This window comes from Vulpes vulpes, chromosome 12 (genome assembly GCF_048418805.1).
Source record: "Vulpes vulpes isolate BD-2025 chromosome 12, VulVul3, whole genome shotgun sequence".
NCBI lineage: Eukaryota > Metazoa > Chordata > Mammalia > Carnivora > Canidae > Vulpes > Vulpes vulpes.
In genome coordinates, this window is record NC_132791.1 from 122056965 (window position 1) to 122493394 (window position 436430).

At 40.9% G+C, this 436430-nt stretch overlaps 17 protein-coding genes, 1 long non-coding RNA gene and 4 pseudogenes across 48 annotated transcripts; 9 read left to right on the top strand and 13 right to left on the bottom strand.

Annotated features, from left to right (window-relative positions):
* The first annotated feature begins 1981 nt into the window (after positions 1–1981).
* LOC112925888 (folate receptor alpha pseudogene) lies at positions 1982–2734 on the top strand (annotated as a pseudogene).
* An 821-nt stretch (positions 2735–3555) lies between these two features.
* Positions 3556–17083, bottom strand: LOC112925990 (uncharacterized). Its single transcript, XR_003236232.2, has 3 exons — positions 16862–17083; positions 11870–11971; positions 3556–4274 (listed from the first exon to the last, which is right to left on the bottom strand). It is a non-coding gene; the product is annotated as an uncharacterized lncRNA (long non-coding RNA).
* On the top strand, positions 3851–17313 carry PLET1 (placenta expressed transcript 1). The gene is made up of 4 exons (XM_072729829.1): positions 3851–4300; positions 8756–8957; positions 11319–11380; positions 13581–17313. Exons 1-4 carry the CDS (start codon positions 4018–4020, stop codon positions 13820–13822), a joined length of 789 nt encoding a protein of 262 aa, XP_072585930.1. The 5' UTR covers positions 3851–4017; the 3' UTR covers positions 13823–17313.
* An 11078-nt stretch (positions 17314–28391) lies between these two features.
* On the bottom strand, positions 28392–35499 carry PTS (6-pyruvoyltetrahydropterin synthase). Its single transcript, XM_072729830.1, has 6 exons — positions 35363–35499; positions 33880–33959; positions 32601–32623; positions 32167–32223; positions 29574–29644; positions 28392–29383 (listed from the first exon to the last, which is right to left on the bottom strand). The coding sequence occupies exons 1-6, from the start codon at positions 35452–35454 to the stop codon at positions 29260–29262; spliced, it is 447 nt and encodes a 148-aa protein (XP_072585931.1). The 5' UTR covers positions 35455–35499; the 3' UTR covers positions 28392–29259.
* Positions 35500–38729: 3230 nt separating this feature from the next.
* BCO2 (beta-carotene oxygenase 2) lies at positions 38730–84797 on the bottom strand. Of its 2 annotated transcripts, none has more exons than XM_072729806.1 (12): positions 84636–84797; positions 80028–80232; positions 62670–62881; positions 62358–62473; positions 61485–61587; positions 56453–56581; positions 55268–55428; positions 54197–54364; positions 43815–43952; positions 42119–42301; positions 41191–41301; positions 38730–39944 (listed from the first exon to the last, which is right to left on the bottom strand). In XM_072729806.1, exons 1-12 carry the CDS (start codon positions 84721–84723, stop codon positions 39831–39833), a joined length of 1728 nt encoding a protein of 575 aa, XP_072585907.1. In that variant the 5' UTR covers positions 84724–84797; the 3' UTR covers positions 38730–39830. The 2 variants fall into 2 exon arrangements, with proteins under 2 accessions (XP_072585907.1, XP_072585908.1); XM_072729807.1 differs by lacking the exon at positions 84636–84797 and adding an exon at positions 83852–83911.
* Positions 84798–87992: 3195 nt separating this feature from the next.
* On the bottom strand, positions 87993–91164 carry TEX12 (testis expressed 12). The gene is made up of 5 exons (XM_026006715.2): positions 91105–91164; positions 90193–90271; positions 89120–89231; positions 88971–89022; positions 87993–88213 (listed from the first exon to the last, which is right to left on the bottom strand). Exons 2-5 carry the CDS (start codon positions 90253–90255, stop codon positions 88069–88071), a joined length of 372 nt encoding a protein of 123 aa, XP_025862500.1. The 5' UTR covers positions 90256–90271; positions 91105–91164; the 3' UTR covers positions 87993–88068.
* Positions 91165–95471: 4307 nt separating this feature from the next.
* On the top strand, positions 95472–115712 carry IL18 (interleukin 18). Its single transcript, XM_026006842.2, has 6 exons — positions 95472–95653; positions 104654–104740; positions 105772–105783; positions 109078–109212; positions 110226–110359; positions 114904–115712. Exons 1-6 carry the CDS (start codon positions 95533–95535, stop codon positions 115123–115125), a joined length of 711 nt encoding a protein of 236 aa, XP_025862627.1. The 5' UTR covers positions 95472–95532; the 3' UTR covers positions 115126–115712.
* A 35617-nt stretch (positions 115713–151329) lies between these two features.
* On the bottom strand, positions 151330–162332 carry SDHD (succinate dehydrogenase complex subunit D). Of its 2 annotated transcripts, XM_026006839.2 has the most exons (4): positions 162180–162313; positions 159459–159575; positions 157921–158065; positions 151330–152301 (listed from the first exon to the last, which is right to left on the bottom strand). In XM_026006839.2, the coding sequence occupies exons 1-4, from the start codon at positions 162229–162231 to the stop codon at positions 152136–152138; spliced, it is 480 nt and encodes a 159-aa protein (XP_025862624.1). In that variant the 5' UTR covers positions 162232–162313; the 3' UTR covers positions 151330–152135. The 2 variants fall into 2 exon arrangements, with proteins under 2 accessions (XP_025862624.1, XP_025862625.1); XM_026006840.2 differs by lacking the exon at positions 157921–158065 and having other exon boundaries at positions 162180–162332.
* On the top strand, positions 162331–163957 carry TIMM8B (translocase of inner mitochondrial membrane 8 homolog B). The gene is made up of 2 exons (XM_026006841.2): positions 162331–162486; positions 163580–163957. Exons 1-2 carry the CDS (start codon positions 162358–162360, stop codon positions 163745–163747), a joined length of 297 nt encoding a protein of 98 aa, XP_025862626.2. The 5' UTR covers positions 162331–162357; the 3' UTR covers positions 163748–163957.
* Positions 163958–164122: 165 nt separating this feature from the next.
* On the bottom strand, positions 164123–174689 carry NKAPD1 (NKAP domain containing 1). Of its 5 annotated transcripts, XM_072729811.1 has the most exons (7): positions 173988–174409; positions 173791–173900; positions 173076–173152; positions 171593–171693; positions 169113–169262; positions 167760–167813; positions 164123–166517 (listed from the first exon to the last, which is right to left on the bottom strand). In XM_072729811.1, exons 3-7 carry the CDS (start codon positions 173142–173144, stop codon positions 166010–166012), a joined length of 882 nt encoding a protein of 293 aa, XP_072585912.1. In that variant the 5' UTR covers positions 173145–173152; positions 173791–173900; positions 173988–174409; the 3' UTR covers positions 164123–166009. The 5 variants fall into 5 exon arrangements, with proteins under 5 accessions (XP_072585912.1, XP_072585911.1, XP_072585914.1 ...); XM_072729810.1 differs by lacking the exons at positions 173791–173900; positions 173988–174409 and adding an exon at positions 174572–174689; XM_072729813.1 differs by lacking the exons at positions 173791–173900; positions 173988–174409 and adding an exon at positions 174572–174667 and having other exon boundaries at positions 164123–166514.
* A 44-nt stretch (positions 174690–174733) lies between these two features.
* On the top strand, positions 174734–181516 carry PIH1D2 (PIH1 domain containing 2). Of its 5 annotated transcripts, none has more exons than XM_026006834.2 (6): positions 174734–174980; positions 175902–176122; positions 176955–177078; positions 177682–177927; positions 178874–179133; positions 180972–181516. In XM_026006834.2, exons 2-6 carry the CDS (start codon positions 175946–175948, stop codon positions 181104–181106), a joined length of 942 nt encoding a protein of 313 aa, XP_025862619.2. In that variant the 5' UTR covers positions 174734–174980; positions 175902–175945; the 3' UTR covers positions 181107–181516. The 5 variants fall into 5 exon arrangements, with proteins under 5 accessions (XP_025862619.2, XP_025862620.2, XP_072585910.1 ...); XM_026006835.2 differs by having other exon boundaries at positions 174973–175219; XM_072729808.1 differs by lacking the exon at positions 174734–174980 and adding an exon at positions 175288–175492 and having other exon boundaries at positions 175902–176135; positions 180972–181427.
* Positions 181517–184131: 2615 nt separating this feature from the next.
* DLAT (dihydrolipoamide S-acetyltransferase) lies at positions 184132–215163 on the bottom strand. The gene is made up of 14 exons (XM_026006833.2): positions 214554–215163; positions 213936–214037; positions 213336–213460; positions 213038–213191; positions 210131–210257; positions 207783–207970; positions 206001–206154; positions 196764–196831; positions 195752–195844; positions 195280–195387; positions 191341–191456; positions 187687–187849; positions 186806–186942; positions 184132–185989 (listed from the first exon to the last, which is right to left on the bottom strand). The coding sequence occupies exons 1-14, from the start codon at positions 214830–214832 to the stop codon at positions 185860–185862; spliced, it is 1944 nt and encodes a 647-aa protein (XP_025862618.1). The 5' UTR covers positions 214833–215163; the 3' UTR covers positions 184132–185859.
* A 2466-nt stretch (positions 215164–217629) lies between these two features.
* On the bottom strand, positions 217630–288503 carry DIXDC1 (DIX domain containing 1). Of its 9 annotated transcripts, XM_026006824.2 has the most exons (22): positions 288358–288467; positions 287156–287247; positions 274039–274104; positions 256367–256496; positions 253586–253711; positions 251292–251523; positions 250566–250673; positions 244851–244963; positions 243143–243291; positions 239868–239957; positions 238450–238503; positions 236854–236904; positions 234278–234382; positions 233810–233863; positions 233042–233134; positions 232889–232960; positions 232027–232116; positions 231330–231491; positions 230779–230845; positions 223824–223929; positions 222551–222659; positions 217630–220943 (listed from the first exon to the last, which is right to left on the bottom strand). In XM_026006824.2, exons 2-22 carry the CDS (start codon positions 287210–287212, stop codon positions 220863–220865), a joined length of 2115 nt encoding a protein of 704 aa, XP_025862609.1. In that variant the 5' UTR covers positions 287213–287247; positions 288358–288467; the 3' UTR covers positions 217630–220862. The 9 variants fall into 9 exon arrangements, with proteins under 9 accessions (XP_025862609.1, XP_025862612.1, XP_072585915.1 ...); XM_026006827.2 differs by lacking the exon at positions 274039–274104 and having other exon boundaries at positions 288358–288503; XM_072729814.1 differs by lacking the exons at positions 274039–274104; positions 288358–288467 and adding an exon at positions 287709–287852.
* Positions 276672–305256, top strand: CRYAB (crystallin alpha B). 5 transcript variants are annotated; one of them, XM_072729819.1, is made up of 4 exons: positions 276672–277972; positions 301986–302385; positions 303508–303630; positions 304909–305256. In XM_072729819.1, exons 2-4 carry the CDS (start codon positions 302185–302187, stop codon positions 305110–305112), a joined length of 528 nt encoding a protein of 175 aa, XP_072585920.1. In that variant the 5' UTR covers positions 276672–277972; positions 301986–302184; the 3' UTR covers positions 305113–305256. The 5 variants fall into 5 exon arrangements, with proteins under 5 accessions (XP_072585920.1, XP_072585922.1, XP_072585921.1 ...); XM_072729821.1 differs by lacking the exon at positions 276672–277972 and adding an exon at positions 289729–289827; XM_072729820.1 differs by lacking the exon at positions 276672–277972 and adding an exon at positions 295789–296065.
* Positions 288860–296377, bottom strand: C12H11orf52 (chromosome 12 C11orf52 homolog). The gene is made up of 4 exons (XM_026006832.2): positions 296220–296377; positions 291111–291148; positions 289985–290073; positions 288860–289761 (listed from the first exon to the last, which is right to left on the bottom strand). The coding sequence occupies exons 1-4, from the start codon at positions 296249–296251 to the stop codon at positions 289513–289515; spliced, it is 408 nt and encodes a 135-aa protein (XP_025862617.1). The 5' UTR covers positions 296252–296377; the 3' UTR covers positions 288860–289512.
* LOC112925983 (ATP synthase subunit ATP5MJ, mitochondrial pseudogene) lies at positions 293194–293718 on the top strand (annotated as a pseudogene).
* HSPB2 (heat shock protein family B (small) member 2) lies at positions 299988–301135 on the bottom strand. The gene is made up of 2 exons (XM_026006830.2): positions 301003–301135; positions 299988–300642 (listed from the first exon to the last, which is right to left on the bottom strand). Exons 1-2 carry the CDS (start codon positions 301094–301096, stop codon positions 300188–300190), a joined length of 549 nt encoding a protein of 182 aa, XP_025862615.1. The 5' UTR covers positions 301097–301135; the 3' UTR covers positions 299988–300187.
* Positions 305257–319201: 13945 nt separating the features above from the next.
* Positions 319202–325166, bottom strand: CFAP68 (cilia and flagella associated protein 68). Of its 4 annotated transcripts, XM_026006819.2 has the most exons (5): positions 324939–325120; positions 324624–324754; positions 322147–322377; positions 321574–321640; positions 319202–321305 (listed from the first exon to the last, which is right to left on the bottom strand). In XM_026006819.2, exons 2-5 carry the CDS (start codon positions 324687–324689, stop codon positions 321124–321126), a joined length of 546 nt encoding a protein of 181 aa, XP_025862604.2. In that variant the 5' UTR covers positions 324690–324754; positions 324939–325120; the 3' UTR covers positions 319202–321123. The 4 variants fall into 4 exon arrangements, with proteins under 4 accessions (XP_025862604.2, XP_025862606.2, XP_025862605.2 ...); XM_026006821.2 differs by lacking the exon at positions 324624–324754 and having other exon boundaries at positions 324939–325166; XM_026006820.2 differs by lacking the exon at positions 324624–324754 and having other exon boundaries at positions 324787–325148.
* A 28-nt stretch (positions 325167–325194) lies between these two features.
* Positions 325195–330885, top strand: FDXACB1 (ferredoxin-fold anticodon binding domain containing 1). Of its 2 annotated transcripts, XM_026006817.2 has the most exons (5): positions 325195–325439; positions 325660–325816; positions 327134–327337; positions 327530–327688; positions 328520–330885. In XM_026006817.2, the coding sequence occupies exons 1-5, from the start codon at positions 325268–325270 to the stop codon at positions 329697–329699; spliced, it is 1872 nt and encodes a 623-aa protein (XP_025862602.2). In that variant the 5' UTR covers positions 325195–325267; the 3' UTR covers positions 329700–330885. The 2 variants fall into 2 exon arrangements, with proteins under 2 accessions (XP_025862602.2, XP_025862603.2); XM_026006818.2 differs by lacking the exon at positions 327530–327688 and having other exon boundaries at positions 325268–325439; positions 328520–330308.
* A 2304-nt stretch (positions 330886–333189) lies between these two features.
* On the top strand, positions 333190–432626 carry ALG9 (ALG9 alpha-1,2-mannosyltransferase). 5 transcript variants are annotated; one of them, XM_072729825.1, is made up of 16 exons: positions 333190–333618; positions 334422–334560; positions 336442–336576; positions 343059–343129; positions 347773–347861; positions 349694–349829; positions 354684–354771; positions 354962–355067; positions 363142–363264; positions 366442–366596; positions 369244–369373; positions 370216–370363; positions 371500–371629; positions 402312–402442; positions 428815–428933; positions 429221–432626. In XM_072729825.1, the coding sequence occupies exons 1-16, from the start codon at positions 333488–333490 to the stop codon at positions 429256–429258; spliced, it is 1869 nt and encodes a 622-aa protein (XP_072585926.1). In that variant the 5' UTR covers positions 333190–333487; the 3' UTR covers positions 429259–432626. The 5 variants fall into 5 exon arrangements, with proteins under 5 accessions (XP_072585926.1, XP_072585925.1, XP_072585928.1 ...); XM_072729824.1 differs by having other exon boundaries at positions 333382–333622; XM_072729827.1 differs by having other exon boundaries at positions 333386–333618; positions 334422–334564.
* Positions 381878–382920, bottom strand: LOC112925975 (secretory carrier-associated membrane protein 3 pseudogene; annotated as a pseudogene).
* Positions 415872–416969, bottom strand: LOC112925900 (RWD domain-containing protein 1-like; annotated as a pseudogene).
* Positions 432627–436430: the final 3804 nt, after the last annotated feature.

Here is a 436430-nt window from a genome sequence, read left to right on the forward strand (position 1 = left end):
TGAATAGAAGTCCATTGTTGGATATATCATAATTTTGTATCCATTCAAGAATTAATGGATACTTGGGTTGTTTCCACCTATTGGCTTTAGGAATAATGCTCCTATAAACATTTATGTACAAGTTTTTGTGCAGACATACATTTTCAATTCTCTTGAGTATATACCTAGGAGTGGAGTTGCTGGTTCCTATAATAGTAATTCTATGTTTAATTTTTTGAAGGATTGCCAAACTGTTTTCCAAACTGGCTACCTTCCCACCAGCAATGCATGAAGGTTACAAATTTTCTAAATCCTTACCAATACTTATTATCTGTCAATTAGCCATCCTAGTGGCTGTGAAGTGGTATTCTCTTTGAGGTTTTATTTGCATTTTCCTAATAACTAATAATGCTGAGCATCTTTTGTATTTATCTTATTTGGAGAAAGTATTCATTGCCCATTTTTAAATTATGATACTTGTCTTTTTATTGTTGAATTGTAAGTGTTAAAAAAAAAAGAATCGTAAGTGTTCTTTATATATTCTGGGTAGTAGGCCCTTATCAGACAGATATTTGCAAACATTTTCTCCCATTATTTGGGTAGTCTTTTTAATTTCTGGATAGCATTCTTTGAAGAATGAAAGCTTTAGTTTTGATGAGATCCAATTTACCTATTTTTTCTTTGGTTGCTTGTACTTCAGGCATTCTTTTTTTTTTTTTTTTTTTTTTTTTTAGGCATTCTATCTATTAAACTGTTGCCTAATCCAAGGACATGAAAAGTTTATACCTGTTTTTTCCCCTGAGTTTTATAGTTTAAGCTCTTACATTTAGGTTTTTGACCCCACCTTGAGTTAATTTTCTACATGGTATGATTTGGGGGTTCAATTTCATTTCTCTGCACGTGGATATCCAGTTGTTCCAGCACCATTTGTTGAAAAGACTATTCTTCCCCCCACCCCTCATCAAACTGTCTTGGCAGCCTTGTCAAAAAAATCAATTAATTCTAAACGTATGAGTTTATTTCTGGACTCTTCACTCTAGTCCATTGATTTATATGTGTCTATCCTTACACCAGTACCATGCTATCTTGATTATTACAGCTTAGTAGTAAGTTCTGAAATTTCAGTCAGTGTGAGCCTTCCAACTTTGTTGTTATTGTTTTTTCAAGACCATTTTGGCTATTTTGGGTCCTGTGTCATAGTTTTCAGTATACAAGTCTTACATTTCTTTTGATAAATTTATTCTATATTTTTATTGAAAATCTTCAAGTTTGCTGATACTTTCTCTTGCTGGCTAAAATCTTTTGTTAAGCCCTTCTACTGAAATTTTCATTTTAGTCATCATACTTTTCCACAGTAGAATTTCTATTTGTTTTTTTTAAATCATTTTTATCTCTTCATTAATATTCTTTATTGGGTGAAACATTATTCTCATACTTTCTTTTTACTCTTTAGACCTGCTTTCTTTTACTTCTTTGAATATATTTATAATATTTGAGATAACATCTTTGTCTACTAGGTCTAATATCCAGTTTTCCTTGAGGACAATTCCTATTCATTGGGAGGTTTTCCTGTGTACTGACCATAGTTTCCTGTTCCTTTGCATGTCTTGTAATCTTTTGTTGAAACTGGACATTTAAAAAATATAATGTAGTCATTCTGGATGTGCAATACCTCTCCTTCCCAGGTTTTATTGTAGTTTCTGTTGGTTATTATTGTTTGCTGCGGCGGCTGCTGCTGCTGCTGCTATTGTCTGTTTACTGACTTTTATAAATTAATTCTAAAGGATAAAGCCAGAAGAGAGGCCTGAGGGGGTCTGATGGTCCTTCACCTGCTGAAGTCTTCTGAGGCCTTAACCCTCCCTGCCTGTCACAGGATTCAAGCCACTAAACCTCAGCTGTGCCCTGGAGGAGGGCAAGGGGAACTATAGAGTGGAGCAGAAGCTTGAGCCAGACCAGAAACCACTTCCTCTCCCAGACCACAGCTCTTCTTTCAGAGACTGACATGGCCCAGCTGGTGACAACGCAGATGCTGTTCCTTCTGGTGGGGGTGGCCGCAGTACGGACAGCGTGGCCCAGAACTGAGCTTCTCAATGTCTGTATGGACACCAAGCACCACAAGGAAAAGCCAAGCCCAGAGGACAAGCTGCATAAGCAGTGCAGCCCCTGGAAGAAGAATTCCTGCTGCTTCACCAACACCAGCCAGGAAGCCCATAAGGATATTTCCTACCTGTACAGATTCAACTGGAACCATTGCAAATCAATGCCTGCAAAAAGGACTTCATCCAGGACACCTGCCTATATGAGTGTTCCCCCAACCTGGGGCTCTGGATTCAGGAGGTGAACCCAGGGCTGGCACAAGGAGCACATCCTGCACATGCCCCTGTGCAGAGAGGACTGTGAGCAATGGTGGCAGGACTGCCGCACCTCCTACACCAGCAAGAGCAACTGGCAAAAGGGCTGGACCTGGACCTCAGGGTATAACCAGTATCCAGAGAGAGCTGCCTGCCATCCCTTCCATTTCTACTTCCCCACATCTACTTCTCTGTGCAGTGAAATCTGTAGTCACTCCTACAAAGTCAGCAACTACACCTGAGGGAGTGGCCGCTGCATCCAGATGTGGTTCGACCCGGCCCAGGGCAACCCCAATGAGGAAGTGGCAAGGTTCTATGCTGGGGCCATGAGTGAGGCTGGGCACTGTGTGCTTGGGCCTTTTCTGCTCCGCCTGGCCCTGATGCTGCTCTGGCTACTTAGCTGAGCTCCTTTTATCTCCTGATAACTGCACAGCCCCGCTCTGTTTGGGCCCCACAGCTCCTAGCTATTTACTTCTGTTCGTTGGCCAGGGATGGAGCTCTGAGAGTTGAATAAACCAGGCACCCACCATGAAAAAAATAATAATAATTCTAAAGAAGTCTATCTTCTTTACCATGTGTGGAGCACTGAAGGCTCTGCTGAGTCCACTTGGTAGTCAGCTAATAAAACCTGAGAATTCAGATTTATAGGCAATTTCCAGACACGTCACATAGTGACAATCCTCTGGAAATGAGGCTTTTTGGAGCGCTCCAAGCCCATTCTGACCCCTTCCCTTGGCTGCTAGTTTGCCAGTCTGCATGGCTCCCATGGTGGCAAGGCTGCTGGTTTCTAAGGCTAGTGCAGAGGTGTAGTGAGAGGGGTGTAAATAAGCCAAGTTACAATGCCACCATGCTCATTGTGTTCAATGAGATTCAGCCATTTTTCTTTAAAAAATGCTTGTCAGATTTTTGTAAACCTTTGCTTAATTTCCAGAGTTCTGAAAAAGTTTATTTTGACTGTTTTTGTTCTCATTGCTTTTCTGGAGGAGGAGATTTTTCAGAGGTCCTTGTTCTACCATTCTGTATGTGCTTCTCTTGAAGAAACATTTATAAATATCATCTTGATTCAATTCTCCATTGTTTTGGTTTCCTTTCTACTCACATAATACTAAAGGATTAGTGAGTAAATCATAAAAATCAGAGGAGAGATACAAGAAAACATATTTTCTAATTCTTTAAGTAGTTTCCTTGTACTATGGTGCTATGGAAGAATGTGTCAAGAGCAAGGTGGATCAAAGCTGTTTATTTCCAAAAAATAAATATAAATCCAAAGGCACAGTCTTCCTACATTTTATGCTAGTCACAAAAGAAACTGGGATTGGAAACATGTTCAATAAAGGAGAGATAGAAAAGGATATGTAATATTCCAAGAAAATAGAGCTTTTATGCCTAAATTCCCTACAGGGAGTAGTGTGGTGCTTCTAAATGGGCCAAGTATGTGATTACTCAACTCTGAATTTCACTTTGCCAGCACTAAGCCTTTTCTCAACAGCTTTCTTCAAATAGCAGATGCTGAGATGAATGAGATGCAAAATAGAACCATGATCAGTACCTTCCCCTTCTTGAGCAAAACTGGAATTGTAAAGGGTCATGCTGACGAGTACCATGAGATTCACTCCTGGGTGATAGCCTGCGCCAAATTCCAGACACCAGTTCATTTTAGGGAGGAGTGGGAAGGAGATTTGCATATATGACTTCACACAGACGCTCCAGCCCTGGAGCATATAAACAGCTGCAGAGTCACAGGTATTACCCAGTACCGGGCCCAGCAGTTTCCAAACAGGTCAAGACCATGGCAGTCCTTAGCTCCACGCTGCTTCCACTCAGGCTGTTTCTATGCTTCGGACTGTTGTGTTCTTCGGCCAGCTCTGCAGATGACGTTGACAGCTGCATGCTCTTCAGTGAGGTCACCACCACTGGCCAAGGCATCATGGCCAATTCAGATGTCTACGAAAGCAACACAAACTACACAGGTGAGGAGAAGCCATTCTCTTTGTTGTCCTTTGTCTTCTGAGGGGAGTTAACTAGAATTTCAGAGCACTCCCCCTCCACTCCTGCTCTCAATCATACAAAACATATGTTTTTGACCCAGATGGGAAATGGAGATAGAAACAAAGAAAGGGAATATGTGTGAGAGAGTTGGCTGGGTGGAACTGTTTCTGCTCTGTTCTCTGTGCAAATCTGAGCTGGGAGTCATTAAGTCCTGATACCCAGGTTAACTGAGCCCCAGTAAGAGCACACCTGCGGCAAATTCTCACACTTAAATAAAGTGGGCATTTTTATTGTTTTCAGGGATAATAAGTCCACCAAAGTGTGTGGTCTGTTCACATCTATGTGATAAAACAATGCCACCATGGATGATGGTATGTTGCACAACACGGGGAGGCACTGTTTGCCTTTAGTGTGTGGGTGGAAACTCTAGTGAGCTAGGGAGGGAAAGTGTTCCTCTCACACCTTGTTTATGAGCAGCCTTGCAGCTGAGAGAAGTTAGGTGGCAGCTCAGGGTTCCCCTGCTAATAAGGGGCAGAGCTAGCTCCTAAATCTCGGTCTTTTCTTCCCAATCCAAGGCTTTTCTTCGAAGTGCCTCGGAACATTTTACGAATATCCCATTTGGGATCAGCCACACCTGTAAGTCAAGACAGGTGCTTTCTGATTACTTTCATAATAACATTTAATATGATTACATGTATTCATGCATTTAGATCTCGTGATAACCTGTTAGGCAGATAACATACCATGGTTATTCTGGTTTCACAGATGAGAAAACAGAGGTAGAAGTGCTAGTCACTTGCTCAGGTCACAGAGTTCCTTACAGGATGGAGCTGGGATATGAACCAGAGCTGTCTAGTTTCAGATACCTGGCCCATAGATACTCTATGCCCCTCACTTATGGTAATGGGAGCTGAGACCCTTACTACGTGCTGGGATGCTGTTCTCTGGGTAAATGCTATTGTTTTCTCAGATGAGAACTGCAGCATAAGGGAGTTAAAGTTCTACCCAGGCCATAGTGGGTAGCATTGTTAATATCTGAACCTAAGTAACAGCTGAAGTTTGTCCAGCTCTGTTCAGCCAGGCTGTCTAGCTTCAGAGCCTGCTGTCTCATTACTGTGTCATCTTGTTCTCCTAGAGCACCAGGGTGATGTCCACACCCATGAACCATAGATTCCAGACTTGAGGCAGGAGAACAACTATTGTCTGCTTTCACACACTTGTCCCAGCTTGTCCTTCTTTCTTTTCTTCATGGGGTCTGTCGCTAAGGGCTTCAGTTGTGACTTGGGTCACTGTATCCCACCCACTTCCACAGGCAGTGGATCTTGTCCTACCAAGCCAGGGAGGATAACCTTATAATTCAAGATGAGGACAGAAAAGCATAGGTGTGACCTCGCACACAAAGAAGGACCTGGGGGTCATCAGAGGGACTGCTACAAAAGAGATCACAGACTTGGGACGTAAGATAACATAACACAAGGTGAGGGATTTTGCTGTTGAAATGGAAGGAAAAGAAACCCATCTTGTGAAGATGCTGTGGGAGAGATATGTAGAATGGGGGCCTTCTGAAAGTAGCAAGGTAGGAGAATGAACAGTCAAGAGAGGATCCATAAGACCCCTTGAAAGGGAACATGCTGGGTGAGGGGAAAATCAAACATTTACAGAGGGGTTTGGTAGAGTAGAGAGAAAGGGAAAGGAGGAGGAGACCAACTCTGGTTCATTGAATGCCTACTTCGTGCCAGGCACTTCTCCAAACTTCATCTGACTTCATCTCAGAACAGAAATGTGCTAAAGCTCTATGATAAACTGAATCACTGTGTGAGTGATTTGAGAGTCAAAATCCTACGCTCACGGAGATGTGAAGTGCCAGACTCCACACCTAGGATTATATTACATAACAGGCTTCATGATTGCCTCGTACGAGTGTCATTGCAGGACAGCACTGGGACTCGAGACTTTTGGAGAGACTGGGTAAAGACCCACAGAAACCAACTGCTTCTCTTTATTTTGATTTTGAATTTTTTTTAATTTCAGGGTTTGTGTCTACATTGATAAGTCATGCATAAATGGTTTGGCACATTCCATGGCACAAGTGCAGCTCAGGCAGGATCTTAGAAGAGGTTCCCTGGGTTTGTCTTGATATCAGTGAAAGAAACCCGCGACGCAGTGACATTTATATTAAGATTGTGCTGGGCAAGCATCTGCCTCCGTGGGCAAGATGGCTATAACCTGCTTGCCTTTTTCTTGAACCTTCATCTTTAAGGGCATTGTATAATACTGGGCACACAACTTTTTAAATTAATCCGTGAGTAGTTATTTAGTGCCTTCCAGGTCTCCAGTGTTTGGCTGGCCACATATTGACATGGATGAAGCCACAGTATATAGTACAGATAGAATGTAATTAAGTACTCAACTCTACAATAACAAATGTAAATGTTTCAGGAGTGAGAGGAAGGGAGGCTGAACTGGCCCAGAGGTGGAACATAGGCAGGGTCCTGGAGAGCAAGCAGGGATGGAATGTGTGATAAGGCAGGGTTCCAGACATGAAAAAGGCCAGAGGCTGGTGTGGGCCAGGTACATCTGCAGAACCAGAGGAGGGCTGGCTGCCCCTAGAGCAGAAATGCGAAAAGCACAGTCAGGCTAGGAGGGTCATAAAAGCCATGTGTTGGGTACTATAATCAACAGAAGTGAAAAAGCAGAAATGTCTAGATTCTTTTGAAAGACAGGCACTTTGAAAGTTCTGGAGTGTACTGTGTCCTGATGGAAGTGCTGTGCATGGAATCTGATCTGGCTATGTCCTGAAGAGAGAAGGTAGAGGCCAGAAATCCAAGTGACAGATGCCTAGGAGGGAAAAAAGGAAGCTGGAATCCAGAAGGCAAGAAGGAGAGCAGAAGAAATGGCGAGACAAGAGTTTGCCCGTGGGAGGACTGACAGACTTGGTGCTCTCTGCAGGACAGCACCACTGAGCACCATCCATCTCACCGTTGTGCACACATCTAGAACTGTCAGCTTCTCACTGGGCAAGTCAGGGCCAGTGGGGTTTGGCTCAGCCTACCTTGATTGGCACAAACAGAACAGAAATGTTTTGTGCTAAAAAATAAATAGATAAATAACAATCGCAATTCATCTGACACCCATCATGTGTTAAAGTCTTACACTCTTCACTGTGCTCCTCCCAGGAATGCTGTAAGATAAGGTAGTGTGATCTCCTTATAATGAGGGATGTCATCATCCCCAGACCTAGGACCAGACCTGCTGCAGAGTGGGCATTAGATATACACTTGTGGAGTGAGTAATGAACAATAAGGAAACAAAGGCTGAGGGATGAAATGACCTCTCCTAAGTGGGAGAGCTAAAATTCTTATTTAGAACTGGCTGATCCTACTGTGCTACCTGCTCAATTTTCTTTGCTTTGTAAAAAGAAGTCTTTGAATGAATTTTGGGTGGCTGACAGGGCCCTGGAGAATAACCCTTTAGCACTGAGAAATTCTTCCAGAAGGGATCTTCTAAGGAAGGAAATGGACAGACTGAATGAAGTGTCCTCTTGAAGTTCCCTCTGTGTCACACATCAGAATACTGGAATCAGCCAGTGTGAGTGAGGTCCCTGTGACCATACCCTAGGCTAAGTCAGCAGGAAGACTCACCTGACTGGAGAAGGTCAGGAAGCCCTAGGATTATATGACAGGTACTGAGGCTCAGAGACCCCACCCATTCCCTCATGCTCAACAACAGAGGCCAAGGGCATCAGTATTTCTGGGACCAGGAAATGGACTCAGCTTTGACTTGGCACTATTGGCCCCTTATGTCATGACACACTTCCCGGGGGGCCCACTTGATCCTTTCCCATGCATTGAGCCCACCTCTTCCCATACTCCACTCCCCCTGAGAGAAGGGCAGAACAGGCTGTCCCCTTCATCTGGCAGACAGGAACCTGGCTCTGGAGGTTAAGAGCCAGCCAGGGTCTCACCCCTGTGACACAACAAAACCAGGGCAGGCGCACATGTCTTCTTTTGTTTACCTTTTACTGGAGAAAATTTGGAGAACACAAAAATGCACAAGGAAGAATATAAAAATAATGGATAATCCCACTACCAAGAAATCACCATAGTAAGATCTTATACTTCCTTCCAGACTTTTTTCTTCAACTTCATTTAAAATGGGATACAATGCCCAGAGCATGATACTGGAGACCCAGAATCAAGTCCCACGTTGGGCTCCCTGCATGAAGCCTGCTTCTCCCTCTACCTGTGTCTCTACCTCTGTGTGTGTGTGTGTGTCTCTAATGAATAAATAAAATCTTTAATAAAATAAAATAATATGGGATACTATATGTACAACGCTATTGGTAACTTCCTTTTTCACACTGATGTTTGATTTCACTATCCTCATCCTATCTGACTGCACAGATGGCTGATTGGTTCCTTACCCTTTCCTCCTAGTGTGGGTTCCTGTGAATGCCAACATCACCTCTGTGGTCCTGCGAGCAGTGGATGCGAACAACAACGCACTAGGCCTCTGGGAAAAAGTAGATGAGCTTTGCAACAACAGTGTCCTGTATCACCTGGAGAACCCGAGTGACGAGCTCTTCACAGCAAGCTGGATATCTCCGAAGTCCACGAACATAACCACAATCACGCTACAGTAAGAATCTATCTCTATGTGATTTACTTTGGGCTTTTACAACTGCAGATGGGGTTTATGCAGTTTTACACTGACCTTGGACAACTCAAAACACCCTAGACATGATGTGGAGAATTTAGTAGCTGAATTCCTTTTCTGCCTCATTATTCTCTGTCCTACCTTCTACCTACAGGAGTTCACACACATGCACAAACCCCCAGGCAGACTCATCATAGACAGAAAGCTCTGGTCACAGCTGTACAGTGGTTAAAGCAAAACAAGCAAAGAAACAAATGAAAACAAAACTTATTTGGGGAAAGAGACTTCAGGATAGGACCAGGCTCAATTCTGAATACAATGTGGGCAAGTGGGAATTATAGCCAAGAAGCAGGGTGGGAATCACTGAGAGGAGACAGTTAAGGCCTTATCAGGGGGATTCTGGCTAAACTGACCTAACAGGATTCTTGCAGATAGCAGGCCAGAGCCCTCAGGTATTCCCTGGGAGTGGTAGAGGAGGAAGGACTAGGTATTCGGGGTAAAGGGTGGAAGGTACTTGCTCAACTGACTTAGCAGGGTTCCTACTAAAACTGTATTTTACAAGCAAGTGCACAGATAGGCTTGAGAAGGTTCTAGAGCCTGACAAAAGTTTGATTAAGCAAAGATCTTTGTCACTAGCCATGCTGCTTGCTTCAAATTCTGGAGAATCATTTTTTAAAATACAGATTCATTTTGGGAACGCCAAGTGTGATGATTGTGTCATAAAACTGGCTTCAAAAAAATAAAATAAAATAAAACTGGCTTCCTAGTGTCATACAAAATGGACATGCTCAGATTGTGAGGTGAAGCCACCTGGGGGCTTACATTACACTTGAACAAAGACGTTCCTCTCCGCTAGCAATGTTATCCAGGTTACTTCAGGTGTCCATGTTGAGAGGCCCTCACACTTTCAGACTGCCGCTTTGTACTGAAAGGGCAGGTCAAGCCATGTACCCTGGTCGTGTCCCCTGGGTCTCTGTGGACACTGGTGGTGATGATGCTATCAAGCCATCCTGCCTTCTCCTGCCAAACCCGAGGCCTGGTTGGACATAGTTGTCCCTAGAGAGGTAATTTTGCCCATAGTGACTTCGGAAAGTGGAAATCTAAGGGAGCTGCTACATTCCAGGCTCAGGAGGACAGCAGCCTCTTCGAAGCCAGCAAAAACTAGTCAGGGCAACGACTTTGCTTTCTCTTACCTCATTAAAGCCTTCACACTCCATGCTACAACAGATAAAAGGCCCAACTGTGACAACCTGCCACAGAAACAGCACATTCCCACCCACAGTGCAGTCTCCAGACCTCTCTTAAACTGGCCTCTCTGGTTTGGTCCCCACGCCTAAGAGGAAAGAGGAGTAGCACGTACGATGGGAGAACAGAGAGCAGGGAGCTCACTGTGCTGGGGGCGGGGGGCCAATGGGATGTGAAGAGGCTCCTGCCCACAGGGCTCCACAGTGAGTTTTGGGTAGGCAGGGCCTCTATGGAAATAATTGCAGATGTTGAACATCACTCCTCAAGAAAGCATTCCCTAAAACCCAGGTCAAGTTCCAGCTTCCTGTTTTCACTCTCATAGCTTCCACTGCTTTGTCATAACACATATCACAATTGGGATCTAATTATTTAACTTGTTTATTGATTGTTTTGTTTCAAGTCTGTCTCTCTGAAGAGACGGTAAAGTGCCACAAGGGTGAGAACCCTGCCTGTCTCCTCCACCCATGTCCCCTCGGCACCAAGCACGGTGACTGACATGTGGCTGGAGCATTCTCATTAGTCAACTGTTCAAAGTATGAACAAGAGACTGAAATAATAACAGAACCACTGATCTAAGAACAGCACAACAAGCTGTACAGATTGTTTAATGAACACTAAGCACCTCCTATGCATCAGGCATTGCTGACAATAGAACCTGTCCTCCTGCCGTGGCAGGATTGGCTCACAGCAAGGCAGTGCAGTTGAGGGGCATGTCTCTCTAATGGAGCTCCATCTGGGTTAATGACAACAGGGAGATATGGCTTCACAGAGGCCACTGTTGAGTATATAGGCAGATGGGACCAGGCCAGAGACAATGGGTGGAATTGGCTTGAACAGTGACCAGGTGTGCATTCCAGGCTGTGGGGAGTTCAGGTGCTGAAGATGGTGGGGGGTGGGTGATGGACAAGAGCTTGACTGGAGCAAGACCACGGAGGATCTTAGTCAAGACAATATTGACCAGATCAGCAATGATCTGTTGATTATGCTTGAGAGAACACTAAGGTTGGGATCCTCTGGGAAGGCAGAAAAGGGAGCTAGACTTGGGAGTTCCACAGCTGAGAGCCTCACCATTATCTCTCATTGATTTACCCTCCACAGAGCCTTCACTATTAATTTCTATGATGTGGCTACATTTTCTTCTCTGCAACTAGAAAGAAAAGGTAAGTTCCTCTGTGGCCTATTTACACATTTCCGTCAGCCTGGAAAATTACTTGATGAGGGCCCCAGAAGAATCTTCTAATCATGTGTTATCCAGATGTCAGTTGAGTTTCCTAATACCTGAGACCTACAGAAGACAGCTCGACCCTTTATCCTACACCCTGTAGGAAACAAAAGCCATTCCCAAGATTTTTTGCCAATTCCCAGGGGCCTCTAATTCTCACAGCCACCTGCGGCTCCAGACTCCTGCTGCCCCCGGAGCCGTTATGTCCAATACCACATAGATGGATAAAAGAGTCAGCCCTTTAATTTCCACAAAGAATTCCCATTCGCACAAAGCCTTCCTAGGTATAGCAGACTCTAACCAAGGGGCTTAAGGGGAAGAGGGGGAGATTTGCACAAAGAAGCCTTGATAGTGTAGAAATGCTCATACTTTCCTTAGTTCTCAGAGTACCCTCTGGCCACCACCACTACCACAAGGGATTACTGACCTTTCATAAGTTGTCGTCCCCAACTTCCAATTATCCTGAAGTTCCTTGTCCTTCTCCTCCCTTCTCTGTCGTCTTCCTTCTCTCTTGCCTCCTTCTAGGGAGCTGAAACAAATTCAAGAAACTAAGGTCCAGGAAAGACAGGTAATTTGTCTGAAACCACAAAGAAAGTAAATGGAGAAACTAGGACTCATAGCCCACATCTTACACTTTCCTGTCACTTTTCTTAGACTTACATCAAAATTATAAAGGCAATCATTTTTAAATATTCATTTATTTACTTGGGGGGGGAGAGAGAGCGAGAGAGTAGGGGAGTAGGAATAGGGGCAGAAGGGTAGACAGAGAAGCTGACTCCCCACTCAGTAGGGAAGCCTGAAGCAGGACTCGATCCTAGGACCCTGAGATCATGACGTGAGCCAAAGGGAGACACGTAACCAATTAGGCCACCCAGGTGCCCCAACAATCTTTCATTCTTAATGAAGTTTTTAAATACAAAGTTCAATCAAGAACAAGAAACATTGGTCTTTCTCAATGTCCAGATAACAGATCTTCCTTGGGAGCCCCCCAGTACTGAAATACGTGCAGCATGCTGCCCATCTTCCTGCTGGCCATACACTGCAAATACAGTCACAAGGGATATCTATTTTCAACAATAAATTTTAAAGTGCTTCTGCCTAAGGAAACTATTACATGAATGCCTTCATGGCTTCCTTGGTGGTTTCCCTCTGTGAAAAGACTGGGGTGTTATTTTCTTCCTGAAGGACATTTTCAAGATGAATACTCATGTAAATGCTAAGAAAGAAAAAAAAAATGTTTGTTTCCAATCAGGATTCCTTAGGTCCACACTAATAAAATCCAGTTTAAAAAAAAAAAAAAAAGGAAGGAAGGAAGGAGTTGTGTTCAGACTCTGTGGCTCAGTGGGATACTGGTGAAACATCTGCCCTGGGAAACACTAAATGAGTTAAAACAATGCCTCGTAACTGGTAGGCACCCTCCCGCCAGGGTAGAGTGCCTGGGCCTGAGCAAATCATGGGACTTCGCTCTCCTCTTTCCATATAGTTCTCTTTGATCCACATACTATTGGAGGCATCATAACAAAGCTTCAGTTTTTCCAGGATCAGCCCCTGGCCTGGTTCTCTCCAACTCTCTGCAAGGCAACCTCAGAAAACCAAAGGATGGTCAGACCTCTGCACAGGACAATAAGCAGTGCCTCTGAAATCATAGAAAGAGATTCAGGGGTCTGGATGGGGTCTCCATGCACCTGCTTTAGAGCAGGGGTAGCTGTCCTCAGGTCTGGATGATATCTAGTTCTTATCAAATTTATGTGCAACCTTTGAAATTAGTAAGGAAAAAAACTGTGCCATTCTGGATCATATTTGCACTGATTGATCTAATATAACATTAAGGACATGAAGACATTCGAGGACAGACTACCCACCCAACAATAAATTCAGTAGTTGTATAAACTCCTTCCCCCCATAGGATTGTATAGACCTTAAGGGTAGAGAGTGTTTCTTGTTTGTTTTTTCTTCCTTGACATTCTGTACTCCCTAGTTTTCCTCCTCTTTTACATATACTTGGCCACTGAGATGTGTTGACTGAAGTTTGCTAATGAATTTCTGGCTCTGGCCTTTTGTCAGATTAGCCTCCTTTCTCTAGTGTCTCCCCCTCCAAAAGAGGTCCTAATGCCATTGTGTTGTTTTTTTTTTTCCAGGCACAACCACCTCCCAGATCTCAACAACCAGGACAACCTCACATCCAACCCCAACAACAAAACATATCTCCACAACAACAACCCCACACTCAACCCCAATAACAGAACACATCTCCACAACCAAGACAACCCCACACCCGATCCCAAGAACAACCAACTTGGCCAACAGAACCTTCCTCTGCCCCATCACAAGTGCCATTCAGATCCTCCTAGTCTTTCTCACCAGCAAACTCCTCTCCTAGAAGGAAGCTAGGAGAATAATTGGTCCTGCGCCCACTGCATCCTCCTACGTTCAGTCTCAAGCCAGTGCTCTGATAGGTGTGCAAATGAAGACTCTACATTCTCAAATGTACAACTCTACTGCCACTGCTTTGGACCAAAACAGAGACCTGGAGGTCACTTGGTGGAGAGGGTAGCTAGTCCACTCACTGGTGGACTCAGGGCATACAGATGTTCAACTGGATCTCTCAGAACATTAATTAGGCTTTTTGTTAACTACTTAGACCTGGTCTGGGTGTAACCCAGAATTCCGACTCTCGGTATCACAAGCTGACAGCCAATTCCACGGCCAGTGTAAACTTTTGTTCACGGTCAAATATTCCTCTACACCTGAGTCTCTGAGGGATAAAAAAAAAAACCTTTCTTCACTTTCAAGATGACCTCAGATTTCTGACCAACCCCACTCAGGCTATACAGACCTTCTGTGTCTCATGTCACCCAACAAGGGAAGGAAAAATGATTAGCCTTGATGTTATTGGTCATACCAGTAGTATGTGAAGGGCTAGACAACAGGAATGTACCATGTCTGAGCAACCAACCATAGGGAAATGTTATGGTATAAATACATTATTTCCTATGTCGTACCAAATAAGCTATACTTCAAACAAGAATAATGAATGTGTTAAATTCAAGTATGTCTTTAATGAGTGATTACTCTAACTTAAAGTACAACCTGGTGTCTAATTTTATTCATGTATGTGAACCTTTAAAAAAATTAAAAGAATGGTGGGAGTGTATATTTTTAAAGCCAGATCTAAGGGTAGAGTTTTACCAATTTTACTTTTCCTCAGTACAAACTGGTCATTTTTCCCCTAATGGTAATTCCCACTAAGAAATGGGCAAAATATTTAGAGCACTCATAATACAATGTAAAACTAACAGAAAAGTGTGAGATTTCCAGTAATATCCTGGTAATAGGCAACAGTTTTATTTTTTTTTTAATTTTTATTTATTTATGATAGCCACAGAGAGAGAGAGAGGGGCAGAGACACAGGCAGAGGAAGAAGCAGGCTCCATGCACCGGGAGCCCGACGTGGGATTCGATCCTGAGTCTTCAGGATTGCGCCCTGGGCCAAAGGCAGGCGCCAAACCGCTGCGCCACCCAGGGATCCAGGCAACAGTTTTATTTTAATAATTATGCTGAATTCCAGGATGCCAACATCCAGGAACAAGTCTTCTTTGGGGGCAGGTTCTGTCAACTTCTTCTTCCTCCCTGTGAATAGGGCACACTTTCCTACGTGCGATTCTTTAATTTTTGTTAAGAACTGGATGTGTTAAAGGTTATAACATGGTGGTTCTGGCAATCGGGCTCAGCCTCCTCTCCAGGACACACTGCTGCTTGTTGCTTGACTTTTCTCAACTATTTCGTGCAGACTGCATTCCTTGTTGAGTGTGGTCATTGACATCGCTTTTCTGTTATCTCAGTAGCAAGCCAGCTACCTGACAGATTTTCTTAAATTTCAAAATTTAGCAGCTTCTTTCCTCATTAAGCATTCCTCTAATAGCTGGAAGTTTTCTTTTCTTAGATCCTAGACTGAGAAAGTTGACTCTGACAGTCTTTACCAGCTTAAAGGTTGCTGCGGTGGAGTGACAGATTCCTGGAGCTCCTCACCCTGCCATTTTCTATGACATCAGTACTGCCAGGCACTGTGCTAAGCGCTTTGAGTGCATCATCCCATTTAATTGTCAGGACAATCCTAGAAGATATAGCTGTTTTACAGATGAGGACACTCAGGCAGAGACAGAGAAATCATTTGTCCAGAGTTGCTCAGTAAGTGGTGAGGCTGGGTTGTGACCACTTCAGAGCCTGCAGCATTAACCAGGATGCCTGTAGGGCCCCCTGCGTGGCTTCTGCAACCCCCAGCATCCCCCAGGAAAACCTGCCCCCCAGGGTCCTATGATAAGGACAGGGTACAGGTGTTACTCATGGACACAAGCTCCAGCAGTGCTCCTCCACACCCACTCCCTGCTGCCACCTCTGAGATAAGCTGCAGTGAGCCCTGACCCAAAAGCAAGGGACAAGCTTCATATTTATACATCATGGCTCAGCCTGGCTACATCTCAGGTTCAGTGTAGAAGTTGGGACAACTATTGGGGCCTCAGTAAAAACACTCTCAAGCTGGAAACTTTGAGACTCAAAGAAATCTGGGGAGCTGAATGCAGACAATGCAGCACAGAGGCAGTAACACAAGGCCATTGGATTCACAGGCAGGGAACATGTGAAGTTCCAGCTCTGATGCTCAAAAAGAAGGGGGACCTTCTGCCCCAGTTTCTCATCTGTTCCATACAGGGTTGGTCTAGGTGGCATCTGAGCCCTCTTGTGGGTGGGTCTCCATTTTGATTTCTCTGTCACATCCACACCTAGTTCTCAAAGTTGAGTCAGAGGTGGTAAGGCAGTGTGGCTCGATGCCATGTGTGATTGATGGGCAGAGGCTGCTGGGAGCCCTGTGGAGGAAGACATGAAAGCCAGGCTCAGAGAGTGTCTGGGCACCAGGATGGCTTAGTCAGTTAAGTGTCTACCTTCAGCTCAGGTTATGATCTCAGGTCCTGGGATCGAGCCCCACGTTGGGCTCCCTGCTCAGTGGGGAGTCTTCTTCTCCTTCCCCCGCCAACTCATGCTTTCTCTCTCTCTCATTCTCTCTCTCAAATAAATAAATCTTAAAGAAAAAAAGAAAAAAGAAACAGTGTCGTATTCAACAATGTTATCTCCCCTGGGCTCAGGAGGCCAGACTAGAGTGGCAGGGCTTCCTGGTATCTGCCGTCCTTGCTCTTTCTTGAGAGAATCCAGTGAGCGGCCAGCAGAACCAGAGTAAAGGGATAGACAAGTATGGACATTCACCATCTAGGAACAGGCTAATCCTGATCCTCACTGATGAGAAGATGACCAACCACAAGGAAAACAGACATATAGGATCTTCAAGGAAACCCACAGGGCTGCACCTGGTGCGGAGAAGAAAGAGGTGAACAAAAGATGGACTATTTCCACTCCCACACTCACTTACCCAACCTTGTTCTTCCACTTTTACGTTTTCTTGTTTGCAGCTTCATGTTTTGTGAAATTCAACGTGGGCTTATCCTGAGTTGGAAACAGCAACTGCCCATCCGTTGAAGGGAAGTGAGCTTCTGTGCTGAGGAAGTAGGAAAGGAAACTGCTGTCTTCCAAATCCTGGTACCTTGAAGACCTTCACACTGCAGGAGGAGTCCGAGCCCAGCTAGTGGTCCAGCTATCACACCGACCGTGCAGAGCAGGGAAAACGTTCACAACAGGCAGAACACGCAGATGTCATCTTACTATCTATCAACCTCCACATTAGTTTTGAAAATAAATGTTTAAAAATATTAATAATGAAGTAAAAAAAAACTTTATTATTTCAAACAAGGGGCAGTTTGGCAATTGTCTTAGAAAATAAACTCTGGAAAAAAAAAAAAAAAGAAAATAAACTCTGAGGCCAGACCACCTGAGTTTAATTCATTTAATTTTACCCTTTATTAGTTGTGGGACCTTGTACACATTACTACCTTCTGTGTGACTCAGTTTCTCCATCTGTAAATTAAGGAGAAATATAGTAGCTACCCACACGCCCTTGTGGAGATTAAGTCAGTTAATACATATAAAGCATGTGGAACAGTACCTGGCACAAAGTAAGCATATATAATTATCTAATGCCTAAAAAGGCATCACAAATGATATACTGATGTGCAAGAAAGCCAAGTATTGTACCCATATAAATATGTGCAAATAAAATGGTACCTATTACAAGGATTACAAGTACTAACATGTAACTCTTTTTTCTTTTTTAATATTTTATTTATCCATGAGAGACACACAGAAAGAGGCAGAGACATAGGCAGAAGGAAGCCTAATGCAGGACTCAATCCCAGGACCCCAGGATCACAACCTGAGCCAAAGGCAGATGCTCAACTACTGAGCCACCCAGGTGCCCCACTAGGTCCCCACTAACGTGTAACTCTTACAAGAAATGGTTCATGTCCGACTTTCCAGTCTTTCTCCACAGCCCCATCACCGCCCTTCAAGCTTCTAAGTAAAATGCCTCCTTGTGTGCCAGGTCTGTTCCTTTCTACAGAGAAACTAAACTGTTGGTGAGGGGTTTAATTCTTCTACATAATAGTTAAGAGAGAGGGTGGAGAAGAAAGAGAGAAGCCAAGTTTGGGATGAGTATTGTGGGGGCTGAGATGGAAAGGAGCCTCTACAGGCCGAGCTGAGGCTAAGGGATTTCCCAAGAGCTGCTCTAGGTTACAAACCGGTTACCTCTTCGTGTCCTTCAAGGCATACAAGTGAAAATAAGAATTATTTTACTTCTGATGGCTGAAATGTTATTTCTTTGACTGCAGCTCAGCCGTGAAACTGGGACATACGGACCACCCCCCCCCCACCCTGCTTTTATATATGTTATGTCCATGTATATAGATAGAATGAAGTTAAATATATATACCTGATAGAAGTGGGGAATAACTTCTGCAAAAACCCACACATTTATATATGCATATGCATATAACCTGTATGTAAAAATAGACTTTAGGTTCAGATGCTTGAGTTCAACAAACTCAAAAAGCCTTTGGCTAAAGGAACAAAATATGTAGATAGTACATTTAAAGAGCTTGGGAAAATTTTTTAATTGTTAATTGAGTCTTTTTCTCCTTTCTCTATTTCTTTTCTTTCCTTTCTTTTTTTTTTTCAAGCCAAACAAATTTAGGTTCAAATCCCAGCTCTTCCACCTAATGAGTAACTTTGAATAAGACCCTTCATCCCCTTAGACCCCAGATTTCTCAGTGGACTGGAGCCTCCTCCCACCTCACAGAGCCACAGTGACGGAGATGCTGGACACAGAGTGGTGAGCATAATGTTAAGCCAATCAATACCAACAACCTTAATTTGGTTAACAACACAATCTCCATGAGGGTGGAAAACATTATACCCCACAATTTGGTTCAGTTGCATACTTTTTTTTTCCTTTTCTAAATAGTTTTCTAGAATGGAGAATGGAGCCTTGACCAGTGTTGCCACAGATCTATTTAGTTCTACACTCTGCAAAAAATCCTGCTTTTAGGAGCCAACCAGATGGAATGATAAAAAGCATTGTTTGTGATACTACCAGCTAAGGCTCTCTCTGCCTGGGGCAAACCTACTCCCCACCAATCTTCCCACCAATCTTTATGGTTTATCCTGCCATTAAAGGGAGTACCTTGTCCGTGAGCACCAGTCTAAGGGCAGCTACCAAATGATGGTGTGGCCATGAGGATACAAATTTACTAAAAGATCCTCGATTCAGAAAGCTGGCTTGTCTTTAGTTAAGGTAGTAGTTGAGGACTAAAATAATTCTTACTCACAAATGGAAATGGAAAATCTCCAGGAAGACAAAATCAGTCATATAACTAAGTCTGGAGAAATACTTAGGGGATTTTATTTTTATTTTGTGGTGGTTGTCTTCTAAATGGAAATACATAAAGAATAACACCTATGGGAAGTATCCTCGAAATTTCAGTATTAAATCTCAAAATGTTTACCTAACCAGGTTCAACCTGTTCTTTGGAGATGGCAGGCGATTTTACACATTGAATAACTAATTAATCAGCACCTGCTGGGTAGTTGGGCTCTAGGCTAGGTTCTGGCGAAAGGAGAGTAATAAGGCAATGCTGAGATCTCCATGATCAGGAAAGACAGTAAACCAGTAAGCAAATAAATGAGACAAAAGGAAATATAGGTAAAAGTTTTGAGACTGCGAGAAAGGGGAGTATATAGGAATTACAACAGAAAATAACAAGGTGGCCAAGGAAGGCTTCTGCAAGGGGGATCTTTTGGCTGGGATCTGAGAATGATCGGTTTTATGAAGAGGTGGGAGGTGGGGGTGAGGGGGCAGCATTCCAGGCAGAAGGGCAGAAAATACAAAGATCTTGAGGTAGGAATGAAACTGATGTGCTTTAAGACTTGAAAAAAGGCCAGTGTGACCAGCTCTCCAGATGGAGGCTGTGGAGAACCAGTGCCTGGGTCATATGAAGCAGAACCCAAAGTTTGGGTTCTGTTTTAAAATCAAGAGAAAGCTTTCAACCAGTAATAGGAGGGAAGAGAGAACTAAAGAAATATGGAAGAGAACCAAAGGGCGAGCAGGAGACCAGCAAAGAGGCCATGTCAATAATCCAGGCAAGAAACAGGGGCAGTTTGGCCAGGGGCAATGGCACTGAAAATGGAGAGATAGACAAAAATCATTGCATATTTTATTTTTTAAAAGATTTTATTTATGTATTCATGAGAGACACAGAGGGAGAGAGAGAGAGGCAGAGACATAGGCAAGGGAGAAGCAGGCTCCCTGCGGGGAGCCCAATGTAGAACTCGATCCCAAGACCCCAGGATCACAACCTGAGCAAAAGGCAAACACTCAACCACTCAGCCACCCAGGTGCCCCAATACTGCTTTTTTTTTTTTAAGATTTTATTTATTTATTCATGAGAGGCACAGAGAGAGAGAAGCAGAGACATAGGCAGAGGGAGAAGTGGATTCCTTGTGCTTAGGAGGGGCATAGAAGGGAGCCCTATGCGAGACTCGATCCCCAGACCTGGATCAGGACCTGAACTGAAGGCAGACACTCAACCACTGAGCCACCCAGGCATCTCTAACATTACATATTTAGAAGTAGAACCAATAGAACTTTCTGATGATTAGAAATAAGTGGTAGGAATCCAGGACAATACCCAGATTTCTGGCTTGAAAAAAAATGGATGGTAGCAGTATTTTCAGGGAAGACTGGCGAAGAATAAAATCTAAAGGAGGAAATTGGGATTTCGCTTTAGGAAATGTTAACTTTGAGATGTCCATGTAGCACCTCGCTACCCAATGGTTCTCTCTGCAGGCAAAGTAAACCTTTAAGAGGTTTACTAGAATCACACTAGCCCTTCTATTTCTTCAGGTTGTCATCAGCCACAGTGATATTTGTGAAAAGTGAAAAGGGTTTTTATACTGAGTTCATACTTTTACTAAATTGGGAGTTTTCATTAATAAACTGGCTGCTTGAAGGTGAACTTGGGCTGACGTGCTGAGGATTTGTTTCTTGGGCATCTTGAAGTACACAAGCCTGGGATGTCATTTCTTTAGCCAACCAGGGGGGAAAAAAAAGGAAGAAAGAAAAAAAAAGGTCAGTGCATTTTTTTTTTAAATGATTAATACTCCTGTCTTGATAGTGACAGAATGCCAGTGGGATTTGGGGGACAGATTCTGAAGGAAGCAAATCAACTGATGAGCTACTTGAAAGCCTAACTGCCGCTTTGAAACTCCTTCCAGCGCACAAACCACCCTCCCCTACTTTTTCTTTTGTGGTGATAGCAGTTCTCTCTGCAGCTATGTGGAGAGTGTTTATCTGGGACAGTTTCCAAAAGTGTCTTGCAACAGAATCTTGCTATAAAGTTAAACTGCGTGAAACTAACAATGATTTTTCTGTGTGCAAGAGAGACTAAAAATATCCCAGACATAACAAAAGCGAAACGAGCACAATCTGTTTCCCACCTTTAAAATAATTCTATTTCCAGAAGGAATATAAAAGTTTGGAATGTAAAAACACACACACACACACACACACACACAAAATGGACACTTACCATAGATCTAGTCTATGAGTAGCCACACATATACAACTGATCGTATTCTGGCCGTTTCTATAACCCACTGGTAGTGACTACATCCAGTTCAGACTAAATGACAGCTGAGTTCTGGTCATTCTGTTCACAGTGATACGGTCAAATTAATTTTTCTCAACTTCTCACCTTAGAGAGGGTTTTAATTTCAAGAATCCCATGCTTTAAAAATCTGTGTATCTCCAAAAGACCGGGATAGTCCCCTGTATATTCTCAGACCATAATGCCTTGAAATTAGAACTTAATCACAACAAGAAGTTTGGAAGGACCACAAACATGGGGAGGTTAAGGACCATCCTGCTAAAAGATGAAAAGGTCAACCAAGAAATTAAGGAAGAATTAAAAAGATTCATGGAAACTAATGAGAATGAAGATACAACCGTTCAAAATCTTTGGGATGCAACAAAAGCAGTCCTGAGGGGGAAATACATCGCAATACAAGCATCCATTCAAAAACTGGAAAGAACTCAAATTCAAAAGCTCACCTTACACATAAAGGAACTAGAGAAAAAGCAACAAATAGACCCCACCCCCAGCAGAAGAAGACAGTTAATTAAAATTCGAGCAGAACTAAATGATATCGAGACCAAAAGAACTGTGGAACAGATCAACAGAACCAGGAGTTGGTTCTTTGAAAGAATTAATAAGATAGATAAACCATTAGCCAACCTTATTAAAAAGAAGAGAGAGAAGACTCAAATTAATAAAATCATGAATGAGAAAGGAGAGATCACTACCAACACCAAGGAAATACAAACGATTTTAAAAACATATTATGAACAGCTGTACGCCAATAAATTAGGAAATCTAGAAGAAATGGACGCATTCCTAGAAAGCCACAAACTACCAAAACTGGAGCAGGAAGAAATAGAAAACCTGAACAGGCCAATAACCAGGGAGGAAATTGAAGCAGTCATCAAAAACCTCCCGAGACACAAGAGTCCAGGGCCAGATGGCTTCCCAGGGGAATTCTATCAAACGTTTAAAGAAGAAATCATACCTATTCTACTAAAGCTGTTTGGAAAGATAGAAAGAGATGGAGTACTTCCAAATTCGTTCTATGAGGCCAGCATTACCTTAATTCCGAAACCAGACAAAGACCCCACCAAAAAGGAGAATTACAGACCAATATCCCTGATGAACATGGATGCAAAAATTCTCAACAAGATACTAGCCAATAGGATCCAACAACACATTAAGAAAATTATTCACCATGACCAAGTAGGATTTATCCCCGGGACACAAGGCTGGTTCAACACTCGTAAAACCATCAATGTGATTCACCATATCAGCAAGGGAAAAGCCAAGAACCATATGATACTCTCATTAGATGCAGAGAATGCATTTGACAAAATACAGCATCCATTCCTGATCAAAACCCTTCAGAGTGTTGGGATAGAGGGAACTTTCCTCGACATCTTAAAAGCCATTTACGAAAAGCCCACAGCAAATATCATTCTCAATGGGGAAGCACTGGGAGCCTTTCCCCTAAGATTAGGAACAAGACAGGGATGTCCACTCTCACCACTGCTATTCAACATAGTACTGGAAGTCCTCGCCTCAGCAATCAGACAACAAAAAGACATTAAAGGCATTCAAATTGGCAAAGAAGAAGTCAAACTCTCCCTCTTCGCCGATGACATGATACTCTACATAGAAAACCCAAAAGCCTCCACCCCAAGATTGCTAGAACTCATACAGCAATTTGGTAGCGTGGCAGGATACAAAATCAATGCCCAGAAATCAATGGCATTTCTATACACCAACAATGAGACTGAAGAAAGAGAAATTAAGGAGTCAATCCCATTTACAATTGTACCCAAAAGCATAAGATACCTAGGAATAAACCCAACCAAAGAGGTAAAAGATCTATACCCTAAAAACTATAGAACACTTCTGAAAGAAATTGAGGAAGACACAAAGAGATGGAAAAATATTCCATGCTCCTGGATTGGCAGAATTAATATTGTAAAAATGTCAGTGTTACCCAGGGCAATTTACACGTTTAATGCAATCCCTATCAAAATACCATGGACTTTCTTCAGAGAGTTAGAACAAATTATTTTAAGATTTGTGTGGAATCAGAAAAGACCCCGAATAGCCAGGGGAATTTTAAAAAAGAAAACCATAGCTGGGGGCATCACAATGCCAGATTTCAGGTTGTACTACAAAGCTGTGGTCATCAAGACAATGTGGTACTGGCACAAAAACAGACACATAGATCAATGGAACAGAATAGAGAACCCAGAAGTGGACCCTGAAATGTATGGTCATCTAATATTCGATAAAGGAGGAAAGACTATCCATTGGAAGAAAGACAGTCTCTTCAATAAATGGTGCTGGGAAAATTGGACATCCACATGCAGAAGAATGAAACTGGACCACTCTCTTTCACCATACACAAAGATAAACTCAAAATGGATGAGAGATCTAAATGTGAGACAAGAGTCCATCAAAATCATAGAAGCGAACACAGGCAACACCCTTTTTGAACTCGGCCACAGTAACTTCTTGCAAGATACATCCACAAAGGCAAAAGAAACAAAAGCAAAAATGAACTACTGGGACTTCATCAAGATAAGAAGCTTTTGCACAGCAAAGGATACAGTCAACAAAACTAAAAGACAACCTACAGAATGGGAGAAGATATTTGCAAATGACATATCAGATAAAGGGCTAGTTTCCAAAATCTATAAAGAACTTATTAAACTCAACACCAAAGAAACAAACAATCCAATCATGAAATGGGCAAGACATGAAGAGAAATCTCACAGAGGAAGACATGGACATGGCCAACATGCACATGAGAAAATGCTCTGCATCACTTGCCATCTGGGAAATACAAATCAAAACCACAATGAGATACCACCTCACACCAGTGAGAATGGGGAAAATTAACAAGGCAGGAAACAACAAATGTTGGAGAGGATGCGGAGAAAAGGGAACCCTCTTACACTGTTGGTGGGAATGTGAACTGGTGCAGCCACTCTGGAAAACTGTGTGGAGGTTCCTCAAAGAGTTAAAAATAGACCTGCCCTACGACCCAGCAATTGCACTGTTGGGGATTTACCCCAAAGATTCAGATGCAATGAAACGTCGGGACACCTGCACCCCGATGTTTCTATCAGCAATGTCCACAATAGCCAAACTGTGGAAGGAGCCTCGGTGTCCATCGAAAGATGAATGGATAAAGAAGATGTGGTTTATGTATACAATGGAATATTACTCAGCAATTAGAAACGACAAATACCCACCATTTGCTTCAACGTGGATGGAACTGGAGGGTATTATGCTGACTGAAATAAGTCAATCGGAGAAGGACAAACAGTGTATGTTCTCATTCATTTGGGGAATATAAATAGTGAAAGGGAATATAAAGGAAGGGAAAAGAAATGTTGGGAAATATCAGGAAGGGAGACAGAACATAAAGACTCCTAACTCGGGGAAACGAACTAGGGGTGGTGGAAGGGGAGGAGGGCGGGTGTTGGAGGGGAATGGGTGACGGGCACTGAGGGGGAGACTTGACGGGATGAGCACTGGGTGTTTTTCTGTATGTTGGCAAATTGAACACCAATAAAAATTAATTAAAAAAAATAAAAAATAAAAAATAAAAATCTGTGTATCTACCCACAAAACCCACCATGCTCATTGGAAACAACCACTGCTGCTCGGATATTTCACTCCTATAAAAGGAAATGGGTTTTAATCCCCTGGTGGCGGGAGAAAAGGGCATGACAGCGCCCCCTCCCCATACTTACCTCCCCAGCCACCTCTCCTGCGGTCCTCGCAACACTTTGCACCTTCCCTAGAGTGTGGGGTGGATTTAGTGAGTTGCTTTTAAGAGACAAAATCTAGAAATGTGATTAGGTCACAAGACTGTGGCCTCCGCCGTGCTGGGGCATGTGCTCACTATCACTCCCTTTCCCTGCCCTTTGCCTGCTCACACTGAAGAAGCAAACTGCCCTGTTGTAAGCTGTTCTATGCAGGGGCCCCTGTGGCAAGAACGGGAGGGAGGAACTGAGGGCTCAGACCAACAACCCCACAAGGAACTGAGCCCTGTCAACAATCCCATGAGCTGGCAGCTGACCCTTCCTAATCCAGCCTGGGGATAGATGACTGCAGCCAGTCAGTGACCCTGGGCCAGAGGTCCCAGCAGGGACTCATCCAGACTTCTGGCACATTCCAACTGTGATAATAATGATAAATGTGCAGTTTTGAGCCACGATGTTGGGGTAATATGCTATGTAGCAGTAGATAACTAGCCCACTCCCCTTGCAGAGTGGGCATAAGGATAACGTGAGGTAATATAAAAAGTACTGAGCAAAATGCCTGAGGCCACTGCAGGCACTGTGCCGTGTTAGCTCTGCCCTCCTTCCCTGCCGCTCCACTGCCTGAGCCCTGACAGTTCTAGCCACCATCACCTCACATCTGGATCCCCATAATGGCTTTGCAACTGATTTCATTACTTCATCACTTCCAGCCAGTGATCCTCCTTAAAAAGCAAACAAATTTCAACAGCTCCTTATTTCTCAGAGGTTAAGAACCAAACTGATACTCAAGGCCTCCAGATTGTCCCCATCCTATATTTCCTAGCCTGCTTGCATCTCATCACCCTTCTATTAAAATAAATCTATTTGCTCTGCCCCAAATATACTTGGTCCATTCCCACCAGCATCCTCATGAAGGAACTGTACCCATCCAGTACATATTCCTTCCTTTCTCCTGAACTCCCAAGGCCACCCTCCCTACCCCATCACTTCAAGGACCATTCAGGACTGACCTTCTCTACTAAGCTTTTCCAAACCTCATCACCCCCATGATAACCTTCTTCCTTGTCTAATTTAATATATACTCCTTTAGTATTTAAAATCACAAAGATATAAAATCTGACAACAGGCAGAAGCAACTTTGGAAAGCATCAGGTCCAAGCATTCATTTTATGAAGAAACTAAGGCTCTAAGACGAGAGGGACAATACCTGAACAGTCATGAGGACCAGAATTCAAGCCTCGAAACTCTCACGTTATTCTATTCTAGAAACATTTACCAAGTGCCTATTATGTATATGGGACCACAAAATTTCAACAGTTTCTATCAATATGCCATTCATTTATTTAATCAACAAAAAAAATTACTGGATACTCTGCTTAGAATAAAGAGTCTGCCCACAAGAAATTTAGGGTAGTGAGAACACAAAAAGGTAAAGCAATAGTTATTTTTTTTTAATTTTATTTATTTATGATAGTCACACAGGGAGAGAGAGAGAGAGAGGCAGAGACACAGACAGAGGGAGAAGCAGGCTCCATGCACCGGGAGCCCGACGTGGGATTTGACCCCAGGTCTCCAGGATCGTGCCCTGGGCCAAAGGCAGGTGCCAAACCGCTGCGCCACCCAGGGATCCCAGCAATAGTTATTAATACAGCTCAATTAGGGTCTCTGACAGCAGGTTCTAAGAAGACATAAAAAATCACCTACAGGGGCAGCCTGGGTGGCTCAGCGGTTTAGCATTGCCTTCAGCCCAGGGCCTGATCCTGGGGACCCAGGATTGAGTCCCACATCAGGCTCCCTGCATGGAGCCTGCTTCTCCCTCTGTGTCTCTGCTTCTGTGTGTGTGTGTGTGTGTGTGTGTGTGTCTCATGAATAAATAAAATCTTTAAAAAAAATCACCTACATAATATCTTAACTCATTCTCTCCATTTGATAGACAGATTTCTCACTTTTCTAAGGAGAACAAGTAGAAAAAAAAATGTTCTCTCAAAGCAATTTATGAACAGCAAACACCTGGAATTTCCATGCTACTATGAAAAATAATGTTTTCCTAATGATTTCTATATCAGATCTACAAAATTAGATCTATTAAAAAAAATCTTTGGGGCACCTGGATGGCTCAGTAGGTGAAGCATCTGCTTTCAGCTCAGTTCATGATCGCAGGGTCCTGGGATAAAGCCCCATGTCTGGCTCCCTGCTCAGTGGGGAATCTGCTTCTCCCTCTCCCTCTGCTACTCCCTCTGCTTGTGCTCTCTGTCATATAAATAAATAAAAATCTTTTTTAAAAAATCCTCAAATATACATACACTATCCTATTACCCTTTGTTTAGAGTCTGTGTTTAGGAGTCAGATAGACCCTGAGTGTCAAACCCTCAGTTTGCTATCTATTTGCTGGCTGATCTTAGGCAAGTGGCTTAAACCCTCTTAATTTTAATTTTCTCATCTGTAAAATGGGAATAATATGCACCTTGCATGGTATCTGTGGGAATTAAAAATCCTGTCTTTTAAGTAATCAATATAGAATAAACACGCATACATAACAAAAATTGTGTCTGACTACTAAAACACATTCAAATTTAATTAAGTGGGCATTGCACTATTACCAAAATTTATTATAAAATTCCTGCATTACTAACTCTCCAAAATATTTTTTTTAATTTTTTAAAATTTTTTTACTTATTTACTTGAAAGAGAGAAAGCACAAGTGGGGTGAAGGGCAGAGGGAAAAGCAGACTCCCTGCTAAGCAGGGAGCTAGACAACGTAGGGTTCAGAGAAGGGATGTAAGCCAGGGACTCCAGGATCATGATGAATCATTGTTGAAAACAGATGCTTAACCAACTGAGCCACCCAGGCACCCCCTAACTCTCCAAAATTACAGCACACTCCTTTGAAAAATTTTCTAGTATAGTAATCACCGCACAAGTCTTTTTACTATTTTCAGGCAGCAACATTCTGAAAATCTATTGTGTACTAGCTGCTATGTGGAGAGAAAAATAAAACCCTATGTTTAAGAAGTTTAGAATACAAATGAGTACACAGGAGAGAACAATTCTTTGGGTAAACCAAGCAAATATATTCTTGTGGATTTAGTCATGAAGAAAAGATACCAGATGCCAAGAATACAGTTCAACTTAAGCAGGTAGAAGTTTAATGATCAGAACAAAATGAGGTCAGTTAGGAAAAACTGTATATAAGAGATGCATTAAAGTATAATATATCCTTTTCATGTTATTTAATAAGATTTAGTATATGTGACTATTCTTCAGTTTTCTGAATTAAAATTGTTCAGGTGGCCATAAGGTCTGGAAACATACACAAATATACATAATAGTCCAATGATATTCCAACAAATGTTCAATGAACATGCTGTTCCTCACTAGCAATTCATAGTTCAACAAGATGTGCAAAACTGCAGTCAACAATTTCACTTAAAGCAGTATTTTCATCAATCCTTGTATATCCACCTACAACACATTGCCAAGGTGATCTGTGTGTCTCATTTTCACTGAATAAACTTGTGCCCTTACATATCTGAGAAGTAATCAAGGAAGAAGTATATGTTGTCAGTTTCTGGACTCTGTGGTCACCTGTATTTTTAAGTTTCACCTCCTATAAGTCTTATAAACATTTCTGCCATTTATATTACACCAAAAAAAATGAGTATTAAAAATGAGATAACGGAAAAACAAAAATTGATCTATTTTGCTTTCAAACTCCACACCACAACATTTTACTGAAAATGAAGTGATTTTTAATCTATAGATAAAAGACTCTCTAAATGATAATCCGAATGTTTTACAAGTTTGGTTTTAAGATATATTTCAATTACAACAGGTCCTACACACAATGATTTCAATCAATCGGGCACTCTAGAACACAGTGTGAAGGCATAACAAGTATGTGATGACTTCTTAATAGTCCAGGGGGATGAAGACCTTTTTCAAATATAGAAAGAAATTAGTCTTTCTATAGTATTATCTCCTAAAAGCTACTCTCCTTTATAGACAACAATATTATTGTCAGTTTCATATACTTTTACTTTATAAAGAACTCCCAGAGGAAGAAATTTCTGGAGGCTTTCCCAGATATATACAGCTACATTTTCTGTTGTGCTGTAGGAAAAAAAAGAAAGAAGATCAAAGACAAATATACAAAATTTCACGTTTGATATTTATAGAGAACAGAAATTCTAGATGTTAAAAGAGAATATTAAAACTTCAGAAATTATGCAGCAGTCAGATAAAATGTTAACAGCAATTCTTCTTTCTTACTATGTACTTAAGGCAAGATGATCAGACTCACCTTACCACATCTGCAAAGTATGGTACATCCAGATCCAGATTCTTGTGATCAAGGGGCTTCATAATTGCCTCCTATAGACAAAACAAAGGAAGGATACCACTCATTCCCTTTCAGACTCAAATTCCAAAGTGTTCTATCTTCACCCCCTAAAACTTACCTCGTCAGTTAGCCACTAACTCAATACTTTTAAGAACTTCCTCCTTGTCTCAATGCTTAAAGTTGAAAAATAAAGCAAGGCCCGGATCTCCACCATGACTAGTTCTCCTTATTAACAAACACAAAGAGGTAAGAAACTAACAAGTACAGGAGGATTCACTGGAGCTTTCTTGGAACCAGCCACTATGGTTCAGAACTGAGTTTAACACCTTGTGACTGGCTGTCCCAAAAATTACCAAAAACACTTCTCCATACAGTCTTCCCTTCTGCATGCACAGAGCCACAATGTCATTAGGGTCCAGTGAGTAGTACATTTTACAAAGCAGACTAAGTGAAATTATGTAAGCAGTTCTAAATTTCTGCTATGAGGAGTAATTTAAGAATGGTCTTGGACACTTGGGAGGAAAAAAATGTAAATCTGTGGAGACCATTGTTTCCTAATGTTTATATATATTAACACAATGTTTTCCCTTGTTAGTGGCAAGGGCAGTAACTGCCTTATTCTAACTTTTTACTTTTAGCTATTGTACAAAATCTATGCATTTGAAAAACAATCTAATTTTCCAGTGGTATTGATCCCAGAATGGTACATTAATAATAATGGTAATCATTTTTTGAGCAAAACCAGAACCATATAAAAAAGTCTTTTTTTTTTTTTTTTTTTTAAGAGTTAAGTCTTAAATAGCCTGTAAAACAAATCAAATGAAAGGCTGTTCTACATGGAAATCAAGAAAATACCTGTTTTCTCTTCAAATCCAGTTCGGGTCCCAACTTTTCTGTCAATGCTTCTTTCACAGGCTCCTTCTGATTTTACTATCTAAGCCACAATGAGCTACTGTTACTGATGGGGCTGCGTGGTGTCCCTCAGACACACAAAGTGGGGAAGAGTCCTCTCCAGAGAACCTCTCCTCTAGCACGTGGTCATATGCATGCATGGGACACCTCATACTTCCTATACTGTTGTCTTGTATTGTACAGCACTGTGTCCATATATATTTTATGTCCCCAATAAATGTAAAAATTCTGTCTTCATAGCTTTCCTAAAGTATTTGGAATACACTGAATCTTTTATTCATTTGTTCTTTTTTTAAAGATTTATTTAACTATGTGAGAGAAGAGTGTGTGAGCAGGGGAAGAACCAAAGGGAGAGAGAATCCTGAAGCAGACTCTGCTGAATGCAGAATCCAATGCAGGGCCAATCCCAGCTCCCTGAGACCACGACCTGAGCTAAAATCAAGAGTCAGTTCACCCAACCGACTGAGCCACCCAGGTGCCCTCCTTATTCATTTATTCAGCCGAACCTTACTGACCATTTATTACTGTTTGCCTCTTAGAAAAAGCACTCTGCGGGGAAGGACTTTGTCACACTCATCTGTGTACTCCTGATACTTAGCCCGAAAACTGATAGTGGACAAACTTGCTGAATATACAGATGATAAGTACCATGGAAGCAGTAATGATCATTAATAGCATTTTTATGAGACAAATGTCAGATTCTAAAACAAGAGTAAGGAGCAGAGGGGATGCCTGGGTGGCTCAGTCAATTCAGTGTCTGCCTTGGGCTCAGGTCATGGTCAGGGTCCTGGGATCAAGCCCTGAATCTGGCTCCCTGCCTCGAGGGGGGCCCTGCTTCTCCCGCTCCCTCTGCCTACTGCTCCCCCATTTGTGCTCTCTGTCATATAAAATAAATAAAATCTTAAAAAAAAGAGAGAGAGAGAGAGAAAGGAGCAGAGTTTAAGTGAAGAAATGAACAAATAGATAAAATGATGGAATCATAAAAACAGAGCTGGACGGAAGGAAGTCCACTCCCAACTTTGTAAAAGACTCACCACACAACCTAAGGCAAGTCAGTTAACTCTTCCGCCTCTCTTAGTCTTAATCTATGGAATGAAAAAGTTGGTTTAGATAATCTCTAAGGAAAAAAAAAAAGATAATCTCTAAGGTCTCTGACCAGGCAGGATTTCTATGATACAGTCAGCAAGTCTTTGAATTCCTTCTTCTATGTCATCCCTATGGTGAACTGCCTCAGTGAATTTAAAACTAGAGTGAATAACACAGGGTAGTGTTAAAGATCTATGATCAAAGGCATAAGGAAAATCCAGAGAAGGAAAAGAAAGCTTCAAGGGAAAAGCTGTGTCTTGAAAGAAAGGCAGAATCTGTTACGCAGAGGAAATTGAGATACGCCAGCAAGAAATACAAGATGAGCCTGTTACTGCTATTCCCATCATTGCAATACAACTGGGACTTCTTTCCTTTAAATCACCCAAACACCTTTAGAAAAACATGAGAATGGTTCCTCCAACTACTTCCCTACTCCCATACCCAATTCCACTCACAAGGTCATGGAACCTCTGCAGGTACTTGGTTGGGGAGTGATAAGGGGGCCATCCAATATACTTAGAGGACCATACATAATAATCATCCACCATGATGTTACCTCCATATATTCTTTGAGGTCGGTCAAATTCATAACCATTCCTGTAACAGGATCAATCTAAAGAATAAACAAAGGTGAATGTTAATCTAATATTATCTTCATATTTAAACCTCTGTTAAATTATTAAAGGCTATACAATGTGCAGAAATTGTGCCCACATCTGCCTTCATTCCCGGGACATTGATCTCAGTATGGAAACACCTGGTGCTCCAGGAGCCCCTTTCATGGTACTACTCTTCAACCTGTCCACAGATAGCACATTACAGATAACCCTCTGGGAAAGGAAAGGCCTGGAATGCCAGCAGCTCACCACACACAAAGGCCAACACTGAAGCAATATTGATTTGAACAGAATTTTTCAACACAGAATCCATCACGTTGGCTGAAAGAGCCCAGCAATCTGCACAAATCACACAGCTATTTTCAGCACGTACCTCTCCATGCACTGTCACCACAACTATGGGAAAGAAAACAGAATACCAAAAAACCACATGACTTTCAACAGAAAACAGCCAAACACAAGTTAACAACATAAATTAAGTATTAGATCTCTGCCCTGCAAAGTTCTATTTATATTTTCCCTAAAACAGCAGTTCCTTTGGTTCAGATCTTTTTATCAACCAAAACAAGACTTGGCCAAGACAGAGAAGCTTAGCAGGAGCTTTGTTTAGGCAGAGGAGCCCAGCCAAAGCCAGAAAGGGTGTACACTGTGCTTATGAATTTGATGCACTATGTAGGAATGTCCACTAGATAGTGAGATGCTGCTTGATCACTGCCTGCAAAAGTAGAAAATGCACAGGAAGACATCTAGCAACACATGGAGATGGCCCAATAGTGGGCAACACCTTTCTCAGCAAGGAAAACCACGACTGACCTAAAACTCTGATCCCTTTTCTCACAGGACCTATATACCGTTCAAGGTGATGCTTTGTAAGTTAACAAAGTGCTTGTCTGAAGCACTTGAAAAATGATGATGATAGCATTTTACAAATTAGTGACCTTTATATATGCTTTTCAGCTTTATACAAACACCATTAGGTATTATTATGTGATAAGTGAGCAAACTAAGAATGATAAATATCATAGAAAACGTAAGAGACAATAACTAAACTAGAAATTCTGATCTTCCTATACCTTTTGAATCTTTTTACTCTACTGAACTATACGTTGTTCATACTCTATAGCTTACAGGGCTGTTCTTTTGAGATATCAGCTTTATCTCAAAGAATCAAGTCTCTTATAGTCACATAAATTATTTTCTTGGAACACTGCCGCCAGTATTAGATCCAACCTATTTTCCTGCCATACAGCTATTCCTAGCCAATATCTCCCTTTTGTCGGTCATTATTTACTCAAAGAATACAATCTAATTTTTTTTAATACAATCTAATTTTAACATTAGCCTCAGCAATACCTAATTAGAAGGAAGTACGGTGCCAAAAGAATCTCATTATGCACACTAAGGCCAAGGGGGAAGAAAAACCTGTTTAAACCATTCATTATCTCTAAGAGAGCAGATGCTTGCAAGGTAAAATTTAAGACACATCCAACCAAGGTAACAGATTTTTTTTTCATTCTGAACTTCCAGGTAACTTCTCATTTAAGGCTCAAATATGCTTTGTCCGTAAAGTTTCTTACTTATTAAAACTGTATTTGCTGATCATACTTTCATCCTTATTGGAAGGGCTAAAATTTCATCAGTTTTTCTCTCACCTTTATAATTGTGCCCATGGCCATTTGGATTGTTGCATTTCCCAAACAGTTTCAAGTTTTCTTCATTACTCAGAGATTTGCTGACCAAAAAAAAAAAAAAAAAAAATTTACATGACACAAGTTCAGACACCTTCTCTGTTTCCTATGTTTATTTGCTCTTGCCTTTGAAAAGCTTCACAATTTATTATTACCTTAGCTCACCAAAGGGAGAGTCATAAATCAACTGGACTTCATTGTTCAGCTTTCCGTCAGGAACCAGTGTATGCCCCCTAATTGGGCTACTCTACGGCACAAATGAGCATCAACCCAGCCCACACCCTTGTTCTATGGCAAGACTCCAACTCATCTAGATGCTCAAGTCCCTCTCCTGAAAAACAGTTCCATGACCTACTCCATCTCCTCTTTAACAACCTTGCATGGAGGCACCTGCGCGGCTCAGTGGTTGAACGTCTGCCTTTGACTCAGGTCGTGATCCCGGGGTCCTGGAATCGAGTCCTGCATGGGGCTCCCTGCCGGAGGAGCCTGCTTCTCCCTCTGCCTGTGTCTCTGCCTCTCTCACGAATGAATAAAATCTTTTCTAAAAACCTCATTTCTCCTGAAAAATAATTACATGACCCACTACCTCTCCTCTTTCACGATCTCGCACTATCAGGCCTTAACCACTGCCCGTTGGCCACTTCGCCAATCCCAAGAGCGGGATTCAAATTAGGTGAAACTTTTAAAAATCACAATACTCAGCTGTAGTTCTGGACAGAAAACAATTTTCTTTTTCTTTTTTTTTTTTTAAATTGTATTTATTTATTCACGAGAGACACAGAGAGAGGCAGAGACACAGGCGGAGGGAGAAGCAGGCTCCATGCAGGGAGCCCACGCGGGACTCGTCCCGGGTGCCCAGGGTCACGCCCCGGCCTGCAGGCGGCGCTAAACCCGCGACCACCCAGGGATTCCCGTAGGAAACAATCTTCTTAATGAATGCTGCTGTGTGTACCTGTCCCATCAACTAAGCATCCTCAGGGAAGCCTAGGTGGGAAGTGGGAACGGCCTGCTCTGGCACGCCCTCCTGGGGCTCTTTCTTCCTTCCCTCCGCTTCCCCGTGGCGCGCCCACGTCTACTTAGAGGCTTCGGCACAACGTGACTTGGCCGAACCCTTCCCAAAGCTGCGCAGGTGACGCGCCCCGGGCACCGCTACCTGCCCAGGGAAGGAACGGGGGGGGGGGGGGGGCCTTGCTGGGAATGCTCCTCGTTCTGCGACGGGGACCGACCGAGGCCACTGCGCCCTCGCAACAGCTCGCCTGGGGCTCCCTGCGTTCAGCGCTGGGACACAGACCTGGGGGCCGCAAGGTCCCGGGACGGCCGCGTGCCCCCGGGCAGCTCTGCTGGGCCCCCGCGCCCCCCGCCGCCTCCGCGCGGCCCCACAGCCGTCGCCGTCACCGGCCCTCCAGGCGCCCCCGGGCCCCGCCCCCCTCCCGGACACCCCCCACACCTGTGGAGTCGGTGGGTGGCGCTGAAGGAGACGAGGCGGGACACCCGCGCCCGGCGGCGCCCCCCGCCCCCGCCGCCGCCCTCCCCGCTCATCGCCTCGCCTGCCCGCGGCGTCAGCGGAGGGGCGGGGCGGGCGGCGCGCCCGCGGCTGCGCAGTGCGGCCGGCGCCCTGGGCCGCTCTGTCCGCCCCGCGCTGCAGCTGGCTCCCCCTGCTGGCCTGGAGGCAGTAAAGCGAGCGTCCCGGAGGGTCGGAGCCTGTTGGCTCCCTGGAGCGGGGTTCAGCCGGGGAACCTCCCCGAGGTCAGAAGAGGTGGCAGGGATGGCTTTCCTTAGGCCTGCCCGGCTTTAGGCCACTGGGTACCCTGGACACTGGAGGGGCCTCTTCGAGGTGCTCTTGCCACTCCCTTCCAGAAAGCCCCGGTTACAGTCACCGCCACCGGCCGCGTATTCTGAGATGAGCCCCGGACGCAAACTACTCAGCATAAAGGGAGCGGGAATTTCAGGGCACATGTGGGACCCCTTGGCTTTCGGAAAGGACACTACCTTTGGACTGTTTGCGAAGAGTCTTCTTACCAGGGGAAATTCTCGAGCTTTCCTGGTCATCCACACACATGAAGCCATTTGTGTGCGAACACACCCAGTCATGAACACACACGCGCACACACGCACACACACGCACACACACCCTAGCGGTCCTCGGTCCCCTGTGGACACCTCCGCACTGAACGGAGCTTGTTTCCTCGCACTTACTTACAAGCAGCACCCACACTACCTGCAGTGGCCAGTCTTAGGCCCCCTCTTTTCTCCATTCATTCCCCCACTAAATACTTACCGAGTAGCTAACCATGCGGCTGGCAGGGCTCCAGGTACTGGGAAGGACAGATTAGACCATGAGAGTGGCAGGCGTACAGCCTCCAAAAGGTGATTTCTCCCAAATGTCTCCTGTCTGCTGCTACATACTCTGCGTTCAGGTATTACCATGGGACCCCTGGGTGGCTCCGCGGTTAAGCCTGCCTTCAGCTCAGGGCGTGACCCTGGAGTCCCTAGATGGAGTCCCACCTTGGGATCCCTGCATGGAGCCCGCTTCTCCCTTTCCCTGTGTCTCTGCCTCTCTCCTTTCTCTTTCTGTGTCTCTCATGAATAAATAAAATCTTTAAAAAAGTATTGCCATGGAGCAACCTTTCTTAACACCTTTTCAGATATTTTTATTCTCTCCCCCACCTCGAGTTCGCCTCGAGGGATGAACTTCGGGAATATCTGAGATAGACACTACCTAGTTCAGTCCTCTCACCAATGGGAAAACACGGGCCCAGAGAAGTGAATTACTCATCCAAGATCCTACAATAAAACAGTATTTCCTGGGCGTTGACCACATCTAGGATAGAACACTTGACTCATTTTGTTGTTTTTTTTTCTTTCTTTCTTTTTTTTAAATTAATTTTTATTGGTGTTCAATTTACCGACATACAGAAAAACACCCAGTGCTCATCCCGTCAAGTGTCCACCTCAGTGCCCGTCACCCATTCCCCTCCAACACCCACCCTCCTCCCCTTCCACCACCCCTAGTTCGTTTCCCCGAGTTAGGAGTCTTTATGTTCTGTCTCCCTTCCTGATATTTCCCAACATTTCTTTTCCCTTCCTTTATATTCCCTTTCACTATTATTCATATTCCCCAAATGAATGAGAACATACACTGTTTGTCCTTCTCCGATTGACTCACTTCACTCAGCATAATACCCTCCAGTTCCATCCACGTTGAAGCAAATGGTGGGTATTTGTCGTTTCTAATTGCTGAGTAATATTCCATTGTATACATAAACCACATCTTCTTTATCCATTCATCTTTCGATGGACACCGAGGCTCCTTCCACAGTTTGGCTATTGTGGCCATTGCTGCTAGAAACATCGGGGTGCAGGTGTCCCGACATTTCATTGCATCTGAATCTTTGGGGTAAATCCCCAACAGTGCAATTGCTGGGTCGTAGGGCAGGTCTATTTTTAACTCTTTGAGGAACCTCCACACAGTTTTCCAGAGTGGCTGCACCAGTTCACATTCCCACCAACAGTGTAAGAGGGTTCCCTTTTCTCCGCATCCTCTCCAACATTTGTTGTTTCCTGCCTTGTTAATTTTCCCCATTCTCACTGGTGTGAGGTGGTATCTCATTGTGGTTTTGATTTGTATTTCCCAGATGGCAAGTGATGCAGAGCATTTTCTCATGTGCATGTTGGCCATGTCCATGTCTTCCTCTGTGAGATTTCTCTTACTTGACTCATTTTGAATGGAGTCCTAAGAATAAAAAATAACAGGGATCCCTGGGTGGTGCAGCGGTTTGGCACCTGCCTTTGGCTCAGGGCGCAATCCTGGAGACCCGGAATCGAATCCCACATCAGGCTCTCGGTGCATGGAGCCTGCTTCTGCCTCTGCCTGTGTCTCTGCCTCTGTGTGTGTGTGTGTGTGTGTGTGTGTGTGTGTGACTATCACAAATAAATAAAAATTTAAAAAAAAAGAATAAAAAATACAAAGCTGAAAGAACTTATGATAAATTGCTGTTATTCAGTTACTGTAGTATGGCATTACATTTGCAGAGCTCTTTCTCTAAATGTTTTTATTAAACGTACTAAATTCACCCTTAGTGATACTGTTATGAGCTCAGTAATGCTCCCCCCAAATTAATGTGTTGAGCCTCCAGTAACTCAAAATATGACTTTATTTGGGAAAGGGTCTTTGCAGATGTAATTAGTTAACAGAAAGTCACTGGAGAGGTCCCTTTCCTTCTTCCTTGTACGTCACATACTCCCTTTCCTTGAGTCTCTAGACACTGCTGAGTGATGAGAGGGGAAGAGGCCCTGCAGAGGCTTTGAAGCCTAGTCAAGTGCTCACTCAATTTACCAAAACTCTCTGCACTGGATTATCAGGCATAGGCTATTACAAAATGTCATTCATCCTTTTTTGTCTTCTCCATCAAGAACCTCATAGTTGGCAGAACCATGGCAGAATTTAGGCACCTTTGGGTCCAAACCTTATGATTGTACTGCTAACCTTTATATGCTTGAACTTCACTCCCTGTGATTAGGATGGAGTTTATAGAGGAAAGACACTTATCAGCTCCACGTACTCCCAGATGTCAGCTAGAATCTCCTCCACCCTTTAGATCCAGATAAGATCTAAAACAATCTTCCACACCTTGTCTGGAAAAGTACAATGCCTTTTTGAGGATTTCTGTGAGATATGAGGGGATTTATGTTCTCTTACGGTGACTTCAGCCTCGAAGCTCCCCCATCTGCTGTATTAGCTCTACTCTGGTATCTTCTCGTCATTCTGTTACTCACTGCTTTTGTTCCGTGTTTCATCAACTCAGACACAAAACTTAGAACTTTCACTTTATTGCTACAATATAAACTCTTACACACAGCATTTGTGTACCTGTGGGAACACTTCACTGAAAAGAACAGGGTTTATGATGTCTGCAGCAACTCCTGAGGATAACTGGGAACAAACTGGCGATCCTGGTCCAGGGTTGTGCATGTATCTAACTGCGAGTTCACAGTTGCCTAGAACTACAGCTCTAGGAGGCTTCCCCAGCAACATTCAACATGTAGAGGGAGGGAGGACAGTGTAACGGGCCTGAAACTGGACTGAAGTTGAGGGAGGAAGTACAACTGAAGGAAAAAGGAACAAGGGATCTTGAAGGTATTGGCAAGAGTGTGGCTTACATGACAGACATATGGCAGATTTGGGCGGTTGTTAAAAACTGGTGGGGGGTTTAGGAATGTAGAGATTATATGGCCTCTAGTGCCACCTGTTGCCCAATTGAATGAAGAACTACCAACTCCTCTTCAATTTCTAGAGAACCATATACCTGGAGATGAGAAGAAATTTTAGTGACATCCCTCAAAACAACCCTCCCAAGACTGAGATGGGGTAGAAGGTGGCCGCTGGCAGTTCAACTGCTGTGCCCTCTGTGGACAGCGGAGAAACAGTGTGGAAGAAAGCTTCTAAGCATGACATAACTGGCTTCCTGTCCTCCCTGGGCCCCTTTGAAGCTGTGCTAATAGGCAGGCTGTGATGGAAGAAACAAAGTGCTTTTTAGAGCTATATTCATATCTCACTATCTACAATTATTTGTATTTTTTTCCCAAGTGTGAGGACCTCTGTCACCCCCCTACCTGGTGGTGGTAATAACACAGCTCTACTTTTTCTTTCGTGTATTCTTATGACCTAGAGGAAGATCTAGCTAGTAAATATAAATTTAAAGCTCTCTTCAAAAGGATGTATCAACACTTGCTTCATGTTTTTAAGGATGAGCCCTAAGAAATTATAAAACCATGACTATCTCAAGAACTGTTTTTAATAGAAATTTTAAAACCAGATGTCTATGGTTTGGAAGGGAAGGTGTTCTTTTTGTTCTCTCTTTTATACAGAATATGTTCATCTCAGAGCTAGTTTCCAGGCATTTCCAGGTGTTCTATCAGGTGGCTACAAAGGTGCCATGGAACCCATAAGGCATTCGCACGGGCACTTCTGCTCGGCCCAGTTCTTCAAAGTTCTTGGCATCCAAGACTAGGAGAAAATTGTTTTCATTCTAGAATAGAAAGACAATACTGAAAATCCTTTTGATCATGTCTTATGCATCTTCCTATCTATCTTCAGCATCTAGCACAGTGCCTTGGCTATCTATACATTGACTAAATGTTTGCTGAATGGCTGAACTAGCCTGAAAAGGAAATCATGGCTGAAGAAGTTCACACAGAGAGTGAAGAAATTAAGTTGTCTATACCAATTACCTTCACAGAATCTCTCAGAGCTTAAGGATCTTTTTACCTGTTCCTTTTCAATCCCCTAAGAGACATAGAATTTTTTTCTTCCAAATTAGAAATGCCTCCATTTCGTGTTACTTTGGAGCTGTACAAAGGGTAGCATTACAAGGCACACTGATATTTGCCCTGGCCTAATTACAGGAGTGGTAAGTACATGGTGTGAGGACAAAGTCCTTCTAGGCCTATGGCAGATATTAGTAATTGATCATAGCACTTTCCTCACTGAACCCTTAAAAAGCCTCAGAATCCTATACCCAGGCAGTCACTAATAACTGATTTGCCACAAGACTGCCTTAGACAAGAAGTTAAAATATCATGATGACTGAGACACTAAGGCTCACCCCATTACACTTTTGGGGCACTCCGATGAAACTGGCAGTACAAATGGTGGCATGAATGTCAGACCAGACATCAGAAGACAGACTGAAACACTGTCTTTACCACTATGAGATCTGACACAAGCTGTCTCAACTTCTAAAAGTTACAAATTCCACATGCATAAAATGGTATCCAACAAAGCTGTTCTGATGAGTAAATATAGTGATATGTGTGAAAATCATTTGTAAATGTATTTCTGTGCAAATATAAATTATGACTATATAGAGACAGAGCTTTAAAGCAATAATAAAGCACAGATTATGATTTTTAAAAGGGCATGTACATGTTAATAGAGGAAGAAAAGGGAGAAAGTGCTGTATTGGAATCAAAAACTATTGACAGGGATCCCTGGGTGGCGCAGCGGTTTGGCGCCTGCCTTTGGCCAAGGGCACAATCCTGGAGACCTGGGATCGAATCCCACATCGGGCTCCCAGTGCATGGAGCCTGCTTCTCCCTCTGCCTGTGTCTCTGCCTCTCTCTCTCTCTCTCTCTCTCTGTGTGTGTGTGTGTGTGTGACTATCATAAATAAATAAAAATTAAAAAAAAAAAACTATTGACAGCATCACTGAATATAATCCTCAAAAGGCTCAGTGCTACTTTTCTCTCTGACTAGTGACGGGAAGATATATCTACCTGGTCTGGGGTGATCACCACTGAGAGAATAACCCCGCCATCTTCTTCTCTGGTTCCTGGTGCTGGGACAAACACAGGTTCCGAGGGGTAAAAGCCATCTTCTCTCCAAATCTAGAAGTCCCCCAAAACAGTATTTGATTGAAGGCTAGTTATGATCAGGAAGCTTTTGATAGCTTTTATCACATGTCATGAATTTGGCTGTCAGTACAATATTCCAACAGTAAATGAATCAGGCTCACTGAGTTGAGTGGAGGAGGGGAGTGCTTTTGCAGCTGCAGACTCCATCATCATCAGACACAATTTGTGCAATTATAATTTCTCATCCACCTGAAATATAAGTGTCCCAAAAACCTGAACCCCATGATTTCTTTAAAAATAACATCAAGCGCAGACTTGTTTTTCTGGGCTTGTGATTCACTTAAAACTCCATAGATGGAATATACTCCTAAGCCTTAGTGATTCCATAGTTCTCAAACTTAAGAAAAGTAAATGGCTGAGCTGCTTATATATTAAAGGATATCAAAAGCTACTTTAACAAAACAGAAATTCAATTCAGATATCATGATGACTAAGACACTAAGTGATGTGAGTAGAGGAAGAAAAGGGAGACTCATTCAATTCACTACTCACATTCAATTCAATTCAAAGGGCAAAGCAGGTCTTTTAAAACTTCAGAAAGGGAGGGATACATGGGAGGCTCAGCTGATTAAGCATCTGCCTTAGGCTCAGGTCATGATCTCAGGGTCCTGGGATCCAGCCCAACATCATCAGGCTCTGCTCAGCGGGGAGTCTGTTTCTTCCTCTCCCTCTGCCACTCCCCACCCCACTCATGCCCTCTTGCTCTCTCTCATATAAATAAATAAATAAAATTTTAAAAATAGAGTTTAAAAAAAATAGAGTTCAGAAAGGAAAAAAATATTTTCATTACCGTCAGTGTCTTGTTCACCACATCAACCTTGATCAGAGAATCCCCCACCAAATGCCGAAAGCCACAGCCGTAGAAGAAGCGATACTTTTTGCCACTGAATTGGCCATAGTTGATCTGGGGGAATTCAACACCTCCTTCCTCCTCAAGTTCCTCAGGATGTAGATTTTCATAAGAACACCAAATCTAAAAGAGATCCCAAAAAAGATTTGCAGTTGTTGCTTTCTTTCTCATTTATTTTACACAGCGTAGGTCAGTGAGAGGACTGAGTTTACCACAGGGCTTGGGAATTGAGACTTTCTAAGTATTTTTATCCATTGTTCCTCTTTCCATCATATGTACGAATGCATAAAAGGTTATCGAGTTTGGGGCACCTGCGTGACTCAGTCGGTTAAGCATCCAACCTTTGATGTCAGCTCAGGTCATGATCTTGGGGTTGTGAGATCAAGCCCCATGCCAGGCTCTGCACTGTGTATGGAGCCTGCTTAAGATTCTCTCTCTCCAAGCGGAACCCCTCTTACACTGTTGGAATGTAAACTGGTGCGGCTGCTCTGGAGAATAGTATGGAGGTTCCCCAGAAAGTTAAAACTAGAGCTATCCTACAACCCAGCAATTGCACTACTAGGTATTTATCCAAGGGATACAAACATAGTATTTTGAAGGGGCACATGCATCCCAATGTTTATAGCAGCAATGTCCACAATAGCCAAACTATGGAAAAAGCCCAGATATCCACTATTCATTGACAGATGAATGGATAAAGAAGATGTGGCATATTATATATATATATATATATATATATATATATATATATATATAACATATTATACACACACACACATATATATGTATATAATGGAATATTATTCAGCCATCAAAAAGAATGAAATCTTGCCATATGCAAGGATGTGGATGGAACTGGAGGGTATTATGCTAAAGTGAAATAAGTCAGAGAAAGACAAATACTGTATGATTTCACTCATGTGTAATTTAAGAAACAAAGCAGAGGATCAGAGGGGAAGGGAAGGAAGAATAAAATAAGATGAAATCAGAAAGGGAGACTAACCATAAAAGACTCTTAACTATAGGAAACAAACTGAGGGTCACTGGAGGGAAGGTAGGTGGGAGGATGGGGTAACTGGGTAATGGGCATTAAGGAAGGCATGTGATATAATGAGCACTGAGTATTATATATAACAGATGAGTCACTAAATTCTACCTCTGAAACTAATAATACAGTATGTGTTAATTAAAAAAAATTCTGCCCTTTTGCACACATACCCTCCTCTGCTTGCACACATATGCACATTCTCAAACGAGAAAAAAAAAGATTATCAGGTTTTGTGACTGTCACATGGCATGTGGAAGTGTCCTTTTTTACTCTACTAAAGCTGAAATATTTATAGCTACACAATGACATGCCTGTGGTAAGTGCAAACTATTTAAAAGGTGAAGATGATCAATACCAATATCAAATACTTAGATGTTCCATAACGATTAGAGAATTGCGTGTTTCAAAATACAAAAAGTAAACAGAGTGCTGACTCCTACTGAGAATTCTGCTATTCCTGTGACCTTAACCCTGCTCAGTCGAATGTTATCAGACTTATTGGGCACCAAATATTGTGTAGAACAGCCAAGGAATAAAGCAATATGACTAAAATTCAAAGTCTTCGTCTAATGTCCTTTCATAGCGTACCTTTCCATCAGCGTGTTTCACAGCACTAGCTGAAGAATAGGACAATGGGCTGAGGTTCTCTCCCTCGGGGTCATTCAAACTGACATGTAAGGGCAAAACAAACCTTCGAGGGAAAGATCTGCCCACTGAATTATAGACCTGTTCAGGAGAGACAAAGAAACAGATGAGAAAATGTCATTCGTGGGATAACAGCACATCCCAATAATTTATACCCAGGGAATATTGTTGGCATTCGTAAGTAATTGCCTAAGTGATGATTTTCATTCATTCATTTATTCCTCAAATATCTGCTGAGGATATCTGTCTACCTCCTATAGGCCAAGCACTGTTTTAGACCTTGGGAATGCAATGGTGAACCAAGTCTCTGGCCTCATGGAATTCACATTCTAATGGAGAAAGGATGATAATAAATAAGAATTAAAACACAGGTTATTGAATTAATGTCTAATAAACAAATGATTACATAGCTCAAGGTCTGATAGTGATAAGTGCCATTAAGAAACATACTGCAGGGTGAGAGCCTACAGAGTAACAGGGTGCTTCTTTCCTCATGTTTGGTCAGAATGGGCCTCTGCATTAGAAAAGCATTAACATAGTAGACTTGGGCTGCTGAAACCTGGCACATTGTCAAGAACGGTCTATTTTCACTAGTCAGTCCTTGGCCGGCACCTGGAAATTAAGCTCTTAGAATGTTTTGTCTGACAAGAGTGGTTTTGCAGACCTGAGGTCTTGAGCCACACTGTACTAGCTTCTCCAGATACTAACAATGTGATTTATAATGAACACCTGCTTCCTATGGGCATATGGAGGCTCACTAACCCAGGTTGTGTAGAGGCTATGGGCCCCTGCGCCAATCCCCAACAAAATCCGGGACAACCAGCTTGGGCAAGCTTCCCTGCCATGTAACATTTCACACACGTTGTCACAACAAAGTTGCTGAAGAGTTCAGGCCTGTCCTGTGTGACTCCACCAGAGAGGACTTGGAAATGTGTACCTGTCAGTTTTCTCCAGGCATCATCCCATGCACCTTTTCATGTGCTGATTTTCCTGAGATCTGTGAGCCCTCCTAGTGAATCATCAAACCAAGGGGGTTTGTGACTTTGGGGACCCCCAACACAGATTATGTTTAAGCAGAAGACGCTAACAAAATAAATGGTTTTTTTTTCTGACAATAAGAATGCTTTCAGCACATTTTCTTCTCTTGAACTATTGTTAAGATGGAGGGCAAACTGCCATTTCCCTTCATACACTTGGTTCATATCATCTCCATCTCACACAGAAATGTTTTTACCAAGTAAAGATTTAGTGCTATTTTTAAACTTCACAAAGAGATTTCTAAAAATTAATTTTAAATTTATTTAAACATTTCTTTTCTTTTGCAAAACCATAGCTGAACAAAAGTGCTTCCAGTACTGATGGATTAGGTAATGTCGATCAACTGTCCCACTGAAAAAAGCTAAAGAAGCTGGACAAGATTTTTTAAATAGCTGTGTGTAGGCACTGGTGAGCTAAAAAGGCAGTGAAAATCAACAGGGCAGAGATTTGAAGAGAGAAGGAAACCCACAGGTAAATAAGTTACTGGGGGGCAATTTGTCCCCTCAGGATATCAGCTGCTTCTCAAAAAAGGCAGGTGAAAGGCTGAGAAAATGAGAGAATTTCTTTATTAGACTTTTCAATCCTGAGATCATTGCAGATTGGCATGGAATAATGCAGAAAGATAAACAACTGATTAAAAATAGGCAAGAAACTAGAATAAACATTTCGTCAAAAATATACAAATGGCCAATAGGTACTTGAAAATATGCTCAACATCATTAGTCCTTAAGGAAATACAAAATTAAAACCACAATGAGACACTACTTCACACTCACTAGGGTGGCTATTGTCAAAAAATAAAAACAAAAACAAAATAACAAGTGCTGTGAAATATGGAGAAATTGGTCCCCTGTACATGGTGCAGCCACTGTGGACAATAGTCTGGTAGTTCCTCAAACAGATACAGAATTATCATAGGATCCAGCAATTCCACTTCCAGGTGTATACAAAAGGAATTTAAAACAGGCTCAAATAGATACTTGTATCCTGATGTTCATAACAGCATTATTCGCATTAGCCAAAAGGTAAAAAACAATCCACCCAAATGTCCACCAACAAATAAGCGGACAAAAAAATGTAGTATAGACATACAAGGAAATAGTTAACCTATAACAGGAATGAGATTTTGATATATATTACAATATGGATGACCTTTGAAAGGATTATATTAAAAAAAAATAAGCCAAACACATACACACAAAATCTTTGGGGCACCTGGGTGCCTCGGTGCATCTGCCTTCAGCTCAGGTCATGATCTCAGGGTCCTGGGATGAAGCCCTGCATTGGGCTCCCTGATCAGTGGAGTGTCTGCTTCTCCCTCTCCTATTGATTCTCTTTCTACTCATGCTCTCTATCTCTCTATTAAATAAATAAAATATTTAAAAATAAATAAACAAACAAATAAATAAATCTTGTCTGATTCCACTTATATTAGGTACCCAGAGTAGGTAAATGCATAGAAACAGAAAGTAGAGTAGAGGCTCCCAAAGGCTGCAGAGAGTGGGGAATAGGAACTTGTTATATAATGGGTAGAGTTTCTGTTAAGGATGGTAAAAAAAAAGTCTGGAAATGTACAGTGGTTATGGCTGTACAACACTGTTCATGTACTTAATGCCACTGAACTAAACACCTAAAAATGGTTAAAATAGTAAATTTTATGTTATGTATATTTTATCACATAAAAAAATAATGCAGAGGGATCACATGTATCCTTCATCCAGATTCACCAATGATAACATCTTGCATAACTAGAGTACAATATCACAATTGAAAAATTTACATTGATATTAATCCACCAACTTTATTCAGATTTTACCAATTCAACATGCATTCATTTGTGTGTGTATTTAATTCCATGCAATTTTATCACGTGTAAATTCATGTAGTCACTACCACACTCAAGATATAAAATCACAAGAACACAAGAATCCTTAATGTTACCTTTATAAAGATATAGCCACATCAACTCCCTAACCACTTGACCCTAGTGAGTAGAGATTTTGATAGTTTTGAGGAACTAACGGGACAAAAGTTGGGATTCAATAACTGCCAAAAAAGGAGAAGCCCTGATAAACCCCTAGTTCTTTGGGTCAAGACCCTGCAGGTCAGCACCTAAGAGTAAGAATAAACAAGAAATAGTCCAACTCTTTCAGGGACTGCATCCTTCTTCAAAATATCTCAATCCCTATAATTAGATTAAGAATATCTGGGACTCCTCATGTACCCTAGCAATCTGCCAGAAGAAAATAAATTTTTCTCTGGAGGAACATATCGTCCTGGGTCTCAAAATATCTCTACAATTTTTCAAACACAATATTTTGTATACAACAAAAATTAGAGAACACATGAGAAGACAAGAATTAGAGAACACATGAAAAGACAAGAGAGCATGATTATAAAACAAAACAAGATAACAAACAACAGAAACAGGGCCACAAGGGATCCAGATATTAGAAACTATCAGACTTTAAGTATTCTGAATATGTTGGAGGAAATTCTTTTAACTTGAGCATTGTAGCAGAGAACTAGAAATTATAAAAGAGAACCAAATTAAAATTCTAGAACTGAAAAATGCAATGAGATTAAGAACCTAGTGGCAAGGTTTAACAGCAGAATAGACGCAGCTGAAAAAAATAAAAAATAAACAGTAAGATAAATAAGAAGAAAATATCCCAAACAAGATGCTTAGAGAGAGACAGGAAGGTAAACTCTAAAGAGAACATAAGCAACAAATGGACAGAGTGAAAAGGAGTGACGTGTGTATTGCAGTCTCAGCAGAAGAAAAAAAAGGATTTACCAGAGGCAATATTTGAAGAAACAATAGGTGACATTTTTCAAAATTAATGAAAGACATCAAACCATAGATTCAAGTATCCCTAAAAACACCCATGTAAAATAAATAAAAAGAAAACTATATTGAGAGATACCATAGGACTAACTACAGAAAACCAAAGAGAAGATTTTAAAATGAGAGAAGGAAAAATTATCAACTTCAAAGGAGCAAAGCTTAGACTACTGATTTCTCAACAGAAATCAGAACACGATCAAATATCTTTAGAATGTCAAAAGAAAATAGCTAATAACATAGAAGTCTTTATCTAATGAAAGTATCCTTCAAGAAAGAAGGTAAGATAAAGACACTTTCCTGACAGGCAAAAATAGAGATTTCACCACCAGTATATCTGAACTGTAAGGAGCACAAAAAGATGGTCTTCTGTCAGAAAGAAATGATTCCACACGGAAGTTCAGACAGACTGAGAGGAATTAAGAGCAATTGAAAGGTACAGATGTGGGTAAATGGGTAGTATGCGGTAACTATGATTACATAAAGCAATATTAGTAATAATGCCTTATAGGCTTTAATATAGAAAGAAAATTAAAATACACAACAACAGCAGTGTATAAACCAGGAGTAGAATAAATAGAGTTAAAGCATTCCAGAGTTCTTACACTGTATGCAAAGAATTAAAAGAATCAATTTATGATACATTGTGTTAAATCAAGGATCTATATTTTATTTTATTTTTTTAGATTTTATTCATTTATTCAGGAGACACACACAGAGAGAGAGAGAGGCAGAGACACAGGCAGAGGGTAAAGCAAGCTCCATGCAGTGAGCCCGATGCCAGACTCGATCCCGGGTCTCCAGGATCATGCCCTGGGCTGAAGGCAGCACTAAACCGCTGAGCCACCTGGGCTGCCCAAGGATCTATGTTTTAATCTCTAAAATAACTACCAAAAGAATGTATACCAAGCTAATGGGCAGAGGGTGAAACAAGGTTTGGAGGAAGGGAGAGAGAAATGAAACAATAAAATATACTCAACCAATCCAGAGAAGGCAAGAAAGGAGAGAAAGAATCAATGACACAAATAGGTAGTGAATAGTAAGATGGGATTTTTAAACCTCAATATATTGGTGATTATTCCAACTAAAGGCTCAAATAAAAGTCAAGATTTAGGCACCCAGTGGCTCAGTCAGTTAAGTGGCTGACTCCTGATTTCAGCTCAGGTCATGATCCTGGGATTATGGGTCCTGGGATGGAGCTCTACTGCAGGATCCGGGCTCAGTGGGGAGTCTGCTTGAGGATTCTCTGTCTCTCCCTCTGCCCATCTTCCCCCACCGCACATGCGCACAACCCTCTGTCTCAAACAAATAAATCTTTTTTAAAAACATCAAGAATTAGCACAATGGATTTTTAAAATATATGTTGCTTACAAGGTACACATTTAGAAAGATTAAAACTAAAAGAGTAGAAAAGTTAGAGCAGGCAAGCACTATGCAAAAAAGTAGACTTTAAGGCAAAAACCATTACTCAGAAATAAATGTTCAATAAATTATCAAGGTAAAACAATTCTAAATTTGTATATACATAATAACAAAGCACCAAAATGTATAAAGTAAAAATTAACATAATTAAAGGGGTGTCTGGCTGTCTTAGTTGGTAGAGCATGTAACTCTCGATCTTTGGGTGGGTCATGAGTTCAAGCCCTACATTGGCGGTTGAGTTTACTTTTAAAAATAATATTAAAGGGCAGCCCAGTGGCTCAGCTGTTTAGCGCTGCTACAGCCCAGGGCCTGATCCTGGAGACCCAGGACCGAGTCCCATGTCGGGCTCCCTGCGTAGAGCCTGCTTCTCCCTCTGCCTGTGTCTCTGCCTCTCTCTCTGTGTGTCTCTCATGAACAAATGAATAAAATCTTTTAAAAAATAATATTAAATAAAACTAACATAAGTATAAAAAGAAACAGAAAAGTCTATAGTCTAAGTAAGAGTTTTAATATGCCTCTCATGTTATATCGGAACCTTATATAATAAGTAGCAATCAATAAAAACAAGCATGATTTGGATATATATAAACAAATATGACCTAATTGACATATATTAAAACACTACATGCAAAATTCAGAATATATACTATTTCTAACATACATGAAGCATTTAAAAATGATCTTGTGGGCAGCCCAGGTGGCTTGGCGGTTTAGAGCCACCTTCACCCCAGAGCATGATCCTGGAGACCCAGGATCGAGTCCCGCATTGGGCTTCCTACATGGAGCCTGCTTCTCCCTTTGTCTGCGTCTCTGCCTCTCTCTTTTTCTGTGTCTCTCATGAATAAAAAAATAAAATCTTTAAAAAAATAAAATAAAAATTATCTTGTTCTGGGTCATAAAGCAAATCTCAATAAATTTTATAAATTTAAAATCATACAGTAATATTAAGCTGAAAATTAATGGCAGAAAATAACTAGAAAAATCCCAATGTATTTGGAATTTTAAAAATATGTTTCAAAGAAGATACCTCAATGAGAGAAAATTCTTTAACTGAAAGGTAATAAAAATAAAACATATCAAAACTCGTGGGATGCAGCCAAAGAGAAATTTATCATCTCAAAGACATATGTTGTGGGGGAAAGTATAAAAAAATAACAAACTGGGCAGCCCAGGTGGTTCGGCGGTTTAGTGCTGCCTTCTGCCCAGGATGTGATCCTGGAGACCCAGGATCGAGTCCCACATCAGGGTCCCTGCATGGAGCCTGCTTCTCCCTCTGCCTGTGTCTTTGCCTCCCTCCCTCTCTCTCTTTCTCTCTCTCTCTCATGAGTTAATAAATAAATAAAATCTTTTAAAAAAAGAAAAAAAAATAACAAACTAAGGATCCATATCCTTAGTTAGAAAGAGGACACATTAAGCACAGAGACAGTAGAAAGTGTCAGAGAAAGACAAATACCATATGATTTCACTCAGATGTGGAATTTAAGGAAAAAAAAGAGGATGATAGGAGAGAAAAGAAAAAAAGAGGGAGGCAAACCATAAAACAGATTCTTAGCAATAGAGAACACAGGGTCACTGGAGAGACATGGGTGGGGGATGGGCTAGATGGAGGATGGGGATGAAGGAGGGCACTTGTGATGTGATGAGCCCTGGCTGTTGTATGCATCTGATGAATCATTAAATTCTATTTCTGAAACTACACTGTATGTTAACTAACTGGAATTTAAATAAAAACCTAAAAAATAAAAAAACAAAGTAGAAAAGGAAATAATAAAAATAACAGAAATTGATGAAATGGAAAACAAACACACATTAAAGAGCACCAGCAAAGGAAAAAAGATAGTCCTTTTTGAAAAGCTTCATTAAATTGATAAGACACTGGCAAGCCTTAGCAAGCAAATGAACAAAAAAGACAGGAAAAATAACTATATTAGATTAAAAACAGGTGGTATCAATTAACCCTAGGTACATTTTTTTAAAACATAGAATGATATTATGAATAACATCCAGTAAATAAATTTGAAATATTAGATGTCATGGATAAATTTATAGAAAAACTCAATTTACCAAATTTGACACAATTAAAAACAGAAAATCAGAATAATCCTATATTATTAAAGAAACAGAATTCATAATTTAAGATCTAACTATAAAGAAATTTACAAGCCCAGATGGCTAACTTCTTGAATTATTCCAAACATTTAAGAAACAATGCCAATCTGATACATTTTCATGCAGAGAATTTCCAACCCACTGTATGAGATCACCAAACCTTAATACCAAAACTTAACAAGGTCGTTAAAAGAAAAAAATTATAGACCAATTTTATTCAGAAAATACATGCAAAAATATCCTAAACAAAATATTAACGAAGTAAATTTAACAATATTAAAAGAAAAATATGTTGCAATCAGTTGGGATTTGGTTCAGGAATGGAAGGTTAAGCTTCACATTAAAAAATCAATAAGTAAAAAAAAATCAATAAGTAGCTATTATAAACATTTTTTAAATCAATCAATATACTTCACCACATTGATTACATAAAGGATAAGTCATATGATTATCTCAATAGTACAGAAAAAAAAACAATAAATCCAACACCCATCCATGATAATAATTCTAATAAACTATAAGTAAGAAAGAACTTTCCTAAGCAAATAAAAAGCATCTTTAAAAAAAATCTAGCAATAATTTTCTCTCTTTCTCTCTCAAATAAATAAATCTTTAAAAGAAAGCTAGTCTGAAAAAGCTACATACTCTAGGATTCCAATAATATGACATCTTGGAAAAGGAAAAACTATAGAGACAGTAAAAAGATTACTAGTTGTCAGGTGTTGAGAGAAGTGGGGAGGGAAGAATAGGTGGAACATGGTATTTTAGGGCAGGGAAACTATTCTACATGACCTAATGCATTTGTCAAAATCCATAGAATTGTACAACACAAAGAATAAAAGCTAATGTAAATTATAGATTTTACTTAGTAATAATGTATAAATATTGGCTCATCAACTATAACAAGTATACCACACCAAGGCAAGATGTAAATAATAGGGAACCTGGAGAGAGAGGGGTAAAAGAATATACATGGGCGTTCTCTGTATGTTCTGCTTGATTTTGCTTTAAACCTAAAACTTCTTTAAAAAAACAAAGTCTACTAGTTTGTTCATTTGTTTAAATCTATAGCAAACAGCATATTTAATAGTAAAATTAAGAAAACTTTTCCTCTCAGATCAGGCATCAGATAAGGATAGCAACTATCACCACTTACATCCAACACTGTACTGGAGATCCAGTAAAGTAGGGCAAGAGAAAGAAAACGAATAACTAGTTTGGAAAGGAAGAAAAAAAATCATTATTTGCATAAGATACAATTATAGATGTACAGAATCTTAAAGAATCTATAAATTATTAGAATCACTGAACTGCTACATTCATTACTGAATATAAGATCAATAAATAAAAATCATCATATTGCTATACAGCAGTATTCACATAAATGAAAGTGAAGATAAATAACATCTAAATTAATATAAAATAATATTAAATACCTGGGGCACCTGAATGGCTCAGTCAGTTAAGAGTCCGACTCTTGATTTTGGCTCAGGTCATGATCTCAGGGTTATGAGATGGAGCCCCATCTTGAGCTCTGAGCTGAACATGGGGTCTGCTTAAGATTCTCTCTCTCTCTCTCTCTCTCTCTCTCTCTCTTTCTCTTTCTCCTTATGCATCCCCCATTCATGCACACTCTTTCAAAATATATATATGTGTATATACATACATATATGTATATACACATATATATTACCTAGAAATAAATACCTAGGAGTAATACCCAGGAGGAAAACTAAACTTATTCTAGAAGAAAAAAATTAGGAGGACATGATCTACTAAACATAAAGATTTTTTTATACAGAGATAGTAATCAGAACAATGGGATACTGGTACAAGAATGCATAAGTAGACCAGTGGAACAGAATACAGAGTTCAGAAATAGAACTATATATATGTATACTTAATTTTTATAACTAAAAATTCTTCTAGAGGTAAATGAGAAAATATTTCCATGACTTTATGATGGGACGATATCTGAAATAGGATGTACAATGTATTACTCATAAAAAAATTGATATCTTGGAAACTTACTCATCAAAAGCACCACTAACATAGGTCAGCTCTGTAAGTATAAAGAACTTTAAAATTAATGTTTTAAAAAGACTTAAAAATAAAACTACAAGGGCATCTGGGTGACTCAGTCAGTTAAGCATCCAACTTTTATCTCAGCTCTGGTTTTGATCTCAGGGTTGTGAGTTCAAGCCCCACATCAGCTCCACACTGGATATGGAGCTTACTTCATTTTTTTTTTTAAGATTTTATTTATTTATTCATGAGAGAGAGAGAGAGAGAGGCAGAGACACAGGCAGAGGGAGAAGCAGGCTCCATGAAGGGAGCCCGACGTGGGACTTGATCCCAGGACTCCAGGATCACGTCCTGATCCAAAGGCAGGCACTAAACCACTGAGCCAACCCAGGGATCCCTGGAACTTACTTTAAAAAAAAAATTTTTTTTTAATAAATATTTTAAAAAACTACAGCTCAAACCAATTTATATTGCATAATCTAAAGGGAAAACTTTACCTGGGATTCAGTATCAGGAAAATGTGAATCCCTTCAGCTAGATGAACTGAAACACTTTCTTTTATCAGAGAATTAAGATATATAGTCCATTTTGTTACCCTTTCCAGGAAACGTAAGTGTATTTAGTGTTCAAGTATAATAAAGAACTAATCACAAGAGCTCCAAAACACATCTCTTGGTTTTCCTTAATATGCTTTTTATTTATTAGGTATGAAGTAAGTACTTTGAATTATTTTTAAGTATCAAATAAGTAAAATATAAAGCTGTGTTTTCAATGCTTCAAAACCATTCTCCTTCTTTATTTGCCAAAGAAGCAAGAGAAACAGCTAAAACCAGAACCTGACTAGTTCAAAATTATGTTGACAACTCCTGACAAATCAGCTATTTACCTGATCAAGCCCTTCTCCAGCTTTCCTGAGATTCTGTAGCTGGTAAACTTCCAGGCTTCTTCCATCATCTTGACAGCACAAATCAATTACAACACAGCCCTGGTCCTCAAAGGCATTGATTTGATGAAAAGTAACAAAAGGTTTAGTGTAGTACATTCCTGGAAGAAGCTGCAGGGGAAATACAACAATGAAAAGAGATATTTTATTTTTTGTTTCATTTTTTTTCTCTAGGGAACAGAACCACGAAGTTTAAATTAAAAAGGTGCCCTCCCCTTTAAATGACAAGCCTAGCAAGTGTAAAAAGTAGAAGCAAACATTTTGATTTGAGCATTGCTTGTTTAAGCCATCACATCTCATATTAAACAATGAACTGGGGCTATCTGATACAAACCAGTCAACTGTTACAACGAACTTAAAAGTCCTGATGAAATATGGTCCAATATTTTGAGGGATAAATAAATCCTGGACTCTACATGATTAAATAGAAAATACTGCCATTAAGTAACTTATGATTAATTCTTTGAAAAATGCACTCATTACCAAAAATAGGATTCTTTTGTGTAATGAAATTAGGATAGAATAAATTTAGGATATTATCTCTTTAAAGAGGCTAAAAAAAGGACAAACATACCAGTGCCACTAATCAGGAATATAGAAAGATATTTAACCAACATACTTTGGACTTTGGTAGGATTATCATATTTACGTATCAAAAAGTCACAGAAGTAAGCAATTAAAGTATGAGTGCAAAAGTTACAGAACACCTCTGCACGAACAACGTTCTCTTTAGCAAATAGTATGATATGGACAAATCCTTGCTAAGATGCTAAGAAGGTTTCCTAGATGCCATTATAGTTGGGTCAGATAATTAAAAGTGTAAAGCCATTTCTTACCATTTTCTAATATGCAAAACCCACTGTATTAATAAATAAGTGAGCTTCTACCTATGGAAGAAGGTAATATCCTTGATTAAGAGTGTCTTATGCAAGCAATGCCCAGAGAAGGTAAAAATCAACCACAGGAAAATATGCCTTTATGTCCAATCATTTTAGTATACTCAAAATACTCCACCTGTCCAGTGTGCTTATCCACTACATGAAATCGCGTATTATACTGGGGTTCCCAGCTTATTCCATCTGAAAAGGCCTTTCCCCGAATTCTAGAAGTGACAATTTTCCACAAATTCATCTTTAGAGGCTGTTCAATGAAGATTATATAGTTCCTTGTCATTCCTAAAAGGTTCCAGCAAATAATAAAATGTTACTTGGCAAATTAGAGTTGTCTGAAATGTAACAGTTATGGGGACTCATCCAAATGCCTGGACACAGTACTGCTGACCTAAGCAAAAGCCAGCCACAAAATAATTCTTCACTGTTTCCCAGCTTTGCTTAACATACTTTCTGTTCCTACATAAAAAAGGGAATTTCTTTAGAACAGCTGGGGTTTGAATGCCCTCAGCTTGCTTTTTGAGATCATGACTTGAGCTGAAGGCAGATGCTTAAACTAACCATCTGAGCCACCAGGCACCCCTAAATTGTTTGTTTTAGGAACAAAGTAAAGAAGCATAATATTAAAATGTCATTTGTGATCGAGATGTTTATTCTGTATTCCATTTGCTATTTACATTGAAGGTAAGGATTCAGGAGCAGATTGGCTATAAAGGTTTAGAACACAGAAAATAAATATTCTGAGAAAGATCTGAAGCAATCAAACAAAATATGATTTTCCCCCCAAAATATAGTCAAGATCTTTTCATGTCTGATCATTACCTATGGCTTTAAAGTTACCTAAAATTTTGAGTTCTGTCAATTTTTTATGGTCAAATGATTTTTTTATTAAGCCTTTACTTTTTTAGAGCAGTTTCAGGTTTGTAACAAAATTAAAGGGAAGGTACAGAGACTTGCCATATACCCCTTGCCCCCTTACATGCATAGCCTCCTTATTATCAACACCCACACTAGAGTGATCAGCATGTTTACTACACCTGATGAATTTACATAGATACATCAAAAGCATCCAAAGTCCGTAACTTATATTATGGTTCACTTTGATGTTGTCAATTTTTTAAATATGTCTTTTTCAGCAGTCATTTGGCCAGGGTAAGAAATATGTGACTAAACAGAATAAATTTAACTAGCATTACAATGCAACTTTGATCTCATTATCAGCATACTTGAGAAGGTGTATTGACACAGCATTTGCCCAAACTAGTTCCTCTGCTGCAGGGACGTTAATTGACCTTATCTCTGGGCTTACCAAAGCTATGATAGTAAGAAGGTTTCATCCTCTCTGCAGAGGCAATAGAACATATCACCTGGGCTCCGTGAACTGTATCCCCAAGATCCACCTTCTCTGGAGGAATCTGAATAACATTATAGCAAGAACCTGGAAAACAAAATCCTGTCTTATATTATACACATTCTAGAATAAAAGACAATCCTTTTAACTCGTGAACTACACAAAAGCAGTGAAAAGACTTATGCAATATATGCATGACATCCATATTTCATAAAGGGCTATTTCAAATGAAGACTTGGATTTAAAAAAATATAAACTTTACAAAAATCATTAGCTAAGGTTTCCAAACAATACAAAGTAATCGATCAACAGTTTATTGTGGTTTTTTTTCATGATTTGTAGCTAAGTTTATTGCATTTTAATGATCTCGAAAAGTTATCCACCCTTTCACTCCCTGAAGATGATCTCACTCTCTACTTTATAGGAAAAGATTAGGTACCAGTCAGTATTATCCTCAAATTCTTACTTTTTTTAATATCCTCAAATTCTATTTGTCCCTCTTCCTACTCCCTACAACTATAGTCTCCACATGCCCCAACATCCACTCTTGTCCAATCCTCTGAATCCCAGGGGGCGCTCTGAGTCCCATAGTCCCATCTCATCCTTTCTCATCAATGCATTCATGCAGTCACCTTCATTCATGCAATCATTCATCTTACCACTTCTTCAGAAATCAGCTCAGGTAACCACTCCTCAAGTAGCAACCCTGACTCTTCCCTACCCCAAATGTAATTGGTGCCCCTCCTCTAATGCCCTGATTATATCCTATACAGTTATAGCACTTACGACACTATGATTGTGACTTATTTATCTGCTTGCCAGTAGACTGGTAAGCTCTTTAAGGGCAGGAATTGTGTCTGATTCATCTTTGCATCCTCAGTACCAAGCAAGGACTTAGTATTCAGTAGGCACAGTACAAATAGCTATTGACCAATTAATTAACATATTTGTTAAATTATATGTTATGTTAAATCATACATTATAATAAATATTGAGGTCATATCAAATTATATTTCTGGTATTAGAATTGTCAATGTTGGTCCTGAAAAACTGGGGTAACTTACAAAATTTTGTAATTACTGAGCTTCTTTTGGAACAAGATAACCATACAGTTCTCTATTCATTTATTCAGCAATTACTTATTGAGTGCCAACTATATTCCAGGTATTCTTCTGAGTATCCTAAGTTTATCTTCCAGATACTTGTATACAGTGGTGTGCAATATACAAAAGGCTCTTTCTTCTTTGATAAAGCTCAAGTTCTAATAAGTACCCATAAGTAAAAACATAAAGCATGAGATGATGGTAAGACCTATAAAGAAAAAATAAAACAGGGAACGGGGATCAAGAGTAAGTGTATATGGATGGAGGCCACTGTTTGCAATTTCAGATATGGTGATCTGAGAAGGCTTCTCTAAAAAGGTGACATTTGAGCAAAGATCTAAAGATGGTGAGGAAAAGAGCCTTGAGGATACTCAAGAGAAACAATTCCAGGCAGAAAGAAGAGCAAATGCAAAGATTCTTAACCAAGAGTTAAGTCTGGAGTGTTCAAATAAAACCAAGAAGGCCAGTGTGGCCCTATCACAGTGAACAAGGGGAAGAGTCTAGAGAGATGAGGTGGGTGGGTTCAAAGGATAAGTGGCTGATATGTTGAGAATGAAATGAAGTGGGACTGAAACATGGAGACCATTAAAAAGCCATTATAATAATTCACATGAGAGAGGATTGTTGGCTCAAACCAGAGTGCTGGCAGTAGAAGTAATATGAGGTAGCTGGATTTTTTATTTATTTTGAAGGCATTGCTGCAATTTGCTTTTTAACCAATTGGATATGGATGTGACAGAGGTGGGAAGGATGATTCCAAAATTGTCGCCTTGTGCAGTTGGAAGGATGAAATTAGCATCAACTGAGATGGGGGTTATTTTAAGCAGAAAAAAATCAGGGGAAATCTTCAGGAGTTTGGTTTTTAGATAAGTTAATTTTGTAATGCCTATTAGACATCCTAGTAAAAACACTGAGTAAGCAATTGGATATAAAATACTGGAGAGGTCTGAGTTAGGGATATAGATGTGTTCTGAGCACCCGTTATATATAAAGATGAGTTATAAAGCAATAAAAGACAAGCTCTATAGTTCAAGAGTATCATATTACCATCTAAATGATTACATATATTTAATTAACACTAAAAGTTAGCTGGCTTGATTAATATTTAGAGGATTTTTGTTCATTTTTAAAGGTCTCTTAAAGATACCTGGAAAGGCTAAAACAACTAAAAGCTTTTTAATTCTTAAAGATAAAAATTATTGGCAAGCACTTTATTATGAGAATCACTAAATTCCCCCAAACACATCTTAGGTAGTCGAGCTCCCTGCAGCTACATGTACATTTGAGTTTCAGTTCAAAAACTCCCCACCAGACTAAATCATCAAGTAAAAAGAAGGAAGAGGAAGAAAGAAAATTCAGTTTTAGTTGAGATTAGCAGAAGATAAAGAGAAGAACTGCCCATCTCAGCAGTTGGATTAAGTGACAATATTCAGTTCATTAAACTTAACCATTAGTTAATGAACTATTTTTTTGTTTTCCTGGAAGATTTTTATTTATTTATTTGAAAAAAGAGAGAGAGCACGAGCGAGGGAAGGGGCAGAGAGAGAGGTAAAAACAGACTCTTCACTGAGTAGGAAGCCAGATTTGGGGCTTGATCTCATGACCCCAGGATCACAACCTGAGCCAAAGGCAGACACTTAACCAACTGAGCCACCCAGGCTCCCCATTAATGAACTGTTCTAACCACAAGTTGTAAAGGCCTGAGCAAGCCAGACATGCCCAGGAAACATCCAGCAAAGGAATGCCCAGAATGACCTGCCCATACTACAAGTCTTAACTGTGGGAGACTCTTCAGGACTTTGTATAATAGCAAATTGAGGCAAAGGAACAAGATAGCCTTTGATGACTTGCGGCAGGGGGGCAGGGTTTCTCAAAGATCCAGGAGTCACTTGTACCAAAATCACCTGGGGACTGTTCAAATGTCCCAAGATAAGGGCCTTGTAAGGGGGTGGTTAAAATGCAGATTCTTGGCCCCTTTTCAGGTCTATTGAACCAAAATCTCTGAAGACAATGCCCAGTAATCTACATTGCTAAAAAGCATTCCAGAACATTCTTAGGCACATTAAAGGCTGAGAACCACTAATCCAATGACTATTTATTTTAGAATATATAATTCAGACTGGTTAAACAGTATTTATCATATTATGAACTAATTACAAAGTTATCTACTTGATTAATAGTTATTTTTTTTAGAGATTTTATTTACTTATTTATGAGAGACACAGAGAGAACAGATAAATAGGCAGAGGGAGAAGGTGGCTCCCTGCAGGGAGCCCAATGCAGAACTCCATCCCAGAACCCCAGGATCATGACCTGAGTCAAAGGCACTCAACCACTGAGCAACCCAGGTGCCCCTAGAATTAATTTATTAGTAAATGTATTTTTTGTCAACCATATTTTAATCAACATGAAAATAGCTTTTAAAAAAAGAGGTACATCTACTTAGGAGAATTCTATGCAGCCTGGTTCTGCAAAACGAGTAATTAATTACACTAATATGTTACTAAGGGAAGAAAAAACAGACCAAAAAAAATATATAGACATCATTTTTTAAAATGAATCTTTTTTTTAATGATGAAAAAAGATGGATAGCCAAAAACAAAACAAAACCACTGAGTCAGTTTACCTATTTGCTGAAACATTTTACCTAAAAGAATGTTTGCTGTGTCCTGTAACAGCTTTGAAGGATTCATCCCTATCCTAGATCAAGTAGTAAAGAAGAGGAGAGAGACATAGGTGATAAAGTGTCGGAATACCCTATCTTTACCTGAGCCATATAAAAACCCTGCAGTATTCATTTTAATATACACCCACATTTGTAAATATAGAGGTAAAGACCAACAACCTGCAAAACCAATTACTCACTACCAACATATACATTAACCTACACAACAGTTAAACTCTACAAAGCTTTCACAGGTTACAGATGATAGATTGACAGCAAAGAGACACAGCAATATCTTAACACCTACCCATTTCTTTTCAGAGGGATACATACTCAAGCTACAAGAACATGAATTTGCATGGTCTGAGAGTCTTCTGTTCTCAGTAATGAAAAATTACTAAGATTGTCCAACAAAGTGACTTTGGGTATGATTCAGGCTCAAGACTGGTTTTATACACTTAGAAGCTTGCTTAAGCAAGTATCCTAAACCTTCTTAGGTTCACTCCTTTCATCTGTAAAACGGGGGCAGTTTATTAGTACCTTTCCCAGAGAGTTGTTAGAAGGATTAAATGAGAAAATATATGTGAAAATGCTTAACATCAGCATGTACTAGGCACTTGTGCTCAATAAAAGTTAGCTATCACTATTAGCTATTAGAACTTTCTAGAGCAGATTGGTAGGCAGTTGAAAAAATATGTGGATGACCAGGAAAAAGATGTGATATAAACAGCTGTAAATACAACCACACTATAACCTTAACTTACCTCAGTATGTTGTTATTCCATTGATAAATTCCTTCCCATGTGATAAACAATATACCTTCCCTGCCCCCCATATCTCTTTGTGGTAGCATTCTACATTTTTGTACTTGCAATATGATACTTTTAAGAAATTCAAGTTTGTGAAATACATATTAAAAATCCCTACAATGCCTGTGAGCCAAAAAAAAAAAGGATGATAGAATATAAAAATGTAAGTCATGCTGAAAAGGTCAAATAGCAAATCAGTTGCTAAGCGTATGTGCAGAAGGACCACAGAACACAGTAAATTGTATACTCCTCCCTCTTCTTTTTGGCTTATAATCTTTTTTCAAATTATAACTTGCATGGAATCAAGATATGGAAATAGACATCCTATGGGCTTACAACCTTAATCATAATGGAATCCTGGAAAGATAGTTAACTCCTAATTATTTTTAAAAAGACCTCCATCTCAACTTTACCATGTGGCCCATAGGAGTTCCCCATGTTGTATGCTGTTCCATCTGGGTCATAATGAGGATGTGCAGTTGCTCCATTCACAGCAATAAATTTGCTCCAGTCTACCTGCAAATTTAAGACCATCAGGGATTTTTAATGTTACATAGGCAGATCCCTACTTGCAGCATAGACAGTAGGAACGTGTTAAATATTTTTAAAATAGAATAGAAAAACTATAGTATAAGCCCCAGTATCTCACCCCCAAGAAATCAAATTTATTTTTCCTACTAAGGAAACTGAGAATAAATAATAAACAAAAACTGCAACACCATTAACAACAAATGGACAAAAACAATTATCCAGTAAGGACTTTCCCCCCAAGATCACAGGCAAGTGCAAAAAATAAGAATTAAAATTAAAATTCTGGTCCAAAATCCTATTTATTTTTAATTAATGTGTTAAGTGAAAGCAGTATGGGTCTAGACAATCTCTAGTCCAATTCTACCTGTAGCTAGGAAGAACATGAAACAGCCAATATAAATCTATACTATTCTATTTCTTCTTTGCCATAGCCTTTGGATATTAGGACTAAGAAGTCTAGAATTGTCTTTCTTTTTTTTTTAAGATCTTATTTATTTTAGAGAGGGAAGAGTAGAGGGAGAGAGAGAATCCTGAAGCAGACTCCCTGCAGAACACTGAGAAAGACTTGGGGCTATATCCCAGGAGACTGAGATGAGATCATGACCTGAGTTGAAATCAAGAGTCTGCTACTCAACTGCCTGAGTCACCCAGGTGCCCCCTCAATTTCTTCTTCAGATATCTACTACAGTAAAAAGTATTTTGAAAGGAAAAAAAATTGTAGGGTCTATTTTATTCATTTTTTACCTATATTTTACCTTTTCTGTTTTTTCCAGAGTTTTAATGTCCACTTTATTCATAAAGTTGGTCTCAGTACTAACATAGTAGTCACCTTTGTACTGCACGTAGTTGACGTTGGTATTGTCAGTTATTGCTGAAACCAAACCCCAGAGTTAATTAAATATCACAACTTACTGTAGCACACAATCAGAGCCACAGCACAGTTTAAACATCCTCTCATACCTAGATATATGTATTTCAAAGTATATATTTATATAGATTGATACATATCATAATGAAATAATCATCACTATCACCCACAAATTCTGAGTACAGTAAAGGCTGCTTACCAGGCAGCTCAAATTTTGACATGAAACGTTCAAAAACATTCTTGCATGGATCAGGGAGAGCCAGTGTTCCAAATTCTGAGATCACAATTCGATCATGGGCACTATTGGCCTTATAGGTATCACTCTGTAGGAACTTGCTTCTATAGGTCACTGTGCCCTTCTCCATCCTGAACTGGTGAAGCAAAGCCATTCCATCAAACCAGTGACTGTACCTTCAAACAGGAGCAAAAAGAGAAAAACAGTTATCAGTAGGAAAAACATGGTGTCAAAATGAGAGCCTTCAAATATAGAGATAAGGAATCAGAATGGGTTCCTAGCACAACTTGATTAATTAGAAAACTTGAAATTAAGGGATGATACCTTTTGAGTATATCCTGGAATATAACGGGAAAGAGCAACCTACATTCTCCTGACCCCTACCCCATCAAAAAACTCACACTTAGAAAGCTAAAAAGAATCTCCAAATTGCTGACTCCAAAGATAATTCTGATTTTTTAGCCTATGGCCAAGAGAATAACATGCAAGGATACAGAATACTTTACATTTTCTCAATTAAAATGGGTTCCTAAATTTTTAGAAAGTTATCTTCATATCTTATATCTTCCATTGACTTTAAAATTTTTCAAATTGTCAGAATTTTGCTAAACTAAATAAATAAGATGACTGTCCTTATTGGCTAATCATTTTTATATATATAATTACAGTAGAAATGATCTATTTAAATGACAGAACAGGGGATCCCTGGGTGGCTCAGCAGTTTAGTGCTGCCTTTGGCCCAGGGCGTGGTTCTGGAGTCCCGGGATCAAGTCCCACATCAGGCTCCCTGCATGGAGCCTGCTTCTCCCTCTGCCTGTATCTCTGCCTCTCTCTCTCTCTCTCTCTCTCTGTGTCTGTCATGAATAAATAATAAAAAAATAAAATCTTAAATAAATAAATAAATGACATAACATCAAAAAACCATAAGGAAAAGTTGTGGCTTTGCTTTCTAAATGGTTTCACACCTTACAGTCTTTTCATTAACGTGCTTGATTGAATGCTTAATGTCCTCAGCTTGGATAAGCCAGGCTAATACCACTGCCTCAAGGCAATGGTCCAGAAAGCAGGGGATCAAAGAGATATTCGTACACCCTTGTTTATAGCAGTATTATTTACAATAATCAAAAAATAAGCAACCCAGTATGCAATGAACAGGAAGGAAATTCTGTCACATGCTACAACATAGAATTTGAGGGACACTGTTATAAATGAGATAATCTAGTCACACACACACACACACAAAAGGTATAGTTCAATTTTACATGATGAAAAAATTCTGAAAATCTATTTCACAATGTGAATAAACTTCACTAACCTTTACCCTTTAAAATAGCTAAGATGGTAAATTTTATGTTATCTTTTTAAGATTTTATTTATTTATTTATTTGAGAGAGAGAGAGACAGCACGAGCAAGGTGAAGGGCAGAGGGAGAGGGAGAAGCAGACTGCAGAGTACAGAGCTGAAAGTGGGGTTAGGTCCCAGGACACTGAGATCCTGACCTGAGCCGAAACCAAGAGTCAGATACTTAAATGACTGAGCCACTTAGACACCTCATAGTATATTTTAATGTCTAGAAGGGCGTGTCTCTTCACTGAAAAATCTTTTTTAGTGTTTTCTTGACTATTCTTGCATATTTATTTTTCCATATAAACTTTATATTGATTTAACTTCCTTTATTTATTTATTTATATGTTTTGTTTAACTTCCTTTAAAAACGTGTTAGAATTTTTATTAAGATTGTATTAAATTTAAAAAAATTTTACCAAAAAAATAAAAATAAAAATTTTTTAAAGATTTTATTTATTCATGATAGACACAGAGAGAGAGGCAGAGGCACAGGCAGAGGGAGAAGCAGGCTCCATGCAAGGAGCCCGACATGGGACTCAATCCTGGGACTCCAGGATCAGGCCCTGGGCCGAAGGCAGGCATTAAACCACTGAGCTACCTGGGCTGCTTAAGGAGTACTAACATCTTTATGTTGTTGAATTATCCTATTCAAGAACACAGGATGTTTTTTCATTTAATTGGGTCTTTCAGGAGTATTCTAAAGTTCACACATTTCTTGTTAAGTTCCTAAATATTTAATCTTTTTTGCTACTGTAAAGGTTTTTTTCTACTATTATTGTTCCCTAACTGGTTGTTTGTGTATATGAAGGCTATTATTTCAGTAGGTTAATTTTACACCCTGTTACCTTACCTTCTATTGCTTGAATTGGTTTTGTCATTGATTCTGCCTGGTTTTCCAGGTTTACTAAGATATCATCTACAAACAGTTTTACTGTACTAATCCTCGTGCCTCTAGTCAATTTCTTTAGTTTAACTGTATTGGTTACATCTGGTTGAAAGCTGTGGAATAGTGGCCATTCTCCCCTGTTCCTGTCTTAAAGAAATGAGTTGTAGTATTTCCCAATTTAATATTACTGGTTTTAAGACTAAGATTAAAATATCTTATGTGTGTATACATATATACACATATACATACAAACTATATAATGTGTATATACATACATATATCAATATAAATACACACGTGTATATATACATATACACATATACACATCTATTTACATATATATGTATAAATTATGTATACATATATTTATACTTGTGTGTACATATATATAAATATATATAATATCACATTAAGAAAGTATCCATCAGGTCCTGTTTTCTTGAGTATTTCCATGAAGAATGGATGTTGAAGTTTGACAAAAGTTTTGTCAGCATTTATGGAGATAATCCTATGATTATTTATCCTAAAACCTATTAATATGGTATATGATATTGGTGGATTTCCAAATAATGAACTTACTTTGCATTCTTGGAATTAATCTTATCATAGTTTTTTTTTTGTTATTTATATTTTAAAATAGTGTTGGATTCTATTTGTTAATAAAATATTTGTCTTGTATTAACACTATATATATTTTTTCATGGATATTCAGAAATAATATGAATACTAGTTTTCTGTACTATCTGTATCATGTATAGTCAAAATTGCACTTGTTTCATTAAAAAAGGTGGAAAGTTTCCCTTCATTTCCAATTCTCTGAAATAATGTATAGAGAACATATTTGATATTTGAAGGTTTGGTAGCATTTCTCTGTGAAGAAATCTGGGCCTAGTGTTTTTTTTGAGAGGTGGATACTTAATACATATCTCTTCTTTCCTCTGTAGAAATTGTTGTGTTCACATCTGCTATCTCTATCAATTGTGGTAATCTGTGCTTTCCCAGGAAACCATCTGTTTCACAAGGTCCTCAAATGTATTTGCTGAGAGGTGTGCAAAGTTTCCTGTACATTCTTATGTTTCGATGGTTTCCTTTCCTCCTGCCATTTCTTGTTTTGCACATTTGTGCTTCTGTCCTTTTTCTTCTTGATTGTATTAGCTAGTAGTTTCTCTGTTTGGGTAATTTTCTTCCAAAAACATTATAAAGAAAATAATTTCAATAATTATTGCTATTATAATCTAAGTATCTCTAAACCACAATATAAAAAAAATTTTTTTTAAATAAAATAAAATAAAACCACAACACAGAGTCCCAAACACAATACTCTGGGTATAACAGCAGACACTCAAGTTTCTTCATTTAAGAAACTTCATATTTTTTTTCTTTCCTACTTATTTTTTTGTTACCACCTCATAGTATTGACTCACACTGAGCTGTCAACCAAAACGCTTAAGTAATTTTTAACACATTATGCTGTTACATTCTGAATTACTTGTGCTTGTGAAATCTCTCTTCATCTCATCTACCTTTAAAAATATTCAACTTGTTAGATTCCATGTCATAAAATCCTTCTAGATCCTATCATTCCATGCATCCATTTACTCAAACCAGCCAACTTTTCTTGAGCCCCTACTACTCTGCCAGGCTCGTGCCAAGATGAGTACTTACAGGCACATTACTATGTCATAAAGTTGTTCTCTGAGACAACAGAAAGGTGTTAACTAATACTATCTGTGCACAGAAGGAGCAACAGAATGGAAGGATGTGGGGATCGCGGAAGGGTCTAGAGGAGAGAAGACTTTGTCTGATTCCCTAAGGATGTTTGCCAACTAAAGATGGCAGAGGGGTACTCTAGGGAGAGGTGGTGACAAAGAGAAAAGAAAAAAAGAAAGAAAGAAAGAAAGAAAGAAAGAAAGAAAGAAAGAAAGAAAGAAAGAAAGAAAGAAAGAAAGAAAGAAGAAAGAAAAAGAAAAAGAATTGAAAGCATGTGGTAATCCTGGAGAAACATCCAGTTAACAAATCCGTATGTGGGCAGCTGTCAGTGGCTGGTGATGGTGGAGAAATCAGTCAGCACAAGATCTATCCACACTTAGACTTAGAGCTCAAAGACTTCTTTTTTTTTTAAAGATTTTATTCATTTATTCGTGAGTACACAGAGAGAGAGAGAGAGAGGCAGAGACACAGGCAGAGGGGAAGCAGGCTCCATGCAGGGAGCCCGATGTGGAACATGATCCTGGGACTCCAGGATCATGCCCTGGGCCAAAGGCAGGCACCAAACCACTGAGCCACCCAGGGGTCCCCAAGCTCAGACTTTTAACAGCAATGTATGGAGTTCTGAAACAGGAAGAGTGAAACAGGCAGATGTGCATTTTAGAAAGGTCACTTGGGACACACAGTAGAATGCAGGACAGAATGAGGAGCATCCAGATTTGGAGAAACCAATAAGGAGACCAGGCAACAATTCAAGTGAGAGATTATGAGAACCTGAACTGACATAGTATAATTAGAAAAGGACAAATTCCAGAAACAAATGAGATGACTGATAGGATAAAAGCAGTGACAAAAACAGAAAGTACAGTCATACCTGAGAGATGAGATGGAGAACATGTGAAGAGCACAGAGTTCCATTTTGAACAAGAGTCAAGCTATTTGAAGCCATCAGAGTAAAGATGTTCTACAGCCCATTGGCAAAGTTACAGGGGCTAGAGCACAAGAGACGGCGGCTGGGTGGGAGCTGCATGTGTGAGAGTATCTGTGTGTGACATGTACAGGTGAGGTGCAAATAAGACAGTAACTACCATGTACTGAGTGCTTAGCACCCGCTGGGACTGTGCTAAGCATGTTACCACATCCTTTCCTACATATATAAAAATAAATCTATAACATATTTTAACTCATATATAAACATAAAATATTATTTTATCTCACACATGCATTGATCCTGTGAATAGATACTATTACCATTTTAAGGATGTAGAAACCAATGTACAGAATGAAAACACGCCAGGGTCACAGGGCTGGTAAGTGGCAGGAAAGGGATTTGAATTCAGTGCTGACCCCAAATCGTGGGATCTTACAACACCCCAAAAATTAAGGTGAACTATAAAAAGTAATTTGGCAGGAAAGGGAGTGGGGAGAGAAGGCACGGAAGGGAAAGAAGAAAATGAAAATGTACTGACTGCCAATTCTTGTTAGCCACTGACTGAGGTACTTTTTATGCATTGTCTCCTTTAATTCTCATGCCCAATCACTAAAATCTGTATTATTAGCCCCATTTCTCATGGGAAAACTTGCTCAAGACCACAGCACTGATAAATGGCAAAATGGGATCTGAATCCACTCCATCTACTCCAAAGAATGTATTATTTCTACTACATCAAAGAAAGCATATGATGAGAGAAGAGGAATACTCAGGGCACAGGCTGGTATGTATCAATACCAAAGGCACAAGTGAAGTGAGATGAAGAACAAAAAATTTATTTAAGAATGAGAAATCTGATGGGTAGAAAAAAATCAGGAGAGGACACCTGGGTGGCACAGTTGGTTAAGTGTCTGCCTTTGGCTCAGGTCCTGATCTTAGGATCCTGGGATCAAGTACCAGGTCAGGCTTCTTGCTCAGCAGAGTCTGCTTCTCCTTTCCCCTGTGCCCTTCCCCTCCCCACACTCATGCTCTCTCTCAAATAAATAAATCTTTAAAAAAAGAAAGGGGGGGTGGGCAGCCTGGGTGGCTCAGTGGTTTAGTGCCGCCTTCAGCCCAGGGCATGATCCTGGAGACCCAGGATCGAGTCCCACGTCGGGCTCCCTGCATGAAGCCTGCTTCTCCCTCTGCCTGTGTCTCTGCCTCTCTCTCTGTCTCTCGTGAATAAATAAATAAAATCTTTAAAAAATAATAAAAGAAAAGAAAAAGAAAAAAGAATCAGGAGAAATTGGTATGGAGGAGTTTAGGGATGAGAGAATTTTAAGACAGGCAGTCGATAATGTTAAACACTATTGAAAAGTCAGGCTAAGGACTGGAAAGCTCATTTCATTTAATAATTACACAGGCTTGGTGACCTTTTTGAGAACAGATACTGTAGAGTGGGGCGTTAGAAGTCAGAGGGCCGTGAACCAAGAAGACATGAGGAAGCAGGTAAACAGAGGCAGTGAGGGAGGAGAATGGATATTAGCTGAAGGGGAAGGTACAACAGCCAACGAAGGTGTTTTGGCGTGAGAGAGCATCTGGAGGCTGAGATGAGGAGTTGGTGAAGGAGAAACAGACACAAAGGAGGGTGTGAATGATGTGGCAAGGTTTCAGAGGAGAAGACAAGGGTCATTTGCTCCTCTGATCATGAGAAGGCAGGAAGAGGCACTTTTGTGGAGAAGTTTGGGAAGAGGGTAGTGGACAAAGCTCAAGTCTGATGGCCCTCTTCACTATGAAGTTGGCTTTACTGTGCCTGTGACATTGAGAGGGACAGACGGAGTAAAGGAGGCTTCAGGAAGGGATGCTGTGAGAAGCTGGGAAGAACAGTGAATGCTAACCATGCCCGGCAATACCAGATTCAGCTGGGGCTGCCAAACATGCTGCTGTTCTTGAACCTGCCAGCGGGTTATGTGGTCTCCCCTGGAACTGCTGGGCAGGCCTGCACTGAGGGAAGAGGGGATGGGTGCATTCAGGACTGGTAGTGGTCAGAGGGGATGTGGGGATCCCCAAGTAGAGGAAGCATGGACAGTGGTGAGAGTGGGTTTGAAGTAACAGACGGTGGGATCTGTACGAGGGACAAGTCAGAGGAGCACTGATAAATTGAGAGGACAGAGAAGACAGAGGACGGCAGACCCTGAGGAGATTGAAATTACGTGGGGGACAAGCAGACTCTGCTAAGCACAGAGCCTGACACAGGGGTCAATCTCATGACCCTGAAATCATTGACCTGAGCCAGAATCAAGAGTTGGATGCCTAACCCACTGAGCCACCCAGGTGTCTCAACACTGAAAACCAGTTTGATGGGAATGAAGGAGTAGGGACACTGGAGTGCTGAACGGAGAGCAGAGTCTCAGAGTTCAAGATATCAAGGGCAGGACGATTCTGTGGCATAAGTTCCATGATGTAGATGTAGCTTTGTCATTGTGGCACAGAGGGGAGAGTCACTGCAGTGGGGATGGGAGGTCCTGAAGTCAGTCCAGGACAGTGGTAGGTATGAAAATGCTAAGCATAGTTCCCATTCCACCCAAATTCATGTCATTTTAAAAACTCATAAGCATGGAATCATTGATATCATTGCTTAAATCACTGATGAAATCAGTGAAATATTTTTGATTGAAAAAGGGCTCTTAATTGAAGAAGACTACTATGTCTGCATGTTGACAGACTCCTGAATGGCATCTCACAAAGGGACCAACACTCATGACTGAGTGGGGCTACTCCTCATCCATAGGTTGGGGTCCCCCAGCTTTAGTTCTCCACCCGCCCAGGAAGTCTGATCAGGGGGGCCAATCACTAAACCAAACCTCTTCTTTGACCTGAAGGCATATGTACCTCATACCCAAGGGGAAGGCTAGATCCTGTCCTTCTGTAAATGCCTACTGCCGGCTCTGAAAAAAAATGGACCAGCCACATTACCACTTCCCCCACAAAGATGTTTATCTTTAAAGAGGCATGTAAAAAAAAAAAAAAAAAAAAAAAAGAGGCATGTAGTACAAGCCTAGGCCATGAGCAGCCCTGCTGCTTAGTTTTAAAATTTATTAGAGCTACTTTTGCAGCAGATGAAAGACCATATGCTTTTGCAAGAGACTGTTACTCTCTCAGGATTGGACTAGTAGTTTTATTTTTCTCTTCTTCCTCCCTCTTCTTTTTGGCTTAAAATCTTTTTTCAAATTATAACTTGCATGGAATCAAAATATGGAAATAGACAAAAGCTCAACTCTGCTGATTAGGGCCAGAGGGATCCACAGGCCAGCTCATTCACCTTCTTTTTCTCTGCCTCCAAACCACCTACCATCCAGCCATAAAATTAATGGTCATTCAGATTTCATAGCAACATGGGTTAAAAGGCTTATGATAGCGTGAAACTTTTTAAATAAGGGCAAAAAAAAATCAACTACTATCCAAGATATAAAGAACCCACACAGCTCAATAGAAAAAAAAATTTTTAATTAATTAATAAACAATTCAATTAAAAAAATGGAGAGATCTGAGTAGATGTTTTCCCAAAGAAGACATTCAGATGTCCCAGAGGCACACAAAAAGATGCTCAAAATCACTAATCATGATGGAAATGAAAATTTAAAAAAAAGAAAATAAAATAAAAACCACAATAAGATAGCACCTCACAGTTAGGATGGGTAATATCAAAGAGATGACAAGTAGCAAGTGTTGGTGAGCTGTTGAGAAAAGAGAACCCTCATGTACTGTTAGTGGGAATGTAAATGGTGCATCCACTGTGGAAAACAGTATGGAGGTTCCTCAAAAATTAAAAACAGAATTACCATATGATCCAGTAATTCTACTTCTGGGTATTTATCTGAAGAAAATAAAACACTAGCCCCAAAAGATATCTGCACCCCTCATTCATTGTAGCATGATTTACAATAGCAAAGACACAGAAACAATCTGTGCATCAGTGGGTAAACCCATAAAGAAGATAAAGTATAGATATATACAATGGAATATTATTCCATCATAAAAAAGAAGGATATCCACCATTTGTGACAGTATGGTAAAGGCATTTTGCTAAATAAAAAAAAAATCAGGTGTTAAAAGACAAATACCACCTGATCTCATTAATACAAAGAATCTTTAAAAACAAAACAAAAAACAAGAAACCCCAAGTTCATAGAACAAGACAGGTGGTTGCAAGAGATGAAGAGGAGGGGTAAGTTAGGTGAAATGGGTGAAGGAAGTCGAAAAGTACAAAAATAAGTAATGGGAATGTAATATACAGAATGGTGACTATAGTCAATAATCTCTATTGCATATTTAAAATTACTAAGAGAAAAAAACCTTAAAAGTCTTCATAACAAGAAAACACTATGTGTGGACAGATGTTAACTAGACTTACTCTGATGATCATTTTGCAACACATACAAATATAAAATCATTAGGTTGTACACCTGAAACTAATGTTATGTTAATTATACTTCAATAAAAAAATTCTACACACAATACGATTATAATTATTTAAAACCAATCTATACAAATGGGGCAAAGCCTAGCAGGAAATACACCAAAGTGCTACCAGGATATGGTCCACATTACCCCCAACCACCATCTCCGCTCTGTTCGATATTTTTTTTAAATAATAAATTTATTTTTTATTGGTGTTCATTGCCAACATACAGAATAACACCCAGTGCTCATCCCGTCAAGGGCCCCCCTCAGTGCCCGTCACCCATTCACCCCCACCCCTGGCCCTTCCTCCACTTCCACCACCCCCAGTTCGTCTCCCAGAGCTAGGAGTCTTCATGTTCTGTCTCCCTTTCTGAGATTTCCTACCCATTTCTTCTCCCTTCCCTTCTATTTCCTTTCACTATTATTTATATTCCCCAAATGAATGAGACCATATATGTTTGTCCTTCTCCGATTGACTTATTTCACTCAGCATAATACCCTCCAGTTCCATCCACGTCAAAGCAAATGGTGGGTATTTGTCGTTTCTAATGGCTGAGTAATATTCATTATACATGAATAACATAAACCACATCTTCTTTATCCATTCATCTTTTGATGGACACCGAGGCTCCTTCCACAGTTTGACTATTGTGGACATTGCTGCTAGAAACATTGGGGTGCAGGTGTCCCAGCGTTTCATTGCATCTGTATCTTTGGGGTAAATCCCCAGCAGTGCAATTGCTGGGTCCTAGGGCAGGTCTATTTTTAACTCTTTGAGGAACCTCCACAGTTTTCCAGAGTGGCTGCACCAGTTCACATTCCCACCAACAGTGTAAGAGGGTTCCATTTTCTCCACATCCTCTCCAACATTTGTGGTTTTCTGCCTTGTTAATTTTCCCCATTCTCACTGGTGTGAGGTGGTATCTCATTGTGGTTTTGAATTGGATTTCCCTGATGGCAAGGGATGCAGAGCATTTTCTCATGTGCATGTTGGCCATGTCTGTGTCTTCCTCAGTGAGATTTCTCTTCATGTCTTTTGCCCATTTCATAATTGGATTGTTTGTTTCTTTGCTGTTGAGTTTAATAAGTTCTTTATAGATCTTGGAAACGAGCCCTTTATCTGATATGTCATTTGCAAATATTTTCTCCCATTCTGTAGGTTGTCTTTTAGTTTTGTTGACTGTATCCTTTGCTGTGCAAAAGCTTCTTATCCTGATGAAGTCCCAATAGTTCATTTTTGCTTTTGTTTCTTTTGCCTTCCTGGATGTATCTTGCAAGAAGTTACTGTGGCCGAGTTCAAAAAGGGTGTTGCAAAAAAAAAAAAAAGGGGGGGGTGTTGCCTGTGTTCTCCTCCAGAATTTTGATGGAATCTTGTCTCACATTTAGATCTCTCATCCATTTTGAGTTTATCTTTGTGTATGGTGAAAGAGAGTGGTCCAGTTTCATTCTTCTGCATGTGGATGTCCAATTTTCCCAGCACCATTTATTGAACAGACTGTCTTTCTTCCAATGGATAGTCTTTCCTCCTTTGTCAAATATTAGTTCACCATAAAGTTGAGAGTCCACTTCTGGATTCTCTATTCTGTTCCATTGATCTATGTGTCTGTTTTTGTGCCAGTACCACACTGTCTTGATGACCACAGCTTTGTAGTACAACCTGAAATCTGGCATTGTGATGCCCCCTGATATGGTTTTCTTTTTAAAATTCCCCTGGCTATTCTGGGTCTTTTCTGATTCCACACAAATCTTAAAATAATTTGTTCTAACTCTCTGAAGAAAGTCCATGCTATTTTGATAGGGATTGCATTAAACATGTAAATTGCCCTGGGTAACATTGACATCTTCACTATATTAATTCTGCCAATCCAGGAGCATGGAATATTTTTCCATCTCTTTGTGTCTTCCTCAATTTCTTTCAGAAGTGTTCTATAGTTTTTAGGGATAGATCCTTTACCTCTTTGGTTAGGTTTATTCCTAGGTATCTTATGCTTTTGGGTGCAATTGTAAATGGGATTGACTCCTTAATTTCTCTTTCTTCAGTCTCATTGTTAGTGTATAGAAATGCCACTGACTTCTGGGCATTGATTTTGTATCCTGCCACACTGCCAAATTGCTGTATGAGTTCTAGCAATCTTGGGGTGGAGGCTTTTGGGTTTTCTATGTAGAGTATCATGTCATCGGCAAAGAGGGAGAGTTTGACTTCTTCTTTGCCAATTTGAATGCCTTTAATGTCTTTTTGTTGTCTGATTACTGAGGCTAGGACTTCTAGTACTATGTTGAATAGCAGTGGTGAGAGTGGACATCCCTGTCTTATTCCCAATCTTAGGGGAAAGGCTCCCAGTGCTTCCCCATTGAGAATGATATTTGCTGTGGGTTTTTTGTGGATGTCTTTGAAGATGTTGAGGAATGTTCCCTCTATCCCTCCACTCTGAAGGGTTTTGATCAGGAATGGATGCTGTATTTTGTCAAATGCTTTCTCTGCATCTAATGAGAGGATCATATGGTTCTTGGTTTTTCTCTTGCTGATATGATGAATGACATTGATTGTTTTACGAGTGTTGAACCAGCCTTGTGTCCCGGGGATAAATCCTACTTGGTCATGGTGAATAATTTTCTTAATGTGTTGTTGGATCCTATTGGCTAGTATCTTGTTGAGAATTTTTGCATCCATGTTCATCAAGGATATTGGTCTATAATTCTCCTTTTTGGTGGGGTCTTTGGTTTTGGAATTAAGGTGATGCTGGCCTCATAGAACGAATTTGGAAGTACTCCATCTCTTTCTATATTTCCAAACAGCTTTAGTAGAATAGGTATGGTTTCTTCTTTGACAGAATTCCCAGGGAAGCCATCTGGCCCTGGACTTTTGTGTCTTGGGAGGTTTTTGATGACTGCTTCAATTTCCTCCCTGGTTATTGGCCTGTTCAGGTTTTCTATTTCTTCCTGTTCCAGTTTTGGTAATTTGTGGCTTTCCAGAAATGTGTCCATTTCTTCTAGATTGCCTAATTTATTGGCATATAGCTGTTCATAATATGTTTTTAAAATCGTTTGTATTTCCTTGGTGTTAGTAGTGATCTCTCCTTTCTCATTCATGGTTTTATTAATTTGAGTCTTCTCTCTCTTCTTTTTAATAAGGCTGGCTAATGGCTTATCTATCTTATTAATTCTTTCAAAGAACCAACTCCTGGTTTCGTTGATCTGTTCCACAGTTCTTCTGGTCTCAATTTCGTTGAGTTCTGCTTGAATCTTTATTAACTCTCTTCTTCTGCTGGGTGTAGGATCTGTCTGCTGTTTTTTCTCTAGCTCCTTTATGTGTAAAGTTAGTTTTGTATTTGAGTTCTTTCCAGTTTTTGGATGGATGCTTGTATTGCAATGTATTTCCCCCTCAGGACTGCTTTTGCTGCATCCCAAAGATTTTGAACGGTTGTATCTTCATTCTCATTAGTTTCCATGAATCTTTTTAATTCTTCCTTAATTTCCTGGTTGACCCTTTCATCTTTTAGCAAGATGGTCCTTAACCTCCACGTGTTTGAAGTCCTTCCAAACTTCTTGTTGTGATTTAATTCTAATTTCAAGGCATTATGGTCTGAGAATATGCAGGGGACGATCCCAATTTTTGGTATTGGTTCAGACCTGATTTGTGACCCAGTATGTGGTCTATTCTGGAGAAAGTTCCATGTGCATTGAGAAGAATGTGTATTCAGTTGAGTTTAGATGTAAAGTTCTGTAAATATCTGTGAAATCCATCTGGTCCAGTGTATCATTTAAAGCTCTCGTTTTTTTTGGAAATGTTGTGTTTAGAAGACCTATTGAGTGTAGAAAGCGCTAGATTGAAGTCACCAAGTATAAGTGTATTATTATCTAAGTATGTCTTAATTTTAGTTATTAATTGATATATTTGGCAGCTCCCACATTCGGGGCATATATATTGATGATTGTTAAGTCCTCCTGTTGGATAGATCCTTTAAGTATGATATAGTGTCCCTCTTCATCTCTCACTACAGTCTTTGGGGTAAATTTTAGTTTATCTGATAGAAGGATGGCTACCCCTGCTTTCTTTTGAGGACCATTTGAATGGTAAATTGTTCTCCAACCTTTTATTTTCAGGCTGTAGGTGTCCTTCTGTCTAAAATGAGTCTCTTGTAGACAGCAAATAGATGAGTCCTGCTTTTTTATCAGTCTGACACCCTGCGCCTTTTGATGGTGTCATTAAGATCATTCACGTTCAGAGTTACTATTGAAAGATAGGAGTTTAGTGTCATCATGATATCTATTCAGTCCCTGTTTTTGTGGATTGTTCCATTGGACTTCTTCTTAAAGGGGAATTTTGAGAGTCCCCCTTAAAATTTCTCGCAGAACTGGTTTGGAGGTCACATATTCTTTCAGTTCCTGCCTGTCTTGGAAGCTCTTTATCTCTCCTTCCTTTCTGAATGAGAGCCTTGCTGGATAAAGTATTCTCGGTTGCATGTTTTCCTCATTTAGGACCCTGAATATATCCTGCCAGACCTTTCTGGCCTGCCAGGTCTCTGTGGAGAGGTCTGCTGTTACCCTAATACTTCTCCCCATAAAAGTCAGGGATTTCTTGTCTCTTGCTGCTTTAAGGATCTTCTCTTTATCTTGGGAATTTGCAAGCTTAACTATTAAATGTCGAGGTGTTGAACAGTTTTTATTGATTTTAGGGGGGATCTCTCTATTTCCTGGACCTGAATGCCTGTTTCCCTTCCCAGATTAGGAAAGTTTTCAGCTAGGACTTGTTCAAATACATATTCTGGACCCCTGTCCCTTTCGGCGCCTTCGGGAACCCCAATTAAACGTAGGTTTTTCTTCCTCAGGCTGTCATTTATTTCCCTTAATCTATCCTCATGGTCTTTTAATTGTTTGTCTCTTTTTTCCTCAGTTTCCCTCTTTGCCATCAACTTGTCTTCTATGTCACTCACTAGTTCTTCCACCTCGTTAACCCTCGTCGTTAGGACTTCTAGTTTGGATTGCATCTCATTCAATTGATTTTTAATTTCTGCCTGATTGGATCTAAATTCTGCAGTCATAAAGTCCCTTGAGTCCTTTATGCTTTCTTCTAGAGCCACCAGAAGCTTTATAATAGTGCTTCTGAATTGGCTTTCTGACATTGAATTGTAATCCAGATTTTGTAACTCTGTGGGAGAGAGGACTGTTTCTGATTCTTTCTTTGGAGGTGAGGTTTTCCTTCTAGTCATTTTGCTCAGTGCAGAGTGGCCAAAAACAAGTTTCATTGGGAAAAGGAGAAAAAGAGAGAAGAGAAAGAAGGAAAGAAAAGAAAAAAAAAGAAACAAGGAAGAGAAAAAGAAAAAAAAAGAGAAGAAAAAGAGGAAAAAAAGAAAGGAAAATAAAGGGGTGGGGGAAGCAAACAGAAATCAAAAACCAAAAAAAAAAAAAACCCCAAAAAAACCAAGGGGGAATATCCTCTGATTCTGTATACTGTAAGTCCCTTGACTTCCCCCTGGAACTTTCCAGTGCTGCTTGGTCAATAATTTGTTTTTCCCCTGTCCGTCTAGCTGGTCTTCTGGGGGGAGGGGCCTGTTGTGATTTTCAGGTGTTAGGACTTGGGGGAGTTGCTCTGCCCCCTGCCTGGTGCAGGGCTCAGTAAGTGATGTTTATCCTGTTTATCTGGTGAGGTCACTGTGAGACTCAGTGGGGGTTGTTTACCCTGTGAGGCCCCAGGAGTAACAACCACAGTGGCAGCGGCCAGCCCTGGAGCCCTGGATTCAGCTCCCACAGTAGCTACAGAGCTCTCAGTCTGCAGGGGCCTGGATGCTCTGGGGGCGGGGCCGCTGATCTGGTCAGCTTGGGGGCAGGAGCGTCCTTGCTGTCCTGTGCCCTCCTGGCCTCTGCCTGTCCCGGGGAGAGGCCAGATCCTAGGCTGTGTCCCCAGTGTCCTGTGCTCCTGGCCGGGCAGCCCGTTCTCCGCGGAGCCACAGCCTGAGCCCCTCCAAGCTGCTCCCGGGTCCAGCCGGCCGCGGGCTGAAGCCCTTTAGGGAGCTCGGCGCACTCTCCCCAGGGCGCAGGTGTCTGTTAGTGTCCCAGGGAGCCTGAGGGCATCCCCACCCCTCCTGGGGTCCTGCTCTAACTCCCTGCCAGCGCCTTTCCTCCGGGAAGATTGGTGAAGCCCCTGCTTCTCCGGGAAGATTGGTGAAGCCCCTGCTTCTCCGGGATGGTGCTTTCCTGTCCTGGGGGCACTCGCCCTGGCCTTAGCCTGGCTCCTCACGGGGCCATTCCCCCTTGGATGCCTTTTGTTTCATTTCTTTTTTCCCCCGTCTTTCTACCTAGATAGAAGCGTGAACTCTTCTCACTGTAACATTCCAGCTGTTCTCTCTTTAAATCTCAGGCCGAATTCATAGATTTTCAGGATGATTTGAAGGTTATCTATGTAATTTGGTAGGGACAAGTCTCATGGGGACCCTACTCTTCTGCCATCTTGCCCCTCCCCCACTCTGTTCTATATTTCAAAAAGTTTTATATAAGTAAAAACTTTTATAACGAAAAAAAGTTTCTAATATTCGAAAATGTTTAAAGGGACACTTAATTGGCTCAGTGGTTGAGCATCTGCCTTTGGCTCAGGTTGTGATCCCCAGGTCCTGGAATCGAGTCCTGCATCAGGCTCCTTGTGGGGAGCCTCCTTCTCCCTCTGCCTGTGTCTCTGCCTCTCTGTATGTCACTCATGAATAAATAAAATCTTTTTTTAAAAAAGTTTAAGGCAAAGAAGATCCCTTCCTTACCATAGGGGTTTCTTTAATCATTTCATGTCCCTACTAAACATACAAAGTAATAAAATACTAAAGAATCACCCTGTGTTTTTCATTTATTTATATGTATTTATTGAGAGCTATTTAAGAACAGGCCAAAAAAAAAAAAAAAAGAACAGGTTACTGTCCTGGATACTGGGGATATAGGGTGAATAAGAAAAAACTTTCTGCCCTCATGGAATTTATATTCTAGTGGAAGAACACAGCCAATAAAACAACAAATAAACAACAACAACAACAAATACTAGGCATTGACAGCACTATGCATAGAATTAAAATAGGTAACACCGTTTTTAAAAAAGATTTTATTCATCTAGTTGGGGGGAGGGGCACATGAGCAAGGGGAGGAGCAGAGGAAAGGGACAAACAGACCCTGAGCCAAGTGCCAAGCCCATCACTGGGCTCCATCACATGACCCTGAGATCATGACTGAACCGAAGCCAAGAAACCAAGAGTCAGGCACTCAAACAACTAAGCCACACAGATGCCCTAATAGGTAATATAATTAATAATAGCATTTTTAGATTAGGAGATCAGGAAAGCCTCAAAGGACATTTGAGCTGATATCTGAATGACAAGAATCAGACTTGGGAAGACAGATAAGGGCCAATGCCAAGACCCTGAGCAAAAATAAATGTGTCCAGTTTGAGGAACTGAAAAAGTCATGGTGTCTGGCGAGCACTGAGTAGGGGAGCTGTCTGAGGTGAAGACATTGCCTCTTCCTTCAGGAACTTGTGGTGAAACAGAGCTTGGTAGTCATACAGGCACTTCTCTTTTGGCATAAGCCTTCAGAGGACTCTGAATTCATAATATTCTGCAAAGCAGAAAAGTCTGAACTTTCTTTTCTTTTTTTAAAGATTTATTTATTTTTATTTATGATAGATACAGAGAGAGAGAGAGAGAAAGAGGCAGAGACACAGGAGGAGGGAGAAGCAGGCTCCATGCCGGGAGCCCGACGTGGGACCCAATCCCGCGACTCCAGGATCATGCCCTGGGCCAAAGGCAGGCGCCAAACTGCTGAGCCACCCAGGGATCCCCCTTTCTTTCTTTCTTTTTTTTTTTTTTTTAAGAATTAAGTGTCTTTTCTTTTCTGTAGACTACGGTTTTCTCACCTGTAATCAAAGGGACTGCATGCAACATTGGCCTCAGAGAGAAAACAGACTTAATGCACATTAATGCAGAACCAGTCACACTAAAAAAAATCTAAATTGTTCTCCAAAATCAAGACTTACTCATCCTTCCCAAACTCGAATTTCCCAGGCCCAATTCGAAGTAGATAGCCACTGAGCCACTCAGGAAACTGTCCTCGGACTTGGGTAGAAACCATCTGTGGCGTCTCCTCCACCGTGGTTAGTAGTGGTGCAATACACGGGAGCCTTTCACGCTTATGGAAGACTGCCTTCTTCTGATGAGTACCTTCCATGTATTTCTTCAAAACTGTGAAGAGGAAATCAAGAGTCAAAAAATTGTACAAGATACCTGTTTCTCCAGAGACAATACTCCTACCTACTAGTAAGGGAAAAGTAAACCCAATACTAAATATCATCTCCAAATCCCTCTACCTCCTCATTTTCAAATGTCACCTCTCTGTTTTGTTTTGTTTTTTAAGATTTTATTTATGTATTCATGAGCAACACAAAGAGAGAGGCAGAGACATAGGCAGAGGGAGAAGCAGGCTCCCTGAGTCTGATGCGGAACTCTATTCCAGGACCTCAGGATCACGCCCTGAGCCAAAGGCAGATGCTCAACCACTGAGCCACCCAGGCATCCCGGTTCTCCATTTTTGAACTAAAACAATCCTTTTTTTGTAGTCTTGCAGTACAAATCTGCCTAAGAATTAACTCAAGATTTTATTACTACTATTATTTCTCACAGTTGAACAATGGTCCTCTTTTCACAAGACTGAGTCTACATATTAACCTCAGATGTTCTAAAAGCAACCTCATTGTTAGAATGAAAAATGACCAGTATTCATTACTATCCTAATTACATCTATGTCAGTACTTTTGATACACCAAAGTGGGATGCCAAGGATTTCATAGCAATTTATGAGAATTTAGTAGGATCTGTAATTCAATTTCTTCCATTTTAGTGGCATACACATGAATGTGCATGGCATTTTCTAAAAGAAGGGTGTCATTAAAAAAAAAAAAAGAAGGATGTCATGAATTAAATTATGCAGTGATACATGGTCTGAAATTATCTGGGCTTCAAAAGTCACGAGAAGGAAAAAAATCATTACAATATAATAAGCTGGAAATTATCCCTATTATTTCATATTTATTTGATGTTCACAAGATAGTGTTGCCTAATACAGAGAGGTGGTGAGATATATAATTAGACTGTGCTTTATTTCACAGATCTTGAACAGTAAAATAGAAATCTAAACCAGAAAAACTAACACAGAGAGATACTATTCCTCCAAAGAAGTGAGATTTGCATGATTTTAGCAAAATATTTTACAATGTTATATCTATTATCCCATTTCTTCCAAATCTTTATAAAATTGTTTAGAGTACATGATTCCTTCTACTTTCCTATAAATAACAATTCAAACTCAACTATTTCCTAATTTCCCAAATAAAATTGACTCATCTATCCCTAAGGAAATGCTAGTATTGTTCAAATTCTATCTCAAGTGCTACCTCCTTTAAGAGGAAGTCTAGTGTAATATTTGATAAAAGTACTGGCCCAGGTTCTTCTGCTGGGCTCCGGATTACTTAGGTTCAAATCCTGGCCTCCCATTTTTCAAATAAATAGCCTTGAACAAGACAACCTCTCGTGCTCTGTTTCCTCCGTTCTAAGATGGAGATAATAATAATTCTTATTACTTCTAGGGCTATAAAAAATAAATGAGTTAGGTTATGTATAGGTTTTAGAACAAGGTTTTAGAAAAAAGGTTACCTATCATTATTTATATAGCTTTCAATGATCAACCCAACAAGACCTAACATCATTTTCCTTCAAATTATTTATTCATTCTATAAAGTGGTAACTGGTAAGGGATAAAAGGCATTTGAATTCGATGTAAAGGAACTTGTTCCCTAGTAAATGGACATACAAACAGACCATTTGTACTGTAATCAGTGTTTTGTTTGAGCACTATTTCTCAAGGTATGATCTGAGGACCACTTGGAACAGAAATACACGGTATTACTGCTAAAATGCAGATTAATGGTCTCCAGACTGGACCTAAGCAGAATCAGATACAGCAAGCAAGTATTCTTAGCCATACCAAAATTTGAGAACCCCAATATTAGAGGTATAAAGAGGATACTTTGAAAACTTGGAGGAGGAAACCCTTAGGTATTTATCTTATTACTTTCATTTATATTAGGCATATTCATCTCACTCTCTTCTTAACATTAAAATAAATGTCCCGAGGTCAGTGATTTTTAGTCCTCACACTTAAATACCCAGATTGGACATTTGTCTGAATAGAGATTCATGAATTTAAAACACCTTGCATTTTAGAAAAAAATGTGTATGTCCACATGTTTTGTACACCATAGCATGTTATTGGCAGTTTTTTGTACACTCTTCAAATTTTCCATGGCACTTGATATTGTGATCTATACCTCTTTAAACCCTTTTCTATTCTTGGTTCCTGAAAACACTGCATTTTTCTAACTTCCCTATTCCCTCTTTGTTTGCTTTACGCTAGCTTCACTTACTAGCTGACAACCTTGGGTAAGTTACCAATCACTCTGAGCCTCAAGTTTTTCAATGGTAATATGGGGATCATGGAGTGAAAGGAGGATAATATTTCCCATTTGTATTTGTTGTCATAATTAAATATAGTAAGAGTAGATAGTTTCCCTTAATTGGCTCCTCTTCTTATCACCTCTTGAGTCTGACTTTGGACCTTTACTCTTTATAATCTCAGCACACCCTCCCTGGTAGTCTCACCAAGTCCCTTAATTTTACTAAGTACTTCTTGCAGGTAACTCTCAACACGCCAAAAGAGAATTGTTCATTTTCCCCTTTCCAAATCCATTTCCTCCACCTGCTAAATCATCTAGCTTCAAAATCTCTGTGGGCCTTGAATTCGTCTTCTCCACTGGTCCCTCACATTCACTAAGTGGTTAAATTCTGACTATCCCCAGACAGGACCAGGAAGAGAATGCTAAGGGGATGATATGGGGTGGCCAGTATAAACTATTAGGGCTGAGAAGTTTACAAGGTTGCCTGGGGAAATCCTTTGTAAAGATTTTTGCTAGTCCACCCCACCTGGGCAGCGCCACCCCCCCCCCCCCCATTTTTCTGCCTGAACCTGTCCTCCTCAATCTCTCTTACCTATCGAGTCACTTCCTTTCTACTGTCCTAATTTAGGCCCTCACATCCTCTTAGAAGATGTTAGCATAGCCTCTTACTTGGAAGGAGAAACTAGATAGGGAAGCTATCTACCATGCAGAGCCTCTGACTGGGTGGGCCTCGTGATCGCTTGATCCCTTGGGATGGCCAGAGGCCACAGGCCAATTGTCTCCAGCTCTAAAAGATCCCATCCAATTTACTCCAATGTAAGGTAAAAATATTATCATTTTCTTTTTTTTTTAATTTTTATTTATTTATGATAGTCACACAGAGACACAGAGAGAGAGGCAGAGACACAGGCAGAGGGAGAAGCAGGCTCCAAGCACTGGGAGCCCGACGTGGGACTCGATCCCGGGTCTCCAGGATCGTGCCCTGGGCCAAAGGCAGGCGCTAAACCACTGCGCCACCCAGGGATTGTCATTTTCTATGTGTGCTATGATGTGAAAAATTTCGGGAAGCACTGCTACAAAATTAATCTTCTTAAGTACAGATCTGATTGTATTAAATAATCCTCCAAAAGCCTTCACATATAACTCCTCGCTTCTACCAAGTAAAGTCTAAACTTCTTGGCAGGCACTGAAGGCACTGTACGATCTCACGCCAACCTACCTGTCCAGGTGCCCCCTCACTAATGCCTTCCACTCCAGCCAAACTAAACCATTCCCCATTCTCTTCTCATCATAATTACAACCTTCTCTTCACCTAGGATATTTCCCATCTCTTCCAGGTGAAATTCACTTACCCTACTCATCCTTCAAGATCCAGTGCCCATAGCAGGTGCTTCTCAAACACAGCATTCCCATTTTTCTATAGCAAGAACTGATTCTCATTAGTGTGAACTCACACAGCATCTATTTCAGCTCTGTTAAGACACTCATCTTACTCTCTTCTGCGATAAAGATGAATACAATTTATAACCTCTACTACTGGTATTTCTTGAATAAAGGATCACTTGTTTTTACCCCCACTCCAGGGGTAAAAACACACTATGTTGCATACTACAAGCACTAAATTATTAAACAATTTTGAAGTTTATAATGCATATTAGTATGATTTCTGGTAGTTCAACATCAGCCAATTTCAAGAAATAAAATCTTGTAATGATAGTACCTATAATAAAAAGCTAGAAAACAACCACCAGATGTTTTAAAGCAGTCCCCCAGAACGCAAATAGAATAACCAAACATTTACATTAGGACGAGTAGCAGTGATTTGCAATTGAGAAGGGTCTAAATAGTGAATATTCTTCATATTGCAGATTCAAGAGAATCCTAAACCCTGAATCCTGCCCTGTATGTTATACAAAATATACAAATGGAAAGACTGTTTCCCTGACAAGTAAACAGATCCTGACTCAAGTCTTCCTTAACTCCCAGCTCCATGGTGTTGCTGCCTGCACCTGCTACACACAGAGTGAAAAGCTTCATAAGCCCCCAGAACTTTTCAGGAAGGAGACACAGAATTGGAAGCCTAAGGTGCTACGTAGGAAGAGGAGGAAGGGGAGGAGCAAGGGGCAAATCCCCTACCTGGGATCCAGTGTACTACCACAGAAAGGAACCTCACTGCAATGGTAGAAAGGCTGCTGACAAAATGGAGAAAGGTCTGAGAAAACATTCTGGTACTGAATTTAGTAGCAGCAGATCCTGTGATTTCCAAAACCTCACACTCACTTCCTGGGCTGTCCTTGGCTCACTGACAGAATAGGAGGGAATGGGGGAGGGAGTCAGGGAGGGCAGACAAGGGGCAGGGCTTCCAGACACCTGCAATCTCTTAGTCTCATTTTCAGGAGAAGTATCCTAACTACCTAACCTATCACAAATAGCTGTTTCAAATTCTGAAATTAGACCACTAATAGAGGTCTCCCTTCCTAAACTTTCTTCTTTCAAACCTCTTCTCACAGTACAATTAAGCCCCTTGATCCATCGGCTCAGTTTCATTATGCCACTTCTCTCAAAGATCCACATCTCTTTCCTTAGAGAATATAGTCCAACGTAGTCTAGCAACAAAGGACTCTACCTTTTTTGGCCACACCTACCTTTCCATCTTTTGTCCCTCTGCTTTCTAATATTTCATCCCTCCTTTTCTTTTCCATTTATTTAATTTACAAAACATTTTCTGACAAGCTAGTACGAATAAGGCTCTGTGAAGGTATGCTCTTAAAAAACATATAACCCTGTATATTTTTATTAAACAAACACTCTTGAACACCAATATATCAAATACTGTGCTACAAATTAGGAATATAAGGAAACAAGATTCAGTTCCTGCTCTCTAGCAGTTTAGATGATGCACTATTCCCTTGTGAATTCTCAGCTCCAGAGAAAGTCTATCCAACATACCACATGATTTTGTTCTTTGGTGCCATTTTAGCAAGACTTCCCCTGCCTGAAATATCCACTTCTTTCCTTTCCAAAACTCGTTTCACTACTTTTCTGACCCCTTTGCCAACACCCACTAAAGAGTTAACTAGCACTGCATAGAGATACTTTTAACATTTACCTATCCTGGCTTCCTAGCAAAGACATGTAAGTATATTTCAAGAAAGGAGTGGTTACAACTGTCAAAAGGGAGAACAGAGTATCTTATTCTGTATTCCCCTCAATGCCTAGCAGAGTATGATGTACAAAGATGTTCAATATCTATTTTTATTGGTAACTAGTGAGAAATAATTTATAAACTGTGACATTTTATTGAAATGAGTGATATTAGAAGTGCAAACTAAAGGGTAATAACATACCTGCAGTTGTTAATCATCCAAAGATAATTATTTTTGTTTATATGGACGGTACAAAAAACACCAAAACGTGATAAAAATCAGTCTTAATTAGGCTTTCAGGAACTTTTATCATAGGAGGTAGCTTTTCTGACCAGTAACTAAAAATCAGTTCCCCTAGTCTTAATCACACCAAAGGAAATGATCAAACCAATTTTCTGAACCAGCATGAAAAAGAACATGTTGAACAATGGTGACACCATCAAGATATAACAAGCATATTATGAAATGCCCTCTGAAACAATGTTAGCCTTATCTTTCTCATTAATAATAAATGCTTATAAAAGAGTAACTCGGGAACATTAAATTATGATGTGCCAGTAGATGTCTTTGTATTTAGAACATTATAAAATTCTGTAAGTTAACAGAATAACTCAAAACCTATGTGACAAAAAAAAAAAAAAAACCTATGTGACGTGTCATAACAACTCAAATATAATCTTCTGGTTACATTTAGTATTTTCAAATTCCATTACTGGGGCGCCTGGGGGGCTCAGTCAGTTAAGTGCCTGCCTTCGGCTCAGGTCATGATCCCAGGGTCCTGGGATGGAGCACCCTATCAGGCTCCCTGCTCATGGAGAGTCTGCTTCTCCCACTCCTCTCCACTCATGCTCTCTTGTTATCTCTCTCTCTCAAATAAATAAATAAAATATTTTTAAAAAAAATAAAATTCTATTACTTTTTTATTAAACAAACACTCTTATTTATTTATTCATGAGACACACACAGAGCAAGAGATAGGCAGAGACACAGGCAGAGGGAGAAGCAGGCTCCATGCAGGGAGCCCGAGGTGGGACTCGATCCAGGGTCTCCAGTATCACACCCTGGGCCAAAGGCAGCACTAAACCACTGAGCCACCCAGACTGCCCCTAAAATTCCATTACTAATAGTTCTCTCGTTGACCTCCAACCTATCCTGTGCCATTAGCATATCCCTCTACAAACCTAATTAATTTTTTTCACTTAACCAATATTTTTAGTTAATATTTTATTTTACTGTTTTCAATCCTTTCTTGCATGAGTACTTATATAAATGTGGTATATATGCCTTCAAATAGTAATGTGATTGCTATTTTAGTTGTCAAATGAGTTTTAACATTTAGAAGGCAGCAAGGCAAATATCCTGTACACCAGAGGAATATCAAATTCCCTGTGGTGCCATTTGTAAATATGTCCAAATTTGTGATTGCTTATATGGCAAAATATACATAAAATAGATTGAATTACTTATATGATTGACAAATGTGTGCTGTGATTTTTAAAATTGTTTAATATAGTTATCACATATAATAGTTAACATATATAATTATAAAACATATTAAAAGTCTTCGATAAAATCATACACGACCTTTCAACCTTTTTTTAGCTAGATGAGTTTCAGATCCTCTAATTGAAATTCAATTTATGAATTATCATAGGTTTTAAATGACTCACCAAGGTTACTTTGTTGTTTAGGCAATCTTATACCACACAGTTGCTAAGGTTTCTAAACATAATTTATTAACTGCACCATTGTATGGTTGATATGTAAAAAAGCCAACTCATATAAGGTTCTGGTTAGTAATTTCTGGTTTTTATTTTATCACTTTTATCACAAAAAAATAATTTTAAGCCAAGAATTTTTATTAGTCATATATAATAATTAATAGTTAAAATAATCAAATGATAACATTAAACGCAATAGTTGAGTCATATTTTATTACATATTGTGAAACTGGACAAATTACCTTGAGGTTTTAGTTTTTTTAATAATACTGACCATGAAAACCATTTAAAACTATCTCCAATAAAAAACTATCTCCATAGCTATCTATCTGCTATTTAGACAGAGTATTCTAAAAGAAAAAGTGCATTACTGTTAAACATTATCAAATTAATTCACTGAGTTCTCTTTTAGAATTTTAAGAAAGGCTAGGAGGTTTAAAAAAAAATCTACAGAGAACTTAAATAATTTCTACTTCTATGTAATATGCCAAATATTCAACCCTCAAAAAAAAAAGCTACATACTTCATATTAATGTCCAGTTTAAAGCCCCTTTTAAATCTAGAAAAGAAATGCAAGGAATTTCCCCTTCTACATTTAAGGTACACATTTTCTTTAGTAACTAGAGAGCTTTCAGAGCATAAATGTCATTCTTTTAGTACAATAATGGGCTTAAATTCTCAGCTTATGTTAAGTACACAATTTTATCTGTGCAATGTGTTTGCAATCACTGTAAACCTCTGTCTCAGGAGCTCTCTTTTTTGTATTAGAAAGTTTTCAATAGTATTGGCTTCTTTGAAGAGTCCATCTATCTCGTCAATATAAGATGCATCTACTGCTGCTCTCTCACTAATGAGGAAAGAAAAGTTTTACATTAAACTAAACAGTTATAATGTCCAGTGACACTATCACAGTGATATTATTTGTTAGCAACTTCATTTAAACAGCTTTGCATATCAAAAAGCTTCATTAACTTACAAACACTCTTCAGTGAAAGTTAAATTAGTCATGTAAATATTTTGGACTATTCAAAGTCTCCTGACACTGCAGACTATATATCTTACAATACATTATAATTCCCATATTAAACTATATACATTATTTTAACAGCCACACAAACCATCTTCCAAATACAATGATTGTCCAGTATTTAAAAAAAAAAAACACCTTAAAAAACAAAACAAACATCTTACAAACATGATAATCTCAGGCAAATAAAATATTTAAATTCAGTCTTCAAATACATGACATAATATTTTAATATTTCATAAATATATTTAATAGCACTCTTATCATTAACTTCAACAAATGGCATCTTTCTCAACGAAATTTTTTTCATAAAATGTTAAATGTTATATCATCTAATCAGAGATCAAAATACAACCAGCCTAGTACTTAGCTTTGGTAGTAACAAAACACAGGATTTTAGTGGAAAAGTTCATGTTAGTCTTTGAAAATAACCAAGTAATTAATTATTTAAAAACTCTGAAATTACAATTACTGGGCAGATTTGCAGCCACTGAACTAACTTCCCATTATGGTTTCGAGAAAAAAATCATTTCTAAGAGAAAGACTCAAGAGGATATACTATAATATAAGTACTTGCCTTAAGATCTTTGCATATGTAGACAACATTAGATTAATTTCCTTGCTCATATCTGTTCAAAAAAAAAGTCACTGAGTAAGTTATGAACTATAACAAACTTTCTGTATTAGAAAATCATTGTTTAGAAATATATGCATTTTATATATCACCATTCAAATCTTTCTCCAGGGATTCATCTTTATAAAACAGTCCAGAGCTTTCAGAGAAAGAGGAATCTGATTTTCCAAGAGAAGACAGTTGTGGACTATCTGGCATTTGAGGCTAATAAAAAAAAGTAAAGAAAATAGATAGTCAACAGGATTCTTAGAACATATGCATGCTGTCCCCCAAAAAAGGCAAATAAAATATCTTTCAGGAAAAGAGCAAACAGGGATCCCTGGGTGGCGCAACAGTTTGGCGCCTGCCTTTGGCCCAGGGCGGGATCCCGGAGACCCGGGATCGAATCCCACATAGGGCTCCCGGTGCATGGAGCCTGCTTCTCCCTCTGCCTGTGTCTCTGCCTCTCTCTCTCTCTGTGACTATCATAAATAAAAAAAAAAAAAGGAAAAGAGCAAACATACTAGAAATTATATGCACTCATGTCCCACTTAGTCATTTGACATTTTATTATCGAGAAAACTTTTAGGCCTAACAAGCGCCTTATTCAACATGCTAAATTTTACTTTGGCTTTACGTTAGGCTTTGATTATGGTATGAATTCCTTGATGGAAAAGTTTCCTGTATCCTGAAAGGGTAGATGTTTCCATAGCAATAATGTAAAACTTTCATTTAGACAACAGACAAATGTCTGGAAAACTCTGCAAGATCTTTAAGGAAGCAAATAATATCCTAAATGCAAACAGATCTATTGGTGGGAGCAGTAGTGAAGAAGGGCAGAACACAGTGCTCTTAATTGAAAATATCAGCAACTATAGTACCTAGGTCTCCTACTTACTAGAGCAAAACAATTACTTAAAATCTTAGGTATCATACATGCATGAAACCATTTGTTTCTACACCACTAATTACAACAAAGAAATCTCCCAATAGTTTCTTGAAGACCTCCATTAATTTAGTGAAAAAGCAGCTGGAGTCAACATAGTTCCTGCTGGGACAAGCCCAATTCCGGGAATATGAAAACATTGAATTCCATTCATCAACAGAACTTTGTTAAATAGAAAAAAAATTTGAGAAGTATAAAAAATAAAACCAAAGGTTAAGGCTCCAGGAGCATATGGATTACCTCCAGCTCTCTTGGTCTCTTGCAATTTCTAGTATCAGGTTTTACGATGTGACTTGCCATCATATTCTGGAGGCAAGAGCTGCAAAGTTTAAAGGAATGCCAAATGTAAGTACAAACTCCATGCTACAGCTTATTTTAGTCTTCCCCTTTCTTCCTAATCCCACCAATTTTATTTAAGCTCTAATTGTTCATTTAGGCTCTCCTTATCTGTCATTTTCCTGAACTACTGAATTTCCCTCTACCCTACTCCATCCTATCAACTACTGCCAATATTCCAAACTGATTACCATATTCCCTTAACTCAAAATTCCCTTCCCACTATTCATTGCTCCAGAACAAGTTCAATTTCCATGGCAGGGCATCTAAAGTCCGACGTCACCTGGGGCCAACCTACCAACCCATGATTTTCACCTACTCCCTCTGCCTAGGTTCAGCCGAACTAGTCTCCTTGGCACTTTTGCCTCGTTTCAGAATTTAAGATTCTTCTACCTTCAAAAAAAATCTTAATGGTGAAATATACCTCATAGTCTACCTAACTGGTTCAATGTCATTTTTCACAGACGTGAACACAGAGGCAGAGATCACTGGCCAAGTTCAAACAAGTACAACTGAGCCAGTCTAGAACCGAGATTTCGCGTCGGAGTTTCCACCGCCCTATCTGACCTTCACAGAGCATCAAATTTTACTCTTAAATTACTTTTCCATAAATCCTGAAGATCATTTCCCTAGGAATCTGAAAGAATACGGTCACAGTAAAAATGTAGAAATCCACACGGGGATAGCCTCTACGTCTGAAGAGATGAGCCCGGCGGGGAAAAAAAAAAGAAAGAAAAGAAAAAGAAAAAGAAAAAGAAAAAGAGAAAAAGAAAAAAGAGAGAGATGAGCCCGGTCTATACTCGAATATCAATTTACTTTTCTTTCTTTCTTCTTCTTCTTCTTCTTCTTTTTTTTTCTTGTAGAAACTATGGTGACCTGAAAAATTGTAATGAATCTGGTTGGTCACACATCATATTCGTATAAATGAGACAGAAAGACAGCAACAACGAACAATACTAAAACACTGATGATGATCGTGAATTCCCTCCTGTGCTCCACGCTGTCTACCACCACAGCAGCAGGAAAACACCACACGTGCCCCGTAGGGCTCACTCTGCCTTGGGAAGTTCCAAAAGAGAAGCCACCACCAGAGCCCTTCTCTTCCTCTCCCTTCCCCTTTTTTCTCTTCCCTTTTTCCTTCTACACCTCTTCTCTCCCCCTCAGGGTAGCAGAACGCCTGTGGACAGCAAATGAAAACTTCCACAGTTAGGTAATTCTGTTTCTGCAAAAATTAATCTGTTTGTGTTTTGTTTTGTTTTTCCCTGTCATCCACTTAGCCGCCCTCCCCCACCCGCCCTGCTGAGTCCGCCGGGTCACGAGGCTGGGTGAGACTCCTCCCGTGACACACCCCACTCGCAGACGCCGTCCTCGTCCTCGGCTCCGCAAGCCAATGCCCCGGTGACCTAGACCTTACCAAGCAATGACCCTGCACCTTACGCAACTTTTTTTTTTTCTCCTCATCTTCTCTTTCTCCTCAACGCCTAGTGGGCCCCTGGGGCCATGTCACCTACCTTTTTTTTTCTTCCCCTCGCTTCCCTCCCTGCGGCCTTTCCTCCCTCCTTGTGTTCCAGACACGCTAATGCCCCTGAGAGGAAGCGTCCGTCCTCTCACTGCCTGGCTTCACACCCTCGAGAACATGCATCCCTCCCGCCCCACCCCAAGCCCAGGCTACTACATGGCGGCGGGACCTTCCACTTCAGCGAAAGCGCGGGAATGAAGAGGCCTGGTTCGCGACCGAGCGGTGCCAGTGCGCAGACTCCGCGGGCTCCCAGCAGGCAGCGCGTGGGTCACGTGACGAGCCGCACAGCTTCCGGGAGCGCTGCGAGGAGCTCTCCCGCGCTTGGCCGAGGGGCGCCGCCCCCCAGTTGCGATCCCTGAGTCAAAAATCTCTCCTTGCCTCCAAGTGTGTATTTGGGGAAGATGGGAAGACCCTGAGGCTGGTTTCTCAGGAAAGAACGAGAATTGCCTGAGCGAGGCGAGGTGGGATGTGTCCCACCTGCTTAGAATGTCAGTAAAGAGGATCCCTGGGTGGCGCAGCGGTTTGGCGCCTGCCTTTGGCCCAGGGCGCGATCCTGGAGACCCGGGATCGAATCCCACGTCAGGCTCCCGGTGCATGGAGCCTGCTTCTCCCTCTGCCTCTCCCTCTGCCTGTCTCTCTGCCTCTCTCTCTCTCTCTCTCTCTCTCTCTATGACTATCATAAATTTAAAAAAAAAAAAAAAAGAATGTCAGTAAAGGAACACAAAATGGGTCACCCGACACTGCTTTGCAAATAAGACTTCCATCTTATTCCAGGTGGCGTTTTCGGAAGCGAAACTTGCAACCCGGGGCCCTCCCTGCCTTCGCCTCCTCCCGCCCCCGGCCCCCTGCTGGAAGATTCCTTTCCTGATGTCGGTAGGTCTAGTCCACTTAATTGGCAGCTTTCAAAAAATACTTTCTAACATACGTGGCCCACATACTTTGAAGTTCATGCTTTCCTGTGGTGACTTTGACCTGCAGTTTCAAAGATAGACATTCTTAAGGTTATGCCCAGTTAGTTGATGGGAAAGAAAAAAATATATCACCTCATAAAACAAAGGTCAATAACATCCTCCATAAATTCCAGGTACACAGTCTCACACCTTAGCAAAACTACGTTTGACTGCACATGCTTCCCGCCACACACACCCTTTGAAACATCTCAATGTTTGTGTGTGTGTGTGTGCGTGTTTGTTGGCTATTTGTGAAAAAGGCCATTCGTTTTAAGTAAGCTCCCAGGAAATAGGTACTTGGTTTGTTTCACTGGATTTGCTAATATTGTGAAATATAAGTTACTTCATAAAACTAGACTAGATGGTCAGGGTGTAGTTATTATGGGCAGTCTTTATAGGATCCCAACCACTGTTTGGGGACTGATAACAATCTGTGTTGACATCTTCCCCTTGTGTGATAAAATGAGGGGGGAAAGTAGAGTTTTTCATAAAGCCGCAGCATCTACCTGAAAAAATGGTCCTTTACTCTCATTCTATGTACTTCCTAGTCTTTTTGGTGTGAAAGTGGTCTTTCATGAAATAAAAATGTAAAGATTTTTAAGACTTTTAATGTCCTACTTGAAAAAATATAAAGTTGCCCACTCAGTGCTCATTCGTTCTGCGTTATTATCGTTATTGTCATTATTCTTAATAGTCCTTTAAATCCAAAAGCCTGGGAAATACTGATCTAATTCCTCTTTCAGACTTCATATTGTATGATATCTAAAGAGATTATTATCTAGTTCCTAAAATATTTCCAAGAAAAATGATTCCACCTAATACATGTTTACACCAGATTAAGAGAACACTATATTAAAGTTTTATTTTTAAAATGTCATCTCCATTGTATAAACTAAATGAGTAAGAATAAGTGAGAATACATGGAGAGTTATAGTTGTCTAGTGCTTTAAAATATTCAGAGGGCTATCATCATCTCATTTAATCTTTACAAACAATCCTGTGAAGTAGGCAGGACATGAAGACATCTGGGGTACTCTGTATCAAAAAAATGTTTATCCCAGAACTAAGAAATGGGTAAATTGTGCATTCCACATCTTCACAGTTGGAGAAAAATCACTGGCAATTAGCACGTTTGGTGCTATGCTTTTGATCACTGTTTGACTCCACTTCATGCTTTCATACTCTATAATTGGAGGAGAAAAAATCTGTTATTTCTATTTCAATCATATGTAGATTCTTATTATATACTTCTTAAATATGTGATTTTTTCTTCTTCTAGTGGTCTCTGCACCAAGCACTCTGACTATCCCACCACAGACTTCCTTTGTAATCACTGCTGGGACATGATGTTTTTATGACCTCATAAAATAAAAACTCTATTTTGTTAAAAAAAACAAACCCAACTAGCTACTTATGGACACATTTCACTTCCTAATCCTAGAACCCCTCTGTTTTCTTTTTTTTTTTTTTTAAAGATTTTTATTTATTTATTCATGACAGATACAGAGAGAGAGATAAAGCAATGCAGAGACACACAGGCAGAGGGAGAAGCAGGCTCCACACAGGGAGCCTAACATGGGACTTGATCCCTGGTCCCAAGGATCACACCCTGGGCCGAAGGCGGCGCCAAACCACCAAGCCACCGGGGCTGCCCAACCCCTCTGTTTCTATACAGTCTCTATATGCACAAAAAAAGCAAAAACAAAAAGTCGCTTTGCTAATTCCCTTGCTAGCAAGGTAATACAATTTAGCGCATGTTTAAGAGAAAATTGTCCAAGGAACTTTGTATCTGCTAATTATTTTCAAGGCTGTAATATTTTACTTTAAGTTACATTTTAGGTGCTATATTACATTATAGGGACTATTCTAATAGGGCTGATTGATTACTCAGCACCGCAAGATAAGGAGTTTTGTACCAAAGTGTGAATAGAAAGGCTCAAAACAGAGTTGTTGTTGTTGTTGTTGTTGTTTTAAGATTTTATTTATTTATTCATGTGAGATAGAGAGAGAGAGAGGCAGAGACACAGGCAGAGGAAGAAGCAGGCTCCATGCAGGAAGCCCAATGTGGAACTCAATCTGGGGACTCTGGGATCATGCCCTGAGCCAAAGGCAGGCGCTCAACTGCTGAGCCACCCAGGCGTCCCTCAAAACAGGGTTTAATATGAGAAAAGATGCTTCTAATTGGCCACGCAGGTGCTTTTCTAAAAGGGCTTAGGGGGCAGCTAGGTGGCTCAGTCTCTTGAGTGTCTGACTCTTGGTTTCAGCTCAAGTCATGATTTCATTGGTCCAGAGATAGTCTCCCTCCACCACCACCTTGCACTCACCGCATCCCAATCAAGTCAGATTCCCCACACAGTGGGGCATCTGCTTGAGATTCTCTCCCTCTATCCCCTCCATGCTCACTCTTTCTAAAATAAATAAATCTAAAAAAAAAAAAAAAAAAAGAATCTTTTAAAAAGGGGGGAGGAGTCTTGGAAGTACAGTGCTTCTGAAAGAGGCACAAGCTTTGTAAGGCCCAAAACTCCAACTTTTACAGAAGAAATTATTTCATTAAAATCGTGATTTTACATGAAAAGAAATACCCATATTCCCTAGTCCAAGTTCTTTTGCCCTAGGAAAGAGCCCACATTTGACGGCCGGTCCAAGGCGTGCCATAGCAGTCTCCTCCCTCCACCTTCTTCCTCCTTTCTCCCAATCGCTTGGTCTCCTCCCCCAGACACTTGGTCTCCTCCCCCAGATGGCTATTAGATAAGACGACAACTGGCTCTGTTTTCGATGCTTTCTGCATTCCTGGCTGCTTCAGCTGCCACCTTTTCCCATCTACACAGCCTCAGGAAAAGAAAGAGACCTCAAACCTTCCAGATCCCTTCCTCTTATAGGAAACTATCGAGCACAGGTAAGAAATATCATTCCTCTTTGTTTGGAAATGAGTCATGGTTTAAAAGTAAGTAAGCTAGAAAAGTGTTTGAGAGCAATGTGAGTCCTGTGACACCACTAATTGATGGCCAGGCAGTAACAATGTAGGGAACATATAGCAAAGTCAAAGTGGAAGATTTTTCTCTTTTTTAACCAACAATGGAGTGTATCACTTTTGAGCAAATGTTCTCAACCTATTTGGTCTTGTGACCTCTTTCCATTCCTAAAAATTACTGAGGAGCCTGAAAAAGTTTTATTCTTCTAGGGTATTTACTGTCATTTACTGTATTAGAAATTAAAACTGAGAAATTTAAAAAATAGTGACTTTTTAATTTATTTTAAAATAGCAAGCACATCATGGGTTAGCATAAATAATATTTTTAATATAGATAACTGTATATTTGTAAAAATCTACTCTGAAGAGTGACATTGTTTTTCATTTTTATGGATCTCTTTAATGTCTGGCTTAATAGAAGACAGCTGCATTTCTATCTGCTTCTGCGTTCAATCTATACAGTATCACACAGAAGAGTATCACACAGTAGCCTCTGCTAAACTGTATTGTACACCCCTGAGAAAATGAGAAGAAAAAGACAAATCATATCTTGAAATTGTGATGAAAATAGCTTTGACCTCATTAGCCCTTTGAGAATCGCTGCTTTAAAATGATAAAATAAGGGTGCCTGGTGGCTCAGTGGGTTAAGTGTCTGCCTTCAGCTCAGGTCATGATCTCAGGGTTCTGGGATCCATCCCCGCTCTGGGCTCCCAGCTCAGTGGGGAGTCGGCTTCTCCCTCTGCCCCTTCTCCTGCTCCTGCTTGTGCACTCTCTCTCTCTCTCTCAAATAAATAAATGAAATCTGTTTTTAAAAAAAATAAAGTGATAGGGGCAGCCCGGGTGGCTCAGCGGTTTGGTGCCGCCTTCAGCCCAGGGCAAGGCTCTGGAGACCCAGGATGGGGTCCCATGTCGGGCTCCCTGCATGGAGCCAGCCTGCTTCTCCCTCTGCCTGTGTCTCTGCCTCTCTCTCTCTGTCTCTCTGTGTGTCTCTCATGAATAAATAAATAAAATCTTTAAAAAAAAATAAATAAGTGATAAAATAAGTAAGCTTCTCTCCAAAGGGAGTCTCCACTCTGAATCTATGATTCTAAAAGCAAACAAAAAATTTTGCCCAGGATTGGTTATTTGGATAGAATCTGCATCAACACCCTTAGCTGGCCTACAGTTTTACAAAATTATAGTATTCCCCAGGAGAATTTTATTTCACAAGAAGGAAAGGGCTGAATAAAAATCTCTGTTTTGAAGTGTGACTAACAAAAATTAGGATGCCCTTAAACTCTTTTCTTTTTGCCTATGCCCAGCTATTTCAATTACTATTAAATCATCCTCCACAATATATTTCATAACCTGGCCTGTTCATAATATCCCTACATGAATATTGTGAATTCCTACATGAATTCTTATAGTAGTGTCATAGCCTACCTCTGTCTTTTTCATAATGCATTTGCTCGCTCAGCAATCTGCATTCCTATTGCCGGCAAGATTAAATTCACATTGTTCCGGGGGCACCTGGCTAGTTCAGTCAGAAGAACATGCAACTCTTGATCTGGGGGTCTTGAGTTTGAGCCCCACACTGGGTATAGAAGTTACTAAGAAAAATAAATAAACTTCAGATAAATAGATAGATGATAAATTCACATTCTTCCAGTGATTTCCAAAGCCCTCTCTAACCCCACCCTGCCTTGAGTCCACTAGAGGACAGCAGGATTGTTCCGCTACAGTCTAAAATATGGTTCCTTCAGTCCACCCTCCACCACAACATTGTTTTAATGATCACATAAATGTTCTTTCATCTCCTTTTCCATTCATTCAAATCTTAAGCATTCTTTAAGGTTAAATTTGATTCTCCTTTTCACACAAGGCCATTCCAACTACATCAGTTCCATTTTTGCTTTTTCCTTTGAGTCTGTATGTACCCATTGATTACATATACATCTTTTATCGTTACCTAAATTTTTATCTAGGTCTTCTTTCATTCCATTTCTGCCACACCTACATGCATATATTCATAAAAGGGCAACATTTTTAAGAACGAAATGATTTATAGAACTGAATAGTTAGGTTTTGATCTTGCTGCTATCAGGATGACTACGTACCTGATTTTAGGGAACTAGGTAATATGCTTCTTCACTTCATGACATGCCTATGCCACAGAATTGTAATTCCACAGCAAGGATAAATGTGATTGCTTTTCAAATTCAAGACACCTTTACTTTAATAGTATGTTTTTAAACTCCAATGGGTTAACAATGCTGGCTATATAATAAACATTCAATCATTACATGTTGTGTTAGATATGAGGAAGTGGTTACGAGCATATATGCCACATACAAATGTTTCTCTCCTTGCAGCCTTACCTAGAATCTAGAATTACAGAACGCTGGGTTGGATAAGATCTGAAAAATTAACGATTCAACTTCCTCTTTGTTCAAACGAGGAAACTGAGACTCTCCAAATTAAGTCCCTCGCCCCAGGCAAAACTGCAAAGCCCACCACCTAATTTCCATCAGGAGTTCTACCATTCCCTAGCCTTTGGATGGTTTCCAAGGCTTGTATAACTAAAACTGGCTTTGTTTCAAAGAACCAATTTCCAGTGCATATTCCCCAGAGGATCGTTCCAAGGTGGCTTGTACCTTTAAAAAAAGAAAAAGTCAATAATCTGAGAATTGTAGATGAGATATTCAAAGTATCTTTACCCAATGGGAACTATAATTTTCATAGACTAGAATTAAGAAAGCAAAGGAACACGGATAAGAAAGCAAAAGAGGAAAACTGAGGAGAGGAGTGAAAGGGGGCACAACATTTGCAATCTTAGCTGTATTGAGATCTAACAAAGAGTGGCAAGAAAATAAAGAATTAAAAATAAACACATGAAATAAAAAAATCAATAGAGAAAAAAACGAAAAGGGAGAATATTGAAGAAGTTACTCTATTTTATAAAATATATTTCAGGGGCACCTGTGTGGTTCAGTCAGCTAAGCATCTGACTCTTCCTTTTGGCTCAGATCAGGATCTCAGGGTTGTGAGATAGAGCTCTGCATAGGGCTCCCACTTAGCAGCATGGGGTCTGCCCGTGATTTTCTCCCTCTCCCTTTCCCTCTCCTTCTCCCTCTACCCCTCTCCTCAAGCATGCATGCCCTCTCTCTCTGTCTCAAATAAGTAAAATCACTTTAAAAGTAAAATAAAATATGTTTCATATTTTCTTCATTTTCCTTCTCTTTCTCATTGGCTTTCAGATAGAGTGAAGGTTTTAAGACAGAAAAAATTCTACCAACCCCTCCACACTGTTGTCATGGCAGCACAATTTATCCTAGCAAACATTTATTCATTTAACATTTATTGAACTCTTGCTGTATACAAGCTTTCCAGGTGTTGAGGATTCAAGAAAAAAAGGACAATTCATTTTAAAGAAACTTAGGTGGAGGCTGGGCAGACCTATATGTAATCAAAATAATCTTGTAGTAAGAGCTATTTGAGAAGCATAAACCGGGATTGATGGAGGGGGTCACTGAGGAAAGAATGACTAAGTAGGAATGGAGGAGTCCAGGAGGCCTCCCTAGAGAAAATGTTTGAGCTGGGCCTTAAAGGATGAAGAATGAAAGGTCGGCAGGCAACAAAAGCAGGGAAGTTGTGGCCTAGCAGGGGAAGTGACACTGGCAACAGTATGTAGCCTGGGGGAGTCTGGAAGCAAGAAAACCAAGTCAAAGAGTATTAAAATAGAAGATGTCGGAAGTGATGAGGACTGGATTTAAAACAGTGCTGGTGGGCAGTCCAAATGGCTTAAAATTAACAAGTCAGGAAATGACAAATGTTGAAGATGCAGAGAAAGGGGAACCCTCTTACGCCGCTGGTGGGAATGCAAGCTGGTACAAACACTCTGGAAAACAGTATGGAGGTTCCTCAAAAAGTTAAAAATAGAGCTACCCTATGATCCAGTAACTGCACTACTAAGTATTCACCCAAAGGATATAAACATAGTGATCTAATGGGGCAACTTAACCCCAATGTTTATGGCAGCAATGTCCACAATAGCCAAACTATGGAAAGAGTCCAGATGAATTCATCAACAGATGAATGGATAAAGATGTGGTGTATATATGCAATGGAATATTACTCAGCCATCAAAAAATGAAATCTTACCATTTGCAATGACATGGATACAACTAGAGGGTATATGCTAAGTGAAATAAGTCAGTCAGAAAGACAATTTTCATATGATTTCACTCATGTGAAATTTAAGAAACAAAACAGGGCAGCCGGGGTGGCTCAGTGGTTTAGCACCGCCTTCAGTCCAGGGTGTGATCCTGGAGACCCGGGATCAAGTCCCACGTCAGGCTTCCTGCATGGAACCTGCTTCTCCCTCTGCCTGTGTCTCTGCCTCTCTCTATGTCTCTCATGAATAAATAAATAAAATCTTAAAAAAAAAAAAGAAAACAGAATCACAGGGGAAGGGAGAGGAAAAATAAAATAAGACAAAATCAGAAAGAGAAACAAACCATAAGAGACTCTTAACACTAGAAACAAACTGAAGGTTGCTGGAAGGGGGGGTGGTAACTGGGTGATGGAATGAGCACTGGGTGTTGTATGCAACTGATGAATCACTAAATTCTACCTCTGAAACTAATAATATACTATATATTAATTAATTTAATTTAAATTAAAAAACTGGATTAATCAGTATAAAAAGTAAATAAACAAATAAATAAAACAGTGGTGATGGCAATGGAGAAAAGATACCAAATTCTAGAGACATTTCTAATACTTTTTTTTTTATTTATGATAGTCACACAGAGAGAGAGAGAGAGAGAGAGAGAGAGGCAGAGACACAGGCAGAGGGAGAAGCAGGCTCCATGCACCGGGAGCCTGATGTGGGATTCGATCCCGGATCGAGGGGATCCTGTCTCCAGGATCGCACCCTGGGCTAAAGGCAGGCGCTAAACCGCTGCGCCACCCAGGGATCCCCTCTAGAGACATTTCTGAGTTATAGTTTACAGTATTTATGAAGCAGTTTAGAAAAAGGAGTCGAGGACTCCCTGGTTTCCATTTGGGACAGGTTACTTGAGAATGTTTCGGAAAGTAATTCATTAGTATATCCTACAGTTGGACTGTGGGTCTCGAGTCAGAAACTGAAATTTGCAAGTTACATACTGCCCCTGCCCACCTCCCCCGCCACCTAGCTCCCACCCTCTCTCTTCGCTTTATAGCCAAACTCCCTAAAAGAATGATTTGTATTTGTTGTCTTATTTCCCTGCACCTCTCGTCCTTCCCCACCCAATTCTGCTCTAGATCTTTATCAGCGTGCCTCTGCTCCCTCCACATTCCCCACACTGTGCTACTAACACCAAAACTTCCTACTAACTGCCAAGTTCAATGAACAAGTTTGAGCTTGTATCTAAACTGTGAGCTCTACAGCTTTTGATCTCAAGCATGTCTTTGAAATTCCTTTCTCCCTTGCCTTCTCTGACACTTCTCTCTGAGATTTGCAAAACTAAACTAATTATCTTCTACGCAAGCCTGTCATTCTCTTTTTATGTGAGTTATAACCACTCAGCAAATTGCCCAAGCCATCAACTTTGAAATCACTTGCAGTTCCTCCTTCTTCCAATTTGATCTACAGCCAATCAGCTTAAAAATCCTGCTGTTAAATCTCCTTTCATCCCCACAGCCACTACCTTAGTTTATAGCTTCATCAACTGTTACCAGAACTGTTAACATTGCTTCTGAGGTTGTTTTCTGGGCTCTGTCCATTTTTTACCCATAGAACCCATCCTCTAGTCTGCTGCCAGGGCAAGCTTTTTAAAACATAAATTTGTCTTTCTCCTACTTGAAGAAAATTAGTATTTTTTTTTTTCAGAAAAACAGTTCAAACTCTTTAGCCTACTTAAGCCAGGTGTTTATAATCTGACTCTCCTTCCGGAGTTTTGTCAAACTGAACTACATCGCAAGTTGCATTTTATATGAATTGAACTAGGCAGGATCAATTCATGAAATGTAAAAAATAAGAGCCTCACTTCATAGACATAATGAAAATATGTGAAGTCCTCCAAATTAGTTTATCTAGAATGACATAATTTCAAAGCTGGTAGGCTAAGTGAGTTGTGAACTGTTAACACTCTTGAAAAAAAAAAAAAAAACATGCTTGACACATTTAAATGTCTCTTATACCTGACAATGATCTACTTCCTTGTCAGTATTATGTAAACTAGGCTATTCTTTAAATATATCAGAAGTTCCTGAGACATACGGGTTTTGTATGGTATTTTTAAAATATTCACTACTCTCATAATTTTAAATATTTTTATACCTGGTAGTAATGCTTTTGAAGTGCCGAGGGGTATTGTTACTGTTGTGCTGAAAAACATCTCCAAATAAATAAGTTGGAAAAACAGGTGCAAGATTAAAGCCAAATACCACCATGATAGAGTGTGTGGAGAGAACACTATGCAAAGCTTTAGTGGGTGAGAAAGTTGAAACAAAGAAAGAAAGCTAGAATACTACTTTGGTTGTTGTAGATTTATGTACTCCAAGGATAACACTTTACATACTTTTCTATTTACTCCTGAGGAAAAGTTAATCTTTAACTATGTGAGATCATCAAGAATACTTACCTCCTGTAAAATGGGGCTGCATTTGCATCAACTACAATATAATAATGATGAGGCACCAAATAAGCCATGTTCTCTCAGAATTCCCTGCTTCCTGGCTTTTGCTTAGACTGTTCCCTCTTTGTGGAAAGCTCTTCCTTTGGCCTTGAAAATGCCTGTCTCTCTTACAAATCAGCACAGTTATCACTTCCTCTAAGATATCTTCTTCAACACGCCAGGCACACAGAGAGGGTCTCTTGTAAACCTAGCTCTTAAAGCATTCATTATACTATTTTGGAATTGTTTATGTATTTGTCTCTAATTAGACTCTGAGTAATTGGAGGGTAGGTATTGTGTTTTGTCAGCTTTCTAACGCCACGCCTGACACCTAGTGCATGCTCAGTAATTAACTGATGATTTCAAATATTGTGTAATATTATTATTTTTTAAGGTAACAGTGTTCTCTAAATCCATTCACTCATTGATTCACTACTCACTCTAGTCAACATAAGTAAATTCATACAATTCCTGCACATACTACTTAGTACTTTTTGGGTAAATTATTTTCCAAAAATACGAGTCCATTACATAACATTAAAGTTTGTGGAGAAGACCACCCTAGCTGTTATTTCATATGTTTGTATATTATATATCTATATAAATTTGATAACTATCCACATTTGTATGTGTATAAGGAACTGAACCTAGATAAAATTTAAATAGCCACCAGTTGACAAGGGTTTTGGGTTAACCTAATTTGGATTACGTTTTTAAACTGGGTTTTAATTTCCTGCTTCCTCTACCATATATATCTGGCTTCAGCAGACTATATCAGAAAAATGTTCGAGTCAATTCTCTAACTGGAACCTTCAGCTTAAATACCCCTATATATGCCAATGACGACTGTGACCCAACCACCTCCCTTAGAGTCCCGATTGTAACTGCCCTCAGGAATCCAAGGTACTGGGACGACTGGGTGGCTCAGCAGTTGAGCATCTGCCTTCAGCTCAGGGCATGATCCTGGAGTCCCACGGTGGAATCCCACATCAGGCTCCCTGCATAGAGCTTGCATCTCCCTCTGCCTAGGTCTCTGTTCTCTCTCTGTGCCTCTCATGAATAAATAAATAAAATCTAAAAAAAAAAAAAGGGGGAATCCAAGGTACTGCTGAACTCTGGAGTAGATAGAACCTCTTAAACATTTCTGTGTCATGGACCCACAATCTGGTGCAATTTATGAATCCCTTCTCAAAATAATATCTTTACATGCATAACATTAAATAGTTAGGATTATAAAGGAAATCTATTGTATCAAAATGGAGTTATCAAAAAAATTTAACCAATTTTGATATAGTATAATTATGTGCTTCTTCATTAACACATAAATTACAAAATCTACTGGGAGGACCAATCACTTCTGTAAATTTCAAACTTTATTTCAAGATCTCAAGATAACACAATAGGAAATATGTATTTCTATTAATGACATTACAGGTACTGCCAATAATTTGTTTCCTACACCATAATGGAAGGAACTGCTAAATTTCAGTTAGAAACTGATAAAAATAAATATGTAAATTTTTTCCCATCCAAGTTCACAAATTCCCTGCTTCATAGACAAAGGTCTGGAAGGATACATACTATATTGGAGTGGAGTGGAGTAGCGTAGGGGCACAAGAGAAGAGCAAAGAAAAGTTTTAACATTTTCAAGGCCTATATTATTTGTTGTTGTTTTTTACAGAAATACTGTATATTTACATATTATTTGTATAAAAGGCATAGTATAAGCCAAATTCCAGATCTAAAGCTGCTGCTGCTGCTGCTGCTGTTTAGAGAGAAAAAGAGCCACCAGATGACAAGCCTCACCCTCACTGCCAAGTGAAGGGATCATTTTTATCATTGTCTCACTTTAAGTATTTTGACAGTGAAGTGATCCCGTTGAATCCCCATGCACGTGATCCTTTTGGTTGAAAGACAGAGATAGAGCCAATCTGTAGTTAAATGACAGGCATCTTATATTTATATTGATATTCTATTTCTCCCAAGATACTAGGACAATATTTCAGTTCAGTAGTGGGCCACTTATCCATCCTTTATAACACTGTTTTATGAAAAGACATTTTCTAGATTCCAAATATCTGATGGTTGGCAAGAGAACATCTGAGTATGTGTATTCATAAGGCAAAGACCCAAGCATTTATTATGTCCACAGTGTTCATCAGCATGCTGGGTGATACATTGACTTCTGAATTCGGGGTAGTACAAGGCAGTAAATAGTAAAAATTCTTTTTATGTATATGTATCAACCACTACCTTTTCATAGACAATGCTTTGCTTTCATTAGGAATAAAGATGGCTACTAACCCAATAGAAGACGATTGCATCAACTTTGTGAAAATGCAATTTATTAACAATACACTGTACTTTAAAGGTAAGCTTATGGCAATAGGCCAAATGAGGGTTCAGAAATGTATGCAGCTAGAAAAGATGTTGTGAGGTGAACTATTAAGTGCCTCTTTTTTGTCACCAAATTGCATTGTAATACTCTGTGTAATGACACTCTTCTCTGGAGAGAAAAAATATTGGGCCTCTAGAAATTAACCACAATATGTCCAACATCCTAGCACCTCATCCCACCATAAATTCTGGCACTTTTAACAGTAGCTAACTCAAGGTGGTTTCAGGTACACATCATGAAAATCCCACAAAATTGGGTACATTCAGGGAATATAATTTCCCAAAACAAACTGCAAATCACATAAGAAATACCTTACATTTAGAGTTCTGTGAGTGAGTTACACCATTTTAGGTAAACATATTTGACAAATAAAAACAGGTGCTAATGACTAATCTTCCCTGGGCAGTTGGGGTTCACTTGAAAGGCTGACTTCATTTGAAAGCTTCATAGAAAATCCCCAGGTGACTTTTGCATTGAAATAATAAACCTGGGGCACCTGGGTGGCTCAGTCGGTTAAGCATCCACCTTCAGCCCAGGTCATGATCCCAGGGTCCTGGGATCCAGCCTGCATCAGGTTCACTGTTCCACTGGGGAGCCTGCTTCTCCCTCTCCCTCTCCTCTGTCTGCTGCTCCCCCTGCTTGTGCTCTCTCTCTCTCGTGTCAAATATACAAATAAAATATTTTTAAAAAGAAATAATGAACTTAAGAGTAAATCTCTCATTTTATAAAATTTCATTTTAACTGAAAATTTAAATTTATAAACCCTGGATATAGGTTTTATATCTAATTTACCTGGGAACACACTAAGTCTAATGAGCTTCATTTTATGGGACCTTTAAGATGATTATATAATATTTCTGATGGAGTTCCACAAAGGCCATCACTGGTAAGATAGTGGTTAAATTTTGGGGAGTGACAGGAGAGCAATGAAATGATAGGGTAAAAAATATTCTGAATTGAAATATAGAACTTAACATATTTTGTTTCTCTTTTTTCTCCTTTAGCGGAAAGTGATGGTAAAGTATAAATTTATTTCTCTTTCTTTGTAAAATAAGTAACTACTTGAGTAAGTGTCTGTCAGACACACTCATATCACCACTCTCAGCTGAGAAAAACTGGTACCAGTATATTTGAGAAGTGAATCTTCCCTCAAAGGAATATGGACCCCAAAGAACAGCCTTGGAATAAAGATGACCCTAAGGGATACAAAAGGAACCTCTAGCAAAATATGTTTCTCTCTACACCTTAGGAAATTCTCTAGCCCTTAGAATCTACAAAGTAGTCATTGCCTGTTATACAGATCCTGAGATTAGCAGGAAATCATTGATTCTCTGGAGGAAAAAGGGATTGAAGCATGAGAGTTGTCCAAAATCAAGAAAATCTTCCTTCTTCAACCCTCTCTCTCAGAAATGCTTTGGGAAAAAGCCTGGGAGGTGCCCAGGAGCCAGAGATTTCTGGAAATAGAGGAGCTGGGGAAGGGTGGAGCAAGCAGAATTATGAGGCTAAGTCACTGAGTCTTATTAAGATGTGAATGCACCCAGGCCTTGTCCTTCTGGTGTTTAGGTAAGATCATACCCATGTCTGGCCTGTGACCCCTCTAACAGACCCCAGGTTGTTAAAGTCCACAGTATAGTTTTTCATGCTTTTCCTTAAAAATAGCACTTTTCCCATTCTTAAAGTAATCCTACTGAACTGGAAATAGAAGATGGCAATTTATTTGAAAAAAAAAAACTACTTTTTCATGTTTATTTTTCCCCCCAGCTTTACTGAGATATAATTGGCATATAACCCCTCATGTTTCTTAAAGATTGCCCTACTCTCCACTTATTTAATTCAATAAATATTGATACCTATATCCCAGGCACTATGTTAAGCAATAGGATACAATGGTGAGCAAAACATGGTTCCCGCAGAAAGTAGCAAGCACATCAGGAAGGCAATTGGAATACGATATGTTAAGTGTTACAAAGGCACAAAGGGAGCACATAAAACGGGCACCTAATTCAGTCCAGTAGATTCTGGGAGGGCACTTTGAAGGAGGGACAGATTTGAAGAGTGAATAGGAGTTAGCCAAGAGGAAGTATTCTAGGTAGGGAAAAGACCACATGCAAAGGCCAAGATATGAAAGAAAGCATGGCAGCTATGAGGAATTAAAAGTAACTCAGAATGGGAGTAGGAGAATGGTGAGAGAAGAATGATAATAGGGCGCAGATAAAGAAGGTTCCCTTATTCCAAGATAGGGAATTTGTACCTTATCTTTGGGATAATAGGGGTTCATTGTGCACAGTGTATATGATCTGGTATTCAGAGTGGTTTGCCATAACAAGGAGATCCAAAAACATAGTAACTGAATAAGATAGGAAATGCTTCTGTCAAACACAAGTCCAAGTCAGTAATTTAGGATTAGTATGGCTAGATACTGCCTGATGATTTTGGGACCTCAAGTTTCTTCTCTCTTATTATTCCAGCATCCCTAGGTTGTTGAACACATTCACATGCTCGAAAAGCATTACCACATTTCCTGGGTCCGTATCCCAGCCAGCAAGAAAGGATTCAAAATAAGGGGAAGAAAACCCCATTCCTTTTAAAGGCTCTTCTTAGAAGTCACACACATCAACTGCACTCATATTCCATCCATTAGAATTTAGTCATGTGGCCACACCAGCTGTGAGGAAATCTGGAAAATTTAATCTTTATTCTGAGTGGCTATGTGCCTCGTTAAAATTCAGAGATAATATGATCATCTCTCTGAATTTCAACTTTAATTAAAATTGAATTTTAATTCCTTCTGGGTTCAATATAAAGAACTGATGTACGGACATGGGGATACCAATTAAGAGGCTATTATTGCAGTCCCTGTAAGAAATGATGGTGACATGAATTAAGGTAGGCACAGCAGGTACCAATGAAGAGCTGTGGAGGGATTTTAGAAATATTTGAAAGAATCAACAGGACATGATTGGGGCTGGGGAGAGAAAGAAAAGATGATGGCTACATTTTTTTCACATAGGCAATTTCTACCATTCAGTTAAATAGGAAACACAAGAGGAAGAATAGGGTCAAGAGGTTTGCAGAGCAAAGAGAAAGACATCAATTTAGTTTTGGATCTTGTCTGTGGGAAATCCTAGTGGAAATGTCCAGTAGACCCTTGGACATATAGTTTGGAGCTCGGGATGAAAATCTGGGCTGGTTATATAGATGTAGGAGACTTATGCATAGAAATGACATCTGAAGCTATAGGATTAAAAAGACAAATCAGAGGAAATGTATAGAGTGAGAAAGTGAAAGCCAAGGACTAAACTCTATGGAAAGAATTTAAAGGATGCAGTAGAAAAAGAAGCTGATAAAGAACAGAGTAACCAAAAAGGAAGGAGAAAAACCAAGAGAATGCCACAGAATCCCAGGAAAGCCTTTCAAGCTGGAGTTCATAGACACCCTGTTAGATTTTGCAGCCTTGAAAACCAAGGACCAGAAAGTCTATCACATTTGCCAACAAGGAATTTGGTGATCTCAGCGAAAGCAGTTTAATGGAGAAATGGAGGCAGAGGCAGATTGCAATTAGTAGAAGAGTAAATGGTAAGGAAGTGATACAGACAATTCTTACCAGAAGCTTAGCTATTAAAAGGAAGAAAGAAACAAGGCCAGCTACAGACTGGATACAATTGATGGAGGAATTTTAAATCTCAAAGTGAAAAGAGCTTTATGTTTTCTGATTATAGAAATAATGTGTTTATTATAAATAATTTTAGGCACTGAAACTTAAGAACACTAGGAAAAATAGTGTTAACAGAATGTATTGACATTGCATCGGTGAATTTGTGATGGCACCAATTTGTACATTTCTATAATTGTTTGCTAGCCACACTCAGGCGGCCAGGTTTGGGGTTTTGTAGTAGGAGGACAAACAAATTCGAGATTTAAGATACTGGCAAAGGGGTAGATAAAATGATGAGCCACGAGGTCCAAGCTGCATAGGGAAGACAGGAAGAGGTTAGACAGGGAGAAGATTTAAGAGGCAGAACTCTGAAGTAGAGGAAAAGCTTAAGAAAACTAAAGGAATGAGACATTGTGGTTAGAAAACAGAATATTTGAATATAAAACTGTAAAAGTAGAGTAGTTCTGGGTGATAACAAGAACTGGGGCGTGCTCTTGGAAGTGGGTTAAAGAAACACTGTGAAACTTTATCATAGCTGCTTCTGTACCAGATTATGATCAGTAGCTATTGAAAACTGAAAGACATATAGTATGCTTATTTGTAAATTTAGCGGGGGGAAAACATATTTTTAAAGGATATTTAATGTGCATTGTAGAAGGCCTGGAATCAGATTACTTTGGCAAGCTTGAACCTAAACTCTCAATCATACGAAATTTGAACGACCAAGTCCTCTTCGTTAACGAGGGAAATCAACCTGTATTTGAGGATATGCCTGATTCTGACTGTACAGGTATTTTTAAAAATATATATTTGTAACGTAAAAGTGATAAACTACTTCTAGCCACTCCATTTAACTACCTCTGTTTTTCTCTGATAGATCTAATCCTCATATGAAAAGTCCTAGGAGTAGTAATAATTTCACTCATAAGAAACTTGATAGGGTATCCCACATTTTTTTAGTTGGGGTGAAAGTTAGACGCAATAGACATTGCTAGAGGTCCTGCTGTGACCCTACATGTAGGTCATCAATCCCTTCACTTGTTAATAACATTAACTATATAGGATCTCTACATATATCCTTAATACCTGCTGCTTATAGCTGAAATTGCTGGCGGCATTTTCAAAACTCAAAAATAAATATACAAGCATTTCAGGTAAGTCTGTCTTATGCCAGAAACTTAGAGTGCCTTACAAAGTGAATCAGTTTGCCTCCCAAGGTTTGAATTCTAAATACCAGAGCTAAAGCAGAGTTGAAACTGACTGTGCACTTTTGAAAAAAACTAAATTTTTACCTTAACAGATTTTTTAAATGTTCTACTTAGCATTTAAAGTTAAAAACAGGGGCAGCCTGGGTGGCTCAGCAGTTTACCGCTGCAGCCTTCAGCCCAGGGCCTGATCCTGGAGACCTGGGATCAAGTCCCATGTCAGGTTCCCTACATGGAGCCTGCTCCTCCCTCTGCCTGTGTCTCTGCCTCTCTCTTTCTCTGTCTCTCATGGATAAATAAATAAAATCTTTAAAATAAATAAATAAATAAATAAATAAATAAATAAATAAATAAAGTTAAAAACAATCTTTTTTAGAACTCAAAGGATCTGTAAAACACTCAAAAAGTTGCATCATTTGTGTTACAATACATATTGTGAATGTGTTTTAAAGAATGTGAGGGTGCCTATTGAACTGACTAAACCTCAAAGTAATGGTAATGGGTCTATTAAGGATTATCCTTAAGCTAATTTCCATAAATACTGATTTGCAAGACTTCTTTCTAACTAGTGTTTTCCTTTATTAATGGTTTGTTTCAGATAATGCACCCCATACCATATTTATCATCTATATGTATAAAGATAGCCTCACTAGAGGTCTGGCAGTAACTATCTCTGTGAAGTATAAGACAATGTCTACTCTCTCCTGTAAGAACAAAACTATTTCCTTTCAGGTAAGACTGAGCCTTAATTTGTTTTAGTCATGTTTTTGTGCAAAATTTGAAAACCCAAATATCCTCAGTCCAACCTTTTATCTAGAACAAGAGTAGCAAGAAGCAGAGAAGCATGAAAATGGATAGTTACTAAAAATTGTCAGACTCTCTAACATTACAATAACATCATAGTTTTTCTGAGCCTGCTATAGGGGGAGAAGGGGCAGACTTGTTTCAGAACCGAGTCTTCTGAATAATCAACCCATGGATGAAGTAATAATATAGAATACAGACATGAATTATCATGTATTAGTAAAGTATGGCATGTGACTTTCCAGAATGAGTCCTAACACAGAGAATGAAGCTAACTGACCTTCTGTAAGCCCTCTACTTTGTAAATTTTGATGATAGTGTAATTTATATTTTAATCCCTAATTATTTTGTTCCTGCTTCTTAGCCTAAGTCTTGGCTACATCCTTCAACTTTCAATTGATATATGTCACTTTCTTTGTGTATGTTATTTTCTTTATTTATTTAGTGAATAAATGCATTTTAATGTGGGGCTTGAACTCCCAACCCTGAGATCAAGACTCCAGCTGAGATCAAAAGTCAGGCACTTAAACCAACTGAACGCTCTTTAATCTGTCTCAAGGTCAGATAAATTACCTCTGGCCACTGCTTATTTTTCTTTCTTCTCCATTATTTTTCTCTATTTTCTCCAGTATTATCAAATAAACAACCATTAACTATAGCTACAGACTGACCCAGAAAACTTTCTTCCCAATAACAGCAGCCAGGGCATGCTCACAAGTTGACAGTGTTTCAAAGGTGAATCCACAACATGAAAGACTTGCTAAGTGGGGATTTGCCAATAAACAACTGATGTCAAGGTCACCCAGTTCCTACTGGAAGCTAGTTATAACTTTAGTGAACATGTCAAGGGAACATTTGGGAAGGTAGAAAGAGCCACTTTAAAATATAATCCAGGGCATCCAGATGACACAGTGGTTGAGCATCTGCCTTCGGCTCAGGGCATGATCTTAGGGTCTTGGGATCAAGTTCCATAACCAGGAGCTTGCTTCTCCCTCTGCTTGTGTCTCTGCCTCCCTCTTGTCTAAAGAAAAAGAAAGAAAGAAGAAGAGAAAGAGAAAGAGAAAGAAAAAGAAAGAAAGAAAGAAAGAAAGAAAGAAAGAAAGAAAGAAAGAAAGAAAGAAAGAAAGAAAATGAATCTGGGTGGCACAGTTGGTTAGGCATCCAACTCTTGATTTCAGCTGAGGTCCTGATCTCAGGAATGTGAGATCCCACCTTACCTTCTCTCTCTCCCTCTCCCTCTCCTTCTGTCCTTCCCCACCCCACCCCAGCTCATATGCGCTCTCCCTTTCTCTCGAATTAATTAGTTAATTGATTAAAATATATCCTCCAAGGAAGACCAATACAACAAATACTTCCAACTTTAGCTGTGCCCTTAGGCCATCGCCTTCCAACCAGAGTGCCACTCCCTTCTGGTGGCAGTTGGAATCTCCCATGTTGACCTGACAGGCAGGAAGCTTAGTTATCATAATGGCTTTCAAGGCCTGGGAGCTAATAAATGAGCTGGAGTGGGTTAAGCACGTTATTATTTAGCAACAAACTCAGAAGGGAAGGAGGGACTTGACTAAGCTCCAGCCTTCTGGGGTAGAGGACAACTAATTCAGTTGTGGAGGCAGATTCAGCAATGGATGAACCTAACCTGTAAGCAGTCTTGTTGAGAGAGACTAGGGAGGATGTTAAGATGGAAATAATGCTCGGCGTAGAGTAGGAACTAGGCAAATCCAGGTCTTCGAGAGCCTGAAGCTTCTATAATTTGGGCAGCCCTTTTAAGGAAAGAGAATATAAAAAATCACCAAAGTAATAAAGTTGATGGTTTATTTAGAATAAGAAAAGGCCTGGGCAGCCCGGTGGCTCAGCGGTTTAGCGCTGCCTTCAGCCCAGGGCCTGATCCTGGAGACCCAGGATTGAGTCCCATGTCAGGCTCCCTGCATGGAGCCTGCTTCTGCCTCTGCCTGTGTCTCTGCCTCTTTCTCTCTCTGTCTCTCATGAACAAATAAATAAAATCTTAAAAAAGAAAGAAAAGGCCTTTAGGAAGACAAGTGAGGGGCTCTGACATTTAAATTTCATTAGCTTCATAGCAAATGGAAGGACTCAGGTGATACTTAGTGGGAAGGAGGGATTTAGGAACAGTTTTATTTTATTTTTTAAAAATTTTTAATGGGTGTATCATTACTTGAACACCTTTTTTTTTTTTTTTTTTTTTTTTTTTTTTTGTGGTACCTGGGCCGAAGGCAGGTGCTAAACCGCTGTGCCACCCAGGGATCCCTAGGACAAATTTTTTTTTTTAAAGATTTATTTATTTTATTCAGAGAGAGAGAGAGACTGAGAGGCAGAGACACAGGCAGAGGGAGAAGCAGGCTCCACGCAGGGAGCCCGATGTGGGACTCGATCCTGGGTCTCCAGGATCACACCCCAGGCTGCAGGCGGCGCCAAACCACTGCGCCACCGGGGCTGCCCCCTAGGACAATTTTTTTTTTTTCCCTAGGACAATTTTTAATGCATGTTCTTTAATCTGTCTTCCACCCATTAATAAGGATCTTAGTCATGATTATAAATATAGACTAAATTCTAGATTGTAAGACACAACTGGCTGCCATTATGTGCTCACCTTTCTGGGTTGGTTACTAGCTATAAAGTCCTAGTGCTTCTGGTTATCCCCGATTTTCTTTGGGCAGGAACCTTCAAGACACCAAGAGGGATTTGCTTCAAGAGCTTACTGTCAGTGTCTATTTTTTGTTTATACTACAGGCAGGGTCAGGGTTCTCTCAGATTGACAAGTGCACTTGGGAGAGGACCAAAATAATTAGACGTTAGGTCAAGCTTCCCTTTCCCTGGGTTCAGATTCAATTCCTCCTGATGTAAAGAATACTTTAGGCCCTTGGAACACCCAAGTTTCACCAGGTAGACCTTTCCAAGTTGAGGGTTCGCCAAGGTCATTGGGATTGTTTCCATGTCCACTTGTGCACCTTCTCAAAGAGGGCTCTGAATAATCAACACTAAAACCAAGAAGAGCCACTGCCCCAAGATTTCCTTGCCTTTGTTCTGAAATAGGACATCGAACTAGTTAGAGATCACCTATTCTGCTTATCCACACCTCTACTTTCAACAATAATTTTCCACACTAGATTTGAACTAAAAGGTTTACCTCTCTCTAATATTTCTAGACCTCTTGGAGTTTTAACTAGGGATGATCTATTACTTATACATTAGACTTTAGCTTAGTCCCAAATTGGCTCCCTCAGTTTGGGGTCTCTTCCTAAATTCTGGTATATTGTAGACAGGCATAGAATTATGAGCTTGGAGTGAACTCGTTTATACTGTCATCAGTTCAGGACTCTCATTTGTTGATAAAGGACAAAGGTCAGTTAGAATTATAAATTCCACTGATTGAGAAGTTTGGAGGTAGCCCCCTCCACTCAGATTCTTTCAGATATCTTGAGAGGATGCTGGAATGCTATTTTGGGTCTGGAGGTCTTTCCATCAGTTCCTTAGACAGGATCAGGGTAATCTTTGCTACCAAGGGTTCAAAATTAAAATCAAAATGTCTGCTGGCTCTGGGATTAACATGGAAAGAATCTCAGGTGATCCTCACATTTTCTAGCCCATCCCAAGAAGTAAATATGATGCAATAATAGGAAAAGTACAGTTGGGTGACCAGCAGGATTATAGTCTCAAATGATCTAGCTATCCTTGAGAAAACCTTATGCTGTGGCTGAAAGATATAGGAGTCAACATTTGGTTCAGGGTAGGGCCCAGCCAATGTCAGGATAAAAATTGAAATCTACTATGGAACTAGAGTGCTTGGCAGAGCAAAAGTACTGTCTCAGCCAATAAGCAAGGCTATACTGGAACCCAAGGCATTGCCCCAGTACAAGTAGGGGATCTATTTATAGCAAGTTTCAGTCCTCGGCCCCACTGAAGGAAGAAAGAAGCTAAGATGCTTGCCGCTTTCTGCCTCTCTCACATTTGGCTCAAAAGAGCTAGCCTATGCCTAGGAGTGGAGTTATCAACTTGTTTAGCTGTGAATGGTTGAAGAAGACAGGAACTAATAGCACAAACAGCTGGTCTGTGCTGGAACTCTACTTCGTCTTGACCAGATATGGACTCCACTCAGGAAAGAGGAAAAAAGAAACTACAAGCCTAAACCTGAATGTGCATTCAATGGTGGGAAAAGCCAGAGTAAACAGGGAGAATAGATTTGGAATTAAGAGGGAGAAGACCCTCTGCCTGTGTCTCTGCCTCTCTCTCTCTCTCTCTCTGTGTGACTATCATAAATTTTAAAAAAATAATAATAATAAGAGGGAGAAGATATCAGTAATCTTACATTGAAAGGTTTGTTTGTTTTTTCTTAACTCATGAGAATAAAAACTTCTTTAGTTCTGTGTAGTGATAAACTTCAAAATAAACCACATGTATTCAAACTGTTCATGCCCTTAAAAAATTGAACCATGTTTTTTTTTTTTTCCCCTCTGTAGAAAATGAGTCCTCCGGATAGTATCAATGATGAAGGAAATGACATCATATTCTTTCAGAGAAGTGTTCCAGGCCATGATGATAAGATACAATTTGAGTCTTCATTGTACAAAGGACACTTTCTAGCTTGTAAAAAAGAGAACGATCTTTTCAAACTCATTTTGAAAGAAAAGGATGAAAATGGGGATAAATCCATAATGTTCACTGTTCAAAACAAGAGCTAGATATGAAAATTGCAGTTTGAATTTTCTGAGTTTTTGTCTTTCAGAAAGGTCATAAGAGACTTTGAGCCTTTAATTGTAGTAATGAAATAAAATGAATTATAGTTTCAAAATATACCACTAAGAAATGAATACGGGGCACCTGGGTGGCTCGGGCAGTTGAGCACCCGACTCTCAATTTCGGCTCAGGTCATGATCTCACAGTTGTGGGATCAAGCCCCACGTTGGGCTCTGCACTCAGCATGGGAGGTAACCTCTCTCCCTCTGCATCTGCCCCTCCCTCCACTCACACACACAGGCTCTCTCTCTCTTAAAATGAATAATTAAAATATTAAAAGAAAAAAGAAATGAATAGGAAGGTATCACAAAATTGAAATGAGTCCTCCTTATCCAGGTGAATAAAATATTTGTTTAACATTAGAAGAATGTATAGTTTCAAAACACATTCTACATTGTTAATTGCAACATAGATTATATTTGTGAAGTGCTTTCAATCTTTTGGGTTACTAGTCCTAATGACAAAAGATACTGATAACTGAACTTTCTAATTTTTAAAAAATATCATTAAAAACAAGATTTTGTAGAGACTACTTCACTTGACTAATTTCTGCATTTCTTCCAAAGTCAGATTGATCCTGAATCCAGCAACATATACAAAGGATTATATACTCTGATCAAGTGGCATTCAAACCAGCAATGTAAAGATAGTTTAATATTATAAGATGAATTAACATAATATACTATATTAATAGAATAAAGGATAAAAACCACACAATAATTTCAATAGATATAGAAAAAGCATTAGACAAAATCCAATTCATAATAAAAATTCTCAATAAACTTGAAAAAGAAGAGAACTTCTTCAATGTAGTAAAGGGCATCTATGAAAAACCTACAGCTAATATTTTTTTTAATTTACGTTTTAATTCCAATATAATTAACATACAGTGTTATATTAGTTTCAGGTATGTAATACAGTGACTCATAATTCCATTTATTACTGAATGCTCTCATGATATGTATATTCTTATCCTCATCGCCTATTTCACCCATCCCCCTACTCACCTCTCTTTGGTAACCACCAGTTCTCAGTATTTAAAAGTCTGGGGTTTTTGTGTCTTTTTTCTTTGTTCATTTGTTTTGTTTCTTAAATCCCACATATGAGTGAAATCATATGATATTTGTATTTGACTGACTTATTTCACTTAGCATTATACCCTCTAGATACATCCATGTTGCAAATGACAAGATTTCTTTTTATTCTTTTTATGCCTGTGTAAAAATCCATTTTGTATATATACTACATCTTCTTTATCCATTCATGTATCACTAGACACTTAGGTTGCTTCCATGTTTTGGATATTGTAAAGAATACTACAATAAACATAGGGGGGCATATCTCTTTTTGTATTAGTGCTAACATCATACTTAATGCCGAAAAAATAATGCAAGAATGTCAGCTCTTGCAACTTCTATTCAACATCATACTGCAGGTTCTAGCCTGTACAATCACAAGAAAAAAAAAACAAAAGAGAAAAGTAAAACTGTCCTTATTTGACATACAACATGATTCTGTATATGGAAGATCCCAAGGAATATATGCACACACATACACAAAATATATATGCACACATATACACACAAACCCCTATTATAATTAATAACCAAGTTGAGCAAGGTTGCAGAATACAAGATTAATATATGAAAATAAATGAATTCTATTTCTACATATGAGAATGAACAATCTGAAAATAAAAATAAGAAAACAGTTCCATTCACAGTACTAAGAAGAATAAAATACTTATGAATACATTTAGCAAAAGAAGTACAAGACTTGTACACTGAAAATTTCAAAACAACACTGAGGGAAATTAAACTTGATTTAAATAAATCGAGAGATATTCCATGTTCAATGATTGGAACACTCAATATTGTTAATATGGCAGTTCCCTGAAATTGATTTATAGATTAAACTCAATGTCCATCAAAATTCCAGCACATCTTTTCTGCATAAATTGACAAGCTGAATCTAAAATGTGTATAGATCCAAAATACACAGAATAGCCAAAAAATTTTGAAAAAGAACAAAGTTGAAGAGCTTTTATTTCCAAATCTTAAAACAATATAAGCTACAGTTATCAGAACAGTTTGATACTAACATAAGGATAAACACAGATCAATAGAACAGATTTGAGAATTCAGAAATAAACCCTTATATTTATGACCAATTGATTTTTGACAAATGCAGTTTGATAGAAGAGTCTTTATAGGAAATGGTGCTGGGACAATTGGATATCCACATGCAAAATGATGCATGTAGACCCTTATCTCACTCTATATATAAAAATTAGGGCAGCCCCGGTGACGCAGCGGTTTAGCGCCGCCTGCAGCCCAGGGCGTGATCCTGGAGACCCTGGATGGAGTCCCAGGTCAGGCTCTCTGCATGGGGCCTGCTTCTCCCTCTGCCTGTGTCTCTGCCTCTCTCTGCCTGTGTCTCTGCCTCTCTCTCTGTGTGTGTCTCTATGAATAAATAAATAAATAAAAAATCTTTTAAAAAAATTAATTCAAAATGGATCAGAGACATCAATGTAAAAGCTAAAGCTGGGGTGCCTGGCTGTCTCAGTTGATAGAGCATACAACTCTTGATCTCAGGGTCATGAATTCAAGCCCCACGTTGGGCACAGAGATTACTTAAAAAAAAAAAAAAAAAAAAAGCTAAAGCTATAAATCTTGGGTTTATGTCAAGACCTTAGGTTATGAAAAGACTTTTTAGACACAATCCCAGAAGCATGACCCATTAAAATAAATAAATAAGGGATCCCTGGGTGGCGCAGCAGTTTGGCGCCTGCCTTTGGCCCAGGGCGCGATCCTGGAGACCAGGGATCGAATCCCACGTCGGGCTCCTGGTGCATGGAGCCTGCTTCTCCCTCTGCCTGTGTCTCTGCCTCTCTCTCTCTCTCTGTGACTATCATAAATAAATAAATAAATAAATAAATAAATAAATAAATAATTATAAATAAATAAATAAATAAATAAATAAATAAATAAATAAATAAATTGGACTTAATCAAAATTCAAGGGATGCCTGGGTGGCTCAGTGGTTGAGCACCTGCCTTCCGCCCAGGGAGTGATCCTGGAGTCCCAGGATCAACACTGCCCCATGTGTCCTTGGGCAGGACTCCGTGAAGAGTCTCTTCTCCCTCTCCCCTCCCCCGCTTGTGCACTCTCTCAAAAAAAAAAAATTTTTTTTTAAGAAAGAAAAAAAATATGCTTAATATCATTAGTCATTAGGGAAATGCACATTAACACCACAATGAGAAACCACTTCCTGTCCACTAGGATGGCTACCATCAACATGTCAAGTGTCAGTAAGGATGTGAAGAAACAGAAATTCTCATACACTGCTGATGGGAATACAAATAGTACAGCCACTTTGAAAAACAGTTTTGCAGTTTCTTTAAAAGATAAATATAGAAATTCCATTTCTGGGGCACCTGGGTGGCTCAGGGTCTGAGTGTCTGCGTTTGGCTCAAGTTGTGATCCTCAGGTCCTGGGGATCACATCCTGCATCAGGCTCCTTGAGGGGAGCCTGCATCTCCTTCTGCCTATGTCTGCCTCTCTCTCTGTCTTTCAAAAATAAATAAAATCTCTTGGGGCAGCCCGGGTGGCTCAGCGGTTTAGCGTCCCCTCCAGCCCAGGGTGTGATCCTGGAGACCCTGGATCAAATCCCGCATCATGCTCCCTGCATGGAGCCTGCTTCTCCTTCTACCTGTGTCTCTGCCTCTCTCTCTCTCCTCTCTGTGTTTCTCATGGATAAATAAATAAAATCTTTTTTAAAAAAATTCCATTTCTACATATCTACACTAGAAAAAAACATGTTCACACAAAGATGTGTACATTAACATTCACAGCACCATTATTCATAATAGTCAAAAGTGAGAAAAGCCCAAATGTCCATCAACTGATGAAGGAATAAACAAAATGTGGTATATCCATAATGGAATACCAACACTAATAAAAAGTAAAATATAGATATATGCTACAACATGAATGAACTTTAAAAACATTGTGCTAAATAAAAGAAGCTAAACACAAAAGATTATGATTCAATTCTCATGAAATGTCTAGGAAAGGCAAATCCAGGTGAGATATATGTGACATTCCTCAGGCACTCCTGCCTGCCCTAAAGCTACAGGAAGGAAAAACAAATGACTAACCAATAGAGATCACAGTCCAGAAAGATGTGAGCCTCCCTCAGTTTACAAATGTCTTAGTGGTTTACGAGAAAAAAAAAAGCATTCTTATCAATAACCTAACTCCCAAAAGTAAAGATCCAACTGTCTTAACGTTAATACTTTGCTAGAGGGAGAAACAACCTTAACTTGGCAATGGCAAGGTCTCCAATATCTTGTAGGTCCTCTTTAGCATATGAAAATTCTTTTGGACACTCCCTTTTTCCTTACCTGAAACTCCCAAGTGTATAATCAACCATTCCTCACAACCCTGGTGCAGCAGCTCTTTCTGCCTATGGGTCCTGTCCTTGTGCTTTTAATAAAACCACCTTTTTGCACCAAAGACAACTCATGAATTCTTTCTTGGTCCTCAGCTCTGGATCTCACCTACATTCAAAAACTATATCATGTTTGTCTTACAGTTAAGGGTGGAAATGGGGATTAACTGTCAACAGATATGAAGGATCTTACTAGAGAGAAGAAAACGTTCTAAAACTGGATATGGTGATGGTTGCACATGTTGAGGAGGAAAAAATTTTACTCTATCATTCAAATTTCTTCTAGCCAATCTAAGAATTAAATTGTTTCACTGACATGAAACAGATTAACAGGAGAAAATCAAATTTCATTGTATATGTATGGGAAATCCACCCAGACATGAGATACCAAAGATAGGCAAAAATGAAGTATATAAGTCATCTGAAATTATGGAAAGTGGTGTAGGAGTCTGGGACTTCAAAGAGAAGGAAAGCAATTCACAGAGAGATGAAAAAAAAATTTAGTAAGCAAATGTTTGTTGGGCCCTTCAGAAACAATGGGACATAAAGAGGAATTTTAACAAACAGAACGCGAAATTCCTTGCTGTTTACCACCCTTAGTTCATTTTATATACTATAGTTATCCATGGTTATACCTCCCTTCTTGGAACAGGTCCTCTATCTAAATTCTTCTTAGACATTTGTAAGAAAGTCAAAAAGTTTCTTTCTGAGTCTTTTGGGTCTTGAATGTTTTCAGCTTAAAGTAATCTACATGCCAAAATGATACATTTTGGGGTGGACTTCCCCAAAATGGTGGTCCCTACCCAATTTGGTAAATCTAAATCTAAAACTAAACATCACTGAATTGTATGATGAAGTTTTGGAATATAGATGAGGTCCGGAGCTAACGACCAAGAAAGTTTCTTGAGACACTCTGGTGCAAAATGGTGGTTTTATTGGTTTTATTAAAGCATGGGGACAGGACTCATGGGCAGGAAGAGCTGCTGCCCTGGGCCTGTGAAGAGGGACTGATTATATACTTGGGAGTTGGGAGCGGTTTGGGAATAAAAGTACTCTTTAAGGAATTTTGGAAGCAAGGTTTCCAGGACCTTGAGAGGGCTAGCTATTATTGAGAATATGGTATTATTTACCATCTAATAAAACCTGAGTCATGAGACCCTTCAAATCCATATCGGTGGGCCATGTGCTTGGGGAATGATTGCCAACACGAATCTTGGGGATTTAGGGATAAAGGACATTTCTAAATAAATTTTTAAACTTTAAAGTAGACTTACAGGATCCTGGGGGTCGGGCTAAGATTGCCTTTTGCCCTTAGCAACGAGACAGTTGAGTCGGCAGAGGAAGGTCACTCTGTTTCAAGGACTTGTCAATGTGCTGCCCCAGGCTTGTGCTTTGTCCTCAGCTAGTCCTCCGTTCTCCCATCAATATACTTAAATGGATGAATTTATGGTATGTAAATTATAACCTCAACAAAGTTATTCTTTAAGGGAAAAAAGTTGGCTTGACCAAATTTTTATATTAACTTAATATTTTTTCTTTACTATAAAATTAAAACATTTTCACCTCAAAAGTTTTAGAAAATACTAAGGAACAGAAAGAAAAAAAAATTATATCACCCAATCTTCCATCTTATAACAATTGACATTTAGTATAGATCCGTATAGTTTTTCTTTCTATAGGAATGCAAGCTGAAAAACCAAAAAAAAACAAAAAAACAAAAAACAAAAAACAAAAAACAAAGCAACAAACAAAAACTCTACCCTTTTCCCTGGACAAAATCTGGTTAAGTTTTACAACAATCCTTTCAAAAATGCCATTGAAATCTTGAACATGCAAAAGTAGAGCGTGTGTTGAGTCTGGATGTAAGGAATGGAAAGAGGGAGCCCTGGGAGGGAGAACACAAAGAGAGCCCCAGCTTGAGTCCCCCTCTCCCACCAAAACAAAACAGAACAAAACAAGAAACAGAGCCCAAATCGAGGATTCCCATGCAGGTAATTTATTTGAGAGGTGGTTCCCAGGGAGCAGGAATGAGAAAGAGAATGTGCAAAAGCTGATGTAAGGTATGTTGTCTCTGTGGGCCTGATTTGTGCAGAACCTCCTAAGCAGCTGACAGGATGCCTCCCTGAATTATTCCTACGAGGAAGGGAGGCAGAGGCATTTCCCCACCAGCTCCTGACTAGTACTAGTGGAAGGTTGCCCCGGGGATGTTAACACCCACACTCCTGAACTGTGCTAGGCTGGGCAGATTTATCTACAGCAGAAAGTGGAAAGACACGCAGCCCATTCGAGGCAAAATTGTTAGTATGAGCTGGCATGCAAATTGCTGCAATTATTGCTGAAATCAGAGGTGGGCTGAAGAAATGTGATATGGGGCACCAGACTGGATCCAAGCACCACGAAAAGAAGGTGGAGCTCAAATAGTAAAAATCACCAGAAGACTTTTTTTTTTTAAGATTTTACTTATTTATTCTTGAAAGACACAGAAAGAGAGAGGCAAAGACATAGGCAGATGGGGAAGCAGGCTCCATGCAGGGAACCTGATGAGGGACTCGAACCCAGTACTCCAGGATCACGCCCTGAGCCAAAGGCAGATGTGCTTAACCGCTGAGCCACCCAGGTGTCCCACCAGAGGACTTTCTAAAAACAGGGAAGTAGAATTCACTTTTTTGGTTGAATCTAAGATGCTACTGACTGTAAAATCCACCATTATTTAATGTACCACCATGAAAGTAAAGACCCTGACAATTAAACTGTGACATGCCTTCAATTGTAAAGCACATTCTTATTTCAGAGATATTAAAATGTGAAAAGTTGCACATTTTAGGATTGACGAAGTACAGACACAATTTAACACTATTTGCATTATTCTAACGTAAATGTCTCCATCTCCATGTACCTTTAATAGAGTCTGCTAAACACAGAACACTTTGTGCAGCCCCTTTTTTTGCGGAAATTAGGGGGAATAGCTGAATTTCATATCTGAATCAATGTGAACAGAAGAGTGATCTGCTTTAGATATCAAGATAAGCACCGCTGGAGGAAGCAGGAGCTTACAACCAAAGGGGGAACCCTGAATTTCAGGAATCTGAAGAAACTTTGAGAGCAGTACTGGATTTTCCTCAATTCATTGAATGGGAGTTTGAGCCAATATTAACCAGATCTTAATTAAAAAAAAAAAAAAAGAGATAATATTAAACAGATATTTTATGTCCTTTTCTTTCTTCTTTTCTTTCTCTCTCTCTCTCTCTCTCTCTTTTTTTTTTTTTTTTTTAAGGATTTTATTTGAGAGAGACACAGAGAGAGCGAGGCAGAGACACAGGGAGAAGCAGGCTCCATGCAGGAAGCCTGACGGTGACTCAATCCCAGGTCTCCAGGATCACACCCTGGGCTGAAGGCGGCACTAAACCGCTGAGCCACCGGGGCGCTGCCCTTTATGTCCTTTTCTTAATTATATTGTTGTTTTTCCTTTTTTATTTTAGGAGGGGAGGGGCAGAGGGAGAGAAAGAGAGAATCCTAAAGTGTTTGTTCCCAGATGGGCCTTTCCATTAGTGGACTCTATCTTTTGTCTAGGACCTAAATTAAGTATATCTCACAGAGTTCAATTCAGGAATCTAGAAAGTAAAAACAGTCAAAGGTAAAGGAAATTATTAAATGTGAGGCACAATGCCATGACATTCCACCTATCCCAAAAGAGCCCTTTGATTGACCTATGAAGGAAGCACTTTCTCTTCTTTCTGGCTCTTAGACTCCAAGACGGTGTTCAAGATAGTTTTAGAATCATTAACTCATTTTTTTGTTAAGCCATTGGGCAAAAACAAAAACAAGTGGAGGCATTTCCAGAAAGTTCTCAGATACCATATTCTGAACTTTTTAAGACCAGAGGCACAAATCAGGCAGAGCCTTGGGCCTTCCAAAGATCTCCTGCAACATGAAAGATAGAAAGAAAGAAGGGGGAGAGGAGGACTTCTGGTTGGCAGGTTGGCAGAAGCCTTCACAGGAAAAGTGCAAATTAAGCTAAATTTTGAAAGGAAAGAATTTTAATAGACAAATGTGAAGAAGAGTTCTGTCCTCGTAGCATGTGAACCTTGATTTGCTGGAAGTTATCTCTGAAGGTCAGGGTGCTACTTGATGTAGCAGATATGAGTCTTAGTCTGTAAACTCTGATGGGTAAGAAATGCAACCTTATTTTCTATATTTTTATTTCTTTTCTCAAGTTCTCAGTGTGCTGAAGCAGTGGGAACTTAATTTTTGTAATTGCTGAATGCCCCCCTTTCTCCATAGTTTTATCTCAGTTCCATAGGGTAAATAATACCAAGGTATCAGCAGTGGGATGGGTATGGAATCTAGCCCTCAATCATTATCAGCAGATTCTGACATCTGCCATCATCCTCCTTTGGTCCACATGAGCAGGCCCTCACTCCTGTCCACAAAACCCTTTTAGGTATATGGCTTTCTCCAACTACATGGTTGACCTGACTGGTTGCCGCTCCAGGATTTACATGATCCCTTTCCGTTATGTAGCAGGTAGGTGACTGCAATGGGATTGACATAAACCACCACTTCTGCCAACAAGTTCCACTGGTGGATCCTGACTGACTCTGGCATAATCTCATCCTTCTTGCCTTGATGGCAATTCCTTAGTCACAATGGTTCTTTCGGGGTAAGCACATGACTCAGGTTGGTCCAAACAGAAGCCCAGGACTATTTTTTCATGATTTGGAAAAGAGAAATCCCCCTTCGAACAGGCAGATGTGAGGCCTGAAACTGACACACACATTTTGCTCTTAGGAGGGAAGCCAGCCTGAGGACAAAGCCAACACCCAGAAGAGAAGAGCAAGGAAGCCAGTGCCTAATCAAATCACTCTTACCTCTAAGCTTTATTATGGAATCAATAAAATCTATTTATTACTTAAAGCAGTTTGAATTAGATTTGTTATTACTTCCATAGAAAAGCATTCTAATGAGTCCAGGCTATGCTGGTGACACTCCTGGGTGCACTGAAATATTCTGGTTTTGGGATGCCTGGGTGGTTCAGTGGTTGAGCATCGCTGCCTTTGGCTCAGGTCATGATCCTGGGGTCCTGGGGTTGAGTCCTGCATAAGGCTCCCTGTAGGGAGCCTGCTTCTCCCTCTGCCTATGTCTCTGCCTCTCTTTGTGTCTCTCATGAATAAATAAATAAATAAAATCTTGAAGAAGAAGAAGGAAGAAGAAAAGAAGAAAGAAGAAGAAGAAGAAGAAGAAGAAGAAGAAGAAGAAGAAGAAGAAGAAGAAGAAGAAGAAGAAGAAAGAAGAAGAAAGAAAGAAAAAATATTCTAGTTTTCCTGGACCCACTGGACTCAGAGGACTTTGAGAGATCATTCAGGTCTTACCTACTAGATATACCATATCTTTTTCTACATCTACCTACATTTATCTATCTATTTATCTATCTACATCTATTTATCTATCTTACCTACTAGATACACCATATCTTTTTCTATCTCTATCTACATTTCTTTTTTACTGTCTTTCAGATGCAAAGGCTCTACCCAGAAAAGGAGGAGGCATAGATCCACTCTATTTCATATCTTATAAAGCTATCTGTGTGTATGTTGGGGGACGGGGGTGTCAACTTGTACCCCTCTCTAAAATCCAGACCATGAGAAGTCAGGTTGCCATAACCTACTCAACAAGAAAGCTCTCATTAGGGGTGCCTGGGTGGTTCAGTCAGTTAAGCATCTGCTTTCGGCTCGGGTCATGAATACAGGGTCCTAGGATCAAGCTCCATGTTGGGCTCCCTGCTCAGTGGAGAATCTGCTTCTCCCTCTCCCACTCTCTGCTTGTGCTCTCTCTCTCAAATAAATATATAACATCTTTTTTAAAAAAGCAAGCAAGCTCTCATTAGTCCCCCTCCCATCTTTACTTCCTCCACTGCCCTAGGCTTCCTCTCCAAGTTGGTAAGGGAGATTGGTTACTGGTTGGTTGTAGGAGGGTAGCCTGCTCATCCTGTAACTCCAAACCAATTGTCTCTCTTCTGGGTCCTCTTCCTTTCCTTGGTTGAATTGTTGGTCAGTGTAAAGTGAAGGCCAAAGGGTAATAGGACAAACCAGAAAGGGAAGGGGAAATCATCACAGGGCAGTGCTTCCTGGTCAGAGGAAGGTCTAGGTCATAAATAAATATCATATAAATGTTAACTTCCAAATACATGTTTAAAGTCCAGACCTTTCTCCTGAACTACAGATTCATATATTCAGCTCTATAGTCACTATTTCTACTTGGATGCCTATCAGGTATGTCACCCTTCACTTGTCTAAAATGGCAACTATCCCTATCATTTTCCTCCATTCATATTTGCCCTGCAGCCTCAAATGTCCTCCACACCATGATTTGTGGTTGAAGCCCTTGAGAGGCAACCTACTGTACCATGGCCAAGGAAGGCTCTTCTTGGAAATAGACCTCTGTTCTGTCACCACTAAACCCTCCCTTTGCCTTCCTGCCAATGTGATCATTGCCCTTGGCCCCCCAGAGCTCTGTCTACAGGGTCGGAGTCCTAAGAGTGGCCCCCTAAATCCACCTTCTGTATTCACAGTAGTTGACAGTGAATTTGCATATAACCACTGACTGATTAGGGTGTAGTCCCTGACAAAAGAGAAGTATAGGCCAATAATGAACCTCCTACTCTCTAGTATGATTTCTATTCCAGCACCACAGGGGTAGATTCTGATTTTGTAGGAGCCTGAGGCCTATGTATATTTGTGGAATAAGAAACAAAATCAAATTGTAAGTTTTAAAAGCCCAAAAAATTCCACAAATATATACAAATAAATATTAATTTTCTGAAAACCCTACATAATATTTTTAAATATTTTAATAGTAGTTTTTAAATTGACATGCTACACAATTAATTTTGCTTTGGTGTGCAGTTTATGAATTTTAACAAATTCAGATTGATGAAACTACTAACACAATTAAAATGTAAAACAGTTCATCATATCCACAATCTCTCATACTGCCCCTCCTATAGTGAAACCTACCCCTCAACCCCCATCCCCTGAAAAATACTGACTTGTTCATCTTCCATATAGTTTTAGCTACTCCAAAATATCATACTAATGGAATCAGACACCATATACATTTTTTGAACTTTTTCCATTCAACAAAATGCCTCTGTGATTCAACCAAGTTTTTGCATGTATCCATGGTTCAGATCTCTTTACTGTTGAAAACCTGCTAATTCCCATCTTAGTTGACGGCAGCACCATCCTTCTAGTTGTTCAAACCAACTATTTAATACCATGAACTACCCTATCTCACCTCCAGGCGCTATGGATTCCCCTGATGCTGCATTACTTTTCATCTATAGGCCCATCACCTTTTAATATACTGTATGACTAACTTCTACACTATGCTATTGTTTATTATGTGATTCTCCCATAGAATGTTGGCTCTACAAAGCAGGGACCTGTGTCTGTATTATTCAGTGATGTATGCCAAGTACCTAGTGCAAAACCTAGAACATTGTGATTCCTCAACATATGAATATAAGAAGTAAAATATAGATTCTGGGACTCAATACTTTTCTACAAATGGAGCAAGTCAGTTAATTAAATAAAGAAGTTCTCTGAGGTCTTGAGGACTCCAGTCGATGGCCTAGCTGAGTTGAGGAGCAGAGGGCAACACTTGTAACTTTTTATTTTGCGCATCATGTAGCTGTGGCTGGTGATCTCAGCATCTTGCATGGTTAATTACTTACTATAGAAGAGAGACCACAAACACCTGCTGGACCCTGGGCCACTGAGGACAGCGGTGCAGGTGGTGCACAATATAGAAACCTAACACAGCGGCCCTGGCTCGTCAGCATTCCTTTTCCACCTTGGACACCTTCCAGAATCCAGAAAGGCTACACCCTTCCCTCCTGCACCTGGACAGGAATAGGTATACCCAGGCAAGCGGTAATGGAATCCCTCCCTATCGAATACTATTATGTGCCAGACATTATTTCATCTGACCAGACAGATATCCATGAACTGAGTCCCTAATGCAGAGGTTCCAAAAAGCTAGGATAGTCTATGGCAGGTGCTCATAAATTGCGTAAAGAAGCAGTAACAACCTGAATTGTTGCAGGGTAAGGCAGTCTAGTCTCCCTGCTCTTCTAAGGAGTGATCAAACCTGGGCAATGCCTGCCCAAGTCACAGGCTTGTCCATCAGTGGTTTCAGGAAGATAAGGGCCTAGTTTCCCGGTCCCCTCACATCTTCGTAGTCTGTCAATCTTTGGTCTGCTACCTCACCTCTTCACCTCACTGCTTTCCAGTCAGCTCATCAAGGTTGGAAGCTCTGTGTTGTATGCCTGCAGCTCATATGAGTCTTACCCACCTGGGCAGCCCTGGTGGCTCAGCGGTCTAGCGCTGCCTTCGGCCCAGGGGCGATCCTGGAGATCCAGGATCGAGTCCCACGTCGGGCTCCCTGCATGGAGCCTGCTTATCCTTCTGTCTGTGTCTCTGCGCCTCTCTCTCATTAATGAATAAATAAAATCTTAAAAAAAAAAGGGGGGGGGGGATCCCTGGGTGGCGCAGCGGTTTAGCGCCTGCCTTTGGCCCAGGGCGCGATCCTGGAGACCCGGGATCAAGTCCCACGTCGGGCTCCCGGTGCATGGAGCCTGCTTCTCCCTCTGCCTGTGTCTCTGCCTCTCTCTCTTTCTCTCTCTGTGACTATCATAAATAAATAAAAATTTAAAAAAATTTAAAAAAAAAAATAATTTACCCACCAGTAGAGGATGACAAACCAACCTAACAAGACTTATTTGAGTGCTTTTCATGCGTCCGACAAATATTTGCTGAGCGCTCACTGTGAGCCAAGCTCTTTTACAGGCACTGCGATTCAACAAATGAGAGAAGCAGATCCCTGTTCCCTCGGAGCTAACATTCTAGCAAGGGGGAAATGAGACAAGATACGTTTTTTCTTTAGCGATCGAAATATCAGATAGTGGAAAATGCTATGTGAAGAATTAAGCACCTCTATGAAGAAGTAGCAGTTAAAATAAGAACCGAAGGCCAGCCCGGAGCCTCCCGTGCCGAGATTATGAGGAAAGATGTAAATTCCTGGCAAAGAAAAGTGCTGGTGCAAGAGTCCAAAAGCTGCTGGGCAGCCCGGGTGGCTCAGCGGTTTAGCGCCGCCTTCAGCCCAGGGCGTGATCCTGGAGACCCAGGATCGAGGCCCACCTTGGGCTCCTTGCGTGGAGCCTGCTTCTCCCTCTGCCTGTGTCTCTGCCTCTCTTTCTCTCTCTGTGTCTCTGTCTCTCATGAATAAATAAATAAAATCTTAAAAAAAAAAAAACCAAACTGGTTTATTTGGTTTTTTAAATTAGACAGGTTATTTGGCACCTTGCAATTGATGAAAAGCAATTGCTTAATTTTTCTTTTACTTTTACTAGTTATCCTAATTTACTAGTAATCCTATAACATTATATATTATTATATGTTATATTATATCCTATTATACTGTAATTGCAGTTAACTTATTCAAGTTATAACTTTCAGAGTTATAATTATTTGTTCTGACAGTGTCAGACATAGTAACTGCATATTAAACACAAAAAATGTTTATTAATGATAATGCTAATAACAGAGGAGCCAGCCAGCTAAGGCTAAAGAGTGAACTCTTCCTGGAATTGGTGATTTTTAATCAGACTTAAGGTAAGAGACTTGTTTTGGTAAGGAAAAAGGGGAAACAATTACTACATACGGCCAATTTCTCAAAAGTGTCATCATATGTGCTTTGTTTTGTTTACAGTAAGAACAATAAGACTGCAGGGAAAAATTTGTGTTTAGTGAAAAACTGCATTGTCTTTTTTATTGATATATAGCACTGTATTATTTTCCGGTGTACAACATGATTTGATATTATATTTAGCGAAATGATCACCACAATACATCTAATTAACATCTGTCACCATACACAGTTACAGAATTCTTTTTCTTGTGATGAGAACTTTTAAGCTCTACTCTCTTAGCAACTTTCAAATATGCAAAACAGAATTGATAACGATAGTGGCCATGCTGTACATTACATCTTCAGGACTTATCTGGAAGTTTGTATCTTTTGACTCTCTTCACTCATTTCATACTCCCCAACCCCACCTCCTGCCCCCTGGCAACCACCAATCTGTTCTCTGTACCTATCAGCTTGTTGTTGTTTTTAGATTCCCCATATAAGTCAGATCATATAGCATCTGCCTTTCTCTGATTTATTTTACTTAGCGTAATGCACACAAGGTTCATCCATGTTGTTGCAAATGGCAAGATTTCACTCTTTTCTGGCTAACTCTATATAGGTATCACTTTTTCTTTATCCACTCAGCCATTGATGGACATCTAGTTTGCCTCCATATGGAACTTCACAGTCTTTTTTTTTTTTTTTAAGATTTTATTTATTTATTCATGAGACACAGAGAGAGAGAGAGAGAGGCAGAGACACAGGCAGAGGGAGAAGCAGGCTCCACACAGGGAGCCTGATGTGGGACTGGACCCCGGGTCTCCAGGATCATGCCCTGGGCTGAAGGCGGCACTAAACCGCTAGGTCACCCGGGCTGCCGGGAACTTCACAGTCTTAAAGAGATTCCTCCAGTTATCTGATTCCAATTCCAAGGGAGCTATTTTACCTTTAACTTGGACAAAACTGATAGCAACCCACAATAATTCTTATCAATAGACAGTTCTGTCCTGTCTGGTGAAAAAGAAATTGATTTCCCTTCTCTCTTCTGGAAAAACTGATTTGTCACCAGTTCCATATTTATTTCAATATTCTTGATCTAAAAATGGCCTGTTCTTTGGATTCTTTGGATTCTCTTTTGAATCAGCTGCAATCTCTCCCCAGTTCCTTCACTGATGAGTAGAATAAAATCTTTAATGCGTGATTATCTTGATATCTGTATAAAAGTCCTGACAGTACCGTATTTTGAAAGTTATCTTTTAACAGCATGAAAGGGAGACAGACAATATAAGAAGGTGGGAGAAACTCGGGGAAATAGGAAGAGACAAAAGGAAAAAGATAAGGTGGCTTTCTTGTAAACTCTGAGGGAATAAATTAGAAGTCAGGTCTCCTGAGGGAGTCAGTCTGGTACAAACTTTTCTTTTTTCACATCTGTTGTTGTCTTGATTTGTGGCATTAGTGTGTGCTGGGAAAATGTAATTAAGAACAAAATCTCCCAATCCAGAAAATCTCTCCACAAAGGAAGAGAAAGAAAACAGTTTTACACCAAATCAGCATTAAACCAGAATGTGATGCGCATCCCAAGCAATCCACTAAGAGATTGCAAAAACGGAAAGAAATTCCATCCCCTTAGAGAGCCAAGCAGGTACAACCCATCACAGACACGTTCTCCAGAGAAGCAATAACTAGTCCTTAAGTAAGTGGATGCAATGGCGCCATTTATTACCCATAGTTCATCTGAAATTCACATGGTACTTGGGGCAACCATCTGTGTTAGTTAACTGGTTTTATAGGAAGAAAAAATAAACTCCCATTTTTATGACAGGAGGTAGTTTTGCGACCCATAACTGAAATTAGGCTCCTACTGGCCCTAAGACGCTGGGGGATAGGGCTCTCTTCCAAGGGGGCCCCAATTCCATTGGAAGGACACACCTGGGTCGTAAAGCCGGCCAAAGGTTGACTTCACTTTTAAAACAATTTGTAGAGACAAAGAATTTACAAGTTTTCTAAAGTAGACGCTCTAAGAAAAGGGAAGATGGATACTGGTCCATCTTCTGGTCCATCACTGGTCCATCACTGGTCTCTTCCCTTGTTTTTAACAGGGAGAAATAAGCCTCTGATTTCCAATGTGTATTTGCCCTTCTCTGTGTACACCATTACTCATGTAACTGTAGTATCTAACTGCATGGTTGGAGGTGTGAGCAATGCAGTTCACTAAAAATGTTATGCTCAGGCCCCAAAGGACAAGTCCAGTTTGGCCTCCTTGGGGTCCCCTGCTCCCCTTAGGTATATAGGAACCCTGTATGAGTAGAGTGTCCAGAGAAAGAGAGGGACTCAAGCCCCCCAGACACTTGTAGCTGAAGGATGCTTCCCATCACTACATTAGTTGTTCCAGAAGGGACACTCTGGGAGCTAGTGTCACCAAAGCCCTGAGGGGCTTTCAATTTGCTGCTACAGTCTAAACGAGAGGGTTCCCCAAGAGAGGACAACCTGTGCGTCACTGTGAAGTTGGGTCAGCAGTTCTGAAGATAACAGCTCCTTTGAGGCATCTACTTTCCATGAGCCAAGTCAGCCCCAATAAGACTGAAGGGGCGGGGGCCTGGGTGGCTCAGGGTGTCTGACTCTTGGTTTTCAGCTGGAGTCATGATCTTGAGGTCATGATCTCAGAGTCTGAGATCCAGCCCCATCAGGCTGTGCCCTGACTGCAGAATCTTCATGAGATTCTTTTCTCTCCCTCTCTCCACACCTATTCCTTCTCTGCTCCTGCATGCGTTCATCAATCAATCAATCAATCAATCAATCTAAAAGAAAGAGAAAAGCGAGTGAGACCAGGTTCCAGCAGCAGACACCCCCCAGAGACCTGTGTCCTCCTGCTCACTCCACCAGCACAGACGCCACCTCACTGGTTCCCTCTCCGGTCATCGTGGTTATTCTACAGCAGAGAACTGGGACTCTAGGCCTCACCTGCCACCAAGTCCCGGACTGGGCCACTCAGTTTCCCTCCTGCTAGACCCCTCACCATGAAGGCTGGGGAGACAGGTTGGACTTTTAAAGGAAGAAGCTCCTGAGTTCCTCAGATACATTTCCTACCTGCTCCTCAGAACCACCCACATTATGACATTGGAAAGGAAGGTGGAAGGCAGGGAATCCAGTTACACTCTCTTTCTTGGACAATGGAGAAAAGGGTCACGATTCTGCAGTCACCGGAGGCCGATCCAGTGGTTTCTTTGGGTAATTTCTGCCGGAAGTGATTCACAGCCTCCATTTCCAAGTCAAGAAGCAGCATGATCTTCAAGTTTTGCCTTGCCAGGCATCCAGCTGCACTCGGAATTAGCTTAGAAGTGGAGAAATGAATTTTCTGTGTTCTCAGTACAAAAATTCAGGTTTGAAATTAAAGTTTACTTTTCCTCTGCAAAGAGGAAAAGAAATGGGGTAATTTTTAGAAATAGACTTTGAAAGCCTGAGATAAGTAATTAGGTGAATAACTAGTCTGACACACTGTCTCCTCCCGCCTTGCTTTTTTGAGAGCACAAGACTGCTTCATTCCAAAATATCCCAAATTAGGGGTGCTTGGGTGGCTCACTTGGTTGAGCATCTGCATTTGGCCCAGGTCATGATCCTGGGGTCTTGGGATGGAGCACCAAGTCGGGCTCTGTGCTCAGCCCGGAGCCTGCTTCTCCCTCACCCTCAGCCCCACCCCAGCCCTGGTTGTGCTCTCTCCCTCTCAAATGAATAAAGTCTTAAAAAAAAAAATACTCCAAATTACATTAAAAGAGCATTTAGTTGCTGTATGGTTCTGAGTCTTTTTCTTAATCATCTTTCCTTTTCATTGAGTATTACAATATTCCTAACAATTCATACTTTCTGAAAGTATAGTAAGGAAAAGTTCAGACTAAAATGGATCTAAATACTGTGATTCTTCAACTAGCTGCAGCTATGTGAGTGCCAGAGGGCTACTGCCTTCACTTGCAGGTGCTAAGTTGAGCAAGAGTGGGATGGGGGGGTGGGGGGATTTCCACTCAGTTTCATGGGAAATGACCTGAAGAGAAAGTTATGTTCAGATCCAGCAGATCCACTGCCCCTGTGACCCATCTTGGTTCATAAGTTTCATGGGCTCTGCTGACTCACTTCTCTATTTAAGATGTTTATCACCCAGGAAATAACTTACGCCATCAAAATCCATTTCCACTTTGAATGATACCGAAGTTACAAAGCAACATGGGAAAAAGCTGAATTCCTTATGTGTAAGTTACGACACGAATGCCAGCAAAGAAGAAAAAAGTTTCACCTCTTACAGGAATCCTTCACTCATCTGGCATTACTGACCACAGTTCAGAAGTAAAGAGGTTCTGGGCTCCTTTGTTTGTCTGAGCATGGGTGGGATTACAAGGATCAGATTCTTACTTTGCCCAGTTATCCAGTAGAGATTAAGTTCTGACTGTGCTCTTAAGGCCCTAATTTATAAACCAAAATGCCAATTTATTTGGTTTGTATACATTCATATACATGTGTGCGTGCACACACACACACACATAAAACTGTGAAAATACCACTGAGCCACCCAGGGATCCCCAATAAAATCTTTTTAAAAAATAAATCTTTAAAAATTAAAAAAATAGAATTTAAAAATCTATTTAAAAACCATGGGCAGCCCGGGTGGCTCAGCAGTTTAGCGCTGCCTTTAGCCCAGGGTGTGATCCTGGAGACCCTAGATCGAGTCCCACGTCGGGCTCCCTGCATGGAAGCTGCTTCTTTCTCTGCCTCTCTCTCTCTTTCTCTTTCTCTCTCTCTCTCTCTCTCTCTGTCTGTCTCTCATGAATAAATAAATAAAATCTTTTTAAAAAAAAAAACAAAAAACCAAGGGCACCTGGGTGGCTCAGTCAGTTAAGTGTCTGCATCTGGCTCAGGTCAGAATCCCAGGATCCTGGGATCAAGCACTGTGTCAGGCTCCCTGCTCCCCTCTGTCCCTGCTCCATCCCTGCCACTCATCCACTCTCAAGCACGTGCTATCAAACGAATAAATAAAATCTTAAAAAAACATAAAATAATAAAAAATAAATAAAAACCAAAGTCTTATAGGAAGTTTACTTTGGAGTAACCTAACCTGTCAATTGTCTTATGTACCTCCTCATTGAGCTTATAAGCTCCTGGAGATCAGGAACTGTATCTTTTTCATCTTTATATTCCTAGGGCCCAGCACAGTGCCTGGTCGTAGCAGACATTTAAATATTTTTTAATGTATGAGTAAATGAATAATAATGATGTATGTGAAATCTCTTGCAAAGTGTAAGGTACTACATGATCAAAGAATTAACAATTATGAATAAGTATTGGTGTCATTAAGCTACAACAGACAAATGTACCCATCTTCACATAAGAGCAATGGAAGCAGACACTGGGGAGCAAATGAAGATATACATGTATAAGAGAGAGATTAATGTTGGGGCACTTGGGTGGCTCAGTCATTTGAGCATTCAGTTCTTGGTTTCAGCTCAGGTCATGATCTTGGGGTGGTGGGACTGAGCTCATCCTTTTAAGTATATGGTATTAAGGGCACCTGGAAGGCCCAGCCGACAACCATCCAACTGTTGATTTTGGCTCAGGTCGTGATCTCAGGGTTGTGAGATTGAGAGGCATTGGGCTCCATGCTGGACATGGAGCCTGCTTAAGATTCTCTCTCTCCTTCTCTCTGCACCACCCCCCCATTCACGCTCTCTCTCGTTAAGAGAATAAAAAAGTATACGGTATAAAAAAAAAAAAAAGACACAACACCTTGGTATTGGTAAAATACGAAGTTAGGCCAGGAAAGAACTGGAGAAGCTAATCCTGACATTCTTTAGCAGCAAAATCCCTTTCTTCCCACTAGAAGGAGCAGTGTTCTTGCTTCTGATCCAGTCTCCATCCCCCAAAAGTCGTTCCTCTCCCCACCAAAAAAGAAAAAAAAAATCATACCTGTAATTATTTTTGTTGTTTTGTTTTGTTTGCCTTTAAATCATAGGAATCTCAAAAAAACAATGGGGCAGAAAGTGTGGGGAAACTAGTTCTTAAGTATAGACCTGGTATGATTTGGAGTTAGGGGAAGAAGCAGGGAAAATCTTACTAGGACAGCATATTTTATAAAAAATCACCCAAGACCTCATGTCTTTGATTAGCTGAGATTGACAGATAACAAGGCAACAGCAGTAAGAGAAAGATGCAACATCAGCAGAGCAGAAGCATACAAAGGCAAAACTTCTAGGGAACTGGGAATGAGACCCGGACACGTGCATATCAGTCTGCCCTCCAGATAACACATTTTAAGGGTGGGTGTTCAACCATTGGGCAGAAATCAGAACCACAGGAAATCCTCACTCAGTCTGCCTGGTAACAGGCACTAAAAAAATCTAAATAGATACCACTCTGTTCAAGGTTGAGAACAGAGGAAAAAGTCAGCACAGAGACTACTAAAAAGACAAAGCAAACAAAACAATAAAATCAAAGAAAGGAAAAAAATATTCCAGAGACTTAGAAGCATCAAATACATCTGAATAATTTTTTGCTGGAGCCAGAAAAAATATATAGGAAGTCCATGGGCATTTTAAGTGTAATTGAAGAGGGAGGGGTGCCTGGGTGGCTCAGTGGGTTAAGCATCTGCCTTCAGCTCAGGTCATGATTCCAGGATCCTGGGATTGAGTCTCACATTGGGCTCTCTGTTCAGTGGGGAGTCTGCTTCTCCCTCTGCCTGCTGCTCCTCCTGCTTGTGCCCTCTTTCCTTGTCAAAGATTAAATAAATAAAATCTTTTTTAAAAAGAATTGAAGGGGCAGCCCTAGTGGCTCAGCAGTTTAGCGCCTGTCTTCGGCCCAGGGCGTGATCCTGGAGTCCCTGGATAGAGTCCCACATCGGGCTCCCTGCATGGAGCCTGCTTCTCCCTCTGCCTGTGTCTCTGCCTTGCCCTCTCTCTGTGTCTCTCATGAATAAATAAATAAAATCTTAAAAAAAAAAAAGAATTGAAGATGTGAATTATAGAAGTGAAAAAACAGAAGAAAAATAATAAGCAGAATTTTTTTTGATAAGCAGAATTTTGATAATTGTGTAAGATGGGTGATGGGTACTTGCATATGTTTTAAATTTTTAGAGCCACAGTTTTTAAAAATTTTTTTTAAATGATTGTATTTATTTACTCATGAGAAACACAGAGAGGCAAAGACATAGAGGGAGAAGCAGGCTCTCTATGCAGAGTCCAATGTGGGACTCAATTCCAGGACCCCGGGATCACACCCTGAGCCAAAGGCAGACATTCAACCGCTGAGCCCCCAGGTGTCCCTATAGCCACAGTTCTTAAAACTAAAAATCTATTAGATATCACGAATTCTGCAAAACTGCAAAACATTACATACATCTGCAAAAATACAAATTTCACTTCAATAAATGAGTTATATGAATAAGAAAATGTAGTGTTGGAAAATCCCACGTATAACAGTAAGAAGGAGATAGTGGGAATAATCTAATTTAGGTAATACAGGCTACTCAGACAAAAATGATAAAAGTTATTTTTTTTGATAAAACTTATTAAGAGAAATAAAGGAGCCCTAAAGCACATGGAGACATACCCATGAACAAGACTAAAAGGCAGTGAAGAGGACAATGCTTTCCAAATTAATATCCAGATTTTATCCAATACCTGACATGTTATCATTTAAATGGGCATAGGTTAAAATTTCTCATTCATATACTTCCTTGCCATAACATTTCTTTTAAGCTCTTGAGCCTTATGTACTAATCTTTTTTTTTTTTTTTTTTTTTACATTTTCTGTTTTATGATGCTGGCTGGGGAGTGTCTGCCCTTCAGGACTAGCTAATTCCTAAGACAGTGAACAACTTTCTGATGGGACCCCCTTTCCTACATAAACTGACCAATCCCCAATCCCATGTCCCCAACCACGTCCTGTGTCTAGCTCCCACACACAAAGCCAGGATTTCCCCTGCCTTTCACCAAAGGCCAGATAGCAGACAAGCCGGGACAGCCCTATGCCCCAAAGCCAGCCGGAATTCCTTGAACTATCCAATCTTCAACTGTCTGCCCTTCCTTGCCGTTCCTGGCTCTGCATTTCCTTATAAAGCAGAATTAAGGCTGTGGCCTAGGCTTCCCTTGCTCCTTTCTGTCTGGAGACTAATACTGGGGCCTCCCCATGTGGCCCTGCATGGCATGGCATGCCTGTCACTTCTAATGCAACTCTTCCTTCAATGGCATTGACCTCTCCATATTTTCACTTAGTCATTTTTATAAATTAAGAGCTGAGCAGCACACCATCTCACTTTTTTGCATTCTTTAGCCATGATGTCTAGCTTCTTCATTTTCTTTTAATGTCTACTTTTTGTGTCAGAAGCAGCTGTTACTGCCAAAAATATTTATTTACAATGTCACGGTTTTGCTGAACACCTGTGGGTCCTTCACTGGTCACATACTGCAGTGGTTCTGTTTCTAACAAACACCTCCTTCTGCACAGGTGCGCTGGCTCAATTGCCGATGCCAAAGAGGCTTGGAAGCCACAGGTCCCTCGTTCATTCAACAGTGTTTCCCTGACCACTCAGCAAGCACTAGACAGGGTGTTCAGTTCAGGGGTAGGAATACAAAGGCACCTGACACATGATCTCATCCCTTAGAACTGTCACAATTCAGCTGAGCGAGAAAAGCATTTCTAAATTGTAGATTTCTAAAGATCCTAAAGATTTCTAAATTGTAGTAAGTGTAAATTTAGCTTATGGGGCCAGTTCTCCTGCTTTTGCATCCTTCTTGGAGTCTCCCAGGGAGCAGTCTCATGGCCATAATGCTGATATTGAAGTCCAATTCATAAAAGTGCCTATTTGTTTTTCCAGAAGAAGGAAAAGGAGCTATTTAAATGAGAAGTAGGTATTTTTCTGAGAGTGAATAGAAGAAAACTACACAACCAAATGAAATCAAAATAGACTATAACACTCTCTTGCCAGTTCAATAAGTTAGGAAAAGACAAAAGAAAAAGATGAAAAGACACTGGTGGCATATGTATGCACATAGGGCTCTAGAGGATGGCAGACATGACAAGAGAAGAGCTGCCAGAGAAGCCAGGGAAGGCCTTTCCAGGCAGAGGGAACAGGCAAGGCCAAAGTATGATAATATTTTTACTTTAGCTTCTGACAGCTCCCACACCTTGTGACCATGCACCTGTCCCCAGAAGCTCCTCTTAACTTCCACTACAACTCTTGGGGCATCTTGCAATGGGTTGGCCTGCCAGTTTTGCTTTTAGCCAATCCTTTCCTACACTAAAACCTGAAAACACCACGTGGGAAAATGAAACGCTGTGTGAATCCCTCTCTCTGTTTTTTCTCCTCAGATGTCCTTGTAAACCTATTCATATTACACCCCTTTACAGTTTTATTTATTTATTTGAGAGGGAGAGAAAGAGAGTATGAGTGGAGGAGAGGGGAGGAAGAGAGGGAGAGAGAGAAGCAGACTCCCCGCTGAGCCAGGAGCCTGATATGGGACTCACTCCCAAGACCCCAGGATCATGACCTGAACTGAAGGCAGATATTTAACCCACTGAGCCACCCAGGCACCCCTGGTACAGCATTTTTAAATGTTCTACTTATTTTAACATCTTTTTATTTTTATTTTATTTTTTTTAGATTTTATTTATTTATTCATGAGAGACACAGAGAGAGAGAGAGAGAGAGAGAGAGAGAGGCAGAGACACAGGCAGAGGGAGAAGCAGGCTCCATGCAGGGAGCCCAACGTGGGACTCGATCCAGGTCTCCAGGATCAGGCCCTGGGCCGAAGGCAGGCGCCAAACTGCTGAGCCACCCAGGGATCCCCTCTCTCAGCCTTTTCTTTACCCCATCTACTTGCTGTGTTGGAGCACTCAGCTTTTCACATTACCTTTTTAATAATTTCAATGTGAAATGCATAATTATCCAGTTGTCTGTGGAGGTATAGGAATATCTGAATTATTGGAAATATCTCTTGGGCTTCATATGCCTGTTAGTGTAGAGCTGTATGTATGAAAAATGACTAGTAATAATGCTGATTTCTAAAGCCACTGAGGGAATAGTTAATAGATATTTAAAGAAAGTGAGTGTGCCTGTGGCATACTCAGGATTTGGAGTGTGATTGGCTGTATGTGAAGGGCTTTTTAAAATTTTTTTTTATTTTTTAAAGAATTTATTTATTTATTCATGAGAGACACACAGAGAGAGAGAGAGCGGGGCAGAGACACTGGCAGAGGGAGAAGCAGGCTCCATGCAGGGAGCCCGACATGGGACTCGATCCCCAATCTCCAGGATCACACCCTGGGCTGAAGGTGGCGCTAGACCGCTGAGCCACCGGGGCTGCCCTTAACATCTTTTTAAATCTTTATAACAATCCTGTAAAGTAGGTAGGATTTTGCTGAAATAAATGCCTCACATGTTCTCTCTAGACTAGAAGAGTAAATCTGATTGCAGGTAAGGTTTTTAGGTCAAACGAGAGAAGACAAAGCCCTGGTAGGCAAGGCTTAGGAGCTAATTCAAATCACACCTTGTAAGTGATGGAAAAACTCAATGCCTAAGGCTAAGCCTGAAAGGACAGGGGGTTTGTGTAGCATAGCTCAGACTTTCTTGAGGAATAATATGACAAGCAATGGGGAAACTCAGTCCCCACCTTAAAGGTTTCTGCAAATTCCTAGGAGGCATATATGCTCATGGTCACTTCTGGTTCCAAGTTCCTCCCTCCAGTGAATTGGAATGTCATACAGATTATGGATCATCACGGCATCTAACATATGCTCTGCAATAAAGATATTGCTTTGACCCTAATAGAAATCTACTCCAGTACAATTTCTAAAATAAAACGCTGAACACTCTTATAAGACATAGTAAATATTACTGAAAAATTGTGATGGACAAAAGAATGAGTTATATTGTCAAAATGCAGAAAAAAATCTACAAATTATACATGGACACCCTTATCCATTTTGGGGTCATTCTAGAATGAGGAATTTTTCTTACTGGCTACTATACTTCTCTGGCCCCCAGAACCCAGCCTCAGTGCATCTTGCCAACTCTTTTCTCATCTGTCCCTCTGATCTCTCCTCCTCCCAAGTCCCTTCCTGGATTAGTTCTAGGAATCCCACATTTTTATTCTATTTTACAGAGCAATTTAGCTCCCCTCAGGCTCTGCCCCCAAACTCGGGCTTACATGTGCACTGACCAATCCACTGCATGCTCAGCAGAACAAAACGAAATTTTCATGGAACTAATGTTTGCAGAAGACTTCTTCGTGCGTTGGCCTCATTCTCTCATTTGCGGTTATACAACACATTTTTTCCCTCCATTACATCATCATTTACAATTTCATACAGTACCAACATACTTGTCTCCACATCTGTCCCCAGTGCTCAGATGTTAACTAAGTGAACACATATTCCAGAGAATGAGGATGAAGGCTCCAGATCGTAACCTTCAATCTGAAAACAAAATTTGAGATCCCCAGCCTATGTCTACTCACTACTGAAGCCTCCCCAACTAATTTCATCAATGAACGCAGAGCAGGAAGAGGCCAACCCCAGCAGAATGATAAAGTACACACTACCTATGCACTGCTGTTGTATTTTCTTAATCTATTTTTCTGATTGGAATAGATGCTCATTGCCAAAAAACAAATATCACAAAAATATATAATGTAACCACTATTAGTAATATGGCAGACACACACACAATTGTCTAAACAAAACTGAAATCAAACTGTAATAACCACTCCACTGTTTTTTATTAAAATGTAGAAATACGGGACACCTGGGTGGCTCAGAGGTTGAGCATCTGCTTTCGGCTCAGGGTGTGATCCCGGGTCCTGAGATCAAGTCCCACAGGGAGCCTGCTTCTCCATCTGCCTGTGTCTCTGCCTCTCTCTCTCTCTCTGTGTCTCTCATGAATAAATAAAATCTTTTTAAAAATAAAACGTAGAAATATATCTTAACACATTTTAACTTTAAGGTTAAATTTTTTATGATGTTTGTGCTTTAGGAAGACTTAAACTACGAAGGATATTCTACTAAAATTATGCCACTAAGTCACATTGCTTGAAGTGTTAGATTATATCCAGACACATGCCAACTATTTATCTTCACTGACACGTCTTTAATGAGCTGTGTTAGCCCAAAAACCAATCCAAACCATTAAGGCATGGGAGAAAATCCACATGTTACGGTGTCTAGAATCTGTTAAATAGATCACGTTTGCTGCAATGTATTTGAAACGAGGATCTGCAATTGAGATATAAGCCTTTTGTCAAAACCTCCCCTTCCTCATAAACACTGTTGTTTAAGTTAGATTTTTCCCTTCTGTTATAAGGCTATAAACATAGTACCTAAGGAGGTCTTTGACTGCAAGAAACAAGTTTTACTATATATTATTTTTTAACTGTATAATTTCTATTATCTGATTTCCACCATAACTCATTCTTTGACCTATGAATTATTTTGAGGAATCTCCCTTACTTTACAAATATATCACACTGAGGGTTTTTTAGGCTATCTTTATTGTTATGAAATTCTGATTCTAACACATTATGGTCAGAAAAGGTGATCTAGGGGTACCTCAGGTCTGGATCTCAGAGTCATGAGTTCAAGCCCCACATTGGAGTCTATTTAAAAAAAAAAAGAAAAAGAAGAAGAAAAAGAAAAGTAATCTGTGTGATATCGATTCTTTGGTATTTATTAAGGCTTTTCTGTAGTTTGTACACATGGTCAGATGTCTTCTTGAAAAGAATGTGTAGGGCATCCCAGGTGGCTCAGTGGTTTAGCACCACCTTCATCCCAGGGTGTGAGCCTGGAGATCCGTGATGGAGTCCCACATCAGGCTCCCTGCATGGAGCCTGCTTCTCCCTCTGCCTGTGTCTCTGCGCCTCTCTCTCTCTCTCTCTCTCTCTCTGTCTCTCTCTCTCTCTATCATGAGTGAATAAATAAAATCTTAAAAAAAAAAAAAAAGAAATTTTGAGGCTGTGATTAGCAGGTGCATACACATTCAGGATTGTTAGAACATTAATTTTTTCTCTTTTACCACATAATGACCCTCTTATCTTTAACAAGACTTTTTGCCTTAACGTTTACTTCAAATGATATAAATATAGGTAGACCAGCTTTCTTTTGGTTTGTATTGTACTGTATTTTTTTGTCCCTTTACTTTCATCCTTTCTGTGTTTTTATATTGTAGGCTTATCTCTTATGTAATATATAGCTAGATTTTGTTTTAGCTCATCTAAGAATCTATCTCTTCTTTTAAGATTTTATTTATTTATTCATGAGAGACACTGAGAGAGGCAGAGACACAGGCAGAGGAAGAAGCAGACTCCCTGCAGGGAGCCTGATGCAGGACTCAATCCCAGCACTCCGGGATCATGACTTGAGCCAAATGCAGATGCTCACCACTGAGCCACCCATGTGCCCCAGAATCTCTATTTTAACCAATGAGTTTAACCCAGTTATCCTCTGAGTGATCAGTGCTATATCTGGATTTAATTTCTACCATCTTATTTGGGATAATTTACCATGCATTTCTTCTTTTTCCCCTCCTATTATTTAGTTAGTGAATCATCCTTGGGCACCTGGACAATTTCTAAGTAAGACAAAGAACACAAAACACTGGTTACCAGTCACAGTTTTAACACATACTTTAACTACTTTTATACATTATAGACTGACTATTGATTGGCATGCTTAATAGAATGTCCTTATGCCCTTAGATGATGTTTTTCTGAGGTACTCTGTACCTCAACCCTTAGTCACCTGCATTCTGGTTTTCTGTCTGTAAGGAAATAGAAACTTATTGTTATAGTTAAAGATTAACGAAGCTAACTAAAGTAACGAATATGAATGATCAAAACTATATTTGATATACTAAATGCAATAAAAGAACATATAAATTTGAAAACAAATGGATATGATTTGTCTATCAAAGGAATTTCTACAGCTTACTAAGATAGAAAATTCAGTAAGATATATGTGTTTGCCTACCATGCTAGGGTTAATTACATTTTTAAAAAGATGATTTATTTATTTATTCATGAGAGGCACAGAGAGAGGCAGAGACATAGGCAGAGGGAGAAGCAGGCTCCCTAAGGGAAGCCCAATGCAGGATTCGATCCCAGAACCCCAGGATCATGACCTGAGTCAAAGGCAAACACTCAACAACTGAGTCACCCAGGTGCCCTGGATTAATTACATTTTAAAGCTAAAGGCAGGGCAGCCCGGGTGGCTCAGTGGTTTAGCGCCGCCTTCAGCCCAGGTCATGATCCGGAGAACCGGGTTCGAGTCCCGCATCGGACTCCCTGCATGGAACCTGCTTCTCCCTCAGCCTGTGTCTCTGCCTCTCTCTCTCTCTTTCTCTCTCTCTCTCTGTCTCTCATGAATGAATAAATAGAAATCTTAAAAAAAAAAAAAAAAAGCTAAAGGCAAAAGTTTGGAATCTTTCACCCATTTGTGCGTTTGCATGTGTGTAACCATATACATACGAAGACATATTAGTAGTAAAAAATAAGATCAATCTTTAAATATAGTTTTTGTGGGGACACCTGGGTGGCTCAGCGGTTGAGCCTCTGCCTTTGGCTCAGGGCGTGATCCCAGGGTCGCCGGATCGAGTCCCACATCAGGCTCTCAGCAGGGAGCCTGCTTCTCCCTCTGCCTCTCTCTCTCTCTCTCTGTCTCTCATGGATAAATAAATAAAATATTTAAAAAATAAAAAATATATATAGTTTTTGTGCTTCCATCATTCTCTTGAATCAATCTTTCCTCACTTCCAAAAAAGCTTTCTAATGTGTACACATATATCATCACTCTAAAGCAAGATATTCCCTTGTATTTACAACTCTATGATTATGCCTATATGTAACAACCAATTTTCTGTGACAATTTTCATTTCTTAAACGCAAGTCTTTTTTTTTTTTTTTTTCTTAAACGCAAGTCTTAAATTCAGAATAATAGAATTGTTAAGAGCCCCCTAAGGGCTCCTGGGTGGCTCAGTTAGTTAAGCATCCGACTCTTCGTTTCAGCTCAGGTCATGATCTCAGGGTGTGGGATCAAGCCCCACTTTGGGCTCCATGCTGGGTATGGAGCTTGCTTGATATTCTCTCTCGCTCTTCCTCTGTCCCTTCCCCACCTATGCTTGGGCACACTTCCACACTCTCTCTCTAAAGTAAATAAATAAACCTTAAGAGAAAGAGAGGCCTGTTATACCTAAATGTTCTTGGGAGTATTCCAGGCTATAATTTTTAATTTTTAATTAAAGGAGAAATACTAAAACCAATTAGGCATGTTTGGTATTCCTCATATCTTGATTAGCTCAAACACCGTGTGAGCTGAATTTATAATATCTCAGAGCTCTGCCCAAGGGATACACATGTTCAAAGGGGCTTTCTTTTTTTAATAACCTTTATTATTATCAACTCTAACTCAGGCCTTCCTAACTATGCTGAACTTTTCTTATTGCAAATGAAAGACAGGATAGTGTTTTAGTGATGCTTACTCAAAAGTAGGAATCATATAAGTTCATTGCCTTCTGTAATATTATTTCATTGTCTGCTTCCTTTATAATTATTAAATGCTGCTCCAATCTAAACCTAGCTACCTCACTCCCCCTTCCTGATAATTTTATTTATGTATTTATTTATTTTTAATATTTTATTTATTTGAGATAGAGAGAGAGAGAACATGAACAGGGAGCAGAGGGAGAGGGAGAAGCAGTCTCCCCACTGAGCAGGGAGCCCCAGCAACATGGGGCTCAATCCTAGGACCCTGGGGTCATGACCTGAACTGAAGGCAGACACTTAACTGACTGATCCACCCAGGTGCCCCTAAAAAGTAATTTTAGATGTTCTACAGTTCTTAAGCTCTAAGTACACCCAGTCCTGATCTGACTAACCCTATCCTGTACAACCCTGATATATTACCGTATGATGACCCATAACTTAAAAGAATCCAGGTATATCTTATGCAAAGATGTTAGTTCTGAAATATTCTGTTTTGGAATATTTTGCAACCACCATCCCACTCTTGCTAAAGAATTAAGGATTTAGGGCAACCCAGGTGGCTCAGTGGTTTAGTGCTGCCTTCAGCTCAGGGTGTGATCCTGGAGACCCGGGATAGAGTCCCATGTCAGGCTCCCTGCATGGAGCCTGCCTCTCCCTCTGCCTGTGTCTCTGCCTCTCTTTCTCTCTCTGTCTCTCGTGAATAAATAAATAAAGTCTTTTTAAAATTAAGGATGTATGTTCATACTGTCTATGGATAAGAATTTACTACTGCTTGAGATGTGAGCATTGATCATGCAATCAAAAGAATGTTCTGGGGAGCCTGGCTGGCTCAGTTGGTAGAGCATCAGCTCTTCATCTCAAGGTCATGAATTCGATCGAGCCCCACATTAGGCATGGAGTCTACTTAAAAAAAAAAAAAAAGTTTCTAACATCTTCAGACAATTCAAGCAAAAAATGAAATTATTTTATTTTTAAAAAAGATTTCATTTATTTATTCATGAGACACAGAGAGACAGAGACATAGACAGAGGGAGAAGCAGGCTCCATGCAGGGAGCCCAGTGTGAGATTTGATCCCAGGACCTTGGGATCATGACCTGAGCTGAAGGCAGATGTTCAACCACTGAGCCATCCAGATGCCCCCAATTATTTTATTAACAACACCCAAAGAAAGTTCCATTATTAAAGTCCACACAATGGGTGCCTGGGTGGCTCAATCTGTTAAGTGTCTGCCTTTAGCTCAGATCATGATCACAGGGTCCTGGGATCGAGTCCTGCATCAGGCTCCCTGCGCCCCAGGGGGCCTTGCCTCTCCCCCTGCTTGTGTGCTTTCCCTCTCTCAATCTCTCTCAAATAAATAATATCTTTTTTAAAATTTCAAAAAAAAAATTTTTTTTAAGTCCACACTAAAGTTAACACCATAAAGCTTACTACCATACAAAGAGCCTTTTCTAGCATTACCAGCATATTATAACGACAGTTGTTCAATCTGATTTCTGTATAAGAAGGACTATTCAAAATGTAACACTGCCTTCACTGCAGGTGGGAAGGTGGATAGGGGAAAGACATTTGTTTGTGAAGGCTGTTTCGTACTGCTTGGTAATTCCCAAACTCCTTTCAGGCTGCTAATATTTGCACCGAGTAATAATAATAACCCAGATTACAGAGACAAATTGGTTCAAACTTTACAAAAATATTAGTCATAAAACTTTACCTAGGAGGCTCAACAAGTGATAAAACTTTACTCATTTTGTGCCAAGCACTACTTTTTTTTTTTTTTTTCAATTTTTTATTTATTTATGATAGTCACAGAGAGAGAGGCAGAGACACAGGCAGAGGGAGAAGCAGGCTCCATGCACCGGGAGCCCGACGTGGGACTCGATCCCGGGTCTCCAGGATCGCGCCCTGGGCCAAAGGCAGGCGCCAAACCGCTGCGCCACCCAGGGATCCCAAAACTTTACTCATTTTAATTATAATCTAGAAAACATGAAGAGATCCCCATATTTAAGACCATTTGAACATTTATTTACAAATGGTTTTGTTTTCAAATATTTATTTAAATTCTAGTTAGTTAACCATATATGGTAAAATTGGTTTCAGGAGTAGAATTTAGTGATTCATCACTTACATACAAACACCCAGTGCTCATCACAAGTGCCCTCCTTAATACCAACCACTCATTTAATTCAGCTGTCCAAATCATAACCTTTTTAAGTACTTTTAAATAATAGTTTCCAACTTTTCTGCTTAGACTGAAACTTTCCTCAGTTCTAAGTTTTATGCCTAGGCCTAATGACACTGCAATTTACATTTTTAAAGAATATAAACTTTCATATGAAATTGTTATAGAGGATACTTGGGTGGCTCAGTGGTTGAGTGTCTGCGTTTGACTCAGGTCTTGACCCTGGGGTTCTGGGATCGAATCCCACATCGGGCTCCCTGCAGGGAGCCTGCTTCTCCCTCTGCCTGCCTCTGCCTTTCTGTGTGTGTCTCAAATGAAAAAAAAATAATCTTACAAAAAAAAATTGTTATAGAAAGACCCCATGAGGCTGGGCTTGATTCATCCTCTAACAGATTCTATCCATGTGTGTTGTAATTGTTACATATTTTTTTTAAAAATGAATCTCATATGCATAGTCTGTATGCCCAACCTAAAATCTGTTTTTTTTTTTGAAAGGCATATCATCATTTTGTGCCTCTCCCACTGCCACCAGCATGATATGCAACGAGGACACTAGATTAGTGAGATACCAATAAAAGTCAGCTTTGGAGCCACATTGGAAGTGACCATTTCAGGTACTTTAACCTCACATAGAATTCTCAAACTCCAGGCCCAGAGCCATGCATACATGCTTCCTAGTGTTGTGTAAAAGTGCTTAGGATCTCATAACCAGGATATCCAGCCCCACTGGGGATGGACCTGACATCCATCTATTAGGACTCCCAAGGAACAGACAACTTTCCCGAGTAGACATCTACTTCCCAAGACTCTATAAATCGAGAACATCAGAGGTAGGGTCACTTTCTCCAAAGATGTTCTCATCCCTGATCTGACAACTGACTCATACTTAGATTTCCACTTCATTTAGTTTATATTCTGTGTCTGAAAATGCTGCCAAGATCTGAATTCTTTGCGGGTAGAGTTTGTTTTATTTGTGCTGGCTAGTCTTGTTTAGGGTGTTTCCTGGATATACTGTGATTTTGTATGAATTCACATGAATTCACATTCATGAGAACTTCATGGGAACTTTTGAGGCTTGTGTTGGAGAAAACTTCCTCCAGCGAAAAATTGTGTACTTCCTGCCGGGCGGGGTGGGGGCACCACCAACCCAGGTAAATGGTAAATTAGCAGACAGTTATGAACTCAGGCCATAAACTGGCATAAGGACTGGCCCTTAGCCACACACTCTCAGTGATGTTCTTTCTGCCAATCAGAACCAAGGCAAGTCAGACAAGTTTCTCCTCTCTCTGCTCTTTTGAGGTAAGTTATTTTTCTAATTCACCCTTTGAGAGTAAAACTCTTCATGGTTCCTGATTTTAGGGAGTCTCCAACCAAATTCCAATTTGAGCCCAGAAATTTGCTCCTGGCTTCTACGTTGCCTTCTTCAAATCTAGAGCCCGAGGCCACCTGAAGTCAGTACATGATCCCATGGCCAACAATTTGCCTCTCTAACCACATGCACATTTTGTTCTGGCTTGAGAGTATTTCCTCCAGCAACATGAGCCATGTTTGAAAAGGTACTCTCCACATTTAACATTCCTAGGTGCATTGCAGCAAAATGGTTTCTAAAATTTAGTCTGTTGTATTGCCAAAATATAAATTCTATCTCTTCCTGGATATCTCATAAATTCAAAGCTTTGGCAGTGACCTCTCTCCACTGTCTTAACTAATTTTCCTCCAAAAGTTAATGACCTCTTCCCATCCATCCATTTATGACAAAGAAATTGAGCATACTTTCCTTCCTCTCTTGACCTCTCACACCCCAGTTTAGCTCTTATTGTGTAAGTTCTAAATATCTCCTATGGTTGTTTTCTTCTTCATTCTGGCTACTATTGCCTTTCATCATCTTTTCTGCATCATGGAAATAATCTAACATTTGCATGCTTACTTCCCTCACATGCATACTTCACACGGCAGCCTACATAACCTATTTAAAACAAACATCTGACCATATCATTTGCATAATTGAGAATCATCAGTGACTCCCCATTGCCATCACGACAGTTCCAGTCACTTATCATGGCGCAGAGGGTCCTCTACAATCAGCTCTCCTGTGCTGCTGTCACACAGAAGGGTGTGCCATCTTCTGCTAGGTCTACTATCTTCCAGTCGTCCTGATGCTTCACCCAAGTGTCTTTGGCCATTTGTCAGCTCCCTATCTTTCGGATACCAGGTCAAGATTCCTCCAAGGAAACTTGCAAGCAAATTCTAACTGCACCTTTTGTTAGATCACTGCCTGATTTGCGCTTGGTCATCACATTTACCAGTATATTGTGATACAGTGTTTAACTTAGCTGTTGTCCCAACGGGACTGAGTTCCTTTTAAGGGCAGAGTTTTTCTCTCTTCACCTACAGTGCCAATTACATGAGGTACTTAGTACCTGTCAGATGAAGGAATGTTTTTTCATTTCTACAATACCTTTAAAATTGAGTCCTACTTTCCGCTGCCATTAGAGTTCCGGCCATTTCTTCCTCTATTGTTGAGGCTCCATGTCCTTCTCCCTCTAGTTTATCAACCTTCCTCATGTCATCTACATTCTAAGGCACAGTTGTGATCACGTCCTCCTTAGCCTCAGAAACCTATTGCTGTTAGCCCCTGCCTCATTTTCCCTGATGCTCCAGCAGCTCACAGCAACCCAGATTTCCCAGTGATGGCTCAGCGCTGTCCTAATTACAAAACCAACTGGGACCTGGGCAAGCAGTACCCAGCCAGCCTTCACTCTAACTTCTTATTCGCTAATGAAGCTTACTAACATTAGACACTTCTCCAGATCCAACTGTGGGCCGATGGTGCTAGTGACAGCCAAAGGATCCCCATATTACCCAGTTCCTGCCCACCCCATTTCAACCAAAGAAAACTCCCCCTTACAGCAGTGGTGTCCTGGGGGCTGGGTACAGGATGAGAGGAATAACACGAAGGGGGATCACTATCTACAGAGAATTTTCAGCCAACAATAAAATTGACTGAAGATCAGTCTGCTTTCTATCATCATCATGAACCAGCTATTCTAAACAATGTCAGTTTTATTACTATTTTCTTAGTAATTTTATTATTTATATTTTATTATATTTCTCCCTACCAAGGCAGACTCTCCCAACAACCCCTCTTGGTGAACCCTACTATTCTGGCATAACTCCCTTTTAAAATCTTTAACCACCAAAAAATAAAAATAAAAAAATAAAAATAAAAAAATAAAATATTTAACCACCCCAAAACAGAACTAATCTCCTCTTCCTGAGCCCTTAATATATATCTGAATCTCCTGTGAGACCATACACACATTAAGGGGAGCTTATTTTTAACCCCTAGTACAGACATTTATGAACACACTTACCCTTCTGGACAGCTCCCCTTTGATAGTTTGCCTCAGCTGCCCACTAATGTCCTCAGTGAGAAACATGCCAAGTCCCAGTACCTCTATGCTGCTAGGAGAAACAAACCATCATGCCTTACACTCACCCCTCAGATCAAACTCCCTACCTACAAAATATAACTTAAAATTCCAAAGGCTGGCATTTATAGAACATTGTAATCTAGACCTCATTTTAATTCCTGCTACAGACAACCCTTTCACAGTATGGAGGCTAGGGGTGCCAACACCTCACACAGTCAAAAATCTGTGTGACTCCTCCAAAACTGAACTACTAATACCCTACTAGTGACCAAAAGCCTTACTGAGAACATAAACAGTTAATTAACATTTATTTTTATATTATATGATTTATATGCAATATTCTTACAATAAAGCAAGCTAGAAGAAAAATATTAAGAACATCATCTTAAAAATACATTTATTGTACTGTATTTATAAAAAAAAAAAATCCACATATGGGACACCTGGGTGGCTCAGTGGTTGAGCATCTGCCTTTGGCTCAGGGCATGATCCTACGGTCCAGGATCAAGTCCCACATTGGGCTTCTGGTGGGGAGCCTGCTTCTCCCTCTGCCTGTGTCTCTGCCTCCCTCTGTGTCTCTCATGAATAAATAAAATCTTAAAAAAAAAAAAAATCCACATGTAAGTTGAATGTGCCAACTGTATTGTTCAAGGGTCAAATGTATTTAATCTTAATACTCTTTTCATCCCCAACTACTCATACTCCATATATTTCTGCCTATTACATATAAGACTTTTTTGTATTACAGTACTTTGTAATTTACCTAACTGCTGAGCCCTAGAAGGAAATTTAAACAGTCCTGTTTTACTGGTGTATATGCAACAGACACCAAGTTCTATTGAATAAAACTAGAGACAGTTAGTACATAAAAGAGTAGAATACAATTTATTATATAGCATTTTATTTTTTAAAAAACTTTATTTTCATAGAATACATTTTCACATTAAAGATTCCTACAGTGGGAAAATAACAATTACTTACAGTTTTTTATATTCGTAGACAGATTATTTTAGGACAAGTAAAATAAACACATTTGAGGATTAAGTCTCAGTTTAGAATCTATAATACTTTCATACATCTATGAGGGGACCTCTTCCCGATATGGAACTTCTCCATACTCAGAAGCTCTCCAAGCTCTTCTTCCCAGGACTTAGAAATGAATAATGTCAGAGAACAGTATTTCCTAATTTGAAACTTTCCCTAGGACATGTAACCATCAGTAACCACTATCAACTGAACAGAGAGGGCAATTTTCAAAAATTAAACACTAATTTTAAGTCTTTACTTATGAATTAACAGGTTTTCCCTTTCTCCGTCATTCCCAGGACAAATACAGAAGTTTGATCATGTACTGATAGTAATAAAGCTGAATTCCCTTTAAGAATTTGATATGCTAACAGGCAAAAGCTCATACATAATGGTTAATTATGCTATGAGTCTTATGAGAAGCTAGGAGACAACCCCATAACTCACCAGAACAAGGAACCCAGTCTCCAAATTTCTTGGATACAATTCGCCTCAAACCTTTTCCTCAAAGACTAAATTCTAAAAAAAATGACCAGGTGATTAGAAGAGGTTTGTCTCACCATTAGACTTATCTGTTATTTCCTCCTTACTGTGAGCTGAAGGGCATGATAGAGCAGAGGCAAAGAGGTGTACAATCAATTCTGAAGGTATTAAGTCAAAAAGGTCAGAGCTTCCACAGCATGGCAACAGCTTTGCAGATGCCCACATCATGGTAGTTGAAATAACAAAGCCCAGCAAAGGTTAAAGCTGAGAGTGCCAAAACGCCTGCCTTGACAGCTTTCTGCAAACCATCCCCTCGAACATAGTCAGTAACCACTTGTCCAAGGCCCCTAAAGAAAAAAAATACAGTACAGAAGAAAAATCACAAGTCAAAAGGCTATATGGCTAACTTGACTACAAAAAATAATTATCAGGTTCAAAATACAACTCACTGTAACAGGAATCATAAACCAAAATGAAGGGGCTATGAGTTTCCTAGTAATATAATAAAGACATTGCTTTTCTTTAGATTCAATTTTTCCCATTAATATCAAAGAAGGTAGGTTTTTGTTTTATTATTTTTATTTTATTACATACTCTTTATTGAAGTTCAATTTGCCAACATATTGTATAAAACCCAGTGCTCATCCCATCAAGTGTCCTCCTCAGTGCCCATCATCCAGTCGCCCTATCCCCCTGCCCGCCTCCCTCAAAGAGAGTAATTACCGTTCTATTTACAAAATCTTGGGGGTTTTGTTTTGTTTTGTTTTGAACTAAAACCAATGCTCGAGAGGTGCCTGGCTAGCTTAGTCGGTGGAGCACATGACTCTTGAGCTCAGGGTCATGAGTTTGAGACCCACATTGGGTGTAGAGATTACTATAAAAAATAAACTTTACAGCAAATGCTCTACTAAGTTTTTCATTAATTCAAAAAAAAATTTTTTTATGAAACAGACACTATGTGCCAGGACCTGTTATAAATGTTGAAAGAAGAGCAAATAAGACAGCACCCTTGCCCTAATGGAACGGATTCTGGTGAAGCAGAAAAAAAAAAAAGTACGTATGTGCAATGAGGAAATATTTTAGAAAGGATGGACTAAATGAGAAGAACATTCCAAACAAATGGGACATTGACCGTGGCATCTTTGAAATAGTAAAAAGATCAATGTGGCTGGAGAACACGGGGATCAGAAGGCAAGGGTAGATCACACAGGGCCCCGAAGGTCACAAGTCTGAGTTCAGACGCACTGGTTGGCTCAGTCAGTAAACTGCAGGACTCCTGATCTCAGGATTTTGAGTTCGAACCCCAAAATGGTTGTAGAGGTTACTTAAAAATAAAAATCTTGAGGGAAAAAAAAAAAGGTTTTTTAAAAATTTCATTTGAAATGTAATGAGAAACGACAGATATGTTTTAAGTTGGGAGTAACCTAAGTCAGTAGTGACATAATTTTGTTTTTTTAATAATAGCTTTATTGAGATGTAATTCACACACCATAGAATCAATCCTTTTTTTTTTTTTTTAAGTTATCTTTACGCCCAACGTGGGGCTCAAACTCACAACCCTGAGATCAAGAGTCATATGCTCCTCCAACTGAGCCAGTCAGTCGCCCTAAAACTAACCCTTTCAAAATATACAATAAGACGGCTTTTAGTATATTCATGAAGTTGTGCAACATCATCACTATTTAATGTCAGAACATTTTCATCACTCCAAAAAGAAACCCCATATCCATTAGCTCATTAACTCAACAACTAGTTTCCTGTCTCTATGGACTTGCCTACTCTGTACATTTCACATAAGCGAAATCATAACAGGTGGCCCTCTGTGTCAAGTTTCTTTCATTTCACATTTTCAAGGATCACCCATGTTGTATTAGTACTTCAACCTTTTGTGTGGCCAAATAATATTCCTTTGTAGGAATATATTGTATTTTCTTTAGCTATTCATCAGCTGATAGACACTTGGACTGTTTCTACTTTTTGGCTATTATAAATAACATTATGAATATTACTACACAAGTTTTTGCGTGAGGACATATGTGTTCAAGTTCGAGGGGTATAACACCTAAAAGAGGAATCCCTGAGTCATATGGTAACTCTTTTTGTTAGGACTTCCAAACCATTTTCCAAAGTGGCTGTAACTTCTTACATTCCCAGCACAGACCTACAAGGCAACTTCCCGACATCCTTCCCCACCTCCCACCCCCTGACATCCTTGAAACACATGTTACTGTCCATCTTGCCGATGACAGCCATCCTAGTGAGTTTGAAGTGGTATCTCATTATGGTTTTGATTTGCCATTTTTCCCCCCTTGGAGAGAGAGAGAGACAGAGACTCTATGCAGGCTCCAAGCCCAGCAGGAAGCCTGACTCAGGACTCGATCCCACAACCCCAAGATCATGATCTGAGCCAAAATCCAGCATCAGACACTTAACTGACTAAGCCACCCAGACACCCATTAATTTGCATTTCTATAATAACAAATGATGAGCATTTTTTCACATGCTTATGAGACATTTGTAGATCTTCTTTAGATAAATATAATTTTACTTTAAAAAAATTTATATTTTATTTATTTATTCACGAGAAACACAGAGAGAGAGAGAGGCAGAGACTCAGGCAGAGGGAGAAGCAGGCTCCATGCAGAGAGCCTGACGTGGGACTCGATCCCAGGTCTCCAGGATCACGCCCTGGGCTGCAGGCGGCGCTAAACTGCTGCGCCACTGGGGCTGCCCTATAATTTTACTTTTAAAAAAGGTCACTCTGGCCATAATATGGCAAATGAACAGTGCAGGCAGAAGGGGTGGGGGGCAAAAACAGAAACAGAAAACCACTTAAGAGGCCAAGTGCCTTGGTAAGACTATTTGCTTAACCTAGGCTGGTGACAGGGAAGACGGTGTTAAGGGACGATTGAGGTAAGCTGTGTTTTGAGGAGACAACTAACAGAAAGAGCTGATGGACTAGATGTAGGATAAGACAAAAAGAAATACCTAAAATAATTCCTAGGATTTTTGGCTTGAGCAACTAGATTTAATTGAATTAGGGAAGAAGAACAGGAAAGGAGGTGGCTTTGAGGAAAAATCAAGAGAGTTGGGTGGGGGAAGAGTGAGTCTGGGCAATGTTAAATTTGAGACAACCATTAGACATTCAAGTGGATTATGCTGGTTAGACAACTGGAAAATACAGGTCTGCAGATCAGGAAAAAGTTTAGATCTCAGTTCACCTCAGGAAATTAAGAGAAATTAGGAAAGCAAGATTGAACCCAGGATTCAGAGCTTTATTATTCAGAGGTCAGACAAAGGGAGAAGCAGGCATCAGAGACTGAAGGCACAGCTGGTGAGACAGAGGAAAGAATGTTGGGTACAGCATCTAGGAAGCCAAAGGGAAATTATTTAAGGAGGGAATGGTCAATTAGGTTGAATTCTGTTGAGAGTTCAAGTAACAGGAGGACCAAAAACAGACAGCTGGGTTTGGAAAAATGAAGATTTTAGGGAGATTTTGGTAAGAATGAATTAAGCTTTGTAGTTGTGATAAAAGACCAATTAGTATAGGTTAAAAGAGATTGGATGCTGAGGAAGTAGTGCACGATTATAAACAACTCTTTGAAGTCGTGTGTGTATATGTGTGTGTGTGTGAGAGAGAGAGAGACAGAGAGACAGAGAAAAGGAAGGAAGAATTAGTAAGGAAACTGGAGGAGTATAAAATAAATGAAAATAATAGAAAATATATTACTTTAGAATTATCTCTTATTCTGACTTTTCATGGATTTAGATGGATCTCCTGCCAAAAAGCCACATATTAGAGAAATCTTACTGTACTTATGATCTAATATTTAATATACAACTGGAATCCTTTACTTTGAAACGTCTATCTGATTAAAGGGTAATTCCCCAACCAACCCCAGAAAACTAGGTAAGTAAAAATCTCCCTTTAACACTACAAAATCATTCTGACAAGCCACTTAACCTCCCTGGGGTTTAGTTTTACATCTGCAAAATAACAGAGTTGGATAAGATATTCCCAAGTCCTTTCAGTTCCAGCAATATAAAAATGCTTCCCTCTCCCACAATATCATACTGTCCTTGTAAAATAATATAAAATGAACAATTCAAAGAACCCAAGTGTTACTTACAAACTTTTCAGAAGGTTCATTAACTTAGAAAATCTAGGGCAGCCCTGGTGGCGCAGCGGTTTAGCGCCGCCTGAAGCCCGGGGTGTGATCCTGGAGACCCCAGATCGAGTCCCACGTCAGGCTCCCTGCATGGAGCCTACTTTTCCCTCTGCCTGTGTCTCTGCCCAACCCCCCAAATAAATTTAAAAAAAAAAGAAAAAAGAAAAAAATGGTTTAAAAAAAAATCTAACAAACTACATACACTGGATAAAATAAATAGAAACTGGAAATTCAGTCATTCAACTATTTACCTAGTGCTATGTGTCAGGTACTGCTCTAGGCACTAAAGATATTTTTTTAAACTTTTTTTTAAATTTTTTTTTTTATTTATGATAGTCACACAGAGAGAGAGAGAGAGAGGCAGAGACATAGGCAGAGGGAGAAGCAGGCTCCATGCACCGGGAGCCCGACGTGGGATTCGATCCCGGGTCTCCAGGATCACGCCCTGGGCCAAAGGCAGGCGCCAAACCGCTGCGCCACCCAGGGATCCCCTAGGCACTAAAGATATTAAGAGTAAACAAAAAGTAAAAAAATCTCCACTTCTTTTTTTAAAAAGGGCAAAACTGAACTATAGTGTCTAAGGACAACCAGATGATAAAACTATGATGAAATATAAGGAAGGGATTACTATAAAAATCAGGATAATGGTCCTTGGTGGGTGCATGCTGAACAGTTATGACTGAGGCAGAACACACGGAAGCAGCTCCTACAGTTCTATTTCTTTTTTAAGATTTTATTTATTTACTCATGAGAGACACAAAAAGACAGGCAGAGACACAGGCAAAGGGAGAAGCAGGCTCCATGCAGGGACCCGACCCCTAACCCACGCCCTGAGCTGAAGGCAAGCACTTAACCACTGAGCCACCCAGGCATCCCTCTATTTCTTGACCTGGGCAGAATTGCCCTTGTGATAATTCATTAAGCCATGAATTTGATTCTCATTATTTTCTGTATCTGTGCTTTCATTCTAATGAGGGGAGACAACATAAGAAGGTAATTAGCACTACTGAGAAAAATAAAATAGGGGAGAGGGATAAGGAATGCTGGGAAGGACACTGCAATTGTGAACAAGTGGTTACAGAAGGCTTCATTGAGAAGGTGACACTTCAAATATGAAGGAAATGAGGAATAAGCCAAGTATGTAACTAGAAAAAGAGTATGTTGAGCAGAAGCAAGAGTAAAAGTAAAGCCCTGAGGTCTGGAGTGTCCCTGGCATGTCTAAGAATGATCAAAGCCAGTGTGAATGAAGAAGAAAGTAGTTGGAGATGTGGGAACAGAGCCAGACTACATTGGGTCTGTAGACCACCATAAGAATTCTGACTTTCAGTCTGGGGAAGGTTGAAAGAGAGAAAGTGTTTGAGAAGGAAAATGTCTTGATTTGACTTAATATTTTAACAGGATCATGGGGGCTGCTGTGTTGGAACAGACAGAAGGAGGACCAGTTAGGAGACTACTGAATTCAGAGATGATGACCAGGTTTGGGGCATGAACAATTGGAAGAATGGAAAAACCTTTAATTCAGATGAGCAAGAGTGCCAGAGGAGGAGATCTGGGGGAGATCGGGGACTGAGTATTATAACATGCTATATTCAAAATGTCTATTAGATATGGAAGTGAAGACATTGAATAGGCAAGTGGACATATAAATCAGAGCATATAAATATTCTCTATATGTTTTAAAGTTGTCTCCAGGTCTGAGTATCTCAATCAACTTCTCCCTCATATGCAGTAATGAGACAGGCTCACAGCAAATAAACTGAGCAGACAACGTAACAATGAAGGGCCTGCTGTACTTGCCAGTGACTGTGGAGAGTGAGGGCCGCAGCCAGGGAGTAGTCCATCGCAGAGCCAGGATTCAAATAAGCAGCTGGAATTAGGCCCAGGAGCAAAACACTGACAACCCTCTCACCAGTCCAGTGGAGAGATGCAGCCTTGGAACCAGCTACAGAAACGAGGAACCAGATTCATAAGAGTTGAAAGGGGGAAACACACATCTCTCAGATTCAATGTTTGCCACAAAATAACCCAGCTGACAGGATGGTAAACAGCATGCATATAAGACTTTGTTCTGAGCATAAAGAGAGTAGGATAAAGAAAGTACTTGAGAAAGATGCTACTTCCCTTCTTTGAAGTTCTTTAGCACAAGGTGTCTTGGTGCCAACAGAGACTGATTATAAGACTGACCCACTTTGTTGACAGGCAAGAAGATGAACAAAATATCTTTGTGGAATTACTAATCTCAAATTTTAGTGTATTAGACAGATACTTTATGAATAATATAAGTTAGTACCACCTGAAGAATTCCTTTAAAACATTACTCTTTTATTTGCACTTTCTAATCTTTAGAATTAGAAGGTAATAATAAAAATCATTCCAAAACAAAATTAAACCAGCCAATTCAAAAATTTCTGTTATGAACTTTTAGGATTACAGCCCTTCTGTCCCATTACTTATAAATAGCCCAAAACAAATATGGAACAGGAGAACTTCTATTAAATAAGTGAGAAAAAAATGGGCTTTAAACATTTCTTTGAGAGCCTCTATCTTATTTTGGTTACAGAATCTAATGGAAGGATGGAGCTGCTCCCCAGAAAAATGCACATGGATACATAAATAGAAACTATATTTATAATATCAAGTGCTTTCCTTCAGTCCACACACCCCAAATTAAAACCACTCTCCTAAATTTAACTGAACTTAGGAAAGGACTAGAGAAACAGAACTTTTTCAAAGATAATAAAATAATTCTAAAGAGCAGAAAAAGTGTACTTGCCTAACTTCTCATAACTCAGATACAACTATATGTAAGCTGTTGACTTAAGAATCAAGAGAAGTCTTATCTCTGCAAAATACAGATCTTTCCAGACTTTAAAACTGAAAATAACAGTTAACTGATTCATCTACAAATTTTCTATAATAGTCATAAAAAAGCCATGTGATTTTAATATGAACCTAAATAAAAATAGGCAAGTCAATTTTAGCTATAAATATTTGTCTTTTTAAATTTTCTACTATTCTAAAATTATTTATATCTGGCTCCTATCAGCTAAATAAATAAGATCGACTACATTGTACAGACTCTTCCTACAGAGTGATTTTCTTTTTAAAAAAACTGAAAATGTAGGACTTAGATCAGAAGGGTCTCTATGACTCTAAATGGCATCACTCAACCATGCTGGCATTGTCTGCCCAAAGGCACTGGCTAGGTAGGTCTTCATTTGACAGAGGTGGACATAAGAGTTTTGCTCCACAGTCCTGCCAAAGGCATGAAAATTTGGCCAGATGTAGAGGGCCAGAGCCCAAGAAGCAGCAGCAATGAAAAAAAAAAAACATACAGTAGTGGTTGGGTGACAGGTGAATGTGCTGGGTTCTACACCATCCTGGGGCAGGCTGGTCCTGGAGAAATGCTGAAACATGAGCAGGTCTGACCACTGGGATTCGGAGAAACAGAGCTGAGGAAAGAGACATTAGGGAGGTCATAAACACTTCTCTTTTAACAGGCCTGACAGACTTTCTAAATAACCACAGGCAAGCTACTTAATCCCAAAGGGGGCATAACATCTCCTCTGCAAATGAGAACAGTATCTATTTCCCTGGGCTGCTAAGAGATCACACTAAGTAGCCCTTGAAAGATTAAAAAAAAAAAAATCAATGAACCATTTATGTAAAACAGCTGCACTCTTACTGATTTTAACAAGTAAATTACAGCTCCTTTCTCTTTCCATGCATTCACCCAACAAACATTTACGACATATAAGAGCAAGAGACAAAGACAGCCTTTGTCCTCAAGGAATTCAGTCTAGTTTGGGAAAAACATCTATTGCTATCTTCCTTTTCAAGATCAGTTTCTCCATGTCCTTTTTTTTTTTTTTTTTAAGATTTTATTTTTAAGTAATCTCTACACTAATGTGGGGCTTCAACTCACAACCCCAAATCGAGAGTTGCATGCTCTACTGACTGAGCCATCCAGGTGCTCCTCTCTACTTGTACTCTTTTTGGGAGTGGGGAGAAGGCAGAGGGAGAGAGAGAGAGACAATTTTTAGCAGGCTCTAAGCCCTGCATACCCCAGACGTGGGGCTCAATCTCACAACCCCGAGATCATATCTCAAGCTGAAATCAAGAGTTGGACACTTAGCTGACTGAGCCACCCGGGCGCCCCTCCACTTGTACTCTTGAACCCATCCTTTTCTGTCCCCCTTTGGATCCTGTCTCTTGGTTAAAAAATAGGCAGACCTAAGTTCACACAAATCACCACTTACTAGGTGGGAGGTGATGAGCAATTAAGTTAAACAGTCTTTCTAAGCCTCAATGTCCTCATCTGTAAAATGAAAATAGTAGCACTTACTTATTAATACTCTGTTGAAAATCAGTCGACTCTTGCATTCACTCTTAAATGTTTTCCCAGCATCCCATTGCTCTCCTCACATCCTAAGCCCACCCTTGGCCATTTTGTCACTCAGTTTATGCTGCCTATAAGCTGATGACACCCAGTTCTATATCAGCAGCCCTGCTATTTCTCCAGTGTTTCAGAAGCTGAAGTGCCCGCTGGGCCTCTCCTCTGAGATATCCTACAAGTTTCTCACACTCGCCACACCAAAAATGAAAATCATTCTTCAACTTTCTTTCCCAACCCAACTTGTCTTCCATTTGCACACCCCCCCACGTTATCTAGTGACATCCCAGCCATTCTTGACCTAACCCCCAAATCTGGAAGTCACATAAAACACCCCTCTCCCTTCAACTCTCAATCACCAAATCATATCAACATATCTCTTTAACACTTCTTGAGACGACCTGCTCTTTTTTGTACTACTTTCCATGTTTAGGACCTCACAATCCTTACCTGCCCTACTATAACAGTGTCCTATGTCATCTCCTGGACTTGTGTCTTAGCCCGTCCCATCTCCTATGATGGCCATCTACCACAGTGTTACCCAAATGGCCAATCTAAACTGCAACTGTGGGATGCCTGGGTGGCTCCCCGGTTGAGCATCTATCTGCCTCTGGCTCAGGTCATGATCCTGGGGGTCCTGGGATCCAGTTCCGCATCCGGCTCCCCACAGGGAGTCTGCTTCTCCCTCTGCCTGTGTCTCTGCCTCTCTCTCTCTCTGTCTTTCATGAATAAATTAATAAAATCTTAAAAATAAATAAATAAACTGCAACTCTATGTCAAACCTTTCAATGGTCCCGTTCACATCGGGTAAACGCATATTCCTTATCGAGGCAAGTTCTTCCACGATTTGATTCCAGTTCACTTTTCCAGATTCATCTCTCATTCCTCACCTTGAGCTTTGTGCTCTAATAACATCCGGTCTGTTTTCTCTCCTGCCTCGCAGTTTCTACATCCTTCATCATCACTTTTACTGACCCCAGTAGTTCCAACTGTCATGCCCTTCCTTCTGTGACCTTCCTTATCCTCAAGACACACGCAGCTCCTTCAGGAACCAAGAAAGGGTAATTCTTCCAAAACAAGAAAGCCAAGTATTTTCTTCCTCTGGACTGGCATAACAATTTATGTGCAACACAACGGTTTTTGGCTTTGTTAAATTACGTTTGTATGTGTTTTCCCTATAAAAACGAAAACTCTTCGTGGGCAGGGCCTATGTTCCATACACATGTGTATCCCATCCCTACCACGGTGCCTGGTATAAGAAAAATGCCCAGTTCAATGATTATCGAACTGATTTCCGGAACCCGCTCTCCGCCAATCCAGGGTCAATGGGCAAGGCCAGGGGCTTAGAGGCTAAGCCCACATTTTTCTGATGCGCGTTATAAGGACAGTGAATGGGGAGAAAAAAGACAACTCCTAGGAACAGCCTCAGGAGGACTGTAACTCCCAGGGGCTCTTCCAGATTACTCTACCGCCGTGTCTGCCCGGAGCGGGGAAGATGCGAGCTCCGGAAAACATCTGGGCGCGTAGACAACGGTGGTTATTGCTGTGGTGTAGACAGGAGCCAGATCGGCCAACGGGACGGCGGACGGATTCCCTGCTTCAGAAGCCTCCCTCCCCCGGCCGGAGGCGGCGCGAAGACCCTCCCGCTGCTAGGACCCCTCACCTCGGCCTCCTTGAGCTCCGCACAGGACGCTCAGCCTCCAGAGACTCGCCATCTCCCTCCTGAAGGCTCAAGGTCACCCAGCAACCCGGAAGCAGTCGCTCGCAAACTCCCACCCACCGACCACGAAGGGAAACGCCGCGTGAACCGGAAGTCGGGAGCTGGCGCGCGCCCGCCGCACATGCGCACACACGCTCGGCCGGAGGCCCCGCGCGGCAGGCGGACGATGGCGGAGCTGGGGGAGGCGGACGAGGCGGAGTTGCAGCGCCTGGTGGCGGCCGAACAGCAGAAGGCGCAGTTCACTGCACAGGTGCGGGGACAGGGCCCGTGGGGGGAGAGACAGGAGGGTGAGGCACAAGTTGAATTTTCAGACTCTTCCCAGCCCGTGAAGTGACAGCCGCTAGGGAAAAACGAGCGGAGCCCGCGACCTCACCCCGGGGGCGGCCTGGGGCTCGCTCCTGCTGCGCCCACTTCTTCCCAGAGAGAAACGAGGCGTGGCGCCCCAGCCGCCGGTGAGCCGCAGTGCGCGGGGCCCGCTAGGGAGAAAGGGCAAAGCCGAGAGGAAGGCTCGGTCGGCGCCAGGGCACCGGCCCCTGCTTCGGCGGCGAGCTCGCAGGGCGTGGCGTTCGGAAGCTCTGGCTCTGGTCCTGCCTTTGCCCCCTACGGGCGCGTGGCCCTGGACGAGGCACCCATCCGCTGCCGGCCTTGCGTCTGCAGTCGCCTGCTGCCTCACTACACATCCTAAGCGGTAAGGAGTTTGAGAACGACAAAGCAGCGAAACGTCCGTTGAGAAAGGCGGGCTCCGAAGTAGTCTGGACTGTGGTTTAGGACAGGTGTTGTGGAGCCCCGGCGGCGGGGTTCGAACCCGGCGTGGCCCCTTACTAGCAGCGTGGCTGGCGGGTTGACCACGCCTCGAACCGAGGTGACAGCCCCATTTTAGGACCGCAGAAAGTATGGACTGGCAGCCTAGTACCCAGTCTCCCAAGACAAAGCCGTCAGTAAATGGTTTTCCCCCCGCCTTTGGGGGCTGGGGGCGGGTTGGGGGTTGGTTCTCGAATTAAACAGCAAGAACACATTTTCTGTGCCCGTATGCGCATTTTTCTAATGGAGAATGGATCCATTAACCTTCACTGGATTCACAAAGATGTCCATGACCCCCAAAAGGTTTGGAACTTAAGAACTAGCCTAAGGGATAGGTTTGGAATGACAAGAGAGCAGTGGTTTGGAGGAAATTGGTACCATACCTTGCCAGCTTACACTGGTGCCACTTGGAAATAGAAAACATAACCCGGCCTGAAAATTTAGTCTGATTACGAACTTAACACAATTGGGGAAAAATAGGCAGTGGCCTTCAAGGAAGTAAATGCAGACAGCAGTGGTTACTAATTTTCTTTCCTCTTAAGGTGCATCACTTCATGGAGCTGTGCTGGGATAAATGTGTGGAGAAGCCAGGGAATCGCCTAGACTCTCGCACAGAGAATTGTCTCTCAAGCTGTGTGGACCGCTTCATTGACACTACTCTTGCCATCACCAGCCGGTTTGCCCAGATTGTCCAGAAAGGAGGGCAGTAGGCCATCCCCTGGGAGGATGACAGGCAAAGGACTTGTTAAGCAGATTAAAGGGCCAGTGGGGATGGTCGTCAGCCTGTCATCAGGTGAACTTGAGGCTGTTATTGGTGCTAAAAAGTAACAGATCAAATGTTCAAGAAGTGAAATTTATTTATTTGGAATTCAGAAATTCCATGTTTTATCACAATTATTCAATAAATGTGACTTCTCCGACTCTTTTTTTTTCCTCTTAATCCCATTTTAGGATTTAATATAGAGATCTCTGATTGGCAGGAACACTAGGAGTTTGTTCCAAGACCAGTAGTGCACATGAGAGATCTTAGGTTTTGAAGGGCCATCCTAAGCCAAATATAGAAGAGAAATTGGGGTTGAGAAAGGTGAAGAACAGAAAAACAGCTTTATTGCTTATACATGACCAAAAAAAAGTAAACATGGCAAAAAACAAAACAGGCAAGATGTGTATTCTTGGGAAAGATAGGCCTGCTAGTCTGGGAGGAAGGGAAGGTCAGGACTGAGTAGAACCAACTTCCTGGAGATGTCTTGTTCCACTGGCCCATCTTCCTGAGTCTGTGCTAGAATCAGTACTTTTAAAGCACAGAAACGATACTAAAAAAAAATTCGTGCTGAAAACTCCTTCCAACAGATTTCACTTACTCCAAGAACATAACAATTTGTCTTTACGTTAAGAGGTAGTAATTACAGACTGTTTTTCCCCACCTTGGGCCCCTACCAATCCCAAAAGTAAAAATATACGCCATGGAACACTGACAATTAAGTACCAAAGTATTAATATTTCAAGTAAATATCCCCAAAGGTAGCACCTGCTTTTAATCAAGGGATAGGGAGCCTCTAGCTGGCCACGTATTTTATGACTAAACATTTTATTAGACATCTGTTCTGTAAAGAGAACAACTTTAGTAGTTAGAACTATAAAATATTACCACCTCATGGAATGTTGTTATATTCTATTGCTGGTGTCTTACGCTGTCCTGCTGCCATGAAGCATTTCTGTATTCTACATGGGGAAAGTAAGGCCAGGGAGGTTAACTTACCTGTTCCAGATGTTGTAACTACCGAATTAGTGGCAGAACCAAAACTAAGGGTCTTGCATTTTCAAGCTTTCTACGCAGCCCATGAAGTGACAACCAGGAAAAACAATGGTGGGACACTTGATATCCTGTCATAATGAACAAATTCACTTGTGTTCTGCCAGCCTTTTCTCCGTGACATTTTGGTTTCTTAGGATTTAACAGTAGGGATCACAGTATATAGCAAAGGGAAATACTATGGTCTCTGCTTGGTGCTTTAATCAGAAGGCAGACTGGGAAGAAGTAGGTGCGTCCCTGAGAAGCCTGTTTCATTTTGGAACTGATTCGACCTAGTTTCAGGGAAAATCTCAAGTTCATTAATAGATTTAGAAACGAACAAATATTTAAATTGGCAATTGCTACCCTGAATCCTGTTCAGAGCACCATGAGCATGACTAATTCCTAATTTTATCCCATTTGGTTGAGGAATTCCCCAAGATAACTAAAGAAATAATTTTGAACACAAGTCCATTTAGGCGATATACAGCAATGGAAATAGAAAACCATTTACTATACCAATTACTATGTTTAGGGATATAGTGAGTGTAGCTATGGACCCTGTCCAGCAGGGAAACTTGACAGAAACCCTAGACTCCTAACAGCCGTCTATGGATGTTATCATGAAGGAAAAATGTTTTGCTCTTATACTCATCTTCTCATTAAATAAGCTGGACCACATCTATGAGGCCAAAATACAGAAAGATCAAAGCACCAAGGCTGAAGACAAAAAAGGTCAAGTTGTGGCACCTATATAAACAGCAACACGATGTTCCCTTACAACATTCTACACAGCACCAGTTCCAATCCACCTCTTGATCCCAGCCCTGCTTTCCCCAGATTCAACATCCCAATTAGTGTACCCAGGTTGTTATTGGATTCAGCCTTCTGGGTCCTTTAATTTGCTGTATATGCACTCTACCTTAAATGTGATTAATTGCAAAAAATAATCTCTTCGAGAAAACTTCATAACAAAATACCAGATTCCCTATTAACAGTAAGAGGATCAAGTTTAACAGGCCAAAATAGAAGACAAGAAGTCTGTCAGAACGTATGTAGATGGCACAGGACAGCTCTGACCTCAGGGCCCCTGTGCTGGGACTAGTCACTAGCAGAACCCCAAGGTGGAAGAGCTGTAAGTAACCAGTCAGACGGGAAATGGAGAATGTCTCCTCCTCATCTAGTCCTCCTCTGAACTCTCTGCAGACCTTTCATCTGTAGCCACTTTCCAATTTGTGCGTTTATTTGTCCTCTCTTGTATTTCATTGTTAACTAGAGGGATGTGAACATTTTTCTCGCTCTTTTTCCTTTTGGTTTTCTTAGTCTCTCTTTCCTCACCTTCCTCAGAACTGCTGGATGCAGAATCATCCGATTGGGAAGTGTCACTTTCTGCATCCAAGAATAAAGCAGATTTTTTGAGAGACTTTTTCCTGGATTTTTTCTTGCGCTTATGTGGTTGTTTCCTTTTCCTGGTACTAGAAGTCCCGGTTTCTTCCGAGAACTCACTTGAGGAATCTGCTGTTATATCTGTGGCTTCTTTTTTGCTTTTCTTCTGTTTTTTGTGTGACTTTTTTTTCTGCTTCTTTTTGTGGGATTTCTTTGACTTCTTGTGTTTGTGAGACTCGTGGGTAGATGATTTTACTTGAGGAGATGTTTTTTTTCCATTGGTAATATCTTGCTGATCACTACTAACAAAAAAGAGAAACTGCTTTACTATAGAAAATAAAAAGCGTATTTATATTTTAGTATTGAGCATTCTGGATAGAAAGTTGGGGCTGGGGCACCTGAGTGGCTCAATCAGTTAAGTGTCTGACTTCAGCTCAGGTCATGATCTCAGAGGTCCTGGGATTGAGACCCACATCAGGCTCCCCGCTTAGCGGGGAGAGTCTGCTTCTCCCTCTGTCCCTCCCATTGCTCATGCTCTCTCTCTAATAAAATCTTAAAAAAAAAAAAAAAAAAAAAGTAAGTAGGGGTTAACATCTGAATTTTTAACTAAGAGCTTTAACAAAGGATTACTATGAGATTTTATCACTCTGAGTTTTATTTCCTCATTTTGTTTTCTTAAAATGAAGGTTAAAATTCTGATCTGCCAAACTGAGTTACTGTATTGAATACTAAGTATAAAAACCTGAATGTTGGGCAGCCCCGGTGACGCAGCGGTTTAGCGCTGCCTGCAGCCCAGGGCGTGATCCTGGAGAGCCTGGATTGAGTCCCACATCAGGCTCTCTTCATGGAGCCTGCTTCTCCCTCTGCCTGTGTCTCTACTACTCTCTCTCTATCTCCTCTCTCTCTCTCTCTGCATCTCTATGAATAAATAAATAAAATCTTATTAAAAAAAAAAAAAAAAAACCTAAATGCTGGGGTACCTGGGTGGCTCAGTGGTTGAGCATCTGCCTTTGGCTCAGGTCATGATCCCGGAGTCACGGAATCAAGTCCCACATCGGGCTCCCTGCAGGGAGCCTGCTTCTCCCTCTGCCTCTGTCTCTGCCTCTCTCATGAATAAATAAAAAAAAACAAAACAGGGATGCCTGGGTGGCTCAGTGGTTGGGTGTCTGCCTTCGGCTCAGGACATGATCCTGGGTCCCGGGATCGAGTTCCATGTCGGGCTCCCTGCAAGGAGCCTGCTTCTCCCTCTCCCTGTGTCTCTGCCTCTCTCTGTGTCTCTCATAAATAAATAAAATCTTTAAAAAAAACAAAACAAAAAACCTAAATGATATATATATATGCAGAACATCAATCAGGAAAAGGCAATATACCAATTATCTCCCAACAAAATTGCCTGTTATTTTTCTGGGTTACATTTTTAATGGCAAACATTATCTCCTTTGTAAAATTAGGAACCCAATTTTACAATACTATATGTCAGTACAGACTTGGTATTAATCTTACAGCTTCTAGCTTTTTTTTTTCAATAAGCCTATTTATCTTACCTGTCTGTTTCAAATTCTTCAGGGTATAACTCTTTATAGCCACTGTGACCCCATCTGTAAGATGACATATTTCATTACATGTATTAGAGCAATGCATACGTTTTTGAAAATTAAAAAAAAAAAAACGACTCAGGAGTACATGCAGACACAGACATGCACAGAGAACAAAGGAAATAGAGATAATGATAGAGCCAATCCCATTTCAGGCTCAGTAACTTAGTTGGCTACATTTTTTGTACTGTGTTATTATTTCAGACACAAAGGATTCTTTTGTCCATTTGTAAGAGAACTTGCCATTCTCAGGAAACACTAAGGAACTCTTCTATCCTGCTCTTTAGCTGTAAAGTGCTTCTCCAAAAACAACTTGTAACAATACTGTCTACAATGGGACAATTTTTTTTTACACAGCAATCCTATTGAGATGTAATTCCCAGGCCAGGAAATTCACCCTTTTTTAAAGTGTACAATTCAGTGGCTTTTAGTATATTCAGAGTTGTGCAACCATCAACCACTATCTAATTTCAGAACATTTTCATCACCCAAAAAGGAACTCCATTCCTTAGCAGTCACTCTCCATTCCTCCCTCTCCTGTAGCCCATGGCAACCATGAGTCTACTTTCTGTCTACAGATTTGTCTGTTCTGGACAGATCATATAAATAGAATCATATAATAAATGGTTCTTTGTGTCTGGCTTTTTTCACCTGTTTTCAAGGCTCACCCCTGTTGTAGCATTCATCAGTACTTTATTCCTTTCACCATCAAGTAACATTCCATTCATCCCCCCTTATCTGTAGTTTCGCTTTCTAGAAGCAGTTGCCCTCCTTCTGTCGTATTGTCAAGAGGTCAGGAGTAGCCTAGTGCTACTCAAAATGCCTGCATCATTCACTTCACTTCATCTCACCACATAGGCATTTTATCATCTCATATCATCACAAGAAGAATGGTGAGTACAGTACAATTTTTGATAGATGACATTCACATAAATTGTATTATAGTAAATTGTTATAAATGTTCTATTTTTATTTAATCTCTTACTGTCCCCAGTTTAGAATTTAAACTTTATCATAGGTATGTACGTATAGGAAAAAACAGAGTATATATAGGGTTCAGTACTAGGCAATTTCAGGCAACCACCAGGAGTCTTGGAACATAGCCCCCATGGATAAGGGGGAACTACTGTACCACATTTTGTTTATCCATTCAGCAGTTGATAGACATTTGGGTTTCCACTTTTTGGCCATTATGATGATAATGCTATGAACATTTGTGTGAAATTTTTGTCAAAGTAATTTTTAAAAGTACACATTCTCAGGCCAAATATTATTAATGGTCACAAGAATTTAGTTACAAACCTGTCCGGCATATTAGCTTCATAATCATATAACTTCTTGTTCCAGGATTTAGCCTTAAGAAAATCATCTTCTAGTGCCCCAGAAATTTCATTCTTTGGCCTCCAATAGTCTCTTTGACTTTCTTCATCAAAACCATCACTACGCATCCGGCTATAAGGAAAAGCAGAACTTTTACAATGAGAAGCAATCAGTGAGGTTCCTTTATGGAATGTCAATGCATAAAACCCATTGAACAGGGACACCTGGGTAGCTCAGTGGTTGACCATCTGCCTTCGGTTTAGGTCAGGATACAGGGATCCTGGGATCAAGTCCTGCATGAGGCTCACCATGGGGAGCCAGCTTCTCCCTCTGCCTATGTCTCTGCCTCTCTGTCTCTTATGAATAAATAACTGAAAAAAAAAAAAACTATTGAACAAGCTAAAAGGAAAATAAAACCACTTGATATTGTGCTTAAAAAAACAACAATAGGGGATCCCTGGGTGGCTCAGCAGTTTGGCACCTGCCTTTGGCCCAGGGTGTGATCCTAGAGTCCTTGAATCGAGTCCCACATCGGGCTCCTTGCATGGGACCTGCTTCTCCCTCTGCCTGTGTCCCTGCCTCTATGTCTCTCATGAATAAAATCTTTAAAAAAAAAAAAAACATGCAAAAGGACGTGATCTCTTCCTCTCTTTAAGTCTGAACAGTTGTTCAGTGAAAATCTGACCATTACTACCCAACCTATTGCAGAATACAAGACAAAATGACTTATGAACTGTGGCATGCTATAGCTCACTGATTCTCAAGTACAAGGGCATGCAAAGAGGAAAGTAGAGCATAATCACAGCTAGGGACATTTCAAACTACCCTAGAAATATACTCTCTTCCCAGAAAACTAGTAATTTGCTATCATGAGGGCTTAATAACAGTAGGAGCAAGGCCTAACCCATGAGTATGCTGGGGTAGAAAAACAGTTGAGAACCAAGGGATACAGCCTGTGCTTATAAGATCCACTAACAAGTCAGTAAGAAAGCTAATGAATTACCAAAAATGTTTAAGGGCCTCCTATATGCTAGGCACTATTCTAGCTGCAGGGAAAGAGATAATCAGAATCCCCACTTCCAAAGAGATTATGTTTTAAAGATTTATTATACTATGACAGGTATCGATAATTCACTCTAAAAACAACATTTTGTTCCTGGAAATGCCTCTTGGAATTGAACCACCAACAGAAGACAAATTATCTGCACCAATTTTATTTCTAAATTCTCAAAGGACCATCTTCAGCAAGAAAAACAGACTGCAAAGATATTTATTTTTATATTGAGCCTCTGCCTTCTTTACTGTGGTTACCCAGAATACTTTCTTGTCTAAAGCCCTTCACAGGGGCAGCCTGAGTGGCTCAGGGGTTTAGTGCCGCCTTCAGCCCAGGGCCTGATCCTGGAGACCCGGGATCGAGTCCCACGTCAGGCTCCCTGCATGGAGCCTGCTTCTCCCTCTGCCTGTGTCTCTGCGCCCCCCCACCCCCACCCCCGCCGTGTGTCTCTCATGAATAAATAAATTCTTTAAAAAATAAAAAAAAAATTTTTTAAAAAGCCTTTCACATACAGCCAATCACACTCCAAATCCTGAGTATGCCACAGGCACACTTACTTTCTTTAAATATCTATTAACTATTCCCTCAGTGGCTTTAGAAATCAGCATTATTACTAGTCATTTTTCATACATACAGCTCTACACTAACAGGCATATGAAGCCCGAGAGATACTTCCAATAATTCAGATATTTCTATACCTCCACAGACAACTGGATAATTATGCATTTCACATTGAAATTATTAAAAAGGTAATGTGAAAAGCTGAGTGCCCCAACACAGCAAGTAGATGGGGTAAAGAAAAGGCTGAGAGAGGGGATCCCTGGGTGGCTCAGCAGTTTGGCGCCTACCTTTGGACCAGGGCCTGATCCTGGAGACCTAGATCGAGTCCCATGTTGGGCTCCCTGCATGGAGCCTGCTTCTCCCTCTGCCTGTGTCTCTGCCTCCCTCTGTGTGTGTGTGTGTGTGTGTGTGTGTGTGTGTGTGTGTGTGCCTCTCATGAATAAATAAAATCTTTAAAAAAAATTAATTTAATTAAAAAAAAGAAAAGGCTGAGAGAGAATCAAAGACTAATAGGGGAAAGGAATGAATAATAACTAAGTGACCCTAAGTCAGGAACAGAAAATCTTAAAAGCCACCAGACAAGGTCTGGATACACAGAATCCTTAACTTTTAAGATTGTTCAAGGTAGAATTTTCAAATTAGCCATTGCAAATAAAAACTAAGAGTTAAGCCACATGCACCATAACCATTACTTTTATTCTTGGGTCTAGATTTATGAAGAAGGAAGGCTTAAAGATTCACAGAACTGAACTCCTCTATCTTTAGCATACTAAAATGCTTTTAAATGAAAGTTGAAGGTTCTGAACAAGATCTAAATTAATACTGGTTCTCAAAGCTGCAACTTCACCTTGAACTACTGGGTAACATTTTTCTCCTGGTACCCCGGTAAGCATCTTCCATCTGTTTCTCCAGTTCTCTTATTTTCCACATATCGGATTCCTCCTGAATCTAGATTAAAAAAAAAAAAAAATTACTAAAAATAACATTTTACATCACAGAAAAATAACTGACAATATACTCTGTACTAATTATTGCATTACAGAGTAGGCTATAAGCAGGAACCTGAGAAACAAATTAAGGATTCTCTAGAGTGGCTAAATAATCCAACCCAGAGGGACACCTGGGTGGCTCAGTGGTTGAACATCTGCCTCTGGCTCTGGGTGTGGTCCTGAGGTCCTGTGATCGAGTCCTACACTGGGCTCCCTGTAGGGAGCCCGCTTCTTCCACTGCCTATGTCTCTGCCTCTCTCTGTGTCTCTCTCATGAATGAGTAAATAAAATCTTAAAAAATATAATAATAATTATAATCTGACCCAGTGAATCTCAAATATGTAGAATCCTACAGCAACAGACCTTTTTAACCCTGCATAGACTCACTTATCACTGTATTTTGTAATTAAGCTGCAATTATCAAATGATAACCCTTTATGTTTCAATTTAGTCACCAAGTTCTTTGGATTTATCTCCTAATTCCTCATCTTCATCCCTGTCATTGTTTTCATATGAACTCATCCTCATCTCTCAACTGGAGCACTGTAATTGTCTAACTGGTGTCTCTATTGTTTCACTCCATCTAATCTATCCCCTAATCCAGTTAATAAACCATCTTTCTAAAATACAAAACCCTGCTTAAAAACATTTGATAGGAAAAAAAAAAAATTAAAAAAAATAATAATAAAAAATAAAATTAAATTAAATTAAAAAAAAAAAAAAAAAAAAAACATTTGATAGGGCAGCCCCGGTTTAGCACCGCCTGCAGCCCAGGGTGTGATCCTGGAGACCAGGGATCAAGTCCCATGTTGGGCTCCCTGCATGGAGCCTGCTTCTCCCTCTGCCTGTGGCTCTCATGAATAAATAAATAAAATCTTAAAAAAATTTTTTTTGATAGCTTCTTTATTGTTTAGAGGAAAAGTCCCATCTCCAAGCATCACAATCCAATTCTAATTTTCCACTTGAACCTTATCTTCTGTCACTACTCTGCCCCACATTCCTTACTTTCTGGATGCACACAATTTCTTGCCATGCTCCAAAGTGCTTCATGCTCTTTTCTGTTGCCCTATGAGTACATGATGTTCTGTCTGGAATGATATTTTACAGCTGGTAAATTCGAACCTGTTCATCAAGAAACTAATTCAAATATAGCGGTTCAAATACCATGCATTCTTACCAAGACTCTCCTAATACACCACGGCAGATTTCATTACAGTATGTATCAAATTGATTGTAATTATCTATTTTATTCATCGTTGTATCTCCAAAGTACCAAAATCATGCTTGGCACACTGTATGCCTCCAATAAATGTTGGGGAATAGCTAGATTGTACGCCTCACCTTATTGTGAGCATCTGTGTGCCGGATGACATTCCTCAGGAGGACTTTCCCCAGTGGAACACGGGACATTCTTCAATCTGAAACGAATCAGTAGATAACATTTAATAACAATAATTTCCTTCATTACCTTATCTCTTATTACAATGTTATAAAGAAGCATGAGATAAAGGAAAGATCACTAAACAAGAAGTCAGAGGTCCTCAGGGGTAGTTTTCCCTTCACCATTCAAAGGGGAAAATGGGGATGCCTGGGTGGCTGAGAGGGTTAAGCGTCTGTCTTCAGCTCAGGTCATGATCCCAGGGTGCTGGGATGGAACCCAGCATCATCCCCCTCCCTGCTCAGTGGGGAATGTGCTTCTCCTTCTGCCTCTGCTCCTCCCCCCACTTAAATAAATGAAATTTTTTAAAAAAAGTGTGTGTGTGGGGGGGGGGAATGCCTGACCACACTAATGTGAAGATGAATGTGCCCTGAGATAGTGGACATCCAAGTCCTTTGAAACGGCACGGAATTAAGTGCCTTGAAGAGCACCATTTTATTTAATCCTCAAAACAACTCCATGTTTTATATAAAGCAAGCATCTTCATTCCTGTTTTGTAGATGAAATTCCCCTTAGCCATACATAACTTGCCCCGGGCCAGAGAACCTAAAGCAAACAAAGTCCAGAGGAGAAAATCAACTTTCGAATCCCAAAATCAGTTTGTGATGAAGCATATACTTAGATCTGACGATGTCAGGGACCACGAGTGTCAACATTTGCCATCAGATGCAGAGACCCCCTACATTTCTCCACTCAGAGGAATCTTACTTTGTACTTTGTACAGAAGCCTCCAAAAAAAAAAAAAAAAAAAATGACAAGGATATTCAGTGTGTATCTCCCAGCGGTTTTGAGCAACCACCCCACCGCTCACTCACCCCTCGGTCCTGAGGAAATCAGGCATCTTGCTAGTGTGAGACGAAGAACCACTCCATTACAAGATCTCCTCCGACCCAGGAAGCCAAGGAGTCAGGGCTCAGAGGCAGCTCTGCAGCTTCACCCGAGTCCTTCGTGAAAACGCAGCCTTCCCACCGGTTACTGTGCCCTCCGCCGTGGCCCAGGCCGCGGCTGCCTCTCCCCCAGCCCACAGCGACAGCAAGAGCTCTTTCCGGACTGAGGCCGGAGGCTGCGCCGGCGCGGAACCCGGCGGCCGGCGGGACGCGGCATGCCCCGCTCGCGCTCCTCTGGGACGGCCCCGGGGCCTGGGCGCCGCTCTCCCGAAGGGCTGGGGACGCTCCGGACGGGCACACCCCTCGCCTGGGCCCCAACAAATACCCGGAGCGCCCGGCGGGGGGAGGGGAGGGGGAGGGGGCGGGAGGGGAGGGGAGGCTTCCAAGCGGAAGGCAGAAAATACGCCGCCGTCTCTGTCACCGGGATCCCTGCCCCCCAGCGGCCACGGAGCTCCGGGTAACCTTCCCTCCAAACGCCCTCCCCGTACAAACACACACAAACACACCCATACCGTGCGCCGCAGCCTCGCGTGGCGGGGACTGGGGGGGAGGAATCGGTCTGGGAGACAAGGGAGCGGGCTTCCCTTCCAGGCCGGAAGTCGTGCTCCGGAGAAACGCTTCCCACCCCCTGGAGACCCAGGGACACCCCCCCGCCCTCCCCGCCTCCCCGCCCCCCCGGGAGGGTGTCCAGCCGCCTCTCGAGGTGGAAAGGCGCCGAAGCCAGGGAGGCGGGCGCCTTCCTGGAAAAGAAGTGGGTCGGCCTCAGCGGAAAAGCAAGCCCAACACCAGAAGGGGAAGATCCCGGAACTGGACGTGAAAACACGGTTCTCCCTGGAGCTTTCCGGACCCAATTAGAGGTTGTACCCGGCCCGGTTACCGTGGTAACAGGCGTCGCGGTTTGTCAAGGAACCCAGGGAAGAGGTGGGTGCGCCGCCCGCTGGAAGGGTTGTCCTTTACCGAAGCCTCCCGTGGAGATCAGCCCTAGTAGAGTATTCGGGGGACGCACAGCTCCTCTTTTCCTCATTCTGTGGCAGCTGTGGGACGCCCCTCGGGGGGGGGGGGGTGGCGGCGAGGGAGGTTGTCCCTAGGCACAGGATGCTCTTAGGAAGTGTCCCAGCCTCCCTGCACCAGCACAGCTCGTTCTCCCAGTAACCTACGAGGTAGGTATTATCGCCTTCGCTTGCAGGAGCATAAACTGATATATAACTTAATTACATTATCTGCAAAGGCTGCGATTGGGATCGAGGCGTTGTGCCTTCGGAAGCCATGCTCTCAGCTACTGAGCTTTGAGGGACGTGTCCTGGGGCCTCTGGCAGGGTCGGGACTGCATAGGCACCGGTCAGCCAATACCCCGGATCTGAGCAAGAGGCTGGGTCCCTGGGAACGCAGACTTTGACCATCTACCCTCCGCGCGGGCGGGGGTCTAGGCAGAGGTGAGGACTTGTGGTCTGAGGGGACAACCTGAGATCCTAAGAAGGGGGACTAGATAATTAGGGAATTAGGTAAAGAAGAGTGGTGTTGATTGGGTTCTTGGGTGACTCAGTCGGTGAAGCTTCTGCCTTCAGCTCAGGTCATGATCTCAGGGTCCTGGGGTGGAGCCCCAGCTCAGGCTCCCTGCTCAGCGGGGACTCTGCTTCTCCTTCTCCCTTGGCCCTTCCCCCTGCTTGTTTCTCTCTCCCTCAAATAAATAAATAAAATCTTGAGAAAAAAAAAAAAGTGGTTCTGAGCCACAGTCTTTTAGACACAGGGTGCTATCTTCACCAAAACAGTTCCTGACCTGTGCCTCCTCTTCCAAAAGAAAAAAGAAATCATTAGTCACACGTCCTTTTTTTCTCCCCAAAGCCCTGTCTTTCCACAGACTCAAGAGTCCGATTTTCAGGTCCACCATGGAGTCTTCCTCAAAGGGTCGGCTCACCCAGGTTACTCAGCTCTGGAACCTCCTAGATGATCTGGCTGAAAGTGATCCTGAGAGCTATAAAAAGTTCATTCAGCAGCAGCTCAAAGAAGGGAAAGAGCTCTGTGCTGCCCCAGAACCACAGCTCTGTCTACAAAGCAGGATCCTGGTCTGTTGCCTTGGTACCCAGGGGCCGGGGGGCGGGGGGGGGGGTGTTGAGGGAAAGAATCCTGAGTAATCAAAGAATCACTTACCTTTAGCTATTGCTACTTTAAGAAAACTTGAAAGACCTTTAGCTATTGCTACTGTAACAAAACTTGAGAGGAACCACCACTCCAAAGGGAGAGTGAAACATAGTGTGGAAGATTAGATTGAAGGAGTAAGAATGGGAAATTCACAGTTGATATATTTTGGAGATCTCAAAGTGAGCCATTTTCTATTAGAATAAAAAACAAGTGGGACACCTGGGTGGCTCAGTGGCTGAGCATCTGCCTTTGGCTCAGGTCATGATCCAGGGGTCCTGGGATCAAGTTCTGCATCGGGCTCCCCACAGGGAGCCTGCTTCTCCCTCTGCCTATGTCTCTACTTCTTTGTGTCTCTCATGAATAAATAAATCTTTTTAAAAAAAAAATGTAATGATTTAACAGAGACTCGCAGAGTTGGAGGTTTTCCACATAAAGAGAACTTACTTCGCTGGAAGGTAAGGAAGTTGGTGACATACCAAGGGTCATACCTGGAATAGCTGCTTAGATCACTGCCCCCTCTTTCCTCCCAGTTCCTCTGGGAGCAGCAACTGGATCTTGATGAAAAGTCAGTGGCTTCAGGGAAAGCAGATAACAGTACAATTTCTCAAACACAGTATTAATGAATGGAATGGCTTACTCAGAGTCTAAAATTCTCACACTCCAAATTCTGTGATGAGCTACCTTTAGGATATTTTTAAATGAAAAAAAAAAAAAAGACCCTAGGTTTTGAGATGTGCAAAATTATTTGCTTTTTAGAAACCAAAGGAAAAAGTACTTTTTATTAACCTGTGTCAGTGGAAAAGGATCCCAGCTCCTCAATCAGCCACTCATCCAGTACTTATAAGTGTTGGCAAACCAGAAGATATGTCTGAGACATCAGGTACATAGAATTAAGGGAGAGAAAGTATATTTTAAAAACTTTATTGGAGGGATCCCTGGGTGGCGCAGCGGTTTGGCGCCTGCCTTTGGCCCAGGGCGCGATCCTGGAGGCGCGGGATCGAATCCCACGTCGGGCTCCCGGTGCATGGAGCCTGCTTCTCCCTCTGCCTGTATCTCTGCCTCTCTCTCTCTCTGTGTGTGACTATCATAAATAAATAAAAATTTAAAAAAAAATTAAAAAAATAAAAATAAAAAAAATAAAAAAATAAAAACTTTATTGGGAATAAGCATGGACCAGATTTTACTTGGTAAAAGGCATTACAAGTAAAATATTTTATTTGGCTATAATGTAGTTAATAACTAATAAGCATACTTTTATTTATATGAATTGAATGCTGCTCAGTTTTTCTCATTGTGACCCATATAAAATGCCAAGAAATGCCCTAATTGGAAATTTTTGTGTTGAGCACCATTGTGATTATCTCTGAAAAATACAGAATTTATGCTTACTAGCTTTATCCAAGATTATGACTTAATATATTACCTGACAGTATCATTAGTGAAACAAGTTGTCTTCATTTCACATCCTCTGAATTAAACACAGATGTTTATACAGTCATCAGTGTTGCCTACAATCCTGATGTTCTCCAGGCAGCAGAAAAGGACCAAGTGAAAAAAGACCAGTTAATACGGATGGCCATGAAATGCATCGAGGAAAAATTCCAATTCACTCTCTCACACTCTTACAGTATCGCTAAATTTAGAATAAAAGGAAGCATTGAAAGGATGAAACAAAATCTGATGGGAATGCAAGCTGACCCTACAGATTTAAGAGAGAAAATGAGAAATGGTAAGTTAATGACCGTAAGGGGGAAATTTAACTGATCTAAAATTGTTTTGGATCCTGTGTACATTTTGCAAACCAAAAATCTTGATTTTAAAAGATGAGAAACTTAAGATAGAAAAATATAAAGATTAGATGTTAGAAATATTAACATGTCCTTAAACATTTTTAAATCCTGCAAACTTTTTAACCCAGCTCTTTAAGATTATTTAAGATTTTATTTATTTGGGGGGGGGGGTGCAGAGGGAGAGAGAGGAGACAGAGAGAGAGAGAGAGAGAGAGAATCTCAAGCAGACTCCCCACTGAGCATAGTGCCCAACTCGGGGCTCGATCTCACAAACCTGAGATCACGACCTGAATGAAATCAAGAGTCGGATGCTTTGGGGGATCCCTGGGTGGGGGCTCAGCAGTTGAGCGTCTGTCTGCCTTCAGCCCAGGGTGTGATCCTGGAGTCCCGGGATCAAGTCCCACATTGGGCTCCCTCCATGAAGCCTCCTTCTCTCTCTGCCTGTATCTCTGCCTCTCTCTGTGTGTCTCTCATGAATAAATAAAATCTTTTTAAAAATTAAAAAAAAAAAAAAGAGTCGGATGCTTAACTGACTGATCTGCCCAGGTGCCCTGGGTTTAAGATTTTTTTGTTTAAGGTTTTATCCATTCATGAGAGACAGAGAGAGAGGCAGAGACATAGGTAGAGGGAGAAGCAGGCTCCCCACCAGGAGCCCAATGCAGGACTCGATCCCAGGACTCCAGGATCATGCCCTGAGCCAAAGGCAGATGCTCAACCACTGAGCCACCCAGGCATCCCAAGATTCTTTTAAGATTCCCAAACGAATTTAGTTTCAGTTTTATTTGCCATTTTGGCTAACACCACATCTATTACAGTTCATAGCCTGATAATATTTTATGTTGTTGATTAATCTTATGATTTAATCTCTCCCTTTTTTTCTATAAGAACTAACCTTTGAACAGATAAGTAGTACTCTGAGCAATCCAGATCACTTTCAACTTTTATTGCCAAAAGGCGAAGTTTCAAGCAAAAAAAGATGTCTGATTGAGGAGATTTCCAGTACAGAGATCCAGGTAGAGATGAAGGAACCAACCTATGAATTAAAAATTGTGGCTGACCAGAAGGAGAAACCTCAGAAAATTGAAATAAAAGTTGAATTACCTGGTATTAATTCAGTGTCTCTCTGTGACCTTAGTGTTTCTGAGGTAAGTCGAATAAGTAATACCATAAATTGTATCAGTCAACACAATATATTATGCTGTAGTAACAAACTCCACAATCTCAGTGGTTTATAGCAGTTTGCTCAGGTTACATGTCAGGTAGACCTGCTCTGTTCCAGGAGTCTTGTACATTTTAAGATACAGGTGGAGGAGGAATTCCCATTTGAGATATGCCATTCTCATGGAAGAGGAAAACAAATGGCCAGTCATGCAATAGATCCTAAACTTTCTCTCAGACATAGTATATATCACTTTTACTCACATTCTGTTGTCCAAAGCTAAGGCACAAGGCTAAATCCTCCATCAATAGGGCTGGGAAGAATATTCTTACAGGTAGTCACGGACTTCAAATGGCAGGAATGTATACCCCTCTAACACAAAAAGACCAAAAAATTGGCAAAAGTCCTAGAATCTGCCACAGTCCATTCTCAAGATGACAAAAATTTGCTTCTTTCTCCAAGAAAGTTACCCCCAATCCCAGTATCAGACTCTAAACTATAGGATTTTGCCATTGTAATCTGCATTCTCCTCCTGAACACAGACCTATGAACTGAAAAGACAAGCAATCTACTGCCATAGCCCCATGCGCCATACAATTTGGAATGGAGACAGGATAACCATAATTAACAGTCTCAGTTTGGAAATGGGGAAAATATGAGGCTTACTGGTGCACAGCAATTCTGAAATCCTGATAGGCAGATACTATGAGGGTATCTCTCCTGCAGGTAGAGGATGTTCTTGGTTAGGTTCCACTACAAGATTCCTTGATTACCTAGCCCCCTAGTTCCATTGTATTCCAGGACTTTCAGCTTCATTCTTTGGATGGTATTTCCCTTTTTCTGACTCACACTGGCCACATCAGAAAAGAACATTGGAGGGTATACCACCATTACATGCTGAGCAGTTTACTCTGTTAAATGTTTTGGGAATGATGGGCATAGAAAGGTCATTTTAAATGTTTTAGTCTAGGCTGGTAGTGTTTTATTTGATTCCAATCAGTGCCACTCCCCATAATTCTTTATTAGACATGTTCATTTTTCAGTTGCCTTTTTTTTTTTTTTTGCTTAATTGCTGTCTTGTGAGCCAAATGTAAGGATTAACTGAGCTCCACCTTAAGCCAGTGAGAGGTTTTAACAAAGAGTGTAATATATGATGTGTGATTCAATCTTTACTGCTAGGCTGTCTTAATCAGTCTTTGTTGCTATGAAATAATTTCAGTTTTATTTTTTACTGGGTTAAAATAAAAATTAGTTCCATTTCTCAGTCCTGATGTCTTAGAATTTCTGGGCTCTGTATTCTTTAAATACTACTTGCAAACTGGGAAATCGTTTTCTAAGCTCGTCTCTTTTTGTAGTAGTTTATTAAATGTAGTCAATGGAAACAATGCATGCAACCAACATTCTATTTTCACACTTTTTTTTACCTCAAGCCACAAATTAACAAGGTATGTCTTTTAAATTACTGTGATAAAACTATCAGTTTTATGAAGGGTTTTATCACTATAAAACGCAGATCACCATTTTTCCTATTGTCAGTAAATTTTCCTCACTGTTTGCTGGTCAGCCACAAAGTCAATGCCACATAACCTAGGATGGCAACACCCAACTTACGGCACTGTATCAGTTAACTTTTGATGTATTGAGCAGCAATAACAAAAAACCTCAAAACCTCAGGGAGTTACAACAGCAACTGTACAGCTCATTGCAAGTCACATGACAGTAAGTGGGATCCTCCTCTTATGGAAAAGGAGTGAATAACTGGGAATGACACAATAACACATATTTTAACCAGGAAATACTTTCTCTTTTCATCTTTTAAAATAGGATGATTTATTGATTGAGGTTTCTGAGAAGTACAGATTACATCTGAATCTTCCAGAATCTGTGGATACTGAAATGACTACAGCCAAATTTATCAAAGAGAAAGCTACATTAATCATCACAATGCCATTGGTATAAGAGCATCATCTGCTTTGGGTTTTCAGTGCTGACTAAAGACATGTGAATAATAGGACCTTCATTATGAGTGACATTATGGGTGAAGAAGTAATGGTTTACCTGAAACATTAGTATTTTCTAAGAGGTCTTTTTGATGGAATGAGATTTTCTCATCAACTTATGTTTGTCTTTTTTTCCTTCTTCTCAAACTTGGCTAGAAGCAGAAACTTTAAATAGTATTGCCATGATAGATGGTTTTGAAGCTATTTCTCTTAAAGTAACAAATTGTCACTTGGGAAAATTTTTTGTGTTTCCAAGTAAATTGTGAAAATTCTTGATTTACTGGTTGAAATTCTGGTTTACTTTGTTGTCAGTAGCAAAGTTTTACATCAGGAATAAATCCCACACTGTACATTTTATATTACCAAGAAGTGAAGCAATGAGTGTTTCCTCTGGCTATACAGTTACAGGGCCAATGTAATTCTATGCAAACATATACTTCTATGAAACAGCTCTGGTGGGAGGAGTCCAAGCTACCCAGACAGATCTTTTAATATTAAATATGGACTTGTCGAGCAGCCCTGGTGGCTTAGCGGTTCAGCGCCTGCCTTCAGCCCAAGGTGTGATCCTGGAGGCCCGGGATCAAGTCCCATGTCCCGGCATGGAGCCTGCTTCTCCCTCTGTCTGTGTCTCTGCCTTCTCTCTCTGTGTCTCTCATGAATAAATGGATAAAATCTAATAAATAAATAAATAAATAAATAAATAAATAAATAAATAAATAAATAAATAAAAAAAAATAAAATAAGTCAGTCTGTGAGCTGGATACAGTGATGCAGTAACAGTAACTAGACTGCTTATTGCTCCTAAGTAACTTATTGCTCAGAAGATGCAAAATAGGGATCCCTGGGTGGCGCAGCGGCTTGGCGCCTGCCTTTGGCCCAGGGCGCGATCCTGGAGACCTGGGATCGAATCCCACATCGGCTCCCGGTGCATGGAGCCTGCTTCTCCCTCTGCCTGTGTCTCTGCCTCTGTCTCTCTCTCTCTCTCTCTGTGACTATCATAAATAAATAAAAATTAAAAAAAAAATTAAAAAAAAAAAAAAAAGAAGATGCAAAATACATCTAACCCTAAGAAAAAGGATATGACTTTGGGACAAGTGCCTTTCTCCCAGGAAAGTATTTTTTTTAAACTTTTTTATTTTATTTATTTATTTATTCATGAGAGACACAGAGAGAGAGAGGCAGAAATAGGCAACAGGAGAAGCAGGCTCCCTGCGGGACTTGATCCCAGGAACCCAGGATGATCACAACCTGAGCCAAAAGCAGACAACCACTGAGCCACTCAGGCATCCCCTAGGAAAATAATTTCAAAAAGACACAAGTGATGTATTTATCAACTTCCATTCGTCAGATGGTTGTTCAATACAAAGTGTCAACTTCATAGCCCAAGCAATGTTCACGTCAAACCTTAAACATCCTTAATCATCTTTTCTAGATACAGTACATCTTCCTTTTAAGTTTCTAGTTCAACATAAAGTCTTTAAAATTCGAATTCATGCACGGGACGCCTGTGTGGCTCAGTGGTGGAGTGTCTGCCTTTGGCTCAGGGTGTGATCCTGGAGTCCCGGGATGGAGTCCCACATTGGGCTTTCTGCATGGAGCCTGCTTCTCTTCCCTCTTCCTATGTCTCTCTGCCTGTGTGTCTCTCATGAATAAATAAAATCTTTAAAAATAAAATCCTTATTCATTTTAAAGCTTTTTAACTTTAGAAACTAATACAGTATATAGAATAGAAACAATTGCTGTGGGATATTTAAAAACAAATAACTTTCTTAAACTTGGTCTGGATTTGAATTCTCCCAGCAACAGGATAACTTACCATCTGAAAAATTTTCTAGAACTGTATGATGTTCTAAAGTTAACGTATCTATGATATTCTGATCCCTCAAAAAACTTGGAATGCTTTCGCTTTACATTCCCTTCTACAAAATCATTGTCAAAACGTGTCCTAAAAACTGCCATACCTAACCACATAGAACCGATTGAATTTCTGCTCTGGTATTCTCAGCCCTTGTCAGCAGCTAGGTGTTTGTGTACTCATTAGTAAAATGCATCTCAAGATCTAACATGCTTAATTTTTAATTTACATTCTTATTATTTTCCAAAATATTTTACTTATTTCAGTGGATTTTTATAAAAACTTCCTTCTCCTCCTCCCTCTCCCTAAAAATGCAAAACTTTGCCTAGGAAGAACATTAATAACTGTGGAATAGTTTAATCTGAATCTTACCAAGATTTTTCTCCCTTGAAACTGGAATTTGAGATGCTAAACCAGAGTTTTCTACAACCTTGGTTTTATTTTTTTTTTTTTAAGGTTTATTTATTAACTTGAAAGTGTCTAAGCAGGGGGAAGGGACAGAAGGAGAGGGAGAGGAAAAATAGACATCCCATGGAGCGCAAAGCCCAATAGGGGCTCAAATCTCACCATCTGCACATCATGACCTGAGGTGAAACCAAGAGTTGGACACTCAACTGGGTGCCCTTACAAACTTGGTTTTAGAGAATTATCAGTAATGATTATTTTCCCAAGTATTCCAGGGCTTGTGCATTACTAGATGAATACTCCTTGCAACACATTCATATGATCTCTCAGGCTAGTTAACTCCTTTTTCAGACCATGCCTTGGGATAACGTACCTTCACTCAAAAACCTCAGGGTTGTGGTAAATATCTAACAGGGCCAGACTATGCTTTTATCTTGCTATGTGGCACACTCCACCATGAGGTGCTTCAGTAACTCCCAAGAGCTTTAAGGGTTAGATTATATCCTTTATTTTACTAATTCCACATGCTTAAAATGCACTTGTATTAAGAGTATGCACATATATAGCTATCTCTGGCTTTAAGCATTTAATGTGAAAAATAATTATCAACTCATCAAAAATTAGACAAGACACACTGAAAACATAGTTTAATTTTTAAATAATTTCAGCAAAACGTTTAACTTTTTGCTTTCAATTCTGGTAAGAGAAATAGACTGAATCCAGATTTAGATTATACCTCAGATTAATTTTTAATTCAGAATAATTTTTATTAGGAGACAACTTTTATTTTTCTTTCAAGGGAACAACAGCCATATAAGCATTTGCCAAGAATGAATTATCTTTGAAGTTTTATGTATTTGAACCTGATGTGGCTCAGATTGATGGTCCCTTGTGATAAGCTTATTCCTTCTGCATAATCTTCAATTCAAGCTAACATTATTAATTACCAAAAAATCAATTTAATGTACTGCTTTCATAATAATACAGCAAGGGAAATATTCTGAAATATATGCAGTGTCACTTGTGCACCATGTAATAACATTTAGAAATAGATTCCACACTGAAAGACCTAAATTCCAGGGGACTGCTCCACACATATACAAGGAAACACCGGTCAGATTTATTTTAAATAGTCATAAACAATTCCAAATATTTATTAAAACACATAAATTCAATAGTCTGGAATTATGATGTTCCAAATTCATTTTTATTATCCTGAATATCACCTCCTCCACTCCCCCTCCCCTAAGAAGAAAGGCAAATCGTAACAAAATGGAAAAAAATATTTAGGCTGATAAGGCTGCAAGCAACCTAAATTATTTTCTCTCCAATAAAATTTTAGGACTTTCTATTATACATGAGACAACACTGGGTGGAAAAAACAGAACACTTTTGTACACACTGAACATTTTTTACTTTATCCAAGTAGAAATGACCACTTTACTTTACTCTTTTAGCTCTCCCAACTGCTTACCAATGTCTCTCACTCTTCCTTTCAGACAGGACTTGGTGATAAATGGACTTTGGCACATATCTCACTAGAAACCATATTTTACATATATACACCTATTTCAGTTACTTGATACAGTTTTCCAAAGTTATTTGAGTAACAGATTCTGAGAAGTTCATTTGCAAGTAACCACCAGTTAATCTGGGAGAAATAATTTCTACTTTCTTTTAAATTCTATAAGCATATTGTTTTATTTGAATGTAATTTTAAATTCTTTCAGAATTACATGTGTAAGTCATTTAAATAAATACCCACACAAATTCTCATTTATACCAAGTAGCTGGTTTATATTTGTATATTCATTTCAAGAGGTGAAAACAACCATTTCGGGATTCATAGAAAAATAAAGGACAGTTGGTTGAAGAAGTCTAAGAAAATGTTAACTTTAAAATTTTTACTTAATTTCCTTAAAGTTCTCTACCCTTCCCATCCGTGATAAACCAAGATCATGTAACAGAAAAATTCAAATTAGGGTTGAATTCCAAAATCAAGCTTTAATTCAAACACTTAATCCAAGAGAATGAGCTTCTTTCCTTGACTTCTCTTTCCCTTAAATCTGAGCAAAACATTTGAGGCAATTACATTTCAAAACCTCAAGATTTCATCCAGATTACTTTTATGTATCTGTTTCAACAGGGAACCACAATTCTACCGCTACATTTCCCAATGGAAGTACTTAGCACCAAAGGGCCAGGCCACATGTTCCCCTGACTAGGAATACACAGCTCAAAATCTGGTGTTCATTAAATGTGTACAATATGTGGGTGTAATCGGCATTTAAAAGAATTCAGTAATGCCCATTACAAATAACTTATCTGGACAGACTCAAAAATAACTGGTTAAAACTTTAAAATAAAAAGAAACACCTGTGTAGTAACATATATATATCTTGGTAAGAATGAACCACTGTGACCTGGGAGAGTCTAGAAATTCTTGGGTTAATTATAACAACATGGTGATAGGTTTTTCAAGGTACTTTCTAAACTCAGCAAGCCACTGGGCTCCAACTGCTCCATCCACAACTCGATGATCACAACTGAGTGTAACAGACATCATGCTAGCCACATCAAATCTAAAAAAAGATAAAAAACATTATTAGGTATCCTGAAAGCAATCACTAGTTTTTAGCCAGTAACCAACCCAAATGCCACCTCCAACCAGGTAATATTATTTTCCACCTACTCTTTATGTACTTTACACCTCTACCTCACCCTCTAGATTGACAGACCAAACAGCCATCTGGAGCATGGGCTGGCAAACTATAGTCCCTATTCAAATCCCACCAAATGCAAATTTCTGGAATTCATTTACATATTGCCTATGTTTGCTTTCTCACTAAGTACTGTCAAAGTACTTGCAACAGAGACCATGACTCAGAAAGCCTAAAATATTTACAATCTGGCTCCATGAAACAGTATGCTTCACCTCTGACCTATAGTAAATAAGGCTTCCCATCTCAAATAGGATTAATTGCATTTAGTAACAGAAGAGTTGCTGCCCTAAGAAACTTCATTCTATACTTAACATTCTATACTAAAGTTCCAAAAGGCCAAGCCAATAATTAATTATAAAACTGAGACTTAAAAAACAGGTATAATATGCAAACAAACAAAAAAATACAACCATCACCACCAAAAACCAAACAGGTATAATGTAATGAAAATGAACTTCAGGGGATCCCTGTGTGGTGCAGCAGTTTAGTGCCTGCCTTTGGCCCAGGGCGCGATCCTGGAGACCCGGGATCGAATCCCACGTCGGGTTCCCCGTGCATGGAGCCTGCTTCTCCTTCTGCCTATGTCTCTGCCTCTCTCTCTCTCTGTGACTATCATAAAAAAAAAAAAAAAAAAACGAAAATGAACTTCAAACTCCCTTTTATTTTGTTACTTACCCTTTTTCATTATCTGCTGGAACCAATCTATCCTCTGAAGCACCAATTGCCAAAATACATGCTTGAGGTGGGTTAATAATAGCAGAGAAGTTCTTAATTCCAAACATTCCTAAATTGGAGATTGTAAAAGTGCCACCCTAGAGAACAAGAGATTAAAAATAGATCATATTAACTGCCTGTCAACATAAGCCAGAAAAAAAGACAAATATTCTGTGGAAAGACCTTAATCTTAAGAAAGGCCTCTGAACTACCATAAAAACAAAAAAATTAAAAAAGGAAAACAGGGAGCACGAGGTAAAAGATGTGACTTAGCTTGACTATGATCATCTCACAATGTATACATATATCAAAACATCAAGCTGTACGCTCTGAATATATACAATTCTTATTTGCAATTTATTAATAAAAGCTGAAGTGGGGGAGGCAAGCCTGAATTATCAGAAAATATATAACCATTAGAGTATGAACATAAGTCAGTTAGTTGTGCAGCTTTTGCAAACTGTTGGAAAATGTCTTTTTAGCTTTTGATAGGGTATTCACTTTTTATTTTCAGGGACTTGTATCAGGAAGAATATAAGGCAGAATCAAAGGTGGAAAATGCAATAAAAGCATTATGCTACCTCTCCCTTTTAAAAAAGATTTTATTTCTCACACACACACACACACACACACACACACACACACACACACACACATAAGCAGAGGGGAGGGGCAGAGGGAGAAGGAGAAACAGACTCCTCAATGAGCAGGGAGCCTGATGTGGAGCTTGATCCCAGGACCCTGGGATCATGACCTGAGCCAAAGGCAGATGTCTGGGATTATGCCACCCTTAAAATTAATGTAATTCTTAACATTCAGAAGGGAAATAAATAATACCTTACCTGGAACTCATGAGGCTGTAGTTTACCCTCTCGTGCTTTGGTTGCTAAAGAAACAACATCATTAGCAATAGCTTCCAGTCCTTTAATATGTGCATTAAATACAATAGGTGTAATGAGTCCTGCAGGAGTGCTGACTGCAACACTGACATCCACGACATGGTTTCTATTTCAAAAAAAAAAAAAGGAAAGGAAATTTCAATAATCATCAATATTTATTAAGAGCTCATGTGCAGATTAAGCAAGAATACTGATATTTACCTCAGTTTGGGCTACTGTTTAGCCAGTAGCATACCTTTCCTGGTTTTGACATTTTGCTACACCCACTTCTTAACTTGGACTTTTAAAAATCGAACGAGAAATGTGTCAGTAGGCTGACTTCATGTGTGCTTTAACTGCCTTGCACCTGCCTTGCCTGATACATGGGTGCAGGTGGAAAAGGCCCAGCATTCAGTAAGGATTACACAAAAAGAAATTCCTGGATTCTGAGATGAAGTAGACTGTTTGGAGCTAAGTCTGCAGAGTTTGAGATAGAGGAAGAGTGGAGGGAGAGGACTCTCTTGTGGGAGAAACAGGAGAACTTAGGATGTAGGGTGGTAGCATCTCAGAACATTAAAAAGTAAGTTTCCTACTCTGTATTATGCCATGGGTACCTTTGCATCTGAGTCCCTTCTCAGAATAGATATTTAAAAAACAAAATTGTGATAACAATTTGATAACAATAACAAGATCTGGCAAGAGGTCTAATAATTGATACAATTTTGAAGTAGTGATAAGCAAAAAACACTTTTAAAATGACACCTGCAAAAACTACAATCTGATATGAAAATAAGTGATTTTTATTGGTCACCAGCACAAATACTATTAATAATACCTCTTTGATTTGTTCCTTATGTTTACAGGAGGAGAAAATGCCAAATTTCAGTTAGAGGTAGTGGAAGGGATTATTTATTCCCCCTCATCCAAGTTCCCAAATTATTCTTAAATTGTATCAACAGCCTCCTTGGAGTTTGTGTAAGGACCCCTGCAGAAGTGTTCTGCAAGTGAGAAAAAAATGAAAACTTCTCATGAAGGAAGAACTCCAGCTACTCTTAGGCACAAGTTTTAGAATATTATGGGTATCATATCCCTCAGTGTGGCCAAGCTGACCAGGGGTATTTGTGGGACTGTCACTTGCAAACACAAGAACCTGTTCAAACAGCACTGTGTGACCCCTTGGCAGCTACCGCGGTTGGACTCTTGCCAACGTATCACACAGCAAATACTGCTTTCCTAATGATCCTGTATTAAAAAAAGTCTTCCTCCTAAGAGACTAATAAGCACAGTGTTTCTTATCTTGTTTACCAATGAATATAGTAAACAGTACAAATTCAATATTTGTTGAATGCCTATATAAATGAATGAAGAGCATTTGATAGCAATTAATGAACAATTCAGAACTTGCCCTGCAACCTTGATCTGCTCATCAAAGAGGTGTTTTCTTCAGATGCTCTTAAAAGGTTAAACATTAATTTACCCTATGACCCAGCAATTCTACTTCAACTCAAGAAAAATAAAAATGTTAAGTCAACACTGAATTGTTACACAGATGTTCATTACAGCTCACTAAAAGATGTATCTTTGTCTTAATCTCAGAATCTATCAATGAGACCTTACTTTTATATATATATATATATTTGAGAGAGAGAGAGAGAGAGAGAGAAAGAGAAAGAGAAAAAGAGAAAGAGAAAGAGAGAGCATGAGTGGAGGGAGAGGGGCAGAGAGAGAGGGAGAAACAAACTCCCCGCTAAGCAGGGAGCCCAATGGGGGGGCTCCATCCCAAGACCCTGAGATCATGACCTGAGCCAAAGGCAGATGCTTAACCAACTGAGCCACCCAGGCGCCCCATCAATCTGACCTTATTTAGTAAAAAGATCTTTGTGGGTTAATTAGGATCTTGAGATGCAATCATCCTGAATTATCTGGGTGGTCCCTAAATCCAATGCCAAGTGTCCTTGTAAGAGACAGAGAAGAAGGCCATGTGAGGTTAGAGTTATGTTGCCACAAGCCAAGGAATGCTAGAGCTACCCAAACTGGAAAAAGCAAGGAAGATTCTCCCCTAGAGCCTATGGAGGTTTGCAGCCATACTAACACCTTGCTTTTAGACTTCAGGCCTTCAGAAGTAGGAGAGAATAAATTTTTGTTTTAAGCCACCCATTTTGTGGTCATTTATAATAGAGGCCCTAGGGGGTGCCTCCCAGGATCCTGGAGTCGAGTCCCGTATCCTCTCTCTGTGTGTCTCTCATGAATAAATAAAATCTTTTATAATAGAGGCCCTAGGAAATAATATAGTCCATAAGGAATAGTTTAGACCCTCAGATGTTCTCTAAGAGATGGATGACCAAGCAAAGTAGGTTACCTGTTACGTTTGACAGGCTTGGAAAATGGTTTAGTGTTCTCTTGGAAACTTTTAGAAAGAACTGATGATAGCCCCTTCTTAGACAAGCATTAAGATCATTTTGGTCAGTATTCACAGCATACATGTCTTAATCATAAATAATATTTTCATAGGCATAAAAATATTAATACTGATTTATCCAGAATTTGTGCTATAATCGATTTGGCAGGATAACAGCGTGTGTGTGTGTGTGTGTGTGTGTGTGTGTGTAGGGTACAAAAAAGCTAAATTTTATTCTTCACTGATATCAAATCAGCTGATAAAATGAAAAATCCATAAAAGGCAACAGGAAAATGTTATTTAATAATATGAAGGTAGAGGTGCCTGGGTGGCTCAGTCGATTAGGCATCTGACTCTTCATTTCAGCTCAGGTCATGATCTCAGGGTTGAGAGATCAAGCCCCATGTCAGGCTCCCTGCTGAGCATGGAGCCTGCTTAGGATTCTCTTCCTTTCCCTCTCATGCTCTGCCCCTGCTCATGCTGTTTCTCTAAAAATAAAATCTTAAAAAAAAAAAAAAAAAAAAGTTGTATTTGCCTCTTGAGAGTAGACCACAGATTAAAAGTTAAGTAGGTCACTGTAAGCCACAAAGCAATATTCTAATGTATATACTATTATTTTATATAATATAAAAAAATCTACATAGTAGAACAAACCTAGGTGCAGAAGTCAGAATCTTGATTCCAATCACAGTTTTGCTACTTACTATAACACATTAATTCAAGCAAAGTTATTTAACTCATTGAACCCTCAGTTTCTTCACCTGTAAAATAGAAGTGAAAGCCCTAGTTCATAAGGTGGTCCTAAGGATTAAAATGAGACATGGGAAGACACTGAGCACCATGCCACTCACAATGCCACCATAATATTAACAAATATGCTTCTTGGTTTTGTTTTCAATTTGCTCCCATTAGAATTCAGCAGAACTAATTGGTGAGCAAAAATCATTTCAACCCTGCTTTATAACAGTTATCAACTTAATTATTCACATCTGTAAACTTATCTGCCTCTCTAAACTCATAGAATTTATAGTCTTCACTATCTAAATTTAGCCTTATCTTATAAATAGTTTTACATTGTTTTCAAACTGTTTTGCCTATGGAAGTCATCTCCCTCCCTGTATTCCATTTCTCCTTATCCCCTATATTCCTAGTTACATGTGAGATAGCACAAGAAATCTGCTGGTGGATACATATACTTTGACCAGCAGTATCTTACTTACTGTCTTATAACTGTGTCCAGCCAAGAGGAATTTGCTTCAGGAACTTTTAAACATGCCAAAGCTGAAGCTTTTATGATGAAGTCATTGACAGAAATTTTGCTTCTCCCTTCTAACATCTGCAAAGACAAGAAACCATTGTAGTTTCTTAAACTCTCTTCCCAAACACTGAAATATAACCTCTGGCAGGGACCTGGGGGGAAGAATACAAATGTCCTGAGGTATAAAGGATGAAATGAAATTAAAAGTTGTTTTTTTCATCTTTTTAATATAGGTCTTTTTGTAGGTCTTTAATGTAGGTCAGTAGCTATAAGCCTCCTACTAAGTCCTGCTTTAGCAGTATCCCTTAAGTTATGGTATGTTATGCCTTCATTTTCACTTATCTGAACAAAACCAAAAGTTGGTTCTGTTAAAAGATCAACAAAATGATAAATGTTCAGCTAGACTGACAAAGAAAAAAAAGACTCATATTCCTAAATCAGAAATGATGTGGGACGTTACTACATAACCTACCAAATAAAAAGGATTGTAAGGTAATACTATGAACAATTATCCCACAAATTAGATAATTTAGATGAAATGGAAAATTCCTAGAAAGATACAAGCTGCCAAAACTGAATCAAAAAGGAATAGAACCTCTGAATTGATCTGTAACTAGTAATAGAGACTGAATAATTTTAAAACTACCCACACAGAACTTAGACCCAGATGATTTCCCCAAATGGTGAATTCTGCTAAACATCTGAAGAATATCAATTCTTTACAAAATCTTCCAAAACACAAAAGAGGGAGCACTTCCCCACTCATTCTGACACACCAGTATTAACCCAATACCAAAACCAGACCAAGATATCACAGTAAAAAAAAAAAAAAAAAAAAACACACACACAAAAAACAAAACCCAGAAAAAATAAAACTCAGACAAATACCTAGGAATACAGATCCAAAAACCCTCAAAAAAATTCTAGCAAACCAAATCCAGCAATATATGAAAAGGATTATTCACCACAGCCAAATGGAATTTGTCCCAGAAATGCAAGGTTGGTTAACATCTGAAGATCAATTAATGTAATAATGTCAGAATATAGGACAAAATCACATGACCATCTCAATAGACACAGAAAAAGCTTTTGACCAAATTCAACTACCACTTCATAAAAACTAGGAATTGAAAGGAACTTCCCACATCTCATGATAAAACAGATCTACAAGAGTCCCACAACCACCATCATTGTACTTTAGTGAAAGACTTACTTCCTCTTAAGATCAAGAACAAGACAACTTCCAGTCAACATTTTACTAGATGTGCTAGCTGAAGAAGTTGGGTGAGAAAAGGAAATAAAAGACATCCAAATTGGAAAGGAAAAAGCAAAATTATCTCTATTTGGAGATGACATGATTTTGCATATAGAAAATCTTAAAGAACACTAAATAAAAAGGTTTTAGGATACAAAAGCAATACACAAAAATCAACAGTATTTCTATATAATAGCAATAAACACTCTGAAAATGAAATTTATAATAGTATTAAAAAGAATAAAATATCTAGGAATAAATGTAACAAAAAAGGTACAAAAACTTATACTTGAAAAACTGTACAAATTAGTGAAAGAAATGAAAGAAGACCTAAATAAATGGAAAGACACTCCATGGTCATGGAGTAGGAACAGTGCTAAGAAGACAATACTCTCCAAATTATTTACAGATTCAATGAAATCCCTATTCCAACAGGAAATACCCAAAACAAGCAAATCTAAGACAAAAAGTAGGTAGTGATTATCTAGGGTTGGGGAAGATGGGAGGATTGGAGTGGGGGCTAACTAAGGTAATGGGAGAATGATTTCATTTTGGGGTGATGAAAATGTTCCAAAATTCATTATGATGGTCACATAACTCAGGATATACTAAAAGCCACTGAATTGTAAACTTTAAGTGGCTGAATGATATATGTGAAATGTACCTAAATAAAACTGTTAAAAAGAATAAAATAATACACTGGATGTATATTTTTCATGTCTAATTTTCAAACAGATTATAAAATAGCTTTACCATTTTGCCAGTAAAAGCATGCAATCATCTTTAAGCCATATAGCCCGTTACTACCTGTTAATGCTTCTTGCTTTATTCATTCATGCATCTAATATTTGAGTACTCTGTTCTAAAAATCCCTGGATATAAAGTAGTGGAAAAAAATGGGTAAAAATTCTACTCTTAGGGATCTTACATTCTAAAGGAGTAGACAGATAATAAATAAATGAAATATATAATATGCAAGATAATGTTAAAGAGAAAAACAGAGGAAAAGAACTAATGGGAAAACTGATTACTCACCCCATTCCTCTTCCCTTAATTTTAGAATAAGGTAACCAGGGAAGGCGAGAGAAGGTGATACTGAGTCAAATCCTTAAGGTGGTAACGGAAGAAACTAGGTGGATGCTAGGGGAAGAATATTCCATGCAGGGGGAACAGTACGTGCAAAGGGACTAAAGTAGGAGTATACAGGCAGAGTGTCGAGGAACAGGAAGACAATTTTTTTCGAGCAGAATGAGCAAGGAGTGGAGTGGAAAAGCAGGAGGTCAGAGAGGTTATAGATAACCTATATAATGCTGAGTGCCACTGGCTTTTACTTTTCACTTCCTTGAAAACATTTTTCATATCTCCTTCTCCTACTCAATTCTTTTTTTTTTTTTTTTTTTTTTTTTTTAATTCATGAGACACAGAGAGAGAGAGGTAGAAACACAGGCAGAGGGAGAAACAGGCTCCCCACAGGAAGCCCGATGCGGGACTTGTTTTGGGAAACCAGGACCACGCCCTGAGCCAAAGGCAGACACTTAACCACTGAGCCACCCAGGTGTCCCTCCTACGCAAATTTTTTTTTTTTTTAAGATTTTATTTATTTATTCATGAGAGACACAGAGAGGCAGAGACACAGGCAGAGGGAGAAGCAGGCTCCATGCAGGGAGCCCAATGTGGGACTCAATCCTGGAACTCCAGGATCATGCCCTGGGCTGAAGGCAGGCGCTAAACCGCTGAGCCACTGGGGCTGCCCACTTACGTCCTTTTTAAAAAGCATTTTGCCTTTATGATACTCCATCAGTATAATGAACTATCTTCAACTTCTTTGCCAATGCAAACCCTTCCTATTCTCCATAGCTTAATCAAGTTTTTCCCACACCACTGTGAATTTCCCAACTACTTTTATTGGTGTCCTCCTTCTCTGAATTCCTAGAACACTTAACCTATACAGTGTAATTTAGCAGTCAAGGGGCATTACCATAAAGAAATTGACCTACCAACGGGTATTTTTACTTTAATAAAAATTGCCTCTTCTGTTTTTCACATGCATTATCTCCATTAGATTAAAAACTTAAGCTCATGGAGGACTATGACTTATGCTGTATTCCTAAAAGTGCCTCATGCTAAGCATAAGTAGGTAGTTGGTACTTAACTGTAAACAGAGTAAACATACTGTTTCTTATCTAGCCTCATAGAATCATAGTGAGATTGTGCTAGGCTAAAATGGATCCGTGGCAAAATCAACTTTAAATGAGAAATTTTAATCAAGGGTTAGAAAACAAAAGTTCTCCAAGATATTCTCTCAGCAAATTAAAATTAAGAAGACACCTGGGATGCCTGGGTGGCTCAGTCAAGAGTCTGGCTCTTGATTTTGGCTCAGGTCATGATCTCAGAGTTGTAAGATCCAGCTCTAAGTCAGGCTCCGCTCTGGGTATGGAGCCTGCTTGAGATTCTCTCTCCCTCTCCCTCGGCCCCTCCCCATCCACCAGTCTCCCACTCTTTAAAATAAATAAATAAATTTAGTAAGAGAACACCATTTTCCATCATCAACATACCGTCACAAAAAGTACAGGTAAAAATGTAAATGTTTAGTGGGGAAAAACAAGAATTTTAGAATTTCAGAGTTGGAATTTCCAAACCTCTTACCTTATTAAGTTCTTTCCGTACCAACAAAACTTCTCCCATATTTACATCAATGGAAAGGTAATAATGAGGTATGGTTTGCTTAGACTGCATTAATCTCTGTGCAATAACCTGAAATCAAAAAGATTAAGACATCACTTATCTTAAGCTGAGGTGAGATTTTACCTAAGGCAGGGCTCTGTTTGCCTCTTTACCCTGTTCCCTGGTAATGGCTACCTCAAGCATTACCAGAACTAGAATATGGAATTGGAATATGCACCAAAACCTGGACTCCGTCTAGTAGTATCTATCAGAGCAATGTTTGTTTATCCCAAGTATTTATTTGGCCAAGCCAAACATCTACAACCAATCATCCAAATATCCCAAATAAAAAGTCTCTGGTAGTGTTTCAAACTGTGGATGCAACTGAACAATCAGAGTAAAAATGCCCCCTACAGCTTTGACTGCAGCTAAATATTTAGGATAATATTCCTACCCGACGAATGTTGCTGATTGGAACGTCCGTGAAGACCCCTGAAGGAACGGGTGCCACTCCTGGAACCGCAGCAGGCACAGCAGCTGCTGGAGCCTATAAGGAGGTACAGAAGCTCTTAGTACCTGTGGCTCAATCTCAGCATATGCAACAGGCAGAAGCTAGTGACTCTTAACAGATGGCAAAGTAAAAATTAAAAGGCTTATAGAAAATAGCTATTTCTAACTCAAGGGAGCAAAAGAGACTCAGATTTGTACTGTGCTTACATAAGAAGTCTGTTTTTAATTTTTATACTTAATTTAAGTATCATTTTCTTTGTTCAGAGAAATGATTAGTTAAAATAACCAACTAGTTAAAATATTTTAACTAATGATTAGTTAAAATAATTTTGTATTTGCAAAATTACCTTCAAGAAAAGCAATCAATGCATTCTTAAAAGATTAGAAATAAGCATAAAAAGGTAATTCACTTTTCTGAACAGTGTTAAGAAAAAACAATGATAAACCGTTCATTTTAAAGCAAACATCTAAATAATTAAATCATTTCACTTACTTTTAGCTAATTATCTTAACACTTTAACCAACTGCATGACAGTTGGTTGGCTATATGGATTTAATTCCTGTGTGGAATAATTAAGTACATAAAACTCAAACTCTAGTCAACCAACTTATAAGCAGGCACTTAAAAATAGGACCTGAATAAATAAATAAATAAAAATAGGATCTGAATAAGAAGAGGATTTGTTAAGAAAAATTTAGTACCACCATTGAAAAAAGAAACTGGAATGCATGTCAGTGTAGCATATCATCCTTCCTTTTATGTGCTGAATGACAGCACATTCATATCTACTGCTAGCCAGTGAAATTAGACAAAAAAAAACAAAAAAACCCACAATTCTGGTTAAGCTATTCCATTCATAAGTAATGTACGAAAGGGTTTAGTAGGTTGCACAGAATATTTTGCAGGGACAAACTGCCAAGAACTAAACAAAACAAAAATGCTAAATGTAACTCACAGGAGCAGCTTTAGTAGGCACAAAAGAGTCAACATCCTTCTTGATGATTCTGCCTTCTGGTCCCGTCCCTGGAAGAGATGCATAAATATCACGTATGTGAGAGCAGACTTGTTTGTTCCTCCAGGAGACTGACACCGTGATCTGGGAAGGGCAAGTTACTAAGGGTTCTCTACCAAAGGCCCTCTGAAGGGGTTCACTGTCTTACTCCTGTACCTTAATGTTTTTGGCAGCTTTTACCAATTATTAATTATCATTCACACAGAGTGCTCTCATTTGGTCTATAGTGATTCTTTTAACTACAGCAAACACTCTGTTAAGTATTTAAGAGTTTTACGTACTTTTAAATTGGGAAATACTGGGATATGGATAAGCTGAGTACAATTTATGCCTCCCAAACAAGTCTAGCTTTCGCCTCTCCTAGTCAGCTCTGAAAACTCCCTTCTGAACCCTGAAATGGATCTCATCTGGCTTCTAGATTCATCTGATCATAAAGAATTCCCTTTGTACAAAGTCAACAGATATGACAATCGTTTCAGACATATTAGGCAAGTTAATTTTTTCACCCCAAAATAGCCCAAATAACTCTCAACTGTAATGATCTTATCTTCAGAATCACTCCTTCCTTGTGTGGTCTCCATCATTCTGAGCTTCTGAGCTTTCTCGTAGTGGCCAAGGTTCTAAACTGGCCTCTATCACACACTGGGAATGAAGCGTGTACAATGTCACACACAAGGTAAGATCTTCAAATCTTCACACTACAGGCTTACTTTCATTTTCACTCAATTCTTTCCTCCTCCCATGCACAGGCAATCAGGTTTACCTTTAGATTCAAATAGAGAATTCTGAACCTTAATTCTAAGATTTAAAATTTAGTTATTAAAATACCTTTTATACTGGCCCACTTCTAGAAAAAAATGGGTCATATTGATTCATCTTTCCCCAAGGCAGACTTTTAAAAGGAGTCTCGTTGTATGTAGTTCTTCCCAACTCTTTTCCTTCATTATAAAAACTGAGTTGGCTAGGACTGTGTTTATCCTCACTCGGAGCTCTATAACAGAGGTAGTAGTATCCCTATTAAATACCTCTCCCTTTATAAGCAACAGAAACCATAACCTCCCCTTATCATCAAGGTGGATCTGGATACCACAGCCCCCCAAGAGGAGGGAACCTGCGGTATCCCCTGCCTTAGGCTGGGCTTTCACTCATTGAAAAATCTTTTACTCATTTGAAATCTTTTACTTTTTTGCCTGTCTCCCGAAGAAGACACAACAGGCCATCACAAAGCAATATGGTTTAAAGGGAAGAACACCAGACTAGGAGTAAAAAAATGTAGGGTTGTGGTCAAATATAATTCAGAAGACTAGAGTTACTTTATCTTTGCTGGTCTTGTCTCATCTGTAGGATAGAGATTTTTAATGATTTTATTCATCCATTCATGAGACACAGGCAGAGGGAGAAGCAGGCTCCACGCAGGGAACCTGATGAGGGACTCAATCCCGGGACTCCAGGATCACGCCCTGGGCTGAAGGCAGGCACCACACTGCTGAGTCACCCATGGATACCCGGACAGAGATTATACCAGGCCCCGCTCAAAGGAAGACTGTGAGAATAAAATGAGACAGTGATGTGAAAGTGTTTTGCCTTAAATATGAAACATGAGTAGCTGTGAGACAAATCAAACTGAACATTTGGGTTTAAGCTTTCAAACATTCTCCCCAAATGATTACATTTTGGTCATATTTACTAAGTCATCTGTCCCTCCAAGGAGGGCAGGGGTACTGGAGAATGAATTCAACAACTCATAGCCAGGGATTTAAGTAACCATGCTTCTTACAAAAAAACCTCCAAAAAATATAAACTCTTTAAGTTTGGAGCTTCTGGGTTGGGGAACACACATCAATGTGCTGAGAGGGTTGTACTCCCAGAGAGGGCATGGATGCTCTGCACACATTTCCCCAATAACCCCACTCCTTGCCCTATGTATGCATCTCTTCTATTGACTGTTCCCATGTGGTATCCTTTACAACAAACTGGGTACTGGCACATACAGTGCTTTCCTCGGCTCTTTTACTTCTATCTGCTGGATTTGGGTGCAATTGTAAATGGGGCTAATTCCTTGATGTCTCTTTCTGCTGCATCCTCATTAGTGTATAGAAAGTTAACAGATTTCTGTATGTTGATATTGTATGCTGGGACTTTAGTGAAATGGTGTTTCAGTTCTAGCAATATTTTAGTGGAGTCTTTTGAGTTTTTTGTTTTTTTAAGATTTTATTTATTTATTCACAAGAGACACAGAGAGAAAGGCAGAGACATAGGCAGAGGGAGAAGCAGGCTCCCTGCGGGGAGCGTGATGCGGGACTTGATCCCAGGACTCCAGCATCATGCCCTGAGCTGAAGGCAGACGCTCAACTGCTGAGCCACCCAGGCGTCCCATGAGTTTTATATATACAAGATCACATCATCTGCAAATAGCGGCAGTTTTACTTCTTCCTTGCCAATTTCTTTTTGTTGTCTGACTGCTGAGGCTAGGACTTCAGTGGAAGACTGGACATTCTGTCTTGTTCCTGACCACAGAGAAAAAGCTCTCAGTTGTTCCCCACTGAGGATGACATTAGCTGTGGATTTTTCATAGACGGACTTCGTGATGTTGAGGTATGTTTCCTCTATCCCCACGTCTTTGAGGGGTTTTATCATGAATGGATTTTTGTACTTTTGCCAAATGCTTTTTCTCCATCTATCGAAAGGACCATATAGTTCTCTTTCATTAATGTGGTGTATCGTGTTGGTTGACTTATAAGTACTGAACCACCCTTGCAGCCCAGAAATAAATCCCATTTGATTGTGGTGAAGGATTCTTTTACTGACTGTTGGGATTTGATTTGCTAGTATTTTGTTGAGAATTTTCGTATCCATGTTCATCAGAGATATTGGCCTGTAGCTCTCCTTTTTTAGTGGAGTCTTTGTTTTGAGAATAACAGGTATTAACTCTTCTTGAAATGTTTGGTAGAACTCCCCTGTGAAGCCATCTCACAAACAAAGATGTTTGTGAGGAAATTTGTTTGTTGAGGAAATTTTTGATTACTGATTCCATTTCTTTGCTGGTTATTGATCTGTTCAAGTTTTCCATTTCTTCCTGTTTCAGTGTTGGTAGTTTATAGGTTTCTAGGAATTTATCCATTTCTTCAGATTGTCTAATTTGTTGCCATAATTATTCATAATATTCTCTTATAATCCTATTTCTGTGGTGCTGGTTATTTTTTCTCTCTCATTTGTGATTTGGGTCCCTTTTCATTTTTATAAGTCTCGGTAAGGGTTTATCAATGTTATTATTTTTTTCAAAAAAACAGCTTCTGATTTTATTGATCTGTCCTACAGTTTTTTAAAAATTTCTATATTGATATATTTCTGCTATAATCTTTATTATTTCCCTTCTTCTGCTGGCTTTAGGCATCATTTGTTCTTTTTCTAGATCCTTTCAGTGTAAGGTTAGGTTGCTTGAGATTTTTCTTGCTTCTTGAGGTAGGCCTGTATTGCTATGTACTTCCTTCTTGGGGCTATTTTTGCTACAAACCCAAAGGTTTTGGACAGTCATTTTCATTTTTTTTAAAAGATTTATGAGAGAGAGAGAGAGAGAGAGGCAGAGACATAGGCAGGGGGAGAAGCAGGCTCCATGCAGGGAGCCCGATGTGGGACTCAATCCTGGGACTCCAGGATCACGACCTGAGCCACCCAGGCATGCCTTCATTTTCATTTGTTTACGTGTTTTTTTAATTTCTTCTTTAATTTCCTGATTGACCCATTCATTCTTTAGTAGCATGTTGTTTCTTCATATATTTTAGCATTTCCAAATATGTTCCTGTGGTTGATTGACTTCAAGTTTCACTGTGTTGTGGTCAGAAGATATGCATGGTTATGATCAGAATCTTTTCGTACTTATTAAGGCCTGATTTGTGATCTAGTATGTGATCTATTCTGGAGAATATCCCATGTGCATTTGAAAAAAACATATATTCTGCTGCTTTAGGATAAAATGTTCTGAATATATTTTAAGTCCATCTGGTCCACTGTGTCATTCAAAGCCATGGTTTCCTTGTTGATATTGTTTAGATGATTTCTCCATTGATGTAAGCAGGGTGTTAAAGTTCCCTACTATTATTGTATTATTATCAATGAGTTCCTTTATGTTTGTTATTGTTTTATATATATTTGGGTGCTCCAAAGATGAGAGCATAAATATTTACAATTAGATCTACTTATTGAACGGTCCCCTTTATTATGATATAGTGCCCTTCTTTATCTTGTTACAGTATCTGATATAAAATCTTGTTTGTCTGATATAACCCATTGTTACTCTGGTTTTCTTTTGACATCTATTTGCATGATAAATGTTTCTCATCCCCTCACTTTTTTTTTTTAAAGTTTATTTATTCATCACACACACACACACACACACAAAGAGAGAGAGAGAGAGAAGCAGAGACACAGGCAGAAGGAGAAGCAGGCTCCATGCTGGGAGCCCGACGTGGGACTCAGTGCTGGGTCTCCAGGATCACACCCTGGGCTGAAGGCAGCGCTAAACCGCTGAGCCATCCGGGCTGTCCCTCTCACTTTCATTTTCAAAGATTTTTATTTTTACTTTTTAAGTAATCTACAAACCCAATGTGGAGCTCAAACCCATAACCTTGAGATCAAGGGTCACATGCTCCACTGATTGAGCCATATAGGTCACCATCCCCTTGCTTTCGATCTGTAGATGCCTTTTAGTCTAAAGTCTCTCGTAGGCAGCATATAGATGGGTCTTGTTTCTATCCATTCTGACACTGTGTCTTTTGCTTGCAGCATTTAGTTCATTTACCTAAGAGTAATTATTGATACATGTCTAGTGCCATTTTATTACTTGTTTTGTTGTTTCTGGAGATTTTTCTGTTTCTCTCGTCTTTGTCACTTTTGGCCTTTCCTTCCTACTCGAAGAATCCCCTTCAATATTTCTTGCAGCTCTGGTTTAGTGGTCACAAATTCCTTTAGTTGTTTGGGAAGCTTGTGTGTGTTTTAAGTAGGCGTCACATACAATGTGGGACCCCACGTGGTGGGGCTTTTAAACTGACAATCCTGAGATACAGACCTGAGCAGAGTTCAAGACTCAGACATTTAAACAATTGAGCCATCCTGGCACCCCTGTCTGGGAAACTCTTCATCTCCCCTTCTATTCTGAAGGATGGCCCTGCTGGATAAAGTATTTGTGGCTATAAATTTTTCCCACTCAGCATAGTGAATATATCATGCCACTCTCTTCCGGCCTGCTAAGTTTCTGTGGAAAGTTCTGCAGCTAACCTTATGGGTCCTTCCCTTGTAAGTTAGGGATTTCTTTTGTCTTGCTGCTTTTAGGATTTTTCAAAATCACTATATTTTGCAAATTTAACTACAATGTGTCTTAGTGTTGGCCTGCTTTTCTTGATTTTGATGGGAATTTTCCGTGCCTCCTGGATTTGGATTTCTATTTTGTTAACCAGACTAGGAAAGTTTTCACTTTTTATGTCCTCAAATCTTCTGCCCCTTTTTCTCTCTTCTTCTTCTGGGACTCCTATGATATGAATGTAATTACATTTGATTGAGTCACTGAGTTCCCTAAGTCTAATCTCACGATCCATCATTCTTTTGTTCAGCTTCATTATTTTCCATGATTCTATCTCCAAATCACTTACTCATTCCTCTGCTTCTTCTCTCCTAGTGGTCATCATATCCAGCCATTTTCCAATCTTAGTTATTTCATTTTTCCTTTCTGCTTGATTTTTTTTTAACTCTTACTTCTGCAGTAAGGGTCTCCCTGATATTGTCCATGCTTTTCTCAAGCCCAGGAATATCCATATGACTATTTTAAATTCTCCACCAGGCATATTAGTTACATCTGTTTTGATCAGATCTTTAGCCATGACATTTTCTTGTTCTTTCTTTTGGGATGAATTCCTCGATCTTGCTATTTTGTCTAGGTCTCTGTTTTCTGTATGTTAGAAAATCCTATTATATTTCCTGCTCCAGAGAGTAATAGCTTTAAGAGGAGGTCACACAGTGGCCAGGACCTGGCACTTCAGGGAGTGTCTCTAGTATGCTGTGTGCACCCTGCTGCTGTGTGTTGGCTGCTCTATCCGTCAGACAATCTTTGCCTGCAGTGGGCAGTGCCCTCAGGTCTCTATCCCAGCCAAGCCTGTGGACCTCTAACTCCAGTCCTTGAGCCCTGCTGGTTGCAAAAACTCATGAAAATCAGCCTCTCTCATTTTCCCAGCCAATGGCTTTTGGGAAGTGTTCTCCTTGTATGTATTCCTGTGTGCTCCATTCTCTTGCCTCTCTTTACAACCAGGGCTCCCTCTGTTCTGCAGCATCCATGATCCGTTTCTCCTCAAAACGATGTCTACTCACTTCCTACCTTCCCTGATGTTGTCTCTTCTCTCCCTCTAGATGTTTGTTCTATCAGTTCTCGGGTTGATTTCCTGGGTATTCAGAATGATCTGACAGTTATCTAGCTGTGTTCAAGGGACGAGACAAGCTTAGGGTCCACCTACTATACCACCATCTTAGCTCCTGCTCCTCCATAGGAAAGCTTTTAAAATGAGGTGTCCACAAAGCTGTTTCCATTTCTCTATCCACTTTCTACTTTTCAGCCTACCCAGACTGGCTTCCAACACACCTTTGTTTTGAAAGAACTGTTATCAAGTCCCCATGTACCATCTTTAAGTTCTGTTGATTCTGTCAAAAATGTATCTTGAAACTGTCCATTTCTTTTCATTTCCAGTCTGACCATGCTTGTCTAAGTCACCACTGTCAGCTCTAACAACATCTTTAACAGGGACTTTGGGGTTCATTTAACCCATCTGCACAAAACAGCCAAAATGATCTTTTAAAAATACGAATCGTTTTATGTCACTTCTTTGTTTTAATCCTTTAGTTGCTTTCTGCTATGCTTTAAATAAAATTCAAATTCAACCATGACCTGTCAAATCCTTGTTCTTACCCTTCCCTATGTTTCTTTCCAACCTCACCCCCATGAACACTGGCCTCCCTAATGTTCCTCAAACATGCCAAGCTCTCTTCCACTTCAGAGACCACTGTTTTACTGGTCTCCCTGTCCCCAGTTCTTCACACAGTTGGCGTACATCTGACTCCTTCTCATCTTTCAGGTAGGATCAAATGTCACCTCATCAGAAAGATCTTCCCCAACCACCATGTCTAACAGCAGTCAAGACTACACAAATATTCATTTTGTCATTCAATGGTGTTGTCACTTGGGTTTATTCTCTCTTAGCATTTGGACCAACCTAGGTAATCACAAGTTATCTTCATTATCACAGCTAACACCTGTATATGTTTTATATATAGAGGCACTGCTAACTTAATTTATCCTCACAACCTATAAGGCCTTATTTTTATATACAAATAAAGAAACTGAGACACAAAAGGTCAAACAGCTAGTGTATAACAGAGCCGGGGTTCAAACCTGAGCATTCCAACTCCAGAGTCCATACTCCTGACTACTATGCTATACTTCCTTTCTGCTTTACTCTTTATTTTTGGTAATATAAACATCTGAGACTGAAATCTTTTTTTTTTTTTTTTAAGATTTTATTTATTTATTAGAGAGAGAGAGAGAGAGAGAGAGAGAGAGAGGCACAGACACAGGCAGAGGGAGAAGCAGGCTCCATGCAGGGAGCCCAGACGTGGGACTCAATCCTGGGTCTCCAGGATCATGCCCTGGGCTGAAGGCAGCACTAAACCATTAAGCCACTGGGGCTACCCCCCTCCTTTTTAAAAGATTTTACTTATTTATTAGAGACAGAGAGAGAGAGAGAAATCTCCTTATTTTTTTTCCTTCTCTTATGAACAAGTGTTGGACGCACAGACTCCATGAATATTGGTATTTTAAATAATAGTAAATGAATCACCTAACAGATTACAGTTTCTTTTCTTCTTTTTTTTTAGATTTTATTTATTTATTTACAAGAGACACACAGAGAGAGAGGCAGAGACACAGGCAGAGAGAGGAGAAGCAGGCTCCACGCAGGGAGCTCGACATGGGACTTAATCCTGGGACTCTGGAATCACACCCTGAGCCAAAGGCAGATGCTTAACTGCTGAGCCACCCAAGCATCCCAAGGCTGTAATACTTCTTGAACAAATAGATGACTGGCATCCCTAGATTAGAATTTCTATCTCTTTCTCAAATTTTATCTTTGGTACAGCAGCCAGTGTTGCTAAGTATCTCAAATAATCCTTCACGTCATAAATTCTTTGGATATAATTATTAACTCAGTTCCTCATCTCCTTAAAATTTATTCCAACTTACATTGCTATCCCTAGTTCTAGTCACATATATATACAAAATGGCAATACACCAGTGCAATAACGTAAAGATGGAAAAAAGCAACTTCAAATATTTATAAGAACCCCCTGAGGTCCAAAAAATTTACAATATTCTATTTTTATTCTTTCGGGAGTGGCTTGCCTTCTAACCACAAAACAAAAGGCAATAGATAGATGATAACCGGCACTGAGCACCCATAGCTGGACAACTGGGGAAATAACTAGTAACTAGATGCGAATTGAAACTTTACTACTGGGGATCCCTGAGTGGCTCAGCAGTTTTGCGCCTGCCTTCAGCCCGGCATGATCCTAGAGTTCCAGGATCAAGTCCCTCATTGGGCTCCCTGCATGGAGCCTGCTTCTCCTTCTGCCTCTCGCTCTTTCTCTGTGTCTGTCATGAATAAATAAATAAAATCTTCAAAAAAAAATTAAAACTTTACTACTTAACAGTAAGGGAGATCCCTTAAGAGTATTTTTCATATCCCCAAAATGGTGAATTCTTACTTTATGAAATGTCATGTGGCAATTCAGGAACTAGCACATAGTAATAGCCATCAAACAGGCTTCAGAATTAGTAATTTCCCCTTTTCTAAATAAGTAACCTCTTATCAGTAAGCTATACTTTCTTTTTGGGAAGAAAAAAGACATGAATAAGACATTTTCCTTTGCCCTCAGGGAACTTCAGTTCAGTTTTATATGAATTTTGTTATTCAAAGTCATTTAAATTCACCCCAGGTTTATGTTTTTTTTATGTTGTGTATTGCTAAATTCAGTCAGCCTCACATTAACAGGTTTCTTATTATATAATCAAGTCTTAAAACTCAACTCTGCTGAACAAGCACATTATACTTTCACTAATAATTAAGTATTTCCAGACAAACTTACCTTTTACTTGTGTAAGGTCAATACCTTTCTCTGCTGCCAATTTCTTTGCAAGTGGGCTTGCAAACAATCTTCCCTTGGGTCCAGCAGGAGTAGCTGGGCGGGGGGCTGAAGGTGTAGGAGTGACAGGTTGGGGAGTTGGAGGAACAGGGGCCACCTTTTGAAAAAAGTTACATATTGTTAATTTACCACTGCAAAGACCAGTCTGAAAGATCAAGAGCTTACATTTTATTATGAAGTCAAAATAACTTTTTTCTCCCAAAGATCATAATGCACAGTTTTCCTGCTTAACCAACATAACACAGCCATATGAAGAGTAGTAATACTTTATGTTAAAGACAGAACCATGTTATCTTACTCCACGGTAACATGAAGAGACATGGAATTTCATACTGCTAACCAGTATGTAATATCCTTACAGAATTATTCACTTTAATCTCTCACTGTTTCCTTATTCTCTTACGTGGCTTTGTTTTTACTTAACTTCATTTCAAAATAAATTATGCTAGAATGTTCCATGTTGAAGTCACTACTCCTTGCCGACTCCCCACAAACGTGGGGAAGTCAGAAATCAAGTTTTCCCTGACAGAAATGTGTATTTAGTCTAAAGCTCATATGACTCTAACATCTACAAAAGCCTCGTCATAGTGTTGTCTAGGCCTAGAGTACATACAAATATATTTTAGATATATAATGTATCCTGTACAGCACACAATGACGAGACTAGATTCTAAGCAAAACAAGCCATGTTATGTCAAGGTTCTAATGTACTATAGAAATAAGCTTGACCCACTATCATAAAGGAATACCAAAAGTACAAACAAGTTTGAATGATACATGCCCATTTACATACACATGTATTTTTTACAGTATTGTACTGTAAAATATTGTACTATAAAATAACCGTGAATGTATTTTCTCTCCCTTACAATTTTCTTAATGACATTTTCTCTAGTGTACTTTAAAACTACGGTATACAATATATATCAGATACATATACTATACAAAATATGTGTTGACTATCTACATGGTTGGTAAAGCTTCCAGTCAACAGTAGGCTTTCTCAGTAGTTAAAATTGGGGGGAATACAAAGTCATACACAGATTTTCAAGGGCACGGAATTGGTGCTCCAGATCCCATGTTGTTCATGAACAACTGTATACAGTAACTTCCATTTGCATGCATATCAACACCTCACGCAGAAAAAGAACATGTCACCTCGGCTTTGTTCTCTGCAGGACTCAAGACAGTAGGAAAAAAATAAGCTACAAGGATCCAACAACTATTAGGGGAATGGTGCACTGCCATATACCTTTCAGATCTCCACAAAAGCTCACTATCTCTTTCTTCTTTTTTTTTTCTTTTAAAGCTCTAAAAAAATTTTTAGGGGTGCCTAGGTGGCTCAGTCGGTTAAGCGTCTGCCTCAGCTCAGGTCATGATCCTGAGATTGAGCCTGCATCAGGTTCCCTACAGAGTAGGGAACCTGCTTCTCCCTTTCCTTCTGCCTGCTGCTCCCCCTGCTTGTGCTCGCTCTCTGTCAAATAAATGAATAAAATCTTAAAAAAAAAATTTTTTTAAGTAATCTCTATACTCAACTTTGGGCTCAAATTCACAATCCTGAGATCAAGAGTTGCTGGCTGTACCAACTGAGCCAGCTGGGCACCCCAACCATCTTCTTCGTTAAGTCACAGAATCTAGAAGGAACCCAGAATATCATCCAATCTAATCCCTTAATTTAGAGATGAATACGGTTAAGTGTTTGCTCAATTCTAGAAGCATACCTACCGGGGGTGGCGTAGATGGTGGGGCTTGTGGTTTTAAATCAGTTACTTCAGTTGGCCTATAGTCAGCAAATGCTGGTATGTCTTCCTCTTTTTCTACAATGATACAAAGTGGGGTTCCTAGAGGGACATCTCTTGTGCCTTCAGGGATCAAGATTTTTGCCAGGTAACCCTCCTCCTGTACTTCAAAACCTGAAATAGAAAGAAAGACCATGATGGAACTTAAGAGACTCCACTATTCCACCAAACTCAAAGCACAGTTTTAAGTAAAAAAGCTCTTCTCCTTAAGTAGAAACTAGCTATGTAATCTTTTTTGTTATTTAATATCTCTGTGTCTCAGCTTCTTTTTTTTTTTTAATTTTTATTTATTTATGATAGTCACAGAGAGAGAGAGAGAGAGAGGCAGAGACACAGGCAGAGGGAGAAACAGGCTCCATGCACCGGGAGCCCGACGTGGGATTCGATCCCGGGTCTCCAGGATCGCGCCCTGGGTCAAAGGCAGGCGCCAAACCGCTGCGCCACCCAGGGATCCCTGTGTCTCAGCTTCTTTAGCTACAAATGGGGATAACAATACCTATGTCACAGGTATGTTATAAAAATCATTATTTTCCAAGTACTTAGTACCTGGGACAAAGTAAATAATAAATAGCTGTCAAATAAAACTATGAGAGATTACAGACAGTAATTAGTTCTGAACATTTTCCTAAAAACATCTCTAAGGGAGGCCACTATGCAGACCCACAAGACTCCAAGAAGGCATCATCTGTACCAATATGGCATCAATTGTACTGCTAAAAATCAGAACCATATGGATGTTAAATTAAGGGAGCTATTAGAATGGACAGTGATATGGGATTATGCCCTTAAAAGTATCTGTGGAGTTTTTCAAAGAGGTGATATTTGGTATTCAACTAAATATTTCAATGTGAAGAAATATGGCATTATTAGGGTTTCTGTGGTGTTGACCGCTTACATTTTATACAGTGACTTCTTAGAAAAAACTCAAACATGAAGTGTTACAAAAGTAAAACTAAAAGACAACATTGCAAAGAACAATTTTTGCCTTGCATATCTTGGCTTTCTGTTGTGTTGTGCCCCTCCCTGACAAATACATCTTTGATGAAATCTTCCCTTTATCAATTAAGAATATCCAATAAGGGATCCCTGGGTGGCGCAGTGCTTTGGCGCCTGCCTTTGGCCCAGGGCGTGATCCTGGAGACCCGGGATCGAATCCCACGTCAGGCTCCCGGTGCATGGAGCCTGCTTCTCCCTCTGCCTATGTCTCTGCCTCTCTCTCTCTCTCTCTCTCTCTCTCTCTGTATGACTATCATAAATAAATAATAAAAAAAAATTAAAAAAAAAAAAAGAATATCCAATAAAAGATATGTAAAAAAAAAAAAAAAAAAAGGACTCCAAGGCCACAAGACGGTTTAAAGAATTTGACCAAGGTAATGCTTCTCCAGTGACTAGAGTCTCTAGAATACCATCTCTAGAGCAATTCTGGTATTCAAATTGAAAGGTAAAGCAGATCTATTGTTACCAATGGGTTTTGTTTGTTTCCAACAAACAATCCTTTCTTATAATAAAATCTTTTGGGAGGAATACAATATGCAAAGAGATAAAAAGGTGAAGTTGGGGCAAGGGGTAAGGCGACTAGAGTCTGTTCATTATGTCTCCTTTGTACCAAGGTGCCATCAAGGTATCGTGGGGTTTGAAGAACACAATCTCAAAACCACCATTGCAGAGGATGCCCGGAATTGCCTACTGCATCTTTGGGGACTGGACAACAAAGAAATAGATCTATCTACTAATCTCTAAATATTATAACAAATATAAGATTGTCTAGGTAGTCTTTGTTCTGAGCATAAAAATGAATTGGGAATATATGGAAATGCAGTATGATGTGTGAACAGATATATATACATATACATACATCCTATCAGTCATTCTCACACTATGAAAGCAATCCAAATCCTGGTTTCAGTTTTACCTCAGTCATTTTAAACTCTGTTATTTTCTTGCCTTGAAAGTAATTTTCTCCTAATTCTTCTTTTCTCCCCCTTGCCCAGTTTAAACAGCAGCAGTGCTGATACAGCTTCTTAATAACATAGTAAGACTCTAGATAAAAATAATCTCTAGGTTGACATATCCTCGATTCATTAAGAGTGCAGTGTGGAACTGACAAACTCCACTAGGCACCCCTGCTGTCATGACATAGCCTGTTCCAGGAAATGAATCCCAAAAATTAAAATTTTTCATGTTATCACTCACTCATTATAGGATAGGACGGCAATCCTCTTCCCTCATTGGAAAACTCAGTGCCTCAACCATTAAGAGCTGAAGAAATCTCACCTATAGTGGCCTTGTCAGTCTCTATCTCTGCCAATAAATCTCCTTCACTTAGCTTCTCACCCACTTTTTTTTCCCATCTCTGAACTGTGCCCATGGTCATGGTAGGAGAGAGGGCAGGAAGAACCACCTGTAGAAACAAACACATATTATTGCTTAATCCTAGGAAGCTGTGGACACAACCGCACTGAGTTAAGCTTCAATAGTTGTAGGAATGATGGTGACTCTGACTATCCAAATCCCCATCTGTCTGATACTCCCATAACAGCCAAGAATCAGTGCTTCAACAGTGGCCCACCAGCTGAATCAACCTCCAAACCTCAAGGTTTATAGTATTAGTGATGCTCTGGCCTCTTCTCTTCAACCAAAGTTAAAAGCAAGGGGTAAGTTAGGAAACAGTTCTTTGTAGATAGTCAAAATTAATTCTTCAATTATATATCTAAGCACAGAGCATCTTTTCATCTTTTTTATCACTTAGATTAAGCTAGAATTTTTCGTTTTCACAAAATGATCTTGGTCTAGACTATTCCATTAAAATTCTGCTGCGCTCTGTACTAGCATCTATCTTTTCACTTAGAGGAACTGCATTTCTCTTAAACTTCCCAAATACCTTTCCAAGATAAGAAAAGAATATTATGAAAAATTATACACCATCAAATTGGACAGCCTAGAAGAAATAGATAAATTACTAGAAACACAAACCTTCCAAAACTAAATCAGAGAGAAACTGAAAATTCGAACAGACTGATCATTAGCAATGAAATTCAATCAGTAATCACAAAACTCCCAACAAACAGAAGTCCAGGACCAGATGCTTCCCGGGTGAATTCTATCAAACATCTAAAGAATCAATACCTTTTCTGCTCAACTATTCCAAAAAAATAAGGAAGAAAAGTTCCAAATTCATTCTATAAGGCCACTATTATACACTGATACCTAAACCATCAAAAACAAACAAATAAACTACAGGCCATTATCTCTGATAAACATAGACGCAAAAATCCTTAACAAAATATTGGCAAACTGAATCCACCAATATATTTAAAAAATTTACCATAATCAAGGGGACTTACTCCAGGGATGCAAGGGTGGCTCAATATTAACAAATCAATTAGTGTGATATATCACATTAATAAAAGAAAAGATAAAAACCATTATGATCATCTCAATAGATGAAATAAAAAGCATCCGATAAAGTTCAATATTCATTCATGATAAAAACTCAACAAAGTGGGCACAGAGGAAACATACTCAACATAATAAAGCCCTTATTCTTTTTTTTAAAGATTTTATTTATTTATTAACGAGAAACACAGAGAGGCATTGACATAGAGGGAGAAGCAGGCTCCTCGCAGAGAGCCCAATGTGGGACTCCATCCCTGGACGGGGATATCACGCCCTGAGCCGAAGGCTGACACTCAACCGCTGAACCACTGAGGCATCCTTAATAAAGGCCTAAATGACAAACCTACAGCTTACATCATACTTAATGGTGAAAAACTGAGAGCTTTCCCTTTAAGATCAGGAACAAGGTAAGGATGTCCATTCTCGCTACTTTCATTCAACATAGTCTAGAAGTCCTAGTCACAAGCAATCCGACAAGAAAAAGAAAGAAAAGGCATCCAAATGAAGTCTTCCAAATTGGTAAGGAAGATGTAGAACTTTAACTATTTGCAGGAAAAATAAGCAAATAAAGGAAATAGTCACTTCCATCTCAAAATTTAAACATCAGATTGGCTGATCTCAATGAAACATTGCTTTGCCATTCATATGGCTTGTGTGTCCCCTGAATTTTGGTGCTTATCCAGTTGTTATGGGCTTGCTTCTTACTTTTTTTTATATCTAATAGCAATAGGATTATGCCGAGAGAGAAATCACTTCAATTAATGTCTCAGGAAGGAAGGAAAAAGAAGAAAAACTTAGAATTCTAATTAGAAAATATTGCTTTAAAATGTTCTTCTTGTACAGACTTTGTCACCTACATCTACTTCTTAAAAAATCAGAGGAGCCAATAATCTCTATACAGTATCTTAAAAAACAACTAAGACACAACCATTAACACTTGCACACAAAGCCACAGACATAAAATGGAGAGAAATGAAGTATGTCTTATGTAGTGAGATAGACTTTACTGAATAGGATGAAATAAATGTGTGAACCAAACACCACACAAAACTTCACCACAAGTGGCTATTAATAACAGACCATGGAGAAGAACATTATGTCCAAAAAAGAAAATGATTCCTATACAGAAATTTCTACAAATAAATTAAGTGAAAGAAAAGTTTTAGTCTTAATCCTTTAGAAAAAGGCCAGCTGCTTTTTTACCCATTTCCAATATCCAAAACACACAAATATACATGGGATAACCTTAATATCTAATAAGCTGCTGTAGTTTCTTAGAAACAGATTTCACAGAACCAACAGTGATCATATTTAATGCCTTCAGCTCTTCTGTAAATCTTACTTTCACACTTTATTGTCAGTTTCCTCATTTATTAATATTACGGGACTAGTTCACCCACTCTTAGAAAACGAACACCTAATGTCAAAAGAAAACATCAACTGGGGACTTTTATTCTATAGACAACATTTGAGGCCTATTAAACAATTTATTTATACGAGGAGTAGATATAAGTACAAATCATCCTCAAAATCTAATATAATATTCTTGAATGAGAAATGCCAAGCATTATCCTATCTACCACACTGAGGTTGGAAAAGTTTAAAGGAGACTGTCCAAACTCAAACAACTGACATAATGACTAAGAATAAAATTGTCAATTTTCATGTTTAAATCCCTATTCACTTTCAAATGACAAGAGCTAGACATATTTAATGCCAATTTCCAGAATGAAAGATAATGAATAATAAATTTTCTAGAGCAAATACCCAGATGAGGGGCCTCACCTGCATGTGAGTGGGGTAGGAGCTACCAGGAGCCTGAGCGGGAGGTGTAGGTGGCAAAGTAGGGGCAACAGGGGTTGGTGCTGCGGCTGCTTGTGGGGTAGGTGCTGCGGAGGAATCCAATGTGTAATTTTTAAAGGCCTCAATATCCTCAGGCCTATGGAAGAGAAAGAATGTGTAAGCACAGGAGATTGCAAAGCAGATTTAGCTCAGAAGCCTTTCACTCCTGCTCTCTTAATTCTGGGTCAAAACACTCCACACTAAGCACCCCAGTTCTGCAAATTACCAAGGTACTACTCACTTTTCAACTGTGATACAGATGATCGCTCCAACTGGAACATCTCTGGTACCTTCAGCAACAAGTATCTTTGCCATGTAACACTCCTCCAGGCTCTCAAATCCAACAGTGGCTTTATCAGTTTCAACCTTTTAACAGAAACCAGCAGCTTAAATTTATGCCACCAGTGGGAAATTTATGAGACTGTGCCTATAATCACACAGTTCAACAGTCATGTGAAGATAAAGCCTCTATTAATAGACCTGAAAGGAATTATTTAAAAAAAAAAAACCACCTTAGCTAAAAATCAGCCTGGCTAGCTGCTGGCAGGATTATCTAACCAGCCTTCTCTAACATCAAGTTGTAAACAAACAAACAAACAAACAAAAAAACCCATCTAAGTTTCTTAAGCAAAAGGGGTAGCTACCTATCAGGAAAACTAACAGTTAATTTAACTAAGCCAGTTCCTTCTCATTTTGATATTTTATTTTTATTAAGATTTTATTTATTCATGAGACAAAGAGAGAGGCAGAGACATAGGCAGAGGGAGAAGCAGGATCAACGCAGATCCTCGGCCACAGAGCCACCCAGGCATCCCCATTTTCAATATTTTAAACAACTTACCTCTGCAATTAGTTCACCCTCATTGATTTTTTCCCCTTCTTTTTTTTCCCAACGGGCTATGGTGCCTGCCTGCATTGTGGGGGAAAGAGAGGGCAAAGGAACCTGGAGGAGAAAAAGGAGAAACACTAAATTAAAAAAAAAAAAAAAAAAAGGCTAAGCTCTCTCTGTCTGGTTAAATGCTTCATTCAATTGTATTTATTGCAAAGAGCGCACTGAGTCCCCGGTCACACGCTTGGCACTGGGGATAGAAAGGGAGTTGTCGCCACCAGCACCAGAAGCTGTCCAGTGGCAAGGTTCCTGCTCCACGGTCCCGTGGGGCTGACAGAGCACCTAACTCAGCAGACATTCCACAAATAGCCTCAGGTTTGGAGCTCTGCTTTCAATGGAACAGATCAAGGGGCGGAAGCCTGGAACTCCTTTCCTTCAATGGAATAAAAAGATGAGCAGAGGTGAGTGAGCTCAAGAGCCAGAGCAGAGCTTGGTTTCGGAGAAGAGACAAACGGTCTGTGCCGGGACGGGGACGGAAGATCCCGGAGTCCTCAGAAGGAGGATCCTGAAGCCAAGAAGTCTGCCCTGAAGGACAAACGGGGTCCGGAGAAGGGCAGGTCCGGGGCTCACCTTCTGATGCGGGGGCAGGCTATAGCAGCGGCGGCCGGACGACCCCAGCAGCTGCAGCAGGAGGCGATTCCTCTGCGTCGCCCACGAGCCGAGGCTCCAGCTGCAGAGTGCCCGGACCCCGCCGGACCCCGCAGTCCCACTACTGCAGCGAGCCGGGGCCGCGCCAGCGCGCGAGGTCACGCGCGGAGCTCCCGGCTCCTCCCGCAAGGCCGCCCTCGGAACCGCGAATCCTGCCCTCGGGGCCGCATTCCGGGCCCGCCGAGCACAGACGCGCCACATAGTGCCAGCAACCCCCACACCCCGAGACCAACGCCGTCTCCGGAGTGACCTCTCCGAGAGCAGGGCGCCGCTGCCGTCAGCCGCGCCGCGCCGCCGCACATTGTCGTAAAACGGGCTCCAAAGCTTCACCGCACCCCGCCCCAGGCCAGGAGGGGGTGGGACGTCCGTCGGCTCTTCCTCCCGTGAGTAAGGGAGAGGGTGGCCGCGGCGGAGCGCAGGGCGGGCGGCCTGGGAGCCGACGCTGGCGCAAGCCTGGGCGCGGAGAGGAGTGGAAGTTGGAGGGGTCCTCGGAAAGGCATCGCAGGGCGGGAAGGGCGCGGCCGAGAGGAGGGGCGGGGCCTAGGAGGTGGCGAGAGCCGTGCGGATGCGGGCCGAGGGGTCGGAGAGGTGGGCTGAGGGGAGGGGCCGAGCTTGGAGGAGCGCGGGAAGGCGGCGGAGGCCTAGGGCGGGGGCGGCGGAGGCGTCGGCGTCGGCGGGCGCGGGGGGCCCGCCGGGTGTGGGGCCTCGCTCGGCGCCGCTGGTAGGTTGCCGAGGTTTAACTTGAGGTTTGTAGCAGCACCGGACGTCGGAGTGAAGCCGGGCTCCCCAGCCGGAGGGCGTGAAGGGCAGCCGAGCGGAAGACTCCTTCCCCCCACGGAGGTGTGCCCGAGCGGGACTAGGCATATGCCTTGGAGGAGGATGCACGTTTACAGGACAGATTTGCGTTTCTCATTTCCTGTCGAAAGCTTTGCTAACGCTTGCGGTGACGAGCACAAGGCTGACCCGTAAGCCCTCGTGAGAGCAAGGATCAAGTCTCTGGTTCCTCGGTGTCTCCGCAGGCTTTAGTCTATGGTATCCGGTAAATACTGGAGGTTAAGGGCGGTTCGTTTGAATTAATAAACGAGAAGTTATCGTCAGCCATTTGTTAGGTTTACCCGTCTTGTGGGGTCATCATGCTATAATAAGCACAAAACACCTCATTTCTGACCTGAGGGTGACATTAGGAGGAAGCACGTGCTGTATTTTTATCTCCCAAGTCCCCAGTGTACAGATGGTCATAGGACACCAAGAACAGAAGAAATAGGAAAAACCAACGTGTCAAAACATGTTCAGTCTTGCTAGTCATGAAACATTTGGAAAATCAAAACAACCTCGAGGCACTATTTCATACCTATTAAAGTAGTAAACTTTAAAAAAGCAAAAACCCAGTATTCATGAGATTGCAGATTGAGTGGACCCAATACAGTGGTTTTTTTTTTTTTTTAGATGGCAGTGTAAGAAGTGGCAGACTGGGGGAAAATGTTTACATCTTTCCCCAAAATTCTATTCTAGTACCCTTAAAGCATTCAGAACAAGGTTAAAAACCATTCTGGTGTCTTTATAAGCAAAAAGAACTGGATAAACCTAACTCTCCAAAAATGAGGAAAGTTTAAGCAGTCACAGCTGCCTAACAAAGTAATATGTAGGCAATACAACTGAGAAAACTTCCAGATTAAATAGAAAGGCACATTTGAAATTCTAAGAGTAGAGCAATTATATTACAAGTATGTAAAGCAATTTAATAACAACTGGAAGAATAATTGTGATCAGTGAGAGGGCTTATACTGTAACTTTATAAATTATTATGAAAATGTTTCAACGATTTTGAATTGACCAGAGTATCTCACTACTTCCGATGTATTTGAGTTTGATAACTATCTAATAAATTAGCCTTTGGATGATACAATCTTCAGTTTTCTGTTCACTTAGGTAGGCTTGTGTAAACCTTGGTTGGCATTTTGAATATACTTTTGACAGGTGTAGCTAAATCACAGGAGGGCACAGGTCAAACAGTCCAGGGTAGTAAGTTTACCCTAGAGGCAGGCTAGGAAATCTTAGGTTTCATCAAAACAGCCTTGAGAGAATGAACTGAACTCTCATAAACAGATTGGGTAACAATTTAAGGAAAAGGAAGGCTCAAGACTCTAAGGTTTAAAGTAGACTTGTAGAATGGTGACAACCAATAGAAAAAGAGTAGATGGGGGCAGCCCCGGTGGCACAGTGGTTTGGCACCACCTGCAGCCCAGGGTGTGATCCTGGAGACCCGGGATCGAGTCCCATGTCCGGCTCCTGCATGGAGCCTGCTTCTCCCTCTGCCTGTGTCTCTGCCTCTCTCTCTCTCTCTGTGTCTCTATGAATAAATAAAATCTTAAAAAAAAAAAAAAAAAGAAAAAGAGTAGATGGAAAGAGAAATTAGTGTATAACAAAAGATTCTGAGTTAAGCTCTTTACATATTTAGTTTTAACATAATAACCCACTTAAAATGGCTTGTTATTAATAGTTGAAAATGTGTAATTGCAAGTCAAGTGAAAGCCCAGGACTAAAAATGTAGATATATAAAACATTTAAATTGAAGTGATAAATGAAGCTGACCTAAGTTTTTAGAAAGGCAGCTTTCAAATTAATTTGGAAATTCTGTTTCTTTTAAATACACATTTCTGAAAGTCTATCTAGTTCATGTTTCTTGCTTTTGCATTCAAGACTTTTGTCATACGGTTTGTACTCAGGCTCTTACTTGTTTGCATGTTTATACATAATTTCAAAAGTAGTGTTAAATCAATGAATTTTCTTTGACAATAATAATGTGTTTTGTGCTTATATTTGAAATACCAATGGTAAAATATCTATAGCAATAAAGTAATCCTTATCTCTGCTCTCCAGGTAGTGAGTAAACAACCGCTACCAGGGAGATCACTTGAGGAAATTGACTTTCACTAAATGTAAATGGCTTTGCTGATTAATTTCAGTCAATCAACACAAGTGAAAATGATTAATGGTATTTAGTTTGCAAACTCCATTTTATTCATGGTTTGTTTCTGCTTTTTTAAATTAGTTCACAAATCTGGTACATACAGGCAGTTAAAACTGGTTATCACTGATAATCAGAAGCCTCTGGTATATAACACAGTCTTCATGAAAACAAAACAGGGAGAATGCATGGTGGTAATCTCTATGAAAGCAAAGGTTGCAAACATCCATGTTTCTAAGAAAATATAACTTTACATATATATTTTAAGCAAGCTATACCTCTTACATAAATTCAGACAATAGGAGTGTGCAATCATAATGCTTATTTTATGGAAAAAATGAAAATTATAATTATGACATAAATGCTCTTAATTAGAGTCCTCTTGAATTGGATGTAGAACATACAGGTATTTTCCCTAATTTACAACCATCCTGGTCAAAAGAGCTGAAATGTTAAGCAGTAAGTAGGAATAAGTAGGAATGCCATTAACAAGTAAATTTATCCCAAATTCTTTAGGTACAAATTGTAAAATGTTCCAATTCCAGCTAATTTAAGGAACTGAGTGTGAATAGTTGTCAGTTTTTAAATGATAACTTCTGAAGGAATTGGGCTTTCTTCTAAACTAATTTTTGTGAGAGGATCATTTTTTTAAAATCTCCCAGAGTTGAGAGGTTATTTTATGAACTCTAAACATTCTAGTTCCTTAGTTTTTTCAAAGAAATAGAATTTCAAGGTCAGGATGGACTGTCCCACACAAATGTCACCAGGGGTCAATACTCTAAGTCAAGAGGCTTCAAGCGCAGCCATAGTGTAACAAATAGTACTCTCTTCAAACCAAAAGGAACCAATGCACCTGCTTCCTCAGGAGGTTCCTGCCTTTAGAAACTGGAATGGGGATTACCCACACATTGTACACAAGAATTACTGGAGTGACATCCTGTGATGGGGTGTTTAGTTATTACATGGCATATGAGAATTAATGAGCTAAAGGGGAAAAATGACTTCATTCTCTCCCCGGAACTCAACTTCAGCTTTTTGTGGAGGCACTACAGCCATGCAGCTCCTCTTCCAAAGGACAGAGATATAAAAGCCAAATAAGGCAGAGGACTTTGACATTTTTCTCTCATTTAATTTTCTCTGAAAAGCTAAATTCTACATAATGCTAAGAATGTTTGCTCAAAGAAAACTGACGAATAAAAACTAACTTAAATATTCAAGATAAATTGTACTGGAAACACAATAACAAATTTTGGCCTGATAACCCTCATGCTGTCTTATAGCAAAACACTAAAATTCATGCAACAGAGAAGTTGGTGACATGAGGACTTTTTCTCCAGACTTCCTGGGGGGGGGGGGGGGGGGCTCAGAATATCCTACTTTCTTCTGTTTGCTTTCATAATGAATTATTCTTCCTTTATGACTGACTTTCCCAAACTTTCCCAGTCATTTCTGCTAAGAAATTCTTCAGTAGAAGATCAGGTAAACTTACTGAAGGATATCACATCTTTTGAGCTCCTTCTGTCTGCTAGAGGAGCAATCAAATAGATTACATAAAACTACCTCCACAACCAAAATGGCAGGTAGAATTAGAACCAGGAGTTGTCATTAGTATACTTGTAATAAAATAAAGCTTGTTCTGAAACCACAAGGGCTAAGAAGAGAAGAGCCTGTATAAAAGCTACTGGGTTCTCTAGAAAATGGGTACAGTATACAGAATGTGAGGACATATGGAACTCACACTCAAGTTATAAAAATAGACATGGTTCTCAGACAAAAAGCAAATGGGTACAAAAGAATTTTCCAAACATGAAATATTTTTAAAAGATACATCTATATAAAACAACAAAATGTCATTTCAGAGCTCCAATGAGTAGTGTGTTGAAATAGCTGGAAAGAGAGATGAACTAGAGACAGACAGGTCAAGAACCCAGAAATGACTTGTCTGACTCTTCTGGTTGGCAGTGTACATTGGTGGTCACAGGCCGACTGCTTTTGGGAATGAATGTGTGTGTGTGTGTGTGTGTGTGTCTGTATGGCTGATTAGTTGATGGTGCTTTGTAAATGACTGAGAAAACCCAAGTTATTAAGTAATCTCTGGAAGTTTAACTCTTCATTTGCCTTCTACACTTGACAATGTTGCACATGAGAAAGGATTCTAGGGTTGTTTGTTTGTTTTTTAACCCAGAATCAACCCTGCCATTCACAACTCATGCACCATGCCCCATGGTTCCTATTGTGCCCTAAAGGATCAATCTAGACTAAATATATAATAGAAAATAACTTGAAATGAAGAGGGGCAGACCAGTAACTCATGCTCAGTACTCCTAAATCACAAATACTGAAATTAATGGTCTGTCTCCTTTTGACTGCAAAGGAGATGCCATGAGCTAAAGTCATGAGAGAAAGAAAGTCAAGAAAATATGGGTAGCAGCACCTTTCCATACCCGCCTGGATTTTAAAGGAGATTTTAACTCCTCATTCCTTTCAAACACAAAGTTCATCAGTTGGAAGGGGGAAAAATGGCTCTACAGTGAAAGAGTCCCCAGGGAAAACTAGCAGTACATGAAATGTGCCCTCTGTGGGCTAAAGGACAGTTGCAGAACCAGTTAAGACACAAGAGGCAACCCAAGGTCTCACTTCATCATGGTTTTAGCACAGTATAGCACAATATGGGCAGCCCTTTTTCTATCCAATCAACAGTTCAGCACCATCCATGTCCAGTCAAAAAAATTCCTGAAGAGTGGGCTTTCATCTTTGGTACCACCTCATGAGTTACTCTTGGTTTGCAATAGCTGCAAAGAAGCAAAAAAGCTGGTACCTTTGCCTTGTCTGTGAGTACAAATGCTGGGACTCTGATTGCTGCAACCATTGAGGCCAATTAAAAGAATACTGTAACACACAGGAGAGATGCATCCGATTCCCAGGTTCCAGATAATAGCAGCCATGCCCCTATTGGAGCGAGATCATCCATTCCCATTGGTTAAGGCCTTCGGTTTGTTGTCCTCAGAGTAGAATAAAACACTGTGTTCCCACGGACAAGGAACTCCAGATGAACCCATGGTCTACAGTTGGACAGGGATTTTAAATACCACATATGCCAGGCACAGAAATAGTACTGGCTTGAGGCTGTCACACTTGGAGAAGCTTCTGTTTTGGCAGCACGAACTAGAAACTTCTTCGTGTATTCTGGTTTCAGTCTTCTTTCCTGAGTGAAACAGCCAGGGGGTACCAAGTTCCATCAGCCCCCAATACAATACTCAGCATTAATTCTCTCCATGGTCTTCTTCCACCCAGGCTACAATTTTCCCTTCCCATCCAGGGATGGCATCATCATCGTGGAAAACCTAGAGGAAGAAAAGGAAAAGCCACAGTGAAGAAATAAGTAAGATAGGGAGTCTCACCAGACAGCTGCTGCTGATAAAAGTAAGAGCTCAACGCAAAGGATAAGAGGAAAGCCTTAAGTTAGAGTCTATGTTCCTTTGGTTTCATCCCTAAAATTATAACTAAATGTATATATATAATATTTTTGATATGTGTAATACGTTATTATACTGTACTTTGTATAACAGACTATTAGGTTATATATGTTATATATAATATGTATTGTAATGTATTATATTATTATATATTATTAAAATTATGTAATATATATTCTTAGTTCCACATATGTGAATTGGTAAAAGCATCCCTAACCCTGCTTTGCTTATAGAGATTGACTGGAATTAGTAAATTACTAAACATACAGCACTCTATGGTTCTTAGGAGAGAGCAGTATCATAAACATTACAAAAATGAGAAAGGGTAAAATTTTGGTCCTAGGTGTTGTAAAGGGTTAGAAAGGAGGCCAAAAGAACAGGCAGTTCTTTTGATTCATTCATTCAATTAATTTTCTAAGTCACTAATAGAACAGGGCTATTAAAGGGTTTCAGTACAGAAATATTTATGAAATAAAACATTGGTTTTAATCGCAACGCAAGCACTTGAATATGTCAGAACTCAGAACTCTCTTCCCTGTATTTGGCAGACAGATTATAAAGAGAAACACAAGGCTAAGAAAAACAGTCAAGGAGCTGAGAATATGCATAGGTGACTTCCCAGAAGTTCCTCATTTTCATTATGTGAGAAACTACCATCACAACATACAGTTCCATATACTCATGCCTGTTTTATTTTGCTCAACATAAACAGAAAAGTTTTTTTTTTAAAGGTTTTATTTATTATTCATGACAGACACAGAGATAGTGAGAGGCAGACACACAGGCAGAGGGAGAGGCAGGCTCCATGCAGGGAGCCCAACGTGGGACTCGATCCCGATCTCCAGGATCACATCCTGGGCTGCAGGCGGCACTAAATCGCTGGGCCACTGGGGCTGCCCAAGTTTTTTTTTTTTTTTTAATAAAAGTTTTTTTTTTTAAGATTTTATTTATTTGTTTATTCATGAGAGACACAGAGAAAGAGAGAGAGACACAGAGAGAGAGAGAGGCAGAGACACAGGCAGAAGGAGAAGCAGGCTCCATGAAGGGAGCCTGACGTGGGTCAGGTCTCCAGGATCACACCCTGGGCAGAAGGCGGCACTAAACCACTGAGCCACCCAGGCTGCCTAGCAGAAAAGTTTCTAAGATTTGGCTACAGGTCGAGAAGGGACCTCAAAGCCAAGCCTTTGTTCAAGTGTTAAGTCCTTTTTTTTTCTTCACTAACAAAACTCCTTTTTTAAAATTATTTATCCCAGTTTGGTCAAAGTGATTTAAGTCCTTGAAATGAAGAAGCTGCCCACTCCTTGTGCAATTCCCTGACTGCTTCAGTCTGGAATAATAAGACTGGTCTGAGGCTCAGGAAGCTCCTCTGACCTGGTTAGGGAACTCAGGTACTCCTGGTCCTAGTCCCTGAGGAGGAGGCTCTGGGGTTCAGTAATCACCATTAATACCACCCAGACTCCCCAGGGATTCTGTACCTCCTCTTTGACAGTGCCAAACTCAGGATCCAGCGCTTTGAAGTGATACCGGTGATTTCCCTCCCGGTCAATAGCTGCTTTAAAATCCTTCAGTGTCACCTCCCCCAACCTGCAACAAAGGGCAAGAGCACTGAAACAGACTATTTATCAATAGGTTGGGAAGATGAGACGTTAGCTTTATTTTTTTATTTTTTTTAAGATTTTATTTATTTATTCATGAGAAACACAGAAAGGCAGAGACATAGGCAGAAGGAGAAGCAGGCTGCCTATGGGGAGCCTGATGCGTGGGGATAAATCCCAGGACCCTGGGATCAGGACCTGAACCAAAGGCAGATGCTCAACCACTGAGCCACCCAGGTGCCCCAAGATGTTAGCTTTAAACCCAAGCCCCTGCCAAAGACTCTCCAGGAAGAAATGGCATGGCCTTATTAGGTCCCTGCTGCTGAGAACCCAGACAATTCTGGGACGGCAGAGGTTAGGGAGCCACCAGGAATGAATGGGAACAGCATTGGGGTGATCTGATAATTTAAAATATATTTTTTTGTTTCAGCAGCAGCCAGATCACTTTTCTCTGTTTTACTCTGGAAATAAGACATAATAAGGTCTCTGAAGTTTGTTGAACCATCAGTATGTTGAACTATCAATATATCTAAGTTCTCTTGATCTCCTTCTTGGCAACAATATTCCTTTCTCTAGGCTGGTGGTAGTTAAATCAGATGTTATCATCTTTATCCTTCCAGCTTCAGAAAGCTCTTCTCTAGCCCAGATCAACTAAGCAAACACCCCAGGAAACGGACATCCTATGACCTTTCTCAGTAGTTGGTTCCAGAGTTTAAAAAATCTTTCTTTCAAAGCCATTTACCTTACAAGGGAGTATAAATGAATGTTTGAGGGCTTTTAACATGAATTTTCAATTGCTTAGATGCAGTCATCAACAGTACTAAGATCAATGAGTGATACCCCTGGAGGGCCAGGCTGCTAGCAATCCATGGCTAGCAACAGGAGGTATTGTGAGCCTTTAAAAAACTATTTTGCCTAACTTGGAACATATTTGTATATCAGAATCGGGAGCACCATTCTTGTCTCTACCTAGCAGCAGATCGTGTGATTTGTCTCTTGGAATGCCACTGGTGGTAACACTGAAACTAGAATCCCAACTTGAATGCTTCCTACACTGTACTGTTTCTCAAACACCTCAGCTCCTTCAGTGGGCAGTAACTAATGGTTCTGCCTCCTTTCCTTTTTAAGACAAACAGCGATTTCAGAATCTTACCTCTTTGGTATATTGACCATGAAGGGTGTAAGTGACCGGTCAGTGAAGTAGAGCACTTTAGTGCAGGTGCTGCTGACAGCTGGCGAGCTCTGTGAGTGAGGCAACTCTGCAATCAAAAGAGAGACAGTGGTCAGAACTTAATTTGCTCCCAACCACCCTCATTTCCAGTTATTCAAAGTGTCTCAGGAGAATGAAGCCGCCTGAGGTCACAGCACAGCTTTCACACCATTGCAAAACACCAACCATGTCCATAGGGTGTGATCACACAGGGAGTCACCACTAGGGCCATGAAACATGGAGGTGCTTTGAACATGGACACTATCACGAGGCCATCATTTCTCACCCATTCCAGGTATTCCTACCAGGGCACAACAAGTGTCCTGACAGAGGCTGTTGCTCAGAGTCAAAAGAGGTCAAAGAAGCCAAGCAAGATTTCAACTAAGAAGAATGGACACAGCAGAAGATGCAGATACTGCCAACATTTAGACAGTGGTAGAGAATGCTCACGCGATTCATGAAAAGAGAAATAAGCAGGAACAGGGATCACAGAGCAAAGTAACCTTAGAAACCCAGAGTCCAAGGGACTTCATGCTTCCATTGTAAAAGGCACAAGACCTACTTTATCCCTTGGCTACACAGGATCTATATGTGTTGGTCCCATGGTTTGTTCTTTTTTTTTTTTTTTTAAGATTTATTTATTTATTCCAGAGAAAGAGAAAGAGAGAGAGGAGGGGCAAAGGGAAAAGGAGAAAGAATCCTCAAGGAGACTCCCCGCTAAGCACAGAGCCTGATGTGGGGCTTGGTCCCAGGACCCTGAGATCATGACCTGAGCCCAAACCAAGAGTCAACTGCTTAACTGACTGAGCCACCCAGGCACCCTGGTCCCATGGTTTTGAACTCAAACTCCTTGGTCTACATCTTGTCTCTACATTTTTTTACAGGTACTTATAGAAAATTTTAATTAATGAGTACTTACGATTATGCTTTTTTTTTTTTTAAAGATTTTACTTATTCACAAGAGACAGAGAGAAAGAGAGAGAGAGAGAGAGAGAGAGAGAGGCAGGCAGAGGGAGAAGCAGACTTCCTTGCAGGGAGCCCGACATGGGACTCGATCCCAGGACCCCAGGATCATGGCCTGAGACAAAGGCAGACACTCAACCACTGAGCCACCCAGGCACCCTGATTATGCTTTTAATAAGAGAAAAGACTAATTAGAAATTTTTATCATAAGAACCAACAAACGATAATTATTGTATCTTATAACCTAATTGATATAATTTTTTAATATAATTGTTATAATATTAAAATCTCCCCTGCCATTCTACCTTCATATATTTTCTTGACTTATTCTAGGCCTTTCAACATCCCTTGTCCTATTTGAGTCTACTCTTGAGTAGATATTGATCGACTCTTAACAGTATTTTTCTTGCTTTTGTGGACGTCTTATAATTTCTTACTGAATGTCAGACATCACGTGTACGACAGTAAAGAGGGACTTAAAAAATGTTTATGCTTAGAAAATGGGCACACTGCTTGTTCTGCTAGGCCATTACTAGGGATGGTTCATCTAGACTGGAATTGAGATGGGATTGGGATTTTTGTTAAGGTTACCTTCAGTATACCACCCGTCATCCTTGAATTCTAGTTATGTTTAGGGGGTGGCTGGTTGCTGGAGGGTTTTTCTTCAGTGTTCCTGTTCCACCTTCAGCTTTTGACTTTACTTGAGTGCCTATACCTGAGTCAATCTCTCTACACTTTTTGCCCCACTCCCCCCGCCCCAGCAGAATACTATTGCTTATTGCACAGTGTTTGCACACCCAGTGGCCGGGGATGAGGGGAGCTTCCCTGTGGTCATGTTCCAACCTTGTCTTGAGGGTGGGGCTTTCAGAGTGATCCTATCCTTCCCCCAAGGGTAGGCAACTTCTAAAGATCTGAGCCCAAGGCAATAGCCTACCATTCTTCCAGGAGCAGACAGTTCTTTTTTCCTTTTTCCTTCCCCCTAGCCAAAATGGGTCTTCACCTTTGCCTGGGACAGGGAGGGAGGGGAAAACAGGATTTGCTGCCCTTTCCTAAAGGCTCAAGGCTTTTGTTCCTCAAGGAAGAATGCTTAGTGCTTTTCCTGCAGTGGCAGCTGGTCCCCATCTCTGGGTCTCCACCACCAAGAGAGGTTTCCTCTAGACTCTGTTCCTACCACCAGTATTTTTCATAAGCACCTGATGGAGGTCCATAAAGAGCCAGCAAGTGGATGCAAACTCCTCTTGCATTTGTGGCCCTCAGGATTCCTATACTCTCTGCTTAGCCTTGAGCAATTAATTACAATCCTAGCTGAATTCTTCCCTGTTTGTATGGTGGCACCATCTTTCTCCCGTGCTCCGCCACAATCTTGCATGCATGCATGCATGCATGCTTGCATCCAATCTCTCCTTGGAGCCACCTGTTTGTATTCTGGTGGGTTGGACACCCTATGATCTCATCTCTCTAATGAGTTCAAGAAAATTATTTTTTTTTTCAATAGAGGTAAAATTCACATCACACAAAACTCACCATTTTAACCAGGTAAAGTGTACAATTCAGTGGCATTTAGTACATTTAATGTTATGTCACTATAACTATCTAGTTCTAGAACATCTTATTATCCCAAAAGGAAACCTCATACCCATTAAGCAGTCACTCCTTTCTAATCTTGGTACCTGTCGAATGTAATGTCCCCTACCCATTGTCTCTATGGATTTGCCTATTCTGAACATTCCACATGAAAGGATTCATCCAACTTATACCCTTTTGTGTCTGGCATCACTCACTTAACATTACCAAGGTTCATCTCCATTGTAGCACAGATCAATACTTGGTTCCTTTTTGTGACTGAATGATATTCCACTGGATGCATATGTCAGAATTTGTATCAACAACATTCATTAGGTGATGAACATTTGGGCTGTTTCTGCCTTTCAGCTATCGTGAATAATGCTATGTACATGTATGTACAAGATTTTTGTTGTTGTTATTTTTGGATAACTGTTTTTAATTCTTTTGAGTATTTAACTAGGAAGGAAACTGCTGGATCACATAGTAATTCTGTATTTAAGTTTTTGAGGAACCATAAAACTGTTTTCCACAACAGCTATACTATTTTATATCTCCACCAGCAATGTTACAAGAGCTCCAGTTTCTCCACATCCTCAACAACACTTACTTTCCATTCCTTTGGAACCACCTAGTGGGCATGAAGTGGTATCTCACTATGGTTTTGACATACATCTTTTCATGTGTGGATTAGCCATTTGTTTATCCTTGGAGAAATGTCTATTCAATTCCTTTGCCCTTTTGCTGTTGGATTCCTTGGTCTTCTGTTGTCAGTCTATAAGAGTTCTTTATGCATTCCTAATCCTAGACCCTTATCAGGTATACGATTTTCAAGTATGTTCTCCTAATCTGTTTGTCTTTTCACTTTCTTGATAGTGTCCTTTGATGCAAAAATGTTTTTAATTTTGATGAAGTCCCAATTTCCCTATTTTCTTTTGTTGCTCACACTTTGTTGTTTTGTTTTTCTTTTGATGCTGAGAATCTAAGGTCATGAATATTTTCCCTGTGTTTTCTTCTAAGAGATTTATACCTTTAGCTCTTATATTTACATCAGTGATTTATTTTTAATTTTTGTACATGGTGTGAGGTAAGGGCCTATCTCTATCTTTTGCATGTGGATATCCAGTTGTCCAGCACCATCTGTTGAAGAGACTACTTGCTGGTCAAATGACTACAGATATATAGGTTTTATCTGAACTTTCCATTCTATTCCAGTAATCTACTGTATTACTTTTAAAGGTTTTTTTTAAAAAAGATTTTATTTTTATGTATTTGAGAGAGAGTGAGAGCAAGAGAGTGTGAGGAGCAGGGGCAGAGCCGAGGGAGAGGGAGAGGGAGACTCCCCACTGAGCAGAGAGCCAATCCCAGGACCCTGACATCATGACCTGAGCCAAAGGCAGATGCTTAACAGACTGAGTCATTCAGGTGCCTACTGTATTACTTTTAAAATCTGAAATAATAAATACTGCTTTCCCTTAAGAGTAAAAGGCAAGAAAAGAAGTAGATTCAGAAAGATTACTCTTTCAGGAGATTTGGCTGTGATGAAAAGTAGAAAGACAGGGCATAGCCAGAGGGGAATAACTGGAAGTTATTTTGAGGCTATTAACATTTGCCTTGCACCTATCCTATGCCAAACACTATAACATATTATTTGCATATAATATTTCACTTAATGCTCATAATCCTTCAAAATTATCTCCATTTCATGAACAAGGAAACTAAAATTCACTGATATTAACAGCCTTGCTCATGATCATATACTCTGCTGAGAGCCAAAACTGCACTTCAGATCTGTTTGATTTCATACTACATATTTTCCCTTATTTCGTGTCCAGTTTTATTTTTTTTTAATTTTTTAATTTATTTATGATAGTCACAGAGAGAGGCAGAGACACAGGCAGAGGGAGAAGCAGGCTCCATGCACCGGGAGCCCGATGTGGGATTCGATCCCGGGTCTCCAGGATCGCGCCCTGGGCCAAAGGCAGGCACCAAACCGCTGCGCCACCCAGGGATCCCTCGTGTCCAGTTTTAGACACAAAGTTTGAAGTACCTTTCTACCTACAAGGAGATATCTAGCTGTTATTCAGAAATAGAGCCCTGAAGCTCAGAAAAGGGCTGGGGTTAGAGATTAAAGTTTAAAAATAATCAGCACATAAGAGTAGTTTAAGCTGTGGGAGTGGAAGGGATCACCTGAAGAAAATATGAAAAGGCCAGGTCTAGATCCCCATGGATCTCAGGACACATCAACATTCAAGGGTTCGACGGAGAAGAGGAGAATGTGTCTAGTTCACTAGACTCTCGATAAATATTTGTTGAATGAATAACTGGTTGGTACTCAAGTTAAAGAGGAAGAATGTATACAGAAGGAAACTTTGTAAGAGCAGTAAGTGCTTCTGAAAAGTCAATGGAAGACGAGTTTTGAAAAGTAACCACTTTGATTAAGGAACAAGAAAGTCAACAGTGATCCAACAAAAAGAACATGTGGATTAGATGAGTAACAGTCGGCTGGTAGCTAGAGTAGTGAATGCGAAGAAAGGAAGGAAAACGAACAAGTATAGACTATTCTTTCAATGTCTGATGCAGGGGAATGAGAGAGAAGAGTCAGTAGGTAGAGGGCTAGCGAGTTACACAAGTTTTTGTTTTCAGAGAAGAGACCTTGTATATCATTTGTGAATTTACAAGCAGCAATGAATTTATTTGCAGTATTCGGGATAAGTACTGCAAATACACAAAAGTGAGGAATTTATTAGACTTTTAAAGAAGAATTTCCAAATATTTAGACTTACCTATATTGGCAGTTTATATTAACCTAAAGAAAGTACTAAAGGGGATGGCAATAAAATAAAAAGCCTCTCGAGAAAACAGAAGTAACTATTTCAAAACAATGCTAGAAAAAGAAATTGAAACTAATTCTGGTACTAATATAATTTGTTTTGTTCCCAGTGTAAATCCCTCATTCAAGAAGAAAAGGTATCTGGTGACATATATATTATTTTATTTACCCTGCAAAAAAACATTTTACCTTTCAAATTGTGCCAATATCTTAAGTATCTTATATCTTAAGTATCTTACTTTAGGTTTTTTTTTTAAGATTTTATTTATTTGACAGAGACAGTGCTTGCTTTGGCAGCACTAATATAACAAATTACATTAGTTTTGAAATAGTCACTTCTGTTTTCTCGAGAGCCTTTTTATTTTATTGCCATCCCCTTTAGTACTTTCTTTAGGTTAATATAAACTGCCAATGTAGGTAAGTCTAAATATTTGGAAGTATACTAAAATATTTGACAGAGTGAGAACAAGCAGGAGTGGGTACAGAGGGAAAAGCAGGCTCTCTGCTGAGCAGGGAGCCCGACACAGGACTCAGTCCCAGGGCCCCGGATCATGACCCCCAAAGGCAGATGCTTAACCAACGAGCCACCCAGGCACCCCTAGGTTTTGTTTATTAATGTAGTTTTCAAAACTCTATAAAACTTGTTACAGTCAGCTTTTTACTATTTGTTTTTTTCTAGATTACTATGTACTTTTAGATTAGGACTGGGTAAACTATAAAAGATGAGAAAATGTCAACATTATTAAAGCAAAAGATAACACACACAATAAAAGAGAAATTACCAGGCAGGGTAGTAAGTTTCCAGCATGTTTGAAGGAACAGGGAAAGAAATTAAAGGAGAGGTCACAGAACAAGTTAAATGACTTCTTAGGTGTGGCCACTAGGAGGTGCAAATCTTTCTCAGGACTCAAACTGATGGGATCCCTGGGTGGCGCAGTGGTTTGGCGCCTGCCTTTGGCCCAGGGCGCGATCCTGGAGACCCAGGATCGAATCCCACATCGGGCTCCTGGTGCATGGAGCCTGCTTCTCCTTCTGCCTATGTCTCTGCCTCTCTCTCTCTCTGTGACTATCATAAATAAATAAAAATTAAAAAAAAAAAAAAAAAAGGACTCAAACTGAAAAAGACCTCAGCACCAGCTTTTAAGGAAAATCCCCTAAGAATTAAACTTGCCATTAGGAAGAACTGGAAATTTTCTGTGCTTTTTGGGGCTGCAGGATGGTTTGTGTGTGTTTTTGTTGTTTTATATTTTTCTGTGGTTAGTGTAAACGTTTTGATACTGTGTATTTTCCAAAGATATTTTAGCTTGAGTCCGCAACATCCTGCATGTGGTTAAATGTGTACTTGCAGTGATGGTGGTGATGACAACCGTATGTGTTTTCATAGTCCTAGAAGTAACCTGATTTAAGTATTAACTAGAGAAACAACAGAGTGAAGCACCACAAGAAAAATTTTACTCTCAAAATGTTAGTACCAAGAAAAATACTAAATCTCTGATCTAATATGCTAGGAGTCCTTACTGCGCAATAATGAGTACTTACTTGAATTAGGGGGCCAGGACTCCCGGTATTCACTACCTGCTTGACTTCTGGGTGACTTGCCCCGAACCTGAGGAGCCACACAAAAATGCTCAGTTAGGATCAGCAGGAGAATTTATCCGAGAAATTTAAATCATAAAAGTATACCTGAAATACATACTTTTCTACCACATCTTCCACAGTATATAAAGCTAAACAATTTATCCTAACAATAATGATGTCCATTCATAAAAGGCTTTCTAGTTTCCAGTGCATTTTCCCATATATTTCCACATCTGATGTCAAGCTCATTCAGGGGAGAAGTGGAAGCAGAATAAGCAATAAAGAGAGACCCTGTGTGGTCAAGAACCACAATTTCTGTGGAGCAAGAGTTATCACGAACTCTCATCCTGATGAAGAGTTAGCTCCACTTAGAGGAAAACCAAAGAGAAAGGCAACCACAACCTTCCACAGGGTCTTCCCATCTTTTAGCATGGCCTTCATCTAAACTAAACTTGATAAAACTAAGTTCTTTGGGTGCTTGCCTAAGAGAAACAACACAGGAAGAGGATTACCCTTCTGTCTTGTTTCTTCTGGGTCTCCATGGCATGCAAGCGCTCCATCAGGCTGGAGATGCCCTGCTCCAGGCTGTCGATGGTGTGGTGCTGAGGGTCGTGGCCACTGAAGCTGTTGCGGAGGCTGCGGAGTGCATCACGAACAAGCTGCAGATCACTGGTCTGTGAGCAGAAAGGAGGTGCTGCTGACCTGGCGCAGTGCCCCACTGTTAACCACATCCCAAGTGCTGGCCTTATGATGGTACAGGATAGAGATTACCAGGATTGGTCTTTTCTTTTCTTTAAGATTTTATTCATTTATTCATGAGAGACATACAGAGAGAGGCAGAGACGTAGGCAGAGGGAAAAGCAGACTCCCTGTAGGGAGCCCAATGTGGGACTTAATCCCAGGACCCGGGGATCATTACCTGAGTCAAAGGCAGACACTCAACCACTGAGCACCCCAAGCATCCCCAGTCTTTTATTTTCAAGGGAGGAGGTATGAGTGATAAGAAATCTTCCTTCACAGAAGTGGGCCTACTGTTTGCCCACTAATTATTAATTTTGGATAGCAAGTGCTTCACATCTTTACATGCTCAACAGAAATGCAAGAACTAGGAAACTGGGGTTCAAAAGGCCTGGGGCCCTGGCAGTGGCTAGGCTCCTCTTCTGGTTTTAGCTGGAAGTGGAGGTCTGCATGCAAATCCTAAGAACCTACCCCTTTGTGAGTGATTGAAGCAGCTCCTTTTCCTGCCACTGGAAGGAGAAAACCATTGCTTTGAGAGTTGTGACTGTTGTAGTTGGTCACCTATAGCAGCAAGAAGTGATGCTTGTTATAAGGGAGAATTCCAAATCAACATGTCCTGTCTTATTTTTCTTATTTATACTTATCACTTCCTGACATAGTATGTCACTGTGTATTTGTTCATGCCTCTCTCAATTAGATTGTAAGCCTCATGAGTATAAAGACTTTTTTTCTCCTTTTGTTCATCGTTGTAACCCCAGGACTTGATACATGGTTGGCACTGTTGAATAAAAAATGAGCAAAACGGAAGCCTCAGCCTGGAGACCCCCAACCCAGCCTCAGCCTGGCCACTAGAGGGTCTGAGAATGCTGCTCTAGCAGCTCCTGACTTCGCTCCAGTAAGAAAAAAATAAGAATCAGGAGTACTATTTTGTGAGCCTGACTCTGAGCCAAGTGGATCTACCAAGACTGTCCATTTTCCAGATGGGTCATTTTTTTTTTCAGATGAGTCTTCTTTTTTTTTCTCCCAATAAGTCTTATTTCTAAGGCTCAGAAGTTAAGCAAATTGAGGTCACATAATGGTAAAAAGTATATGAAAAACTGGAATATCAAACCAGATTTTCCTTGCCTGGAACCTGCACTCTTTTTTTTAAGTTTTCTTTATTTAAATAACCTCTACACCCCACATGGGGCTCGAACCCAAGACCTTGAGATCAAGAGGCACATATTCTTCTAACTAAGCCAGCCAGGCCCTGGAATCTGTACTCTTAACCCCCTCATCAAGTAGCCTCTGCGACCCCGCAGATATGGGAGAGGGACCCCAAGTTGTAAGTTACCTCATCAGCCTCTCTTTTCATACAGTGAGCCAACAGGACATCTTTCTGTTCTAACTCCCGCTCAAGATCCACCTGCAAATATAAGACACTATATCAGAAAAGGAGGTCTTCAGGCTGGAGGGGCAGGAAGCCAGTGGGTGACTATTTTCCCACCTGCTGGTAACTGGCCTCAGAGAGTTTCCGGAGTGCTTCCTCCAGCTTGACCTGGTGCTGCTGAAGGAGGCGCTCCTTCTGCCCCAGCTCTTTCTGCAACAGAGAACAAGCTTTCAGATGTGTGGCAGAGCCAAGCACACTAAGCAGCAGTTCACCATGGGCCATGCAAGTTCCAATTGAGCAAAGGAGAGCCTCCGGGGGAACAGTCCTTTCCTCAAGCCACACTGGAAGCCATTATACACCATAGTAATCTCACACAGTACAAAGGATCCTTGGAAAAGTAAGGAGGAAGGGAACTACCTTTTGTAGGAGGATCACTATATACCATGCATGCTAGATAGAAAGAAAGGTTGAGACTGAAGTTTCCAGACAACTAGTTCTATGCTCCTACTCTTAGATTTGCTATCTGTTCTTCAGGGTGACTGAATCAAAGGAACAAAGATTTCCTTGCAGAAAGCAGCCATGAGAACAGAGTACTTAAGATCTCTTTGAACAACAGCAACAATCGACTGTTTGAAAAAGGTCAAATGGAAATCATCGGCAAACTGATAAACATTCTTTTTTTAATAATTTTTTTAAAGATTTATTTATTTATTCAGAGAGAGAGAGAGAGAGAGAGAGAGAGAAAGGCAGAGACACAGGCAGAGGGAGAAGCAGGCTCCATGCAGGAAGCCCAATGTGGGACTCGATCCCTGGTCTCCAGGATCACACCCCAGGCTACAGGAGGCACCAAACCGCTGCACCACCGGGGCTGCCCAACATTCTTACCTTATATTCTCCCAAGAGGCGGTTCCTCTCATCTAGCTTCCTCTGTAAGTCCACCTGCAAGAAGGAAGAGAAAGAATTAACTGGCACAGAAGTGTCATCTGCCTACCCTAGTAGAAGACCAGCTACTCAGTAGCCAGAGCTGATGTTGGCCATGAGAGGACACAGCACAGAGATGGCACAGTCATGGTGAAGACACACAGCTGCTCTGTGGCTGCTCTCCATGTCTTTAGTAAGATAAACTATCAAACCACAGTTCTGCCTCTGTCTCAGTGTCCTCAAAGTTGAAGGCTCAAGGCCAGTGTGGTATGGGCTTTCAGCCAGAAGCAGAGATGACTCTAACAGGACGTAGAAGTAATTGCAGACACCAAGGGCTGGCATCTCAGAAATAAGGTCAGGGAGATAAGGCCGGCAGATCTAACAGGTAGTTCCTGGGGCTTAACGAAGGCAGAGTTCATTCACGTAGCTCACATTCTGGTTGTGCAGTTCATCTTTGTCCATGTTTGCTCTCAGCAGTTCTTGTTTGAGCTGAAGAACAGATGTGTCCTGCTGCGTTAACCTCTGCTGCAAGGCATCCTGGGGAAAATGCACACTCGTCACTGTGGTCCCAGTTAATCAATTAGCCAGTTATTACTGAAAGTTTTAAACCCCTTGCTGCAACATCCAGCATTAGTTCGGGCAGACTGGGAGACAAAGAGAGTACAAGGAGCAGGGACTTTTCTGTCCCCTCCAGGATTTTAGCAGTTAAAGGACAATCCTACCCATCGTCCTACACCTAGCTGACTGTAACCTGATTTTTCCTCCACCTTTTCCTCACCCCTCTCCTCCACTGAATTCCTGACAGCATGATGCTCCAGAGAATCAGTGGCCTTTGGGATCCAACAGACCCAGATTCAAATTACAAGTCTACACTTACCTTGATGACACTGACCACGGACAATGTTCTCTCCTTCCTCCCACCCTGGCTTTTTCATCTGTATTCTGGGCATATAAATACTGAATCTAGATGAGCTCTTTATCCTCCTCCTTCTCTGCCAAATCCCCATCTGCTAGAGAGCCAGGCCCTAGAGCTGCCTGCTACCCTGTTGATATAGAATCCCTGGAATCACTCCCACTTTCAGAGCACTGCTCCTGCCCTCCTCCCATTGCCTTCCAATGTCTTGTCTGGATCAGGACCTGGATTGTATTTCCACGCTTAGAACTCTTCTTGGGGGTCGCCTGGGTGGCTCAGTGGCGGAGTGCCTGCCTTTGGCTCAGGGCGTGATCCCAGGTCCAGGGATTGAGTCCCATAATCGGCTCCCTGTGAGGAACCTGCTTCTCCCTCTTTCTGTGTCTCTCATGAATAAATAAATAAATAAAATATTAAAAAAAAAACAACCTCTTCTTGGGCTGATGGGTTTCTTTCCCAGTATCCTACAATCTTACCAGCTTTAGAGAATCTTTCTCAGCTTGGACCCTCTTGGTTCCTACCATGAGGAAGAACTGTGGGTTGTACACACTTAAAGGAGTCATCTATAACACATTTCTCCAACCATGGCAACCTCAAATGGAAATAATGGATTGGAACTGCACTGCAGTGTATTTGCCCTGACTCTTCTCTCTTTACAGACTGCAAAGAAACAGTGCGGCTCTGGCGAAATTGAGAGCCCATTCTTAAGTATGCTGTCAGCCACGACACTACATGGCAAAGGCCATCCAAGATGCCCCTGGCGTCAGCAGTTCAGAAGAACTTTTCCCAAAGTGTTAGTAAGTGTTGCATGGGAAAAAAGGTACTTCTGTAGTTAATAATTCCAAACTTTTTTTTAGGCCAATCTTCTTATGGCAGACTTTCTTAGGTTCTTTGTATGGTGTTACTCACTGGGACTTTTCCGGCCTACAGGGCATTTCTCAAACTTACTTGAGCATACTTGTTTTCCGAAGTATCTCAAAGGATTAAGGCTACAAAATATACTCTGACAAACGCTGCTGAGCTACCCTCCAGTCTAGCCCATGAATGGGAGTGTGGGGAAGAGGGGGAAAAGCAGTAGCTTAAGAACATCCTTCCAGGCTTCTAGGTGTTTATTCAGCAGATACAATCCCACTTGTGTGAAACAACATATATTCCAGGCTGTTTGCTAGATCACTGTTTGTGTTAGCAAAAGACTGGGAATAACCTAAAAGACCATCAGTAGGAACTGATTATCATATAAACATACACTGGCATACTGTGCAGCCATAGAAAAAGATCTAGAAAGGTCTTTATGTACTGAAATAAAATAATCTCTAGGATATGCTACTAAGTGAAAAAAGGAGCAACGTGTCAAGCTGCATATATACATAGTATAGTACACTATCATTGGGGAAAAATTATATACATATGTGTTTATTGATAACTGATCAGTTGGGACGCCTGGGTGTCACAGCAGTTAAGTGTGTCTGCCTTCGGCTCAGGGAGTGATCCTGGAGTACCAGGATCAAGTCCCACATCAGGCTCCTTGTATGGAGCCTGCCTCTCCCTCTGCCTATGTTTCTGCCTCTCTCTTTCTGTGTCTCTCATGAATAAATAAATAAAATCTTAGAAAAAAATGACTGTTAAGTTGCCTCAAAGAAAGAGAACTAGGTGACTGAGCAGGGAAGTGGGCAAGGCTGGAAGACAGACTCTTCAAGGATTATATTTTTACACCTACTTCACTTCAAGCCATTTAATATTATTAACTCCTCAAAAATGGAGTAAATTACAATGTTTAAGAGGACATTCTTTAGAACAGAAGAAAACTAAAAAATTGTTTGTTTTTACACATAAAAACCACCAGGGTGACACGGAGGGAAGCGACAGCACTCTGAGTCATAACCACCAGAAATAAGTCTCAGCAAAACACAGGTATTTTCCTCAACATGTCACAATTCCCATCCACAAAGCACTTTCTAATATCACACAGCCTGTTCACAGCTCCAGCAAATATATACAAAACCCCAGGCCCAACTAGCCTCCTACCACCCACGCTTAGCAGTGTAGACAGCTTTACCATGTGGAGTTTATTTAAGGGGTTAAATGTCTTCCTTTTTACCTTTATCCCCTGTAAGTTTCTGGCTTCTTGTTTACATTTCAGTAGCTCCTTCTGCAAACCAAATATAGTTAGATCAGATGGTTGCGTCTGGGTTGCTTCAGAAGCATTACCTCATTCTGTCAGTAAGAACACAAAACTCAGATAACCATTCCATGAAAACTTAACCCTGAGGCAGAGAGCAGGTCTGGTCCAGTAAACTGTAAAGCCTGACTCACAGAGACAGACACAAGATCCATCCCATTCTTCCCTATGCTACCCAGGCTCAAATGCAGGTAGAGAAGAGTCTTGCCAAGGAAGAAGATACCCACATTCCCACAGACTCTTATTCCTACATTTAGCATGGTTCCCTGACAGGAAAACTTAATCATAAAAATCTAAGACTCCCTTACTGAAACATACAATCATATCTTAATATGCCTATCCCCAATTTCATTTGTTCAGCAAAGGGTTAGAGTGCTTCAGATTCTCCAAGTGGGCATTATTCTTTATAAACCAAACAAAAACACATTTAGTCCAATAATGAAATACTAATTACCCATACCTTATAATAGATTAAATATATGTATATACTTGTCACTAGGAAAGATTTTAGGAGAGGAACATCCATACCCCAGACCCTGCTCTCTCTTCTTTTCCTACTGCATCACATCAAGAGTTTGGAATTAACATATCTAAAATGGGGATTCTTCACATGGGCTCCACAGATGAGCTCCAAAGTTACTCTATTAAAAATTCAAGTCAGGGAGTGTGTATGCACGCACCCATGCATATTCCTGGGGAGGCAGTTAATGGCATTAGTCATATATCTATGACTCCAAAAAAGTCAAAACCCACTGAACTATGAGCATTCTGGGAAGAAATCATTATAAATGACCATAGTGGACTGTAGTTAATAAAATGCATCGTGTATTTGAAAGTTGATGAGATGGTAAATGTTAAAAGTTCTCATTAAAAGAAAAAAATGTGGAATTATGTGTGGTGATAGATGTTAGCTAGACTTATAGTGGTGATCATTTCATAACATATACATATATCAAATCAATATGTTGTATACCTGAAAGCAATATATTATAAATTATAGAAAATTATTTTTAAAAGATCATACTAGGGGCAACTAGGTGGCTCAGTTGGCTAAGCAACTGCCTTTGACTCAGGTCATGATCCCAGGGTCCTAGGATTGAGCTCCCTGTTCAGTGGGGAGCCTGCCTTTCCCTTGCCCACTGCCCCTCCCCTACCTCATGCTCTCTTATTCACACACATTCTTTCTCAAATGAATAAACAAAAAAAAACCAAAAACAAATAAAAATTAAAAATACCATATCATATTAGACACATTTTTAATTTAAAATGAAAGATTATAAAATATTTAAAACATAAAGGTAGAACCAGTGACATAAATACCTATTATTCACCCCCAAGACTGAAAAGACATTATATTTTTGCCATATTCAGGACATGTCTCTCTTTTTCAAATTCAAGAAATAAAACAGACACAGCTGAAGTCCCAAATCTGTATCCCTTCCCTATACCCATTACCATTTTGATGGTGTGTAATAATTTTTTTTCAAAGGGAAAAAGCCACATGTTCTGACATACCTTTAGGTCCTGATTCTCCTCCATACTCTGATCCAGACGACTTTGGATTATAATCTAAATATAAGGCAAAAAGAGGTAGCTATGTAGCTAGGCCATGAAATTCAGAGGTCATTCATTCAATGAATATTTACTTAGCACCTTTTCAATGCTAGCCCTGTGCTATGAGGACAGAGAAGATGAAGAAGCAGTTCCTCTCCTCTGGTGGAAGCACACACACAGGGCAATGCCAGGAAAAGACCATGGATGAAGTTTAGATAAGTGTGTGTGTATAGGGGATGGGGAGTCGGGAGAAAAGGCAAAGAGATGATGAAATGAAGTTTGCATTGGAGGTAAATTATTGTTGCTATTCTTTTTAAAAGATTTTACTTACTTATTCATGAGAGACAGGCAGAGAGAGAGAGAGAGAGAGAGAGAAAGGCAGAGACACAGGCAGAGGGAGAAGCAGGCTCCATGCAGGGAGCCTGATGTGGGACTCAATCTGGAGACTCCAGGATCATGCTCTGAGCCGAAGGCAGACACTTAACTGCTGAGCCACCCAGGTATCCTGCTATTTTATAGAAATGAATTGGAGGAGGACAGGAGAGGAATCAGGAAAACCAGCTGGAAGGCTGCTAGAATGTTGGAAGGAGGCCAGAATTAAGGTAGAAGCTGTAAGAATGGAGAGAAATGGATGGAAATATTTAAAGAGTGAACTGACAGAGCTGGGTGACCAACTGGATACAGAGGGAAAGGCCAGAAGGATTGGAGGATGATATTCAGATGTCTGTTTTGGGCATCTGGGTGGATGGAGAGCGATCAGAAACAGAATCCAAAGGGACAAGTAGTTTTGGAGTTGGGGAGACAAAAACTGTTTACTCTAGGACTCACTGAACTGAGATGCTTATGGGACATATAAGAGGAGGTGATCAGCAGAGGGTTACATGCTGCACATACAAATCTACTTCACAGAGAGGGCTGAGCTAGAAATCAGTATTTGGTAAGCAACACTGGGTCAGGCGGGAAGTGAGCGAAGTGGAGGCAGATAATGCTGCTCAGGTGAGTGTATAAGACAGCAGGGGCCCTGGGGGGAACTACGAGGAACACCAGCATTTCAGGCACAGGCTGAAAAAAAGAGAGGGAACCTGAATGTAAACTCTGTGAGGCTGGGGTCTTAGGTCTTCTTAGGTCTTCTGTGTCATCGTCGTATCTCCAGCACCCTGAAACCGTGCCTGTACACAGTCAGCACTCACTAACTATTTGTTGATGAATGAGGGAGGGAAGATGGAAGGAAAAGTAGTCAAAAACATATGAGGAAAATCAGGAGGGTTGGAGTCAGGGAAGAGAACATTTCTAGGTGAGGACAACAGAGTCAAAAGCTAAAAGCAAACAAATACATAAACCAGATTATCTGGTGCCCAGTCACAAAAGAAGAAACTCACCAGTTGCTCCTCAGGATTGACTCCTGGTTCACAGAGGGCCAAGGGCCTCTCCTGTTCGTCTTCGGGTAAGGATCCATTGAGCAGTAAGGCCTAAATAACCACAAAAGCAGAAAAAAAACCTGACAGAGTCCAGAGTTGAGCCTGGTGAGCTTATTCCAATTTGAAATCACAACTGAGCTTCCTCTCAAAATCTCCTAATTTCTGGAGAAATTAGGTAATTTCTGGTCCTTAGATACCTCCAATTTTTCATGTTCGGTCTATCAGGAGTTCTTTTTGTCAGGCCCGTGCTTAGGACCCTTTCATCTCTCTGGATGCACCTAAATCCTCTGCTCTGAGGCTCCTTGGCCCCAGTAAATGCTCAAAAACCTAAAACTTTCTGCTCAGAAGTTACATTTCAAACCACAGCTGCTCAAACTAAATTCTACCAACTGGAAAGGGAACTAAAAGCAGTAAGAATTATCCTTTCTTAGAAAAGTTAATTATAATGAATTATTTAAAATACACTTGGGGTGCCTGGCTGGCTCAGACAGTAGAGCATGAGACTACTGATCTCAGGGTTGTATACTGGAGCCCCATGTTAGGTGTACAGATTACTAAAAGGTAAAAAAAAAAAAAAAAAAAAAACACCTTAAAAAATACATTTAAAGCACTAACTTGGGTTTGTTGGATTTTTGTTAGTTTTAATAACTCTCCATTTTCACTCCCTTGGGCAACCTGTATCCTTTTTTTTTTTTTTTTTTTTTTTTTTTTTTACAAAATGCAGTACAGTACTGCAAGTATATTTTCTCTTCCTTATGATCATTTTTTTTTTAATTTTATTTATTTATGATAGTCACACAGAGAGAAAGAGAGAGAGGCAGAGACACAGGCAGAGGGAGAAGCAGGCTCCATGCACCAAGAGCCCGACGTGGGATTCGATCCCGGGTCTCCAGGATCGCGCCCTGGGCCAAAGGCAGGCGCTAAACCTCTGCGCCACCCAGGGATCCCTCTTCCTTATGATCTTAAAATTTTCTATTTTCTAGCTTACTTTAAGAACATGGTATATAATACATATAACAATCAAAATAAGTGTTAATTAACTGTTTATGTTATCAATAAAGCTTATGGTCAATAGTAAGCTATTAATAGTTAAGTTTTAGGGGCGCCAAAAGGTATACACAGATTTTTGACTGTGCAGAGAGAATTGGTGCCCCTAACCCCAATCCCTACCCCAGTTCTTCAAAGATCAACTGTACTCATAATCTGTAATCTTATTCCTAAGAAGGCCCCAAAACTGTATTCTTCAGTACTCAAAAACTTGGAACTGCTCGTGCAGGTAGGTATTATGAGACCTATTGGCTCAGTGAAAGATTTAAGAGTGTGTCCCCAGTTTATATTTCAATTCTGTCTCAATTCAATCCAGGATTACAGAGGTTAACTTCTATTTCTTCCTCTCTCTCTCTCTCTTTTTTTTTTTTAACATTTTATCTATTTATTCATGAGACACACACACACACACACAGAGAGAGGCAGAGACACAGACAGAGGAGAAGCAGGCTCCATGCAGGAAGCCTGATGTAGGACTCGATCTGGGACTCCAGGATCACACCCTGAGCTGAGGGCAGGCACCAAACTGCTGAGCCACCCAGGGATGCTGGTATATAAAAACTGTTTAAAATCCAGCCGCTGGCTGATCTAACAAGCGCTAACTAATAATAAAATATTAGCAAATCAAATGAGTTTGGTTGTCCCATGGAGTGTGACAAGAAGTATAAGAAGACGGGGCCACAGGGAGCTATGGAAGAGCAACCTCACAGAAATACTAACTCTAATGGTAAAGTGTCAGCAGCTCTAACTGAGGCATATACTAATAAATCAGAAATTCTGGATGTGGCTTAGCAGGCAACACGCTCATCACTGAAAGAGTTAAGAAGCCCAGTGGATGCTGTGAGCCCCATTGTATTCTATAATGGAACTGAATTCTCATTGTGATCATGTGGCTATGAATTAAAACAACTGTTTGCAGGGAATATTAGGGTGCTGACTTTCTGCCTGTCAGATCTCTTCTTTTTCTGTCTAATCTGCCATCGGATTTCTTCCAGACTGAAAAATGCAAGGCAAACTGAAAGCCAAAACTGATGGGTATCTATGTTCATATAATGCAAATCATCCTGGGAAAAGACCTGGTTGGGTATAATCCCAAAGTCAGCGCACACACAAAATTCCATTAATTAAACCAGTCCTTAATGGAGTGGCAGATAAGAGATCTCAAAGGCAGACATTAAAAAAAAAAAAAAAAAAAAAACAAAGCAAACGGGGGAAAAATCAACAACTCTCCTTGGGAACATTTAGGCAGTAAACATTCCTGGAGCCCTTCTCAGCTCCTGGGGCATACATTATGCAAACTGTTTCTCCACAGTACCAATCCCCTTTTTTCTTTAGGAACCCTTTGTGTCCTCACCCTGCTGCTGGCTGGCTGGGAGCACGCCCTCCACCGCCAGCCGGCTGCCAGAGCCACTCACATAATGTGGGCTTTGTTTACGTATCCATAAATATTTGACAATTCAGAAGCAGTGCAGCTCCCAGCACAAACAGAAAGGAATATTCCTAGGCAATTTCAGGGTCACCAGCACACTACAAGGGGGCTCTCCCAAACAGGGGCAGACACAAAGAGATGGGAGGATTGGGGTGGGGGGGGGTCATTCAAGGTAGGAACCAAGTCAAGTGGGTCAATCGGCCTCTGGGGTAGAATTGCCCAGCTGGCACGAAGGTATAGAAAAGACTGAAGGGCTTTGTTGCTTAAGGGAAACCTCTGTTACCTGATCGTTATGGCTTGGCGGCCGCTTGCAAATACATCAGGACGGAGCTAAATCCCTTAGCTAGACTCAAATGGAGACCTGCGGGATTACTCTCATGCACTCTTCATGAGAGAATTCCAAGGGAAAAATCCCTGACTGTTCACAGTGCTGTTCTTTGGTGAGGCCCACAGTGCAGGTCAGGGGAGAGACCCACCTACAAGCCAAGAGCTGGAAAAAGGGTTTGGTAGGGGTCCAGAAGGGTCCCAGGCTCGCAGAAATCCCAACAGCTGTGCTGTCAACAAGAGCCCGTAGGCCCATTTAGGAGTAGGCACCCATGAAGGGTTTTCTGCTCTTTGAGGACTACTCCCCCTGTCTGAACTCCCCCATTCAACTCTGACCTCCTGTGAATCAGTACCAGTTTACTTTCAACTGATACTCAAGACTTAAAAATCATCATCAATGGGTGCACCAAGGATAAGCCACACGGGAAAGGGCTACCTGCAATCCAGATATCATTTTTTTTGCTTCCTCCATTTCTTTCTCTAAATGTTCTTGCTGTTCCAACAGCTGTTCTTCCCATGAGGTCTCCAGATAGGTTCCGGGGCTACCTGGTCGCCAGTCTCGGGAAAACGGAGAGTCTGTCTCTTCTACGAAAGGAAAGGAGGGAGTATAGTTCATGTTGAAGAAAAGAGTTTCGAGCAGAAAGCGTCACCGTCCTCTGCCTTTCTCAGGTTGGGGTCACCTGCCTTCTGAACCTGTCCTCCTGGCACAAACAGGACTATCCACCAGGTGGGGCTGTGACACATAAAGAACTGGCTAGGAACTCCGCCTCCCTCCTGTTGGGGAAAGCGATGGAACCTTGAAGAAGTAATAAGATTCCCTCCTTGGGAATCTTGGTATGGGACACATAGACCCTATTCTTAATCCTCTGCAACTGGCATTCCCAAAGCTGCAATCTGCCAGGTACAAAGAGAGGAGCTAACTACCAGTTGCAATGAAAACCAAATTCTTGTCGGTTGCTGCGGAGCTTCAGAGGGGAGCCTTCGAGTTAATATTCCTTTGACCATTCCGTCATACCGAAGCCCCGTCCACATGTGACACCATATGAGTCACACATGAAACAAACTATTGAAAGCACACATGCACAAGCTATTTAATCTTGCTCCTGGTTTTGTTTTATTTTCCGACATTTATGGTCTCTTTGCTCTGGTTTCCTGGTGTCTATTTTATCCCATCTAATTGTGTGCACGGCCATTAAAAACGCATTATGGAATACAGAAGGGTATAAACTCTCTGAGTAAGCGTCTTCATTCAGAAGCGTGAATGTAATAAGTGTAATTCCTCTGGGTTGCTGGGAAGATTGAATGAGGTAACTTATATGCAGGGCTCCATGGTGCCTGACCCGGAGCACTCACTCAGTAAATGCTTTCCCTCCCCAAGGTCCCAGGAGTTTCTGAATCAGTAACGTGACTAACTCTTTGCTGCTCATTCCAGGGCTAGAGGCAAGAATTTAAGTCGTTTTTGTTTTTGAGGGCTTCAGTTTCATTACAGCCCTTAGAGATGAATAGAACTATCGAAATCACATGCTTTTGCTTCTTTTATGCTTCCCTGTATGTTTATGTAAGAAGAAGGAGAGTAACTGAGAGAGAAGAAGGAGAAGTTTAAACAAAGGGAACCCTTTGTGGTCCTTTCTATAGCCCTCACACCAAAAGCCTGATTAAAAAACAAAAAAACAAAAAAACAAACAACAACAACAAAAAACAAACCCACACAAAAGCCTGATGTAGACCTGCTCTTTATATTTTCACAGGCACCTCAACTCATACTGATCTATTCCTGGTTCAAATTTAAGTCAAGAACTTACTGAAATTATTTCTATAACATAGGAATAATAAAAACAGTTTAGTTGAGTAAGACTTTTGGATCGCCCCAAAGTCACTTCCTAATTCACAGACAGCCAGCAGAGGAACAGCCTGTCTACGCTGCTGTAAGATTTCTGACAGCTATGATATCATAAGTGACATTCTGCAAGAAGATAACCACATTCATTGGCTCAAAGGCATCAGAGCCCCCTAGAGCTGACCCTGCATGCACAGGCCGCAGAGAGGGAGAGAAGGCCAGGGAATTTATAGGTAGACAGTCAGGACCCCCAAACATTTCAAGACAAGGGCTATTCCCTGAGCCAACCCAGGCACACTGACAGTACCTGTTCTGTTCTCTATTCCGTCAGAGGGAATAATCACGAAATCTGCCTTCTCCTCTGACTGGGTTATAATGGATTCGCTCTTGGCACTGTGGATAGGACTGGGTGAAGTCAGGCTGTGATAGAAGGAAAAGTAAGAGAACAATTAGTATGAACAGTTATTTATTTTTTTAAAAGATCTTATTTATTTATTTGACAAAGAGAGAGAGAACCAGAGAGCACAAGTGGCGGGAACAGCAGAGGGAGCAAGAGAAGCAGGCTCCCTGCTGAGCAGGGCGACTGATTCGATTCGGGGCTCGATCCCAGGACCCTGAGATCATAATCTGAGCCAAAGGCAGACGCTTAATGACCGAGCCTCCAGGTGTCCCTGTGAACTGCTGGTTAGAAGCCAACTGTCATAATTTAACCCAGAAACATGTTTTTTTATTAACCCTACTGCCCAACACAGTCCCCAGTCCACGGTATGAACGAACATTTGTTGAATGAGTACAGGATGAATTACTGAATGAATGAATGAATGAATGTTAAAGGAATGAATGACCCAGTCCTAGGACGTTTTTTCCACAGCAAGGCTGCCTGGAAGCCTAATTCGCAAGGAAGAGATTTACCAGAAGGATGGGTAATCTAGCATCTTAAAGAACTCCAAGTTTTGTTTTGTTTGCGCTTTTTTTTTTTTTTTTAACTTACCACCACAACCTGCACCACCACCTGTACCATCACTATCCCTGGGCCCAGATTCAAAGACAGAAAGATATAGTGTGTGTCTTAGCAGCTTTGGGAGCTGGAAGAAAAATCCACTTCCAATCTACTGAAACTCACAGACACAAGCATCACCAGCAGAGTAACACGGCAGATCAGCTCTAGGCTGGTCTCAAGAGAAAGGACAATGCTGAGGTGATTCACGGTGAGGAACTGCTAGTGTGTGGACAGTGCTGGACTGGGCAAAAGGGCAGGGATATATCAACAAGGATAGTACGTGACTAGGAAAAGGGGACTCAGAAGGAAATGGGGAAAGATCTGCTAAGGAAAGGGAAAGGTTTACCTGGTTGTACCATCAAAGAGTTATTTAGATCCCTGCTTATACTATTTGCAAACTATCACCACAAACCTCCCAATGATTCTTAGGTTCTCATACAACTATTAGCCTTGGAGGGAACTGCTGTGATTATCAGGGAAGATGTCTTTTAAAGCTGCAGAACAACAGCAAATCTTCGGACAAGATGGGAATGTGAGGCTGGATTTTCCATCTGACAGGGAGAAGGAATCTGAGGAGCCTTTTTTTCTCTGCACTGCCGCACCTTGAGAATATCAGCTCTGAAACAATCTCAGGGACCCTAGGGTCTCTGGGCCCAGCCCCCTCTCAGGAATTCTTTCCAAATCCATCACCCAGACAACAGTGAAAGTGTCTAGGATGCACTGACCCAGTTAATGTGCCCCTGAAGTCTCCCAGGCTAATCCTCACAGCCACGATCAGGAGTTAACATTTTGTCTTCCTAGAGACCAAGAAAAACAAGAGCTGAGCACAAGTGGTTGTAGTCAGAGATTTCAAAACCTTGAAAGCCGCCTGAGGACTAGTGTCTCATGCTCCTGGTTGTCCCAAGTTTTAGGGCTTTGGTGGGAATGACCTCAACCAGTGATACATCCTCATCCTTATCAGAACCTCAGAAAAAAATACAAAGTTTTTTGCTTCTTGAAATGAAGGAAAATTGCTTTACCCTATGTAAAGATCTATCACCCCAGCAGGAGGTGGGGGGTTGTTATAGAGAGGTGGCAAGAAGTGGTATTTAGAAAAGGTCATTGCTTATCCATCTTTCACCACCTGGGCAATCTGGCTTCCAGGCCAACATGAACTAACTGCTGGAAAAGCATTAGCGTCAGGGCTCTCTGTCACCATAAGGAGAATAGATTTATGACCATTTAGGCCTCCACATTCAGATTCCAACAGAAATGGGGATCCACTTGCAGACAGAGGCCCCTATCAGCTGCTCTTCTTTGAGAAATGATAAAACGACACTTCCTTAGCTGACGAGGTGCTATGGTTGACACGTTCCACTGCCTGCATTTGGCTGGACCACAGTGGGGATGTGTGAGACACAGGGGGGTGAGGGTGGGAAGAGGAGTGTGAACCTGGGATGCTGGAGAACTGCTCGCCTAAAAGCAGAGACGCATGCTCAGCTCCACCTTCTTCCTCTTAAGTGAGTTGTCTCCCATATAAGGGCAGAAGGAGGCGGATGTCTGCACATCCAACCCCACTGGGGGAGTGGCAGAGCAGCCAAAGGAAAACAACATTTTTCTTTCTTGAATTTGAGGCTGCCAGTATGTGAGGCCACAGGGAGGTAAGACCATGAAACTAGGTGGCCAAGTCACAAGATAAAGGACCTGTGGGAGAAAAATCCTGAGGCACATGTCAGAGCAGCAATCTTGCTGCATCCCCAAGAACCTTATACCAGTGAGGATGGTGAATTCGATCATGTACTTCAGGTCACAGAAGAGTACTTTAATGCTAATTAATTATGTGATTTAGGCTCCCCGAAGAACTCAAAACCCCTATTCTGCAAACAAGTAATACCCCGCTTGCCATCATAATCCCCTCAAATCAGGGAATTGATTACAAAAACAGTGTGACTGCTACATTTCTTAATTCCCACAGGTCCAACATCTCCCCAATCTTAGCATCAGACAAACGATGCCCCAGCAAAGTCCAAATGACAGGAAAATCAATTCTTAATAAATGGGTAATGGGTAACGCGAAAGAGTCCCGCGTCCGCCGGCCGTGCCCTCCCGCAGCGGAGCCAGGACGGGGTGAAGGGCCCCTCCTCCCTCCCCGCTGCGGGCGAGGCTCCCAAACCCTCCGCGTTGGGCGGCGGTCTCCCGGGGCAGCAGCCCGTCCTCCCGGTGCCGCGCCCCCCGCCAACCCGGTCTGGCCCCGGCCAGCAGCATCCCCGGCCCCCGCGGCTCCCGCCCGGCCCCCGCCCCCATCCCCATCCCCATCCCCCCCGGCCGAGGCGGCTCCTGCTCACCATTTGACTTGCGTCCCTCCCATGGTCCCCGTCCTGGCTCCGGCTTCAGCGAGCCTGTTTCCCCGGGCGAGGCGGGCGGCGGGGGGTCACGGGCATGTCTCCCCGCGCGGGGGCCCCCAGAAGCACTGCCCCGCAGGCCGCCTACCGGAGCCGCCGGCCGCGCCCGCGGAGCCGAGTCGGAAGCGCGGCGAGGCGGGCGGCGAGGCGGGCGGCGAGGCCCCGCGGACCGGGATGCTCCCGGGTGTGAGGCGCGCGGTCCCGGCCGCTCACACGCTGCCGCAGCCCGGCCCGCACGGAAGCCGCCTCCCCTCGCCCGCGGCGGGGCCCCGGCAGCGGCATCGCGGCGGCCGCGCGGCTCCGGCCGTGCCCCCGGGCGCGGGCATCTCACCCCATCGCCGGCCCCCGGCCGCGCCGCCCGTGGCTCCGGCTGCGCGCGGGCACCCCCTGCCCCTGCCCCTGCCCCTGCCCCTGCCCCGGCCCCGGCCCCGGCCCCGGCCCCGGCCCCGGCCCCGGCCCCGGCCCCGGCTCCGCGCCGCCTCCGCCCCGCCCCTCTCCGCCCCCGCTCCCAGGCTGGCGGCGCGCGGGCCGCGCGGGGCTCCGACCCGGACCGGGGGGTGGGGTGGGGTGGGGTGGGGGTGGGGTGGGGGTGGGGCGGGGGCGGGGCCCGGGCGCCGGGAGGAGCGGGCACCCCGGGCCGCAGACGCCCTCTCCGCGCCGCCGACCCCTCCCTGCCTCGCGGCCCCGAGGTCGCCCTCGCCGGGGTGGAGACAGCGCCGCCAAGCCCACCTCCTCCCGCCGTCCCCCAGGCCTTGCGAGCCTTCTGGTTTCCCAGCCGGGGACCACTCTGCGTGCACGCGAGGTCTGCCGAGCAACAGGCGGCCAGGGCCCCGCCCGGGGGTCTCCAGGCGCAGGGGAGCCACGCCCGGTTCACACTCACACGGCGGTCTCCCGGCCTTCCTGGGTCACTGAGCCACGAGGTGGCCTCTCCCCCACCCCCCTTCCCGAGGAAGGCGGGGACGGGCAGAATGTTCCAGAGCCTGCTGGGTCCCGGTGCTCACTGAGGAAAACTCAGGGTGCTGACCCAGCATCCCAAAGAGGTGAGTGAGAGGTCAGCTTAGAAGAAAATGGCAAAAATCAGCAAGGGAATGCGAATTACTACTTGACCCCTCTCCCAGGAAATCTGTCACTGCCTGCCCACTGCAGCCCGAGTTCCAGTGGGTCCCTAATTCACAGTGTCAAAGCTCCTGCCCTAGTCTGAGTTCTCCTGCCAGAAAGCAAGGAAGCAGGTGTTCTCAGGCAGAAATCCAGACTCTCCTTTCTGGCTCGCTCTGGCTCTCTCTCTCTCACTCTCTCTGACTCTCTGACACACACTCTCTCTCTCTGGCTCTCTCTCTAACTCTAACTGGCACAAAGGAGTGAAAGGCCTGTAGCCATACAGGAAGCAATACATCTCCTTATACAATGGAACGGCCTTTGATTCTGTACCAAATGATAGTCTAAGCAGCAAGCAAGGGAGAAACGCTTTAGATTCTCATACTAGCACACCTACTGCTTAATGGGTACAGGGTTTCCTTTTGGGGTGATGAAAATGCCCTTGATATGGATAGAAGTAATGTCACACAACATGAGGAAGATACTCAATGCCACTGAATGGTACACTTTAAAATGATGAATGGCTAATTTTATGCTATGTGAACTTTATAAATAAAAAAGCAATCTACTAAACATAAAAATTAAAGTTGAGCAAGGTTATCGGTCTATTAAAATGCTGGGAAGAATTCCATATGACTGCAATGAATTAAGAAACAGTCTATCAATCTCAGATGGAATTTTATATGGAAAAAACACAGGAGGAAAGAAAACAAATGCACCTAAGATACATACAAGACAAAGAACAACTAGGCTTAACTAGAACAGACTAAGCTGGGTTGAGGTAGGAAAGAAAAGGTCATAAGAGCATAAATTAAATATGATTCAGCAATGAAATGAAGTTAGTAAATAAGCTAACATGATCTGGGGATATATTTTTAGGAGCATGATTTATATGAGCCAGGAAAGTAGTCTTTTCCTGCCACTACACTTGGCATTGATCAGGCTTTTATTAGAGCACTGTGTCCTATTTGGGTCTTTGCACTTGGCTCAAAGAGCTAGAGATGGCCTTTCTGCTAGGGTCCCAAACATCTTACCCCACTCACAGGCATACTAGTCTGCCACAGTTCCTAGCCCTATAAATGAAAGTTGGAAATGTTCTAATGCTCTCAGACAGCTCTGCTCAGTTTTTTTTCTCTTGTTACAAGCTTGATACAGCCTTCTGGGGCCAGGCGCAGAGACAGTACCATGGAACTGGCTGTCGGAATTGGTGGCTGCCCTAAGGCGCAGATATCCGAGCCAGGGCCTGGGCCCTAACAGCTCCTACTCACGCCCCCATGTGGACAGAGCTGAGCAGTGATGCTCAGGCTCAGCACAAAGCTTCCCTGTGTGGGAAACACCCCACCCTCCCTACCTTCCTGCCAGCAAGAAACCGCAAAGCAGTGCTGAAGACTACCCCTTTAAAGTTAACAGAAACCGAGTGAAAGAGAAATGAGTTAGGAGCCTTACTGCCTGTTGTGTTGCTCCTTGAAGCTCAAAACTCGGAGACTTCCCAAGAGTTCAACTTTTAAGCAAGACGTTAGAGCTACAGGGCTGACACCACAGTTACCTGGAGCAGCTGGACTCAGACGGGGACCTCTGCTGCCCTTCATACTGCTGTACCAGGGCGCGCACACTCCAGTAGGGATTCTCAATCTCCTCATCCATGCTGTTGTTCCTAAAGGCGGAGGGCACCAGCAAAGGAGAGGGTGTCAGTCCTCAGTTCAGGTCAACTCAATAAGAAAAGACCGATGGCCACTCTGAGAGCACTAAGGGAAGAAAGAGGAGTAAGGCCAAGCCCCTGCCTTAGAGACACCTGACACCCAGTACGGAAGACAGACATAAAACAACTAATTTCACCAATCTCTGCAACACCTAGGGTCCTGCTCTCTCCCAGCAAACATACAATCCCCACAAAGTTTCCTGCTGTGAGTCTTCAGGACAAGTTGGCTTTAGGATATGTTCTAGAGAGAGACTCCCCCAGATGACTTGGAACATTGCTCCCACATATCTCCCAGTGAAGAAAACCCACTGTGCCAAAGGCATATATTTAAATCCTGGGCACCAGAACAAAAAAATTACAAATATGATTCCTTTACTTTCCACTAACTGCAAAGTAAACATCTCTCTTAAAAGGGCTTTTCTCATTTGGAGTATCCTCTCTGACCTATACTTTATGCTTTTTTCTGCAGCGCAGGGCTCTTGAGATGATACACATCCATCTATCGCACGGTATCATTCACCATGAGAGATCAGAGAGAGGAACAAGTTCCCATCCCCAGATTTCTGCCCTTACCTCTGTCTGTATCGAAAGACATCCCGTCCTGACCGTGACATGTCATGACACACATCAGCCAGAGCGGCAGCTGCTCCCTGGGCCACAGCAGTGGCACAGTGTGGTTGGTGACTCTGCAGAGGGGCTCTGGAGTCCCGTCCTTGGTTCACTGTCCTGCTGGAGCCAGGTTTGAAATGAGCTGCTAAGGCAAGGACCAGCCTCATGATAGACTTCAGGTTTCCTTCCACAATATCTGAGAGACAGAACAGACCCAGAGGTCCTAAGAGGGAGGTACAGGGTTCATTCATTTAACACATATTTGCTAGTGATACTGGTCTCTTCGTCCTCACAAAGCCATGTTCAATAGGAAGACAGAACATGTTAAAGCAATTATAATAAAGTATGGTGATGTGTAATGTTAGAAGTACAGGATTCTCCGGGAGCACAAAGTTAGGTCATCTTGTCCAGTCTAGAGGGCTCAAGTAGATTCCTAGGGGAAGTAGACTTAAAACTGAGACTTGACTGACAAATAGTGGTTCATCAAGTGAAGGAGGAGAAGGAAAGAATATTCCAAGAAGAGGGAACAGCAGGTGTGATGGTCTAGAAGTGAGAGAGAGCACGACATGTGAGAGCCGTGCTGTCCAGTATGGGAGCCACGAGCCACATGAGGCTTCTGAGCACTAAAAGGGTATAGTCTGAATTGAAATGTGCTAGAAGAACAGTACTTAGCACCAAAAAAAAAGTCAGATTGAAACATATCTCATTAGACTTAGTATAAAAAGTAGAATGCACAACATCTCATTATTAGCTTTTACATGGATCACATACTCCACTGATGATATTTTGGATATACTTGGTTAAATAAAATGCGTTATTAAAATTAGTTTCTCTCATTTCCCTTTTTTGGTAAATGTAGCTATTAGAAACTTTTAAGTTATATCTATGAGACTCGCATTATATTTCTGTAGCATGGCTCTGTCACAGAGCCATTGAAAAACGCACAGCACAGCTAGGGCTCAGAGTGCAGGGGGAGAAGGTGAAGGGCAAGGCCACAGGCAGTGAAGTCAGAGGTCAAGTCAGAAAGGCCATGGCAAGCCACAGGAAGGACTCTGGATTTCCCCCTAAGGACCTGCAGGCACAGAGCAGTGGCATGAACTCATGTGTTCCCAGAAAGATCATTATGGCTGCCGTGTGGAGAGCAGAGGGGGATGGACAAAACTCCCCCTAATTAGCTGGGAAACTAATTAGGAAGCTGTTGCACTTCTCCAGGTAAACGACAATGATGTCCTCCACTGCAGTATTCCCTCAAAATAGCTAAGTTTAATGGGCCAGATCCCCAAGCCCACCCCTCAGGGGGACCAGAGCAGCGATATTATGGCACTCTAAATTTTGCCCTAGAAAAAAAAGAAGAATGCACGCAAAAAGCAATATGATAGGTCTGGTGAAAGTTAAACTAAGGAATGGGTGAAATTCTATCTTTTTAGTGTCATGGCATTGCAAATATGCTTGATACTTTCTACAGGGCATTCTCAGTGGTACATACAGTATCTGCCCCACCTGAATGATCCCAACACAGAGAACACCAATAATCCAACATGGAAGGAAAGCTCCCTCCCACCCCCATTCTTATCAGAGCCACAAGCAATCAGACCCAGAAACTGAAACTGAAATAGAACCAGATCTACAATCATTTTTAGAGAAACAGTGGGAAGGCCAGAGAGCCTGGGGCTCTGTGAAGACACCTGAACAATGGCTTCCTTGTAGCTGGGTTCATTATGGAAGAGAAGTGTTCTCTTCTGGCCATGCAGTTACAACAGAGGGGATGTTCAGAGGCCCCAGAGCCCCTTTCATCTTGCCTGAAATATTCCGTGATATCCAAAAAAAAAAAAGCTATAAAATATTTTTCTTCTAGAAAACTGGATGGAAAAAATATAGCTATTATGATTTGAAATAATGCTTGGGCATGAAACCGAAGGAACTTGAAAAACATAATCTATCTTCATTTTTGATTACTTAAATGAGATATTCTAAGGTTAATATCCCAATCTTGTCATTTCTACTCTATTAATTTTCATACATACACTCAACCAAACTTTTATTCAATAGAGAATGTCTATCTCCACCCAGATTTTCAATGATCACCCTGTCCCAAGAGGGTAACTCTCTTTATGGAAAAATGATATGAGACCATGGGCCTAATCCTATTGCAGTCTCCTCAGAACCGTTGGCTATACAATGGATGGTTCTTCCGAGCCTCATAATCCCTGGGTAAAGCTGAGTATACTCATCCCCCAAAGACATGACGAAGCACTGACCTTTAGCTGAAGTCTGGTGCATTCGAATCTTTTTAGAGGCCACAAACTGTAGCACTTTCTCCACATTATTCTTCATTTCCTGTTGGTTACTGGGACTCAGCTGTACCCCATTCAGTTTTTCTCCTGCTGTTAAAAGAGAGAAAACATAAAAGATATAGGGAGGAACACTATCAAAGTTTCATAATAGCCAGATACCAAGAAAGGGAATATTTGATGTAAATGAGAAGATTATATATAATTATGCAAGTGAGTTAAGCCTTGGTGCCTGTAATTTGGATGGGGAATAAGAAAGTAAAAGCCTTTTGGAGGGTCTTAAAATTTTCAAAGCTAAATCCAGGAGGCTGTGAAGTGACTGTGTGTGCACTTATTCACTCAGCAAATACTCATTGAGCACCCGCTGTGTCCCAAGCACTGTTCTGGGCACCAGTGAAACAGCAATGAACAAGATGGACAAAGTCCCTCCCACTGCAGAGGTCATATCTCTAGGGATGACAAATGACCGAGCTAACCAGTACATGTGTAATATAATTTCAGGTGGTGAAAAGGGCTATGAGGAAAAACAAATGGGAGTAGAATCATGGCCTCCCTGATATTGTATTTGGGCAGAGACTTGAATCAAATAAGAGATGTTAAGATTTGAGGAGGAAGCATCCCAGCCTGAGGAATCACAGGTACAAATGCCAGGGTAGAAATGAGTTCAGCTTATCCAAGCCCAATGTGGCTGGAGTGGAGAGAGAGGAGGGAGCCAAGTCCTAGAAGAAGGTAGGCAGGTAAGCAGAGCCAGGATATTTAAGGGTCTATGGACCAGAGTAAAGAGCTGGAATTTTATTGAGTGTAACGTGAAGCCAAAGGAGAGTCTGAGGCAAGGGACTTACAGGATCTGTGTTTTTAGAAGTTGACTATATGTGGACTCAGCTTATATAGAGAGGAAACAGGGAGATTAGTTAGAAAATCAAACTAGCCAAAGTAAGGGATAATGATGGTTCTGGGCTTGACTGGAAAAGGCTGACAGGTGAGAAGTCAGATGTTGGGTGAAACTTTAACATAGAGTAGATAGCACAAGGGAAGGGTATAATATATGATATGAAGAAAAGAGAATAATGAAGGACAGCTTCCAAGCGTTCTGTGTTAATGGCTGGGTGAATGGTACCGTCATGTGTTACTTCAGTGAAGAAACTGGAGGACACAGGAATTGGGAGGCAGAAGGTTACCCAAAGCTCTGCTGCACTTTAGACATCCGGGTGGCATGTTGAGCACAAAGTTGATATTTATGTCTCAAACTCAAAGACAAGTTTAGGGCTAATGATATAGATATGGGAGGAGATCACTTGGGGACAGAGACACACGAGGGTTACAGACTTAATGTAGAGGACCTCAACATTTAGAGGTCAGAAAGGAGAAAAGCCAGGGGTGCTGGGGTGGCTCAGCTGGTTGGGTGTCTGCCTTCAGCTTGGATCATGACCCCAGGTCCCAGGACCAAGTGCCAAATCAGGCTTCCTGCTCCACAGGGAACCTGCTTCTCCTTCTGCCTGCTTCTCCCCCTGCTTGTGCTCTCTCTCTCTTTTTCAAATAAATAAATAAAATCTTTAAAAAAAAAAAAAAGGAGAAAAGCCAGCAGCACAAACAGGGGGAGCCAGTGAAGAAGGAGGGTCCTGGAAGCCAAGTAATGAGAGTGTCTGAAGGAGGAAGGACAAACTGTGTCAAGTTCTGCTAAACTGAATAAAATGGAGACTGAGGCCGAGCCACTGGATTTGAAAAGGCAAAGGTTGTGACCTTGATGCAAGCAGTTTCAGTGGAATAGTGGGATCAAAAGCCCAATGATGAGGACATGTTAAAGAAAGACTGAGGAATAAGATAGTGAATTCAGTGAATTTTTCCATATAGCAAAGTCACAATAAAATCCAGCATTTAAGAATGTGGGTTTTGGGAAACCAAGAATACATATTCATATTGCTTGTAGATGCACAGAACATCTGAAAAGAAATGCAAGAAACTGCTAACACTGGTCCCTTCCAGAAAGAACACGTCACTGGTGCGGGTGGAAAAAAGGCTTTTACATACTTTTGTGACTTCTGCATTTTCTATCTGACTATATTTTCAAGTATAATTGATTCAAATCAGTGAAAACTAAGGTTTAAAATGAACTTTGGGGGATGCCTGGGTAGCTCAATGGTTGAGTGTCTGTCTTTGGTTTGGATTGTGATCCTGGGGTCCTGGGATCAAGTCCCACATCAGGTTCCCCTAAAGGAGCCTGCTTGTCCTTCTGCCTATGTCTCTGCCTCTCTCTGTATCTCTCATGAATAAATAAATAAAACCTTTTAAACATAAATAAATAAAAATAAATGAACATTGGAATTAAAGCAGGTCTAGCTTTGTGCCTCTGCTTTGCTACATACAGTTACGTAGCCTTGGAAAGTCGAACCCCTAGGACTAGAATGGGTGCCTCCATCCACCCATGTGCTCCTCTTTGTCCTTTCCCCATCAGAGTCCTAAGTACAAGAATGGAATTGACTTCACTTTCCAGTCTTTCCAACTAGATAGGAATACTCCTGAGAGGATAGACTATGCTCATAATCACATTCCCGGAGCATAATACAGTGCCTGCACACAGAATTTGTTCAGTCATAAATAAATGAATTAACATTGGTCGAGTAAGTTAAACCTTCTACACTTCCATTTCCACATATTACAAAGAAGCAGCAAACTGGTCTGAAGGGCACATGGAGGATAAAGAAGGCATGTTCTGGCTTATGCTGGCATCAGAGTCCAGGGTCAACTGACCAACAATCTCGATGAGATATGCCAGGATCACCCCATCCCGAAGATCCTGTCGCAGGTCCTGCACCGGCTTCACCGCTGGCCTCTTCTTGAGCTGTGCATTCACCCAGGCCACGTACGCCTGTAGCTGTTGCTGGAAAATCAAAGGTGGAAATAAGACAGAGGTTGCATATTATTCTTATCCTTTGCCCCACACCTTCTAGGGCAGCATTTGAGAATGGGCTGTGGTGGGAAATCTACATCCAGAGGGAGGAGGAGGTTTCAAGGGAATAAAGAAGAAAGATAATCAGAAATGGAATGTGTTCTAAAAATCTCTAGTTTTATGCTAGTCATCAGGGAAAGCTAACCACTGACTTGGTGGCAATGTAGACACAGATAAGCAGATGAGTGTCTCAAGGACTATGGACTCCTGCTTTGCCTGTGTTTTCTCTGTTGACCAGGGATGAGAACCAGCCAAGAAACGCAGCCAGTTTTCAGGTATAATCACTGCCGCCAGCAACCCACTGTGCTTCCCAGGAACAATCACTCATGGTCTACAATGCACAAGGGACAGTGATACTCAGAAGGCAGGTATTGGGGAACCAGGAATAAACAGCAAAACTGCTCAGAACCACCTCTGCCATCACTACATTCTTCACAATGAGACTTAAGTGCAATCATCTCAGAGTCAATGCAAGATTTATTCTCCTGAGTCCATAATCCTGGGATTGCTACACAGTTAGTGATAATCTGTGCTTTATACTGCCAAAGAGGATCCAGTTGCCTAAAACCTGCACAAAGAAGGAAAAGAAAGGATTTGGTAAGCAGTGCCCTCAAGACATGGGCAGGCGGAAGGGAGAACTTTCACTTATTGTGAGACTAAGCTAGACAGTATCATCAGAAGTCTGATGGGCCCAGAGAGGGACATATAACTCATCCCAGCCCTTGGATAATCTTATGTCTTCCATGTTGTGCCTTACACAAAGCTTGCATTCAGGTGTTTATTCTGATTATGCATTTGTTCTGAAGAAGGGCACTAAATATCAAAATGGCACATGAATAATGGCCCAGAAGCAGCAGCAAGTCTGTTGGGTTTCTGCCGAAGCCCAAGACCCTGAATCCTAAAAATCAGGCTCAGAGGCTAACAGTATTAAGTTACAATCTGGTTAAAGAACAGTTGATTTCTAAGCCACAAATACTCTGTCAATGAAATGATGCTGGAAATTACTCACTGGCTGCTCCCTGAGCTTAAATTAAATCTTCATTATTTTCTCTGTGTCGATTTGTGGGAATAAATGAAGTCTCTGTAAGACAGTACTAAGGGAATAATCTATCAGCTGCTGGCAAACTGCAGAAGTGCAGCATCAGCAAGGTAGTGGGAGGAAGAACTTAATACATACGTGAACTATACACTATTTTTGGTGTTTGATGTATGTTTTATTGTGTTGATGAGTGTACCTGAAACAGGACCTGCCACACAGTTGATGTCATTATTATTTTCATCATTATTATCATGTAATTAATTATCACAAAAGCATTGAAGGGTCAGTATCCTCTCCATTCTATGGATGAAGTTCAGAGAAGTTATAGAACTTCCCCAATGTCCCCAGCTAGGATGTGACACAGTAAACGTGGTCCAAGCATTGACGAAGGGCTTTGTGCTAACCAACTCACTCCACAGAATAGGGGTGGCTGCACCTCTGCCTGATATGGGCCAGACTCCTGCCCAAGCTCTGCTCCTTTTTTTCCTACTCCTCAGCCACAGCACCCTGGGAGGCAGACCAGTCAGGCACAGGGCGCCTCCATAGTAAACCATGCTGCTCTGGGGAAAAGGAGTTAAGACCAAAAAAGGCATTTAGGGTAACAGCTGGGATCTGACTACCTGGCCAACATATAAACTTCTAACTAAAAGAATATCCAATAGAAAAAGGACAGTCTCTTCAACAAATGGGTGTTGGGAAAATTGGACAGCACCATGCAGAAGAATAAAACTGGACCATTTTCTTACACCATACAAAAATAAATTCAAAATGGATGAAAGACCTAAATGTGAGGCAGGAATCCATCAAAATCCTCGAGGAGAACATAGGCAGCAACCTCTTCGACCTTGGCCACGGCAACTTCTTGCTAAATACATCTCCAAAACCATGAGAAACAAAAGCAAAAATGAACTACTGGGACTTCATCAAGATAAAAAGCTTTTATACAGCAAAGGGAACGGTCAATAAAACTAAAAGGCAACCTAGGGAATGGAAGAAGATATTTGCAAATTACATATAAGATAAAGGACTAGTATCCAAAATCTACAAAGAACTTACAAACTCAACACCCAAAAAACAAATAATCCAGTCAAGAAATGGGCAGAAGACATGAACAGATACTTCTCCAAAGAAGACATACAAATGGCCAACAGACACATGAAAAAATGTTCCACATCACTTGGCATCAGGGAATACAAATCAAAACTACAATGTGATACCACTTTATACCAATCAGAATGGCTAAAATTAAAAAGTCAGGAAACAAAAAATGTTAGCAAGGATGCAGAGAAAGGGGAAACCTCTTACACTGCTGGTGTGAATGCAAACTGGTATAGCCACTCTCGAAAACAGTGCGGAGGTTCCTCAAGAAGTTAAAAATAGAGCTACCCTGTGACCCAGCAATTGAACTACTAGGTATTTATCCCAAAGATACAAACATAGTGATCCAAAGGGGCACCTGCACCCCAATGTTTATAGCAGCAGTGTCCACAATAGCCAAACTGTGGAAAGAGACCAGATGTCCATGACAGATGAACGGATAAAGAAGATGTCCTCTATACATACAAGGGAATATTACTCAACCATCAGAAAGGATGAATCCCTACCATTTACATCAACGTGGATGGAACTGGAAGGTATTATGCTGACCAAGATGAGTCAGTCGGACACAGACAATGATCATATGGTTTCACTCATGTGGAATATAAGAAACAGTGCAGCGGATAATACCGGAAGGGAAGGAAAACTGAATGGGAAGTGATCAGAGAGGGAGACAAACCATGAGAGACTCTTAACTCTAGGAAACAAACAGGGTTGGGGGAAGGGAGGTAGGTAGAGGGATGGGGCAACTGGGTGATGGGCATTAGGGCGGCATGTGATGGGATGAGCACTGGGTATTATAGGCAACTGATGAATTACTGAACTCTACATCTGAAACTAATGATATACTTACTATATGTTGGCTAACTTAATTTAAATGATAATTTAAAAACCTCCTAACCAAGCTTCCTGTACCTAGTATCATCTTCAACCCACCCTCCACACATTCCTGCTTCAAATCCTTCACTGGCTTCTCTTATCCTCAAGATAAAATCCAACCCCCTTAGCTGCATTTAGTCTGTTGTGTGCTGGCCGCTACCTCTTCTCCAATTTTACTCACTACCCTCCCCTTGGTGGGGCACATTTCAGTTCATCCAAACCATGCACAGTACCCCAAACGCACTGAGCTTTCCAGCCACGTCCCCTCCCTGAGCCTGGTGCCTCCTCTTAAGGCTCAACTCAAGCATCAGCTTTTCCAGGAAGCCTTCCCTGTCCTTCCTGCACACCTCAGCTCTGATCTCCCTGAGGATGTCTGGTGTCACACAGAGCTCTGACAACACTAGCCCAACCTGAGCCCATACTTTGGGGTTGGAAGGAGTGGCAAAGGGGACAGTGAGCTCAAAGGAGCTCAGGTCTGAACTATGCTCTACACAGGGAGTACCAAGAGTTTAGAATTATTGGACTTTAGAGTAACAGGTACACGACAAATATTTGAGCCAGTGAATCATTTGTCACAGTTCATCAGGCCGAGACTTAAATGACTGAAAAGATTAATAATGCAGGGGCAGAGGAGCACAAATGGTTTACATTAAGCCAAGATCATTATTACTTGAGTAACTAAAGCCTTCTGTTGGCTTTTTTTTTTTTTAAAGATTTTATTTATGTATTCATGAGAGACACAGAGAGAGAGGCAGAAACAGGTAGAGGGAGAAGCAGGCTCTATGAGGGAAGCCTGATGTGGGACTCAATCCTGGTACCCCGGGGTCATACCCTGAACTGAAGGAGAATGCTCAACCACTGAGATCAAGAGTCACACACTCCACCAAAGGGGCCAGCCAGGCACCACTCTGCTAGGTCCCATGAACACACTCTCGCTGACACTAATCTGCCGGGGAAGTTTTACTGCATTTTTTCTGTTAATTGGAAACTGAGAATCAAAAACAGTGATCTAACTTGTTCCGGGTCACTCAGACAGTAACCATGACTATGAAATTCTAACTCCTGCCAGTGTTCTTTTCACTGGACCACACTACCACCCAAATAAATTCATCCCCAAGGTTTCAGTGAACCTTTCTCAACCGCTCAGAACAGAAGGCACCTTCGTCTAAACCACTTTCTCCCCCACAGCCAATGCTTGGGTCTCTTGAGTAATAATCTACGTGAAGTAGCTGTCTACTACCCCAAATATGGCCCACAGGCCAACAGCATTAGCATCACTTGGGAGCCCATCAGAAATGCAGACTCTCAGGCTCCAGCCCAGCCCTACTCCATCAGAGGCCATACTTTAAACAGATCTCCTAGTGATTCATATGCACATTAAGTTTTAAAAAGCACTGTTCCCATTCCTGGCTAAGCATCAAGATCACAAGGGAAGCTTTTAAAAAACACAAACATGTAGACATGACCCCATCAAATTCTCTCCAGGGGGTATAACTTAGGAAGCTTTATTTTCCCAAGTTCTCTCATAGGATTCTGGTAGAGCTAACAGGTACCTGGTAGGGCCCAGGTATATAGATACTCCTTGACTGCTCCTACATACATCCAGAGCTGTGAACAAAGGTCAACATCCCTTACATAAAATAGTTTCAAGCATTATTGATCTCCTGTCTAAATCTCTCCAAAACCAAGACATCTAGAACCTAACACAATACTCTGGGTATAAAAAGAGACATGAAGATTCCTTGTTTGAGACATTTCACTCTTTTATTTCCCTTTTTCTTCCTTCCTTGGCCATCAGAACACACTGTTGACCTACACACTAGGGGGTTATTCAAAACCCTTAAGTATTATTTCCATTTTATTTACTGTTCATTTTGAAATAATTTCATACTTACATAAAAGTGACCAAAAAAGGTACAAAGAGTTCCCCAATACCCATTACCTAACTCCCCCACGTTTTTTTTTCTAAGATTTTATTTATTTATTTATTCATGAGAAACATAGAGAGAGGTATAGATACAGGCAGAGGGAGAAGCAGCCGCCATGCAGGGAGCCCCACATGGGACTCGATCCCGGGACTCCAGGATCATGCCCTGAGCTAAGGCAGGCGCTTAACCACTGAGCCACCCAGGTGTCCCTCCCAGACATTTACATCTTACATAACCATAGTACAATGATCAGAACAGGTCATCAACACTGACAATGAACTAGTCTCCAGATGTTATTCTAATTTCACCAGTTGTCCCACTGTTCTTTTCCTGTCCAAGATGTCATGCTATGTTTAGCCATCATGCCTCGTTGGTCTCCTCCAATCTGGGACAGTTGTTAAGTCTTTCTCTGTTTTTTATGATCTTGACAATTTTGAAGAATAATGCTCAGTTATTCTGTACAGTGTCCCTCAACAATTTTGGTTTGTCTGAAGTTTCTCACTGATTAAATTCAGGTTATGGATTTGGGGCATGAAGAACACAGAAGTCATAGTGAACCCTTCTCAGTGGACCATATCAACAGAGACATCATGCCAGTACATCTCATTGTTGGTGAAATTAATTGTGATCAAACGGTTAAGGTAGTGTCTGCCAGGTTTCTCTATTATAAAGTTGCTTTTTTCCCCTTGTAATTGGCAACTATCTTGTGGGAAAATGCTCTGAGACTATGAAAATACCCTTTTTCTCATCATCACTTTATCTGTCCATTTTAAATTTAACATCGATTTTTCTTTCCCGAAAATCATTGAGTTTTTTTTTCCTGATTGATTCCTCTGACGTTCCCCAAATGATGATTTTTCTAATTCCATCATTCCTTTTACAGTTATTAGAATTTCTAATATGAGAAGTTCTCTCTTCCCTCCCCCATTTACTTATTTATATCAGTATGGGTTCATGGGTATTTATTTCACTTTTACTTATTTATTATATTAATCCATCACTATCATTATTTATTTTGCTGCTCAAATTGTGACAAATGTTGGTTTCTGTATCCTTGTTATATGTGCCCATCACTTTTTAAAAATTTTTGGTAAAAAACACATAACATATAATTTGCCATCTCAACTATTTTTAAATGTACAGTTCAGTAGTGTTAAGTATATTCACACTGTTGTGCAATGAAAGTACAGATCTTTTTCATGTTGTAAAATTGAAACCTTGTACCCATTAAACAACAAATCTCATTTCCCCCTCCTCTCAGCCCCTGACAACCACCATTCTACTCTCTGTTTCTGTGAATTTGAATACTTTAAATAACAACTCAAGGGAGCCTGGGTGGCTCAGTGGTTGAGCATCTGCCTTTGGCTCAGGTCATGATCCTGGAGTCCTGGGATCAAGTCCTGCATCGGGCTCCCCACAGGCAACCTGTTTCTCCCTCTGCCTGTGTCTCTGCTTCTCTCTGTGTCCTTCATGAATAAATAAAATCTTTTAAAAAATAAATAATAAATAAATAACAACTCAAAACCGTAGAATCATACACTACTTGTCTTTTTGTGATTGGCTTATTTCACTTAGCATAATGTCCTCAAGGTTTATCCATGTTGTAGCATGTGTCAGAATTTCCTTCCTTTTTAAGACTGAATAATATTCACTTGTATGTTTATACCACGTATTGCTTATCCATTCATCTTGATGGACATGTGGACTGCTTCCACTTCTTGGCTATTGTGAATACTGCTGCTGTGAGTATGAGTGTGCAAATACCTCCTCAAGATTCCACTTTCAATTCTTTTGGCTACCAACCCAGAAATAGGACTGCTGGATCATACGGCCCTATCATGTTTTTTGAACACTTCCTTACTTTCTGGCATCATAAGATACTCCGCACTCCTCAACTTGTACTTTCCTTGCCCAGCTCTGGAATCATCTATTTCTCAAAAGAACTCCAGTTCTTTTTACTGGAGAATAGCTTTTAGAAACCAAACTTTGGGCATGAGTTGTGCTCAATGTCACTGGGGTAACATTCTTGGCCCTGTCAGTAGTAGAGTAGGAAACATATGTATACACATATACATACATGTCTATGTCTACTTATCTTGACAGAGAGACACACCATGAATTCTAGCATAAATTACCCTGATCCCTCCTTCAATCCAACGCAGAGTTCACTCCTTTCCATCCCTTTTATTATAACTCGTTTCTCCCCATGAGAAATCGGACTCTCACTCTCTACTATATATTTACTAATATGTGCTCAATCCTAGAGAACACATAAAATAGCGTCAGACTTGCTAACTCATACCTTGTGAAAAATTAGTTTACTAACCATAATATTTTTGCAGAGTTCTTTTTGTCTTTAGTTTTACAGTATTAGTCAAAATACTGATTCACAAGTCACATAGGCTAGCTCTCCTCCAATCCCTTCGGTGTGGTTATGTTCTTCATTTGCAATACAGTTGGGTTCATTTGTCTAGTATCAGTAGTCCACTGTGGGTTCTCTCCACATTTAGGATGATCAGGTGAAAGATTAACATGATTCTAAAAGTCAGAGCTATACAAAAACACCTAGTCAGGAAGGTGTCACTTCCTCATCATTCCTTCTACTCCACTCTCCTCTCCATTCTTTCCACCTACTCCTACCCACCCCATACATAACCAACCTCATGAGTTCCTGTTTTTTTCCTTCTTGTGCGAAAAACGGCACAGCATTGATATTCTCTTTGCACTTGTGCTTTTCACTTCGCTTCACTTAATATATTCCGTGTATGGAGTGATTTAGTTTAGAGATTTTTAGTTTAGGGATTTTTCCTTATTCATTTTTACAGCTACTGTGGTACTCCATTATGTGGATAAGCCAGAATTTATTCAACCATTCTCCTATATGTGGGCATTTAGAGTTTTTCCAATGTTTTGCAACTACAATCAAAGCCACAATAGGTGACCCTATGCATGTATATTTTCATGTTGATACAAGTCTACCTTCAGGGTAGATTCCAAGAACTGGGATTGCTGGATAAAAAGGCAAGTAGTTGGATAATTTTATCAGATATTGCCAAATTCACTGCCAAAAGGGTTGTATCTGTTTGCATCCCCAAAGGAATGCATGAGAGCACTCTTTCCCAAAGCCTTGCCAACAGAATGTTGTCGTACTTTCAATCCTTGCCAATGTGATAAGTGAGAAATTGTATCTTAGTGTTGTTTTAATTTTCATTTCTTTCATTATGAATTTAAACCTGTTTTTGTAGGGGCATCTGCGTGGCTCAGTCGGTTAAATGTCTGCCTTCAGGTCATGATCTTGGGGTTCTGGGATAGAGTGGAATAGAGACCCACATCAGGCTCCCTGCTCAGTGGAGAGTCTGCTTCTCCCTCTCCCTCTGCTCCTCCCTTCCCTCATGCTCTGTCTCTTTCAAATGAAGAAATAAAATCTTTCCAAAAAAACCCCCTTCTTTTTGTAGGCTTAATAATTCATTTTGTATCTTTTACCTTTTATCACTTTTTTTTGATATCTGAATGAATTGTCTTTTTCTCATTTTTCTATCAAAATTTGATAGGTCCTTTGTCCTTCCATTTTTAAGAATTCTTTAGATCTTAGGAATGTTACCCTTTTGTCTTAGACATGTGTTGCAGATATTTCTGTTTGTCAGTTGTCTTTTGACTTTACTTATAGTATCTTTTTGGCCATGAAAAAGTTTCTATTTTTATATCATCAAATTTATTGATCATTTATTAGATTGCCTCTGAATTCTGAGTCATGGTTAGAAAGCCTTTCCCTTCACTAAGGTGAAAGAATCCACCTGTTTTTTTCCTACTTCTTTTATGGTTTCATTTTTTACATTTAGATCCCTGATCCATTTGCAGTCTATTCTTGTGTTTGACATGAGAAATAAATCCAATTCATCTTTTTCCAAACAGTTACCCAGTTGTTCTAGCACCACCATTTATTAAAAACTCCCTCTTTACCCTGCTGGTCTGAGATGCTAACTTTATCATATACTAAATTTCCATAAGTCCGTAGGTCTATTTATGGGCTTTGTATCCTCACTCATATATCACTCATATATTTGTTTATTCACGTGTAACATTTTATTTTTTTATATATTTTTAAAGAATTTATTTATTTATTTGGGAGAGAGTGAGTGAGAGAAAGAACATAAGCTGCAGAAGTGGCAGAGGGAGAGGGAGAAGCAAAGTCCCTTTTTGCACTGTCTTTATCATGTTTAGGTATCAATATTATATTTGCTTTTTAAAAAGAAGTAGGAAGTTTCTCTTCATTTTCTTTTTTTTTTAATTTTTATTTATTTATGATAGTCACACACAGAGAGAGAGAGAGAGAGAGAGAGGCAGAGACATAGGCAGAGGGAGAAGCAGGCCCCATGCACCGGGAGCCTGACGTGGGATTCGATCCCGGGTCTCCAGGATCGCGCCCTGGGCTAAAGGCAGGCGCTAAACCGCTGCGCCACCCAGGGATCCCTCTCTTCATTTTCAATGCTCTGAAATAACACATAGAGCACTGGGACTCTGATGATATGTGGCAGTTTGGTAGAATTCCTCTATGAAATAATCTGGAACTGGCACTTCTTTTGAGAGATAGCTTCTTAATAGGATTCCCTTTTTATTCCACAGAAATTGATGTGTTTAAATTTTCTCTCTTTTTCAATTTGGGTCATCAGGATTTCCCTAGGAAATTATCCATTTCATCAAAGTTTTAAAATATGTTTGCACAGACCTCCAAAGACTCTCACAACTTTTTTCAATGGTTACTTCTCCATTGTCACTTCTTATTTTGTATATTTGTGCTTTCTCCCGTTTCCTTCTTGGTTGTGTTAGCTAGCAGTGTGTCTACTTTGATCGTTTTTTCAAACAGTCTTAAAAACAAAATAGTTTCAAGAATCGTTGCTATTCTGGTCTAAGTTCCTCTAAAACCATGATACCTAGAACCAAACACAATTCTCTGGCAGTAAAATCAGACATTCAGCTTCTTCATCCAAAATATTTCACATTCTTCCCTCCTCCCCCTCTCCTTCCTCCTCTTCTTCTTTTTTCTTTTTTTGTTACCACCTTACATTGTTGACTCACACAGTACTGTCAACCAAAACCCCTACGTAATTTTTAACACATTCTGCTGTTAAACCAATGTCTTCCATCTTCATTCTTGTAAAACTGGTCTTCTTGATCCATATTTACCTATAATAAATTTCACTTGTTAAAATCAACCAACACAGCTAGGAATTGTGCCAAGTCCTGAGCTTACAGGCACATAAATAACTGTGATACAAAGTTAATTATGGTGGGCACAGAGAAATATTAACAAATACTCTCTGTACACAGGAGGAGCAACAGGGTGGAAGGATGTGGGGATCAGAGAAGGGTCTAGAGTTAAGGGCATTCGTCCAGTTCCCTAAGGATGTTTGCCAGTTGGGGAAGGGGAGAACAGCATCCTAGGGAAAGGTGGTAAAAAAGAAAAGAAAGAGCAGTGAAGGCACATGGTAATCCTGGAGGAACACCCACCCAATGTGTGGGCAGAGCCATCAGTGACTCTGGTGATGATGGTGGAGAAATAGGTCAGCACAAGATCTATCCGCACTTAGAGCTCAAAGACTTTTAACAGCAATGTGTGGAGTTTTGAAACGGGAGAGTGAAACAGGGAGACGTGCATCTTAGAAAGGTCACTCGGAATACACAGTAGAACACAGGACAGAATGAGGAACACCCAGATTTGGAGAAACCAATAAGGAGACCAGGCAACAATTCAAGTGAGAGATTATGAGAACCTGGACTGATAGAGTATAATTAGAAAAGGACAAATTCCACAAACAAGTGAGATGACTGATAGGATAAAAGCAGCGACAAAAACAGAAAGTACAGTCATACCTGAGGGATAGAGATGCTTTCACTGAGATGGAGAACATGTGAAGAGCACATAGTTCCATTTTGAACAAGAGTCTGAACTATTTGAAGCCATCAGAGTAAAGATGTTCTACAGCCCATTGGCAAAGTGTAGGTGCTAGAGCACAGGAGAAGGGGACTGGGTGGGAGCTGCATGTGTGAGAGTATCTGTGCGTGACAGGCACAGGCGAGGTGCAAGTAAGATAGTAGCTACCATCTACTGAATGCTTACCCCCCGCTGGGACTGTGCTAAGTGCTTTACTACATTCTTTTCCAGATATATAAAAATAAATCTATAATGCATATTTTAATTTATATATATATGCAATTTATGTTTTAATATTTAGTTATTTATATTCCCATACATACAATGCACACATACACACTGATCCTGTGGGGAGCTATTATTCCCATTTTACATATGTGGAAACCAAGGTCTGAGAGTAATAACATGCCCAGGGTAACAGGGCTGCTAAGTGGCAAGAAAGGGATTTGAATTCAGTGCTGCCCCCAAATCGTGGGATCTTACAACACCCCAAAAAGTAAGGTGAACTTTAAAAAGTAATTTGGTTGCAAAGGGAGTGAGGAGAGAGGGCACTGAAGGGAAAAAAGAAAATGAAGAAAATGAAAATGTACTGACTGCCAATTCTTGTCAGCTACCGACTGAAGTACTTTCTATGCATCGTCTCCCTTAATTCTCATACCCAATCATTAAAATCTGTATTGGGATCCCTGGGTGGCGCAGCGGTTTGGTGCCTGCCTTTGGCCCAGGGCGCGATCCTGGAGACCCGGGATTGAGTCCCATGTCAGGCTCCCGGTGCATGAAGCCTGCTTCTCCCTCTGCCTATGTCTCTGCCTCTCTCTCTCTCTCTCTCTGTGTGTGACTATCATAAATAAATAAAAATTTAAAAAAATAAAATAAAATAAAATCTGTATTATTAGCCCCATCTCTCATGGGAAAACTTGCTCAAGACCACAGCACTGATAAATGGCCAAAAGGGGGGGAGGGGGCTTGAAACTACTCGATCTTAGTCCAAAGAATATAATGAGATAAGCAAAAAGTAAAATTATTGAGGCACCTTGCCAGTCTAGTCAGTAGAGCATATAACTCTTGATCTCAGGTCATGAGTTCAAGCCCCATATTGCACATAAAGACTACTTAAAAAAATTAAAATCTTAAAATAATTTTAGAATAGGCAGTCTGATGGATAGAAAAAGAATCAGGGGGCAGCCCGGGTAGCTCAGGGGCAGCGAGGGTAGCTCAGCGGTTTAGCGCCGCCTTCAGGGCCTGAAGTCCCACATCGGGCTCCCTGCATGGAGCCTGCTTCTTCCTCTGCCTCTCTCTCTCTCTCTGTGTGTGTCTCTCATGAATAAAAAACAAAACAAAACAAAACCCTCCAGGCGCTTCCTGGTTCATTGAGGGTAAAATTAAAAAAAAAAAAAATCAGGAGAAAGTGTGGGAATCCAGGGATAAGAGAATTTTAAGATGAGTGTTTGATAAAGTCAAACTCTGTCCAAAAATCAGGCTAAGGACTGGAAAGCCCATTTCGTTTAATAATTAACAGGCTTTGGTGATCTTTTTGAGAACAGATACCGTAGGGTGGGGAGTTAGAAGTCAGAGGCCCGTGAACTGAGAAGACACGAGGAAGCAGGTAAACAGTGGCAGTGAGGGAGGAGAATGGATATTAGCTGAGGGGAAGGTGCAATAGCCAACAAGGGTGTTTTAGCATGAGAGGGCATCTGGAGGCTGAGATGAGAGGTCAGTGAAGGAGAAACAGACACAAGGGGAGGGTGTGAGTGATGTGGCAAGGTTTCAGAGGAGAGGACAAGGGCCACTTGTTCCTCTGATCATGAGGAGGCAGGAATAGGCACTTTTGTGAAGCTTGGAAGGGGGAAGAGGTGTCATTGAACTAACCTGAGTTTGCTCCTTAGTAAGTCACATATAGAAGCTACATCTGGTGGAATTTTCACAACAAAGGAAACTTTATTTGTTGCAAATAAGGAGATCACAGTGAATAATTTCTAAAGCTGCAACTCCCCGAGCCAGGGTGGATGGGTTCCTTTTATTTAGGGTTAGGATGCGTATTTAGAAAGAGGAGCCCTGTCATCGTATGTAGAGGGGGACAGAGGTCACACACGTACCTGAAGGAAACATGCCTGGGCATACTCTGTGCTCCTCCTTAGCACTGTAATGGGGTAAAGGTAACGGACGGTAGGACATTCCACGAGTCATTCCACGGGTCTCTCCACGGGCCAACTGTGCAGCAGGAGCCAGGGCTTAAGCTCAAACTGGTCTGGGCGGTTGGGGCAGTTACTGCTCAAAGGGTACTGTTTCAGTTTACACCCATGGGGTCTGCTGAGTTAGAGATAAACTGGAAAGATCTCAAAGAACAAGGTGGGACAAAGATCAGTGGGGCTACACAGGTGAACAGTAAAGGTCAGATCTCAGGACCTAGCTGGTAACCAGGGCAGTGGATGGAGCTCAATTTCGGTTGCCCTCTTCACTCTGAAGTAGGTCCACTTGCCTGTGACATTGAGAGGGACAGAGTGAAGGAGGCTTCAGGAAGGGATGCTGTGGGAAGCTGGGAAGAACAGCAAATGCTAACCATGCTCGGCAACACCATACTCAGCCGGGGCTGTCAAACATGCTGCTGTCCTAGAACCTGCCAGCAGGTTATGTGGTCTCCCCTGGAACTGCTGGGCAGGCCTGCACGGAGGGAAGAGGAGATGGGCGCATCCAGGACTGGTGGTGGTCAGAGGGGATGTGGGGCTCCCTGGGTACAGGAAGCATGGATGTGGTGAGTAGGAGTTTGAAGTAACAGACGGTGGGATCTGCATCAGGGACAAGTCGGAGGAGCATTGATAAACAGAGGACAGAGAAGACAGAGGAGGAGAGAGCCTGAGGAGATTGAAATTAAGTGGGGGACAAGCAGACTCTGTGAGCACAGAGCTCAACACAGGGCTTGATCTCACAACCCTGAGACCACGACTGGAGCCAGAATCAAGAGTTGGACACCTAGCCCACTGAGCCACCAGGTGTCTAAACATTGAAAACAAATTTGACAGGAATGGAGGAGTAGGGATACTGGGGTGCTGAGTGGAGAACAGAGTCTCAGAGTTTAAGATATCAAGGGCAGGACAATTCTGTGGCATAAGTCTAGGATGCGGCCTCGTCATTGTGGCACAGAGGTCCTGAAGTCAGTCTAGGACTGACTAGACTGACTTCTAGGACTAGACTAGGCGGTAGGTATGAAAATGCTGAGCACAGTTCCCATTCTGCCCAGATTCATTTCATTTAAAAAACTCTAAGCGTGGAATCATCAATATCATCGATAAAATCATCGATAAAATATTTTTGACCAAAGAAGGGCCTTTGTCATGCTACTATGTCTGCATGTTGACAGAGACTCTGAATGGCATCTCACAAAGGGACCAGCACTCACAACTGAGTGGGGCTACTCTCATCCATAGGTTGGGGTGCCCCAGCTTTAGGTCTCTGCCCACCCAGGAAGTCTGATCAGGGGCCAAGCACTAAACCAAACCTCCTCTTTGACCTGAAGGCATCTGTACCTCACACCCTGTCCTGTCCTTCTGTAAATGCCTACTGCCGGCTCTGAAAAAAATGGACCAGCCACACCACCACTTCCCCCACGAAGATGTTTATCTTTAAAGAGGTCTATAGTACAAGCCTAGGCCATGAGCAGCCCTGCTGCTTAGTTTTAAAATTTACTAGAGCTACTTCTGCAGCAGATGAAAGACCATATGCTTTTGCAAGAGACTGTTACTCTCTTGGGGCGGGACTAGTAGTTTTTATTTTTCTCTTTCTCTTTCTCTTCCTCTTCTTCCTTCTGACGGTCAGGGGATTGGACTGGTAGTTTCCTTCCTCTCCTCCTCCTCCTTCTTTTTTTGGCCCCATAGTCTTTTCTCAAGTAAGTCGTGTGAAAGGCAAATATGTAAAATAGAGAAAAGCAGAGCTTCCCTGGTTAGGGCTAGCATGGGGGATCCAGAGCCTAGCTCACTCGCCCTCTTTTTCTCCACCTCCCACCCCCTACCCCAACCACATGAAATAACTTAAAGGCTTCTTGAAGCAGGGGGAAGAAAGCCCACTGAATTCTGTTTACTTCTAGCCCTATCACCTTATTAGTCAATTGTTCAGTGAAGACAAGATCCAATAGGTTTGGCAAAATGAAAATATCTGGAATATTAATATATACATCATGAGCATGCCCCTAGTTACTGGTCTGTTTTCAAAAACAACAGCTGGAGAATCACAGCATGGCCAATAGGTTCAAGTCAGACCCACGGGGTGGTAGAGCTAAGAGCTCTTGGTGTAGATCCCTGTGCTACAGTGATTCCCCTCTGGAGAAACATGCCCCATCTGCAGACATGGTGGTAGGCCCAAGGACTGGCCTTCTATGATATCACCCACTCCACTGGCCACAACTCATTGGTCCAGCTGAGTTGATTGTGACCAGCCAGTCTCTGGAAATTTTTGATCTGGCCTCCAGGAAGAGAATCCTTCTCCTTCTCCCCACCCATCTCTCTCTCTTTCTCTCTCTCTCTCTTTAAGATTTTATTTATTTATTTATGAGAGACACACAGCAAGAGGCAGAGACATATGCAGAGGGAGAAGCAGGCTCCCTATGGGGAGCCTGATGCAAGACTTGATCCTAGGACCCTAGGATCATGACCTGAGCCGAAGGCAGAAGCTCAACCATTGAGTCACTCAGGCATCCCCCCACCCATCTCTCTTTAACAAAGTTCTAACATACAAATCTTAGATGTTGCCATAGGCCATGCTGCCCACCTGAGAGGGGAAAACCCTACAGAGTACAAGGGAATAAAGCCACCCACAGAAAGAACCAGAGATAACTGGCAAAGAGGAGAGGGAGGGAGCTGGCCAGTATTTGAGTTCTTGATTTTCATGGAGACTCTGCTCCAATCTTCCCTTTGCATGGTTTAATTTTTCAGCTTTTCCTTGGATTCCATGAGTCAGTAAATTCCACTTTCTATTTCTGCTAACTCAAGTCGGGTTCTTGGCACTTGCAACCAAACTAGCAAGACAATCAAACATACAGTGTCAGTGACAGCACAGAACTAATCTTGATCCAGAATTAACATCTCTAACTTGCTCTGGGGAAGCTAGAAAGATGCCTGTGTAATCCAGAAGTCTAGAAAGACAGGGTTTTTTTGACAGTCCTTTGAGTCCAGGCATCAGGGAGAGAAAAGTAGATGCAGCATCGGTGTAAGCTGGCTGGGCAGGATTTTGCCTTGATGAGACTGAAGGACTGTAAAGTTGTACAAATAGTGGTAACAGCAGGAAGTGGCTGGTGTGGAGAGCACTTAGCAACTCCATGAACTCCATCAGCTTTCTCCAAATGGAATGGTTATTCTAAATAACCCTACATAGAAGTTAAAACTCTCCCAAGTAGAGACAATTCCATCCACCATCTTCACTTATGCAGGAAGCACTATCTTGAAATGTAACTTGCTGCCAAATGTAACTTTCTGTTTCTCTTTGGAGCCTGCCCTTCCTTCCAAACAAGTTTGCAAACCCAGCCTCTCCTAGCTCCTCTAAGCCTCAAGGTCAAAGAAACTTCCTGCAGGGGACTTGTTCCCTTAGAGTCACAAAAAAGCACTTACTGGGCTTCACCGGGAAAGTCTGTGATCTACTGTTCCAGTGCAGAAGCATCCAGAAGTGAGAGGTCTGTGGCTCCCTGCTGGCAAGCAAGAAAGGCAGTGGGGCTCTCTGCCAATGTGCTGGAGAGTTCAGGAGGAGACCTATCTGGCTCAGGAAGCGAATCTGCTTCACAGGGAAACCAGATTCCTGTGTGGGACTGAGGCCCTTCAGCAGCAGAAGATGAGGGGGTGGGGAGACGCTGCTGAGAAACTGAGGGGAAAGCAGGAGGTCTGGAAAGCCTGAGTTATTATTGGCTTGAATTCTGCCGGTAAAAGAACATGATACAGTATAGCTTTTCTATTAACTCTTTCAGGCCTTAACGGAGCCAGGAAAGGCAACTGATTAATTGAACCTGGTGGCTACTTAGGTAAAAAATAAAGCTCACAAGTGCAACGATCATCACATTTCTTCTTCCTGTATAGGCAGTACTATTCATATCAGGGTTCAGCATAGTGGTCAAAGGATAATATACCACAAAGTGAAAAACTAAAGACTTTCTGAAAGATTTCATCTCCTAACCTTACTGTAAAAATTCCCATGAGTTACAAGTTCCACAAATACTCTTTTCCTTCAGGAGCACAGTTATAAAGTAGGTGCTCAATAAATGTGTATGAATGAATGAATGAGACATCACTAGAGATGAGTGTCCCCTATCCTACAAACAAAGCATGGAGCCCGCTCATAGGGCCTTTGGGATTGGTTCCTTATCCCCTTACCATACCTGACCATGGATGGTTATGTTCATGACTACTTAAGTGGGGCCCGGTTTGGGGATAACACAAAAGGAAATATATTCAGTAAAGCGTCATTTTGAGACTTTGGTCCCCACAGCCTACACAAGGCCAGTCATGGCTGAGGAAGCATTTCCGGTGCTTCTCGTTCTCTCTGAAGCGCCTGGGAGAGTGGCACCTGGCAAACGGTGCCCTATCACTGTTCCACATGCCTGGCCAGCCCATCACTCACCATGAGGAACATAAAGCTGTCTGATAGCTTGCTGCCAGGGAGCATCTGTTTAGCTGGCATTGACTCCTGTGGGAACAAAGCCAATGAGCCCGGGTGAGGAAAGGAGAAATCAGCCAGAATTTAAAAAAAAAAGAAGGTTAGGGAGTATAGTGCTTTTGTTACATTAAAGACCTAACAGGCCTTTTAATTTCTAAAGCAAAGCACAGAGGAATTCATTGTGGAAATGTCTGAAAATCTGTGGTCTGCCTCATGTTGCAAATCCTACTTCATGGAAGGCATTGGGCACTGAGTGATGTTTGTTGCAGCTGCTCCACCTGCCAATGCTCTTCCTCATACGTCCTACGTCCCCCTTATGGGGATGACACCAGACAAAGGCTCTTTTTGTAGTTCTCAAGGATGGCCAGACGGGTGAATCTCCGCGTGGGATCCGAGTTTCTACTACTCTGCTTGGAGGGAAAGAGGTAGGGAAAGTCCTCCAGGTTGAACATTTCAAAAATGAAGGCCTAGACAACTCCCTTCCTGTTGACCAACATTTTCATAAATCCTTCCCATAACTTTCAGTCCCTCAGGCAGTTTACACCACAGCCAAGCTCAGGTTTGCCTGACAAACAAGATTTCTGTATTGCCACAATTTCCCCCAAGTTTCATACTGTGAACATTTATTTTATTTTCATGACTTGTGAGCTCCACTAGGGAACTCTATGTTATTTGATATCTATTTTTAGAGCCTGGCATGGTGTCTGGTAAACACAGTCGTTCAGTGAAGGTCCGTTGAGTGAGTGATTCCACGCATGTTTACCCCACTAGCAGGAAAAAAGCTTTGGCCTCAGTGAGTAGCTAGGTTGGTAAGTATTTGGTGCTTTTCATGATATCATTAAATAGAAGATATCCCTATGAATCTCCCATGAACACTACCTCTTTTAGGATGCTTACCACATTAAACATCCTATTATGGGTTTTTTTCCAGAACACCCACAAAATCCTTGGGAGCAGGAACCAGGTGTATTTCAAATATTTTATCCATCCCCTCACCCAAAAAATGAACTAAATAACTGAATGAATGAATGTTTATTGGCCAAACCATATTAAGGTCTCAGATCTATCAAAACCGTCCAACACAATCACCAAAGTCTTTTTTAAAGAAAGTTCAGCCCCCTAGAAAAACACCTGCAGAAGTGCACGTTGGCACATCACCCAAAGACAATGTTCATATGGCAGCATCAATACCCAGTAGCAGAGAAAATAAACAAACAGCTTTGAGGCACATGCAGAAAGGGGAAAATGTGAACAGTAGATAGCCTGGCCAAGCCCAGAGCACAGGAAACAGGGGACGACAGCCAGGGTAGGCTACAGAATGTGGCAGTAGCCAAAATTTGTGGATAACTCAAAATGCAGATTCACCATGTCAATAAAAGGGATTGTATTGATAACAATAACATAGATCAATTCTGTGGGTAATTTGTCAGGTGTGTTGAAGCCAGGGCTTTATCCAGGGAATGTGGCAGAAGAAAATTTTCATGCATAGTTATGCAGAACGGTGAAAGGACTAAGAACAAGGCCTCCAAAGGGGAGAGGGAAGCCTTGATTCAGACCGTAGGGTTTCTCCCTGTTTCAGAGTTCCCTTATAATTAACCAATTAGGGCCATTGCTTCATTTCCTGTGGCAGTTTTCTCTGCCACACAGAATGAGGTCACAGCCCTAACCACACAGATCTATAAAGCATCTGGGTGATGAAGAATGGCTTCAGATATGCTTGGATCATTCCCCAGAGATGATTGGACACATGTGTGGTATTCTTAGCCTCAGTAGGAAGAGCTTCTCAGAGGAATCAAAGTGTATTCTGACACCAGCTACATCCTTATCACATGACTCTAACAAAAGAGAGAGAATATTACTAGATCTATCAAGCAACCCTAGAAGCTGGAATAAATCAATCAGGGTTCCATCAACACTGAAATAACAAATCATAGCAGTATATTCAGTAGCACCAGGCATGATACTCTATGTGAAAAGAATTATTCAATATAATTTATTATGTATGTGAAAGGATTATTTAAACTCTCAGGGGCCACTGGGATTTAACATATTAACTGTAAGTAGTATTTAGATGAGGTCAATTTCTCAGAGAAACCAAAAGTACCTATTGGCTATCAAAGTTCCAATTTACAAATAGAAAGGATGGATTGTATGTAAGCCCATGAAGGCGATGGAGGGAAGCAGGAAGGATGGGCAGAAAAAAAATCAAACATCAGAGAGGGACAGGGGGCATTACCGCATTACTCTAGACGAGCTCATTATAAATTACCGTGTGTCATTTTGATGAAGAGACTGTGTTACCACCACAAACAAAACTCTCCCACTATCCTTTTCCTTTATGTCTTACCGGAATGGGAGATCAGGGGATATTTATGGAAGCAGTAAAGCATGGAAAAGACAGCCAAGCCTTTTGGCTCTTCAGCTGAAAGGTCTAGAAGTGAAAAGGAGCAGAAGGCAAAGGCTAGGGCTGACTGTACTGGATTCCCCCGCCTAACAAAACACTGGGACCTGACATGGGGGTGGGGGGGGGCTGAGTTAAAAGGGAGGGAGGCTATAGAAGGACCCAAGGAGCTTCTGCCACAATTGGTGGATGAGTCAGACAGTACGAAGCCTGGGATCAGGGGAGGCCCAGAGGCCCGAGTGAGAGAAGAGGAATCAGGAATACCGGTAACACTCAAAAAGGTGGCTTCCCAGCTCAGCTGTGTTTCATTTCTCAGACTGTAGCCCTTAACAGTGCGGTGCGGTCCGTGTGTGTTCAGGGAGGATGGATGCAAAACAAGGAGCCCTGCAGTGCGGGCAGCATGCAAGCTCCGCCCTGGACTCAAGGTTGTGACATCCCTCCGCAAAAGGAAAATTCTGACTCCGTTGATTAGGTGGGGACAGCATTTCTGCAGTTTTCCTCTGTCTGGAACAAGGCTGGGGCACAGGGAGCAGGCTGGGAAGGTTCTGAGACAGGTCGGCTGCGGAGCTTCTTAATTAGAAACAGGAATTGAGAAAAGAGTATTCTGTGCAGTGGGAGAAAGAAAATCTTCCACACAAATTCACGTGAAGGGTCACCTCTGGGGAACAGGCCAGGACTGGAGGGGTGGCCAAAGGCACGCAGGCTTGCCTGTAATGTTCAGATTTAAGAAGAGGATGTATTCATGTGTTAACTCAAAAGTGATCTTCAGAAAGTCTTATATTTAAGAGAGACATAGAGGGAAGAGAGGAAGAGGTGGCAAGAAAAAGAGCAAAGAAGAAAAGATGAAAAGACACAACCAACAGCGTAGGTCTCCTGGTAAAGGTCTCCCTGGATGCTGGAATCAGGCGAACCAAAGGGGTGGGGCTTGGAAGCAATGGAAGACACATGGAGCACAAGGAGGGGAGGGTCCAAAACCAGAATTTCCTGGGTCCCAAGAGAAGGGAATGGAAGAAACCACAGAATTCTGAGAGAAAACCATGAAAAGAGAAAGACCCCCAGCCAGCCCTAGCCCATACTGCCTGTCAGATTGAGGGTCCCATGCCCCACTGGCACACAGAAGGAAGCAAATGCTGGCTCCCCTGAATTCGGCCCAGAAACTCAAGCAACCTCTCTCCTCTACGGTCCTGCCTGCCAACCATGCCCTTGGTGGTCAAGAAATCTACTGCCCAGAAAATGGAAAGAGACAGAAACGCGAAGAGGGCACTTCAAGTGGACCACCTACTCACCCTGCCCTCTCTCAAACTTTCTACCAATGCAATTCCACCTCACCCCTAACTTGGCCCACCCAGTTAGCTCCTGAAATAGAATGAGCACTTTTGCCATGCGTGCAGAGGCTTCCCTGGGGATTTTCTTGTGGAGAATCCCCGAGGAGGGTGCAACCCACCTCTTTGGGAAGGAGATGACCTCTGAGTTTGCAGTCCTGTCTACTCGGCTCAGGTAAGCCACCAAGGAAGGGCATCGCTCGGCTTCGATGGAGGCAGGCGGCCCTTCTGATTTCTCCCCGTTAGCCATCTCGTCTGTACGGTACCTACCACCTTAGCCCCTTAGGGCTCTGCGGGGGAAGGGGTCTGGGGTCCCCGCGAGGATGGGGCAGGAGAGCCCCTTCCAGAGACGAGGCGAGGCGGGAGGCGCTGGGGGAGGGGAGCTGGGAGTGGGAGGAGCAGACGGTTACCTCATTGAAGCCCTCCTGCAGGACGTCCAGTAAGTTCCCCCGGGTCAGGCAGGCTAGCATTGTTCCTGCCGGGGGCTCCCCGGGCGGGGTCTCCAGGCCAGGCCGCCGCCTCCTTCCTCTGCACACAAAGACTCTCCGCTCAGCTTATTGGGATCTCTCCGGAGTCCCGCAGGCCACTTACTGGAAACCTAGACCCGAGCCAAACTAGCGCCTTGCACTGGGCATGCTCGCACCCGGCCTCTGCCGGAGGGGCCCCGGCACTGTCGCGGTTCCTATAGAAACAGCTGGGGCGCGCAAAGGGCGGAGGGGCGCTGGCTGGCAGCCCCCGGCCCGGCGTGCTAAGGGGGAGCACCGCGGGCGCGCGGCGGGCCGGTGTGTGCGCCCAGCGCGCACGCACACACACACACTACGCGTACAACACGCTTGCACCGGGCTGGGGGCGGGCCTGTGTGCCTACACTGCAGCACCGACACGCCAGGCCGCCGGCGGGCGGGCGGGTCTGTGCGCGCGCTGCGAACACACACACACACACACACACACACGTGAGCGCACACACACACACACACACACACAGTCGCTGACACACCGGCCGGCGAGCCGGCGAGTGCACGCGCTCGCAATCACACACCGGGCCTGCAGGCAGGCGTGCCGGCGTGAGCGCGCGCACACACACACACACACACACACATTCTGCAGATTCATTATTTATTTTATTTTTAAGATGAGATACACAGAGAGAGGCAGAGACAGAAGCAGAGGGAGAAGCAGGCTCAATGCAGGGAGGCCGTATGCGGGACTCGGACCCTGGGACCGCGGGATCACGCCCTGAGCCGAAGGCGGATGCTCAACCGCTGAGCTACCCAGGCGCCCCTTATTATTTTTTTTTAAAGATTTATTTACTTATTCATGAGAGACAGAGAGAGAGAGAGAGGCGGAGACACAGGCAGAGGGAGAAGCAGGCTCCTCGCAGGGAGCCTGATGCGGGACTCGATCCCGGATCCCAGGATCACAACCGGAGCCTAAGGCAGGGGCCCAACCACTGAGCCACCCAGGTGTCCCCATTCTGCGGATTTAAAGCCAAACGCCCCACAAGATGGGTGGGAAAGGAAATGAATCAGGACTTTTTTTCCCCGGAAGAGCTGAAAACAGCAACCTTTTTCCACAAGAGGCCTGGAGAGTAAGGTTAGGCTAAAGACGGGGAAGCAGGGCAGCCCCCGTGGCTCAGCGTTTAGCGCCGCCTTCGGCCCAGGGCCTGATCCTGGAGACCTGGGATCGAGTCCCATGTCGGGCTCCCTGTATGGAGCCTACTTGTGTCTCTGCCTCTCTCTCTCTCATGAATAAGTAAGTAAGGTTTTTAAAAAATAAAATAAAGACGGGGAGCAGAGAGAAAGAAAAAAACAGAGAGAGAGAAAGAGAGAACCAGCCAGACTGGGGTGTGTGTGTGTGTGTGTGGAAATTTAGTTATAGGTGATATCAGAATGCATTTAATAGAAATAGTACTAAAGAAATATCACAGGATCACAACAGATCAAGGGTAAACCAAGGATCACCAAAGCTTTACCTTTAAAACTCATATTTCTTTTCAAAATAACTGCAAAGTGGCACCTAGATGGCTCAGTTGGTTGAGAGGCTGACTCTTGATTTCAGCTGAGGTCATGGTCACCATCTCAGGGTCCTGGGATTGAGCCCCCTTCTGGCTTCCCCCTCAGGGAGGAGTCTGCTTCAGGATTCTTTCCCTCTACACCTTCCCCACCCCGCTCTGTAGGGCTCTTTCCATAAATAAATAAATAAATAAATAAATAAATAAATAAATAAATAAATAAATAAATAAAATATTTAAGACAAAAAAATTACTGCTAAAATGTAAAGCCCATATTTTTAATGAATGAAATGGGTTTTATTTCTTTTTGAGATTGTATTTATTTGAGAGAGAGAGAGAGAAAGCACAAGTAGAGGGGAATGGCAGAGGAAGAGGGAGAAGCTGGCTCCCTGCTAGGCAGGGAGCTAGACACAGGCTCCATCCCAGATCCCCAGGATCATGACACCAGCCAAAAGCAGATGCCCAACGGACTGAGTTACCCAGGCCCCCTGAAATGGGTTTTAATTAAAATAGGCACTACAGGTGAGTGGGGGATGGGCTAAATGGGTAATGGGTATGATGAACACTAGGTGTTATACATGTAAGTGATAAATCACTAAATTCTACTGAAACCAATATTACACTATATGATAACCAATTGGAATTTAAATGAAATTTTGAGAAATAAAATGAAATAAATAGTATAAAAATGTCCTGGAGCTTTTGAAAGAGTTCAGTAAAAGCTTCCCCAAATGAACCAGAGAGCTATTCCCCTCTGTTTCTAGTTATTCAAGTCACAGCCTTGATTATTTATTTTTAGGAATACTAGTCATTTGTACTCTCAATGCACATTCTTGTTTCTATAGGAAAACTGGAAGCTGAAAGAAAACCCATATTATGTTACATACTCCTCGTGATCCCAGATGGAGGGGAAGGCTGTGAGGTCAGGGCCTTGCCCAAGGATACACAGCTGGTCAGTAACAAAGGCAGTTTGAGGAGCTAGGACTTTACACTTCTGATTTTGCAGAAGGCACAAATTCCTTCCCCAAATACACATTGGTACCTCAGCAAGAAAATCAGTTACAGCTCTTTTCAACCTAATGACCGCCTCCTCAGCTCACTAGAGAGAAAGAAAATCCATACCTGAGCATCCAGAACTAGCAACATCTTGCCTGAATGTCTAAAGCTGCTAAATGCAAAGCTACTTCTGAGAAAGACACACCTCCACCACCTTCCCCCACCCCCACCACAGCAAGCAGGGAGCAAAAGGCCAGCAGAGGTGTTAAGTGGCTGCTGCTGACTGAATGCTGTGTATTCAATTCTGGCAAAGGCTGGGGAGAAGCCATGACACCAAATCAAACTGAACCTGATCAGCCCACAAGTCAGAAGACCACTGTCCTTCCCAACTAGCTGGGGAGTTTAGCTGCCAAGGGGACTTGCCATGACCACAGTTCATGGTGTAATACCATCAGGTGAGTCACTGATCCATGTTAATGCAACAAGGCCCTTTGAAAAGAGAAACAACATAAAATTGCATGCAACACATCTATATGCATAGTGATGCAAAACCAAAACACTCAGCTGGTGGATCTCTGGATAGAGGATTCTGATTGGTTGCCAGCCCATCAGGCTTTCGACAAAGGAGAAAGTATTGAAACATCAGAGGGAGGTCCTGCTGATAGTTATATGCCAAAAGGTCACTATTTCTCAAAGAACAAGGCCTATATCAAAGAAGGACCTGTGAGCTCAATATTCCCAGGAGAAGACTCATTAAACCATTGGATTTTAAAGCTAAAAAAAAAAAAAATCTTTTGACACACATGAAGGAATAAAGACCAGGAGAGCTATTTACAGTCACTCAGCATATCAATATGAGCTAAGATCTGGGGCACCTGGGAGGCTCAGTCAGTTAGGCATCTGCCTTCAGCACAGGTCAGGATCTCAGGGCTCCCTGCTTAGTGGGAAGTCTGCTTCTCCTTTTCCCACTGCCTCTCCCCTGGCTTGTGCTCTCTCTCTCTCTCTCTCTCTCTCTCTCTCTCTCTCCTTCTTTGTCAAATAAAAATCCAAACAAAAACAAAACAATAGGAGCTAAGTTCTGAATAGTCAAATGCCTCTGATAGTCAGCCCTGTGCTGTTTGCCCTGCACCTCACAGCATGCTGGAGGAATTAGAGGGAACTGTGGTAGATAGATACAAGATTTATTATAGGGCATGTGGCCCACAATTGCTCTGTTCCCTAGAAGTCTGTAATTATATCAACCACATTTTCTACAGTAGTGGTATGCAATAGGGTTTTCTGTGATGGTGGATATGTTCTGTATCTGTGCCATCCAGTCCAGTGGCCACTAGCCCCATGCTATTAGTAAGCACTTAAAATGTGGCTAATGCAAATGCAGGATGAAAATTTAAATAGCATTCAATTTTAATTCATTTAAATCTAGATAGTACCATTTCATAATATTCTGTGCCATCTTCCCCACACAACTAATGAACTGTTCCAAAAAGTATACTATTTTCACATATAGTCTGCCTCTCACACTTGGAAAAAGCACAAAATCCCTGTTGGAGCATATAATCTCTAGGTTTTTTTGCTCCAAAGATGTGATCATGGTATTTATCATGGTCTGCCCTACCAAGTAACCCATGTGAAGAACAGAGTTTTAGCTCTAAACAGCATTAACATTTACTGTCCCCTCCCTTTTCCCCATCTCACTCTGCTGTGATATCAGCATAAGAGCTGGTAGGGTAAGTGGGTTAGCTAAAAGAACCAGGAATAACTAGGGCAATGATCTGCATCCCGTAGTGCTGGAAGGTGGGGAAACTGCAAGCCGGTCCAGGTAGCTGGAACCACTCCCACCACTGCTGGCTTGTCATTCACTCTGCCTGGGAGGACAGGCAGAGGGTCCAAGCTAGCCACTTCCTGTATATCTATGCCATGCTGCCTGATTTCTGAAATTTTACCAGACCTCCTCCCTCTGTCCTAATATTATCTTAACAATAATGGCAAATGCTTCCCTCACCGACTAAAAGCTACCCACATATCTATGTACAACCATAATAATATTAAGATTGAACTTATACTATATGCTAAGCCCTATACTAAGCACTTATGTACATTAGCTCATTTGATGGTCACAATCACCATAAACAGTATGGGGTTTTTATTATCCCCATTTTACAGATGAAGAAAGAGAGGTCTGGAGGATAAGTAATTTGCTCCAGAACTTATAGCTGCTAAGTGGTAAAGCCAAAGTCCAGGTTCTTAATCATTACGCAATATTTTTATATGATGCTTGAGACATAAAAGGTACTCAGTAAATGTTTTTAGTTGAATGAATGAAAAAATAAATGAGTGGAGGAATCACTGGCTAACTCATTTATCACTTTATTAATACAGATAATAATATGCTAGCCTAAGTAAGACTATGAGCCTTAGACAGAATTGCCATTTGGTGAAAAAAATATATATATATATTTTTTTAATTTTATTTATTCATTCATGAGAGACAGAGAGAGAGAAAGGCAGAGACACAGGCTGAGGGAGAAGCAGGCCCCATGCAGGTAGCCTGACATGGGACTCGATCCCGGGTCCCCAGGATCACACCCTGGGCTGAAGGCAGCGCTAAACCACTGAGCCAGCCGGGCTGCCCCTGGTGAAAATATTGACTGTGACTTCTCCCTGTGTAGAAATGTGTGAACCTCACACCTATGTAAATTTATTTATTTATTCATTTATTTATTTATTTTTAAAGATTTTATTTATTTATTCATGAGAGACACACAGGGAGAGGCAGAGACATACACAGAGGGAGAAGCAGGCTCCATGCAGAGCGCGTTATGTGGGACTTGATTCCAGGACCCTGGGATCACAATCTAAGCCAAAGGCAGACACTCAACCACTCAGCCACCCAGGCATCCCTCACACTATGTAGATTTAATACATCTATTGTGCACAATCATTAATGACTATAAAGAAGCAGAAAGACAATCTGAATAAACATAATTAAAATTGTCAATGGAAATATTTTAAATGACTCTGAAATAATTTCTTAATCTTTTTCTGTTTTCACACATTAGTGAAATTCTTGGCAGTAACATATGTCTACAATTTCTACTGCATTTATCTTCAGAGACATCAGCATAAATGTACACAAAAAGGGCTCACATCTACCACCAAAGACCCCAAACGTGTCCTGGCTCTTAATCTGCTCCCTTTGTCTCCAGGCTTTTCTGCTAGTCTATACCCCTTAATCTTACTTAGACAATGCATTCATCTTCCTGCTCAAATGGTCAAGTGTTTTCAAACACTCCTTTTTCCTGTCAGATATAAATTCCTCTCAAGGCCCTCCCCCACATTGCTGGTACACAGGTTGGGTGCACAGGTTAGCAGGCTCCTCTCTGTCTCACGCATTTCCAGGGCTCATTTTCATCTCCCATGCCTTCATTACTATCCTTCTACTACTCAGATCTTGACTATGCCTCGTTCAAGTTCTGCTTCCTCATAAAACTCCTCTGACCACTTTTGGTTTTCTTAAAATCAAGGTAGATCTTATCTTAATCTTTCTGGAATACCCATGTCCTAGATAACACATGGTTCATGCCTGTTCTTTTTTTCAGGTTTCTGCTCAAATATCACTTTATCTGTTCAGCCTTCTCATGACCACCCTATTTAAAATGACAATACCCAGGGCACCTGGGTGACTCAGTTGGTTAAGCATCTGACTTTTGATTTCAGCTCAGGTCTTGATCTTGGGGTTGTTGACTTCAAGCCCTGCACTGGGCTCTACACTGGGTGTGAAGCCTACTTAAAAAACAAAAAATAAGTAAAAGTGAATAAATAAAATGACAGCACCCCTTCATCCAGGCACTCCCAAATCTCTTTGCCTAATTTATTTTTATTTTTCTTCCTAGCATTCATCACTGTCTTGTATATTCTGTATTTACTTGTTCGTTTGCTTGTCAGTGTCTCCTTGCCCAGAATGTAAAGTCCATGAGAGCAGGGAATTCTGTATGTTTAGTTACAGGTTTATCTCCAGAACCAAAAATATTTCCTAGCACATAGTAGATGCTCAATAAATCCTAGCTCAATGACTGAATATTCTTCTTTTTATAATTCAAAGGTCATAGCATGTTCCATATTATATCCCTTAACATTTAATTATAGTTTAATTTATTTTTAAATATTTATTTTTTAAAGGTTCTCCATTTATTTATTTATTTGAGAGAGAGAGGACCAGCGAGAAAGAGTGTGCGTGCAGGGGGAGGGGCAGAGGGAGAAGTAGACACCCCGCTGAACAGGGAGCCCAGAAACAGGGCTCAATTCCAGGACCCCAAGATCATGACCTGAGTCAAAGGCAGTTGCTTAACCGGCTGAGCCACCCAGTGCCCCTAATTCTAGTTAATTTAGAAGTGTGAATTTTTGTCTCTTTCAGTGTATTTCCAAGACAGATATAAATAGATAATTTCTGGTATCCTTTTATATTTTCTTCTCCTTCACCAATGCATTTTTTCTTTAAATATTCACTAAATATATGGAGTGCCCACTGTATGTCATTATATGCCACGTCCTTTTCTTTCAGCAAAAAAAAAAAAAAAAAAAACACCTCAGGAACGCAGAGTTACGCATAAATACACAAATAGACACAGAAGCAAGAAACAAGACTGAAAGAAAGAATAGTAAAAGACTAGTACAACCAAGAATCCAATATTAGTATGTGGGGACAAAGTGTACAGGGTGAGTGACAGACTGAGTAGGAAGAAAAAGGAAAAAAGAGACAGAATGATAAGAGACTAGAGTAGGATGTTGCCAAAGTAATCACCAGATGCCAGTGCTTAATATAAACTGTACTTAAGCAGATATGCAAATACATTCTACATGAATTTTTGAAATTCACATTTCAAAAATTATCTGCAGATTAGCCTGTGGGTAGAAATTAGATTAAGACTAGCGACATCTGGTGGATATTTTGGAAATAACTCTTGAATTTCTCTACGGTATAAACACTACACAAGCCCCCATACCTCTGGACTGCCATTCATAATAGGTTAGGGCTCCACATTACTAACTACACTATCATGAAATAATCTTTCTGCAGGACCTAAGACTTCACAGCAAGAGGTAGCCAGATTTCTACCAAGAACCCTTCTATCTCTCAGCTGTTGACCCTCTGTCTTCAGGGAGATATATATATGTATATAATTATTATATATAATTATATATATATATATTTATATATATTATTATATATTATATATATTTATATATATATTATTATATATATATTATATATATTTATATATATATATATATATATATAAAATCTGACACCAGGATTCTTCCTTTAAAAGTTAAGTTATTACCTAAAATGTTCATGTCATTTGATCTTTGACCTAGGGATTCTACTTCTGGAACCCAACCCAAAGGGAAAAAAAAGTCTTAAATGAGGAAGTCAATTTATCACGGGGGAGGGAAACCTAAAAGTCTAACAAACAGAAAAATGGTCAAGAAAATTAGAACCGTTATAATGTTTACCAAACATTTGTAACCACATGAAAACAAACATTTTTTAAAGATTTATTTATTATTTATTAGAGAAAAAAAAAGAGAGCATAAGCAGGGAGAGGGAGAGAAGCAGACTCCCTGCTGAGCATATAGCCCCGATGCAGAGCTCATGCTCTGAGATCATAATCTGAGTCAAAATCAAGAGTTGGATACTTCATAACTGAGCCACCCAGGGACCCTTTGATTCTTGCTTTTCTTAATGTTTGTAAATATTAAATTTAACTGTTCAAATGTTTGTTTTAGGGGTGCCTAGGTGGCTTAGTTGGATTAAGCATCCATCTCTTGATTTTGGCTCAGGTCATGATCTCTGGATCATGAGATCGAGCCCCATGTGGGGCTCCATGGTCAGTAGAGAGTCTCCCTGTCCCTTTCCCTCTCTGTCTGCCCCTCCCCCATTTGTGCAAGGGATCTCTCTCCTTGGGGGAAGACTAGAAGAAAATACTACATTCTAAAATAATAACAGTGATTGCTTCTGGAAGGGAGCATTATGGTTTTTTAAAATAATGGTTTACAATATTTCCCAAATGCTCTATAATTAACATGCATTATTTCTATAACAATTATTATTAAATCTTTTAAACAGCATATATTCTGATTAATTGCTATAATTTTTCAACATCTCCCTGATTTTAATAATGAATCAAAGCAGCTAGCATTTCCACTAAAAGGGGAAGCAAGAAAAGAAAGCAAATATATGACAGTTTTGTTCCAGGATCTGAGTCCTGATGGAGAAATCCCCAGTTGTGGAAATGTCCTAAAATTCCATTAATGTCATCACACTTCTTTTAACAGTATACCAGAAACTTACAGAGGGCTCTGCTGGCAGCAAGGTGTTACAGAGTCTCCTAACCACTTGAGTCCCCATCTTCAGAGTCCCTAGAAAAGCCGGATCACAGCCACCTTAAAATAGGAAGAGGGAGAATGTACAAAAATTCAGGACAGGAAAAAAGTTCCCAAGCTAAACCAACCTAGTAGGGTCAGGACCCTGCCTCAAATCTACCAACTTATGTCATCTAGAAATGGGACCCCAATTGGTGGGGAAATCCAGCCAAAGATAATGTAATCACAACAGAACTGTCCTAATGATATTTTAAAAACTAGCCACTTACGCTGAATAGTAATGAAGTAAAGAGCAATGCTTCCCTATCAGTCACCAAGGATGCATTTTTCCCTTCTCCCTAAGATTATCAGTTAATGACAAGAATTCTGAAGACAATCAAGACAAATACTGGGAGCTCTGCTTCTGGCATGCACTTCTATTCATCCTCAGGAATTCCATTTTAACCTAGAAAGTCTGCGTTTATATATTAAGGCAGAAATGTTGACATAACACTTTCAAGTTTACAAGTGTTATCACCTACATCATCTTATTTGACCGTCATAGTAAATAACTGTTGGAAATCAAGTTCTTGCTATGACGCTCCAGCTAGTAGTGAACCCGCGAGGAAGTTGCTCTGCCAATTTGCGGCGGAGGAAGTTTTCTAGTCACTTCTTTCAAATCCACCCTGTGCCAGAGAACAGGCCGGGAAAATGATGATAATGCTGACAATGGCAGCGACATTGGACTACATGCCATGTACTGTTCCAAGTGTTTTAAATACTCACAAATCTTCTTCTATGAGGTCGATACTATTACCACCAACTATTTTGTGCCATGATTCCATTTTCGGTACTATGTCGGTCTTAAAGAATCATCGCTCTCAGGGATACATCGAGGGGCATCGGTATTTGGGGAGGATGGCATACAGGCTGAAGGGGTACACGCCCTTAAATTCGTCTCCAAGCTCCGAGAAAGTCTGATTCAGGAACTGCACCCTAAGAACCTGAAAGACTCAGAGCCGGCTCAGAACCTGAAACTTCCGCCTCCTTCTTTCTAGCCGCCCCCCCCCCCCCCATTTTAACCCCTCCGAGGGTACCTACTTCTGATCTGGACGCTCGACCAGGAGTAATTCTATTTCCCAGGCATGCCCCCCCTTACCTCACCCCCCTCCCCCACTTTTCAGCACCTACTTCTTAAATCATCCGTGCGTCTGGTTCAGCATCTCGGTCCCCAGCCCTTCTGAGCACCGCCTCCTCCGGCTGCAGCATCGCGGCTGCGTCCCCGCTGCCATGGTGACGCGGAGGCCGGCTCGGCCTGGCCCCGCCCACCTCCAGCTGACGCGAGCCAGACCCTGCCCGCCTGGGCCCCGCCCCTTCTCGGCCGGCCCCGCCTCCTAACGGCCCGGACCGCAGGCTCTGCCGCCTTGGCCCCGCCCCCTGGCTTCCTGCCCCGCCCCCTGCGGACCGAGCCCGCTCCGCCCCCTGAATGCGGACTGGCCCGGGGAGCTCAGCCTTATGCAAAGATGGGAACCCGCCTCTTGGACGTCCTAACCACGCCGGTGCTCCGCCCCAGCCAAGGCCTGGGGGGTCCCGCGCGAAGCTCCTGAATTTCCCCGCTGCCCTTAGGCTGAGCGAGTCCTGCTTTACTTACGGAAAGCCCGCAGCCCCCCACCCGGGAAAACGCCACCAGGGATATTCCTTTTGTGATTTATTGATCCTAGCGGCTCTGCACCTGCAAGCCAAGGGGAGTTTCCAGGTCATGCAGTTCTGTCAAATGACTTGAAGTCCTTGTCACCGATGGTCAGAGATGGCTTCCTCCACGCCTCAGTCCCTGCCCTCGTTTGTCTGTTTAGGTTCTGGGACCTTTGACCCCACCACCGAAGGAATTGCCCAAGCCAGCTCTGGGGGGCTGTGTACAAGAACTGAGAATGCTTTTCCAGAGCACCTCTTTCTTCTTAAGCTTTGGAGTGTAAGGTGTGTAAAAGAGACACCGTTAAATTAAGCCCAACAAAATCAGCTCAAGTGCTGGGGTAATCTGGCCTGTCAGCACTTTTCTTGAAAGCAGGAGCAAAGGTAGAGGTCAAAACACTTCCTTCAGGCTCATCCTAGCCCCCTGATTTTGTGGAGCTCCATCCACACCTAGCTAACCCAAATACAACTCCAAGCTAATGGTGGCAAATAAAAGATAGGCCTAGGGGAGGGGGCAAGACTGGTGGCATTCATGGGGCTCTGGAGTTCTTTAAAACGTGGCAGGCATCTCTGGGCTGCCAACCAATTCCCCAAGGCAGATTCTCCCCTAAGGGAGTAGTGGTAAAATGATGGAAACAGGTGCGTCCTCCCCAGGGCTCACACCAGGGTCCCATTCTTGCTGTCATAGCGGGGTGTGGCCTGTGGGAAGCGGAGGATTGCATACTCCGTTGCATTTTCTGACTGGAGGTGTTTCACCTGCCGAGCAGAGCGAGGCTGGGTACAGCTGCACACTTGAATGTCTGCATAATGTAAGCTGCTCTCCTTGGACCTGAGGCCTGGATTCCTCTCCTGAGATCCGGGCTTCTCTAACACCTGCTCATACGTATGTCCTCTTGTGTTATGGACCTGCAAGAAATGGACAGCATGAAGGGAGATTCTTGGCTTGCTTTTGCCCCTCACCTACAAAGCAAGGTCAGTGATTCTGATGTCCCCTTGCCTTGCTCCTCTGTGGGACAGAACCAGCAAGTTCTGGTTCCAGATAATGGAGATGTGTCGCAGGGTGAAAATGCTGAGTCCTCAGATCCCATGTCAGTACAGCCCCCTGGAAGGGACAGAGGCCGGTCATTACCTTTGCACTGTGCTTGTGCCTGTGCTGCTGCTGCTGCTGCTGCTGCTGCTGCTGCTGCTGCTGCTTCAGTGTCTGTCTTGCTTGGCTTCCTGAGAGAAAGAAATCCAACTTAAATTCAGTCTCTCTTCTCTGTCTCTGCTGAGATTGCCTTCTTGGAATCTCTGTTTGAGTATTATGGTGGGCTTCTAACTAATCTCCCTGCCCCTGTTCTCACCTCTTTGACTGGTGACATTCTCACATCCAAACTCCTTTCATTCTCTGCCCACAATATCTTCCATCCTCATTTTACACTGGCCCCTAACACAGTACAATGTTGAGAGCCCATTATATGGCAGGCTGTGTGCCATGTTCTGGGGATAAAAGGATGAGCAGGCTATTTTCTCTGCCTTGGGGAGCTTACAGTCTACTAGGGGAGACAAATAAGTATACAGACTATTAAAGTACAATGTGCTAAGTGTTCAGCCACACCACACAATCGGTCACTTTCAAGGAAGGGTTAACTTCCTTTTCTTTCTTTCTTCCCCCTTCTTACTCTTTCTTTCTTTCCTCCTCCCTTCCTTCCTTCCTTCCTTCCTTCCTTCCTTCCTTCCTTCTATATGAGATAATTCCACTGCCTAAAATACCCTTTCTTCTCTGTTTTCCTCTTCCAGCTTGAGAACTTGCTATTATTCCTTCAACATTGGTGTTTTCTCCCATTCTCCCGCACTCTCACTCTCCTATGAATGTGAATCTATTATAGCACTAGTAGATTGCATTGCAGTTACTTGTTTATGTGTAAACAATTCTCTCAAATTTGATTTTGAGCTCTTTGTGTCCTTCTTATGCCTCTCTGCCTCCTTGGGACCCAGCAGAGCGCCTCGCATACACGATCAGTGCTCAATTAATTTTTGCTGGGTGAATGAAAGAATGAGCATCCAACCTTGCCACTCTGAGATGATGGAAAGGATAAGACCCAGAGACTCAGAGCTGGTCTTGAACCCTGGAAGATTTTCTCAGGTGTAGTATCTCCCTTTATCTCTTCTAAGGCTTCTCCTCTTTTTCATCCTTTTGCCTTTTCCAAAGACACAGGTTCTAGCAACTTCTCTAATTGGACCACTTCAAGCCCCCACCCTCAACATCCAGTTACCTGTTTTCTTTTTCCTCTGGGCAATTGATGGGCAGTTCCTGTAAAAAGAAACACAGATCACCCACGTGTAAGGGACCTGGCCTCCATCTTCCCATCTTCATCATTTGTTCTGTGGCCTCCTGAACGTTTTGGGATGAACTTCCCTCACTTCCTTCTAACAAAGCTTCACCCTAAGCCAGCCTAGGCATTTATCGATGGTACCGTATCTCTTCCACAAGGATGGTTCTGGAAGGTGAAGTGGTACAACTGACATAACTAAACCCAAAATACAGCCTCAGGCAACTAGGCACAACATGCCAGGGATATAGCTGTGTTGAGGGCTATTCTGGGATTGTCTAGCAGGCTAATCCCAGCAGAGGGTAAGGGAAACCTGCCAAATAATGGAATATTCCTGGATTCAGAGACCCTCTTGCTGCTGCTTCAGTGCTTCTTTTTTCAGGGTCTCTGCTAACATGGGATTCTCATCTGGGAGTCACAGGAGCTGCCACAACCAGGGCTTACTGGTTAGGACTCCTCAAAGCCCTTTTCTAACATGTGATCTCCCTTCCTGCTTCTCTGTCCTTGTTTTTAATTAACAGGGAAAGTGAGAGATATTTAACCTTTAACATCCACAGCACAGGGAGCTCTGAATTTGGTGAGTGACTCAGCTGCCTTGCCCTTGTTGCAGGACAGACCTCATTTCTGAGCTGTAGGACAGACTCATTTCTGAGCCCCTGGGGTCCCTGGTGGAGCCACTGTGTCTACGTGACTGTCAACTGTTTGATGGCCAGAGAAAAACACTTGTCTGAGGAAATAGGCTGAATAGTTTGGGGCTTACTCCGGATGCTTTTTCTTGCTAGTACATTTCCAGCTCTCTCCAGAGCCAGCCCTATCTGTCTGATTTCTGTCCCCCTAAGGAAATTTCCTTCTTATGCTAGTTAAAAAGAAAGAGGGAGGGAGGGAAACTTCTAGATCATGTCCTTTTTCCTCCTGTGGAAAAAATTAGGATTTTCCCGCATATATTTGTTTGTGTTTTGGTTTGACTTTTGGTTTTAATGCAGCTTGTTAAGTTGAGAGCAAATAGAATCACCATCTGAACTTTACACGTGGTTCAGGAGGAAAAGCTTTGAAACCACTTCTAGGTGTTTCTACCTCTGCCACTTTAGCTCTTCCTTTTCTTTTCTTTTTTTTTTTTTCTTTAAAGATTTTATTTATTCATGAGAGACACACACACACACAGAGAGAGAGAGAGAGAGAGAGAGAGGGGCAGAGACACAGGCAGAGGGAGAAGCAGGCTCCATGCAGGAAGCCTGATGTGGGACTCCATTCTGGGTCTCCAGGATCACACCCTGGGCTGAAGGCGGCGCTAAACCACTGAGCCGCCAGGGCTGCCCTAGCTCTTCCTTTTCTTAAAAAAAAATTTTTTTTTTACCTTTGTCTATTCATAGCCTTATCCTAGCCTCTAATTCCTTGCCCTTGTGGAGACTGTTCTCCTACTTACTTCTACTTAAATGGATAAAGAGAATATAAATTCTAAAGTAACAGATTTGGGCGACCAATTTTAGTGAATGGAGCCTTTCCCAAGCTGGATACTATACAGTGCCGGGACACAACCTAAATGGAATATTCAGTAAGTCTAATAGCTGATGGGATTTTATTTTTAGCTCAGAATTCAGGAAGCTAAATAGGCACTCTCCTATATTGGTAGTATGAATAAAAACTGGCTCAATTTTCCTGCACGGCAATTGATAAGAAGTATGAGGAGGCTTAAACATAAAGTGTGTACCCTCTGCTATAGCAGTTCCATATCCTAAGAAATAATCAGGTGCAAATATGGATGCTCATTGTAGCATTTTTTACAAGGGAATGGATATATAGGATATTTCTGACTGGAAATATTCCCAATGTTGGGCATATTTTTTTGCAATTTGCAAAAAATAGTAAATATCCTATATGTCTAACATTGGGAATTGACTAAATAAATGGCATCTCCAATAAATGGACCATTATACATCTGTTTAAGAAACATGTTGGAAGAACATCTAATAGCATGGAAAAGCTTATTCTTTAAGTTAACAAAAAGATAATAAGGCATGTTTTGGGATAAAAGCTATGCATGTAAGCATTTCAAAAGGATTACATGGAAGTGACCTTTCCGAGTCATTGGCTGTGCAGGTTGGGACAGTCTGAGCCAGGGATTCTGTGCTGAGATGCTTCAAAGCCTTGTTAAAAATGTTTGGATCCCTCATAGAGGCCTATAATACCCAAGTTTACCAGGAGATTTGGGTAGGAATGGGATTGATGGACTTCACCGTTTATAAAATCAGGATTGCTGATAAAAGAAGTAAAACTATGAAAGCTTTGAGTCCTGCACCTGCTCATGGTCATCATTATCCAGTTTTGCTTGGAGTACAAATCAGAACTTCAGTCTGGCTGTAAATCTCAGCAAGCTCTGTTAGATGGGAACATGAAGCATTGCTGTACACTTGTAGATGTGTTGTTTCCTTTGTGGCATGAATAAATGTAACTGTGAAGTGCGCCAAAAAAAAAAAGGATTACATGGAAATATACTAGGAAATATACTAAAATGTTCCTGCCATTTATGGTTGCTATAAATATATTTAGAATATTTATGGTTGCTTCCTATTTTCTGCTCTTTGGTATTTTCCAAATTTTCTTCAGTGAATGTGTGTTACTTTTATAATCAGAAAATAATAATAATAATGATATTTTATTTTTTTTTATTTTTATTTTTTAATAATGATATTTTAAAATAAAAATCTTTTTAATCATCATACTGTCTTAAAGTCTCTAAGTTTATTGAGATAGTAAGAATCAGAGGAGAACAGTATTTATCCAGTCCTATTAATACTTTAAAATTTTTTAAAATGTATTTATTTGGGGAAGAGAGAGAGTGAGTAGGAGGGAGAGGGAGAGAGAATCTGAAGCAGACTACCTGCAGAGTGCAGAGACTGATGCGTGATCCAGTTCCATGAGCCTGAAATCCTAACTCGAGAGTCAGACCAAGAGTCAGACACTTAACTGACTGAGTTACTTAGGCGCCCCTGGTCCTAATAATATCTTAAGAGGAAAAAAATATGTTTTGGTTGTAATATCCAGGGTAGTGTTTCTAACCAGGCCCTAGAGTCAAAGTGATGGTATCAGACTAGCCGTGTGATATTCAGCAAGTTTTTAGCTTCATCAGGCTTTCATTTTTTATTAACAAAATGAGAATAATAATAGAAGCTAAATCCCATGGACTTTTGGAAGAATTACGTTAAAAAAATGTAAAATACAGGTACCTGACATATAAGGAACATCAGTAAAAGCTGACTGCTATGATTAGCACCATCAGAGAAAGAATTAACCAAAAATGAAGACTGTGAAAACTTGGCACAAGGGAAGCAAAAGAAGCTGTGACACCCTTTCTGTAGAAATGCTTAGATGCCTGGGCACTTAGGTGGTTCAGTTGGTCGGTTGAGCATTGGACTCTTGATTTTGGCTCAGGCCATGATCTTAGGGTCATATAGTCATGCCCCGCGTCGGGCTCCCTGCCCAGTATGGAGTCTGCTTCCCCTCTGCTCCTCACCCCGAATACAATATCCCTCTCTCTCTCAAATAAATGAATCTTTGGGGAAAAATTTTTTTAGAAGACCCTAAATGTCCTATGTCTATGGGACATCTCAGAGTTTAAAAAGTGCACCCCTCCACCCCCACCAATCCTGATTAGCTTCTGAGAAACTCATTATCATTTCTAATTTCAGATAGGCCAAGTGAGGCCCTAGAACTTTGGTTTCTTTTTTTTTTTTTTAAAGATTTTATTTATTTATTCATTAGAGACAGAGAGTGCGAGGCAGAGACATAGGCAGAGGGAGAAGAAGGCTCCATACAAAGAGCCCGATGTGGGACACGATCCCAAGACCCCAGGATCACACCCTGAGCCAAGGGCAGAGGCTCAACCGCTGAGCCACCCAAGCGTCCGTAAAACTTTGGTTTCTTACACAAGAAGGCAGGGGCCAAATTACCTCTTATTACCACATCCTCTGCATCTGTCATTATATCTGGTACATATAGGCATTCAATAAAAATGTTTGTTTGAACGAGTAGTAAGAACAGGACTGGAACCCAATGTACTGATTCCAAATTACATGTAGCTTTTCAAAGGACCTTATCTATTTCTCTAAATATGATGATGATTTTTTTCACAACCAAGACATCCTCAAGACTGACCCAGGCATGGGAGATATAGCCAAGAAAACAGTAAACAAGATAAAACTAGGTCTGGGAATTTAGAGTGATTATATCTCTGGGAAAAAGCAGTAAAGACACTACAAATAATTTATTGTGAGGCTTTCACATATCCTCTGCTCTTCAAACCTATAATCTAAACAACATAGGTCGTGTTAGCTATATTGTCTACCTGAGGACAAAGAGAAGTTACAAGACTCGCCTAAGGTCACACAGCAAGGAAGTGTGAAAGCTCTAATCCAACATTCCATGGATATTCTCCTCTCTACTTCAGCTCTTTTAAATAACATGTCTCCAAAGCTGCTTTGCTTGATGTGGGAGGCAGTATTATGCACGGGTAGAAAGTATGGGGTCTGAAGTCAGACAGGCCTGGGGTGGAATGTTGGTTTATTTGCTCACTAGCCATGTGACCTGGGAGAAGTTAACTTCTCTGAGCCTCAGCTTCTCAGCTGTAAAAACAGGAGGAGTAAGGCCACCTCCCTCATACTATTGTTGGAAAGAGTAAAGGAGATTGCTTGAAAAGTGCCTAGAGCCTGGTAGCTCTCGAACATTATAATTATGATGATCATCCAGGGAAGAAGGGAAGGGAGCAAAAGGAAAGGAGCAGAAGAGGAAGACAAGGAGAAACCAAGCCAATTCACCATTCCAGTCCTGCTCTGGCCACGCGGCAGTCAGCATGTTTGGCTATGTTTTCTGAGGCTTTCTGAAAGGAGTCAACACAGAAAGAGGTAATGCTCTGGTGTTGGCACCTGGAGGTGTGCCAGGCAGAGGGAGGTGGCAATGGGAGGTTGGTAGAGAACTATCTGTAGGCTTTCTCTTATTCTCTGGGCCTCCACGTCCACCAACAGAGCCATTACCCTCCCCCACTCTGCCCCTACTCACCAGCATCCCCGGCAGCAGAGCTGGTTTCCCATGGTGCTCTGTCTCGGAGGGAGCCCAGCTGTTTTTCTACATAGAGGGTTGTGGATTTCCTGGTTCCTGGTTTAGCTTTCAACAGCAGTTCCCAGGGAGTCTCTGTCAGTGTCAGATTTCAACCTAGCCGGTTGGACTTTGGAAGCCACCTGCTGGAGTGATTCCCAGGTGACTCTTTCCAGCCAAGGGGTAGAGGAACACACATGGGCTCCAGGTGAGAGCTATCTCACCTTTGGGATTTGGAGCTGCTTTGATGAAGCCATGAATGTTGAGCTTCAAGCTTCAGTGAAAAGAAATCTGAGATAGGAAGGGGCTCTGGGTTTCCTTAGGAAATGTTTCTCTACCACCTTAAACTGTCATTGAAATATAGCCTCTATAATGGAGTGCAGACTCTTACCATATGTTTCCCCAGCACTACTCAGGTTTAATGGAGTTTCACTTTCAAAGTAACCAGTATCAGTTTCTTATTGTCCCTGTCCAGAATCTGGGTTTGAATACTGGAGTCTCCCGGAAACTTAAATTTAGAGAAATTGACTCCTTCTATATGCTCCCTTGCTTTTGGAATTAATGTGGGCAGGTCACTTTTTCTACTTGGGTGAAAAGAGAGGACTAGACTCATTACCTAATCCCCTTTGTGGTCAAAAATCATATGGTTCTAGGATTGGCATGGCGTCAGCACTTCCTGATCACTTACTTCCTCATCCCAGTACAGAACTACAGAAGCTCCACTTCCAACTCAACTCGGCTTCTCCTTCCAATGCCAATGTTATATTCATTCTACTCTCACCAGCAAGTAGGATGCAGTTGAGCAAATTCCTCTGTAGACAATATGGGCTCTGGGAAAATTTGTGAGCTTGTCTTCAATGCTCCCAACCCATCTTGCTCAGATGTCCGGTTATCTGTGTGCCCCTGCTGGGTGCTCAGGACCCATAGCTCAGCCCTGGGCTCCATAGGGAGTGGCCTGCACACTCTTTTTTCCTTAAGAGAAATGGGAATATTTTTTCCTTAAGAGAAATGGGAATAATGGGAGTGATAGTTTTATAGGATTTTGGTGAACATTAAATGAGATAAAGTAAATAAAGCTCTTGTCCACAGCCTGGCACATGGGAAGCTTTCATTAATTTCTAGCTATTGCTATTACTTCTTGTTCTCAGCTAATTGTCAGATGGAAAAGCATTTTACTTTATTATTTTGTGCTGGATCATTGCACTAGCGTCTTACTTCATGGCTGTGCTTCTCCCCGGTAATTCCTTTTGTATTCTAGTATTAACTGTATTCCTTTCACCCCGATACCCAAACTTCTTAGCCTGGCACTCAAAGCCCTCCAAAATCTTGTCTCTTTTCAGCCACTTTCCCTAATTTAAAGGGAGTTTTTAAATAAGATTTTATTTATCGAGAGAACAAGAGCGAGAGAAAGAGAACAAGAGTGGGGGGATGGAGGAGTGGAGGGAGAAGGAAGAGCAGACTCCTCACTGAGCAGGGAGCCCAACACAGGGCTCAATCCCAGGCCCCTGAGATGGTGACTTGAGCCAAAGGCAGCCGCTTAACTCACTCAGCCACCCAGCCTCAGGAAATGTAAAGGAAAGTTTTAAAGGAAAACACCAAAGAGATTTTATGACCAGAAACTCCATAGGAAACCACAGTGTACTGTGGTATGATATACCTTAAGCAGCATTTATGGAATTCTAGAATGATAAATAAGGGTATCAATGATTCACGGAAGTCTGTTCCAGTGGGCCCATGACTGGAATAATAATTTTAGGTCTACATGTTGAATTTCAAGTTACATTGTCAAAAGCCAGTGTGTTCAAGAGAAAGTTGTCTAGGTAACAAGTGGTTTGGAAAGTCCTAGGGGCGCCTGGCTGGCTCAGTCTGAGGAGCGTGCAACTCTTGATCTTGGGGTTGTGAATCTGAGCCCCATGTTTGGTGTAGGTATTGCATAAACAAACAAACAAACAAACAAATAAATAAACAAACAAACTTTAAAAAAATGTCCTATAAGATATGGTTAAAAGAATTTGGTATATTTACTTGGGAAAGAGAAGCCTTTAGAGGACAGGATGATTATTTTAAAATATCTGTAAAGGACTCCTAAGTGAAAGAAGGATTGCATTTATTTTCTGGACGTGACCAGACCAATGAGCAGAAGTTACTGAAATGAAGATTTGGGGTCAATAAAAGGAAGAATTTATGAGAAATACATCCAAAAAGTTCTGATGAAGAACTGCCAAAAAGAACTTACAAAGTTCTAAGTTCTCTTTCACTTAAAAAAGTCCCAAGAGGAAGTTGACTAATAGTTGTAAAAGAATTTCAGTGGTATGGGGATTTGGACTAAATCAGAGGTTTTGAGTTTTTTTCTAGCTAAGGAACCCCCTCTTTGAAATAAAACTAACATAACAATAATAATAATAACAATAATAAATAATAATAATAAAAATAACAATTCCAAAATAGATCAATGGAAATCATTCTGGCTGAAGTCTGAATAAAGATCTCTTCTATTTCTTTTTCTTCTCAACTAGATGTAAGGTTCCTGAAAGTAGACAATAAAAGAGCATTTTAAAAAAATTATGTTTATAATGTACATCCACCACAGTGCCTTACTTGGGGGTTGAGAAACACTTGTCGAGTGAATGGATGAACAAATGAATGTGTCAATAGTTATTTCTCTGAGGTACGCTTTCATTTTTGTTAAATGGTAATCCTTTAACCAAGAATTGAATTATTTGAATGAGGGCTCTTATCTTGAGAATCCACAGATCCCTAAGAAGGGGGGTTATAGGAATGGATCTCAAGAGCTGTGTGAACTTGTTCAAATCGTAAGGCAAGCTTGAGTGTATTTTTATGGGAAGAGGATCATACGGCTTTTGCTAGATTTTTCAGCCGGGTCTTTAACCTTAAAAAGTTCAGAATCAACCACTTAAATGGAAGAACTTCAGGTGTCCACCACAACCTAGTAAAATATATGTTTTGGGGCAAGGAGGTCTTCTGGACCCTTCTCAAATCAACACATGCACAAACTACAGAGAGTAACTGAGGAGCCAGATGCCCACACTTTTCTGAACACACCATGTCCCTAGTATTAAGAGTCTGCTTCCAAAGGAAGATTCCCTGGCCGCCATCACCATATAAATAGCTCTAGTGCCCCTGCCTTTAGTCTTGGACTAAGTGATTCCTCTCTTTGGGATGTTCCAAGATTAGAAACAGATGCTTTCTCTCATAGACCCTGTGCACAGGTTGGAGACACTTGGTGGTTTGGTGACAATGGCAGAGGCGTCTGTGTCTGTGCCCTGTGTATGCATTCTCCACCGCTCAGAATCAGGGACCATTTTCAGTGGACAGATCTTACTCTGGGAAAACAGGGCTTTAGGCAACTCTCTCCAGCTAACACTGTTTTCCCAACCCCTACCCGAAACAGGCCAGACAGGCTGGAGACCCTTGTTTTTGTGTCTCTAATCACCAGCTCAGACAGTGCCCTCTGGGCTGTTTGGATGGCATATCCCTTTCCCCTCCCAGGATCACTCTCTCTTTTGTTGCATTGTGAGAAAATTACAGCTAGGAATTTGATCTGGAGCCAGTGTCAGCTTCCGGGTATGATCTCAGCATCCAAGTGTGAGCTCAGGGTGCTGTGACGTGGGGCACATCTAACGGAGGAGCTTTTGTCTCGCTGGCTATGGCCTCTTCCCTCCCTGCCCATCCCCTCGTCCAGGCCACAGAACAGGGAGCAGCACAAACAAGGCCCTGAGATTTGGGTTTATTCAGCTCCACCCAGAACTAAACCAAAGGCTATGACATGTCTCAAGGGACCAAACCATACATTGTGGGCCATGCACTCTCCCCCTCCCCCCAAGGATGCGGCTACCTCTGGGGCGGTGGGCAGCTGCTCATACCACCGCGGGGGGTAGAAAGGGGTTCACTGGGTGCTGGCTCAGTGACACTCAGGGCTCAACCCTGGTTGCCTCCTCCTCTTCGTCTGGATCGGGAGGTGCAGGGAGCAGGGAGATATAGACCTCATTGACCTCCGTGTCCAAATGTCGGCCACCCCGAGGTGCCTCCAGGTTGAGGATGCCATCGTGGGAGAGAGCCGCCCGGACCCGCCAGGGGTCCACATCGGCGGGCAAGACGTAGGTGCGGCAGAACTCCCGGGACACGAAGCCGTGGCGGTCCAGGCGCTGGGGGTGCCGCGCAGACACCTCCAGCAGGTTGTCCACAGTCCTTACGGTCACCTCGTCGGGCGTAAAGTGGCTCACGTCCAGAAACGCCTGGAACTTGCCGTCGCTGAGCCGAAGCTCAGACGCCCCTGCCCTGCTACCCTCGGCGGCGCGGGCGGCCCGGGGCCGGACATAGTAGCCATGGTAGAGGGTGGGGGTCAGGATCTCTTCGGGCAGGAGGCCTGAGGGGCAGGATGAGGCAGGATGAGCTGGGGACGAGGGGTGAGGCCAGGGCGGGGCCCAGGGGCCGAGGTGGGGGTGCGGAGGGCAGGCCGGGCGGGGACCGCGGGACAGAGGGGAGCACGGGCCCAGCCAGGGGGTCAGGGCCGGGCACCTGCCCGAGGTCAGCGGGAAGGGGACCGAGCCCTGCCTGGCGGGGGCGGGGGCGGGGGCGGGGGGGTCCGGGTGGGAGACGGCTCGCCCCAGGAGTTCAGTTAAGCCCGGAGTGGGGTGGAGGCCAGGACTGTCGGGAGGTCAGCCCGGGATTCAGGAGGTGGGGGTGGGGGTGCGGGTGGGGGCCCGGGGTGGCGTCTGGGCCATACCTTCTCCGAAGCGCTGCTCGCCCAGGCGGCTGGGGTTGGCAAATTCGTACTCTGTGGTGGCCGGGTGGGCGTGGGGCACCGAGCGGCCCGACATGGCTGGAGGCGTCGGCGGCTCCGCTCCGAGCTGCAGCCCCAACAGAGCAGCGACCCCTCCAGCTGCGGGGCGGGCGGGCCAGGGCTCGGTCCGAGGTGGGGGCGGGGTCTACACCACCCAAAATAGTGCGGAGCCCGGGGTGGGGGAGGGGCGGGGCCGGGCCCCTGAGCGCCTGCGACAAGTGTGTGACCCGCGCCGCCTGGACCCCCGCGCCCCCCCCCCCCGCGCGCCCTGCAGCTGTCGCAGGCGGCCCGAGGGGACAGCTGGGGGTCCTGGCTGGGCAGCGAGCTGCGAGCTGCGAGCCGCGGCGGGAGGCCGGTCCCGAGGCCCTGGAGCGGCCTAGCGGCGACCCTCACCCTCACCGTGGGCGCATTTTCCACATTTCCTCCCTCTGTCCGCCCAAGGCCCAGGCACCCTACACCCGACTGCACAAAGCTGTCCTGCGCGCCGTGTCAGGTGAAAGATGCAAGGAACTTTCCCACCCTTTTTTGGGGTGGGGTGAAGGGTCTTCTGCCCAGACGAATGTCAGGGTCCTCTCCTGAACCAGGGTCAAGCCGGGGCGCCACACAGATGCCTGGCGCTGACTTGCTGGTGATGGCTGCTCTTCTCCAGGGACCCACAAAGAGTTAATGTCCCTGGGGCCCAGCCTAGGAAGATTCCAGTTCCTGCCCAGGCCCAAGATAGTCACTGGCCCAATTCCCCTGGCACGCTAGGCTGGAGAGGAGGAGGAGGGGCACAACAGCCGCCTGCTTGGGATTCCTGACTCCCTCCCATCTCCAGAGAAGGGGGTGTGGGGGGGGCACTACTGGGTGTGGAGGGAAAGCTAGTGCAACAGGACCAGGACAAGTCACTGGCCAGCTCAGACGTGTTTGTATTTCTCTTTTCTTAGCTCAGTGAGTACTGGGTATGTGTCACACTGCCAAATCCCCGATCACAAGTCTCCATGAACGGGCGGTGAGCTGGGATAATAAAACTCCTGACATCACCATTCCAGAAGCTTCACAAGACTGCGTATATAAGGGGCTGGCTGTAGCTGCGGCTGAAGGAGCTGACCAGCCAGCTGACCCCCTCCACTCAACCTAGCCACCATGGACATCGCCATCCACCACCCCTGGATCCGCCGCCCCTTCTTTCCCTTCCACTCCCCCAGCCGCCTCTTTGACCAGTTCTTCGGAGAGCACCTGTTGGAGTCTGATCTCTTCCCAACTTCTACTTCCCTGAGCCCCTTCTACCTTCGGCCACCCTCATTCCTGCGGGCACCCAGCTGGATTGACACCGGGCTCTCAGAGGTAAGTCTCTGCCAGGAGAGGAGAGTTCTTCCTAGAACCTCCTGGAAACATATCCACCTGCTCTCCTTTTTCTCTCTGCCTGAATATGGCTATGTCTAAGCATCTTAGGCACTTGTATGTCCACCAGTGTTTAAGAAAGACTAGGCTACTGGTTCTTTCCACCAGTTTACCTGTTTGTATTTGATGCTCCACTGTGTCCTACTTACTGCCTTTTCTCCACGGGCTGTGAAGATCGCCCTCTATCTCCTAACTTCTAAGTAGGATGCCCCTTTCTGGTTTGGTTCAGAAAGATCTACAGGGAAAGAGCTGCCTTCAGACTCCTTTGCTCGCCTCTTCTGATATCTCATACTCCTGACAAATGTTAGCATCTCAAGTTTCAGAGTCAGGAAACAGTCCTGCCTCATTCTGAGCTTTTCACTTCCACTGAATGGAGCTGAAGACAGCAAACACTGTTGACTTTCTTTCTATTCCTTCCTCTAAGATTTTCCAGGTTTCTCAGCACTGTGACAGGGCACTGACCTGTGTCCAAACCTGATAAGAACAGGGCATAAGTCCAGTCTTGGGACCCCCACTTGTCCTAAGAGGGTGGGAGAAAGGGGGTGAACAGATAAGCTTGACAGAGCTGTCACAGAGAACGCTCTGGTTTAAAAATAAATATTCAAATGTGAGTAAACAGGAGCTGAGTGAGCAAGGGCTTTGGAAGGACAATCAAGACCAGCAGAACATTCCAGATTGAGTGGGTGGGAAAATTGGCAGGGGCCTGAGTAAAAAGAAGGGGCCTTTGTCTCACAGACAAATGACAAGGCCAGGCATTGGGGTCAGAGAGGCAGCAGGAGCCGTGTCCAGATCCATCCTTGTGATTGCTCCCCTGGGTAGTCTGTCTTTCTTCCTGTCCCTGTACATGAAATTTGGGTCTGATGACTGTGAGGCATGCCTTGGGTACCACTCCAGTGGCTCCCCTGAACCAGAGAGCCATGTTTATTCAAAAAGGGATTTTTACCCAAAAACAGAAGGATGAACTACCTGGAGAGAAAGCGAGTCTGCAGAACGAAGAGACTGCACTGATGCAATCCACATTCCTACCATCTTTTCTCCTACCCTCTCCTCTCTTGCTATTTCTAGATGCGTCTGGAGAAGGACAGATTCTCTGTCAACCTGGATGTGAAGCACTTCTCCCCAGAGGAGCTCAAGGTCAAGGTGTTGGGAGATGTGATTGAGGTGCATGGCAAACATGAAGAGCGCCAGGTATGTAGTGTGTTTTCTCTTCTGCTCATTCATCCACTGTGTGCTACATGCCAGACTCAACCGTCAGCCTCTGAGCCTGGCAACTGTCCAGTCTTAAGCCATGAGGGTCTGGGACCCGGACAGACCTATTTTTGTTTGGGCCAGAGAAGAGATCTTATTGTTTGTTTTGATATGATTGCCTTAGGTGGGATATATGGGATGTTTATTTCCCATTTAAGCCAGTGGTATTTGGCCACCTTAGAATCATTAGGGGAATGGAAAAGAAAAATCTCAGTGCTTAGACATATCCCAGACCAATTAAATCAAATTGTTTTAGAAGTGGGCCCCAGGCATCAGCATTTCTAAAAGCTCCCTAGGTAATTCTAATAAACATTCAAAGTTGAGGACCACTGATTTAGGAATAGTGCTTGTCGGACACCAGGTTACTTTACGTAATTAAATGAATTGCGTGTATCCTGAAGACCTTTGACTTTGAGCCTTTCTTTTAGATGTTCCAGAATGCTCTCATCTTTAGCTCATCTAAAATGCTGAACTACTTGGGTTTGTCTAAGTTTCAGAGCTGCATTCAGCAGCTAGAACCCTGAAGCCCATGTGGAAATCAGTTCATTGATAGCCTGTCTACATAAATGCTTGAGATTGAGCTGTATAAAGGTTGGGGTCAGGTAGTTTTTAGCAGAATTCTAGAGAATGAAATAGCTTCTCATTAATTTCTGGGAGGGTTTTTAAAAGAGTCTGCTTCTTACCGATTATTGAGAACCCATATACTTGTGCATCAAACAGTATAGTTTGAGGTCCTTGGTCTGTTTCAGCTTTGTTTATGTGATTTAAGTTTGGGTCATAGTCTCCCTGGATGAAGTTTTATTGTTGTCATTGTTTTAGCAGTGGTCCTGTTGGTCTGGGACATTCTGGGACATTCTGGGACATTCCTGAAGAGTCAGGATAATTTCTGGACTTCCTTAGGGACTCAGATCTTCAGTGCTGAATGATATTTCAGTAGGCCCAACACTGATATAAACCTTTGGGAAATACTCCTAAAGATATCTATGCTTCAGTTTGGAAGAGCTGTGTAGTTTTCACTGTTTCAGATTTCTCAGACTCTCATTGGTGGGAGTGACCACTTAGGCAACTTTATTTTAACCCCAAACAGAACAGTCATTTGGTTTTCTCTTGTTGCAGTGGTGTATGGTCACATGTCAGGGGAAGGAGAATGTCTGAGTTCTCAGCAAGTGGTGCCATTTCCTGTTCTTATCTCTCTCTTTCTTCTTTCTCTTGGATTAGGATGAACATGGTTTCATCTCCCGGGAGTTCCACAGGAAATACAGGATCCCAGCCGATGTGGATCCTCTTGCCATTACTTCATCCCTGTCATCTGATGGGGTCCTCACTGTGAATGGACCAAGGAAGCAGGCCTCAGGCCCTGAGCGCACCATTCCCATCACCCGTGAAGAGAAGCCTGCAGTCACTGCAGCCCCCAAGAAATAGATGCCCATTCTCTAACTGCATTTTTTAAAACAAGAAAATTTCCCCACCAGTGAATGAAAATCTTGTGATTAGTGCTGAAGCTTATTAATGCTAAGGGCAGGCCCAAATTATTAAGCTAATAAAATACTATTCAGCAACAGATAACTGTCTTGTGTTTGAATATTCTGTATTTTTAAAAAATAAATGTGAAAATACAGCAGATCCATTTAATCACCACATTATGATTTAGGGGACTCTGGGGATATTAAGTCAGAATGGCTGTCTCTACTACTTACTAATAGTATAAATTTAGCAAGTCAACCTTTCTAGTCCTTAGGTATTACATTTGTAACACGTGGAGCTGATTTGTACACTTGTAAAGAGTAAATTCAGGAGGAAATGTAGGTAAAGCCCTTGTCAGAGTTCAAGGAATATCAGTTCCTCTCTCTCCTCCTCTGATTTTGGCACTCATTTTCAACAACAAATCTGAAAGATCTCTGGATAAATATGCATAAAAGACCTTAGTGAGTCTCTGCAGTTAATCCTGTTGCCAGGCAGGAGGTGGTATGCCAAAAGTGATATTTTCCTACTGATAAGCAATGCCTTCAGCTAATTCGCAAGAGAAATGAATAGGATTTGAGTCACTATCACCAAACAAGCCTTTCATTTGTAATCTCCAAATTATTTATCAAATATCTTGGATCTAAGACTGGGAAGGGGTGCCTGGCTGGCTCAGTTGGAAGAGCATGCAATTCTTAATCTTGGGCCCATGAGTTTGACCCCCACATTGTATATATAGCTTAATAAAAAAGTAAATTAAAATATTTTTAAAAAGGGATCCCTGGGTGGCTCAGCGGTTTGGCACCTGCCTTCAGCCTAGGGTGTGATCCTGGAGACCTGGGATCCAGTCCCACGTCGGGCTCCCTGTATGGAGCCTGCTTCTGCCTATGTCTCTGCCTCTCTCTGTCTCTCATGAATAAATAAATAAAATCTTTAAAATATATATATTTAAAAAAAAGAAAAAACAACGAAGACGAGAAGCATCCAATAACCCTCCTGCTAAAAAATTAAGTTTCAGAATTATTAATTGATCAATAAGTAATTCTATTATTCAGCTTAAACAAAGACGTATTACTCTACAAAAACACCCCCATCCCACTTGTGGGTTCAGACAAAACTTCTGACTCAACTAGTGAAAAATAGCTCTGGTATAGGTTATCTGGCATATTTGTTCACAGATACTACTATTTTTCTGTAGTAACTTCTACCTAATTTCTGATTTCAAGGACTAACCACAAAGTAAAGTGAGATTCTTGCCTTCACAAAGCCTACAGATTGGGGATTGGCTACGCTTTTAAAATATTCTACATGAGGGACACTTGGGCGGCTCATTTGGTTAAGCATGTGATTCTTGACCTCAGCTCAGGTCTTAATCTCAGGGTTGTGAGTTGGAACCCCATGTTGGGCTCCACGGTGGGCATGGAGCCTACTTAAAAAAAAAAAATCAAATATTCTGCCTGAAACAGTTGCCAAAATTTTTCGTGCTGTAGGAGTGTGGAGCTAGGACAATATAAATTGCAAATCTATACAGGTTCAAAATATTTTCTCCTACAACACAACTTTCTAACAGCCACAAATGCTGTGATCTAGCCAGAAGTCAGATTTCTCTAAAATTAGCAGCTAATTTTTGTGGCTGTGTAACAGATACAGGTGGTTGCCTAACCAACCTATTTACCACCTTCATCTTGCTAACAGCTCCATAGATTGATTTAGGTATCACCATATTCTAGCCATGTGCTTCAGGAAAGTGAACCAAGCTCCAGGCACAGGTGATCTATCTTGATTAGCCCAAACTAATCATGGAAATTCCCTTCCCTCTGTAATGATTAGTCTTGAAAGGGCCATGATCCAATTGTAGCTATTGAGACAGGGGCAAGTTTGCTGAAGATGCTTCCAGAAAAGGTTATTAGTTATTATTATTATTATTTAAGATTTATTGGAGAGAGAGAGAGAGAGAGAGAGAGAGAGAGAGAGAGAGCTTGTGCTGGAGTGCAGAGTGGGGGGAGGGACAGACAGATGGAGAAAGAGAATCTCAAGCAGACACCCTGCTGAGAGTGGAGCCCCGATGCAGGGCTCCATCTCACAACTCTGAGATCATGACCCTGAAGTAATGACTTGAGCCAAAATCAAGAGTTGGATGCTTAATTGACTGAGCCATCTAGGCACCCTGGGTTTTAGTTTTTAAAAAAGATCCATCAAAAGGGGATCCCTGGGTGGTTCAGCAGTTTAGCACCTGCCTTTGGCCCACGGCGTGATCGTGGAGTCCTAGGATTGAGACCCACGTTGGGCTCCCTGCATGGAGCCTGCTTCTCCCTCTGCCTGTGTCTCTGTCTCTCTGTGTGTATGTGTCTTTCATGAATAAATAAATAAATAAGATCCATCAAGAGAGAGAGAGAGAGAGAGAGGAGAAAGGTGGGAGAGCTTTTTTTCTTCCTCCTAATGTTGGAGCATGAGGATGTGACACTCAGATTGCTATAGCCATCTTGAAACCTTGAGGGACCATCCATGATATGCCAAGGATGGCTGAGCAAGAAGGATGGTAGGACTCTAGGTCCTTGATGGATCACTGAATTGCTAAATTGGCCAACTCTAGGCCTTCCTTACTTCAGAATGTCTCATGTCTTGTTTTTGTTTAATCTATTTTGACAATGGCTTTATGTTATCGGAATACAAAAAAATCTTAACTGACAGAAGCTGAATTAAATAGTGTAAAAATCTGAAGAATGTTCTGGAAATCATATGTCAACTTTAATCATTTTAGTGAATTACCAGATTTCTCAAGCAGACATAATCCTAATGAGTTGGTCTTAAATCATACTTTGACTATTAGATTTTGATATTTATGTTTTTGACATAATTTGTTTGAATGTGCAGGCTCACTTTTTGGTGTATTTTTACTGAACTCAAGTTAGACTACATCTTTATTGTTATTCATTTCCAGGTCACATCTTTTGCTATGGCTGTTCATTGTCATTAGTGTAGAACTTTCGTAGTCCAGTATATTTAAGAACTTTTTTCAGCTTTATAATTAGCTCATCCATAATTCTATATCTGAATTATGCCACGAGTTGGTTGGCAATTCTAACTATCACTTATTTTGTTTTTTTAATATTAGCTAGCATTTATTGAGCTAATATTACTGTGTGGTAGGCACTGTGCTAAGTGCTTTAATTTTTTTAAACTATCATTTTTTTTTAATAGAATAATTCTAAGAAAGGCCCATAGTGAATATCATCCTCAATGGGGAAAAACAGAGAGCTTTTTCTCTAAGGTCAGGAACATGTCAGGGATATCCACTCTCACTACTGTTGTTCAACATAGTACTGAAAATCCCAGGCTCAGCAATCAGACAACAAAAAAGAAATAAAAGGCGTCCAAACTGGCAAGGAAGAAGTCAAACTTTCACTCTTCATAGATGACATGATACTCTATGTAGAAAACTCAAAGACTCCACCAAAATATTGCTAGAACTGATATAGGCATTCAGCAAAGTCACAGATTATAAAATCAATGCACAGAAGTCTATTGTATTTCTATATACTAACAATGAAGCAGTAGAAAGAGAAATCAAGGAATCAGTCCCATTTACAATTGAACCAAAAACCATAAGATACCTATGAATAAACCTAAACAAATAGATAAAAAATATGTAGTCTGAAAACTTTAGAATACTTATGAAAGGAATTCAGGAAGACACAAAGAAATGGAAAACATTCCACACACACAGATTGGAAGAATAAATATTGTTAAAATGTCTATGGTACCCACATTTAACGCAATCCCTATCAAACTACTACCAGCAGTTTTCAAAGAGCTGGAAAAAACAATCCTAGAATTTATATGGAATCAAAAAAGACCTCCAAATAGTCAAAGGAATGTTGAAGAAGAAAACCAAAGCAGGAGACGTCACAATTCTGGACTTCAAGCTGTATTACAAAGCTGTAATCATCAAGACAGTATGGTACTGGCACAAAAACAGACACATAGATCAGTGGAACAGAATAGAAAACCCAGAAATGGACCCTTACCCTACGGTCAACTAATCTTGGACAAAGCAGGAAGAATATCCATTGGAAAAAGACAATCTCTTCAAAAAGTGGTGTTGGGAAAATTGGAAAGCCACGTGGAGAAGAATGAAAACTGGACCATTTTCTTATACCATACACAAAAATTCATTCAAAATGGATGAAAGACCTAATTATGAGGCAGGAATCCATCAAAATCCTAGAGAACATAGGCAGCAACCTCTTCAGCCTCAGCCACAGCAACGTCTTGCTAAATACATCTCTAAAGCCAAGAGAAACAAAAGCAAAAATGAACTATTGGAACTTCATCAAGATAGAAAGCTTTTTACAGACTGGGTGAGAAATAATGGAAAACTGGAAGAAGGAAAAAACAATAGGGGTGCCTGAGTAGCTCAGTTGGTTGTGTCTGCCTTTGGCTCAGGTCATGATCCCAGAGTCCTGGGATTGAGCCCTGGTATCATCGGACCCCCTGCTCAGTGGGGAGCCTGCTTCTCCCTCTCCCTCTGCTCCTGTCCCCCACCACACTCTGTGTGCTTTCTTCTTGAATTAATAACGTCTTTTTAAAAAAGTCACTAGAGATGTACGAATGGGGGACTCAAACAAGACATAATATGGAGGTAGAATGTATAAGGCCTGAGTGCTTGAACGGGGATGAAAAAGGAAGAGCCAAAATAATTCCTTGGTTTCTGTTTTTGACAACTGTGTAAACTTATGATAAAATATTAAAAATAGGGCAGCCTGGGTGGCTCAGCGGTTTAACACCACCTTCGGCCAAGGGCGTGATCCTGAAGACCCAGGATCGAGTCCCTCCTTGGGTTCCCAGCATGGGACCTGCTTCTCCCTCTGCCTATGTCTCTGCCTCTCTCTCTCTCTCTCTCATATGAATAAATAAAATCTTTTAAAAATAAGAAAGAGTGGTTAAGATACATAAAAGAGAGCTATAGAATTCACTTAGATATGAATACCTTAGGAGAGAAAAAGTTTGAGACAGAAGATTATGAATACAGTTGTAGGTACATTGAGTTTGTGGCTCTTGAAGAATTCAAATGGAGAAACTCAATAAGTAGTTGGTTATGTATATTCAGAGCTCTGGTGACACATCTAATATGGAAGTATAGATTTAGAATATGGAAGCACATAAGTGAGAGCTGCAGTTCTGGGAGTGATTAACACCATCAAGTGTTAGCCAAAAGAAGTTGAGGGGATGGTCAACAACAGAATCATTGGAAAGGCAAACTTAAGGGATTGGCAGAGAAAGATAAGCTCATAAAAGAGACATAGTGTCTCGGAGAGATGGGAGGAAAACCTATTTGGCATGTCATCACAGAAACCAAGGGGAGAAAGAAGTGAGTAGTCAGGTGGATTATCAAATGCAGAATATGAAAGTCAAATTACCTATGAGCTGAAGCATCCAGTAGACTGAGCAAACTTTCACTTTCTTTTTTTTTCTTTTTTAAGATTTTATTTATTTATTCATGAGAGACACACACAGAGAGAGGCAGAGACACAGGCAGAGGTAGAAGCTGGCTCCATGTAGAGAGCCTGATGCGAGACTTGATCCCAGGACTCCGGGATCACGATCCGAGCTGAAGGCAGACACTCAACCAGTGAGCCACCTCAGCGTCCCTAAACTTTCACTTTCATAAGTACAGTTTCAGGAAAATGGTAGGTTAAAGAGTAAATGCACGACAGACTTCTTAATAAGAGAACAGTAAATTCATATGTGATGCCATTTTTTTATTACTAACACATAGCAATCATAGAGTTGCTTTTAAGCAGAAAAGGAAAATAACAATATGGACAAATAAATATGAAAATATTTAGATGAATAAAAATAAAATTCAGGAGAATGGGCATATTGGCTAATATTTGTAAATGATATAATCATCTACCCAAACAACCCCATTAGAATCAGTAGACAAACTATTAGAACCAATAAAAGAGTTCACAAGTTTACAGGATACAATCTTATAGAATATTGTTCTGGTGGTTCCTGCAATCAAACTATCCCAAAATGTAGCAGCTTAACAATCATGTTATTAGACTTTACTATTTATAGCACAGAGCTCAGCTGGGCAATTCTTGAGCTCCTCATGACATTGACTAGGATCAGTTTTTGGCTTTCAGGCTTCAAGATGCCTTAACTCTCACTCTTGATGATTTAGTGAAGATGGTTGGAAGGCTGGGCTCAGCTGGGCCCCTCTCCCTCTCTTTGTAGTATCAGGGCTTCTTTATAGGGTATTTCCATCAGGTAGTTGGACTTCAGGGCTCCAGTAAGGAGTATTGCACAAGACAGGAGGTGAACGCTGCCTGGGCCTAGGAACCTGTGCAATATTACTTTTGCCATATCTTTTGGTCAAAGCAATTACAGAGTGTCTATATTTGAAAGGAAGGGGTATAGATTTCCACCTTTTGGTGAGAGAGTATCAAAGAATTTGTGGCCATCTTTAACCCTCCACAGAAGTTGACAGAAAGGGAGAATATACATGTAATCTCTAAAATTTGTAAGAGATGAATAGCATTGGTAGCTGGAATATACAAAGAACCCCTGCAAACCGAAAATGACAGCTGCTCCAATGGAAAAAAAAAACATGAACAATGACTGTACATATGAAATTTATAGAAGTGGGAACCAAAAAGCCAATATGCATACAAATAAATGCTGAAAATCACTGGTAGTCAGTGAAATGAAAATCAAAGTATAAACAAGCTATAATTTTACAATAGGCTTTCTCCATATTGTATTAGTGATATTTTGGACCAGATAATTCTTTGTTGTGGGGGCTATTTTGTGCATTGTAGGATGTTGAACAGGACCCTTGGTCCTTACCCACCAGATGTAGTAGACATACAAGGTTGTAAGAATCAAAAATGTCTCTAGACATTGCCAATTGTCTCCTGAAGGACAAAATTGCTTCTGGTTGAGAGCCACTGCTTTACACACCTATCAGCTTGGCAAAAATTAGAAAGTTGGTTAATGCTAAGTATTGGCAGAGATATGGCAACATAGGAACCTTAGCCACTGCTGGTGTGTGTAGACAGCACAGCCATTCTTGAGAACAACAGCCAAATTAAATACACAATTACTTCATCACCCAGCAATTCAGAGCTATATATGAGGATGTTCTCTGCAGCTTTGTTTGGCAGAGGGGAGTTAGAGACAATTTACAAAGTAGTAGCAGAACACTCCAACTAACAGCAAAGGGGTATACCTTTTTCTTAGTGCAAAAGGAATATTCTGCAAGAAAAATCATAGATTAGGCCACACATATGTCTTAATAAATTTTACTTTGAAGATCTATTTATTTATTTACAGAGAGAGAGTGAGAGCATAAGTGGGAGGGGCAGAGGGAAAGGGAGACAGAATCTCAAACACACTCTTCACTGAGTACAGAACCCTACGTGAGGCTTGACCTCACAACTCGGAGGTCACGACCTGAGCCAAAACCAAGAATCAAATGCTTAACCAACTGTGCCACCCAGATGCCCTAAGTCTTAATAAATTTTAAAAGATTGAAATCATATCAAGTATTTTTTCTGATCGTAATGTAATAAACCAGAAATTAATAACAGAAGGAAAAATGGAAAATTCACAAATTGAACAACACATTCTTTTTTTTTTTTTTTAAGATTTTATCTATTTATTCAAGAGACACAGAGAGAGAGGCAGAGACATAGGCAGGGAGAGAAGCAGGCTCCTTGTGGGGAGCCTGATGTGGGACTCAATCCCAGACCCCGGGATCACAACCTGAGCCAAAGGCAGATGCTCAACTACTAAGCCATCCAGATTTTTTTTTTTTTTTTAAAGATTATTCATTTAGGGGAAGCCTGGGTGACTCAGTGGTTTAAGAGCCTGCCTTCGGCCCAGGGCATGATCCTAGAGTCCTGGGATCGAGTCCCATGTCAGGCTCCCTGCATGGAGCCTGCTTCTCCCTCTGCCTGTGTCTCTGCCTCTCTCTCTCTCTCTCTCTCTCTCTCAAATAAATAAATAAAATCTTAAAAAAAAACTGTTCATTTACTTATCTGGAAGATATATATATATATATCTAGAGAGAGAGAGAGAGAAAGCACATGCATGTGCACTCACTGGAGAGCACCCATGAGCAGGAGAGGAGCAGAGGGAGAAGCAGAGAAGCAGACTCCCCGTTGAGCAGGGGGCCGGATGTGGGGCTCCATCTCTGGACCCTGGAATCATGATTTGAGCCCAACGCAGACATTTAACCAAATGAGCCACCCAGGCGCCCTCAACACATTCTTTTTTTTTTTTTTTTTTTTTTATGATAGTCACAGAGAGAGAGAGAGAGGCCGAGACACAGGCAGAGGGAGAAGCAGGCTCCATGCACCGGGAGCCCAATGTGGGACTCGATCCCGGGTCTCCAGGATCGTGCCCTGGGCCAAAGGCAGGCGCCAAACCGCTGCGCCACCCAGGGATCCCCCTCAACACATTCTTAAACAATCATTGGATTAAGAATAAATTATAAAAGAAACTTTAAAATACCTTGAGATAAATGGAAAAGAAAAAACAACATATCAAAACTCAAGGAACGCAATGAAAGTGGTACTAAAAGGGACATTTACAGCTGTAAACACATACATTGAGAAAGAAAAATGAGGGCGCCTATGTTTTCCAATTTGCTGGCATACAATTGTTCATAGTATTCTCATAATCCTTTTTATTTCTTTAAAATCTGTAGCAATGTCTGTACTTTTTTCTGATTTTAGTAATTTGATTTTTCTGTTTTCTGTTTTCTTAGCCAGTCTAGCTAAAGGTTTGTCAATTTTGTTGATATTTTCACCAGAATCAACTTTTGGTTTCATTGATTTTCTGTATTGTTCTTCTATTATCTATTTTATTTATCTCTGCTCTGATCTTTTTTATTTCCTTCTTCCTGCTAGCTTTGGGTGAAGTTTGCTCTTTTTTTCTGGTTCCTTACAAAATAAATTTAGACTATTGATATGAGATTATTTTTCTTTTAAAGATTTTATTTATTTATCTATTTATTTGAGAGAGAAAGAGCATGATACATTTCTAGAAACACATTATCTACTAAAATGGAATCATGAAGAAGTAGAAAATATGAATAGTCCTGTAGCTAACAAGGAGATAGAATCAGTAGTAACATCCCAACAAAGAAAAGCCCTGGGTCAGAATTCTGCCAAACATTTAAATAATTAAATCCAATCCTTGTCAGATTCTTCCAAAAAATTGAAGAGGAGGAAGCATTTCTTTCTTTTAAGTTTTACTTTTTAATTTTTTTTTTTTTTTTTTTTTTTTAGTAATCTCTGTACCCTACGTGGAGCTCAAACTCACAACCCCAAGATCAAGAGTCACATGTTCTTTTGACTGAGCCAGGTGCCCCAGGAGTAAACATTTCTTAACTCATTCCTTTTTTTTTTCTTATTTTTTAAAATTTAAATTCAATTAGGGGTGCTCCTGGGTAGCTCAGTTGGTTAAGTGCCTGCGTCTCTCTGGTCATGATCCCAGGGTCCTGGGATTGAGACCCACATTGTGCTCCCTGCTCAGCACGCAGGGAGCCTGCTTCTTCTTCTCCCTCTGCCTGCTGCCTCTCTTCGTGTCACATAAATAAGTAAAATCTTTAAAAAATTAAAAAATTCAAAAAAAATGAAAAAATTCAATTAATTGACATATAATGTATTCTTAGTTTCAGAGGTAGAGGTCAATGATTCATCAGTCTTTATAATACCAAATGCTCATCATATCGTGTGCCCTCCTAATGTCCATCACCCAGTTGTTGTTCTTTTTTAATATTTTATTTACTTGTTTGACAGGGAGAGAGCCAGAGAGTACAAGCAAGGGGGAGTGGCAGAGGGAGAGGGAGAAGCAGACTCCCTGCTGAGCAGGGAGCCAGATGGGCCTCCATCCCAAGACCCTGGGACCATGACCTGAGTTGAAGGCAGATATTTCCCCAACTGAGCCACCCAGGCACCCCATCACCCAGTTTTTAACTCATTCTATGATGCCAGTATTCCCCCAATACTGAAACCAGACAAAGACATTGCAAGAAAAGAAAACTATAGACCAATGCTCCTTATGAATATTGATGCAAAAATCAATAAAATACTAGAAAACCGAATTTAGCAGCATATTAAGAGGATACCTTGCAACCAAATGAGATTTATTCCTGAAATGCAAAGTTGATTAAACATATAAAAATCAATGTATTACATCACATTAACAGAATGAAGAGGGAAAAATGCTAATCTCAAATGATGCAGAAAGAATATTAGAATTCAATATCTATTCATAATAAAAACACTCAATTAGGAATAGCAGGAAATTGGGATCTCTGGGTGGCGCAGCGGTTTGGTGCCTGCCTTTGGCCCAGGGCGCGATCCTGGAGACCCGGGATCGAATCCCACGTCGGGCTCCCGGTGCATGGAGCCTGCTTCTCCCTCTGCCTGTGTCTCTGCCTCTCTCTCTCTCTGTGTGACTATCATAAATAAATAAAAATTAAATAAATAAATAAATTTTAAAAAGGAATAGCAGGAAATTACCTCAACAAAATAAAGACCATATATGAAAAACTCACAGCTAACATCATACCCAGTGGTGAAAATTGAAAGGTTTTCCTTTAAGATCAGGAACAAAACAAGAATTTTCACTTTCACCACTTTTATTCAATAGAAGTGGCAGCTTCTGCCACTATTATTGGCAGCTCTAGCCAGAGTAATTAGGTAAGAAAAAGAAAAGCTTCCAAATTGGAAATGAAGGGATTAAATTATCTGTTTATAGATGACATGATCTTACATGTAGTAAGCCTAAAGATTTCACCAAAAAACTCTCTAGAGCTAATAAACAAATACACCAAAGTTGCAGGATACAAAGCCAACATACAAAAGTCATCTACATTTCTATATGCTAACAATGAATAATCCCCAAAGGAAATTAAGAAAACAAATCGAAGGGTGCCTGAGTGGCTCAGTGGTTGAGCGTCTGCCTTTGGCTCAGATCGTGATCCTGGGTCCTGTGATCGAGTCCTGCACTGGACTCCCCACAGGGAGTCTGCTTCTCCCTCTGTCTACTTCTCTGCCTCTCTCTGTGTGTCACTCATGAATAAATAAATAAAATAAAGTCTTAAAAAAAAGAAAACAAATCTATTTATAACAGCATCAAAAATACTATGAATAAACTTAACTAAGGAGGCAAAAGGCTTATATACTGAAAACAAAAAATGGCTGAAATAAATTAAAGACAAATAAATGGAAAGACATCACATGTTCATGGACTAGAATTCTTAATATTGTCAAGATATCAACCTAGCTAAAGCAATCTATAGATTTATTTGAATCCCTATTAAAAGTTTTAACACCTCTTTTCCATAAATAGAAAAATTTACCCTAAAATTCATATGAAATCTCAAGGGACCCTGAATAGCCAAAATAATATCTAAAAAGAACAGGGCAGCCCCAGTGGCGCAGCGGTTTAGCGCCGCCTGCAGCCCAGGGCGTGATCCTGGAGACTCTGGATTGAGTCCCACATCAGGCTCTCTGCATGGAGCCTGCTTCTCCCTCTGCCTCTCATTCTCTCTCTGTGTCTCTATAAATAAATAAACGAAATATTTAAAAAAAATAAAAATAAGAACATATTTGGAAGACTCATATTTCCTAATTTCAAAACTTATTTCAAACTACAGTAATAAAAAACAGTGGGGTGTTAGCACAAAAACAGATATATAGACCAGTGGAATAGAATACAGAGGCCAGAAATAAACCATTATGCATATGGTTAAATGTTTTTTTTTTGACAAAGATACCAAGTCCATTTAATGGAGGAAAGTACAGTCTTTTCAACAAATGATGCTGAAAAAACTGGACATTCCACATGCAAAAGAATGAAGCTGGACCCTTACCTTATACCATCTAAAGAGTTAATTCAAAAAGGATCAAAGATTTAATCATTTTTTTCTTTTTTCAAAGACTTAGTTATAAGGTGAAAATGGTAGAATCTTAGAAGAAAACCTATGGGAAAATATCCATAATGTTGACTTTGGCAAGAATTTCTTGGATATGACACCAAAAGTTCAGGCAACAAAAGAAAAAATAGATAAACAGAACTTCATCAAAATTGAAAACTTCTGTGCATCAAAGGGCATTGCTAAAGGAGTGAAAGAAAGTACAATCCACAGAATGGGAGAAAATATTTGTGAATCCTGTATCTGACTAGAAATCAATATCCAGAATATATAAAGAACTCCTACAACAAAAGGGCAAACAACTTTATTCAAGAATGGGCAAAGGAGTTGAATAAACTTCCCTCCAAAGATATACAAATAGCTAAACAGCACATGAAAAGATGCTCAAGATCACTAGCCATTAGGGAAGTGTCAATCTAAACCACAACAGATACCATTCTATACCCACTAGGATGGTTATTATAAAAACAAAAACTAAAAAACAAAATAAGTGTCAGTAAGGATGTGGAAAAGTTAGAATCCTTGTACATTGCTAGCGAGAATATAAAAAAAAAATGCAGTGGAAAACAGTTGTTGGGCATTTCCAAACTGTTAAATACAGAATGACCATATGATTAACAATTCCACTTCTAGGTATACCTCCAAAATAATTGAAAGTGGGGAGTCAAACAGATACTTGTACACCAATGTTCATAGCAGAATTACTCACAATAGACAAATGGCAAAAACAACCCAAGTATCCATTAACAGATGAATGGAATAGAAAAATGTAGTAAATACATAATGGAATATTATTCAGTCTTAAAAGGAATATATGTGGATGAACCTTGAAAACAAGCTAAACAAAATAAACCAGACACAAAAGGACAAATACGACATGATTCCCCTTATAGGAGGTTTCTAGAATAGGCCAATTCATAGAGACAGAAAGGAGAACAGTGGTTGTCAGGGGCTAGGAGGAGAGGGGAATCAGAAGTCAGTGTTTAATTGGTACAGAGCTTCAGTTTGGGATAATGACGAAGTTCCGGAAACAGTGCTAATAGTCACACAACACTGTGAATATACTTAATGCCACTAAATTGTACATTTAAAAGTAGTTAAAATGGGGAACCTGGCTGGCTCAGTCAGTAAGAGTGTATGACTCTTGATCTTGGGGTTGTAAGCTTGAGCCCCACATTGGGCGACTGACTCTTGATTTTGGCTCAGGTTGTGATCTCAGGGTTATGAGATGGAGCCCCACATTGGGCTCAGTCCACGCTCAGCATGGAGTCTGCTTGTCCCTCTCCCTCTGCTCCTCCCCTCCGCACTCTCTCAAATAAATAAATAAAATCATAAAAATAAATAATTTTTAAAAATCATTAAAATGGTAAGTTTATGCCATATATATATTTTACTACTCCTACTATCTAAAAAATATGCTGGATACACAGGAAATAGGATATATAACAAACTTAAAATAAGTGCCTATAAAATACTCGTATTTCAAGAACATATTTTAATGAATTACTACAATTAGCAAGAGGCAATAATTCAAATCTTAAGTTTTTTTTTTAAAGATTTTATTTATTTATTCATAAGAGACACAGAGAGGGAGAGAGAGGCAGAGACACAGGTGGAGAGAAGCAGGCTCCGTGTAGGGAGTCCGATGCAAGACTCTATCCCGGGTCCCCAGGATCACGCCCCGGGCGGAAGGCGGCGCTAAACCGCTGAGCCACCCGGGCTGCCCCTTAAAATTTTTTAAAAGATTTATTTGTTTATTTTAGAGAGAGAGAAAGAGATGGAACAAATGGGAGGGGCAGAGGGAGAAAGAATCTTGAGCTGACTCCCAGCTGGGTAGGGAGCCCAATGTAGAGCTCAGTCTCATGACCCTGAAATTATGACCTGAGCCGAAATCAAGAGTTGGATGCTTAACCGATGGAGCCACTCAGGCGCCCCTATAACTCAAATTCTTAAGTTGATCTAACAATGCAGTGCGGTTTCTACCAATACCTTAATGGTATCTTTTTGTAAAATTTGGCAAGTTGATCCTAAAATTTATATAGAACTTCAATGGGTTAGAAATAGTTAAGGCATTCTTGAAGAAAAACAATGTGAAAGTATCTCATTTATTTGATATTAAGATTTACAAAATTATCGTAATTACAATAGCAAAGTAATTAAGGCATTGTGGATAAGATAGCATATGTAATGACAGTTAGGCCAATGGCATGTAATAGAGGGCCCAGAAAAAGGCCCAAGTATACACAGATAGTTGATTTACAATAAAAATGGTGTTCAAGAGCAGTGGAGAAAGTATGGTCTTTTCAATAATTATTAATAATTAATGGGAAAACTGGATAGTCATATGGAAAAAAATGAAACTCAGTTATTATCTCACATCCTATACAACATAAATTCCATATCTGTGTTTGTAATATAAAATAATGAACGTTTGGGAGGAAATACATGGGAGACATCTTTCATCCATTACATTATCATAATAAACAGGAGACAAAATAAAAAAGGAAAATATTGATAAGTTCAAATGTGTTAAAATTTAGACTGTTGCCTCCCTGTGCACACTAAGCTCAAACTATTCACGATCCTGTCTCAATCCCTACCAGTTCCCTACTTTGAAAGACCCATCTTTTTTTTTTTAAAGATTTTATTTATTTATTCATGAGAGACAGAGAGAGAGTCAGAGACACAGGCAGAAGGACAAGCAGTCTCCCTGTGGGGTGCCTGATGTGGGACTTGATCCCAGGACTCTGGGATCCGCCTTGAGCGGAAGACAGACACTCAACTGCCCAGCCACCCAGGTGCTCTGAAAGATTTGTCTTAAACCAACAGAGTCCTTACCCCAAATCTCTCAAGATACCCTCCCTGAACATCCCCCTTTTGAATTCTCACAAAGATTGTGTCAAGTTGATGTGCTTCCCTGCTCAGGTTTAATACCTCAGCTTTGTTTGATGAAAGGTTGCCTTGATGGTCTTTGTGGGGGAATAAAAAATTGATGATTTTTATCTTTTTGAGATATATACTGAAATCTTTGGAGATGAAAAGATATAATTTCTGAGATCTGCTCTAAAATTAATTTTATAAATAGAGAAAGTATATAAGGATAGTTAAGATCAATCATAAATTGTTGAAGCTAGGTGCCTGGGTGTCAGTTGGTTAAGTGCCCAACTCTTGGTTTCAGCTCAGGTCATGATCTTGTGGTTGTAGGATGGAGCCCCATTTTGGGCTCTGTGCTCATTGTGGAGTCGCTTCAGATTCTTTCTCGCTCTCACTCATAATCTCTCTCCCCCCCAAATAAATAAAATCTTTTAAAAAATAAATTATTGGGGCACCTGGTTGATTCAGTGGTTGAGTGTCTGCCTTTGGCTCAGGTCATGATCCCAGCGTCCTGGGATCCAGTCCTGCATTGGGCTCCCTGCAGGGAACCTGCTTCTCCCTCTGCCTATGTCTTTGCCTCTCTCTGTGTCTTTCATGAATAAATAAAATCTTTAGAAAAATGAAAAAATGAAAAATAAATTATTGAAGCTGGGTAATGTATATGGGAGTTCATTATACTACTCTGTCTAATTTTGTATGTTTTAAATTCATTATAATAATTTTAAAAAGTCTTTTTCCCCGTTTTGTAGTCTTTAAGAGGGGATATTCATTAAGGTCATGATAAAGTTACAATATCTGATTGTGACCACCCGGCTTATATCCAGGAAGCGCCTCATCAAACATAACCCAAGTCATGCTGGATCTTGACTGACTGGAAGGTAGGGAAGAGCAAAGTAGTTGCACTTTTAAAATAATTCTTTTTAATCCTCTCCTACTACAACTTCGCAACAGAGAACTAAGAGCAGACATAATTAACTTAAATTTGACATTTAAATCTTGATTAAAACAAACAAAAAAGGGGTTAGGGAATATTTACTGTGCTTTATTCAGAGAGTGAAACTGTATTATAGTCAGCTAAATTCTTACTTGTGCTTAGAATGTGTTCCCTCCTACAATTTACTCTGGAAAAATGAAGCTTCTTATTCTTTCTTAGAATCCTGGACCTGTTGGCAGTTACTAGGATTCCACACACAGGCAGAGTAATGCCCAAGTGGAGGTTCTGAGTAGCTAGCCATATAAGTTGACTTTTCTGTGCATTTGTATCGAGGAGGATCCAGCTCAGGCTGATGTCCTGGAAACCAGTGAGGCTCTCTCTTAAATCCTGGGGGAAGAGAAAAGGGAAGGAAAGACAAGTAGAATCAGTCAACAACAAGGAACTGGTCTCGCTCTTATTACTGAGGGAAAATTTCTGAGTTTAGTGAGTCCTACCAAAATTGAGAAAAGAGAAAAATCATTTACTCATTCATGCACTTATTTACTCATTCAATTTACTTTTTTTTTTCAATTTACTTTTATTTGAGTTCCTTCTATGTTCCAGGCACAGAGTTGAGTCCTGAGTATATAAAGATTGAAAAGAACAGTCCACCTACTATGAGTTGAAAGTGGCCTTTTGTTGTTATAGCTCATGTCATACGTTGTTTCAAAATAGTGTCCAAACTGGAAAGAAAAACCAATTAGTTAAAAATATAGGAGTATACACCTAATATTGGGAAATAAAGGACACAATTACATGAATTCTAACATGCTGTCATATTTTAGATTAACTAGAGGTCTATATGTTGTGCATCTACATACTACTAACTTTCATATCCTTTGTAAGTTTGCTTGTTTGTTTGTTTAGGAAACATTTACGGGCAAAATGCAGATAAATGACAAATCTAGGTAGGCAGCCTGAGTCAGAAGACATATACTTATGTAGATGAATAAAGTCTAAAGAGAAGCAAGAGAAAGAGTACTACCCATACTTTGAATACTCTACTATTCAACTTGATAGTATAGTAGGACAGACATTCCAGTTAAAGACTGCTGTCCACCCCCAACCACCTCACTGAGTAGAGAAGCCTGAGAGATCTCGGCATGGAAGTTCTCAGATTTCTACCTCTAAAATGGCCATTGGCATTTCTTTTGCTAATGGAAGGAAACAGAAGAGAAAGTTAGATTACCTGGGAAGGCAATGGTTTGGGCTGCACGATATTCCTTAGGTCATATCTTTCCTGGTTCCAGTTTCCCATCAGGGTATGATTTGAATAGGAATTCTCATTAGTGGTACATCTCCATCCATATTGGAAAAACTTGGACATATCATTCCAATCTGTCCATATTTCAGCATGTCCATCTGCATTAATGAGGCTGCCATAGTGTGGGTTTGCAAGGAAATAGGCGAGGGACTGTCTCTGGGAAAAAGTGAGAACAGAAAGGCAAGTTGTATAAACTAGGGAATAGAGAAGACATTCATCCCTTCTTTACCCTTGGCCAAGTATAACATAAGTACACCTTCCTAAGAATCTAGGCTCTTCTCCCAGTTTAACTGTGGTTCTGTTTCTTTCTCTCCTGGTCCCTGAATCCTTTGAACTATCCTCTCAATCAAAAGTAGCAGATGGCAGACATTAAATGCCACACCCTAAAGAGGCAGGAAAACCTTCAGTATCCCCAATACTATATGGAAAACTAGCTAAATGTTCAAGAAATTTAGAGATGTAAGAGTTTAAGGTCTAAGAATATTGCTATAGTCCGAGAGAATAGGGAAAAGTGAAAGTTGGATAACTACTTAACACAACACAAGTTCAATAAATGATAGTTTTCTTCCTTTTGGACTCAGCTCAAATGCCACTTCTTTCATGACGTCTTCCAAGTTAACTTTTCTGTCCTTTGTCTCACACAGAATGGTATCTTCATATCGTTAGCTTTCTACCATACGTTGAAGTTCTTCAAGTATGTGTTGAATCTCCTACACTGAACTGTGTACATGCCTTGAGGACAGGACCTGTATCTTATTATCATACCTCTCATTCTGCCTGCTATCCCAGTCAATGGTGCTTTGCACATATCAGATGACCAATGTCTGAATTTCAATTTTTTGTAAGGAATCAAAAGCCTAGCCATTTTAATTTTGGGCCAAAAGATGACTGTGGTCCCTTGGCTGGGGGGGTAAGACAATACCTTCACTGATGAACAGTATTTTGATGCTGAGTGGCTTGTATTGTTTGAAGAATTTGTAGATAAGTGATAGCAAATTTTATCCAGCTGTTCCATTTTCTTTAAAGGAAGAGATATCACCAAACCTGGCCGTCCCGTTCTCCAGGCAAAGAAAGAATGTAGGTCACCTGGATCACCATGGCCAGAAGGTCATGATCTGGGAGACACTACCCACCAAGCCACCTTTCCACAGGTAGGGACAAAGCCAATACTGCAGCTTTAAAGGTAACTGCCCTCTTATCCCGTACCTTTGTGAAGAGAGATGCATGCACTGATGTCAACAAATAGCATGATGACCACAGAGTAATTGGTCCCACAAAATCTGACAAGCCTGGTACTCACACTGTAAACCAAAGTGACACTGTCCTTGGAGCTCTAAGGACAGACATCAACATCCACTCAGTTGTCCAAGTCCCAAAGGACTTGGGCTTATCTTTGACTCTGACTTTTCTTTCTACCTCTTACATCCATCCAATTTCTAGGTCTTATTGATTTTTTAATCAGACCACTACCCTCCATCCTCACTGCCAAGTTCCATTTTAGATCACTACCAGCTTTTGTCACCATTATTGCTATAGTCACCTATCTGATCTTGCCATCAGCCTTGGTCTTCTCCAATCCCTTCTCCATAGTAAAGAATGGTGTGAAAATGAAAATCTAATTGTGTCATCTTCTTATTTAAAAGCTGGCCACTGTTTTCCGAATAAGACTCAAGTTGTGAAAATGGCTTAGGGTGTTCTGTATGACCTGGCCCCTGCTTAACTCTTCAATCTCCTCTGTTACCCACTCTCCAACTACATTTCAGCCAAATTCAACTATTCTGTTTCTCCATCATGCTTTTGCATATATTGTTCCTCCTGCCTCTTTAACGATTTTATTTACTCATGAGACACACACACACACACACACACACACACACACACACAGAGGCAGAGACACAGGCAGAGGGAGAAGCAGTCTCCATGCAGGGAGCCTGATATGGGACTTGATCTCGGGACTTGATCCCAGAACTCCAGCATCACGCCCTGGGCCAAAGGCAGACGCTTAACCGCTGACCCACCCAAGCGTCCTTCTTTTCTTTTTAAAAATATCTTATTTATTTACTTGAGAGAGCGAGCTAGGGAGAGAGAGAGCGCGCACAAGCAGGGGGAGCGGCAGGCAGAGGGACAGGGAGACGCAGACTCCTCCTCGAGCAGGGAGCCCGAGGTCCCCTGGATCTCAGATTCCTCAGGATCTCAGGTCTGGGAACATGACCTGAGCTAGAAGGGCAGACGATTAACCGACTGAGCCCCTCTGGTGCTCCCTACTCCTCTTGGGTTTCAGTTCAGGTTCACTTCACTCAGGGAACGTTTCCACTTCATCCCGGATCTTGGTGAGGTTCTAGGTCCTTCTGTGCCCCTATTGCACCCTGAACGACTCCTCGTAGCGCCGCATCCCACTGTACCAGGGCTGCCTCCTTCGCTGTGCGGTCTCCATGAGACTGTAAGCTCCGTGAATTCACAGGCCACATCTTGGTCACCCATGTATTTCGCCGCCCGCACGGAGGCCTGGCACATAACAGGCACTTGGTATTTCCTAAATGAATAAAAGGTAGGAGAGAGAAGCACCTGGAGAAATCTCGAGCAGCAGAGACAAAGGGAAGCAGCCATTTCGGAAGGTTGTTCTAAAGCCCTCTGCGACAGTAACCTACAGGGCACCCCTGGACCTCAGCCCCGCCCCACTCCCTTCACTCAGACCTCGCCTCTCCCTGGGCCCGCACCTGTGTGCTAGTGCCTGCTTGTGATCTCATGCAGGTGTGACGAAGTCCCTCAGGGCAGCGCTCGGGCTAAAAGGAAGTGATCTTGACCCTCCTGAAGGTGCGAGGAAGGGAGGGGACGGGATGGTCGGACTCCCCTTTTGCACTCATAGCTATTTGCCCCCTGCCCTCCCCCGAACTGGCGGCACCCGTCTCTCAGGACGACAGGACGCTGACGATGCATCATCAATCAGCGACCGAGGGAGAGGCCAGTAGAGACCACCCCCCCCAGCGGAGGAAGTGACGTAAAAACTGGCGCCTCCGAGGACGCGAGCGGGGAGCAAGTGCCGGCCATGGCCCCTCGGCGCCTCCTGTTGGTTGGGGAGGGGAATTTTTCCTTCGCCGCTGCGCTGAGCGAGACCCTGGACGGGAGCACCCGTGTAACCGCCACCTGCCTGCAGCGCCCGGCGGACGTGGCCCGGGATCCCGTGGCCCGGGAGAATCTGCGGCGCCTGCGCGAGCGAGGTAGCTAGGCCAGCCCCTCCGCGAAGCCCCGCCCCGCTGCAGGCGCGGCCGGAAGTGAAAGGAGGGGGCGTGCGGGCGGCCCCAGGGCGCGCGGGGGTTGCTCCTAGGCATCCTGTTCCCCGAAAGCCAGCTGTGGGCTTGCACCTGGGTTGTCTTGCAAGGTACAGGTTAGGGAGGGATTCAGGTCTTGAGACACCCTCCTGTCTGTATTTCCTGCCAGGTACTGAGATACTTTTTTGTGTGGACTGCACCCATCTGGCAGATGCCTTGCAACTGCACCCCAGGGAGTTTGATCGGATTTATTTTAATTTTCCCCACTGTGGACGCAAAGCTGGAGTAGCTAAGAACAGGGAACTGCTTGCCAAGTTTTTCCAGAGGTGAGGAAATGAGACCACTCAAAAGTAAAATGTTTAAGATGTACATTACACAGTTACTGCCCTCCTATATTTTAGTTTGGGAAATAGGGCATATGTGTGTAAGTTACTATGATAGGTTTTAGGGCTAATGTAGAGCTCCAGAGGAACCCACAGTCTCGTTGGAAAGGCAGACATGTCACCCTAAATGTTAAATAAAAGTACAAATAGTAAAAAAAAAAAAAAAAAAAAAAAAAGTACAAATAGTGTGCTCTTGGGCGTGTAAAGGGAGGAACACCTATTTTGGATAATGCAAAAATAATGGTAGCCAGTATAATCTGATGGCCAAAAACATGAATTCAAAATCCCCACCCACCACTTAATAGTTATGTGATTTGGGGTAAGCTTACTTGATCCTTACTTGCTTTTGCTTCTTCATCCATAAAATGAGGATATTGATGGTAACTACCTCAGATTAATGTGAACTTAAAATAGTGCTTTTAAACTACTTTACCAAAACATGTGGTACTATATGGGAGGTCTCTAGGGATCATAGTTGTCAAGAAACTTCACATAGCCAGGATTTTTTTTTTTTTTTTTTTTTTTACGATTTGAAAAATTAATTTGAAAGAGAGTGCACGAGCTGGGGGAGGGTCAGAGGGAGAAGCAGGTTCTCCAGTAAGCAGGGAGCCTGATTCCGGGCTCGACCCCAGGACCCCGGGATCATGACCCGAACTGAAGGCAGAAGCTTAACCATCCAGGTGCCCCACACAGCCAGGATTGTTTTTTTAAATATTTTTAAAAATTTATTTATTCATGATAGAGAGAGAGAGAGAGAGACACAGGCAGAGGGAGAAGCAGGCTCCATGCCGGGAGCCCGACACGGGACTCGATCCTGGGACTCCAGGATTGCGCCCAGGGCCAAAGCAGGCGCGAAACCACTGAGCCACCCAGGGATCCCCATAAGTTAGTATTTTAAATATGAAATTTTAATAGGAAGGGAGTGAAATGAACAACTGAACTGGGAAAAACAGCCCAGTCAGTGAATCATGTATAGGAATTCTGCAGACATTGACCTTTCTATGACATTAGATGAACAATGCAGATACAAAGCCAGATAATACCCTGGTCAGCCACTAGTATCAGTTATGAGTTGAACATTGAATTTACGGTTTTACTTTCAGCTACTTCCTTTGCATGTGTGAAGTCTTATAGACCTTTGTAAATAGATATGATTGGATTTTAATTATTTTACAGCCAAGCCAGGTATGTATAGGTTACTTCCTATGATAATTTCAACTTGTTTCTGATAAATTGCTGGTGCTCTCCTCCCCCTATTAGCTGTAAAGATGTTCTTGCAGAGGAAGGAGAAGTCCATGTGGCATTGTGTAGAGGACAAGGTGGGACTTCTGCTGATAAGCCCAGGAGAGAATGGCACAACAGCTGGCAGGTGGTTGCCATGGCTGCTCTGGGAGGATTCATTTTAAGTGAGGTGCATCCTTTCAGCTGTGAGTCTGTGCCAGGGTACAAGTGCACTGGATATAGGTAAGTAATAACAGAAGCCTAGCCTTTTTTCATCTCTAATACTAATAATGAAAAAAAATCTCTTAGTCAAACATTCCTCTACCAACTTCCTGCTTTAGTCTCTAGAAATACTTGCTTTAAAAAAAAATGACAATGAATTAGTTAATTAATTAAAAAAATGACAGACTCCATACTTGGTGACTATTTTGGCAGGAGTCAAGATAAGTCCTTTCATGTAGAAGGTGCTTTGAACCATATCTTCACCCGGAGCTTACCCTTTGGGTGTTCACAACCCAGAACCTTCAGAATCAAACTGGGTGACCGCTGGTTTTCCTTTCCAGAACCAGAAGCACTTGTAGGAAAGCTGAACAGGTAACCTGCTGTTTTACCAGAAATTACTTCTATCTCTAGTTGTATCCTGATTGACTTGATGGCAACCATATATTGAATGGATTAATTGTTAATTAATTTCAAAAAAATTGTTAATTAATTTCATGGATAAATTGTTCATGATGTTCATGCTATGAATAGTTGTCAGTCTGACCTTACACAAGCCTTTTTATTTTTTTATTTTTATTTTTTAAGATTTTATTTATTTATGAGAGACACACACAGAGAGAGAGAGAGAGAGAGAGACAGAGACAGAGACAGAGACAGAGGCACAGGCAGAGGGAGAAGCAGGCTCCATGCAGGGAGCCTGATGTGGGACTCCATCCCAGGTCTCCAGGATCACGCCCTGGGTGGTGCTAAACCGCTGAGCCACCCGGGCTGCCCCACAAGCCTTTTTAGAATTAAACTTTGTCATATTGGGACGCCTGAGTGGCTTAGCAGTTGAACGTTTGCCTTTGGTTCAGGGTATGATCCTGGGGCCCTGGGATAGAGTCCTGCATCGGGCTCCCTGTGGGGAGCCTGCTTCTCCTGCCTATGTCTCTGTATCTTTCTCTCTGTGTCTCTCATGAATAAATAAATAAACCTTTAAAAAAATAAACTTTGTCAGATTTTCTGGTATATTGTAAGAATGGTGGCTATCGGAGTTCTGAAACACATGATCTCTGTTTCCGGTAGATGAATTTTTTAATTTGTTTTTGGAATCACCTTAAAGATAATTCTTTTCTATACAGTTATTTGTGCTTTTAATTCTAGATCCATAATAATTTTTTATGTTTGAAGTTTAAAAAGTCATTTTTATGTGTGTTTAAACAGAGGTTTCCTAGAAGCACCTTCCTGTCATCCCATCAAAACCATTAACGAGAAGCTCATTGCTGAATTGGGCAAAGCTTTCCCTCTAAGGAGGCTGAACTGTTCCTTTCCTTTACTGCCAGAGGGAAGCACCAATGTTCTCACTTACTGGAACTGTGACAGTCTGTCGGCTGCCTTTTGGATTAGTCTCTGTGAAGATAACTCAAATTCTGAGTCCCTGACTGGTGGGACAACACAAGACATGAAGGACTTTCTAGTGTTATTTTCAGAACTTAATCTTCTCAAGGATCCTGGATTAGACAGCAAGGAAGAAACTCATGAAGAAATCTATGGCCAAAATAAGGTGTGCCTTAGACCTTCTCTCCTAGTTCATGTTCAGGCTGTCATCCAAGCACCAGGCTTCTTCCCAGGTTCCCTACACGTCCTCAGTGGACCTGTCTTTCGGAAGTGCTTTATCTTGCCTTTCACAATGCCGGCATTTCATGAGATTTTATTTATCCTTGGGTTTAATCAAAATCTGAAGGATCATTATCTTCAGACACTGCTGGATCACCTGAAGGGCGCTCTTGATAGCCTTCTGACCCAGACATTGCTGGAGGGCTCTAAGCTGAGCAGTTCAGTGGAATTTGTCTTTCAACCAAATGGGAAAGATTATTTTATTTATGTGAAGTCTCATAATTTTGGCCCAGATTGTGCCAAGGATCTGATTATTGGGTCTGTCACATCTGCTACAAGCATTATACACAAAGACCAGAGTTTTATGTTTGTGTCTATGAACTTGGACCTCCTAACAATGCTTGTCTGGGGTATCTCAGACTGGAGGATGTTGTGGACCTTTGATCCCCGTTTCCTGAAGAATTTTGTTCCTGGGAAAATAGAACCCTTTAAAAGCTATTCCTTGTATCCTCCATGCTATGTGCATGATATTAGTTTTTGGTTAGATGAGAAGAAAGAATTTGATGAACTAGAGTTGCACACAGTGGCCCGAGCAGTGTCCCAGGACACTGTCATATCCATAGAATTCCTTAGTCGTTTCCAGCATCCCAAGACTCAACAGGTCAGTCTCTGCTATAGATTGACATATCAGACCTGTGACAAGGCCCTCACTCGGCAGCAGGTGGCATCAATGCAATTACAGTTTAGGAAAGAGATTCAGCAAAGACTACATGTAATACCTCGGTAGTTTAATAAATTTACTTCTCCAGAGTAATCTTTGTGGGTGTGAGTGCAGGTGCAGATGAAAAAGACGATTTGGGGACACTTGAGTGGCTCACTCAGTTAAGCATCTGCCTTCAGCTCAGGTCATGATCCTGGGGGCCTGGGATTGAGCCCAACATGTTGTTTGGTTCCATGTTCAGCAGAGAGTCTGCTGCTCCCTCTTCCTCTGCCCCTTTGCACTGCTTGTGTGCTCTCTCTCTCTCTCAAATAAAATCTTGTAAAAAAAAAAAAAAAAAGAAAGAAAGAAAGACCAATTTGTAACTGGTAATTCTTTCCAGACTGTGTTTTTTATAGTCTTTTACCTTGGTACTCTAGCCAATGTTAGTTGACTCCAAAGAAACTGGGGGCTTTGTCACTTAAACTCATAGACTGTAGGGATCCCTGGGTGGCGCAGCGGTTTGGCGCCTTCCGTTGGCCCAGGGCGCAATCCTGGAGACCCGGGATCGAATCCCACGTCGGGCTCCCGGTGCATGGAGCCTGCTTCTCCTCCCTCTGCCTGTGTCTCTGCCTCTCTCTCTCTCTCTGTGACTATCATAAATAAAGTAAAATAAAATTCTTTAAAAAAAAAAAAAAACTCATAGACTGTGGTGGGATTGGTGACCTATGGAGTTGTACTGTATTTTGATCCTGAGTCATGACTAGGAAAACAAATAAAACAGCATCTTGTATTTTAGATACTTTATCCCTGAAGATGCAATAGAACTTCAGTGCCATATTTTTTCACACTGCCAATTCCTCTTCTTTAAACCCTTTTGTGTTATCTCACTAAATCAATTTACAAGAGTGGTTTTTTGAGTCAGACTAACATTTATTAGCTTGGGTAAGTTGAAAGTGCTCCATAATTAGTATTGGCATCATCATGATAATATTTATTCCATGGTTGAGTATTGCTGAAGTCATGGAACGAATTTATGTCAGATATAGACTTCACACTTGGATTTGTCTGACTCTAAAGCTCATATTTGGGATCCCTGGGTGGCTCAGGGGTTCAGTGCCTGCCTTCAGCTCAGGACATGATCCTGGAGTCCCAGAATCAAGTCCCACATCCGGCTCCCTGCATGGAGCCTGCTTCTCCCTCTGCCTCTGTCTCTGCCTCTCTGTGTGTCTCTCATGAATAAATAAATAAAATCTTAAAAAAAATAAAGCTCATATTCCTTCTGCCATTGTTGTTTTTCTTTCCCTAGTCTTCACTAGTAACCACTGCATGTGATTGATTAAACTTTGCCCTCTTGGATTTTGGAGCTTTCTATTTTAAGCATCTCTCAGAGACACTGGGAGATTGGCTCAGACCAGGACTCTAGAGTCCTCTAATGTTAATTAATGTATGTTCCTGTTAATGAATAGTTAGGCTCCGAAGATTGGAATTATATTGTAAACTCTGGGAGGGAAATAACGGTCTTATTTGTTCTTTTATTTGGAGAAAAGCATGTAGAAAGATAAGAATGGAAGCCAAGATACAAACTAGGAGGTGATTAATGCCAATGAGAGATAATGGTGACCTGGATCAGGGTGGGAAGATGTTGTTGGGCTGGGTAATATTTAAAAGGATATGCTGAAGAACTATATGTGTATGGGGGAAGGGTGTGGGGTTAAACAGGAATCAAGCAGTACTGACTGCATGGTTTTTGATCTGCAAGAACAGGAGTATCATTAATGGGGATGGGAACACTGGCATTACATTTTGGGGAGTGGAGTAAAGAATCAAGGGATCTCTTATGGACACATTTATTGCTCAGCTTTCTACATTCACCGTAAACTAATTGAGGGCAGGTAATGTGACTTATACCTTTGTTCTTTTTAAAATTTTTTATTAGAGAGTGCACACACATGCACAGGGCAGGGGGGTTGCAGAGGGAGAGGGAGGAAATCTGAAGCAGGCTCCAAGCCCAGTGCTGAGCCCAACATGGGTCTAGATTTCAAGACCCTGAGATCATATCCTGAGCAGAAACCAAGAGTCAGATGCTTAGCCGACTGAGCCACCCAGGTGTCCCTCATTTATACCTATCTTCTATCCGTAATGGTGCCTAGTACATGGACAAGGTAGCATTTGAGCTGGATCTTAAAATAACGGCAGTGTTGTGATGGGAGGATTGTCAGGTAAGGAAGATGTGCATTCCAGGCAGAGGTATAGATAAGGGAGTGGCTGGAGCACTTTTCAGGCTAGTTAGTTGGAATGTAAATGTATATAGGAAAGTAGTGGGAGATAAGATTAGAAAAATAGGATAGGGCTGGATTTAGGTGATGAAAGACTGAATGCTAGAATATGGAATTTGTACTTTCATTTGGCAGGCAGTGAGAAAACGGGTGATTTTTGATTAAGGAGGCACTCTATATAACATCTTAAGGTAGCAATGTTTATTAAAGTTGAGAGGCATTTAAGTTTCAACACCTTCAAAAAGAACTTCATTGTTATCCTCCCCCCCCCATTTTATGTATATGTTGTCCTATTTTACATCTTTTTATTTCATGAGTCCCTTTTTTAAGATATAATTGATTTTACTACTTTTGTCTTTTAACCATTATCCTAGCTTTATTTTTTTATTTTTAAAGATTGTATTTATTTATTCACGACACACACACACACACACACACAGAGAGAGAGAGAGAGGCAGAGGCACAGGCAGGGGAGAAGCAGGCTCCATGCAGGGAGCCTGATGTGGGACTCGATCCTGGGTCTACAGGATCACGCTGTGGGCTGAAGGCAGGTGCCAAACTGCTGAGCCACCCAGGGATCCCCTCATCCTAGCTTTATAAGTTATAACTACCTTTACTGCAGGTTTGCTTTTTACCCATGAAATTTTTTCGTTCCATAATTGTCTACTGCTTATGCCTCATCCCCTCCCTGGCCACATACAGAAGTCCCTTTAACATGTCTTATAAGGCCCGTTTTAGTGCTGCCTATACAAACATTTCAGCTACTGCTACAGAGCTCTCCATGTATGGGACAGAACTCTGTGACTGGGGCAGTGGGGAGGGTATCCGGAACAGATGAATAGCCCCTGAGGGTCAGAGGTATGCTGTCACCTATAAGACATCAGGCTCTTCCTCCCAATCTCCTGGGAAAAGCATGGGTTTTGTAATAAGACAGACCTGAGTTGGAATAGGGCTCCACCAATTCCTCCTTATGCAACCTTGGACTTCAGTTTACTTATTGGTAAGAACAAGGTTGTTATATTACACTTAAAAAGGATAAAGTATGCAAAATGCTTCCCGAATTGTTGTAGTAGCAATAGCAGTGCCAGGTTGCATTGGTTGCACAGAATTTCTTCAGGCTTTCATTTTTCTTATTCTCTGTTCTGCCATTACAGCTTTGTCTGTAATTAATGAAACAATTAGCTGCAGGCTGTCTCTATCACGCTCCCCAAAATACAGAGAGGGCAAGGTGTCAGTGACCTTTTAAGGACCTCCCCTTTCATCTGCTGCTGTGCTGTGATTTTTAACTGGATAAATACCTTAGCTACTTTCCATTGGTATTGAAGAGTGAGGAAGAGAGCAGCGGACGGAGGGATGAATGCCCATAGTTACAAACATGTGGAAAGCGGGTAGCTATGGTGGTGTAAGTCAAGTCTCCGGTCCCATTTCGTTTCTACCTCGGGGTTTGCCCCAATTGGCCCAAACGCGCTATTACTTAGTCTTTTCTGCGCATGTCAAGGTCTTTTGTCCCTCAGCGGACACCGTTGCCAGCCAAATCTATGTCTCCGCGCTTGCCGCCTTCGTAGGGTTCGGAACTGGACCTCTTTCTCCGCGCGTGCCATGGCGAGCCGAGGGGCTCGTCAGCGCCCGAAGGGGGTCGGGGGCAGCGGCGGGGACACGGTGTCCGCGGCGGACAAGCTGCGGGAGCTGCTGTGCAGCCGCGAGGCGAGCGGCGCGGAGCCGCGGACCGAGTAGGTGTGCGGGCGCGGCGGGCGCGGCGGGCGCGGCGGGGGCGTGGCGGCGGGGGGCGGCGCGGGGCGGCCGGGGCGGCGGGGGCTGGCGCGCGGGGGTCTCCGCAGGGCGGCGCGGGGCGGCGCGGGGCTGGCCTGCCGGGCTCCTCCCCCGGGTGCTCTGCTCTCCCCGGACGCCCCCCGCCGCGGGCTCCGTGTCGCCGGGGAGGGAGCCCGGAGGGCGGCCCCGAGGCTGCTGGCCAGGCCCCGGGCGGGCTGGCGTCGCGGTCGCAGCTGGCCGAGCCCCCGAGGGAGACCTTTCCCGGCGGCCTCTCTCGGTTTCCCTCGTTGCCCGCAGAGCCCAGCCCCTCCCTGTGCGGGGCGGGCCCACGACCCCCGGCACCTGCCGCCGCGTCCCGTCCCGCTCCCGGGGCGCGGGGGAGGAGCGCCGGACCTCGCAACCGGAGGAGGTTCTCTGCTTCGCCCGGATGAGGCCTCCGTGCGTTTGAACAAGTGGCGAAATGAGTTAAGGCCGTGGAAAGTAGTGACCTTGTTAAAGAGAAGAAAGAACCGGAGAACGAGAGCTTTGTGGCCTCCCAGGAGTGCCATTGAGGCAGTGAATTAAAAGTACGAATAAGCCTACTCATTAAAAACAGGGGCTAAAAAGAATACGATTCAGTTCTTGGTCCCTGGCTTCTGTATTCCACAGCTAACTTTTTAGTTGACTTAATAAAGGACTTTGATGTCCTTGCCATTCTTGTCATTTCTGTCTAGTTTGGGCCGTTCTAGGTCTTCCTGACACGTCTCTCTTCGATTCTGAGCAGGTTATCTGGGAACAAAGCAGGACAAGTCTGGGCCCCTGAAGGATCTACTGCTTTCAAGTGTCTGCTCTCAGCACGGTTGTGTGCTGCTCTCCTGAGCAACATCTCTGACTGTGATGAAACATTCAACTACTGGGAACCCGTAGGTGATTTCTTTAGTTTTCTTTTCTTTCTTTTCTTTTCTTTTTTTTTTTTTTTTGGTTCTTGATTTCACCGCTTGGGAAGTTGTTGCCAATCAGGATACAAATAATGTACAAGTGTGACTGATAGTAAAGCAACTTTATTTTCACTTTTGTATTCTTTTTATTTTTAAATATTTATTTTTTCATGAGAGACAGAGAGAGAGGCAGAGACATAGGCAGAGGGAGAAGCAGGTTTCCAGTGGGGAGCCGGATGCAGGACTGGATCCCAGGACCCCAGGATCACAACCTGAGCCAAAGGCAGATGTTCAACCACTGAGCCACCCAGGTGCCCCTTGCTTTTGTGTTCTAAGCTGATCATTTACCTGTTGTTGAAGGTCATAGGAAAATGGGACTTTTACAGAAAGATGTAATTTGTAATTTTCTTAAATTTCTTTTAAATCAAAATAATACTTTGGGATCCCTGGGTGGCACAGCAGTTTAGTGCCTGCCTTTGGCCCAGAGCGCGATCCTGGAGACCCGGGATCGAGTCCCACGTCGGTCTCCCGGTGCATGGAGCCTGCTTCTCGCTCTGCCTATGTCTCTGCCTCTCTCTCTCTCTCTCTCTCTCTGTGACTATCATAAGTAAAAAAAAAAAAAAAAAAAAAAAAAAAAAGATTAAAAAATAATACTTTGAGATAATTTTTATTTTTTTTTTTAAATTTATTTATGATAGTCACAGAGAGAGAGAGAGAGGCAGAGACACAGGCGGAGGGAGAAGCAGGCTCCATGCACCGGGAGCCTGATGTGGGATTCGATCCCGGGTCTCCAGGATCGCACCCTGGGCCAAAGGCAGGCGCCAAACCGCTGCGCCACCCAGGGATCCCTTTTGAGATAATTTTTAAAGTTAACAACTACTAGGACGCCTGGGTGGCTCAGCGGTTGAACATCTACCTTTGGCTCAGGGCTTAATCCCGGCGGGATCAAGTCCTGCATTGGATTCCCTACATGGAGCCTGCTTCTGCCTCTGCCTGTGTTTCTGCCTCTCTCTCTGTGTGTGTCTCGAATGAATGAATGAATGAATAAATAAATAAGTAAATAAATAAACAAACAAATCTATCTTAAGAAAAAAAAAAGTGAACTACTACAGAGCTGAAAGGGAAAACAGTAGCTCTGTTGCACTTCTTATAGCCAAATCCCAGTTCCTAGAGGTGACTGCTTTCTTTCAACTTTTTTGGTTGTTTTTTTCTGATGTTTGCTAAAATAAAAAAAATCTTACTAACTAGTATGCTTATAACTGCTTATTTCATGATTTATCCATTTAGAAGTCTGCTGACTTCCTATTGCAGAAAATTCAGAGGTGAAATTTTCTGATCCCATTTCACATTAAAAGATGCTTAGTGAAGGTAGTTTAAGGAAAATACAGGTTTAGAGTTTTTGTTTTAGCTCATGAGTATTTTATTCTTTTGAGAGAGTGACAGGTGGAGAGGGACAGAGAGAGAGAGAAGCAGACTCCCATTTGAGCAGGAAGCTCGATGAGATGCTCATTGCTGATGCAGGGCTCCATCCGAAGACCTAGAGATCGTGATCTGAGTCAAAGGCAGACACTTAACTAACACCCAGGCACCCTTTGGTTAATGAGTATTTTTTTAAAAAATGGAGGTAAAGATCAAGCTTTTGACATTGACTAAGCAATAATCTTGTAGAAATTATAATGCCCTAATATTTTTCAGTATTGGGTCATTTTGATTTTTATCTAATAGTTGCAAATCTTGTTGAGAATTTCAGCATTTCTGTGTACCTTTGTCTTACTAACATTTTTACTTGAGAACTTCACCTATATCCTCTTAGCAGGGATTTTTTTTGTCAACTTAACCTTGAATCTGTCTGTTCTTTCCTTTCAGACACACTACCTCATATATGGGAAGGGGTTTCAGACTTGGGAATATTCCCCAGTTTATGCGATTCGGTCCTATGCTTATCTGTTGCTTCATGCCTGGCCAGCTGCATTTCATGCAAGAATTCTACAAACTAATAAGGTAAGTTCAGGACAACCTGAGAGCAATTACAGCTGATCAAGAGGTGAGTCTCTGGAACAGTTTTCAGAAAAGGACAAAATAGATTGGTAAGTAGGAGAGGACTCTTTTTGGAAAAGATAATTGTTCATTCATTCAACAAACATTAATGGAGCAACTTTGTAAAAATTTAAGTCCAGGATAGTTAGCATACAGTGTTATATTAGTTTTCTGTATGATATTTACATATTCGTTGCAAATATTAAGATTTTATTCTTTTTTATGGCCAAATATTCCATTGTATGTATATACTGCCTCTTTATATGTTCATCTATTTGTGGTCACTTGGGCTGCTTCCATAATTTGGCTATTGTAAATAATGCTGCAGTAAACACAGAGGTGCATATATCCTTTTGATTTAGTATTTTTGTTTTCTTTGGCTAAATACCTGGTAGTGCAGTTACTGGATCCTAACCAATTTTCTGAGGAACCTCCATACTGTTTTTCAGAGTGGCTGCAGCAGTTGGCATTCCCACCAGCTAGTGCACATAAGTTCTTTTATTCTGTCTGCATCCTCATAGAGAAATGTCTATTCATGTCTTTCCATTTAGTTTTTAAAGATTTATTTTAGAGCATGGGCGGGAAGGGCAGAGAGAGAGGGAGAGAATCCTGAAGCAGACTCCCCACTGAGTTGGGTGCCTGATGCAGGGCTTGATCCCAGGACTTAGACATCATGACCTGAGCCTAGAAGAAGAGTTGGCTGCTGGGGGAATCCCTGGGTGGCTCAGTGGTTTAGTGCCTGCTTTTGGCCCAGGGCGCGATCCTGGAGTCCAGTGATCGAGTCCCATGTCGGGCTCCCGGCGTGGAGCCTGCTTCTCCCTCTGCCTGTGTCTCTGCCTCTCTCTATGTCTATCGTGAATAAATAAATAAAATCTTCAGAAAAAAAAAAAGAAAAAGAGTTGGCTGCTTAACCAACTGAGCCACTCAGGTACCCTGACCTTGCCCAGTTTTTAAAATTGGATTATTTTTTTCCTTTGTGTTGAGCTGTGTAAGTTCTTTATATACTTTAGATACTAACTAATGGCCAGATTTTGTCTGGTGGGCACTTTGTTAAGTGCTGTGGATATAAAAGTGGCCAAATCCCTGCCCTCATGGAATTTATAGGTTAGCGGGGAAGATGAATGTTGAACAAGTAATTATAAATGTAGTAGGTCTCATGGAGGAAAAATACAGTGAGCAATGAGATAGCGTGTTAGGAGAGCCTTATTTATTTATTTATTTATTTATTTATTTTTTTTTTTTTTTATTTATGATAGTCACAGAGAGAGAGAGAGGCAGACACACAGGCGGAGGGAGAAGCAGACTCCATGCACCGGGAGCCTGATATGGGATTCGATCCCGGGTCTCCAGGATCGCGCCCTGGGCCAAAGGCAGGCGCCAAACCGCTGCGCCACCCAGGGATCCCGGAGAGCCTAATTTAAACAGAGTGCTGAAGGTTAATTAGGAGTTAATGAAGACCTAACCTGATTACTTTTCAGAAATTTAACTATGATATGTCTTAGCATGGATTTCTTTGGGTTTGTCCTACTTGGAATTTACTAACCTTGAATCTTTAGGTTTATGTCTTTTGCCAAATTTGGGAAGATTTTAGTTTTTGAGTACTTTTTCAGCCCTGCCCTGTTAATCCTCTCCTGAGATTCCAAGGAGATCAGTGTTAGATGTTTAATTAAGTCCCACAGGTTCCTGAGGCACTACTCATTTTTTTTTTCTAGTCTGTTTTCTCTGTTGATTGAGCAATTTCTAATCTTCCAGTTCACTGATCATTTCCTCTGTCCACTTCATTCTGCTGTTGAGGCTATCTGTTGAGTTTTAGTTTTGATTATTGTATTTTTTCAGTTCTAAAATTTCCATTTAGTTTTTCTTTATATATTCTGCTGCCTTACTGCAACTTTCTGTTTTTTCATGTTTCCAATGTGTTCTTAATTGCTTGCTGAAGCATTTTTACAATGGCTCCTTTAAAAGTTTGTCAGATAATTCTAACTTTTTTCTCATCTTGTTAGTATTTGTTGATGATTTTCATTCAGTTTGATATTTTCCAAGTAATTTTTAGTTGCCATGTGGACATTTGGGGTATTATGAGAATCTAGATCTTATTCATGAGCCCAGCATGCTTCCTCTGGGTCTTACTGAAGCCTTCTGTCTGGCTGCTCTTGATACTTCTATAGCAGGAGGAAGGAGGGTGTTCTTCACCTTTGTTACAGCCAGGTGGGGGTAGAAGTTGAGGTTTTTCTAGGCCTTCACTCTGGTGGGCAGGGTCGGGGTACTTCATTACTGTTTAGAGTAGGATGGGGAGATGGAAGTCCAGACTAATCCACATAGTCTCCACTGACACCGTGGCCAGAGAAGGGGCTTGTTACCACCAGCACGGATCAAAGTCCTGACTTCCTACTGGACCTTTGATGGCATGTGTGGGAGTTGGGCTACATTTTTTTTTCTGGAGTGCTTTTCTGGAGTACAATAGCTATTGTCTAAAGATTTTCTGTCTTGTTAGGCTGCCTCTTTCTTGGCCTGTGGCTAGATTGGCTAGGCTTTGGTTGCTGCTTATACTCCTTGGCATTTCTAGCTGCCAACTTCTTTAGTTCTAAGTCTGGAATATAGAAGCAAAAGAAAACCCAGAGAACTTACCATTATGTTTTTCCTGTGGTCTTAAAGTCCCCAGGCAGTCTGCCACCTTCTCTCTATTTGAATCTTACTAGGTTTACTTTACCTATAATATCCAGAGTTTTTGGTTTTATGTAGCAGGAGGAATAAGGAAAAGTATGGCTAGTCTATCTTCCATGAAGTAGGAGTCCCTGATGAGAGAACTAGAAGGTAAGTAGGATTTATCTAGGTAAAGGAAAAAAGGGAATGATGGAAGAAAGCCATGAGGCTGGGAAGAGGGCCAGCATGGCATTCTTGTAGAAATAGGCTTGATGCTTGGAAGAGACAGTGAGCAGTAGAGTGGGTTTCATGATACTGAAAGGTAGAAGGAGGCCAGATTTATATAACCTGATATGCTCTAGTAAGTAGTTAGACATACCCACCAAGGGCATTCTGAAGCCATCCAGATGTTTTAGAGGAGAGACATGATTGTATTTGCATTTTAGACTGATCAGAAAGATAGTATCTGTAGAAGATGATAGAGCACTGTCTTTCCCTTCCCTATCTAGTAATTCATTTCTGGTTTTTTGAACTTAGCAGAGGAGAGGTGTACAGGATGAGGTCTCAGCAGAGAAATAACAATATGCAATGCTGAAGGCTTTTGTGTCCTCTTGGGTACCACGGTCGCTTCCAATTTGACAGGTTCAATAGAATCCTTCATCTTATGTCACTTTTCCTCTTATATCAAAAACATAAGCAGGAAACGGAACAGGAATGATTTCCCTTGTTCTTCCTTATAATCTCCTTTCTCTTAGGTTCTATCAGTGGAAACCATTGAGAGAGGGTGGATTGTTGCTGGGAGACAATCTGGTAATAATTGCCACCCCAGTGATGGTTACCTTTCCAACTTCTTGCCATCCTAAGCAAGAGTACCTTTGTCTCCCTATGGATCTGGATGTCAGTTTCTATAAACTATATACTCAGTGGTGGAGTCCCATATCTATGTGTGTATGTATGTATCTATCAGCTAATTTCATGGAGTATTGCCAAATTGCCCCCCAGAATGGCTGTCTAACTTTACGCTTCTCAACAGTGTTCTGTATTTCAGCCACTCACATCTCCTGAGCACTTGGTATTTCTGATTTGCTAATTTTCATCCTTCTCGTGTATGTGAAATGTTTCTTCTTTTAATTGCATTTCTTTGATTACTCTTGAGGTGCAGAATTTCATTTGTCTTTAATATTTCCTTTGCTTTATCTGTTCACATCCTTTGTCTGGTTTTCAGTTGGGTTTTCTGGTTTTCTCTTCTGATTTGTAGAAGTTCTCAATAGCAACCCCTTGGAGATTTTAGATATTGAAAATCTTTTAGGCTGTTAATGTTCTATTAATTTTGTCTGTGGACCTTTGTTGAACAGAAATCTTTAATTTTGATATAGTTAAGCCAGTTAGTTTTTCACTTAATGGTTGGATGGGTTTTGGGTCTTTCTAAAAGAAAAGACTGTCCTTCTCCACAGTCACAAAGATGTTCTTATGTATTTTCCTAGCTTTATAATTTTACCTGTCACATATAAGGCTTTAATCCATATGATTTTTTTTTGAAGATTTTTATCTTAATGTAATCTCTATACTGGTTGTGGGGTTTGAACTCACAACCCTGAGATCAAGAGTCATATGCTCCACCAAGGCGCTCCAGTTTGAATATTATTTATTATAAACTGTAGAAAGATCCAGCTTTATTTTTTGTGATATGTTGAACTGGATTTTTCAGTACCATCTGCTAAATAATCATCCTTTCTCTTCTGATTGGTAATACCGTATATATCCTACACCTTATTCCCACATGTATGGCTCTGTTTCTGGCACCCTTTTCCTAGGTCATTGGTCAAATTGTTAATACAACACACTGTTTTTATTATTATGGCTTTGTAGTGTGTGTTAATATCTGGTTGATCAGTTTCTCACTTTGTCCTTTATAAAGTTTGTATTTTAAAAATCATTTCACAATATTTGCCCCCCCCCAATTCTGTTGGGTTTTGATTGACAGTGCATTGAATCACATATTAATATGAGAATCAGTATTTTTATAGGTTTGTCATTCCATCCTTAAGATTTATTTATCAGATTAGTCATGTTTTCTGTATCCTTTCAATAAAAATTTTAAATGTACCCATGTCAGTCTTATCAGTATTAGGTATGTTAATGCCTACATTCTTCATATTTTTTTTGCTGTTAGGAAAGGAATCCTGTGGGGTTGTTTTGTTTTGTTTTTGTTTTTGTTTTTTGGTGCTCTTTGCTGATAGAGAAGAAAACAACTGATTTTTGTTTTCTTTATCTTAATCTTGCTGAATTTCCATATTAGTGTTATGGGTTTATCATGTGAATCTCTTGGATTCTCTTCCATCTGTGTATATAGGGTTTAGTTTCTTCTATTCCATTCCTTATGCCTCATTTTTTTCTTGTCCTTTTTCATTGACCAGGATTTCCAGTAATATGTTGGATGTTAGTTGTTGTAGGGGCATTGTTGTCCTGCTTCCAAATACAATTCTTATATTAACTCAAGTTAATTTTTAAGTTTCTTTTATTTTTTGAAAGATTTTATTTTTAAGTAATATCTATACCCAAAATGGGGCTTGAACTTAAAACCTCAAGCTCAGGAGGTACATGCTCTCCTGACTGAGCCAGCCAGTCTTTTTAACTTTTTTTTTTTTTTTTCAATTTACTTATGAGAGACAGAGCGAGAGGAGAGAGAGAGAGAGAGAGAGAGAGGCAGAGACATAGGCAGAGGGAGAAGCAGGCTCCGTGCAGGGAGCCCGATGTGGGATTCGATCCCGGGTCTCTAGGATCGCGGCCTGGGCCAAAGGCAGGTGTTAAACCACTGCGCCACCCAGGGATCCCTCTTTTTAACTTTCTAAACATGTTTTATACTCTCCCCAATTAGATGAGGGGTCCTCACATGTGTAGATATTTTGTACTAAAATTATATGAATTCTTAGCATCTAGAATAGTGCTTAGTATATACTAGGTTTTTAGTATGTTTTTATTGAATTAATCTGGCATTTATCGGATCGGTCACTTTATTGAACTCTTTGGAATTTTTGGGTTATAGTGATAAAAATGGGAAGTATTTCTAAGTTACATGCAGTAATATTAATCATGATATATATTTAAGTAGTGCTTACATTCTGAAGTATTTAATGTTCTTAAATACACCAGTGTACTATAGTATGAAAGCTATTAAATATAACCCCTATTATTATGTCTTTTAAAAATTAATGTATTTAATTATGAAATTAATAAAATCATATTACAGGTGTTTGGAGGATAAGTCCCAGCAGCTTGATATAGCCACCTTTACCATTTTATTACATTTCTTTTCAATCATTTCATATGCTTCTGATTTCCAAAGCTGTAATTCCAATGTATAAATAATATTGTATATTTTTACCTGGTGTTGAGTAATTATCTGTAGTTATCAATATATTATGGTTGTTTAGGAAATGTTTGTTGAATGTAGAGTTTTTTTTTTTTTAAGATTTTATTTATTTATTTATGAGAGAGAGAGATGTTGTGTGGTTTTTTTAAAGCAGTTTTTTTCCGAAAGTAATAGTGCCACATTCATTCACCATGTTGATGAATAAAACTAATCTTCCCTGCATAGTTTGAGTTACTCCTGTGGTCTGGAACTCATAAAAATAGGTGTGCTGGGTCCAGGGGTAGGAAAATAGGTATAATCTTCTATACATACTGCTTTTCAAAAAGATTATGCCAATTCATAATGTTATTAATGACAAATGAGAGTAGTTTTATCTTTAATAGTTTTCTTGTTTCTCTTTAACTTCTGTTTTCCTGTTCTGGGTTTCTTTCAGATTCTTGTCTTCTACTTTTTACGATGTCTCCTGGCTTTTGTGAGCTGTATCTGTGAACTTTACTTTTATAAGTGAGTATGAAAGCTTTGCTTCTAAAAGGGCTATGAGGAAGCCCGATATAGTATAAGATTTTTTTTTTTTGATAGCCTAAGCAATGTTTATGATAGAAAACACTTTCTTCTAGGTCCTGATACTATATTTGAAGTATGACTTTAAAATTTTTTTCTTGCTTTGACATATAATTGAAATATAACATTGTGTCAATTTAAGGTGTACAATATTATTTGATAAATGTATATATTATGAAATAACCATAGTAAGGTTAGTTAACACATCCATCACTTTTCACTTTGTGTGTGGCCAGAACATTTAAGATTGACTCTTAGCAACCTCCAAGTGTGTAAATAATATATTGTTAACTATAGTCACCATGCTGTATACTGGATTCCCCAGAACTTACTCTTCTTATAACTGGAAGTTTGTATCCTTTGGCCACCGTCTCCTAATCTTCCCTATTCCCTGTACCCCTGCTTCCCCAGCCCCTTGTAGCCACCATTCTGTTCTGTTTCCACGAGGTTGGCTTTTTTTAGATGCCACATGTGAGTTCATACAGTATTTGTCTTTCACTGTCTGACATTTCACTCAGCATAATGCCCTCAACGTGCATCCACGTGTTGCAAGTGGCAGGATGTCCTTTTTAAATTTATGACTGAATAATATTCCATTGTGTATGTATGCCACATTTTCTTTATCTGTTCATTCATAGATGGACATTTAGGTTGTTTCTGTGTCTTGGCTGTTGTGAGTAGTACCACAGTAAGCATAGGGGGTACAGATATCCCTTTGACATACTGATTTCATGTCCTTTGGATATATACCCTGCAGTGGGATTGCTGGATCATATGGTAATTCTATTTTTAATTTTTTGAAGAAAGAAGTGGGACTTCTTGTTTTGAAACAAACCGTTGGAGGGGAATACTTCTAATTATCACTTTACTTCCTGAGGCTCATAAATTCCATATCTTCATATAAAGTTAGATTATGTTAATATATGTATAACTGGTGTTTTATTTGGTCAGATTTAGTAGAGCCTTATTTTTTTTAAGATTTTATTTATATATTCATTAGGGGGAGAGAGAGAGAGAGAGAGAGAGAAAGAGAGAGAGAGGCAGAGCCACAGGCAGAGGGAGAAGCAGGCTCCATGCAGGGAGCCCAACATGGGACTCGATCCCGGGACTCCAGGATTATGCCCTGGGCCGAAGGCAGTGCTAAACTGCTGAGCCACCTGGGGCTGCCCCAGTAGAGCCTTATTTTTGGTCACAAAATACAGAATCATGATTTACCTCTTCCTTGAGCTTAGATGATAGAAAATTATTCCCATTGTGGGACTCATGCTCATACTTGGACCCAGTACATGGTCTTTCACCAAGTACCTATTGGTTGATTGAAGATTAGTGGAAGTGTTAAACGCGTAAGTGTTACATTAATAAAAATACCCACTTTTTTTACATGCAACCCATCATTTTAATAATGCTTTAAGAGGTATTTAGACTTAATAATCATTATTTAAAATTTCCCCACTGGAAAATAGCTAAAAATGTCATAAAGAAATTCTTTGGCCTTGACTCTGAGGGAACGAAAGCCAGCCAGTGCTGCGTTTGAGGATTGTAACCATACATTGGTTTTCATATGGGTTCAGGACTGAATTCACATCACCTACATGATCCCTCAAATCCCAAGTTGAGAATTTATTTTAAGTTGTTCTGAGTTGGTAGTATCCCTAGGCATCTTGCAAAAACAAAGTTTCTCCAGAGAAATGGATCTTTAACTCAAGTGTCAATTACTACAAATAAAGTTCTAGTGAACAAGAAATTATAATAAAAATAAATCACAAAGCACAGAAGATATTGTACATGAGACCCAGCAGAAGTAACAACAGAAAGCTGACCTGCAAAACTTCACTTATTAGGAATTACTAAAATTAGAACGTAAAACGAATATATTTGATATTTCTAAAGAAATAAAAGAAGGAATTGAAAACTTGAATAAGAAACAAGAACCTAAATAATCCACAGGGTGAAAAGGAAGTTAGTTAGAGGATGGGTAGAAATATGTGCAAACCATAATCTGAGAAGAGGTTCAATTCCAAAATATATAGTTTTTTTTTTTTTTTTTTGCTATTGAGATGTAGGAGTTTCTATTAATCTGAATAAAAATGGACTAAGAACTTCAATAGACAGTTTTTTAAAAAGATTTTTATTTATTCATTCATGACAGACACACACACACACACACACACACACACACACACACACACAGAGGCAGAGACAGGCAGAGGGAAAAGCAGGCTCCAGGCAGGGAGCCTGACGTGGGACTCGATCCTGGGTCCCCAGGATCAAACCCTAAGCTGAAGGTGGCGCTAAACTGCTGAGCCACTGGGGCTGCCCAATTTTTTAAAGATTTACACTTAGGCAGCAGGTATATGAAAAGATATACAATGTCTCTAATCATAAGGGGAATGCAAATCAAAACCACAATGAACTATAACTTTGTATTTGTTAGAGTGCCTATTGTCAGAAAAACACACACAAAAAAACCCCCAAAAATAAGCGTTGGCAAGGATGTAGAATTGGAACCTTTGTGTCCTGTTGGTGGGAATGCAAAATGGTATAGATGCTGTGCAAGACTGTATGGAGGTTCCTCAAAAAACTAAAAATAGAACTATATGATCCAGTAATCCAACTTCTAGGTATTTATCTAAAAGAATTGAAACAGGGTCTTGAATAGGTATCTGCATTAGATATTCTTTGTAGTAGTATTCACAGTAGCCCAGAAACAACTTAAGTGTCCATTGACCAATAAATGGGGGGAAACGTGTGTGTGTATGTGCATGTATATACGGAATATTCAACTCTTGAAAAAGAAGGAAATCCTGCAATGTGTGACAATCTACATGAACCTTGGAATGTTGTGCTAAGTGAGCTAACTGGTTACAGGTGGACAAACACTACATGATTCTACTTGTAGGATTCTAAAATAGACTCATGAAAGCAAACTATGGGTTCTTGGTTGCGAGGGGCTGGGTGAAAGGGGAAATGGGAAGTTGCTAATCAATGGATATAAAATTTCAGTTGTAAAAAAAATAAATAAAATTTCAGTGTGTTAGATAAAGTAAGTTCTAGAGAGCTACTGCATAAAGTTGTGTGGATAGTTAATAGTGCTGTATTGTACACTTAAAAATCTGTTAGGCAAGTAGGTCTCCTATTATATGTTCTTACCACGGTACACTAAAGATAAAAGGAAAAAGGAACAAGACTACAAAGATAACCCAGCAGAAAAAGAACCAAATAGAACTTTTAGTAATGAAAGTAGCGTAATATTTAAAATTCAGTGGCTAATTTGAACAGCTAGACACGAACAAGGAAAGTAGAAGATTGATCTGAAGAAATCAGTAAGCTTGAAGTACATAGTGACAACGGGGAAATGTAAGGGAAATAAAAAGATGTTAGACATGTATTGTGGAATTGACAGACCCAGTCAGATTTTAGGAGGTGATAGAATGGGGAGGAGTAGTATTTAGGGAGGCTAATAGCTAAGAATTTCCATAATTGATTGGAAAAAATAAAAGATGCTAATTCATAGAATCAGGGAGCCTGACATATCCTGAGCTGGATAAATAAGAAGGAATTAGTGAAACAATGTAGAATACCAAGTGCAAAGAAAGAGATCTTAAAAGTTGACAGAAAAAAAAAAAAAAAGTTGACAGAACTTATGGAACGCTACAAAGGAATGTCAGTTATATTGACAGAAGCTTTCTCAAGATCCAGAAGATAAAAATCTTCAAAGTGCTCAGAGAAAACGATTATCATCCTAAAATTGTGTACTCAGCTAAACTGCCTTTTAAGACCAAGAGTTTAGTAAGGCTTTTCAGACAAAAAAGGGTGAATTTGCCATTAACAGATTCTCAGTAAAGGAGCTTTTAGAAAGGACTTAGGAAGAAGCAAAATTATCTCAGAAACCAGCTCTGAGATGCACTAAGGAACCTGAGCCAGTAAGACAGGTAACACAGGGGTAGGTCTATACAAATGTGGACTAAATGAAGCAGTAATCATGCCTAAGAATGTTTATGGGGTTAAAAACCTCCAAGGAAATAAAGGAAGTGTGTAATTACTTGGGTTTGAGAGACGTGCACTTTGACAACTGTGTATTAACACTTTGTGTGTCTTCTCATCTTTTTGTTTGATAACTACCATTTATTGAGCAACTCTGTTCTAGGCACTCTTCTGAGCACTTTTCCATGCATTGTCCTCACAGAATTCTGACAAAGTAGGCATTCTCATTATCCTCACTTGACAGATGAAGAATCTGACAGAGTGATTTTTGTCACTAGAGCAGGGTAGCTGCTGCTAAGTGGCAGAGCCCAGATTTGAACCTGTGCCCATCTCAGTCTAAGGCCTGTTATTTGTCCAGTATATCATGCTGTTTTCCTGTTGATAGGATACATAATCTTAGTACAGAAAGGATACATTTCCTCTTAGGTAGAGAGCTTCTCTTCTGCTTAAAGAGTAAGAATGTTGCACGCAAACCTGTCCAGGCAGTTCTGTGTTTGATTTTAGATCATCAGTGTTGTCTTTCGATGCAGGCATGTTTTTTACTTTGATTTGAAATATCTGTCCTTAAGATTTGCTATGCTGATAGTCTTCCTTTCTCTTAGGGCCGTGTGTAAGAAGTTTGGGCTGCATGTGAGTCGAATGATGCTAGCCTTCTTGGTTCTTAGCACTGGCATGTTTTGCTCATCATCAGGTAAGTAAAAGGACAGGTGGGGGGTCATGGCAGGTGCACTGATCTTTCCCAGTTGCATTGAAAGCAAGAACTTGTCTAGGTCTGGGTTCTGTTTGGGTAGCATATCAGTAATTTGCAGAGCACTATTCCCTACCTGATCCTCATCAACACTTGCAGCAATTTTGTGTTAGGGGTAAGAAATATTTTCTCATTTTTACAGATGATAACACAGAAATTTAAGAAAGTCAAAGTCTAATGACTTAGTGGGATTCAGAGAACTCCTAAGTGGTAGAGCTGTTATTTTCATCATGTCTCTTTCTATTACAGTATTGTATTTTTATCATCACGAGGCTGAAAAACACCAGCACCCTCTGCCTTTCCTTGCTGTTAGGGAAAGAAAAACAACTTTGTTGTTCTCGTTTGTGTCTAAAAACCCTGTTCTTTATAGTTCTCCTTTCTGTCCATTATTTGCAATGTATTTTATAAAGCTGTGCATCCTCTGTTGGGCCTTTTTTTTTTTTTTGACAGTACACTTAAAGAGAATTAGAGTATAACCTTAGAGTGGTGGCTTGCTAGCTGTGCTATCATTGAACATTTCTGTTCTCTGAGCCATGGTGGCCTGCTGTCAAAGGATAGGCTGTTTCCGATTCTGTGGAAAAAGCTATTACTATATACACTAAATATACACAAAAATAGCATCCAGCACAAAAGTATGTATTTGACTTTGTCGACTATATGAAAATGTATGTTGTTGTGCAGAGACCTGAGTAACTTTGAGAGTCCCTGCCCTCCATGAGACTGTGCTCTCCTCCGCTCCAGGCTGGCAGGGACCCCCGATTACCTTGCTCCCTTTGTCTTCTACATTGGCAGCTGTCACTGACAACTTCAGAGAGCATCAATATTATTTAACATTTATCTGTAAAGGTTGTACCTCATGGTATTTTGGTTACTTTGCTATTCCTAACATTGATTCTGATGAGAGGGAGATAAGAGATCCTTTAGTTTTGTCATCTCAGTTGAGAATGTGAAGGTGCGGAGACATTCAGGGCATCCTTTGATACACAGCCTCTTAACCCTTTCACTGAGTTTGAGAGATCCTATGGCCTCCTTGTGGTCCTTGTCTAGTGTTTCTTCCCTAGTGCTAGGTGAAGCATATCTGTACAGCCTGGAGAGACAGGTCTGCATTTTTGTGTGGAAGGGCTGGAAACACTGATCGAATGTTAGTGTTGCAGAGACCCTGAAAGTATTCAGTCCATTGCTGTTTACTACAACAAAGTAATGCTAGATGGAAGTAACTAGGGCACATCTATAGGCTGAACTATTTACTTCCATCGATGCAGGATGTGAGGCAGGATGCCAGCCAATATTTGGCTCTTGAGAAGCTTCCCAGAATTCCTAGGGGTAAAGGTTAGTGCCAGGACAATCTCAGTAGACTGTCAGAAGATAAACTACTTCAGAAATAGTCGGCAAAGACTCCCAAGTTTTTTGAAGCATATTCCCTGCCTGGAAATACAACCTGGAATTCTCTACGTTTTGGATTTGGGATACAGGCTAGCAGAGGAATGGCATGCTTGGCATTGTATAACTAGGCATGTGTTGGTACCTAAAAACAAAAAACAAAACACAGCAACAAAACCCAAAAAAACCAAGAATGAGAAAATAAGAAAAATAATTGACCTTCATTTTTTTTTAAAGCATTATAATTTTATTGCATATTTCTAATATATTGTTCCTTAAGATATGTTCCTGGTTATTGACTTCCTGCAATGTGAGTAAATTTTTAATAATACCTAATAAACCTCAAACTCCTGTCCCTCCCCTCCTTTCTGTTCCCCGTTTCTTCACTCTTGCAGCATTCCTTCCTAGCAGTTTCTGCATGTACACTACGTTGGTAGCCATGACTGGCTGGTATATGGACAAGACTTCTGTTGCTGTGCTGGGAGTCGCCGCTGGGGCTTTCTTAGGCTGGCCATTCAGTGCTGCACTTGGGTAAGGGACTAACGTGGTTCACCTTCTGGTGTCACTGGACACCTGGTAAACCTCCACGTTATCTCCATGTTCTCTGGTTACAACCTAAAGTTACAGGAATGAATTGGACTTAAAGAGATTATGGGAAATGGAAGAATATTTCTCCTGCTGCATGTTATTGTGATTAATTCTAATAAGAATAGTAATGATTAGGCCTCTGCTGTATGTTAGCTGCTGCTAAACCCCTTATAAACTTTATTTCTAAACCTTACAACAACTTTGCAGAACTACAATCATTAGTGCTTTATTTTTTTTAATTTTTAAAAATATTTTATTTGAGAGCGAGTGAGAGAGAGCTCGTGTGGACAAGTAGGTGGGAGGAGCAAAGAGAGAGGAAGAAGCAGACTCCGTGCTGAGCACAGAGCCGGACTTGGGACTCCATCCCATGACCCTGAGATCACCACCTGTGCTGAAATCAAGAGTCGGCACTTAACTGACTGAGCCAACCAGGCGCTCAATCATTAGTACTTTATAAATGAGAAAACAGAATGCAAGAGAGTAATTTACCTTTAGGATTATGTTTGCTTTTCAACCCAGGCCTCCCTGACCCTGCCACTGATGTTTTCCACACATACCACTCTGTGCTGTGTATTTCCCCACTCACCAGCCCTGAAACTGGAGCTTCCCTGCAGTCTTATGTTCATATCTCAGCAGCTTTTTTCCCAGGGCCCATAGTCTTTCTCATTCCTCTTGTGGTTCTTAGTCCTACCACTCTGCTTTAGTCTGTGCTGCCTTCCCTTCTTAACTGCACTGCTAGTAACTTAGAAAAATTCTATACTTTGATGTGAAGGTTATTATAGTATCGGTGACCTTTGAACAACAAGGAGGTTAGAGGCGCTGGCCTCTGCACTGTTGAAAACCTGCATGTCACTTTGGACTGCCCAGAATAATAGCCTATTATTGACAGAAGCCATACTGATAACTTAGTTAATTAATATGTGTTTTGTATGTTGTATGTATTATACATTGTTATAATAAAGTAAGCAAGAGAAGAAAATGTTACTATGAAAATAAAGAAAAACTATATTTACAGTACTGAACTGTATTTATAAAGAACTTCATGTGTGTGTACCCACACAGTTTAAACCAATGTTGTTCAAAAGTCAACTGTAGTATAAATATATATATGTGTATATATATTTTAAAGATTTTATTTATTCATGAGAGACACAGAGAGAGGCAGAGACACACGCAGAGGGAGAAGCAGGCTCCCCATGGGGAACCTGACGTGGGACTCGATCCCAGGACCCTAGGATCACACCCTGGGCCAAAGGCAGCTGCTCAACCACTGAGCCACCCAGGTGTCCCTGTAGTAGTATATTTTTATTATAAGAAGTTTGTATGAGGTGAAAAGAACTCTTAATCCTCTTTTCCCCTAGCTTAATCTTCAAAGATAGTCACTAATACTTTTCTATATACATATATTTTTTTAAGATTTTATTTTTTTTTTAAATTTTATTTATTTATTTATGAGAGACAGAGAGAGAGAGAGAGAGAGGCAGAGACATAGGCAGAGGGAGAAGTAGGCTCCATGCAGAGAGCCCAATGCGGGACTCGATCCCGGGCCTCCAGGATCATGCCCTGGGCTGAAGGCGGCACTAAACCGCTGAGCCACCCGGGCTGCCCAAGATTTTATTTTTTATTTGAGAGATAAAGCACGAGTGGAAGGGATGAGAGGGATAGGGAGAAGCAGACTCCTTGCTGAGCAGGGAGCTTGACATGGGGCTCTATCCCAGGACCCTGAGATCATGACCTGAACCAAAGGGAGATCCTTAACTGAGTCACCCAGGTGCCCCTACTTTTGTATATATCTTTCCAGAAATTGTCCTCATGTGTGTAAATGCACACACACACAAATATGTACATACATAACATAAATTCTTAAATAGAATTATCCTATAACTATATATATTTTCTATTGTATGTAGACTTAGATAACTTTTTCTGTGCATTGTGTAGTATTCCATTACCTGACCATAATTTAGCCATTGCCTTATTGGTAGACATGTAGGATTCGTTTTTTGCTATGATGTGTAATGCTTCAGTGAACATTTTTGTACATAGATCTATACATTTATGGAAACTTATTTATGGGATAAATTTTTAGAAGAGGAGCTAATAGGTATTAGGAATAGGTATTCCAAATTTTCTTAATTGTCTTTTAAAGCCTGGTTTCTCCACCTCCAATCTTTTCTTCTGCTTGGCATATCATCTTCAAAATATTTAAGATTTTGTGTGAGGCCCTCTCCTATCTTTTCTCCTATATCTCAACCATCTTGATGATTCCCATATCTTAAATCCGGTCTAGTCGTTCCCATATATTCATGGTTTGAATGGTTGCCCATTCACAAAACTGAGCTCTTTATCATCTCTCTGTATCTGTTCTTTTACCTGTGTTTCTATCCCAATAAATGTACCACCATCTACTCAGTGCTGAACCAGGAGCCTGAAAATTATCTGTGACTCTTTTCTCTTTCCTATGTCCTATTTATTGTACCTCCTGAATATCTTGTTTGTTTGTTTTTTTTTTAAAGATTTTATTTATTTATTCATGATAGTCACAGAGAGAGAAAGAGAGAGAGAGAGAGAGAGAGAGAGGCAGAGACACAGGCAGAGAGAGAAGCAGGATCCATGTAGGGAGCCCGACGTGGGATTTGATCCTGGGTCTCCAGGATCGCGCCCTGCGCCAAAGGCAGGCACTAAACCGCTGCGCCACCCAGGGATCTCCCTCCTGAATATCTTGAATCTGACTGTTCTTTACCTCTGCTCCTGGATTACCACACAGCCTCCTAAATGATCTTCCCATCTCTAGGCTTGATCTCTGTAAATCTGCTTTCTGCAATCAAACTAGAGTTATCTTCCTAAAATGCAAATATGATTGTATCGCTCCATGTTTTAAGCTATAATAGCTTCCCCATTCCTCTGTGTCACAGAGTTTGGCAACCTGGGGCCTGGGGCCCAGTCTAGCTTATTTTGTACAGCCCAAGAACTGAGAAGTTGTTACATTTTAAAGAATTGTTAACACACACCTATACAAACTACCACAGATGCAGAATATGCAATAGAGACCATATGTGGCTTGTAAAACCTAAAATACATAGTTAAGTCCTTTAAATAAAAAGCTTGCCACTCCCTGCATTATGGTGTCCAGATTCTAACATGATTCACAAAGTCCTGATGTTCCCTCCTTTTTGCCTCTCTAACCTTTGTCAGTCCCTTCATTCCTTTTATTCTAGCACCATTGACATTGAACTTTGTTGAGTTCTTCAAATGCCTCTGAGTGGCGTGTTTTGAAGGGTCTGCCTTTACCCCAGATAAGGGATTTCAGGATCACTATCAGTTCGCAGTTTACCATCATTCATTGAATACTTTGTGCTAGGCACTGCTGATGCTAAAGAAGATAGTTATGGTACCTGCTCTTTTGGAGCTTACCTCTTAGTAGAAAAGACAGACATTGAACAAGTAACTAAAGTGTGGTGACTTACCAAAGGAGAAGTAGAGATGCCATGGAAATATAACTAGTTGGGCAGAAAAAAAGAAAAACACAAATGTTAATTCAAAATTTAGATAACAGAATGGGGAAGTTCATGTCACAGAAGAGATACCTTGTGATGGCACATGGCATTGCTAAATAAACAATAGAGATGGTAATGCCATGTGAATTCAGAGACAGGAGAAATTGGTTCTGAAGAGATGTCGGGAGCAGAGCCTGTAGTTGACATTTGGGTAAGTTCTGTAGGAACAGATTGGAGTGGGGAGGTAATTCCTTGTGACTGGAACATGGGTACAGATTCTGACTAGTGTTCTAGATTTAGAGATCATGGATATGAAGGTGTTTGTTCATGCAAGAGTGGGAGTACCTATTGAGGAAATGCGTGTAGAGAAAGAAGAGCAAAAGTTTGCTTCTGGGACTTAGGACCATAGTAGGACACAAAAAAAGATGTTTAGAAAGGAGCTTTTGGAAAGGGGCCAGAACAAAACAGGAGCCAGGAAGCCTATAGAGGAAGGGACAGATGCTTTGTGCGACCAAGGGAGGTGAAGCTTTGAAGTGTTTACTGGGTCTGGCTGAGAGGAGGTTCCTGTTGACCTTACATCTGTCTCACAAGCTTGAAGCAAAGACTTCAGGAAGAAGTAGTGAAGATGGCTCCTGGGTGGCTCAGTCGTTGAGTGTTTGCCTTTGGCTCGGCTTGTGATCCCGGGATCCTGGGATCGAGTCCTGTGTTGGGCTCTCCTTGGGGAGCCTGCTTCTCCCTCTACCTATGTCTCTGCCTATGTCTCTGTCTCTCTATGCCTCTCATGAATAAATAAATAAAATCTTAAAAAAAAAAAATGAAGGCAACATACATATGCCACTTGCTTGAAGGATTTAAGTGAAAGTGAAAAGGGCAAATGGTGTTGGATATATCAGAACTGACATATTAAAGTTTGTAACATTATTAAAATCTTTATAAATCATGGAAGAGACGAATACTCATTTGGCTGGGTTAGTGTAGGAGCACAGAGCACATTCAACTTAATATTTTGAATGTCTATTACACATAAATATGTATAACATGGAGCTCTTTCCAGGAGCTCAGTATTAATATTCCTTTTGCATTGTGGGGTGCAGAGTACTCTCATGGGCTCTCTGAAGAGAAAACTATATTGTTGAGAAGACATGTTCTCCTATTCCAGTTTTCTTTCCTCACTATAACTGCTGGAGACATTCCCCCCCCCCCCCCCCATTCAGCATGAGGTATCTGTGAATCTGACTTGTTTGAGTCCATATTTTAAATATTTTATTTAATTCCCTGTTTTTTTTTTTCTCTTAAATAGTTTACCCATTGCCTTTGATTTGCTGGTCATGAAACACAGGTGGAAGAGTTTCTTTCATTGGTCTCTGGTGGCCCTAATACTCTTTCTGGTGAGTTTTATATATAGATATATATATATTTTTTTCAAAGTTGTAATGAAAAGCATGTTCTGATGTAGGAAAGAGAACCTGAGAAATTGTTTCATTCTGCTTTTCATTTTGAAGTTTATCCTGTTAACATTGGGAGAATGTTTCCAAAACAAAACCCTGCAATTGGTATATGTTTTCTGCTCTGCCTTAGGTGCCTGTGGTGGTCATTGACAGCTACTACTATGGGAAGCTGGTGGTTGCACCACTGAACATTGTCTTATATAATGTCTTTACTCCTCATGGACCTGATCTTTATGGTAAGGCCTTAGAGAATCTGGGGAAGAGTAGGAGATAGCTTCATTTGCCTGAGCTTTGAAATTTCAGTTCAGTGCTTCATTTAATCAAATATGGCATTTCTTTGCTGGTAACTTCTTATTTAAATGGCATTTGGCTAGAGTACAATGATAAGTACATTTTTTCTTGATTAATGCGATTTTTTTTAAGATTTATTTATTTTAGAAAGAGTGTATGCATGTGGGTAAATAAGTGTGTGGAGGGGCAGAGGGGAAGGGAAAGAGAAACTTCAGCAGATTCCTTGCTGAGCTGAGCACAGAGCCCAAGTTGGGGCTAGATCTCAAGACTTGATATCACGATCTAAGCAGAAACCAAGAGTTGGATGCTTAACCGACTGAGCCACCCAGGTGCCCCATGCCTTGACTCTTGATGCTACTTTTTTAAAGTTAAAATTTACTTTTTTTTGTTCGCATTAGAAAACCAATATGAGGGGTGCCTGGGTGGCCCAATTGGTTAAGCGTCTGCTTTTAGCTCAGGTCATGATCTCAGGTTTCTGGGATGGACCCCTGTGTTGGGTTCCCTGCTCAGTGGAGAGTCTTGTCTCTCCCTCTGCTCCTCCCCCCAACTTGTGCACATGTGCCCTCTCTCTCTGTCAAATAAATCTAAAAAAAAAAAAAAAAAGAAAACCAATATTATAATAAAAATAGGAAAATAAAAATATTCATAATCACATCATTTCCAGATAGCTGTTGTTAACACCTTGGAGTATATTCCTCCAGAGGTTTTCTGGACATAGATACATTTGGTTTACTTTTCTTTTTTAAATTTGCATTCAGTATCAGGCATTAGGAGAGAAAGTTTGGAAAATGTGTAGACAAAGCAGAGCAAATGGTAAAGTCGGCATGAGAGATGAGTAGTTTGGCCAGTTTAGGATTAAGAGGAAAAAAATGGGATGCCTTTAGCCTCGGGAATGCAGTCTACATTTTACCTCCACTCCCCCGCCCCACCCATGCCTTATCTCAGCCAGCCCTGAGCCTGTTCTGTTTGGCCCCTTAGGGCATTTGAGTTAGTGACAGCTATAGAAGGGTGACTTAGAGATTTTCCTGGTCAGATCTGCCATTTTATGAGACTGTTTTTTCATTATAATAAGTGTAGTTTCTTTTGCCTTAATTTTCTGAAGGTCTTGAAGTATTTTGTGTATTTGATCATCTTGGGGTTCTGCTGTGCAGCAGATTAATATTACCTCTGTGTCTTATCAGTTATGCCATGCCCATCACTTTTCTGTGCCACTTTGCTAGCAGAACCAACAGATTGGATGAGAGATTTATTTATTTATTTATTTATTTGAGGAGATTTAAAGTAAGCATATGTATGAGATTTAATAGGGCCTTTTGGGATTTGTGGAATATTGTCATTTTAGATGGTAGTGGGTAATAGGTCAAAATAAACCATGTTTTATTCAGTGAGAATTTACAAACTGCCTTGTTTAGAGAATAATTCCTAAGTGAAGGAATTTTAATTTTTTTTAATTTTAATTTTAATTTTTTTTTAAGTTTATTTAAGTAATCTCTATACTCAATATGGGGTTAGAACTCACAGCCTTGGCATCAGGAGTCACACACTCCTCTGACTGAGTCAGCCAAGAGCTCCCTAAGTGAAGGAATCTTAAAAGGTTCCTTTAGAACTCCACGATCTCCAAGGACGTTGAGAACAAGCTGCAATTTTAAACTTTTGCCTCTAGATGTCTTCCTTTAGTCAGTTTGTATGTTTTTAATATTCCCTTGTTTTAGCTGCCTTGTTAAAATTGTATTTGGTTCTACAAGTCAGATTGCACATTAGAAATTAATTTACTGGAATTGGTGGAAACATGATATCCATTATATATGGATGAATAAGTTGTTAATTTGAGTTTAATTTTGGGAAACTGGCTTTACCTTTTCAACGGGTTATTTCATGTTGGTATTTTAATTGCATATTTATAAAATTTTGAGAAATATATGAAAGCAGTTGCCTAGATAAGTGAGGTTTATAAGTATAGTACAGTACAGGTTGGCTAGGAAAGTGGAAAAGACAGAATAAATTCTGATTTAGGTTTCTGTTTTTGTGGCAGCTGGGTCAGGGATCTTTGTGGGATCCAGGAGAGAAGTAGCCAGTCTTTCTTTGGGTGTTGGCATCTGATGTTCATTTTGGCTAGTGATTGCCTGGGAAGAGTGCCTGGAGCTCTGTTCTGCCTGCTTAGATGAACCTGGGATAGCTTCAGTTCAGATTTTGCTATTTCGAATGTACAGTTACTGATGACTTTCCTAGTGATAGAAAAAACTGTGTTGGGACAAAAGGTATCATCATCCTGGGCTTCAACAGGGCTGAAGCAGTGCTAAGTCAGACTTGAGGGTGTTGTTCTTGATGGTAGAATTTTTGTCCTTTTACTTCATCTTTGAATTTGACAATTTTGGGGTGGGGTTGATTTCCATTCTTTTAAAGAGTAACTAACTCCTACAGAGAAAATACTCCTTCCATCTTAGAAGTGTTCTTTGTATATTCTAGGTCTTCAAAAAGATTTGTCATGATGAATAAATGGATGAACAAATTTGGGAGTACCCATCACATTATATTATGCCCTGATTACTATTACATCCTTATAACTATTTTGGTTAGACCTGTTGTGTATTAGATTGGGATTTTTAAAATACCAAATAAAAATAATAGAGGTAAAAGTGCCTTTTTAAACGACAGACTACTTTATGATTGTCTTCTAACTTATAATGGGTGAGTCCATTCTTTGGTATTTACTTTTTAATAAGTGCTTTGAAGCTTTGCAATTGTCAGACATTGAGACAGCATATCTTTTGTCATGGAAACTCCAGCTCTTTCACTTGCCTACATGTTTGGCAATATTTGGCATTATTTTGACTATTTTGTAGGATTTTCCTGCTCCAAGTGCTTCATTAGCTATGGTAGGCAGGTTTCTTATCTGAAAACTACAAACGCATTGTGTTGATAGTTTCTGCATTCATGTCTTAGTGCTGTTTCTTGTGTAAGCCTGTAATACTTCTTGAACAAATAAGTGACTGGACTTCAGCTAAGGAAACATTGAATAAGTTACCTTTGAGTATGTGTGTCCTCATAGAATTTGCTGTCCAATAAGGCTGCAGTCACACAAGTAGATAATTATACTCTAGTGTATTATGTGCTGCAGAAGAAAGATGAGGAGTCATAGGAATAAGTCCATGTAGGGGTAGCAAAAAGACTTCTTATAGATGGTGGTCCTTGAGCTGATCCTGGAAGGAAGAGTAAAAGTGTAGTGAGTAGATGCTAGAGGAATATATTTCAGACAACTACAATGTCCAGTGTAGATACTGCTGAGACAAAAAAAAGAAAGATTGAATATTGGCTTCTTTTTCTAAAAAGGTTAAAGTAGTTTTACAGTGTTAGCTGATTTTAGGTAGAAACTACACAGGCATGAGCAAGATAAATCCAATCTCTTTGTTGTGATTATAATATAAATATTTATTCTCTTGTTCCTGGTTTTCAAAGGGACCTTTCTATACTCTCTTGGCCAGAGAACATTTATTAATGACATAGTCCAGACCTGAGCTGACTATTTAGAACCCAGGAGAAAGAAAAGGAGTACTTTTTCATAATATTAATTACAGTATTTTCTGTTTTAAAAAAATGCCTATTATATACCAGAAATTTTACACAACTGTCTTCTTCCCCTCACAAAAACTCTGTGAAATAGGCATTATTTATTCTTATTCTCAGCTGTGGAGATCCAGGTAGGCATGGTGAGAGACTTGCATGTAATTAATAAGTGGCAGAAGTGGGGCAAGAGCCCAGGGCTGTCTGACTCCAAGGCCTGTGTTATTTCCACTGAAAACAACCTCAGCAAAACCCTGGAGGTTGGCAGTTGAGACTCTACAGGAGAATAAGGTTGCAGAAATAGAGCATGAGTTGGAGGTAGTAGAAGATAAGATTTGATCTAAAGAAGGGGCAGGAAGTTGTACCTTTGAAGGTCCCGTGCACTTAGGCTGGGAGGATGATTAAGAGCCTTTGGAGAGCTTTGATGGCACAACATGCACGCTGGCAGGCTCTCTCTCATATGGGAGCATTGCACCACCCTTGTCAAAGAAGGAATATTTGGATGAGGTAAAGAATACTTGGCATTTAGGAAATTTGGTGTAGACGTAAAATTGCAAAGTCATAGACAAAACATCTCTTTGGTGTCAAAGATCAAGAGATAAAACTTAGTGTCACAAGAAAGAAAGTGACTGGTTGTGGCACTGATTTTGCTCTTAACCTTGTAACATTCACGTTCATAATAGATGTTGAGGTTGATAAGTATTTTTGTGTGGTGAGTGAAGAGTGGTGCTCTCAGAGGAACAGTACACAGGCCTGGGGAAGGCGTGGGAGAACAGGTATGAGAAATGTTCTTCCCTCAAGAATAACAGTGGGTCTGCTCAAGGTTGCCACTTCGTAGCTTAGGATACGATCCCTGCCTGTTTGTGTGTTTTCATCAACATCTGTCAGATCACTCACTGGACAGGACATTTTGGAAGGCAAAGGCAAGTGGCCTTTATTAAAAGGCTCAGTTTTCCATTGTTGCAGTAGCAGAGGATGAAGCCCCAATGAGTCTCTTGAGAGTTGACTGTCAGGCAGAGCTGTTCAAGAGCTTTCGTTCTTTGCTAATCGTTTTTGATGAACCTTGGTGTCTTTTCGCTCTTGGTGTTGCAAATTTGACATTTATAAGATGATTTACTATAATTTAGTTCTTGCAGTTATGTAAAATTATAGACTTATAAAATGGTTTCCTTTCATTCAATCTGTGGAACAGTAAACATTATCCCTTCTTCTTTTAGCCTCTGTGAAGGTTCCCTTTAGCTCATTTGAATGACAGAAATTGAAGCACTTTCCCTAAAGAGGGAGATGGGTGAGTCATTCCCTGCAGAGACCCTGCTTTAGCTTTCACTGCACACTTTGCACCAGTTAAATGCGTAGCTTGTCATTTTGACGCATTTTTTTCTGCATAGTTCAGCTTTGATACTTTCTGAGAAATAGCATCAAATATCTCCCTGGAAAGAGATAAAAGTTTTTACTCTTTTCTCTTTTAAGGCAGGCATCTCATCAAGTAGAGGAGGATGCTGGGTGACAGAGTTCTCTATTTATGTCCCTTTTTGCCTTTGGTTTTTTTTTTTTTTTTTAAGATTTTATTTATTCATGAAAGAGAGAGAGAAAGAGGCAGAGGCAGAGACGCAGACAGAGGAAGAAGCAGGCTCCCTGCAGGAAGCCCGATGTGGGACTCAATCCCAGGACTCTGGGATCACGCCCTGAGCCAAAGGCAGAGGCTCAACTGCTGAGCCACCCAGGAGTCCCTTTGCCCTTGTTTTTAAGACTGTTGTCTCTTGAACCTTCACTGCTCTTGGCTTATCCCCCAGTTTTTACCCTGTTCTTCCAAGAAGTAACAGTCTGTTATGAAATGGTCCTAGCCTAGCTGTGAACTTGATCTTTGAGTTCCTAACATATAAACATAAACATTAAAGTTTACTAGCTTTAATACTTTTGGTTCAGAATCTGAGGTACAGTATGCCTAGGTAAAAAGGTATTCTGCCCTAGCAGGGGGTATTGTAAGTTGCGGTAGAGACAAATATTTGCTGGAAATAAAGTGCTTCCCTGAAAAAACAGTATGTATTTGTAAGGATCAAAGAGAAAGAGGCTTTTTTTTTTTTTCTATTAATGCTTATTAGCATCTGTAAAAGATGATGTGAAAAGTGACATCCTTTCTCCTAGTCACTTTGGTTTTTCTTCTCAGGCTCAGATTTCCAGAATTTGTTTTGGGAAAAGGCAGGTCAAAGTTGATAGTGTTGCCACCACATTGCTGGTTAGGAGATGATACAAAAAGCTACCTTTCTGGGGGCGCCTGGGTGGCTGAGTTAGTTAAGTATCCAACAATTGATCTCGGCTCAGGTCTTGATTTCAAGGTTGTGAGATTGAGCCCTGAGTTTGGTTCCTTGCAGGGTGTGGAACATACTTAAAAACAACAACAAACCAAAAAATGACCTTTTTGGTAACTGGACTCCTAAAGGACTCAATTTAGGAAATGTGTTGTTAAGTATTAATTAAAATCAAGAGAAAATATTTATTTTTTTATATGAAAATCATTGGTTTTCTGTAACCAAAAAGGTTATTTGTAAAGAATATGAGTATAGGGCAGCCTGGGTGGCTCAGCGGTTTAATGCTGCCTTCAGCCCAGGGTGTGATCCTGGAGACCCAGGATCTAGTCCCACGTTGGGCTCCCTGCATGGAGCCGGGCTCTCCCTCTGCCTGGGTCTCCTCTCTCTCTCTCTCTGTCTCTCATGAATAAATAAATAAAATCTTAAAAAACAAAAAAAAAGGAACACCGAGTATAAATGTCTCTAATGAACTTGGCCTGGGACAGGACCTTCATTTATGGACAGTCACAATCATTGTATTTAGACAGGAAGGAGTGAGCTTTTCCAAAAGGTGACACACAATTCAAGTGGAGTCTTTCCTGAGGGTACCCCCTCCCTCTCTCCCCTAAATGTTTCTAGCTTTACGGGTTTGGTTTCTAATCTTATTTTGCTGTGCAAGCTGCAAAAATGTCAGGTTTTTCTGACTATTCCTCTGCTTTCTGATTACCCTTTTAAGCAATGCTGATTGCAGGAAATTGCTGTGGTGCAAGGCGGGTGTCACAACACACAGTGATTAAAGCCCGCATGTGTCATTCACTGCCTGATTGAAGTAATCACACAGAGGGGAAGAGCAGATGACAAACCTGCTAAATGTGCAGGGGGGGGGGTGGTTCTCATCATTTGAGTTTAAGGATTTCGAGTTAAAGAATCAAAACTCATGTGAATAAGGCTTGTGTTTTCAGTCATTTTGTTTCATTCTTAGTCTTCAAAACTTCTAAGTAGAATCTGGATCTGTGAACATTATTTTCCTAAGGAAAACAAGTTAATTGCTTTTTACCGAATGCAGGGTCCCCTGTATACACAACTACAGAATGGTGGTTAAGCATATCAAGGAGGAAGATACTAGAATGTAAGTGGGATAAACCAGGGAGAATAACACGAGAAAGGCCTGAGTAGTGTGGTCCTGCAAGACTGCCCCCACCTCCCCCTGACACACACACACACACTCACTCTCTCTCTCTCTCTCTCTCTCTCTCTCTCTCTCCCTCTCTCTAGACACCAATCACAAGTCCACAGATTGTCACTTCAGACCCACCAGCTATAGATGGGAAGTTCCAACAACCCCATCTTTGGGTTCAATTAATTTTTTAGAGTGGCTCACAGAACTTAGAGAAAAGTTTATTTAAATTTACTGGCTTGTTCAGCTTGTTATGGAAAATATTATAAAGGATACACATGAATAACCAGATGGAAAAAATGCATAGGGTAAGGTGTGTGGGATGGAGCTCAGAACTCCTGTTCTTTCGAGGAGCAACGGGCTCCTTGCACACCTATATGTTCATCAATCTGAAGTTCCTCTGAACCCTGTCTTTTTGGGGTTTTATGGAGGCTTCATTACACAAGCACCATTGGTGAAATCATTGCCATTGGTGATTGAGCTCTTTTGCCAGCCCCTCTCTCCTCCTCGGAGGTCATCAGGGTGGGACTGAAAATTCTAATTCCCCTATATCACATGGTTGGATGATTGGTTCCCCTGGCCACCAGTCCCCATCTTTAAGCCACCTGGAAGCTTTTCCCAAATTTCCTAATTAACAGAAGACACCCTTATCACTCTTACCAATTAGGAAATTCCAACGGTTGTAGGAGCTTTGTGCTGGGAATGGGGATGGAGACCAAATATAAATTGCTTATTATAAATCACAGTGTCACCACTAAGCTATGTAAATTATTTGGTTGTTCTGGAAAAGTGACCAGTCCCATTCTCTTCCCATCTTCTGCTCTTGTGCTTCCCCTGTGTGGCTGAGCCCGAGGAACTGAACTCCCGTTGTGGACTCATTCACTTGAGGCATTGTACTACCAACATTACTTGAACAAAGAACATTTTGAGTAAAGCATTGTAAAAGGTGTTGAAGGCATCCACTAATGGTTTCTTATCTGTTTGTTTCCCCAGGTACAGAACCCTGGTATTTCTATTTAATTAATGGATTTCTTAATTTTAATGTAGCCTTTGCTTTGGCTCTCCTGGTCTTACCACTGACTTCTCTTATGGAATACCTACTGCAGAGATTCCATGGTGAGTGGTGTAAGGGATGATAGGTTTTGGGGGAAGAAAGAGCAGGTAACAGTGTATACCAAGAAGTGAAAATGAATCTACTTATTCTGTTCTCTGTTTTCTTCCAATGAAAATAGTTGGCTTGTTGAATTTTTGATCTGTATTTATAAATTTTTGTGAAGATTTAGTTAATAATTATAAGTTAAACTAACAAAGGGGAGGAACTTTATATCCCTTCAAGTGAGGAAATCAGTATATCATACAGAACCACCTGGGGAGGCAAAAACAGCTATAAAATCTCAGGAGATAAGCATATTTGAGTTATGTGTTTTTTTAAAGGCATACATGTTAACATGGAAGATGGCTTACAATAATAAGTGATGGAGGTAAACATTCTTTGGGGAATTACTTCAACCAAAAATTTGAAAACTAAACCATACAGGGATTTCCCTCAAATTTGATACTGAAGTGAGAGAAGCTTTGGACTTCCTAGGAAACATTATGCTTCTCTTTGTTCCGTTTTGCTTCTGTGTTTGCCTTATCGTGGAAGGTTTGGTTTGTCATTTATTTTGCTTGCTCTGATTCTGTAGTGCACAGCCAGTGTTTTCTCAAGTTGTCATGGATTTGGATATCTAGTGCCCATGTTTCTTTTATGGGAGACAGATTTGAGCAGAAATTCATATGAGCTTTGGAAAGAGATTTGATTTCAGACTTTTCTGTCTGATTTGGATGCCATATGATCTCTCCATCCCACCCCTCATTCTGCTTTTCTACTATTAATGGTTTATGAAAAGTTCACTGTGTTAACACTATTCAAATATGAAGGCTGCCTTCAGTTACTTTTATTTTAACATAACTGTAATGCTGCTTTCCTCACAAAATCAACAGTGATTCCTTAAAATCTATTCAGTTGATATTCAGGTTTCTTGCATTGTCTGAAAAACAGTTTTTTATAGTTAATGTTCTTAAAGGGGATCTAAAAGGGGTCATATACTGAATTTGGTGTTAAGTTTCTTAGGCTTTTTACGAGGTTCCCCCGCTTCTTTTTTCTCCTGAAGATTTCTAAAGAAATCAGGTCATTCATCTTGTGAAGTGTCCCACATTTGGATTCAGCTGTTTGTCACCTGGAGGTGTTAACTTATTCCTCTATTCCTTGTATTTCCTAAGGATCACTTTATCTTTTTTTGAAAAGTAACTTCTTTAACTGTAAAAATAATTTATGCTTATGGAAAATTTGGAAATGCTTGTGATGTAAGTATAAAAACAGCATATTAAGCTGTTCTCTACAAAATGAATCCAATTTTGGTTTAAAAATGTGTAATTTATACACATGTCCATCTAGTAAGAAAATGAGTACTGTTTTTTCTGTGTATTTTATTTATTTTCAAAGATTTCATTTATTTATTCATGAGAGACACAGAGAGAAGTCAGAGACATAGGCAGAGGGAGAAGCAGGCTCCCTAAAGGAAGCCTGATGTGGGGCTCGATCCCGGAACTCCAGGATCACGCCCTGAGCTGAAGGCAAACACTCAACCACTGAGCCATGCAGGCGTCCCTCTGTGTATTTTATAATAGAAAAAAAAAATTCTTTTAAAGGAAAAAAAACCATAAAGAAGCGGCAAAGAAATTGCCTATTATTCCATCAAATAGTACAACTATAGTTCTGATTTTGTACATTTTATGGAGGACATTCAAAAATTTTAGTTCATATTTTATTTTCTTAAAAAAAGATATATACTTATTTATTTAAAAGATTTTATTTATTTATTAATGAGTGACACAGAGAGAGAGAGAGAGAGGCAGAGACACAGGCAGAGGGAGAAGCGGGCTCCATGCAGGGAGCCTGACATGGGACTCGATCCTGGATCTCCAGGATCAGGCCCTGGTCCAAAGGCGGGCACTAAACCGCTGAGCCACCCGGGCTGCTCTAAAATATTTATTTAAGTAATCTCCACCCTCATGTGAGACTTGAACTCATGACCCTGAGATCAAGAATCCTATATTCTTCCAACTGAGCCAGCCACGTGCCCCAGGCCATATTTTAAAAATATATTTGTTAAAAAAATGTATTTGTTAGCCTTTAAGATACAAAAAGGAAAAATATTTCATTTTCTTATAATTAAGAAAATTCCAATCTAAAATACTTCCCGGGAGGGTGTAAATCTTAAATTATAGGATTTATAAAATCTAAAATCTCATGATAAAATCTTAAGAGTAGAAAGTTTAAAGGAAAAGCTTGGTATTTCAGTTCAAGAATTTTCATCCCTGAAGAGTTTTTACAAAAATATAGATAACAGCAACATGCAGATGGATCTTGGTGACAATCCTGAGCTTTTCCTCTATACTTGCTCATTGTAGATTTGATGAACGCCAGAGGGCACTGTCTATCTACCCTTTGCCGGTGATTTCTAGGCATTGCTGATTATCACTAATGGAAGCACAGTAGGGGATGCCTTCCTGGTGGCTTATAGGTTTATCACTCACTGTTCATGTACCTAACCACAGGAACTTTCTAGCAGGTGTAGTGCTCACTAAATTCCTTTAAATCTTTCACATGCTTCACGTATTTTTGAGTTCCAGTTTGAGATTCAGAGTGTATGGGTATTGCAAAAGAGGAGAGAAAACGTCATCAGTTGAACTTCCTTTAAGTGTGTTTTTATATTTACTTTGAAACAAACTCTTTGTGGCTTGATGAAAGCTAGTGATGGGTTTGAGAATCCAGCTTTTTTTTCCCTTTGATCTATAGCTATTTGAACAGACTGATTGGTATATAAGGAGATTAATGTGTTAAAAACAGAACATGGAAATTAAAACCCAAGAAAGGAGTTTGTTACACTTTTGGTTAATCTCAGGAACCTTTAATCTTAATGGCAGGACTCACTGGGGAAAGAAGCCTTTTTTCTTCATCCAGTGTGGAAATTATTACGCTCTGCTACCCATTTGCTTGACTTTCATTTGTGTTCTAGCCAAATCCAGTATTATACTTCCCATTAGATATTGACACTCTTGGGGGAGCTCAGGAGTGTACACCTCTTTCTAACCCTTTTACTGCATCAGAGAAAGTGTGAAGACAAAAGCTGAAACATTTTATGGGGTGCCCTAGGGCATATTCCTGTTTGAGATCAAGAGAACATTGAAACTAAATAGGTTGTTTCATTCTAATATGGTGAAAGGTTGGTATTTTTCTCTGTCTTACAGTTCAGAATTTAGGCCACCCATATTGGCTTACCTTGGCTCCAATGTATATTTGGTTTCTGATTTTCTTCATCCAGCCTCACAAAGAGGAGAGATTTCTTTTCCCTGTATATCCACTTATATGTCTCTGTGGTGCCGTGGCCCTTTCTGCACTTCAGGTGAGTTTCAGGGAAGTGTCTATCTGGTTTGTTCCATTTCACTTTTTAAATTGGTCATAAAGCTTAAAGGCAAATTACAGAATGCTTCTCCCAAGATATTTTATCCATGCATTAAACCTGATATAGATTATATTGTTAAAGCTTCATGCATTGATTGCTTGACTTTTGATCATCCTCTTAAACTGGTTACATATTTGCATTGTTGATTTGTGTGTTAATTTCTTTCTCATGGAATCCAGTTGCTGATAGAGTTTTATTAAGTCATAGTATAGGCCTGCCACAGGATGGTGGCATCACAGCAGAGCTAGTGGAATGTCTACTCTTCAACTCTGAGATCATATTAAAACTTACTCAAGTTTGGGATAACATCAGGCAGTTAGCAATATGGGACACTTTGTAATCCTGGCTTAAAACCTGTCCAGGTCAATTCCTTGTCAGAACTGATCTTGAATATCTTTGTATTTGTGCCGTCAGAAGCCTCCAGACTCTTTTTTGACCTCTGCTACCGTTTGCAACTGGCAGGAAAGAGTAATTATGGACACAGGTTTTTTTTCCCTAACAAATATATAAAGGTATAATTCACACAAACCATACAGTTCACCCAAAAGGTGTGATAAGTTAAATGGTTTTTAGTATATTCACAGATGTATATAACCATCACCACAGTAAATTTTAGAACATTTTTATCACCTCAAAAACCCTGTACCCATTAGCTGTCACCCCCCCCCCCCCCCCCCCCCCACACACACACGCAACTACTAATCTTTCTGCATCTCTAGATTTGCCCATTCTGGGCATTCCATGTAAACGGAATGGCTTCTGTGACTGGCTTCTTTCATTCAGCATAACGTTTTTTAAGACTCATCCATGTTAGGATGGTAGTTTTAATTTGTATTATAATTTAATTTATATTATAAAAGTAATTGGACTTTATTGCACATAATTTTTCTTTTATTACTTTTTTTTAAAGATTTATTTGAGAAAGAGCAAGAGCATGCAGGGGGTGGGGAGCAGAAGGAAAGGGAGAGAGAAACCCAAGGAGACTCCTTGCTGAGCATGGAGCCCAGTGTGGGCCTTGATCCTACAACCCCGAGATCACAACCTGAGCCAAAACTGATTTGGAAGCTTAACCACCTAAGCTACCCAGGTGCCCCACTTTTTACTCCTTTTAGAATCAGCCCTGCTATCCTTTTAAACGATTTTTTTTTTTTAGATTTATTCATGAGAGACACAGAGAGTGAGATACACACACACACACACACACACGCACACACACAGACACGTAGGCAGAGTGAGAAGCAGGCTCCCTATGGGGACTCGATCCCAGGACTCTGGGATCACAACCTGAGCCGAAGGCAGACACTCAACCACTGAGCCTCCCAGGCGCCCCCAGACCTGCTATCTTAACAAAACCACCTTCCTTCCAGCATTTTTATCTGTCACATACCAAACTTTATTATGGTTGTAATCTAAATGTACATATAACTTTATATCCCTTTTTGTTTTTTTCTTTCTTTCAATCAAGTTCTTTTATTTCAAACAAACAAACAAAAAAAGATGCAAATGCACACAGTGCCCTCTTTTTTATATCCCTTTTAATAGAACTACATCATATAATTTTCAAGATTGCCATATCTGTACCCATCTTTTGAATAGGAGTATGTTCTAAATTTGGTATAAAAACATTATTATGTAATATATGTAATATACTGAATTTGTTGTAATGATTAGATATATAATTTAGTTGAGGTTGCTTAGTTATTTCAGTATTCTAAACAATGCTAGGATGAATAACTTTCTTTGGGTATTTGGATTGTTTCCCTAGGACAGATTATTCCCCCAAGTATGAAAATATTTATGGCACTAACAAGTAAATATTTGCAAAATTTTACTTCCCCAAAGTTTAGTTCTAGTCTAGGAGAGAAAGAAGGAAATAAATCTATTGGAAAGGTTCTCAAAGATTGTGGAATTCATGTCTGTATATGTATATATTGTAATAATATTTCTCTAGTTTGTAAAGTAGTTTAGCAGATAATTAACAGCATTTTCCTGATGTTCTATGAAAGGAATTTTTTTTCTTGTTTGGTCTGAGACATTTTGTTGATACTAAAAACTGATGAAAACTTCTCAGTGATAAAGGTAAAAATTAATACTCATTATACCAATATAGAAATACTTCATGTATCAAAGCAAACTGCCAAAAAGCACTTTTGTTTATTTGTTTATTTAAAGCAATTTTTTCTTTTAAGTAGGCTCCACGCCCAATGTGGGGCTTGTACTTAGAACTCTGGGATCAGAGTTGCAAGCTCCACTGACTGAGCTAGCCAGGCGCACCAGCACTTTTGTTTAAATATTTTTAAGAAAGAAATTATTAGGACATCAAGCACTAGAGAGGTTTCCAAATAAGTTTCCTCTGAAGCTGGTGAGAATTCCTCTGGCTGGCCTGACCTGTAGTCTTATCGGAGTTTGTTTTCATCTTAGAATTTGAAGCGGGTACCTCACTAAGTGTTTGCAAATGCTCAGACCCTTGCTAAAATCTCTTTTGCTGCTTCCTCCTTCTTGGTGTTGTTATGATGTTTTTTTATTATATTATGTATATTCTGCAAGTTCTTTTTTTTTTTTTCAATACAGTTTTCTTTCCTTCTAGAAATGTTACCACTTCGTGTTTCAGCGATACCGCCTGGAGCATTACACTGTGACATCGAACTGGCTGGCATCGGGAATGCTCTTCCTGTTTGGGCTCTTATCTTTTTCTCGCTCTGTGGCGCTGTTCAAAGGTAGATGTACAGAGAACGTCTTAACCCATGCTCACAAGGCACCTCATCTTGGGTTTTGATGGTTATGTGATTAATACAGTTCAGCTTTAGCTGGGCAGAGGACTTTACTATAAGGAGAACCTGCAGACTTAATAGTGTGACAAGGATGTGACTTCTCTAAGATTAAAGAGAAGACTGAGAATTCTAAAAGGAATGTGACTAACTATAAAATATTTTTTCTATTTTTGGTTTTTGTTGTTTGTTTTTTAAAGGATGCTTTTTCATTTTGAAGGATGAATTAAGGAAGCCTGAAACATAGGAAGCAAATTTGGGGCTCAATTCCTATATTATATTCTTCCTGTAATCATTATTTGGATCCAGAAGTTTAAAATGTGTTCAAAGAACAGAAGTTAAAAGGCAGAAGGGTAGGGTGCCTGGGTAGCTCAGTCAGTTAAGCATCTGCCTTCAGCTCAGGTCATGATCTCAAGGTCCTGGGATCGAGCCCTGAGTAGGGAGCCTGCTTCTCCCTCTCCCTCTTCACCTGCCACTCCTCCTACTCAGTTCCCCCTGCTTGTGGGCTCTCTGTCAAATAAATAAACTCTTAAAAAAAAAAAAGTGAAAAGGTGTAGAAAAGGGGCAAGAAAGCAAATGGTATTTGGTAAAATAGGGTCTCTGCTGTGATCATCTTCCTAACTGTAGAGATGCCATGTGCCAATGGAGCAGGCTTCCTGCTGCACTTGTTGGGGACCTTCGCACCCTTAAATTACACATGGGTTTTGAGGGGACATTCACATGCATTATGATGAAATGTCAGACTCTCATCTTACTCATCTTTGGCTTTCACAAACCTTTCTCCCTTCCAGGGTATCATGGGCCCCTTGACTTGTATCCAGAATTTTACCGAATTGCCACAGACCCGACCATCCACACTGTTCCAGAAGGCAGGCCTGTAAATGTCTGTGTAGGAAAGGAGTGGTATCGCTTTCCTAGTAGCTTCCTTCTGCCTGATAAGTAAGTTTTCCTTTAATTCTCAGTTTTAAATCAAAGAGTAAAAATAGGAATTCTATGGCAGGGTCTCCTTAATTTTTCTTTCATTTGGGGATTTTCACAAAAAGTTTTTGAAAAATTGACCACTTTAGACCACTGTGACCTGTGTTGAGTAGACTGAGTACTGTGTCTGGCCATGCACCCTGTACTATCTGTAACCACAGAGGTCTGGGGACTTCTAAAAAACACTGTGAGCCCTAGGCTCCTGCTAGGGGCTCTTCCTGAGGATTCATATTTAAATTTCTATAGTCATCTGTTATTAATCTATTTCCAAAAGTGGTCTAGAAACTCTACCTAGGAGAGGATTTTTAGAGAAGAAATGTTTGTCATCCAACAATAGTGAAAACTCTTTACCAGCATATGGACACTGGGGAAAGCTATGGTTAGGATATCTGGACCACTTGCCTTTGTGCTCTGTTGTTGGATGATAGAATAGGCTCTGGCATTCCTTGTGTTTGCTTAACTGGGATGGAGAGGGTCCTATTTAGGGAAAAGAAGTCGGATTAAGATGAGTCATCTCGTTCCATTTGGGAATTGGCTTCAGCTTAGTTGGTTGGGGGTATCTTGTGTTTAATGAAGATCCTGTATCAGTCATTAATGATTAGATTAAAATGTGGGTTTGTTTTTTTTTTTTTAAGTATTAACTTTAGCTTTTGCCTTTTACATTTACCATAGTTTCCTAACTAAAGATACTTTTGAGCGTTACTCAGAAACGAAGTACTTCTCCCACAGTGTGTTCTTACATTTCACTTTTTGTACCTGGTGAATTTGCTTTAATTTTCTAAGTCCCTCTGATCCTTGGTGATAAACTGGGATCCTTCTCTGGTTGTTTGGCAGTAGGACCATTTCGTTGCAAGTTTCACTGCTAAGAATTGGTGGAATGGGTTGAGAGACCTCTCATTGAAAATTTCTCAACGATGTTGGACTGAATCATGACCTTTGTCTCTCTCTCCCTGGTGGAGGTTTTAGAAGAAATATTTTTTTCTCCAAGAGAAATGTTTTTCACATGATTTTCTTTTTTGGCTTGTTTATTTCAAGTACATTTAGCAATATGGGGCCCCTGTGTTTTTCTTACTCTCCCTTATTTGTGTTTCTGACAGTTGGCAGCTTCAGTTCATTACATCAGAGTTCAGAGGCCAGTTACCAAAGCCTTTTGCAGAGGGACCACTGGCTACCCGGATTGTTCCTACTGACATGAATGACCAGAACCTGGAGGAGCCATCCAGATACGTAAGGGCAATAATTTCCTTTCACTGCTTTAAAGAAAGTTCTATCCCTAAAATCTTTTGGCATACAAACTGGAGCTTTGATGAAGTGGGAATTTCTTAGGAAGTGATTTCTTCAGGGTCAGGGATGTAACCGCTTTTGTTGAGAAAGAATAGTATCACTTTCATTTAAAAATTTCCTTGTATTTTCCTTGTATTTTCTGTGTGAAACACGTAGTTCAATGTATTTTCTAAGCTGGTCTGGAAATTTTCTTACATTGATTAGAATCATTTCAAAACACATTCTGAAACTCTTATAATTCCCTGGCTCATTAAAATATTTAGTGGGGGACTTTCAAGTTCCCAGTAGACTTTTGACCTGATAATTATTAGTGTATTCTGGTTTTAGCAAATGGACGTCAGTGAATGAAGGCTAATTTCATGGTGAGCGCATGGTGCAATCTCTGTCAGGGTCATGCTCTTTTACCCATTCATCTTTATGTACTCTTGGATCCCATGTGGTTTTATTTTAGTTCCTTTGAAAGATGACACTTATGCCATTTGATACTTGTAAGATCTTTGATTGTAGAAAAGGTAAGAGCAATAAAGATAATGTTTCTGGTTCTTAGAGACAGAAGAGTATTTTACAGAATTATTAGAAAGCACTTTTTTTGGCAACCTGTCTTTTAAAGAAAGATTTATGATTTAGATGTCAAACACATTTTGTGTAGGTTTTTCCATAAATATGTGAAATGATTGGGACTCATGGTATTATGAAGCACTCCTGCAGCTGTACATGGCCTTTTGTCTCCCAGATGGAGACCCTCAGGGCTTATGAGTGAGATTCTTACTGTGGGAGTTCAAGCTATAAGCTATGAAAATGGCCATTGTAAGATATATGCTTGCCCTGGCCCCCTAAGAAGGTAAGATCTGTATTCCACAAAGCAGTTTATATTAGAGATTTTTTCTTAAGCATCTGATTCCTTTCCAGGATGGGGAAAACTTTTTTCAGTCATTTTTATTTTAGCTGCAGATATCTCCTGACAGCAGGCTTGATGGGGATCACCATGAGGACTGTGGGTAGTCAGAAGGGTAGGTGTGTACACTGGGATGGAGGAAGGCATAAATTCAGAATGACGTTATCATAGTTATGTCATGGGAAAAAGTAGCATGGAGTACTAAAAAGGAAAATGGACTTTTCAGCCAGGTAGGTCTGAGTTCAAATCCTAGTTCTGTTGCTTACCTTGGTGACCTTGGACAAATTAACTTCTTCTTTAATTTCAGTTTCTGTCTGTAAAATGGGAATAATGATACCCACTTTGGAAGATTATAATGAACTTAGATATTTGTCATATTTAGCATCGTGTCTGATACATTGGATTTTCCCACAAATGTCCTTAATCTGATAGTGATCCATCAGATGGATTAGAGATAAAGGAACCCTTAAGAGGATTTATGATGTGCCTGAATCTTTCTTTCCTTTTTTACTTTCCTTGTTCTCCAACCTGATTTTTGTCTACCTGAACTCATCATTGCCTTTTCCACCTAAATGACTTTGCTTATCTTGGTTGACCGTGCCTGGACTACCTTTGTCTCCCTCCTTATGCCCTCAAAGCTTTTTTCCTCTCTGTAGCCTTTCCCACCTACTTAAGCCCACAGTGAGCTGTGCTCTTTTAAGTGCCTTTAATACTCTCTACTGTTCATGTAGCCATTTATTTTTGTCTTACTTTATTTCTGTATTTCTGATACAAATGTCCTGTCTATCCCCACCGGCCTATGCGTGCTGTGCAAGAGTGCCTGCACCCGGTTTCTTCTGTACTCACCATAGCATCTGGGATAGTGCTGTTTGTCTAGTCGTTGGCCTGCGCATGCTTTCTGAGTGGAGAAATGAACATTCTTTATCATTGGAACAGTGATCTTGAGAGAAAGCTGGCTGTAAAATATGCAGTGGCCTTTTACACATTTCGTAGGCTTTGGTGACTGGTTGTTTTTGGTTAGATTGTATTTCCATATTCTCTGCTACCAGACAGCATTAAATTTAGTTAAGTGGCTCTATGTTAGCTTTACACAAAAGCAAAGATTGTTTAGTATACCTATAGGAGTCACCAAAATGCTGTCTGATTCAAAACAAGTCAGATATATCTACTCAATGTGTAGTGTCTGCCATTGTGCTTGTACACCTTCTTGTGTTTGAGAGTGTTCCTGTAAGGTTCTTTCTGACATTCCTGCCTAGTAGGACAAGTGCCCTCCAAATCCAGGCTGCTCACCTTTCACCCTTTGGATTTTAGAAGAGATACTTGACGGCTTACTGCGAATTCTATGTGAACGATGAACAGGGATTCATTTCTTTCAGTCAGTTGTTTTTCTTCTGATAAAATGAACAATATATGTCCGTTATATAAAATAATGAAAGCTATCAGTAAAAAAGTAATCTATGATCTTATTACCCAAATATTAACCTCTGTTACCATTTTGATGTTTTTTGTCTTTTATTTATTTTCTTTGCATATACATGTACATATGTATGTAAACAAAAATACCAACTATTTTTTTTAAATACCAACTATTTAAAAAATTTTTAATGTTGTAGTTTTTTTTGTTTTTTAAAGATTTTATTTATTTGACAGAGTGTACAAGCCGGGGGGGTGGGGGGTTGGGCAACAGAGGGAGAGAGAGAAGCAGACTCCCATTGACTGAACCACTAGGCTCCCCTGTGTTGTAGTTCTTTAAGAAACAGTGCTAGAGAGTACCTGGGTGGCTCAGTGGTTGAGCGTCTTCAGCTCAGGTCGGGATCACAGAGTTCTGGGATCAAGTGCCGCATCAGGCTCCTGGGAGGGAGCCTGCTTCTCTCTCTCTGTCTCTCACGAATAAATGAATAAAATCTTTTCAAAAGGGCAGCCCCCGGTGACGCAGTGGTTTAGCGTCGCCTGCAGCCCAGGGCGTGATCCTGGAGACCCGGGATTGAGTTCCACGTCAGGCTCTCTGCATGGAGCCTGCTTCTCCCTCTGCCTGTGTCTCTGCCTCTCTCTCTCTCTCTCTCTCTCTCTCTCTGTATCTCTATGAATAAATAAATAAAAAATCTTTAAAAAAAATCTTTAAAAAAGAAGAAGAAGAAGAAAGAAAAGAAAGAAAAGAAAGAAAGAGAAAGAGAGAAAGAAAAAAAAAGAAAGAAAGAAGAAAGAAAGAAAGAAAGAAAGAGAAAGAAAGAAACAGTGCCAGGTTTATGACTGTAGTGGCCAAATAACTTGGCCTGGTGTATAGGAACACATGCTATACTGTATCGATGTTCGTTACTTCTGGTGTCAGTCGTAGTTTTAAGTCCAGGTTTTTTCGAGAACGCAAAATAATGATGTTTCCTGTCTTTCCTGAGCATGCTAGATGGCAGCATTGTTTTTTATCTGCCCATTGGCTCTGAGTGACAGGTTTTAGACAACCTTTGGTTTCAATGCTAAATGATTTGGTCTGTCTCCTCTTTCTGGCACATGGAAACTAGGAAACATGCAGGACTTCCTTTAGTTCACGGTCCTCCTTTATGTCTGAGTTTATCAAGAATTAAGAGTGTTTGTAAGGCCTCTGAAGTTTCTAACGTACTGATGGAACTATATTGCAGAAATATTTCTTTTGCTCCGCATTCTTTCATAGTTGATAGTAACTTTTGAGCATCTCATTATTGAATGAGTGGCATTTTTACAGTGGGACATGACAGATTTTCTGCCAAAATTCAGTGTCTCTTCTTTTTTTTTTTTTTTTTTTTTTTAATTTTTTAAGTGTCTCTTCTTTATCAGTGGACAAATCCAGTTTCTTGTTGGTTCTTTCAAGGTGAAGGATACCCTTCTGACTCCAAATCTGATGCCTGATGTGGGAGCCAGAGAAGTAAAAAACACCTGGTCAGGAGGGAACAGACTTTCCTTTGATTCTAACTTAATGCATCAGCAGACTTGAAGGAAGCTTGTCTATCTGTTGTCTTTGAAAAACGGAAGTGTTCATTTATGACTTTTCCCCAAACAGTGATATAGTCAGGTCTGCTGTAATGTGATATAAAGTTGCAAAACGTCATTGTGTGGTAAAAAACCACAAGGCTTATGGGAAAAATGGGATTAGAGACATAATACTCAACAACGACATTCTCAGTGATACATAAAAAAAAAGATGAACATATAAACATATAAACTGTGCACAGTTTCACATATTTAGTTAAGCAGCTAAAATTACACATGTACTATAGTAATATGGGAGTTTATCTTGAAAAAGACCTGAAGTTTGCTTGTGGAAGTGGTGCTGGAAGGGTTATTCTGCAACGGGACAGAAATTCCTCCTGCCAAAGACTGACAGGAGGGTGCGGCTAGAGGCCTGCAGTGCATTGCAGAAGCTGGAGGACTGTGGACTGTGCGTGTGCACTCCGTGGGTTCCCATTCTGGGGAGGTCAGCTGAGTGCGGTTTGCTGGCTTCACCTTGTGTTTCTTGTGGATTAAATGACACATGAGCAAAAGCAGAAACTGAATTATACTCAAACTGTTCCCTGATAATATCTGTTGTGTTAGAACAAATTTGCACTTTCAAAACAAGTGTTACAACACAGTTGACTGTATATTCAGTCAAAACTTGCTTTATTTTGTTTTTAAGTCCTTGTTTTTCCCAGTGGGAAGAATTTACAGATATGAAAGGGAATTAAAGATACCACAGAGTCCATGATCTTCATTTTATGGGTGAAGAAACTGAGGCTCAGAGGGGTTGTAATCTGACAAAGGTTAGTCCTGGGATAAGAAGCTTGATTTCAGGATTTCCCCAATATTCTTTTCACACCTCCTCTTAGTTCCAAAAGCCCCTCATGGTTTATACCATATGGCCTATCACTTGAGTGTGTGTGTATGTGTATAATGGTTAATCATTTTTTGACGTAACAGGGTTGAATGGAAGTAAATAGCTGAGCATTAATTTTTTAAAGAAGTTACTTTTACGTTTCTAGAGCTCTGTGATATATATATGCCAGGTATTTTAAGTAGCAGTTGTTGTGTTTGTCTATAGAAATAATCAGGGTCCCCAGTTGCTTTTTTTTCCCCTATAGTCTTTATCTTATCCTTCCTCCTGCTCTTACTAGAGCAGGAGGAAATAAATTGTTCTATAGATATCCTTGCTCTTTGTTACCAGCCTGAGGAATGAAGCAAGCAAGTTCAAAATGCTAGAGTATGTGCGGTGGAATAAGATTGGAATTGCTAGGAATTTAAGTGAAGGCTCTTCAAAATGCTTCCTTAAGATTAATTCTCTGGTATCCACTATGTTGATATTTAGAAAAATGAACTTTCTGTGATCTTTAGTGATTAAATGACCAAAAATTTTGACCTGTGAGTTCACATTTTTACAGTGCAGTACATTTTTACTCAGGAATGTAAAGTTTCAATTGATGAATACATATCTAGTAAGTATGGGAGATGACAAAACTATAAAACAGTTTGTGCCTCTGGGTTACAACTACTTAAATTTAAGTGGAGTTTATATAAAAAAAGAAATGAAAAGCCAGAAGGAGGGACACCTGAGTGGCTCAGTGGTTGAGCGTCTGCCTTCAGCTTAGTGCATGATCCCAGTCTGGGGATTGAATCCCTCATCGGGCTCCATGTGGGGGAGCCTGCTTTCTCCCTCTATCCCTCTGACTCTCTTTGTCTTTGTCTCTCATAAATAAATACATAAAATCTTAAAAAAAGAAAAGAAAAGCCAGAAAGATACTTGAAGTCTTTCCCTATCAAACATAGGCCTCTGTGCTTCCATTTAAAAAAATATATTACTGGAGAATATTAATGCCTGGCAAAATGGTGTAGCACTGGGCTGGGCGTTAGAAGCAGCTGTAATTCCTTTTCAGGAACTGAATGATACGTGTTTTTTTTCTTAGATGACTTTGTGAGTTTCTAAAGCCCTTGAAATAGTTTTGATCTGTTTCCAATTTGCTGTGACTGCATCTGAAATCCAGTTGTAATTTCAGGATATCTCATTGCCTGTTTTCTAATCAAATATTTATTTAATGGTGGCAAATCTTATCTTGCAACATGATTCCTGGACCATGGGACTTAATGACCAGAGATGGAAGTCTGCTTACTGCTTCTGTCCCAGAAGAGAGAAATATATGTTAGCGGCACACTGTGCTGGGTAGTTCTACCTGAGTGTGATGCTGATGCTTGAGAGTTGGAGAGAGTCCCCTTCCCTGGAATCTCTGTTCAGCTCATGAGGCAGAGTGGCGAGTATTTATTCCTGCCCAGCTCCCCTTAGCTCATTCCTATTCCCAACAAAATGTACACGTTCTTTTTTTTGAAGTCTGTAGTTATTTCTCTTTTTTGTTTTTAAAACAATTTTATTTAAATTCAATTTGCCAACATATAGTATAACACCTAGTGCTCACATCATGAAAATGCACACTTTTTATTAATGATGTTTTGACCTCTATCCCATGCCTGTTCTTTGAGAATATGTATTTTTCTTTGTCCGAAGGTGCTATTAAATTTTCATCCTTAACTTACATTTATTGGTAAGATGTAAACAAAGTGCTATTGATTATCAATAAATTAGTTTGAATTCCCCTCTATACCGGTTTTTTCTTCTTCTGCTTTAGAGGTGCTGATTTGTTATTCTCCAAAGCTTCTAGTGGGTTCTTAGAAACTGAAAGAAGTCACATTTCTTTCAAAATGAGTCTTAAATGCTTGTATTTTACAAAATTTTAAACCAAGGCATATTTTTAGCTTCAACAGCTGGTTGATATGTAGCCTGTGACTAATGAAATGAAACACATTTTTGTTTCACGATCATGTGTTAATGTCACCCTACAATTTTGTTATTTTTGATGCAAGAAAGAATGATTAAATCTGAAGAAACAAAAAAATGAGCTTTTTGGTTACACTTTAAGGCAGATTTAAATCCAGTCTCTTGGTTTTTGATTTGTAGACGATGTTATGGAGGATGGGCTCAGATTTTGCATTTTGAGATACTGATAAAACCGAGAGAAGAAACTATTCTTTCTGATTCTAGCTCTTAGACCTAAGGGGCAGTAGTCCCTTGGTGTTACCAGGGATTTCAACTGAGAAAACTCAAACTAAAAATAGTCACAGTAAAACAGTTTATATATATATAATATGATCCAGATCTTATAAGGAAAAATCTATGTCTGTAGAAAAGAGGGTCTGGGATATAAACTAACAGGTTGATGGTGATTTATTTTGGGTAGTGGGATTATAGGGAATTTTTTAGAAATGCATTTAAAACATTTTTATAGTAAGTCATGCTGTACTTTCATCATTTTAAAAAAAGAACCCCAATAATAGGGGCTATAGACACCAGCTTTTTGAAACGACCAGGAAGCTCTCTTGTGTGCTTACAGACCACACTCAGTATGCTGTCAGCTGACCTCTGGTTTCTTGTTTCTGAGCCCAAGAAGAACCTTCAACTCAAAATTGAGAAAGATTTTCTATTAAGTAATTTTTGCCTCTTAGCCTTCTGGCCTCTTAGTTATTTCAGTCATTAGATCTAAGACTACTTTTGCTCCTCTTTCTGCTTACTAGATTGCCTCAAAGAGATAAATGTGGTTTACCTATTATAAGCTATGAGGAGAAGAGCAACATGAATAACTTTTTTAAATACTGAACTAAGACAGGATGTTGCTGTGGCAAATAGACCATGAAGTTGTATGTTAAACTCTTCCAGGCAGGAGGAGAGTTAAAGAATTACATGAAATTTTAAGTAAAATGAAATAATTTGCCTGTTGTTGAGGTTCCCACAAAGGGCCATGTCTATCCAGTACATGTACCAGAGACTATCTGTTGGCAGGGGCCTTTCCCACTGTCCTGGGTCTCCTGGCCCAAAAAGACCCTGATCTGTCAGTCTTTCCAGTACAATAGCATGAGTGTCTAACCTTTTTGGCATCTTTTTCATAAATTTTAAATGCTTCTCCTCTGTTCCTTCATTGGCTCATTCATCTACCCACTTATATAACTTTTTATTGTCACTGACTATGTATTGAAAATACAAAGGTGACAGAAAGCAAAATGTCCTATCATTTAAGACAAGACTCCACCAAGAAAAAAAGTGTCTGGGGTCAGGGAAGGAATTGGAAAAAACAATGTATAGGAAGCAGAAAAAGATTTTAAATTTCTATAATCAATGTTTCCTGATAGGTTCCTTTTCCAGTTAGGAAAAGATTGGGGACCGTGAAACAAAAGCATTTGCTTTGAAAAAAGAACCATCAGAAAGTAAGAGCTCCTAGAAACTAAGAATAAGATAATGGAGATTGACAAAATTAGAACAATGAAAGGACCAAGTTGGAGCAATCTTCCATTCCACAATAGTACAAAAACAGAACAAAACCCAAAGAAATGGACAATAGGAAAAGGGAGAAAGATGAGCCAGCATCCAGCTAGCTAATAGGAGGTCCAGAGAGAACAAATGAAATGGAAGAGTGGAAATTATCAAAAACTCTGGGAAAATCACCCAGAACTGAAGGACCCTGCTTTTCACAGTGATGAAGGCCCCAGAGTATACCTGAAATGATAGATGAGAAATGGTTGATGCCAAGGTGCATCAAGTACCAAAAGAAGTTACTGTGTATTATTATTTGACAATTGAAAAAATCAAAAGGTACCAGGAGAAAAAGCTGATGGACTTGTAAGTAGCTGCCTCTGGGAAGTGGGACCTGGAAATACAGAGGGTACCACTGTTTTTCATAAACTTCTGGTGCTACGTAAGGTTTGAACTATGCACATAAATTATTTTGATAAACCTAAAGGTGAATTTGAAGTCTTGTCTTCTCAGACATTTTTCAGCAATGTCATGAGTGCCAGAATATGCTGTAGGAGCACAGAGAAAGAAGGAAGGACTTCCTGCTTCATATAAGAGGTGGCATGGGAGCTGGGTCTCAGAAAATGACAGGGCATTCTCTGGCAGAGGAAGGGGAAATTAACTTTCCAGCCAAAGGGAACCGCATATGCAAAGGTTGAAGTATGAAAGAACATTGAGTGTTTGGGGGAAGGTTAAATGGTTTGAGATTTCTAGATTTTCGTTAATTGGGCAGGGAATTTTTCATTTCTTTCCTGTTTCATTCTCCTATATTTATGTGACTGTGTTCTCTGCTAAATTATTTATTTATTTAAGGACAACGGTTCATGTCTTTGTCCTTACTTTTTGAAATCTCCACCATACTGAACATAGGATATATACATAGCAGATGATTTAAATTTTTTTATTTATTTTTTTATTGATTTAACAATTTTTAACTAAAATACTTATATAGCCCTTCATTTGGCCATCTTGAATTCAAGAGAGACCTCCCAAAAAATCCTAATAATAATAGATATTTAGACTAATTAGGACTCAAGCGCTATCATCCTTCAAGGTCTAGGTATACTCCTCTTAGGGTGCTAGGTTACAAACTCTGGAAAGACAGGGATCGTGTCCTTCCCATCGTTGTATTGCTGGCAGGGCCCCCCACTGCACAGATGTTAGCTGATGAGCCTTGTCAGCCTTCATTAACAGATCCCACACCCAGAGAAATACTTAACTCTCCTACTTCCTCTTGTTTTAAGGAAATTCTTAAAATTTCCAAACCCCTGATTTCTTTTTTTTTTTTTTTTTAAAGATTTTTTATTTATTCATTCATGAGAGACACAGAGAGAGAGAGGCAGAGACATAGGCAGAGGGAGAAGCAGGCTCCATGCAGGGAGCCCGACGTGGGACTCAATCCTGGGTCTCCAGAATCATGCCCTAGGCTGAAGGCGGCGCTAAACCGCTGAGCCACCGGGCCGCCCCAAACCCCTGATTTCTATAGCTATCTCTGTCTCCCTTTAATAAGAACAGAACAAATAGGTTTATGTTACCTATCAAGATGTCAGCCAATGAAAAAGGTTCATGTTCTTGCCTTAATATGATAGCATTTGCTATAAGACTGGTTAGCAGTTTTTTAGAAAACAAGATTGATACCTTTTTTTTTTTTCCAGTTCCACTTTCTTTTTATTTAAATAACCGAAGCAACAGCCTTGGCACAGCAGAGGGAAGCTGGGTTGGGGTGTGTAAGAGATGGCAGTAGTGTGGCCTATTCGGGGGGGGTGGCAGGGGTAGCGGAACGTGGTCACAGTGGGCTCCCCACACCCTTAAGTCAGGGTCAGCAGTTATGGCTGCGAACCTGGGGGCATGAGAGGAGACCCCAAGTAGTGACGGATGTCTCACCAAGCCCCAGAGCCCTCGGGAATGAAGGCTAAGTGCGCTCCCTCCAGTAGCAGGGCCAGGGCATCCCTGCCAGGGCTCATGGGGCTCAGAAGGCATTTTCGGCAGCGCCAGCGGCTGCATTGGCGGCAGCAGTTCACACCGCGGGGTTGGAGAAGACACCAGCAGCAAATTCTTGCTGGGCTTTCTGAAAGCTGACACCTGTGCAGTGGTACAAGGAGTGGATCTGCTTTAGCATCACAATTCCCAGCACAGCTATGCCAGTGAAGAGCAGGGCAACCAGGAACATGAGCACAGCTACAGCCGTGTTGGTCTTCAGCACCACCAGAGCAGAGATCCAGCCACTGAACCCTCAACCTGGGATGCCAATGGCCTGGAGGACAAAAAGCACATCCTGGACAAAGAAAATGAAGAAGAAAACGAAGAAATTGAATGAACTTTCACTCCGGAAGGCCTTATACATGGGGCGGTGCACACAAAGGAGCAGGGAGTGAAAAAGGAGGACCCAGAGGATAGAGAGCCCAAAGCCTGAGCCATTGCTGGTCTCCACACAGAAACTGGCCAGGCAGGCAAGAAAATTCAGGAGAAGGGCCAGCGTGCTGCACATCCAGAGGTAGTACATGGTAGATACGGTCTTCTGAAATTCTTGGGGGATCTCCATGGAGATGTCCTGGAAAAAGCAGGGCTGGACTGGGCAAAAAGAAGGTAGGGGGTGCCAATTGTTCTGTCGAGCAACTGTGCCCCCCAGGGCAGCATGCTGCAGTTCCTGCTCCCTCCGGTCCAACTCCTCGGCCTTCCGGTTGAGCTCCTCCGACTTCTTCAGCAGCTCAGCAGTGGCTGCAGCAGCTGAAGCTTGGGTGCTGTAGGAGCCATAGTTCTTGGGTTCTGTGGGGCTGAGCTTTTTTGATGACTGCAAGGAGGGCGCCGAGGGTGAAGGCAACGGGGCAGGGGCAGGAGGCTCATAGGCCAGTGGGGGCTCCCGGGTCTCAAAAGGGTTGTAGATGTCAAGAGTGGCATACTGCGGGCTGGGTCGGTGCTGGATCACAGCTGGGTCCAGAAAGGGGTTGTCAAGCTCGCCGGGCCCAGTGAAGGGGTTTTCGCCGTCTCTGCTCTGAGCCATGTTTGCAACTGCCTTGATACCTTTTTTTGATTAGTATTCTGTCTTTTCTTCAAGTCTCATCATTGCTGTGTTCAGTCCTTTCCATTTCTCCTCTCATGGTGAAGGGTTTTCAGGAAAATTTTGCTTATTTTTTGCCTTTTAGTTTATGTTATTTGAGTTTCTCTTGAGAAAGATATACCCTTCTATTAGGGACACAGGTTAACCAGTTCCAGTCACATATACCATCCTGTCAAATCTCGAGGCTCCTTATTGCTTTTTTTTTTTTTTTCATTTAAAAAACTTTTTTTCGTGAAAGAATTTGATTCCCAGGAATTACAAAGCTCATACAGAGAAGGGTACATGTACTCTTCAATTTCCCCACTGTAACTGGAGTAGAGTTCCTAAACCAGGAAATTACGTTAGTATGATTCTGTGCCATTTTGTCACATGTAAATAGATTCAGGTATCCACTGAAAGGATCCAAAGTACAGAACTATTCCACCTGCACAGAAGTCTTCTTTCTACCACTCCTGTATAGTTTCATGCCATCTTCACCATCCCTGACCCCTGGCAACGGTTACTTTATCCTCCATCTCTAATTTTCCTATTTTGAGAATTTTAAATAAATGGAATCATACAGTATGTAACCTTTAGACTGCCTTTCTCCCTCTGCATGTGATACCCTTGAGATCCATCCAAGTTGTGTGTATCAGTTTGTTCCTTTTAGTTTCTGAGTTGTGTTCCATGGTATAAGGTCGTACAGTTTGTTGAGTCATTTACCTGTTGAAAGGCATTTTGGTTGTTGCCAGTTTTTGGACAAATAAAGCTGTTGTGAATATTTGTGTACAGGTTTTTGTGTGATGCACGTTTTCATTTTTCTGGGATAAATGCTCAGGAATATGACTGCCGGATCATACGGTAGGTATAGGTTTCGGTTTTTAAGAAACTGCCAAGTGATTTTCTAGATTGGCTATACCCGTGCAAGTGAAGTATTAGAAGTCTTACCTCTCTTTAAATCCCTTTATCTTCCTGTATATAATTGTCTAAAATATTTCTCGTATGTATATTGAGAACCACATCAGAAAGTCAAAATTTGGGCAGCCCAGGTGGCTCAGCGGTTTAGCGCCACCTTCAGCCCAGGGTGTGATCCTGGAGACCTGGATGGAGGCGCTCCCTGCATGGAGCCTGCTTCTCCCTCTGCCTGTGTCTGTACCTCTCTCTCTCTCTCTCTCTCTCATAAATAAATAAAATCTTAAAAAAAAAAGTGTCAAAATTTTTGCTTCAACCTTTAAACGATAACTTAGAAAACTTGAGAAGGAAAATTTATTGTATTTATCCATGTACTTATTGTTCTGTTCTTTCTTCCTTCGTAATGTTCCACAGTTCCTTCTTTTATTATTAGCTTCTATTTTTAGAATTTGTGCCATTCTTTCAGGGTAAAGAATGCTTCTCTGGATATGGCATGATGGGTTGGCAGTTCTGTTATTTCACTGCTTGAACAACATTGTACCATCTCTCTGGCCTCCTTGGTTTCTTTTTTTCTTTTTTTTTTTTTCTTTTTTTTTTTTTTAATTTTACGATAGTCACAGAGAGAGAGAGAGAGAGAGGCAGAGACATAGGCAGAGGGAGAAGCAGGCTCCATGCACTGGGAGCCCGATGTGGGATTCGATCCTGGATCTCCAGGATCGCGCCCTGGGCCAAAGGCAGGCGCCAAACCGCTGCGCCACCCAGGGATCCCGCCTCCTTGGTTTCTGATAAGAGATCTGCTGTCATCCTACTTGTTTTTCCTCTGTAGGCAAGATGTTGTTTTTCTTTGGCTGCTTTCAAGATTTTTTTCTTTGTCTTTAGTTTTCACAAGTTAAATTATGAAGTATCCTAGAATGCATTTCTTTGAATTTATCCTGATTGGGATTTGTTCAGCTTCTTGATTCCCTAAGTTTAACTGTCTTGCTAGATTTGGGGAGTTTCAACCATTTCTGCTTCTTGGCCTCTTTCGGCCCTGCCCTCTTTCTCCTCTCCTTCTGGGACTTGGCAACATGAAGGTTAGAGCTTTGGTGAGAGTTCTACAGGTCCCTGGAACTCTTTATTTTTTTTGTCCTTTTCCTTTCTGTTACTCAGATTGTGTAATTGTATTACTCTTTTTTCTGGTTCACTGATTTTTTTTTTTCCCCTTTGATTCCTCCACTCTGCTGTGGAGCATATCCACTGAGCTGTTTATTTAAGCTTTTGTCCTTTTCATTTCATCTCTGATATCCGTTTGGTTCTTCTTCTGTTTCTTTGCTGAGACTTTCTATTTTTTTTTTTCAAGCATGTTCATAATTGCTGATGGAAGCATTTTTATCATGACTGCTTTCAAATCTTTGTTAGATAATTCTGGTATCTTAATCATCTCTGTGTTGACATCTGTTGTCATTTGTCATGAGAATTGAGATCTTGGTTGTTACTGAAATGAATAAGTTTTCATTTAAACCAGGACATTTTGGGTATTATGAGACTCTGGGTCTTCTTTAAGTCTTTTGTTTTAGCTGACCTCCTCTGACCCAACAATGGTGGAGGAAAGGGAGGTTGTCTTGTCACTGCCAGACAGAATTAGAAGTCCAGGTTCTCTTCTTGGTCTCCATAGATACCTGGGAGTAGGTATGGTTGGATGTTACTGCTATGTGGTGGTGGGAAGTTTAGTGTCCCTAGTAGGCCTCTACTGATATCACCTTGACTGAGGGTAGGGGTACCTTGTTACTACTCCCCAGGTGGCCTCCACTGATTCCATGGGGGTGTGACTGTTGGACAGTAATGGAGTCCTGACTCTACTAGGCCTTCTCTGACACCACCTCAGCATGTAGGTGGTGGGGTGCCTTATTACTGTTCGGTAGAGTGGGAGTCCAGGCTCCCTGTATGGTTTCCTCTGATGCTACGTGGTAGGTGATGGAGAGAGGAGACTGATTACTGCCCACCAGGGTTGTAAGTCCTGGCTCCCTGCTACTCAGTCTTCTCTGATACCATCCAGGCCAGGAGGAGGGGTCCTTCATTGCAGCCTGGTAAAGGTGGAAGTCTGGATTCTCCACTGAACATTTATTATCAGAAGTGTAGGTGGAATGACACTCTTGAGTGCTGTTTGACTAGTGTTTTAGGGTCGTCCAGAGAAACAGACGAATAGCGTGTATGTGTGTGTGTGTGTGTGTGTGTGTGTGTATTAGAGTAATTTAAGAAATTGACTGACACAATTGTGGGAACCATTAAGCCTAAAATCTCTAAGGTAGGTTGTCAGGCTGAGAACCCAGGGAAGAATCAATGTAGCTTGAGTCTGAAGGCAGTCTGGAGGCAGAATTCTCTCTTCCTTGAGGGAACCTCACTCTTTTTTTCGTAAGCTCTTCAACTGATTGGACAAGGCCTACCCACATTATGAAGGGTAATTGCTTTACTCAAAGTCTGCTGATTTAAGTGTTAATTTAATCTAAAAAATGTCTACACAGCAACATCTAGTCTTATGTTAGACCAAATATCTGGATACTGTGGCCTAGCTAAGTTGACACATAAAATTATCACTGCTAGAGTAGACTGTTTATTGTATAAAAGTATTGTTCCTGGGGTCTTGAGGTTGCTAGCTGGCCTGCTTTCTTTTTTCTGCCCTTTGGAGTTGTTTTATGTTTGTTTCATACATAGGTCTAGGGTTTTTAGCTGGACTTAGCAGAAGGAAAATGGAAAAGTGCTTGCTCTTGCTTTTTATTTGACATCTTCTTTTAACATAGTGGATCAAATGCTTTATTGATATTTGAGGCCATAGGTTTTTATTTCTAAGCCTCTTTGTATTTTTCCTTAAAATTATTTAGTTCTTCCTTCTGTGTGTTTTTTAAAACATAAAATATTTTGGACTAGAGTGTCTGATTTTATGATTTTTATCTGGATTTTTTTTTCTTCCCCTTTCAGATTTTAGTTTAAAGATCTCTTCATCTAGTTGGAAGTTTCTCTAAGCACATTCACTCTCAGCTTTGTAAGCTGTGTTCTGACCCTTGCCAGGAACTCATTAGTCTATAAGCTATAATCCAGAAAAATAGTCTTACGATTTGACTCCATTGCTTATGTTCTACTGTGTGCTTCCCTTTATCTTTTGCTTCTCAAGGCCAACTTTTAACTTGACAAGAAATGGAAAATACCTCTTTGCTTCAAAGACTGAGGATCCCACCTGTGAGCTCAGTCACTTAACATACAGCCTTGCCTTCTTCTGTCCTTTGTTTCTAATGTGAACTGGCAGGGCTTACTGCTTGGCAGACTCAGGTGTTAACTGGTTCTCTATCAATTTGATACATTGCAGGAGGATGGAATTCTTTTCTTTTACCTGTGTTAGGTCTGTTTTCATGTGGATGCTTTTGAACTCCCTAGTCAGGATCATTTACAGAATGACGAGTTCAAAGCCTGGGAGCCACACCCTGCCTCCTGTCTCGTAGCCTCTTCCACCTACCCTGTGTGCCTGGTTCACTTACACCTGTGAGTTTCACAAAGTTAGTTTGCTGCTCCTGTTCTTTTCTACCACTTTTCTCCCAACTAGTCTACCAAGCCACTTTGTAGGCTACAGATCCTGTTTCCAGTGGGAGTTCCTTGCAGATTTTGAGCAAGGGAGAGCGACTGTTAATGTCTTTTTGTCATTGTGACCCAGTTTTCCCATCGTTGTTTACCTTGCCCAATCACTCAATAGTTACTTTTATTTTTTTTAATTTTTAATTTTTAAAAAGATTTTATTTATTCATGTGAGCACAGAGAGAGAGAGAGAGAGAGAGAGAGAGGGCGGCAGAGACACAGGCATAGGGAGAAGCAGGCTTTATGCAGGAGCCCGATGTGAGACTCAATCCTGAGATCCAGGATCATGCCCTGGGCCGAAGGCAGGCACTAAACCCACTGACCCATCCAGGGATCCCTTCAGTAGTTACTTTTAAAACTATTTACTTTTAAAATATTGATTTATCTTTTAAAAAATCCATTTACTCTTTAAAAAATATTTTATTGTTTAAGAGAGAGAGGGAGCATAGGCACAGGGGAGGAGCAGAGGGAGAGGGAGAAGCAGACTCCCTGTTGAGCCTGACCTGGGGCTTAATCCCAGGACCAGGAGATCATGACCTGAGCCAAAGGCAGACACTCAGATGACTGAGCCACCCAGGTGCTCCAAAATCCATTTAATCTTAACACCTACAATCAACTCAATTATGTATGTTAGTAGAAGAAATACTACATATATAGCTTTTGCTGAATATATTTGCTTTTAACATTTCAATATTAGAATATTTGGGGGATTCACAAAATTTCAAATAAACCAGCAAAGTCACCCATTAAAACCCTACATAAAAATCTCCAGAAAATTGGACATGGGCCCTAGTTTATTTCCCCTACCTAGCTGTTCCCAACATTTCAAGTAGGGAACTAGTCCTGTAATTTCATAGTTGATGCAAATAATAACTTGCATAGAGTTTCATTTATTGAACTAACACTCTTTTGAAGGGTGATGAAAATGACTGTGGAAGATTTGAGTTCATAAAATCATTCCCTTTTCTTGGGTCATGAAATACATTCCAGGAACTGAAAATAATATCAATTGGCTGATTAAACAGTGAATTATAATAGCAGAAGATTTTGTGAGCATGTTTTGCCAACTCCGGATGATTAAAATTAATTTCCTGTCCCTTTTTATTTATACTTTGGTGTAATTGCTTTATTCTGTTGGCTGACTGCCATTTAAAGTTTATTTATCTGGTATTGTCCATCTCAAGTAGTAAGCTCCTAAAGGGCAAGTATGTATGTTTGTCTTCCTCTGGTCCTTCTAAAAATTATAATGATGACAATATAAACTTTAACAAAAAGCCGGAAATACAAAAAAGTAGTATATGGCTTTTTGTGTACATGACTTAACCTAACTCTAAAGTAGAAATTCTCTGAAAGTTGTGTACCATATTCTTCTTTTGTTTCCTAACTTGGTATTTAATAGGCTTTTTTTTTTTTAAGAGTGGCTTTCAAATTTCTTTATCTCCAATACAGAATGAGAAATACCTTCTCTATCACGACTCAGCATGTATGCATGAGCATGTGCGCACACACACACACACACACACACACACACACAGAAGTGTGTGTGAGGGGGTAAAGCTCCACAAATAATACTTATTTTTACTAAGTGAAATGCATTCTTATGCTTTCTATTCTCTTCCAGTGCATTCTAATTTAAAAAGTTTTTAGTATAGTTGGCACACAATGTTGTATTAGTTTCAGATGTACAACATAGTGAATTGAGAAGTTCATTATACATTATGCTGTGCTTACCACAAACTGCCATCTGTCCCCATACAATGCTATTACAATATCATAGACTATATTCCTTATACTGTGTTAATAGACTCCTCTTAATGATAGTAGTGATAGTGACTTTAGTCATAAACACTAATGATTTCATTACTTTCATTTTAATTCCAGTATAGTTAACATACAGTGTTATGATTTCATCCTTTATTATAGACGTATTCTTAAAATATTTTATATAAGCTGGTATTTAAAAGTCAGATTTATGAAAGAAACCTCGAATTTGGGATGCCTGGGTGGCTCAGCGGTTGAGTGTCTGCCTTCGGCTCAGGGCGTGATCCCAGAGTCCCGGGATCAAGTCCTACCTTGGGCTCCGTGCATAGAGCCTGCTTCTCCCTCTGCCTATGTCTCTGCCTCTCTCTCTCTGTGTCTCTCATGAATAAATAAATAAAATCTTTTAAAAAAAGAAAGAAACCTTGAATTTATTGTTGTAAAAAGAAAAGCAATTTCCCATGATTTAGTTTTCTAAATAATGGATTTTGTATAAAAGAACAGATTTGTTTCTACTGAGATCCATTGTTGAGAGCTATGTGTTAGGTAGATTGGCAGTCACTGACTGGCATTACCACCATCCTGGGTGTTCACCCCCGTGTACTGATTTAACAAGGAAGGCAAATGATTTTTGTTCATTTGGCTCTTCTGATCAGTTGGTAGTGGCTTACTGGAGTCCAGGTCCAAAAGCATAATGAGATTGTATCTAGTCTCTGTGAAAGAGTGCCACAGTTGGTTAGTGATGTCTAATGTGAGCTGTGTGAAGGAAATCTACTGTCTTTAGTTTTCTGGATGTGCCATCACTCAACTTCAGGAAGGATCTGTGTGGTAATCCTAAGCACTCTAGGTAAGACATGTGACTTATTCCCAAATCATATGTTTTCTACTGACAGGGCACTTAGAGAAGCCATGTAAAAATTGAACATTTTTCAAGTATGCAAGCCCACAAAATTTCCCTAACCCTTTCCATATTTAACAACGTCAGAATAACAATGATAATATCTAGGCTTTAAATAACTCCTTGACATCAGCAGATTCAGAGAACTGAATGATCTTACTTTGCCTTTGCAATTTCTGACAAATACATAGCTTTGCTCAGTGTAAGACTTTCTGATTCCTAAATCGTGACCGTATAAAAATAGATCCTTTACATGTGTTACCTCCAGTGCAGTGATGTCTTCCGATATGAAAATGTTTCTAATGATGAGCAGCACTAGTTGTGAGAAGAGTAGAATCAACATTGTGCAGTGTATTGACACACGTAATCAGATTTCCTCTAGGGATGCCTGGGTTGCTCAGTGGTGAAGAGTCTGCCTTCGGCTCAGGTGTGATGCTGGGTCCTGGGATCCAGTCCCACATCAGGTTCCCTGGCGGGAGCCTGCATCTCCCTCTGCCTATGTCTCTGCCCCCCTCTCTCTCTGTCTCTCATTAATAAATAAATAAAATCTTTTAAACAATTAAAAAATTGTTGATTTTAAAAAACAAAAAAAATTATTTCCTCTACAATGATCTTTCTTTTAGAGTTCAGAGGGATTTTAGTGGTTTCAGTCCAGATTGTTTGGAGACCTGGTAAAACTTCTGAGGTTGTTTTAAGTGACTTCCCTAAGTTACAGAGCTAGAGATGGAGGTAGAGGCAGAGTATTTAGGTATTTAGGTCCTATTTTTTGCTACAAAAGGTAGTATTAGATCGATGTAAGTAAGAAGAATGCTTGGTTGGAGGTAGGGGGCTCAGAGCATTATTCTACTTTTCTGCTGGTGTCATTTAGGAGAGTTAGCTGTTTCAAACACTTGTTTTATAGCTGTTTCCTGATATAATGTACATTCAAATATAGGGATCCCTGGGTGGCGCAGCGGTTTGGCGCCTGCCTTTGGCCCAGGGCGCGATCCTGGAGACCTGGGATCGAATCCCATGTCGGGCTCCCGGTGCATGGAGCCTGCTTCTCCCTCTGCCTGTGTCTCTGCCTCTCTCTCTCTCTCTCTGTATGACTATCATAAATAAATAAAAAATTAAAAAAAATATATATAGTAGGACATATATATATATACACTCAATAGGATTTCTGTTTATAATTCTATTTTTTATAATAAAAAGTTGTGGCTAAAATGGAGTTAAAAAGATAGAAATGCTTTATATGCAAGCTTGCAGAACTGAACTTAATTGTCTCCAGCATCTTTTCTGTAAGTTGAGAAAAAGCAAGGAATATCCATTTAGAATTTTGGTTTGCTTTTAAATGTGATTCCTTTCATTTTTTATACTTGTGAGGTGCCCTAATCCATTCCCAGTAGCAGGAGTACACTCATAGACCTGAAGGGAGTTGTGTATTCTCATCACAGTAAGTGAGATCCAGGAATAATTGTTGAAATTGGTTTCTCTAGATAACTTCCATACTTTAATTTTTCTTTCTATGAAATATCCAAATAAGTCAAACCTTGTTATGGTGAATTGTCTAGCCTCACTCAAAATTAATGGTTTACTGGAGCATGAACTCATTTTGCTAATTAGAGATTTTTTAGTGGATTTATTACAATGTGATTTAATCTTCATTGTATGACATTTTAGAGGAAATAGATTGCCCTCCTGGGGCCAGAAGCTAGGAAAAAAATTCTTGGCACTTAAAGACAGCTAGTCTTAGTTTTTATTAACACTTGGTGTTTGAAATTGTCCAGCATCCTGGTGCAGCTGGGACCATTCTTTGCTTCAGCAAACGTTTTTGGACTGCCTACTGAGTGCCAGGCATGTACCAGGTATATGGTGCTATCAAGATTGACTAACTTTCTGCTCCCCCTAGAGCTTAGAATGCTCAGCTATAAGAAGTCCTGGGCCTCACTAATGTTGCTTACAGGGTATATGAAGAAATAAATCAAAACTTATTACAAGTTTTGGAAAGAAAGACATCCTGAATACTGCTTAGAAGCATTAAATTCATAACCTATATCAGCCATTGTTGCTGTTTGATAGCCTCAGTTTATGAGCAGTCTTACTTAGCTGTGGGCAAAGTGAGCAGTTTTCTGAACTTCAGTCCTCCCACTTGACCTGGAGGTTACAGGACAGATTGATTTTGATTGATCTTTCATACTATCCCCTTAAAGTCTTAGAGGATTCTTTACTGCATTTGTTTACTGGAGAATTTTCAGTGACATTTGAGAAATGAGATCTCTTAAACATGGAGATGGTTTCTCTGTGATGTTCCTGAACTGCACTTTGGCCCTTGTCAGAGATCTCTATTTTTAAAGCTACGTGCGTCATTGTCATTTCCAGCCGATAGATGCCTGACTGCAAGTTCACATCCTTCCTGTCTTAGGACTTGTAGGGCTTGGCTTAGGCAGCTGGATAGACAGCAGCGAAGGTCACTGAGAAAAGGAGGCTGGGCTGTGAGTTCTTTCCTTGTCCCGCACAGGCATTCTATGCTGTATTAAGTGTGTTCTTGGGAACAGCTGGGGAACCCACTCCTATTGTTGACTTTTCTCCATCTTAAAGTCTCCTCATAGCCTTTCTGTGGCCTTTGAAATCCACTCTCCCCCTGAGTTTCAGAACTGTACTCCTTGGATTCTTCTTCTGCAGCCTCTCCAATGACTTCTTCTGTCTCTTGCTGCTTCCACATCCTCCTGCACTTGATCTGTGCTCTTCTGCGCCTCTCTTCTGTCCTGTTTTCTACCCCTTCACCTTTTCCTCCCTCCTCTTATTTTCACTTTTTTTTTCACTCTTGTGCACATTTGTTCACTATGGCTTTCCTGGACCCCTGCTGTGTGCTTTATACTAGGCTTGGTTTTAGAATGTATGAGTGAATGCGATAGACACAGCTCCGTCTTCCATAGAATTTACTAACTTGCCAATTAATCCACAGATTACAGGGTGGAGTGTGTGTGTGTGTGTGTGTGTGTTTAAGATTTTCTTTATTTATTTTAGAGAGCGTAAACAAGTGAGGGAGGAGCAGAGGGAGAGGGACAGGATCTTTAGCAGACTCCTCGCTGAGCAGAGCCGAACATGGGGCTCAATCCCATGACCCTGAGATCATGAGCTGAGCCAAAATCAGGAGTCAGTCGCCCAACTGACTGAGGCATCCAGGCACCCCGAAATGTGAAATGTTTTAATGGAGAGGTAGTGGTTGCTATGAGAGCATATAATTTGGAGACCTGTCCTAAAGAAATAATTTTTGGCTGGGATCTGAAAGCTTATGGGGGATTTATGAGGTGGGAGTAGGGAGTGCTATAGGCAGTAGGAACAGAAGACAGCTGCTAAATCCTGGTGTCCCAGTCATGAGATCTTCTTTTAGTTCCTTGGTGTAAAGTGCAAGTTAGCATCTTTTCCCAGTTTCACCCAAACTGATTCTTCACTGCAGCCCCCTCTTCTCTCATTCACTGGGTTAGAAGTCTTGGTATCCCTGATTTCCTCTGAAATAGGCCTGAGACTTACCCTTTCTTTCTTCTTTCCCCCTGCATAGAACTTGAGAGTGCATCACTCACAGTTGGGCACTGCCTTCGTGATGGGAGTGCTTGCTTCCAGCCTTTCCCTCCAGAATTGCCCTGTGCCCCGCTCCACCTGCATAGCCAGTATGGGTCTCTCTCTTTCTGAAACCCATCTTTTAATCATTTCACTTTTTTTGGCTGAAAAGCCTGGAGTAGATTCCTGATGCACAAAATCCAGATCTCTTAATTTGGTTTCTCCATTATCAGCCCTCAGATTCTCTCTTTTCTTAACACACACCTCTTAGGACAAGCAGATATTTCTTCTATTGCCCCTGTAAACCATCCTCATTTCTGCCTTTTTTCCCCTCTGTTCTCTCTTTTACTGCCGCCTCCAGGAAATCTTTTCAGCCACTGTAGCCCCCAGTGATTTCTTCCTCTCTGAACTCTGATTGTTCTAATACTACTTACTTTCTGTATTTTATAGGTGCTAATACCATTTCCTGACCTCAATTATAAGTTTAATAGTGGAGACATGTCCACAAGAATTTTGTATACCCTAGTTTAGGATTTACCACATAGGTACTTAGTGATGGTGATGATGCCCTCAAGATTCATTTTAGTATTGTTTAGTGGATGCTGCTAATTCATTGCTGATGGAGGACTGTGAGTAGTTAATATTGTAATCCTCTTGTCCTACATGTTGGGCATGGCTTGAATTGACAGTAAACACTGATTTCAATTGAAAGCAAGAATAATTAATTTTAACGGGTTCTAATACCCCAGGGTTCTTTCTTGTCCATCAGCTTCTCACATTTCATGGAGTTTTAGTCAATGATTCCTTCTAATGTTACAGCAATTTGTGTAGTCCTTTAGAAGTTCTATTCAAATGAACCCTCTCATTTAGTCCTCATTGTAACTCTCTGAGATAAATGTTGGTGTCCTTATTTTACAGAAAAAATTGAGATTTAAAAAACTTGAATATGGGTCACCCATTTAGATTATGGTGGAGCCCAGACCTGAATCTAGGCCTCTGACAGAGAGTTCCTCTTCTAATTGTTTAAATAAACTATTTTCTCTAGCTTTACTGTGATAAAATTGACACATAACATTGTGTAGGTTTAAGGTATACAATGTGATGGTTTGATATATTTGTATATTGTACAGTGATTACCACGGGTTAGTTAGATATCCATCACCTCACATAGTTAACTTTTTTGTCTTAATGTTGAGAACATTTAAGACCTACTTTCTTAGATTTCAAATGTACACATTATATTGACTTTTCCTCCCCCCCCCCTTTTTTTAGAGAGAGTGAGTGGGGATTGGGAGTGGGGAAGAGGGAGACAATCTCCCCACTGAGTGCAGAACCTAATGGAGGGCTCAGTCTTACAACTCTGAGATCATGACCTGAGCTGAAATCAAGAGTCAGATACTTAACCGACTGAGCCACCCAAGCACCCCCACAGCACTGTATTGTTACTGATGATCATTATGCTGTTCTTGAGATCCTCTGAATTTAGTCATCCTGTAACTGAAATTTGTACTCTTCGACTAACCTTTCTCCCCTTCCCCCAGGCCCTGCTAACTACTATTATACTTGTTTCTGTGAGTTCAACTTTTTTAGATTCCACATATAAGAGTGATCATACCCTATTTGTCTGTCTTTTTTTTTTTTTTTTTTTTTTTTTATGATAGTCACACACAGAGAGAGAGGCAGAGACACAGGCAGAGGAAGAAGCAGGCTCCATGCACCGGGAGCCCAACGTGGGATTCGATCCTGGGTCTCCAGGATCGTGCCCTGGGCCAAAGGCGGACGCCAAACCGCTGCGCCACCCCAGGGATCCCCCTATTTGTCTGTCTTTGTCGAGCTTACTTCACTAATAAGCATGATGCCCTCAAGATGAATCTGTTTGTTGTCACACATAGCAGGGTTTCCTTTTTTATGGCCGAATAATATCCCTGTGTGTGTTACATACATACCACATTTCATCAATTGATGGACACTTCAGTTGTTTCCATGTTTTAGCTACTGTGAATAATGCTGTGTACTAAATATGGGAGTATAGATGTCTCTTCAAGATAGTGACTTTACTTCCTTCAGATATATACCCAAAAGTGAGATTGCACAGTAATTCTATTTTTAAGTTTTTGAAGAACCTTCTTACTGTTTTCCATAATGGCTGTACCAATTTACATTCCCACTAACAGTACTTAAGGGCTCTTTTTTTCTTCATATCCTAGCCAATACTTGTTATCACTTGTGTTATTGATAATAGCCGTTCTAACAGATGTGAAGTGAGGTGGTATCTCAGTATGGTTTTGATTTGCATCTCCCTAATGATTGGTGACATTGAGCACCTTTTTATGTACCTGTTGGCCATTTGTATGTCTTCTTTGGAAGAAATGTCTATTCAGGTTTTTTGCCCATTTAAAATCAGATAATTTGTTTTTTTTTTTGCTGTTGAGTTGTATGAATTCCTTATATGTTTTGGGTGTTAACTCCTTATCAGTTACATGGTTTCCAAGTATTTTTTTTTTCATTCCATAGGTTGCCTTTTTATTTTGTTGTTTTGGGGGCTCCTTTTCTCTAAATATTTTATTTCTTCTCTAATAAAGAACCTACCCTAGGGGCACCTGGGTGGCTGAGTCAATTAAGCGTCTGCCTTCAGTTCCATGTCATGATCTAGGGTCCTGGGATTGAGCCCTACTTAGTCTTTGGGCTCCCTGCTCAGCTGGAAGTCTGCTTCTCCCTCTCCTTCTGCCCCTCCCTGTGGCTTGTGTGCTTTTTCTCTCTTTCTCTCAAATAGATAAATAAAATTTAAACAAAAAAAAAAAAGAAAAAAAAGAAAAGAAACCTGTCCTTGATCATACCTAACCATTTTCTGCTGGGAGTCTTTGTTCTTGCATGTTTTAGTTGTTCATTAACTGCTTCCCGGAAAAAAAAAAAATTCAGCAGCTGCTTCCCCAAAAGGATAAAGAGGTTACATATTTTGAAATGTACTCTTACCTCAGTTAATGATTTTTGCCATGATATCTTTCTAAAAATTTTAAATGGAATTTGCATATGGATGGTGTGAGGAATGGAGCCAAAAGCTAACTGGTATAGTTAGATATTAATTAGTTATTACCCATTTTGGGAGACCATGTATCTGGAACCAAACCTAGATAATTAGACCTGTAGTATGCCTGGCCAGAAAAGGCCAGGCTGAGGTCCAGTATTGAAATGTCATACTGAGGCCCCCTAACTGAAGGAGGTCTTGGCATGAGACCGTGGGAGTCTCTGCCCCTGGCTGCTTCTATTTGACTACAGTGGCATGGCGCTTGCAAAGCTTTTAAAAACTTGTTTCATGTTTTTAAAATCCTTGGGAGCTACAGAGTGGGTGTTGAGACCAGAAAGTCTGCTTCCTGAAGTGTTTATACAGAGAATCATTTTTAGAGTTATGTGGAATGGAATTGGGTCTGACGTCAATTCCCAGTGTGCCTTCTCTCCCCTGGAGGAATAGCCCATATGTAGAGACAGATGTGAGACTCAAGACTTTTACATATAAATAATGCTAGAAGAGAATGGGAACAGTACTGTGAGTTAGAGGTGGGGGGAAGGACAGAGTTTACTGCAGGCAAGAAATGAACAAGTTGTTCTTATAAGCACTTTTTTTTAAACCTTCAGTTGTATATTACCCATACACCTAAATGTGCACAAAACACAAGTGTACAGTAATCAATAATATAATAATAGAGCCAGGTACCTGTGTAAGCATCACCAGGTCAAATACTAGAGCATTGTCCCCACCTAGAACTCCATCAGCAACTCCTTTTGATTGCGACCCACTCCCCCTTTTAGGGGGACTCTCCTGACTTTTTTTATGGTAATAATGTCCTTACTTTTCTCTCGATTTACCACTTTAATATTCATTCCTACACAATTTAAATTAGTTTTGACTCTTTTTGAACTTCGTATACATGGAATCATACTGCACTTTTTTTTTTTTGGCAAATTATTGATTTTTTTCCTCAACACTTGGTTAATAATAATCGCACTTGTTCTCTTTTGTTACTATATAGTATCTCATTGTGTGACCAAACCACAATTTATTGTTTTACTGTTGATGGATGTTTTCTTGTTTCCAGTCTTGGGCCAATTACAAATAAAGCCACATTGAGGGACACCTGGGTGGCTCAGCGGTTGAGTGACTGCCTTCGGCCCAGAACGTGATCCTGGAGTCCCAGGATCAAGTCCCACATAGGGCTCCCTGCATGAAACCTGCTTTTCTCTCTGCCTGTGTCTCTGCCTGTTTCTCTGTGTCTCTCATGAATAAATAAAATCTTAAAAAAAAAAAAAAGCCACATTGAGAGGTGCCTGGATGGCTCAGTCAGTTAAGTGTCTGCCTTCAGCTCAGGTAATGGTCTTGGGGTCCTGGGATTGGGCCCTGCATCAGGTTCCATGATCAGTGGGGAGTCTGCTTCTCCCTCTACCCCCTGCTCATGCTCTTTGTCTCACTTTTTCTATCTCAAATAAATAAATAAAGTCTTTAAAAAAAAATAAAGTCTTTAAAATAAAAATAAATAAAGTCTTTTAAAAAAAAAGCCACATTGAACATTCTTGGAATGTCTTTTGGTGCATGTATTTCTGTTGGATATATATTAGCTTATACCACGGTGAAATTATCAATTTTGTGAAGTAAACAATGAAATGTTTATTATTTCGTATGGATCTATGTGATACCTGGGGTACATATGTTGGATCATAGCAAATGTACATGTTCAGTTTTTGTAGATTCTGTGATACAGTTTTCTAAAAATCTTGTACCAATCTAATCTCCTGTCAACAATGAATAGAGCTGTTCCACATTCTGGCCAACACTTAGTGTTGTAAGTTTTCATTGTGATTTTGGTTTGTAATATCCTTTTTTTTTTTTTTTTTTTTTTTTTTTTGGTTTGCAATATCCTTGATTGCTAATGAGATTGAGCATTTGTTCACTTGTTTTTGGCCATTTAGGTTTCTTCTTATGAAGTACCAGTTAAAGTCATTTGCCCATTTTTCTATTGGATGATCTCTCTGTCTTGTTGACTAGCAGGTATTCTTTATATATTCTAGATATGAATTCTTTTTTTTTTTTTTTTTTTTTTTTTTTTTTAGATATGAATTCTTGATGGTTAAATGTGTTACATATTTCTTCTGCCATTCTTTAGCTCATCTTTTCACTCTTATAAGGGTGTTTTTGATGAATAGATAATGTCAAATTGATCCATTTTTTTTGGTAGTTAATGCTTTCTGTGTGTCTTGTCTAAAAAGCCTTTTACCGCAGTTCTTGAAGATACTCTCCGATATGATCTTTCAAGAGCTTTATAATTTTGCCTTTCTCATTTAGTTCTTTAGTCCATCTGAAGTTGGTTTTTGTCAGTGGAGTGAGGTTGAGGTCCAATTTTATTTTTCCCCCAATGGATATCCAGTTGTCCCAGCACCAGTCAGTGAAGAGCTCATCCTCTCTCCACTGCTCTGAGGTGTCACTCTGTCATAAATCAGGGTCCATGTTGCCTGCATCCATTCTAAATCCTGTTCTCTTCATTAGTCTCTCAATCTATTCCTGCACTAAACACATCTTGTCTTATTTACTCTAAATTTATAGCAAGTAAGCCTGTCACCTTGCTTTTCTTTCCTGACAGTGCCTTGGCTGTCCTTGTACATTTCCATATACATTTTGGAATTAGCTTGTCAAATTTCACCAAAAAAGTCTGATGGGATTTTTGAGATTGCATTTACTATATTGATCAATTTATTTAGACTTTGCATCTTTATAACATTGATTCTATAGGAATAAAGTTTCTCCATTTAATACTATATTATCAAAAATTTTTTGAGATTAAAATTCATCATTTCGGGACACCTGGGTGGCTCAGGGGTTGAGCTTCTGCCTCAGGTTGTTGTCCTGGAGTCCCAGGATCGAGTCCCACATTGAGCTCCCTGCATAGAGCCTGTTTCTCCTTCTGCTGTGTCTCTGCCTCTCTCTCTCTCTGTGTCTCTCATGAATAAATAAATACAATATTTAAAAAGTAAAATTCATCATTTCAACAGATTTATTTTGTGATAAAATTTACTACTTTAGCCATTTTGGGGATATAATTCAGTGGTCTTAAGTATATTCACACTGTTGTATGACCATCTTCATTCTCTGCCTCTAGACCTTTTTAATCACGTCAGACTGAAAGTTGGCACTCATTAGTTTTTTAATCCATTCTTCCATGATGGACTTTTGGGTTGTTTCCACCTTTGGTCTGTTGTGACAATGCTGCTATGAACATTGGGATATAACTACCTGTTTTGAGTCACTACTTTCAGTTCTTTTGGGTATATACCTAGAAATGGAGTTGCTGGATCTTTGGGTAAGCAATGATTTTAAGTGCACTATTCAGTGGTGGTTAGTACATTCATACTGTTGTGAGGCCATAACCACTATCTAATTTCAGAACATTTTCATCCTCCCCAACCCTCTCACCCCAGAAAAATCCCATACCCATTAAGCAGTCACTTCCCTAGGCCTTAGCAACTACTAATCTGCTTTCAGGCTCAATGGATTTGTCTGTTCTGGACATTTCATGTAAATGGAGTCACACCATATGTGACTTTTGTGGCTGGCTTCTTTCACTTTAGCATCATGTTTTCAAGGTTCCTCTGTGCTATACAACGTATCCTTAAGATTGAATAATATTTCATTAACGTATTTGCCACATTTTAATTATATGAATATACCACATTATAAATTGATCATTGACAGACATTTGTCAATAAAATTCCATAATTTTTTATAGAGGACTTTCCCATATTTTTGTGAGTTCTATTCAAAGGCATACATTTTCAAATTCTTGTAAATTATATTTTCATAACATAATTTGAAAGTACATAATTTTTAAAAATAAAATCATTTCCTATATTGTCCACTGCTGTTCTATGTGAATATATGACTTTGATTTTTACATCATGTAAGTCTAAAGTTTGATAAACTCTCTGAATTCCAAAATTTATTGGGCAACTAGATTTTATATATACCAGTCATATCATTGTGATGAATGAATTTTGTTATCTGTTTCCATTTCTTCTGTCATTTATTCCTTTCTCTTACCTTACCCATCAGATTGGAACCTGTGATACATTGTTGAATAGCATAGTTAAAAAGCCTTGACTGGTTCTTGATCCCAAGGGAAAAGCTTTTAGCCCTTTACTATTAAATGTGAGATTTGCTGTAGATCTATTCATGTTTCTAATTGCCTTTATCTTAGCTGATACCTGGCATTCTAGAAGGACTCTTTATTGGTTTTAATTTGTAGGAAACATTTAGATGAGCTCCTGAGAACACTTCCCCTCTGTTTTGGGGTGGTCTTGATATGACTTTTGAAGTCACACTGACTTGGGTCCAGATATGACTCTGCCACATACTTGTGATTTTGGTTAGACTAGACTTTTTTTTAGTTGGAAGGAAGCTATTTAACAGCAGAAGTATCCAGATTTTATAGTATGTTCCATTGAATTAATGAGTTTTGTGAGAAGCACAGTACTGATATGGTTTTATTTTTTTTAAGGTTTTATTTATTCATGAGAAACACAGAGAGGAGAGAGAGAGGGGGGCAGAGACACAGGCAGAGGGAGAAGCAGGCTCCATGCAGGGAGCCCAATGTGGGACTCGATCCCAGGTCTCCAGGATCATACCCTGGGTGAAGGCGGCGCTAAACCGCTGAGCCACCTGGGCTGCCCCTGATATGGTTTTAAATGAAATGTATTTAAGATTACCTGTGATGGTCTGGTGTATCCATGTTGTAAGCAACTGGATGACTACAATTTTGCTAAAAGTTACTATATAGCTTTTTATTTTTTGTAGTCTCCATTCTTACAGTTCTGATATCTCAGTTTTACTGATCTTTTGCTGCAGCAGCAGTTCCCTCTGTCAGTTCTGTTGAATTTTTGAAGGAGATAATGATGCATGATCTTTCTGTACCACTTACGAGGTGTAGAGTAACCACTTTATCAGCAGAGACAGGGCTTCCTCACACATTAACATGTGTGGTTAGGTGATGCCCTTTCAATCTCTGAGATAAGAGGTGATAGATTGGAAGGGAATGATAGCAGAAGTGAGTTTTTTGAGTAGATTGTGAACTTATGCTAGCTTCAGAAGTGTCTCTGAGGCCAGAGGAACTTAATATCCAAACTAGAGTCAGAACTCCCAAAGCTTACATACATATTTGGCTAGGTGGGTGCATGTTTTCTTCTGCCCCCAGGAGCCTAAATATTACCCCAGCACCCAACACTCTTATCTCAAGGGAGAGAGCACAGATATTGTCTAAAGACTTGGGTGTTTGTACTTCTGAAACCCTGTGGGAATTTTTTTTTTTTTTAAACGTAATGAAACGTATTCTTTTTTTTTTTTTTTTTTTTTTTATGATAGTCATACAGAGAGAGAGAGAGGCAGAGACACAGGCAGAGGGAGAAGCAGGCTCCATGCACTGGGAGCCCGACGTGGGATTCGATCCCGGGTCTCCAGGATCGTGCCCTGGGCCAAAGGCAGGCGCCAAACCGCTGCGCCACCCAGGGATCCCTGTGGGAATTTTTAAGATTGTAATTGATGTTCCTTATCCTGAAAGGACCTTTGCAGTTACTGATGCAGTGTTGCCCTTTCTCCATTTGCAGATTGACATCAGTAAATGCCATTATTTAGTGGATTTGGACACCATGGGAGAAACACCCCGGGAGCCGAAATACTCATCAAATAGAGAAGAATGGATCAGTTTGGCCTACAGACCATTCCTTGATGCCTCTAGGTATGTGGCTAGAGATGTACTAAGGGTGAAAATTAGAATCTTGATTGAATAACTTCCAGTCCTGGGCTGACTGTAATAGCCATCATTTCATTTTACTTTTATTTGGGTCCAAGCACATCTTCTATTCTTGTCCAGTTTCCTGAGAAATCTTAAAGAGTACTTTTTCTAGGCATCAAGTGCAAAGTTTATTCAGGTATCATCCAAGTAAAAGAATCTAAATAAACCAGATCCACTGAAGACAATGCAAATAAGTATTTGACATGGATTACTTTTTTTGTTTGTTTGTTTTTTAAAGATTTTATTTCTTTATTCATGACAAACACAGAAAGAGAGAGAGAGAGGCAGAGACACAGGTAGAGGGAGAAGCAGGCTCCATGCAGGGAGCCTGATGTGGGACTTGATCCTAGGTCTCCAGGATCATACCCCGGGCTGAAGGCAGCGCCAAACCACTGGGCCATTGGAGCTACCTGACACGGATTACTTTTGGCAATCAATTTCAGTGGTCTTACTCAGAGTATTGTAACATGTTAGGAAGATTGACTATGTCCTTTAAGGAGCTAAAAGTTCATGTCCATTATTTTTGGGATCAAGGCTCAGTCAAGTAGGGCAAATAGACCAGGGCTTATCTGGCTCTTCAGAAGAGCCTGAGAACTAATGACAAGAGAGGAGTCAGGATATTTAGGTGAAGGAGTAATGGGGTTGAGTGGAGGAATCAGGTTGTTTGTGAGTGGAGGTCCAGGGAGGCCTGGTGGGCAGAATCTAGGCAGAAATCAAAAGGTAGAGGACCAGGTCCTGAGAGGCAGGTCTTGGACTCAGAAATAGGGAAGATAATGTTTCTATGAGGAGGGAGTGCTCAGAAGCTGCTGATGAATAAAAATGAGTAAGAACAACTGTCCATTGGGTTAGGCAGCTGGTAAAATCCATTTTGGTAGAGTGGTAGGGGCATGGTGACTTGAGAGATGAGGGGGATGAGAGGAAGATGGTGAACATAGAGAAGTCTTCTGAAGAGTTGTGCTCTGAAGGGTAGCAGAGAAACAGGGCCATAGCTGGTGGTGAGTACTATAGGGAAATGACGATGAGAGATTTTGTCCTTTGAATCTTTTTGTAATTGTGGTGGTGTGTGTGTACACACACACACACACACACACACACACACACACATATATGTATATATACAAAAAAACATAAAATTTGCCATTTTAACTATTTTAAGTGTACAGTTTAGTGGTGTTAATTACGTTTACAGTGTTGTGCAACCATTACATTTTCTTTTTAAAAAAACACATTTTGGGGATCCCTGGGTGGTGCAGCGGTTTGGCACCTGCCTTTGGCCCAGGGCGCGATCCTGGAGACCCGGGATCGAATCCCACGTCGGGCTCCCGGTGCATGGAGCCTGCTTCTCCCTCTGCCTGTGTCTCTGCCTCTCTCTCTCTCTCTGTGTGTGTGTGACTATCATAAATAAATAAATATTTTAAAAAAAGACATCAACTGATGGTAGTAGATTTTTTAAAAAAAAAACACATTTTGTGAGTTTAAGGTGTACACTTGTTGGTTTGATACATTTCTGTATTGCCATATGATTATGACAGTAGCATCAGCTAACACCTTTAACATGTCACATGCTTGTTACTTCTGTTGAGAATGCCATTATCTGTTATCTGTTTCACTAACAGTCATGTTTGTATGCTGATGGAGATGATGTCTTAGCTGAAAACTGATCATGGAGGAGGAAGGAGGGATTGCTGGAGCAGTACCCTTGAGGTAGATGAGAGAAGAGGTACCTGTAAGTAGAGGAGATGTTTCAGTTAGTTAGGAAGTAGATAGATCATCTTTCTGCAGTGATGGAGATGTTCCATATCTGCTCTGTCTACTATAGGAGCCACGAACTGCATGAGGCTATTTAGCACTTGAAATGTGGCTGCTGTCAATGAGGAACTGAATTTTAAATTTCATTTAATCTTAATTTAAATAGCACACATACATGCTAGATAGAGCAGAATAGAAACTGGCTACAGGTAGGTGTGATAATGGGAGTCTGGAAGTTCTCTAATAGCCTCTGTTTTCTCAGTGAAGCAGGAAGCAGAATTATCAGATGAGAAGGGACTATATGGGGATGTGGTGTTGGAGATTTGAGGAGAGGGAAATAATTGAGGAGAGTAGGGGACAAAAGGAGCTCGAGAAATACAGTGTGATTGGAAGACAGGATCAAGAACCCCCCTGAGTTTTAAGTGGGGCCAGTGTGGTTGCTTTTTCCTTCTCCAGCTATAGAGATAGTCCAGTGCTGAATCACAGAACAGGTAAATTTAACCAGAGTTGGTTTTTTTTTTTAATTTTTTAGATTTTTAAAAAAAATTTATGATAGAGAGAGAGAGAGGCAGAGACACAGGCAGAGGGAGAAGCAGGCTCCATGCCGGGAGCCCGATGCAGGACTCAATCCCGGGACTCCAGGATTGTGCCCTGGGCCAAAGGCAGGCGCCAACTGCTGAGCCACCCAGGGATTCCCCCCCCTTTTTTTTTTTAATTTTTAAAACAAATTCATAGAAGTATAATTTACTTACCATAAAAGCCACCCATTTAAAGTGTGCAATTTAGTAATTATTAGTAAATTTACCAAGTTGTCTGTATATAAATGGAATTATATAATATTGGGGTTCTGTATCTGGCTTCTTTCACTTTGCATGTTTGGGAAGTTCATTCATATTATAGCATGTATTAATTGGTGTCCTATTTTGTTGATGAATACTATTCCATTATATGGATATAATAATTTTGTTTGCCTCTTCCCCAGTTGGTGGATACTTGAGTTATTTGTATTTTTTGGCTATTTTGAATAATGCTGCTATGAACATTTATGTGCACATTTTTGTGTGCAGGGTTGGGTTTAGGCCAAAAAAGTTCAGCAGAGCGTTAAGGGGCAAGGGAGTTGAGTTTATGGAGGTGTCATGGCCTTAAGTTGGGTGAGGAAGGGTGGGGGGCACAGTGGGGGTGGAGGGCCATGAGAGGTGGTGGGATCATTGATAGTCACACATTGTCAGATTGGAGCAGTAAGAGGGGAGAACTGGAAGGAGAAGCAGCAGTGATGGTGTGAAACTTTCTGCACCACACGTGTTCTTAGTTATTGTTATTTGATATAGTACTTGGGGCAGGTCGCTTTGTGCCTTCTATTTTGAGTTGAGAAAACTGTGACAACATGAGATCTGGCTCTGGGAGGATCTCCAGCTCTGAGGGCAAAGCAGATCCTAAGCAACCTTGCTGTTAGCAAAGGGAAACCAAATGGTTCACAAATAGTGATCAACAGTACATTGGTCACAGAATAAACTCTGTTAATAGCAAATGGGGTAAGGGAGTCATTTTTTTTTAAATTTTTTTATTTATTTATGATAGGCACACAGTGAGAGAGAGAGAGAGAGGCAGAGACACAGGCAGAGGGAGAAGCAGGCTCCATGCACCGGGAGCCCGATGTGGGACTCGATCCCAGGTCTCCAGGATCGCGCCCTGGGCCGAAGGCAGGCGCTAAACCGCTGCGCCACCCAGGGATCCCAAGGGAGTCATTTTAAGGTGACTTCCCCCCCACTTTTGGTTTTGAGGGATGGAAATGAGAAGGGCTGCCCATCTACCCATTTCCCCTTTTGGTGGCACCCTTGAACCACCGCTGGAGCATATTAACTGAAAGCCTTCGGGACAAGGCCCGGAAACCTGCTTGTACAGTTTTCATTACAGCATTTGAAATCTCTGGAGGGAAGAGCAGAAAATGTTGGTCACCTTCCCACCTGCCTTGCGGTAAGCAGAGAGTGACTGGAGGAGATACCTGTGCAGTCACACAAGTGCTGTAGCTCCTCTGTGTTCACTCTCCTCAGCCATCCTGTCCAGAGATGCTGCTTGCTGTTCCCCACTGTGCATCCTGCTTCCCTAACATGCTCGATTTTGAGGCCAGAAAGAAAGCATAATGGGCTCAATTTGATCAACATTTATTGAACATCTTCTACATCTAAGACTTTAGATTGTTTGCGGACAAGACTGCTGTCTTGAGGAGTTTATGGTATACCTGCGGAGAAACACCACACCAGGAAAGTGCTACTGAAGCACAGGAGGGATGGGTTCCCAAAAGATTAGGGTGAGAGGGGCCAAGGAAGAATCCAAGAAGTGGTGACAATTGAGGATTGCTTTGGTGATTTTGTGGGAGGTGGATTGGAAGGAGGGAAAGTTGGAGGCCTAGCAACAATAGAAGATGATTCTGGTTGGCAAGTGAGAGTGTGAATTCAACTGCAGAGAGGGATTGACTCTGGAGATGCTGGGTGTCAGGAAGATCAGGCTAGAATTTCCCCAGAATCCCACAACTTTCCTAGTGGCCTGTATCAAGCTTTTAACATTGTCCTTTGCTGTATCAGAAGTGTTGTGGATTGCTTTCTTTAGCTGGGCTGGTCCTTGAGCAGAAGCTTTTGCAAGTTTGAGCAGAACTTACTGGAGCAAGGGACCCTAAATTTACCTCATTGTTTGTTCTCTTGATCCATGCTGCTGCTTCATTTCTCCTCTGCCAACTCGACAAACCTCTAGGGCTGGGGGAGGGAGGGAGGTTATTGGAGAGTGCCTTCAGAGGTTTTTCACTTCCCATAAATTTTACTCATTTCCCATAATTTGGCATTCTTTTCATGACCATATGCTAAGAAAAAAATCTGGTTTAAGAACTGAAAAGGTATAGTTGACTTGAAGGAGTGCAGGGTACAGAGAAAAGAGCAAGGGGTCGGAAGACCTGTGCATTGAGTCCTGGCTTCTTGCTCATTGTTCCTCTCTGATTCCTAGATTTCCACATTAGAACAGAGATAATAATATCTTACCTACTTCATGGGAATGTTGTAAGGATTAAGTGAGCATGGAAAACTATGAAGGTGTTCTTAAATTCTAAAGCGTTATATGTGTGTCAGGCATTAGCAGGCAGCCTAGGTTTCCGAAATTATGCTGTTTCTTTCTCTTCCTCAGCATTTCCTAGTAGATATTGATATAACTGGAAAAACACTGAGATCCTACAGCCCAGCTTTGCCATGGCAGTTCATAGCTGTCAGAACCATGACATCTCATGTTGTGGACTTGGAACAATTAATTTGGACTATACTGTCCGAGGCTGTGTACCCCAGAGCACTCTGAGCTTATGCCTGAAATGCTCTTGGGAGCTTGATCCTGGGATGCCTTCCAACCTGTTCGCTTGGGTGGCTGCATTTCCTTTGTCTTCTTGAGACTGTGGTTTTTGTACTTTAGCAATTTATGTAACAAGGAGAGAGATGGTACCCTCTGCATGAGATGGTCATTCATGTCTTAGACCCTAGGCTGGGTGAGGCTGCAGGCCTAATTACACTCTAGCTCTTTCTGAGAAAAGGAGGTTTTAATAAGCCTGTGACATACCACCACATGATCTTTTAGAAATGAAAGCTGATTAATTTCTCAAATGTTTCAGGCCCTAAAACTTAAATCTGCTTCCTTTTTTTTTTTTTATTAAATCTGCTTCCTTAATGGTTCACTTTGAGATGATTTTTTTCTTTATTCCGTTATCCATCTGTCTGTCTGTCTGCAGATATTTTTTTGAACACTGTCAGGCACTGTGGTGGCTTTTAGGTACATAATGATGAGCAGTAGACACAAATTCTTTGTCCTCTTGAACCTTGGCATTAAACAACTACCCATACAAATCAATATATAATTAAAACCTGTGTAGGTGCTTTCTAGGAGAAGTACAGGGTACTGTGAGAGAAGGGAGTCAGCAGTAGAAGGCACCTGGAGTCTTAGATCTCAGAGCCAGCTGGTTAGGCAGGTTTGAAAATCAGGAGATATTATGTCCTTGTCACAGAGCTGGATTTTTTAAAGGGATGTAAAAGAAGTAATTAGACACAGATTTTGCCCTTAAATGACTTATAGCTTGTGTAGTTACACATGCAAAAAACAACTTAAAAATAGTATTAAGACCATAAGAGGTGCCAGGTTGTGTGCTAGAACTTCCAAGAAAGGAGACCTCTGTGGAGGTCAGGGTATACTGAGAAGCTTCCTGAAGGACATGGCTCCTGAGCTGAGGCATAGAGAAAAAGGAGGATTTGTATCAGTGGTCAAGGGGGCAGAATTGCCTAGATGATTCAAGGAGAGGAAATCATGAGCACAAGGGGGAAACAGAAAAAGGAGCCTTCTGGATGGGGCGCCTGAGGGTTAGTCAAGAAAAATTTAATTTACCTCTTTCACTGGCTTAAATTTGGCTCTTAGGTAAAGTGATTTTTAAGAGATCACCAAATCAGGGGCAGCCCTGGTGGCGCAGCGGTTTAGCACCACCTGCAGCCCAGGGTGTGATCTTGGAGGCCTGGGATCAAGTCCCATGTCAGGCTCTCTCTATGGTGCCTGCTTCTCCCTCTGACTGTGTCTCTGCCTCTCTCTCTCTGTGTCTCTTTGAATAAATAAATAAAATCTTTAAAAAAAAATCACCAAATCAGAGTGATTTTTAAAATAAAAGGGGCCCTGTCCTGGGCAAATGAAGATGTATGGTCATTCTGCTGTAATGTGACCAGAATACAGGGGCTTGCCCCAAAAAGCAGAATGGTGGAATGGAGCATATATGGTTCCTTTCCCAATAGTTCATGTCTATGTGTGGGTTTGCCCATGGCTTATTGATTTAATTTGCTGACATTCCTAGGTTGTGTCTCAGCAACCTGGATAAAGACCGTATTGGCACATAAAAATATCCTACTCACTGGAGACTCAGCTCCAGGGGAAAGCAGCCTAAAGATAATTAGAACAATAATAATCTTTATTAGTTAGTGATTGTGACTGGTACAAACTTAGGAATTCTGAATATCTGAATACAGGAAGAAGCCTTGTTTTCTGTTGAAATTGTTAGAAGACAAGCAAGGCCTTTCCTGTTAGGCTAGTGGAGGATGACTCCGTAAATGGGGCTAAATGTTGTTAGCCCATTTGGATGAATGGCAACCCATATGTCCATTCATTCTTGTCTTATAGGCTGCTTCTCTGCATTATGAGAGGCCTGGAGACCCCAGAACCTGTTAGCCTGAGACAGAACCCAGGCATAAGAGCTTACCCCATCTTCTGGTCTCCCTGTGCACACAGCTGGCACCAAAGCCATGCCTTCCTCTCCCTGATGTTGCCATGTCTGTGTCTGGCTAATTTTATAAAGCTTTCTCTGACTCCTAGGATATGGGTTCTAAGCTAGTTAGCAATATCACTTTTTAAACCAGACACATTTGTTACTCTATGGCCGTCTCATATTACATACTTTCTAAAATAAGAGAGGATTTTTTTCCTTTTCTTTGAAGCATGATATAATTGCTGCTTGTATAAAATAGCTCGACACGTGGGTGGATGTAATACCTACTCTGAGATTCCCCAGAGAGGAGTGAAGGAGAGTGTTGCAATCAGTTGCCAGCTCAATGGTGGGTTCCTTCCTAAGTGTGGTGAGAATGTTTGGCTGTAGGAGTCTGGTGGGAAATGCCTCTCCAGGATGTTGGAGTTGGCCTCCTGAGTACCAGGGTCTGTTTGTAGCTTTAGAAACAGGTTGGGGGGATCCCTGGGTGACGCAGCGGTTTAGCGCCTGCCTTTGGCCCAGGGCGCGATCCTGGAGACCTGGGATCGAATCCCATGTCGGGCTCCCAGTGCATGGAGCCTGCTTCTCCCTCTGCCTATGTCTCTGCCTCTCTCTCTGTGTGTGACTATCATAAATAAATTTTTAAAAAATTAAAAAAAAAAAAACAGGTTGGGAGGCCCTGCCACTGCTTTACACAGCCACTTTCTGCCCACGCTTTCCTCTCTCCTTATAGATCCCTTTTGTATGGCTTGCTTTGCTTTCACCTTTGGTTTTTGGATTGTGAGATTTCCTTCTTCCTTATTTTGGACATATTAGCCTCATCTAACTGAATTTTAGGCTTGCCTGATGAGGGACATGAGATAATTTGGGCAGCCTTAAATGGGGCAGGATTTCAGAGCCCTGCAAGTTATAGTTACAGGCAAAGAGTGGATGCAAGTGAGGAGTTAAAAGTTAACACCTTGGGCTGGCACAATAGGAGAGGGACCTTCTCAAGTCAGAGGGCCTCTACAGCAGCAAGATGGGGACTGTGCTTTTAGCACCTGTCCCGTGTGTTCTTTCAGTGCCCAACACAGGATTCTTGGTGGCCACTGAGCTTTACCTGCTGTGGAGATTTTTTTACTGGGACCATGACTCTTGTTTTGGCCTCCAAGAAGAAGTGAATCCAGCAGCTGTGAGGCCTAGAGTCTGTGGCACCTGTATCCATTTTGGTCTTCTGGGGTAGTCTGGTTGATGGCAGCCATTGTGTTCCCAGCCCCTAATGCCAGCAAAAGCAGGGTTGTTTATTTCTGGAAGAGAAGAAGATGATCATAGAGAATCACCGTAAAGGGAAAATTAGTTGGAATCTCTTGTTTTATATTGTGGTGTTAACAAATCGTCCCAAACTTAGCAATATAAAAGAATAGCAGTTATTTATTATTGTTTCCTCTCATGTTTCTGGAGGTTTACTAGGCTCAGCCAGACAGTTCTTCAGCTACTCGAGTTCTTCATTCATTGGCCATTAGATAGTGGTTGGGACTGGAGGCATTGCAAAGGCTTTCTCACATGTCTAGCAGTTGATGCTGGCTGTTGGCCAGAACACCTATACATGGCTTCAACACATGGCCTGTGCTTCCTCACAGCTTGGTGGCTGGCTTCCAAAAGCTAGTATCTCAAGAGCTACAAAGATTTTTTATGACCGAGCCTTGGGATTCATGCAGTGTCTCACTCTTGTCTCCTGTTCATTGAAAGCAAGCCACTCAACCCATGTTCAAGGGGGAGGAATTAGACTTTCCCTGTTGATGGGAAGACTACTGAAGAATTATGGATGTGTTTTAAAACCATCGCAGTTCTTTTGATACCATTCTTCATCCAAATTGGATAATTTTTGAAATTTTACTTTTTAAAGGAGATTTCTTGTAGAAGAGACATATGGTGCACAAAATAGTCCAGCAGGCTGTTCATCTGCAGCTTTTTGCTACCCAGGTGGAAAAGGGAGACTATACCTTATGGCAGTATTTGGTTGCAGGCCAACAGTTTGACATGCTTCAGGTGGGCTTCATGTCCTTTGAGTAGAATTAGTTCTCATTCCTAATCAGTAATTGAAGTGCTCTTGTCTTTTCCCTATACGTCAATCATGGTGGTATGTCCAGCTCCTTCATCTGTGCCAAGAATACTGAGAAATTGGGAGGAAGAAGAGAATTACAAGAGATTGTAATTCTTTACAGCTCATCATTCTCACTACTTTCTGTTTCTTTATCAGTTCTTGGCCTTTCTTTCTTTTTTTTTTTAAATCTCACAGATACTTTGCTGAGACCTTTCATCTGGAAGAGCTAACTCAGGCTAGATTTGGTTTCAAAACACATTGGCATTTTGCTCATTGCAGTCTTCAACTGCTTAATCATTGAGATCTGCTGATATTTTAAGAACAACAAACCCTTTTTTTGTTTTTGTTTTTCTGAAGTTCAGAGAGTGTTTCCCATTGTTTAGAAATTAGTTCTTTTTTTTTTTTTAAGATTTTTATGTATTTATTCATGAGAGACACATACACAGAGAGAGAGAGAGAGAGAGAGAGAGAGAGGCAGAGACACAGGCAGAGGGAGAAGCAGGCTCCATGCAGGGAGCCCGACACACGACTCGATCCTGGGTCTCCAGGATCAGGTCCTGGGCTGAAGACGGTGCTGAGCCACCTGAGCTGCCCTAGAAATTAGTTCTATAGAAAAAGACAGACCGTCTATGCTCGGAGTCCGTGTTATAGAGATTCTCAGGTTTGAAGAGTGTATACAGTCTTTTAGGACTGCCACTGCTTTTAGCTAGCTTAGACCAAGCAGCTGGCATCATCAAAAGTCTTTATTCTAAGTTCCTTGAGAGTTAGAAACCCCTACAATACTTAGCACATACTAAGGTCTCAGAAAATATTCAACAATTATTGGATGTATTTCATGTTCTTTTTTTAAATTTGAGTATAGTTGACGCACAATGTTACATTAGTTTCAGGTATAAAACATAGTGTTTCCACAAGTTTATACATTATGCTACTTTGACCACAAGTATAGCTACCATCTGTCACCATACATCACTGATACAATATCATTGACAATATTCCTTATGCCCTGCCTTTTATTCCTGTGACTTATTTATCCCATAACTAGAATCCTGTATCTCCCACCCTTTCATTCATTTTGCCCATCCTCTGCCCATCTCCCCTCTGGCATTCATCAGTTTGTTCTTTATATTTATAGGTCTGATTCTACTTTTTGTTTATACATTTGTTTTATTTTTTAGATTCCACATATGAATGAAACCATATGTTGTTTTTCTCACTCTGACTTATTAGTTAGCATAATACCCTCTTGGTCTATCCATGTTGTCTCAAATTGCATAGTCTCATCCCTTTTTGTGGCTCTGTAATGTATTCCATTATGTATGTATACCATATCTTTTTTTTAGTTTAGTTTTATTAAAACTAATAATAATTCTATACATTATTGAGTGTTCATCGTAAGTGCACTCTTAGTCCCCTTTCATCTGTTTCACTCATCCCCCTCCTCCTTTCCCTCTGGTAACCATCGATTTGTTCTCTATAGTTGAGAGTCTGTATTTTGGGTTCTCTCTCTCTTTTCCTTTGTTCATTTGTTTCTTAAATTCCACATATGAATGAAATCATAAGGTATTTGTCTTTCTCTGATTATTTCACTTAGCATTATACTCTCTAGTTCCATCCATATTGTTGAAAATGGCAAGATTCATTTTTATGGCTAATATTCCATTGTATATATATATACCACATTTTCTTTACCCAGTCATCTATCAATAGACACTTGGGCTGCTTCCATATCTTGGCTATTGTAAATAATGCTGCAGTAAACATAGGAGTGCATTTATCTTTTCAAATTAGTGTTTTCATTTTTTTAAGATTTTATTTATTCATGAGAGAGAGAGTGAGAGAGAGAGAGAGAGAGAGAGAGAAGCAGAGACACAGGCAGAGGGAGAAGCTGGCTCCATGCAGGGAGCTGAATGTGGGACTCAGTCCCAGGTCTCCAGGACCACGCCCTAGACCGAAGGCAGCACTAAACCGCTGAGCCACCCGGGCTACCCAGTGTTTTCTTTTTCTTTTAGTAAATACCCAGTAGTGGAATGACTGGATCATATGATATTTTTATTTTTTGAGGAACCTCCACACTGTGGTTGTACTAGTTTACATTCCCACTAGTAGTGCACAAAGGCTCTTTTCTCTCCACATCCTCGCCAACACTTGTTATTCCTTGTGTTGTTGACTTTAGCCATTCTGACAGGTGTGAGGTGATACCTTTTGTGGTTTTGATTTTCATTTCCCTGATGATGAGTGATGTTAAGGATCTTTTTATGTGTCTGTTGGCCATCTGTGTGTCATCTTTGGAAAATGTCTACTCAGATCCTGTGCCCATTTTTTAATTGGTTTTATGATGTAGAGTTGTATGGGTTTTTAAAAATGTATTTTGGATATTAACTCCTTATCAAATATATAATTTGTAACTATCTTCTCCCATTCAGTAGGTTGCCTTTTCGTTTTATTGATGACTTCCTTTACTGTGCAAAAGCTTTTTATTTTAATGTATTCCCAGTAGTTTATTTTTGTTTTTGTTTCCCTTGCCTGAGGAGACATATCTAGAAAAATGTTGCTATAGCGATGTCAGAGAAATTACTGCCTGTGTTCTCTTCTAGGATTTTTATGGTTTCAGGTCTCAGATTTAGGTTTTTTTTTTTTAAGATTTATGTATTTATTATCTGAGGGAGAGAAGGGGAGAGAGAGCATGAGCCGGGGGAAGGGGCAGAGGTAGAGAATCTCCTATAGACTCCCTGCTCAGTGGGGAGCCCAATGCAGGGCTCCATCTTAGGACCCTGAAATCATGATCTGAGCCAAAATCAGAAGTCAAATGCTTAACCGACTGAGCCACCCAGGCGCCCCTCAGATTTAAGTCTTTAATCCATTTTTAGTTTTATTTTTGTGCATGGTGTAAGAAAGTGATCTCACTTCCTCTTTTTGCATGTAGCTGTCCAGTTTTCTCATGACCATGTGTTGAAGAGACTGTCATTTTCCCATTGTATATTCTTGTATCCTTTGTTGAAGATTAATAGACCATATAGGTGTGGGTTTATTTCTAGGCTCTCTGTTCTGTTCTCTTGATCTGTTTTTGTGCCAGTGCAATACTGTTTTGATTACTACAGCCTTGTAGCATATCTTGAAATCTGGAACTGTGATACCTCCACCTTTGTTTTTCTTTCTCAAGATTGCTTTGACTACTTGGGTCTTTTGTGGTTCCATTCAAATTTTAGGATTATTTGCACTAATTCTGTGAAAAATACTGTTGGTATTTTAATAGGGATTGCATTAAATATGTAAATTGCTTTGAGTAACATGGAAATTCTGACAGTCTATGCCAGAATTAATACTATCTTTCCATTTGTTTGTGTCATCTTCAGTTTCTTTGATCACTGTTTTATAGTTTTCAGAGTACAAGTCTTTCATCTCCTTGATTAAGTTTATTCCTAGGTATTTCATTACTTTTTTTTTTAAGATTTTATTTATTCATGAGAGACACACAGAGAGAGAGAGAGAGAGAGAGAGAGAGAGAAGCAGAGACACAGGCAGAGGGAGAAGCAGGCTCCATGCAGGGAGTCTGATGTGGGACTCGATCCCAGGACCCCAGGATCACTCCATGGGCCTAAGGCAGGCGCCAAACCACTAAGCCACCCAGGGATCCCCTATTTTATTATTTTTGATGCAAATGTAAATGCTGTTTTCTTAGTTTCTCTTTCTGCTACTTCGTTAGTAGTGTATAGAAATACTGTCAATTTCTGGGTATTAATTTTGTATCCTGTCACTGTACTGATTTGTTAATTACCTAGAAGTTTTTTGGTGGAGTCTTGAGGATTTCCTGTGTATAGTATCATGTCATCTACAAATAATGAAAGTTTTACTTTTTCTTTACCAATTTGGATGCTTATTATTCCTTTTTTTTTTTTTTTTTTGTCTAATTGCTGTGGCCAGGACTTCCAGTTCTATGTTGAATAAAAATTATGAGAGTGCACATCCTTGTCTTGCTTCTGATCTTAGAGGGAAAGCTCTCAGTTTTTCACCATGGAGTGTGATGTTAGCTGTAGAGTTTTCTGTTTTTGAAATTTTAAGATCAGTAGGGGATCTTAAAATCCCTCTGCCTCTGCCTGTGTCTCTGCATCTCTCTCTCTCTCTCTCTCTCTCTCTCTCTGTCTCTCATGAATAAATAAATAAAATCTTTTAAAAAAAAAGAAAAATTTTAAGATCAGTTTATTAAGTTCAATGACAAAAGCTATCAGAAGAATATTCTCCAGAAAATTATTTTTTCTTAGAGAAAAGAAAAATCAACACCTCAGCACAGCCACAGATGCTATGGCAGTCACACCTCCCTGCAAATGGGGATAGTTCATTAGGTCAACCTCTGGGTCAGCAGAATTGTAGTCTGGATCATCCTCCTCATCCTCTAGCTCCACGTACTCCATTTCCTGGAACATAGATTCATCCACCTCCACATTGTTTCCAGCATCCTCTGAAAACTGAATATCCAGTGTGTCAAGATTATGATCCATTTCAAATAGTAGTTTCCCACTTAATTTTTTTTCTTACTCAATCTTCTTCTTTCATTGATTTCTTTTTAATTTCCAAGAGTTCTGCATCAAATTTGGCCTTCCAACTTAAATTCTCATTTGTAACAGGAATGCCAGGAAATAATTGCTCTTTAGCTTCCTCTGCTTCTTTCTCTTTTTGTTTCTTTTCTTCTCTTCTAGTTTATATTTGATCTATCTCATTTAATTTTTCTTGCACAACTGTCACTGAAGATCCTTACCATTGCCAAGATTTTTCTTCTACCTATAATGCTAATAGTTTAAAGATATCGGAGTCTGGGCAGCCTGGGTGGCTCAGCAGTTTAGCGCCGCCTCCAGCCCAGGGTGTAATCCTGGAGACTTGGGATGGAGCCCCACATCGGGCTCCCTGCATGGAGCCTGCTTCTCCCTCTGCCTGTGTCTCTGCCTCTCTCTCTCTCTCTCTCTGTGTCTCTCATGAATGAATAAATAAAATCTTAAAAAAAATATATCTGAGTCCTCATTCTCTTGTCGATTTTCCTGGGAGAATATTCATAAAGAGGGGCTTCATCTATGTATTTTTCACTGTATATAAACTTGAGGGTAGCCTGGACAGTTTCATCTTTTTCTCCAGCCTTAGATGTCAGAGTAATGGTGAAACTGGGTGGATTTTCTGATAATACCAGTTAATAACATCTCAAACCCCTCTTCAGGTGTCCCCTTCACATCCTCACAACACATCTGTACTGTTGGTGAGAGAGACAATGAACTGCACTGGTGCTATACAGGGGTAGCTAAGAGACATCTGCCTGTGAAGGAGTCAGAGTAAATGGATTCCAGAGCTTCCAGCTTGTGCTGTTCCCTGCCATACTCTGTCATTGTGGCCCTCACTTCTGCATGTGGACTGCCCGGCCACCCAAATGACCCTGCAGTGGGGACCACGGTGGACTGGGAGAGCTGGCAGTAGCTAGGTTGGTGCAGGTGCAGATTCCCGGCTCTGAGGCCCTGGGCCTGGGCCTGCTGAGCAATAGCCCCACATGGGCCTCTGCCTCACTGTGGGGTTTTCATATATGGCCTTTATTGTGTCAAAGTATGTTCTGGTAAACCCACTTTGTTGGGAGTTTTCTTTTTTTTTTTAATTTTTATTTATTTATGATAGTCACACACACACAGAGAGAGAGAGAGAGAGAGAGAGAGAGAGAGAGAGGCAGAGACATAGGCAGAGGGAGAAGCAGGCTCCATGCACCGGGAGCTCGACGTAGGATTCGATCCCAGGTCTTCAGGATCGCGCCCTGGGCCAAAGGCAGGCGCCAAACCGCTGCACCACCCAGGGATCCCTGTTGGGAGTTTTCATCATGAATGGATAGTGACTTTTGTCAAATGCTTTTTAAGCATCTATAGAGATGATCACGTGATTTTTTTTTTCATTTCGGTGATGTGATATACCACGTTGATTGATTTGTGAATATTGAACCATCTTTGCATCTCTGGAATAAGTCCCATGTGATCGTGGTGGGTGTATGCTATTTGCTAATATTTTGTTGAGAGTTTTGCATCTGTGTTTGTTAGTCACATTGGCATGTAGTTTTGTTTTGTGATTATTTCAAATTCCTAAAGCTGGATTTATGCCAGAGTAAAAAGAAAAAAAAAGTGAAATAAGGATTTCTTTGGAAGTTTCTGATGCCCTTATTCAGTAAGATAAAGATGGTTGAGTGGCCAATGGGCTTCAGTGTGTCTCTTGGAATGCTCCTTCTTAGGTGCAGGCACTGGGCTTTAAGGAGATCCAAAGCCCATGTGGAGAAAGGAGGCCCACATAGAGGTGGCCTGAAGGTCCCTTTTCACTAGCTGAACTCTGAGCCTATAGCCAGCCACAGGAGTGTGGCTGTTATGAAGTTTCCAGCCAACAGCAGGTGAAACAAAACCATCAGTGAACCACACATTTGAGAGAAATCACAAATTGTTTTTTTTTAGCTAAAAAGATTTGAGTTATTTTAAAGTATGCTCATTGTTTATTTCTTCTTTGTAAATCTTGCAAGAATCGTCTACCTGATGTGGTTTTCAGTGTTTCTATTTGTCACATAGAAATAGTCCAAATAAAGGTCCAAAAAGCAGAGACAGACACATTTTTGAACACGGTTTAGTGTCTTCTCTGCAGGAATGGTGGCTAGATCATATAATACCTTCATATTTAAGTAGCCATCAGGTGGAAGAGACTAGTGAAGTGCATTTGCTGAGCACTGGTGGGACTGAAGGTCACAAGATGGCCTACTACCAGTTCTTTCTCAATTCCCTCATTCTGAATTTTGGCTAAAGATTACTGGCAAAAGGTTATGGTGTTATGTCAGGTGATTGACCAGGGCCATGGATCAGTTAAATGATTCACTCTGTACACAGTCTTGTAGTGCTGTGATTACAGTTTGTGCCTCAGAGAACTTCCAGACCATTACACGGATCTTTGGAGGTGGCTACCAAATAGTCAAAACTGGGAATGTATTCATGAATGTCAAGGGTCTATTGGACATCCCTGCTGGAAATAGTGTCATTCTGGTCACGTAGGTAATCAGGCTTCAGCACATTTTATGTAAACTGAAACCTGGAGAGGTTACTTGGCTTTCTGCATTAATATTTTCTTGGCCAATATTGGGTGCTCTCCACATGTCACTTGTGCTGTGACATCCCGTGGGACACTCCCCCCTGCCACCACCACACGCTGTAGACTCAACTTTGCTTGGACCCATCTGATGTCCTTAGGACTGATCTGTTCAGGAAGTGAAGAGAAAAAAGAGCTTTGTAGTATTTTTGCTAATTCCTTTTCCTTGTAGAAGATGAATATTGTTAGGAGCAAGGGAGGTAAAACTAGATGTTCTGATTTATTCTTTCACAGAAGGATATTTATTGGGCACTTTCTGTGGTACTGTCCTAAAAACTGGAGATAATGGCAGTTAGACAGAGTTCTTTCATGAGACCGGCACTCTCATGGGGTATAACATACAGCATGTAACTCCTGTGTCCCCCTCTCTTCTTTGAAAAAGAGAGAAATGTCCCCTCTGCACTACTTACAGAAGATTAGTATTTATCACCCCATTTCCTGTTAAAAATTATTAAAGCACAGTCATATTTTTGATGTGCCCCGGCTTTTTGAGCAGTTCTTAAATTGCTTGATATGGGACTGTAGGTTGAGGATGGCTAAGATTAAGTCTTGAGAGGATTCTGAAATTCTCTTTGGAACTGAAGATTTCTGTGCGGCGGACCGTGGACAATCTCGCTGGTTTATGAACTACATGAGAGAGAGAGGAAACCAGCTTTAAAAAGAAAGAACTGGCAGTGGGTTTAGACTAGAGGTTCACAGGGATATTAATGTTTGGATGGATGGATAGATAGCTAAAAATAGAAAACCTGAGGACTAGGATGTTTTCTTTGTAACATGAAAAATTGACCCAGCATTTCATTTGTGCCTGTTGAGCTGGTGACCTCAGGGTCTGGCAGGCAGTCTTCCGTGACCGCCAGCAAGGGCAGATTTAAATCTCCACAGCAGAATGCTCCCCCGGCCCTGATCAATAGGGCTGCTAATTGAATTAGAAAACATTCTGAGCTGTGGCTAATTATGCTATTCAGGCAATTGCTTTGTCAACATGGATTTCATCCTCGAATTGCTTAAGTGACTTTCTCACTGGGAGGGAAAGTCACCTTCTATGATTGAGGCACTTATTTTGTGGCTCCCTAAATTTTTTTTTCCTTTTCAAGTTTTTATTTTACTTTATTGTATATTTTTATTGGGGTTCGATTTGCCAACATATAGCATAACACCCAGTGCTCATCCCATCAAGTGCCCCCCCTCAGTGCCCATCACCCAGTCACCCCAACCTACCCCCCCACCCTGCCCACCTCCCCTTCCACTACCCCTTGTTCATTTCCCAGATTTAGGAATCTTTCATGTTCTGTCTCCCTCTCTGATATTTCCCACTCATTTTCTCTCCTTTCCCCTTTAATCCCTTTCACTATTTTTTGTATTCCTTGAATGAATGAAACCATATAATGTTTGTCCTTCTCTGATTGACTTACTTCACTCAGCATAATACCGTCCAGTTCTGTCCACGTTGAAACCACCATTTGCTTCAACGTGGATAGAACTGGGGGGTATTATGCTGAGTGATGTGGCTCCCTAAATATTGCTTCCTGTGCTTCCCTAGGGCAATGCTATGGCGTTTCACATTATTACAGACATTGTTGTGTGAGTTTTGATAGACATTAGTTAGGTTCTAATTTGTATTTCAGTCTGCTCTGTGTTTCTAGGTCTGTGTTTCCAGGTCTATGCTACTCCAGTGCTCCACTGCTCTTTTCTTTCACAAAGCCAAATAACCAATTTGATGTCACTCTATCCAGTAACAGAGCAATTTAAAAGGCCCTAGTCGTGCTTAACATGTTAAAGTTGTTGAAGGTAAATAAATTAACTTAGAACATCAGCTATCGTGTTAGAAGTGAAGAATTCAAGCCAACTTGTTTTTTTGGGTTAAAAAAAATAGTCAATATACTCATAAGTGATGTACATGTGTGTGTATATTGACTGCTCACTTCATCTTCTAGAAGATATTACTGGCTTTAGACCTACCTTCCTTCCTTCCTTCCTTCCTTCCTTCCTTCCTTCCTTCCTTCCTTCCCTCCCTCCCTCCCTTCCTTCCTTCCTTCCTTCCTTCCTTCCTTCCTTCCTTCCACCAACATATACTATAACACCCAGTGTTCATCCCATCAAGTGCCCTCCTCAGTGTCCATCACCCAGTTACCCTGCCCGCCTCCCCTTCCACTACCCTTTGTTCATTTCCCAGAGTTAGGAGTTTCTCATGTTTTGTCACCCTCTCTAATTTTTCCCACTCATTTTCCCTCCTTTCCCTTATAAACCTTTCACTATTTCTTATATTCCCTGTATGAGTTAAACCATATGATTGTCCTCTGATTGACTTACTTCACTCAGCATAATACCCTCCAGTTCTATCCACGTTGAAGCAAATGATGGGTATTTGTCATTTCTAGTGGCTGAGTAATATTCCATTGTATACAAGGACCACAGCTTCTTTTTCTTTAAATAATAAATTTATTTTTTTATTGGTGTTCAATTTGCCAACATACAAAATAACACCCAGTGTTCATCCCGTCACGTGCCCCGCTCAGTGCCCATCACCCATTCACCCCCACCCCCTGCCCTCCTTCCCTTCCACCACCCCTAGTTCATTTCCCAGAATTAGGAGTCTTCATGTTCTGTCTCCCTTTCTGATATTTCCTACCCATTTCTTCTCCCTTCCGTTCTATTCCCTTTCACTATTATTTATATTCCCCAAATGAACGAGACCATATAATGTTTGTCCTTCTCCGATTGACTTATTTCATTCAGCATAATACCCTCCAGTTCCATCCACGTTGAAGCAAATGGTGGGTATTTGTCGTTTCTAACGGCTGAGTAATATTCCATTGTATACATAAACCACATCTTCTTTATCCATTCATCTGTTGATGGAAACCGAGGCTCCTTCCACAGTTTGGCTATTGTGGACATTGCTGCTATGAACACTGGGGTGCAGGTGTCCTGCCGTTTCACTGCATCTCTATCTTTGGGGTGAATCCCCAGCAGTGCAATTACTGGGTCAGAGGGTAGCTCTATTTTTAACTCTTTGAGGAACTTCCACATTGTTTTTCAGAGTGCCTGTACCAGCTTGCATTCCTAGTGGCTTTAGATGTTAATGGTAGATAATGCTCTTAAAGACCACGAGCAGAATCAGCAGAGGAAAAAGATTCACTTTCTAATAACATTGTTCCAATACCAAACTCGGATGATAAATGGATTATATAAGGCTTCTCTTATGTAGAGTCCCCACCTTTTATATAGTTTTGTATCCAGGCTTAACTAGAAATGACTCGTGTTTCCTGAACACATAATAGAATTTGATGCTGAATTCTTGGGACTGTACACGGAGGAAGCATGGCAGAATCAAGATGCTTCCCGGATCTCTCGATGTATTCAAGTCGGACCTGTGCTTGTCCTTAGCAAGATGGCTGTTACAAGCTACACATGCAATGGGACTTTAAATTCCCCATTGAGAGTGGGACTCTTCTGTCCACCATTATTTTTCTGGCACTTAAATCATTGCTTGACATGATGCTCAGTCACTGGTGGAAGAACTGGATTGAGTTAAACTCAGATCTCATTTGTATAAAATCCGTCCCTCACTCTCTTCAGTGGTCTTTCCTTCTCCTTCGCTCCCTCCCTGCCTTCCATTCTTCCATTCAGCCTCCATCTAACCTTTGCTTTTCAGCACATATTGGGTGCCAGACACCGTGCTGTTGGTAAATAAAACAGACTTGGTCCCAGAAATCTGGTACTGGGAGTAGGGGTGAAAACAGACAATAAACAAAGTAACCAACAAGTTACACATTGTGAAGAGTGTACCAACACACAAGGTACCCTCAGATTAACTGATAGAACTGGAAGCCTAGGTTTTCCTAGGATGTTGCAAGACCTTTCAAAGGTTGCCTCTAAGATGAAGAATGAAAAATGAGTTGGGCTTTGAAGAGTGTTTTAGGCAGAGGAAGGAAAGCATGCGAAGGCTGTAGGGTAGGGATTGAGAGGACGCTGGCGTAGTGGGCAAGTGTGCGAGGTGAGGTTGGCCAGGCAAGGACGGGCTAGATCTCCTAGGGCTTTGTAGCCCATGAGAAAGAGTTTGGATTTTATTCAAGCCATTTTCAGGCTGTGGACAGAGCATTTAACCTAAGATCCTATAGATCTGGTTATATGAATGAGCAAGTCGCCTTTCTGTTGAGTCTATCTTGGAATGTTGGATGGAGAAAATGAAATAAGATACAGTAAATGCTTTTTCCACACCTGTGCAACCCTCAGTGTTTGTCCTGTCTTTTCAATGTGTGTAGTATCACTTTGAACTTTGGGATCAGCTTTTAGTATTTAGTAAATGCTATGTTGTGGTTATGTATCATTTATATTGTTTTTCCCAACTAGATCATTAGCTCTTTGAGAACAGGAATTTTTGTGCCTCAGGGCCAGCACACAAAGCCCCACACATAGTAAACATATAAGGGTTTTATTCATTTAAGGATTTGACATTTATTTAAAAACTTATCTACTGGTTTTTAAAAACTATTATAAGTAGTATGTTTGCCTACTTTTGTATATGTTTGAAATTTTCTATTGTACAAATGGAAAATGGAGTAGCTTGTTAAAACAATATGGTGTAGAGTATAAAATAAAAATTCTTTATAATAGGGGCTACATCGTTTTTGCTTTAACACTGTTAATGATGGGGATCCCTGGTGGCTCAGCAGTTTGGTGCCTGTCTTCGGCCCAGGACGTGATCCTGGAGTCCCAGGATCGAGTCCCGCATTGGGCTCCCTGCATGGAGCCTGGTTCTCCCCTGCCTGTGTCTCTGCCTCTCTCTCTCTCTCTCTCTCTCTCTCTCTCTCTCATAAATCTTAAACAAACAAACACTGCTAAAATTGCTTTTCTAAATGGCTGTGCAGATTTCCACTTTGGCAATATCTGTTTCCTAATTCCTCACCAGTGTTTGGTTATTTGATACTGTCAGACTTTTTAACTTGTGCAAACCTGATTATTGAAAAATTACACCTGTATTTCCATTTCCCTGATTTACTGGTAAGATTGAACATTGCTTCCTGTGTTTAATTGGCCATTTATGTTTCTTTTCTCCATTCATATTCTTTGTCATTTTTCCCTACTATCTTCCCCCAAGATTTGTCATCTTGATTGCAGGAATATTTCATATGTTCTCACTGCTAATCTCCTATGTATTGCATGTATTTTGTCCTGGTCTCCCTTATTTTTTTATCTTTGTCTCAGCCTGCCTTTTGCTTTCCACAGTAAGGCATAGTAGCCCTTCTTCCACCTCAGGGCAGTCAGTATTTTTCGTGATGTCCCCTGTATGGCCCAAAATCTCTTCTAGAGTTTCTGGACATGATCTGTCAGCATACCAAGAAAAATAGTCCGCCATTTGCTGTCTTTCCCAATAGACACTTTTCATTTTTTACAGTTTTCTTTTTAGTTATTTTATAAGTAACTTAAAAAATATGAGTAAGAGGATAGTAAAACAGAAACAAAACCTTCATTTGAAAGCTTAACAATTTAAATGTAGTGACCTCAAATCTTTGTTCCATATTCTTCTGCTTCAGAATAAATACATAGATATATAGACAAGTGAAATGGACACCTCTGAATGCACTTGTCATGCATGGACCTGGAATAGGTCCATCTTGAAAATACTGGTTCCAAACTTTAAATATATCTCCAGGAGATTCTAGCTTATCACTTCTAGTTGTTCTACCACTTGCATCATCAAAATGCAAAACCAGAAATTTTTTGAAACCTTTGATGGCTCATAATTTTGTTGAAGAGAGTATAACTATCTTCTTAGCTCCATAATTCAGACATTTTCATTCTTAGATTTATAAACCAAGATGATAGATCCATTGAATTTTTAAATTTCTTTCCCATATATACTGCTCCTAGTCATCCTTGAATACTAACCTGCCTTCAGCATTTGCCCACTGTGAACTGTATCAAATAAAACTTGGCCCACAGCTCTCATAAAAGATGAAAGAATATGATCATATGTCCTTTCAGTGTAAAGGATGGTCCAGGTTCTTGTTGCAAAACATTGAATGATGAAGTCCTCCCTGTGGGATGACTGACTCAATGTAAATACCTTATATTCTTTTTGTTCTGAGAAATACCTTGCTCATTCATCAACTTTTGAGAGGATTCATCTGTATATGCTGTATAATATACTGCCATCTGAAGATGCTTAGACTGAACTTATACTTAGGATTGGGGTTACCATCCTCACTGGAGGTGCTGCTCTGTGTCTTTTTGCACTCATCATCTTCTTTTTTTTTTTTAATAAGATTTTATTTATTTATTTCAGAGAGAGAGAGAGTGAGCACAAGTGGAGGGAAGGGCAGAGGGAGGACTGCAGACTACCCGCTGAGCAGGGAGCTTGATGCAGGACTTGATCCCAGGACCCTGGGATCATGACCTGAGTCAAAGGCAGACGCTCAATCAACCGAGCCGCCCAGGTGCCCTGCACTCATCTTCTGATCTAATAATTGTGAAATGTCTCCTTCCATCCATTTTCTTCTCATTGCCATTATGGACTGAAAATTTAAAAATCCAGGATTCTCAACTGTGTTCAATGAAAGCTAAAAGCAGACAGCAAAGATAGTATCTCAGGTCTTTTAAACCTTATTGAAAGAGGATACAATAATTTGGGGAGTGCAATTAGAAAATTGCAGGATAATGGTGATTACTTTTGCATCATCCTTTTTGGTGACTTCTCTTTTCCTTTGTCTTATTTTAGTTTTTTAAAAAAACATAGTTGTAAATAATCCAAGATACAGAAGAAAAAAATAAAACCACTAAAATTCTGTAATATAACTTAAATTTATTTTATTTTTTTTATTCAAATAAGTCTCAATTTTAATAAGATCCTCTACATACACATTTGCTACTAAAAATTGAAATAGCACATCAAGAAAATTACAATTTCTGAAAACCAGAAAAATCTACCTTATGCACACCCTCCCCTAATTATACTCTAACCAAACCACCCCAAGTTTTCTGTGTATTCCTTCTGCACAAGTTACTTGGCTTCCGATTTTTTGATGTTAGGTTTTATCTTAATGACTTTAGGCTTCTCAAACACTTAGGCACACTCAACCTAGTAGTGCTTCCTTAGGTCAAATTGAAAAGTGGACATAAACTGAAACCATTCAAATGCAAACTGCAGGAACTGAAGTCATTCAAATGAAAACTACAGGAATCCTCACAAACTAATATCAAACTGGAATAGATACAAGACAGTTTATATCATAGATTATTAAAATATTACAATTTGTCTTAACATAGAACAGCTTTCCCGAGCTGCTGCATAACGATCCTAGAATTACTAATCAGAGGAAATAGTACAAGTTTATGTTTACATTGGCTCCGTGTCATAATTTTTCTCCATGCTGGTATCCTCAGAAACATCTTTATGATACAGGCAATAATGACAGGTACATCTAAATCTTTCCACTCTGGATTCACCCTCAATTTCCTGCTCTGGTAGATCCTTTTGAAGCATGGACCGCTTGTTGAGGTAGCGCTGGTACTGAATCAATCGAATCATCCTCTCCATCCTTTCTTTCCTAGCAGTTAACAGAGTCCTCACTCCACTCCTCTTCCTGTTGTTGCTGAGGATGCGGTCAACAAGCCCCTGTGGTTTCTTCTCTCTCTCCTGCTGCTGGGGTGGATAATCTGGTAGCGGGGAAGGGAGTTTGATACTAGGGTCGAGAGTCAGTTTGCTAAGGTTCTTTACTAACACTTCGGACATGGTTCGAACAGCTGAACCTTCCTGAGAGTGCTCTTCAGGAAACATCTGAGATGATCCCGGGGCCCAGGCTGGGTGCAGCTGCTTTGGTGAATCCATTGAAACCCTAGTTGTGGACTGAAGCTCCTGGATCTTCGGGTGCCAGTGGGAGGTGATGCTCAAGACTCTAACTTAAATTTATAAAAGGTTGCAGTGGACCCACATGGTAAAGATAGGATGAGGTTCTTTAAAAAATATTTATTTATTTATTTATTCATGAGAGAGAGAGAGAGAGAGAGAGAGAGAGAGAGGCAGAAACACAGGAGGAGGGAGAAGCAGGCTCCATGCCGGGAGCCCAGGATCGCGCCCTGGGCCAAAGGCAGGTGCCAAACCGCTGAGCCACCCAGGGATCCCGGATGATTTTTATTCTAAAAAATAAGTACAATTTTTCTTTGTTCTTAGAAGACTCTAAAACAAAATTATGAAATAACAGCCTTCCCAAATAGTAGGGAATTGTTCAAAAAAGAGAGTGGAAAAACTCACATTGGGCCCAGCAGGCCTAAAATGTTCTATTGGAGCTGCCTGAAGGATTGAGCTGACCAGAAATACGTACTGACCATGCTAACAAAGTTTTGATGGCAGAGCCTGCTGCAATGGAAATGACTCTTAATTAGTCTTAGCCTCTCTTTACTACACTGAAGCTTGCAGGAGTTTGCTCTGGCTTACAGTTTTCTGTTCTGACCTTCCCCTTATCTTTGCGGCGTGGACAGAAAGGATAAACTAACTTCTTTTTTACTGAGGTAGGTGCTTCCTCCTCATGTTCATTTTGTTAGCAGGCCTGCTTTATCTCATTTGTCTCTCTTCTAAGCCTCTTTTCTATCAAAGCCCTTGAGCTGTTAGCTGTTGAAGGAAAGTGCATCTCTGTTGAGCACAGAGCACTGCCAGCGTCCCATTTGGGGAGAATCTAAGAGGTGTGTATGCCAAGCACGATATCATTGTGTGCAGGCATTGCGGGAGTCTGCCAAACCCAGGGGTAGGCTGCCAGTACAAATGCCACGTTGACATGACATTTACAAGTTTAGAGTCTGGAAGAGGACTGGCAGCAGAACACTCTCCAGCTACCTCATTTAGGGTGGCAGTAACTGGGCCAATTTTTGATTTTTAGACTCAGAAAGCATAGTCAAGAAGTAGTACTTCATATAGAATTCCAAACTATCACTGCCACATTTTCTAGGAAGTGATGAATTTGGTTAGCCTGTTTCTGGAATGTAGGATAAACCATAATGCAGGTTATTGAGTGCAGAATCTGGAATGAAATCTGGATTTGAATGAGGGCTTTTTTTTTTTTTTACTTTTTTATTTATGATAGTCACACAGAGAGAGAGAGAGAGAGAGAGAGAGAGAGAGAGAGAGAGGCAGAGACACAGGCAGAGGGAGAAGCAGGCTCCATGCACCGGGAGCCCGACATGGGATTCGATCCCGGGTCTCCGGGATCACGCCCTGGGCCAAAGGCAGGCGCCAAACCGCTGCACCATCCAGGGATCCCTGAATGAGGGCTCTATCATCTATCACTTACTGTGTGACCCTGACCAGGTTACTTTGTGTAGGCCTCAGTTGCCCATCTCTAAAGTAGAGATAATAGCACTTTCCTCATGGGGTTATTGAGTGAATTAAATAATATCTTTAGAAGTGCAAGCACTTTTTCTAGTGCTTGTCTAATACTGAGTACTCAATAAATGTGAGGGAGTTTTCACATTCTTGAGAAACTCATGAGAAATTCTGGCTTTCTGCTCTTTGTATATTTTAGTAACAAGTTGGTATATTACCACCTGCCAGGGACCCATGAGCTTGTGTGTATACTCTCTCTCTCTGATTAGGCACTGCTGGAGTGAGCATGTGCACAGAAAGCCCAGGACATAGTTTTCTTTACCTCTCCTAGGAAACTAAGAACTGGAATCAGGATCATTGGAGCATTTGGCATCTCTACAGTCTCTTAGATGCAGAAACCACTTGGGTGTTAAGAGTTTATTCCAGTAATAGCAGTCCTTAGATTGACCTGGAACTTATCTATGGCATATTCTGTGCAAAGTGAAGGCCTGTAGCTATTCTGAAGGAAACACTGTGGCTTATTAGGGACGCCATCTTTTCAGTGTTGGTAGCAAGGTACTTGGTCTCGATTAAATCTGTCTTCATGATTTAGTAGTTAAATCAGAGATTTTTCTGTGCTAAATGTTTAGAATAAGATCCACCACCACAAATGAAGGTAACTTCATTTTATCATTTTCAACATTGTTGGAAATTCTCTCAAATGACAAAATTCTGACTTGTCTTTTTTCTTTTTTTCTTTCTTTCTTGTTTCTCAGATCTTCAAAGTTACTGCGGGCATTCTATGTCCCCTTCCTGTCAGATCAATATACAGTGTATGCGAACTACACCATCCTCAAACCCCGGAAAGCAAAGCAAATCAGGAAGAAAAGCGGAGGTTAGCAACACGCCTGTGGCCCCAAAGGACGGTCATCCTGTTAACTAGTGATTGCACTGACGGGACTCCCTCCAAGTCATCATTTGTAACATTTGTAATAAAAGCTGTCTGACACAGAGACTGGAATCTGGGTGCTTTGGGCTGGTCAGAGTCCTTCACGTTCTCGTCTTGCCTATGTCTCTGTTCTGCATGTAAACTTATTGCAGCTAGGCAGGAAAAGGCCCTAAAGTGTGGTAGATATGTTGCTCTACATCTTACTGTTTTTCTTCTGTTCAATTATTTACTAGACCGGAGGAGAGCAGAACTACCTTACAGGAAGAATTGAAAACCCCTGAACTGGATGGCTGCGTTAAACTGTTCTCCATACTCTGGCCTGGCATCTGAGAAGTAGCAAGCCTCTTTTGGGCCATATGGGCTTCTCCACCAAAGCTGTTTGGCAGCTCCTAGCAGACCTTGTTCAAACTCTAGTGCTGAAAATGAGCACAGCCTAATTGCCAACCTACATGTCCTTTTCACCTCATGCAAGACTAAGCTTCTCTAAAGCACTTCACAGGACTAGAACCCTGTCCTGGAGATACTCAGGAAAAAGGCAACTATTTGAGGAACTGTGACCTAATTTCATTATGTAGAATGCCTCTTACTTTCATTTTATTTCCTTTACAACAAACTGTAATATGTTTTCTTTAGGTCTAAGCATGCTGTTTTTTGAATTCAAGACTTCTCTGTATTAAGGTATCAACAGACCAGACCATAACTGTACAGGACATATTTGGAGAAAGTTAATTCTATCACTTGGTAGGTTTGGATGACCTCATATTTTTAAGTAATGTTTTCTGAGGCCATTTCTGAGGAAATTAAGAATTCCCTCTCCCCCCCCTTTTTTTAACAACCCTAGTGGATAAAGGGCCAAGTATGTATTTATAGCACCTATTTTTGATTCTATCTATTGCAAAGTGCATTCTGCATGGGGCATGTCTAGTCAAATAGGTAATGATAAGGACCTAATTAAAATGTAGTAAGTATTACTGTTACTTTACTTACAATATTCCATAGTTTACAAAGCACTTTCACATTATCTCATTGGGTCCTCACAGTCATGACATGGGATAGACAAGGCAAGTGGTTTTATCCCCATTTTACAGATGATGAAACAGACTTTGGCATGGGGGGTGGGGAACGTCAAATGGCTTGCCCAAGGTCACAAGGCCAGTCAGTAATAGAGCTAGGACTAGCACCTGGTTCCCTAACTTCTACCCTAGTGTGCTTCCATCCTTCCTCTCTTGACTCTGAAGACATTACTTGGAAGAATGATGGTGTTGGCCAGAGACCTGCTTGATAATGTAACTTTCTATTTTAAAGAAGACTTTTATCTGTATTTCTTTGAGTTCCTCAGAGCCTCCATTGTGCCTGTCAGACCATCACAGCAGCACCCCATGATGCAGCCCAGCCTGTGTCAGGAAAGTAGTGCTCGTGTTTGGAAGCTCTGTTCTTCTGCAACCACACAGGATCCCCTATTAGTTGCATTTCCACATAGGCTATCTGAGGGCCTATTATAGGTGCCTTATTTTCCTAAGGGTAACTGTGTCTAGTATCTGCAAATAGGATAAAGCTATTTTCCAGAGGATAGAAGCTATTTTCCATCTTCCATTCTTTAAAGAGAAGGTCTTTTCAACAGAAACTGATCCCAAGAGAGGAGAACATAAGTAATAAGGGAGGAAGAAAATGGCTGGTTCCCACATGACAAGTCTCCTTTTTGGGATCCCTCTAATGGAATTTCTAGGGTTGAAGTGCTGGAGAGGAACTTGGTCTAGACAGTTTAGAACAGTGATGGGAGAGTCAAGCTCAGCCAGGGTCCCACTTGCTGCTTTAAAGATTTCTGGCATTTAATCCCCAGTACTTGGTTCCTGCTTTCTGAGGCAAATATTGTCACCTGTGGTCTGACTACAGGGTAGAGAATTTTCAGCGAAAGATCTTGATCTTGTCCTACCTGCAGGAACAATGTACTGTCTTTCGCAATGGCTAAAGTGCTCTACTTTTTGCAGAGGTAAATGAGTCCCATAACAGAGGTTCACAGTGAGTAGCTTTTTTTCTTAATCCAAGTGATACAATGGCTGGTCTATTTTATCATCTTGCATGTTTAAAAAAAAAAAAAGCCTTCTGAGTAAAAACTTACTGTAAAGAGCACAAAAAAGGTCACAATTGATCCAGGGATTTCTTGGGAATATCCGTTCCTATCCCTTTTCAAACCTGGTTTTGGTTTTCTCTGTTATAGGTCCATCTTTAGTGAGAGCACAATAGATTGTGAAACACTGTGCCAAATGCTAGGGGTAAGGGATATAAAAATGAATGTTTTTTTGTGGTGAAAATGAGTATTTCTCATATGATGTTATATAAACACATTAGGAAAAAAAAAATCTCTGTCTCAGCAATATAGGGATAGCCTCCCTGTATTGCTTCCCCAGCTTTGCCTAGAGAAAAAAAGAGTTTCAAAACACCTGGTCATACAAGCATTTCTCTTCTAGAGAATCATTGTTTAGCATGAGCCTCCTGTAAGCTCTGCCTTCCATAAGGTTGCAGTATCTGAGGCACTTCTTTCTCCACAGATTGTTGAATATTGAAGAATGAAGGACTACAGGTTATTTGTAAGAACCTTGATTACAGAGCTGAGTGAGGGGGTGGGTATACTTGGCAGTTTCAGGGTTTTCTAATCTCTATCAAGTTTATTTATTTTTTAGTAATTTCTATATGGGGCTCAAACACTTAACCCTGAGATCAGGAGTTACATGTTCTTCTGACTGAGCCAGTTAGGGACTCCATTGATCTCTAGATCTTAAGCAGCCTTATCTGAACCCTAGATCTTAAGACACTGAGCCCCATTATTGAACCAGGCAGTATAGTAGGCATCTATTACCAAAGTATACCTATCACCTGGTACACTTTGATAAAAGACCAGTCACTTTAATCTCCTGGGATAATCCTAGAAAATGGGAGCCCATACTCTTTATTATTGAATTTGAGTTTAGAAACATTGTTTTAAATCAAGGTGGCTCTTGATCTCAACCATTTATTTGGGTAACTTTTCCTAGTTTGGAGTTTTGAGAAAGAGCCTTAAAAACTCATGTGGTTTTATAGCATTAGATCTGGAGTGACTGTTGGGGCAAAGCACCAATGGCAGTCCTTTATTGTGTGTTGCATTTCATGGGATTTATTGGAATAATTCACTGTGATTATGCTGTCTTCTATCTGGTGTCAGGCAGCTCTGCTTTTAATTTAGTTATTTTCTCTTAAGAGGGTAAAGAGGCACAATTTCATCCTTGCCTCCATGGCCTATTAAATCTCATGTGTTAATTCATTCTGATGTTACTACGTTCAATGCCTTGAGTAAATGGATAGATGGACATGTGCTCAGCTTTGTTCTTGGGCAACAGAAGGATCAGATTTCTGTATGGCATTGTTGGATTTCAGAGCCCTCTGGTGTTTTGGTAAATCTAGACGAATGTTGCCTTCAATTTTTCCAATATATATGACCATGTAATTTGTGCTGCAGATGAAATCAGGAAGCAGTGCAGTGTTGAAGCAAGTCTTGTCCAATTCATTTGTCTTCCTGATTCCCGTACTTTATCTTACTTGTCAGTGTTTATATTACATACATGTATTTTCTGTAAAAGAAAGAAATAAATCTTGGCAATTTGACTTTCCTGTTTAGTGTGATATTTTCTCTTTTGCTACATGTAGTCTTTTTTAAATCTTCAGAGATTGAAACTCAACTCCTCCCATCTGTCCCCGCTCTCATTCTTCAGTGTATAGACCTGCCTTCCACAGGCCAAATAGTCTGGAATGTTTATTCTGAAAACTCTAGGAAGAAGCCTTTATTTGTGAAAGCCTGCGAGGGTTAGTTTTATTGTACTTTTGGAAAAACGAAGCATTATGAAGATTACTCAACATGTCAGTGTTGTGCCTAAAAAGTGATAGTTTCCGGATGCACTGTGTGTTTTTGGATGAAAAAATCTCTGGACCACGACAGTCTTAACATTCATAGAAGTGTGGATCTGGTAATATTTAACATTTAAGCAATTTCCTCCTTTGTTGGGGGTTGTCAAGAACAATAAAAGTTTTTTTGTGAATGAATTTGACATCATTCCCATACCTTGTACCTGTAGCCAATAACTTTTAGTAGTTATCTGGTTTTATATGATTGGTTATCAGTTTTCTTTCCTTAGGACCCAAAATGCCCATGAAACTTGGGTTTGCTTTCTTTCAAGTCATTTCAGAGAAGGGGATTTTATTAATAGAATTCCAGGAGGGAGAAGCCCACAGCCTTAATTTACTTTTCTCTGTCTAGAATGTCATCCTTCCTGGTCTCTCAAGAGCATCAATGACACATCTAGTGGCAAAGCCCATGTCACCCTCTCAGTGCTCAGCACAGTTCCCTGAACATTTTGGTAGTATACACGTTTGTTGACAATGGAGAAAGAAAAGTAAAAAGAAACCTACAACTAATACACAGCCTTTGCTTTCAAGTTGGCAGATTTTTAGACCACGGAAAACAGTAATTCCTCTGCTACCCCAAGGGCAATTTGGAAGGCTTGAAGGAGGCTCCATATTGTGCATGCTTTAGGACTTCTCCTGAAGTAGAGAGGCTTTCACATTAAAGCAGATTCCTCAGAGTACCTTCTACAAAGAGATTTGATATTTTTATTGAATATTTCTATTATTTGATTTTGGAGGGTCAGACTTAGGAGACCTTCTTGAATGAGTTTGGGGCAGATGGCCTCCCTTCCAGGCGTGAAGAAGTGCTCCATTCCTATCAGCCCTGCTAGGGAAGGGAAGTCTAACTGCAGGATGGCTTTGTAGTGATACATTCAAATTCAGTAATACCGAGTTAGCAGGTAATGTTTTAGAACTGAAGGCTGTGTTGGCTCTCTTCAGCTGTGGAGTTCAACATAGATCTGACATCAAAATAAATTATAACTAATTGATTTGATAAACAAAACGAGGCAAATTTAAATAAAGGTATGAAGTTATGGAATTGTGACATAGACTGGGAATTCCTATTGGACCTTTTTAGCATAAATGGCTCATAATGTAATTAAGAGTCAGATTAAATAGCATTTTACCTGAGTAGGAGCATTCAAAAAAAAAATTGTTTTAAGTGAACTATGGGTATCTTCATGAAATATTTAGGAGTGGTAGCATGTTTTGTTCTTGTTTTTAGTTTCTAGTTTCTGGACTGCTTATTGTCATTACATGCCTGGAGATAAAAGTATAAACAGTTGACTCTTGATGGTTCCAATGTTAAATGAATCAAGTTAAAATGAATTCCGCCAAGGATTTTTCACAGACCTACAACCACAAGTTCCAGCTGTTCCCCACCTTAGGAGGGTTCTCTTTGACCTTCATTGGCCTGCAGAGCTAGTGTTTGGCAACTGGTGCCATTGTCCTGTATTTGCCATTTTAGCTCTTGAATCTCAAATTGCCAAGTGAGAAGGGTATGTTTTCTGGTCTGTTTGCTAGCTGCCCCAGCAGCATCACACTCAGTGCTGGAGAAAACATGACCTATAGAGTAGTGATTCTCAACCAGAGCTGCACAAGTGACTCAACTGGGGACCCTTTACAAAACTGTTACTCTCTGCTTGAACCCCCAAACCCCCTTAAAGAATTCTGAGTTAGTGGCTGCAGGTGGGCCCTGACATCATTAAAAAAAAAAAACAACTTTCTTTTTTTTAAATTTAATTTATTTAAAGATTCTATTTATTTATTCATGAGAGACAGAGAGAGAGAGAGAGAGGGAGAGAGGCAGAGACAAAGACAGAGGGAGAAGCAGGCTCCATGCAGGGAGCCCGACGTGGGACTCGATCCCGGGTCTCCAGGATCAGACCCTGTGCCGAAGGCGGCGCTAAACTGCCGAGCCACCCAGGCTGCCCAAAAAACAACTTTCTATATGATTTTATATCCACTGCCATCAATATTAAGAGACTGGAAGGCAAACAATCATGCCAGAGATCCCAGATAATTAAATAGGCAAAATGTTTGGTGGTCTTTTCCAGTTACAATCCCTGGCTATGCAGGCTTCCATCCACACCTCTTGCCGCCACCACCACCACCTGCCGGCATTTTCTGTTTTTTTTTTTTTTTTTTTTTGTCTTGTTTTGTTTTGTGTTTTTTTTTTTTTACTGACTATCACACTTACCTCCCTTATTATCCATTCTCTCTCTGGGTCCGACTTTCTGGGAAACAATTAACTAATATGGTACTGATGTACACTAATGGATGTTAATAATTTACTGTAGTTCTCTTCCCATTGATTCAGCACATTTGAATGGTAACACATCTGGAAAAGAGAAATGACTCTATTCTGACAATTTCAGACCCATCTAAGTGCCATTTTATTGGTTGATTGAAAAGAATGTTTGAGTAGGCAGATCCAGCCTTGAGGAAAGCTGTCTGGTCTTTAAGGTCAGACCATAATGATCAGCACTGCTTGGCCTGCTCAGGTAAGAACCTGTGGCTTTCATGAGCCCTGTGCAGGACTTGCTGCGTGAGCCTACTTTGTAGATCTCATATGTCACTCTGGGACATGTGCACTAAGGACTTCCCCTTTGTTGCTCTGCTACGGTATGCTGCAGAGCTTCTCTGGAGCTGTGCTTCCCTACCTGCCTCCCCCCACATGCACACACAGACACGAGAGCAAAGGTTAATCTCATTTTGAGAGAAATGACCTGAAATGTGCCCACTCAACCAACAAGAAAACGCCATGTATCATTCAGCAGTTAGACTTGCTTCTTTCTTGCCTCTATTAAGAAAATGTCTCTAAGCCTCCTTGGTATTTCTGAGAATACATTCTCATTTTTTTTTCTTGCCAGTAAAATATTTGTGGAGCTGTGTAGCAAAGAGGCTGTTTTTATGGTGCTACTTTATTTATTTTTTTATGATAGTCACACACACACACAGAGAGGCAGAGACATAGGCAGAGGGAGAAGCAGGCTCCATGCACTGGGAGCCCAACGTGGGATTTGATCCCAGGTGTCCAGGATTGCACCCTGGGCCAAAGGCAAGTGCCAAACCGCTGCGCCACCCAGGGATCCCTATGGTGCTACATTTATGAAAGAATCTCAAGTGTTTTTAAAACTCATCCCCTTCCCCGGGAGCCTTTTCTATAATTGTGTTTTCACAGTCTGTGATTACGGGAGATATTCTAAAAAAATAACACTAAAGTTTAAAATTGTTGTCATGTTTTTTTTGTTTTTTAATTTTTGGTTTTGTTTTTTGTTTTACTTCCAACTATCACTGTTTTCTGAAAACTTGTGGAGGCAGCCCTGCCTAGTGCCCTCCTAGAAACTTCCCTAAATGCCCAGCAGAGGGCAGCCCATTCTCACTGAAAATTTCACAGCTCCTTTGCTTCCAGGAAACTAATCTGTTTCAGTATTTGCTGTATTCTTGGTGTATAAATTCCAGTGTAAATGGAAATATCTCAGCTACATTTCTTTAGAATCTCTA

What these genes read in the sequence shown, in the direction of transcription:
- PLET1 (XM_072729829.1), top strand. Translation starts at nt 4,018, where the DNA reads ATGACTTCACACAGACGCTCCAGCCCTGGAGCATATAAACAGCTGCAG. An exon ending in AAGCAACACAAACTACACAG is followed by an intron (nt 4,301 to 8,755) that starts GTGAGGAGAAGC and finishes CTTTCCTCCTAG; the next exon opens with TGTGGGTTCCTGTGAATGCC. An exon ending in ATAACCACAATCACGCTACA is followed by an intron (nt 8,958 to 11,318) that starts GTAAGAATCTAT and finishes TACCCTCCACAG; the next exon opens with AGCCTTCACTATTAATTTCT.
- PTS (XM_072729830.1), bottom strand. Translation starts at nt 35,454, where the DNA reads ATGAGCGGGGAGGGCGGCGGCGGGGGCGGGGGGCGCCGCCGGGCGCGG. An exon ending in CCATGGGCACAATTATAAAG is followed by an intron (nt 32,624 to 33,879) that starts GTGAGAGAAAAA and finishes TCTTTCCCATAG; the next exon opens with TTGTGGTGACAGTGCATGGA. An exon ending in TACTTTGCAGATGTGGTAAG is followed by an intron (nt 29,384 to 29,573) that starts GTGAGTCTGATC and finishes TTTTTCCTACAG; the next exon opens with CACAACAGAAAATGTAGCTG.
- BCO2 (XM_072729806.1), bottom strand. Translation starts at nt 84,723, where the DNA reads ATGTTTTCTCAGACCTTTCTCCATTTTGTCAGCAGCCTTTCTACCATT. An exon ending in GTCAAAATTTGAGCTGCCTG is followed by an intron (nt 62,474 to 62,669) that starts GTAAGCAGCCTT and finishes GTTTGGTTTCAG; the next exon opens with CAATAACTGACAATACCAAC. An exon ending in CTGGAGAAGGGCTTGATCAG is followed by an intron (nt 43,953 to 54,196) that starts GTAAATAGCTGA and finishes TCTCCTGAACAG; the next exon opens with GTCTATAATTCAGTGGGCAG.
- TEX12 (XM_026006715.2), bottom strand. Translation starts at nt 90,255, where the DNA reads ATGATGGCAAGTCACATCGTAAAACCTGATACTAGAAATTGCAAGAGA. An exon ending in AGAGACCAAGAGAGCTGGAG is followed by an intron (nt 89,232 to 90,192) that starts GTAATCCATATG and finishes TTTTTTTATTAG; the next exon opens with CCTCAAATGCCAGATAGTCC. An exon ending in CCTGGAGAAAGATTTGAATG is followed by an intron (nt 89,023 to 89,119) that starts GTGATATATAAA and finishes TTTTTTGAACAG; the next exon opens with ATATGAGCAAGGAAATTAAT.
- IL18 (XM_026006842.2), top strand. Translation starts at nt 95,533, where the DNA reads ATGCTTTCTGCATTCCTGGCTGCTTCAGCTGCCACCTTTTCCCATCTA. An exon ending in TAGGAAACTATCGAGCACAG is followed by an intron (nt 95,654 to 104,653) that starts GTAAGAAATATC and finishes TGCTTTCATTAG; the next exon opens with GAATAAAGATGGCTACTAAC. An exon ending in ACAAAACTATTTCCTTTCAG is followed by an intron (nt 110,360 to 114,903) that starts GTAAGACTGAGC and finishes TCCCCTCTGTAG; the next exon opens with AAAATGAGTCCTCCGGATAG.
- SDHD (XM_026006839.2), bottom strand. Translation starts at nt 162,231, where the DNA reads ATGGCGAGTCTCTGGAGGCTGAGCGTCCTGTGCGGAGCTCAAGGAGGC. An exon ending in CCTGTCACCCAACCACTACT is followed by an intron (nt 158,066 to 159,458) that starts GTATGTTTTTTT and finishes TCGTTTCTGTAG; the next exon opens with CTGGTTCCAAGGCTGCATCT. An exon ending in CTCACTCTCCACAGTCACTG is followed by an intron (nt 152,302 to 157,920) that starts GCAAGTACAGCA and finishes TTTTTTCTTTAG; the next exon opens with GGGCCTTGGACAAGTGGTTA.
- TIMM8B (XM_026006841.2), top strand. Translation starts at nt 162,358, where the DNA reads ATGCGCACACACGCTCGGCCGGAGGCCCCGCGCGGCAGGCGGACGATG. An exon ending in AGGCGCAGTTCACTGCACAG is followed by an intron (nt 162,487 to 163,579) that starts GTGCGGGGACAG and finishes TTTCCTCTTAAG; the next exon opens with GTGCATCACTTCATGGAGCT.
- NKAPD1 (XM_072729810.1), bottom strand. Translation starts at nt 173,144, where the DNA reads ATGTCCCGTGTTCCACTGGGGAAAGTCCTCCTGAGGAATGTCATCCGG. An exon ending in ACACAGATGCTCACAATAAG is followed by an intron (nt 171,694 to 173,075) that starts GTGAGGCGTACA and finishes TTTTTAATCTAG; the next exon opens with ATTCAGGAGGAATCCGATAT. An exon ending in GAAGAATTTGAAACAGACAG is followed by an intron (nt 166,518 to 167,759) that starts GTAAGATAAATA and finishes CTTTTTTGTTAG; the next exon opens with TAGTGATCAGCAAGATATTA.
- PIH1D2 (XM_026006834.2), top strand. Translation starts at nt 175,946, where the DNA reads ATGGAGTCTTCCTCAAAGGGTCGGCTCACCCAGGTTACTCAGCTCTGG. An exon ending in AGATATGTCTGAGACATCAG is followed by an intron (nt 177,079 to 177,681) that starts GTACATAGAATT and finishes AATTAAACACAG; the next exon opens with ATGTTTATACAGTCATCAGT. An exon ending in GTGACCTTAGTGTTTCTGAG is followed by an intron (nt 179,134 to 180,971) that starts GTAAGTCGAATA and finishes CTTTTAAAATAG; the next exon opens with GATGATTTATTGATTGAGGT.
- DLAT (XM_026006833.2), bottom strand. Translation starts at nt 214,832, where the DNA reads ATGTGGCGCGTCTGTGCTCGGCGGGCCCGGAATGCGGCCCCGAGGGCA. An exon ending in ATCTGTATCACAGTTGAAAA is followed by an intron (nt 213,192 to 213,335) that starts GTGAGTAGTACC and finishes TCTCTTCCATAG; the next exon opens with GCCTGAGGATATTGAGGCCT. An exon ending in TGCCTACTAAAGCTGCTCCT is followed by an intron (nt 195,845 to 196,763) that starts GTGAGTTACATT and finishes ACCTCCTTATAG; the next exon opens with GCTCCAGCAGCTGCTGTGCC.
- DIXDC1 (XM_026006823.2), bottom strand. Translation starts at nt 278,267, where the DNA reads ATGCTAGCCTGCCTGACCCGGGGGAACTTACTGGACGTCCTGCAGGAG. An exon ending in ACAGCTTTATGTTCCTCATG is followed by an intron (nt 256,497 to 274,038) that starts GTGAGTGATGGG and finishes TTGATTTTCCAG; the next exon opens with CAACAGCTACAGGCGTACGT. An exon ending in GCACCAGACTTCAGCTAAAG is followed by an intron (nt 251,524 to 253,585) that starts GTCAGTGCTTCG and finishes TCTGTCTCTCAG; the next exon opens with ATATTGTGGAAGGAAACCTG.
- C12H11orf52 (XM_026006832.2), bottom strand. Translation starts at nt 296,251, where the DNA reads ATGGGAAACCAGCTCTGCTGCCGGGGATGCTG. An exon ending in CCAGAGGAAAAAGAAAACAG is followed by an intron (nt 290,074 to 291,110) that starts GTAACTGGATGT and finishes TCTTTCTCTCAG; the next exon opens with GAAGCCAAGCAAGACAGACA. An exon ending in GGCACAAGCACAGTGCAAAG is followed by an intron (nt 289,762 to 289,984) that starts GTAATGACCGGC and finishes CATTTCTTGCAG; the next exon opens with GTCCATAACACAAGAGGACA.
- HSPB2 (XM_026006830.2), bottom strand. Translation starts at nt 301,096, where the DNA reads ATGTCGGGCCGCTCGGTGCCCCACGCCCACCCGGCCACCACAGAGTAC. An exon ending in CGAGCAGCGCTTCGGAGAAG is followed by an intron (nt 300,643 to 301,002) that starts GTATGGCCCAGA and finishes CCTGCCCCTCAG; the next exon opens with GCCTCCTGCCCGAAGAGATC.
- CRYAB (XM_072729819.1), top strand. Translation starts at nt 302,185, where the DNA reads ATGGACATCGCCATCCACCACCCCTGGATCCGCCGCCCCTTCTTTCCC. An exon ending in TTGACACCGGGCTCTCAGAG is followed by an intron (nt 302,386 to 303,507) that starts GTAAGTCTCTGC and finishes TGCTATTTCTAG; the next exon opens with ATGCGTCTGGAGAAGGACAG. An exon ending in GCAAACATGAAGAGCGCCAG is followed by an intron (nt 303,631 to 304,908) that starts GTATGTAGTGTG and finishes CTCTTGGATTAG; the next exon opens with GATGAACATGGTTTCATCTC.
- CFAP68 (XM_026006822.2), bottom strand. Translation starts at nt 324,828, where the DNA reads ATGGCTGCTTCCCTTTGTCTCTGCTGCTCGAGATTTCTCCAG. An exon ending in GCTGCTCGAGATTTCTCCAG is followed by an intron (nt 322,378 to 324,786) that starts GTGCTTCTCTCT and finishes ACTTTTTCCCAG; the next exon opens with AGACAGTCCCTCGCCTATTT. An exon ending in CCAAACCATTGCCTTCCCAG is followed by an intron (nt 321,306 to 322,146) that starts GTAATCTAACTT and finishes CTCTTCCCCCAG; the next exon opens with GATTTAAGAGAGAGCCTCAC.
- FDXACB1 (XM_026006817.2), top strand. Translation starts at nt 325,268, where the DNA reads ATGGCCCCTCGGCGCCTCCTGTTGGTTGGGGAGGGGAATTTTTCCTTC. An exon ending in TACAAGTGCACTGGATATAG is followed by an intron (nt 327,338 to 327,529) that starts GTAAGTAATAAC and finishes CTATTTTGGCAG; the next exon opens with GAGTCAAGATAAGTCCTTTC. An exon ending in CTTGTAGGAAAGCTGAACAG is followed by an intron (nt 327,689 to 328,519) that starts GTAACCTGCTGT and finishes GTGTTTAAACAG; the next exon opens with AGGTTTCCTAGAAGCACCTT.
- ALG9 (XM_072729825.1), top strand. Translation starts at nt 333,488, where the DNA reads ATGGCGAGCCGAGGGGCTCGTCAGCGCCCGAAGGGGGTCGGGGGCAGC. An exon ending in CATTCAACTACTGGGAACCC is followed by an intron (nt 334,561 to 336,441) that starts GTAGGTGATTTC and finishes CTTTCCTTTCAG; the next exon opens with ACACACTACCTCATATATGG. An exon ending in AGCTTCCTTCTGCCTGATAA is followed by an intron (nt 370,364 to 371,499) that starts GTAAGTTTTCCT and finishes TGTTTCTGACAG; the next exon opens with TTGGCAGCTTCAGTTCATTA.